Genomic DNA, 576,716 nt, shown 5'->3' with positions numbered 1-576,716 from the left:
GGTGTTGATGACACACCAGTGTTTGGGCTTCTGCTGAGCAGGGCTGGCACATCACTGGCAATGTCTCTCAAACATTCTGCCTTCTATCCATAGGCTGGGGCAGGGCAAGATCTAGGGAGGGGACACCGCTAGGGCAGCTGACCCAAAGTGACCAAAGGGATATTCCATTCCATGTGGCATCTCCTCAGATATAAAAGCTAAAGAAAGGAGGAGGAGAAAGGGGGAGCATTCAATTTTTTATGTTTGTTTTGTGGAGCAACTACTATGTGCCCTGAATCTCTGCTTCCTAGGAAGTGGCAGAACATCATGTGCTGTAGGGAATTAGAGAATAAAATCTGTAGTTCCTTCCTTAGCTTGCATGCATGCAACTTTTCATTTTTGCTTTAGGAAACTGCCTGATATAGACCTATAAGTTTTTTTTTTACTGTTGCATTTTGCTCTCCTGTCTTACTGAGGCAGGGAAGTGTTAGAGCAGCTTGGTGGGCATCTGGTGTTCAGCCAAGATCAACTCATCACAACAGTGTTTGAGGAGTGGTTTCACCTGTGCTGAGTACAGGGGGACAGTCACTGGTCCTTCTGGCCACACATTTTCTGATACAGGCTAGGATGCCATTGGCCTACCTGGTCAGCTTAGCACACTCTGCCTCATATTCAGCTGGATATCAACAGCACCCCCAGATCCTTTTCTGCCAAGCAGCTTTACTTGTACTCTTCCCAAAGCCTGGAGCAATGCATGGGGTTGTTGTGACTCAAGGGCAGGACCCAACGTTTACTTTGTTGAACCTCACACCGTTGGCCTCAGCCCACCAACCCAGCCTGTTCAAATGCCTCTGCAGAGCCTTCCTACCCTACAGCAGATCAACACTCCTTCCAGCTTGGTGTATTCTGCAAGCTTTCTGAGGGTGCACTTGATTGCCTTGATTCCCAGATCATTGATAAATTTATTAAATAGGACTGGACCCTGGAGAACATCACTGGTGACCTGTCAAAACATGGATTTAGCTCCATTCACTATCACTTTTTGGACTCTTCCCTCCAGACAGTATTTACCCAGGGAACAGCGCACCCCTCCAAGCCATGAGCAGCTTGAACACTCAGGCTTTCATTTAGTTATGCTTCTGAAGGCTGCACATGCTTACTACAAGGCAAGTATTGTTCTGATCTCAAAAAGACCAAAATAAACATGAAGTATAATAACTTTATCTACAATGTTCCATACATTTTTAATAATTATTTCAAACCCAAATATTTCTAAGGTCAGGATCATTGGAAGAAACTCATATACATGTCTGTTTTACATAAAAAATCTGCAAATATAAGACATTCCGTGACTGCTAATGTGTGTGATTTCTGTATTGGTTTAGGCAAATAAGCAAGTTTGGACCATGCAGTGGGGACTCAGCAGCATTGAAGAAAGCACCCTGGGGATAAACTGTCCACTGGCAATGTGCAATGTGCAGCTACTTCAGGGAGTTTAGTTTCTTATTTCCCATCTCTATATCAAAAACAAGGCCTTTGCCTCCATTGCATCTTTCATTACTTCAATTCTCAGATACTCAGATACAAAATTGTATTTGAATGGTGATATTTCTCCCATGTGTTTTTTGTTCCACCATAATCAAAAGGAATGCATGGAGGTTGCTGTCTGTGATAAGATTATCTTGGAGCCTCTTGGCTTATCAGATCAAAATAAACTCCAGCAAATCCCAGGGACATTCATGATGTAGCATGAAACTGTGACACTGTTCGAGTATGAGTTACACATTTCTCAGCACGAAAAATTCTGCTGTAAATGACTTCTTACTTCCTTAAAAAAATATATGGGTTTTTTTTAAGAAAAAAACAAAACATATTCTACTTCTTTCTGTTGAGAAAGAAGGGCAATTCACCCCCCAGCAGGGCATCTTTACTGTCAGTCAGGAAAGTTTCCTCAGTCACCTCAGTACGACAAGCTAGAAATTTTATCTTTATTTGAAGAATTGCTGGGGTATGAAGAAATTCTTTATGCCAGTTTTAATAAGGGCTTTTGTTATCTATCATTGTTGGCCTGATCATATAACAAAAACCTTATCCAAGATCTCATTAATACAGAAATTTTTAAATTAAGACAAGGTTATTAATTTTCAATGTTTGAATGCACACCAAAGTATTTTTTGTTTTCAGCTTGGAGCACAAACACAAAAAATAAGAGAGAGGTTCCCTCTGTTTGCTGGAGTAAGGCATTGTCACTCTCTGCTGTCAGCCACTATCCTTACCTTGAATTTCTTAACTCAATTTTTCAGTACTTGCATTTATGCAGGAAAGAGACAAGCCTGCAATACTTTGCACATAAATCCCTTTGAGCGCTAAATAAATACTCAAGATTTCCTGGTTAATCAGTTAAATGTTCTAAGGCCTGTTCGTGTGATACTTTCACCTCAGCTAAACATTAAAAAACCACCAGAAATTCTGAGAAAATATAATCATTTGAGATTTTCATGGAAACTGGTCATCACATGCCCAAATGACTCGTAGAGCAGTCAGCTAAGTCAATGAGATATCTCTAGTTTCTAGTTGGTAATCTAGTTTCTAGTATGGTAAAGTTAGGGTAGCTCATATCCTCAGCCTGTAGGTCCACAGCAGAACATACTTGCCTACTCCCACTGAAGCTGGGAATTATACTTTCCGAAGGGAGGTATACACATACCAGTTGGAAAGTTGTGCTGGGTCTCATTTCTTATTTTTCCTTTCTTCTTTGCAAAACTTACTAATAATGTTGTGATACAGATTTTTTTATTTCTGTTTCCATGACAAAGTTATATAATGATCCCAGTTCATGAGAGGAGTAGCAGAACAGCTTGCAGTATTGACATTAGACTGGGCTACTACAGGAAAGGTGAAGATCTCTGGGCAGTTGCAGATGGGTAGATAAATTGGAGTAAACCAGATATCACCTGCTTCAGTTCGAGTCCTATCACAATGCGTTACCACACAATCAGTCACTGAGGTTGAATGGCACACCTGGAAATGGTCTAGTCAACCCTTCTGCTCTGATTAGGGTCACCAAGAGCAGCTTGCTCAGGGCCATGTCCACTTGGGTTTTGAACATCCTAAAGGATGGAAGACAGGTTTTCTCAGTGCTGAATTACCCACACAGTACAGTGTTTAGATTTTTTTCCTTATGTTCATGTTGGAATTTTCATATTTGATTTTGTGCTTATTGTTTCTTTTGTCCTGACACTTATTCTGTCTGGTTTCATCCTTTTTTACCACTTCCCACATCAGGTTCCAGCTGATTCTGCCTTTTCTCATACAACATATTTTCAGTGCCTTAATCATCTTTCTGACCCTTTTCCAATTTTCTGCAGTATATCCATGTCTTCTTTGCACCAGTGAAGGGGAGACTCACTTCTCTTGACCAATTGGCAAGAATTTTCCTATCACAGGCCAGTGTACTACTGATACTCTTTACGCCAAGGGAGAATTGCTTATTCATGTTTAACTTCGTGTCCACCGTGACACTCTGGTCCTCTCCTGCCAAGCTGCTTTTCAGTTGCTCTGTCCAAACCTGTACTGTTGCACAAGGCCATTCCCTCAGAAACAGGACTGGGCATTTTCTTTTGTTGAATTTCATGAGGCTTCTGTCAGACTGTTTCTGCAACCTGTCAGTGTCCCTCTGAGTGGCAATATAACTGTGTAGTGCATCAGTCATTGCGCCAAAGTTTCATATAATCTCTAAACCTACCAATTCTGCCTTCAGTCCCATTATTCAGGTAGTCAATGATGCTGTTAAACAACATTGGTCCCAGCATCAGCCCTTGGGGTACGCCACTACAGAGAAACCTCCAGCTGGAGCTCTTGTCACTGATAACAATTCTCTGAGCTTGGCAAGTCAGGCAGTTCTCAGCCCATCTGGTGGTCCTCTTGTCTAGCCTTTTTGTCTCAGTTTGTCTATGAAGAACCTTTGAGGGACAGTGTTTTGCAAAATTTGATATAGATGAACTCCACTTGCTACTTAATTATTTCAGTGTACTAAGTTTGAAATACAAAAATATTTAAGATGCCAAAGGGGAACACATAACAAAATATCTTGAACTGAGATGCATGACCTTTCTTAGATTTGTTCACTCCAACACAGAGTATGTCTTGGGATAGTCCAGCTAGCTTTACTGGTATGCAAGAAATTTGTCTGATTACAACAGATGAAAAATATTGTTTAGGCAATTGGAAGTGAGAGCTGTCAAGGTCACAGTGCTGATTACAGAATGCTTTTCAATGACTCTCTCCTTATGTGCTAAGTTGCTATAGTGATTATCCATCTGCTTTTACAGCAAGTTCATAAACATCAAGGAAAACTAACCCATTTGCCTGTAATATTCATTCTGAATATTAAATCGTTATATGAAACAGGGTGATACTTGACACTTCTAGTTCATTAAAGGTTTCCCTGGACAGATCTACAATGATATTACAGGGCATTTTTGAGCACTAGGCAAAAGTTTTTTAAACCTGATAAGCAAAGTAAGGAAATTACCCATGCGAAGAAGAAAGGCAACTTGTACTGATAAACCTTAATCAGAATTTCTGAATTAAATTGTAGTCTGTAGTACATATACAGCCAAAAGAAACATCACAGTGTAATGGGGTTTTTTCACAGTAAGGGCATTCTCATGATATAGTATCAATGCAAAATTTGAGGATCATGTCTCTGTGTTAATTTAGTTAACGAGCTCTGCATATTAGGGCCTGCCAACTATTAATGACTCAAAAGGTGTATTGACCTACAAGATCCTGTAGTTCACATATGTCTTAGGGAACAGGGACCTTTTTTTCCCTTACCCTGTTATGTTTCACCTCCCTTTCTTGTTAACGCAGTCTTGACAATAAAATAATAACTTTCTCAAGCTCTTGTAGAGCACTTTAGTCAGCAGCTATCCATAGAATTTGCAAGCAAACACCTCTCTATTTTTGCAAACATAGTAGGGTAGATCCCAGAACCATGTTTAATTTCATGACATGTATGTAGGGTTTTCTAGGTAGTCATGCCGAATAAGAATTTTATTAGTTTCTTTTAGAACATTGGCAGATTTCTTTTTAGTTCCTACTAGTTATATATTTTAACTTGAAATAATTTTGCATAGGACCTTGGAAATAATAGCTAAGATTTTCAGATAACTCTTAGAAAAATAAATCATGTTATGATACATAATTTCAATCACAAAGAGACTTTCTGATTTGTGTTGTGGCTTCTTGCACAGCAGGGTAAAGTTCCAGAACTGAAGATCCTGAATATCCTTTGATGCAACGAATAAATAATAGTGCTTGATCCAAAACCAATGAAAAGCAACTCAGCTTTGAGTCATGCTTAAGCACAGATGATAAATTGGGAAGAGATCATAGCATCTTGCAAGATATCCAGCTGGTAGATCTTGATACATTTTTTTCTTCCTAGCCAAGCATTTCATGGCTTATGGGTTCACTTCAAGCTCTTTTAAAAAGTTGACAAGGGACCTCTCAAAAAGCAAATAACTTCTCTCAATCCCTAAAATGAAAGGAAAAAGGAACCAGACTCTCTTTTTGGCAAGTTGACAACATCAGCTTGATAATTTGCAGCCTACTCCAAGGAATGTAAAACTACTGAAAATGTTTAAAACTGTACATCTTCCCCTGATGCAGGGAGACATCCGCAGTGGAACTGTGTAAAGCAGGATGATGTTAATTTATTAGAACACTAAAAATGCTAAAAAGATGATGATCCTTCCTTACAGCTAAAGACTTTTTAAGAAGAGATTTAAACCACACAAGCAATTTTAATTTTTGCATCACATAGCAAGAACCCCATCAGAACCAGGATATTGTAGGGCAAGGACGTGTACACATAAGAGCAAATCAAAAAAGTGGTTCCATTTAGGGGGAAATTGTGGCACCTAGGATCATATTCACCATTTTCTTTAAACAGTCCTGAAAACAGAAGTAAAAATGAGAGAGAAATGTCAGAGCTCCTCACTTACCCAGTCAATCCCTTTTTTATTAAAAAAAAAAAAAAAGGCAGTGAGAATGTACCCAGAGAAATAAAGAGGGTGTTGTGAATGATGGTGTCTGGTGTTTGCATGTTAAGGAGTAGGCAGCTGGCATATAGAACAGCAGAACGCTTGGACAAGGAACCTACATACAATACTGGATTTGTTTATGATAGATGGTGTGAGGGCTGATAAACCCAGGAATGTGTAGCCATCTAGCAAAGATAGCTAAGTGTTCATGTTCTAACAGTAGCAGAAAGAAGATGCTTGCAGGAGATAGGAAGAAAGAGAAGGGAAGAAGGGCTCTTAATAGCTCTCTAGTTTTAATAGCTCTCTAGTTCGTGTGACATCTGGAAGAGCATCTGTAGTCCCAGTGGAGAGAATATTTAGAAATAAGTGCAAAGAGGTTAGAAAATCAGAGACCCAAGTATCAGCACTGAGTTTTGTGATGCCTACATATGCCTGCTTGGTAATGGTATCAACCAAGTCCTATAATGAGACATGCAATTGGTATATCATGAATTTTTTTATTCACTGAGTTTGCTAACTGAAAAGCACTACAAGCCAAAGATGACCTGCAGTTTACCTGGGCATGGACTTCTATGTTTTCTTCAGATAAAAATTGAGTCAATTTAATAGCTTAACAATAGGACTCAGTGGAGCTACTAAACTCTCTTTAGGCAGATGATAGACGGATACAGCTATTGGGATTGATAACTGGGTAGGAAAATTCCTTATAACCACTCAGTGGCAAATCTTTTCTCCAGAGATTCACTATGGAAGAATATCCACCCTGTTATTCCAAAAATAGGTATTTACTAACCCGTCCTGTTATTCAGAAATGTCAAGCAGGAACTGAGACAGTGGCTTATCCTTCTCATTTAGGAAGAAAGATAAAGATTAAATGATCCTATCTCAGAAAGTCTAACTAATTTCCTGGGTTTGGCTCTCTTTGTAGAGTGAAGAAGTCCCCTAAGGCAAGTAAGAAATAAAGGAAAATTGTCTGTTTGGGTTCGCACTGGAAATGTGAGTGCTCCACAGGCAAAATTCCCTAGACATAGATCAGAAAACATGGTTTGTTTGCTTTTTTTCCCTATCTATAAGAAGGAAGTGGGTTTTTATGCCTCAGTGCTTTGTTGTGGGTTGTTATGCTCCTGATCTGTACTACAGGTGCAGCTGTTGCCAGTAAACAGCCTGAGCCTCAGTCTCACAGCTAGATGAGTATCATTAAACTCTTACCTTCCACACAGTTAGCAAACTCCTTGTATTTCATATTCATGAAAATAACAGGTATTTGTAGGTGCCTGGCTCTTCTAAAGGCTATTTGAATTTAAAATATATGCAGTCTAATTTACAAAGAGGAGTTAGATGCACAAATATGCTTTCAGCTGTAAAACCTACCTCTGAAAATTAGCTATATTGGACATATAAAAGATGATAAAGGTTTGTATTTGGCAGGAATAATGAATGGCGGAGTGTGAACTTTACTGGCTTTAAGAGCGTGCAGGATGCATCAATGAGTGGAATGCTGTGCTGGAGAAGAGAATCCAACTCTAACATTGTCATGCTTTAACCCCAAGCAGCAGCCAAGCTCCACACAGCCATTTGCCCTCTCCCCCACCAGCGGGGTGAGGGAGAGAATCAGGATAGAAGACAAAAAATACTCTTGTGGAGTTAAAGACAGTTTAATAGGGAAAGCAAAAGCCATGCATGCAAGCAAATAAAACCAAGAAATTAATTCACTCCCTCCTATGGGCTAGAAGGTGTTCAGCCATCTCCAGGGGAGCAGGGCCTCATCACACACGGTTGCTTGGGAACATGAGAGCGTGAAGGTGGAGGCAAACACCATCACTCTAAACAACCTTCTACTTCCTCCTTCCCGCCAGTTTATGCACTGAGCAAGATGTCATATGGTCTTAATGACCCTTTAGTCACCTGGGGTCACCTTTCGTGGCTGTGCCTCCTCCCAACCCCCCACGCACCCCCAGTTACCTTGCCAGCATGGCCGTACAAAAAGGCCTTGTCTCTGGACAAGCTGTGCCCAGCAATAACAAAATCATCCCTGTATTATCAACACTGTGTTCAGCACAAATCCCAAACACATCCCCATGCCAGTCATTGTGAAGGCAATCAACTCTACCCCAGGCCAAACAAGCACACTTACTATCACCACAGACACATGCACAGTGGCTGCTTACAGAGACACACTATTTCCACTGCATTGACTCCTTCAAGAAGTGTAGGCTTAACATCTCATCTGCTGGTCCCTAAAATGTTAAGACCTTGTTGGAAAATATGTCATAGAGAAAATCCATCGATATTGCTTTCCCTGAAAGTATCACCCTGCCTGGAACTAATAGCCACTTTAAACTCAGCAGCCCTGAGCCTGTGAGAGCCCAGCTGAGTCAGCATATGGCCCCAGAGGCCTCAGTAGTACATTTTAGGGCAGGGAGCAATCCCGAAGAATGACATTGAATCATAAGAGGAGCTAACACTGTCTGTGTAGTAGGGTCCAATCTGGCTGCAAGAACCTCAGGGGCCATTGACACCAATTTTATTGGCTCTGATGTCCTTTCACAGATTAGCAACAGCTCACACCACAGCTCCTGCATAAAACAGAAAGCAAGCAATACAAGTCTGTTAGCTTATCCCATTTATAGTGAATCTATAAGGGGGATTTTTTCAGCTTCCTAACTAAGCAAGTGAGAAGCTGAATGATATGCAACATTGTTTACTGTAGAAAACAGAATTATGTAATCATCAGTCATGCAGTTTGCAAAAACAAATAATTGGTCTATTGCAATCAATTTCTTACTTCTTTGAGGCCTAGCTCATATTACTGCAGTGGAAAGTTGAACAAATTAAGCTACTCAGCTGATGACATTGAGCTTGGCCAGGTAATCTCCCAAAAATCTCTCTGGTACTCAAAGGAGGGACAAACATTTTTCCTAATAGCAAGAGAGTAACAAAATCTGTTTTCTTCACTGAGTTGCCTCTGGGATACACCCATTTTTAATCTACTTGCTCAAATTTGTTGGCATTGGTCACTGAATCACAGAATCATAAGAGTTGGAAAAATCTTCAAGATGATAAATTCTTCCCTTTGACCAAATACCATCATGCCCACTAGACTATAGCACAGAGTGTCACAACTATTCTTTTTCTGAATTTTATTCACTTCTATGGGTGAACATTCACTTCCATGGATGGTGAATCCACCACTTCCCTGGGGAGCCCATTCCAATCCTCAACCTCTCTTTCAGTAATTACATTTATTTGACTCTGGTGCAACTTGAGTCCATTTACCCTTGTCCTATCACTAGTTGCCTGGGAAAATAAGCTGACCCTTTATGACTTCTTATTTCCTTATATATAATTGCACTTAAAATTGGACATCATCTCAGTGACTGCCCCTTGCTATGTTTGTCACGTGTTTTAGATTAAATCCCTTCCAAAAGAGTGAGATCAATGATGTGCACTGAGGACCTTATGTTAGAATCCTGGCCGTCAATTCCATGTTCACAAAAATGGGGAAAATGGACTTCCAGGATGGCAGTCTCTCAAGGAAGTCTCTTCAGCAGTCCCCAGCTGTCAGAATGCCAGTCACCAAAGGAACACTGTAGGACATGTGGAAATTGGGTCCCCTAAACTGGCAGATACTCACTTCAAACCTGAACATATTCTGCTGTCAGTCACACTATTTAAAAAGTCTTTTTTTAAAATCAGTGCTGCTGACTCACCTTTCCTGCAAGGTCACTTTCTACAAATTGTTAAATATTTTAAGAATGCTACATTTTAGATTGAGACAAAAAGGAAATGTTTACCATGTGTTTTGTGTGGAACACAGAAATACTGCTTGATTCAAAGTCTTAGCTGGATTTAAACTTATGAGTCACGCATGTCAAGGCTTTGCTAAATTTCTCCAGCAGCTGACTAGGAGGTTTTCTGGGCTGTAGATATTCTGGACCATGAGTAGAAATAGCCAGGGACTGATGAAAACTACTAAGCTTGAAGACTGCAGGCAGAGGGCAAGTCAGCACAGAATTACTGCTTCTTTTGTGTAGGGTTTGAAATAGTCGGCTTTATCCCCAGTGCCTCTAATCCCTGGCTATACATGTAGCCTGTGTACAGACCTGAAGGTAACAAAGCATTTAAGCATGCTGTCAGAGAAGGTTGAGACTGCACATAATTCACAGCTGATGACAGCATAAAACAGAAGTTACTTGCAGACTCAACCTGAAATGCTGACAGTCTGAGCCAAGAGGGTCAGAGAGGAGATTACTGTAATCAGACTCAAGTTATTCACCTTTTCTCCTCTGCTGTTACTAAGCAGTGAAGTTGGTAGTCAGGTGAATTTCAAGGAATATAAATGAGTCAGCAGTTCCATGTTAGGACTGCTTTCAAATGAATCTTCTTTCTTACTAGCATTACCATTTTCCCAGAACTTTCTGTGGGATGTTATTACATTTTTTAAATACTCCAGTCATCTAAGCAGAGAAACTAAAGGCTGTTTGCTCTGTCACAGATAAGGCGAATGGAGGAAAGTATCCCACACTATGAGCTGTTATCCAGCTGCCAGTAGAAAAAAAAAACAAAGCTCCCCTCCAAGCAATAAAAATTAAGATTGAAAATATCCCAATAGTACTACATTTATGTCCCCCACTCTATCCAGATTTTCAGACTAATCTCAGCAAGTCACTGAGCCAAGATACTTTAAAGTGTTCATAGCTCTTCAATTCCTACAAGTTTCAGCAGGAGTAGTCTTTCTCTGCTTTGCAGTTCTGGGATTTAACCTCTCTATACCTCACATCGTAATTTGTGAAATGGAATAAAGGTAATTGAGTAGCCTTCTTTTCCTAGAATGGCATTTTGAAGCAGAACAGTGCAGAGCTGATTAGCTGCTCCACTGCAGCAGAGAAAACTTCCTGGCCTAACCTACCCTTCCACCAAAACATTAAAAGAATATGTCCAAGTGCTTTCAAAATCATAGCCTCTGGTACAAATTAGGAGGGGCATCTGTCATTACCTTCTTCAGACCTCTGAAAAAAATGAGAGACAGTACTGAGATGAAGTGACTCAAATGAGGAGATAAGTAATTAATACCACAGTCCCAGACTCCTCCCCCCCGGAATTAATACTCATGGCAAACATATGAAAGCAAAGGAGCTGGAGGTTGAAGCAGTGGAGGGGAAGGAGGAAAGAGTATATTTCTATCTTTGACATCATGGAACGCAGCAACACAGAAGATGTAGAAGCTTAATTTGCAAACAAAAAATAATGATGTGTCTGCAAGTAAACTGTACATTTATCAGTGCTGTGCTGCTCTGTAGCAGAACTTTGTGGCTTTAGTCCCTGAAGTTTTTTTTCCTGCATTTGACAATGATATACAACTACTGGGTAAAACCCTTAAGTACTGTTTTCTAAATCTATATTTATATTGGAAGAGATAATTTATCTTTTTGACAATATTAATCACCCAAAATATAATCTGTAAATAAAAAATTGTATAATATTGTTACCCAGAAATACTCCATCCAGCTGACACCATTTGTTTTCTGTGTTGCTTTTCTAGTACAAAAAGTTATTATCTAAATCACTTAACTATATCTGTATTAATTATGTCATAATTTTGCTCAGTTTTCTCAGGCTTCTGTAAATTAAATGAAATAGTTGACTCTTCAAGAACCTCTTCAGATTCTGTGTTGTGATGATAAATATATATTGCATAGTGTTAGAAAATACAGATATCTTAAAGTTTAAAAGTCTTTTATAAGCTGGACAAAACAATCTAATATAAAGGACGTAGCTTAAAACTCCAGAGTAGCTCTGCTAATTTACATTGTCTTGGGCCACTTGCACACCAAGGGCCTAGTATAAACTGTTTCAATAATGCATCATAGATGCTACATGTTATTTTGCACATATTCTCCATTTTCTCCATTTCTGCCAAAGAAAATATTCTGTAATTAGATCAAATAAATGACCACCTGTTGCCCCGGAGCAGTCAGCCACTGCAGGTTCCTTCCTAGGCATCTGTAGTTCTACCACATCGAAACCCATGAAAATAGCAATGGGAAAGGAAAAGAAGTATTTAAATTTTAAAGCTCTTACCTTTTTTCCAGAATCACCTGCTAGAAACCTTGAAAGATTTTCCTTTAAGGCTTTAAAAAAATTAAAAAGACAAGAGACAAAAAGAAAACACGCCCCCTAAAAACTCCACTGTATTAATACTCTCCAAATCAATTAGAATCTTATATCTAGCTGCATTGTATAATTTGAAGACATTGTAAACCTAATTGCAAATTAGATTACAGAGAGAAAGTATGATTCATTTTAATCCCTAGGACTATTGAACTAGATAAATCCTGATTACTTTAAATTCTTCTCTCTTTATTTTTTTCATTTTAGTAGTATTTCTTGGCTGACAGATATCACAGCCCCCTGAACATTTTGCAAAATATTATTTATCTCTAGCTAGTATTATATCTTATGCCTTTAGGCTAAAAATTGTTATCAAGTGCCTTGGAAGGTGACACGTTATATTTTTCTGTACTTTTAAAGTACCAGCCTTCCTTTTCAGATAATTTACTATCAGTATGCCCATATTCCTGCTCTAGCAGAAGGAATTGGTTAGCACTGAAAAATATTTTTCACTAAGTCAGTTCTTTTCAAGTTTTAACTCATTAGGACCATCATTTGGAGTGCTGCTGTAGAATAAAATAGCATCTCTGCCTTTCAGATCCAGTTCAAAGACCAAGTAGGGAGCAAATCTATAGAAGCCAGGTTTCATTTGTTTTTCTGCTGAGAAAGTGAGGTGGTGCTTTTCAGATATATTTACATGTATCGCATATGTTCACATGTATCTATATCATATATATATATATATATATATATATATATGTTACAAATATATGTATATTACATCTATATAACATATAGACGTATTTACACATTCAGCTCCATCTGAAGCTTTTTCAAAGTTCAATAATTGATTATAAAAGATATTTTGGCTTTGTTCCTAGTGTTTTGCCAATAACTGATAAATGCATGGTCTTCATCTTCTGCAAGTTTTCCCTAGGTTCATTGAAGACAATGGAATTTTTTCAGCCATTAAGTCTGTGTCAGATTTCAGAGTTTGGTAAAATAACCTGTCTAAGAGACTTACCTCTCTTTTTCCATTCAGGGTTTTGTCTTTCTGTAAATGCTGCAAAAGAAAATATTTTCCATTGAAGGCCTAAATTGACCAATATTTGAATCCTGAACAGACCATAAAACATGAAGGTAATACCATTCCATCACTGCTCTTGAGCATTTTTGAGAGTCTGATGAATGAAGGCCCTCTACCCACTAATCTGAATGCAATATTTTCATAGCATGCTCTGCAGACAAGAAATTAAGCTCAGTAGTCTCTCTGAAGTTTGCAGGATGTTTCAAAGGACTGTAAGCATTTCTCAACCAGATTGTTGAAAAACAATATCAAAGCTACCCATAGATGTCAACTTTCTCCCCTTTTTAAATAACTTCTTTTTTCATTTTTTAAGACAAACTAATAGTAAATATCTATTTAATTAATTATCTACATTGTTTGATGAAATTAGTAATCATTTTACTTTGGTTTTTCTGCCTCCTTTGGTTTGTCTTTGTCCAACCTAAATTTCATCTCTTTTTCGTTGTATCCCTTTGGCCTGTACTCAAGAATTTTATTTTGATGGGTGACTCAAGGTGATTCAATTATATCAAATCATTATTTTATTATATTTGCTCTCCATGAGAGACTACAATATTACTCACATGACTAGTTCTGCAATCAGCAGTTCTCAAAATTTAAGACCTTGTGAGATCTGAAGTACTTTATGTATACTTCATTTTATAAAGTAGTCACTAACTCTTTTTGTTACACTAGGCTAGTTTTTAGCATGTATGTGTGAGAAAATTGGGTTCTGAATAGGGATCGATCAAAAGTTTTCCCCAAAAATCTCCCAGTAAATTCAATATCAGTCTTAGATAGAGACATAATAATTACATAGAACACCAGACAATCCAAACAGCATTATAAGATGTGACTTCATCTTTTCTCCTAAGATGTTAAAGAAGTCCTATATAACTTGTACTAATAGAAAAAGAAATCTAACCACTGTGATAAACATCAGTACCTGCATGTGTATTTTTTACTCATCTTTTGTCAATATTTATGAGACAGATTTTTGCATACACATATATATGTACACATTTAAAAATGAGCTGTCTAGTGCACTGTGTTTCATTCCACAGCTCAGCTAAACTGCAGTAAAGAAAATTTCCTCCTTGCAACTACCTAGTCTGTGTCAAAAGCTTTTAGTTACCCTTGTAGTTACAGAAGACCATACTAGAAGAGGTTGTTCTTGAATGCTCCAGAGACATGTGTCCATAATTCAATATGTTCACCGAACTGTGAAATGATTGTGTATAGAAAATTGATATAGGGGCAATCTATGGCAAATTTAGTCAAAACTACCTTAAACATGAAATGTCAGGAAATGTCAGGAAAAACAGACAGAGTTAAGCACTGGTGCACTTCAATATTCATGTCTGTATTTTCAGAAAACTGTGTTTCATTTGTTATTGCAAGAGTATTTTCAGTACGGTGTCAATAACCACTGTCATGAGAAGGTGTCCCAAAATACAGTTTTACAGAACCTTTCAAAATCAGTAATTATGGGAAAGAATGCTCTTTTTTCTCAATATTTTAATGTAGAGAATAACAGCAAAACACTGACAAAGAAAATCTGTCTGCAGTTATCAGTGGGCAGCACAACATAGTTTTGTGAAAGAAGGGCATAGACCTGCATTGGCCCCTGTGGATATAAAGGGGAGTAAAGGTCCAGTAAAAGACAGCTATATGGAATTAAATTTCAGCAACAATCCTTACTCCCTACTGACTCTGTATGTGGTAGGGAGTAAGATACTTTGGGAAAAAAAGATTGTATGAAAACACCAGTTCTCCCTGTAAATCGAGAGTCAGGGAGAATGAGTGAACATGTTCTCTGGTCTGCTGTTCAGATGGATTTCAAAGTCTTACAATAGACCTTAAAGCTTGAATAAATGTGACAAGGTAGCCCTGCCTGAAGGCAGGAATATCTCAAAAAAGTGAAGTAAATACAATGGTTATTTGGATTCTGAGAAGCTCGTGATTCTTAATTGGACACTCATCCACAGACCATTCAGCCACCCAACACAAAGAAATTAAGCTCCTAAATATCTTTGCTGCTGTACACACTGAGCAGGTATTATTAAATGCAGTGTCACTCTGCTTACAAGGAGTGGCTCCTGTTTGAATTAAATGGGATGTGCTTGATCAGAGGGAAGCAAATGAAAGAGCAAGGTCTAGGTCACATGAAAATAAATTAGAGAGATGAGAAGGGGACATGAATCTGAGATAACCATGTCTCCTTGGTTACATGGAATATGGATCAGAGAGAATAACAACCAATTAGCCAATTGCTAATTTGGGATTAATTTTAATGATGTGCAAGCTTACTCTTTTGTGTGAAGATTTTGACCTGAGTAGGGTGTGTAAGAAATTGTTATTTGTTAACTGTATATTGTTTACAGTTTTAGAAAGTTGTATTTAAGATAAATAAATAATTTGTAACTTTTGATATAGTGAAGCAGGGGACTAGATTTTCCTGAGCTTCATAGTTAAACTGGCTTTTGAATTCACAGCTACCAGCAAAAGCTAGTAGCCTAGCTGTTATGAAAAGTCTGGAGAAAAAGGCAGGTGTTTGCTCTGAGTTGAATTCCACTTTGAATTATAGATTTTTTTAATGCCAGCTGATTAAATTGGACTGATTTCCATTACTGGGGTCTGCATAATACTACCAATTTACCTTTCCAATGAAGCCACATTTTTTTCTTTGTTGGACTGAACTAAACATGCTGTAGACCTGTCAAAATAATCAGTGTGATTAGCAGATGGCAGAAATGTAGTCCAGGCTTTTCTTTTACACTTGTCATCTGGAGACCAAGTAACACCTCTGACAAGTTATATAGATTTACACTGTGGAGGAAGCTTTTCATCCAATATACTTGATTGTGTGGATACTGCTTAAAAACTGTACAGTTTGGCAGGTACATTTTTCTTTTACCCTTTCCTTCTGTTGGAACTAACTTTTGAAAACAAGTTTTATCAAGGTGTCAGTTCATAGCAGACCTGATTTTTACCCTTGTAAATATTTTAGTCATAAAAATTCCATTTTTATTCCCAGCTCTTCCATTTACACATTTGATAGAACATATTTTGAAATCTGATTGGACAAAGTGAGGAAAAAAAACCTCTTTATTCCAATTGTTTCAAGTCAAAAGCCTAAATTATGGGAGACACTGAAATGCTGGGGAAATCCCTTCCTCTGCTGAAAATCTCTTGAAACCCTGGACTGGTTTCAGCTACAAAGATGAGCAGGTAATAAGACATCATGGGACATATCTAACACAAATGGAAAGATGTCAAACTCCTCTGCCTCCTAGTAAATCCTTTGCTCTTTGAATTGTCTTTTCTCATGAGAGTCATTTTTCTAGTATGCTGAGTTGACAAGTGGGGCAAGAGGTCAGCAATTGTTGTTTTGCTGTGGTGTTTTGCTGATGCTGTCTTATATTTCAAATATATAAAAAAATAAATATTTGCTCAAGGTGATATTCAGTGAAGTTAGGCTAAGGAGAGAAATCTTTCTTAACTCACTCTGTTCTCACAGATTGTCCTTTACTACATTTCTGTGTAATGTTAACCAAGTTTTAAAAAAAAAATTAAAATTTACTTCGTATTTTAATACCTAATATTTTAAATTAATTGTAGAATAACAAAGATAATTTTTTCATAGAGATTTGACCCAAAATAACTGAAATTGGCTTAAAAATTTTTTAAAGGAATATCAGAGTTTCTGAGTGCTGAACACTGAGTCAGGGAAGCATAACACAAAACACAAGATATGAACAAGAGTCACATTTTGTTATATCTCATTGTATGGTCTGGCCACACACTGAGGAGCATGAATGTATAATATTGTTAGGCAAGTACAAGACAGGGCACAGATATCCCTGGACAGAAAGATAGGGAAGTAATTTTTCTTAGGTGGTAGGAGAACACAAATGTCAGTCATGTAACCACAGACCCATTTGCCAAATCCCCAAGAGCTGACAGATCTGCACTCAATCTCTTTGTCACTGCTTTAAAATCATGGGGTTTTTTTCAGCTGCAGCATGAGTGTGTGATTTGTCAAGGTGTTTTTTTAAAGCGTGGCTGAAGATTAGTCTCCACAAATCCATTATCACATCAAAATGACTGATTGTGGTCAAGCTAGCCTGATTCAGGATTCAGCAATGAGCTACATTTATCATGACAAGGCGCGTGTGTGTGTGTGTAAGGTGTGAGGCAGCAGTGACATGAATGTAAACTCAAAAGTGTGTATGGGCTTCAAACTGTGACAAACGTTTTTGTGCCAAGTGAGAAAGTACACTAACCTCTCTACAGGCTAATGATTTGATAATTCAATCAATCATGGAGACATTCAAAAGAGTCTTCAGTAATTGCAGAAAAAAAATATACAATAGCCAGAAAACAGGAATATCCAATTACTTTCTGCATATCTTGAGGAACAACCCCTCTTAAGAAAAGGGACAAGAGACCTGCTAGTTTAGATCTTGACACAACTTGATGTAATATCACTCCTCTGTATGTTCCATTTAAGAATTTTGTAACCATAATGTCCATATTTGGAACTTTTATCATCTACTTACCTTAATCCAACTTGTGCTGCAAACCATCTCAAAGCCCCACCAACATGACAATGGCCATTCTGGAAGGTCACTGATACTTGTGTCAGGACACTGAACAGGATGGCAGTCCTGTAGAGCACTCCAACAGACCCAACAGGCTGTTCCTCCATGCACCTGGTGGATCAGGGAGATAGTAAACATGGAGTTTTATGTGGTAGAAATGACCGGTGGCACTTCTGGAGTCAGCTTGGTGAACATAGAATTAGCAATAGGACAGTAGTCCAAGCGTCCTTGAGTCCTAGTTATCCTAATGAATTCATTCCACTGGGAAAATGTGAAACAGCTGCTTTATAAATTAAAGCAGTAGAAGGTTTTTAACACTGATAATTATTCCAACTACTACCATTTTAGAGTTAGATGTCCTTTCAGAAAGTGTTTTAAGAGTATGCTGGACAATTTCTCCTTGAACTCCTCTCCTTTAAGATTAATATTAATCCAGGTATTTTAAAACAATGCACCCATTATTACCCATTATTACCCATCACTTATGAAAGTCCAAAATATAGAGATAAATCTTTAGCAATTGCCTATAAGCAAATGGATTAAGACAGAGGTTGGTTGGTATGGATTGTGTTGCACACAAAGGGGCTGAAATATCAGTTAAGGACTGTTAGGAGACACAGCATAATCACACACCTGCTCCCTTTGCTGCAGAAAGGCATGTCATGTAAGAAGCCCTTGAGACTGAAAGATTGCTGGTTTTTTTCCTTATTTTGATCCTCCCATCTTCTTAGTTGCTTCACACACAACAACTTCAGAGATTATAACCTAGGAATTGTCACAGGAAAAAAAGTCATGCAGCAGACAAGCTGTGTACTTGTATTACAGAACTGACTCTCATCAATTACTACTTATATATGTATGCATATGTGCACATAAATGTGTATGTGAAAGAGAGGGGTATTAAGATTATATATGTACTATAATTTCACGTACCCTCCTTTAAAATAAAATTCCATCCTTTAAAATACTTAACATAATATAATATAGAAGTATGCATATATATGTTTTACTCTGTTCCTCAGGTTAGAATTATTGAATTATGCAATCTGAAATTAGAGGATTGAGTCTTTTGAGTGATTAAAGTGGGTGAAAGCATGCTTGCTTATTTATTTTCTACATCAAATAGAGATTTTTTTTTTCTAAAACAAGCTACAGTAATTTCCATTATTTATTCTCCCTGTGCAAGCTGCTAACCATTTCTTTTACTACTTAAGCAGGAACTGCTGGCCATTTTCATTTACTTATCAGTAATGATAGCCATTTTCATTCACTTATCAGTAATGATAGCAAACTCTCTATTCTGTACAATAGCCTCATTTCATTAGTCTGCCTTCTGTTTTGTATGGTTCTGCTCTTTCTTGTATTTATGTATTAAAAGGAATTTTCTTTTCACCCAAACGTCCTATAAATGTCATTTGTTGTTTGTGGTATCTTAACTATCCTCACAAGGAGAAAGTTTTCACAAAGGGTTAAGGTCTTCACAGTAAAAAGCCTAGATTTAGGTACACAGAAGGAAAGAGCATCCATTTGCAATCACTCCTCTTCATTAATTAGCCACTTAAAGGAAAACTGACCCTTAAATGAATGAGAGATGCAAATGTTTCTGATACTTGACTGAGCCCACAAGTTTACTTCTAAAATATTCATCCTGATGTTCAAATGGTAATGATTCAAAGAAATCGTTTTCAGTATCCATACCACAGATATTTTATTCTTTTTCTTTCTTTCTTTTTTTCCCGCTTTTCTTTTTTTGTTCAAGAATAATCACAGAATTTGAATTTTGAATGGTTACAGACCATTAGCAGGACAACACCTGCATTCAGGAGATCACATAAGTGCAGTTATTTTATTGTGACTGTAGGGATAGGACTTTTATAAAGTTCCTGTGACAAAAGTTGTAACATTAAAGATTGATTGAAGACAGTAATGATATTGGAACAGGACTTCAGATAGAATAAATCAAAGCAGCTGAACTGAGGACCTAGTTCATTATTTCAAAAAGGCCTTTGTTCATTTTCTATACCTTTGGTCTATTGCCAAATGCACTTAAGATTGCACTGATAACTATTTGAGTTCAGCTGAACAGCAATGCAATACCAAAGCACAACAGGTGACATAGAAGAGACAAACAAGACTATCTGTAGGGTACATATGAGTATCTGACAAGTATGAATTTACCTATAAAATATCAGCTGTAGTTGCTATCAGGATGTTACAAGCAAGCATGTGATGATGTGTGTGCTCAATCACAGCATGTAGAAACCTGGTAGAAGCAGTTTTCTTAAAACACACTTCTAGTTGCTTTAATAAGGAGGTGCTTGCAGAATTACCAGAGAGGAATGTGAACATAAAATACATTGCATTGTAGATGTGGCGTTATGGATGCTTTGTTTCCCCTTTGCTCTGTGCACATCCTTACCTGGCAACCATAACATATTGGTGATAACACAAAACTTTACTTGCAGTGATGTTTTAAATAGAAGCCATTGTTTTGCTAAGTTGAAAATGCTTAGATACCATAGAGAGTCTACAAACTGAAGAGAGTTTCATATCACTGAAATGAATAGAGACTGTATATCCTATTTTTTTCTAAAAGCTTTGGCCTTTTTTTCAAATATGTGTTTATGACCTATACATTTGCTAGGAGTAATATTTATTCTTTAAGTATTAATGCAAAGTGTTAATATACATTATTCTCTGATTATTACATTTTCATATATAGAGGCTAACAAATAATAATAAATTCTCTGGAAAATATAGCTCAGATATTCTACACATATTTGTGATATTACATTGAATTGATTGAATGTTTTCAGCTGAAAAAAGAAATTCCCTCATAGAAAATTTACTGAGGAGGAAATGTATGAAAACTTCAGAAAGCTTTAGTGGTTGTGTTCAGTGAAGGAGGAACAGAGAGGGATGCAGACAGAAGTGAATGCCAAAGTTGGGGAAGCTCAGCTCAGACTTACTCTATGCAACTTGTTACATTTTTCCAACAAGGCCATAAAATACATCATACAAGCATGTGATTAGTATGAGCAATTAAACCTTGTTATTAGAATAAGCATTTCTGAGTAACCAGAGAGAAGTGTGCTCCAGGGCACATTTAAATGTTGCTATTAAGCTCTGCAATATCAAGAGAGGGAAAGAAAATGAGAAAGAGTGGGTTCAGCAGAACAAAATACTGCACTGGTTTTCTCTTGTTCCCCAGGTTCCAGTGTATGTGTGCCAAGGCTACTTCTGTGTTCACTTTTTTCTTCCTTGTTGCTTCCAACAAGAAAATATTTAAGAATACCTGTTTTACCAGCTGGTTAAGAGGAGCAGGTCAGCTGTCCTTTCTAAACTGCTTTGCAGATCAATCAATAATACATGCAGTCAGCATACCAGTAACTAAAAGGGAGTAATCATCTTTGCTTCAGTGACAATTAGAGGCAAAAGTACCATATCTGCAGCAATGAAATATTTATTAGTAAGTAACCATGCTCATGTAAGTCCATTTTTCAGATTATATACTTGTTCATTGTGTATATACATACAAATGTCAATACATATAATGTACGATGAAATAACTGCCCTAAGTCCTGTCAGTGTTCTTATAGCAGCACTTGACATGTTTATGAAGCAATTTCAGCAAGGCTAAACTAGAAAATGACCACTTCAACTACTATATTTTTATGATTATAAAGTCTTTATTGTAAACAACAGGCCCAACCCTTCTTACGCCAAGACTATCAAGCATTTCCATGATAGCTGCTCCAGGCTAACAGTGATGTACCTGTCAGACAAATAAGAGCCTCTTTTTCTCTGACAAGTTCCTGTACTACACCAAGGTATGCCAAAGCCCAGGAATTGCTATGAGCTCAGAGCAGCAGCAGTGATGCAAATGGGGAAGTGCACAGCTCTGCAGCCTCTGATGCATTACAGCTTAAAATCATATTGATTGCTCCAGGGTAGTAACAACTTGAAAGCATAGCTCTATTCTCCTTTACCCCTCTTGCTGTATATCTTCCCTGGATTTTAAAAGCTAAAACTGCCTCTTTATAGGACCTGATTCTTACTGAGGCATTGAATTAACTTGAATATAAATATCTAGTGAAAGTAATTTTAAAACCTCTGTGAGGAAAACTTACAGTAGGTACAAAACACATTTAACTAAATCTTTCATATAATTCTGTAGTCAGTGAAGAATTTTACTGGCAGTCAATTTAAAGTCTTATGAAGAGACATAGTTCGGCTTCATCTTGGCCTTTCATACCTGTGAGATTTCAAGCAAACTGCAGACTATCAGCAGCAGAATCTTGAAGCTCGTTAATCAAGGTATTAGCATATTCCAACAGATTGTGAACAAAGCAGAGACTGAAATATGCAAACCATCACTAAAAAGGAGAGGTTCCCACATACTTATGTTCTGCAAATGCTAAATAGCACTCAGAAAGTAATTGCAGATCTCGGACATAATCCACACATCTTGTTGTAGTATTAGAAGTGAATTGTGGTGAGTCTTCATCTCAGGAACAGGCTGATTAGGATTTTCTTGCTAAAAATGAAAGACTCATCACCTGTTGCAGTTGTCTTATGCTTATTTGGCAGCTGCTAATCCTTTATATAAATTTCAAGTGAAAGGAATTTAGCAGCTAGAGAGGGTCTGTGCAGCTGAGCCTGGTGGAAATGTTTATTAAAGACACTCCAGAAGGTTTCCAGCTGTTTCTTCCACCTGCTTTCTCTAAATCCTGGTGCAGAAAAATGGAAACAGCTGAGTCCAAATGCCCATTCTGGGATTCATTTCACTGTGGATCAGCACAAAAGCTTCTTGGACACAGGAAAACTATGTGCCCATTGTAAGGTAGCTGCCAGTAATTCGTGTCCTTCAGATGGCACATTCTGATGTTCATGCAGGGATGAGTGAGTGGAAATCTTAGCTGCTGGTACCAAAATCTTCACTACATTGGCCAACTTCCACATGGTCTTGGTATTACAGATTCCTGCTAGTGTAGCCTGGAGGGTAAATTTTGTTTCCCAATGTGATGAGAACAAGAATGTCAATGGCATAGTATCTTTTAAAGGACATAAGTAAGTAAATGGTCCTAATGAATACACAACGTGCAGAATAGAGCAAGGGCCAAAGGGTACGCAGCTCGTTAGAGCTGGTTACAAAGCCGTGAGTTCAGAGTGAGGTTCTTGCTAACAAAAACTGTCGAGAGTAGCTGAACTTAAAAGGGCTTTCCTGGGCACAGAGATCTCTCTCTTGGAATTAAACTACCTGAAGATGACTCCCATTCAAGGAAAAGTGGCAGCATCCTTAGTTCAGCAGTCTAGATTGTGTGACTCTTCTCTCTCTATAAGATCTAATCAATTAGTGAAATTTTTAATTAGAATGGCTATTGGTATGGGCTCGATCATTATCAGGTTGCTGCAGAAAGCAATCACAATTGCTTAATCTAAGGGAAATTAATAAATAGAAGTGTAACATCTGGAGCCTCTTGGGAGGAAAATATTAACCTAAAATACAGGGGATTAGAAATTTGGAAAAGAGAGTGAAACAAAAGTTATCACCTGATAGAAATTGTTTTTCATCACTTCATCACAGGCATATATCCTATTAAGGAAAAAAAGGAAAAAGCAATCCTTGCACTCATGTCATGGTTTAACCCCAGCTGGCCACTACCACGCAGGCACTCTCACTTCCCCACCAGCAGCCCAATCAGCCTAAACCACAGCAACTTATCTTTCCTATTAGCAGGAAAGATACTTCACTGCTACCACCAGTAGAGCATGGCAAAAGTTGTCCTTTTTACTCAGAATGAAGAGACTCTCCCTCAGATCTACTCTCTCTCTTGCCTGACAATTTCGTTCTCCGGGTTTGCTATTTTCCTTCTAACTTTGCCTTTCACTCTCCATTATTAGCTGTTTGCTGAAGTTTCCTTTTACTATCATCAATCTTCTGTTTCACTGCCCATTATTTTCACACACTCCTGTTGACTCAGCATCTTTCTCTTTGATCTTACAGTTTTATTTTTTTTTCCTGATCTCAGTCTTCTCTCCAGTGCAAAGTAATCTTTTCTGTACATAATGAAAGAGGGATTTAAACTAAAGTTGCTGGAGGAGGGGAACCTCATTCCATCCCACTCTTACCAGTTTGATGCAATTGTCAGAAGGGGATGCCCAGAGTATGGAGAGGGATCACATGTCAGGGGGAGAGCACCTGAGGAGCACCTCAAAGGAATTCCACCTCCTAGGTCAGTGTCCTGAGGGGCCCAGCTCAAATGCTTCCATGCAAACACATGCAGAATGGGGAGCAAACAATAGCAGTTTAGAGGCATGCACACACCTGCAGGGCTATCATCTCATTGACATTGGGAAGATGTGGTGGGAGGGCTCCTATGAATGAAGTGTGGGAATGGAAGAATTCAGGCTCTTTGGGAAGGACAAGCAGGGCAGACAAGGAAAGGATGTCAATGACTAACTGGAGTGCAAAGGGTTGGATGAGCATCTGCCTGACAACTTAGGCATCAGGGGCAGGTGACATTATACTGGGGCTCTGTTACAGATCATCCAAACAGGAAAACTGAGCAGATTATGGATATAGACAGACAGGAGAAGCTTCACATTCAGAAGTCTTGATCCTCATGGGGGACTTCAACCACCCGAAAAGCTGTTGAAAGAACAATCCGGGAGGTTCCTGGAATTCCCTGGTGTTAACTATCTTCTGCAGGTGAGAGGAGCCAATGAGAAGAGGTGCTGTGCTGGGCTGCCTTCTCACCAACAGGGAGGGTCTGGTGACAAATGTGAAGCTCAAGGGCAGCCTGGAATGCAGTGGCCATGACATAATGGAGTTCAAGATCCTAAGAGCAGCAAGGATGGCACTCAGCAAGCTCCCTACCCTGGACTTCAGAAGAGCAGACTCTTCAGAGATCTGCCTGGCGGATTACCATGGAATATAGCTTCCATTCCTATGGAGGAAAGAGAAGTCCAGGAAAACAGGTTAATATTCAAGGATCATCTCTAAGTTCGGAAGCAATGACAACAAAGAGGAAGTCAGGCAAAAATGCCAGAAGGCCTGTGTGAATGAATATGGAGGTCCAGGACAAACTCAAACATGAAAAAGTATCCTACAGAGGGCAGAAGCAAGGACAGGTAAGAACATAGATAAATTGTCCAAGAAGCCAGCAATGAGGTTAGGAAATCTAAAGCCCAGACAGAATTGAGCACAGCCAGGCAAGCCAAGGGCAACAAGAAAAGATTCTATAGGTACATTGCTGATAAAAGAAAGGCTAGGGAAAATGTGGGTCCTCTCTGGAAGGGAGCAGGACACCTGGTTACCCAGAATATAGAGAAGGCTGAGGTACTCAATGACATTTTTGTCTGTCTTCTCTGGGAAGTGTTCCAGCTCCACCATCAAATACGCAGAAGGCAAAGTCAGGGACTGTGTGAATGAAGAACTGCCTGCTGTAGGAAAAGATCAGTTCCAAGTCTATTTAGGGAACCTGAACCTGCACAGGTCCACAGGATCTGATGAGTTGCATCCATGAGTCCTGAAGGAAATGATGGATGAAGTGGCTAAGCCACTGTCCATTACATTAGAGAAGTTGTGACAATCTGGTGAAGTTCTCAACAATTGGAAAAAAGGGAAAAACAGCCCCTATTTTTTAAAAAGGGAAAAAAAAGAAAAGTCCAGGAAACTACAGGCTGGTCCATCTCATCTCAGTGCCAATCCAAGTCATGAAGCAGATGCTACTGAAAAATACTTCAAGGGGTATGGAAAATGAGGAGATTTGTGACAGCCAAGACTGGTCTCATTATGTTCCAATAAAGACAGGTTGAGAGTTGGGGCTGTTCAGCCTGAAGAAGGGCAGGCTCTGGGGAGCCCTTACTGCAACCTTCCAGTAACTAAAGGGGGCCTACATGAGAGCTGGAGGGAACTGCAAAGGCTTTTAGTGATGGGACAAGGAAGAATGGCTTTTAACTGGAAGAGGATGGGTTCAGATTAAGTATTAGAAAGACATTCTTTACTGTGAGGATGATGAGACACTGGAACAGGTTGTCCAGGGAAATTGTGGATGCCCCATCTCTGGGGGTGTTTAAGGCCAGGTTGGGTGAGGTCCTGGTCTAGTGGAAGGTGTCCCTACCCTGGAGGGTCAGAAGAAGATTAACTGTAAGGTCTCTTCCAACCCAAATCATTCTATGAGTCTATGACAACTACTCCCCAGCTTATACATCTTGTTTCTTATTCCCTCTCATTTCCTTCTGTCTCATACATTATTTTTAATGTTTTCTTCTCTTTGTAACATACTTTTTCTCTACTGTCCTACATACTACTCAGAGCTCTTTCTATCTAGGGCATTTACTTTAACCTTAGCATGGGAAAAGGTTGTCCAAAAGTTAATAATTTTTCCTTGCATGTAAAACTTTGTTAATACCTTGTTTTATTTAAGAACAAGGTGCAACAAGACTGCAGATATAATGAAAATGCCGATATTATAGTAAGCATAACAATTTTATTAAATAATATGCTGTCGTCCCACACCTTTAAATATTTAAAATAATTTTGCAACTCTTTCCACATAGTACACAAGCAGAAAGCAATTGGGCAAAAATAGCAGTCATTAACTTTGTAGATGCACTAAGCACAACAGGTAGTATATAGGATTCAAATTCAAACCACCACTTTTCAGAAGCAAGTCTGGAGGGGTTCTTTCTGCAGTAGACAGAGGGAGTATCATCTGAATGCTCATTAAAATAAAACATAAGGATGAACCTTTACATCTTTATCACTATGAGGAGACAAAATTTATGTGGAACTCAGGACAATTATGCATAAGAGAAAAAATCCTTAAACAAAATCTATGAAAACAATTCTAAATTAATGAAATAAACAAAATATTAATTAACTGCATTACAGACTCTAAAGGATGGAAACCTGACTTCTGCAAATGCGTGAGTATGGTAGGTAGAAGTCTATAAAAGTTATCTGGTACTTTTCAGTATGCAGAAGTGCAGTATGTAGTAATCCAATATTGCCTTGAACATGTTTGATATCTCTTGGGGAAAAGGTACATAGGTCATATTTGTAACAGAACATAAAGAAAAGTATGCTATCGATTGGTCTTGCTGGCTATGCACTCTGCTTTTGCTATGTTAATTACAACCACCTTCCTTTTCCACCTTCTCCTTGAAGGTCAAAAGTTCAATTCCTGTCCAACACTTGCAAACTGCAAATAGACCCCATTGGCAACCAAGAAATAATTTACTGTGAAAGCTAAATTCAAGTTCCTTGTACCAGCAGGTGTGACCGCAGTGCAGATCATCCAAGCTGCTCCCAGAAATGACAGGATTTTTTGTCAGGAATAGAGTGACTCCATATAGTTGCAGATTCAGTGGTACCATTCTTAATCTCTCTGTGACATCCAGGACATAGAATCTCCCAAGTTTCCCAGGTTTGTTTTTTTACTGAATGAGAAAACCAAGCAGATTTTACTGCATTTCATATCCCTCAATCTCATGTAATTTCTATTTTAGTAAATTTAAAAGCAACCACAATTGAAAATTTGTACCCACTGTGAAAGTAATCATGGCAATGTTAATGAGACAATACAGACTAGACCACAGGCAGAGGCTGATGCTTTACAGAGGTGTATATGCCATTAAGAAGAGATTTTTGCAAAGCATTTAGATATGTCCTTTGGGTCTGTGAGTCCCTCCTCTCCCCAGACATAGGAAGAATGTTGTTTTTTGTAGGGCTGCTTCAACTGGTCAAAAGATTATCTACTACCCTGGACTGAAAGAGAATGTGAGAAAGGGCAGGTTACCTTAAAGCTGGTTGCTATCCAGGGAGTTAAAAATATGTGTTGACTATTATTCTTTGGAAATCTTCCCGCTAACAAGCCCTTTGTAGTGTCCTCTGTTATATATGAAGAGTTGCTGGTTTCAATCTCCAGCTTTGTAGACAGCTTTCACAAGGGAAAAATCACACAAAAATAATTTAGTTGGATGCAGCCTCAATAAAAGGGCAAGGATTAAAGATGGAGAAATCAGAACTAACCTTCTTGTTGCAAAGGTTCCATGGCTGCATATGGGGAAAAGGATGGTAGAGAGGCAGTGGGAGAAAGTTCACGCATCCTTATCCCATATTTGCAGAAATAACCATCTCAAGGAAAAGGCTGAAGGACTTCTATGTGCAGGGACTTCAAGCATTCCCCTTTCTTGAGCACTTCATTTTCCTTAGTGAGTTTTAAAATGAAGTAGCAACATGCCATTAGCTATGGCATCACACAGTAGCCTTCACCAAGTCAGGTCTTTCCATCTATATCAAGCAGGATAATATATTTCAAAGTCAAAAGGAAAAACGCATTATGTAACATGATGGTAACTGTAACCCTTCTAGATATATTGCGCCATAAATACTAGGAACCACTACAGCAGAGCTTTTATCAAATCCTGGCCCTGAATGTAAGAGACTGAGGTTTCCACAAATCAGAAAAATTATAAAACAAATCAATCTTCCTGATGTCATATTATTGCAAGCTGCCATCCCTAAAGAACACAAGATAGTCAATAGCTGATGTGACAAATGGACCGGCCAGTGCTGCAGCTTTGAGACTTACAGTCATCTCAGGTTAATCAATGTAAAGGGAATAAAATACCCGATTCTTTGATCCTGTTATTCAAAGCTCCTGTTTGGCAGAGTACTAAAATATATATGGCTAATTTGGAATTCAGATTGGCTTCACCAGCAGCCCTTCTAAGCTGAAAAGTAGGCACATATTTAAATTCCTTACAGAAGTGGAACTTAAAAGGGGAAATGGACTAATAAAGATTTAGGAATCTGAGCTGACAACCCAACTAATTTTAAGTTCACTCAGGGATGCTGCTTTTCATGTTATAAGAAGGAAGGCACCTACTGTTTGTGTTTGCTACTTTGTAAACAATCATACTTGCTCTCTTGGCACTGGCATCCCATAATTATTCCCTTTATCTAATTAAGGCTGCAGCTGAAATTCTCCTCATAAATCTTTCTTCCCCAAACAATTCAATTGGTTTTACTTACCTCCACTACAATCAGCTGAGTGTGCATTTTCAAATCTGGTTTCTCCCTCCATCTAAATATGGGGTCACGCGCTGTCTTCAAAATTGATTTTCAAGGAAAATGTTTTTTACTGAGCACCTCAGCTTCCATCAACAGGTGGGACAGGATGTAAACCTGTGTGGCAAAGCCTATAACCAAGGACACAGAATGGTAGTGACACAGCTAAAAGAAGCAAGAGGGAGAGCTAACACCTCCTCCTATATGACAATTGTGTGGCTATAACAGGCTGCCTCCTCCATGGCCAGAGATGAAGTTACTGCCAAAGAAGGCTTAGAAATGGGTGTTATATGTACTTGTATGTTGCCTGAAACAGAATTGCCTATGCATATGTGCAAGCTATGAAAAATAAATAAATAAAAATTTGGCCTAGAAGCTGAGAACCATCATCTTCATCTAACCATATGTAGATTCATAGCAGCTGTTGCACCGAATCAGACCACTCTTCAAATTGTTGGTGTAATACCAAAATGTGGTCCAAAGCACACTGAATCTAGTCTGTTCTTTTTGGTGCAAGACTGGGAAAAAACTACAACCTTTTCGTAAACATTACTTTATAGTATTTGCAGGGCACCCCCAACTAAGGAAGGAATGATGAGGAGGACTCCATCTTATCAGAAGGTTAATTAATTACTTTATTATACTATATTATTCTATACTGTATTACATTATATTACATTACATCTAAACTGAATCTGCCAAGCGCTCAACTGCCCTCCACTGTGCAGCATCTTGAGACTGTCAGCTGACAGTCCCAACACACACACAGATTCAATTGGTCAGTGAATCAAAACACTCACACCAAAATCCAGTCACCAATTCCCTTCAGATAAACAATCTTCCACAATGCATTCCATTTGTGAGCAACACAGGAGCAGTAAATGAGATAAGAATTGTTTTTTCTTTCTCTGAGGTTCAGAGAATGTGAATCCCAAAAATATTCTTGGGAAGTTATGCCTTGCTTTTCTCTGTGAAGAGAAATGGCAGCTACATCACTTAGCATAAATTCCAAAGACAATGCATTTGGGAAGGTCTAAAGGAAGTTTCATTTAATATAAAGCAAACTTTGAAATTTCAGGAGTATATGGAAATGTAACATCTGTTTTAGTGAGATAGAACTGGGAGGGAGGAAGAAATAACATTTTTAATTTTATATGTAGAACAAAACCCCTTTTATAGAGTAAATAAAATGCATGAGGTAAGATGATATTGATTTAAGTGCTTTTAAAAGCAGACCCCAGCTGAAGGGACAGATTAGGTAAAGGGGCATATACTACAGCACCAAAATTTTATATGTGGTGTTATACCAAGTGTAGTATCATTGGCTGATTTTTCTGAATTTAATAATAGAGTAAGAACATGCCTGCTTGAAAGAGTCTCAGCTCAGCAAGGAAAATGAAGGGGTGCTGAGACAAAACACCAAATTCTGTGTTTCACTGACAGCTCCTCCTGGTTTCAGGCACCACCACAGCTGTGCTGATACTAACCCCTACATATAAGAAGACTTTGAATTTTTTTCAACCTGTTTCAAGTAGGGAAAGTTAGATAGACAAGGGAAAGTCTTATCGTGCCTTAAGAAAATAAAAAAGAGATGAACACACTTCTACTTTGTGTCAAAATATGAGGCAAACTAAAGAGTTTTTTAAAGGAATGGTACTAATTCTAAATAAGCTTTACAAAATACGTTCTTTTTCAAACCAAAACTGGAAAAACAGCTCCCCCTTCATTATGTTCCCACTGATGTTGAGTCATCTTTACCTGGAGTGAGGTAATGCTCTCACTTAAGAATCATAAAAGATTGACTAGAGAGCAGTGTGCTTTATGTTGGGCTACAGCATATCTTCTGGTCATCAAGTCTCTCAGCATTTTGCTCCAATGGCTATATTTTCTTGCTATTTGTGTGTGCTTCATTCCTATTTTGAATTGGCCAGTCTTTAATTTTCTTTTTTTTTTCTTTATTCATTCATTGAAAAGAAAAATCTGAGTCAAATGATGCTGTCTTTGAATAGTTTTTGTTTTGTAAACCTCTAGTTCTGCAATTAATTGTTTTATTGATAAGGGATGTCATGCTGTTTGAATAGCTTGAGAAATTACATAAATTTTGTAAATGTAGGCACTTATTTGTATTTTAATCAATGATCATTCTTTTTTTTAAATTACTTTAAATGCTAGTCACTTATTTATGGGGTAATGCCAAAGTATTTTTTCTCTGACAAAAACAATTTTGTCAATATTGAAATGCCTGGGTACTTTTCAAATCTGATACAACCAAGCCTTTAAGTAATAATTGAGGGTGAATGTCATAAGAGAGAAAAGAAGTGAATTTATTCCTTGAAAGATCACAGAAGCACAGAACAGGACCTACAAAAGGTTTCATTGTGGCTCTGGCAGAGATCTTGTATCTGGTTTTGGAGTCCACAGCTCCAGAAAGGATTTTAAGGAAAAAAAATATCAACAAACATAACATGAAATATTGTATGAGTTGGTAAATTGATCCATACTAACGAATTCCAGTGGTCAAATATCAGATGCATATGGGAAAGCTTAAGTAGTGAAACAAGAAGAGTCCAAAAAGAGAACATAAAAGTGGTAGCTCAAGGAGTTATTTTTACAAATTTAATGATATAGAGAAGCAAGACCATATGTATTGTAACTCAATAAACATACAGGTTATAATAATGAATCTTAAATTAAATATTATTGAGATTGTAGTGAATTCTTTGACTGGCAGGTTTTTCCTCCAAGATTGTAAGTGTTTACTATAACTTCTTTTCTGCTTCATGCAGTGTTCTCTGGGTCTTTGTGGTATCTCTTTTTTCAAATAGTCTTCCTTAAATACATATTAGTGTCAAAAAGCCAAACTGGATGTATTCAAGGTGAATTGGTTTTTAGTAAATGTTTTTCAAGAAATCTCTGTGTTCTTGACTTGAATTCTTTGTATTTACAAAGAAAAATTGCTGAAAATTTTAAACTTCCTGTGAAAATAGAGTGTTGGCTCATCTGCTTTTGATAAGCCCTTTGAAGAAAATATCCATTAAAAGCTGTATACTGAAGACATTTTGAAATACAGATTTTTAGAACCAAAGTGAAGCAGTCATCCATTACATATTCAAAGAATGTATCCTCTCTGCACTTGTGTCGTATTTTTTAGTGCTTTAACACTTGCAAGAGCAATTTCAAGTATGTTTGCACTATACCTACAGCTTTATGATGCTGGATCTGATGCTGGTCTTAAGGGATATTCTTCTAATTTATTTGTGATATAACATCGCCCATATTTGTTGTATTTGCAAAGATTAATGGAGAGAAGACTATTTGAAAGATTAGGATTTTCAGTCCCCAATACATTCAAATATTTTCCTGCTGAATATAAAGTCTCAGCCTATGGTTATTGTGAGGAATTTCCTTTCTTGGAGGTTCTCTTTTACTTCACCATAGAAATCTTGGAACTTTCCTTTGTGCTTATTTTAGAGCTTTCTAACATGTCAGCAGATTCTGTCATTTTTCTAAAAATAATTGATCATATGCTTTCTGCTAACCTTATCCCTTTATTTGCTCCATAGTTTATGTCTAGGAGTTCAGAGGTTTACTCCATATTTGTTGTCCATACAACCAATACATCTTACCAGTCTGTGTTGCTTCTTGTTGAAATAGTTTCTCTCTTCAACAGCAAGGTAAGCACTCACAGTAACACCAGCCCAGATTCAGCTGGACTCCTCATTTTTATCAGATTCCCAGATCCAGATGCTCTTTGGAGAAAATTTAGGTTAGCTTCTGCACAGTTGAGCTTGGTTATATTTAGGTTTCAAGTTCAATTTATAAAAGGAATTTATATTTCAAATCGTGTTTGAGTCTTGTTATATTTTAAACTGATTTTCCTGCTACTTCCTTTCCAGTCATTAAGGTGTAAATAGCTGTGGGTTTGCCTGTTTAGAGTAGAATCTAACATAAGGGGCACAACAGCTGTTCCCTATCAATTACTTGCTATCCTAGTGGAAGCTTATTCCTCTTCTGTTTGAAAGTCTTTGAATGAGCTTCTAGAGAAGTCTTCTGGAAAAGAGATCTGTATCTTCTCTGAGATGCACAGAAATATTCCCTTAGCTTTATGTGAGTTTTGATTTAAGCACTCACAGCTATGGAGGTTCCTGGGGCTTTGTGAGTTAGCCAGGGGCTGCAACTTTCTCAGCAAAGCAACAGTGCTGAATACTGAAATGTGTGTACAAGAGGAAAATGGAATTAAATGAAAGGGGCTCAGAGAAACCACAGCTGACTTTTCTGGAGCAATTGGTCCTACTGTTTGAATATGGAGTATCATGCTGTCTTTAGCTCTTAATCAGGATGTTATGTAATATAAAACAGAGCACAAGAAGGGCAGAATACTCATTGCCCAGTTTTAGAAATGAGCAACAGTGCTACACTGTGGTGTTCCAGTAACTGAATGGGCTTCTTTGCCACTGATTCAGGCCATCAAGGCAGGAACCAGATCTGGTTACAATACTGCTAGCTCCAAACCTTCAGTAATGAGACATAGGCTGTTGCTTGTCTATTGACTGGAATTCTAAAAAGACTATAAATATGAGAAGAGATTCCTTTCTTTTGAGCAGGATTTCAGGGTTATGAAATTCATTTCAATGCAATTAAATTTTAAATTCTGAAATGCAAAAAAAAAAAAAAAAATTAAAAGAAGACTATATGACAATGAGAAACTGGGGGGGGGGGGGGGGGGGGGGAACAGGGTGAGTGTTACTGCTTTTTCCTTAATTATACCTATGGCATCATCAGGGACTTTAAGTACATCAAGATAATGAAGCAGTGCTGATATAATGCTATAATGATATAATTGATGGACAGCAATTTAAATTGAAAATTAACATTTTTCTTAGTATGTCTTTTCTGTGATGTATATTATGTGCAATAGGTCCATTGAGTGGGTGAAACTATAGCTACAGTCTGGCTCTGTTCAAACTACCACTGTAATTACAGATTTTGCTTTCAGATTGCAGGATCAGCCCCCATTCTCTGTCAAGCATTCGAATTACTCTTTTAAAAAATCAGAGTCCATAAATGGAAACAACAATTCCACATATCTTTAGAGCTTTTACATTTTGTTTTAGTTTTGTTCAGAACTTCTACCCTTTTTTCGAAATATTTGTGCCCTAGTAAGCTGATAATCTTGAGAGGGTTAAAAACATCAAGAAAGGGCAAATTATTTCAGTTAATATAAACACTTTTTTTGTCTCCTGCCTCAATGTCATTGTATTTAAAAACCCTCCTGATGACTTTCTACAAAATAACATTTTATATTTTATAAGCTGCCAGAAAAATAAGCCAGTCTAAACAAATTAGATATTTCAAAGTTATCATTTTGCAAGCAAAGTAGAAAGGCTTTCCTGGAACTTGTGATACTAATAACAAATGCAGTTTCTTGAACAGCAATTAAGTATTTTCCAAGTGAAAATACTGCAACTATTCAGAGCTGTTGCAGATTATTTTTAGCTCTCTCAGACCTCTGTAAATATTTTAACACCAAAAGGCAGTCAAGCAGTGACACCCAGTGGTTCCAGAATTCTGTTTTCAGACTGTACTTCAGAGAAATCTTTTGTTTATCTCTTGGTTTCAAATCCAGTGTTACTCAAAATGGGTAAAAAATTTCCTGCTGAAGAGGTAGACAGAAACCAGTAGTGATCCATGGTAATCCAGACTTCTCCACCTCACTAGGCAACTCTAGATTAAATTACTTAACTACCACCAGTATGGATATTAGCTCTCTGTATTCAATGAGTTATTCAAGAAATGCATAGAAATAAACTCTGCAAATAAGCAATTAAGTTAGCCTTTGAACAATCAAGGGTATCAAATTCTGTGCTTAAAATCCTTTAAATGTAAGAAAGAAAGAGCATTTTTAACCATTTTTAAAGCCTTTGAAAATCATGAATGGAAAACTATGTTCTATTGAAAAATTCTATTAATATTTATGATATTAGGAAAAAATAAATAAGAGGGGATGTTAGTACTGGCTTTGGGATGACAGCTTGACATTCTCAATGTTGTCTGGAATTTAAACTGCAAAGTAAATCAAAATTCTGCCAAAAGAAGTTTTCCTATCAAACATGACTGAACTACAATTTGCTCAGAGGCATATCTTGAAAAGAAATTGTCTGCCCAACATAAGGAGTGAGTGCAAGAAGTCTAATTTTCTAACTGCTGTCTCAGAGATAAACAAATATGACATTTTTGAGTGATAAATCTATAACTTTGCTTTATCAAAACAAGCAAAACGTCTTAGTCACAGAGTACTAATGACCATAAAAGCAAATCAGATCACCCAGCCTTTTAAAATGTTCCAACAGCCATTCTCAAGGTATGTCTCTGCCAATCTTGTAGATGCTGAAGGATTCCTTGTTTTGCTTCTCTACCAGTTCAGTGTAACCATTTGGGTGTATGGGAATAAAGAGAGCTCAGAAATGCATTATAGATATTTCAGCAAAAAGGCTCTATGATTCAGCACAAGTTTTATTATCTGAGCTCAGGAAGAAGATATGGAAGTTCATGTTCATCACTTTCATACATCTCAGCATTCCTTCAGGTTGCGGTTGACTGCCCACTGCAGAAGATGATGCAAGACAGGCGTCCACCACATCACTCCTGAAAACATCAACACATCTATTTCAGTGGAAATTCTGTAAGCAGTAGTTATGATCAATAGTCTGTACTCCCACAACAATGGGAGGGTGTAGCAGCATCTACCTAGAAATTCATAACCACTCCCAAGCCAACATGTCACTGAAGAAACAGGCAGACCCTACGTGGCAGTGCATGAGAAAGAGCAATAGATGAAGGAAGGAAGTCAGAGAGAGCTGTTCCTCTGGAAAAGGAGGAGACTGCAGTTCTGCCAGGAAGAGCTGGCCTTCAGCACTAAGGTCCTCCTCTATAACTGCTTTATTCAGAGTTCTTTTCAAAATTGGACAATAAATAATCTTAAGTAAAACAAAACAAGGAAAAACAATAGAAGCCTCAGGGGCTTGTTTGGTAACAGCTCTAAGGTCAGAGATGTTTCAGGTAAAGAAACCATTTGCTGACTGCGCTCTTCTTCTTTCTCCTTTTCTCTTCTCATTGCTAAAGGCCAGGGGAGCTGGGACTGTTTAGCGCGGAGAAGACTGAGGGAGGACCTTATTGATGTATCTAAGTATCTGAGGGGAGGGAGTCAGGAGGAGGGTGCCAGGCTCTGCTTGGTGGTGACAAGCAGTAGGATGAAAGTCAATGGGCAGAAACTGATGGACAGGAGGTTCCACCTGAATATGAGGGAGAACATCTTTACTGTACAGGTAACCGAGCACTGGAGCAGATTGCCAAGGAAGATTGTGGAGTTGCTATCTCTAGACATGTTTCAAAAAGTTTTTTGGACACAATCCTGCATAACATCCTCTAAGGTACCCTGCTTGAGCAGGGGTGTTGCATAGTTGATCTTCAGTGGTTCCTTCCAATCTTACCCATTTTTTGATTCTGTGAAATGGCAGAGGTGACTGGATTGTCTTTCTGTAGCAAGGTTTTGGTGCCTGAGGAGCTGCAGGTGCGAATAAACCTAAAGCTTGCCCCTGTGTTGGACAGAGCCAGGACAAACTGGCTCAAAGACAGACCAACCACTGGCCAAAGCAACTTTGGTGGCACCTGGAGAGCAATGGGAGGGAGCAATAACATCTATTCATAAATTCATAACTCCCAAGATGGAGGTCTGAACAAAAGAGACATTGTTGAGGTTTTTCCGAGGATATGTCACCCTTTTCTAATTTTTCTTCTTCAAAATATACAGTGAAGTATTTCCTTTGGACAACAGATGCTGCTATGGCTTGTTTTATACTAAGGTGCCAGCTGTCCCTTATGTTCCAAAAACAATGCCAAACCTGCTGGCACGGGACTTACTATACTGTCTTTTATACAATGTTAAGTTGTTCCAAATTAGCAACTCTTTTTGTTAAAGTTTTCTCTCTTTTTAATAGACACTAGTTTTAATGCTGGAGGTCATTGCTGTTATCATTACCTATAGTGACTGGATAGTTGGAGTAATAAGCCATATGGGAGAACTACAAGTGAGGACCAAGCAGAGCATGGAGAAAAGAAAGAAGTAGATAATAATTGTATCTACATTTTCAACTGCATTAATTCTACAAAGGTGGAGATTGTTGTGCAAGCACTGCTTTTAGGGAAGATCAGTTTGGCTTAGTGGAAGTGAAAGCTTTTCCCCTTGTTCAGGATTGCTCTTCCACCTGAGTAGTAAGACAGAACTTGTGACCTTGTAAGCAAAGCATCAGTGCCCTCTGCCTAAATCATGAATAAGCTCTTTGGAGAAAGACTTCACAGAGATATATGATTGACCCCATCTATCACCACTTACTCATCCCCTGCCCCAGTATCTTTTGTCTAACACAACCATTTGTGTGAGCTCAGTTATCTAACAGCAACAGCTTGGGGTCCTTCACAATATCAATACTAGCATGATCCACAGCAACTGCCAAGTACCTGGAACTCTCAAATCTTTGTTCACAGCCTGGTCACTCCCTGAGTATGTACCTCAAAAGCCAGGTCCTTATCTAGAGGTAGGTAAAAATTTATTTTAACAAAGCACAGCCCAGCAAACACATGATCCTGATATGCACAGCTCTCTAATGGAAATTACTTGGAAATAGTGCTGCGAAAAATACTGTAAATAGATAGCAAGACATAGAATTAGCAAAGTGTAAAACAGCTACTATCATCGGAATTTCTCCTGCCTAAACCCAGGCTGCACTTTACCAATTTCATTTGATGTCTTCTCAGGGTACAACATGACATGCTGTCACTGAAAAGACTCAACTAGCTAAAGATACAGTTAAAATCATTTATCTGAGGTTTCATGGCAAACCTTAGATATGACCTAATTGCAGCCTTCCAGTACCTGAAGGGAGCCTACAGGAAAGACAGAAAGGAACCTTTTACAAGAGCATGTAGGGATAGGGCAAGGGGGAATGGATTCAAATTGAGAGTAGGTTTAGACAACTTATAGAGATTAAATTATTCACTGTGAGGGTGGTGAGACACTGGAACAGGTTTCCTAGAGAAGTTTTGGATGCCCCACCCCTAGAAATGATGAAAGCCAGATTGGATGGAGCTCTGAACAATCTGGTCTAGTGGAAGGTGTCCCTGTCCAGGGGCAGGGGATTGGAATGAAATGATCTTGAAGATCCCTTCCAGACTATACATGATTCATGACCAATAAAATAATCTCCATAGTTTCTGCAATATAATTTCTCCTTCCTTTAAATGTGAATATTTGAAAATTGCTGTATCAATTTAGAATATAACATGTATATAATTAGGATGATCACTAACAGTACCTGCTTTCAAGTTAGCATTCATTATTCATACACTTTACTTCTGTAAGACAACTGCACTGACATTCAATTCTTACCTTATTGTATTCTTGCAAGAAAATGGATCAAAACAGAATACAAGTGCATGTTCTGAAAAGAGACAAACCCCATTATTGTCAGGCAATTCACCATGATTTCTTTACAACTTCACCTACTTTCCAGTGCTATTGCAAATCTTATAAACCCCACATTTTTCTGGGCAGCAGAAGACTTCAGGAATTTTAGGGTCTATATGCAAACACACACCAACCCTTACCTGAACAATCTCTTCTAGCAACACAGTATAAATATAACAAAAACCACCAGCTTTAACATATAAATAGAAATACCTTACATGTGACTTTTTATTTACAATATGTTAACAGCTACATTTGGTGATGGGTAAAATATTTTTAAGGTCATGTTCCCTCCTCAAACAGTACGGTTTTGAGTTTCCTGCAAAATAGGAAAGCTGCACAGTAGTATATAGTTTACTGAGTGACATCTATGACATGAAGAAGGGAAATTTTCGCAGTTAAAATGATATTGCTTCAAATCTGTGGGCATTCTCAGGTGGATGGAGCAGGCAGCAATCAATCCTGGTTTAAACACACCCCTAAAATTAATGCTATTAATTAGGACAATTGGCTCTGGCTGAGATGACCAAGATCCTAAGCTCTTTCTGAGCAGCAAACACCAGTCAATATGAATTATGAAGCACTGAAGCAAGTTTGTTTACTGGTAGATTGTTTAAAAAATGAGTCAATAGCTCATGCATTTAAAATCATGGGTTTTTTGTCATAATAAGTCACAGCCTCAAATACAGTGGACCACAGCAGCATAAGCTGAAAGCACTCATATGTGGCCAAGTGTAAGAAAAGAAAATGCTACAAGGGAGAAGAGAAAATTTCACTGGATATTCAGGGTGCCCACAATTGTCTTTACAAATTCTAGTAGAAGGAATCCACACTGGTAGAAAAACAAAGAGGTAGGTAAAGGAAATTATGCATGAAATATTTTCCAGTTTCTCCAGGCAAAGGGTACTCTTGCCTCTGAAAAAGCAAGTTATGTTTTCTTATTATAATGTAAGCTCCACCTTCAAGCTTAAACTGGAATTACTACATTTAAGTCATGTCCTTGTATCACTTGTGTGTCCCAAGAACAGCGCTGCTGAATGTCTTCAGCATTTTGCACAAACTCATTAAATTAATTAGTGGCTTTACTTTATCCAATTTCTTCCAAAATTATATATAAAGGCTTACAGACTGGAACCCTGTTGCCTCTAGTTATAAGGAGCTTTCAGATGAAAAGCCCAATTCTTGGTATGACAAATCTCTCAAACATGTCTGTTGTCCGCAGTGCTGAATGTGGGTCAAGAGGATCTTTGTTATTACAGAGCTTCTGAGACCAAATGCAGAGTTTGGAAAAAGACCATGCAACTGCAAGTAGATTACAAAGGAAAATCAGAGTCATATAAGACGCTCAGGACCTGATAGTGAGACCTTTTCATCTAAGTATATGGGTTTCTGGAGTTTATACATCACAGCACACAGTGAAAGCTCCACAAATTATCTGAAAAATTATGAGCTGCAATTGAGAAATTTCTTAGTAATGGGATATTCTAGAGAAACTTTTTTTTTTTCTGTATCACAGTGATTTGAAAGGCCATCATTCAGAGGTAAGAAAATCTCAATCTTTTATGTAAAAAATGAATATTACTTAAAAATAAGATGTTCTTTTTTATTATTTTATTTTGGTTAAAAACATATAAAATAATCTAGGAGATCTCCTTGTTCCATTTGAATAGAAAAGAGGAAAAAAGTCTAATTGGAAAAAAAATAAGAGGAAAAGGGTATTTCAGAAAAAACTGTTCAGAGGAAGTGCTGAATCTTTGTTCTCAAGAACTTTTTAGGCCAGAATATCAGGTGTCTGTTTCCTAATATTAGCTAGAAAATATTATATAATAAGACCTAACAGCAGTGCCGTTTACTTGCATGGTCTACATTGTGGGTAGCATATAGACTTCTTTTTTATCTCTTCATTTTTGCTTAATCCAACCCTAAAATCTCCTAATTATGTACATTACACAGGCAGCAATTGTTTATAGTATCACTATTGCTGTTTTTAGAACTGCCTGTGTTCTCTGTAGTGAAAAAATGGTCATGTTTATCTGAGCTCACTTACTTATTTACCTTTTAACTTCTAGCACTTCTAATTGTTCTTGAAATTTCTAATGTTGATTATTCTGAAGCATAACCTCCTGTACCCATTTAAAACCGTTTCTGATGCCTTGTGCTCTTTTATTGGCTGTGTTATGAAATCGTGGAGATAAAAAAAAAAAACCACATAAAAACCAGTTTATATAAACAGATTGATATTTTTAGAGCATGGGGTCAAGCAGATCAGCTTTTAATTAGAAACAGATTAAACTTTGATCACTCCTGCAGAGCTCTACAGCATTGACTGAAGGTAATCCCCACAAGCTTTGGAATGAGTGTAGTTGAGATATCTTGTCAGTGACTTTGCATTTAAAAACTGAAGGTCAGAAAGTCAAAGCAGCATGCTAAAGCTGGGAAGATTCTAAATCCTACTGGAGCATTGACACAAATTGTGTGCTGCTGGGGAACGCAAAAGGAGAGCAGTCCAAACTACAAATCAAGTTATAAAGTGCTCCTAAGTTCTCAAGTTCATTGATTTATGGTAATGTATGAATATCTCTTTTTCAGCAAAACTTTTATAAAAATAGATATTATTGTAGCTCATATCTGAGAAAGAGAAATAATATTTTTTTTCTGAAGGTTTTGGCCACAGAAGTTAATGGTAGCTTCAAAATGCAATGGAAAAGCTCATGGGATGTGAGTAACAGTGTATAACCATGGAGCTGTTTATGGCATTACTATAATGATCAACTTATTTAGATTGCTACATTTTAAATGTTTAAACATTCTCTTTGCTCATGTAAATGTGCATCTCTTAATATTGTTGACTATTGTGAAATCTCACCAAATTTCTCTTCAAAGCAGAGCAGCCCTATTACCAAGTCAGCAGACATAGATTCTCTATCCAGCTCTGGCAAATTCATTTGAAAACCTTTTTTGTCTTATTTTACTCACACTTTCAGAGGAGTATCTTGCTCTGTGGGAGTACCATAGGTATTTAACTAATAGGAATAATCTTATTCCTTGCTGGTATAAGTTACAGGGCCTTATTTGGCTCTAAATTAAGGGCATAAAATTGGACAGATCAAATGGGCAGAGGCAGTGGTGGCTGCTGTAACTCTGGACATCTGCAGGAGAGGCAGTCAGAAATACAGTCACGGAAGCACTTAACTAATCAGAAGCTTTTCACTTACCTCTTCAATCTGCCCTGCATTCAAGTATTTGAGATTAAAAGAAATTATTTTTGGAAGCAGGCTGCTTTTATTAATTAATCAAAGGTGTGTCTTGTGAAGGTACCATGAGATTCAGTAAGGGTGCCGGACAAACTCTGTGTGTGTGCTACAAAAAACATCCTAAGAAGACCAGTTTGGTTTTCAACTTTTTTAAATTTAGTGTTGATTTTTATGTCCAATGTTTTCCATGTTAACTTGGAGTGAATTTAATTTGGTTTTTTTATTGTAGGGTTGTTTTCCTGTTTTGTTTAGTTTTTCACTTTCGGGGTATCAATCTGGGAATGCATAATACATGAGTTAGTGTATTTCCATGGGGAAAGCTTTTCTGTCAAAAATGTGAATATGGAGACATATTGATTTCTATGAAAAACTTTTCTGGAGGAAAAAATAAATACAAGTTTTAGAGTTTAAATTTTAAGCATAACATTCATATGTTCCTAAGTGATTTGATTGAATGCACTGAAAATCCATATTAAACCAAATTGAAACTAAAAATTTTGGACATCAAGAAAGCCAGACAGCCTTATCAAGGAAAATTTTATGTTCTAGTATTCCTTAAACCTAATTTTTCAGGAAAAGTTGAGAGAACCTAAGCAGAGTAAATGCACTGAGTTCCAGCTTAGTTTTTCAGTACACATTATTCAAAAAACTTTGGATGGGTAGACAGATAAGCTGGATTTTTTTTCACACTTCTGCAGCTCTCGGTTGTTTCTGGTCTCTTGCTGAAACTGGTGTGCAATAAGTGGCTCTTTGTGCTTCATATTTGTGTTTTAGCAGGCTTTCCTGGCCCCTAAGGCTTTGCCCCCACGGCAGCACCAAGCCTTGAGCAAGCCAAATGTGGCGGCAGGTGACTGTCACTAGAGGGCGATGCACATCCAGAGTTTTAGGAATTTTTGTCCCTCCAAAGGAGGCGACGGGTGGCATTGCCGGTTGCGGAGGATCCAGCATAACTTGCTGCTGTTGGGGGTTTGAGCTTTCTGCTTAGTTGTTAAATATGTATGATAACGCTGATAAGAAAATATAAGAATTTGGGAAATGGCTTGGATATCTCTGCCTGGAGTTTTACTGGAGTTTTACTGAAGATGCTGTATGATTTTTATGAGTGCTTTTCTTGTTGAGCTTTGCTTAAATATTTCTTTTCCTGTGGCACCTCCTGGCTTTTTGTTTGTTGGTTTGTTTGGTTGGTTTTGGTGGGGTTTTTTTTGTTTTTTTTTTTCCCTCAAGAAATGCGTGGGGTTTTGTTTTTTTTTTCTAATTACTTTTTCTTTAAGTTGTTGAAACATAAATGGGTTGATATTTTTAATTACATAAGTTCATACTTTCTTCCAGCGAACTCGGTAAAAAACTTTTGTGCATGTCTGACCCAGCTGGTAATGTGCAGTGGGTGGGCAAGGCAACAGCTCATGCTTATTGTAAGGATGTGTACATGTAACTATTGATACTTAATTGCTATGAACACCTCCTGGCACTTAACAGCAAAAGCTATTGTATCAGATTAAAATGAAGTACAGAGCTGTGAAACAAAACAAGCACGCAGCTAGAAAAACACCAAAACCCCAGAATTTTTCAGTCCTTTTCTGTCACGATTTAAAGAGAATATTTGCTCTTTCAAGCAGACCTCAGCAGCAGCATGAACATGCCCTGTGCAGCCCCATGTTACAAGGACACACAAGCCAACTGTGAAAGGAGCTGGGATGGACAAGACAGGAGCTCCTGACAAGCCATTTTTGGAAAATGTAATGTAATTTCCTATGGCTGGGATGAACTTGGCTTCTAGTGAGGTTTGGCACTTGACTACAATCAATTTTATTTTGATAAAAAAATGTCATACTGCAAAGGTAGAAATGTTGGCACTCAGGTTTCCACAGCTGCAGTCTTTTTTTTTCATTTTCAGGTTTAACTCTGCAGAAGTTAGGGAGGTATCTGAGTTGGAAATGGCACCCAACTATCTCAGAGCTTTTGTCACCATTTGAGAATTAAGAGTATGCTGTTATCACAGGATCCATCAGGAAAGTCAGGCAAGGGTTTTATTTCTTGTGTTGTCCATTATCCTAACCAAGGAACTGAAGGGATAGGCCTGCTAAATGCTCACTTGAGAAGATATACCTTTTCTACCCTCTAGTTCCCCTGAATGGAATGGAGAATCTGTTCCTTTCTAATCTTTACGGCTTTTCAAGAATTTTTTTTTGGGGTCAGTATTAAGAGTTATTGTTGAAACCTAAATCAGAAAAAATAGCAGTGATAAGTTCGCAGTTGGCTAAGAAAGATGAGGTTGGATATGTGGGTTTTCTGGTATTTTCTCCCTAAGATACCATACTAGCTGAGAGGTTTGGTGACTTTGTGCTGACTGATGCAGTGGGATTCCCAAAACTCAGATTTTTGTATCCTGCCTTACACTGGACCGCTCTGGGTTGCCCAATCACTGTGGGGTGTTAGAGAGAAAATACTGGGTTTTTCTCTATCTTTTTTCTTTTTGAATGTGATATTTTCTAAAGACTCAGCTTGGCTAGAGATCCATGTTTGGGAAAAGACCACTTCCAGTAGAGTCAGAAGAGATATGTTTCCTTTTGATATAAACGTGAAATGGGCATTTATTCAGTGAACTTCATGCACAATTATTTCACTGGTGAGGCACAACCATGTGAAGATGTATCACAGGTCATGTCCCTGCTCACCAGTTACTTCTTCCTGGTCCCCAGACAGGAGTGTTTGAGATGAGAGAAAGCTGTTCCCCTGGGCAAATGCTTTTAATTTAATTAGCTCTAATACAAAATAGACTGTGCTTCTTTTTGGTAGCACCCAGATTCTTTCTCATTCCGAGGGCCTAACATTTTGCATGTCTGTTGTGTACCCACACACAAGCTGTGAGATGTCAGGCCTCTTCCTTTCCTCATAAATGACAATAAATGCCAGAAGACATTTGCTTACTTTCTCTTCTTCAACCCTCTCAATAGGGAGTCCCTGCTTTACAGCAATTGTTGTATCCTGTTTCCATAAGGTCTGTGGTACACAAAGCAGTCAGGTGACGACCTTGAATCAGAGCAGATGTCATAGCACCATGTATTTGTTTCCAGTGCTATTTAATATTTGCGGTTTGCTCTAAGACAGCAAGCTGGCCTTTCTTATGGTAGTTTTCTTTTATAAGCTGATCTGTAAGAAGTTCCAATTTAAACCTGATCTGATGCAAAGAAGTAAGCTAAACCACAGAGAGGTTGCAGATGAAGTGAATTAATTTTTGGTGCCAAGAGGAACTTTGACAGGATCCACATACCAAATCTTCTTGTACCCTAATGGATTGAAGGGAGAAAAATAAGGTTTTGGTGTTTGACTAAGATTTGTCTTTGAAGAACTGCCTCAGAGAACAGAGTCACCTTGATTTGCTCTTGCAATGTGAATTCTGAGGAGATTATCATCTAATGGTGTAGTCTCTGAACACCTGGGCAAAACTTAATCGAGGAGGAGAAAAAGTAGGAACTATTCATGGTGTGCACTGTTTTGGTACTTGGCTTTGAGCATCCTGTTCTGGGCTAAGGTTCAAGACCTGAATTCTCAGATACTTTTTTTCCCCTGTCAGGAATGCATGCATGACATAGCTAATTACATTTTCCCCTGAGCCTGGATTTGGGATGGAATGGTATATGCTGACTATTTCTACAGCTTGTGGTCATATTCACATTTGGCAACAGAGAAATAAACTGAGGCTGAAAAAATAACTATTGAGGCAAATCTCTGATTTGTACAGCTGAAACTGTGGCAGAAAGTCCTTGCTTAAGGCTAGGAGTTTTGAAAATTATTGATCTTCATTACTTAAATTTTTCCTCAAATGCTTGAGGATCTTGACGATTCTGTCAATGAAGTTTTAGCTGGCTTGGTTATTGGTTGATTTTTGTTGCTATCAGCATAACATTTTTTTTCTACTTAAGATCTTCTCAAACTGAGGGGTTTAAGTCCTAGTCCTCAGATCTTATTCAACTATATTTGATTTGAACTAAATTTCCCATCAAGTAAGTCCTTTCTGCTAAGAAAATACAATTCAGGGAAAGTGACTTTCCTCAATACCCTGTATAATGTTATAAATGTCCCTAGCCTGTAAACAACCTAACAAACCCACATCACAGAGGCTGAAACATTACAACTGAAACAGTGGCATGTCTTGATTAGAAACATGAGCTCCTTGTTTAGGTCAGGTGTAGGTCAGGTCAATGTGCTCTTCAGTTACAGTTTTCTTACCCAGAAATAACTAATTTTTCTTGTCATTAGGGCACTTGTAGAAATGAAGAAGGAATGGTTTTAAATTCTCCTACAATGGACATAGTTAAGTGTCAAACCTATCTTTGCATTTCCCCAGACAGGTATATTTGGGGCTTTGAATTGAAACCTACTAAGAAAGAGTATCACATCCACGTCTAGAATTATAAATCCTTACCAAAAAAAAAAAAAATTCTTCATAAAGAAACATTGAATTATCTGACCTAAGGGGGAAAAAATTGACCAAATGTTCTAGTGAGCTGGAGCGCCTACTTTCTTCCATGAGCTTCAATGTATTTTCATATCCTTCAATTCCATTATTAGAACCATTAAAATATCCAGTTTACAGTAAAATTAAACAATCCTTATCCATTTTTTATGCTCTGCTACATGAACAAAGAACAATATTTGGGAAGTATTTATTGGTGTCTTTGTCAGAAATTCGGATTAGAAGTACATGTTTCAAGAACTACCTTAATTTCTTGAGTACTTTGAGTAGTTGGCATTTTCTTGATGCCTTATGACAGCGTATTACCTTACTGACCTCTTTTGGCACAACACACCACCATTCCTTACTTACTTTTAATCTCTTTTTAATGTCATTAGTGCAACTAGCACATTTTCTACCGCCAGTGGAAATGACCAGTGATAATCTTAAAATAGGGTGGCCTGACTGTGCCTGCTGCCTATTTTATCATCCATTCTATTTTGTGGAGCTCTAAAAATTGGGACAGGTAAGTGTCACAAGACCTGTCTGTCAGCTGGCACAAGAAGAGTTGAGTTGCTCGTTGCAACTACAAAGAGTGAAATTAGCCATGCCTTGAGAAATGTCACCTGGTCTGTGTGTGGTTCATTTTGCAGCTGCACTCTCCAGAGGCAGGGAGTAGTCCTATGTGCATGAGGCAGCTGAAGGTTTTTTGTTTCACTGTATAAGTGCTTTAATTTCTTTTAATTTAAAGCTAAGACATAACAAGTTTTGCAAATCTCTAGGGGAAATGAAAAAGTAGTTAATACTTTTTTGTCATTCAAACTTGGCACTTTAGATATTTATTATATATGAAAACAGGCTCGTTTTAGCCAAACCCATGTAATTTCTTTAAAAGAACATACTTGTACACCTCAGTTAAAGGTGCTTTCTTGTATTGTTTTTTTATAGCAACTGCTGCTTTCTTGTGGTTTTGGGTTGGTATATGTTTTATTTCTCTCTTTAAACTGCACCTTTTAAAGAATGACAGAGCTGAGATGGTCTGGAGCATCACCAAATCACATCATCAGAAAACCTCAGGATCAAAGTTCTAATTATCACCTCTCAAGAGGAGGTGGCCAAAATATACTCTGCCATCACCTTTTTTGGTTTGGTTAAAAAAGGTTGATGATACAGCAATTTTGCTTCATTAGACCAAAAATAACAAAGGGAAACAATCACCTCAGAGCAATTTACTTTTGAACAGAAAGACCTCTATCTCTTCTGAGATGCCTGCTGCATCTCTAAACTTCTAAGATACTTCAGTTTCTTTCCTCATTATAAGATTGCCTTATAGGGAAGGACTGGGTCAAATAAGACTCAGCTCTACCCACGTGTCTCTGTCTTTTTCAGTGTGATAGGCTTTGGTTCAAAGTGATCCTAGATAAAGGGTAACACAAAGTCAAGAGTAGAAAGTGTGGAAATGTCTCAGCAGTAGACCTTGTGCCGGGGAAGGACTTGCTTTGCCTGCTTCAATTCTGTGGACTTCTCTGAAAGGGAAGAATCAAAAATCTGCTGTTCCAGCTTTGGCATCTGAAGCACGGGCAAGGATATCGCCCCCTCTCTTCCCTCTGCTTCCCCCCTTACCCCAGTTTACATGAGCATTCATTTACAATGGCATATAACAGCAAGAAAGGAAGCTGTGAAAAAAAGATCCTTTCATAAAACGAAACTTGTAAATTCATCTCCTCTAGAAATACAAAGCATGATGTAATACTGATCACTTTGTCGTCTTGTAAAAAGATGTCTTTGTTCTTCATAGCACTCTGGAAGCCAAAGGTTAAGGGCTGAATTCTTCTCAGGCTAAATCTTACCCAAGAGATCAACTAGATCCAGGCATTGTGTCAGGAGCCCTTGCAATACTGATGAGCTCAACTTGGGAATATGTGAGAAAAGTCATGAGCTAAATGATTTGTAGGAGAAGTATGAGAGAAAAAGATTCTTTTTAGCATCTATTATACGTTATCCTACCTCTTGCCAAATATGCCCAGAGTACAATATAAGTTCTGAGGCTTTGAAGTTCTTTGTACATTACCTACAGCAGCATTTTTTTTTGTTTGTTTTGTTTTGGTTTGGTTTTTTTCTGGTTTTGGGTTGTTTATTTGCTTGTTTTTTGTTGTTGTTTCTGACTTGAATGACACCTGTGCCACTGAGATATGTTATAAATCGTTGCTTTACTATTCACTAAGAGGAAGACATAATGATGGGAGTTCGTCACCATCACTTGATTTCTGCTATCTTTGGGCTTCAGTGTTGCACTCAGCTTTCTTGAAGACACTGTATTTGTGTCTAAGTAAATGATCTTCAGGTAATTAGAAATCTAAGATTTAAATTTAGAACTCAGCTAATATTTTCATTTCGATAATCTGCCTGTACTGTGTATGTCTTCAAGGCCAATCTTTATTTCAGGTAATAGCAAGTGAAATTTGAAGGTGAAACTTTGCATCACAGCATTTCTTAGTCACAGGTTTTGTATTAAGTGCATCTTTATTTGTATTGTAGTAGAGTCTCAGCCTTGGATCAAAATAATAAATCAGCCCCATCCTTTGAAAACATTTTAGTGTATTTGATTATATGATGTTTAAGGCCCCTTCCAACTCTAACCATTCCATTATTTCTGGAAGCAGTCCTTGGGGTAAACCTGCAATGAAGGCACTCTAATTTTCTGTCCATATGGCTTTCTGTCATGAAATAAAAATAAAAGCTCTTCTAGAATGTTCAAAATGCATTTATGGAAAGGCCTTTTACTATCACATAAATAGGACACTTGCCAACTGCATCCACCAACAGCTGCTCTGAACTTTTTATACAGCATTTTCTGAAAATGATGTATTAGGTTATATAGGACTATGCATTCTTATTCAAGTTCTGATTTTCAGAGCCAAAGTAAATGGTGAGATTCAGAGTACTATTAGCAAATAGACTAGTACTCTCTTAGCTAGTTATGCAGCCCCTTTGTATTAAGCCTAGGGCTGGAATTCAATTAAGAATTGTAATTAAAAGGATTGTTTGGAAGAGGTAATGGTTTCATAGTTGAAGATTTTCCTTTGCCTTGTGAAATTGTATGTTATGAGCAGCTTACCTGCATTGAAGCAGCTGCCCACATTGGAAAGAAACTGTGAAATGGTGTTTCTTGGAGTTGGCTCCCTTTCCAGGGAAAAGTGAGTTTGTGCATGTATTTTAAAAAACATGTTTATATATTATAGTTATAGACCTCAGCTGTCATTTCACTCACAAAAGTCTAATTGTGAAAAGTTTAGCTAAATTGAATCTCTCTGGAAATTCATTATTCAGCAAGTCCAGGTGCTATTGTCATCTGTACCTGAACCAAATGGTTACGTGCTTGATCCTCATGAGTTTTTGAACACTGAATCTCTGGCAAAATTCATAGTCTCACTTTCTCTTTATGAGAGCAAGAGAATACAAAGCTTTCTGAGACCAGAAGGCATTTTGTGCATTTTCTGGAGTGTTCAAATAACAGATAATTATTCAGGGCAGTGGTAAGGCAAGGGCTTTTAGTTAGCACTCAGAACAAAATTGTACGATGGTTTGGGTTGGAAGCGTCTCTAAAGATCATCTCCTAACATGCCCGTGTCATGGGCAGGGGCAGCTCCCATTAGAAAAGGTTGCTCAAAGACCAACTTAACCATGAATATTTGCAGGGATCAGGTACCCACAATTCCTCTGGGCAACCTGTTCCAGTGCCTCACCACCCTCATAGTACTGGCATTAAAGACCTGCTTCCTAATATCTAATCTATATCTGCCCTCTTTCCATTTAAAGCTTTTTCCCCTTGTTCTACCACTACATGCCTTTGTGCAGTCCCTTTCCAGCTTTCTTGTCCTCCCTCTAAGTACTAGAAGGTGCTCTGATAAGGTCTCCCTGGAGCCTTCTTTTTTCTAGGCTGAACAGCCCCAACTTTCTCAGCCTATCTACATAGGTCAGAGGTGCTCCAGCCCTCTGACCATTTTTGTGGTCCTCTTCTGGACTAGCTCCAGCAGTTCCATGTCCTTTTTAAGATGGTATAAATAATAAAGATGTAAGAATGATCTTAACATAAAATAAAGGCATTGTTTGTGCTGCTCTCCAATTCTTAAGCTCATTGGTTCAAACCTATTAAAGAGATATAGTTTCATTATTTTTCCTTTGAAGTCTTTTGGTAGGAAGTAAGTTTGATAAGCATGATAATTTAAAAAGCTTTTGCAAGTGACAAGACATTATTATCGAAGTCAGGGAAATAGAAACGAAAACTACACTAAGTCTTATGAAAACTCAAAATAGCCTTCGTGTGAATTTTAGGGTAGAATGGCTTATGATATTAGGCTTCTCAGGCTAGCCATGTTGGGGTAAACTTTCCATCAGAATCTTGTGCTGTGTAAACAGCACAGTAAACAAAGTAGCTTGAGGCTTGATAGCAGCCTGGTGTTTCATCTTGGCTGACTAGATCTGTGTCTCTTATAGTGCTCCTATGCTGGGAGAACAGTGTCAAATTTTTAGGTACTATATACCTGTGCTAGTTTAGGAATTAAGCTATTTCACCATTTCTATACACAGAAGTGTACAGAAGACACAGCATGAAAGACATCCTGAGAGTGTCTCTGGTATTTTATGACTTCTTTTCTAGGAAACAGCTCTTTTACGTATATAGCCTCTCAGGCTATCAAATGGACCTAGTTTTGAATTACTGTTTCTTAATATTTTCTGGGGGCTTTTTAATCTAATGGATTAAATATGCTACAGAAAATCAAGCAGAGCTTTCCTCCTTAATCCAGAAAAACATTATAAGCTTACAAGAGTTCTGGCTAGGCAGTAGCTAAATAATATATTGGGCAGGTATTTGTCAACAAAATTTATTAGCAGTCATGAGTTTCCATGTAAGCACATTAGAGCTCTGTGCTGTAATTTGTTGCTGTTGTATCTTTATAAGCCTTGGGCCAACGTATTGTGTCTAGGACAAATACTGCTTTATGACCTTGCTGATGTCTTTCATTTGATTAACTTACAGTGCTTAATCAATCTTGGTTTGAAGGACAGGTTCTGATCAGGTGATGTGTTCAAACACGCAGGCAGAAAGTCCCCTGGAAAGAAGGAGGAAGAGAATTACAGGTTCTTCATTGTTTCTCTCCTGCCAACAGATGCAGGAAAAATACAGAGAATAAAATACGTGTGAAAGTCTTTAGCTTTTTCTCTGTCACCCTTGCTCCACAGATGTTTAAACAAGTCCTTTACTCCCTAAGCATTTGTGCTAGATGCTTTCTTTCCTTTGAAAGCAAGACTTCAGTTATCTTCCATCCTCAGAAGAGACCAGAGATTTGTTTTCAATACATTTGCCAAAGCATGCTGGCTGCCAGTTAGTCTTCAGGTATCTGGTATAAGCAGAAAAGACAAAAGATTATGTGAGCTCATACACCACTTCATGTTGGCTGCAAAGTGTAAAAGGAACCAGGGAAAAGATTCAGAAACAAGTCGTGGAAAAATGTATACAAGTAAGACATCATATATACCTGTAATAAAAAAATATTCTTTAAAAGCAAGTAAACAACAGCAAAAAAATGCTGCTTTGGGGAATCAATATGGTCTAGTTATCCTGATAAATGTTTCAGAACTTCAGAGCTGTGATAAGAATGGACCCTACACTTTTTCAGTCAGGAGCTGAGAACACCTGCAAAGGGGGCGTCCCCCTTGGGTTGCTGCCTGCTCCTGCAGCCTGCCAGCAGTGCTGAACAGCAGAGCAGGCAGACTGCTATTCATCTGCCAGGACCAGCACTGAAAAAGTGAATGGACAGTTCTTGTCAACAAATTAGATAATATCACCATTGAAATTTAGGAAATACCACCATGTACCTGCACGAGCTGTCAAAAAGGTTCTGTTGAGAGCTCCAGAGTCTTGAGCAATGACACCAAGTGTTAATGCTCTGGGCAAACTCCCAGTTTTCTGCCTAAAGGGACTTTCATCTTTTACTAAATAAGGGACTGGTGTCCCTTATTTTTCCCTCAATATTTAACCAATTTCTGTACTAACAGTGCTTAAATTACTAGCTACTGAATCATAAATCTTGTCATTTTAACAAGTCTTGTTACTTAGAGCAACTCTGTCTAGAGCCTAAAGGTAAGTACCCATTGAAATAGCAAGATAATATAATATTTCATTAAAATGTACATATTAAAAAGAAAATCAACAAAACCTTTCTTTGAGGTTGTATTAGTATGGGTAACTTCTATGAAGATGACTTCTAAGAAGTAGAAACTGACAAATGAAATGGAAAAAGCTGTCAAAATTTAAAAGGGTAACCATCTATTTGAAGAACCTTGGTTTTGATCCCTGATTGAGACAGTCTTAGGAAAAATGTTCTATAAGGAATTTAAACTGTCTACATGCAAATGTTTAAGGGGATATGAAAATTAAACAAATTACTAGTTGTTCTTGAAATAACTATGCATGTAGTGCATGGACAGGATTTGGAATAACCTGGAGAGTTGGTTTTTTGCACAGTAGTAGGGAAGAAGTGATCCAGATCAGAACAAAAGCAAAACTTAAACATTCATGAAATTGTTAGACATGATGATATCAAAATACCATGCAAATTAAACAACATATCTTGTTTACTAATAGCTCAGAGTTATGCAAATAGTGAATTAGTTGGACTAACATAGGCTCATTTATGCAAGATACCACTAAATAACCCATCTTTGGTGGTGCTTTTGTACCTGTGTCAGGGATTGTCACACCTTGTTGTCATAGGACATGTGGAAATCACAGTACATTCCTATGGATACTAGTCAGTATTTCTGAAGGGAGATAAGAGATGGTGCAACATAGTAGGAATTTTTATTTCACAAATATTGATTTTATATTTTTAAGTTTGTGGTTTTTTTCTAACTTCTGATTTATTGATTGGTTTTGTATAAACCTGTAGTCATACATATGGAATGAGGAAAATGGGGACATATGTTTCTCTGTGGATTACACTCTCTTCTCCTGAATTTTCATGTTTTTTTCTTGGCACAAAATCTTCAGAAGAAATATAATCACGTACATAGGTGAGGCACTAACAATAACAAGCTTGCCTCTTGGATTGCAAATGCAGAATACCTTTGACAGCTCTTCAAGGCCTATGCTATCAGGTAAATTAGTAATGTTCAGATTAAAGCTTCTACAGGAAGAATTTCCTCACTGAGAGTGTGGCCAGGCTTTGGAATGCATTGCCCAGGGAGACGGTGCAGTTGCGATCCCCAGAACTGTTCAGAAAAGCCAAGTAGATGTCACTCTCTGATATGGTCTAGTGAGAGTGGTGGTGTTTAGTCAAAGGTTGGACTCAATGACCTTGGAAATCTTTTCCAACCCTAATGATTCTATGAAAGCAAAACACTACATAGCCTAGCACATTTCACATTTTTGAGACCCTACCCCACTACTTAAAAGTTTCTCCACAGCTGCCAGTGCTCAGTGGCCTGAACATGCCAGCGTGCTGGTGGCAATGAGGGGAAACCGTGACTCCTCCATCCCTGTTTTCCCTATCCCAAATTGACCTTGCCTCCAAGGGCCAAGAAAAGTTCTGTGGTTCAGATCTTCTGGGGGTGTTTTCCCGTGGACTTTTTGGGTTCCAGGGGTTTTTTTCTTTCTTTCTTCTCTTCCAGCACACATGATGCCCCATAATTTTTGCAGTTTAACATTTGAAGGCAGAGGCACAGTTCTGAGTATCCAGACAGAAGGGAGATGTTGCCTTTGGACACCTGAACTTCATTGTGTTGATGCAGAAGCACATCTTCCTTAAGCCTAATGATGTGACTTAAACAGTTCTTGATTGTAGGACGCACAGCGTGACAAACAAATCTTTCCACAAATACTCTTCTGAATACCTGTGGGCTTTGTGCTCGAGTTCTGTTTGTCTTTCCTTACAGCAGGCACTCAAGCTAGTAGTATTACTTGGAAGTTTTAATTTTAAAGCAGTGACTGAAAAGAGTTCGCAGAAAGCAAGACTTGAGCTCAGAAATGTAGCATTTATAAAGTTAAAAAAAAAAAAAGGTTGATTAACTTGTGCTTGTGTGCATTTTCAAAATACTTGGTATTTTAAGTATGGTTCCTGAAATAATGGCTGGACAATTATTTTCCAATATTTTAGTTTAAAAATTACTTAACATGTAAAAAATCTACAAAGAAGAAGTTTACAAGAAAATATCGTTCCTAAATTATCCATGTAGTTATGATATCCACAGTTTAATAAGTGGATATCTTGAAATATCAATGCCATTTTCCCCATGTGAGAAAAGCTACTTCTGCACAAGTTAAATACCTGTTCTCAGATAATAGTAGCAGTTTGATATAGTTGTAATTATCATTCCAAGACATCAGTGCAACAAAAGCCACAAGAAGGCAATACTTTTGCATGGCTTGTGCATGGAGCTGGTCTTTGCATGATTCCCTGCTCAGTATCCATTCCAAAAACTACAGGGCAGAGCATATTTCTTCAGGATGAGAATAAACTCCACTAGCAATGCACCTAAAAAGAGTATTTTTTCAGTATGCCCACCTACACTTCAGAACCATTTACAGTTCCAGTAGCAACCACTGAAACTACTGACAAAAGTATCTAATTGGAGAAATATTCAAATATGCTTTAATTTTCAAGTGGAAAATTAGTAAAATGAGTTCAAATGAACAGTGTATTCTATTCACATTCCCAGCATGGGAGCAGCCTTGGCACAAAAATGAATATATAATTAAAGGTGGGTTCACCCTCTAGATTGGTCCAGATTTCAGCCCATTTTCTTCCTTAAACCCTGCTTTAGACCTCTTACTTCTTTATCTTTTTATAAGTGTTTGGATTCCAAATCACTGCATTTGCTGAAAGGATGTATTCTTTTCAAAGGTTTCACAGGTTAGTCTTATTTTCTGCATATAATTTGGTTGAATTATTTTGAGCTGAAACTGTTGGAAAGTACCCTCAGATCTCAAAAGAATTTTTAAATTTCTTGTATCTCAAAGATTTTCATAATTTTTTCCTTCTTCTGTAAATCTGTAGATGAGGATCCTGGCTCCAGAAAGAATCTAACTAAGCTTTCTCTTAATGAAAACAATTCAGCTGACTTTTTGGATTAGATTTGATTTTGCCTAATCTAGTCAGAAGTCTTTTTTAAAAATAACAGTTAAAACTATAGGTCTTCCCATGTTGAGAAGCAATTTTTTCTGAGTTCTTTGCATTTTAAAAAAATTATAGATGAATTGAACCTTATCTCTTGAATATTTTGGGATGGGGGAAACAGTAATGGGGTTATTTTGTTCTTGGGAAGAAGAGGCTGGGATTTCTCATCAGTCTCTCTATCACCTTGGTGAATATGATGGGGGAGGCAGTGGTGTAACAAATGTTGATTTTTGTGAAATTGTATCAATTTAGAAATCCTAGTAATGGAATGATTTACATGCAGCAAAAGAAGTAATTGCTAAATGTAAGAAGTAAAATGGGGTGGAGGAGGACTGGGGCGAATCAGTGGAAAACAAAGACTCTTTGTGGGACCTACAAGAGCCAAACACAGTTTCTTTAAACCTGTTGGGCAGGTTAAATGTAGAGATGTCTTGTTTTTCAAAAAGAAATCCCCTGGAATTGTCAATTACTCTTCAACCTAGACAGTGATTCATTGTCCATTGAATAAACAAAGTAAAAAAGCAGTTGTGAACATCATGATAAAAACACCTTTGAGAAAAGTCCAGAGCCTTGAGGGCTGAGAGCTCAGCGACAAATTGTGATCCACCTCCAGCTTTAGCTTTACAGTAGCTCCCAGTTTGTTCCCAAAAGGGTGCAGGAGTTCTCTTCACTAAAAACCATATTTTAACACCTACCTGACTAGCACTGAGTCAGTATGCCTTGGGGGAAAAAAAGTGACTGGGGAGAATACTTTTTAAATTGAATTGAAGGCTTTACATTTATTCCAGCTCTTTGTTCACTAACTAGGTTCCTGATGTTGACTCAGTGAAAACAACTTTTATTTTATATTAGCACAATGGTGCTGGGTGGAAAAAAAAACATCTCCAAATGAAATTTCCATCTCAAAAGCAGCCTCCTCTTATCTGAACTTAGCTGTTTCCTATCAGTTGATTAGTATTTAAATCTGGTGATAAAAATGAGATTGAAAGAATGGGCTGTACCTTAGTAGTCTTGATATAGCTCCTGTTAGGTGTTCTGACTCTGGATGAACACAGAGTCCAGTAAAAAATCACTTGAAAACTTCAGCCGTCTCTCAGGTAGAGACCACTCCTTGGCAAAAGGAAAAAATATTCTTATTCAGGGGCTGGGTTTATTCAGGGCACTAAACAGATTACAAATACAAAGGTTATTTGTAATCCAAATTACACTGTCTCATTGTAATCTATACTGATGTATCTAAAAGAAATTAAAGCATCTGTTAAAAAATCCAACAAAAAACAAAACAAAACAAACAAAAAACCCAAAACAAAACAAAAAAACCCCCACAAAATCCCGAAAGCCAAATCTTCTGACTGGACCTGAGCCAGCACAGCATGTGAATTCACCCCTACCTTGAGATGAAATAGTCTTCTAGCACATAGAGCTCCTTCCAGTGTTTGAAGGCATCTGTTAAAAACAAATGCTGCAATAATCCAGTGGACAGCCTCTGTGCACATAGTCTGACCAAATTCTCCAATGAACAGACACCTTCTAGGCAGGACCCATTATCAATGAGGTGATCTCATTCTAGCAAAACTATCAGAAAGGTTTAGGATGAAAATTGTGAGAAGACTGGAAAAGATCAAATTGTCTCCTCTTATGACAACAGTAAATCATAATGTGCATGGAAGTGCAAATATTGTTGACCAAAATTTCTTAACAAAAAGAACGGTGGAAAAATAATGAAGAAGTTGGTAAAATAAGGGAAAAGAAGTATTGATGAAATACTCCAAAGATGTGTTGGAAAGCATGAATATCATCTCTTAACTCCTGATTCATCAGTCAAGTTGAGATAAAGAGCTCAGAAATATTTCACCTGTATATTTATTTTTTACTTTAACTTTTATAACACGTCCAGCCCTGAAGAGAAAGTTGGAGCAGAAGTCTGAGCTACTATAGTGAGATTTTCCTCAAAGTATTTGATTGGGTTAATAGAACACTACTTTAATAAATCCTGCCAATGAATAACAGAATAATGGCAATTAAAACTCAGTATGAAAAGCTGCTTCAGCCTCCAGACATGACAACCTTTTGATGAAATACCCTCCTTCTCTACTCTACCCAAATTGTATAGTGCCATTAAAAATTTATCTCTTGTTGTGACTAGGCTTTAAATTATAAAGGGAAGGCTGGAAGGTACTATAGACAGACTGAAGCGACTGTTTCAGTGTCTTGTTCAGGCACTGCCTACCAGCTGATTTACTTGTGCCTTGTGCCAAATTATGTAAGAGTGTGTTGAAGAGACAAGAATGTTTTTTCCTGGCACTCATGACTGGTTACAAATACACCCAAAAAAGTTTCTTAGGACTCAAAACTATATTAGTTTCTCTTTGGCATTTCTTCTTTGCAGCTGAGGTGAAGAACTTTTATTTTAAAGGGTGAAATACCAACAGTAAACTCTTTGAGGGGATGCAACTTTTCGTTTGGTAGAGGCAGAAGACACTTAATGCTTTTAGTAGTTTTCTCCTTGCTTTCAGAGTAGCTAACAGAAGCCCATACTATACTGATCTTTTCAAAAATCATCACCTTCATTAGGTGATATTTTCTTCATGCTTGAATAAAAAAAAAAAAGAAATACTTAATATGTGCATATGGGAGGGGGACCCCACCCCCCACAAAACCCCAAAACCTGAAACAAAATCCCAAACTAAAACCACTGCACCCCCAAAAAAACCTTTCTGAATTTTTTTTCCAACTGGCATGAGAACCTGAGTTCTCCTCTGCTGGTAGCATTGGTTACTATAAAAATTAAAGCAATACAAAAAAGTATGTTACTGTTTTCAGATGCTGATGCTGGGGAAGACCGCAGAACACTCAATCAGATGTTTCCAGGCGCAAGTCTTTCAGATCAATACTTGAAAGCTTACAAACCACCCAGGGGTTTAGATGCCAGACTCACTTAAACCCTCATTTAAGATCATTTACCTACATTGAATGCTGCTGGCTCAGAAAATCCTAAGCAGAGACTGCTTTTCAGAGGTAGTTAAGTATGGATGTTGTATGCAGTCAGCATTGGTTCAGTGCAAACCATCTCTGGCCAATACATAAGAAAAGCATAACTGGAGTCACAAGACTAATTATGAAAAGGGTAAAACAGCAGCATGTTTGGGGCTTTTTTTTCCTTCTGTCTTTGTATTGTTTGAAGTCCATACACTCCTTCCACAGTTCTATTTCAATTTCAGGAAACATGATATATACTCCCAGTACCACACTCCTTAAATTGCAATTTTTTCCATTCTTCTGCCATTTCTGTTTGGGAAATGTGCTGTTTGCCTGTCCTAACAGAAACAGCTAAGAATTCAGCTTGATTCCATTTTTTTCTGGTATCTCTTGTAGCCTGGGATGATTAACCTATTTTTGCTGGGTCATTCTCCACTTCTGTAAAATGGGCATAATTCTCAATACCTGTATTATTCCATAAAGATGTTCTAAAACTTGGGTAAAGGGTTAATGGAGGTGACTTGCAAAGCATATTTAAAGATTTACCAGTGAGAAATGCTATATTCATGCTAATGTTTTCAAGACTACCTGTGCTTACTAAGCCAGTGAGTTGAAAATTAAAACTGGGAACAGAGGTCCCATTGACATGTGTTTCTCTATAAATGAATAAGGAAGGAACAGAACAACTAAAGAACACAGATAAAATCAGCTTTATCATTTTAACTAGACATCAACAACTACTTACAGCTTCTATTAGGATAACTTTTCAGCAAAAAATTATAACATTTTCAAAGTTTATAGGAAGAATTAAGTTGCCACGAGATGAAATGGACCTTTGCTCTAAAACTGTATTTCTGTGTGGGTGAATAGTAGTTCCCTTCTTGCTGCTTTACCAGGAAATAATTGCTTGCATTTCTGGCAGTTTTAAACTGTTTCTGTTTGTGACCCAAGTTTCCATCCAAAACTTTATCAGAGTGCTATTATCCCAATACAGAACTACAAGTTAACTTTTTTTTCCCCAGAGTCTTCTGCAGTATATTTTTTGCTCTTTTTGTCACCACTTAAAATCCAATAGCTGGTTTGAAACAGTCACTCTTCCAGCTGAACAGATGTGACCATCACATGAAAGCTCTGAGGAATGTTCCATGGCAGCATCTGCTGCTTCACTTTAAAGTTTATTTTTAACATGAAATAGTTGTGAGGGTTCATTTGTAGCTGAAATGCTGTCTTCTCAGAGCAATGCAATTAGGTCTGACCCTTCAGCAGAAGGGAGGGAAAGGTATGATGATGTGCAGTTCTAAGGCAGAGCTGCTGCAGGCAAGCCAGTGACTTTGCTTTGTTATTCACTACATTTGTGCAGATTTATGTATCTTATATGCTAAAATTTCTTTTGAAGTCAGGTTGAGTCATGGGAACTGCATCTTCAAAACCAAATCTTACCAAAAGTTTTGGCAAACTGTTCCTGGGGGTTTTAAAAGTGTTTCTTATTCTATTTTACAGTCTCCTCATTGGAGAAAATTTTTTTGTTTTAATAGGAAATCTTCTCCTTAATTTCATGTGGCATCACAGTGTCATTGGAATAATTGCTGATATTTCTGTGCATAAGACTGATGTCATGATGGTAGGTATGATGGTGTAAGACGAGTTTTGCTGTTGCCTCCCTTCTGGGAGGCAGAGGGAGGCAACAGCAAAGGCTTTGCAGTAATTTATAGCCCCTGGGGAGTCAGCATGGCTGGAGCACTGTCGTAATGAACCACTGGGGCTGCCAGGGTAGCACAGAGATGCTCCCTGCCATGCTCATTCAGGATTGTTAGAGAGAGAGGGTCATTTTACTGCCCAGAGCCAAGTGGCAGCTCATATCACTCAAAGGGGAATCCCAGATTCTGGCTTACAGCAGTTTTCCACTCATTTGGTGCCAGGGCTGGTGGAGTAGGAGAGAATCTCTAGCCCATTATTTCCAGCCATGCAAAAGGACTGGCAGGAAACATATTGAAGCAGATGTCTTGTGTTTGAACAGAATTTCACTGAGTCATCTGCATGCCCTTAGGCATTCAATGCACCAGACATCTTTCTAATGGCTGTGGCATCTTGCTCACAATCTAATATTATGCACATGTTCCACATAATAAAACCCCACATCCTCAGCTGGGGAAGGTCCATGATACTTTGCTAACCCTGGTAAATTTGCTGTGCAGTTGAGGACTTGGCACAGGAATGCAATGCCCAACACAACCTTAATCTGATTTGCTTTTAAGAGTCAGAACCTGACCCTGACCGTGGCCATAAGTGGCATTGCTGTAGTAATCTTTTGGGACACGAGCATTTGTCATCTCCAGACAGCTCATGCAGACAAAAGGGGTTTTGTGAGTTGGCTGGCAGCTTGTGAGGTACATACACAGCTATGTGCTACCTTAATTTTCCCCTTCTTTGTCCTAACATGCCTCTCGGGGACTGACTCAAAGTGAATCAAAAGAAAAGAAAGATATTTCAACTTTTAACGGGAAAAAACTCTTTTCCTTCTATGAGTGCAAAAATGAATGTCTTATATCAGGTAAATTGTGATCTTGTTATGCTTGACAATATGATGTAGCAGCTACTAAGGGCTGCAGGGAAGTTTCTCTTTTCCATCTGTCCTTTTGATACTCACCTGCATGTTCCTTCTCCCCCTAGCAAAAGAAATAAAGCCCCATGTGCTGTAATCCTCAATTAATACTAACTCATTGATCAATTTCATTTTTGGATTGAAGCACCAGAGGAGGACATGCATCTAGGTAATGATTTACTTACTGCAAGGTCAAGGAAAATACTTGTGCACAGCTATGGCCTGCACAGCTGATAATGAACAGCCCTGTCTACCTGGCCCCACACTTCTGAAATGCCACTAAGCCTGGATGTGAAGCAGTGATTTCTGTATCAGCAATAGCAAAGCAAAGCCTTATCTTCATCACTTTCTTGGATGATTGCAAAATATTTGCACATGTGCTATGTGTAACATATACCTGATTACCTGATGTCATGAATTGACATGAAACTACCCCTGGGAACAAGACCGAGGTAAATCAAAACATGTTGCAGAACTTCAAAGAAATTACTTAACTCTGACAACTGGTGTAGGAAATAGAGTAATTTATGGCAATATGAAGTCTAAACTGAATCTTACACTGTTGCAGAGCTGACCTTGGATTAGTATAATTTGAGTTTCTTACAAGCCTGGTTTTTCTGTTTCACACAAACAACACAACCTTAAAAAAAAAAAAGAAGAAAAACTAATGTTTTTTCCACTCAGTCTCTCCACTTATTCTGTAAAAATAGTTCTCATAAAATGTCATTTTTACTTATGATTATCATACCAGATTGTCTAAAAACACTGTTAAGTATGCTGTGCTGGAGGGGGAGGGATAACTTTATAGAGACTGCTTTGCAAGTGCTGCTTCTTGGTTTTGCTCCTTATGTGGTTTTAAACAATGTATATTGCCTTTTTGACTAAGGTGCATCCTTTTTATCAGTATACATGTATCACATACAGTTGGTTCAGCAGCCCAAAACTGGGTATTATTTCAGGTGAATCAAACAGCAGGAGTGTTTCTTCTCCTGAGGAAAAAAGGCCTTCTAGTTTTACCGTTTGATTAATTTCAGGCTAATTTTAGTATAGCTTGAGCTTTGAATATACTTGTCTTTGAACTGTGTGAAAACACTGCACTGACTTAGGATTGCTGAATTTCTGGCATTTGATTTCTCATATTCACTAATGTTCTGCAGAGAATTCACATTGAATTCTACATAGATTAAGAAGTGATCTCCCTTTTACCTATGGTGATATCAGACCATTTCTCTTTGAAGTCTCAACCTACTGCAGCCTGTTCTGAATGGCTTTGACTTGCAAATTCTGTTCCTCCATCGGAAACTGAAATCTTGCCGTGCAAGAGGGTGGCTTGTCCTGCTATATATACTTTAACTTGCATTTTTATCATGGAGAGGCTGAAAAGCACAAAATAAATATAAAGAACCTGGCTCCTGGAAATCTAGTTTATTGCTGTTTAATGAAACCAAAGAAAAATCATGTCATACCTACCTGATTTTGCAAAGTTTAATACAACTTAACATCTGAGGTTACCTGTAGGAATGCCTCATGCTAGTGTCCTGTAGCAACAGTAATGGGAAATGAATTAGCGTGACTTTTAATTACAACATTGATAGAAAATGAAGCCTTCATTGCTGTTGAATTGATTTGTTATGGAAGTGGGAACAACCATTCTTTCCTGCCTCGTGCTTGCGAGTTGCTCTTTGGCTATGAGAAAGAGTATGTGTTCAGGTTGTAATTAGTAAACAGACAGTGAAACTTCTGTGCAGTGTATTCCTTCAGCTTTATTTTTTGGTATGGAACCAAAGGAAGTTCCAAAGCTCCTACAGAGTGCAGTAAGCAAATGTAACAGAGACAGTGATATACCTGACTATTCAAAAGATGAACCTGAATGAACTGGAATGTGACATTCTATATTGTAGCTGATCAAGAGCTTCATTACATCCTATGCAAGATTTTTAGATACCTCAGATTACTATAGGCATTGACAGCAATCCATATAAAACTTTTTTTCTAACTGCGGAGATAATCAGAAAACTTGGTTTTGCAGGTTTTTGGCTAGGACTTACTTTCTGTTCATTCAAGACATAAATTGCATTTTCTCTGAATAGAAGCCTCCTCAGAGAGGTTCTTGAGGACACTGTGGTTATTCATTGAGTAGGGTGATACTTTGAATGTGTAACCCCATCTTTTTCATATCAAATGTGGGTAAAGAGAGTTTGGCATCTAGCCCACTTACATCCTTAATCACTAAGCTCCTGCTAAAGAAAACTGCAGCTGATGGAAACAGGATCTTTGTTTTGAAAAGAGAACAAAGTGGCCACACAAACCACACATGCAAACAAATGCTGGACTAGTTCAGCATGTAAAAGATGCATTTGAAGCCTGAGGTATCAACAAAAGGAATATGAATGAGGAGAAACTTCATAAGGCATCTGTAAACTCCTTCTTGCTTAACAGTAATGATATATAAAGTTCGCACAAATAATATAGCATGTAAGTACCTCTACCATTTAGGGGACATTCCTCAAAGAAAACTCAGTAAGTGACATGAAAATAGGAACACTAAGTGACATCAATAGGAACACTTGTGTGCTTTAAGGATGCGAAGAGAACAATGGAAATACTGCCAAGTTTCATGAAAATATGGATTATATAAAGACATTAGTAAATTATTCCCTGTGTTTGAGTTCAAATGTTTTTTGTTCATACAATGTTTAGAGGAAAACATCTAATACAAGATGCACCATGCTGATTTTATCTATTACATAAATTACATTACCTATGGAATCTGTTAACAGCATTGCTATTGTTACACATAGCATATGTGTAAATAACAGTGAAGAGTGATATTACCCACAACATTTTTTCTTGAACTGTTAAGAAATTAGCTACTGTTGGAGAATGTTGACTAGGAAAGAAATTTTGTACTGGTTTTGATACATGAGAATGAAATAGCATCTTGACTGCAGAATTGCATATACAAACTAAACTTGCCATGAAAGGCTGACAAAACCAATGCCAGACAGAATGTAAAAAAAACCCCAAATCTAGTTATTTGGGAGTGAACAAGTAGACTTGATTTGAGTAGATTTGAGCTTACAGTCAAGGTTTCCTACCTTACTGTGCTGCCTTGAGCAATAAGCTGCTTAATTGTATGGTGTAATATGTTCCTCTGTGAATTTTTTCCTCTAAAGCTGGAAAGGATTAGGTTTCTAACTAATATAGAACATGAACACCTTTGATACATGAATATGAATAAGATAGAAATATCTAATCTCCAACACTAAATTAAGGACCAAAGACTTGGATGCTATGCTCTTGCAAATGTCCAAAAAATCTGAAGCTTTGTGCATTGAAATTAAATCTATTTTGATTCTAGCGGGACTTGAGTGACGTTTCTGCACAAATATCATCAGCTTTAAAATACTCTTGATCTGAAATGTCACAGATTACCAGAAAGACATGCAACTGTCCATCCATATCATCTTATACACACAGCAGTAAAATTTGAACGGCATTAACATGTAGCATATACATTACATGTCTCTAGAACCAAGGATCCCAGATATATTAGACAGATGTCTATCTCCTATATAATGTGATATGACAGCAGGCTGGAAATTAATCTACTTCCATTGTGAATAACAATAACACCTATGTATGTATTTAATACATAAACTTTGTAAAGATTGGCTTGAGAGTAGTGGAAAGTTTTGGGGCTTGAACCCATTTCCTGAAATATGCATCTGGGATGTTAGTGAATATTATCAAAGTCCAAGTGCCATGTCCTACACTTCAGCCACAACAACCCCATGCAGGGCTACAGGATGGAGGCAAAGTGGCTGGAAAGCTACCCATTAAAAAAGGATCTGGGGATGCTGTTCATGTCCAGCTGAACATGAGCCAGCATGTGCTCAGGTGGCCAAGAAGTCCAATGGCATTGTGGTCTGTATCAGAAATAGTGTGGGCAGGGAAGTGATTGTCCCCCTGTCGTCAGCATGGGTTCGGCCAGACCTCAAATATTGTGTTCGGTTTTGGTCCCCTCACTACAAGAAGGACATTGAGGTGCCAGAGCATGTCCAGAGAAGGGCAATGGAGCTGGTAAAGGGTCCAGAGGATATGTCCTATGAGGAGCAGCTAAGGGAGCTGACATTGTTTTACCTGGAAAAAAGAAGGCCCAGAGGAGACCTCATTGCTCTCTACAACTCCCTGAAAGGAGGAGGAAAATAGTGACAGGACAAGAGGAAATGGACTCAAGTTGCACCAGGGGAGGTTCAGGATGGACATCAGGAGGAATTTCTTCACTGAAGGACTGTTACGCATTAGAATGCACTGTCCAAGAAGGTGGGGGAGTCACCATCCTTGGAGGTGTTCAAGAAACACCTGGACATGGCACATAGTGCCATAATCTAGTTGACAAGGGGGTGGACAGTCAAAGGCTGGACTTGATCTCAGAGATCTTTTCCAATTTAAATAATTCTGTGATTCTGGACATGGTGTCTAGATGCTCTGCCCGTGTGAATTGCATTAGAAAACTTTCTTTTGTTTCTCTTTTTTTTTTTTTTTAACCTGCTTGAGTATGTTCAACAATTGCTGTACAGACATTTCTTCTTTTGTATTATTTGAGCAGGTACCCAATGGGATAGGGTTGATGTTCTGTGGATCTTAAAACTCAAAAATAACCAGTTAACTTTGTGGAAAGGCACAAACTATATTTTGGTATTCCCTGGTTTTTATAGTAGAATTTCTAATAGTCATCCTTGAAGTAGCACTTATTGAATTCTTTAGAGGACATTGACATTTGCTAAACAGCAGATTTGGTTAACAATTCCATTTTTTTAAGTGTTTTAAAACATGATTCTCATATTTATAAGTGTGATTAATTTGCAAATCCAGCCAGCTGATGAAGAGTATCTTCTGTCTAGAAAACCCACAATCTAACAGCAAGGAATGGAATTAGTTGAAAGATGAGAAGTTGAGGTAAAAGACTGCAACATTCAGGTTGTAGACTTGAAGGAACTTGCTTCTCTTTCTAATGGTCTAAAAAATTTTTGTCCTTCATTTATCTTGCATTATTTGGATTATCTTTCTTTCTAGTTGATATGATTGCAATTCCAAGGACATTAGAAACTGCTGCATTTTTGGCAAGTGACTTGCCAAGAACTTTTCTCTGCTTTTCACACTCCATATCACTATTATGCATACTAAATTTTATTCATCAGCTACAAAGAGGTCTTGATGGTCAGATTTCCACCCTGTCTGACATTTACTTCCTCAGCTATCAGAATAATTTTTCCCTTTATACTTAAAGGAGTAGGAAAGAGGGATTCATATTTCTCTACAAATCAAGAAGCTGGAGTGCTCTAAACTCAGGTCTCCTGGAGGCAATATCTAAAGTAAGAGCAGATGAACTTAATATTTAAGTTCAAGGTAAATGCCTGAAGGTAACAATCCCAGTTGAGAGTATTAATTAGCACTAAAGAAGCATTCAGGTCTTTGAGAGCTCCATCTGCTATTGAATAACCAAGATAACCAGCAACTACCCTACAGCAAACAAAGCAAACAAGACTCACTTTCAGAGCAATGTGCTCTACAGATATGTTCTTTTTCCTGTGGGAAACACAACTTATTTCATAAGAACAACATGAGCTAGATTTATTGCAAATGCCTAGGCAACTAAGTATCAGCTCTGCAGTCACTGTCAAGCCACAAGTATTGTTAGAGGGCAAGGTCACCAAGGGCATTGCTTCTCTCTGTTTTTCCCTTCTTTCTTATGCAGTAATTGTGGAAAGATTTCTTGCAAGAATGTTATACAGTTTATAGAATTTTTAATGGGCTACACACCAGACTTCACTGTTTAAAGCTGTTCTTAATGTCCACTATAAATTTTACCCTACACATCACTTTCTACAGGGTTTTTTCTGTTCATAGGAGGAATGGGAGTAAAATGGGATTATGTGCAAAGCTGAGCCTTGTAGGCTGCCTGAAAGAGTAGCAGCAAGCAAAGGAAAATTAAATTACTATTTTATAGCTGTTATAAAAATTATTCCTATGAGCAAAACATTTTTTTTAAAAATACCTCTTGCCTAAAAGTGACAAGTTGGGTTTAATTCTGTTATTGAATACTTATTAAAAATCCTTCTCTGCTATTGCATTTTTGGGTTACAGGTTTAGGTTACAAGAAAGATGAAGAGAGACTTTTCACAAGAGCATATAGTGATGGGACCAGGGGGAATGGCTTCAAACACAGAGTAGGTTTAGAATTGATATTAGGAAGAAATCCTTTACTGTGAGGGTGATAAGGCACAGGAATAGGTTGGTCAGAGAAGCTGTGGATACCCCATTCCTGAAAGTGTGCAAAGCCAGGCTGAATAGGACTTTCAGTAACGTGGTCTAATGGAAAGTGCCCCTGCCCATGGCAGAGGGGTTGGACTATAGACAATCTTTTGGGCTCTTTCCAACAGAAACCATTCTGCGAATCTATAATTAATCACTGAAAACAAGGTTTATGGTGACAATGCAAATGATCCCACTGTGGTGTCTGAGAGCTGATCAACTGTTTACCTGTACATGTGACTTCTATGTTTAGTAAGTGGTCCCATGCCTTGAGGCACATAACTGATCATTGTTTCTGTGAGTGTGTTACAGAGAGTTTACTGGATTTTTTATGTTATTTGACTGTTTTCCCCAGTATGGGTTTCCCCACTGGAAGAAAAAAGACAGCTGTTTTATTATCTATGAGCACAAGAAGCTGCTTCTCCTTAACAGTCAGCAGCTGCCTGCACAGAGATGATAGTGCTGGGTTTGTGTTGTAGAGCTTGAAGTGATTCTGTTCTGACAGTATGGGCAGCCTCTCTCCTTAGTAGGGCAGTGCCCTACTGATGTTCTTGAGTTCAGACTTAAGGGTTTGCCTATACAGAGAAAAATTGAAGGAGAAAAGGCAGTTGCCAAGAGAGCATAACTCTTAGACTCAGCTAACATGCCTGGGAACCCAAGGATGAATAATTTCAGGAACAATATGAGTACTTCAGAGCTAAACACACAGACATGAGTAGAGTGTGATGTGATGTCTGCACATGATGTTATCTCAATGCTCTTGGAAAGAAAGGGGGATTTTTTCAGTTGATGGGAATTTGATACCTAAGTCTTGTGAGTATTTGTTGGAAATCTTACTGTGAGGCTTATCTGTTTAGGCATGCATTCCACAAAAATTATTTTTGTTTGGGGGGTTTTGGGGTGGGATATTATCTGAATAAGGATGGGAGAGGGCTAGGTTCCAAGTTTCAAACAAATTTTTTTTTAATGTTTTAACAGATTCACTCTACTTACTAGAAAATGTAAAGAAATGCATTTTAATGTACTTTAAATTAACAGCTGCCTCTCTGAAGAATTCTGATGCCAATTATAAAAGAAAGCTACTTATCTTGTGGATACCTAAGACATGGGGAAATCATGTGGCATGGCCATAGCACCTTTTATTTTCTCAAAATGCACAATGTTTTATTTTGCCAGGGGGCAAAATATGTAATCTGTTTACATAAGTCAAACAATGGAAATGAAAATATATCCACTGGACATATAAAATATCTTATATATACTCTGTCAAATATGCAGTCCATATTTAAGTAACAAAACCTTAGAGATTGGTACTACTTCTGTGAGTACAGCCATACTAAATATTTTGTATTATCTTTGCTTTTTTCCCCTTTTGCTTCTGCTCCTCTCTTTCTTGTTCAAAGCATAACTTACTGAAGTGTGTGGACATCTTTTTCTACTTTGTAGAGAATGAAAATATAGAGACCCTTGATCACCATCAAGCAAACAGCTTTTAGATGCTGAAACTGAAATAAGGAATTTGTTCTAGCCACCTCAGCAGCTTTTGAATGAGGCAAAAGGACTGCAAAGTGCATAGTAAAAGGCAAGCATCTCATTTTTTCAGTTGCATTGGTTGCCTAGACACCAGACAAGACTGGTGTATGCGAGACTATTAAGACTCCAGTTTAAATTTTGTGGAGGTTTTTTACAGAATATCTGGTGATTGACAGGACATTTCTCCTTGAAATTCAAATCTCCTGGCTAAATGGGTTCCATTTATCTTTAAATGCCATGAAACATATGCTGAGAATGTTATCAGTCACAGGAGATTATATTTTTAATTGAACTTAATGTTTTCAGGATGCTTGAGTATTCTGTGATGCTCTCAAGTGCTAATGTTTGTGTAAAGACACCGTGTTAACACATATGCAATGCTCTCCAACCCATCCATCATACCATCAGGGCATCCATCTGCCTGGTAACCCTTCTCAAAGGGGGCAGCTGAGCAGCATCTAAATTCAGATCTCATTTCTGCCTGAAAACAGACAAGTACAAAATGGTCATGTGCAGGGGTTTTAAAAACAAAATCCCCTTTGGATCAGACTTGCCACCTCTGTGGAGATTTAGCTCCTTGCAGAAAATAGTGAGCAGTAGCATGAACTCTTGTCTGCAGAATGGAAATATCAAGCTGATCAACATTTCCGCATTGCTTGCAAGATAATCCTTCACTTGAGCTGCTTATCTGAAATCTGTCTCATGAATCTGATGGGAGGATTTGCCCTAAGTAGTTAATTATGGTGCTGCTAAATTTCTTCCTCTCCACTTATTCCCTCACTTTAAGAAAAATCATGCAGCTATAAAGACTGTAAACTTCAATTAAAAACAAATGAAACATTACTAACTGAAAACTTATTAAGGCACCTTAATAAGGTGCCTTATTATAAGTGAAATTATCTTTTTACCTTTCATTCTGATCTTACTTTTCCAGATGCTCACTGTATGTGGATTTTTAGTAGGAGCTAATCTGGCTGTTCTGACAAAATTGTGGAGCTTGAGGGTTTCGTTTGGTTCATTGGTTGATTTTTAGTATGTTTGGAAGTTTTTTGTTTGCTTGGATCTTTAGGTTGTTGTTGATCTGACTTAGAGCATTTAAATGGAGAATTCTTCTATGTCAGGCTAAGCCCTGTCTGTTGTCCCGGCCTGAACCTGGCTGTGAAGGAATTGCAAAGACAGAATAAAGACATTGCCAGATTAATTATTTCTAGGGCATGTGAGATTCCTACAGTGTTCTAGTCTACCTTACACTGCATAGATGATCCATGGTTTTGGTTTATAAAGTATTTTGTAGGTAATAGAAATTTATGAGAAAGATGTAATATGTTTCGCAATTTAAGTGCCACTTCTGACCCTTGATGTGATGGCAATAAGGACAAAGACATGTTAACATGGATGATGAAAAATTACCATGGTAATATGGGAAATTGTTGGATCATTTCCTACACACAGGGTACATTTTGTCTATGAGGAAACATTTTGTTGGTTATTCAGATTTCTCAACCAAACTCTTTAGGAAGATCCTATTCAGGTTCTGTTTACAGCAAACTTTCTTTTCCCTCTGAATGAGGTCAGTATATTTTTTCTGGTGCAGACACTGAATGGAACTGGATGTTTCCTGTGCAAGTGGGTCTGCCTTAGGGTGGGATTTCTTATGTGGTTCAGCGAAACATGCATCTTGTGTGACATGTGAGAAAAGGACTTGAATTCAAGTAATAAAAGGCATTTTCCTATCAGAGAAGAGATTAAGAGTGAAGTTTTACTCAGAAAGTTCCAACATTCTGATTCTTCTTTTACTGAGCTGCTAAACAGGACAGCCCTGGATTTCATGTGGTGCCGCCTCGTGGGAAGCTGCCGGGCACAGCCTTTGTCCTGGAGAGCTCTCCTGCCCAGAGCTGGGTGTGCTGCTTTCTACAACAATCCAGTCCCTAGAGAAAATGGAGCAAAATGTACTTAATTGTTCTTGCCATGAAAAATTGCCATCTTGGAGGGAGAAATGGCTTCGATCCAACCTCTTCTATGAGTTCCTAAAAGAAGCTAAAGTTTCTCTCTGGAAGGTTTAAGATTTTGGGGATGTTGTCAAATCACCTTTCCGTAGCTTTTTAATTCTGGATGAATCTCAGAAGTTCCCACTTAATCCTCAGGAAGTTTTGGTCTGTATTATTTCAACAGCAGAGGCATAAGTAGGTGTCTTATGAAGTTACCTGCTTAAACATTTTTATGATTTTTTTCTCTTTTTATTCCCCTCATACATTGACCAGGACAGGTATTACCTTACATTGACCAGGACAGGTATTACCTGACTTTTTTCTCATGTTTGTGGCTGTTGAAAAAAAAATTGGAGCCTTTTGGTATGTGGTCTATAAAAGCTGGCCAAATGTGAACTTATTTGAACAAACAAATGCTTTCTGCTAATTACTCCACCCAGGCATTTTCCAGGACATGCTGAAGTGTTACAAGACTTGTGCTTAAACCATGGTCATAAGCTCTTTTCTTCTCCCACATGGATTTTAGGGTATTTTTTTTTGCACAGCAAGCAAAGTAACTGTGTGCAGGACCTGGTAATTTACATAATTATGTATACATGACCAAGAACTGAATTATAACAGATTTAGTATGAGACATAGCTTCAAATTTTGTTTTGCACTTAGTTTCTACTGAGACCTGTGCTCAGAGGCTCTTCCAGCCCTGAGGCAGCAGGATTCTCCACATGTGCCCAGTATTTTGATGCCCAGAGAAACTCATCAGTTCATGGAAGCCTGTATAGGACTTGCTTGAAGACCCAGTTTTGGGGTTTTTTTACTTCTTTAGGCCCTTGCTACACATGGTTGCTTTTTATTGTTACATTTCATAGGAATTTTGTACCTTGAGCAACAGTGCCTGAAAGAAGAATGTGAGGAAATAAAATGACTTTTCTCCTGCTTTCTTGTATTAAGAAGCTATTTCCTAAGGCTATCTACTTAACTGCAGCTGCTGTCTGTGCCTGGAGAGATTAGAAAAAATGGCATTATAGCTCAGAACAGCAGCTCACTCTGGTTCTGATTTCTTCTGTGTTTAGTACCAGACTTATTGGGGTCCTTACACTACTGAGATTGTTAAAACCCAGGTGGTGGGTGGCTTGTTTCCCCTTAACTGTTTTCATGGTTGGTGGCAGGAAAGTTTCTTGCCCCTCCCTTATCTGAGGTTTATGTAATGAATTGATCATAGGCAGTGCTCACTTTGAACTTGTTCCAGTTTGGCAGAGCTCGGCTGTTCCTGAGTCACTGTGACTCTCAAAGGAATTCTTCCTGACTTTAGATGTAGGTAGGTGATTTATCCCTACCATGGGCATTTTGAAAAATGTCCCCAGTGAGAAATCAGGCTCTTAATTGGATACTGAAATGGCACCATTGTACAGGCATACTCTGATTTAGAGTCTAAAAATACAGCTCAGCTCTGACTCCAGGACACATGCTGAACTCCCTGCTCTGTGTGCTGTCCTTCACCGAATAAGATATTCCAAGTGCATATTCTAGATGCCTCTGCCTACTAGGGTCAGCTTGAATCTCCTTACATGAGAGCTTTAACACATGTTGTCATTTCTGCACTCTGTGTGTATGTGTGCTTACTCATGGTCACTGACTTGTTTTCCCACAGACAAGATCTAAGTGTATCTCCATTTTCCTGGGAAATTAAAAATTAAACCTTTCACCAAGAGGTAATGATACCAGGCGTAATACTTCCTAAAAGATAACTATACTTTGCCTGAAAGCCATTAGATAGGGAAAAAAGCAACCCTGGATTATACTGACAAATAACCAAAGACAGCTAATTAGAAGTCTTTTTTAGTGGTTAAAATCTCAGTTAAGCAAAGAGCAGAACATACCATAAAATAGAAAGCAGGAAGTTCTTGCAGTTGCTAGAGGATGTTGTACTCTGTTGACAGGCTGGTGGGTTCACTTCACAGCTAATGGGTTTTATAATGGCAGCAGCAAAACACTGGAACAGGATGCCCATCCCTGGAAACATTCAAGGCCAGGCTGGATGGGGCTCTGTGCAACCTGCTTTAATTCAAATGTCCCTGCTTATTGCAGGTAGGCTGGATCAGACAAACTTTAAAGGTCACTTTCAACCCAAACTACTTTATGATTCCATGAAAATGCTCTAAAGTAATATAGTTTGATCAAACTGCAAAATGACCCCCACCCAAAAAAGGACTCCATCCAAAAACTCTGTCTATGATGTGTACAATGAGGTGCATTTGTTCAACCATTTCTCCCAAGGTGTCACTGTAGATGAGGCAGAATTGCCTGCTAATAAGCAGGTAAATCCTCTTTTTTTTTTTTTTTTTTTGGAGTTTCTGATCCACTTCCTTATCCTCTAAGATACAGAGACAGCCCTGTGAAACTGTGACTATTGCTGCAGACTCCCTCACAAACAGGGGCATTGTGTTCTCTCTGCAGAATTTTCCTTTTTCTTCTCCACCAACAGGTGGAGTGGAGACGTCTCACCACTGCCGTTATCTGCAGGAACATTTCAATAAAAATAGTGCACTTGTTTGTCTCCCCAAAAATTATTCCAAATCTTGATGTATTTTCCCCAGCCTTTTTTACCAACTCACTTTTGCCGCTTGTGTGCCTGTTTTCTTCCACTCTCAGAATGCAAATATACCAGGTGGGGCCAATTGCCAAGGTCTTTTTTGCTCTCCTTTTGAATATTCACTGTCTGTAAAACAAACCTCAAGGCTCTTTTACTAAATAAATACAGAAAACCAATAAAAATTGCTTACTCATTAAGATATTTATTCCTATATTTTCCCATATTCCCAAACCTATGCTTTGTTCCTAAATTACTGAAAGAGTCTTTTCAAATTGCTAACAGAGCCAAAGAGCATGTGTAGATGTTGCACAACACACACATAGGAATTAATGTTTAACAATACAGTGCCACTGCTGAGAAGGTGTCTGTAAACAGTGCTTGTTTGTATGAGAACCCTTGGCATATCTGCCAGTGAAGAGCAGATCTCAAAAACGTTTGCACCTGAGTGACTGACTCACAGTTGTTCAACTTCTTTAATGAAGGAAAAAGCCAGCTTCCTGCAAAATGAGCACATGACCTCAGAAATTATCCCATGGGACCTTTTGTTCACTGCTCCCCTCTTTGGAATTTGTTTTTTAAGAATTAATAATAAGGCTGCTGCATTTGAGTTGTATTTTGTCTTGTGCAATTGCCTTTAAACAAGCATAGATGTTCAGCTGTGGCATTGAGGTTGCACTTCAGGAAAAGTAGAATTGGGTGTACACATGCAAGCACATACTGTGGCTACATTTGCTGTGTTCAGCTTGGGCTCCCTGACATAGGATTAACGACTCCAAAGCACTGATGCAAAAGTCTCATTATAGTATTCAAAGACAAATAGGGATATAAGGGTTTTGTTATCTTAATGGAACAAACAATTAAAAATATATATGGGAAAAGAGCCTTTTCTTTTCCTCCATGGCTACAATAAACAGCGTTTTGCTTGCCTATATTTACTTGGACAAGTCGCTAGCGTATAAGGGCTGATGGGCTGTGACCTCTAGAAGTTAATATGTTACACAGCAATAATATAAAAGAGTGTTAAAGTAGCAAGTGCTGGAATTAGTGCCTGCTCCAGGAATTTCAAGTCCATGTATCTTGACTATTGCCCTGTTTCACAGTACTTGAGGTATGTCAGTGTACTGTATTGTCATCGCAGCTTGAAACATCACTTCACAACCCCCCCACCCCACCCCAAATCAGGAAACTTGGCTTAGCAAACGCTTTCCCTGTCATTCATGGAGTGTTTCCCAGTCGTAGTCAGGATGGCTGTAACTTGGACAGAGGCATGGCAGGCTGAAAGTGTATTTGGTAGCAGCAGGGTTTTCTCTCTGGGCAAGCTGCTTGCCCCACTCCATGCCACACAGAGACAAATAAAGCTGCTCTGTGTGTGAAGGGGTGGGAAGAGGGGGAAAAAGAGGGAATAGCTTTGCCAGAGACAGACAGGCAGGCGAGATTCCTCCTTTTATAATCTGTGCCAATTTAGATTAGCTTGAAGTGACTGTGAAACTGTAGTCTAAATTAAGTTTCATCCCAAGTACCCAGCTTTATTCATAATTGCTCAGAGACAAGGAGTCTGTTGAGTCTGGGGTGGTATTTAGTTATTTTAATACACTGTCCTTTTTTCTTGCTAGAATCTCTTTTTTTGCTTCATTTTCAAACTAATGAGATAGACTACACTGCCTTAGTATATCCTCAGACTTCACATCCTCCATCCTACATACCAGTGGTAGCAGGAATCCCTAAAAAGAAAAGTTTAGTCATTTCATTGAAACACTGCTGCTGTTGTTCCAAAGTAACTCTCCTGCCAGGACGTGACTGGCAGCAACAAGGCCTGGGTTCCAGCTGAAGGGAGTTGCTCCAAATGTGGTGACTTGAGGCCACACCTGGACAACTGGAAAAATTATACTGAACTCTAGTATTTCAAAAGCAGAGGCATACGTAAGAAGTAAACATGAATCAAACAGTTCAAAAAGATTGTTTGGGTTTTTTTTTTTTTTGGTAAGAGAGAACAAAAATCTGACCAGATCGATAAACAGTGATAGTAACTGACTGTTACAGTTATTCTTTAGCTATAACAGTTCACAGTCTTTTTTCTCTAAAGAAGTAATTTCCAGGGTAGAATTTTTCCTATCATGTAAGTGAAAGTAAGTGAAAGCTATGATTTGTTGGGCGACAAACTGCCATGTGAAGCAATGCTCTGGTAGCTGCTTGGCTCTCTGATGGTTGTGCCTCTGGCTGATCCATTTTATTCACGGGCCTCAGCAACTCTGCCAAGAGCCCTTTGCTCTTGGCTGGCTGCTCCCAACCTGGCACAGCCACCTTTGTGACTCCTGTGGCTGCTGGACTTCGGTGCTTTAATGCTCAAAGCTACCCACAGACAGCTGGCTGAACTGAACTGAATGAGGAGCTGGACATGGATCTTCAAGGAGGCAGGGAAATGGTTTTTTTTTTCCTCCCCTATATGCATATATAGTCTACAGCATGAAATCTTGTGAACCTCCTGCCCAAGCTGTCTGAGCATGACCATTAAACTTCCACTCAAAGCAAAATATTAGCTCTGGCCTTAGGCTGGGACAGCCATTTGCTCAGATAAATTTCACAAAGCTTCATATAAATTTGAAGACTATAAATATCATTGTTACATCTGCAAACATTTCCCTGTTTTTTAAACTCCATTTCTCAGCAATATCTCTCAAGAGTAGTCACACAATGTACAAAATAGATGTTTAGGGCTCATCTGTACAGGTGTTCTATTTACTTCCCTCTCACCCCTCCGGAGGGAAAAAGAATCTCCTCTGATGGGGTCCAGAGGTGTCTAGGGGGAAGGTTGTTCTTAAATTTTTGGGGCAAGCCATCAAGTTTTAGTATTCAAAGGGGCAGAGTTAAAGATCATTCTGCTGCCGAAGTGTCTTTCCTTTATTTTTTTTTTCTTTTTTAAACATAGAATACCTGGGAATACAAGAGACAAAAATACAGGTCTTTCACAAGTGGCTGAAATCATTGTCCCACTGACCGTGGGTTCAACCTGACCTCTTCAGCTGTTCAGAGCAGCCATGAGCTCAGAAACTCAAAATCTTTTGTTTTATTTTTGTACCTCTCTCTCATCAAAACTGGAAGCTCTGATAACAAATCTACCCAGGGTGTCCTTTCAGCTTCCTGCTGCAGCTTTGCTTTTATGATGATGTTAGCAGGATATTTCATCATCCACCTCCTAAGAGCACCCCCTTCATGCCCACACATTTCATTCCCATTTTAAGAAAAAAGTAAAAGCTGTTAGGCTTTGCTTAGAGCATAGAGGGATTACAAAAGCAGATATCATGATTAAAATAAAGCCATACTGTTCTCTTTTCCAGATGGTAGTAACACCCTATTTCACCATCTTAGGAAAGGAGTTGACCCCTCCTCCAAGAGATGCCTATTGGGACTATTAGCCTCAAGTCCCCAGGGAGCAGTGACAGAGGCCTCCCAGTGGAGAGGTGCTGGATACAAACATTTAAAAGCCTAATTTTGCAATAAGACCTTGGGGAATACTTGTTGGTTTGTTTTGGGTTTGTTTTCCTGCTGATTGCTCTCTCCCCTTTCTTAATCATTTGTCTTTTCTAAGTTATAATCCAATAACTGAAATGTTATAAAGACTCCCATTGGTCATTTTTTTGTAACAGATTGTCACAAGACTGTTGAAGAAATCATGCTCATTAAAATTTCCTTCCCCAAGCTTTCCACAGCATGTTTTCTGATCATACTGTTGGACCACTGTGGAACCACCAATTTTATTTTGAGCTTCTACAGTAAAAATTAAACTAGGAATGAGTTCCTATCTGTTTTGTGGGCTTAGCTGCTGGATTGTTTCCCTTCAAAAAACATTCCATGTAGGGTTCTGAATCCTAGAGTTTCATTCTCAGTTGACCTCAAATATCCTTAGCTTGCCAGTGATGAATCCTATACTCTCACTTGAGTCCACTAAATCAGATACTTGAATCCTCACTTGGGCACTCAAGAATCAAAGAGCAGTTTGGGTTGGGAAGGGGCTTTAAACATCATCTATAGTCCAATCCCCACAGCATTGGCAAGGACATCTTTAACTAAGATGTTACTCTTCCCCCCATCCAATCTAACCTAGAACATTCCCAATTTGAGGCATTCACTAATTCTGTGGGCAGCCTGTTCAGCCTCTCACCACTCTCATTGTAAAGAACTTCTTCCTTACGTCTGATCTAAATCTACACACCTGTAGTTAAAACTGTTACCCCTTTCTTTTATCACTACATGGCCTGGTAAAAAGTCTGTCCACATCTTTCTTATATGCCCCCTTTAAGTATTGAAAGACTGCAGGAACTTTCCCTTCTCCAGGCTGAACAACACAAAACAGCCTTTCTTCATAAGGGAGATGTTGCAGCCGTCTGATGATTTCTTGTGGCTCTCCCCTGGACCCACCCCAACAGTTCTATGGCTTCCTTCTGGTGAGGGCCCTAGAGCTGGATGCCATTCTTTGGGTGGGGTCTAGAAGAAGCTACAGGCATTTGGAGCTTCCAAGTAACTCAGTAGGCAGAAATAAAACCCCAAAACATAAAACCCTACCACAAAGGAAACAAAACTCTGGAATCATACAGTCATATATCTATGGATAAATATATGTGTTTTACAGTCTATGTTACATCTATCTGAAAATTCCAGGTTAAGCCTTTCTTAATGCTCATCCATCAGGATGTTGGATGTTACCCAAACCAGTAGGGTAACAAATGTAATTATCAAGATCTGAATTAGACAACAGTTTGGAAATGCAGTTGTAATGTATAAATGAACCATATTTTGTAATTGTGTAGGGAATCACCTTAAAACTGAAAACATAGTAGCAAAATACTATTGATTTTCAATGTCACTCTTGCCTACACCACTCTTTTCCAAAGGTTTAAAAATGCCACCCCTCAAGCTGCACAAATATTTTCCTATGTTATGACATGGAAATCTCTGTGAAAGGGAAGGTTATACCGGCACAGGGGTGACTGTGCAGGGGAGCTGTACCTGTTGTTTGAAATGTGCTGTGAGCTTGGTAATAGTTCAGCTGTGACTGGGCAACCTGACAGAGGTGGTTTCAGTAGCCCCGAGCCGAGGCTGTGTGGGGGAGGGCACGGAAGCCTCTGTCTCAGGCGTGCCCAAGTGTCTGCAGGTGGGAGCCAATCCTGTTCCCACACTGGAGAAGGACACAAGGGTATCTTCTGTACGTGCAAGGACAAGAACAAGCAGGGGCTGCTCACGCCAAGAACCCTGATAAACCTTTGTGTAAGCAATGATTTAGGCTGCAGAGGTTGCTGCAAGTCTCCAGCTGGTTACTCTTGTGTGCACACACAGTCCGACTCAAGCAGATACTTCCTTCAAGTTCAAGAAGTGTTTGGACAATGCTCTCAGACATGTGATGTGATTCTGCACATCCAGAGCCAGGAGTTTGATTTGATGGTCATTGTGGGTCCCTTCAATTCAGCATATTCTGTGATTCTCTGAGCCACTGGTGTGATTTGGTACATCAAATACAAAGCATACATGAACAATTAAAATGTCACTCTGACTTTTAGTTTCCCCATGTAAGCTGTACACAGGTTTCAAAATACATTATCAGTGAAAGTTTGTAAATATTTCCATGTGCATTTTGGTTCAGTACTAATCCAGAAAGTTATTGTGGCTTTTAAAACACAGGCCAATGCTGTGAAAGCACCCCCATAGTTATCACAGGTGTTAGTCTAATGCATTTTAAGAGGATTTAAACCTTCATTTGTCCCCTTGTAATAAAAGAAAAAAATTGCATGTAAATCTGTTAGTTCCTTTAATATTGCATCAGATTATGAACCAGTATAAAACCAATCTATTGCTTCAAATCTTTATGGACATGAGCCTATTTACTGAAGAGTTTGTGGTCTTTATCCTAGACCCTTCATGGCAACTAAGGCCTTTCTGTCATAGAGAAAAGATGGGTCCCTGTGGGATTGTTGTTTTCCTCCCTTGCCATCCACCTCTGCTGAGAGAGTAGAAAGTGGAGAAAAGGTGGGGCTCTGGCTCGCCGCCCACTCTGCTGGAAAGGTAAACTGTGCCAACAGGCTGGGCAGCAAGCAAGTGCTGATCCAGACACCAGCTGCTGCCAGCAGATCTCTTGCCATGTGGGCAGAGGAGGAACCAAGCACAGATCTTGTCATCTCAGTTTGTTTTCTGGGCAGTCCCTGAAGCAACAGAGTAGTGCACCACCCTGAATAGCAAATTTACAGGAAGTCTTGAAATTTTTCAAGTTTGCAACCGTGAATTCATTTTAATTATGTAATAATTTATACTGCACCCCTAGACTGAGACTGCAGCATAAGAAGAGCAGCCAAGCCAAGAGAAGATAGAGAAATAAAAGGGTTCCAAAGATTCATCAACCACACCATGTCAAGAACAAGGTCTTTAAAGGGTGTTTAAAGAACATGGCAGACTTTTTACCTTCATGTTGTCTTTTAGGGGACAGTAAACAGCGGACTTTTGGGAAGATTCACAGAGCACCAGTACAACTGGCCAGAGGTAGAATTACAACATGATTAACTTCCCATTCAAAAGAAAGAGGGAAACAAATGAGAGAAAAAAAAGTTCTGGAGAACAAGACAGTCATTACTTGCCTGTGTTTGCAAGTGATATGAAAGATTTGGTAAATGCAGTTCGAATCAGTAGAAAACCTCTCAATATCAGTTGGCTTTCGACCATTACAGTGATGTTCACATAATCCATACTTCCTCCACCCCTCTTTGACTCTCCAATCCCTTCTTGATAATTCAAGGGCAGTTTTTCTGGTTTCTAATTCTGCGTATTGCTCACAGGAGCAGGGTGAGGAAGGTGACCACAACCCTTCATAAAAAGAGAGGCTCTACCCTGGCTTGTCACTGTGTAACCACACCTGTTCAGTGACACTGTGGTGAAACAACTGTGTACTTCATCTTAGACCAAGATCTCCTGGATTTGTACCACCAGACATTTTTGGAAGACAGCCTTTTATACTCTTTAGCCATACCTGGCTAACCCCAATCTTCTGGATAAAGACATAAGCAGTAGAATTGGTCTCAAGGTATGTTAGCAAAAAGAAAAGTATTATTGTTTTGTCACATATTGGTATTAAGGTGTAAAGTTTATTTAATCTACAATGGGATAAATAAGAAGCCTTTGCTGGCCTCAGAGGGTCAGGTGATGGAAAAGTCACCTTTTGCACCACTGATCATATCATGACATGATGGCGACTAGAAAAATTGTATTGTACATGATGTCAATCTAAATAAGCCCACAGTGAAATCCTCAAGGTAAGGAGGTAAGTTATTTTCTTCATTTACCCCCTCATGCTTGTAACCTAAGTCTGAATAAGGCTTTATGTACGTCAGAGTTCACCTGCCTTCTCCAGATGCTTTCCTAACAATAGCATTTGTTAAGGCGCATCATTCTTTCAGGGTTATGCATCTCATATTAATACAATTTAGTGATTTCAGCAGGTTCATGAGGTCTGTATTTGGGGTAGGAATGAGTAAAAGGTAGGCCTTTGGGAGTGCATGCAGTAATTTAACAAGATGCAGCTATTCAAGTTCTGTTCAATTTATGGAGAATTGTGGAGATTATATGATACGTCAAAGATCTTTTTTTCATAAAGAATTAAGGAATATGGTGATATAATATTAGTGATCTTTCTGTTTGTATCTTTGTGCGCTTTGAATTGTTGAACTAAGGCAATCACAAATTAGGTAACTCAGTAGAAACAGCAGTAGCACCAAGGCTGCCACTTTTGTAACTTTGCTTAAGTACGTTTGTATTTGTCTTTTTCTGTAGTATATTAGTTGTGACTTAAACACAGAACCAAAACCTGTTTTCATTTATGTTGCTATCAATCAGGATTAACTGAAAGGTGCATCAGAGGATGCAAGTGCAACACGAGAATTATGTATATAACTATGAAATTCTATAACATCTATGTTGTAATTTATCCATTCGGAAACTTGAAAATGACACCTTGAGATACCACTACCTCCTAAATATGGAAAATTTCTAAATTTCAGTGAATTATTTCCCTGCAAAAAAATATTTAAATGTAATAGAAGTTTAACCCAGTCTGTGAGCTAAAAGATAGTTGCAGACAGTGTCAATAAAGCTTCTCCCATACAGTATTAGATATTTATATAGAGGACTGTGAGGGTATATAATTCTTCTGATTATAGCATGACTATATTTTTTTATATCAAATGGTAATGGCCTTCTTGAACTAGAAACCCTGATACTGATTATTCACTAAAGATATGGTTCGTGAGAGTTGTCTTCTAAGGGCATTTGGGACCAACTTACTCCAAGAATGACTCCAGGAATTAGTAGCTGAAGTCCCAGCTGACAGTCAGGGTTCCAAAGGCAGCCATTGCTCCTTACTGCCATCACTCCCAGCTCCAACCGTGCTGCTGGCTGGAGAGCTGGGTGTGATGTGTGGGAGGGGTGCAGGCTGCTTGCAGTGGAGAACACGTGATGTTGTGTATGCAGTGTGCTAAACAGGAAACACTTGGAATGTGCCACATCCACAGCTTATAGAGAGGAGTTTTCTGTTTTCTTGTGTCACTAGACCATGCACAGAGTGTCTCTTCTTTAGTCTTATTCTCAATCCTGCCTGACTCTACAAAAGCTTGGCCTGTCTGTACCCCACTAACTGGAAAAGCATCAGTCAAGTGATGTGCTACAACTTCACACTACTTCCAAATGAACTGTTTTGGATCTGTGGAAAATTATTTACACAGGAGGCTCATAAAGTCTCCCTTTCTGATAGTTTTGCTGGGCTGGGTGGTCCAAGACATTTACTTTGGTTTCACAAAATTCTGAATGAGAGGGTAATTCTAAGAGTACAAATTACTTGCATTACAGGAAGAGGTAAAGATGAAGTAAATTTCAGTGGCACGAGCATCTGTGAGGCAGTGAGTCGCATCTCTGAAATGCTATTTTCACAACTTCAGACTCTCTTTGGCATGGCAAACAAAGAGCAAAAAACCTCCCAGAGAGGAATGGCTGTAGGTGGGTCACTCTGACCAGCAGGCCAAGCAGGATTACCTAGCTCAGTACAGTGAAGATAATTTTACATAAATTATCTAGTGTTTTGATTCATGTTTGTTTTATTAGGCAGCCAAGATTTCCCAAAGGCTTTTTTCAGTCATACAGTATGACATAGTGTTGAAAATTGATTTTGGATTTTCTCTGGATAGTACTATTGCCTTCTCTGACACTGTTTGGAGAAGTATGTTCTCACTGAACAGATGAATATGGGTCATGCAGCTATTAATTTTAGGAAGCATCTTACATTATCATGTTGCCTAGGAAGGTTTTTACCCCAGCTGGGCCCAAGAACATGAGTTTTGGCCCACTGGGTCTGTCCCAGTAAATATACATTCAATAATGCCAGTTCATTTGTAGACCAGTCCTTCGGTTTCAAATCTTGAAAAAAAGTTCACATAAGAGGAATAGTAGAAAAGAGAGGAAATTGAAGGCAATTTGCCCAAAACATATAGAACACAATGGTGTGGAAACCAAGTGTTGGGGGGAAAAAAAGAATACATGGAAGAATAAGCATGAAATCAATACCAGATATTGAAAACAAAATCCCCAAAGTTCCATGGTTTTTACACTCAAGACTGTGTCAGTGTATTATAGAGATCAGCTTCAATCCAGGTTATGTGGTTGTCTGGCATGTCCACTTTTAGCCACATCTAAAATAACCCAGTTTTTATGTCCTGATGGCTGGTTAATGTCCTTTAATGCATTGTTCACAGAAATTTCACTTGCACTATTCATGGGTTTAAACCATTTCCCCATCTTTTTTAATGTACATCACGTTCCTGCCCTCCATATGTGTTCTGAAATACTCTCTTAGGCAAAAGGACCCTCCCTTTCCAGAGTAATTTTACACGGCATGATGGTGCTCAATCTGCCCTGCGGCTCCTGATTGTTGGTGCTGGGCCAGGACTGCATCACACACCCTCTCGTCTCCAGTGCTGCTTCATCCCTCTCTCCACCACTTTCCAGATCACACCACAGTTTTAGGTGACGAGTGAATGGTCAAGCAGGGGTTTCTTCAGCAGCCTTTTCCATGCAGGAGGTGGGCAAGAGCCTCTAGTTTTCTTCACCACACTCACAATATCTTTTTCTAGGTCCTAATGCCAAAAACCCACTAAACTCTTCACTGACTTCAGTAAGTTTTGGGAGATAAGAGGGAAAAATCTCTGAAGGGATCTGTCTTTCAAAACAGAATGGGTTGAGAGACAGCAAGACAAAGGACAAGCTTTAGTATTTCTACATACACAGAAGACAATTACCCAATAATTCAAAAACAGCATAAACCCCAGCAAAAGTTACAAAAACCCTTATCTATATCCATGTGCTCTTTCAGATGGCTTGCCATGTTTTCATATGATTAGTATCTTTGTGATCCTCAATTGACATCATAGGCATTTTACACATAAGTTTCTAAAAGATGAAGAAAACCAAAATCCCTGTTCCCAAAACCCAAGCCTGTCCAGGGCAGGAACTGTCTTTGCTCTCTTGCAGATGCCATGTAAGTGCAGTTTGGCACTGAGTCTCAAAGAAGGCTTCTTAGCACCACACAAGGCAGGTAAGAAGAGCAAAAGATGAAGCAGAAACTTGTTGGCAATTTGCTATGTGACTCAGGGCAGATCCAAGCACCCTTGTTTCTTGTTCCCCCTTGAGTGCCCCACTTATCAAGCCATGGTGCCTTTCTGAAGCAAATTCAGCCTCTTCAGTGGTATTTGATAACGTGTTAGGCTGTGATGGACCAATGACACAATATTTGTTCCGAACTAGTAAACTTTTTTATTTGTTATTTTGACTGGTTCCTCTAAAATGCATATAATTTGCTCTCTGCTATTTTAGGTTCCTAAGAAAAACAACAGGACATGTAGGACCAAGCCCCAAAACAAATTTCTGAAGAATGGGTGCTCTGGGACTTAAGGAAAAGGCCTAGCAAGCTCTGAAAATCTAAATTCCTGTCTCTTTTTTCGTTTTCACTATGGATAGCAAAATAGAAGAGTTTTGTGAGCTTGAGGCTACACAACTCCAATTGCTATAATTACATAGCCAGGGATTTTACAATTGTACAGTAAGTCAACTCTCTTACAGGGACTAATGCTTAAATTGCAACTTCTAGATTGTTTAAAATGGGAAAAAGACTTATGTGGTTAAAAAAGTTTGCTATTAACTGAACCTAACCACAATAACTAACTTCTACTCACAATTTCTTCCTGCTATAACTTTGGGGTTGTTATTTTTTACTTTCATTTTTAGGCTCAGATCTGGTTTCCAATTCTAGGATGCTCCTTAAACAGCTAAATCATAAAAAGAGATTATGTGTTGGACTACAGAAAAGGCTTGGTTAACTGGTGCATACTAGATAATGCTGATATAATTTTAAGCTCTTTTTGCTCTATAAACAAATACTTTGGTATTAGACTTGTCTTACTAGATTCCTTACGTGTTCAGTTACGTTTACACTACAAACTCAAATTCCTGAAATATTGCAAGCCAGTTTTAGTAGAAGAAAAATGTAGCCTTAAAGGGTTGATTCAGTAATACTACTAGCAGTGAAGCTGAAGAAAAATAAGAATAAGATTTTGAAAACTCTACAAAGGCATAAATGTGAAATTGCACTGGTGCATAATTGATTTTTATGTTTTATTTGTAAAGGCCTGTACTATTTTACAACAAGGATTTTGTCATCCAAGTGAATTGATTTGCTTAGGAAATATAATGAAGAGGCCTAGTGAAACAGATATGAAGCTCTACAAACAGGAAAGGGTTAAAGAAACTGAGAGAGCTGAACATGCCAATCTCACAATTTTACGACATTGGCAAATATTCATATAGCCCCTCTCCAAACTAATGCCCTTTGCCTAAACAAAGGAGCACAGCACCCCAATTATGGGGATTACAATGCACACTACAAATAGCCCCTTTGCCCTTTTTAAGAGGGACACAGTGCCAAGCAGCCTAGAGAAAAACAGATTCCCATGTTGCATCACACAGTGTACTCCTCACATTTCACTCAGCTTTTCCATCAGATACATGTGACTAAAGAATGGGGGACATGGGCACTTGGCCCCATGGGTGCTCTGGAGATGCAAGATCATGAGTTTGGTAATTAATAGGCTTTCACTCCTTTGATATGCTGTACAAAAAGAAGGGAAGATAAAAAGCAAATACTAGTTTAATATTTTGTACTTTACACTCCTGCTCAGGTATGAAATGTTAGAAGTTACAGCTGAGGCAAGGGAAGTTCTTTTGGTGTAGTTTGGTAATGATGCACTTGGGGAAACATTTGGGTGCTTCTGCAGAGGTTTTTGTGGCTGTGAGCTTTAGCAACTGTTCTAGAATAGGGAAGAGTTCATTAAGATTTAGGAGTAATAACGGGAGATGAAAAATGACTGAACAGATGATGAACAGAGCTGTGAAATCAAGTTCCTGTGAGTTAATAGATGACCATTCATTCCTGGAGCTATGGAAACTGACAGCATGCAGTGGCTGAACCAATCCACATGCAAAATAAAGTATGGAGCCTAGCCTATTTATTTTCATAAAGGTGCAAATTAAGATCATGCATGTGGCTCATTACTGTGGCATGTGGCTCAGATGACCGGGGTAATTACTAAACTGTGGTGACTCAGTCAACTTCTACCCATGATAACAGGGAAATTAGAGATCAATGTTTTGCTTCTGCAAATTTGTGGTTTTGTTCCTCTACACACAACTAGGACAGGCAGCTGCCTCCCATAGGCACCTGCACATGTGGGCTTGGAGAGAAGGGAATGGAAGGCATCATTCTTAAATGTCTGCAGAGGAGATGGGAATTAAGGGGAGACTTGAGGTTGTCAAAGTGAGAGAAGATAAAGCTAAAGATGACTATAGCACACACAAGAAATGTTGTTATACATTGGGATAAATACATAGAAACTGGTATTTTGATCATAACACAAAAGCCTTGGTAGACAAAGGTGAGCATTTACAGCGATCTTCCAGTCATGTAGTACAGAAAAGATGAACATGTCTTTCACTCCTCTGTTACTTGCAAATTAATCCAATGTCTGAATGTTTCAAAGCATTTTCAATCTGCCTGGGATGGGGTTTTGTTGCATATGGCAATGCCAACAGCCACATGCAGCTTCTGATCCCTATTTGCCAAGTCTTGCTTGCTGAGGAAGCAACTCTCACTTCTGGAGCCAGAGAAGCTGCTTGCATCTACTCTGTGTGATTACTGAGCTGGGCAAGACACTTTCTGATGAGCAGAGTATGCAGTAATATGAGCTCAAAACTGAAGGGATGGAAGGGTATGGGGAAAGGGGTGACCATTAAGCAGAACCTGTGTGACTATCACCAAGGCAGCCAGGTAAAAAGCCAGGTAAGGCAGCAGCTCAGTTCCTCATTCGACTCTCTAACTAACTTCACTCAGCCTGCTTGCTCCTGTCTCCTGGTCCTGGTGTTGGCTGCTGGCCTGACCTGTCTCTGCCAACCTCCCACCGTGGCCGGGAAAGCAAGGTGACATAAATGGAGAGGAGCAGAGAAACTCTTGAAAACCTGGAGAAGCCAGGCTGCCCAACGCCGGGCACGCCGGGCTGAGGGCGCACGCAACAGTGGTGCCAGCCAGACTTCCCCGCCTACAGCCGGGTTTTGCTTTTGCACGCAGGTGTAGCAATCGATTTTCCTGGAAAAAGGCGTGAGGGGGGATATTCCTGAAACAACACACACAGATTTTAGCGCGATGCCCACGTTTCCACGAAGACTGTGCCGTTGTGCGCCCCGCACCGCCTGAGGAGTGGGGCTGCCTTTTCCGTGCTGGGCTCGTTCCGCAGGAGGAAAACCCGAGGAGAAGCCTGCCTTGCCGTGCCACGGCCCTCCAGCCCCTCTCCCTGACCACAGCCGCTGCTAATTTTAAAAGTTGTTTTGTGCCGCCTCCGAGAGAAGAAAAACATGTCCCTGTATGAACAGAGGTGACGAGAAACAGGCCTTAGGTGGCAGAGCCAGGGCTGGTCAGGGTGTGAGGCTGAGGAAAAGCCTCCGCTCCCCGTGGGGCTCAGTCTCGGGCACGCTCGTCTGACAAGCACTGCGTTTGCCAAGTTCGTGGCAAAAGAGACAGAAGAGGGTCCTGGGAGCTGGCGCTGGCGGGGGGTTGGTCGGTTTGTCGCTCCTCTCCCCCGCCTGTTACCCCATCCGCTCCTCTCCCACGCTGTGGCGTGGGCGGCGTGGGCGGCCGCCCTGGCAGTGCCCGCGGGGGCGACCGCCGTGTTTGCGTTTGTGCCGGGCAGTCTCATGGAAACCGGTTCGCAGCGCCCCCGCACTCCCGCGCTGCCCGGGCAGCGGCCGGCCGAGCCTCGCCGCGCCGGGAGCTCCACCGCCTGACTCTCGCCCCGCCGTGCCCGGCTGCGGTCTGGCCGGGCACCCCAGGTGTCAGGGCCCGCGGCGCGGCGTGGCTTCCCTGCCAGCCGGGTAAGGCGGGCGGGGGCCGCCCCGGCAGCGCATCCCCGCCCGCACCCGCGGCCGGGCTGGGCAGCCGTGGGCGGCGGCAGCCCGGGCAGTGCCGCCCGGCAGCGGGGCGGGGAGCGGGGGAGGTGGGGGCGAGGGCGGCTCTCACTCCTGAACTCTCCTCTCTTCCCTCCCTCTCGGTACCCCCGCCTCCGACCTTCGCCGCTGCCGGCCGGGATCGCCTCTTGCACCGGCCCGTCCTCTGAGAAGTGGCGAGGGGGCCCGGCCATGGAGACCCTCGTGCGCCCTGGGGCCAGCAAACCCCCCACTGGGTAAGCTCCCGCCGGGACCCGGGCCGGACCGGCCGCCGCTCCTCTCCACGGGCGGGAGCGGCTCCGGACGGCGACAGCGGCCGTGCTGGCCGGCGGGCCGCGGTGCCTTCCCTTCGTCCCGCCTGTCTCGCTTCCCTCTGGGCGCCGAGCTCGGAGCGGCGCGCAGGTGTCGGCGGCCGGCCCGCTCGGAGCACAGCCCTGGGACGGAGGGGGCACGGCGGGGAGCGGGGGTCGGCAGGGCGGTGAGCTCGGGCGCAAAAAGGTCAGGAGCAGGAGAAAGTGCCTGTTTCGCCTTTGCCCCGCGGGAGGGGCGCCTCGGGCCGGCTGCCGGCGCCGCCCCTCCGGCTGCGAGACCGGAGAGCTGGTTCGGTTCGGGGCTTGTTCCCTTCGGGGGTGGTTCGGAGCGGCCCTGCGGTCCGAAGGGCAGCCGCTGCTTGTAGCTCCCGACCCGGGCCACCGGGGCTGGCAGGGACACTGGCAGGGAGGGAGCCGGGGCCGCGGCGGGGCTCGGGGCGGACCCGTCCGGCGGAGGGTCCGGGGAGCCCCCGCGGCCGCACAGGTTCTCACCCATACACCCGTCTGCCCCAGTGCTAGGACGCAGCTGCCAAAAGCTTTTGAAAGGTTTATTCAGCCGTCCTAGACGTGGGTCTCAGCCCCACCGCACGGCCGCGGCATAGGAAGGAAGAGCAACGCCAACCGCGAATTAAGAGTGCCCAAAATTGTCCGAGGTTGGTGGAAGACCGCGGTGACTACTCCCAGTGCCTCCTGCCTTTGGTGACAAGCACCGCTCTCGCAGCACTATTGCTAAGTAGCGGTCAGCCCAAGTGCAGACCGCGGGAGGGTTAGGGGTTTTTCAGGAGAACAGACAAGTAGAAGATATGCCAGCAGTGGAATTTATTAGTCTGTTAATTAAACGACGAGAGCAGCAGCACGATGAGGTCCTAAGTGATCTCTTTTGTCAGAGCAAAAGCTGGGCAAGTTTTAAGAGCTGTCTGTCTGCTCGCTGCAATTTACTGCTCTACTTCACACTGTACAGGCTGAAAGAGACTGTGATTGCTTCAGCAGTTTTTTTAATTTTTAGTTCTAATGTTTATATCATAAACTTATTTTCAAAAAAGTAGGAAATAGCTCTAAAGTATGTGCTATGGGCTACAGTAGTTTTGTTCAGTTTCGTTTCCTTAGTTTGTGTTTAATAGGAAACCTTGTAGTGTACACAGAAAGTAGTATAGGGAGCAGTGAGTGAAGAAAAGATGCCATTGCTAGTGCTGTGGTAATGAAACTGTGTGCCATGTTTCTTAGACTTACAGAGTAGGACATATCTGTAAATAAAATGCTTAGTTCCAGCTGAAATTGAGCCTGTTTGATCGTGACCTTTTAGGCTAATCTTCCAGGAAGAGTGGTAGATGGAAGGTGCATCTCCTCTCTATTTAGTTGATTTAACAGTATAGCTGCTTTCTAAAATCCTATGGAGAGGAGATCTGTGGTGCCAATTTACATGTGTGCTTTGAAGAGTAATTTAGATGCAGTGCTGACTAAAAATCTGTCTTGATTGCTAGGTGTCCAAAGATTCATTTAAAAAAAAAATAATTTACAATGGTAACACATGTCATTGATGCATCTCAGAGAGGACCAGTGGGGCCTGGGGGCGTTTCTGAATAAAACTCCATAATCCTTTTGTGACCAGTTTCATCTGTGTAAACTTGTCCACAGCCAGATTCAGAAATCACATGCATGAACAGAAGTTACAGTAACTGCATTAACTTCAGTCATATTGCTCCTGACATGGCTCAAGAAGATGAATCCAATGGTAGGGTGCCGATGCACTTGTGATATTGTATAACAAAGTGTGTGGGTGCTAATCTGTTCATGTGGAAGCTGATGGCAGCACTGTCATGTGCACCAAGAGGTGAATGCCTGTTTTATCTGAGCTCATTTCAGCCTTGAATTACTTTGTGTTGCCTTTTCTTGCAAGTCAGACCTTCCCAGACAGGATGTGTCTGTGCTGTTAGCAGGGGACTTCACTGAACGGTTCATAATTCCCTCAGTTGCTATCATCCATATTGGACACTAGTGGATGTTTGATCCCTAATCAGATTTTACTTGCTCAGGGATGAAATCTGTTGAGGTCAGGAAAATGCAACAAGAGCACAGCTTTGTCCTTTTTGGTTTCCATATGAATGAACTGCATGTGTGGAGTGTGGCTGAGGACCTCTGGCTGTTAAGGCCGTCGTGACAGAAATACCTTCCTTTCATGGCAGAAGACGTGCTATACACATTTCCAGCTTATTGATTGGCTTAGCTTGCAGTTATGAAAGGGAGGTTAAAATGACTGTAGCTTCAAAATTTTTGACAAAATTTAGACAAAGCTGTTTTGTCCCTATGTAAATCATTAACAGCAACATTGTGACCCTCCCTTGTTAAACAGTGAACAAATTTATTGTATCATTTTGTGCAGGGTAGAGCAGTTCTGCTGTGTGCTTACACAGACAAATGGATTGTGTGTGTTCCATGGCACAGTTCCCTAAGAATTACATATTTAAATGAAGGATACTGTTGAGTTTTTTGTTTGTTTTTGTTTTGTTTTGTTTTGTTTTAAATGGCAAAGAAAAAAACCTGCAATTTGTGCTCCTGTTGCTGGGTTTTTTCCAATTTTTCAGTTTCAAAAAAGTTTGCACATTTCAGAACCAATAATGTTATTATCACTGAATGCTAGACATGAGTTTTTTAGAAGCTTTGCCAAGTACATAATGCTTTATTTAATGAACATTTATTTTGGTTTATGAAAGTGAATTTAAGACAGACAGCCAGTAGAAAAAGTAGAAATGACAATTTACTCTGTGATTATGCAATGGATACTAAAAGACAAATACATTTCTTTAGTATCTTTCTGTTAGTATCTGCCCTTGTTTCATTAGGGAGAACAGAGAGAATCTTCTGTGGGTGTTTCAGTTGGTTTCTTTTTTGACCATAATTTGGCATGACAGACATACACTGGTCATAAATGGCACTGCAAGCTCAAGGATCCATTCTGTTCTGCTGTGTTAGGAGCCCTGCAAAAGAGCAGAGCATCTTCCCTGGCCACTGAAGGCCTCTCCATCTCCAACAGAAGCCAGCAGTTTGTGGATACATCTTCATGCCTGTGTCTGAGTACAGAAAAGCTTCCTCTAGAGTCTGGCAAATGTGAGGAAAGCCTCTATATTCAACTGGATGTATGAGTGTTTTCTTTAAGTAGGATCTTTATTTTCTGCACTTCAACTTCCTTTGCTATCTCACAGGTCTTATGGTACTAAAAAATACAGGCACATCTTAGCACATCTACTTTAGAGCGCCTTCTCTGCTGGATTGAAGTGTCCCTGGAAGTCAGATATGGATGTGAAACATTAGTAATGTTTACATGCAGAACTGGGGAAAGAAAACTCCCAGCTACAGAGCAAGTTGCACATCTCAACTTGTTGAAAGTTTTTCTTATTATTTTATAACTACTACACATAGTTAAGCATGTTACTTTGTGAAACTGCACAACCAGCTTAAAAAAATATATTGTGTTTAGGGTTTTATTTTGTTGTCTAGAAAAGCCTGGAGAGCACTGTTGTGCACAGAACATCTCTTAGTCTATGTAACACAAGTTATATCATACTCTAGCTCATCTCCAGGTGTTGCACAATTTAGGGTAAAAAGAAACAACATGTAATTAGTTTTTAATTGGAAAATGGAGCAATTTGTATATGTTTTCTATGTTTTGTATTTACATGAGATTTCTGTGTAATGTGCAAAGTGGTGGATGGCAAAGGGCAATGATTGCAACCAGAGATGTAGAGTAGCAGTGTGGTAAAATCGCAGAGTGGTTTGGTTTGAAAGGGACCATAAAGATCATCTCATTCCAGCTCTCCTGCCAGGCAGGGACGCGTTCCACTAGACCAGGTTGCTCAAAGTCCCATCCAGTTTGGCCTTGAACACTGACAGGGATGGGACATGCACAGCTTCTCTGGTCAACCTGTTCTACTGTCTTACCACATGGCAAAAAATTTCTTCCTAATATCTCATCTAAACCTCCTTTCTTTTAGCTTAAAGCCATATTCCCTTGTTCTATCCCTGCATGTTAGTAACTTTCAAGATTGCTGCCTTGACCAGTTGCAAAACTGACACTTTTGCTTTTGGCATTGGCCTTCACATTGTTTCATTATTTGTATCTGGACCACTCCTGCAGAATTCAGTCGATTCGCTACAATGCACTTCTTACGTGTCCACCAGAGACAGGGAGCTTCCCTGTGATGCATTTTCCTAGCACCACAGTCAACATTAACCCTGTCTTCCTCTCAGTCTGCGTCCAAAGTATTTCTTTCTGTGTCAGTGGAGATACATCACATTAAATAAAACTCTGGTAGTAATGACAGAAAAATTGTGCTTGCTATTGCATAGAATGAAACAGGGTAATTTTTTCTGTGTTTGGCACCTCCATATTAATGTAACTGTTGAGCTAATATACTGTAACAGATTTGTATTTTCAGTTATGACTAATATCTCAGGATTGCTGAAGATAAGGATACTAATTGTAAGGGTAAGCCAAATGGCAAGATAAATGCAATGCAATCCAGTCCTGACAGCTGTTCTTTCTGAAGTCCAAATTCCTATTTCTCATATCTTATTTTTCCTTTTTCCCCCTATTTTCCTTTCTTTCAGAATCTGCCAGAGTAGAGAATGAAGGTGTTATAAAACCTCTTTCATTTCTGTACTGTCTAGAATATTCAGGATTTGTTTTGATTTTCCCCATCTCCCAGTTGTCTCTCATTATTTTGTTCCTATGGAATCTTTTATATTTTTTCATCTCGCTGTTTTATGCCGCTCCTGCCACTGTTACATGAAACTGAACCTCCTCTTTCTTACTGTCACCTCTCTTAGCTGCTGTTCATGTTCTTTCCCTTGTAATTTCAGATTCATTTTTCTTCAGGTTTTGCTCCTGTAAATTTACATCTTGGTCAAATTGCTAGTCTTCATGGAATCATTTCAGTGTTCTGCAGGAACATTTTGGTAGGACAGATTTTACTTACCACCCCATCTGGCCTGGCTACACCAGTAACAGTGAGTTTCAGGAGGCTGCACTGGAGAAGGGGGTGTTAATTACAGTATTAAGTGCTCTCCGGGGTACACCTTCAGAAGGTGCTGACCTTTAAAGAAAAACAATTTCCTAAATATTTATATTGAAGTCAGTTCAATAAATACATGGCTGCTTTGTGTGTAGTTAATCTTGCTGGAGAAGTGGTAAATTTCTTTTTGCCAAGTAATTCAGATCCCATTGCATGCTTATGGCCAGAATGAAAGAATTTTTTTTCCCTTCAAAGGAATGTGACTTCTCTTGAATACGTGTATTTATTCTTAATCATCTGTCCTTATGTAGACTTCTGTTGTCACAGACTTGAATTATCTCACAAGCATTTATGAAGACTTCAATATTCATTTGGCTTAAAGAAATACATGTAGAAGACTCCATATTATTTATATAGGTAGAAGTGTGAACACATTCACATGACCAGCTCCAAAAGCAGCCAGGAGGCCTGTGACAGAGTTAGGGAAGTACCTCACTTCTCCTGAATCGCAATTCAGTGCCTTAACAAGTGTTCCCCTGTGTCTGGGCTTTAGCTACTCTGTTAGCATCAGCAAACACTTGATTTTCTGGCAACGACTGTGTTCTGTATACTGCAGCTCTTTGTGTTGCTCTGACATTGTGATTTCCATGAAAATTGACAGTTTTCACACTTTAATGCTGCTTCTAAGAGAATGACGGGCCTTTAGAAATTGTTTTTTCCATAGTGGGTTAAGCCAGTTTATGCATGAGAAACTGGGAATTGGAAAAGACTTACAATCCGTGTTTCCAGCTAAAATTATGATTTAAGGATCATTTAGAAATAGCTGCATTTCCAGGTCATGGAAATTACAACCCTTATTAAGGTACAAATCCTCTTAATATAGAGAGTGTTTCCAGAGCTGTAAGTTGCCCAGTGAGCCAGTCTGCTTATCATTAAATAACTCATGCTGGGAATAGTGTATTGTTGTCATAGTTTCAGCATGAGAGTGTCAGCGATGAGGCAGGGACTGGACCCATGCTAAGGAGCAAGTCACAAAGCTTTGTGGCATGGCTGTGCTCTGAGGGCACTGATGCACAGCATCTCATATCCACTTTTGTCCCCTCATACCAGAAACCATGTCTTTTCAGTTTATTAATCCCTCAGCTAATAAGCTTGCCTCAGGTGCTGTGCATTTGGGCAGAGGTGTTGTAATAACCAGAGAAAGGGGAAAAATGGATTGGGGATGGTTTTTCTATGTTCTTTTTTTCTTACTGTAGCTTCCAGATTCAGAGTGTTTATGGGACCATAAAATTAATTTCTTATTCCTATGCATTCAACATGATATTTGTATGTTAAGCTGTGTTTGTGTGTTCCTTGGCATGTGTTGTATGTAAGAGAGTTGTCAGTCTCCTTTACAGTTTCAGTGGTGAAATATGAGTTACAAAGCTTTCTCTAGTAGTCAAAAAATGATGCAACATGGGTACAGTATTTTTTGGGCATGGTGAACATCATTAAAGGTGGGAAAGGTAGGAAAGGTGGAAATGACGTGGTGCAGTCTGGCCTGAGGTACTTGCAGATGTGCAGTAGACAGACTGCATTTTTGGGTTTGGTTCTGTGTTCTTTAGTGTCTTGCTTTCATTAAATATGGTTGACCTGTGCATAAGTATTCAAGGCTGGACTATGAGCTTTTCTGCCTCTTTCTCTCTCACTGTTGCTGTGGTGTATGCAAAGTGGAACAGCTCAGCAAAGTGTGATGGAGAATCCCTCACCTAAGTAATCATCAACCAGGTAATTAGGGAAGTCTCTTACAGAAAACCCATGGTCAAGGATCTACTTGACAAAGGAAGGGCTGAGGGTTAAACTTGCAGTAGCTTTTACTACACCAAATTGCTAGGACCACTCTGCAGCCTGGAGTCCTCCTTTTTCCTTTGAGTGAGAAGCCAGACAGATGTGAGCCTCAGTATTCCTGAAGCCATTATTTTGTAGTTGGTGTTTCTATAGCAAGCTCTTACTAGTGACTCAAAGGCTAGAGAAAATATGGTCTACCTCAGCTGCACTGGTGTTGTGCTAACAGTGAAAACTTCTTTTGTTCAAAAAAATAAACAGGTAACATGCAAAATCATCCCTCTGACATGGAGCTTGAGCAAGAAAATTACATTTTATATTATCAGTGATCTAAATATAGCCATACTGTAAGGTTCCAACAGCAAGTACCAATCCAAAAGTACTTAATCAGATAAGTGTTACTTTACGTTTTCACCAAGAGTGACTAACAATCAGTGTGATTCTCTGTTTGCCATGCCTACTTTCCTTTCCTGTGTGTTAGGCTCTCTTTATATAAATGCATGCTGATCTCATTGACTGTTACTGGGGTGTTATTGTGAAGTGGAGCTAAAACTGTTGGTTTTCAGTAAACAGGGGTTATTGACATTGTTTTGTTTTTTGGTTTTGGTTTTGTTTTTTTTTTGAAGCCCACACAAACAGATTTAAAATGGATAACATTAGTGGTTGATGAGATTCTTTCTGAATTTTTAAATGTTGTTTTAATAAACATTCTTGTTACCATTCAAAGTAAGATGATATAAAACCTCTTTATATTACTGCTTTCTCGGTAATATTTCAGTGGCTTGGTTAGACTAAAGAACAGTAAAATTCAAGGGCCTGAGTACAAACGCACCATTGATGATCAGTTGTTGCCATCTCCAAAGTCTGACAGTCATTCTTGTTAGTCTGCTGGTCCTCATTTCTCTGAGAAGCATGGTCCTTGGTTTTTTTGCAGGGGAGGGGGGAAATATTTCTCCTTTGTATTTGTGTTGCGTGATGCCAGGAGATGGTGTGGTGGTGGCTTGAAGCCGGAGTTTGTCATCTGAGGTTGGGTGGAGGTCCCCATGCTGTAGTATATGTAAATCCACCAGTTATAGAATCATCTCAGTCAAGGCCAACATCTCCAGGGACATAAGAGGAAAGTTCTGTTTAAGATTATCTAGATGGCTTGTTTTAAAAGCTCATTTCTTCCTTCTTGCCCCATGCATCCTACAGTGGGCATTCCTCATTGCTTACCCTGGAGATTCATTAGGTGCTATGACAGCAGTTTTCTGATGTAAGAGAAAATTAACTAATAAATTCTACTTGAACCCTTTAAAACACTCATCTTTTGTTGGGTAGAGTTACTTTGTTTATGATAACAAGTTTTTCTCTGCATTAGTAAATTCCAAAAGATAAATAAAAACTCCAAGTTACTTTGTAGAATAAACATATTATTTCTTTTTTTTTTTCTTACTCCTGTGCTTAGATGATTTTCTTTTCTGCGCTTTTTATGTTTGAGGTCATTATCTTGCATAGGCAGCAAAAATACCTCCTAGATAAATACATCAAGTGTGGCATGTCTTCTCTTACTGTGCATAGAACATATATTTTCCCCCGTTTTTGTCTGAGTTTGCCAGGAGGGGAGTCTCCAAAATCAATAAACAGTTTCAGACAAATGGAAAGAAAAAATGTTTTCTGTGCTTTACTTCAATATCTGCACCCGTGGCACTGCTTTATTTCTGAACGTCTCAGCAGTGGTTCAGGGTGTTGAGGAGGCACTATCTTGGTACAAATCCAGATTCCTTCTGTTTCTTTTTGTGGTATTGAGTTTGGTTTTCTTTTTCTTTTTTTTTTTTTTTTCTTTTGAATAACTCCTCATGGTACTTTTGGAACCAAGCCTATTCTTTTATGGATAATAAATAATTACTGCTGGTTTCCCTGGGGGTACAGCTCACGTTTCAGTGTCAACACAGCTTTCTCTGCTTTAAGGGGGCTGGTTGTGTTGCTTGTGGTCGTTCTGAGGAACGCTTACTGCTAGGACAGAGCTTTCTTCTTGGGAAGGAAGCCAGCCTTTGGCTTGTGCCATGATTAAAATCTTGGTACTGTGACACCTTCAGGTGCTCCTAAGACTGACTCTCCCAACTGATTAAATACAGCAACAGTTAGGTAAGACCATGTTGCTAAACTGACGGTGTTGTAATTAACACAGTTATTTATTTTTGTTGCTTTTAATTACCTGTTTCTTTTCCTCTGTGAACTGAAGAGTCACTTGGTCATGTCACAGCAACACAGAGCAGCATCATATGGTAAAATAATGTTACAATGCCAGATGTGCATTACCTTGTGCTTTCTGAGACATTCAGTCTTTTTGCTGTCTTATTTTATATGGCTTAAGATCTGTTGTGCAGCTTCATTCCCTGGGTAGTGACTTGTTCTGAGGGGGACCAGCTGGGGCCATTGTCCACTTAGTGAGTCCACAACCCTTCGTTTTTCCAGGGAAGATGCACATTGTCCAACAGTGGGCTGTGTGTGGGAGTAGACTTAGCTGAGCCCAGACTGACATAGGCATGGTAGGAGCAACCAGAGTGTGTCAGAAAGTCATTCTCCACCTCCATCATGTCTTTTGTAACCCAGAAGCTATTTTTATTCCCACTCTTACACTAGCAAGTCAAGGATTGCTGTCTTCTGATCAAGTCTATTGTTCTGAAATATAATGCATTAGTGTGGAATTGCTTCTTCTTATTAAACCTAGTTTTTCTGTTGTGAGACAAACACAGACATATCCATGTGTGATGAACAGAGGGTCCAGGATCAAACTTAAAATTGAAAGAAATCACCTTTTACATGAGTCATTACCTAACAGAATTTTATCTTAATTTCAGAGATTTGTGGATTTTCTAAATTACTTGTGTAGGTAGGAGAAGGATAAAAATTTACACTGCAGTTTTAAACAATAAATTTAATTGGCTGTTTTTTTCCCTTCACCTCAAGTCCTATGGATTGTACCAACTTTGTAAAACAGTTCAGAAAAGACTACTTAAGCACAGCTCTGTTGATGACTAAACCATGTCATGACATGGTGTCAGTAAAGATGCTGACAGTAAAGTGACAACAGTAAAGTTGCTTTCCTTCCTAACTTCCTATCAAATACTTGAATTCCCCTTCCCCAGCTTTTACATGGATTTGTAAGAAAGAAGAGAATACCTTCCTGAAAGAGCAATTAGTTATTCTGCAACAAATATTTACTCTTCTGGAGAAGATTGATTATAGTTGTGGTGTAGAATTCTTTCGGAAGAAGATGAATTGTGAATTTTGGAACTATTTGCTATCAGTGGGTGCAAGCTGTTCTTTGATTTCTTTACTTTTAGTAGCTCTATTTGTCTCAGGTGATTTTAGCATGTGATACCAGGATCAAAATACAGGGCCTTCCCTCTCCTGACTCAGATGTAGTATTTCTTTCTATTTTTTTGTAACATTTACTATCTTCCAGCCCCATATAAGACAAACCAGGAATTTAATTTTTTTTCTTAGAAGCACTTTTGTTTTTTCATTTTTCCCACTTTAAATTTTTGTTAAGGCTGTTAGTGTAGTATTGTGCAAAATGACAGTCTGTCTGTCCCCACAGTCTACTGGACTCTGTTGGGACAGAGTTGGAGCATCCACTTGTACTCGCCAGAGAATGAAGAGCAGCAAAAGCACTGGCTAATAGTTTTATGCTAAATTGGAAATGGGACTTTGATCAGCTGCTCTGAAGCAGCATGAATTTATTTGACCTGTTCAGCATGGAGGAGACTGGGTATGGCTATTCTCCCATTGCCTTAATATTCACGTTTTGAACTGAAGAGTCCTTTGGGTTTGGTCTTGCTCTGCTTCATTTGCCAGGCTGAGGTGTGCAAATCCCAAGCAGCTTGGCTGAAGCTCTGGATCTGCTCCTGCTTTAGACAGGTATAAGAGGGACCAATGTGGTCTTCAGTTGGGCAGATCAGGGAAATACTTGTGGATGCACACGGATTTTGGTGCTTTACAGGGGTTCAAGTTTATGTTTTATATTACAGTAACAAAATTTGGTATCTCATTATAAAAGGAGGAGGTATTTTAGGTAAAGATGGGTGAGTGCAGTCTGCGTGTTCCTTCTGTAGTTGATTTTATTGACATGATGGTAAACTTCAAAGTGCCATCTTTTCATCAGTATTCTACAGCTAAAGACCCCTTGGACACTAACAGTATATTGTTCATACTGGTTAAGGATACAGAGGTCACTTGTTTCTGTTCTCGCTTATGTTTTTTGCAAGATCAGATATTGCTTATATTTTTTTTATAAAGCCTACAGCTTGTCTTTCCATTGCACCAGTCTTATTTATGAGTTCTGCTCAAGTATACAGTTGTTTGTTGTTTATTACTGAGTATTCTCAAATTAGCCATAGTTATTTTGGAATGAAATCTCTTTGCATTCAAGTGGTTAAATACCACACTTTCTCCTATAAAAAATGAGATCCAGGTCTACTGGAAAATACTTTACACAGATAAAACTGCCTGAAGTATAAAACCTGTTTATACAGATACCATGGATTTCTTGCCATAAAAAGCACCGTAAATTCCCCGTGCTGCTTCATTTTCATAAGGAGTTACTTGAAAAGAAATATTGCTTGCAGTGAGTTGCCAATTATTTATATACTAATTTGCTACCTGAGAATAATTTCAGATTTTTAAATTCAGTTTGGTATTGAAGTGATAGAGAGGAAAAAATGTCTGAAACTACTTCATACTTTACAGTTTAGCTTAAATTTACTTAGAAAGAAACTGAAAATATTGATTTATTATTTTTGAAAATTTTATTTTGTTTCTTTTTTTAAGGGCATGAGTTTATCTTTTAATTAAAGTGGTGTATCTGTAAAGAGTTTTGAGTATTTTTTTATGTAAATTACCACTCACCTGTATTGTTACAGGACAAACAACTCAGTGCTGTATATAGAATATTAAGCTGTTGTGTAAGTAGTGTCTGTGTGCAAAACTTTGGTGCCAGATTGAATAGGAGGCTACATACAATGGCTGGGAGAAGAGAGTCCTGTTCTGCCATCATTTGAGAGGACATGCATGGCAGCCTGCAGTAGAGATCAACCCTTCAAGCAAGGTACCCATCCAGACAGTTGATGAGGGGAAATATATTCCCTTGCTTCTCTTTTAAAGGATACCATTGCTGTGTATAGGAAAAAAAAAAAAGGAATCAGTGGCATTTGGCTGTACTATAGGGATGCAGTTAAGAGACTAAAAATAGTATTGCTTTATCTTCCATCACTGAGACAGTTTTTCTTACAAAATTTGGGGAACTAAGTGAATTGGAGACGTCATGTTACTTTTGTGCCTGTTGAGGTACCTGTGATTTATTCCGTAATGCTTATCAGAAAAGACCTCATTTTTTCAGAATTCAATTGTGTGGGTGTAGAGAGGTCCACACAGGAAGCTGTTTTGGAGGCTTCTTTGTGTGACATTTGTGAATAGTACCTGTAGAACTCCTTGGGAGTGATGTGAGGAAGGATTAGGCTGCAGATGCTCCTGCACAGCTCTAGTCTTGCATGCATGCAGCTGGTCTGGGCAGCAAACCTTCTTAACCATAGGTAGCACAATGGACAGCAAGCACGTGGCTTACTGCTTGTAGAAAGAAACAGATTTTTCTTTTATCCTGCTGGTTTGGTATGCTCTCTTGGCATTTAAAAGGAAATGTGTGATTATTTTAGGAATCTTTGAAAATGGCAGTGTATCTCTGAATTAATGTATTCATATTTCTCACTGAGTTGCAGATGGAAAACTGTGATTTGGGCAACATATGTTGATTAATACTGGAAATAAATGCTACCCTGTGGGACCTTGCTTCTGGAGCCAGCATGTCCACTGAGTCGTACAGCTGTGCTGGTCTTTCCAGAATTGTTCTGCAATCTATTTACTTCAAACAAATGTTGCAGTCATGGATGGATTTATGGGGATAATGATCTGACAGACCATGCAAGCTTATAGATTATAAAATTTTCTGTACACAGGGAAACCATGTGTTTACCAATTAAACTCTCCTTATATAGAGAGGAGGGGTACTGCTGTGTTCCTCAAAATACATGTGGAAGATAAGAGGTGAGGAAAATAATTTTTCTTGCTGCACAGTAGGGTGCAGTCGTGTTGACACCTGATGCAGACGCAGAACTGCCCAAAATTCTCTATTGTATGGCTTATATAGCACAGTCAGCATGTTTCTGTGGTTTGGCATTGTTGCCTGCAGATTTCACAAGTGGTGGAGTTCGATCTGCATGTTTTTTTTTAATTGTCAGAAAGTACGTGTATGTTCCTGGGAGCTCAGGGTTAGTAGGTCTCACTTGGAAAAACACTAGGAAAAAAATGAAACTGTCCCTTGTTAGTGAAGTCTATTCTTCCTGGCTTTTTATTAATTCTTTCTGGCAGGTTTCTAATTTTGTGGCATGACAGAAGAGGAGAACTGCATCCTTAAATTTGTATCTGGAGTAAAGATATTGTTGCTTGGGGCTGCATAATATAAGCATTGGAAGTTTTCTTTGCCACGGCTTGTCATCTGACAGCCACGTTCTGCTTGGTCTTGTGCTCCTTGGTCCTTTCAGGTCTCATCTGCAAGCCTATATCTCACAGCAGAGCTCTGATTCCCCACACTTGGAGCAGCATTTTGGTTTTCTAAAATTGTCCTTACAATGACAGTGGGCCAGAAAGTCACAAACTGAGCAGGGCACAGCAGGGCTTATATAAGGAAAGTTTTCGAAGGAAGTTTTTGAAGTCCACAGCTACATAAATTGCTTTTATCAAGCTACTTGTTTGCTTTAATTTTTTTTTTCCTTGACACCTTTTAGTTCTCTCTGCTGTCGTTTTTCACCAAGCATTACTGTCCTGCAGAAGAAAAAAGGGAAAAAATGTTATTTATGAAATAGCAAGTTAAATTGTGGAGGCATAGTAATGGTCATAAAGTTTTACATGTTTAGTTATAAATTTTACAACCAGTGTGTTATAAGAAACAGATACACCCTATTGATTTATGCTTATAGGTAGGATATAGGCAGGAATAGAATTAGCATTTTTTTCTCACTTAATCTAATTCCAGCTGATTTCAAGCTCAGACAATACCAATGTATTGCCTACTTTTTACCTTTGTAATTACATAAAACCGATAACAAGCCATATGAACTCTGCAAACAGATCTAAATCAATTCATTTATTATGTCTGAATATGTCTCTCTGATTAGATCAGTCTGTAATTCACAATGTGCTGTCTTTATTACTTTTTACATAAAGAAATATATTGTAATAGAACAGTATAACAATGAACGCTTAAATGAGAGAACTGAGTACGTAAAAATGTACTTATTTTTTACAGTGAAAATCTGTTCCCTTCTTAATAGCATTTAATTCTTCATTCCATTATTTTTTCCATCACAAAGGGAAATTTGCATGTACATTGTCAAAATGTGACAAAATATGTATGTACAGATTGAATAGACAGAGTTCTATTGCTGCAGTACTTCAGTATATTACCTTTTTCACCCCATCTCAAAGCTTCCTAATAATCTAAACAAGTGACTGTTGTGTAACTTTACGATATGGTTATATAAGTCAGGAAGTCGAGTTTTAATAATGAAATCAAATGCAATATACAAACAGCAGGGACCTTTTTATCTACAAAACCAACTTAGTCTTGAGTGAAAGTTCAGAACTTTATTGCTGGCAGTTTGCTTTCAGCTTTGCTGGAAAATTAATGTTTTAATGACTGAATCCAGTTTTGAAAAAAGTACCCTTGTGAAAATATGAGATTTTTCACTTTATACAGCAAAAATACCTATCATAGCTCTAAAATTTTTTCTTCTAAGTGAAAAAATTCTAGTTTAAATAAAGTGCAGCAAGTTGAATTTTAGGCAAGTGGGGGTGGGGGTTAAATTTTTTTTTTCTTACAGATAAAGTTTTATAGCTTTTTTCCCTCTTTCAAATTTTCCTTGAAATAACCAAATCAAAAAGACTTTTGTTTCATGAAACATGCTTTTGATTAAGTTGATTGGGTTTTATTTACCTACTTAATCTGAACCATGCTTCTTCCTTATCATGTAAAGTCGCTTACTGTTGCTAAATATACCCACGTATTTTAAAGAAGCAAAGCTGTGCGTGAGTACGACCCATTCAGAGCGGGGTTGCAGGGTAGGGAGGGACCTGCTGGTAACCCGAGAGCACAAGCAGATGCTAAATTAGCAGCTGGATCGTTAGTAATGAGTCCACAAGTGTCTGCTGGGAAATGATCTTCTTTGGGCGCATGTAGCGTGGGTGTGTGGGCTATTCAGAGTTTCTAGCATCTAGTTGCTCTTTACCCATGACTCAAAGGAAAGTCATGGAGCCATGGGGATTTTTATTTTTGAAGCGACTGGCAACTTGTTTTTTATTGAAAGTACAGGCTGCATCTATAAATTGTCATTATTATGCACCATTTTCTACTAGGACATGCAATTCGAAAATAATTGGAAGGGCAAGGAGATTGCTGGCAGTATTTAGTTACAAAGTGAAAACCACAAAAGATCAGTGAAAAAGCAAATAACATTATAAGGGCCAGGGTTACATTCATTTTCACCTTTAATATAAACAGGTATCAACCCTTAACTGTAGTCAGAAATTGTTGAGATTAAAACTGGATGGGACTCTAGAATGTGACCACGGACTATCAGATGATGTGATTTAAGTGGTAGCCAAGCAGGAAAATCCAAATAAAAGATCATGAGGAAAAAGGTAAGAGATCTGTAAGACAAGTGCCAAGGAGTCTGGCTTTACTTCATATTGAAAATCAATGAATTTCTTTATATCTTAAGCTAATGATTATGTAAATATGTGCTTTTCAGGTCACCATTTCTCCATATTGAAGAGCATGTTTAAGTTAGTTTTTTATAAGCTTATCAATTTGGTGAGGATGATTCAATTTTGTAGTATAAACAGATACAAAAATGATACAGATAGGTAGAAACATGATATATGCATATCATGGTCCTAACGTCACCGAAAAGTTTTGGGATTTTTTTTGGTTGTTGTTGTTGATTGGAGGAAAAAGCCTCATTTTGGAAGGGGAACAAGCCTTCCAACTGACAAGTGTTATTCTGCATACTAGTGACAGCCTTATCATGGGCATAAAGTGAGTTTGTGGTGTTTTGAGGCAGTGACTATGATCTAATCCCCCAATAAAAACTAAACAAAAAAATCCCCAGATAGACCCCTTCCAGACTCATGTCTGGATGCCCACGCAGCAGTGATTTAACATATGAAGGTGTTGTGTCCTACTCAGTTATCCTCCTCTGGTAATTCCACTCCAGTATCAGGTCTGACTGAAGGTCAGTCAAAAGTTAAGGCTTTGGGGCTGGCAGTGAGGTTTTCAGTTAGGTGTTAGGAAGGCTCGGAAACATGATTCTAATGGAAGGCCCTCTCTAGACACAAACTTCTTGGCTATTTCGGTGAGGGATGCACAGATCAGGTCTACAGACCTGACTTTCTTTTTCTGGGAAAGGATGAAGAAGAAACATTCTAACAGCTGTTTTCATTTGAGAATCCTTTTCTGCTCAACAGCCCAGCAACTAGACTAGATCTTTCCTCCTTTTTTTTCCGAAGAGTTATGCATCTGTGTGAAAGACAGGGAACAAGTTACAGTCAGTGCGGTTTTGTGTGAGTACCAAAGCGCCCTCCCCCAACCCCCAAAAAAGCATAGACGGTTTTGGATTGCGTAGTGGCTATCTATATTAGCCTAAATATGGAAAAATACGGAATTCATATAAATTCTCAGAAAAAGACAGATATATTGCTTGTATTTGCATGTGTGTATGTATACAGACATTACATTATCAAGTTTTAATTGACATCTTAATGCCTTGGTAGAATAGTGGATATGTGTGAAAACCATATAATGTTACCCAGTTCCAAGTACAAGCATGGGGGTGGGTTTATTTTGGGAAAAGGAAAAACAGAGGTTACTCTCTGGTAGCTTTTTTTCAGGGAAATTAAGGAGTGTGATTCTTTAGTTGCCTTTTGGCAAGGAATTGCTTTTCCATCTTTGTACACAAGTGTAATTTAGCATTAATGGAAAAACAGAGTAGTTTGGTGTAAATCCTCTAGACAGTACATCCCATTCTAGTCGGGATTTAAAAATGTTCTGCTGCATAGCTGATGTGTTGGTTGAGATTGCTGTTGCATAGCAGCTGGGATGGAAGAGAGTTAGGCAGTTCTTTGTGATCACCAGGCAAAGAGCAGCTACAGGTTTGGTGTTTGGAATATTTTTTAATTTTTAAAAAATCTCTTACGTAATGTAACACATTCTTAAAAGAAATTAGTTCCTCCCCTATACAGCGGTTTACTGTGAGCCTTTGTCACTAGCAAAGTCACTAACTTGTCTAACAATTATGTTCTCTTTATAAACAGGTTCTTTATATTCAGAACCTATTTGGTCTAGTTCTCCTCAACTTGTTTGTACTGGTGTGCCTCATTTTCTAGTGCTTCCTGATAGCCTGGGTGATGTGTGGTAATGACAACATGAATGATCTGCAAAGCTTCAGATAACTCTCCTGTAATTTTGAGGCAGAGTCCTGTCCATAGGATGTATAGGAAAGAAAGCAGCCATAAGCTTCACTCTTTGCTAGTGTATGTAATTAAAAATCAGGAGTATTTCAATCTAAACTGGTGATTTTTGAGACAAGTAGCCACTGTTTTTTTGTGAGAAGTGAACCTTTAATGCAGTATTTAACCATAAATTGTGTAGTAATTTTTAAAAAGGCCAATAAACACAGAGAAAATATTTATTTTTAAAATAAATAAATTATATTGTTTATATTATTAATATTAATATTATTAATATTAAATAAACTTAATATCTGTGGGGATTGTGGGAACTAGTCTGGAAGGGATAACCTGTCTGAGGCTTTGGTCTCCAACCCTGAGCTGGCATTGTGTACAAGAGCCAGTGAGGTCTGTTAAGGAGTCTGCAGAACAACAGTTTTTAAGATCATATAGGCATGACCTTAAACAGCATTTGGAATTAAATTGTTTACTTAGGTGTATGCATATTCTGTAAAATGTTGTGTCCTTTGAAACTGTGGTTAAAACAGACTCTACTTCTGAAGTGGCTGATTGAAGTAAAGTATCTTTTTGGATTTCTATGTAAAGACCTGGAGGCTGCTTCAGTGCAGCATCTTCTGGGAAAGAGGCAGCCCAGAAATCATTGCAAATGTGTGGTTCAGTGCCTCCTATATCCTTATTCTAGTCCCTTTGCTGCTACTGAACCTAAAATACCTCAGGCACAAGTCCCTTGAAAAACTTTATTTGTACATCCAAACTTTATATATATATCAGTCTTCCTTTTTTTATTTTTTTCAGCAAACCATTTGTGTTGGATTTGCAGTGGGAATTATCTTCCCTTAGTGTATGGCCTAACATACCCTTATAAAACTTCCTTGCAGATGAGAAGTACTAGACACAGAAGTGCAGTCAGTTCACATCCCTGTGACAGGTAAATTCTACAAATGAAGGTGCAACTGCAGGTATCCCAAGTGTGTGAAGTCAGGTGCTGTATGGAGAATACCTTCCTGTGTCCGTGTTGCATCTTGCTTGTTGTGAATATGGCATGGGTGATGCAGTCACACAGTTCTGTGACTGCAATGCTAAATTAAAATACAACAAATACCAAGCAAGATTCAGTCCAGTCCAGCACTGCTACAAAAAAAGGAGAAACAGTTTCTCACTGCATGTCAGAATCTCTGAGTTTGAGATCTGTTTGGGTTTTCATGACATAGGACAAAGAGCCTTGGTGAGGAGGAGGGATATAAAGAAGTGCTTGTTAAAAGGTGTTGTACGCCTTCTATCTGTACGGGAGGCCCTGCAGATAGCTCCTCCTTAACGACGTTCCACTGCGCGTTTTAACACAGGTCAAGTACCATGGAGCCTTTCTCCTCCTCCTCGCCTGCTCCCGTCAATGCATTTCATACCCTGTCAACTCTGCCTTTTCCAGTGTGTTTCTCCCGCTGCCTACACCTACCTCTCAAGCCTCTGTCCCACTTGTGCTGAGCTGTGTTTGTCAGGCTGCACCTTGCCAATCCACTGCTTTGACTCGGCTGTCGTATAGGAAGGCCCATTTCTGCTGGCTCCTGACCACTTGGCCAGGTCACATGTGTGTCTGTGCTGAGCAGGCAGGTGTAAAAAGAGTCTGATTCTGTGTGCTGAATTATTCTTGGCCAAAGTGTTTCAAAGATAACACAGGTGTTCCCTCTTATAAACCCACTTCAGAGGGGAGGGCGTGAGCAGGTTTAAAAGAAACAGGGCATAAGCAAGGCAAATCCTGTGCATTTCTGTGGCATTGGGATCCTATGAAACCTGACCAGAAGAGGTGCATTGATTCATGTTGTGTAAGCTGAGGTTTGGCTCTAAAAGAGAATTCCTTTTTCCTTTTTTCTTTTTTTTTTTTTTTTTTTTTTTTTCCTGGGTGTGGGGGAAGGTAACAGTGGGGGCATTTTCCTTTCATATCCTTGCTGACTGCATACAGAGGAGCTGTTGTAATTTAGTTACCAGGACTCACTGATGATCAGCTGTAAATATAAATCCAAGATCAAGAAAAGCAAAACAGGGCTCTGGTCACTCTACGGAAATTGTTTCTCCTTTATTGCCCTAGGAGGATAAATGAAGGAGGCAAGACACTTAGCAGTTTAAATTAAGCTGCTGTTTGGAGTGATTTTACACAAAACCCTCCCTAGGCAGATCTCATGGTGTGCTATATCTATCTGAAAATAAAAATATTATTACAGAGTGAGTGTCATAAATATACAACTTCATGCAGGTCGTCCTGGAAAATAAAGGTGACACACATACCTGGATTTTATAATTGAAGAGACATGTAGTGATACACTGAAGGTAACAAGAGAAGGAAATCTGTCTTTCTACTTTTTCACTCACGGTTCAGTTGTAATTTTCAGCTTTCGGATTTCTGCTGCTTTTTGTGCCAGTTTCTGTGGCAGATAGATGGGTACAGATGCTGACTTGCAGATTTCTGTTGAAATAAAGTGGTGAAGGCATGAAGGGAGGAGTTCAAAAGCAGGCTGCTGCTTGTAACAACGCATGTGCCTTGAACATCTTAGGTCCTCAAAGTATGTGGAATTTTGATTCAATCCTCTGACTGGAAAGGATAGTTAAAAGCAGAGATTTTACAGGTAGTGTCACTTGACAGTTTTGATTTGATGGGACGTGAAAGGAGATGGATAGCTTGCACTAGAGACTGTATGCTATAACAAAACAGAGAGGTAATTTTTGCCCAGTGTCTCTTGTTGACACTGCTACGAAAAGCTAGGGATTTTATTTTTTTAATCTTTTTATGAGGCAACATAAATACCTTTTCTGTAACCTGTCTTATATATGAACAGTTTTCACTTCAAAAAAAAAACAAAGTACATGTTCTGTGTGTTTAGTAATGTATGATATTGAGTTGACTGTCCTTAATGCCAAATTTTCATCCTGAAATACCAAAGTCCAGATTATCTTTGAGATTGTGACAGCTGGGGACCATTAACTTTATACAGAAGCACAAACTTTGGGAGCGTTTCGAAAGTGTCAGTTTTCTCTATTTAGTCTTGAGACCAAACTGATAATGGGGATGGAATGTGGAGCTCATTTCCAAGGATTAAATCAGACTAATAGGAGCAAGGTTACTTTGCCCATAGCAGAATATCAGTGTCTATTCTGCTGTAAATTTATAATGATATACCATATATTTTAAACATACTTCAGAGGGATTCCTTTTTGGCTCTCAGCAATACCTCATTCATTACCTCATTATGATCTGGGAATCCTCCTTTTAGCATATGGTGTCCTTAGCTGCTTGCATGTGCTTCACTTGCTATGTGTTTTCTTGTTGAATTCACAATCCAACAGCTGTTACTATGAAAAAGCAATTACTGCCTTTTATTTTTAATGAATACTGCAACATGCCAACAAAGTTCTTGAGTTTTCAAGAACATTGTCTCATGCTGGACAGATGTCAGACCCCTTCCATTAGCCAGTATTTTAGCCCCTCTGCTAGTGCAATGTCTAAGGTTTCTTAAATGCAAGATATAGCAATAGAATAAGAAAGAGTAGTTTGTTTTAGGATATTCCTGAGTGCAGAAAGTGTTAATGTGCATGTTTTTTTCTCCTTATTTGTAGCTCATATTCAAACTTGAGTATTCACTTAGTTTTTTGTCCTAGTAGTTGGCATCAGATAGAGAGATTGTGAGAAATCATGGAATATTATACTGATTGTATCAGGCCAACCACTGGCAACGCCAGGATGTTCTGCTCATCTAGAACAGAACAGAAAAGGAGTTCAGGGTATCTAGTCAAGAATTAAACAGAGATGAATAAATTGATGTGATGAAAAAAAACCTTCTTTTCTAAAAACCTGTATGAAGTTGTATATTTATGACATTTATCCTATAAAAGTATTTTTATTTTCAGGTAGATATAGTACATCATCTGATCTACCTAGGGAGGGGTTTGTGTGAAATCACTCCAAATTGCAGTTTAATTCAATTGATGTGAGGAAAAACTGATGTGAGGAAAACAGCCACTGCTTTGGGATCTCTGGATCAAGCTGTAGAATGACTGAGTTAATAGTAAGCATTTTTCTGTCAAGAAGTTGAATATGCCTAAGGCATCTGGTTTTATTCCATCAATTTATTATTTTCTGCAACATGATGCATAGTCCCTCTATAATGACTGTAAAAAACCTGCTTTCACTTTTCTTTCTTGCTCCAAAATGGGATACTGTAGAATATTTATAGTATATGCAACAGGAGTAGAGACAGTGGTCCTTTTTTTTTTTCTGTTGCAGACAATGCCTTACTTGTGATACTGAAGATTAGCTTTCAATGAAGATTAGCTTTCAACAGATTACTGAAAAAAAAGAACAGAAACACTGGGTATCTGGCAGTACTAAATCTCTCTGCAGACCCTTTTCAGCTGGAAAGCATGGCCCTTTAGACAGCCTTTGGATAGGTCTGGGTAGAATGTTACTGGCAGTCTTAAAAAGTAATTAAAAACATTAGTGAGTTGTTTTAAACTGAGGGCTGAGTTGCAGAATGACAGATTTCTGAGTATTAACTAATGGAAATATCTGTAGGTTAGGTTCAGAAAAACCCAACTCTGAATCCCTGTGCATGCACAAAGCAGCAAATCTAGCAGTTCATATGTCTAATTCTTCCAGCAGCCCTGCTGTTGCTTTTTGGAGAGAGTAGGCATTTGCTCCCTGCTCTTTTTAATTTCTAAACAACTTCCTTTCATGTTATAAACAGTCATGAATTTTGCTGAAAATGTAAAATGTTTCTCCTTATTATGACACAGGTAATTACTAGAAGTAAAATGTGATGAGAGTGGTTCAGGAGCAATGAATAGTGTAAAAAAATGACCTTTTTCAGAAGAAGGGGTGTATATCCTCTTTCTTGTTTCCCAACTGGATTTAGGCTTTTTCATCCTTTTATCAGTATTTTAGCTTTGTAGTACTCCAATTTTTAAGCATACCTTCTTGCCAACAGTTGCCAAGATAGGATCAATCTGGCAGGCCATGTCCTTCTCCTTTTGTTTATTTCTTTCATTTTTATTTTCTTTGTTTCTGCAAGTTAATTTTCTCCCTCTCTCTTTTTTTTTTTTACCCAGTTTGTACAAATATGGCTTTCACATTCGTTCTGTTTCTCCTGATGCCTTCCACCCTGAAGATGCAATTAATGTGCTACTGTTCTGTCCCAGGCTAAATTTTACAAGAGTAACATTACTGCTGTTGTTTCTTGGATTTACTGTAAAATCAGGAAACGATCATGAGAAATCATCTACTCCTTTCCATTTTCTAAGTTAAAATAAAACACTATAAGTACTTGTAATATGTATCTGCTTACGTTTTTAAATAACAGACACTTTTTGCTCTATTGGTGTAATGGTAAGTGGAAACAGTTTAAAATCTCCATGCCTTGTCCATGGTTTTCTTTCATAAATTTTGTGTGAGTGGTTTTTTTAATAGAAAAATATAAAAGTTCTCACTTTCACTGATAGTTTGCCAAACAGACATTGCTCAGAAATAAACTTTGGCAATAGTATATGTATGTTAAAGACATCTTGGAAGCAGGTTATTTCATTGGTTAAGGAAGGGTTATCCCTCTAATGTAATGGACAGTGCTGATTTGCACACCAAGGGAATAAAACATTTATCAGTTTTATTTCTCTAAGGATTGTTACAAAATCAGGCAGACAGTTGTTCCCCCAGGCCCCCGGTTAGCCCAGACGCCTTTTGTGATTCGATTAAGTTCATTCTCTGATGATGCCGTAATTAGCACAGTTTTGCCAGGGGAAAGGGGATTTCTCTTTTGGCTCCTGTATTTGTTTTCCATCGTGAACAATAAGGAGGCAAGAGCTAAAAATAGTGTTTAAAAGCACTATTTAAAAAGGTAGTCGGAGCGTCCCCTCTGACACGCCGGAATAGCGCGGGGCGTGGGCAGCTGCGGCCGGGCTGAGCTCAGGTTAAGGGAAGGGAGGAGGCGGAGGAGGAGGAGGGAGGCTCCGGCCGCCGCGGGAAGCAGAGCTCCCCCGGGCGGCGCCTGGGCCTCTCTGCCCTCCGCTGCTCCTCTGCTCCTTCGCTGAGCCCTGCGGGCAAACTTCCGACCTTGTTCATTCCCTAAAAATACCGGCATCAGCAAACAAACGTTTAATATCGATGTGAAAAAGGACCTTGTCGGAATCCAGGACATCCCTCTGGGTGCCCTGCATGGCCCGAGCTGCTGGCAGGGGGCTCTGAGACCCTGGCATGCAGCCAAAGACACGTGGGGTTTTGATCTTAGCCCATGGAGCAAATTACCAACTCTTTATGAAGAATTACAAGCCACACACAAAAGTTTAGGTATTGTAGTAGAAGCAGTCGTAAAGTGAAAGGAAGGATTTTTGAGTGCTGTACAGGGGGGTTTTAAGCCTTGTACGCAGGGGTCCAAGTTTTGTACATGGGGGTCAGGGGTTCTAAGATGGAGGGATTTGGGTGTGCCCTGTCCTCTTTCTTTCTCCTTCCTAGCCTCCATGTCTTTGGTGATGTTGGCACTCACAGATTGGTTTAGAGTAGAAAGTCACTATTCAATATAGATAATAGGCATTAGGGAAAAAGTATAAACATCTAAATGTAATGTATGATATAAAAGATGGCACCAGCCCCCTGGGAGGTCAGTGTGCCTTCGTCTGACCTGCTGAACGGGCTGCAGCAGTTCAGGAGAAGAATCATTTAGATAACCCACAATAAACAACCTTGAGACCGGACAACAGAAGACTACTGAGTCTTTCTTTGAAGGCACGGGTTGGAGAAGAGACTTTTCCATCTTTTGGGGTCACCCCAATCCGGGGCTGAAACCCCACAGACCTTTTTTTTTTTTTTCCCCTCCCGTTCCCCCCCCCCCCTCCCCCCAAGAGAAACATAACAGGTTTTAAAGATTCGAAAACAGAAGCGATGGTGTAGACTGAGCATTAAAGAGGGGTGGATGGAGCTCCTCCCCTGTGAAGACTTGGCAGAGACGAATTGGGGTTGTTTAGCCTACGGAAGAGATGGCTCCAGGGAGACCTTATAGCACCTTCAGTACTTAAAGAGGGTTTACATGAGATCTGGAGAGGGACTTTTTACAAGGTCATGTAGTCATAGTGCAAGGAGGAATAGATTCAAACTGAAAAAAAGTACGTTTAGATTGGATATTAGGAAAAATTCTTTGCTGTGGGAGTGATGAGGCACTGGAACAGGTTGCCCAAAGAAGTTATGAAGTTATGAATGCCCCATCCCAGAAAGCGTTCACGGCAAGGCTGGATGGAGCTCTGAGCAACCTGGTTTAGTGGAAGGTGTTCTTGCCCATTGCAGGAGTGTTGGAAGAATCCTAGAATCATCAGGTTTGGAAGAGACCTTCAAGCTCAGTCAATCCAGCTGTCCACCCAGTCCTATTGCTGTAACCCCTAAACCACATTACCCAGCACCAGAACCAGGCACTTCTTGAACACCTGCAGGGACAGAGACTCCATCACCTCCCTGGGCAACCTATTCCAATGCCGGACCACCCTAACAATGAATCTTTAATTTTAATCTCTCCTGTCTCATTTAAGGCCATTTCCTCTTTTCTTTTTTCTGTAGTCATGGCAGAAGATATGAAGACTATCTTTAAGGTCCCTTCCAACTCTAAACCATTCTATGTTTCTACCTGAGAATAATTTAAATAGATCTATATTTCTTATTTTACATGCCCATTTTTCACACATATTTATTATAATTTATTATTGTTAATTATTATAATTATTATAATTAATTATTATAATTTATTTTACACACCCATTTTACCAACAGGTGGCCACAGCAAATGATCAGGAAGCTCTTGAACTCAAAGTTGTGTTCACACCACTGTAGTTTTCAAAAAAGGGTGTCAAGGTGTGAGCAGAAGAAAGTCTGCAACAATTCAGATGCCTTGCTAATAGTGACAGGTATCTCTATGACATGAGTTGCTTGTTTACCTTTTTTTTGAAAGTGTGATGTTTTTGAAAATCCTACATTTACTAGGACTGTTAGAATTTGGCTAATTTGTCACTTTGCTTTTAAGACCGTTGCTGCTAATGTAATGTGTGTGAAAAGTTAGTATTTTAATGATTGCAATCCTTGGCCTCACTGGCATGTATTGGGTAACAAGGCGATTGAAAACCTGAAGTAAAAATGCAGGGTTGAGGTTTTGTGTTTCAGACTACACAGAGCTTGTCTGCCACCATCCATATGTGTTGCTGCATCCCTGTGTGGTGATACTGTAAGAGGAAGCTGCGGTTGCTTTGCTTCAGCACTTGACATTGAAGGAGCATTCCCTGAGCTGGATTTAAGAAACTGCTGTTGATTTCTTTAAATATTTGATTTTACTGGGTGCTTTTGTGGTTTATTTTATCTTTGTATTTCACTGATTTTTTGTGAGTTCATTTTAATTAAAGAAGTGGTCTAGCTTGTTTAAATAGTAGACTTTCAAAGTGTGATTGAAGTTTCTTCTGGTGTACTGCCAGCCAAAGCTGCAGGACAAAGGTAAGGCTGAAGTGCTCTTGCCAAAACCTGAGGCAGCACGTGATCCCATGTTGCTGGCCGTACGACAAGGAATTCTGCCATCTCGGTGCTGCAGGTGAAGCTTCTCATTGGTCTTCTTAGTTTTCTTGGGTAGTTTCATAAGGCCTGTCCTGTGTTTGACATGGGGTGAAGGTGACCTGGGTGGCTCAAGGTAGGGAGAGGTGTGTTGGCCCAAGAGTTTTGCATCATTTTTACTGTGTAGCCTCTCTGGGTCTGGCATGAACCCGGAGTTTAGTGAGATCTGCTGGTGTTGGCTTCCACACCCTGTTAGAGTTGGTATTCTTCTGTAGAGGCTGTATTTTCTCACACCAGGCTTCTTGCACTCAGCTTGATGCTTAAGTCACTTTTGGGTCTTGGACAACTCAGGTCACTGGACATGTGTGTAGTCAAGACACTTCTCCTCTTCCATGGTGTTTGAGCACTTTGATGTAGTATGCGTGTTTCCAGAGAAGGACAAACTGGATGAGCTTGAAGAGGTGGAGGGGTCTGTTTTGGTCGCAGAGAGATCTGCCTGCAGCAGAGGAATGAATGGAACCTTCCTGTCCGGCAGCCTCTGCTTGTGCCTTAGAGTGTTATGAGGATTCCCAGGCAGTGTTCCTGAACTGGAGAAGTCAAATGTGAAGTTACATTTCTTCTCAGCATCTCCACTTTTGCTGGTGTTGTTGATTTTTTACTGTATTGTGCATCACTGGCAGGGTGGTGGGGCAGTCCCAGTGAGGAGTGACACAGCCTTTCCAGTTGGCTCCACAGCAGGGCATGACTGAGCCCTGTGCAGGACCAGGATGAACCCAGCTGGCAGCTGCCAGTTGGGCACTGGGAGGAACATCTGCACATCTGCCTTTTTTGTTAAATGTGCTGCAAACCTGTATACCTGTTCTTTAAATAGTCTTTCTCTTGCCTCATCTCCCTCCCCCCTTCCCCTGTTTATATCAAAAGAGTGTCTAGGAAAATACTTGGAGGTACATAGCTGTATTTGGGCTCTGTATGTCCGTGGCTTTTCTTCAAACTACCTGAAGAAGAGACTGCAAAGTGATAGAAATAATTACTTGTAAAAGTTGCTTGTTAATACCGATGAAATCAGAATAAGACTTCTTTTAATATCACTTGTTTCTTCTTTCAACAATGAAGATGTTTAGGGATTGACAGAAATTTGCTTTTGTATATACATGTAATGAAATGCAACAAACCACATTGCTGTCTACTTGACAGCAGTTCTTTGTGGGTATAAGTTTGCTGATTCAAGGGAGAAACTGCTGAGTGAAGTTAGGGTTAGGCTGTTTAATATTTATTATGTGTTTTTTCTATTCATGCTACCACTAATTCTTCAATATTATTATCATACGTAAAGAGTTTTTTCTCTATCCTAAGGCTGTTCCATACTACTCGGCAGCAGAAATGAAAAGCAATATTATGCTACACTATATTTTCTCATTAATATCACTAGTATAGGAAGTTTTTCCTTTTTTTTCCCTTTCTGTTTCAAATTTCTCTAAATCTCCAGATTTATTTTCATCATTTCATGCCACCTACTTCTACCAGCTATGTAGACTGAGTGCTCAAAAAAAAGGGTGTGTGGAATTCATAAGCCCAACCCAGATATTTTCAATTGTCCAGACTCTTCCAAGTTTAAAAATAAGTAGTTAAACTTGTTATGTGACACCATTAATATATGTTTAATTTAGCTGTCATTTGCCAAGACTATCAACATGCCAGACATTCATTCAGTCAAAGATTAAACTTTTAAGTCATTATTTGCTTTGACAGAAGAAGCTGTAGTGAAATGAAATTCTCACTCTTCCTACCTAGTCTCTCTGGACCTCATGCTGTGGATAAGGACATGTGTGATAAAGCATAGCTTGCTTTTAACAACAGCATGGTCAGGATAATTTGAATAAGGTTGATGCATTAATAGGTCTTTGGATATTAACAGGGAAATGGGGCTTCATGCAAATAGTACTTTGGCTAATGCCTGTACATGCATTATGCATGGCTTGAGTACATGAAAGTGATTGATTAACTCAAGGTAGACTTTTTGCTGCTGATGTCAAGCATATGTAAGGAGGCATCTGCTTCTGGGTATTCATTTGCTGCTTCATAATAAGCATAAAAATATGTGATTTTTGATATCAGTGAGTGTGGTTTTTGACACTTGCATGCCAGGCAAAACCTTCAATGTACTCTGTTATTGTACTTCTGGACATAACAGACCAACTGCTCCATCAAATCTAGTGCATCCTTTTGTGAGGATATAATATTTACATTATAGCTGACAAATGACACCATTGGAATCACAGAATGAGCTAAGCTGGAAAAGACCTTAGAGATCATCAAGTCCAACCTAAGGCCTGACACCACCTTATCAACTAAACCATGGCACTAAGTGCCACATCCAGTCTTTTTTTAAACACCTCCTGGTATGGTGACTCCACCACCTCCCTGGGCAGCCCATTCTAATGCCCAGCCATTGGAATGGGCTTCTCTTTCTGTGATTTTTTTTTTTCTAATGTATAGCCTGAACTTCCCCTGGCACAGCTAAAGACCATGGTGCACAAATACCTCCATGTCTGGGTGCATGAATGCTTCCATGTCTTTTTCTCTGGCTCTGAACATGGGTACTGATGATTCACAAGTGGTTACAGTCTCTCATGTCTTCCATTATTGCATGGTACTGTTTCTGTCATATAATTTTGTCATCCCCCTACTCAGGGTGGGGAAAAAAACATTTGGTCAAGCAGTTTCTGAAACACATTCATCTTTTGCTGGCTCATCTGTTCCCAGATGCTGTGAGATTGAATTTAGCTTGCTAGGAGGCCTGGGGCAACTGCAATCTGAGTTGGAAATGTACTTGCTTTGAAGTCAGCATTTGATGGCATCCTTTTGTAGAGTAACAAGGAGTGATCAACAGGATCTGCTTGTGCCTGTGTTAGTAGATGTCCATAATAATTTCTTTATTCATATTGTTGTAGAGGTAGTTGATAGAAGATAAAGCAATGCTGTACAGAAGCAGCTGAATCTAAATAGCAAACATAATTTGTATATATTTTAGTCCTACTTTTCATATATTACTGACTCAGGAGCAGAAATGATGGCATATAGCCCAAAAACATTCTTTCTACATCAGATATGTATGTATGATACACATTTGGGTAAGGGGAGAATAGCCTTTACATGCTGTATGTCATGTGAAGGTGTGAAGAAGGCCTGTGCTTCTGTCAATTATAATGTACAGCAGCTGTGGCTGTGGAAATGTTTTTGTGTTCCTTTCAGGAGAGTGCACCCTTCCTTCCCATGCTGTTGTGACCAGCCCATGCTAATTCATCAGCATTTATCCTGAAGTACAGGGGTCAGCTGAGCTTGCAGGAATAACTTGGATTGCACCGCTGTTGTTTCTTCTGGGCTAGAATTAGAACACAGGGAGACAACCCCCTTCACTTTTGTTTTGGTAGATGTAACTCTGGGTTTCTCCTGCCTTGTTGCCTTGCTTGTGTTTTTGCCTTGTTGTTTTGCAGTTTATGTTGGGCTCAGAAGAGATTTATTTGGAGGAACATGGCTCTGTAAGCTGCATTCAGGATTTTCCTGTCTGAGAAGTCAAATAAGCAAGAGAGGGGATGCTAGGTCTGCTTGCTAGCAGTTGAGTGTTCTCATCTCTCTTTAGGAAGCAGGGTGCCAACATGTGTCAAGTGAGCAACTGTTAGGCGCTGGCTCAGAGAGTGGTCTCTCTATGCTGGTAATTTCACCAATTATCACTATGCCACTGGCCTTCCTATTTCAGAGGAGGTGACTAGAGAAATTGTGGTGTGGCAGGTCTGACTTTATCTGGTGTCCTCAGATTTCCTTGACCTCTCTGACTCATTTTAGAATCGGAAATGGTAAAAAGTCAGGGTGGTAACACATGAAGATAGCCTTCCTTGCTTTTTTATTGATTTTTTTTCCTCTATTCCCTTTTAATTTTTTTTAACACCTTAGTTGTATTCTTCTGGTTTTCTGTAAGATGTAGAAAGAGCATCTAAGAGAACTGTGCCTTTGCATTGCTAAAAGGCATCTGGTTGGATGCCCAGGGCAGTACCATGCAGTTGCTCTCCACTTCCCCAAGCTTCTCAAAGTGCCATGCTGCTGCTGCTCCGTGTTCTCCCGGAAGTTGCATTCTCACTGGGGGAGCCAGCAAGTGGGACTGTCAGCACAGAGGTGAAACTGAGCTCTGCTGAGGTTCTGCCAGAATGAAAACTTGGCTTTCTGCAACATCAGTGGCAAAAGTCCTACTGACTTAACTGAGTCCAGGATATCTTTGTTCTGGTTTTCATCAGTTGTGAGGAGGAAACTCTGTAGTCAAACACTTCCAAACTTGTGTTTTCATTCACTGTTGCCAGGTAGGGGCTTTCAGATGGGACAGCCACCCTTATTTCAGCAGTCTGCCAACAGCTTGTGTGACCATGCAGTGCTAAATATAAGATGAAGTTTATTACATGATGCTCTTTGCCTGCATTTTTTTAAAAAATAATTGTTTTTTTCACTGGTTAGTTTGGTTTCAGTTTAATTGACAAGAAAGAAAGAAAAGCTAATGTACTAGCTTTTCATAAGTGTCACAAAAGTTGGTGGCTGGTAGTGAGAAGAGGCCTTGTAACCACCTTGTAACCAGTGAGGCAACAGCTGTAGGGTAAGGTCCAGAGTTGAAGACAGTCATTAAGTCCTCGAGCACTGAAAAGGGCTTGTCATCCTTTTTGATATGAAAAGCAGTTCAGACAAGACAAGGAACCTGGAGGAAATTGGATGTCATTAATGTTGCTGTTTCTTTGGTTTTGACAAGGAGATGGAAGTCTCTTGGTTAAAAAAGTCCAGCTGTAAATCACCATTTTTTGTTGCTTGCATTTGAAGTATTTGTGCCTCTTGCCACTTCTAGTATAACTGTTGCAGTTCATGTTATAAGGTAGTCTAATATATCCTGTTTCTTCCTGTGTGGGTGTTGTAGGCTCTGCTGAGTGTGCAGCTGGCTCAGACATGTCTACAAAATCTTGCAATCACTGCTGTGATGCCCCATCAGTAGTTACAGGGCAGCCTCAAGCATGTTTGCATTGACTTATCTCTTGAGCAGCATTTAAAGCTCCTCAGCAGCAGATGCCTTCAGTTTCTTGGTGATGTTTTCCCATGGATAACATGATACACCATTTCTGTGGATTCCAGGCTGCTGACAGGAAAGTCTTGGTTTTACTCTGTAAAGTCCATAATGGTCCTGACTCCTGCCTGTTTCCTGTGTCCTGAGCCAGTGCTATACATTAGTGAAATTCCCACAATAACCATCTCTGATTTGAATGTGTGTGATAAAGAGGGAGGGTATTTGGCTCCTTCCTCTCTCATTTAATACTGTCTGGGTGTGTTGACATGCCTGATTTATCAAGATTTTCTTCATAATGTGCTCTAGTTTGCCCTGCATGAGGCCTATATAATTTTTGGTTTTGAGAGATTTAAAATCCATTAAGTAACGTGTATGCCTACAGGATACACTAAACACAATTTTAAATGAAAACAAACTAAAAAAAAGGGGTTTGCTGGCATATAAAAGTCATTAAAACACTTCTTTTCTTACTTGATAAATCAGGTTCACACTTTAGAGTTGTCCTGTTTGGTGTTATAAGTGTATTTATGTGCTAACATCTGCAGTATTCTTTTTGGTCAGACTTTCTGGTTTCTGTATTAATATAGGTCTCCCACCTCCATACTAGAATTGGAGTGGGGTTTCTTACTTAATTTTATGATTTGCTTTTAATAAACCAAAATACTTGAATTTTAGTTTAAACCAAGACGTACTTGATTCCTGTGTCATTTCGAAAGAAGAGAATATCATAAAAAATGAAAGCAAAATACTTGTGGTTCTAATAAGACATTTAATTAAGCAAATCAGCACCAGAAAAATACACAGAAAGTCAGCTGAAGCTGTGAGATTTCCTCATAAAAGCACATGTGGCATCTGAGAAGTACAAGATCTGACAACAGTTTAGACTCTTTTGTCAAAGTTGGATATTTCTTTATCTCATTGACACTGCATTTTTGCTGCATTAACCTTCATTTAATATACTGCTGTATGTGATTCCTTGCTGTGTGATGGAGTATGTATTAAGAATGAATTATAAATGCTAATTAAGATGATTAGGGAGGGTAAGGAATGTCCTGGCACCTCTGATTCTTTTTCTCTGTGGGTGAATGTAAACCATATCTCACAAAAAAAATGCATTGTTAGATCTTTTAGGGGATTTTTTTTCAAGCTCCAAAGAGAAGCCTATCAGCCCTGTAGTTCAGGTGCTGGCTTCTTGTATGTCATGTAGTTTTCTACAAATAGAATTTACAGAATAACTGTAGATGAAAAAAAACGGAGTAGATTCATGCCTTTTGTCTTCTAGATCAGGAAATCCAAAGTAAGTTGTCTCCTTGTTTGTCTTCCAATATGTCAGCAGACGTGGACTTTTGAATGTATGGGGAACAATGGGCACTGGACTTGGACACAGCTTTCCCTTTTCTGCCCCAGGAATTTGATGTAAGGTCAGCCATGATAAGATCATGACTGCTTCTCCAAGGGCAAGTGAACTTGAGAGGAAGCACAGAGGCGCTTCTCCTTTTAGGAGAGTGCAGTGCAGCTAGAACATGGCTTTTGTAGTCCTGCCTGCTGTGTTTTGTGTCTGTCCTGCCTGAATCCTTGTAGCTGAAGAAACTTACCAGGTTTCAGAAGCAGAGATACCTTCTAGCAGCCTGTAAAGACATTGGGATAGTTGCTAATTATTAATTTAATTCCTGCCTCGAAGTACATGTTTCTAATGTTTTGAGAAGCCTTTTGGGTCCAAGGGGTGCTTTGAAACTGGGCCAGGATGCCTCTTTACTCTGGTCAGAGCCTTTAAATTTTTGTCTGTGTCCTTTCTTTGGTACGTCAAGGTTTTCTGAAGTATCTGTGATCTTGTTACCATTTGCAGACAGTTGAGTGAAGGCAGGTGGAATAACATAGGTGTAATTCTGAAAATTCTCCCTTAAGGACCATTGCCTGCCTATTTTTGTAGGATCTGTTTGTGTCAGGGTGAATAGATGAAATGAGTTTCAGTGGTGTATTCCTAGAGCATTGTCACTGCGTGGGGAGTGATGATCTGTCAGCTCTCAGTAACAGGTGTTAGTGTTCACTAGCATGTACCTATTTAAGCAGGTAATCATGCTAAACAATTCTTCTCCATCTGCCCCTCAGATGGACACTGTTTTAAGGCTGTTTCTGGTAGAAAAATGTATTAGTACGAATAATATTCTGTAGTAGTTAATGGTTTTCCACTGAATTGCTCACTGGCTTCCAAGCATATTCTAAAACTTAAGAATTAGCCAGCACAGTAAATCACATCAGAATTTCATTAACCATATATATTGTTTTTCCTTGATTCTTTCAAAACTGTTCCATCTTCTATGGGAATAAGGCAAGCACTTTACTGCAAGGAGCACTAATCTATGGTCTTCAGGCCTCTAGAGAGTGATTCTCAGTAAGTGGTAGTGAGGTTAAAAGTCTGTGGATACAAAAATAGAGTGCAATCTGGGATACCTTTGCTCAACAATACAGTGCAAATGCACCTTGAATTTGCAAGTTAGTTGTCAGTGCAAGTCACTACAGGAGAGTTTATAAATCAGTGTTGCTAAGCAATAAACTTTTATTGAAGGTGATTGTTGATAAGAGATTAAGAAAGGACAACCACCCTGAAATCTGAACAGCACCTATCATTTCAGGGATAACATGCAGTAAAAGTGTTTCTGAGGTAGCCTCAGGCTTCAGAAACCATACCTTTAGCCTTTTGACCCCTCTAGAAACAAATCATCTGCTCATTGCTGACATGATTCACTGTTAATAAACATGATAAAGACTATTGTGTGTTAATAAAGCTTATTAGAACTGGCAAAGTGCCTTTCCAGACCTGGAGAGCTTGTCATGGAGTTGTGGCATCCTCACAAAACCACAGCTGACAGGTAACAGAGTGAGTGCATCTGAAGGATGCCCATTTGCCCACAACATGCAGAAGGCCAGCAGTGCTTCCAGCCTGCTTGGAAATACTCTTGCTTTGTCTCATGACAATGTTTTCCACAGGTGAGCATGGTTAGTAAGAGTCCAGTTAACCAACATGAGCCTGACTATAATCTCATGAATAATACTGAGAAATCTCATTAGTTGTCTTGCCAGAGATTTTAACCTTATGTTTTTCACACTTCAGCCATAGTATTTGCCCTCTGCAGAGAATTCAGTGTGCAAATGGCTTGTCTGCATGGTTGTAGCCTGCTATCTGCTCAACTGAGCATCTTTAACAGCTCAGTGATGATTTGAGAGCAAGAGGAGAATAGAACAGAGTGCCCTGGTAACAGGGCTTGGGCATTTTACGGTATAAGCATCAGTATTCTGGTTTTCTCTCTTAAGTACATTTGGAATGTTAGCATGGATGGCTTTGGATTTTTGTTTTTTTGGTTTGGTTTTTTAGCTAACCAATGCCATTATGCTTACATATCAATAACATAGAGTTCTCTTTTCCCACTGAAGCATACCATGCAAAGCAGCCTGATTTAGTCACAGATGAAGGAACTAGATGATATTTCAGCTGAGCACAAGCAATGTGATGTTTTCCTTAAGTGTTTTCTTTATTTTAGTATTATTGTTGCTTGGAATGGAATGAGACTAATAGATCAATACTTGATAAATGGGGAAAAAACATTGTGAGTTTGTGGATAATGAAGGAAGAAGTCAAAAATTCTGGTAGGGATACTGTTCACTGAATGCTTTGCACTACTACATTACTGTTTTCTCTGAAAGTCAGTTTAGCAGCAATCTTTTGATTTTGGTCAGCATGATATTAGCAGACAGTTTTAGCTGAGGTGGTGATGGTTAAACATATTTGGGTCCTAAAGCCTAAATGTTTATTGCCTGTATTCATGTTTTGGTTCACCTGTAGCTTCTCTTCTGGCAATTGTCATTGTGAAAAGAGCAAGGCTTCACCATCCCTACCTAGATTGCTGTTTTTCTACTTTGCTTTTCCAAACCACATTTTTTGAAGGTGTTGCTTCTTACCCATCCCCCAGCATGAATTGTTGGTGACATTTTGTTTGGATCACATCTCCCAAGCTAATGAGTTAAAACAATTTGTGTATCTCTGACTGAGAGATGTGATATGGCTGCATTTTAGATTGCAGAATTTCATCTTTCCAAAATAGAACTTACCTGTGCTTTCTTGCCTTTAACCACCAGAGACTTCTGTTTTTCTTCAGCATGTGATTTAGCAGATTGGGTAAATAATTAAATAATTTTAACTGCTCTCCCATTTCATTCCTATTTACTGGTGTGCAACCCAGTGGAGTTGTACAGCATGGCACCAGCTTGTAGTGTGGTCTTTGCCACACACTGAACGTGTGGGTGGTATCTCAAAAGTCCTATGATAGAGCTATTAGTGATACAGACCTTACAGTGTTATTCAGGCAGTGTTTTCATTAACTGCAGTGGGCATGTACCCAAATCTGGGGATTTGGCTGCTTTTTAAAAGATTTTCTTTAGGGCTTGTCTTCTACTTTGTTTTGGGAACTGATACAGGTAGATCTATTAGGCTCCCTGGCGTGGCTGTGGTTACTAACTGTAAAAACATTGGTAGGCTCCAGTGTTATTCCTTGAGCACTTAAAGCCCACCCCGTGTACAGGTCCATCCCTGCTTTCTCTCTGGGAGAGGGCTCTCTGAAGTAGGAATGGGGAGCATTGCGTAGCCCATGCACTACAGGAGGTCAGGTTAAGAGTGCTTCTGGTTTCTTCTGGTCCTAAAAATTACTCTGTTGCGAAATTGGTATGTCAGCTGCTCTGTACAAGATCTTGAGGGAATGCCTTAGTGACTGGAAGGAGAATTAGACTTTTTTTGGAAGATAGTACACTATGATTCTTAATCAGAAGTCTCGGTGATGTATAAAAACATGATTATTTGAGGATACCAGCCACAGGTTAACGAATCATTTAGCCTTCCTGTCAGAGGGTGAGCCCTCAGTAGTTCAGCTACATTGTGTCAGTGTAGGAGTCTGAGTCCTGGCTGGGCAGAAGCCTGTTTTCTCTTCTAAGGCAGCCAAGCAATGTTTCACAAGGACCAGAGTGGCTAGGTCTCTGCTGTGTGTTGGGACACATTTCAGCCTCTCATGAAATGGGTCATATATGGGGAGATGCCTCTGGTAGCAAATTTTACAGTTATTCACTGGCACATCCAGGACTGGGAAACTGCAGCCCAACACGTTTAAATGATTGATTGGTTAAGTTGGTGAAGGGTTTGAAATTACAGAGATAATATTAGGAACTATTTCCATTAAACTGTATCATCTCACCTTGACTTCTGTTTATTTTGCTTTAACTTCACCCTTGGGCAACCATGATTGTATACTTCCATCCCTGCTTCCTCTTCTACAGATGTGCTCATTCTATTTGCTTCAGTCTTTATTTCTTTTTCTTTTCTTCTGGCATAGAAACTTTATTTTTAAAATACATAAAGCTGTAGGGTTTCTCATCTGTAGAATCAAATGGAAGATCAAAAATATAATTAAATAACTTTCATTTCTTTGCCAGAAACAAATTATTTTTTCTTGTCTATTTTGGGTGACTTTATCATGCCCGCAAGGAAATAATTTTCATTGTGTCAGTCAGTGTGATCCTGCCTTAAAAATGGAAGGATCTTTTACAAGAAATATGAAATTCCAATAAATGTTTGAAAAGAGAAGAGAATAAAATAATTACATACTATAGTAGCCATGGAATTCAGAGTAAAAACTGCTAAAACAAAGCAGCAACTTATTTAAAAAATTGAGTAGAGAACCGCAATTGTTGCCTGAGCAATATCCACTAGTAATCTAGTTCATTCCATTTTAGTGTCTGCTGAAGATTTCAGCTCTTTAGAAGTGTGATATTTGTGTAATATTATTAATTTTACCAAAATATTGTAAAATAATATTCGAAACAAGTTACTACAATGGTAATGCATTTTAGACCTGTAGCCTTTATGAGACATTTAAAGGTTTGCAATACCTGTGTTGCACATAATTGTAATGAATTGGTATATTTAGCCTGTGATAGACAAAGTGAACTTGAGAATGTTCTTTGGTATTTTTGTATTATTTTTAATTTAATGGGTTAATTTAAATGTGCTAGATGGCAAAGTGGAATGGAGTTCTAGTTTACTCTGTAAGGTTGTCTGGATAAATTTGTGCCTCTTTAGTAATTATGGACATTATCATGCTCTCCTGGTGTCTGTTCTCAATCTCTCTGAGATTTGTTTGACTTTTGGTTTCCATTTTCACAATTGTTGAGGTGCCTTGATCTTGCTGCTGATCTGTTTGTATTTTCTTTACATTTGGGTTGTGTATGTTACAATTTTTCAGACCTGCTGCGTCAGAAGCTGAAAGGATTTTACTTACAAAGAGGAAACTTAGGGTGCTGTTTATTCTGATAAAGTGGTTGTCCCTTTCCTAGCCAGTCATCTGGGTTTTCTTTGCTTTGCCATAAGCAACAAGCAAAGAATGAAAAGGAAATGTTCTCTGAAAGATATCTCCTTCACAAGTTAGATCACTGGACATGAATGACTTTTACCCTGCTGTGTCTTGGTGGTTTGGAGTATGAGGTGTGTGCGTCAGGGCTGGGCTTCTGACTTTGCTGTGCAAGTTGCCAGGGGAAAGGGAACATACTAATCTGCATTTTATTTCTTGCCTGTGTACACAGATTTCCCCTCAAAAGACTGTAGTAGTCCAATGACCTGAAAATCAAGAATGTTTATTCCCATGTTTCATGGTTTTCACCCAAGAGATGCTGTGTCTGTATTTTCTCATCTCTGAGAACTTGCATGTTGGTTTGTTTCTCCTAATTATGAGATGTCACAGAAAAAAACCTTTGCACCTGTTTGAGCCTTTTGACCAGACTGAAAATTGACTTGACCAGACTGTGCTAGTAGGCCATTACATTAAAAAGGAATGTTTCCCGTAGTTCTGCTATGATAAGTGATGGTTGAGTTTTTGTTTTGTTTTGGATTGGATTTTTCTTGATTTTGTTGTTGGGTGGGGTTTTTAGGGTTTCGTGGTGAGGTTTTTTTCTTCTTGTTTTTATATTCTTCTTTTCTTCCCTGCAGTTTGTGTCTGTGTGTGTTTGTGCTTTTTTTGTTGTTCTTGCTAGTTTAAAATGAAAGGTTAAAGAGAAACACTGCATAGAAAGGATGAGATTCTACAAACTGGTGAATTATGGAGCACTTGCCAAAGTCCTGCTGACATGCGTGGAATGAAGTCTGTTCTGTACCTGTTAAGTTGCCTTTGTTTTACAGGGCAGAGAGGATTATTTATTGGGAATGGTGGAAATGGGTAGCATTTCACTGTTTCACTTTCAGTTTTTTCTTTTTGCCTCTGTGTGTGCGTGTGTGCGTGTGTGCGTGTGTGTGTGTGTGTGTGTGTGTGTGTGTGTGTTAGACCTTATCTGAAGAAAGGAAATCTCTGCATAGCTTTGCCCTGGGCGTGGAAGTCCCAGGACCACTGCTGTTTAAAAGAGATCACGGTTTTCTCAGATAGGATTGTAAAGTCCAGGTTACATCCTGTTGCATGGTAGTTATATATTAATAAATTGTAGGTCCAAAGGGCTTGTGTTACCTTGTCTTGAAGTTCATAATCTGATGAAACTTCTTTTCATTTCTCTTGTGTTTCTTCTGTGCTGAAGTACAGAAACACGGATCTTATTAGTCAGTGGTAGCTGTAGCCGTAACAGGTCAGTTTCCTTGTTTTTCCTTTTCCATCTTGAGAAATCTGGTGCTTTTACTGAGAACAGTGCTGGTAGGTGATTTATATATTCTGCCTAGCTATTTCATGACTATATGCATTTTTTCCCATTTAAAGTTCAATGAGAATAAATAGTTCGAGCCTCAGTAAAAGCCACAGTACATTTGTGTATTAGAATCAGCTGCTTGTTTTCACTGTCTCTGTCTCAAGGACTGGATGGAAGCATTCATGTAACCATGAGTTAAACCAGATCTGAAGTGCTCCCACTTGTAACTTCTCCTGCAGACAAGGAGCAGGTACAGGGTCTTAACAGGTACCTCAGTAGTGAGTACAGTGAAAGATGTTTGTGGAGAGAAGATGGCTGTTGAACTAAATTTAGGTTGAATTTATCTCACACTGAATAATGGTATGCAACTTTTTTATAGTGTGTTGTGGTTATAGCATGGAAAGTACCCTTTCTTCCTTTGCTTAAAACAGGCTTTTAAAGCACTCACTTTCTTTGTGCATTATTTTAGTGGGGTAACAATAAGGCTTTTATTACGGAGTGCTTTTGTATTTTCCTCTATAACCATTGTTGCTCTGACAGAGAAAGATTAATTCTTTTTCTCACTCACATTCAATAGTATTAACGGTCTTCTAGGCAGCTTCTGACTGGAGCCTGTCAAAAAAAGCAGCCTCTCATGTCAGATCCAAGGCAGAGCTAGATCTGTGTATTTCAGTCTCCGATTCATGGAGCTGCATTCTACTACAGAGATGTTTCAGAAAGTTGGCTAGAAAATGCAAATCTGTACAACATATCATTCCACAAATGTGAACTGCAGAGGGATCTGCTTCCACTGAAATCGTTTGAGATCTGTCATTTGGAAAATGTTGAAAACCAGCAATATCAAGCAGTCACAGTGAGAATATGTAAGTCACTATTGTGGAAAAGTTCATATGAGGTCACCTGAACTGTTGCTAGGTTAGAGAGACTGCAGTGGGAATGTTTTCCCTTTTCCTTTCTCTGATGTCCCTGAAGGAAACAGACCTGCCCTGTCCTTTCTGCACAAAAGAAAAGGAGGATTGTAGTATCTAAAAGGCGCTGTCTGGATAATGCCAAAAAGAATACACATTGTTTGATGTTATATGGAGTTAAAGTGAGCATTGCTGGTCAATGTATGCTTTTGTTGGTGTAATGCCTGATTTGCTGACACACTGAGCACACTGCCCTCTTCTTGCCCCCAGCCTCAAGTGGTTTCGTACAAGGTCTGTAATTGGAGAATTGGCTGAGGAGTACTTAAAATGTTTTTTAAAATATATTAAAAAGATAAAAATCACATTCTCATTAAGGTGTCTGGCTTTGTTTGTCTGTTCCCATAGAAAACCTCAGGCAGGTTTATGTTATCACCAGGGAGCAGACGCCTTGTGTAGCATAGTCCCAATTACTTCCAGCTCCTTCACTAGCTTCAAAACTCAGTCCTTCTTCACTTCTTCCCTGAAGTTTCAAGTGTCTACATCTTCAGCTAATTTAATTTTCATGATTATTTTATTACCATTACTTTATTTCTTCTACATCTTTTCACTGTGAGATCTGGAATAAATAAGGTAAATCATAATTGCAACTAGTTCTTCCAGGCTCATAACACTTGCCTGTTTCTTTTCTTTCTACCCCCACTGGTACTTTGTCAGATGCAATGTGTTGGAATTAGCTCCCACATTATAGAACAAGCTGCAAAAACAAAATAAAAAGCTTGTTTTAAGAAACAAGGTATAGTTTGCAGTAGTTCTATAGCTACTTCTGTTGATGTAGTTGATATTATGAAGGGCAAGAATTACATGATTTGTAAATCGATGTGAAGTTCTTAAACTGCCTGATTGTAAGGCTGTTTTGTCATGAGTCTGGATGGATGCAAAATTCCCATGTCTCTCACCACCTGCTTACAAATAACAACTGTAGCTAAACATAAAAGGACCTGAGGAAAAGATGAATCCAATTTTTTTTTTTCTTCAATAGACAAATAAATTAAGAGTTTGGTTCATGGAGGGTCAAGCTAGCTAATTACTTGTCAATGCTCTGAACTTATCAACACCTCAACGGGGAGGAGCGTAGGAGCTGCAAGTTAGTAACTGATGACTTCATGCCTCACTCGGTGTATATAGGATAAAAACTGAATGTTCAAGAAAATTTCTGATGAACGATAAATTTCTCTATACTAGTAAATAAGGCAGTACCTCTCCCTGCATATCTGTAGAGAATGCTATTTGTTATGCACACAAGGAAAGAAAGGCAGTATCTTCATCATTGCTGATTTACCACTGCCTTGTTGAGGTCTCACTGAAATGAGCATTTTCAAGCAAGTGTGAAGAATTTTTGCAAGTTGAGATGTGTCACAGAGATTGTTGGTCAAATGCAAATACTGATTACAAAGTATTTTGGACTACCTCTGAGCACTTTTTTTTTTTTTTTTTGGTTGGTTGGTTTGGGTATTTTTGTTAATGTGATAAAGCTGTTACTTTTTTCTTCTGCCAGGAGTTTACAGTGATAATCCAAACTCTGTTTAGCCTTTTTGTCTGTGAGAATAGAGGTTATCTCTTGCTAAAGAAGAGTTTGATTTGGTATTTCAGTTCTTGTTTTTGGTGGTTTTTTTTCCCCTGTACACAGTTTTGCCCTTGGCTGATTTGACCACTAAGCTTTTCCGGCTTTTAAGAATTAGAGTGTTTTTTCTGTACTTTTCCTTTCTAGACCTCAGTTCATGTTGTTTTCAGGGTGAAAGCTGAGTGAAGAATCATAATCTCTTCCTGCACCCTAAAAGCAGGCAGATTACGAAAATGCAGGCAGTAGGCCTCCACAATAATTTCTGAGTAAATATTTTACTGCTTTTTCCATCTGTTACACTAAAATCTGACTTAAACTAAGCGTAAATCTAGTCAGAAGAGGTCACTGGAGTATTAATCATCAGAGTTAATCCTCTTAGACATGTGTTTGGTATGAGGCCAGCTATTCAGAAGTTTAACAGCACACATATGTTGCTTATCTGTCTGGCAGCTTGCCAAAGAAGTAAACTTCAAGTCTGTGGTGGGTTTATATCTCTGTGAAGTACACTGCTTGTTTGGTGCAAGCTGATGCAGCTTTTCTGTATATCACACATAGTGCATAGCCTGCTACTGAAGAATGAGTTCCTTTCAGGGTGCTTTTCAGGGTGAATGATATCACTTCTTGCCATGCAACACCAACACTACAGCTCTTTGGAGCTGTAGTGTTGGTGTTGCATGGCAAGAAATGATATCATTCACAGTTGACCTTTTCATGGTGCTTCCCTATGAAGTACGATGAGCCAGATTTAATACTACTAATTTAGAGCAGAGGAAGAGACAATGTTTCAAGTAGAGTAATACTGTGGAGCCCAAATATAGCTGAATGAAACCTCACCCTGCTTCCACTGCTGCCATTCTGACTTGGAGGAAACATTCATGTATGTAAATACTACTCTTTCTTGAGTCAGGTCTGGACTGGACCCAGCATTTCTGTTTCTCACTTCATAGGAGTACGCTTCATACTCGACAGAAAAATGATTATATCATATCCTAATTATGGAACTGATTCATTCCCTGGGGCATGGAAAGCAAACAGTAGGAGTGAGCGCATCATTAAAAAATTAGCGTATTTTTAGAGAGGAGGTAAAAATAAAAGTGCAACTCCACTGAAAAGGTTAATGATGAAGAAAAAAAAATTACTTGCATTAAAGAAACTTTTAAAAACAGTCTGAGATTATGGCCAAAAGAACATATATTTCTTAGTAATGTGTTTGGATTTTCTTGGAAGAAATTATTCATTTTCTGCTTGCCTTTCTTTCTTAAGGAAAAGGATGAAAGCTCGTGCTCCCCCTCCACCAAATCAACCTTCTGCAGCAAGTAGAATCCAAAGTGAGCCCAAGTCACCTGGAGAGACAGCTGTAATTTCTGATCAGAACCTTGTGAGCATGAAGGAGAACATGATAAACAGACTGGTGGACTTCACAGTTGTTTTACCCAGTGGGGTGGAGCAGAAGTGCACAGTGCAAGGAAGGTAAGGCTTTGATTAGCTCTCACTTTCTGAAGCCTTTTGTGTTCCCCATGGGATTCTTGGTGATGCTGTCCTTCTGAGTTAATGGGGCTTCTCTGTCATGCTTTTCTCTGCATTTTAAGCAGCTGTGGCACCAGAGTCCTGAGAGCCAAGTATAAAGGACCCTCTCTTCTCGGGCAAAAAGGATTTAGCAGCCATTGTGTCACTGTTTTCCCCATGGATCAGCACGTGTATGGATCTATCCCTTTCATGTAGTGTCACTGTGCTTAGGTTGTATCACATCTCATAATCCAGAGTGGGCTCACTGCAGTGGAAGTAGGTGCTGCTGGCAAACAGTCCTGACAGTATGAGTGCTTGGAGGCATGCCAGGAAGCAGGCTTGGAAGATGGATGATTCATCGCATTCAGAGATCCCGCCTTCACAATTACAGTGCAGTTGTGCAGACAGCAAAGCATCTGCTTGTAGTTAGAAAGCTTTTTATATATAAAAGTGTATTTTTTTTCATGGAAAGAGACAGGGATTTTCTGTGTTACTTACTGGGTACAATCAAGAGCAAATTATATTGGAAAGGTAATTTTGAGACAATTCTCTTCACTGTGGGAGCTCTTCTTTATCCTCTTTCTTCCTGTGTAATTGTTTTGAAAGTGAGAGACATTACTTTAGAAGTAATACAGAGAAGTTTCAAAAATATAAACAATACTATGATGAAATCGTAGCAAACGATCTTGTGTTCAGGAGGAATCAAGAAAATGTAAGACCACATTCAGAAGGTATGTAGGTGTAGGTGTAGGCACACAGTTTGTGGTAATTGGGAATGGAGCTGCTGCCAAACCTCATCCCCAATGGCTACAGCTGTGCCGGGCAGGTAAGCAGCATTGAAGGCAATGAGACATGGAGTGCCAAGGTGCACTGACCAATCACCAAAGAGTGCAGAGGGCACACAGATGTAAGGCATGTAAGATGAAGGGTATAAAAGGTTGGACTGAAGAGCAATAAAAAGTAGATGCTTGAAGCCTTCTAAAGTAGGGTTATTCTGTACGGGGTGATGCTTTCTGATATTGCATAGTGATATTTTCTGTAGTGTGGCAGTCTCAACTGCGACATGTAGGTGCCTGTTGATAAATCAGATTATGTGTCTATTTTACAATTAGTGTTTTCGGTAGTTAGTCTACATTCTAGCAGAACTACTTTCTGGTCTCATATGCTAATCTCTGTTGACTATTTTCTTCATAACACATTTTGATGGCCAAAGAGGATGTGTAAACTGGTGTTTGGTGTCTGGGACTTCTTTCTCCCCCCTGCTTTTCTTGTAGAAACTAACATTCACTTATCCACTCTTGGGAGACAAGTGCAACTTGTGGGTGTCCGCCCCAAAGCCAGAGTGATGTTAAAGGTTTGAAAGGAAGAGCAGTGCTTAACAGAGCTCTCAGATAAGATGTGTCATGATAGAGTTTTTATAGGGAGATTTGAACTAAATCAGAGAAAGAAGAGAGCAAGCCTGTTAAGTGGAACAGGACATAAAACTCACTGGCCGTTGGATCCCAAAGAAAGGTGATATTTAATTTGCAAATGCAAGCCACCTGGGAGCTGAAGAGGTTAATATTCATGCAGCATTTTGTATTGATACATAGATAATTGCCATAAGGTTAGAAACTTTTTTTTCCTCCCCAAAGCAAGCGGTCAAAGAGCGCTGTGAGTGGTGTTTTAATGTGTCTTTTTAAAGAACAATTAGAAAGTCCCTGTACAGTAAATATTTTGTGCCTCACACAGGTGTTTATCATTATGTATCACTGAGTGTTTTGTTTATTAGTGTCTTTAGTCTGTGGACAAAAACCTGAAAGAAATGGCAAATATGGAACTTCATGCATTTCTGTGAGGTTATTTATATCATCTGCATTAAGCATTCTAAGCAACCAAGATGTTCTCTTTGTTGTCTGTGAAGGTGCTCATTTCTCTCCAGGGTCTGCGTGACAGTTATAGGCCCCTGATTTAGGTGGCAATTCAATTCCTGCTTGTGTTGATGTGCTAATCTGCACCTCACTGGTGCCTAACCTAGGCAGTGGCTATTCCCCCTCAGTGCTATCTTGAAGACTTGGAGTGGAGAAGTTAGTGACACTGATAGCCAGCTGTGGGAAGTGGAAGATGATAGAAACTGAAAAAGGGAAATTCATCATCCTAACAAGCTATGAAATGAGAAAAGACTATTCTGTAATAAGCCCTGTATTACAGTGGTATCAGTCAATGAACACTCCTATGTGCCGCTGTTCCTTCTAATCACTGGAAGATTCAATTTTCTGTATGTTAGCCATGGTTTTGTTTTTAGGTACATGGAATAGTGAAAAATAATCATGTCAAGATTATCGGAAACTTTTAGGGGGTAAACTGTCCTAAGTCTCCAGGTTTGGGGGAAAGCGCAGGTTTTTTCAACTTTTTGCATTGTTTTGGTATTGGAATCTAAACAGCTATGAAATACAGTGATACTCAGGGGTAAACATTAAATGATGAAGTTACTGGATTTTAAAAAATGTGGTGCTTTTGTGGGGTTTTTTGTGTTTTTTTTTTTTTTCTTTTTAAGTTTGTGGCAAGAGTAAGGGCTAGTACAGGTAATGAATTATTTTCCCTGCTCACTCTTTTTATCTGTGATGATACCATGGAAGGACATTTCAGAAAAATCTGCTGTTGTTTATACTGCTTTAAATCTTCATTATTTTTGTTGCCATCATTAAAACTGTTTTCTGCAAAATCTCTGTTTGGCTACCCTGGGGAAATAGCTTTTCTGTTTCAAAAAAATTTGCAAATCTTTGCCCTGGGCATATTCATAATGAAAAATGATTCTGTAATTTCAGGAAAGCAGTTCACAGAACAATGAAGTACACTAGATTATATTTGAAAATATAAATACTATAGGTAATTAGTATCATTTAAGATTATTATAAGTGAACTAAAAGAAAAAATTACATCTTTCAATTTGTTCATTGTTTGTAGGCAAAGAAACATGTTGTAATTTAACTTTGTTCTCTATGTAAAAAGTTCCTGCAAATATCAGCTGGAGGCAGAATGCTCTCATTAAATTTTCTTGAAGACACTTTGAGAAAAAAAAGTTTGTACTGCTTAAAGATATTTTATTGGAATCTGAAACCTTGAAATTGTTTTATTCATAAAAGTTAACTGAGGCTGACAGTCTCTCTAACGGTTTATTTCCATCTTGTAACACACAATTCGTTTGAGAATTTGAAAATGTGTAGCACAGATTTTAGTACAAAGCTGAGTCATTTGGGATAGTGTGCAGTGATAGAATAGTATAAATAGCTTCCTTTTTGAAAGAATTGATCCCTAGGAACTCTGCTGTAAAACATGTAGAAGTATTCATGAAAAACTGTTAGCTTACTTCCCCTTGAAAAGGAGGGAAACACTATTCTGTGTTTGTACTTTGTATGAGCACTAACTGATGTGTGCTGAAAGGATAGGTAAAGCATTGGCCACTTACATATTTTATGCATATAGATCTGTAGCACTTCCGCACAAATGGTTAACAGGTCTGAGAGAGGTGATGGGTAGACATTTAGATGGAAAACAAGTGGAAAAGCTCCCAAGGTATCTGTTAGATGTTTGTGATTCTCAGAGGTGATACTTTTAGTGGGTAGCCTGTAAATAAAGGGATCATGCATCTCTGTTCACACTCGGTGGTACTGAGAAGAATTTCAAAAGCTTCAGCTGTACTTTCAAATGGTACAGATGAAGGCTGGGGGTGCTTTTCATGGAACAATTGTGTATTCTGAGCAGCATGGCACAGGTTGGGATGTTGCAGACTTCCTTAAATGGTTTAATGCATGCCTTTTTGTAATCAGCAGAAAGGTGAAACCTCAGATTTGTATTTTTGTGTTTTCCATTGTCCAGACAAATTCAAGTTGCATGATTGTCTGTAACTTATTTTCTCTGATGGCTGCTGTGGATTCTGATCATATTATAGTTGTGTAGTGTTGCTGCTGAATATATTTTATAATTTCAGTGGTGTATGTGTGGAATCATAAATTGTTATTTTGGTGAACTATCTTCTCTTTACAAATACTTTTTCAAGAGGCAAGATAATTATCCAAATTTGAATGAATTATCACAGTATTATGCACTGCAGAAATATAGTACTGTTCCTCTTTAAATATAAATGTCAAGCACATAGGGCACCATGTATTATGATTCTGCCAGGTTACTTCGTTTTCTGTGAAACAATAGTAAGAATGCTGAGGGAAAGCAAACACATGCAAATTTTAGTTTAAAAGAAATATGTCTGTAAACAGACAAGTTGAGATCTGTATCAGGAGAACTGATAAGCACTTTTAAAAAGTGTGCACTGCACAGTTTAATGAGGATTCATGTAAATACTGGTGTAGGTGGGATTCTTCTGTAGTTTGGGCTCAGTAGCTGTAAATGTCTGTTGGTTTGTGGTGTGTAGCATATGAATTGAATGTGCTTGTGAAACACAGATGTTTTCAACTTGTAGACAGTGTCAAAATGAGTCATTATGAAATGAGCTGATACAGTTTTGATCTGGATGCTATGCATTTGTATTTGTGCTCTCCATGTTAGCAGTTGCCACAGTGCATGCACTGTTCTGAAGCTTTGTATACATACTTATATTATCTGTTTTCCTTATTTGATCTTCGGTCATCATCTTCTGTGTTCTTCCCTTTTCAGTAAGATCATATTATTTCAAATTTTCCACGCTTGCTACTTTTCCAACTCACATTGTGTAACTCAGTTAAACTTGAAAAAGGTTACTGTAAAGTAGGTCCTTCCTCTTCTCTTGCATGAGAAGAGCTGTCACCTACCAGGTAATAAGGACTTGCTCTAGTTTTCCATTTTTATTGTCTTTGCCATTAGCCCTCCAGCGTTCTTCACCAACTTCTTGAGCAGTTGCTGGCCAGCAACATACCTATAGAAAAAAGATTGTTGGCCCTCCACGGAGTAGTTTCCCAGATGCCAACAGCTTGCAGTTTAAAGGGTAATTCTTGAGTTACAGGTGTAATGGTGCTGGCTTATAACCCGAGGAAGATTTTATTTTCTTTGAATTTGCTTGTATTTTGAAACTGTATACAGTTTTCCTAGTTTAAACATTAAAAGAAGTGCCAGTTATTTTGGCAAATTTGCTGTCTGTGCATTTATTTTCACTTCTGCTAGAAGACAGATATGCCACTGTATATGGCAGGTTCCAGCTACAGCTGGTAAATATTTTTAGCTTACATTGTTTTATTGGTAGCAGACTGGTTTATGAAACCAAAACTTTTTAGTGAAATGACCAGTTTCAATAAACCTATGTTCTCTTATTCTGTACAGAGTTTTTGAGGGGAAGGCTGGGAAAATGAAAGAACCCTGTATTACCGTTATAGAGGAGAATTTCTGGAGTGTGGGGGAGCACAATTCATATCTGCTGTATTAGGCGGTATCAAGCTCGAGTGAATATTGAGTTCTTGACACAGAATAGAGTACTTCTGTGCAGAGGCACGAAATGAGAGGGACAGTTGCTGACTCTTTTAAGACTTCATCTTTTAAGAATCATACTGCAGTAAGACTTGCTGATAATGGGGACACTCAAAACCAGATGGTTTTGTACAGGGTTAATATCTTCACCAGAATAAATATGGACAGGATCTCTTGTACTGGAAAATATTGCTGGTGCCTAATGGATGTGGAGAGCTCATGTGGAAAAAAAAGTCTTATCTGCCATTTGTTCCAAATTTAAGTACTCCATTTTGGGTTATGTAATTGTTAAAATCTAGGTGGAGTTTACCAGACTGTGAGTTCATAATCTACTCATATCTTGTCTTCACATTAATGAACAGAATTTGAACTGGAGCATTTAAAGTATGGATTTAGTACATTATGACACTCAGCCATAGTGCTTAATAACACCAAAGTTGTGGGTTCAACCCCCGTATGGGCCATTCATTTAAGAGCTGGACTTGTTGGATCCTTGAGAGTCACTTCCAACTCAGAATATTCTGTCATCTGTGGTCTGGAAGTAAATAAGATGCACTTTGTCTGCTCTTGGCTGATGTTTGTTAGTGCTGTGATGGGCACTGCTCTCTGCTTGATACTGAATAGTTACTTGTGAGCTCATAAACAGACACTAAAGTGTGAATATATTTAATTCTTATCATTTTATCAGACCTGTTTAACATTTCAAAGCACTAGCACTGTTCTCTCCCAAAGATGGTAAAGTAGAGGCACATCCACAGCTTGTGCTGTCTTTTATCCCCCCATCTTAAAACTGAGGTAAATCTTCTAGCAATGTTTTTTTCTCACGCTAATGGTGAATTCTTCTTCCTTTTAGTAAAGCTGTGATGGATGTATTGGTTGATTTATGCAGCCGGTATCACTTAAATCCATCTCAACATAGTCTTGAACTAAAGTCTTCGGGAACTCAACAAGTTCTGAGTTACAAGCCAAACACTTTGATAGGAGCACTGGATGTACAGACAGTACTTCTGAAAGAGAAGATTCCTGAAGAAAAGGCAAAGCGACCTCTGCCAAGGGTCCCTGAGGTCAGTACTCTGGAGGGCTAAAATGATGCCATGAATTCCTATGATTTCAGTTCTTCCAATCTTTCCATCTTTAAACCGGATGGGAAAGACTTGGGATTGATTATAACCTGCTTTACTAGCTTAACTAATAATGTTTTGCATGTAGATTAGTAGAGGCTAGTCTAGGCATTTAGACAAAATGGTATGTTGCATGTGATTGGATAGATGGAAATGTGAAGATTAGGACAATTGAAAATTGCAGTAATGGCTGAAATGGGAGTGGGGTTGTGTGGAGACAGTGTTTTGGTGATATTTTGTGCAACATCTTCATTGAAGATATGGGAGAAGGCTGATCATTAATAAATGTATTTCACAATACAGTGAAGATTAAGAAGTAGTCATTTTCCAAATGTTTGCTGAAATTTTTTATTGTTCTAAAAACTATATCTAATTATGCTCTTCCACCTTTCAGAGTGGGACTTGTAAACCTTTACATTACATCTGCCTCTGATTCCTTTTCCTTCTTTGCGTGCTCTTGTGAATGTCTCCTTAGTGGAAAGCGAGGTCTGAGATTTTATTATTTGAAATATTATTTTTTGCAATATGTGGTAAGTTTGCCTAAGAATAGTCAAGACAACATGGAAATTCCCAGTGCTTTTCTCATTGTGAGGTGACCTATCCACCACAGAAGGGGGACTGATAGTTTGTGTTTGTTTCTGCAGAAATCTGTGAGGCTGGTAGTGAACTACCTGAAGACACAGAAGGCTGTGGTTCGAGTTAGTCCAGAGGTGCCTCTCCACAGCATCATCCCAGCTATTTGTGAGAAGTGTGAAGTCAGCCAAGAGCACATTGTTCTTCTACGGGATGGCATAACAGGGGAAGAGCTGGAGCTTACCAAGTCCTTGGAGGAGCTAGGGATAAAGGAGCTCTACGCCTGGGACAGAAAAAAAGGTAAGCCCAGACTCAAAGCAGTCACTGCAGGGTTATATGATGTGACAACAATATTATGGGCAATTAAAAGCATTCCTGCTGCCATTATTTTGGGATTCAGCTGAAACGGCGGAGTGAGATCTCCGTCCAGAGAGCAGCATGGGTTTGTTCAGTGAGCTGTGCCCAGAGCAGCAGCCAGGTCAGCAATGTGCCCAGCCATCCTTGGATGCTCCTGGGCCTTGTGCCAGGCTGGGCCGGACTCTGGCAGGGTGCAGGTTAGCCTAGGGCAGGGCAAAAGGAGGAGCTTTGCTGTGTCCCAGAGCTGCTGTTGGTAGAGGTGCACATAATACAAGGAGCCTCATCCAGGCAGTCTGTCACCTTCCTGTGCTGTGGGCTGGAGAGAAGGAAAGAAGAGACATGCCATAGTCATGGCAGCTGTGAAAGCTGAGAGGCAGAAGCAACAGACCAGGGCTTATGAGAAACAGACTGGAAAGGATCAGAGACAGTTCCTCCAACGAGCACAGTTATTGATGGTTTAGTGAAGAGGACCTAAGAGGTATTTGTCTTTAAAATTTTGTTCTCATGTTTACCTATCATCATTTTCTGTTCTCATAGACAAAATTGTAATAGCAGCTTCTTGGAGTTGAGTTTTATCAGCCTGATTGTGTACTCAAATAACATAATTCTGTGGTGTTCTTTAAAATATACCTGCTTTAAAAATACACCTTGACAACCACTACTTCCTTTGAGGTCAGATAGTGATATTCATTAAAATTGTCCCTGCAGTTTTTCTCAATTGCTACCACTTCCAGCATGGTAAATGTCCTTATTTATTGTTTAGATAACGTCATTATTGTAGGTGCTGAGCTGTAGGCTTATTTTTTATTTATAAAATTATTTATTTATGTTGACATTCTGTCTCTTCTTTCCAACTCTTTGAGAAGTGACAGTTCTACCTATGTGCGAGTCAAATTTCAGTGAGTTTAGACTTCTAAGTAAACTAAATAACTCCTTTTCTTCTGAATTGCTGGGGTGTTCCAAAAAGAGGCTGACAACATGTCATAACTCAATTGCATGTTTGTTGTTTTCAAGACATGTTTACTGGAATTAAGCTAACCATTTTAGAGCAACATATTGAACGTGGAGTGTATTCAACAGGATTCATTCAACATACTTCAGGGACAACTTGGAGAGTAATTATCATAAGCCTTCAGTAAAGTCTTTCCTTTCAAATGAAAGTGGTGGTATGTATGCTGGTACAGTGTTGGTCCTCAAATTTGGTTGTAGCCTGTACAGTTAAAACCAAGATTTTACTACAGGGCTGGGATTATAGCAGCAAATTATCACAGAATCACAGAATATATTGAGTTGAAAGAACTCACAAAGATCTACACATCATAATGTGCTGCTCTCTACATCAGCTTTTCTTTTTTTATATTCTATTCTTTTTTAACCTTTTGGTATTCCTTTCCTTTCATTATATAAAATCCCCCTGATCCTGAATATAATTCGATCTTCCGTGCTTTCCTCTTACCACCATGGTGTCTGACAAAAACAGTAAATGCACATAAAATTTACAAGAATTTTTCCTTTGTTTCAGCAAATTTCTTCTTCAATGTTCTCATTTGTAATATCCAAGAGGAATAAACCCATTGGTTTCAGTAGCTGTTGGTCTGTGACTTGTGCATTGAGTGGGTATCTAGCCTGTTTACTTAACAGAAAATAGGTTTTTAAAACACGTTCTCACGAACAAGTAAGGTATCACAGGTGCTGAAAGCCATAGGCTGGGCTTGTAAGAGCAGATTCTTACTCAGTCTTCCCTTGCCTGAAACAAAAAACACCAAGAGCTGAAGGATTATTAAAAGAAGAGCTCTGCTGCCACCTGCTTTCTTAATTCTATTTAGCAGTTGAAGCAGCTTCATTTCTGAATCAGGAATTAACACAAATCCAGCTAAGCTGCTTCAGTAGCAGCTCTGCATGGGTGTTGTGGGCCAGCATTTTTTTCTGTAATGCTTAGGAAAAAGGGTGCTAGTACTAATTAATGAATATTGTGCTTTACAGGGCTATATTAGAACTTTAATGTGTTTTCTCTTATCCTTTCATTGCCTGACTTTTCCAGTTCCTCCATCAAAAACTCAGTCTGAGCCTTCTCTGAACTATAGAGGTACTGTACAATGCTGCTGAGGGGAAGCTTCACTCTGTGTTTAACTCTTTCACTTCACTCTATGTTTAATGTGGGTTTTGTAGGTAGATCTTTAAGAATGTGAAGAGCTGTAGAGAAACAAGCTATTTTTATCTGTTCTGTCTTTCCAAAGTGTTGCTTACATGTCTTGTGCTTCTGCTAAGAACAAACACATTCTGTGTGTACTGTCTCTTCAGCAATAGCCTTTGGAACACCAGCAAGTAACAAATTGTGCTATTTAACTGTTTTGTGGTGTGGTGTATCTCTGCAGATTTCAAGCCTGTTCAGTTTACCTCAATCATGCTTAGGTAAATTTCAGAGTTACTAACACTTCCAGTGTTTCTTGGGTTCAAAATTTATTTAGTAGCAAAGGCAGAAAATTTTTGTCTGTGAGATCTTCCACTGTTTTCAATTTATGTGCAGCAAAGCACTTTAATACCAAATGTATACATGCACATTGTGTAACTGAATAGATACTGACTTGTGAATTGTTGGGGTTGGATTAGATTATATTGGTGCTTCTGCTTCCAGTCAAATAGAAAATGTGTGTATTTTGTATATCCTTTTCCCTACTGAGTCTGTTTTAATACATTGTTTAAATTAATTATCCTCAAGAAAGGTATGGTTGATTTCTAATGAGCTTTACTTCTTTGCATTACTAGCAGACACAACATAACCAAAGTAAAACTGGATAACTTATTTAAATTTTTATGAAGAAAGTCCACCTACAGTAGGTGGCAGCCATTGAGCAAATCTTGGCACATGGCCTCTTGGCTTCTCCTAATCCTCTGTCATTACTTGCTGTGGCTTCCTCTTACGTGGAGATCATTTCGTCTCTAGATGAAATATCTACTGCATTTATTTAAGAAAAAAGTTATACAGATTATTAAAGACTAATTTTTTTGATATTATACGCATTACTTAAATCCTAATTTATTTGGATTATACAATGTTCAATGACAGTGCTGGTGGTCAGCTATGTTAGTCTTTCTGCAGCATTGTTTGTAGTTGAAGACTAGGCAAGTAATGGAATCATCCCTATCTAGACACAGCCCAGCCCCAGGCAAGAAACCAGCATAGGTAGTGCTTAGTATTTAAGAAAAACATTAATTCATTACTGTCTTTCTTTACAGTGCAGTTGCAGCCTTTCTTAAGGATAGTTTCTCTTTGTTGTCCTTTGTGTTCATTGTGTATGTTTAACACCTTCTGACACATGGGATTGTTTATATGCAAAAGTGATCTGTGTGAAAATCACTTTGTATTTTATGCAAATAAGTTTACAAGAGTTCTGGGATGAGGTTTTTTCAGTGAAGTAAAACTGTATTTTGTGTCAACAAGTAAGTCATTTTTAATTTGAATTTTAATTTTTATTAAGCAAATATTTACAAGAGAAAGTGTTTGGTTTTTTTCCCTGTGAACTAAACTGTTTGAATGCTAGTGGAATAATCTGATGTGCTTGGAATCAGGAGGAAAGATTTATAACATTATGCAGAGCCCATTTTAAAAAGTGAGAGCGCTTCATCATCTGTGTATTAAATGGGCAATGTTGTTTCCTGCAATGCATGAGTGCGTAATTTTGCTCATCCAGCTTATGGATGAGAAACTGAAGGGGGAAATTGTAGGGATACTAAATGGTATGAGAACTCATGCAATTTCTTAAGCAGGTTCAACGAAGACACGTTTGAGTTCTTACAGCCTGAAATACCTATAAACTCCCCTCTTTTCCCACCTGAAGTAAAAGCACCAAGATAAAAAAGATGACCACAACCAGCTAATTCAAATTCCAAAGAGTGCCCTGTTTCCAAGAGGAGGGTCTTATTCCTTCCCCTTGGAAACAGGGGGAAGAGCTTTATCCAAATTACACATTTAGAATCTCTTGTTTAAGTTCACAGTATTAAGTCAGATGTATGAATTGTTAAAGACACTCACCAGTATATCTTTCTTTAGGTGCTTGGGGTTTTTTAGTATTATGGTACTCTATGAGATTTAAGTGATATATCTAACAAGCATTTCTGAAGGCATAAGCAATTTGCTCATGTTTTGCGTTTTAATAAGGGTTACTGGATTGTGATTGAAAACCTAGTGCACTATATTAAATTTTTCCATTAGATTTTGGAATATACTCAGAACTCATGAAAATTTGATGACAAAGTAAGTGCAGGATCTGGCTGTGACTTAGATACTCCAGTCCATAGCAGCTTCAACTCATAAAAATCCATCATTAACCCAGGACATTTTAAAGTACTCATCTTGTGAATCTTTATTTCAAAAATGTAACAACTATTCCATTAATTTTTTTTTCAGAACCAAATCGAAAGGTTTCAGTAAGCAGTGATGCAATAGAGAAAGAAAAGACAAGACTTTTGGGATTGTTTAATGCTGATAGAAACAGCAGCCAGGTAAGTGTCCAGCAGCGTACTGCTCACTTTCTTTCTGGATCTGTTATGTCTGTAGGTGGTGGCATTTGTTTGGCCTGCCTTCCTTTTCCTTCCAGAGAGTAATCTGTTAACAGGAGCATAAACTATATGCAATCAGTAAAGCCTGATGGAGACATCACCTGTTTATTGAAGGAGTCAAGCATGTTAATCGTTTACTTTTTTTAATTTTTTTTGCAATGCTGTGAGTTCAGTAGGTGTTAAAGAAAGTCAGTAGTTTCAAGCAACCTGTGTATGCTTATTAGTAGCACTCACATTATAAAATGCCTTTATGAAAGGACTGATGTAATACAGAACAATTTAATTACCAAGTAGATGCGTCTTATGACCTCTTCTTTGCATGGGTGATAATCTCTTTTAAAGCATTCATACCTCTCGGAAGCTCTGTGCAGTCACCCCATTGCCTTCTCCAAGTCTTTAAAGCTGATGAATCAGGTATAGAAGAAATAACTTCCAATACTGAACTGAAGGATCAGTGTCTGCTGGGGTACATATTAGCCATTTTAAACTTTGTATTCTTGAACTGAAAAATTTAGGAAAGAAATTTTGTATTAAATAATTCTGTTGAGGTGCATTTATGAAGAATATTTCGTGTATCACAGGAATAAGATACAGAAGAAATTTCTGACTTAACATATTAAAAATAGTGGGCTTTTAACTTAATCCTTTTTGCATTCTTTACTAAAAATAATGGTGTTAAATGATTTTGGATGTAAAGTGTTTAATGCTCTAGGATGTCAGAGGAAAAAGGAAGCTTTCTTTTGTCTAGTTTAAAGCCTCCAAGGCTTTCGGAGTGGAATTACAAAATGTGTATCTGATTAACTGGCAGAAAAAAACAATTGCTTGTTAATTGACTGGTGTTTTACTTATCCAGTCATCTCAGTCACATTTGCAAAACTGCGAAGGCTTTTCAAAATCTCTCACAGTTGCCTGCATTTTATTCATTATTAAATTTGTGGTGCTTTTGCTAGGGAATAGAGTCCTTTATGGACATTTTGAATTACTGTGTTGGAAAACCTTATTTCTGTCATAGATACTAAAGTATACTAAAGTATCTATCTAAAAGTCTTATAAGGGACACATGAGTACTATTTTATTAGATAAGAAATCAGTCACTTTCAGAGTGTTTTTCCACTGTAAGAAAATACTTCCTATATAGAAGGGGGAAAAATTATAACTGGAGCGATAATACTATATCTGCTCAGAAGAATCAAGTAAACAAGGGATCTCAGCCTGAGCCTCTAGAGCACGCTGTGGGGCTGTAATTCCTCTGGAAGAAACAAACACATTACAGCATGCAGTTTCTGCATCATACTTTGTCCTCTCATTCCATTTTACTGAATTTGGGTGTGAAATCTGTGTCCCTTCTAACTCCTGAAACAGATCAATTTTAACTTTTAAAGTATTAATGCTTACAATCTTAGCAAAAGTTACTATGAAGCATCCTAATTCAATGGTTACTGCAGTGGGTTTCTCACACCTGAGCTGGAAATGTGTTCAAAGATTGCAAGCTCCTCTCTTTTTTTTCTGTTTTATTTCTCTTGCTTATTAAAGCAAAGGAGGTGATACTCTGAGTTTTTCAAAATAGAAAATTTGAAAAAATGCTAAGGACATTGAGGGTGAATTAAATTCAAAATTGTATTTGACCTGGGAAAAAGTAAGAGTTGTACAAATAAGTATGAGAAACAACTTCTAAATCTGAGGAAAAGTTCTAAGTCTTTCTAGCTGATAGTTGTGACAAGTTAATTGATTTTTCTTGGTTGTTTCTTTATTAGACACTGAATTTCAAAAGGCATTTACTCTGTAGGAAAAGTTGTGCAAGAAAGTCACTGCTGCCTTCACAAACCTCTGGGAATTTAAAACACGATAGATGGAAGAATTACTGAAAACTGAGAACAGCACAGCACACAGGAACAATCAGGTGTTATTTAGGCATATCTGACTTACTATGGTGAAAGTTTTCTAACCAAAACAGCAGTGAAACTGCTGAACAGACTTAGCAGGATGAGGGAAAACTAATAAAGCTCTTCTAATGAAAGATTTGGTAGGTTTATGAAGGGATTAGATGATGAGATGTCTTGTGATTTCAGGGACCTGGAATCAAAACCCCAGGGTACCTAAACTCTGCTCTTTATGGGTTTTTTACATTTTTACTCTCCCACGAGGCTTAAGTTGGTTCTGTGTATATTTTGTTTGTTTGTTTGTTTGCATTCTGATTTGCAGTGGTGAGGTGTGTGTGTGTATGTGGTTATGCATATTAGAACTATTTGATAGGAAGAATTGTTCAAAGTTCTGCACAGTAGTAGGACTTCAGACTTGCAGGCATTTGCAAGGGGAAGGTGATTTCTTTTGCAAGGGAAGAAGAGTGTTAGCCTGTGTTGCAACCTGTCCTGGATCAGATGTCACTACAGACTACAGGGCTATGCTCAGATTTCCATGCCCATGCACATGGTTTCTTTCTCAGCTGGCTCACTGAGAGCAGTAATTGTGGTATGACAATACACCAGACCTAACTTTTCTAAAAAAAACTTTTCCATTATATTGAAACAACTGTGACACAGAATGAAAGCAAAGTCCTACTCTCATGGCTGGTACAAATTTGTTAAAAGTATTTCTTTGGTTAACTTTGTACTGGCAGGCTTAATGCAAGATCAGGTATCATCTTGTTCTCTTCCATTCTAATTTTATGCTGGATCAGTTACCCTCTGTTCTCCTGCAGCTGGCGTAAAAAACATAAAGGCAGCATGAACTCCATTTCTTTTCAATGTTAAATGTAGTCGTTTGCCTGAGGCTAAATCCAGATCAAATTGGCATTGCTAAACAATCAGTAGAGCAGAGGTGCTATGCAGACAAGCATGGGATCTAGGCTTAAGTAAGGTGCTTGCTAGCACACAGAAACAGTTCCTTGATAGGGAAATGGCAAGGAAGGAGCTCCCTGTTTGTACAGTTGTGTCTGTGGGTATAGCAGAGACTAGCAGACTGGTCCCTGATATTACAGGAATTAGTTACTCCCTATTTTTATCCTTGCCTAAGAATTTTGTCTTTGTATTCTTAAATATTTTTCCTGATGGCTTTCTTAGCTCCTTGCCTACATCTGGGAATTTTGCAGACTACTTCAGAGTTTCTCAGCAATGAGGTCCAGCACTACTGAGACAGTTTGTCTTGGTTCCGTGATGGGGTTTGGTATTGTGTTCTGGCATGTTTTTGCAGTTTTGTTTCCTTCGCTGCTGCTGTGTAGGACACTTGTTTGTGTTGCAGACAGAAGAGTACTTGAGGATGAACAGAGATTGTGGTGAGGAGGATGTTTTTAGTTCTGCATCTACAAGTGAAGGAAGCTTGGATGTAAGTACTAACACAGCTTGTAGATGCTACTGCATTCTTATTAGCTCCTGCAGTTAGAATTAACCAGAAACCACTGCTGTTCCTGATGCTTAGCCAAGCAGAAGTAGAAATAGCTTATGCTTTAGCAGGCTTCGTTACATGAGTGCATAGTTTGCAAATCTTCATGAAGTTAAACTGTAATGCATTGTCTTCAAATAAAACTTGCTAGCTTCACTATGAATAAAGTTTCATTCAGTGTTAAATTCCAAGCAGTTCTGAGAGAGAACATGGGTATTGTGACATGCAGTGACAGTCCTGCATATGATGCAAGACAATCTTTGCCTTACCGACGCTATTTAAAGGGGGCTTTTCTTGTACAACCACACCTTTCCTCTTCATCCCTGTATCTGACTTCTGCAGCACGGCAGCATTCTATTTGTTTCATAAGGAGCATGGGGGTGAAAAGTAAACACTGGAAAAAAACAGACAGGATTTTTGTTAAGTATGTCAGTACGGTTTGGGGTACTAAAATCCTGTGAATCACATATAGAAACATTAAGTGACTGACAGCCTACCAATTTTTGAGGATCCAAATAGGAAGGTATCAGCTTAGGAAGTGTGAATACTAAATATTTTCTCAGATGGTTCTGGTGCTATAGTAATTATAATAAATGGCATGTATTTTTATTACTTTTTAAAATTACTTGACTTTTTATTATCATATTTTCAAAACCTAGAGAAAACTGATGATGTGATAAAAGTTTGAAATGTGAGGTTCAGCTCTGAATCCCCCTTTCATAAACAGATCTTTGTAAAAGGAGTGTGGATCTGCAAAATATAGATCTCACTAGCCACAGAGAAGGATGACAGGGAATTGTGGAGAAAATGAAGGAGTAAGAGAACAAATCCCAGTTGAAAAGAGTAATTTGAGAGGAGTCCAAAAGGAGAAATAGATAAAAATTGATTGGCTATGAAGTGTAAAAAACACCAAACTCTGCAAATCTGTGAAGACTTCATAATACATTACTGAAATGGAAAAGTTGTTTGTTATACTAAAAATTTGGGCCACACTATAAAGATTAATAGATTAATAGGCCTCTGTTTCTAAAGGAAAGTCCTAGAAGAGGGTGATCATGTGTAATTGAAATAGATTAGGTAAAAGCATAGAAAAAGCATCAAAACTCTGCCAAAATAAAATAATTTTGTGGTTTGTATTCACTGCCATTATAAATTAATCTCAATATCTTGATACCTAATTACTGGAAAAGAGCAAGGAGGAAGAGTAGGAATTACAAGTAACAATATGATGGTAAAGGTGTGTGGTGCTTTCCCCAGAAGGGAGACATCACCTTATTTTTCTCAGGCATTTTATAGGGCAAATTTTATTTTTTTTTTCCCACTGACATAGATGAAAAAAGATTTCAAAACCAATTTGAACATGTAAATGTCTTCTAAAGGTGACAGTTTATAGGAAGGAAAGAGCTCTTGAAGAGGTAAAAATGTTTCTTTTCATTCAGTTAAATGCATATGTCAGGGATTTAACTTTTTCCCACTTTCTTTGTAAGAGGAATTAATGTTGAGGCACAATGTGCCTTGTTCAGTGTTTGTCTTTCACTTCTGATTTGACACTTGTATTTGTATGACCACCAATCCTGCATGACCACCAATCTTCATGTGCTACATGAGCACATGAAGAAATGTGTTGACCTTGTTGCATTGAATTTGGCAGCATTCTGTTCAAGCTTGTAGAAGGTATATTAAAGAAGTCTGATTCACTCAGCAGCACAGTAAGTCCATCTTTTCAGGAGGCTAGAAGGGCTTCAAGAAAAAGTTCAACAATTGTGATTCCTTAGGAGAAAAATTCCAAAATGTCACAAACTTGGTACAGATAGTTGACATAGATAACTTTTCATTAAGATAAACTCAAATGGAAATACCAGCAAAAACAATAATCTTAAAAGTTTAGCTTAGCAGTTCCTTATGGACTAGATTTGAGACCCTCAATCATTCTGAGTAATTTGTTATTCTGCTTGTTCAAAAGATACCTCATTTACTTCAGTGGAACTAAGTATCCCTGTTCCAACTAAGTGATATCTTACATGGATATATATGTGAAATATGTATTTAGAGATAATTATGTAGAAGTTTCATTGCTGAGATAGGATTGTTGGCAAAATGTCATCCAGTGATTCCTCTTTTGCGATTACCTCAGGTCTGCTCTCTAGTACTGTTTTGGGTCATCTGAAAGTATTTTGGTTTTGCTGTGTGGGAACCAAAGGCAGTTTCAGTTTTATTTCTGAAAGAAAAATATCTTGCTATTGCTTTTGGTACAGTACAAGGAGTTACATTGACTGGATCAAGAAAATTTTTCTTGCCTATAGAGAAATAGTTTACTTGTGAAGTACTACCAAGGTAAAGGCATGAACTTTCATATGTCTGGTTTAAATCCTTTTCTCACTATTTCATGGTGAGGGTGCACACTGAATTGTAGGAAAGAAAATGTAATTATTCTATTCTGAGTATTGATTTGGAGTTGGTTTGTTTCTTTGTTTAAACTGGGCAATATGAAGTAATGGAATAAAAGTATAAGAAATAATAGACCCTTAGGTGTTTATTCAAGCACAAGTTATATTCATTTTTTAACCACCAAACCATTCTCAGTGACATATTTATCTAATTATTATTGGAGTTATTAATGCCTCTAAAAATACTTCAAGTTGTTTATGAAGAAGCAAATTTTCAAAATCCAGAAGGCAAAGTCAACATTTATGCTTGAGGTGAAGGGACACTTTTTCACAGTATCAGCAAAAATAAAGGTGAAAAGAATTTGTTAACCTAGAGGGGGGTGTAGAAATGTATGAAAAAACTTCTCCATGAAAATCCCCAAAGTGCAGCAGTTCATTACACCACACACCAGTAAAGGACACAAAATCCAACAGTGTATTGTAAATGAAGCAGAAATCCTTTCCCTTAATCTGGGAAGAAAAACAAATCAGTTTTGTTCTAAGCAGATCAGTTTTTTATCCAGGTTAACTTTTCACAAAACAAATGCAATATACAGGTAAAGCAGTTGGAAGGTGGAGCACTGTGAATTGTATGGAGGTTTTTCTGTGCTGAAGTCAGACTGTCAGAGCTCAAGTTCAGAACAGCTGGGAAAAAAAGGGAACTTGAGTTCTCTCTGCCGCTTGGTGTCACTGTCCTCATATAAACAGTTGATCAAGATAAAACACGGTATTGGAACACAGTACTAAAATTAGCCGATTTTATTTTTGGGACCTTCGTGTTTTCATAAATCAAGAGTGAAAAAACACGTCCCAAGTGCTGAACGATGTGTAGCTCTGATGTGGACTTTGTTTATGTAATATATCAGCTTGGGAACAAATATTTAGAAGTACAGCCAGGAACACTTATCTGAGGTTTTGAAACTTCAGCACAAAGTTTTATCACACAGGGTTTCTCTAGTTCAAACAGGGCTGCAGCAGTGCAATGTTGGAGGATCCTCATCAGCACTTCATCAGCACCATTTTAAAAATAAGTAGTTTTCAGTGTATTTCAGAATGTAAGTTTTAGCCATAACAGAATAAATTAATTAAATGAATAGTCCAGTAGTTCTCTGCTTGACGAGTCTGTCATGCTATGATTATGTATGTTCCTATGGAAAAATTACAAGAGGAAAAGAAACATGTAATTTAAAATACCAAACAGATATCAGATATTTTGAGGATACGTGTGGTGGATTTTGGGTTTGTTTTTGTTTCATAAAACAAATGTACCTGAATAATTGCAAGATTGTTCTCCAGAAGAAAAGTTCTGTTCTGGTCTCCAGAAGAAAATCATCAAGAATTTTGGTGCATTAGTAATCCTGGCAATCACTTCTTAAGTGGTGGCAACAACTCTTTTCCATAGAAGAGCTTTAAAAAATTTTGTGATTTACCTTTTCAGAGCCTTGTACTCCAGCTGTAACTTCTGTGCCCTCTTTGATGACAGGAGTTACACCACTCATGGTACACTTTGTCAGTTCAGAACAGGTGAAAAGAAGAATCAGGTACAGTTAGGTGAATGTTATTTCTCTTCAGCCATGTCAGGTCCCAGGTGATCAGGTAATATCCTTTCCTGTCAAGGATTTCATGTCGCATAGGCAGGTACTGTTCAGGGCAATAGGAATGAGAATACTGCCCATGTCATCTACGTGGAGCCTAACAGCCTCGTAATATTTCCTTGTGTTTGACAATCGCATTTGCTTTAAATTCCTATTTTCATGTTCTACCTTCTTGGTATCCTGAAAACACTTAGAGTGTGTTTATTTCTTCTTAGCAGGGACAAATCCTGGGGTATTTATGTTGCATTTTGTAGAATTAAAGCTATCTATGCTCTGTCCAAGATGGAGGTTGTGAATCTGGCCTTGAAACAATGTTTCCTAGTGTAATTTTTTTTGCAAAATATGAAACTCAAACTGAGTATGAAAAGTTGCTGCAGCAGACGGGGCTGTTTACGCCAGTCTTTCATTAAAGGGTACCTGTAAGCTGTTAGTTAGATGTCAGAGGATGACGCTAGGGAAAATGCAGTTATAAATATTTTCATTTGTGCAGCTGTTGACATGATTAGAAGAAAAAGAAGTCTAATAAATACCGTATATCTCAGCATAAGGTTCGCCATCACAGTAGAGTTAATTTTATTTTGATAGCCTGTGATACACTGTGGGAAAAAAAAAGAAAAAATCATTACTGTTAACTTGCCTTGGTAAGACAAAAGGTTTGCCCAAGGCTTAAGCTGGCATTGAGAGAATTTCAAAAGTAAAGATGCCAATGATCAACTTTATTTCTCCATATGTACTGAGGGACAGGAAGCAATATGTTTTATATATAGCAATAGAAATTTAACTGGGATACGACAGGAGAAAAATTTGACTGCATGGAAATTTCACTGGGGATCGTGCTATTAAAATGACTTGAAATCCTTATCATCCCCTAATCTGCAAAAAGTCCAAAAATGGCTGGAGGATGAGCTACATGTACTTTATTCTGTCTCAGAGCAGAGTTATAGATTAGGCAGACCATGAAGGTGCCTTTCAGCCAGACTATGGCTGCTGGAGAGATGCAGGTGTGCCCAACTCCTTTTGTGGTGTGCACTTACAGGATATTAACTGTTTTCACTCGTGTGAATCATAGATGGTTTTGCATATTATAGTATCTGTAGATTTTTCTTACAGTATGTGATAGCAGAAGGCAAGAGCTTGAAACAGTGGCTGCCTGCCACCACCAGACTTCAAGTTTTTTGCTCTACAATGTGGTGTTACTAGACCTATTCAAAGAAAAGGTCCTTGGAGTTAGTGCAAAAAAAAAAAAATCATCTCAGAACCAGCCAAACTACTCTGGCTAAAAAAAAAAAAAAAAAAAAAATAGCCCGAGGCAGACACCTGGAATGGAAAGTCTCAGCATCCATGGTTAAAGCATGGTGAAGTTACAAGCTATTAAAAACAGTATCTGGTGAAGAGACATGTCAGCTGACCCCTGTCCTGTCTGTGCTGCTTAGCTTGTACTTGCCAACTTCATGCATTCAAAAATCACTTGTCAGCTCTTGCCCTCACCCCACAAAAGTGGCTTAAGATAATGAGATTTGAAAAGAAATCATTAAGGGTGGACTTCCCTCCATTTGACTTCTGAGTGTTAAGTTGGATTTAAGCTTCTTTTTTGTGACCATGAAGGTTTTCTATTTTTCAAATAAAATATTATCAGGTAGTCAGTGGTTACCAGAACCTGGTATGCATGGTTCAGAGTTAAATCATAACAACTCATGGTATTCATGTTGCTGCTTTTGAAGAGATAGGTCATAATCTTCAGTTCCTGCAGTGGTTTTAGCTGGACATTTTGAAGGAAATATCATCAAGAAACATTCCGAGATGAACACAGAGAAATTGATTAAGTCAAATCAAAAGGGCTTGGGTAGTGTCATATCTACAAAAGGAATTGGCAACAACTATGCCTGGCAGTGCCTGTTTTAAATACCTTACGGTGTGGGTGTCTGGGCTCTGAATCTCAGCAGCCAAGAGTCAGATTTCCCGAGTTTTGAATCCACTGAAATTTTCACAGCAGGAGTCGCTTGTTAAACTCTGCCCATCTGTGTCTGTACCTGTCTCTGCTCAAGATTCAAATCTCAAATCAGCTGTTAGATTCAGGTATTTAAAGTTTTTACTCTAAGCATTACTACCTACCACTGTTATCCAAAATGTGAGTGACCCAAGTTCTCTTTTTTGCCTTTAGAGATATCAGCATCAGAGAATTATTTCCTCCTTTGCAAAAAAGAAAACCAAAATACTTGCTGGGCTGGAGACTGCCTGGAACAAAGCTGTGAGGTATTCTTGATGTGGGAAGCACCCTTTTGTAAAAATACCCAAATATTCAGTGACTCAGAGAGCAAGAGCAAGCTTAACTCTTCAGACCAGTAATGAACTAACTTAAGTGTGGTGGCAGCTCTGGCTTCCAGTGCCAGCGCCAGAGATGTTTTTCTGTGTTTAATGCTAAGCAGATGTTACATCCAGCAAGTAAGTAGTCACTAAAGCTAGAACTGAAGGAGCCAAATGGCTTCCTGCCCAGATGAATGCCCTAATCTCAGTCTCCTTTTAGCTAAACTCATGTTCATGTCCTTGAACAGAGAATAGTCTTGCTCTCCTCACAAGAGGGGCAAGTTTGTTATCTCTCAACAAGACAATGCTTTTGGACCTGGAGTTACCATACTCTTACTGAATCATCGAACTTGTGGCAGGGGTTTGGACAGGACAAGAGGTAAATACCATAGCTGCCTTTTCAGGCAGTTTCACTTTTGTGAAGCCCAGTTGCTTAGTTGTGCTTTAAACGTATGTATTGGATCAGGCCCCTTGGCTGACAAAGAAGGAGATTTACACATTTTATGGATCCTGTCGGAATTTAGACTGGTGGTCAGAAGCATGGTTTCTCCACAGTTTCTATGCTCAGCATGCCCAGAAGCAGAATTCAGGCACCAAAATGGATGTGAGCACATCAGATGGATATGTGTCAGGCTTATTGATGGGAAAGCACAAACCATCGTGATTTAGGGAGGCATAACCTAACAGGAGCACGCTAAGTTAGGCTTGTGTGTGGCAATTCCGGACCTGGGCTGTATGGCATCATTCTCTGCACGGTGATGTACCCAGCCAGTCTGGCGTAAGTTGGCTCAGATATCTCCCTCGGATGTTTAATTAAGACCTGGTGACACACCCTTAACCACCCAAATCCTTTTATGTCTGATTCATCTGTTGTTACTGATTTCACTGAAAAGTTCTGAAGTTAACTCACTGAAAAAAAAAAAATATAATAAAGCAGCAGCTAATAAGACCAATGGCTTTTAATTTGCATTAATAAAGGCACATTAAAAAATACCCAAAGACAAACTCAAAATTCCACTTGAGATTTTTCTAGTGACATGTCAACCACTCGGGCTTTGCTTTCTTGGTAATTAATATTACCAGAACCCCTTAATAGTCTGTAATAACCTTGTAATTCACATTTGGTCATAACACATTCAGCATATTGTTCTTAGCGGCAAGCATGCAGTGGTCTGGAAAATACCACCTTTAAACAAAAGTTTATACCAGGATCAGACTTTTCACAATTGGAATTTCTTGTCAGGCTTTCCAGTGGTAACTACTGTAGTGAAAGGATTAGTGTGTATTTATGCCAGTGCCCTTTACTATAGATGAAATCAGAAATGGCTACTAGTATGTCATTGATTCCATATTTCTAATATACAATGGAAATTTTTTTAGGCAGTAAAACCTGTTTTGTAGTGGCATAGTCTGAATCCCATGTAACCATAGATTCATTATATTAGTCTAAAATATCCTATTAGCATATGTAGATTTTAGATACAGAAAAAATTTTCAGCACCAGTTAAGGTATAATTTCTTTTCTTTTGCGAACAATTTCTGAGGCATGAGTGCTAATAGGATTTGGTTTCTTTCCAGCCTCTTCTGTGGACAGTGAAGACTCGATTTCATTAAAAGTAGTGGCATACAATAACATTTCTTTTAATTAGATGATCTCATTATTTCCACACATATTTGTCCTGTGCATTATTGTTAGTTGGCAAAACTGAGCTGCTTGGTAGCGTGTGAAACCATATGTCTCAACAACATCATATGGCAGGTAAGGGAGGATTTGCAAAACACTTGCTGACAGGACACAATGCATTTTACTTTGATGGGGAAGTTTTCCTAAGTCAACTTTATGGCTTAGTTCTCTCATGCAAAGTCAGACCTACATGAGACTAGTGGCTCTTACAGGTCTTCCTTTAACTCAAGTAGTTGTGCTTCTCAGTATGTTCTTCTCAGTTGTTCATCACTGCAAAAAGAGACCATCTAACACCTGTAGCCTGTGTAGTTGTTTCATATTCTTTCTTTTTTTTTTAATGGACAACTGTTGAATTAGGTTTTGTAAGTCTTTTATGTGCAGCTGCAATATTCTTCCTCTCCTTGGAGCTTAGCAGAAAGGACTACAAATAATTTCAGCCATTGCTTTTTCTCTTTCTCTGTTTCAAGCATATAATATTTCATTTGAATTCTAAGAAACATATTGGTTTGAGAACTGAGGCAGAGAGAGTGTGGCAAATAGTGGTCAGTCTTTAAAGGCTTTTTAACATTATGAAATAGTCAGTTCAACTTTCTTGAATCATTTTTTTCAGTGTTATTTGCACTTTTAAGCAGATTTAAAAACACTTGGGCAAACTAAGGAAAATATTTCTGGTTTTGTAAGTGGTCAGCTGGAAGGGCAAAAGAGAAAGAAGATCAAGGCATGTAGAAAGACGTAGCCCTACAGAAGTCTTAAATAGGAAATTAGCAGTAGGCATTGGCCCCACTGACTTTTTCAGTGTCATCCCAAGCACCTATTTAGGTGCTTTACTGGTTCAGTATCTCAGTGACCTGCTGTGAGCCAGGTGTGACCAGTGTGTAGGTTATAAATTGTGCAGGCAGTCTCTGAAGTACACTGACATAGTGAGATGGAGAGATTGCCAGTAGATTCATGTTGTTGGTGTGAAATTCCCCACAGCCCCCTTCTCTGATGGTAACATTTTCTTCTTTCCATCCCAGCAAATGCTCAGGTATCATCTTGACTTCAGTCTCTCCCAGTTTCAGTACAGAGATGGTGTGATTTCATTGACTCTAAATGGAGCTTGTTCTGATTTACAGTTGTTTGCACAGGACAAGAATCAGGACAGTAAAGTGCACTGTGGAGGTTTGCCTTGTAAAAACCTAATGGCAATGGATTTGACAGAAGCGGGGAGGGAAGAAGAAACATTTAAGACTATTTATTAATCAAGAATTCCAGTAGGGAGGCTTTTCTTGCCTTGATTCTGGCAAATGTACAGATGAGAGATATTGTACAGAGACGGTTTCTGCACAAACAGAGAAAGCCCTTCAGATGTAAACATTCGAGCAGCTGGCATGGGAGATTAGTGCAGCAGCAGTGGGAGGGGGGTAATAGTGGATAGTGGTGCTGTCTAAATTTAACAAATGTTAAACAAGGTCCTTGTTCTAGTTTAAGGGCTACAGGTCAGAAAGACAATATCAACTAAAAATACTGGCAGTTGTACAAGTCAGACAAAGTTATTAACTAGTATTTAATTAAAAGCAACTTGCCTATCCAAAGTTCTGACACCTTCTTTCCCCCTCACCCAAAACGGGGGGAAAAGGGACCTGGGAAAATATAGCCTATGCAACTTCTTTGAGTTAGGAAGAAAAAATCCACTTTATCCTCTGTCTATGGAAATGCAATACTTTGAGACTTCTTAATGTTTTTTGTTTTGATTGTGAACCTAATGTATTGTTCTATTTTTAGTTTTGCATGGCTGAAAATTACATCAAAAAAAGAATCATGCTAAGGGTGAAAGTAGTGGTCTTTTAGCTTTTTAGACATGTTCATATACTGTTTAATACGTGTTTTGGTTTTTTAAACCCTTGCCATTTAGTTAAAGAACTAATTATATATCAGTGTAGGGTATCTGATCATGCATTGGGTTCTATGGATTTTGGTTTTTAATCTGTTTTCATCATGCTTTTAAAACAACTCCTTGCTATTTATTGGGATCCAGTTCATATGTGTTTTGTTGGAGGTCCTTTACTTTCTTCATTTCTTTAACAGAAAAGATTGAAGTATGGCTATCTGGAATCAAATTTTAAGTTAAAAAAATCAGAGCTGTGCTTTCTTACCTGGCATTGTTATGATTTTCATTGAGCTTGAAAGTATACTGAAGAAAAAGATTTTCTGGAGAAATTACAATAGCAGCATAATTTAGACTATTACTTTTTTCTGACATCATACAGTTAGATTGACCTTTGGAGACTCAATGCAGAACGCAGTAGAGCCAGTGGAAAAATTCCTGCTGGTTTTAACTGGCTTTGGACTATGTCCTTTGTGAGTTGCTAGCCATTATCTGCACTAGTCCATTTTAGAATCGTTCCTTCTTGTCCTACTTCAGGTTCTCAAAAGTCTTCTGACACTTACACTGTAATATCTTAAAATGTAAGACCTTCATTCCTTTTTGATGGACAGTTGACGCAGATAAACCCCTTGAAGTTGCTTCATTTATAGAGTGTTTTCTCACTAGGGAAGGAGAAAACCCCAAAGTAAACATGTTAAGTCTTGTAGAAGATGAATTGCAAACAGTGGCAAAGGAAGGGAGTGGCTTTCACCAACCAATAATTTGTTGCAAAAGCAGGTTTTTCTTTGTTATCTGAAGCAGTGCGTACCCACAAGTGAGCAGAATTCCCAGCGCTGGTTGCCCTATTTAGGCTGTAATTGTGCCAGCTGAAGTCAAAGTGTCAGTATACGTTGTACCTATTTCCACAGGTTTTTAACTGTCGTGTCGTTAAATTTGGGACTGCTTGAAAAGTTTCTGCCAAAACTGAGCAGTGGGGAGTTCCTTCCAGTGAACTGGAGTGCACCAGTCTGTGAAAATAAATAGATTGGAGAGATGTGATTTCTTAGTACTTCACTCTAAATTCACAAAAAACAAGGCTATAAACAGTAGGAAAATTACTTTCTTGGGAATTATAAACATTGACAAGTCAAGCTCTGATTTCCTAAGGATATATCACTTATTTTTTTGACTTGGAGAAACCTCGAAGGCTACAGTATACTGCAAAGGAAGATAAAATTATTAATTTACATATATATGTATATATGTATATGTGTGTATGTATATGTTTATATATATATGTATATACAAAGTGGGAAAGAGGTGAAGTAGCCTGGTCTCCAGCACATCTGTACTTCCATTCCCTTTGTGGTATCCCATATTATCACTTCATATTTATTTAGAAGATGGAGTGATGTAGACAAAGTTAGAGTTGAAAGAAGAGCAAAAAGTGTTCACAATAGGAAAAGATCTAAAGGCCAAGGATATTAAAATGGTGTTCAAGCATTACTTCAAAGAAAATTCAAAGAAAAGGTCTGCTTCTTTATTCTTAGCCTGTTTTTCTGAACACAATTAATGAACTTGCATGATTTTTGCCAGCATGATCAGGGTATTGATTTTTCTCCAAAGAGGGTAGTCTTTGGAGTATCCTTCAGGATGGAGAGGAAGCTTGGATTTGAATTTCATGGTTCTGGAAGATTCAAATCCTGAAATTAATTCACTTGTCTTCTTCAAAGTATAAGCAGATGTATTTTTCTATCCAAATTGATCACCTCCTTTGATGAGACAAGCTTAATTTCTGCAGGTATCAATCTGTAGGTGTTATGAAGCAGAAGGTGGCTATGTACCACACCTGGATGTGCTCTATCCATTGTCCAGCAGGAGAGTGTTGTCTTTAAACCTTCTCCTCACCCCTGTGCTCTCACATGATGTCCTTCTTACTCCACTTCTGACCACTGATGCTGATCTGGGACTAAATATTCAGCTGTTATAATTCAAAGTGGTTTGTTGGCATTGGTTCTTGACCATCAAGCTATAAGCATGAAATGAGTTTGTCTCTGATTTTCTCTTCTGCAGAAAACTGTCATATCTCGTTAAAGGGTTGGTCTGCTCCAGTGCTGTAGTTTGCAGTCAGAAATTGTCATGAAACTCCTGAAAGTGTGAAGGATGCAGAGAGCTAGGGAGCTTGTTTAGGCCAGCCCTTAGGGCTTCAGGCTCACCACATTGTACTCAGTGTATAGAAGGTGTATGTGCACTGAGGAGCAAACATGCGTGCAGATATCAGGAAGAGCTAACCAAAGTGATAAACTGTGTGTGCATACATCCCTGTGTTTGCATGTAGATCTGTGTATGTGTGCACCGAGGTTATGTACATGCACACCTGCACATCCAGACTTCTGAAAGACCTAATTGAAACTGTAAAAATTCCTGTAAAAATTCAGACTTCTGATTCATTGTTGCTAGAATCTTTTTAGTGACTCTGTAATTAGGATTTGTTTTAAGATTTGCACTAATTTTAGAGTTCCAAAGATTATTTGTTCTTCTAATTTAAGTTTTAAAATCTTCAGAGGTTATATTGTTTTTTCAGTAGTATCTTTGGCAGTGTTTTATCATTACAAAGTGTAAAGTTTCCTTTTTGAAAATTTACTTTGACATTTGTATGATTGTATTTGTCTCCCTCTAGCTAACCACCTACAGTCACCACATACTTCAAAGGGAAAAGTTGTTGCAGGATTGCATTCTAAATTAATAAAGTATTGTGTCAGAATTGGATTATAAGGACTGGAGCTGGAAGCCAGATCCCTGAGCTTGAATAGACCAGAGCTTTGACTTCAGAGTTGTTCTGCAGATCATGGTGAAAATTTGCCTTTGAATCTCAGTAGATTTTCTTCATTCATCAACAGCTATAATAAGTAGAGCTTTTTCAGAGGCCAATAGTCATATGTGGCAGAATTTCAGCAGACACTGAAAGTTTTTGAGGATTGATCATTCATGTTTCTTGCTTCCAACAACACTTTCATTAAAATGTGGAAAAAACACTTTCTAATTCAAATGGAATAAACATACTTTCAGTAAAACACAGAAATTGTTTCTCCAAAACCAAACAAATCCACACCCAAAAACCTCATGCCAGGAACTCTTCCATTCACAGTTCTGGTCACCATAAAAAAATGACTATGCAGACATTAGAGGAGATATTTTTTAAATTGTATGTTTTAGGTAAAGTTTCCATCTTCTCCTCCAGCATAAATTGGCATATCTACAAAGAAAATATATTGGAGATGATCAAGTCTAGTGGTTTAAAAGTTTCTGTATGTTAAAGGAATTTGCAGAGAAGAACTTCTTCTGCAATAATTTTTAAATATTTTGAATTTCAGGAGGACATATATTGCAGATGTTAGAACTCCTGTCTTCCATGAACTAAAAACATTGGCTAATTGATTTAAAAGAATTAGTAATTCAAGAGAAAATCAATTCATATTGTAATGATGAATTTATTTTGCTCAAGACTTTTTATTCATCTTCTTGTTATTTATGATTGATGAATTCTTAACAGTGGAAAACTGGGGTTTTTTCTGTTGTCAGTCTTCGACCTTTTGAACTCCCTGTTTCCTGAAGTCTGTTGCCAGACCATTAGTAAAGACAGATTTTGATTTTTGGCTTGGTTGTTCAATGCTATTGAATTAAGCTAATCTATTTTCATGTAGTGCAAAAGTATAAGTGAAAGGAGAAACCAACTCTTTCAAGCTTGCAAAAATGTGGATTTTTCCATCCTCGGTCTTCCAGGATTGCTCTCACTCTATCTGCTAATGCCCTTCCAAGACAAAGTGCAAATAGCCTCTTTTCTATTGTTCTTCACTTTTTTTGCTTCCAGCTTAGTATTTTCCTATCTTCTTTCTATACTGGGATTGAACTGAATTTTTGAGTCCACGTGGATTTTCCTCTGTAATTCTCTCTTTGGGTTTCTTTAAAATATGTTTTTCTATTTTCGTCTGTCATTGGCTTTTGGACCTTTGTTCATAGGTTTCAAAATGTTTCTTTTGTCATTTTGTTCCATTCTGCTTCATCTCCATGTCTTACTATGCATTAAATCCCTACCACAGAAATATTTATCACTCATTCACAAATCTGTATATATCAATCCTCTTTTCTTTCAGTGCTAAATCTTTTCTGGTCTGAGTTTTGTTCATTTGACTTTTCCCCCACTGACTTCATGACAAGTGAACATGAACATCACCATCTTTCTAGGCCAGTATATGGACAGTCATGGAATTTTGTTACAAAATATGATTTCTGTCCTGCACAGCCTCTTTAGTTCATTGTTCCTTCCCCAGGATATAAGGGAGTACTCTTATCATTGCATTTTCTCAACCCTTCCGCTTTTTGCAGTGTTCCTCTACTTTTCTAGACTTTCATCTCTGAATTTCTTCAAGGACTTAGCTTCTTGCGCTTCATTTTTTGCTACAATTACTGTTTTTGTTCCCATCTGCACTTCATGTGTTCTTTTCTACTTCTTTCACGTCTGCTTTTATTCCACTTGGACAAATACCCAAAAAAGAGATTTGTAATATTTTCCACATTTTTCCTTATTTCCTTTTCTGATTCACCAATTCTTTTATAATTCCCTGCACATCTCCTATTACAAGCACATAGCTATCAAAAAAAAAAAAAAAAAAAAAAAGCTGTCAAAAGAAAAGAGTAGCTGAATTTGCTGACTCTCTATCTTTTGTTGGATATTCCTTTCTGGGACTCTTTTGAAATTATTATTTCTTCCCAGAGTGGCTTTACATACTGGTATTTTTGACAGTTACAAAAAGTCCATTTTCAAAATATGGTGATTTTTTTATAGGCTGACATATTTTGACAGTGCATTGTGACAAAAAGTGTTGGACTTGTGGAAGATAAGTTTTTACCAGTCTAGCCAGAAAGATGTAAATCAGCCCCAAGAGGGTGCATTTTAGATGTCACTTGTTCTGGTATTTTCCCAAAATTATATTGAAAGAAAGAAGGAAAAGAAAAAAAGAGAACATTCCATCAAATGAGACACAAAGTTGTCCACACACTTCTGAAAGTCAAGATAAATCATTTTACACTTGTATGGAATGCAAACAAGCATTACCCTATGCAGCTGGTGGCATCCCAGACTGTCACCTGCAGTTCAGCTTGATTTTGGAATTCACTTCAGATTGTGCCTGCTGCCTTCACTCCCTACCTCCACCCTGAGTGATGGGTAGCAATGTTTCCGCCAAGGAGCATAGGAACATTTGATCCCAAAATATTTTCTGTGCCATGTTAATGATGGGTTTTTCTCACTAGGGTTTATGTACACAAAACAATAGCAAAAATGTTTGCATTTTAGGGTTTTTTAAAATACATCTCTCATCCAGAAAGTTAAAAAACACAGATGCTTTGTGTGCTGTCATTCAGCCTGATGGTCTCAGCCGCAGAGCACCATAAGGGCAAAAAGGAGGTTGGCATGTTTTGGAAGCTTGTGCATATATGTTCATGTTTTCTCTGAACATGTATGGCACTATAAAATGGCATTTTAAGGGACTGGACACACATGTGCTGAAGCCCGTTTCATGGATGTCATTGGACTTATACTAATGTTGAAGTATGTCGCTATAGTTTGGTGTCTCATCATCTTTAGCTGCATTATTGCAAATTGGGAATCTGGAGAGTAGTGGGATATTAAGTGTAAAATGTGTCGGTTTGTGTGATGTTCAGCTGAGGTTTGCTGTTTTGAACATACTGTTCCTCGCTTTGCTGATCACATTTGTTCAGAAAAGATTGTTTAGCAGTCTAACTTTCTTTCATTTGTGGCTAAATGTCTTCAAATTTTAGCGAAATATTTTTTTTAGTCCTTCACAGAACACACAGTAATAGAAATTAAATTAATTATACATTACAAAAATTTGTAGCAAGTGTGTATTCACTACATGGAGTTGAGAGTGAATTGTCAATGGTAACAGCTCTGAATCAAATTATGTTTCTCGTCTTTTTAACAAATTCCTCAGCTGTGATTCACAGGATACGAGCAGGTCCATAGGATACGAGCTTGGTGGTTACAGCAATGAGTTCGGCGTCCAGACTGATAGGAGAGGACACAAAGTATTTATATGTCTGTGCCTTCCAAACACCCACTTATACAATTGGATCTTCCCATTAGTACCAGGCAGCATTCTGCCTGCTCCCACCTTCTGAATTGTTGAGCTGTGGCTACCCTCTTCTGTCAAGGAGAGATTATTTTTTGCTAATTCTGTTGGGATGCTACTTATTTAAAAAAAAGAAAAAGCATGTTTGAAACATGCTGTCACTTACAGAAGAGATGATAGAAAGACAAAAATGTAAATCAAGTTAGCTTGTCTTCCCTTTTTTGCATCTATTGCTGCAATGGAAAAAAATGATTGTGTCCATTTCTCTTGATACTGATTGACTTCTTCAGATTGACATGAGTGAATTTGGGTAGCAGTAATAGACATAGGTTTTATTAAGCATGAAGGGTATTCCGACTTGAGAAAATCTGAAAAGTAAAACAGGAAACCGGACAGTTTATTCAGAGGAAATACAATTCATTTAAAATCACAAGAAGCGATTTAAAAGCTTTGATTCTCAACGCATTGAGGAATTCTCAAAGCACTGATCTGTCATAAAATCTTGAAAAAATATAGCTGACTTGACAACCTCTGTGTTGCTCGATTAATACAGATTGTTGAAAATTCCTAGACTTGTATTCCACTGCTTTATATGTGCCATGGTATTTCCTTTAGTTTTGGAGAACTCAGATTAAATTTGTGATCTCAGACTGGCAGAATACTGAGGGAGGTGATAGTAGTGGGTGATACTGCATCTGCTTCTTTATATTTGCAAGAGTTTGCAGACATGTTTATGTTTAGCTGGAATTCATGATTCCCAATCCATGTTTTCTGACCTCCTAATGATTTGAGTAAAATGTTTATATTCCTCAACTTCAAAATATAGTATTTGACAGCTCATTAAAAAAAGCAAGCAGCTTACATATAGATTCTTACTTGTGGGTTTTGCCATATTCTTTCAGTATCCTTGTGATTTTCAAATGGAAACCATGTTTTGAATATTGCTTCACTTCTTTTATACATACGAGGCACAAGAAGTATAACAAAAACTAAAGAAGGTTCTTGGAAGCTCTCTGGCTGTGCACTTCTGTTGTCCTCAGTGTAGTGGAAGGGGCCAGAGGTAATACCCATACTTATTCCCTACGGAGAAATTCACTGTGAATCTAAGTCCCTTGGTGTGTTTTGGAAAACTTATTTCCTGGAGGCTTCCATTTTTCTAGTTCCTTTCCTTGGGTGTTTGTTTGTTCAGCTTTTCTACTGGATAAGAAGTTGGTCACCACAGGAGTGTCAAAGTGAACAGAAATCAGTTGTAGCTGGGAACAAAAGTTGTGCTCTTAGCTGTGGAGACACTTTCTATCACATGAGCTTACCTAAGTGAAGACAAAAAGTAATCAGATAAACTACTAGGAAGGGAAGTTATGGTTAAGGTACAAGGAAAATAATAATGAAAAAGACAAGAAGAAAAACAGCATAATTGCAGATGGTGTGGACCTGTGTCATAGGAAAATGTAGTAACCTCCACAGTGACATATAGGTAGATTGGTCACTTCAGCACTGGAAGATAAAATGGATGATTTTGTATGGGAGGTGACTGCCTTGCATCTGGCTCTGCTAGGATTTCTGATCGAAAAACTCTGTATTAAAACAAGAGGAATGTGGTCAGACATGCCGAGGGAGAGCTGGCAGGGGCACAGGAGACAGAATGTTCTCAGACATCTCTGGTTCTGGTTGTGTAAGTTCTGGTGTCTACCAAATGGGCCCTGACCACAAGATCTGGAACTGCTACTTAGATGCTCTGATAGACTCATACAAGTGTAAGGTAGCACTAGTCGTACAAACTTCAAAGGATAACTCAAAACTTTTACAGTAAGAACTTGAGAGCCTACTTGCCAGGCATATAAAATCAACACAGTGCAGCCTGTGTAAAAAACTGTTGTGGGAATGAAATAGTTGCTTCTCTTTTATTATTGTGGTGTGTGACCAAATAATTTCCTACCAATAGCAAAATGAAGCAAGATAATAAAGCAGCATAAAGTAAATGGCATAAAAATGCCTTTTTTTTTTTTAGTTCAGAACAGGAAAAGGCTAACTTTTTTTTCCTTCTGACTGCAGACTGTTAGCACAAGTGCTTCAGGGAGTACAAAAAAACAAACTGTATTCAGTGTGGCTGGTTAAAAAGGAAAATCTGAGTAGTCATAATTTTTTTGTTTTGTTTTGTTGGGTTTTTTAACTGTGTCTCCCAGCAATGTCATGACTGCAGTATAATGCTTTAGTTTTGAAGCAGGATCTTGGATTAATTCCATTTCTGTGTTGGTAATTTTAGTCCAAATTTAGTGTAATATCAGTGTCATGTAAGGGAAAGCAGCTTCTAAGTTCACTTTGTGCAGTAGTTCTGTCTGGCATTTTATATGGCCAGTTGTAATAAGTTGTGGTATCATTCAGCTAATCATTAATGGAGTTTAAATGTCTAACAGATATAAATATTCTTGCTGTCACTGAATAGACAAATTTGTTTGCCTGCTGTAAATCTTACCTTCCGTATTTACCCATAATACACTTGCAAAAAAGCCCCTATATCCTTTATGATACTTTTATTTTTTGTCTCTATTTTGGAAAAAATAAAACCCTTACTTTTTGCTAATACATCTTACACTTTGAGTGCATTAAAACAGCTCAATTGATAACTTCTGATTTAAAAACTTCTGAGAAGGAAGTTGCATAACAAGACTGGGAGCTCAAATATGTGAGTTTTGGCAAAGAGCTGCGGAAGAAAGGCTTGTCTGTAGCAACCTTGCAAGAAAAGAGCTTGACATTTTGAAAAATTTTTATTGACCGGTGTGAACAGGGAACAGGAAGTCAAATCACTCTCACAGGCACTCTGCAGCCTCTTCCTTGCTGACCTTTAAATGCCACTTAGTGTCATCAGAAAGTCAAGGAAATGCTAATAACAGGGCTTTGGGTAAGAAAGTTATATATAAGGGACATATTTTTAAAACAATCATAAGCTGATTTCCATGTTTATACACATCTGTTTTTGTAAAACTGAATTCTCCAGCAGTACAGTTATATTTTTAAGAGATTACTCTTACCTTTATTTAGACACGACTTAAAAATTTTCCAAATATCCATAAGATACCAGAACTTCTGTTTATTTTGAAAAGGAGGTAGTTTGAAAAAGACAGTTTACAATTGCATTCTAACTTGATGACCTTGGAACAGAGACTGGCTTTAGGCTCTTAATCTATCTTGCGTTGAGTTCAGCAGGTATGGGACTTTAGAAGTCTTGTAGAAAGCTGACTGCTTGGTATCTTCTGAAAATGAGAATGGTATGCATACCTCACCAGGGTACTCTTAGCCTTCATACTTCCGTGTTTTAAGCAGTCCTTATTTGCCCTGCAAAAATGTCTTTGATCGCTGAATTTCAAATAGAAGAACTAGTAGGAAAAAATGTTAAAATTGAATTGCTGAATCCCAAGGAAAACACCTGGTGCATTAAGAAACAGAAAGTTCCTTGGGTTTCAGAAGTTTATTGAGAGGGGGAAAAAACCTAGCTGGCAAGTTTAACATGAAATGGTGATGACACGTGATAGCACCATAGGTTGGTACGGCAGTTGTTTCTTGTCTCTTGATGTCTTCATGGAGTTGAAATGGACTAATCCATGGTTTTGCTTCAGTACATATTCCAAACCTATGCTCAGCTAGGGTCTAACCTGACCTATGCTGGTCTATCTGGGTTTGTATGGGGTTTGCTTTAATTCAGGGGGCAAAAAAAAAACCCAAACCAAACTGTTTTGTTTTCTTTCTAGTTCACATTAATTAATTGCTGTTTGAACTGGTAGCAAAGTGCTCCAAGACTGGTGGCTTAACAAAGACTGTGATTTTGCAAATTGAGAGACATTTTTGAAAGCTCTTTATATAATTACTTTCCATGACTTTTTTTAATTGATTTTTTTTTCTTTTTTCCTTTTTTTTCTTTTTTTTCTTATGAAGCACATGGATTCTCTGAACTGATTTGGAATCTAAACACAGTATTCATGCTAACCTGTTTGTCAAATGAAACAGAGGATAAGAGCTGACTTTTTTTAGCCAGCAACATTGGCTTCAATTCCTGAGCTTGGCTTTCCTCACTTGCACTGCTGTAATTTGAGTAATTCAATTGGTTCTTTGATAACAAATTAGAAAAACAAGAAATGAGAGATGGTTAGAGTATTTGGCATGTGTATATCATGTCCCTGCAATTTTGCTTGATTAATGTTGTATGCTCTTAATAGTTGCCTGGCTAAACTGCCTGAAAAACAAACCTCCAAAATCCCATGATTTAGGAAGAAACTGCATTGCGTCTAACCCAACATAAAATATAAAAGCTGGGTTAGGTGTTGTCTCTCGGTATTAGTTTTAAAAAAATAAAAGACATGTCATAATCACTTGTGTCAGTGTTTTTTGTCTAGGATTGGTTTTTTTTCTCTTAAAGCTAGTGAAAATAACTACATACATGGGAGAATTTGAAGGTCTGACTCCAGTTAAGCAAAGCTCTTGTTGCTGCATGAGAGGGCTTTCAAAACTAGTTCAAAACTGTCCTCATTCCATTCCCCTGGAAGCTGTGGCAAGTTTTTTGTTCTAGGGCAAGTGTATTTACATGAGCATTCTTGAAATGCTCAGTAATGGAATAATGGGCTTGATATAAAGGTTGTACTTGGAAAAGAAAACATAGATGAATTTGCAAGGCTGTGGTTTTTTTCTATCATTCAAGTTGTTTTATTAAAAACTACTTATAGTGTCATTGAAGTATTACCTTTCCCTCCCCCCGCCATATCTTCTGTTAGGAAATCCAAGCTTAAAAACAGGACAAAGCAGCTTTAAACTGCTTAGTTGTTCATCACTGTATTCCTTCCCAATGACCTGTAGCTTGGAAAAGGATTCTGATAGCTCTTCAGCCACAAGTTAAATTGAATATTCATTTTAAACTGGTTACGGTTTATCGTCTTACCAGCACTTTGTATTTTTAGAGCTAGGGGGGAAGTCTTAGGGCTTTTTTTATTATTTTCACACATCTTTGTCTAAAATTTCTCCACCCTTTTATCTAGAAGAAGAGATAAAAGGATTAATAGAGTCAAAGCATACCTGCAGAACCCACTTTGAAATTTTTTTGTTCAGATCTTTTGTAAATGTGTGAAAAGAGGAAACTCTATTTCCCTCCATGAACGCATTGTTTCTGTAGGAGTAAACAAACTTTATTTGATAGGACCTTGTACAGTACACACTGATAATGACTTAAAACTTTCAGCTTACAGATGAGATCATTATTTTTTCTATTGCCCAAGGTACAGGGCCAAGACAAGACTACTTCTCCAGAAGATTATACCTAATCTTTTAAACAATACCTTCTACTTCAACCTTTTTTCCTTTCTTTCCTAGAAGGGTAAAGGTGCTATTGATGCCATTCAATTCAGAGAAATTGGTGATGAAAAAGATGCAGCAAACACTTCTTTCAGTCAGAGAAGACTGTGCTAAATACATTATTCCAAGTTGAAGCATGCTGTGCAGTATGCAACATAAAACTTAACAAAAGCATCTAGGTCAGTACTTGGCATCACACACACGGTAAATGCAGAACAAGGCACAAATCTTTTTGCATCTCAGTTACTTACACAGGAATCTATGGAACATGAAACTTTCCCAGGCAGTAAAGGAGCCTGTATTATACATATTTTTGCATTGCTTTTTTTTAGCTCTTTATGCTTTATCAATGCTTCCTCAATGGTCCTAAAATGAAATTAATTGTTTTTAATCTTGCTGCCTGTGTTTTTCATTTTTACCTAAGCTTGCAGTTGGCACTTGGGGAAGGAAATTGTCTTTCTTTTTTTTTGAATGTAATGGCATTTGGGGTGGCCTTTAAGATTCCTGCCAGTATGTATTCTGTGGTTTTGGACAAAATTCCACCAGAGAGCTATATGTCCTTGATGGGAGAGTTTTGAAATTGTGGTAGCATGTTCTGTTGTGATAAGAACAGCATTATCAACCATGCTCATCAGCCTGTGTTTCCAGAAGAGCTATTCAGCTCCAGGTCATGGTGAAGTGGTATCAGTGGTGATTCCACAGAAGATATTTCTGGGAAGAAGTTACAGTCAAATAACTTAATTAAAAAGTAAAATCTTCAGTTTAATATGGAAGGTTCTCTTAATTAAAAAAGTAGAAGGTGACTCAGATTTTTTTTTGGGGGGGGGAATCTCTTTGCAAGATTTTTATTAGCAGAGTAAAAAGAGGTATTGAATTTAAGGGTAAAAACGAAAGTTAAAATGCACATTTTCAAGGAATCCTAGTTCTAATCTTTTGTATTTGTAGATTTGCTGCTATGTGACTGCATATGTTTCTCTTTGTATATTAATATAAAAATATCTTAAGATTCTGAAATCCATTAAACTTTTTCCAATGATTTTATTGAGTTTTCAGTGAGAACTAAAGGAATTTTTAACAGTTAGGAATTACTGAAGTAATTTTCTGTTTCTCCTTTCATCTGGGCCTGTTAGAACCCAGAATGGTGTCTGTCAGTAGGACTTCTTTTCACCAAGTTAAATAGTTGTTTTCAGTAAGTTGTAAGTGATTATGCGTGATTGTGCATGTAAATTTGAAATAGTGTAATGGTAACAGAATTTCTCTTCTGTAAATCTGCAGAGAAGACTCAGGTAAATCTGGCAAAATAGACAAGCCTGAGACACTGACAGAATTTTATTAATACAGTGTTCTCATTTAAGAGTAAATCTTGCTTCCAGAAATGTGTAACACTTGTAATTTAAATGCAACTGCAAATGCATTTGGATAACTGTAATTATGAGTCTTGATTTGAACTTTATATTTTAACTAGCAAGCAGCAGCAGTATTCCCATCAATACTACTGTTAAACCACAGTAGGTGCTTATCGTGCCTCCTGTCTTATTAATGCTGCCTGTAAGCTTTGTTCCAGTTGACCTTTGGAAGTTTCCAAAAGTTAGAGTTTGCAATTCAGCAGGTTTGGCAGAGGAACATACATGATTATTCATATCATTGTTTAAACGGTAACCAGATGTGTCTTGTTTTTCTTCTTTCTTTCCCATTGTTTTTAAAGAGTGATGTTAATCCAAGATGTTAATCCATTTACAGGGTTTTTCCACAGCACCAAATTCCCCTTCGGTGAATTCTCGTTCCAGTAGCCTGGGTTCATCACTGTCCCTTGGTAACATCTCTGGAATGACAGCAAACCCAGAAGTGAAAAAGCGCAGAGCACCTCCTCCACCAGTTGCAACACCAGTATTGCCGAACACGGAAGTGAGGGGACAAGAGAGGACAGCAGCACAGGTAATAGTGCCACTGCTGAATGGGCTCCTTTGTTTGCTGTGCTGGGTACCATCCATTCGTTCAGCAGTCATTCACAGGTATTTTGATAAGCCGTTAGCGACAGCTGACCAAAACTCCCATCTTACAAGATAAAATTATCACAGGTCTTAGTGTTTTGTACACATTTACTGAGCTCTCTTTAGACTGCCCTGAGCTTTCTGCCCTGTCATGAATCATACTAAATCTGAAAAGTTTTCTGAAGAAATATGCTAAGAGAAGGAGGGTAAAGAAAAAGTAAGGCAGAAAAGCTGGAAACTATATAAGGTATCCTTACTGACTCCAGGGCAGTCCTGGAGAACAGGTGAAAGTTCTATCGAGTGACAAAAGCCTTCAGCATACTGTTTTGTCCAGATACTTGTCAAGTTATCACCTGTATCCCTGTTTCCAGTGCTGCCATGGGATACCAGAATATCTACTCTGTTTTCTGAGTGACTATGTGACCTTTTAAAGCAGTGCTCTGGTTTTGTTTTTATAAAAGGTCACTGTTCCGCAGTACATTATTGAGAATTAAACAGAAATGGGGGGAAACCTTTCTGAGGACCTAAGCCTTTGAAAAGTATAGAGCTAAGGGAAGAGGAAATTGCTCTGCTTTTACAGTGGCACTCAGGTGTGTGTTACTAAACCTGCACAAGTCTTCTAGTTCCACCAACAATAGTATAGTAGTCTAAATGTAAACTGTAGAAATCGGTATATAAAGTTATATATGGATGCCAAGGAAGAGTGCAAGGAACCAATATCGTGAAAGCTGTGTAGTGTGGACTGACTCTTACCTGCTCAGGGCTTGTCAACTATACAGCAGACTGATTTTGGAAAGCAAACTGTCCTAGTACAAAATGGAGTCAGAAAGGAATCTTTGAGTTCACTACAGAGGAAGAGGAGAGGAGCCTGGAGCTCAGTCTCACTCCCTGTCACTCTCTTATTTATCTACATTAGGACATATGTTAAACACCTTCTCAAGTGAAGCATTCTGTAAGTAAAGTTGATGCACACTCTTCGTAAAGGATTGTGGAATTTCATTTTCCCATTCTTAGGTTATCTAAGTGTGATTGCTGGAACATAGTAGTGTTTCATCTTTCAAAATTGGGGTAGATGCCTTGAAATAGCACTTATTTATAGACACAGCTGCAGAGAAATAACAGTATTTTTCTAGCAAAACTTGTTGCAATTTTTTTCTTAAAATTTCCTTTTGAAATTCCTGTGTAAATATTTCTATGAGGTTTCTTGCATCCCCCAGAGTTAATGTGTTTAAGGTAAATAGATCTTTTCATACAAAAATACTATGGCATTTTGACTCCCAAGTTAAACTAGTATGGTAATCACAGACTACATTATTCTGCCATTCTCTTTGGCTGCTCTGCTTGCAGTATGGCATTGAGATTCTAAATTGTGATGTACAATTACACTGCAAATATAAACTCTCCTTAAACATACTAACATTTCTATTTTCAGCATTGCAAATAGGTTAAAATGCTGATTTTCTAAAGCCATAGGTAGAAAAGTCTGTGCTTTATTTTTTGCAAGTAGTATACAGTACAGTATCTACTTCAAATTCTCTAGGAATTTGAAGGAAAACTTTTGGTGAAGAAGGGAAGCAGATGAAGGTTGTTTCAGAGGATTTTCCATAACAAAGTTCATTTTGGGCAAAACAATTATCATTTGTAGCTGACAAAGTCAGTGAAGACCACAGTAGAGGTGCTAAAGTATATTTGGTTGCATTTGTTAAGTAAAGGACATCTTTCTGGAAATAATGGCATAGGTCAAAATGTTAGAAAGTTATGGTGGGTTTCTAAAGCTCCCAGGCTGAAAGTTGCTCAAAGGCGGTCATGTTTGAGCAGCAGTGGAGTAGAATTGAAATAAAACACAAGTTCCATGAAGCAATCAAAAACTAAGGGAAGAAATTCATTATTCAGTATTATGGGGCAAAGTAGCAACGGAGATATTGTTTATAAGAAAGCCCAAATAGTTCAATTTTATCTACGTGCAGACAAGCTAGTTTGCTGTGAAAATAGAGTAAAAAATCTCAGAGTGTAAGTTTATTTCTTTAGTTTATGGGAAAGAATTAGCACTGATCTTTTTTTTCAAGGAAGGACGTCAATTCCTTATTAATGGACTTCCTTCCATAAAAAGATAAGATGTTTGTTTAGAAAACTTTATTTATGTGCAACTGTTACTAACAGGAAGATCCTGCAAAAGGGGAACATGTTTATTTCCAGTGAAGCTAGCACATTAATAGAAAATGAAAAGGTAGTATTCTGAACTTTCAGAAGGTTTTTTCTTTTTTTATCTGTCTGGTTCCATAAAATTGTGTAGGAAATAAAGTACTGTAGCTGTTATGAACACCTGTAACTTTCCAAACCAATAAGCCTGTTATTTTTAACCCATTGTTATGTTCCAAGTATAAATTATTCTCTGGGGTTACATATATCCCATTTCCCTGCCTTGTGGTCTCAAACAGAAATTTCCATGTGTGTGAAGACTGGGGTGTTTTAGTTTATGCTGTAAATTTAGATTTTCTCCACTCATTTTTCTGCATAGGGGACTTATTGCAATATAATTTTACTGTCTTACAGTTTTTATTCCTGTAGGGCTTAGGATAATTTATCTCCTTGTGGATAAGGCCCCTGCAGTAAAGTTATTTGCTTTTTAGTGCAACAACATTAGTTTTCCATATCTATTTAAAGGTAGTGTTTCCTCTGGAACTCTTTTAAATCTACCCTAGAAAATATTCATGTCTGTTCCGAGTGTGCTGAACATGCACTAAGTAGTTTGCAAAAGAATGCAGAGTCAAAGAAAGGAGTCTACAGATTTCTTCCCTGGAGACTTCACCCCTGTTTTTCTTAAACTTCTTCCAAATGATGCTATTTAGAATAATGAGAAGTCACTTGAAAAAATAATCTTCAAAAGGCTAGGGTATATAACAATTCCAGGACAAAATCCAGGAGGTTTGATGCTCATGAAACAAGGAGGTCTTCTTTCTTAAGCTGCAACACAGGGCCCACACAATCCAAAGAGTAGAGCAGAACAATGTAAGGGTGAGTTAAAACTGAACTCCCTGTGACGTCTCTGTCTGTCACAGCACTCAAGAAAATGTGCTAGCAGAACTTCTGCCCCCCACCCCCAAAAAATTATGCACTGTATTAAGAAAATATAAGAGAAAACCTGTATGAGTATGACATTGTAGACAGAGTACACAGAGAAAAGCCACATGTGAAATCTGACAGAATTACAGGCATCTCCTTAGAGGCTTATTCAGTGATCTCTCCCTAAAAGAAATGTGTAAAAGAAATGTCTTTTTCTTGGAAAAAATACCCTTTTGGAAGAACCTGAAGGAACTGTGAAATTGAGTTATTTGAGTATGTAGGAAGTCAAGAGTATTGTGCGCTGGCAAATTAGTTTATGGGAATAATTACTTTTTTGGTTTTTAACATTTATGGGAAAATACAGAGACTGGAGTGAGGGATGTGATAAAGTCAACCTTGGGCTTTGCTTCAAGAGCTTTGTCTATAAAATGCAATGGTTTGTTCAGAAAAAGTTCATAGGGTTTTTTGGAAACAGCACAGAGTTAGATAAGGATTCTTCAGTGCCTTCATGAGTATAAAAGCTGTGGTATCAACTTCAAATGTCAGAAATCAAACATGTAGACTGTTAACTGTGTGTTAATTCAACTGCTACCATTTTCAGATGAGAAGAACCAAAAAATGTAACAGGAGGCATCAGGGATTTTTTTACTAGCCGGTCAAATTCCTGTACTAATAGAACAATGTACCAGATGCAGCATTCTACCATTTGTATCCCAGACTTTAATTTTAGTTGTTATATGGCAAGACAGTGGACTTAAATAAAAAAATTTATTGATGTTTTTAGAGTAGGTGAAGAGCTGGACTCACACTTTTAGAAGGTTGTATTATAAACCAACACAACTTTCAGATTTATTTATGTGTTTGTGTTGTCTCCTGTATGTTGCTATAGACAAACTAATGTGTATAGCTAATGTGGGGTTTTGCCCTGCTTTTTACATTCCTCTCTTCTCCATTTAGAGCTCAAAGCTGTGTTGCTTAGGATGGTTGTTGACTCTGAATTATTTGTCAAGACCATATTTTAGAGCAGAATGCTTGTACCCAGTGTTTGATCAAGGCTGACATTTTCTCATAACTTACTTGTTGAAGAGTCTTACCTGAACAAAAAGGCAAGAAGCCAAAAGAAAGCCACATGCTTACTCTCATAATTTCTGGCAATTTTCTTTCCCATTGTCCATAGTTAAAATAAACCAATTCTATGCCTAAATGAGAGGTTTGGCTTTCAGAGAATTATTGTAATGTTAAAAAATGTATATGACATTTTCATATATTTCCCGGAGAAAATGAAATACACTAAAATTTTTCCAAATGTCTTGCTTATGTAGAAGAGATTTTCAGTAATTGCTATGTTTTTGCCTTCTTCATTGATGATCTCTTATACTGACCACCACACAGGGTGCTCCTCTCCCTCTATGCTGGACATAACAGCCTCCTGCAAAGTATGCTGCCAGTGCATATTGCACTTGAAAGAGTGATGATTCTGCTGGCAGGCATTGATAGGAGTGCTGCAGAGCTGGCAGGACCCTGGCTTAGGCATTCTATCCATTTGGTAGCATTTTCATGCTTTCTGTAGGGTTGCTTTTCTCACAGCAGAATTCCTGCTACAGTACTATTTACTGCCCTTTTATATGTAAACCAATATAAATAGAAAACACCAGGGATTGAAAACTTAGGTCCTCCCTATTTGGTTGAGCATATTAGAAGGAGGAAAAATACTCCAATGAAATGTCCTTTCTGGAAGCCATTGAATTTGTACCTATCTACAGGCAACCCTGAAACACTTGAAATGACACTGCAGATGAGCACAGAATATAGTGAGAACATACCTGGAATTCATTCTGCCAGCAAGAACCACAGAATAATCGTCAAGCAGTAAAATTAAAGGAGAGGCAGTGAAGGAAATGTATGAATAATTTAATATTGGGATCATAATTAACATACTAAATTTTTTCAAATTGTTATTAAAGTGTAGACTCATCCAAATTTTTAGAATCAGTCCCTGAATTTTCATTTCTTAAATTCCCCTTTTGTATGTGTGTATGCTGCACACAGCTTGGAAGCTGCTTGGAACTGTGACCCATAATCTTCCTTAGAATTAAGATATATTTTTTAATGGTGGCCAGGATTTTTAGAAATGGGTAGTTCAGCTGTCCATAATTAGGAAGCTGATTTTGGAGCTTGATGTTTTCTGAACTTTTAAGATGTCAGAAGCTACGTCTGGTTGCTCAGCAACTCAGTATCTGGTCACTGTGATTTTAATATTATATTATTTTCCAATGTGCCACCTTCTGTCACCAAAGGAATTTAAATTGAGGTTGTTAATACAAAAATCTGAGCAAAGCAAGAATTTCTTCCACTAATGTTCCCCCAGCACAGCATGGTTTTTTTGCACAGTCATCTTTCATGCATTTTTGCACAAAGTCGTAACCACTCATCCACCTAGCTTCTGTATAATCTAATACCATGGATTTGTGGTAAGCTGGCTGCGAGGATAATCTTGATTGATATGAAATCACACTGTTACTGTTGTTCTCCTCAGGTTTTCCAAATGACATATTTCCCTGTAGCTGCAAATTAAGCCTTAAAGCCATGGACACAAAGCATCCTGTAGAGCAGTGCAGAATAAGTTCTTGCCATGTACATCTGTGTCAGTATGGATGCCACCAGTAGAGCTCTCTGTCTGTGTGCCCTGTGAGTCTTGAATCTGCCTTGTTCCTGGGTATTTCTAATAAATCTGATATTTCAAATAATAATAATAATACTCTTGCAGTTGGCTTTCCCTCTGAGAAACAGCCAAGTCTTGAGGAAGAACCTTTGTTTGTGTGGATAGCAGCTTTTTTTCCTCATAAATTTTCTTGGACTGAGAGATTTGACATTTTTTAAGAGAAGCATGATAACAGCAGTCACTGCAGTTGTGGGAAGTTGAGGGACAGAAGAGTCACAGCTGAATGAGAACACCTACCGCAGCTTCCTACAGAACTGAGATTTATTGTAGCCAGCTGTCTAAAACCCACTTAATTAACATCACCTATAGAAGCATGGTACTCATACTGGCTTCTTTTCATCTACTTGTTCTTTTGTGCTTCTGCTGTAATTTATTATTGACTAAATTTCACTCTGATCAGAGTCCTGTGTCCCAAGAAGAACAGTTTCAAATTAGTTTAGATTTACCTGGTTGGTAGATCCTAATTTTTATAGAAAGTATTAAAAGTATTGGAGGGGTTTGTTTTTGTACTTACTGCAGCAAGATACATTTATGCTATAGGTATTTTCTTCCCTTCTACCTGGTACTTTATTTCACTTCTTCTGTATAAGGTGCAAGATAATGGGCAGTTCGTGGGGGACATGTGACAGATGTATTCTGTTTTAGTAAGAAACCCAGAATCCAACAAAAGGGTGGACGGCTTCAGATTACTTATCTCCCTTTCATAGGTTACACCTAAACCAGAAATGTCTACTAGAAGTCAACAAGATATGAATGCATGCTTTTTTATCATCTTTTAGAGAGGAAGGGAGGTTTCTCTTGACTCAAAGGTCTTCTGGGTGAGGTCTTCTCAACCTTTTTCTTATGACACATTTCCTTTCTCCCTTAAGTGTTCTGTGAATGTATTTTTGTTTTGCTTTGTGGGTTGGTTTTTTTTTTTTCTGTGGAGCATCCAGAAGTCTCCTTTGAGAATAACAGATACATTTTTTCACATTATGAGGAAGGATGCAATGAATCAGATTTTGCTGTAGGAAAAAGCTGTTTTTAAAAATGTGTCTTTTATTTCTACAACCTACTGTATCTTCTAGGTCACTTCTCAGGTTTTTATAAGTTCCCTGAGAACATGAAAGCAGGATTTATTCAGAAGGAGGAGGAAGAACACTTGACTGACTTTTTAATTTGTTTAAAATGTTGATTTAAAGTTAATTAATGACTGAGTTTATATGCCTTTTCAATTGTTCTGATTTAAATTTTCTTTTTGTGCAGAGGCCTGAAATGTGAATACGGCATGTTATTTTTAGAAGTGTCTTTGCCTTTGTTCATTAACTGAGGATGTCATGAGTGTTAGCTGTGATCTTCTCCAGTTTTTGTGGCACTTGTTAGAATTCTCAGGCAGTATGTGATATCTCTCAACAGCATTTTTCTGATGAGGGCAGGGATATTGAATCTTTATTAAAGATGCTCTTTCTCTGGAGCACTGTTCAAATGCCCAAGTTATGTAAGCCTTAAAGAAGGAAGCTAGTTTTTTTGTATTACAGTTTGAATATTGGGTGCTGGAGTGCACTTTTTACTGCTGTATGATGCCAAATTAAGAGGCTGAGGACCTACTTGTTAGATAATTGGCATGGGGCAATATTTTGATAAGGTCAAAGAGCAGCTGTGTATCTCTCTGTTGATACAGATAAACAAATAATTATTGATAAACCAATTAATAATGGAGATAATATTTATTTTTGTGTGTTTCACATCAAATTCATGTATCAATATAACTTATTTTGAATGTACAAAGCTGTAAATACTGCATGGTAATTACAAAAATTTTCCATTAGGTTTTTAGTAACCATTTTTTTAACTGCTTTTCTTCCAGTCATTCTGCCTGAAATTTTAGTTAGAAGCTAATTTATTTTATTTATGCATTCCTATAGAAGTGTAGAGTTTATGGGTGTCATGGGGTCTTTTGCCTCAGTTTATAGAAAAATATAAAAATAATTTATTTTGTCTTATGCTTTGGCCAGAGTCTTTGGCCTGTTAGTCTGGGATGATAAAACAGTTAAATTTGGCTTGACATTTTTCACAGGTTAAGTGGTCTGGCACAGACAGATAATGACCATCATTCTTGTCCAATAACAGAGATAAGGGGTGCACTTCAGTTCTTTGTCTAAGGAGCACATTGTAGTTCCTTTGTCTGAACAGCAGGTGTGTGAAGTAATTTCAAGATGATGCACCAGAGACTATACTGTTACCTGAAGTAGGAAAGATTGTATAAAATAACTGTGTCTGTAGTAAGTCTCTTTCTACTATGACAAGCAAAGAAATAGAGAAGAAAAATACTGAATAATACTGCTAAATGCTGCCAATGCCACATTCTGGCATGAAGAAATTCAGAGAAAATAGGCGAAAGATATAGTTGCTGTTTGGAAAGGGTAAGAGAAATGAAAAAGTAAAAAAAAAAAACAAAAACAAAACAACAAACAACACACACACACACACAAAAAAAAAAAAAACCCAATCACAAAACACCTCCTTAGGTGGTTTATTTACTGGCAAAATTTCTGGAAATATAATAGAGAATTTAACCAGTTGGCATCTTTGTAAAGATAGTGAATAGGGTAAATGTAGCTTTAGTGAAAGAGAAACCCTGCTTTACAACTCCCTTACAGTGCTGTTGATGTATTCAGCAAGCAGATGATCTAGTGATACAGTGATCTAGTTGATACAGTCTGTCTGGATTTCCACAAAGCTTCCAAGTTCCCTCATCAAGAATTTCATAAGGAAACGAAATCTCAGCTCCATAATAAATAAGGTCATTTTACTCTTAAATAAACAGACACGAAAGAATAGAGAGATTGCAGCTTAGGACTAAATGATCTGCTCAAGTAGTGGTGAAATGTTGCAGAAGCCTTGGAGTATTTGACCATCCATGCTGATCTATTAAGAAATGACCTAAAAAAGAAACAGTGAGAAATTTTGTTGCTCCTACTTGAGTTATCTGGATAGCAAGGACCAAGACTGAGTGTGAAGAGCAACAGTTAGACCTTATGAGACAGTGCTGGGAGCACTTGCAGATGAAAGTAGTTAAATTCAATGTGGGGAAGGCTGAAGTGATATACATGAGAAAAGACCACTCTTAATTTTTCCTAAGACCTTGTAAAATACTGATCTCTCTGCTGGCAGAAACTGATTAGGAAGATCTTAGGATCAGAAGACATTTTTTGTTGAAAAAAGTCATCTCCAAGCTCAATAGCAATCAAAAAAGCAAATCCAATTCAGAGCATTTTAGGAGAGGAAAAGTGGATTAAAATATAGTTTTATTACACCACTACATTGTAAGCTTTTTTATGCCATCTTAAATACTACAACAGTGCTCTCCTTGCTTCAGAAGGATATTGCAGAATAGGATGAGACTCATGGAAGAACATCAAGGGTGATCAAAGGTGTGGAGTAGTTTAGTACAGGGTCAATGGTGCAACTTAAGTAAACCATGATTCTTCATCTTGAAAAAGTCACTGAAGACTATGGATAAAGATTTGACTTTTCAGCCAGCCATTATAAGAGCATTTGGAGCTAATAGGAAACAGGCAGACTCCCAAAGGCAAAGCATGTGGGTCTTCATTTACTTGGTCCACCAAGGTTTTTATGGACACTAAAAGTTTACATGAGCCTAAGAGGAGAGTGAACAAATGCTGTAAGGATGTCAAATCCATTATGAATTTTGAAAGATAAATCACATCAGGAAGTCCCTAAAATTAAGTTGGTTGGTGGCTACAAAAGTATTTGGGAGAAGGTACTATTGAACATACCTTTCCTCTTCTTTTGCTGTCCTGTAGGTAGCTGCCACAGTCTAATAAAGAAGCCTGGGCAGAACCCTTGATCTAACACAGGCAGCTATTTTTGGAGAATACTGAAGAGAGTCATACCCAAATGATTGTCTCATATAATCTGATATCACTCCAGAAAAGTCACTGGCAGCATACACAATGACTTCACTAGGTCTTCTTATCAGTGGTAATTTGATGACCAGAAAAACATGTTTCTCATTAAAAACAGAAAGAGCTGCCTCTGATTGCTATTCCCAGTCATCAGTCTTTGTTTTATGTTCCTAAATGCAGAGCTGCATTTGCAGAATGAAGCTAGAAGTTTTGCCAGTAAATCATAGGATCAATAAGAATTTTGCACCATGAACCCTAAAGCAACTTGCCGGTATGCATTTTATGATGTGGTAGTGTGACTGCAGGACCAAAGAACCCCACAGGACTCTGAGGGTCATATTTGCAGGCCCCTTGGGCTGCTCCTCAAAATACTGAGATGTACTTATACAGCTCATATTACAGATGGCTGGGATTTGTATGGGTGATTTGTATGGGTGAGTCCGGTGGACTCTACAGGACATGTGCCTTTCACTGACAAAATAAAAAGCAGCATGAAAGATGTGATCCCTTTGCATTTCAAATCAGTATCTGATCCAGGTGCATGCCAAATATATTCTCTAGGTTGCAGGTACTCTAAGGAAGGAACGGTTGAGACACTTCTGTCTTGTGCAGTGACAGTGCTATTATTTTACTTAGAAAATGATGATATTTCTACCTTTCAGGAGATAGAAAGGAGATAGAATACTCTTTGGATATTCCCTCTGTCTATCCACTTTTGGCAATATTTTTCTAAGAGTGTATAAGGGTGGAGCTTTTCTTAATGACTTTCACTTAATGGCCTTGTCAAAAAAACCCATGTACAAACTGTTGCCCTTCAAAGACATAAAATTTTGCGATGACACACATTAAGTTTTATAGAAACAATAGTCTCTGTAAGCAATCATAAACCTGAAAGGTTTTATGTGTTTCATATTTGCACTGGAGCTGAACCGGGCTAGTGCTATCCTATTGTAGAGACCATTATCAAGGTGTACAGAACCAATTAGTAGAAACAAGAGTGAGTAGTAAAAAAACCTGTGGTCTTTAAAATGCTCTATACCATGGTAAATGACTAAGAAATTAAAACTCAACAATTCATTTCCAATTTGAAGGTGTTCTGTTCATTTTTAAAGAACTTTGAACATGACATTCAGTTATCTGAATGAGAAATATCCAGACTTGTTCATGTCTTACAAAACAATAATCAGACAGCAAAGATAAAGCCAGCTGACAGCACATCAGATAATGTTTGCTGTGCAGTTTGGATGCTTAATTTAGCTAACAGCTGCACTTTGGTTTGGATAAATGATGCAAGCCAAATTAAAAGAAAAGAGTAAAGTGCAATGATGGCTGAAGGCTTATCTTGCTATCATGTAAAGCATGAAATTTAGGAAGGCTAAAAAAAGCTGCTAGAGAAAGGGAGTAATTTGTACTTCTTTTTATGATAGAAACAGCTCCAAAAATTAATTCTGGTGTATGCACACTTAAACACATTAATTCTTTTAATGTAGTTATTAAAAACTACAGCTTAAATGATACATGCAGTGTAGTGACTACTTTCTCAACATCTCTAAAGAGTAGCAGTTAAGGGTGTGTTGTGTTTTAATAATGTCTTACAGAATTTTCTTCTGTATACCTCTAAAGAAATTCTGTTGTTTCAGTCCAAATTGCTACCCATCCTCTTTATTGGTCCTAATGCTCAACTTTGTGTTACTGCAGATTTATTTACTAACAGCATGTGTCTCATTAAAAAAAAGAGAGTGGCAGAAAGCATTTTAATAAAATGGCAACTCTTTTTTTAGGCAGCCAACTTATTTTCCAACAGCTTTTTTCTCCCTCCTTTTTTTCAACTCTTTTTTCCTGTAATTTTAAATAGAGTAAGGTGTCACAGTGTGATGAATTATTTAAAAGGAGTCTGAGCTTTCTCAGTTCAAGAAGCGATTAACTACAATTGGTTATACTTTTTCCTGAAGCTTGGCCAGTAAGAACTAGGAGCTAGTTCAGAATTTCAGTAGAGGTTTTTGTGTTAGTGAGAAGGTACAGCCTCTCAGAAGTGCAGTTGGAGATAAGACACATTTTGCAACACCCCTTTGAGAAAATCTTTACTCAGATAATGTTCACAGTCAATTAACAGGTTTTACACCAGAAGAACTTTAATTTTTGAGGTCTGCTTTAAAATTATGTTTTTTTACATTGTAAGAAGAATCCACTATGTGGGTTTTTTTGCAGTTTCAGAAATAGGTTTTTTGCAACTTCGTCCAGGAAATAGAAACAATGTCAGTTCAGTAGTGATTTAATTGGTTACCTGCTTTAACTGAAGGCTGAACTTTGTGAAGTGCTGAGTGCTTCACAATTTGACTTGGATAGGCTGTTACTTTAGGGGGATTGGAGAATGTAATTATAAAATTTTGTAAGGTTTCTCCATGGTCTATTTCCTGTTGTTTTTTGAAAAGTACTACAGTCCTGCGCTCTAACCTGGGTAGCTATAACCTCTGAATTGACATCAAAGTTGGAGTTACCTGGTGATGTTTAATATAAATGCAAGAACACAAGCAAGGTAAGCTTACAGTGTCTTTGCATTACAATTTAACATACATAACATAATAATCATGCAAAAATGCAAGAATTGTTTGGCAGGAGGACTTCGATTTTTTTTCAAGAAAACATATGTCGTGAGAGTTGAATCCTTGAATTATGTGCAAGAAGAATTCTTGGAATAGTCTTTTTTCCAGCATCAATAGTGTTCTTGATCTTTTGCAATAATCCAGTTGCTTCTGGCTGTGAGTTCATGGTTCAGTTGCCAACTGTTTCTGAACAGACTATACTACCTGCCTTGGGAATGATACCACAACTTACCATCTGGTGAGATCATGATAGCATCACTTGACCTCCACATGTGGTCTCTGTCAAGCACTTCATTGAAAACTGGCAAGACATTAGGGCCAGAACATACTGTTCTATGCAGCCCTGAATTTTGGCAGGGTTGCAACGCTCAGTAAGTAAACTTCATCTGGCTTGCAAGTCTGAGACAAATAGAACCGGCTGATGTCATCGTAAGCTTTAACTCTCATTAAAGAAGAAAGTATGTGTCAAGTAATTATGAGGCTTTGTTGGGCACGGTATTTAGGGGAAGTTAATAGACAAAGATCATTTTGAGCAGCAAGACTTCTGAAGAGTTGGCATTCAATGAGCGATGAAAAATGACCCTAGAACTGTGCTTAATTTAGAAACTGGGTTTGCATCACTTTTCAGACTTTGTTTCTAACTCCACCTTACATAGATCCTAAATTAAAAAGGTAAAAATTACAGAATAGAAAAATTAACAAAGTAAATGTGTGCTGTGTCAATCAGGTTTAATTCTATGGCTTAATAGCATTGTCATTGTTTAGCCAAATAAGAAAATAAGGGAAAACATCACAGATGTAATTTAAAAAAAATGTTCTCTGCTACTTCAAGCTATTTTTCACAGAATCGTGTAATTCTTAGGGATGGAAGGGACAGCTGGAGATCATCCAGTCCAACCCCTCTGCCAAGGCAGGGTGCCCTGGAGCAGGTTACACAGGAACACATCCAGAGGGGTTCTGTCCCAGACAGGGAGACTCCACAACCTCCCTGGACAAGCTGTTCCAGTGCTCTGCCACTCTCAAGGTAAAGAAGTTCTTCTCCATGTTGAGGTGCAACTTTGTGTGTTTCAGTTTATGGCCATTGCTCCTCACCCTGTCACAGGGCGCCACTGAAAAAAGTCTGGCACCATCTTCTTTAAAGTTGTCATAGGTCACTTGGAGAAATAGGCATCTCTTTTTTTTTTTTTTGCAGTATGCCTGTCTTAATGAGAATATAATTTCTCACCTCCTGAGACCCAGTAGACAACCCCTGAGTCCTGCTCAGCTCTACGTTGCTGACATTTCCAGGTGTGCCTAACAAGCAGTGTGCTATGATGGGTTCCTCAAACAAGACTTCATAGCAGAATCTATTTGTAATTTTGGATAATAAAATTTGACACTTGCGGGCAATAGCTTGATGTAGAGCCATGTTATATCTGATTGACACTGTGGTACCACTTTGTTCTTCTCCCTTCTTCATGCTTTTACATTGTTGAAATTCAGGGGCTTTTGGCTGGTGTTCATAAGTGCTGGAGAGAACTTGACTTGAGTGGGAATTTGAAGGGGGCAGTAGGAAGGCATGGCACAAACAAGGTGATTGTTAAGGGTCACTTCTAACCCAAACCATTCCATGGACCTATCGAATTGGAAACTATCAGAAACTATCAGAAACTATCACTTGACTTACTGCCTAAACCATATTTCCCAGGCTTTCTATGTGACTGTGGAAGGAGAAGGCTGGTAGAAGGGAGTAGAATAATCAGATATGTTTTTCTCTAAATTGAGAAGACTGCCAAGGTGATTGCCTAGGACTTGGTGCCAAGCACTAGAAATTTAACTTGGCTACCTCTACAGAAGAAAATTTTAAGTCTAGAGAAAAACCTAAAAGCTCCAGGGAAATATGTCACTTACTGGAAGTAGAAAGGATAGTGTTCTCCTTGCTCCTCATCATATGTTTGTGTGAATTCCTGTCCACGTTCTAGCCCTAAAAAATTTTGGGCTACAACACATCCTTTTGGCAAAAAAATTTGAAGAAGATGCAAAATAACTTTTGCAAATCTTTATGATATCTCTGAGATTTTTAAGGACAGACAAGCAGATCATCTGATCATCCAGCCTATAATCCAGGGTGTGAGACTGAGAAAGAAAAGATAATGTTTAAAACTCGTAGTCTAGTACCTTTCCAAAAGGCAGTCACCTAAGAAGATGACATTGATTATGTCAAATTCATTGACAAAGTTGTCAGAAGAAATATGAACTGCACTGCTACTATGCATCTTAAAATCTTATTAATGTTCATTTGTTTTGTTAATTGTATAGTTCTAACTAAAAAGATGTGCACAAATATGAGATTAAAATCTGGAGGTTGATTTTGCCTTTTTATTTAACTTCTGTAGAGGAGAAATGAGTATTGGTAGCAAATCAGTTTGTGGTGGTTTTAAAATGTGATTTTTAAGTGTTTGAGGGGTTCTTGTTGGTTTTTTCCCCCCTAAAAGAAGACATAAATGAGGAGAATTACATTGTATTCTGAGAAACAGAGGAAGTCCAATTCTTTGCCAAAGCAAACATCCGCAGACTTGTGTAGTCTACATGTTTCAATGCATGTGAAAATATTTGGTGTTGTAGAGTGATTTCCTTGAGTGGAAATAATACTGCAGCTAGAAATGAGATTTTGCAAAGAAGGAAATCACAGCTATCTTAGTAATTTAACATCTCCGATTTTTTTATGGAGAGTTTCCTGTCTGACACATTTAACTGAACAAGTTAAAGGGTTTAAAGATTAGAGTGGCATTAATTTTTAACTGTCCTTGACGGTGACATTTCACAAAGGGTGTATTCTATAAAAACAGATGGAAAAATGAGCTTGCCCCTTCACCTTCTACTGGCTTTCTTGTGTTAACTGATTTAGCTTTCTGTCACCAATCAGCCAAGTATTCAAGGACATGCTTGCCTTTTGTCTTCTTCATTTTGTGAATAAAATAGCACAAAAACATAGACATTTCTATAAAATTCAGTAGTAGTAAGCTTTTATTTGTTATTAAGTCTGAGGTGTTTTTGCAGTCAGAGCTTGATTTTTGAGAATCAATATTCAATTCTGTTATAAAATTCTGTTTAACACCAAAGTTATATAATAAAAAAAAACCCTGAAATTAAGCATTATGGGCAAAATTATGCAAAATAGTGTGATATGTGATTAAAATAGTGTGATATATGATTAAAGTATAAATGGTAGGGTTCTTTTCAGTAGGCAGATGCAGTTTGCAGTCTAGTTCTAAGACAGATTTCCCACAGTGCTTGAGCACTTCCGGCAGCAAAGCAGCTTGGAAGCTGAGGCAGGGAGTACAGCTGCTGGCACAGGAGTACAGCTGGGTACCTCATGCAGCCATCAGGTGAGACAGACACCTGCAGAGCGCAAGGAAGCACAATGCAGAGTTTCAAAGTCAGGGGGAAGCCCCCTAATAGAAAGTGGTGTTGTCCAGACTGGAATATGGTTATCCTGTTCCTTGAGTTGCTTGTTATTCTTGTGGGCTTAAACTCAAGCTGGTAGTAGCTTGGGAGTCTCCCATCTAAATCTGTTCCCCAGGAGAGTGATGTGTCCAGAGTTACACAAGCTGTCAGGTCTGATCGGTCCAAATATCAGTCGGCCCTGCTATCCCAGCATACTTACTCATATGGCTTACTTAAAGCAAAGCTTATTTTTATTCATTTTATGGCCAGGCTTTGAGAGCCAACACATCAACATGAATGGAAGTAAAATGACCAATGCAGAGAAGCTCTTTGCTAGTTCCTAAAGTGTAGTTATTCCTATGCATTTTACCAAAATGACAAGTTTTCCAAATGATACCCTCTTTAAAAGTGTTTCAGTGTGCTAGATTTTTTATTATCTCTGTGTCTGTTGTTTTGGCAATATGTTGTTGTATTGTGTGGTATCCTAGTAAGTATTTTAAATAACCCACACAAATGTGCTCTGCACAGTAAAGTCTCTGGGGAGACATCAGGCTGCTATCTTTGAATGCAGTTTCTAATATACTTGTGTTTTAGTGCACTTGTGTACTTACAGATTAAACATTCATCTTTTAATCAAATGAAACAGAATGCTACCCAATAAGGAAAGAAGGCAGAGAAGTTCAGTGCTGAATAGACGATTTTATTCAATGTAGTTTAAGTGGTCAGCCTCATTAGCTCAGTTGCCCAGTTTTGAGAGCTCACTGAATTTTCCTTTGTCAATGTATGCCAGTGAAAAGACTAATGATGTGTGACCTGTCCAAGGAATATTAGACACATGAGTAAATGTTGTATAAGACACATTAATGTTCAATTGGGACTTCTTGTGGTTTCTAGCGCTAGGCATGTTGAAGCATCTGTTGCCCTGTGAAAATGCCGAATCAGCTGTGAAGGATAGCTTTTATATCATCAAGTTTAGTGGACAGATTTATGTCTCCATTCTGCAGCTGAAAGATTTATCATCTGATTTTCCTAGAGCAACTCTTCTTGGATCAAAATATTTTCTTCTCAACTGCTTTAAGTTATGTCATAGTAATATGTTTTTAAATCTAAACCCATAAATCTTACATACCAATCTACCACTTGTCTTTCATAAAATATTATAAAGGATTAGTGCAGTTATATCAAGAGTTTAAAGCCAATTAATGAAACATGTATCTTTTCTTTCTTTTAGAATTCTTGTAAAATGGTTCTTAGTTTTTTGAAAATTTCTTAAATTTTTTGCAGGGGAAGAGGTTTGAGATGGTCCCACACATGGTTTGGGATGATACTGTTGTTTGTTCAGTTACAGCTTAGCTCAGGGGCTTTTTTTCTGTTTGGGTTGCATTTAAACATCTTTGAAATTCAATAGACATTCTGACCCCACACAATATCATGGCCAGCAGGTGTATCAGAAGCTGGCTCACTTAAATCAGAGTGTTTGTCTAGTCAGTGTGGCATGATGGAACCACTTTGTAATGAGGGTGTGCTGGTGATTGAATCCATGCGTCCTTTTTCCAGTTCTTTTTCTTTACTTCTAAAAATAATTTCTGCAGTCATTCACTGTTTCCATGAACAATACAATTTGTATACAAATTAGCCAATTCCTCTATAAAACAATAAAAGGTCCTGATGTGTAACATTGCATGAAAAGGAGACAGAAGCAAGAGAGTATAAGGACTTTCTCCACACAGTTTTTTATCATATGCTATAGAGTTATTTATTTACATATGCTCAACAATAATCTGACATCCCTTAAAAGCAATCCTTATTCCAGACATGATTGTATTGCTGATAGATCTGTATCATCTGTAGCTATGTTTTTTTGAGCAGGAAGAAAATTGCTTTGAGGAGAATTTTGTTAACTATCAAGACTGGAAAATTCTTAGGTTTTCAAGATTTTTCCCTTTCAATGGCAAATCTAAAGGAGTGTTAGTAAAAGGAAAAATCTGTTGCCATAAGACAAGCGATTCTTGCAATGTTTATAAAAAATACTGGAAAGACTGGCTTGGATTTTGAAACACAAACTATGCAAATTAATGATGCAGTTTCTGGCTTACAGAAGGCGGCTCAGTTTTAGGAGCCATAAACCTGCAGTGAATTTTGGCTTAGTTGGGTCTGTGGATTAAAGAAATTTGGCATTGACCAGATGACTTAGTACTTTCATAAATCACCATTTCTGGTAGAAATTTTAAAAGGGAAGGGCTGAAAAATACAATACCAGTGTCTGGCCTGTAAGCAGAGGACAGACAAGGCAAAGGAGTGGAGCTCACACTGGAATTCTGTCTGAGAACCTCCTTGTCTTTGAATGCTTGATGAATTTTCAGTAGTGGTGACTTTTGTTTCCTTGCACCTCCTTTAATAATATTCATTATTTCATATTCATTGCAACCTGATCCAAAGAAAATACTGGGCTTTTACACGTAAGTAAACTTAAACTCAGTTTACACATGCACTCTTACAGTGTCCACAGATTGTTTGCAAGTAGGGTGACTGTGATATGCCACTGATTGAAAATTTCAAGTATTGGCCTTGTAGGATTCTTTTCTACACAATTTTGACAAGTAACCTCTCCATGATGTTGTTGTTATGCTCTAAATATATTCTCAAATCTTATCTAGAGCCCTCAAATTTTGTAAAGTATGTTGAGCTTTCACAGTAGGAAAACACATTCAGCACGTGGCTCAGATATTTTGTCTGCAATATTGGAAGTATTTTCCAAAGAGCATGTGAGCCCTGAATGTGATGACTTTTGTTTGGTTTTGTTATTGTTTAATTTTAATTATTCTATTTTGTCTTATCAGTAGGGGAAGAGAAATTGCACTATTTTTAAGATTTGGGTCCTTTTGACCTCTTTTTTTCTAGTTCAGTTTATGGTATTAATTATAGTCAGAATTTAATGAACATCTTTTCAAATTATGTATTTTTTGTAACAGGAGCTGATCTAATAATTTCTTGTTGATAAATATAGGTGAAGCACAAGTGCTAAGACTAGGAAATATTCTGTTAGACTCAGAGAGGGGCTCCTCTTACAAAGTTTCAATGGGAAATTACTCCAAATAATGTTGCTTAGGCTTGATTTCTTTATAAAAGAAGCAGCCAGCCATAACAAATAATTTTCGAGTTCTATTTGTTTTGTATATGCAATTGGAAGAAAGAAACAGAATGTTCTTTATGTTTTTTCCATTTATGTTTAGCCTCATAGGTTTACTGAAATTGGGATTAGAGAAAATATACTTTTAACAATTTTTATGACTTTTTCTTGAACTAGACACTTCTTATATACTTTGTAGCATGACTGGCTTTAAACAAGCTTTTCATCTTCTTTATGGTGTTTGTGGAGAATACTGCACTTAGCTGACAGTATAATAAAAGCATTTTTGTATGTGTATTTCACCAAACTTTCATTATTGCAGTTGTGCACTAGCTATTTCCTAGCCTATTCTTTAACTACAGCAGCGTGATCATCCATACGTATTTAATGTTCCTCGGAAGATTCAACTAAGTAAGAATACATAGAGCTTAAAAGGATAATCTGACTTCTAACAAGGATCCTTTCTTCTTAGGAAAGCAGTTATGTGTCTTTGTAGGATTTGAATATGCCAAGTTAACATCCTTCACTCATCTTGTACTTGGAGAAAGGGTGATTAGTGATCTCTGACATTTTAAGTGGGAAGACACATTTCCTTACTTTCTGCCTTGATTGTAAAGATTTCCTAGCTTTATCATTTAAATCACCAGTCTAACCAGTTTTTGTCCTAAAATAAAATGACTTCTCTGTCTGGAGAGGGAGGAGTGAAGGTGGAAGCTGCACAATGCCATTAAACAACTGCAAAAGTCAAGCTTGTACTTGTGAAGTTTTGGGAAAGTTCAGATGATATCTGCCTCCCAGATGACTCAAGTTCTCCATAGCTACTGAATTTTGCAGTCTTTGTAGTAATCAAAATCACCACTTTATTGATTATCTTTCTCTTTTTTTCCTGTGAGGTAGTATCCTGCAGAATCAAGATACAGTATTAAGTGCCTTCATGTTGTTAGTTTTTTAAAATGCAGGGCAGAAGAATGGGATTTTTTTTTCAAAGTGTATTTGCTAATTTCTTCAATGGAGAAGAATTTAGCATTAGGTGGCTGTCCTTGGTGTAATTCCCCTCAAAACCAAATGAGTAGGTTTCACTGAATGTAGTTTCCCATGTTCAGCTCAATATTGCGTATTCTGTTTCAATTTCAGTTAGTTGTGGTTAGTTCCTAATCACTACAGGCAATTTCTTTGTCAGGGGAATGCCCCATCTTAATATGGAGCAACACTATAACATTGGGCAAAAGTTTTTCAGTGGAGCTCTAAAATTCTGCTATGTCTATTTCGAGCATTTGGTGTGGTGCTGTTTTCTGGGTATAATGAAACATGCCAATGTTTTTTAAATTCTATGAAATTTGGTGACCAAAATTTAGGTCCACAAAGTTGCTAGTTACTCCTAACATTATTGCCCATTTACTATGCATGACTTTGTTTAGATTGGCCTCACTGGCTTTAGTCATGTACTGTATCTGGTGGAGATTTAATATAAAATGCTAACATAATCCATGATAGTAGGAATTAGGACCAGGACGCCTTTCTTTCTTTCTTCTCCCACCCTTGTTTGGTGTGAAGCTGCAGCTCATCCTGGTTGCTGTGCTTTATATTCAATATAGTTACTACCAAGTTTCTCCCATGCAGGATGCAGGTTCCCCAAGGGGTGGAGAGTATCCAGTCGTCATGTGGCATGATGGTTAAAGCGTAATCCTCAAAGGTGGGAAAAAAGGGTTATTTTTTTATGGTGTAAGACCCTCCTGAGTACTTTTAAAAAGGAAGGCTAAGTGAAGGACACTATTTTCATATTCAAATCTTCATAAAATTCATTTATTCTCAGATTTTTTTACTCAATGTCAGAAAGAAAACCTGTAAATGAGTGCTTTTCCTCTGAAGTCTGGTGGTAGATTTAAGCAGTGTGAAGCTACTATTTGTTTAATGAAATCTTCCACAACTATTGTATTTTAAGGGTCCATTAATCCTCTGGATTAAAGGAAATATTATGAATATGATTGTTGTTATTTTTATTTTTATTAGTTAGGCCTTGGAAATGGTAGAAAACCACTTCAGTTCTGTATATTAGGTACAGAAGTATTGGGATAGACAGAGCAGTTAAATTAAAGAACTAAAGACTTCTTTGGTGGAATACCAGCAGCGTGCTAAATGTGGGTAGCCACCATTACTCTCTACCTCAGTAAAGCCTGATACTGACTAGTGTTGTCAGTACCTTTCAAATATAAAAATTCCAGAGATTTTCCTACATGGTTTTATTATTATTATTTTTCCAGAAAAAGGCAGTAGACCTAAATTCCAACAAGCTACAGAAAATATAATGCAACCCAGTGAAACCCAAGTCATTTGTAATAACATTTTTCATATTTTTAAAAGGATCATAAACTGTAATGAAGTCTTGGCATAGCAACCAGCATGTTGCAATTATTGGAAGCCAAGGTGCTGCAGATCTTCAAAACCAGGTCTGTGAATTCCAGTAGGCATGAATAGAGTACAATGTGATCTCTTATCATCCTGCAAGCAAATTCTGTCAATTCTGATTCTTCTCTCAGAGGTCCTTAGACAAGAATTTTAGAGGAAAATAAAATAAATGAGAAAGACTTTATACACTATACATGCCAATTGGAGTATTTAACCATAATTTAGGGTTTGAAAAAACCAATGGGAAAAGATCTTGTTATAGCTCAAGCTTAACAACACACATAGTGTCATACTTTGCTTTGCTGAGTGTTTGGGCTCTCTAGTTCACTTTTTTCAAAACCATCAAATGCCTACCAGAGTGGTATTTCTGCTGTGACACTTATCAGCAGTTCTTGCTTCTTTCCTTTTCTGAGTGCAATATTACTGTAATTCTTTAATGTCTGGTTGTCACTATAATTGATCATTACAAACATACTGTGCTCAGAAATTATGTCATATGGCAAACACTTTTTTTTCGTTATTCAAAATTTACAACATCAACCAAATATATCCTTTACTGTGCTTATTTTTCAACTTTGTTAGATATCACAAGGAGCATCCTTGAATGATTTAAGGAAAAAGAAGAGGCGTGCTCCTCTCCCACCAGCTGCATCTGCTCCACCCACTCCTGCCATGCCAAACAGGACAGAAGACAGGGAAGACAAGAGGAAGAGCACAATGGGTGAGAAGCATTCTTTTCTCCTGAATAACCCTATTCATGTGTTTTCAATGCTCACTGTTTGAAGTTGCCTTAATTCTGTGATGCTGTGAGTTTGGAAACTTTTGTAACTTGGAGAAAAAATACATTTCTCTGCAGAATGAAAGTCTGGAAATAAGTATTTGTATATTACCTCTTCTTTTTTTTTTTTTTTTTTTCCAGTGGCACCATTCAGAGTACCACAGGGTAGTAAAATGTAGATAACACTCATCAGATGATTTGAATATTTGACACAAACTTTATATCCAAAAGCACTAGCTCTGGGCCTGTTCTGAAGGTCATGACTGGTTTGCTAGTAAATGGAAATACAGAAATAGAGATGGAAATGCTAATAAAAGAAGGTAGGCCAGGCAATACTGAATGCATCTGAAGCCATGAAGCTCTGCTAGGACCAAAATACAGTCAACTTGGTCCAGTGTTTCCTCATGTTTCTAAAGCCTGGAGACATTTGATTTTTATGTAGTCCTCCAACAGTTTGACATCAACTGCCCATATAAAGTTGGGTTTTTTTAAAATTTCATCCTCACTTTTATTATAAATCAATATCTGATGATTCTTTAGCTAATCAGTAGAAGAAAAGAACTGATGCTCTCAAAGGAATGCCATACGTACCTAGACTCAACAAAAGAAACTGTAGTTTCAGCTGCATGTGGCATCACATTTACACAGGAAAACTGAAAAACATTCTCCCAGACTTCTGTTGTTATCTGTCTGGTAGCTAGTTCAGATTGGTGAGAGCATTGCTTGAGTGAGGACACTAGGATTATGCTTCTAGCAAGCAAAGTGATTTTATAATGGGTCAAGTTATGAGAGAATGACCCCGCATATTGGAACTCATTATTCAGTACATTAAGAGAATCATTCTTCAAGTGCCGTAACGCACTCAGTGCACTTCAGTTCATGCCTTTGACCTCATGTTTCATAAAGTGCCTAAGACATACAGCTATGACATTCTGTCATACATAATTGCTTATATTACAAATGCCTCATAGTTTAGTAAGAAACCTCTTGGCTTTCTTCCAACATTTATTTTCAGTAAATGCTTCACATTTAATGCCTCAGCATTTATGTAGCAGCAGGAGTCTATTATCATGTGACATATTCAACTCCATTGACATCTCTTATTTAAACTCTCTGAGGGCAGTGTTATTGCTGGACCATGTAACACTGGAGTTTTCAGCAAATTGGCTTACTTTTAATCACTACAGAGGTCACACTCTACCGCTTCTCATGCTTTGCCCTACCACTGGTCACTTTTTGATGACATTTGTTGCTTTAACTTTTTATAAGTGTTCTTTTTCTTTTATATTGGTGCTCAAATGTTACAGATGAGATATAGCAGAGCAGAGCTACTTCTAGTCTGTTCAGTACTGTGTACATAAGTGCTTGTTGGAGTGCTCTGCTCATGTAGGATTCTGTAGTATCGTTTGCTTTAATGGAGCCTTATTATTTTACACTGACAAAGAACTCGTCCCACAGTAGCCCTGTCTTCAGTGCTTTTTGTTTTCTGCTACTTTCTTGAATGAATGTGTTCATTAACAAGAAAAAATCTTACAGCCGGAGAGGGTTGGTAAAACAGCCTCTCTTCAGGGCCCTTGCAGGAAAACAATGAGAAAGCACAGATGGCTCTGAAAGCATAAGAGAAAAGCTGTGAAAAAAAGCAAGACTCTTGTGAGAGGAAAAAACATGCTGCAAGAAATATTCAGCCACATGATGGAAAAAAAGTATTAAAGATACCTGTGTACCTCTCAAGTTAGCCATGTGAATCAAAGCAAAAGATCCTATCAAAAATATTCTCAAACTGGCAAATTCCCCACAGTGTTCAATACTGAGTCAGTTATTATGACACCAAAGTATTGTGCCAAATTTCCTCAAAGCAGTAAAAAAGGGCTTGCACATTTGCCAGCATTAAATTGTGTCTCTGGAAGACATTCCTCTGGAAGCTAGTGACTGCTGAGTAAAAAATCATAATGGTTTAATCTTTTCTCTTCCCCCTTGGTGCTGCTTCCCTTCTCAGCAGCCCCAAAGTACAAGCCAGAGAGTGTAGGAATGGATCAGAACAAACGTCTGTCTCTGCCAGCATCCATCTTCAGCAATGACCACAGCACATGTTTGAGGCAGGGTATGAAGCAGAATAAGCAGATAGTCATGGTTCCTCAGTGCACTTTCAACCTAAGGACTTTCCAAATAACAGCAGCTGAAGTTTTGTACACTACAAACTGGCAGTGGCTTTTTTACATTGAAAGTGGTTCACAGAGTACAGCGCAAAGACGCGTGTATTTCTTTAGTTATTGCACATAGTCTTGAAATAATCCTCCAGACAAAGTTATGGGCATTTCCTTTGATAGCTTCAAACACTATTTTGCAAAAAAATAGTTTAATCATCTGCTTCTCTAAAATGTCAAAATAATGAAAACTGACTCAAAAAGAGGAGCAGAAAAGCCTGTAAGATATCTACTTCAAAATAGTGACCTAAGGCATCTTCCTCTTTCTCTCAGAAAGAGTCAGGAAAAAATAGTCACGTAAAGTATCTGAGAGGTCAGCAAATTCAGGCAGTCTGACAATTCAGAAGATAAAATAAAATATGTTTTTCACATTTTCTTACACAGCTTTTTTCAATTTTTTTAGTTTGCTTAACTATTTTTCTCCATCCTTATGCCTGCCAAAACTGGTGATTTCAACTGGTAGTCTTAATGTATGTCTGTGCTGGGCTCAATTCTGGTCCCACTGCTGTTGGTTTAAAACACCTTTTCCTTCTCCCTTAATTATTTGGATGTAAATAAGAGCAGAACTAGATCCAGAGAGACTTTGGATGTGGGTAAGGGAAAATCAATATGTTTTTAAAAAATCAAAATGAACAGAGTGATCATTATCTTGCAATGAAGTAACAAGTCAATTGATCCCCCTGTAGGTGATGGACGGCAGGTGCCACAAAAGCCTCCTAGGGGCACCACTCGTGGTCCCCCCCAGTTAGTGATCCCCCCACCCCCACCTTACCCTCCTCCTGGCAGTGACATTGTGGATCCAACAGTGTGTTACAGAGAAGCAGATGTTACAGCATCAACAGAGCTGGTACCTAAACGTATGTTTGAAAATATATGTATTTGCATTTCCATTCTTTTGATGATTACTCTCAGGGGTAGCTTTTCCAGACTTTCCTCTCTGCTCTTTAGACATCCGTGTCTGTTTTTCACCCTTTTTCCAGCCTGTTGTCTTTCAAAATGCCCAATGCAGTGTAACTAATTAATATAAAGTAAGGAAAACATTTGCTTGGAGGGAGTTTTGCATGTGATACCTGGTCATTGTACAGAAGCATTTTTAATTAATCATCAAGCTCTGTTGCTTTGTTCAACTGAAAAAAAAAATCTTTTGTCTTTTATTAATTCCCTGAGTTTGTTTTTCTGTACTAACAATTTTTTTGTCTCCCCAGAGATGAGTTCCTTTGAGAGTCAATGGGTCTGTCAGTCTAGGCTGAAAACTTCAGTGTCTTCCTTAAGAAAATTAAACCATTTACAGGCACTGTATATTGTTAAAGGCCTTCCTGTCCTAATGGGTACATCTTTCTTGGCATCTCTGGGTAGTCCTTTGTGTGCTCTTCACCTTGGGGCGTAACAGTTATCACACAAAGAATTACAATATTTTTCACATGCCCATGTACTTGTGAAAAGCATGTTTTCATGCTGCTTTTTCGTGCTTATCCATTGACTGCCTTTAAATCTTTGTACACAATCCAAGTCTTTGATCATGTATTATGTTCCCTGTGGGCTTGCTCTGCACACCCATGTAGAGCCGGTAAAAGCTGCAAAGCTCTGCACGTTATGACATCTCATGGATGCACTTCCTTTGAAGACTAGGAGGGTGTCTCCTAACCATGGGATAGAGAAATGTCTCCATTAGCTACTAATCTGACAGAAGGTCTCTTTCCAGGACCTTATGTTTACTAAAAGTACTCTGCAGGTTGCAGTTACATTAATGTGGATGTGTGTGCTGTTGATTACAAGCTAAATCTAAAGCACTATTTCTCAAATCTGTGCTGAGGAAATACAAATTGTCAAGTTTTATTGGAGCTATCAATGGAAATTAAAGAGATCATACTAACAGAAAACCTGAATCTTATTGAGGATTAACCCTAAGACATCTTTACCAGCTTATGCACAGAAATCATATCATACTTTAAAATCTTCTTTTTGTTCTAGATACCATCAGCTTTCCTATGATGTTTTCTTTATTAAAAATCCATTGTGGCCTTCTTTGCATTAATATTTCTGCTTCATTTGAGTTTCTATCACTGTTATTTTGCAATGCTTTCCTGATCTACCTTGCTGATCAAATACCCTTTAATCAATGCAGCCCTGATGTAATCAGTGTGATCATTTGCTCTTAAACAAACACAGTATCTCAGCCAAAAGGATTTGATTAAGCTTATACATAGAAACATAACATGAGTTTTTATTGTCCTCAATTTACTGAGAGCAAGAGCTTAGTGGGTACTTATTTTAGACTTAAAGCATCAGTGTTGGAGAGGGACAAGTTCTAGCTCTGTAATTATGCTTTGTCCTACCTAGATAAAGATAAGCATGTAGATTTAAACAAGAGAAGTGTGTATAGATGTACCCATGAGAGACAGCAGCACAGGTAGGACAGATGCTAATTACATTGCCTAATGCCATTCTGAGAGGTGCTTAGATGCCGTAGTGATTGAGCAGTGAAGAACAATGTTTTGCAACGATGTGTTTTATTGCCTGAGAATGCCTCAAGCAGTGCAAATAAGATTTGGGCGGTAGATTCAAAGAACAACAAAATCTTCTACAATCTTCCTAACTCTAACCTCAATAAATGTGTTTTCTCATAGAATGAGGTGGGGAGGAGGATAAACTGCTGATACCAGGGGTTGTTAGAAGACATGTTTTTTTCTGAAATCACTCTCAAAACCACTTTCTCTGATAACAGTTGTGGGTGGGTGACTGTCAACAGCAGTATATGTTCCATGAGAAATAATTCCCATTTAGAAGTTAAAATTCTGTGATCACATTGAGTTTATATTCTCACTCCTTATGATCTGCCACTGTCTGTGAAGGACCCTCCTTCCTTCCTTCTTTCCTTCCTTTCGCCACTTCCTTCCTTCCACCACTTCCTTTCTTCCGCCACTTCCTTCCTCCCCTTCCCTCTCCTTCCCTCCCTCCCCTTCCTTCCCTCCTTCCTTCCCTCCCTCCCAACACACAGTAATCACTGTTCATTTAGTTTTCCAAATTTATGTGAAATGTAAGTAATTCATTAGTATGGCCTTTAGTAAGATACTCAAGCTTTTCTGTATTAAATTCCATTTAATACATTTAAGAACCTCTTCCGCAAACAAGGGTACAGAAGTTCCTCACAGTTTTTTCTTTTAAATCTTTTTATCCTAATTACATGACCTTTTCTCTAACATTTGGTCTGGTAGAACCTTAGCTGCATGTTGTGTGCACGTTTAAATTGATGTGTTTATGGGATCCTTTCTCCTTCCTTATCATACTAATTAGGTTGTTCACAGCCTGATTCTAAGATTGACTGTACTCTGGGAATGCAGAGATGGAGATTATTGCATGGTGTTTGGTTATGTCACATTGCTTGTGAAGTTTCAAGTGTGTGAGTTGATGGTAAGCTCTGTGCTACTTATCTGAGGTGAAGAATGCATGTAGTGAAAGACTGCTGCACCTAGACAAGCAACTGAAACATGCTGCCTCGGAATGTCAGCCAGCTCATTAGAGTAAATTCAGTGTTCCTGTGAAACTCCACATTAGCCCTTTATTTGGCTTGTTATGAACTATCGTTAAGATAGTAAGAAATTAAAAGCTTTATGGAAAAGAATATACAATATACTCTGCCTTCCTGTAGAGTGAGATCCTGAAGATAAGGTTTTCACTCTGGCACTGGATAAAGTACTAGTGAACTCAGGGCTCACACTGAATAAGGACTTGACAACTGATGGATTTGTAAATTTCAGAAAGTGCTATTTCTTTGAAGAAATGAAATAATGATTTGAACCTGTTGTTGTTTTTAACTGTAGATCAAAATAATTGAACATCCCTTAATTAGAAAGTCTTTAAGGGTGAAGGAGTGGGTACACTATTTTATCTTCTGTAGATGACATGAGTACTAGTGGTTGATGAATAAAACCAGGTTAATTTTAAGATACTACAAGAACAGAAAAGAACCTTGTCTATATTTTTAATTTTTAATTTTTTTCATTATATGACTGATATATGAACAGGTGATACAATCTGATTGACAAAGTCAATGACAGTTTCACAAACAGTTCAGTTGTATTTCTTCAGTCACTTCAGACATATATCTAGTCTTTCACAGGGCTAGATTCTATGAGCTGGGTTTTGCTAGCTTGAAGCAAAAATGGGTAGAAACACAGAGAAAACTTCACTCTTTTACACATGGCTCTCCATCAACTGAGAACTGAGGGCTGCTGTGCAGGGAGTTTTGCTGGCTTGTCATGGCACACTGCTTCATAAGGCATGTGTCAAGTGACCCAGCCTTTTCTTTCTCAGAGGTGGTCTTTAAAGCAAGTATGCCTGCAGATGTGGCTTAGGAGGCTTTTATTGCCATCACTACTCTTACTCATTCAGGCAATCTGAGGCTAAAGAATAAAGTTGAATCTCCAATATCATCTCTCTTGCTCCTTCTGGAGAATTAAAATTCAGGCCAAGTAGAGCAGAATTCACAGACATACTGCGTATCAGTAAACATTGTGTTGCTAGGGTTGAGTTAACCCAGGCAGTTAGAATTGGAATTACAAATGTTAACATATGTGCCCATGCACCTACACCTCCTTTGGGCATCTGATTCTTAAATGTTACTGAGCATGCTAGCCATTCTGCTGACTGACCTACACAATACTTATAATTTTATCCTTTTACTCTTTTCCCCTGACAGTTTACTGTTGTGCATCATTCCCTTCATACTCCAAGCGTGTCTGACAGATCTTGCCTCTTCCTATGACCTTCATACTTCTGAACCTCCTGTTGCCTCTGCTACCCTGATTCTTCTGTTGCCTTCCTTCCTTCTCTGCTGGAAAAAACAAAACAAAAAAAAAAAAAAAAAAAAAAAAAAAACCCACCCTTTTTTGACTGAGATTTTGGCTTCTTTTCTTTTTAAACTCGCACATTCTCTTTAATTACTATTGATTATTTTTGGCTGTGGTTCATACTCATTTGTGAGATCTATGCTCCAGAATTGAATGGTGTGTTATATAAATCTATATATCAGCCTCAGAAAGATTATCTGTCATTCTTTTTCAAAAGATTCTCTTTATTTTGAGCCATGGTTTGCTTTGATTTGGTGTTGCAGTAGAGTGTGTGCTTGGGATAGGGTGTCCAGGGTGTCTTACTTTCCATATTGTTTAAAATTTTAATGAAAATTTTCTAAGAACTTTTTTTTTGTTTTTTTATTTCTGTTACTCTAGGTATAAAGTTTTTGTATTCCCTATTTGCTCTATTTTTCTTTTATTGCATCTATTTTGTTCCTTTGGAACAAAACTAGTACAGGGCATGGCCTAGTCAAGTTGAAGTGCAGGATTCTTTCTGTATCTTGGCTATCAATCAAGCTGTCAAGACAAAAGAAACAGGAAGATCTGTTGCATCTATAAGGGGCTTAAAAGGAATACCAACAACCAATACCAAATGCACTGATTCATATTCTTTACTTATGCTTTCATCCTGATGCTTAATATGAGTTATTTTATCTTGATGCTGGAGACTTGCTGTGGAAATCGAGGTGTGTGTTCTATTTCTGTAACAAAAGATGCAAACACTGTTTGCTCAAGATACATCTCGTTCTACAAGTCTCCTTTTTGTACTTGTACAAGGAATAGTCAGTGAGTTCTAATTAAAATATCTTCTATAGGTTTGTACTTAGCAAAAACTTCTTTGTGCTAAAGGAAGTTCCTCATGAGAACGGCCCATAAGATGTATTTTTAATAATCCTGTGCTACAAACATAGGCTTTATGAGTTGTAATGTAATGGTGCACACACCCAGAACTATTCTGACCTCACATGTACTGTGCTTTAAGACATTCATGTTATTTAAATGAGCGACTTGCAATACATAACTCTAATTTAAATGATGAAAAATTATTGTTTTACCCTCAAGCAAATAATCATGTTAATCTTGACTCCTTTCCAGGTAGGCAAAATGGAGAATAAGAAAGCAAAGCATTCCTACAGATAATATGAAATATGACTAAAATGGCATTTGACAGTTTTTAATACAAATATGACATGTAGTTAGTAAGCTTTAAATGATTCTTTAGAAAGTATACCTAGTACCCTAAGGGTCTTCTAATAAAAGTGGAGTGGATTTGAACTCTCTGAACTGCCAGTTACTTTGTAATACCTTCTTAAGACAGGACAATGGTTTAATTGTAAGTCTTCTCTCAAAAAAAAAAAAAAAAAGCAAAAAGCAAGTAGGTGTTCACAATGTGAAGATTAAGAACCTAATTTATCCATTCTCATTGCTCTATTTGCATCCTATTTGTAACTCCACAGTTACATGTCCCATGGAGTTCAAACTAGTATAAAAAATAATGAAGTGGTGAAACAAAGTGTTTTATATTGAGTACAAAGTACTGTGTATTGTCAAAGCACTTCTTTCCATTTACACCATTTTCTCTGAAAGGTGGCAAATTTTTCAACAAAATCTTTAATGATAAAATCTCCTTACTTTGAAAGGATACAGCTATGGCCTCTCTCTACACAGCTGGCATGTTTCCTAAAAATAGCAGTCTTCTTTCAGGTAGCCTCCTCAAGCTCTTAAAAGCTATAGGTGAAATCTCAAAAAGTTCATAATTTACACCTAATTCACTTTTTCTTTTACTAAAATGCTGAATTTACCTCTAAAATATATTTAGGGGAATTAACAGTTTTTGTGAAATTCCTAGGTTAAATGTTTTAGAGACCAGCTTAAGCTAGCGAGCTCTGCCTTTCAGGATTTAAAAAGGATCATTGCTTATGTTCACTCATATTTGTTTATTGTGATTTCATAAGTTACGGATGCATATATATACATAATCAACAGAACTTACAAAAAAATATAAAAGAAAGATTTCTGTGTCTTTACAAGAAATCATCCTAGTTACAAGAAATTATACTGTGACTTTAGCATAGTTTGAAATCCCCCAGTACTGTGCATGGTGTCAGAAAAAACTTTCAGTGACACTCAAGGAATCCAAATCTGTTGAGGGGAATTGAACAGATACTCTGTCTCAGAACTGTGAATGCACAATAGCATGTGTGCACGGAGGGGTTTAAGCAAAGCATGATTGCAGGACCGGGAACTCTCTGGAAGTTTGATTCATGAGCACCAGGTCAGCCTTGAGGGGAATTCCTGTTTGTTCCAAGCTTCAGATCAGGATTTGTAAGAGATCATCAACTTGGCTTCTGAAAGAGAATGTTTTTTTCTGTCATTTTCAGTAACAGGAAGGAGTATCAATTTAGATCTCTTTGATGGAGTCTTAGGTCAGCCATGATATGAAAGGACATTGGCTTGGTTTTACTCCTTTTATTTTAACCTTGGAGACATTGGAAGTGTAGTGAGAATGACATGGAAAAGTTAATAACAAATTCACCATTATAACAAATTTTTCACCAAAATGCTATTACCAGAGTTATTAAGAAACACATTTCATATACTCAAGGTTTATCTGCACTACCAAACAGCCTTGTTCAAATGTTGTCCTTCAAATAAGCAGTCCAAAGGAAATGAGCCCTTTCTGGAGAATGAATAAATGCCTTAGATAACTTATATATCAAAACAAATTCCTGCCTTACAACTCTAATGTCAGTGACATTCAGTGCTCTTAGGGAATTAGGACAGATTTTTAATTTATGATTAAACCTATTCTGATGAATGTTCTCAACCCATACGAAACCCAGTGAATTAGAAACAGATTAGGTAAGTTTCGTGGTGCACGAGATTTTATTGAAATCTTTTTGTACGTTGGCCACCAGAGGGAGCCGGTGTTGTCCCAGATTCACAGTAGGAGAGCAAGAAAAAATAACTAGAAGTTATTCACTGTAAGTGAATTTCATCCTGATACAGTTCAACCTGAAGACTCCAAACTTACACAAAGTTTTTTAGTTTTTGGAGTAGTTGTTGTTTTGGGTTTTTTTTTTTTTCTGTGACTAAAAGGTTTTTTAAAAAATTGTTTCTAGATTATTTTAAAATCAGTTTCCTCACAAATAAGAAAATGAAGATAAAATTATATTTTCAGGTGATGCCACTGTGACAACATCTTCCAGATGCAAGCTCAAATTTTTGTTTTAAGCTTTCTCAAAGTATGGTGCATAGATACTGCCTCCATATCTATAGCAGCTGGGTCCAAAGTGTGGTAATTATTGCATATGGTTGGTATATATGCTTAAAACATACGTAAGTGCATAGGAGTAGGTCAGGTTTAGTACCAGTACAGATACACTGTGTTCTGCTAGGTGGGTCTTATCAGCTTGAGTCTTAGAATTTTAAAATCATGACCAGATCAGTTTAGTATCCATCTTCCTTCACAGAAAAATTACTTCATTACCAGCAGAGACTAAAACCTCTGCTTTTCAAAACATCCTTAAATATCTTTTCTACATGTAATACTTTCGGGTTTTTTCCTTACAGTTGGAATCTTTGAGGATCAAAATGAATGTTGTCTTTCTCACTGAGCAGAAGAATTTTTTTTTCCTTTTCTAGTGACAAGGCTGTAGAATATTACTAAACTTTGAACTCATTCCATTTTTATCTTCAGAAAATGTGCAACTGGTGCAGCACTGAAAATTATTCTGGGCAGGTAAAATGTGGAGAAAAATATTCTAAATATATGAATGGAAAAAGGAAATATTTCTCTTCTTGTTGTTTTTGAACTGGAATTATTTAAAGCTGTCTATGGTATCTAGAGTGCTCCAGTAAGTGTCAAGAAAGAATGATTGGCAGAGAAATCATCCAGTTCCAATTGTACAATGAGTTGCAAAGATTTATGATGCATTTGTTTATTAAGCACATGGCGATCCAATCTATCATATGCCCATCATCTCTCCCTTTGTTCTGCTTTTTTAAAGTAAACTCTGTGGTCATGATTCTCAAACCCTCATCATTTATGTGTACAGCCAGTTTAAGCCCTCCTTATTGTTCTGTCGCAGTATAAAAGTGCCTCTTTTGGACAGTTGGGCTGTGTGTATGTATGACAGCAGTTCTGTCTTTGAGCTTGGCTTCCAGTCACTACCATGACTCTCAATATATATTTAGTACATGCAGTAGGCATCATTTAGCGTTCCATACAAAAATACATGTTATTTTAGAAGACAGAATGGAACTTATTCCATCCCTCGAAAATTACAGCCATGTTGTTTTCTGATGTCATTGTAAAACTATGGACTCCCCCCTCAAGGACAGTGAAACAAAATTGCTGTCTCTGTTTACACTTCTTATTCATAAGCTTCTGCTATAGCAGCTCTGTAGCTACACAAGTCTACTGTTAAAATTCATAAGAAGTTGACAAAACAGAAAGTGACATAATTAATTCTTTGTTTATCCAGAAGAGCTTACAGGTAATAAATGCTGGTTTTGCTGAGGTGGCTAAGAGGAAAGGTGATCTTGTATATTTCCCTGCAAGAATGCCCTGCTTTATTTCTTTTTTATTACCTATACTTGTGAAGTGCTCTGTTACCATTTTGTACTGGTAAATAACTGTTTCAAGTCCAAAGAAAGAATGAATGACACTAGAAGCTGGGAACATGCTGAACAGGTATCAACTACTGAGTCCTTTATATTCCTTGAATGTACCTTGAACATGACAGATTATTTTTTCTGTTAACTTCTAATTAGAAAATAGTAAAGTTGGGTCACCAGATCTGCTTCATTTTCTTATGCCTTGAGAAAGTTCTAAGGAAGGAGACTGAGTCCTGGTTACAAACACACACTGGTTGGAAAGTGAGGGTAATTTCATATTCCCTTACATTCTCCTACACTGTTCTGCCTGCCTGTATTGGAAATAAGAGTTGTGGTTTTGCAGACTTAGAGCCAGAAGTCAGTCTGAGTGTAAGGAAGCACAATCACTTTGAATAATCAAAGAAAATATTTCTGGTTACATTAGTATGGGACTGGACCCCAGTGAATCAAATAGTCTTTCTAGACACATTTCCTGATATTTAGATTTTTAGCTGGCTACTTACCTATTTCATGTAGTGTGGAATAAACCTGAGCTTCCCTTCTCCCATCCTAAATGTCAAGACATTTCTTCTCTTAATTCCCTTGCAGACTGGCTTTGCAATCCAAGTGGTCTGTGGATAAACTGTGAACATTTCTTCCAAGAGAAACCAAATGCCCTGTTGTTCTCTACCTTCATCAAAAGAGCAATTTTAACTACAGGAGCTGTACCTTTAATAACTAAATGGCATCTTAGGCATACTCTGCTGCCCTTGAATGGTGGAATGTGAGGAAGTTGTCACAGCCAGACACACAGAACAACTTACACTTCATCAGTAACAAGTGGGGCTAAACATCTGTGTTCAACCAAATATGTGCATGTGGTGCAAATGTGTGTGTGAGAACTTTCATCCTGGGTGTGAATTTGAAGTTATGCCTGGTTTACACATAAGGCATGGGCCAAATAAAACTGGAAGGTTGGTGCTTTAAGTGGTGTATATAGTGCAAGATCCTACTGATTCAAATGCAGGCAATGCTCATAGACCTGCAGTAATCAAACTGTTGAAAATTTTTCTCTTTTCCAGGTAGGTGATGATTCTAATACCAAAGTGTTTTTCTATCCTTAGACATGCTCAGCTTTTCCTGTTACCATTTCTAAGTCAGAAAACACTGATTAAAATGCCTGCCTACTTTCTTCTAAGAAATTGAGAATTCTGGCCGTGCACATTCACTTCTGGGTTTTCGGGCATGAGGGAGCAAAGGCTGAGAGCAGAGACAGCTTCTCCTTTGCCAGCTGCTTTTGTGGATTCCATAATTGTGGTTCCTGGCATGGATAAAATAATTACTTTCTAACCTACTACCAAGCAAAGGCTGGGTGTAATGGAGGACAAAGACATGAAACAAAAGAAGATGGAGGAAAGACCGAGAAAGGAGGACTATGATGGACAAATACAATTTTTTCTTCTAAGACTATAGTGATTAAAAGGTGAAAATAAAGTTGCTAAATATATGGTGCCCTCTCATAAACAGTAGAAGATTGATAGGGGATTATCTGGTTACTTGTTAGAGTAAACAAAAAACCCTAATTTTTCTACTTTTCAAGCATCTGATAAAAAAATCATTATTGTTTTTTGATTTTTAAAACATATATGTAAGCATTTTTCTCTTCCATTTTTTTTCTCAATTTTTTCTTTTGACAAGAAGATAAAAACTAAAAGGAAGATATTTTTACAGTTTGTAAAAACATAAAGCTTAATGATGAAATAGTTTCAACATTTTTTTCAAAACTATGTGGAAACATGCAAGTGATCTATTTTTAAGGTGTATCTGTGGATGAAACAGTCAAGATTTAAATGAATATACTTCTTAAAACATAAGTTAGTATGACAAATTATATAAGAATTATCAAGACAGTAAGAAAAAATAATTATGGGCTTTCAGTTCAAGGTAAGAGCCTTGTTTACTTAACTTTTACTTGTAAGAGATGAAGCATTTTGGAAGTCAAACAAACTCTTACAGACTTGTTCTCCAGAAAGCCTCATAGTGGACTGCCAAGGACTGCAGAAGGGCCACCCTTTGGAACCTCCTGGTGTTGTTGGAAGAAGATGACACTTTGGGGACTACTGCATGAATGCATTGATATCTTGGTTTTGTTCTGAAACCCTTTTTGGGCGCTCCCAGTCTCAGACATGCTAAATCAATGCTTAGGAGTGACAAACTTATTTTTATGTCACTGTTCTCCCCAAAAATAAGAAACATCTTTTTTCACTTTTTTTTTCCTTTCTTTTTTTTTTTTCCCAGAAGAGATCCTGTTCCAGTTAAATATAATGCATGTGAATGTTTTATTGATTACTTATGGTTTAAAACTGTATTTTTTTTAATTTCTAAAACCCTTCTCTGCTTGCCTTCAGAGAATTAAAACGATATGCTGATTAACTGACCAGTCAGTTAAAGAAACTCAGAGGTTTAAGTGTCCAAGTTTTCCAAGTGAAAACATTTAGGTTAAAAAAAAAAAAAAAAAGAAGAAAGTCATGCATATGCTGTAATTTGCTTGTTTGCTCCACTCCCTTGTGGACATGCCCAGCTTCCTCTGTACCTGGCAGCTTTCCTGTTCTGTATTCATCATGCTAATCAATGGGATTCAGATGTTCCTGAAATAAAATCATTTGTCTTCAGTCTGCTCTTACAAAGGCCACAGACTGTACTGGAAAGTCTTTTCTACACTTTCAGAGTACATTAAATACATGCTACTGTTCATAATACAAGGCTTTGGCAAAGTATCGATTGCTTTCTTTTACACAAAAAAATCCTTGCACAGGGAAACTCCTTGTGGTTTTTTCCACAGACTTAAATTAGTGCCTGTGAGAAAATTAGCAGGCTGATAGTAATTGAGACAGAAGTCTTTAAATTTTCATGCTGTAATGAGAAGAGTAATAACAAACCACCAGCTTGATTCTGTGCTGGTTTGATAGGAGCTGCTCTAAGGTGAGTGGAAAGTTTTATAATACCATGCTGAAATTATGACCAACCAGGAGAATTAAGGTAATGTTGGAGCATTACTGTACAAACTGTACTGTACAAAGTGCAACAGTGGCCAGTCACACCTGCTAAAAAATTTATCAAACACACTTTTTGGGTAATGGCTTAAGGAAAAAAAAATTACCTGGTTCTTTGGAGTTTAAAAGAGAAGGTGCTTTTTTTTTTTTTTTAATCGTCTTTGATTTTTTAGTTAGGGATAAGAACAGGAAAGAGAGAGGATAATAATTAATAAAAATGGGAAAAATAGATGAAGATTAAAATCCCGGGACCTTGAGGTTCTTCATTTTTAAAACTAAAAAAAATTTGAGACTTTCTCCTTTCTTTTTTTCTTCTCTGTTTTCTTATTTTCTTCCTCCAGACCACATCAAGTAAGCATTTCTTTTGAACTTCTGTATTAATGACTGAGTTCTCTGATATCTAAGCCCCATCACACTTGGGGTTGAAGTTTTGCTATTTGTCATAGCATCCTTCTCTCAGTATCCCTGGTAGATAATAGGAAATAAGCTTTTACGTGTAGATGAAGAAAGTTTCTGTGTTCTGTCCTTCTACCTCTTTATTAAACTTTTGTACCTGAACTTCAGGCTCTTATCCTTCCTGACTCATTCACCAGAAGCTGGTAGCCAGTTTAAAAGTTACTGGAGGGTTTCACAGACAAGCTTAAAACCTACAATTGGGTGATCTTCTCAGCCTAATTTGAGGAGGAACTGATGCTGAAAAGAAAGAAATTCAAAGGCATTTCCAAATTTCCCCCTTTTATGCTGATCCTATTTAAGTCCATTGACTCAGGTGAGAAATTTCCCAAACTAGCTTGCTTATTTTGAGCATATGATCATAGCAAACCTTCAAATTCTGGAAATGGCCCTGCTCCAGCAAAGCACTTAAGCATGCTTAATCAGGTACCCCATTATACAGCATGCACATTATTATTGAATGAACTGTGTAAATGAAAGCCTTAAAATTCTTCACATGAATAAAAATGCAGACAAATTTTCCCTGTGGGGATTCATCCCATGCAGGAGATATCTGCAGCTTTGCATTTTAATCAGTGAACGGTCTGATCCTGCTGCTGTTGAAGTCAGGGGCAGAACCTAACTGCTGCAGTGGAAGCAAGATCTGATACTAACAGCACATAATATGAAAGGGGAAAATTTTTTCCAAGTGGGTGTTCAGATGATGACCCATTTTTTGCATCGGGCTATTGTTCACCAGACATGACACTGCCATTAACGTTTTACTATCCACAAATCAGTACAAAGCGTAACATCCAGTTACTGTTCTTGCATGTTTGCATTTCTTCAAGTTAATAGGGAAAGAGAGCCCCAGGGCAAAGCATGATTGATGAGATAATTGACTTCACACAAGGACTGTGGAAGAGCAGGCCAAATTCAGCTCTGACATAAGTATTTCTATCTGTACTTATGTCTGAATAATCTGATGTAGTCCATCTGCTGCCAAAGAGGAGTGGTGGCATGACAGCAGTGCTCTTCTGTGAGCACTTTTTTCTCTACTTGTCCAGTATTTCCCTTCTTACTAGGCTCCCAGGGAGAGCTTCAGTGTGCACTGCTGGAAAAGATAACTTCATGGATAGTGTGTGGATGTCATAGTATCAAAAACCATAGAGTGTTTTGGATTGGAAGGGACCTTAAAAATCATCTATAGTCTAACACCCCTGCATGGAGAGGGATACATTCCATTAGACCAGGTTGCTCAAAGCCTCATCCAACCTGACATTGAATGCTTCCAGGGATGGGGCATCCATAACTTCCCTGGACAACCTGTTGCAATGTCAAAAAGAAGAATTTCTTCTCAATGTCTCATCTAAACCCACCCTCTTCGAGTTTAAAGTCATTCCCCGTTTTCCTATCACTACATGCCCTTGTGAAAAATCCCTCTCCAGCTCTCTTGGAAGACCCCTCTTCAAGGATCTGAAACATGCTATGAGATTTCCCTAGAGCCTTCTCTGCTCCAGGCTGAACAAATACAGCTCTTTCAGCCTGTCTCCACTGGAGATATGCTCCAGCCCTCTGATCATCTTCATGGCCCTCCTCTGGACTCATGATACCCTCCCTGCGTTTGATTCTTGTCCTTTGCTGAGATTGCTTGACTACGTCTGGGTCACTGAAAAAGAATTCTGTCTCTTGCTATAATTCCATAGAACCAATTGCCCTGGTAGTCCTCTGTTTCCTGCTAGTTTAGATCCAGGGGTGCCTGGCAGTGTTTTAGGTGGAGAGTGTGACTGGCATGCAATGTCCTGGCCTCATTGCTCTTGGTTTGCCCTCATCCCAGCACAGGAGTCTTGTCTTCAAAGGCCCTAGGAAACATCCTTTGAAAATGGTACAATGCCCTTGCAGAGGGTATCACGCAAGAGGGTATCACATATTCAGGGAGATGCTATGTGTACTCCAACCCTTGGTTTTCTTCCCTGCAAGAATAATTTTTTCTTTGCTGGGCAGTTTCAGAAGGCAGACTGTTTTAGTGACAAGGAGTGTTCACGTACTCAAAGTAGTGTCTCACTAGGTTTATGCTTTCACTGACATAATTGGATGTCTTACAGCTCTGAGAATATGATAGCAGAGTAATCCAGTGTGTATGTGCAGTAAAATGTGTTATAAGTCAGAAAAGAAACATGGTCTTCTAGGTTAAAATATTTCTGGAAATATAATTGCTGAAGTAAACCACCAGCCCAAGTTTATTGAACAGCCTCTTGGAGGCAGAAGCACGTTTTCCACTGATCAGGAGGTCTAAGAGGAGTCAGTTAATGTACATCGAAAGTGGTCAGAGTTGAGTTTTGTGTCTTTATACTATGGAGGCGTATGAAAATGTTTTCATATCTAAATTTGGAGCTAGCTGTTGAAAATCTGTGTAGGTATTTACATTGTTGGTGGTTTGGCTGAAGTATGTTTTGGCCAATTAAATGAAGTCATTTTATGCCATTTTAATTGTAAGTTAGGTGGTTTGTTCACAAAATTTTCTCAGGGCTCTGTCTGACTTCAGAGTATGCTAAGGTACTATCCTATAAAAAGAGAAAGAGATGTAAGACAAAATGATGGATGCGCTGATAGGGGAACTGGAGGGTTCTGCAAGAGTGATGAAATAACATTTTGTTAATCATCACTCCAGCCTGTAGTTCACTATTAGCTTTTAGTATTAAGCAAAACCAGTATTTGTTGCCATTACTGCCAGCAAATCTGCGTTGATAGGAAAATTTTTTCTCTGTTGTGCAGCAGTTCGCAGTAGCAGTGCTTCTGTGCCCAAGACAAGTATACTTTGTCCCCAAAATTAGAAGGCAGCTGTTCAAAATTTTTAATTTATATGTGTGTAATACCTAATGGTTTCAGGAATCAGATTGACCTGATTCTCTTTCACCCTTCCTAACTTTTTAATCACTTTTAATTAAGAAATAAATACACAACTGGGAGTAGAGTTCTGGAAAGAGCTCTTAAATCCCATGAGGATGCCTGTACATATGTGTATGTGTGCTTGGTTTAGGGTTGGGTTTTTTTGTCTCTTCTTTGCTGAGTTTGCTGGCAGCCAGTTGCTGGGGAAAAAAAGGATAATTACAATGCAGAATTGTTTTATGTTTTTCTCCTGTGGATGATGCTATAAATATAAAATTGCAGTAGAGATTTTATGGAATTGTTAACAAACTAAGGAAGATATTAATTGATGGAGAGTGCACAAGGGGAAAAAGATAGTGAAGTTTAAAAAGGAAAGTTGGGCAAATAGCCTTTTTTCTGTGGTGTTAAAAATTACCTAATAAAACTTTGTTTTATTGCATAGGTACACTAATCATTTCTGGCTTTAATCGTTACACTGCATATGCTTTTCAAGCAATTTTATAGAGTGTGTTTTCTAAGATGGCTCATGAAAATCACCTTCATAGTCCATTTGTTTAGATGCAGCAGTGTGCTTGAGTGAAAGCTGACCACCTCTGAAAAGGATGCAGATTGCCCAAATCTATCACTTAAGACTAATAATTCTCTGCACAACGGGGAGAGTGGGTTATTTATTATTACCGGGCTCATAATACTGGGCAGTCTCTGGTTTTAGATCTAGATTTTCCTGTCCTGCAAACACCCCCAAAGAGCCCTGTTATTTAACACAGCATGTTGCCAGTGTTACACATGGTGATTTATGAAAGTGCAAGTTTGAAGTTATCTATAATTGCTCTTAAATATATTTCTGTGTTATCTTCCTCCTCTAAACTACATTGTCTACTTGTTTGTAGTCTTTTTGAACTGCACAGATTAGGCACCCTGCCCCTCTCCTCACCTGAAGCAGGGAACCATCCAGAGCCCTGAAATCACCTTGTGAATCATTCTAGCTTGCTGTTAACCTCCAAAAGCAAACACCAGGAACTGTTGTGAAGCTCTCCCCATCATACTTCATTGTGTATAAAAGGATATTAGCAACTCACGCTACTGGTTCATTTTCTAAAATCTGTCCTTCCCAAAGCCAAGTGACAATGTTCTCTGGTTAATCAAAGAAAGATCTACTTTGACACACAATCCTTTTTCTGTCAAAGAGCATTTTACTCTTTTATGTCGCTTTTATGACATCTGATCCCTTTGAATAAGGAAGGCTAGTTACTGGCTAAGATGTAGAGTTGTCAGCGAGTCCAAACAAGGCTTTTATAAAAGCAAGGAGCTAGTGGGTTCAAGAGGGTGCCAAAACAGAGAGGATGAAAAGCAGTTCAGCAATAGCAGCAGCATTCTAGGTCAAATGGGCTTTGCAGGGGTCAGAGAGTCTTTTTCAGTCACTGAAGAAACGATTGTGGGAAAGAAATAGGAATAATAAAGTCCAATATGTTGATTTTCCCCTGTCTGAAAATCTGTGCTGCATTAGTTCAGAAATTTTTCTATGCTTGTTTGGCAGGTGGTAAAAATAAGGGTCTGAAATGGGAGAGGGTAGCAGACATTTACTTGCAGGGGTAGCTTCCTCTGAAACTTTCAAGAGCAAGCAGACATTTTAGGTAGTGTTGTTTTGAGAGAGAGGCTTCACAATCATTTTCAGTATATGCTTGAAAGAAAAAGCAAACATTAGTGCACAGATCTTCACAACTGCTTGTACATGGAAAAAGCAGGGGAGGGATGGAACACTCTTCACTTCTCGTTCCCTGGCTTGATCCTATCTTGTATTGCCTTTGGTGTAGGAAACTCAACTGCCAAAAAAAGCTTTTGTGAAAGTTACAATACTTTTCTGTTGTGTTATCAACTAACAACAGACAATTTTAACCCCAAGGGAAGTTCTTAACTACCTCAAATTCATAAGGCAGGTTAAATGAGTCCACATTGCATTTCTTTTTCAACCATAGGAGAGTAGACCTAGGTAGCTAAGTTAACTGTCATTACTTTGGAACTGACTGTGGAAATGCTGAAGATTCACAGGGTGTAACTAATGACACCCCATTTGTACCTTTCTGATGATATGTCTGGTGAGACGTCCTTTGTGAGTCTTTTAATTTTTGTTATTGGCTAGCATGTAAAGGAATGGATTTACTTTTGTTTGCAGGGTTTGCAGTGAGAATGACTTCAATTAAAGAGACTATTGGAAAACATGAGGATGGGGCATAAGACTAGGAAGGAGACTGAAAATATCTCATTATGTGAGACTGAAAGTCGCATGCAGGGATGTGTGAGTCAGCAACATGCCCTTGCAGTGATGAAGCACTAACCACAGGCTGGGTTGCACTAGCAAGAGCACAGCCAGCAGATCACAGGAAATGATTATTCCCCTTTACTTGGCTACCATGAAGCCACATGGGAGTCTGTTGTCCAAATGTGAGTCCAGTTTTGGGTTCTGTGTAACAAGGTACTGATACGCCAGAGCAGAGGCAACAGAGTCTGGCACAAAACATCAAGGATGTGCATTAAGGTGCTGAGGCAACAGGGCGGGTTCAGCTCTCCCCTGCAGAAGGGAAGGGTAAGCAGAGTTTGCATGCTGTCTTGCATCTAAAGGAAGAGGAAAGACTGAGACAGGTTCTTCTCTGAGATTCACTGCAAAAAAATAAGACTGCAACAGTGACAAGTTGCAGCTAGAATTTTTTTAGGTTGACATTAAAATAATGTTCTTAAGTGGGAGAAGCATTAGATGCTGCTCAGGGAATGATTCATTATTTTTTTCCAGAGAGGCTGATGGGTCTTCATTCTTGGAGATTTTGAAAGCTAAGCTGTTCAAGGCCCTGAGCTACTTTGTCAAAGCTGGAAGATAGCCTTGCTTTGAGGAGGAAATTGAGCTAGGTGACCTCCAGAGGTTCTTTCCAAATGAAACTGTTCTGTGATTCTGTGACCTAAATAAACTAAGCCAACATTAAGCTGTTCTACATCCTCATTTTGGAGGAGGGCTGGAGCTGCAGAGCATGGTACCTCAGCTCAGTATTTCCTAGCCTCTTTTTGATTTTCTGCAAGGCAGTTCCAGAAGCTGGGAGAGGAGTGCTTTCAAATTGATCCATTGCCCCGCTCCCCTAATAATATTGTTGAAGTATAACAGTGGTAATTTGTTTTTTCTTTGTTTCTTTGATTTTTTTAAAAAGAAGAAAGTATGCAGGTAGGTTCAAATATGCTAAAATTAAAATTTTAATTATGATAGAGAGAAGACCACCCATTCTGTGTACTGCTTTATCTGCTCACTGAGTGATCTTTAACACCTATCTCTATTTACAGGTTTTTGATCCATGAGAAAAATTAGTAAAATGTAACAAGAACACATTGTACCTGTGTGAAAACCCTTAAGCTAATCCTGTGTTCTTCATTTTCATAATCTCTATAAATAATTGCCATAACAAATGTTATCTTTTCCTGTTTCTTCCGTCAGCCTTCTTCCAAGCATATGAAAAAAAATGCACAGTATTTTAATACCGGTCTTTTGTGATGGTCTCAACTTTTTACTGACAGGACAAATAATTAAAGCAGTGTTTCTTTCTCCTGATAGAAGTTTTAAGTACTGTCAGTGAAAGAATTACGTTGTAATTTGGGGACCATTATAAGAATTAATACTTTTTAACATCATGAAGTTTGTGGTAATTTTTTACAACTTCATTATGACAGACCACTTGGACTACAGCAAAGCCATTTTAGTCCATGAAAAGAAAGTTCTTTGGCAGTGGAACAAATGATGAAAGAAATTGTAAAACAACATGTTAGCAAGAGTTAGATAAGTTAGAGAAACTCTGCATCTCTAATATGATTGTGAAGTTCAGGTTACTCATCATGTAAGGGTGGAATCAACTGTTACATCTTACGTCTGTCCTTATTGAATGTAATAACAAAACATCAGCAGTGCTGTAAAACCAGGTCACAGGACTTCCTGAACAGTTAGGATTTACACTCTGTGCCCATTGGACTCAGAAGGGGTGAGGACTTGGGCTTTGGTGACTGATTTTGTAAGTCCAGATGGGATAGGCATCTTTTGAACACTTACGTCCAATTCTAATCTAATTCAATTTTGATAGTGGTTATTTTCATAGTAGTAATCAGAGTGAGTATTTTACCCATGGAAGTCTTCATATATTGAATTAAATCTTCATTTCTGAAAGTACTGATTCACATTTAAACCAGGTGAGGTTTATCTGTCTCCCCATCATTGGCATTCTGGATGAGTAATGTGTGCATATATGCAATATCAAACTGCACGAGTGCAGATATGACTCCTCTAAACTCAAAGTTCAGTGTTTTCCTAATTGCTTACAGGCTATTGAGATTAAAGCAACAAGATCTCTTTTGTGTTAAACAAGAAGCTCACATTCCTTACTCATGAGCTACTCTCCTCTTTCCCTTTTGGTGATCACATTTTTGCAAACAGACGTCCCAGTCCGTCCCCCTCTGTAAGAAAGCCTTTGTAGCTTGTGGCTGACCTAATTGTGCAGCGACAGCCCTGCTGCTGCAAATCTGGGGAGATCCCTGGTGCAGCACTCATGTGGGCTTAGCAGGGTCTGCAGCCTGAAGCAGGATATAGGTAAGCAGCAATGCAAGGCTTTGAAGGACTCTCTCCAGTTTGATGTGGGGGTGAGATGTCCCACGATGATTTTAGAATAGCTTGGAGACCATGGACCAAGTTCTACATGCTTTTCAGTACCACACCCCTCCTGATGCCAGTGAATAGGGTTATGTTACTGAAAACTGTTATATATTTGAAAACTCAGCCTTCTGTGTAGAAATTGTTCAATACTATGTTATCTGTCACAGTTGTAATTTGTGCTTTCAATTCTGAAGTACTTGCTGAATACTCTTTCTTAACCTGGATATATCTTCATGAGGTCCTGGGGATCAGAGCCTGGATTTGTCTTAGTGTTATGACAGAGGAAAGAGAAGAAATTGTTGAGGTTTTTTTCTTTATTTGACCAACCAAAAACCTCAGTAGTGCCATCATTGTGGTCACACTGTGTTAGTGTGGGGTGGAGAAAAAAAATGCAAAAATTGCAAGGCAGAATCACATCTACTACTAAATGTTATCCTGTTCTCCTTGTAGAATTAGAAAGCTTTATAAAGTATTTTCAGTCTCCTGAAGACAAGACCACTCAGTAATGTTGAGGCAGGCTTTCTTCGTGTCATGTGTCATTACCCAGTAATGCCCATCCCATCTTCAGTTTGCACCACTGAAGACTTAATCAAGCATGTAGGAGGAAGAATAGTTCTTACTTAATCCATCCAAGAATGGCTCAAATTTGAAACAGGGGTGTTTTAGTGCTGCTCTTAGCTAAAACAAGGTTGTTAACATGACACAGAGCCATCACAGTTGTGTTTTATATGTGTGCTTTCATGTTCAGACAAGTAGTAGTGGCAGTCAAAATGGTTTGTCTCAGCCAATAACTCTGTTCAGTGCCATGTGTTAACTGTGTTAAAAATTTATGAATCTTCCTGGTGAAGATAAAAAATAGGGAAGCACTTTTTCAAACTAATAGGTTTGAAGAAAGGGGAACATTTTAGTTTTGCTTGAGCTTTGGGGATTTAATCATTGAGTATAAAGATGTCTATTTGTATTTCCATGCTTCAGGATAAAACTGCTGTTGAATTAGGAGGTTCTTATTCTGGCCTGGGTGATTCAGCTGCCAAGATCCAGACGTAGCAGGGATCAATTCTCCCATGAACTCTGATAACAAGAGATTGGTTTTCCTTCTGTTTGTCAACATGTGGGGACAGTCAGCTGGAGGAGAGGATCCTGCAGCAGAGCTGGGAGAGACATAAGTGTTGTTATTGCTGCAGTAGGCAAGTAGGGCTGTGTGACCAAAAGGATCTAAATCCTTGAGCAGAAAGATGCAGGAAATAGTTGCAGGCAGGCAAGAAGAGGATGAGGAAATGCAAGAGACAGTGAGTGAGGAAAAGGCTGCCCCCCTCATGTCAGGATCTGGGAGTAGGTACTTGGCTATAAATGGCTATGTCAGCTATAGGGTGGAGGTCATTTATGGCATCCATGTGACAATAGATTTGTCATGTATTACAGAGAGGTCTCTTTGCATCAAGGTATATATACTGCATTGTGCATTACTTCAAAATCTTCCTGTGTGCTTTCATTCTTCAAATTCTATTCTGTAAATTGATTTCTTTGTTATCCTACTTTGTCCTGGTTTTAACATATTGTAACTTTTACTAATGTTTGTTACTGGCCTTTTTTTTTTTTTCTAAAAGCCAAGAAGCCATTTACTCATATCTGTTTGTACACAGTGAGTTTTTGTGGGGTTTTATTATTTGATGTTCAATGTCAAACTATTCATATTTATCCTTCATGTTGGTGTTTTGCTAACTGTAGTTCTATGGTTAGCATGCTCAAATCCATTCAGTGGCACATACTTTGTTCTTGTAATTACCATTTTAAAATGGAATAATCTCTGAGACTATATCCAGAATCTAGAACTAATGTTACAGAAAATAAGGTCAAAGAAATCAAATAACATTGCTTCCAAAGTTGCAATAGAGTCTTTGGATCATCTTCCATCATTAATATCAATTCTTGACAGCACTTAAATATTTAATCATGATTTGTAACCCTCTGAATTTTATTGCTTCTGCTGTTGGAAATCAATTTCAGTACTTAATGGCATCTTGTAACCTCAGTCAAGGAGAATGTTGGCTTGATTTTTATTCTGGCTTTACTCGAAGCTTCACTGCTAAGCTATACCCTGACAAAATTATTTCTGTGACATTCTGTGATAAAATTGTTTTCAGTTCTCTGACTTAAAAAAAATACTTTTGTGTATGCAACAGAATTCAGAAGTATTTCTCTCTGTTGATCATTTTTGTTGAGCTATAGCTTCACATATTCTCCAAAACGTTGTTAATTCCAAGCCTAAAATACAATGAAGTGTATCTTTAATCTTAGTCACACTTGCAGACCTGGGACTTCTCATGTAATTAACATCCACCACAAGTGTCTGGAAGATCAGACCATAAACTGTTGTTTAATCTTCCTCTTGCTTACTGAGGTTCAAGAAGAGAGCACATTTATAATTTCAAATTAAAAATTTAGATTAGTCTTCATTGATTCCTTTTGATCAAGAGAAGTGTGTTAGGGCTTGATTCTGTTTCGTCACTCAGTATTTTCAGTCACTGAAATTATTGACCTGGTTGGGAGCTCTCCTTCAGTGGCATAATTGTAGGATGAAATTGAGTACATTTCTTAGTAGAAATTAGAACTGTGTTTTTTACCAAAAAAAACAAAAAGGGGTAGCTTATAGAAACCAAACTAAAAGAGGGTACAAGAAAGTATACTGTGTCAAGTCTCCGCTCAAAATTTGCCTCTTTTAATAGAATTAAACAGGCAAAGGGCATATCCCTTGATCTCCTTTATAAATAACTAAACATTGGAAAAGTTTACATTTCAAGTATGGTACTGTCTACTTTTCTGTACACTTATTAGGAGATTTTGTATGCTTTGAAAAATAGAAAAAGGGAAGGGTGATGAAATCAGTGACACCCACTGGGCCAGCAGTAGGTCTAGTTTACCAATTAAGTGTCCTGACTGGGAAATGCTGCCCATTTTTACCTGTACACAGACTTCTTATTGGAAATGTTATCTGTTTGACATAGCATAGAAGAGAAATAATGAGATTGTGTTGCCATAAGGAGTAAGAGGAGAGATTTCTTGAACCATGTTATTTAAACTTCAGTCTAAATCCTCAAGAAACTGTCCCTGGAAAATTGTTTCTTCAGAGAATTAAGGAAACTGATTTGCTTTGGAAGTTATAAGTCCCAAGCCCCAGAGGACCAGCATAGCAAACCACATCTCTAAAACCAAAGGACATAATTCTTGTCACTTTTCAAATCATCTTTATCTTATATACAAATACTGAGCACCCTCCCTCACATTTCTAATGCATTTCATGTGGGTTTTTCCAATTACAAAGGGGCAGCTCTCTGATTTATGTACTGATGACTTCCAGCTAACTTTCCTTGCTGTATTTCATTTAGAGAGCCTGCTGTCTACACATAATAATGTTTATGTAGTGGATGACACGGTTCTGGAGCTATCGGAGGTGGAAGAAACGGCATCAGAAAGCAGCTGCTTTGCATCAGAGGACACCACGGAGGACTCGGGCGTTGTGAGCTCCCCATCTGACATTGTGTCTCTGGATTCACAAAATGACAGTATGAAGTTGAGAGACATCAAGCTGGTCAATGGCTACATGGACCCAGCTGAGGCAGATGCAGTGTGTGGCACAGAGACAGGCCCCGTGCAGAACGCTCACTGCAACAGCGTGGGACCTGACAGTGCTCCGCTGAGGTAAATATTTACTTGCCACCAGCTCTTGTCCTCCTGGTAGGGACTCATTTAAGAAAACCAACTTATACTTACTTCTGCTCTTTCATAAAGAAGTACCAATGCCAAGTGACTCCTCCCAGTGAAAAGCTAACTGCCAAATCCCCTTGAGCAACATACTTGTAGCAACAGGCAAAGGTCACTTTTTTGTTTGAACTTGCAGTTACATTTCTTGCAAAAGACCACTGCCCTCCAGAGCTGATTTCTTCAAGGAATATGAAATAATTTTGTTACAGTTTGGTTTATTTTGTACTTCTGATAGCACCTGAAGTTTTAAAAAAATGTTACCATATATTGATCCAGAAAAATGACATGCTGGTCATATAATGGAAAATTCAAGCCTCTGAAAGCCAGGTGGAAAAGGACTGTATTGTATGCAGTGAGCTTTGGAGATTGGTTTGGAAATGTTTGCATACATATATATATATATATACACATATATACATATATATATATACATATATATATATATACACATATATATGTATTTATACACACATGTATATATATTTGTATGTATATTTGTATATATATATTATATGTATATTTATATGTATATCTATCTATCTATATATATATCTTCACCTAATGCTAACCTCCACTGGTGTTATACTTTGGGGTGGGGGTCTTTTCAGCCTATTTCCTTTTCTTCTCCCTTTCTTTTTTTTTTTTTTTTCACCATAAACAAACACTTTTCTGCAGTTTTGCAAGAAAATATGAGAACCTGGAGTTTAACTAGAAACTGCCTTCAAGCACAAATGACTCTGACACTGTTTGTTTGCCAAAACTCACATAGTTGGTGGCAGAGCTGCAAAGGGAACCCAAAATTTATAGGACTTCGCAAATACAAGCTGGCCAAATAGGAAGCTGTGTCTCCAGCAAGGAGGGTGGCCTGGTAATACTGACAGGGATCCGCTCTGTGTGATGCTTCAGAGTCATGGGACAGGGGCCAGAAATTCCTCTGAATTCTCAGTTGACACAAAGTCTGTGCTTTCTGGTCTCTCTCCATTCAGCTGCTAATCTGTTCCCTCTTCATAAAAGCATGTATCATGACCTAGTTATTTCCATCCACACATTTCTGAGTGAGAACTTCATCTTGGATCATGCAGTGGGTGATAACTTAGGGATAAATTAGTCCAAAGTCAGTATTTAACCTACTGAAATGATCTTGGGGTTTTTCTTTATCCATCAGTATCAATGGGGACAAGGTCAAGCCTCACTTAGATACTTGCTCCAGAATACGTTATCCTTGTGATTTTTCCTTTTGCAGTGTCTTAGGTCCTGATGTAGTTTCTATTGGAAGGATTAGATAGGCTGGTACAGTAACTGCAATTAACATTCCAGACCTGATCCAAAAAAGCAACCCATTAATTTCAGTAGGCTTAGATTGGTCCTTTTGAGGTAAATAGGCTATCCCAACTTTCTTCAAAATGCAGGATCTAAAGTGGTTTGAAAAACACACATGCATGTTCAGTGGGGGAGGAGGAAGTTGGCATTTTGTTGACCAAAGACATCAAAGCAAAGCCCTGTAATACCAATACTAATGAGCTACAATTTGGGGGGAACTTTTCCTGTTTTTTCAATCAAATGAAGGATTAACCACAGGTCATTGTGACGCACTCTCTCTTGAAAGTCAGTATTCCCTCCATCCTTCACCTCAGCCAAAGACACATATTCTGTCCATGACATTTAGATTTGCCCTTGCCCCACAAACCCACATAATTTTTACTATTTGAACAGAGTGCACAGAGAAGTCCATCAGGACTTGGGTCCAGTGGTCTTGCTGAGGCTAAGGAGTGGAAGCTGGAAGAATCACATGATGCACTGCCCGTTGCAGTCAGGAAGGTGCTGAGAGGCCAGGGTTGCAATGTCCTGTCTTGGGCCCCCAGTTCAAGAGAGAGACTGGAAAACTAGAGAGGGTCCAGTGGAGAGCCACTGAGGAGGCTGGGGCACTGGAGCACATGTTGGTAAGGAGGGACCTGGCTGCAGTCTTTCCCTAACTGAAGGAGGACTATCAGGGTTCTCAGGTATACAGTGGGAAAGGACAAGAAGCAACTGTCACCAGCTTTTCTCTAAAGGAAAGAAAAATTAAACATGAGGGAATTCCTCAAAATGGGAATGGTTAAGCTGTGGAAGAGGTTCCCCAGAGAAGTTGAGGAATTCCATGTCTGGAGATTCTCAGAAGTCAGCCAGGTGAAGCCTTGGGCAGCCTGTTCCGGCTTTGAAGTTAGCCCTGCTTGGAGCAGGAGATTGGGCTAGGCTTCCAACTTTCTTTTTTTTTTTTTTTTCTGTGTTTTTATAATGCTAAATGTTCTATATTTATCTAATAGATCTGTAATTGAAAAACAGAGGTTTGGGACTGAAATAGGTTGTTGTTGTTGTTGTTTGGGGCATGCAGTTATTTTTCATAAAATCTATTTATTTTTTCGTTCTGAGACAGCCAAATTGCTCCAGATCAGCTTAGCAATATAGCAAAAACTTAACATTTGTGATGTGTTTTAATCTTACGTCAGCAACCACAACAGTGATGCTGAAAGTTATATCCTTTAAAATGTTATGCCTGGAATGTGCCAGTAATATTTGAAGGTAAATGCAATTCCACTCATAACCTATCTTTGTAAACAAAGCAGCTTTGAAAATTGTGCTCCTCTAAATCCTTTTGAGGTCAAGCTGCTAAGTTTCTAAAAGCCACTTCCTAAGTGTAGAGGAAAGGGAAAAAATGTATTTTTTTAAACTATTTGCTTGAAATTCTTGTTTTAACCAGATATAAATTTATTCTTAGTACAATTTTGAGTATGGACAAATTTGGAGAACATCAATTTCCATTTTCACTGTCAGAACAACTGCCACCCCACTAGTAAAATGTGTTGTGAACTCAGAAATTCTACACAGCTCTTTGATGAATGGGCTACTTTCAGGACCAAACCAGCCTCATGAATCCCAGACAAGTCAAAATGCACTTCGTGTAAGCAACCAATACCAAGCTATACAGAGTTTTAAGTACATTTCATAAGCTACAAAATGTAAAGGAAAACTTTACACAGAGCTTACTCATTCCTCTCTATCTTCTACTTTGTGCACTGGTGATCTAAACTTAATTCTAAAAGGAAGATAAAAACAAATAAATTGGAACAATGTGTCGCTACTGTAATGTAGTTGGGGTTAGCAGCAGTGAGACTGAGTTCTCCTTGAGTCTGAGTTCTACTGAAGCCAGAAATTCTATTTAGTGACTAATTTAGCTAAGGCTTGGGAAAAAAAGGTTAATAAGAATAATGGAAACATTTAGTTGCCATTTTAAATTGTAAACCTGACTAAAAATTGGGCTTTTCAGCCAGTGAAATAAATTCCTAAGAATTAATAGTGCTATGTGCTAAAATATTTTGTACTCTGGTAGATTGTGAAAAGTACTCTTAAAGTGGAAGCAAATTATATTTGAGTGTGAAGGGCTGTAAAAAAAGTCCAGGTAGTATTTTGCCCATCCATTGTGAAGAACTGCAATGAAGAGCAGGATCAAGTCCACAGTTCTCATATAGGTTTGCTCCAAAGACTTAGCCGGTGCTCCAGGAGATCAAGAATATTTTGCTATATGGCTTCCTCCAATTAGTTGTATGTTTTGCTTTAAATTTATTTTTCTTGGGGTTTCTGGAGTTGTTTACTGGATGTTCTAGGTGGTCTCTGTGTTGCTGTAATGTCTGATAGCATTAGAGTATCACAGCAGTGTTTTCATCTGCTGCTGAGGTTGAGGAAACTTGCGAGCATTTAAGGGTACATGGGATAGGTTTGTCTGCACATAGCAGGATAAGATCATGGCCAGGTCAGAAAATTCACCAACCACGGGCTTTGCACAAACAAATATAACAGCACAGCAGAGCTCTAATCTACTTCAGTTCCCAGAGCACAGAAACAGAAATTTCTGAACGAAGGTACAAGGATTCCAGGGTTTCCAAGCTGGGGTCTTTCCTCTATGGTTTTAATTTTCTGTTCATGGTAGCAACTTGAAAATGCGCTCCTTTTTGTTTGGTTAGGTTTGGGGATTCTTGTTCATGCAATCGTAATCCAAATATACATATTAATTAGTGATTAGAATGTCAAAACAAATGTCAAAACACTCTAGTCCTACTCTTAGCTCTGCCTCTAACCTGTTAAACCATCTTGGTCTCTTTGCCTGTGAGATCCCCTTCTGACACTGACTGTTTTTTTACAGCAAAAACCATAACACAGCTATCATATCTCACGATACATTTGTACAGTGCCTGGTGGAGCAGAATACAGACCTCAGCTGGAGGTGCCAAGGGCTAAACCCGTATAAATAATTGACTACATGCAACATTTGCCTGTGAATGTTTTAATATTAACTGCTGAGTCTGAACATTGTACTACATAGTTCTCTTTATTCATATCCTTTCTTACGGTTGATGTCTTTGTGTTATGTATCTGTTCACCAAATTTTAATATATAGTGTTAAATGAGTAACAAGAAAACCACAGAGAAGCTGAAATGTTGCTTATGTAGCAGTAAGTACATCTCATGATCTCACAGTGTTGCAACCCTGTCCTCCCATACCCCGTCTTTTCCCATCCTATGTGTGGTGTCATCACGCAAGCTCCTAGGGGCAGGGATCAGACAATTTTACACGCCTATAAAGCATCATACACACCTACTGTCTGGAGCTTTATAAATAATTACACATTAAAAATTATGTTAAAATAATATTATTAGGAATGCTAGGTCATGTGCTCAAAGTTAGCTGACTTCAATATTAAGGCTCTGTGTGTAATCTTAGATTCTCCCCTTTTAACGTTAATTCCCCCCCTTTTGTACAGTATGATAATGTCTCTGGTTACAGGGATAGGACTCAATTTTGTTTTCTTTCTAAATTTCAGTACTCAATTAAAAGGACAGATATTCCGCCATTCTTTCAGTTCAAAATCTCTTCTGGAATTAATTAATTACTACTTAATTTCCTTTGGCTCTCTTTATGTTACTCATTGCACTGGTATTCACATGCTATGCAGACTTTAATTCATTTCTCTGCACAGTGCTCATGTGATATGAAGCGGTGGCATTTTCCTGTTTTCAGGAAGGAGAGCTGATGGGCAGAGAGTCAAGGCAAAGTAGTGAACAGAGAGACCATGCCAGGACCACTGTTTTTTCAGAGGGCTGAGTATTAAATAGAATTTCATGTAGCAGAATGCAGTTCTCCTTTTCCTGCAAACTCTGTTCTTGGAAGACATTTAAACATTTTGGTTGAATTAAGATAATAGTATGATTATGGGAATGATAGAATTGTCATGTGGACTGTCACCTCACAGAGGTATGTAGTTTCTCAACTTTAAAAGCAACTGAAATCAGTTTTAAAGGGGTTCACTCCTAAGAGTGGTTCTGCTGTCCTGTCTCAGAGAAGGAAAAACACTTTAAAATACCAGACATTTTTTTTTATTCTGAAAATATTTTAAATGTATTGAAATGTTTAATAAAAGTATTTTAAAATGTGAAGAGAACTTTGTAGTTATGAAGATATAAATAAATACAGGTTTGTGTGCAGCAAAAAGACAAAATACCTTCTGAAAGTCTGAAAGGGATTTTCCCCTCCCTTGAGTGTCTGCTTCAGTAGCCATGAGAGAGGAATATTTTTTCACGTACAGCCAGTAGAGGACATAGGGTGGGGGTGGGGATCCCTCCAGAGATCAGTTCGTGCTGTGGGTCTGGACAGAGATAATCCCATTTCCTCCCTTTCTCTTGGAAGAATTTGTTACCTTTGGCTCTGGTCAGGGTAGCTGAAGCTGCTGGGAGGACAGTCCTTTTAGTTACCAACCTGAGAAGTACTTGCTGTTTGCTACTAAACTGTTTGGGTTTTGATGAGTTAGTTTAAAACGAAAGCTTGAAACAATAGGGGTGGGTGAACCTGTTCTGCTTAATTTTCAGACCATTCACATTCAAATGTTGCAGGGTTTTGTGTTCCACTTGGGAAGGACAGGACAGAAGGAGAAGTCAGTAGCTGGAGAGAATTCAGCGTGGAAGCTGGTCAGAAGAAATAAAAATAGTGAGTGGCAGAAGGGCAGGAAGGGAAGAGAAAAACTACAGTGAAAAATAGCAGTGTATGTATGTATTATATATACCTCTGTGCGCAAACACATTCTGTGTAATTACTTGTAACTGTCTCTGAGAAACAGGAGAAAGTTTAGTTCTGTTATTTCTCTAGATCTAGGTTAGGTTTTGTTTTAACTGGGTAGGCCTGTTTAACTCTTTTGAAAATAGTTTCAATGAGTAGGAAAGTAGAGAAAGGGTTAAAGTGACAGGGAGAACCTCAGGGAAGAAAAATTATTTAATTAAGACCCAGATGTCTGACAGATTTGCAAGCCTCTGCTTCTTACATAGTTTTCCTTCCTTATCTCTAGCTTTCCCTTTCCCCTTGTTCCAGAAAACTCTTCAAATTTGGAAACTTTTGTGCACTTTTTTGCTGGCAGATCTTCATGGAGGAAAGATATGATGGATATTATGGTTAAATAATAGATACAGTCATTCTAGGGCAAAAATACTGATTAGCCTTTCTGTTAAACTAGTCCACTGGAAAAATACTGTATGCTTTGGAGCTGTAGAATATTTTAAATATTAGAGAGCAGCTTGGGTTGCTAAAGGTCTGGTGTTGGCTTACAGGAGAGGAAAGTTCTGGTTCTTTTCTGTTTCTATTTTTCTGTGTAAATCAAGAGAAGTTATTTGACTGTACAATCTTTTAACTTTGCAGTGTTACATTATACAGGTGATGTGACTGTACTAAGATCTAAATCATGCTAGCCCCCTTTCCTGACTATTTCTGGCAATTCTGTCTGCCTACGGGCTTTCCTGTGGAGAAGCTGTTGCCAGAGGAGGGGGAGTGGGGATGCATCCGCATTATAGCAGCTACAAGCTGCTGCTTATGCAGCAGGACCTGAAACTGACATTTGTCGGGTACTCTGGAAGCTTAAATCACCCTGGTATGTACCAAATTAGAGATTGCAAGCATTAGAACACAAAATGATGCTACGAAAAGCATATTCGTTTGCTTTCTGTTTAGATTCTTGACCAGTAACCATGGAGGAAAACTGTAAAAGGACCATAAACCCAGCTGCCTTTGAAAAATTGCTTCATTTTCCTCCTCGCCTCTGTTTTCAAGTTCTTATTGTTAATTGGGTGGCAGCGTATCTGAAGACACTAGTGGACCTGTGTATTACAGGATTGAAAAATAGTTAAATTCAATCTCTGATGACTTTTATTCAGCACAGATATAAATGCAGTGTAAAGACCTTTGTTTGATGTAGTCCCACAGAACTAGAAACAGGACACAAACTAAAAATGGAAAGGAAGTGATACCTGTACCTTGCTCTCAAAAATATGTGCAGCTTTTTTTTTTATTGCCTATCTAAGAACATTAAAAAGAAGGTTATCTGGTATTCAACAGAATATGACCATGTGCTTTTTTCCATTCCTAGTTGCCTGCCAATTTCAGAAATCTTTCATCAAATACAAGTGATGACTTTGCTATCTAACCAGTCCTGAATTGTTTAGTCTACAACTTTTGAATTTTAACAGACTTTGGTTAAAAATTCATTCTCAAGGTCACAGGAGGCAGTAGATATGGAAAATATCACTGGTCCAGTCATGACTAGAGTCAGGTTAGGTGACTAGAGTGTCCAGCACTTATTCTAGGTGTTCTCCTGCTGCAGTTATAGCACTTCCTTGAATAGAAATGAAAAAAAGTTACCTAGCCTAAGAAATACAAAGAATGGAAAAATGGTTTCTAAGATTGTGGAAACCATTGGTTTATCCAGAACACAGTTACCTCCACTTTTGAAGAGCACTTTGCCTCATCACTCACAAAAATGAATATATGAAAAGCCTGAATTTACTTAATGCCGTCTTTCTGGCCTGATTGAATAGCAAGTTGTTTTTTAAAAGCTTCAGCCATACTTCCTACAACTTGAAATCCTTCAGCATCAGTGTCTTCTTTAACAGCCACCTTTATATATACACAAGGTAGAAGCATTTCTCATTGCAGCATTTGTGTAAGAGGTGAATATCATGGATTCATTTTAAAGAGAACAAATTTGGATACATAAAAATGGGTTAATGTAATTCCCCAGTACCATACTGGGACAGCTGTCTGAGCTGGGAAGGGAGCCTGAATGTTCCAAAGCCCAGTCTTTGGAACTGGAGTAACCATGTCAGTTTTCCATGTAGGTCAGTCCCTCTTAGCTGCCCAAGGCTCATGTGAGAAGCTGAATGTTCTCAATGTACCTCACAGTTGTCACTACATCCCTGCACGTCCTACTGCTGTGTGCGCCTATATGGATTTGACTTATTTGCAATGGCTCTGTCCTTCCACCCCACCTAGTAACAAGTTCACGGGAGCCATGTTCTCAAGTCTTTCAGTATAGCAAATACTGTGCAAAATGAGTGAAATTGCAAATCACAATCTGTTAACCTGAGATATGTCTGCTACTAGGCTTCTTCTTACCTGCTGCCATTCAGGTAGGATGCAAGTTTCCCTGTCTTGCACATTAAGTCTTAAGAGCCCCAGAAAGATGTCTTGAATATCCTACAGCATTTAAAATGGCAGCAAGTATCTGCATTTGGATAATTGAATGTCTTCCTCCCTCCCTTCTCTGCAGTTTACATAGGTCTGTCTGTTGTCCTTAAGCAGGTATGGTGGGAGGTGTGGTCTCTACCTCTGGTGGCATACATGAGGCTAACCAGACCTCCCAAGAAGTGCTTAGAGAAACTTGAGTCAGATTTATCATTTATGGACCCACAGGTAAACCTGCTTTGACTATAACAAAATGGCAGCTTTTCGCATTGCAAATCCCTTGTCCTACCACAAGTCTGGGTTTATTTTTATGCAGCATTTCCAGCTAGTTTTATCAGATAAATTTCTCTGTTTCTTAGAATGTTAACCTTCTTGTAATTGTATGTCTCTCATGGCACTAATTTGGTAAAATGCTGCTGTAAGTTTCATTTTGTCTCCAACTGCGCAAATGACTGCCAAGGAGTAATTAGGCGTTGTAGCCTGAGCTCAGTGGAACATTAAATGCTGTAGTTTAGTAGTCACTTTGCTTCGTTCTGTGCTCTTGCACAAATCTCTGCTAATCTGCATAAGTAATATGTGCGCAGGCTTCCAGAAACCATGCACATTTGCCATTTCGAGCTTGGGCTAAATGCTCACCAGTGCTGTATTTTTAGCACCTCATATTTTAACCGGGGAGGCAGCGTAAAGGTTTAAAGGTTATCAAGTTCTTTCCTAAGTCAAAAAAAAAAAAAAAAAAAAAAAAAAAAAAAAAAAAAAAAAAAAAACCCGAAGAAAAAACGAGCATGTATGAGAAAATACCACTGGTAATGTTTATCCAGAGTGTAAAACATGGTATCGAAATAGGTCATCTTTTTCTTGGCTTCTGGCCAGAACAGCTGTCAACAAAAGAAAAGTGTAGAAGGGAAGAAGGCTATGGAAAAAAAATTTGAGGCCCTATTGTTTTCCTTTTCCTCTGAGAAAGAGTCTTAGGCATATTTGTAAGTCATGTGAGCTACTGGAAACTACCAGACCTTCACCTCACAAAACACATAGCCCGTTCTAAATTCCCAGTGGTAAGAATTTTAAGAAAAGCCCTTGTGATTAATCTACACCTTCTGGCTTGCTTTGTGGGTGAGTTTGGAGATGCATCGAACAGTAGCTCTTCCAGAGATTTAGAAAAGCAAAAGAAAATATCTACTTTTTCTGACGCTCCCTCTGTAGCAGCAAATAAGAATTCTTTCATTTTCAATGCATTGTTCTCTTTCTTTCAGAAAAATGCTGTGAATTGGATAATATTATCCCAGTTGTCTAAGTAAAGAGATTGAAGCAGAGATTGAGAGGTAAATTATGTATAGTCACTGCATAAGTACTCAGAGGATAATGAAAGAGACCACTGCTGGCTGTTGTGCCCAGCAAAGAGAGAAGCATTTTGCAATGAAAATTGAAAGATTCCTACTGATAGACATGAGAAAAGAACTATTCTGTGCAGTGCAATGGACCTATGCTCCACGTTTGAAGCCCAGGAATGCTTGTTCCCATCCCAAATATGTTTTTCTGGACAAATTTCCCATAAAATTCTCAAGCCCATTTTTTCCTGTAGAAATTCCATCACAGACAACCTTAGTAATACAGATTTTGGCTGCATTGTAGAAGAGTCAGGCAATAGACAGGAAAATATAATCAGGTAGCAAAAGGGTGGTGAGCTGGTATAGCCTTCATGAAATTAGGTCTCGTGAGTTTACAGATTTTTCTTCCAAGGCTTTGAAAACAACTTCTCCACAGTAGGTCAGAGAATGAGTCTCACTGTCTCACTTACTGAATCTCACTTACTTGCCTCCAGCTGTGTGCAACTATTCTGCAAGACCAGCTTTGTAAAGAAGAAAGTGGTATTTGCTTTCCATGATGGATAGACTTGTTGCTTAGCTGGTGCACAGTTAGAATGGTTCTCCCATTGTAAATGCTCTTTCTGAGTTTGCAAGTAAATTGTTTTAAAATGCACTCAGAGTAGAGTATTTTTTATTAATTTCATGAAACTTTCCACTGCAAGAACAATATGAAATTCAGTTAGTTCCTTCTTTCTGCCATCTTAACATTGAGAGTTTTGTTTGCCAGCCTTCTCTCCCAATTCGAATGCTTCAATAAGTGTAAATCTTTTTGTCAGATTGCTCAGATGAGTAATCTCATTGATTTATGGATGCGTGTGTGTGTATGTGTGTTTGTGCCTCGGGGTACAGAGGGACTGCAGTCCCACAGCGCCAGGTGCCTGCACTGGAGACTTTAACTGATTTGCTCCTCCATCTTTGTAATCCATTAGGGGAAAACTCAGTTCACCTTGAATCTTGCAGTGTGGATGTTGAGCCTGAGCATCATAAGATCACACTGGCTTGGGAGATGTTCAGGGCCTGTCAAAGCTCAGGTCAATGGCAGATGTTGGAAGAAATTTTTTTCCAGTCACAGAGCACCCTGCATTTTTGTCTGTATTTAAAACAACCAGTACTGATTTAGTAACAGTTTAGGAAACCTCTTAGTCATATATCAAGCCTTGTTGTCTTGAATTAATCCCATCTGTGTATTCAGATACACAACAATGTGTGCATGACAGTTTTGGAAGACTTCCTTGGAGGTGTATGTTGTTGTTTTTATTGATACCACATACATGACATCAGCTTTGTAAGTGCAAGGTAGTTGAGGTAAAAGTAGAAGGATCAGGCTGCAGGACTACTACAAAAGACATAAAGGAGAGGTGAATGCTAAATAAATAACGAAGTAAAATAAAATCAAATACCTGATGCTTCAACATGTTGTTTCAGTTGCTCCTGGTATAAGCAAGGGAAAAATCAAACAACAAAGTAGCAAAAAATGATGCTACATTGTTGGACGAAATTTAAATCAATATCAGGAAACACCCCTGCATTTTTATTCAGATTCCTCTCTTAAAGGAAAGAAGAAAAATGGCATTTTTCAGGTAACATTTGTCAAACTAACAAAAAAAATCTGTCATGTGTTACTGTATCTGTGCAATTAAGGGTATGATCTTGAAAAGGGCAAATCTGCTTCACCCTGCTAGAGTTAGTTTAAGTGTGGCTGGAATGGAAAGTGACTTTTTAAATAGATTAATCTCAAGGGCAAAACTTAGATACAGTGTCACATACCACAACATCTTAAATTTGGGTGAGGTAACCAAAAGAAATGAATTGTCTGATGTGAAATTTTAGTTTCAATGGTTTGGATAAAAATGTTCTGCTGATCAACTGATCAAGATTTTCCTCTAATAAAAAGGAGAACTGTTATGTTGCCATACAGGTGGGTTTTTGTTTTGGTTTGTTGTTGTTTTCTTTTTTTTTTTTTTTAATGTTAAGGGGACTGTTTTTAGGATTTTTTTTTTGTTTCATTTTCTTTTTCTTCTCTTATTTTAATAAGCCAAATCAACACTTGGCACTCATTCTGATTTCAGGCTTGTCTTAGGTCATTATACGGCTTCATCAGTTTTCTGGCAAAATCAGGTCCCTTAATGTTTCATTAGAAACTGCTTTCACTCCCTCCCACACCTCAAGATGCAGAGTGATTGTCTAACAGTACTTTGAGTGTACTTATTTTTCATTACCATGCAATTTTTATTTAATTAAGGTGCATGTATATTGTTACAGCGGCTGCACAGGATTGTTAGTGGTCTGCCTTAAAATTGTATGGATGTGCAAAACCTTTGTCCTGGCATATGCTGTGTTTCTGCGTTTCTGCAGTCCAGCTGAAATGTGTACTTCCCACTGAAGCCAGACCATTTGCAGGCTTTATTAATCGTAATCTTTTGATTACCAACACACTGGGTTTGCTCGAGCCCCACTGAGATCTTTTCTAGATGTGGATGTGTCAGTACAGTGGTCTGTGTGTTAGGCTACACATTTTTCATACTTTGGGGAATGAGTTTGAGACCCCCAGTGGGAGCAAAGGGGCTGAAATCATTGTGTGTTTCAGAGCAACAGTGCAAAGTGAAAGAAAGGGGAGAGACTCAATGATTTTCTTCTCTTTCCTTTAGCAGGGAAGATGAAGCAACAGCTTTGGCTAAGCATGAGAATGAAGATACATTCATTGCAGCACAGCTCCAGCAGACTTTGGCTGACCTGGATGAAGATTTAGAAGGTAGGAAAGTGTGTGTTACCTCTGAAGTGCAAAAGACAGAGACACAGCCAGTGGATGCAGAATCAAGCTGTACTCTTGAGACATTCTGTATGTTTCTCACTGAGATCATGGGGAGCAACTCATGAGTGTGAGGTAGAATGTAGTCCTCCTGAAGTGGCTCCTTTGCTTTAGAATCAGACACCCTTTATAGGCTCCCACTGAATATTTTTCAAACTGCATGGCGGATTGTTGTTACATTTTGGTGTCTTCTACCAAAAAGAGATGAACAGCAGTCAATGGACACATTTTATAGGCCAAATTTAGTATAATTTCACTGACTTCAGTGAAGCTACACCAGTTGTGATTTTAGCTCTGTGTTTAATGAAGACTCTCTCTGTCTCTGTTTTATCATTATAAAATGGAAAAGGATGGAACATTTTTGTACCCAGTGTCTCCTCTGTGTTAACAGGCACATTAAAAGTTAAAAATGGAAACCATGAAACAGTGGGAAGAGATAAAATGTCATATTGAGCTCCTCTTTTTCCTACTGTGAAAAAAACCCAAAAATTTCTCTATTATTGGTTTGTCAACAAATGACATTAATTTCTTTTTTTTTTTTTTTTAACTTCCCATCTTCATTTTAATACTTCTGCAATGGAATTGAGTCTGATTTGATTTCTTGTGAGTTCTCAGACGCAGCCATTTCTTAGCTTGTGTTGTAACCTTTGATTTATACCAGCAAATTTGAGAGGTTATATAGCCCTCTTGCACAATGAGAGTTCTGGAGTCACTGGTAATAAAGGGTGAGAAGAATGGAAAAAAAAAAAAGTACTGTTCTTTTGTGTGCTTGTTCAAGGAAATCCTTCAAATGGGCTGTTATTACTAACCAGGTCTGGGAAATATAATTTGGAGTTGCTTGCTGTTTCTTAGAAATGTTTCTTTTTTGGAGTCATGTGGTGAAATCATCACTTAGATAAGTTAGTCAAAGATAAGGTATGAACAATAGATGAAATCCTGCTTTCAGCTTCATTTTTGTGTTTCCCACTGGCTGAAGCAGGAGAACTGCAGGAGTATTTTGCCAATCCTAATCAGCAATCAGCAATCCGACAGTAAGAAGGACCTGGATGTCTCCTTTTCTCCTTTTTTAGTAATACAGGAATAAAAAAAAGTCTGTTACTTAATGTGTAACTAAAGTACATGGTTTGCTTAAACTTTTACTGGCTGTTTGTGTAATTTATAGCCATATTGCCTAAATGCTGCCTATATGTAACATTGTATTGTATTTTGCAGCAGTGGATGGTGTCAGTAACTCTGAGTCTGACTACGCCAGTGAAGCCTTGAACCCACATATAAGAAAAATTGAGGCCGCTCATGATGTTTCCATTTCTGTTCCAGTAACAATCATAGATGATGCTCCAGAAATTAGCACCTCTAACTCATATGAAAATCAAGAGGTAGAGATTAAGGTTTCACAGAATATCTCAGCTGACTCTGTTAATGCGAGAAACTTCACTAATAAAAACAACAATGCGGGTTCCTTTGATAAGGGACACACAGATGGTGGAGCTGTATACAAGGACCTAATATATCAGCAACCATCTGAAAATGAATTCAGTCACTTGCCTGTGGAACAGAGGAGAGATATGTTTGAATCTCTGACATCCTCCTTTGCAAAAAGAAATGAAAAGAACTTAAGACTGGAACCCTCTCCTAAACATGGTATGAAGTCTGAGGAATGTAAATCCAAGCTGAGTCCCTCTCACTCCAAAGCCATGGTTGAAGTCAGTACAGCAAAAGAGAAGCTAAATCCAGTTAATGAATGTAGTAGCAGGGAGAGATCTCTGAAAAAAAGTAAATCAGAGTTAGAAATCAAATGGCCACCAGCAAAAAAAGCAGAAGTAGAAGTCCCATCAACACCCATATGGTGTCATCGTGCCCAGAATTCAGGGTCAAGCTATGAACCTAAAATGGGTTTGACAACGTTTAAAGTTGTCCCTCCCAAACCCGAAGTAAGACATTTTGATAGAGGAGTTTCAGTCTCCACTGGTGCCATTAAGATAGATGAACTGGGCAATCTTATAGGCCCAAACACCAGTGTCAGTAAGCATATACAAGGTTTTTCATCTGATGAAAGCGAGGAAATTCATATTGGGAGAGTGAAGGCATTCTGGAGGTCAAGTTCTATGGAAAAGCAAAGTGATGACTCTGCTGAGCATTTTCCTAAAAAGTCAGCAGTCCCCACAAACTCTAAGCCCTTTGCTACAAAATCTGAGCACAAACCTGTCAGTCCTTCAGCTCCAAAACCTGCAGCACCACAAACTCTTACTATCCCAGTAACTGAAAGACAATCTGAGAATGAAAGGACCAAACCAGCTCTTTCAGTTACACAGTCCCAGGTAACACCATTAGCAGCCCCAGCCGTTAGTAAGGACAAGCTGGAACTCCCGTTCGTAAAGCCACACAGAAGAACTTCAAGTCAGTATGTTGCCTCTGCCATTGCAAGACACATCAATGCAACTACCTTTAAATGTGACACTATGGAATATAATGAGAAAGATGAAAACAAGCAAGGGGCAGGAGAGGTTAAGAATGAAGCGGAAGTTTCACCAAAAAGATGTATTATTGTGGCCAAATATAGCCCTGTGGAAACAGAATCAGCAGAAACAAGAGAAACCCTTTCAAGTATTTTTGCTTGCAGTCAGAAAGCATCCCACAGGTTTACACCTGGTGATAATTCTGGCATGGAAAACAAAGTAGTTAATATCAGGGCATCAAATCAAGCAACTCCTGTGAGTTTCTATAAAAAGAATGCCAGTGTCCCACTTACTAAATCCTCTTCAAACGATAACAACAGTGCAGAAGATGATCATGGTTTAAACAGCAAGCAAAGTGTAGCAGAGAAAAAGACTGTGTTTGATCAGAAGTGTGAGACTTTGACCCATACTAATTCAGCCTCATCCCTCAAGTCTCCTGATCTCCAAGGAGTCCCATCCTCTTTAAGCTCATCTTTACGAGTCACTAAATGGCGTCCCACTAATGGTGTGCAAGTTAGTTCACTTAAAGCTTCACCTGAGCTAAATGGTGCAGCAGCAAATGCAGAGTCAGAACAGGAGGAGAAACCTGATGATTCAGATGTTAGTACTGTTGGTGAACTGGATGTTAATGTGCAGACCAATATTTTCGGACCAAAGAAGAAGTTCAAACCTGTCATCCAAAAGCCAGTTCCAAAAGACACATCGTTGCACAGTGCCCTAATGGAAGCCATTCAAACAGGAGGAGGAAAGGAGAAACTCAGAAAGGTAAAGTGGAAACCTTTTTTAACCTGATCAGACTGCAGAGCCCTATATTCACCCTGTCAGACACCAGAGGTTTGGTAACTGGTACAGTTGCTGGTGAGCTGGAGAACGCAAGGCATTTGAAAAATTTATAATGTCAAAACGCAGACCAAGCTGCTGCTTATTCTGCACATCCTGTATATTATGCAACATCATGGCTGCTGCACTAGCTGGGTAGGCAGAGAGTGCATAGACACAGATAAAGGATAGGTAATTGAGGTTAGTCTAGGAGCCAAACCCTCATTTCAGTGTGTTATGTAAAAACAGGAACACACAGCATGGAGAAAACTTGTAAATACCTGCAGTGAAAGAAAATTGTATTTTGTTTTAATAGGGTATAATAGTATGCCACTGACTTCTTGCTCAGGGGATATGGACTGCATCTACAAGTACAACATTACTATCTACACATACCTTTACTGTTCAGTGTGAATAAGGGTTTGCAGGCAGGCCCAAAAAAAGACAAACTGATTAGTCTTCATAGTTTGCATTCTGGTACAAGTGCCAAAAAGTGCTTCCAAGCTATCTCTAAGTAAACATCTAATAACAATGTGAGGTTTATTCCCTTCATATTCTAGGTTTCAAACAGTGCATTAAATGGCAATCATGGGAAACCCTCATACACTGAGCCAGAGAATGAGCGCTCAGCCCTACTAGCAGCAATTAGAGGCCACAGTGGCACCTCAAAGCTAAAAAAGGTAAGGAATCAAGATGGTGAGTGATCTTTGAAGTGCAGTCTGTTCCTTCTGAGTGTTTTGAATAAACCCAAATATCCCACAAATGAAACATTGTGCTGCGAAGAGAGAAATTGTGGGGGTGACCATATGACAGAAGACCAGATCTGACTTAGGCAGACAGTACAGCAGGTTCAATCCTACTCTCTGCTATAAAACTTAAAGGTCTTTCAAATAGTGTGCTTTTAACTTAGAAAGAAACATGTAGAAATCCAAACCAATTACAGGGAGTGTACGTAGAAGACATCAAATGTTCCTAATTTTCACATTTAGGTGGGGTCTTTTTTTAGAATGCTTTTGGTTGGAAAGGGCTTAAGTTTTATCTAGTTTCAACCCCTCTGCCTTGGGCAGGGACTTCTCCCATTAGAGCAGGATGCTCAAGGCCCCATCCAACAAGCTCTCGAATACCAACAGGGATGGGGCATCCACAGCTTCTCCACACAGAGAAGCTGTAGTTTAGGAGTTTGCTGTTGGATTCATATATTTGCATTACCTAACCTACCTACCCTGAAAACATAGTAGGGCATCTTCATACGTGCTGTGTATCTGCTAACATGGTGTAAGTTGTATGCAAGTAATTGATATAGATGTTTCATCAACATTCACCACAGCAGGATGATTCCTTCTCTCTGAAAGATTTATCTAACCATTAAAGCATCTCTTATTCCTAATAGCCAAAACCTGCATTGTTCTAGCCTTAGTTTTCACTCAGTTGACTAATCCAGCCAAAGATGTGTCCTTGGCAAGGAGGTTCCCGTTTCCCTCGTGCAATGACTCAGTTCATTAGCACATATCCAGATAGCTGGCATGAGATAGAAAAATTCTCTTGCCTGTGTTAGGGAATTACTTCACCCCTCAAATATCCTACTGCCCTTGCTGCAGGTAGGGCACAGCTTCCTCTGAGCCTGTGAGCAGGATGTGCTAAGCAGCAGCAGTCTTCACACATACTTAACTGCATTCTGCATTCATTAGGAATAAATAGCAATTTGTGTAAAAGAGGCTCTGACAATGAAGTCATCACGGAGACTTTTTGGAATACTTTCCTCTGGCAGAGAAGTTTTTGCCGTGATTTTAAAGGAAGTCACCTAGAAACCATATGCTTTTTCACACCATATCACCTGTGCTAGTTAAATCAGTGTGTTTGTGTGTGTGTTCAGGGCACTGTACAGATGTGATGTCCCTTTCATGTCTCAAATGTTCACCTTTTATCTAACATGACATGATGCTCATATATATATATTGTGTGTATATGTATGTACAGAGAAATAATATAATACAGGAGTTCTCTGTGGATTATTTTAGGAGAGATGAATCCTTTAATTTTTCACCACAGAAGCTGTGCTACAGTTTGTCTGAGAAATGAATTATAATGGATCTGCTTGGAAACCTATTTGGCCCATAGTACTGAATTTCTTAATAATTGCTGAATCATTGTAATTACTAACAATTCATCATGATTCTTACTAGTATTAATGGAAAAAAGTATCTCTTGACACAGTTGGTGGAAAAGCTGGCTTAGTCTGAAAGACTGTCTTCTTTGCCTGCATGAATTTAAAGTAGGATGAGTTTCCAAGCTGGTAATTTGTGCAGAAATTTTAGTTTCTGAAATTCCATAGAAACACACTTGGAAGAATTATCAATTGATTTTGTCCTCAGTGCTTTCACGTAGCTCTCTCTGGTATTTTTTCTTTTTAAGTATGGCTGGAAACTTTAGGTTTAATGGCTTTTTTTTTTCAGTAAAGCTATGTCTGAGAGCTCAGATCTGGAAAAGCTTCCCTGTCATCTGAGATTATTTCTGTGCAGCCCAGACTGCAAAAAGTAATCATATTCCTGGGTGGCTACTGCAGCCTTAATATATCTTCCTGATTCCAAAACCCTTGTGGTTGTTTCCAAATTAATACCAAGTCCAAATTTCTCTCTTACCTTACGTGCCAAGAAGAGTTACAGGATGCTGAAGCTCACAGTAAATAAAGATTGAGTTTCTGAGACAGACTCAATGCCAAGTCCTCAATGCTGGTAATCAGCCCAGCTGAGTGATGTGAGTGAGTAGTAACAGATGTTCAACCCCATGAGCAAACAAAAGTTCTATGGGTTTTACATCATCCAAAAAAAGTGAAATCGGGGTACTGAAAGTGAATCTAATGTCAAATAATTACGGTTTAGCTATGCTTGATATTAACCACCTTCTTTCAACTGCATGATGAGCAGATCTCCTCATTGGCCTCCCAAGAGCTGCAGCGTTTTAGGGACGCAGAACGGTCCTTGCAGAAGGCAGAAGACCTTCAGGAAGAGCAGCTATGTATCCCACCTGCCCCTGCCCAGCCACCACCACCACCTCCCATTCAGCTGTCAGCAGCAGCTCCTAAATCCTCTGCCACAGCTTCAGGTAATCCAATGGAGGCAAGGCAAGCCCTATTGGAGGCCATTCGCTCTGGTGCTGGAGCAGCAAAGTTAAGAAAGGTAAATGTACTTTTATATTTTACTGTGGGTGAAACAACCTATGCTTACTGTGTTTTCAGAACTATTTTTAAGCTGTTCTAGACAGACATTTCTTTCTTTCATCAGAAGAAGGTACATGCACTATTTCCTCTAACTGAATCAAAGATCAGGAATGTATTTGAAACCTTTAAACAGCTAATGAAACACACCCATGCATATATGCAACTATGTGAACAGACAATGTGTTTTAATAAAGAGACCATCAAGAGCATGACTATAATTTCATTTTCATGACCTTTTCATTCTGTATTATCTAGGATAATTCTGGATGCCCTTTAGGCAAGGTGAGCCCAAGAAAGATCAGATATGAGACCCTGAAGCAAATTTATAAATAAATATTCTCTCTTAACTTCCGTACTGTGTCCTAGACCTTGATTCCCAACATTTAAACCTTGATCACATGTGCTGAGAGCTGTCAGTGAAACCGTGAGGTCAATTTAATGTCTGCCTGAACTTTATTAATTGAATTATGTGTGTTTCACTTTTGTGGTTAGATGTGAATCGGTCAACTCCCAGTGACTAAATGCTCAGTTGCCTGTGTGTGATCTTTGGAATGACTTTACTTATCTCTTTGATCAAAGTTCGTTCTTCCCAAGTTACACTGTGTTTCTTGGTAAAGAGAAGAAGGTCAGTTGTCCTGAGTGGAGGCATCCCAATATTGCACTGCAGTATCCAAGAATAGATTTAAGGGAATGTAGAAAAGCAGATGTAGTTTTCCCAACACATGAGTGAGCTGATGCCAACCATAAATGTCTAAATAGATTTTAATCTTGCTCACTTGTCCTCATTTAAATAATTATAAAATTCACTCAAATTTTAATATTCAGAAGCTGTCAAAAAAAACAAAAATCTGGTTTCTGATAAACCAGAAAATCCACAGAATCAGACAAATGGCACAAACAAAGAAGTGTTTCAGAGAAATTTACATCAGCATGATCTGATTACATCAGGAACCTGGATGTGCAGTTAATTTTTCATGTGAAAAATTACATCAATGTTATGCATACAATTATGAAGAGCAGCTGAGTTCACACTTGGTTTCTTCAACTTGGAGAAGGCTGAGGAGCAACCTCATTGCAGTCAGTGCTTTCCTTGAGGAGGGCGGCTGAGGGGCGAGCATGGTCTCCTCTCTGTGGTGGCCAGCAATAGATCCCAAGGGAATGAAATGTTCCGTGTCAGGGGAAGTTCATACGACGGTAGGAAAAGGTTCTTCCCCCAGAGGGTGGTTGGGCACTGGAACAAGCCCCCCAGGGAAGTGGTCACAACACCACCCTGACAGAGTTCAAGGAGCAGCTGGATGATGTTCCTAGTCATATGGTTTAGTTTTAGGCATTCCTGGGAGGAGCAGGGAGTTGGACTCAGTGATCCTTATGGGTCTTTTCCAATTTGAGAAATTCTGTAATTCTAAGACTACAAATTATGAAGAAGTCAGGCCTTTATTTCCCCACTTCACCAATTGACAGAAAAAAATATGGGACTTGGACATTCAAGGGTACTTCATGCAGTTGTTTTCTAGATACTTCCAAATTTCTTGTTCTTCCAACTGCATTGCTCTTGCAGAAGTCTCTGAGGGGATCCATAGCTCTACTCATGAAAACAAGTCTTTATCATAACTTTGGGGCTTTATTTCAAAACACTTGGATAACCAGTGCAGGTCATGAAAGTACACCAGATAGACTGATGTATTCTGCTAAATACTGTGCCTGTCTCATCTCATTTCCAAGACAGAATAATTTTTGCTACTTTTGACATTGAAACAACAGAAGAGTACATCTCATTATATAGGTCTCTTATGAAAATAAAATAGAGCAGTGTTTTGTCCAAGACAGAGTATGATTTTCTTATTACTGTGCTGTCTTTCCAGATACTGGATATGCAAGCTAGCCTTATGTATGCCAAAGTCATCATGACACTGACATCTGAGATCTCATGCCCTTGATAACTGATTAAAGTAAAAATGTTGTCAGATTTCTGAAAAGGCTTTCTATCCAGTGTGTTTTAATATCTCTTCTAGTTTTATGCATTATATTGATAGCCAACTTCTGATCCTTCCCTGCAATTGGACAATTTGGTGAGAGCAAAAGTTGAATCCATAGAGGAGAGTGTACACATAGTAGCTGAATATCAAGGTTTTCTTCCTTTACCCGTGTGTAAGGAACACTGAGGTTTTTGTAGGCAGTGGCTGACAGGTTGCTTTCTACCAGGGCTGAAGCAAATTTTTTCTTTGTTTTGCCTCCTCTGTCAAAGTTCCATGATGTTGTTATTTGGAGATGTGAGCACAGCACTGTTTTTGGCTTTGCTTTCTGGAAGATTTTGGTTGCAGCAACTAGGCAGCAGAGTAGGTAGTTCAGTTCAGTAATGGCATCTGTTTCTCTTCCATTGTCTTTTCAAAGTCTTCTGGGACAAAGACTTCTGACAGCAAAGTCATTTATTTAGCTAATATTGTGGAGAACTGGGAAAAATCTGTGTTGCTGACAGCAAAGTCATTTATTTAGCTAATATTGTAGAGAGCTGGGAAGAATCTGTGCTGCATAATTATGCTTGACTCGGTGCTTATTTATGTGGGGTTAGTTGCAATGGAAGTAGATCAAACATAGCTGTCATGGGAAGCAAATGTAAAAAGCAACCAATTACCTAGATAAGGAGCATCCCAACAAACATTTGAGCTCAAGTATTATCTGTGAAAAGGCAGCTCCTACACTCCTCCCCTGATTGCACAGCTGTTTGCTAAAGTCATGAACTTTAAGGTTAAAAAATTCACTGTGCAGGAAATGAGGAGAGAAGTTGCTGCAGGCTGACCTTGCTTAGCTGAGAGTCAGGGTCTGCACAGCAGAGTCTCTAATGGGGTCAGCCAAAAGAAACCAGAGCAGAAATAGATACTTGAGGGAAATGCCAAGTATAGGTAAGATAGTATTTGCATAGCTCTCCTCTCTCTTCCTTAATCTATTTTTTGGAGTACTGTGCCTGTTTGGGCAAATAAATCACTCTTTGTTTTGAAGAAATAGCTTTCAATTGCGCTGTTGCTGTCCTCAGACTTCTGAAGGAAAATTCAAGCCCAGTTGAGCCTGCTCAGTCAAGTGGTTCATCCCTAGTGCAGGGCAGTTCAGAGACCTGCCAGAAAGTGATTACACTACAGATCCTATCCGAAAGAAAGGGAGACACGGATGTGTTACAGGAACGGGATGAATTTACCAACCTGGAGAAGACCTGACAGTGTGCAAGGAATTAACCCTTTTCTTCAGTTTTTGAAATGATCTGTCAAGGAACCTGACAGGTGTTGCACACATCCAAAGTATAACAGCAAGTCAGGGAGATGGCATCAAGTAAAGCCACCAGCCATGGTGGGTTCCCTGGTGTCTTTGGTGGTTACTTATGAGAAATGAGCATGTTTCACTAGCAAGGAGGCTGACCAGCCATGGGGTCTGCCACATGAGCAGAGAATCAGTTGATCTAGGAAGTAAACAGCTCACTGAGACCAAATTTTGGCTAATTCTGGCGGACAGAACTCAGGTCATAGAGCTGTACTGTTTAACATGCTGATTTTAAAAGTGAATTAGTGTTTTCCTTAATTTGTGTCAAACAGTATCATATAGTTAAGATATCTATGTGCAGCTTTTAACTTCCTATTTGCCATCTCATAAAATGCAAAATAATGTAGCTAGATGTCTGAAATTCTCTATATCAATGGATGTATTTTTGTGCTTATTTAACTTTCCTTGGGATTTGCCATGACTATTTGTGGGGAAAAAACCATAACTTCACATGCAAATAACCCATTAGATGTCTAGCTGTAGGTACAGTTGCAGCACAAGTCCATGCAGGATTAAAAATCTTACTCAACAAAGGGAAGCTATAAAAGTTGCTTTAGCTTATATGCCATACACTCATTTTAGGTAGAGTCGTACTCAAGGATTTGGTTGAAATATTGCAGGGGAATTTGTCTGCACATGGTGAGGAAAGCAAGTTATATCTCTAAAGAATAGGCTCTTGCTCTTGGTAAAGTGATTGCTTCAGACCACTTTTTAATGGTATGTGCAAGGGAGATTCTGCAGATTCTGTGTATTTTCCAATAAAGATTGGAGTTGCACCAAAGTAACCTTTTCTGTTTGATCACTGAGATTTTTAAAAATTAATTTGGCTCCATCACAGTTCCCACAAGCATTCGTGGTGATGTTTGGCATCAGCATTAGGTCACGTCAGCTCTTGATACGTGCAGTGTATCATTCTGTTGGCAATCAAAGGAGCCAGGTAAGATAATTACTGCACCAATTGCAAGGAGTCCCTGTGTTCTCTGGGATAATTTGGAGTTGGTTGTCAACAAGTAAAGTGTCAATCGGAATTATGTCATGTTGAGTGTCTTCTAGGAAGCATGGCCTAGTTTCATACCTTTATGTCAAGCAGTGGACTATTCTTCTCACATAAGCCGAGAAGTGTAATTGTGAATGAACAAATACTGCTTCTTATTATCAGTATCTGTAGGTGCAATGAAAGAAATTACAGACTCAAAGCCACAGTTGATGTATGCTTTGCTGTGCTGGGAATGAGGCAGGAGGCCCAATGATAAGGTTGACCAAGCTTGATATACAGGTAGTCAAATGAGCTTATAAAGTGATTCTAGTTCCCATGCACAGTGAGAAGCAGGCACTTGCATGCTGTTACTCTGTTTGAATTGGAAGATAAAACATAATTTGAACTCTTCACCTTGCTAATAATTTATACCATGACCTATTTTTTTCCTCAAGAGTAAGGGTCAAAATGGAAAATTTAGACTTGATCAAATGCATTATTCCTGTTCAGCTTTTGTGGTGACCTTAATGTATATCTCTCTGATAGAATCAAAGCTCAGTAACTTTGAATTTGGAAGAGCACCTCAGTATATGTATTTAAAATAAAGCATATGCTTAGATGACCTGAGGACTGGGAAGGAAGATAAGCATTTGTGTGTTTTCCTGAACCAAAGCCACTGGGAGTTTCCTTCATTCAATCAGAAAGCAAAGTACTCACCAATTCATTTTTATGGCCAGTGACAGCTAACCAATGCAGAACAGATTTTGACTGGAAGATGTTGCATACTTGCAGCTTGGGTTTCTGTCCATTCCAAAAATGAAGGAATTTCACAGAAAAATGCATCACCTATGCTCCAGAAATAACACAATAGCAAGCATAATACCTAAGAATGTATGAGGTGTGGGTTTTTTAGGGAAGGATAGCACTTTTCATTAAACCAAGTGATATAGCTAGGAAAAAAGGCATATAAGCTTAAGTAGTCTCAAGGAGCAGATGAAGAAAACAAGCTTGAAAACAGCCCCACGGGAGAATGTTTGGTTAACAATGTCAACAGTTGGAGGTTTAAAAATATCTTGAATGATCATGTGCTTTTCTTTGTTACAGGTCCCTCTGCTCGTTTGAATCATGTAAAAAGAATAGGTAACTGGAAAATCTAACCCCATATGCACCCATACTCATCATTCAAAGTCTGAAGTGGCAAAAAACATCAAGAAGTTTAGTTTATTCTCTTGACTCCAAGCCAAAATAAGTTGTAGTTAATTTTCTGTGTGTTCCTGCATAATGGTTCTAAGGGGAAAATATGTTGCTCTGCTGTAAAGCTTCTGTGCCAAGGAATTGTGTTTTGCCTCTGAATATTTAAGGTTGCCAATAAACTATTCTTGTTGGCAGGTTAATAAGAATATAAACACTGTGCAGTCCTGTGTTAATACTTAATTGTGTTTATGGGCAAAACTAAAACCTTTGCTAGCTATCTGAAAAGTAATACTCATTTCCAGCTGTTAAAAGTATATAACTATTTCAAACTATTCACTTGCTTCTTTTTTGATTTCAAGAAGGGCTGTAAGCGATTAGGGTGAAAACCAGAGTAAAGATCTATAAAAAACAATCACAAGAAAAAAGTTATGATACCTAAATTGTCATGTGCTGGGGTCACTGGTTTTTAAAATTAAATTAACTTTGTATCTCTGCTGGAGCTCTGAGAAAGCAGGCAATCAATAATGAATGTGAGACAGTGTTTATTGAAAAGTTACTTATGGGGTATGACGTATAGAATGCTAATGTGCAGAGATATGCTGAACCCTGGTAACAAACATGGAACTTCAAAAATATTGAGCCACCTTAAAGGTTCTCTATTTGCAACAGACTGTGAAGGTTATAAATATGATTCAGAGTATAGAGGTCGAAGATGTAGAATTCATTCTGCACTATAAAATGAAGCGGAGCTGGTTTATGTCAGTAACCAGGACTTTTGTGGTCTATTGTTCAGGTCATGCATAAGTTGGCTCTTGGTTTCTAATGCGTATGGCTGTTGTATGTTGTCTCACAAGTATTTATAGCAGCATCTTTTTCAAATGTTAACTACTTTGGTAGTTGTTGTTGTACATATTTTGAAAATATTTCGTTAAATTGATTAACTTAAAAAGGACAAATGAAAATGCTTTTTCACATTTCCTATATTGTAATGAAACTGAAGAAGAGGAAGTTTGTACATTTACATTTTTATAATCACAGACTACAGCAGTGGCAGATTTTTTCTTTAAGCTGGAATTTAAAATGTATAGCTATGGACTGTTGAAAGCACGAGAATATTTAGCCATCTGCATTTAATGTGACTATATACATTATATATTATAAAATATTGATGTCTGTTAGTGCCACGAATAAAAACAAAATCAAAATCTGACATGACTTGAAAGGCTCTTTTATTTTTGTTAAATAATTTCCATTTACTGAAAGAAATTAGAACTAGAAATGGACTTTAGCAAACCAGTATGCTGTGCTCAGTATCTCAAGTCTAACACAAAATATCTCAAGCCAGGAAAGTGCTCACAACTAACAGTTTAGAAGTGCAGTAGAAATCACCAGCTGGGATCAATATGTGAGCTATATACATCTCAACAATGATGGACTACTGGTAATGTTCCATGTCCTCATTAGAGAAAGTTTAGATATTTAGAATTAAGGTGCTCAGTTGCACTCTATGATAAATAAGATCACCTCTGTTGATTGTGATTATCCTTCTTTTGCTTTTAAAGTTTTCTCGGTATGGTAGAGATCAGAGGCACTACCATGTTGAAAATGCTATCACAGGAAAAGATTCAGTCACTCATAAGTTTGATACTGTAGGTATTCCCCAGAGCAGCAAATACTCCTTCCTTGGCTGGCTGCTGCAAGGCAAATTTCAGTTCATCTCTCCTTCTGCTTGTTCTTAGTGTTGCCTGAAGGTCATGGGTGCATAACTCTTTTTCCTAACACCCTTTTAGTGTAATAAGTTATATGAATACTTACTTTTCAATGTAAGGGATTCAAAACTGGATTTTTGGACAATAACGTCCTCTGGGTTTCACAATGCAAAGGTTCTGGTTCTGGATGCTGGTACTATATGGAACTAAAGTTTTTAAGTTTTATTCATAGATAAACTTCTGAGTAAAAGCTATAAAAACAGCTACAAGATAAGATGTCATTTTCACTTTGACAGAAAAAAAATAAATTACAAAGAATCTGATGGCTCAGTCACAACTCAAACTAAAAATGGAGGGGGAGTTCAGCTATCTACAGTAGGAGGCCTAGGCTGATATTCATTCTCTTCTCATGTTAATGAGACTTGTGTCTGCTCTTAAACTGTCATTCAGGTGCTGTTGAACTCTTGGTAGGAGCTCAGTTTAACCCCAGGTGAATTTAGATTAGAAATTAGTAGATTTTACTATAAACTCATTTATAATGAAGTCTAGTTACTTCAGAAAGTAGAAGGTATGACCCTTCCATATAGTAAATTTCTGTTCATGCTTTTAGTAGTAATAATGGTTAGCTCATCCTGAGTTAAAAGAAAAACCCTGAAATGTGTCTGGTAAAGACATGGCATTCCCAGCAACAAGTATTTTCATCTATATGGCTGCTCTTACTCTCTCACGCTGTTTGCTGGTGCACACATTGCCCAGGTTACACCCTGACATGTCCTGCCATGGCACAGTCTGCAAGCTCCTTTCTTTTTTGAAGGACTGCAAGAAGGACAGGGAGCTCCCCTTTTCTTTAGTATCTCTCCACCTAGATTGTCCCTACATTGTTCTGCCTCAATTCAGCCAGAGGAAAGGCTCAGATTTATCCATCCCTTTCTATTTTTATTTTTTTTAGTAAGAGTTTGAAATTAAGTGAAAAAATGGTATCACCACAGAAACTGAATGGAGAATTTGGGTTTGATATCTTTATTTATTGCACAGGTATAATTCAATTTTCAGGCTTTAAAGAAGTCCAATCTCATGACTCAAATAAAAATTTCTACTTCTTCATTCCATTTTTTTACATGCTTTTATTAATTTTTTTTAACTTGACTTTAGAGTGATCAGCAACCATCATTACCATAGTCAGCCATCATTAGATCTCTCTGATTAGATATTTAATTTAAATAATACTTGTTGTCTGTGAAAGCTATTTGATTTAGAGAAGTTTAATTCAGATTTTTTTTTTTAAAGACAGCCTGTTAACGTTAGTCATGCAAAGTATTGGACCAAAGGTCCTCTTGACGTGCACATCAATCTACAGTTTCAAACATGGCAGGGTTCTACTTCCCCAGCTCTTACAAGTGATTTGCACTACTTATGCTACATTTGCCACAGCCAAAAATTGGCACTTCATCAGTGTGTAGGAGAGAGAAAGAGAACAAGAGACGCATTTATGAAACAATGGAAAACTACACCCCGAGATAGTTTTCTCTCTAACTTCTCCATAAAAGAAAGAAGCAGTTCTATTGTTGAGTGCTACTTAGCATTAAGCACAAGGTTTAATTTGAATCCAAAGATTTGCACAAATCTTGATTTGAATCAGTTTGTCTGAAAGAAATGTTTATAAATCAGTTCTTTGTTGGTGCAATATGAAAAATAGTTGTCTTCTGCAACCGTTAATTAGCAACTTTTACATATGTAAAATATTTATTTGTGTGTATTGTTTCTCATCTCTAATCCCCTATTGGGCTACATATGCATTATGTGTACCAACGTGCTTTGCCTGTGAGACGTCTGTTAAGATTTATTAGACTGTTCCCATTGTTACTCCATTTGTTGTTGCTGAGCACACACAATAAAATACTCCATGCCCCTGCTATATAGCTTTAGCTGCCATAATGGTTCCATTTCCCCACTTGCAGAAAATGACCTTTGCAATGATAAAGTTCTTCTTTAAACAAAAAATGAAACAAATTCCTGATTTTTCAGTAATGTTCACCTGGATTGTGTGCATCATTGTTTTGATCTGCTTTACTTTTTTGTTGCTGAGTATGGTGTGGATTTTGGTTCATAGCTGATGGCTTCCTTTGCTGGAGAAAGTTTCCCTGTAGTTGCATTCTCAGGGTTGTTCATCGAGTATGGCAAGATGGATGACCCTTTCCAAGAGCAAAAAGGTACCTTTTTTGTTATTGTTACCAAATATAATTATTTGTTAAATAAATATAATTTGCTAAATACTAGCAGGTTACATGATGCTGCACCAGATAGCAAAATCCCACTATCCTCTGCTTGTCTACCAACTTTTTGTTCTTGTTTAAACAGCTTATGATTTATTGCAGTATTGAAGACTTCAAAAAGAGGAGAAAATAGAACTGCTTAACAGGAATATTGTGTTTTTCACACTTAAGGAGTTTAGGAACAAGCTCCCTTCCATAGTCTGTTCCCTCCCATCACTCATTCCATATGTACAGGAGCACGCGCGCACAGAGTCTCCTTCGTCATTTCAGAAGGTCAGGAATAGTTAAAAAAGCATCTTACCACGGGATCCTTTTCCATTTTTAACAGTAGCTTTTTTTGTCCTGTAAAATAGGAACTTCCAGAAAGTCAGGGACTAAGTTTTGGCACAGTCACAGCAGTGATACACAATCACTGCTGGAAGCAATGTCAAATCCAGCTCCAAATAATGCTGTCTTAAGCCAATTTCTTTTCCTTTGGGTTTTTTTTTTTTTTTACTTCTTTCATTTTTTTGTCTGTGAACTGATAAAAACATGTACATGCCATGTCTGTTTTCTGAGGTCATTATTGTGCTTGAAGCCCTAAAATGTTTTCCTCTGAACAAAGCATAGTGATGTTGCAGTTGAACCAGACTGAAAGAGGACATTTATTCATACACAAACACCACTGTCCAGTTTGCAAGTCAGGAGCTTGAAAAGGAAACCTTATTGAAAGAACAAGACTGTGGAACATTATTGTCTTCTACATCAGAACCTGTGTTTACTGTAACAGGAACAAAGCAAACATAGTGCAAATAGGCGTGGGCTTCCTTTGTCTTGTTCCATGCATTCAACAGAGGGATTTCTGTCAGAAGCACTGGCATCTGTCCCTAGTAGTGCTTGGCACGGGTGAGTGGGTCACAACTCGAGGGTACTGATTTGGGTGGCACCACTGATGGGTTGTGCCACTGGTTTGGGCTTTCTTTGCCTTTTGATAAGCCAAAATGTGGTTTGATTTAGCCAGTACTCGAGACTGCAAACCAAGTACCTGTGCTGCAGTAATGAGCAAAGGCTCCACACATGGACTGCTGCTGAGATGGAGAGTGATCCATGACCCAGTGTGTGCCAACTAGAGCACCCAGATGCCAGTAGCCAGTGCAATCTCATCTTCTTAAGCCTGAGGTCATGATAATGGTGAAGGGAGAGGAAATGGATGCATCTGCCTTCTGACAGTACCTAGGAATAAGCCACATGTAATTCAAAGAACTGCAGTCCTCCCTGCCCCAGCAACTTCTAACAGTGCAAAGGACATGCAGGAGGTGACTCAGTAAGCAGCAGGTCCATCAAAACTACTGATAGGTCTGAATTTTACCAACAAGATCCTGAAACTGCACATATCTCTGCTGATACAGCTACCTGGTGGGTTAGCATGCTCTAGACCAGACTCAAAGTCTCCCCAGCATAGACCCTTTGCTGATAAAATCCAGCTCTCCAACTCCTTCAGTCAGCTCAGGAGGTGGGTGTACATGGCAGGTTCCCAACCAGCAGCACCAAACACAGAGCAGTGGTTTGGCTGCCTGCACAGTGCATGCTTCCTCATTCATTAGCCTCACTGCTAATGTTCCAAACTTCCCAGCTTATGGAAGGAACTGTCAGAGGCAATTTGCAGGCAGCCAGTGCTGCAGAACTGCAAAGAGTTATATTTTATGTGTTGATGAATAATTTAGCAACAATTCTGTGTTATGTAAAATTACTGCTTTACTGCTACTGGGGCCAATGTTCGTACAAAGTGTTCTAAGCCCAGTTATACAAGTTAAAGCTTGCTAGTTTTATCCTATGCATCTGTCATTAGAGATAATTTTTCCAGGTTCAAACTGGGAAGCAGAGCAGGTCTTTCATTCCAGGAGAGGGAAGTTCCACATCCTCATTCTCCTTTATAGTCCTGATCATCCTACCTATTTCCAAGTGGTCAGTTTTGCACTAGGTTGTGCAGTAGTGCTGGTTTTCCCCACAGAGGAGGAGGCTATGTAATACATTTCCATATAAATGCCATGGAAATCATCAATCCTCCAGACCTTTGCTTTATATACAGAGCAACCTAAGACATATTTTCATGCACTTAATGTGGGCAGGGAACACAGAATATGGGCAGATGTAAATTATATGGATTTGGCTTCAGATTGGAAGTTGTTCCTTTGAGATTCCACCCATTCTATACTCAGAGCAGGATGAAAAAATTAGGGAAAGAAAGGAGTATCATTGCCACCCAAGAGTACGCTTGTAAGAGTAAAGTGAGATTGAAAACCTACAGTAACTCAATATGGTCCACATCCAGAAATGGAGAAACTCACAGGCTTCCTTAGGACTCTGCATCTCAGCGACTGCTTCTGCCGTATTCTACAAGTGTTGCCAAGAGATGCTTAGTTGCAAATGCAAATATGTTCAAGGCTGAAGGATCAAAGAGCAATTAAATTAAAAACTGCTGACAGGTCAATCTTAATAGTCATTTCCATGCTGAAATAAGTCAATAAATCTTAGCATGCAATAAATCTTACCACATAAAGGTGGGCTTGCATAACAGGAAAATGTAGTAAAATATAGCAATATATTTTATGCAAATGCTTTTTAAAAGTAATGAGTAGCATGTTTTATTCATCTTGTCCTGGCATCAAAGCGGTCAAGAAGACATTGGACTTTTGGAATGGGTTAATCCTCTCCAGCAGCAGTGTGCTGAGCAGGCAGAATGCCTTCTATTTATATTACTATTTACTTATATTTGTAAATACAAGCCTTAATTGAGCTCCTGAGTCCTGCTGTGTTTGGTACTGTGCAATCACCACATAAGTGACTGTCCCTGCCCCAAAGACCTTTACAAACTAGAAAAGTCAGAAGAGGAGGATGGGAGCAAAAGAGTCGTGTGACTTGCCTGAGGTCACCCAAGTTGTTAGTGGCAGAGGCAGAACTGGAGCCTGGGATTCCTGTGCCATTCTTCGGTCCTGTCTTCCAAATCATACAGCTTCCTGGCCTATATAATACATACAGTAAGTATGGATCATATAAAAAGCAAACTCAACCTCTCTTGGTATCAACCTCTCTTGGTAATTCAACATGCTCTTGTGTTTTTATCTGTTCACTCAAATGCATTAAGTATGAAATATTAGATAATGTTCCTGGGTACTTGTGTCTATAATGAGATACATCTCCAACAAACACCCAATACAAGAGGGATTTGGATCCAGCTGCTAAATTTAAAACAGATTTTCTGCGTGGTAGAAGCTGCCTGGTAGTTAAATAGCCAATATGTCCTCACAGCTTCCTGCCCACCTGTAGCTGTACTGCCTGCTATCCCCAAGGGAAGATCCAAGAGGAAAAGGTTCCTGATACTGCTGCTTCAGCAGTGCCTGAGTGCCTTAACAAGGATCTTTCTATTAGCCCCTGTGTAAACACAGGATGGCAGCCCTGGCAGGCAACACCAGGTGAAGGGAGCACGGATCATTTTAAATCATTTGCACATTCTAAATCACCGGGCACGATCTGCAAAGAGTGGATCTTGTGTTACACACTGCACTTGGGAGGCAATGGAGACTATTTAATAGTCCAGCTAATAAAATTCACAACAAATGACCCAACACAGGAGAAGTCTTGTTCTCAAGGAAAAGCCTTACACCAGCACAGGCTCACAACTTGCCCTTCTTCTCACAGTGGAAAGACTGAAGATTTTAATCCCAATTCAAAAACAAATCAAAATATGGTGGGTACAGTAATTGCACAGATGAAAATAAAGGGCTTGGGGATAACCTGTACTTCTCTTCACCCCCTGCTTTTTTTTTGCCTTGGTTCAGAAGAGCTGCTCTTAGGCTTATGTGGTCTATGGCAAAATGCAGTACCTCATTTCCAGAGTGTTTTTCCTGATGATAGCAGACAGCATAGAGCCCAACTCAGGGCAATAACATGCTGCATGTTCCCAAAACTGTAAACAAAAGGCAAGGATTTCTTGTTTTCCTTGGAATGCGGGTCTCATGTTACTTGTCTAAAGATGCAATATGAATGAGATTTCAAAACTAATTTCAACCTGTTCCCTTTATATACCTTTAACCAGAAGAAAGTTTTCCACTGTTACCAACAATGGCAAATATGTTCTTTTGGCTCATATGCCAAGGACAGTAAATTGTCACCAATAATCTAAGGTGCCATTAGAAAAAATGGGTTTAACTTGCCAAGGGAGATTTCTCCCAAGAGCAGGTAACATTATTCTCCAAAGCAGCAAACCAGTCCAGCACTGAAGTCTGCCATTGAAATATCAAATGGAAGACGTAAACCTGGTTTTATAACAAACACATCCCAGCTCTACCTGACCTGTGTCTAGGAGCAGATTTTATTTTTCAGTGTGTGAGGCAGAATTTTCAGAGATGAAGAATGATGAGTCAGACGCACAAAATCATGAGACCGGTATCCAGTATGATGAGGGTTGCATTTTTCTGTTTTTAAGGGAACAGGTTCTGCCATGTGGTTTGGTCTGCTTGATTTCTAAAACTCCTTTGTCTGTCTGTGGGGTGTGGGTAGAGCTGTCAGCACCATCCTCTCCTACTTTGTCCCCCCAGCTGTGCTGTGGGGTCAGGCAGGGAAACCCAAAGTGGCCCCAAAGGCAATGAGCAGTTCCAGGAGAAGGGATGTTGAGTCAGCACAGAGTTCAGGCAGCCCTAGCGAGCACAGCTTCTCACTCAGCCCCTGTCCACACCAGTATCTCTACACAGGACACTAATTGCTGCCTAAAAAGGAGAAGAATGAGAATAAGAGGGGTTAAAGTACAATATTCCCTGCAAGCACTGTCATTCATGCTATGAGGCTACTGATTATTTGACACACATTTGCCTGTGAGTACTGAACTGTAATTCAAGCCAGTGCTCAAAAAATATCTGGCCAGATTACTTATAAGACAGTTTTTATAATATTGAGGGGGGGGGGGGAAAGACTGTCTTGACAGTTTTTGCCTAGGCCTGTTGGACTCAGGTTTTGTACTGGTACAGCTATTTCCATTTGAGGTGTGATATTTTTTACTGAAATAGATAAACCCATAAGAACCACTAGTTGAGGACACTTGTTCTGGCACAGTGGTGCTTCGTACTAGTACAGCTTATTTGCCTGCTTGTATTGAAATAGAAATTTAAGTATAAATAAGCTTCTTTATACTGGTGTAACTGTTTCTACCCTAGGGAAATTAAACCATTTTTACTATGCTAGTGTAGTTACAATTTTGTGTGTAGCCAAGCCTTTGCAGTAGTACACCTTCTGTACAGAAAAGCCCTCATGGCTGCCAGTGCCTTGCTGTGCCAAAAAGCTGCAGAAAGTCAATGAGATTATTCAGATATTAGTTATTTCACTGGATGAGGCTATCAAAATCTGGTGGAGGAGGAGGAGTGCTTTCATTTACTTTAGTTGTCTACTAAAATAGTCCATGTATCTGGCATGGTTTTGCTGATATCTAGAGGCAGCAGACAACAGATATGAGAGTCTATTTTTTGTAACACATTGCAACAGGAAGAGTTACTTTTACAATGTCTTCATAAGTTCATTTTGCACAAGAGGAATAAAGCTTTGGTAGCAGAAGCCTGTCACTGTGAGTCTCTCTGCTTTGGAAATGAACATCCTTCCTTTGCTCACACCTGGATATCTCCAATTTAACTCAGCATGATATAGAATCAGAAAGCCATTATCCTGTGAGGTAATAGCCTATTCAGTTGTCATCGCTTACAGACAGTGTATGTTAAGCAAAAAAAAAAAAAAAAAAAATAGAAGAAATACAACTTTTAAGGGTAGTCAGCAATCATGTGAAGCTTTTCACCTTAGAATGCCTTGCAAACTCTAGTTATATTTAAACTCATACCACTGGAGTATGTCTATCTGTGTGGGTGCTCTGTCCTCTCTTATATGCTCTATGTAAACATATCAGGAAGATAGGCAACACTCACAGGTCAGTGTATGTAACAGGAAAATGCTTGAGCTGTGCATAGCAGTGGTTAGGAAATGGTCAAGCTCCTGCTGTTGGGACTCTTGTGGGAGGGGAGGGGAGGGGAGGGGAGGGGAGGGGAGGGGAGGGGAGGGGAGGGAAGGGAAGGGAAGGGAAGGGAAGGGAAGGGAAGGGAAGGGAAGGGAAGGGAAGGGAAGGGAAGGGAAGGGAAGGGAAGGGAAGGGAAGGGAAGGGAAGGGAAGGGAAGGGAAGGGAAGGGAAGGGAAGGGAAGGGAAGGGAAGGGAAGGGAAGGGAAGGGAAGGGAAGGGAAGGGCAGGACTTTGTTTCTCACAGCCGCTAGCTGTGCTCAGAAATGGAGTTGGCCCCTCCATTTAGGTGATAAGAAAAGTAACTTAAAAATTGGGTTGGAAATGATTTTTAAATACCTGCTGACAACATGATTACTTACTGCATTATAGATGGAGTATGCAGGTTGGTGACCCAAGTCTTTTCCCACTAAATGTGAATTCACAATCTTCCTCTCTTTGTCTGTAATAATTTAGAGGTCGTTTTGGCAGTGTGGAACATTGATTAATTCACCTGCTATCCTGATGGCCATTATGAGAAAATCACAAAGTCAGGGAAGTGCCTTGATTTTTACGACTGAAGTCTTCTGCACACATGAGTCTATTATTCAGCTGCAGAGCTCTGTGGCCCCTGAAGCTGAGTTGCAAGGGTGAAGGTCACTGCTCTGCCAGTAATCACATTGCTATTACATAAAGTTTTAATCAGCAAATACTGGGCAGATACAGCTTGGGTACCATACTGTTAAATACAATGGAATTTGCCCCACAGATGACTGTAGGTCCTTGTTGTTAAATCAACTCTGCCTGTTTACCTTTCAGATCAAACATATGAAATGTGCCATAATCCAGATTTTCCCACATCAGAGGCTGGTAGAAACTACTTTCCTGTAGCATTGCATATAAAGAGGTAACATTTCTTCATTTGCCTCACATATCAAGATTCAAGGTAATCAGTCATTCATTCTACATCATAAATAATACATGTACCCAACCAAATACAAAAGGCTGTACTTCTGTCTGTTTTCCCTCCACGCTTTAATAAGATCATCTGAATTTCAAGATGAAATGTGCAGTCTCATATTTAAATCATTAGGTCCCTGTGTGGTATTTTGTCTCATTTTTGCAAGGTCAGGGTGCCCAATGTGGTCAAAGAAAGAAAGAAAGATAATGACTTTATCAGCAGAACAAAAACGTGATTCAGGATGAAGAGAAAATAGGGGACTGATAAAGGGTAAAGGCTTGCTGGGGATTTGCAAGGGAGCTGTAAATCACTGGTTTGAGACTACAGTGAGATGCACCTTCCCTGTGGTACAGTGTCCTGCCATAATGAACCCTCAGCTCTTCTGTTGGCCCTTTCCCAGGCTTGGATGTGTTTTGCTGAAAGAGTAGCAGTCCAGCTTCCAAAATACTTGTGGCAATTTTAGGGAAACTGGAACAGTCATGCAAGCAAAACAGAATTTCACAATATCAATATGTGTCCAGGAGCTAAAACTTCCTGGTTTCTGTGCAGTTGCTGGCCATGATTCCCCGTTTGGAACAGAGGATGGTCCTGAGACCCAGTAAGCCTGGGTTACATTTTTGCCTCCCCACAGATTTCCTCTGTGACCCTGGGCAAATCACTCCATTCTTGCATGTCCCAGTTTCCAGACTAGTGTTCATACAGGATATCCTCTCTGCTGGCCTCCCCTGTCCTGCCTGCTCCAAAGGAAATCTGCCAGAGTAGGAAGAGGGGGCTGAATTGTTGGGCTTTTGTTAAGCACTGGGGAGGTCCAAAATTTCGTCAGCAGTTGTGGTCCCCCTAGCATATGACAATCATAATAATGTGATTATTTAACCCATCTGGCTTCCCTGGCTGTTGAACTGCAGGTATTTGTGGTGGGTGGTCCCCTCAGAAAGGTGGTGTGGATAATGTTTGTGAGGCACTGCTCAGGTTAAAGGTGCTAAGTTGTCTTTACTGTCAAGTCCCAGAAGTCCCAGCAAGTGCTCATATGAATGCATTGGGCACAGATGTATCAAAACAAATGCTGCAGCTCTTATTAGTTCTAGCACAAGCAGAAGCAGGACCTCAATCACAATCCAAGAAACACTGAGAGAAAAATTTGGCAGGCAAAGTACACTATATTCTCATGTCATCTTTAAATAACCATTTAACTAAAAAAAAGGTCGCCTATAAGTCCCGATAGAGACCGACAATTGAACTCCAAAACTAATTTATAAAAAAGGTTTCCAAAGCCCACGTGCTTATATGTTATCTTGGACCACAATAACCTGGGCAATACCAGGACCCCTCTCAGCAGTGACAATTTAGGCACAAAATAGCTACAGAAGTGCATGATTAAATGTAGAGTGTTGAATGAATAATACTTGCAGAAGTGTCATGTCTTGCCCCCTACTTATACCCATGAAAAATTTTGTTCAGCTAATTAAGTCTTCTATGATGCTCAAAGCTGCTCTCCCTCTTCTGTGATGCCCCTTACAGGACCTTTCAGTAAGAAGTGAGGAGGAGATCACAAAGGACCTTTACAGACAATTAACCAAGCTGTGGGGGTGGTCCAGCAAGTGCGACCACATGACAACTTTAACACAAGTAATCTCATTCAGTCATCATCCAGTTTGGGCTAATTGTACTCTTGTGGCAGGTTGCTTCTCCCACCAGGACAGCTGTCCCAGGCACCCACTGCAGTGCTGAGCTCTGCATAGCGAGCTTTGCTCCCACCATCTCCCAGGCCCAATTTCCAGCTGTGGTGCTGGGGGCAAGAGCAGACCTTGGCAGCTTGTATGGAGCTCATGGCATCACTGCTTGGCAAAGAGGTCAGAGATTTTCAGAATCCAGAGTCTCCTCACAGCCAGCACAGCCAGACCATAGCAGTCAATAAATGCTGACCACAGAGCAGTCATAAACCCAAGCTGAAGATTATTCATGAGAGGAATAGATTGTTTCCCCCTTCAATTATCTTTTTACTGCTGAAAGAAAAGAAAAAAAAAACTTTTAATTATATGGGGTTTCTTTTCAAGTCCAAGGGTTCAGGATAAACTAGCGTGCTTAAGAAAGAAAATGTCCATACAGGAGAAGATGAATAATTCTGACTATTCAAAACACATATTCTTTCCTAATTATTTCCCTCTGTTCTCTAAGATGCTGAAAGAAGATGGGTCGGTAGACATGATCCCGAACAGCCCTCTGTACATGACATGTACATGTATCTAGAAATTGAAATATATACAATGAGTTGTATTGACTGCCTTGTACTAAAATTAATCACAACCCAGATGGAATGTGAAAGATTTTACACACACACATACACACACATATACACACCAGCAGGTGTCTTACCTCCTGAGGAGGTTAAAAAGGAAACCTGTAAAGTGACGGATGAAAAAATAAGAGTCCTCCCTATGTTTGTTTAAATATGCATCCTCTGCAGTGCTTATCTAAACACGGAGCTCTTAGAGATGCTGATAAGCATGACAGACCTATTACAGCTTCATTTGAAAATCTCCAGAACATACACCCAGCCTCATGTTGACTGAAACCCCGCTGTCCCCAGAGCCCCCAGGCTCATGCAGAAACATTAGTGATGTCTAAAAAAACATGGTGTGTTGCATCTCTGTGCCTCATCACTTCCAGGCATCACTGGTCAGAGTTTACAGCTCCCCTGTCTCCTCTGTAAATGCTGCTCAAGCATCAATAATTATTTTGTCTTCAGGTCCTTACTCACAGCCCGGCTTCCTCCCTGGGTCCTGTGCCACATGTTTTAAGCCAAAGACTGAGGTTTTCCTTAGAAACGCCTTTCCCTAGCTTCCCTTGCTCCTCCTGGCAAGCAACCAGCTTGGATAACCCTGGCAACTGCTAGGATAACCCTGGCTCCTCCAAAAAAACTAATGAATGAGCTTGACTTTTTTCCTCCCAGAGGGCACAGGCCTTTCCAGCTGCTGAGACGGCTCAGGATACCCAGAAGGATTTTTCTGATGCACAAGTAAACCTTATGGAGGGAAGACGAAGTCACAAAGAGGACAGGGAGCCACCTTTCAAAAGCAGCTTGGTGCCGTGTGCTTCCTGGAGGGTGGCAGGGCCTCTGCAAATAAATTCACTGGTGATGACCTTAAGCCCTTTTCATACATGCAGTCCTGGACATGGGGTCTGGGCTGATTTCTGGAGTAATTATGGTTCTATGGGGTCCTTTGACTGAAGACAGTCAAAAGTGCATAGCAAGAACTTGCTCATACTTGGTTTCATTTAAGCACAGTTCCAGTAGATCGACATTAGTGAAGGAATGACTGTAAGTGCTCTCCATGTCTTGGGGCCTCCCTTTTCCTACCTCACCACAGGCTCTTGAGTTAAAACTCCACCATGACTGATTTGTCTCACAAATCTGCTCCCCCAAGAGTGTAAATCTTGCCATCAGATCATGAACAAAAGTTTGTCAGTGACACACCTCTAATTTTTCTCCAGCTCTGTGGATGGTTTATGAGCTGTCACTCCCTTTTGCCAGGTCTTGTCTGTGTGATTGTCATTAGCTTGTGAACTTCCTAAAGCAAAATTTCCCATGGGGATATAGAGCTGGAAGTGGTCTTTTTGCTCTGCTGCAAGCCACACTTATACCTCTACAGATCATCACTTTTCCAGCTCTAGTGTTTGGAGCCTTAATAGCAACTGAAAGGCAGTTGCAGTCCCTGTCCCTTATTTAAGCCTAGTCAACATGTGTTCCTGGACAGTTTATAGTTCTTCTTCCCCTGGAAAAGTTGGAGAAATACTGTAAAACTTGTGAGTTGAAAAAAGGGGCTAAACATTGACTTTCAGTGGCCTCATGTTCAAACCAGAGTGAGCTCCTAGGTATAGTCCTGCCTTTCCTCTGCAAGTTCAAACCACAACCCCACGTCAGGCAGCTGCTGTAGAGGGACCAAAAGGGTGTTTTCTCCCTTCTGCTGAGATATGAGCTTGTTTGCAGCCATGTAGCTGAAGAGTGTATTTGCACAGCAGAATAGCTGGTAGCTATTGTGGTAGAAATGGGCTCTGAAGCCTGCTCAGCCTTACAGGTAAGTACCTGCCTGCTTAACAAGCTGTTGTTTTGGGGCAATTTTTAGGATCATCTTGTATTACAATAGCCCAAGCTTAAAAGCTTTGATGTCTCTGTGATAGAAACTTCTGTTTAAGAGAAGTTTGGGGTTTTTTTCCCTCTGTTATTAGTCTAAAAGTGCACAAAAAATGTCCTGAAGTGTTTGTTTAATATTTTTGACCTGTAAGGTAGTTTTCTGATAGCCTTGTTCCTGCCCATCAAGAGGACTAATGAAGTGGATTGTGAGAATTCTCTACCATTTGCTGAAGAGACAAAGTTATATGATTTTTGAAAAACTGTCTCTCTACTGCTGGGTGTTCACTGTGTAGAAGCAAAGAGCTGAGCACATTTGGGTTCACCTGCATGGTTGCTTTGCTAGTGGCAGTGGTACTCCACAGGCTCTCCTGCTACAAGGCACAGGTGGATGGCTTTCTCCAAGTCCTCAGGCTCACAAGTATGACAGCAAGAGGCACACATGAAAGTCTGAGCTGGGATAAGAAAGAGAGAGAAAGAGAGAGAACCTGAAATTCTGAGCTGAAGTTTAAAGAAAATACATAAACAGCTTTCCTATCTTTTATGAGATGAGAGAAGCAGTCGGGCAGATAGACTGCAGTTTTTGTTACGGTTCTCTTTAAGGCCTTAAAGGAGTTGAATAAAAGGCACCATTTCATATCTTTCTTTTCTAAAGATACTGAATATAATATGTGGTTTTATCTGATTAGAGAAGCAAAATCCTGACAGAAGGGGAAAAGATGTATCATTTTCTGAGGGAATGATTCCTGCTGGCTTTTGTAGCCCCTGGGCCAGGCTGCAAGCCTTTGGGCATGATAAACTCTGTGACCTCCTCATGGGAATTAAAGGTGGTTTGATTTTTTTGCCTTTTTTTTTTCCTTACTGCTCCAAGTAATATGCAGCTTGGCTGGAGACACTAAAGGACATTAAATTACTTGGTTTCCAGAGCTCACTTTCCTTCTTAGAAGGACTGCTTCTCTTCTTTTTTTTTTTTTTTTTTTTGGCTTGATAATTTGATGCTGCTGTCTGGAAAAAGGTCAGGCTTGCTGTCATTGTACAGCATTTTTGGGTATTTTCTTAGATGGGAAAAGGCTGGGTGCCGTCACCCTCCATGCTATACAGGTCCTGTCATGCCCTGAATATTGCAAAAACGTCTCATAATTTCATTAATAGAACTGAGGTGCATTTGTAGGGAAATATTACTCTGTAGAGCATTTGCAAGAGTGATTCCTGTATCAAATAGAGATGACGTCTTAATTGCTGGTTGCGGACAAATCCTCTCCTTCTACAGGCAGCTCCTGCTGAGTCAGCACTCCTAGCTCTCCTGTCCTGAGACTGAATGCAATGGTCTGAGCTTCTCTTTCTGATATACTCCTCACTTGTATGTGTGACACCAGCTAAGCTAAAGTAGGAGCTCCTTCTAGATGGAGGGAGTGGTGGGGTCCTTTCCTTCCAACACTGAACAAGGAATTGTATCAGGAGAAGGAAAACCATTTCCATGTTACTCACTGTTTCCCTGCAGCACTGTAGGACCAGAGCTTTCCTGGATTTTCCCTGGGTATCCTTTACACTACTTTATAACTCAACTCTCCAAGACAGGCTTTTTAACATATATTCAGCATGGCCCCCATCCATGGCCGTGCTGGTTACAGGAAAGGACTTCTTGGAGCAGGATGGATTTTATCCACAAGTTCTTGGGTCACCCCAGCAAATCCCTGGTAGCTCTCTCTATCACCCAGCTGGTCCATGGGGTGCAGCACTGGCCATTGCTCCATGAAGCAGCCCTGAAAACAGAGCTCAGCCTCCTACAAAGCCCCAGTGTCCATAGCCGTCTTGCTGGACCTCCTTACAGGGATATGTTGTTGGAAGCACAGCTAGCTGTGGTTTAGAAAGGTGGAGAGAGAGGCTGTTTCTCAAGAGAGCTTGAGGAAGAGGCAGAAACTAGAGCCAGGTGCTCCAGTGCCCATCTCCACAGTAGTTTAGATGCACCCCAAGAGACTGTCAGGTGTTTGTTCAAGGGAGCTGTAAGATGTCTGAAGGTCAGCAGATGCTGCTGACAGGGCTGAGCTGTGCAGGGCTGTCAGGATTGCCAAGGTTTGCTGTGCCCTTTCCTGCCTAAGCCAGCACCATGGTATGACCTATCAGTCCCATGGCTCTGTGGAGATCACACAGTCCAAACAGGTATTTGCCCAACACAACTCAAATTTTCAGCTTAGGAGATGTGGCCAGTGAGGGAAGAGCTGCATATCTCTGTGTCTCTTCTTGTCCTTCCAAACTGCCCTCAGATGCCACATCACTTCTTACAGTCATGTCACTCTTTTGTCTTGGGTATATTGACACTTTCTACCACTTCCTTCAGACAGTGACACTCTCCCATCCTTCCCACCTCAGCAACCTGTGTCTGATGTTCTGTAAAACCTGCACTGTTCCTCCCCTGCCAGCCAAACCAACAGGGATGCCTGCCCCATGCAGTAATAAAACCTCCCTGTTTAGAGAAGCATATCAAAACCTCCTGGCTTTTTTCCTGGAGTCTCTGGCAGTTAGCTGCCATAAAAGGGGCTTTTGCCATTTTTCCTTCCCCCCATACTCAAGGAAAAGTGCTTCCCCCTGTGTATCCCCTTGCACTCAGAGGCATGTTTCCTTGCAAGGTCACAGTTCCGGCCACACACAGAGGAACATCAAACAAAAGTCAAGTGCCCGTGCACTAAGACTCAGAACTATAATTTCAAAAGTTACTATCAGTCTTCAAATGATATCACTACATCTTCATCCAGGCAACAGGGTGAGAACAGGAAACAAAAAAACAAAAAAAACCCCAAAAAACAACAACAACAAAAAAAACTGACATAATGCAAGACTTGTGATGAGATCCCGAGCTGTCAACATCAAATACTTCAAGATAATTAGAAGACCAGACATGACTTGCCCAAATGGATGTTTGATTTACTGCATGTCCCCACAAATATATACTCATGGGTCATTTAATCCTTGCTTCTGAAGCAAGGTAGAGACAGTAGCAACTGCAGGCAGAGATACTGTTGTGCTGGGGAAGGGGATGGGGTTGGGAACTCCCTCCCTTTGAGGACTTCCAAGAGAGAAACAGCCAGGGAGGACAATGCAAGTCAGGAAATTATCTTTCACTGGCACTTCTTGAATCTTTGTTAACCAGATAACCATGTTTTGCAGCTAAAGCAGTTTGGGTGCCTCTTGGTGTTGTTGCCTGTGCATTGGGACAAGAAATAGTGATTGCTCTAGAGTTTTGTTACATGGAGCATCTGCCCAGACTTACTCCTCGTGGCAAGACCATAAGGTTTAAAAGCAGCAGTGGAAAAAGCCACCACTCCAGAAACACAGTGCTCTGTGGCATCCCAGTTCTGCTCTACTGCCCCTGCTTCAAGACCACAGAAGAAGGGAGATGCTCTGGGGTAGATGAGGCATTTCTGCATCAGGAGGAGGTTGGAGGCATGGGCAGGGGCTGAGTATGCAGTATGTGAGAGGGCTTGGGGTCAGGCACAGAGGTTAAAGGAAGTAGGAAGAAGGTTTTCCACCTCCTAAGACAGTTAAGTGAGGAATTAAAACTCCCATGTGAGATGAGGAAGAGCAGAGTGATTCTGGGATAGGGCAGGACTGGGAAATTGCTGTTTGTGCCTCAGCTCTGAGTGATCCCCCACTTTCTCCCCTGGGGAAATGCAGGGATAGGGGAGGAAATGGATTGGCAGTTTTGGCATTGGGTCTCTGTGACACCAGTCCTCTGGCCCTGACAATTGTGCCTCAGGGGGAAGCAGACAGGAATCCTGGTCCAAGGGGGCTGTGGGACAGCCAGAGGAGGCAGTGGGAGGAGACTCCAGCAAGGGCCATGGAAGGAGGCAAGCCACAGCAAAGCACTATTTTCAGTCCATACTGTCAGGCAGGATTTGTTCAGGGACAATGTATTTCCCCATTGTGACAGCTCTGGCAGACGGTGCCAGCATTGCTGGTCCAAAGCTCTGCTCAGGGGCTCACTTCCTAATTAGGAAGAGAATCTGGGAAGAGTTCCTGAATTTTTGCTGTTGTTTACCAACATCCTGGTGGTCACCTGGCTAGGCCAAAGCAATTCTGCAGCCTGGAGATATTTGGTAAAACCTGCCAGAGGACAGCTGATGGAGAAAGTATTCATGTGCAAATGGTGGCACAAAGGTTCTGTCAGCACAGAAAGGGATGCACAGGCTTGGAGCTGACAAAGAAATGAGCAATGATTTTTCAGGATGTATTTAAAATAGAATAATGAACCTTATGGAGGAAGTTTTCATAGTCAGAGTGCAGGAACAGGAGAGGATCAAGCAAATTAAGAGGCAAAGGTAAGTAAAATACAATTCTTTTAAGGAAGGGCCTTTATGCACAACCAATAATTAACTTGTGAAACTTACTGCCCCAGCTGCTATTATTGAGGTCAGCAAATAAATAAGATTTAAAGAGGCCCATGAATAATAAAAAACACCAAGCGTTGCACTCAGTAGAATAACAAATTACAAGGCATATAAATCACCATGCTTTAGATCTTAAATAATAATAAATTGCCCAGTGATTAGAAGGCAACTTTTGCTAGGGGCAGGTTCCTTAGTAATTGCTCATTTTAGCACTTCTTGCCCTTTTTTTTTTTTCCCTGAACGTGTGGTGCTTGCCACTGCCTCACCAAGAGAAATGAGTTTTGATGGCAAGCAGACATTTTCTGTGCCTAGTGTATTGTAGTGAAGAATTTCAGCTTCTTCTCTTAAATAAGAATTACTTAAAAGGGAATTTCCCTTATATAAACAGCACAATAGCAGCAGAAAACCTGCAGTATGCCATTGTATTCTGCAGTGTTGGGAAAAGAAATTAAAATAAATAAATTTTAAATTATTTTAGCATTTTTAGCTTTCCCAGACTAGTTCTAAGCTTTTGCCATAGTTTTATTGTCCTATTTGTTTTGGGATTTCTTACAGAGGTCATAAAAAATTTTCAAGATAAACATTTTGCTTAGGCTATTGTATTTTTGTGGCACCTACTTCTGGCTGGTCTGCCAGACAAACTGATTTATAGATTGGATAAATGCATGTTGCTTCAGTTGACACACCAGAAAACCTAGGTTCAAGCTATTTAGACTCCAGCTCCTTCCTAATAGAGATTAATATAGTTCTCTGAGTTAACATTTAATTTCTGGGCTGCCAAAAAGAAAGTAATTTGAAGCAGCTAAGAGACAGTCGTGGAGCTGAGCTGGGTACAAATTGAATCAAGGCTTTCAGAGCTCCTCTCACTGAGGCAATGCTCCCTGGCTTGCTTCCTAGCAGGATGCAGGGCAGTGTTACTGGCACAGGCACTCTACAAAGACATTTTGTGCTGCTTCCCCATCCTGAGGTTTTCCATATGTTTTCTCCATACTCAGTAATTAAGCAGGGCTCAGGCAGCACCACCTCACCGCCCTTGGGATGAGGAACATGTGCTTGGGTAAGAGGTTTTGTAGCTTAGGTCTGTCTGTACAGACCAGTGATTATTCTGGTACCATTCAGCTCTGCTGGGCATCTCTGTGGGCTTTCAAGAGGCATAGTCCTTTATAATAATAGGATTTTTTCCTATGACAATTCAGGAAATTGAATTGCCTTCATTTTTGAAGAAAAGGCAATTGCATTACTCTTCTGTTTCCCCTCACCACAGCACCCCCTGAAATGCAACACCTCACCCTTCTGAGTATCCCTAACCCTTTTCTCAAGCTCAGTTTTCCACCATAGCAGGATACGGCTGGCTGAAACCAAGTTTGGACATCTCTTGTTCTCTGGGCAGTCACATTGTTGGTAGAGTAAAACCAGACCCCTGGATGACACCTAAGCTGCTCCTAACCCATATCTGCCCCTTCTCTCCATGGGAAAGCATGATCAGTCCTGCCCCAGAGAGAGAGAGACTAATAATACAGTCTCCACTGTTTTGGACCAGCTGCTTCCCTAAAATTAAATGCATTGGAGTGCCTGGCGTTTCTGCTGAGGAAGTGTTTATAAATGTTAGGCAAGGACTTTACACCACCGGTTATCACTTTGCAGGATGTGCTAATAAGGCAATGCTCGATGGAGCACAGACATCACCCATGCTGCACAAGCAAAAGTGGGGGCCACATTCATCTCCTGAGAGGGAAACAAGGGAGCAACCTGCTTGGCTTAGATTCAGAGGGCAAAGAAACTAGAAAATATGTATTTGCACAAAAGGCAGCCTACATCTTAACTTTGTACTGAGGACATGATTTTCAGGTTTTACAGGGGACCTTTCATAACTGCCGTATTTTACATACACAAACACACACATACACAACTACACACATATTCTGTTTGGAAAAATGGGAAAGTCACAACTCTTTAACAACTTTTTGCGGTTCAGGCCAGTGTGGGCTGGTACTCCCCTAGCCCAGCCCTGGCCAAGGTCAGCAGCTGGCCCCTGTGGTCTCAGTGGGAAAGGGTCACCTAGGGGAATAGCCACGCTCAGCACAGTGACCTCCTGGTGCCACCTTATGAATGGACAGCCTGTGGCCTCACAATATTTACCTGTGAACACAAATGTTTAGCAAGAGCCTTTGGTTTGTTTTGCGTCATATTTCTGTCTCACCACAGGGAACTTATCATCATTTACCTGATTATTTAGTGTCAAATGGTTCTGCTAAATTTATTCAGCTGGGTTCTTCTCAGGGAAGGACGGCTGTTCCCATTCACTGAGTCCTTGATGGAGCAGTTAAGTCAGCGTGGTCCAGCCTATTTTCTGGGCCTCCAGACAGAGAGAAAGTAGATGAAAAATCACAGAGCCTTGAGACCAAAGGGAAAAAACAATTATTGAGGTTAATGATGTCTTGGATTGAATCGACACAATTTTGGCTGATCTTAGAAGGAATTTATGGTACTCAGAGATGAGACTGTGCACCCACATAGACAACTGGGCATTCCTCCCACGACTGTATTATCTGGCCTGCTGTGCATTGCACATAAATCTGCTGCTGGAATTCTATGCAAGGAATCCCAGGACCAAATCACACAGGACCAAAAGGGCTTGTAGGGCTTGAATTTTCCTGCTTCTCCTCCTCTGAGGTGCTCAGCTTTTGGTGGCATTGGCAAAGCACTTGGCACCATGGTGTGCACACAAGCACGTGAATGCTGGTGTGCATGGGCACATGGGAGAAGGAGTGCATAGGGAGGTTCTGTCCCAAATGCTTCCTGGAGACTCTTCCCTCCTCTGCCACTGCATTTCACTCCATTTCAAGGAAATCTGCTTTTGCACTGTTGGCTGAAAGTTATTAGAAATATTAGCATTGACAGTTACTGTGAAAAGGAGTCCTTCCTCTATGGCTCTGCAAACTAACTTAGAGAATATATAGACACAAAAGACCCTCCACAAATCAAGAAAAGGAGATGATCCAAAATAATACAATTAAGTACTTTTTTTTCATCCTGTTTTAAAATCAGTTGTTCTTCATGACAGAGTTCTGCCGGAAAAAATACTCGCTTCAGCTATTGATTGCAAACAATTACCTAAAAATGCTCACTTGTTTGTTTGCTTGCAGACAGAACCTCATTCTTCACCCTAGGGAACAGGTAAAATGGCAAACTGCTCACCATGACTATAGACTCATCCTCATTTAAGGCCTGTAATTGATACACTAAATGACGTGATATGTTTCTATTCCCTTGGTGCTGTGATTAGATGAGTGGATCTCTTAAACAGAAGAAGAGTGAAATTATGACTAGTGAATAGTAGATCTTTGTTTGCATGCTAATACTCTGTGGAATATCAGGTGTGGTAAAAAAGGTGGCTATCCCCCAAACAATTTGTTTAAACAAAACCCTTGTTCTGAATTCAAACGCTGTTTCTGGCATATCCAGTCATCTGTAGCCAGAGGCTTTGCAGAGAAAGTGTTTCAAGGAATGATTTAAATGAAAATGGGCGGCTGCTTGGATCATAAAAGAGGGAAAGAGTTCCAAGAGTGAGAAACTGCAGAAAAAGGGCCAAAATCATAAAATGTAAATTTGTGCTTTAAGGGATTGCTCACTACTTTTCAGACAAAGGGAACTGCTTACCCTCCTCTCACTGAGAAGCTCGTCTCTGGCTCTGGGAGAAGGGGAGGTTGTGAGTTTCGTGGGATAGCGTAAAGGAGCAGCTCCAACCCCAGCATGTGCTGCCTTGTCATCGCTGAGCTCTGGCTGTGCCCGAGGCCCCATGCTGCTGAGAGGCCAAGGATAGGCTCCAGTGCAAGGCCAAGGGCCTTCGCTTCTTGAGGAGAAGGGCACGAATTCTGCACCAGCATGGCCTGCAAGGATTTCACTGCTGGTATTATCACGGAGATCAAGGAAGAGCACGGCTTTTAAACAGCATTACGGAATACGTGCACATGCACAAGCACCGCGCATACAGGTAGCAGATATGATGGAATGCCCATGGAATGTGGATGCATGTGTGTGCACACGGGTGCATAAAGCATCAGATTGACTATTGGTTGGTTTCTAAGAAACAGTTTGTTTCTAACACAGTTTGGGGATGTGATGAGCCTGACTGCTTGCTGAGGCTGAAGAGTTAAAATTGTTGCATGCTGTGAAAAGGATTTTTATATTGTTATATTAATCTTAAATTAATTTTAATAGTTTTATTAGATGTACTTAGGTATCTGCTTTGTTTGCTTCATTGGATTACCCATTATGAGGGCTAGATTTCCCTCAAATGTGACTATATGCATGTTGCTATAGCTACCTCAGTTCTGGCTATTTTTTTCCATAAAGCCGGAGTTCTGAACAGCCTTCCTGTTCTAGCATCTGAAACAGTTCATCCATAGATTTTGTATTCATGTGTATCTTGCATTTAAGATCACAGAAGCTTCTGTATCATTCTCCTCTTGTGAAACAGTAAGGACCTTTATCTGAGGACAATTATGCTTCCCTTAGGTACAGGAGGGAAAAAAAAGGTCTTTGAAGAACACCTTTGAAGAATTTAAGAATTTACAAAGGGCGCAGTGAGGAAAGCTTGGAGAAGGAGAGATAAAAGCCCTCCTCTGCAAGAATTAACTAGCAGGATACTAAAGAGGAAAGGCCAAAAAACTAAAATACATCCTAGATATAGAGAAAACATGCACAGTTTTCTCGTGTGTTCTCTTCTGCTGATGGAGGACATCACTGTAACTTACTTGCTACCAGGGCCAGGGGAGAAATCTGGCCTGAGACTCAATTTCTCCATACAAAGTCTCACAGGAAAGAGTACTCTTGAGAACAAATACCATCTATGTAGAGTGGTCGAGGGGCATAGTGTAGTCCACATTCACAAACAACCCTCTGACCTTTGGGTTCAGGTGAGACTCAAAGGAAGAATGGAGTGACATGCAGGCATGTGGGTGAATTCAGATATGAGACAGATGTTTTGTTGTGCAGACAGGATAGATGAAATCTTACTGCCTTGGCAAGTAAGATTATATATCTTATCCTATCCTATATATCCTGTCTGACAAAAGTTACATCTAAGCAATCTTTCTTACACGGCTCCTGGGCTTGCTTCACCTAGAAGCAAACCCAATTTATAGCTCAGAGTTTCTTATGCAACGTTCATACCAACAGGCTGACTGAGAAATAGTGTAGAGTTGGTGGCATGAATGCAGAGCATGGGGTCAGGGGGTGCACCAGAGTTTCCCTATTTGTGCTTGACAAGCTGTGTAGACATAGCCTAGAATTATCACCATCCTCTACTCCATCGTCATCTCTGGTATTTCCTCCAGGCCCTGCAACTGGCAGCACTGGATTCTTATTTTACCTGGCATCTGTTGTTTCCTTCAGACCAAATGGTAGCCAGTGTGTCTCATACACTTTAATATCATATTAGCAAAGTCCCAAAATATGTTTGAACACTGGGAATGTGATTTCCTAAGATTACACATTGTCAACTATTTAAAAGTGCAATTCAAGGTTTTTGAATGGGGTAAACAAAGCAGGGGAGAGAAGTTTCTACCCAAGTAGGAGTTTTTAGCTTTCAGTTTGCCTGAAAATCCTTGAAGTTGGTCCAAAAAATAAGGAAGAAATAGTTGGTTCTGTGAGGCATCCATATATCCTTGCAGTGACTGATTGCCTCACCTCAACCAGCCCCAAGAGCTTGGACTGAAAATCTGGCATTTAACCTCGATTTCACATTTCATTGAATGCCAAGTCCAAAGGCTTTTATTATTCAACAGTTCATCGAAGCAGAAGGGCGTGACTCTTTGCAGAAACTGAGATTTCAGATTTGATGAGTACCAAGCTACGCCCTTATCACATATTGAATTACTTTATGATTTCTAACAGCGCAGGATAGACTGTCCAGGATGTGAAGTGAAATCTTGCCATTCATCAGCAAATACTGTAAATGTGACCTTATGTTCCTCGAATGAGCTGTAGACGCTGTTCACATTTCCCTGACCCCAGCTGTCACCTATCTCGCCTCTCCTGAAACCTCTCCCAGCTCCCTAAGGGCACCCTTTCCAAGAAGTACTCAGGGCCCTTCAGGTCTTTCTTGGTGTAATGAAGTAATGTCTCCTTACTTCAATCTGCAGCCTCTACCCTCGGGGCAGCAGAGCACCATGCCCTTTACATGCCGTGAGACCTCCGTCTGAAATAGAATTCATGCTTTTGGGGTGCACAACTCAACTGGTGAACTGAGCCCTGGTTGCACTTTGGGCTCAGCCCCTCTGCATGCCAGTTTTTGTGAGTGAGAATTTCCTCTCTTCCCTGTTCCAGGAATCAGGGCCTGAGCAGATTGCTATCTTTCAATTGCTCTCCTCTAAACTTTGGCAAACAACCCTGTCGCTGGGCTGAGGAGCACAGACTGAGGAGTCACCTTGAGACTGTAAATGCGTTCAAGGGGATGCTGCTTAATTAGGGCACTGTTTTGATCTTTCCTGCACCTTTTTTTAGCCACCACTTATGATCGAATGTTAATCATTTAGATAAGGGTAGTCTGCAACACAGACTCACTGAGGTTATATGATATGCAGCTAAGTAATACATATTAAAGCTGAAACTTAGTGCTAAGAAGCTAATGATCGAGTTATCTATGACAAGGACACCTTGACCTGGTAACCTGAACAGAGACAGCTTCCCTTTTACTGTGGGCAGATGCAGAGGGCTCTGCTTATGTGATGGTGACTAATAATATTAAAGCAGTGTTTTGCTCAGAGATTTCTATTTTTCCTTCCCCTCTTGCAGCGCAATCTTTGTCATTACCCACCACTGTATTAGTCAATTGCCTTCTGGGTATCAAGATTCAAAGTATACAGAATGTGCAGAAAAAGTCAGTGTCCTGACAAAATGTAGCAGAGACTAATCTCTGAAATCTCTTCTATACAGAGGCATCAATGTGTTTGAAAATCAAAGATAAGAAGGAAGTGGTGCCTTTCCAACCACTCATGGCCTTTTGTCATGACAGCCTTCCCTTCTTTACCCATGAAGTTCACTGCTCTCCCACTTTCATCCTTCACTGACATAATTTTCTTTGAAAGTAGTTGATCTTGCTGTTACTGTCCTTTTTTTTTAATTTTTTGGGGGTTGTGGTTTTTTGCTTTTTTAAAATTTTTGTTGGGTTTTGGAGATTTTTTTGTTTTGGGGTTTTTTGTTGTTGCTGCTTTGTTTTTGGGGTTTTTTGGTTTTGGTTTTTTTGTTGTTGTTGTTGTTGTTTTTGGTTTTTTTGTTTTGTTTTAGGTTTTCTTTTGTAGTTTTCTTGTACACACAGTTTTCTAGTCCAGAGAAACATACCTCTCTTTTATTTTCAGGAGAGAATCCTTGACTTAGAAAGGATCAAAAAGCTTGACCTTCCATTTCTCTAGCTCCATGGATTTTAATCTGTTTATACTCATGGTGTGTCCAGCACAACAGATCTGCTATTTGCTGACTTTGCTCATCTGGGTCTTTGCTTTGTAATCTGTATTTTGAGAACTAGTATTTTGCCATTATCAAGAAACTATGCTTAAGCAGGGAAATATGACTTATTTTGAACTTCAACAGAATGAGATATTTATCACTAAACCATGTAGGAGTAATTTGTTGACTTTAAGTTTTAGAAACAAAGAAAAATATTCTTCATATTCTTTTGAAGTAGCCCATTTTGCAATTCAATCAACTGCACCAAAATAGCAGAGTAATAACATGAAATTACACTGGGATATCCTAAACTCCCAGCACATTTGTTTAATCAAAAGTAAATGTTGAATCTACAGAAAATTTTTAACAATGTGTTATGACTACATCATGTTTAATAATATGTCATTAAACACAATAAAGAAAGTAATATGAAAACATCTGTTTGGAGGAATAATGATATTTTAATGCAAATATCTGTCTATATTACCAGGCTGCTACAGATAATAAAAAATATACCAAATATGACTGAATTATCTAACGTTTTATCTCCTTTTTTTCAGGTTTGGCTTGGGCATCTTTCAGTTTTCAACTACTGACTGCTCAGCATGGTATTTAAGTTACCCAAAGACATATTATATAATTTATTTATATAATTGGTTCCAGCAATATGCTGAGTGTTGTCTGAAGCACAGTGATAAAAACAGCTCTCACTGCAAATTATTTACAGTCTACAGAGAGAGGCATGGTCCAATTCCCTCACAGTTTAAATGTTCAGGACACAAACATCCTTCTAAAATGTTAAGGATCGCAATAGTTTCCAGAAATTTCTCCCAACAGTAGCAAGCTGACTGAGCATCTTGTGCTCAAAGTGCTCTCTGCTGTGGTTGGCAGTGTTACATGGGGCTACCTACTGCTCTGTCAGGAATCTTCAGGCACTCTCAGCCTGTTGCTGAAGGGCCCCAGATCTGGACAAAAGTGATTTTGGTTGTGATTTGCCTTGTCTCCAGTTCTCACACATTGGAGTGCTGGAGTTTGTCAGCTCAGGAACAAGACAAGAGACTTTCTCTGCTCCTCACAGTAGTGAGGAAAAGCCTGTTAAATCATAAAGGGAAGGGACAGTCCCTGCCTCGGAAAAGAAATCTTCTGTTAAGCACTGTGAATCATATTAAATGCAGTAACATGATGATTGTTAATTAAACCATCACATAAAAAGGGGCTGCTTTAAAAATTTACTTGCATCAGGCATTTCTAAAATACATGCTGTCCCACCCAGATTTTTCATGAGCTGCGATCTGAGGACGTGGCTCTATTCCCAGCTGTGCAGGGGAGATAGCATTTGTCATGCAGCAAATCAGGGCCAGATGAGGCAGAGCTGATTCCTGCAAGGCAGCTTAAACAGGTTACAGCACCTCACGCAGTACCACGAGCAAGCCTAACCACAAGAAGAGCTTTGCATGAAGCAAAGCTTCAGGATTGCTGCTGCTTTATTCTTACATGAACCAGGTATCAGCCAGCACTTACCAACTCTCTCTCTCTCCAAGCCATGTTTAATTTATTGAGTAATTTTATTTATGACAACCAGAAAGGTACTTTAAAGCTTGAAATGTATTATGTCACTAAGAAATGCATGCTCAGAGAGGGTGAACTGTCCTGCCATTACTGTCATTACTATGGTCATTAAATAGAAGTTGTTAAGAGTTGTAATTGTTCTCCTAATCATTGCATCATATCTTGTTTGTGTTAGGGCAAAATGTTTTACAGGCTGGTCACAGTGCCAAAAAGTGACAGAAATTAATCACTTGCTGTCTCATTGTGGTCTGGGGAGGCTGACTCAAAGAGAAAAAAACCCAAATCATCTACACACTTTGCTGCTGAGCAGTGCAGCTCTGATCCCCCATGTGCTGATAGAAGAGGTGGGCTCGGCACCCCGGCATTCCTAAGCAAAGACATACACATAACAGACATACAGAGAAGATAAGCACACAATCCCAGCAAATGGCCATTGTCCTCTGCCCACCAAGGACTGGGGTTGCAGCAGAAAGAGGAACCAAAGAGAAGGCTGGTTTTCTTGAGGGCACAGCCCTAGAGCTGAAGATGAGACCATATTGTTCTTAGATGGTATCTTTCCAGAGGGAGTCAGCATGGGTTTTATCTGGCCAACTGCCTCAAAATGAGTCGCTCTAAATGAGTCCCCTGGAATCCAGGCAATGTAAACCTTTCCTGTCCCCAGCACATGCCAACATTCACAGCTGCTGAGATGTGGGCATGGTCCTGCATCCCAAAAATAAATCGTGACCATAGCTGATATACCCAGCCCTGCGCCCGAGGCTGCAACTGTCTTAGAGGCCAGCTGTGGAAAATGCAAGGCACTTGGATGCTTAGGAAGTGCTGGCTATAGAAAGGAAGAGAACACAATAAAACTCTTTTCTTAAATTGTGAGACCAGAGAGACAATAGAAGAAAAGCTAAGACAGGGCAAAGTCTGAGGGGGACAGAATGAAGTGGTTTTGGAGGGCAGAAAGCACTGATGCATTGATTTCTCTCCAAGCCATTGCCCGTGTCTTCTCTGGGTGGCTTTGACAGGACTGTGCTGAAGTGGACCACCCAGAGGGTCTGACCCATGGGGTCAGACGGACTGAGAATTTTTGTGTGGTAATTTCTTAGTCCTTATGAGAGCCAAGAGAAGAATGGGAGAGTGGCAACACACTGAAGCCAGGCAAAGTGCCAGATAATGTAAAATGCCCACTGGAGGGTCCCATCACCTCTAACATGGTGGATTTTGATTGCTGAGTCACTGGATCTCAGGAAAACCCAAGAACAGATGAATAGCAATTTCACATTGACACCACTCAAACTACAAGCTGTTTCATCACTTGATGAATACTTCAACTGCAGGAAAAAGGAATCATGCCCAAAGCTCAGTATTCAGCCTTTCCTGTCCTTTGATCCCAAGAGATGAGACGATTGCCAGACTCCCACTTTATACTGTTATGGGCTGAGGCTGCTCATCACCTTGCAGAGGCAGATCCTGGAGCTATTTATGAAGAACATTTGCATGCAGTGATGATTTTAACCATTAGCTGAAAGAACACTGCAGTCTGCCAAAGTCCCAAATGCATCAGCTAAAAGTGGTATTAGAAGGATATGACTTGCTGCTACTGACTATGTTTACATAGTCAGTTCTCCAACAGAAAAGAAATCTGGGGGGAAAAAAAACTTATAAAAATATTATATCCTACTAGAATAGTCTAGACAACTTGTGTGGAAGAAAAATTGTTTAATTATAAACTGATGCTGCTCACATTCTTCTGTCATTGCTACTGTGATTTTTGGAGCTGCAGTTTGTGGTTATTCTTTCTAATTTTCATTTGGGGTGGATGACAGCTCTGTTTTGAGAGGAAACAGGAAAGAAATGAGGCCAGGAAATTTAAGAGAAGACATCACACAGCAACTTCACAGCAACTCTTCCTATCAGTCATGAAATAATTAAGTATTAACTCCACAACACCTAGCATTCACCTTTCAGAGCTGGGAGAGTTACACAGACAAGACCACAGGAAACTCTATCTCTATATAAAGTAAAGAAAATGACAGGACAGACTTCAAAATGCTGACACAGGCAGTAACTTGCTGCTCATAAAAAAAAAAGACACACTCAAAATGTGTTGGACAGAGAACACTGATGAGGTAATTTGTCAGATTATGAGCTGCCTGAAATCTAAAGGCAGTGTCTGATGATGTGCCCCCTTTCACATGTCCTTTTGACTGACTTGTCCAAGGCCCATTATCTAACCATATATAGTGTGTGGTTGTTTTTCTCCCCCCACACCTAGCATGAATAATGGGCAATCAGTAAAAACTTTCTGAGAAGATAACCCAAAACTTCTTTTTCAAATGGCATAAAAACAGTTAAGCATAACTGAGGATCCTGAGAGAAGAATTTAATTTCACTGCATATATTTAATCCCACAGTCAATTTAAAACATGACTTTTAAATGCAGAAATAAAATTTAAAATATTTTTAAGTGGGAAGCCACACATCCTAGTATTCTATGTACCAAAGTCCTGTGTCACTTAGGATGTGATGGTCAGGTTAACTTATGTACTTGGAAATGAAATTTAGATCAGGAAAAATGGAGCTATTCAAAATAACAGCAGCAGGTGCTGAGACCTGCCCGCCTTCTCCACTGATGCCACAGGGGAAACCACCCCCAAGGATTCCTCAAAATCATAGGAAAATTACCCTGAGAAGGAAAATTCTGGCAGAGCCATTGCCATTTTACTATGACCTGATAAAGGGACTGTTTGGTGCTCAGACATGTTGCCCATACCAGTGTGACTAAGTCAGTCTCCACATTCCTAGTTGGTCTCTTTCTTCAGGCCCCATTTCAGATAGAATCAGGTGAACTTGCTGAAGTCTGACTATTCATTGGGATTTTTGTTGGAATGTTAAGAGTCTTGGACTTGTCACAACCATCATCATAACAGGAAGATAGGAACCAACTTGGTGAAAGAAAAGCTGACCACGAAAAAAGGCTGGCCTCTTGCACCCCTGGGTTTGCTTGGACATGCACAGCTTCTCCAGGCTCCTGCTGACCTGACAAAGAGGGCTTGTAATGACATTCCTCCATGAGGGGCTCATTCACTGAAACATCTTAGCACCTGAGGGAAACAAGTCAGGATGAGCAGCTTGGTCTGACATGGAGAGAGAAACAAGAGGGTCCCATCACACGAGCATGATGTACTGTCTGGGCTGAAATGCACTCAGCAGGAGGGCGTGCTCAAAGTCTTATGTTCACATGTGACATGGGATTATATCACCATAAAATATGATGGCTTTGTTTTTTTATAGTTTTGACAGATATAGATATGAGTACTCAGAACAACAAGGGTCATTGAGTTTCTCTACATTTGTACGTTGTAGGTATTCAGCTCCAAAATGTCCAAAGATCATTTGTTTTCTGTTAGACCATCTGCAAAATCCTAGAACAAATGCAAAAGCCTTTGGGTTAAAACCTAAAATGAAAGCTCATATTCTGCAAGAGGCAGAACAAAGAAGACCCTGATCATGGGGTTGAATTTCTAGCACAGATGCTCATTTTGGCTTCATTTCAGGAGGCTTTGAGTGCACCATGCAATTAAGCAAACTGTTACCCAACATATCTCAGCACCAGAGCTCTGCTGACTTGTGTCAGATGCAGATGATGCTCTGACCCTGCAGCGCAGCAGCCTCCTTCACACTGAACAAAACTGCACACATCTTTTTTTGTTCTCCTTGCTGTGGTTTCAGGAAAGATAAATTTTCATGTGGGAAAGAGTAAATAACACTATTTCGTTCTCACTCTAGGTCTGCTAGTCAATTTTTGCTTATTTGCTAAGCAGCTGAAGTTCCATAGGATGGTTTCTGAAACATGGAAGATGGTAGGTGATCACAGAAAACTGGATTGGCAGGCACCCTGGGGATGTTGTTGTCCTTTCCTAAACTGAGACAACACTGGAGAATAAGAGAATACTGTAGACATCATATTTCCCTTAGCAATAATCTCCATTCCATGTAGGGCAAAACTACTCAGTCCTTCAGCATGCATGGTTTATCCAGTCAGGAAACATATTATTGCCTCATAAAATGGAGCACCTGTCTCATTTTCCATTAAATATTAACAGCAGCAACATAGAAATGAGCTGTAGTAGAGTTATTATAGTAATGTTCTGGGTAAATCTTATTAAAGTGTACCGTGGATGTCAACAAACAGAAAGAAAGTAGGAAACCATGAAATACATGAAAAATTGCAGGCCTGATGTGGTTTAGACATCACAGCATCCTTTTTGCACAGGTAGCAAGTACTTCTTCATCCTTCATGCTGTGCCACAGAACGCTTATTGCTTCTGAAGTATCTTTGTTATCAGTAGACAGCAAAGCCTTTGCTTAGGACTGCAAAGGGCCTTTGCAGGGTGCTTGTAGCAGAGTCTGAAAGCCAGGTACAACCCCCTGAAGCCAGTTGCATGAGCTGCAAGAAAAGCACTGCAGAAACAGGGCCAGCACCCTGCCGCCGCTCCCTGGCACCCTCTCTTATCCACTTAGCGGCCCTTGCTATATAAGGGACTGCCTGCCACGTCCACCAGCGGCTTATATCCCACACAATCTCCTTAGCTCTGCCGCCTGGCTCCTGACCTCTGTGGGCAGAGTACACCGAACCAGGGCTCTGAGAACCTTGCTTAAAACAGTCACGTACTTCACTCTTCCCTGCTTCAGCCCCGGCAGGAAGCGGCAGTACAGAAATACCACACCGAAGGTTGTTCCTGCTGCTTTCCAAGCCTGACCTTCCCGTTCCTGCTCCCTGTGGACAAGTCTCCTGAACCTCCGGATTGTGCTGGGAGTCTCCAGGCTTTCTCATGGGCTTTGCAGTTCGTCGTGGGTTTAGCTGAGCTGGGAAATCTGCAAGAATAGCTTTTGTCCTGCCTCTGCTGTATTCCTGTTTCCCAGCCTTGCTGAAACAAAAGCGGCACAGGGAACATTTTTTGTGTTGCAGATGAATAAGATTTTCCTGGAATGAATAAAAAGGTCAAATTTGATTCCCATCACAACTCCTGCGCATTTCTAGCTTATGGGCTCTCTCTGAGACTTGGCCACTTTATGCTCAAAAGCCAACCACTGCCTTTCACCCAGCTTTAGTCCTTTGTACAGCAATTTGTTTAAAACACTCAAGCAAATAAATGGTTTATCCTACTTTTGTGGACCCAAATTGGTAACTAATGCTGTAGATATGAAAGACAGAAAACCAATGAAGACTCAATTTTGATGTTTCTTCGTGTTTTTCAAAATTCTTAAAAGCCAAGCTTTTCAGATTAAACCCTTCTTAATGTGCTCTGTTCTCACCAGTTGTATCCAATATTCAGGTGTGGCCTGAAACAAAATAAAGACTGAGCTGGGAAACTGAGATTTAATTGAAATTTGTAAGGTCATAAGCCAGAAAATAATTACAAATTAGCACAATAATTAGCAATAAAATCTTTGCTGTGCAGTACCATCATACATTCTTTGTGGGTTATTTCCTTAAATAAAAAAAAAAGATTAAAAAAAAGAAAAGGTGCTACTTTTAGAAATAGTTCAGAAATGTCTATTTTATATAAATTCTATTTGTCATGTGAATCAGTCTGTGATAAATTCAGACTTTTGTCATACTATGCATCTACCATACACACCTTAAAGGGGCAAAGAAAAATTGTGGTGGGTAAGCTCTGAATAGACAAAAGCTGCAGTAGGTTTTCCATGCCATCTTACAATCCCCAAAGGGAAGGAATATGAGAAAGAATATGTACCTGTCTAGTCTCTAATCTTTGCCGGGATAAAGTTTATACCTGGGTACAGCCCCAGACTAAGCAGTTTGTGGGATTAGAAAGGAAATAGGGAATTCCACTGTTGGAAAAATAAGTTTTGTAGAGATTTGGAGAGGGAAGCTAACAAAACTTGACGTTTGAAGCTGCTGGGGCTTGTTTGGCTCAGTTCCAGGACAGACTCTCAAGGATTTTTACAATTAGAGAGACCTGATAAACATTGTTTTGGACTATCCCAGGAGTCAGCTGAATGATGAGAAGATTTACAAATGTATGTGGGAATAAATGATCTTACAGCTGCCTGTAGGGCAGCAGCTTTTGTTATTTGAGCTGTTTGTAGCATCACAGTATTTGTCCCCTTAAAATACTTATCTGATCTGAAATTGGAAGAAGTGGTAGGTTTGCTGGCTTTTGTTTCCCTTTTTTTTTTTTTTCCCTAATTGCTCTTCAACGTTATCCTGTTAAACATTTTCAGCCATCTAGTCCAGGTGTTACAATTATGCAGTATAGCACAGCCTGATAAAAAACCAGAGCAAACAACTTGCAGAATGACTACAGGTAGGCATACCACTTACCCAAACCAACCAGCAAATTTTTTCAACAAATGATATTTAGGGGAAAAAGTAGGAAATATTTCATGACTGATGAGTAGTCCAGCGAAAAAACAGAATGACACAGAAATTTATGCAATGCTGGCTTCAATGATATTCAATTACACTTTTCTTCCAATATATGTGATTTATACACTATTAATTGAACTTGGCCCTGAAGTAGAACAAGAACCCATCAAGTCCATTTTTACCTTATAGAATTTATATTCTGTCACTGAAAAATAACATTAATGGATATAGCAGTGTTTTAGATAATAAAGTTCAATTCTGGATTAATGAGGAGCATGTATCAATGCTGTTTTATACTTGAATAGACAAATTTTAAAGGATTTTCTTGCCACACAGACCAGTGTTACATTTCCCATGTACACCTCGCACACTTGTCAAAACCAAACTTTGATTTCTGAAAATGCTATTGATTAGGAAATTATTTATGCATAGTTAGAAAGACAAAAAAGAGAGGCTATGGAGCTGAGTTCTGTGTAACAGCTCTGAGACTGAAAAATGTAAACAAATAAAAAATAGAAGCAATAATAGAGTTCAGTTGTGTCTAATGGCAGATAATGTTGGTGATAAGTACTGTAATATGTTCTGCCTTCTTATCTGGAAAGACCACAAATAATGACTAACTACTGATAAAAATAACAATTCCCTTTGCAGACTCGCTTTTTCCCTTCCAACTCTATGTGGACTCTGTGAACAAGAGCCCTGTGATGATGATGACTTCTGAGTAACTTATGTGTTGTCTTGGAATAAATTTTTAATTTATGACTGTGTTGATTACCCTGGCTGAAGGGGAGAAAGCTTGAAGCTCCCAAACCCCCCACCTTCTCTGCTTTTTCATCCTCCGATGTTTTATTTTCCCAGCAGTCCAGCTGTACTCTCCTCATACTGTGTGTATTGTTGGGATTATCTTCAGCCATGTGAACTATAAACATGGCTCACTGCAGCCCAGCTAACAAAGTGGCAAAGGGCCAAGAAGGAAAATCATCCTCTTCATCTGAGAGGCATCTGGAAAGTGGACCCAGAAAGGCTCTTTCCCTGGGTCTGCTGGAAGTTCTCTGACACCACAATGAAAATTCACAAAATAACAGAGCTGTTGTTTCTAGGTGATGGAATACTCCCAGGTAATCATCATAGCAACAAGAATTTTGATTCTGGTTGGATTTATTTTTTTTTTTAAGTTATGAGGGAAAGAGAGACTTGTCCCCGTTTCCCACCAAAGGCAGGAATGTTGTCCAACAACACATTTTCAGATGAAAAAGCAGAACTTGAGGTACACGTTTTCCAATCATTGTGAATTTGGGGAACACAATTCCTCTGTGTCTCAGGTCCACCACATGTAAACATGGAAAGTAAATCTGCACACTGATTTGTAATGTGTTCTCATAGCTATAATGTCCAGTGTTGAGCTTACTGCTACAGAGAAGCACTTTATTTTACTGAAATCTACCTGGAATAAGGATAAAAACAAGAAAGGTTTGAAATCACTTAACACCCCTGGTGGAAAATTAATTCTCTTTAAAAGTATTGTGTAGTAGAAGACAAAGTGGAAATTAAGAACATAGAGAGCTCTCTGTATCTGTGTCTGTGGTGATACGGATATAACAAGGCGTACCGGGGCTAGTCCCTAATTAAAAGAGAATGGTTGTCTGATTAATGGGCAGCACCAGATGGCATCAAAGGAGTTGCCATTTTTAGCTTTACTTAGCCATTCTTCAAAAATGCTTATTTCAGGCTGTGATTAATTTTTTTTTTTCCAAAGGGTATCACCTATATATTTATGTTCCTTCCGCAAATTCCTCAAGTGCCTGGGAAGCAGCATCCAGAATAAAGCAGCTTATCAACCTTGTTGGGAGCTGTTGTCAATGCTCAAGCCATATTTTCACTTCCTTATGTCACATGCACTTTCCATTTTGGTGAAGGAGAAATGAGGACTTCAGTCCTGGCTACTGATGTGCTGTGCAGCCACACTGATACTGGAGTCAGCAGGGTTGGAGCATGTGTGGAAACCCTGTCTCCAGCAACCCTCAGCACGTATCTAAACTTTATGTTAAAGGTCAAACTTTGCTTCTGCCTTTTTCTTGACTCAGAAAGCCAATGTCCTCAGGCAGGCAAGCTTTTTTGTTGTATTTCATCAGTTGGTGGAAAGCAGCTGTACTGCTTAGCATAATTAACGAGGAGGTCAGACAGTAATGCTTTGTATAGAGTAGTGTTATATGCAGCACTAAGGCAAGCAATTACCCATAAAAACAGTTTCTTGTAAAAAGAGTGGGGAAAATCCCCCTCCCCTGGAAAAAAAAAAATGGGAGCACAGTACTTCCTTTTAGACATTACTAAAAACATTTCCCCTTCAGGTTCTTCAAGGCCAGAAAATCATTTACCAAAATATTCAGGAAGTAATCCACAGCAATACTCATTACTGTTTATTGAAAATTTGCAACTGACCGTTACAAATACACATGAAAAATATCCATGTAAAAGGAAGGCAGTTGCACACTGTGCTGTATTTACTACCCCTCCTGGTGTATCCAAAGGTAGTTTTAAAGATATTGCAAGAGGAAATTCCCAATAGTTTCCTGTAAGTTCCTTTGCATACAACTTTTGTTCAGGTCTTTGACTACAAAACAATATATTTCTACAGATGAGTGGGGGAAAAGCCACTAGTATATGCTCATTCATGATAAAATATTTCCTTCCCAACCAAGACTCAAGCAGGAGGCACATTTTCAGAAGTACTGAACAGGCTGACCCATTCTTCAGGAAACAGAGAGTGTTGGATAAGATGGTAGGGTGAATGGAATCCCTCTTAAGCCAAGATTTTACTGTTTAGAATAGAATAGAACAGACTGTTTGGAAGGGATCTACACCACCCATCCAGTCAGGGCTGAACAAGTTAAATCTCTTTGTTAAGGGCACTATCCAAATTATTCTAAAACACTGACAGGCTTTGGGCATTAACCACTGCTCCGGGAAGCCTGTTCCAGTGTATGACCACTTTCTCAGCAAAAAAACATTTCCTGATGTCCAGCCTGAACATCCCCTGGTGCAGTGTTGTGCTGTTGTCTAATTTGGGTTTGCTTTTTTTTGATAGAAATGCAGACCGGCTTCTGAAGAACCCAAAGGTGGTAAAACTGAGTATTCACGAGCAGCCATCTAACTCATACTACTCAAGGGATTATATTCAGGCCCAATGAAAGGCCTCTGGCTCTGCCCTGAGCATCTTCTCATTTTACAACTTTTTACAACAGATGATAACACAAAGTGTTTCTCACATGTTCCTTTACCGAAGAAAGCTTTTTCAGTCTCTGCTATAGTCATGACACACATCTGGAGAGTGTGCTGCCAGACTCTTATGCTGACCAGTAAGCTGCTTGTGCACAAAAGTATTCAACAGAACTGGAGGATGCCATATCACAACATATATTACATAAGTTACAGCATGTATTCAAACCCTCAGTATGGGGCCTTACTCTGTGCCAACACTGTGGACCACTGCCCTTATTCTATTAGGCCACTGGTCCTTATTCTATTTACAAGTATCACTAATTTTGGTGAGGATGTTCCCAGTGCAATATGGATCAGTGCAGCTAATCTGAAGAGATCTGTACAAAAATTTTATAGCCCTATGTGAAAAGGTATATTAACATGTGAATTCCTCTGTAATCTTCTATTTTATACATTTTGTTTGAGCTTATGGGATGGTACTGCTTGAACATTTACCATGCTGTCTAAAAGTAAGGATTCTACTCTAGCTCTTTCTAGTCTGTTGGGGAAGTCACCCATGCTCATCAACTATAGAGGCAATTCAGGCAATAATTTTGAATTAGACATCGAACATTTGGATGGCCAAAGCTGGAAAATATATATGTATGTATGTGTATATATCTATTTCATATTATATCTGTATTAACAAATATGTATTATATAAATCTTATACACACATTTCAGCATTTACTGAAATCCACATAACAATTTTCCCTGTAGCATATTACTGCAGTATACCTGGCAAAATTTGTAACAAACATTCAATGGTGTTCCACATTTTCTTTTCCTGACTCTTCTTTTGATCTACAGAAGTTACCTGGTAACTGGAATTAAAAGAATAAATAAGATAAAGGTTAACCAGTGCTAACTGGCTGTACAAAGGGCTGCACAGATGTTAAGCATGTTTCCCAGGCAGGGCAGGCACCATCTACCACTCCCCAGTGTGGGGAAGGTGGCACTTCATCTTTCACATCTGTTACACAGACTTCTGCTCACCATGGCTGGGACATCAGCTCAAATGGAAAGAGCATCTGGGAGCAAACATGCCTGTCGTGATGTACTCTGGGAATACTTTACCTCAGAAACACTTTCACATCATGGTGCTTTTGGCGTGTCTTGGGGGCTGTAGAATCAAGCTGGAGCTTGGGTTGTGGGGTATTTTTGCAGCTAGAGCCTTCAATATTAGGCAAAATCCTCAGCAGTGTTTTTCAGTGTACTGAAGACACATGTTAATATTTTGACCTAAGACACAAAGTTAATAATATCCTAATAGCTGGCTCTTGGACTCCCTCCTTGCTGAGACAAATGCTACCCACACATTCCTCTGCCCGATACACAGACAGTCATAACTTGGTGATTAGCATGGTTCCAAGGTCTGCTGAGATAAATCACAGAAAAGCACTGCATGGCTTTATATAGACTAACAACTTGAAGCAAGTTAGGAATGCAAAGAAAGCTGTAGGAAGGGATGCTTCTAATGAAAAGCTCTCTGTCAAAGATAACAGCAAGGAGCATGAGTGACGGATAGTGCCAGCAAAATATGCAGCATAGGAGAACCAGGGAGGAATCTGAAGCCCAAACAGTCAAAGATGTAAAGGCAGTTTATAAATTCTCAGCTGATTCTGCCATCTCTGAGACATGGCTAATATGGAGACAATGACAGTATGTGGATGTCTCAGGGAGAAATAAAATGGTGCTGGGAAGGGAAGTAGTGACTGTAATTTCTAAGCTGAAAACCAGTAGTACCTCTTTTCTTTTATTAAAATTATCATTATCATAGGGACATTGTGATTTTAAGAAGTAAATACTCTCCCAGGTATGGTAAAAATTGGTGTTAAATGTGAGCAGCATCCCAACAAAAAAAGCACAATTGCCACATAGGAGAAAAGGAAAAATTGGGGCATTCATTTGTCCCCTGCAGGATATCTGAATTCATGAAAAGGACAGTTAGCTGTCCTGAAGTGTAGAATAAAACAGGGTTGTATTTTGGCTTGTCTGCAATAATGAAAGGGTAACAAAAAGAGGGTAATAAAAATGTTCATTTCATACAGACGTTACATATTTAGCATTTATCCATACTGACTTGAGGTGTTTTCTGCAAGATTTTCCCTTCTCAGAAACAAGGACATATAAAAATATTGCCTGTAGATTTATTCTGGTTGCTGTTTCTTTGATTGTAAAGCTGAAATAATGTACCCTCCAAACCCACTAATATTTCTATTGTGACCAGACTTGTCCAGAGTTTTACAATCCTAATTAGTTTCACAGTTGTCTTGTTGTTTTCCTGTACTCCCCCTCTGTCTGCTCATCACCATCTGCTGTTGTCCACGGTGTGATCTTAAAGGAAGTACCATCTCTTTGTTCTGCCTCTATACAGCACTTAATAGAAATAGCTCATTATGGGAATCCAGGGCTGAAATTCCTAAACACCATGGCAATAAATGTAGTGGACAGAAAGAATAATGAGTCTCAGAAACAGTAGAGAAATGCCCAACTCCTGGCTTTTGGGTAGTATCTCCTGCTTTTTGACTCTATCTTTTGTCCCAGTGCCATTTCTGCTCAGCCCATTACAAGAATTGCTGGAAGGAGTCAGATGAGCACACAGAGTTTGGTCACAATGCAGCCGTCATTTGGGAAAAAAAAGGCAGTGACGGATGTGGGAAAGGGAAAAGTGAACATCAGAACAAATCCTCTTTCAAACTCACAGAAGTGCAAATAGGGAAATATCACCTTTGTACTGTACTGTGCGGTACCTCAGTACCTGCACTTCAAGCTGTCCGCTTGAGGCTTTTGTTCTGTTTTTATCAAGTTAGAAACATTTAAATGAAAACACTTAGGTGCCAGTGCGCCCCAACAGGGAATGGGTGTGGGTGTGGTCAGCGACAGTGTACTAAAATGCAGCATTAGCTCTAAGGATCAACCCCCTTCAGTGTTCACCAACACTCACTGTCTCCAAGAGCAGTCAGTAGCTGGGCATAATACTCAGTGGACGCTCCCTACTTATTTCACTTCTGTCCCTTATTCCTCACAAGTTCTTTATGTTTGTTATTTGTACCTACTAAGAACATAAGATCTGGTTCATTCAGTAATTGAGAGAACTGATGACATAGGAACAACAAAATATAAGCATTGTTTCATCTGGCAAGTTATGGGTGGCCAGAATTGGGATCTCCGCAAATGAACTGTATTATAAATTCTTGAGGTTTAGGGGTCACGGGGTTGCTTAGATTTGTGATGAAGGATATGGAAAATCTGAAAGAAAATTATATTTTTCACTATTACTTAACAGAGAAGGGTAACATTCCCGAGGCAGGTTAGTTCAAAGGCCTTACTTGGACTGAATGTGAAATGTGATCAAATTGCTTCCAAAAATCTGAGGTTTGTGGCTATTAGAAATACAGCAGTTTGGGAGGCAGTGTATTGAACCTCAGTGACTGGCTTTTGGCATTTGAACAAATCAACATAAAATGATGAAACTAAATATTCAGGAGGACTGGTCTTTCAAAATTCCTGAAGAGACATTCATTTTCATAACTGTTCATCTTACATTGTGGTCTGTGGTATTCAGTTGCTCATAAAAATCTTTTGAGTAGAATTGCATTTTCGAATAAGGCTGAATTTGTTGTTTATGGAGGCTTATTAATACTTAATCAATTGTTACAAAGTTCATCAAGCCAGTATGTTGCTTATTCCCACAGTTCTTGGCAGTTTCAGCATTCCCTCAGCATACCCATAAGTAAAATACCATAAAGAATATTCATTTATAGGACCATCATGTCAAGCCTCTAACATTCTTTCAACCCTAAAAAAAATTATGAATGCATCATTACTAAAAAATATAACCTTGCTGGATATTTATTTTTAATGTTTAGCATATCCACTTCCTAAATGAACATCCAAATCTGTGCTATTGCTTTAAAATTATATGACCAATTACATAAGCTACAGCCCTGTCCTAAAGAGGTTGATATCTCTGCAGCACATGCAGTCTGTCTCAGCATAGGAAATTGCTGGGTGATGGGCAAATGCTAAGGTCATACTAGTTAGTTATTTAAGGTGACTTTAAAAGACCGAAATGACTACTCAAAAGATGACAGTGTTCCCAGGGAAGCCCCTAGCAGGGGTAACACAGCAACCCATTGTGCAGGGCAGCAATTAGGAGTGCCAGTGCTGACTGGAGTCCTGGGATTCATTGTTCTTCCTGATTTTCAGGTCATTCCACCCAATGGACAGATGCTGGGAAAGTCATAATAGAGATTACCAGTTTGGGGATGCCACTTCAACAGAGCACCATGGGTTAGTGTGGGATTTTCACTTGTCTGGACTCTGCTCGAGGAAATAACTTCTTTTGAGAGGAAAAACTAACTACAATGAACGCAAGTATTTGGTGTTGTGTTTGGGGAGATAATTGCCAGTGTGCCTCTGGCACCTTTGGGGAGCCATCAGGGCTCACATTCCTTTCCCTCCTAACACCCTGTGATCACTGGGGTAAAGACCATCATTACCTGTTCTCTGCAGAAGTGTTCCCAGCATGTACCAGCAGTTGCACCTAAAGCATGTGGACACTTGAAAAACTTCAGAGCAGCAGTAAATGGCCCAGAAAATGCTTGCAAGCAGTTTGGCAAGCCAGCTTCAGGCACACTCTCGAGAGCTGAACCCTTTTGGTACCCCCCTGTCTGTGCTGGCCATTCTCAAAGGTCAGCATGGGGGTCTCGGCAGGGTGTGAGAAAGGAGAAATTGGAAATGAAAGGCCTCCAAGTTCTGCCACAGAGAGACTGGTTGGTAAAACTGATCTTTCTCATGAAGTAGGGCCCCAGTGCAAGAGAGGTCAGCATACCCTATTGACAAGCTCTTCAGGGAGCTGGTTTTGTTGAGCAGTATCAGCATGTTCGGACCATCTTCCACCACCTGGGATATTTCTCTCTTCCCCTTCTGTCATGCACCAGATCAAATTAGGGGCACCTGTGTGTTCTCCTTTGTCTTATTTTTTGGCCCACTTAAGCTGCCCTAAGGTTTTCCTGGCATCAGCACAATGACCATTTCTGATGGGGTGAGTGCAAGGTGCATTTATGCAGGGGAACACACTGGGGGGGTGCCTTAGCTTTAGCCTTGACCCTGCATCAAGGCTCCTCAGTGGGTAAGGCAGCCTGGAGAGCAGTGTCTGCCCCCATTGCTGAGGGATTACTCCTGTAGATCATGGGAATAAAGCAGGCAGATGGCAGTGCTCCAGAGCATAGTGACCTTAGTGAAACGCAGGAGTAGTGGCACACAGCTGACCTGACTGGGTCTCCAAGTGTGGAGAAGGGACATGAGAGTCCTTAAGGGGGTGAACAAGCTGAGGGGCATTGAGAAGGGAAATTCCTGAGGTAATACAAAGACTGCACCTGAAAGATGGAGGGTTTACACTAAGAAAAGGGCACAAAAAAGCTGGAAAAGGTCAAAAAAAGGCAACAAGAAAGGCTGGGAAGGCTTTGCCTTATACTAAATGACATAAGGATGCTGATCTAACAACTTAAGAGTGAATGTAAGCAATTGTTAGCACAATTTTCTGAAGAACATGGTCAAATCCAAATCACCTGAAGACTTTAAATCAAACTAGCTATGAAAAAATACAAGACAGCTGAAAAAATACTTGAAACCACAAAACAGCAAAATGATGTCCCATGCCCTGAGTGTTGGGTAACCCAAAAATGCTCAAACTGGCATCTCAGAGCCCAAACATGCTCTGCATCTTCATTACAAGCAGCATATCACTCTTAGCTAAACTAGTACCTGTGAGTTGAGCAAATTCCTTATGCTTGTAAGAAAATATCTTTAATTTCAAGCCAAAACTTATTTTTTGCATCTGTGTTTTGCAAATTTTTCACTTTCTGTACAATAGGTCATGAGGAGGCAGGAAAATTTGTGATCGTGATCTTATATGGGTGTATAACTGTGCAGTGGTAAAGTATTTACTTGTAGCAGATGGAATGAATATGGGAGAACATCTAATGTGGTAATTGACGCTGAAACCTAAGGCATTAATTAAATGTGTGTTCTACTTAAGGAGCCGAATAAATGATGAGTGACAATTAAAAATGATGTCTTTATAATTATTCCAATTCCTATTTATGAAAGTGGAGTGTGACTGCATATTAAAATATGATTGAAGGTTTGATGACTCCCTATTCTTTCACAGTTAAAACATTTGCAATTATTTCTCCCTCAGATTAGAGCAATGCATAGTGATGTAAAGTAAAACAGCGTAGGCTTGATTCTCCAGTCTCTTAACACAGGTTTTATATTGGCATATGGTGACTCCCTTAAGCAGAGCACTCCTTAGTTAGGGTGATTTGAATGGACAATTAAGCTCAGCATGATAAATACTGCAAATTCAATATGAACATCTGGGGATGCATTTAAGGATCAGTGATTCATTTTTTAAAATAATATTTGGTTAGGTTTGAAAAGTCTGGTGCCACTGTAAGAGTGAAGATTTCTCCTTCCTGATGAAGCAGTGGGAAAAATCCCTTTCCTTCACAGGGCACAAGATTAGCCTATTCACAGAAGCCAGGGTTCTTTCCCTCAATCTGCATGTGTGTAACGTATCTCTTTGAAAATGCTTAATTAGTTTAGCAGATTCAAACTTTGCCAAAGGGCTGCATACCACTGTCTTCGGATTATGTTAACTAGAAGTCATAATTGGTTGCAGTACCAAGAGATGTTCTGAACACAATTCTCCTGTACTTCCACACTGACTCTCTAAGGTTTCAGATAGTGGAAAATTCCCTTCTCTCAACAAGTTTTGAAGACTCCTCACAGTTGCAGCCAGAGTTGATTGGGTTTTTTTCTTGCCTCTTATGTAACCATTAATAGCCCCCATATTCATTTATTCTTCAGAAGTTGTATGGCAAATATTTTTATTTGGGAACGGAAGTTTGATTTCATGTTACACCCAAGAATTACAAGGTAGAGAAGATGAGTCCTTCCTTTATTTGTATTTATTTTTACTGTGCATATTATTTTGCCATTCTTTCACCTTTCTTTCACCCTTCTTTCACCCTTCTTTCACCCTCTGTAGTTGTTGTGGATATGCTGTGGAATCAGCAGTTCCTATCTTTGAGAAGGCAGTAAGGTCAAGGCTACCTGGCAATGCTGTTGATTATTTTTACTGCAACTCTGAAAAGAAAGAAAACAAAAAGTGTGTGTATGTGTATATATAGCTACAGGTTTATTTACACATACACTAAAGATAAATATTCACTGAAGCTTTAAACCCAATGCCAAGCTGGAGAAGCTGGTTTTTGCATTGGAGTTTTTCCTAGAACCCAAGGCAAAGGACTCTACTCTTGTCTGCAGAGCAGCAGCATCCTTGTAGCTTCTGTACTTGCTTCTTGCAGGGGTGGAGAGGAGAGTGGCCAAAAGCCTGCTTCATCTGTCTGCTTTTCATCCTCTGGTACTATTACCAAGCCTCTCTTATCAGCCTCCATGGCTCACTCCTCCTATTTTTATTACCTCAGCATTTTTGCATTTAAAATGCTACCATCTTCCAGCCTAAGCCTTTTTGCCACTGCCCCACTCTGATGGGCACCCCTGTCTGCTCCTGAGTGCTGCTGCAAAACACTCTCCCTGCCTGCCCCAATCTTATATCCTGTACAGCTCTCCTTACTCTTTCCAGGTGCTATACAAGCATTTCTACATTTTCATTTTGTGTTTCTGTCTGGAAAACATCTCCTCTCTTCCAGTCTATTAGCGGGTCTCAGACATCTCTCTTTTGTGTTGATTCTCCCAGTTACCTGGTGCATTGTGATACATTAGCGTCTCTGTTTACCTTGTTCAATCAGCTTTTATTCTGCTCTGAATTGGATTTTAGCCACCCATAATTTGTGAATATTTAGAATTAGATATATTTTGTAAGCCATTTGAAAAACAAGGATATAAAGCTTCCAGATGGCATAAAATACTAGTTTCTGGATTTAGTACTTCTCAAGATAGAACCTGTAAAAATCATACCTGACTGGAAGGGTGGGAAAAAAGCAAGAGGGCAGTCCAAGCACTGTGATTCTGGGTTTCGTTTTTCCTCTTTTTGTTTTCCTTCCAAGTGGGCCCATTACAGGTGACAATTACATGGAAATAGGCAGAGAAGAGCAGGGCAGTCAGTTCCAGTGTGCATAAGATGCATCTAAGAGATGGTTAGGATGTGCACAAAAAACTAACCAGGGGCTCAGAGACTTCTTTCTCCTCTTTGTGTTAAACACAATTAAACAAGATGGTGGAAGTGCTGACATTGTAATTAGCCATACTAGGTTTTTTCATTTCATTATAAAAATTCACCACTATAATCTTATTAAAAATAAACAGCTGTATAATTTAGGAAATTCTTTTATACAATGGATGTTAATGCTATGAATTATGCCGAAGTCACAAAACAAGGTGTTTTTTAAGATCAGCTCTCCACAGTCATTTGACCCTTTAAAAAAAGCACTTTACTTTATACTAGTGCCACTACATTTTGATCTTTCTTCAGCTTAGATTCCTTCTCACTTTACAAAGTTATTGCTCATCACCTTATCTCCCCTGCAAAGCTCCCCAGACCTTTAATCTGTTTAGTCCACTTGTCATGGACTTTCTCCTTTCTTAATAGGTGGAATTCAAATATTTTCACTGGCAGTTTTGTTTCTCCAGGAATATTAGACCCCTATTACAGCTTGCTCCAGATGTGGAGGATTTCCAAGTGCAGTTCCCTAAAATGTCTTTGACCCAAAACAAAGGCCTTGGTATTGTGCCTGGCCTTCCTTCAGCAGAACACAACTAATGAAACAACATGTGAAAGAGAAATCTAATCTGGAAGCTCCTGCCCAGGGAGGGGCAAATACTTCTATCACAGACATCCATAGGAAGCCAGGGCATGCTAAGAATCATAGAGAGTAGCAGGATTTCGGACACCGCAGAGAGTAAACGCCAGAAGGCCATCCCTTGGCTGACTACAATATGATTGTGCATGGAGGAGGGAAAGCCACTGACTGGCAATCCCATTGAGCAGATGTCCTACAAGAGAAAGTCTTTTATCTCATCACCTGCTGTGTCAAAACCTCCTCTGACGGCTCAACACTGAATAACCACAGGAAGAACCTCAATTACATTACTGCCTGTGTTTCCTCCACAGTTATGCCTGCCCAGGAACTATGATATACCACGCTACATGTCAGTCACTTCCCAAAAGCCCCATAATATTGTACATGAGCCATCCAACCCCAGATGCACGTGCTGCAGCACAGCTGGCAAAACAAGGTGCACACACGGCAGTCTTTCATTCAGTGATCCTGTTTTACGATGTTGACAGAGGAATCTCTCCATGTTCATTTTCCAGTCTGCTGTCAGTATTGTGGTATTTATATTACAGATGCATTTACATAATATTTATGTATTGGTACTGCTTTCACTAACTGGCTTTCCCACCCGGCAGTTGGCAGTGAGGCTGGCACCCGGCAACTGCAGATTTAAATGATACTGTTGTGCTCTTTGAGGCAACAGGTAGACACAGTTTTGGTGGGTGTAAAGGCCAGGTATAAAGGTAGGCATGTGGTAGTTATGCCTGTTTATCTATGCAGGCATACTAGGCTAAGAGAATCTTAAGAAGTTTAAAAATGTAAAATGCCTGGCAAGTCAGAGGATCGCTAACGTTGAGTAGAGAATTATCCCTTCCAAAAGTTAGACGTGCTGACAAATTACTGCTCTAAACTAATAGCAGTGTTGAAGACCTCTCTGCTAACACTATCAGATAAATGCATCTACAATCTCTGCTTCCCACATTTGACACCTCTTAAGGGCTTGCCTACACAATGAAGTTGTTCTTACATTGATTTTAAAAAATGTCATTTGGTTTATAAGTGATTTATTTTAACATCATTTAAATGAATTCTTTTGAAAAACATGTGTTTGTATAAAATATTGGATGCATGAGAGAATAAAAGCTCTGCAGAAACCAACACCATCCAGGTTCTGACTTGGACAGAAATTGGATTGTTGTACGATTTCCAGTCTTGGACTCAGATGAAGCTCTCTGCTTTGTTTTGTTTTGTTTTGTTTTGTTTTGTTTTGTTTTTTCTAATAAATTAAAATGTCTCTAGGCATTTTAAATGAATGGGTTTTTTTAATTACTATATTTGTGTACATATATTTATATAGGTTTATATGCACACATATATGTAGACATATTTTACTTCTGTTGACATAGCTAATGCTTTTATTAGAAGTCTTTATCTGCTTAGAGACACTTACACTGAATAAAATGAAGTGCTATCTGAGACAGTCATATAGTCCTAGTATTTCTAGACTGAAGTGCTTTCCTCTGTGAGATACAGAGTGTTTAACAACTCCTTATCATTAATATAGTTGTAACTGATGTGACATATCCTTTCTCTGTTGTCCATCAATGTTCTAACACCTAAGTTAAATCAGAATTGGCAAAAGTGGGATTTCTCTTGTTCTGTGATGAAGAAAGAATAGGCAGTCATGGTTTGTATAAACTACTTCATAGTCACAGTTATATACAATACAGTTTTCTAATGAGGCCAATTCCCTAGGCAACAGCCCAAATCTGTAAATGTCTCAAGCACAGAAATACAGCCAGCAGGATGTCTAATTCAGTTGAAATCAATGGCGATTATTTGGTACTCATATTCACCTCACCTCCATGAGCTGTGGTCTTGTTTTAAGCTATGTATTGAGAAAGAAAAAAGTACTCAAATACTCCTTCCTAAGGGAATTTTTCTAAAACCTCCTCATTTGCCCCGGGTATTTTACTGCCCATGTTTTAAAAAATTGTTTCTCTCCTGAAATTCAAAACAACCTTCAAGAAAAACAACTAAGAAATTAAACTAAAGAAGTTGTAAGTATATTTAATACAATGCCTTGTGGTTTGAGTAACCTAAGAAGTCTGCTTTTGACTATTTTATTTTCCTGAAATAAAAAGAAGTTTCAGTCTTTCAGATCACATGTCATGAGATGAATTATTTTTCCTTTGGCTTGTCTCTCCATCATTGCGCCTCTTCTCTCCCACGTCTCTATTCATCTGTGTGAAAAGGCTTCCATTACAAATCAGTAGGATATTTTGTCTTGTCAGTCCTTTCAGATGACTTCATATGCACTTTTGCTTGTGTAGAAACAGATGCATGTACTGCACCTTGATCAAAAGTGAGGCCTAATTGACTTCTTACAAGAAGACTGAATGGCAATGAGATAAGTACACGTGGGGATGATTCAGCTTGCTGTGTGTCTGGGGCACCAGAAAGTTTGGCTATGTCCTGACAATACTCATAACTCTGAAACACACCATTCATTGGACCTGATAACTGCTGGTGTAGGTCACTACAGCATTATCCTGAAACCTCATTAAATGGCCCCAAGATAGAAGGAAAATAGACTTCAAAGTTGTTCCTGTACCGCTGCCTCCCAGCCGTGCCGAGTGCTGCTCAGCCCGTCCCTGTCCAGGAACTGGTGCCACAGCAGCTTTGCAAGGGCAATAAAAAGAGCAATCAATTTTTACTCCTCCTAAAGGACAAAGCAAAGCATACATGCCTCAAACCCGAGCTTTAAAATAGACAGTGCGAAGGTTTTACTAGGTCATAAAAGTGTGATTCATTGCAACCTGTCTGACATGATAGGACAGAGATCACCTATGTGTTGGTTGCACTTTTGTTCCAGTGAACCCACAGCACCATGTAATATTAACCTGCTAGACATGAAAACAAAAAGAAGCTTGAGGAACGCATGGTTACATTGCTCCCTATCTGTCAGAAAACTGCCTAGGGAAATGAGGTCAGCTATCTACTCAGAAACCACACTTGAACACAAGGGAGCTGAGATCTGTTTCTCTAAATTGCAGAGGGTTTGGCCTTCCTCACAGGGAAAGTGAAGTAAAATTCTTTCACTTTCATCAAGGTAAGATCAGCAGCTTTACAAAGCACAAGGACACACAAAGCAAAGGGACTTGCTATTTGGGCTGAATAATAAAGTTTCATTTAAGTCTATGTAGTGTTTTGTTGTGTACTGGTAAATGAAGGACTAAAGTACTCACCTGTTTGGTTTTTTCTGAACTATCCTTCCACTGCCTCTCACTTATCTTTGACTATCCTACTGCCAAGACCATGACCCAGTGGAGACACATTATCTGATACAAATGTATGTAAGAATAAGAAATTACTTTTCTTTAATTGTATAGAGGGATTGGTAAGGATTTCTGCTCATAGTATGATCTTGAATCTCAAATTGTGACCATTTGCTTTGCTGCTCAAGTAGATTTGAACTGCCACTTGGTAGGGGAGGAAATTCTCCTAGATCTGACTGGTGTCTGTTCTGTACTGTCAGTTTGCACATGAACTCCTTTTAGCTAATTGTGAGCAAGGGATAAAAATAAATAGCTATCGAAAGAAAGCCTCTACAAATATGTCTCTTTGGAACCAGAATATCCAGGACCTGCTCTCTCCTATGCAACATATGAAAAACACCCTGTAATTTGCTCCCCTTTCTAATTCCTATAAGGATAGGAAAGAACAAAATCTGTTCTTTTACATAAAATTTATAGGGGAGGTTAGGGAGAGTTCTCCAGCAGATACAAATGGAGGAGGCTTTTGAGGAAAAGCCCTTCCACCTTAAAGGCCTCTAGTAGGAAGTTCCTAAAAATTGCAACAGAATCTAGATGACTAACTACTGAGGTTGTTTGAGGACTTAGCCACAACACAAATATGTAAAGACTGCAAGGTCTAAGAACTAATCATCATACAAGGAAGAAACAGTTTTTTGTTTTCCCTGTTTAGATTTTATGGGTCATCTGCCACTGAACTGTGAACAAGTCTGGGAAATGTGGGACTCTTCCATCTCTCATATTTAAAGTCATGGTGTCCAGCTCTGGATTTGGGTGTAGAATGAAGCCTTTCATTGTGGGGCAATTCATTGATGGCTGGAAGACATTAGAGTTGTTGACATCTGTAAAGTATTTCAGAAATTACGAGGATATATTGTGATGAGCAACACAGAGGCCACATCAGACCAGAGCTTCATAGTCACCCAGGAGTTGCGTAATTGAGGAAGAAATGTGGATTCTTTCCAGAGGATGTCAAATTAAGTCCATCCGTACCGAAGCAGGACTGAAAAATGTGCATTGTATTCAAGTACCAATTCAAGCAAAAACTCAGTCAGAATTTCCCTTTTACATCTCTGTCTGATGTGTAGTTCTGCCTTCACTCTGATAGGCTTCTTTACCGTTTCATAGCATACATTTCTCCTTGTTATCTTTAACACGGACAGATTTAAATCCACATATTAAATTCTGCTTTCCTTCTGCTAATTCTTTTACTCTTGCATTTGCATTCCTCCCTCATTTTTCTTTGTTGCCTTTCCTATGGAGGTGGGAGAGCTAATTAATAAATACAATTATTATTGGGAGGTAGGAATGTGTAGCTGAAAAGCAGGGGCATTACAAATATTTAGCTGAGGTATTGTAGGGTCTGGGTGGCCACTTCATCAGAAGTCTGCGGCCTCATAAGTTTTGGGCAAGAATGGTTTAATCCTCGGGTCCTGCTGCGGCATCCACTGTAGGAATTCCCCACTGGATGTCTGGTCCCTCACAGCTGACCGCAAAGTGATTCTGTGTTGTGGGTTTGCAGGAGTCTGTGCTGTTTTGCAGCATGAGGGAATGCTTTTTGAATGCCAAGCTGATACCCTCAATTTTGTATTTTGACTGCATCTCACTTCTTTCCTGCCCCTGCCCCATTCACTGAAGTGGTGCTTGCAAAGCTGCCATGGTAGCTTTCCTGGTGGCTTGCATCCACGTAAATAAGGTGTAATCTCCCAGCAAACAGGGCTGCCATGCATTTAGCCATGTCTGATGAACACATTGATGAGCCTGGGTAACCAAGACAGAGGAAAGTGGTGAAGGAGACTGAAAGAGCTTACAGGGACCAGTGTTGGAAAGAAGTCACTTAGGCTTTGTGCAGCAAATTATTATTTCTGTATTACTATAGTAAATAGCTTCCGCCTCTCCCACCATGGTTCTTTTATTTTTGTTAGAGGTTTTTCTTTGCCATGGATCCACTTTCTCACATATAAGCCTTTAACTAGAAATTTAAATTCCTTTTCTTTTCAAAGAGAAGAGACAGTCTACCCATCCATTTTTTGGGGAAAGGGGGTTGCAATCAGATTTTGCTGTCCTTCTAAATTTTGTTTTCTTTTACATACTGTCATGCAGGACTTGCACAAACAAGGAGAACTGACTAGCTGAAGAGTAAAGACACTAAAACTTAAAATATCAAGAGAGCTGTCAAACGTATTGAGTAAGTGGGGAGGAGTAGAAATTTTCTTCTAATCTCTTTCAGCTATTGTAAACACATCTCACTTGCAGCAGCACATCTTATCAACAGATGTTGGTTGTTCTTGTCTTTAATTGCTGCTGTCACTTTAGCTTCTAGGAGTTCTCACTCCTACAGCTCAGTCGAACAAAAGGACACTTCTCCTCTAACCTCTTTTTGCTCTGCCATCCTGCCCCTCTCTGGGTGCACATCTAGGGGGAGTGGATGTGGGTGCACTTCCTTTGCAGCTTCACTTTCCTGCTGCCATGCTCGCACTGCAGCGTCGGTGTGTTGAGGTTGGTGGTGTAATCCCTCCGTGCTCAGTGTGCACCACTGATTCAAAGGATGAAAACTGTTTTCTCCCATCTGGTCACAACCCTGGAAAGCTGCACGAAAACTGTATGGCAGGTGCTACTTAAAGAAAGCTCTTCTCATGCTCAGACAGGATACCCTTTTTATCCCACATAAAAAGTGGCAAAGTATTTTTCTCCTCATAATCCTCTCAATTCCTGTCTATTTGCTGCTCTTCTCTTCCTACCCCCACTACTGCCTTTTCTTTCTCCCATGGGACTGGCAGAATCTCAGAGGAAATAAGTAAAGCTTTCCTAATATAGAAGCTCATCTTCTCTGAAAACACTTCTCATTCTGTTAATGGAGTTCTGGAAATGTTTCAGTTCTCTCCCTACACTAATACTTTATTCTTTTCCTCTGATAGCTGTCCAAGCACCAGTGTCATCAGTTTTTCTAGCTTTATTAGCTCATTCTGCAAAGGAATGCTCAGGCAGTCTAACAAAATAATAATAAAAAATTGGCTGGAGAGTTTTATAGCTATGTACTCTCTTTAGAAAAATAAATATGCATCTGGAGACATCTTTCTGAGACCATTTCTGCACAGGGGTTTTACACTTCACAGATATATGAGCTCTACATACAAATATCAGTGGAAGGTAACACAGGTTGCTTAGTAGATTTACATATGTCCCTTTCCCCTTCCTCTCTTACCCTGATATATGCCTTCTTCCTGAGTTTCTCCACCTATGATTTCTGTGCTCAATATTTGCAAATCCACTCGTAAAAATTTATGTAACAAAAGCACAAAGTGACTGCAAATCCTCTGTGTAGAAGGGAGTGCTTTTTCTGTGCCTCCCTCCCCCACAGTTACACTAGTTCTGGGGAGAAGCAAGGGAAGCGCAGAGCAGCAGACATGGAAACGCTCTTATTCTTCAATGAGAGTAGGGTTTTCCACCAGGGAGAAGGTGCAGCTTAGTACCAAGGGCAGGTGGATTTGCTGTACCCAGCGCTGGTCTTCCAGGCTGCAGCAGAGAGGGAGGGAAGCTCAGGTACCCTCTTGTCCCCTCAAAACCCCAACTAGAAGATGGGGGTGGGGCAGGGTGAGCAGGGAGCCTTCCATCCTCAAAATAGAAATTGTGAGGAGCAAGGACGTGCTAAGCATGAATGCACATAAGGGTGGGAAGTTGGTGGGAAGTCGGTGGGAGGAGGAAGAGTTCTTCAGAATGATGGCATCTGAGAAGACTATGGCCAATTATGGCCCATAAGAGGAGAAATGCCTGCAGTTGCCCTGGGAGAGAACTACTTGCACAGAGAGTATGAAGCAGGCTCTGTAAGCAGAAGCTTAAAATACTCCACCTGCATTTTGGAGACATTCATTAGCACAGGCTACCTTCCTTGTGCTTCACTCTAGCTGCCCAGGATGTGCTTTCTTGCCTACCCTTTTCCAGACACAAATTGTGTAGAAATAGGAACTGACTGAGATAAGCACCATACAAGACATTGACAACTGCTGCCAGGCAGAGCCCGGTCTTAATGGCTTGTCCCAAATATGCAGGAGGGGGGATGGGAGAAGAGTTGCCTGGGATAGACTTCCATTTCACACATCCTCTCCCAGGGAAGACTAGTGGGTGCCCCAGTCAAAGTGCCCCAGATCAGAACATACAGAATTTTCAAGAAGGTTGCAACATCTGCTCTGCCTGGTACCTTTTCCATTTTTGACCCGTGAGGATGCCAGCAGGGCAGTTCCTCATCTGTGTCCACCCAAAAATAAAAGTGAGGGCAAGAAAAAGAAACTGGAGACCTGCTAGAGTAACTTGATTGCGTGAAGTGTAGTTTGGGAAGTGAACTGGTCTTGATAAAGGCTGGTGGCCATGCTGACATCAGTATTTGGAGTGCAGATTTGGTCATAACTATGTGCACAGAGTGCAGAGACAGGAAAAACCTGAGCCAAAACAGTGTGTTCTCCAGCAGGAACACAGAATTAAGGTGCTACTTTTATGCTGCATTTTCATTAGTGGTGTCTCAAAAATATCACTTTCAGCATGCCTTTTTCACTTCTCCCACAGAAGCATGAAAATTAACATCAGCTAACAAAATTTTCTATTGCTCTGGAGGAAATGTTGTGGAGAGCTGTTAATACATTATTTTTCTCATTTGCTTTTTTTTTTTTACTTTATCAAAGTCCAGTCATAATGAGATGCCTGATTATTTTCCTTTTTTTTTTTTTTAATCATTATTTAATTATTTTTCCCCCTCCCAGAGTTTAAGACACACACCTCAACAAGCAAAACTCAAGACCCTTCATGCAGAGTCATTTCCCACCAAATTTGACACTGGGCATGATATGCCAGCTCAGATAGAATATAGCAATGAAAGCCACGTGGTGCCAGCACACATCTCCCAGGCACAGGCAGCAGGCTTGCCCCCTGGTTGGCTGGAGAACATCTTCACCAATTGGATTCTGCCATGTGCAAGAAAATAGCTGTGCTGCTCATGGAGGTGAGGTCACATTTGGGAGTAGCAATTCATTATTGTCTACCTGTCCTTTATTCCAAGTTGAGCTCACATTTTCTTTTGGATGCTGCTGTGCCACCTGGAGTTGTCAGAAAGGGCCTGTTCCCACCACCTTTCACCTTATCTCTTGGTGTCAGGACCACTTCTTCCAAACCAAGTGGGCTAAGGAGATATTGTGAGTGCACATGCAGGAACACACACTTCCACAGTGCATAGGAGGAGATATCATAGTCAAGTCCTAAGCTTCTGCAGCCCTTTTCCTGCATACCAAAATCCCAGGGCATCATACTTACCTGTCTTTACCTGATCCATGGCTGCACAGGAGTGGCTTTTTTCAGCCAGACTGAAGTTCTACCACTTACAGGTAGCTTATGCAATCCCGTACACGAGTTAACTCTACCCCAAACAGGAACCTAAACAGGGTGAAGGTCAAGTCCTGTGAAAATATACTATCTGCTGCTTGGTCTATCATTCAAATTACTCAAGGTCAGGTTTTATTTAGTCACGCTTTCTTCCATAATTTTTCCCTCCAATATTAAAATTTAAAAAAAGCAATTAGATAACGAAGCATATGTAGCTTGTTTTCTTGGATTGTTTCTCAGCTTTTTCCTAAATTGTCACTGCCCCTTTGGACTTCAGCAGTGGGATAGCTGCCAGGTTTCCACAGAGATGCAAACAAATTCTATGCAATAAAATATCATCTCTACATAATTTAAGTCCCAAATGTACATGGTGACAGTTTTATGTTTGAGTAATACGAAAATCCGAGATATTGGATGTGAGTATAATTTAGGATAGAGAGCTGCAAATATTTCTGTGCCCTGGAATCCAGTTAAAATGCACCATTGCACATGCCGTGTTTCGGTGGTGAAGTATTGCTTGCCTCTGATTGCTGCAGGGTAAGAACTTTATTTTCCTAACCCATGATTTAATGCTTTCCACCCCCTGTAAATTGTAACTAACAATGCCCTCTGTGTGAGCTCTGGTAGCTGAGGAGACAGGGGGAGATGGCTGCAGCAGGGAAAGGGAAAGAGGGGAGGAAAGAAGGGCAAAAGAGAGGAACATGTGCAATGGGTTAAAAAACATTTGCAACTTGCCTTCTTAAAGAACTGAAGGCTGAATATTGGGCCAAAACCCCAATTAGATGGTGGCAGTAGAACTCCTCTGATTTTGAAGGAGCTGAGCCAGTCTGAACCAGCTGAGAAGCCGGTCCGCAGTTTCACATTTAGTGCCCAAAGTGGTTGGAGCAGGGGAGGTTTGAAACTGTACTCCTCACGTAGCACAGAGGGGCCTGCAGGAATAATGTTTGCTTTGGCATGGAGGTGGGTTAGTGTAGACCCAGCAGGTCCTGCAGTGAAAGGCTCCTTTCTGCTCTGAGTGATGGTGACTTCCATTAAGACAGCAAATTCATCCAGAGATATGCCTTAACCCACATCCTTCTTTCATGTGCAAGTCCTTGCACAGTGCAGACCTCAAGGTGAATCCATGTGGATGCCCCTGCCCTTGTTTTCATCCCTGGATGTCCTCTGTTTCTCTGCATGGCACAGATCTTGTGGTGTTTTCCCTGGATACCTATTTCAGACTCCCTCTTTAGTACAGCAGCAGTCAGAGTCTGTGTCAGGACCTGATAAACTTTGATGCTTTTGAAATGCCTCTTTCTATAGCTGTGGGTCTCAGGGAAAAGGAGCTGCTGCATTTCCTCCATCTTCCCTTTTCCATATAGAAAGGCCCTAAGAGGATTTTTTTTGCTAAGATTTACCCATTTCTGGCATAATTTCTGAAATTTGTTCTTTTCTTCCTTCCTATCCTTTTCTCTTTTCCCAGGATGCTTGCTTTGCCTTCATCTCATTAGAAAGATTATCTTCTCACAGCATGTAAAATTAAGAAGTAGCTGTGAGGAAAAAGTGCAGATAGATTAGATGTTTCTCTCATCGCAGACAGCCTGGTGCAAAATGTTTCAAGCAGTGCAGGAAGGCCTGAATGATGCTGAGATATAACAAAGCTCACATCCATCCCATAAAGGCCACCTTCTTTCCAAGAGATGAGTAACAAAGCAGAGGACAGGTGGACAGGCAATAGTACCTGATTTCTTTTATGATATATTGATCAGAGGATATCAAAAAAAGAACAGCAGGCAACAGGTTTAAAATAGACAGAGATACCACACTATGCAACTTATAATAAGCAGCTCCTCAGTTTAATCATAGTATAAGTGAAGACTTAAAAATTGTATGGGTGCAAAACCTGATTGGCAAATACATTAAATTAAAAGAAGATAACTCTCATGCAGGGAATCCCTGAGGCACAAAGCATCAAGAACAGGGAATTACTGAAGGAAATACCACTTTGTGTTTGATCTGCTGCTACAGTCTCCCAGGAGCATCTGTGTATTGGCCATCCCTCCAGGTGCTGCTGGCCTTGGTCAGACCCAGTACCACCTCTGATCTGTTCACAGGCTCAGTTAGTCAGGTGCTGAGGGCCACCAGACCTGCAGCACTGCTCTCTTTGAGAACTTAGAAAATAATGTGCTTAGTCAACTTTCTATCAAGACAGAATACTACCAAGGAATTGGTAACTCCAGATATTCTGTCCAGGAGTTCTGAAGACATTTTCCTTCCATGTAGAGGAAAATGAATGCCCATGATAGATACTGACTGCACTTACCTATAAAAACTCACCTAGCTGATGCACATCTAGTCTTTATACCTGCCTGAGTCTATGGTAAGATGGATATCCCACCAGTCCCAGAAAGATACACCAGTCATTCTTTCTTTGCATCCTCTGGGCTTCCCAAAGGCTCACCGTATGCTGATATTCCTCACCTGACTGCAGCCATGGAAAAGCATCTGTGATGAGAAAAAGAAGGCATTTTTTAAAACCAGCACTGAATATGTTTTGTGTGGCACAACTCCAGAGACAACCTTTTCCCCTTAGCAATTCATAAGGGTGATACTGGTGTGGACAAAGAACATATACATGCTACATGCAGGAATGGATGCCGACCCCTGAATGGCTGCACTGTTTACTTCTGATGCCACATTATCTTTCTTCCAACATTATTGCAGCTAACACCAGAAATCCTGATCCAGAATATGTGTCTGCTGTCTTGAGGGGGCATCTGAAATACCATGAGTTTGTTGCAAGCTGGTGAATGGTAGTCATACATCAGCTGAGATATATGGTGGTGTATTATATGTGGCATCTTGAGCAAGATGCTGAGTTCTCAGACAGAAATGCTTTATCACCAAAGAGGTCCTAATTTGGATTAGCTGTTATGTCACAGCACACCACACCACAATACTGAGATTTTGTTGCTGAGACTTCTCAGGATCTTTGGCATGTAAGTAATATTTATGATTTAAAAGCCAGGTTAGTAACATGTCCATTTTTTGATAGCTGGGAAAACCTCCACAGTTCTGCCAAGTATCTAGGATCTCTTTTTAAGAAATACAGAGCAGATGCCACAGCATACCAATCCCAGTTTCTTCTAAATTATAAAATCTATATCATTATGTCAAGTTTCCTTGTCAGTAATTATTGGAAATATCTCACTGCTCTCTGTCTAGAATAAACATCTTATGCTCTAAGTGCCCTGGTGTCACCTAACGAGTATATTAATATTGAGCATGGGATCTTACTAATTCCCTGCTTATTAAGGACTTATGGCCTGAGAGCATTTAGCAGTGGAACAGATCAATCATCACAACAAACTGATCATAAGCATTTCTAGGAATATATAACAGCATTTGCAAATTCTAGATTCTGTCACCCTTCCTCACATCAAACCCTACCTTGCCAAACACCTCCTGCCTTCCAGAGCTATTCCAAGAGCAGGGATTCCTCAGTGAAACAGCAGTAGTGTATTTACAAATAGGGAACCAATTATGCATTTCTTCCATTCCCCAAATTCTCTTGCTTCAGCTGCCTGAACTGGATATCTAACACAAAACAGAAAACACATTAGTCCCAGTTCAAAACAGTGTGCTAACTGAACTATGAGAGTTAGGATTTAGCATTTCTGAGGGACCTACCTGATTGGTCCTGAAGCATATGAGGACAAGGAAGGAAAACTATTTGCTTTCAATGTTATTGATTTTGGTAGGATCTTCAGAGATTCACTTTCCATTACTTGCAAATTCACGCTACTACATGAAGAAACATCAGAAACTACCATAATTTCTCCTGAGAAAAATGTATGCCTGAATTAATGTGTTTAATTAGTCGGTCTCAGTTCAGTGTTGAGGGCTGTTTAATTTAACATCTCAATGTTACATATTTGCTCCCCTCATTTTTTTCTTTTCCTATTTATTACTGTTTGTCACACACCCTTTTCAAGAAGGTGGTATCTGGTTCTAGGACTTCCCACTCCTTGATGTAGACATCTATACAGCTCGCTAATCTGGTATGGTGGCCATTGCTCAGTCAGATCTGATATTAAACCTTCAGAAATAATCTGACCAGATGGATCGTCCTGCATATTTAATTTCTCACTATAAATAATGTACCTAGCTGTCACAGTAACTTCTGGGCACTTTGTAACTACAGTTAACCCTCTTAGCTTTGATGTTGTATATAAAAGAATTGGGGCCTACCTCTGAGAATGAAGTACTTAAGAAGAGAGATGAAGATGATTTAGGGGTAAACTCTCAAATATCAGGAAGATGTCCTAAAGTACAGTTTTTTATGCAAATTAACTTACGCCAGTCGGGGATTTCAGTAATTCTTCTGATTTTGCTAAGTGTAATGTGTGAGACTTCCACTTAAACTCTTCTGTCACAAATTCAGAATTTGGTTGTTTCTTTTTGTTTTCATTCAAGTTTTGATTGCCTGTAACTATTGGAAAAAGAAAGGCAGGAATGGTCTTTTGGCATGCGGATTCTTAGATTGGGTGGCTAGATGGGTTGAAAGATGAAAAGTTTTGAATATTTACCTTGTTTTTGAGTAAAATTCACCCAATCTCTTTTAGTTCAGTCAATTACAGATCTAACCTAATTTCCATTTACATTAATAGGAGTTTTATCCACTACTTCAGTTGTCAAAACCCTCTACTGCAGTAAGAAATAGTGTATCCAAGTTCATATCAGAGTTCCCATTTCAAGCTGATTTTAAAATCTTCTATTTCTGATAGTGTCTCTTACATCATGATGTGATATACTAAAGAGCTGGCTCTCTGCAGGTAACAAAAGTTTTCAAGGAGGGAGAAATGAGATATGACTTGAACAGTAGCTGTAAAAGAAAATAGGAATTTAACATTGGGATGAAGGTAGATTTAATTGGGAGACATGAGAGAAGATGAAGGAGTGAGAAAAGGGAGATGACATCTGTTTATATTGTGAAATAAAAAACATGTTTATGGGCCAACACTGCTGTGAGAGATGGAGAATAATCAAGAAGTCAGCATTATCTTAATCCTCCTGGTCTTTTTTTAAATAAATCATCATTTCATATGGCAAGTCTCACTTTCTTCATACCCATTTCCATCATACAAATTTAAGTAACAAATTGTTTGCCTTCTCAAAAAGCAATATGCTAAAACACATGCTAAGTCCATGAGTAAAACTACGAGACACCAGTCTTCTGCTAGCTTCAATCTATCTATCTATCTATCTATCTATCTATCTATCTATCTATCTATCTATCTATCTATCCTTTATTTTTTAAATTTTAACTTTGCTGTAGTTGCCTGCACAGTATTGGTTTCTGGAAGAGCCTGGAGTTGTGAACATCACAAGATGCCCTAAGCTAAATTTTGTTTTCCTCAGGTGTGTTTTGGTTCACTCAGAATTGCAGCTGTCTCAAGATAGCATCTCCAAAATATTGAAAAGACAAGCAAAAAGCATGCATACTAGATTAGTATCCTATACCTATCTTACCCTTTGAGCTTTTCTTTCCACCTGAGTTTTCATCCTTCCTCTTGTTCATTTCTTTAATAATGTGTGAAAACCCAAAAATGGACAGCAGAAAAGTGCCTGTGGTAGTTCTGCGGCACCTGCTCTGTTTGATCTCCTCACGGTCCGTCACTCATCTCAACCGCTCACGCTGCACCACACATCTGTCCTTCTGCCCCTTCGTGTTCCAGTCTATTGTTCCTTACAATGGCGAACTGCCTTTTCCTCCACAGACCATCTCTTCCACCTTTTCAGCTCATTCTGGCTCCATTCCTTTCTTTCCTATGTAGTTTTGCAGCTTGACAAGGCACATGTTATTTCTCCTAGAAACACAAATTGATGGGTATGGTCTAGCACGTGCTTACATTGACTTTAGAGATTTTTGGATGTAATCCTCTCCCTCAAAAATATGGACTGTAAACCAATATGTTATTTCTTCCTTGTTGGTTCTAGAGTGTTCCATGTAATACTGCAAACTCAGTCCTCGCCTTGCATACAGCATTGAGAAAGTTGCTGAATGTTGCTTCTGTGCTGTACATTTATTGACTGAAACATTTGAGTTGTTGCTTTTCACACTGGTAATTTTAGAGCACAGATGCCTAGCATGTTTACTCACATACCAGGGCTCACATTTAATGAGCAAAATGTCAAGTATATTGTTATCCACCATAAAAACTGTGAAAAATATCCTTGCCATCTGCAGTGTGCCTTCTGCTTCAGCCTAAAAGACTTTTACAAGCAACTACATGAAATTAGCATTAAAGTCAATATTTATAAATGGAACCACCTCTAAAGGGCCGGATCTTCTCCCCTCCCACACCCCCTGTTCCTCTGGGATCTAATGAGCTGGGGAGTCTGGGTGCAGGAAGGGAGCTGAGTTGTGCCTGGCTCCTGGTTGCACTCAGGCAGAATAATCTCCCTGCACTGAGGAAGAAGTGGAAAGAGAAGAGTGGTACTAAATGGCATTGACAGCATCCGAGGGCCAAATCCTGAGCTGGTGTCAGTTGGTGTAATGTCATTGTCCTTGCTGAAGTGACACAGCCAGCATAAATCAGCACAGTTTGGGTGACTGACACAGCACTGTGTTTGATCTGTGTTACCTGAAGATGGAGTCCATAGTAACACTCATGGAATAGATGGTGGATACGAGAGCTGAAACTGGGATTTGATGGACTGCCATCAGAAAAAAATAATGTTTTCCAAGAAAATGTTTGCCAATTCTCCACCAAGCGTGGAAAAAACCTGACCATTTGTTCTGGCTTTTTACGGTGCTGAGGACAATGAAGATCGTTCCTTGCTGAGGTCTCTAGATTGTACTGCAAGAATAATAAAATGAACATTTACCAGTAATTGATAACTGCTCCTGAGCCTTCTTCAAGCAGCCTATATGAACTTTTAATTTTGCTCTTGCAAAATCTTTAATCCAACCACGATTAGTGTGTTGCAGAACTGAGGTCTAAGCACATTTTGAAAACTGTTGCTGTCCACTGCTGTAATCCCAACATTCATAAGCAGCTGAAATTCCAGCCAGATCTTCATGGGCCAGAGCTGAGGAGCAGAACATGCTCCCTCAGATGGGTGACCAAGATAACTTTTGCCAATCGTTCCAGCTGTTCTGCCAAGTCGTCCACATACCATTGGCTCCACCAAGCTCGCATGAACCACAGCCTAGCACAGACATCATGAAAACTGGTCACTCCCACAGCTGGAGGCTAATGAAACAGAGAAAGGTAGCATCATCATATAATCCACACCACCTTGCCTTTTTCTTTGTCCACATGTTGAACAAGAGGATCAGGATGAAAATTGCTGTGGTGATTAGCAAACACAGCATAAATATTTATCCAGAAAATTACAGACCAAATACATTTTACAAATTTTATTTATGGCTGTTTAGATGCAAATATATTTCATTAACTAGACTTTAAGAAGGGCATTTACATGTTCCCTCAGACTATTTCTAATATAATCATTGCTTGGGCAATTAGGCCACTCACTAAGCCACAAATCTTATCTTTCACACCGGTGAGTCATAAATAAGGACTGAGTCACAAATAGACCAGACAGACAAATGGTGTCAGGAAGGAAATAAGATTGGCTGTGAATATATTTAGGCTGGAAATTAGAAGATGACTGCAGACTACCTGAGGAATGCAATTCTGATATAGTTTTCTAATTGGGAGGAACTGAGCTAAGAGAAGTAACTTAAATTGCTTTATCATTTAGCTTCACAAGCCCATGAAAGAGACTGTACACTAAGTAGGAGAATTTCTTAAGACTGAATTTGATGATAGAAATCCTCAAGGATTCAGAGTCTTTGCCTTCCATTACTACCTGCAATTAGTGGCCTGCTTACCCAAGTTGTCCAGCCAGTCCTGTTGTTATCAGTAGTCCTTAGGACTCATAAACAGCAGGGACTGATTGGACAGATACAGCAATGCCAGTGCTGTCACAGAGTCAAGGTTCTGTGCAATGCAGACTCTAGTGTTCACACTGTGAGTGTGAAGCTGTGTTGCTGTGGCTGTTGCAAAACCCTCCTGTCAGAAAAACTGAGAACACCTTGACTTCCTATGATTGTATTCAAGGGCAAGTTCAATTATGGGGTATTCTATAATGGGGTGCACATAGTAAAATGGACATCAACTAATAGCTCTATAAGCTAATTAAATGTTTTCCAATGTTAGACCAGTGCAATGACTTTCTGTCATGCAACCAGAGTTCCTGGGAACTCTTGTAATACAAAAAATGGGATTTACAATGTTGGCTTACCTTTACTGGCTTCTGTATTTCTCAAGGACAAAGGGAGAGTGGGATTTTTGCTCTTCATGGAAGACAATTTACTTATTTCCTTGGTGTAAATAATGCTGAATATGCTGATGCAGCGTCTTACATAGGCTGGAAGGATGTCTGTATATTAATGCTATCTGCTAAATGAAAAGAGTCCCATGTCTGTCAGCATGAATTTAACTGTGCCATCCAGTTCCACATCAGCTCTGCTCTGTACCAGCAGACTTGTCTTTAAATGTGATCCTTGCTTTGCTGTGACACATTATTACTTAAAAATAATTTTCTTTTAATCAGTCTCTAGATCATGGATACACATTCCATAACAAATTGCCCACATCAAGTATTTTTACCTTTTGTATCCAGGGTATAGTCTTCTCTCTCTTGTTCCCTTTCCTGCATGCCCTTTGGTCTCTGTCCTATCATATGATACAGGCACTAGTGTTTCCCAGAGATATTCATGCTCAGTTAGGCAGCAGGAATTCACATGACATGATGATGAAATTATATAGCAATGTATAATTCTCGTGTGATACTGGGCACCTGCATCTTGCTATAATGAGGGCCACGTTCCCTAGTGTACCTCAATGACAGGTGCTTTCCACTGCAGATATAAGGGCTATCTGACCACAAGATTCAGTACTGGTATTTTACAGAATCACAGAATCAGTTAAGTTGGAAAAGGCCTCTGAGGTCATCGAGTTCAACCTATGACCTAACACTACCATGTAAACTAGACCACGGCACCAAATGCCTCATCCAGTCTTTCCTTAAATACCTCCACAGACAGTGACTCCACGACTTCCCAGGGCAGCTCCTTCCAATGTCTAGTCACCCTTTCTGTAGAAAAATTCCTCCTAATGTCCAACCAGAGCCTTAGGGTCAGTTACTGCTTGCTTTCTGAAAACTTACCATCAGGTAGTGTTTCACTGTCCTGGAGAAATACTTCTGTTTCTTGCTGTTTCTTAACATTTGGTCTGTCCACACATGACAATAGAAAGGTGCCCTACCTCATTGCCTCAATGTATGGGAAGGTGAGAAGACAAAAAAACCCAAAATTACCTTCACATACCTCTCTTCAGTTTTCTGGAAATAAAGAAAAAGAAAAAGATTAGTGTGTTAACAATCAAAAGAAAAAAATTACTTTTAACTATACAGCATGTGCTGCAGAGTTTAGAGATGAAGAAATCAAGCCTGACTCCAACTTGCACCTTGACCTCACCAGGACCAGAACTGGACACTAGTTTATAATGCAGCCTGTTTTCTTGAAAAGTAGCCGGACAGGGTGTGAGTGTCAGCACTGAAATACACACAAAGTAACACATTTATTAAAATCTATAAAGCAAAATATCTTTTTATAAGGGTAGTTTTCTTTTTGCCAAACTAATTTTCTGAACTGCTAGTAGAAAAATGGAATTTCACTCTTCAGAAACTAGTATTTTTTGTCTCCTATGTAGTTTGCCACTGGTACAGCTTTCTTTTTCTCCTTTTCTAACTTATGCTGTGAAGATCATTATAAAGTATTTCTGTTATGAAAGAGTTAGCTTTTGAAAACCCATGAGAAATCACTTTTCGTAAGCATGAAATAAAATCCTTAAGAGAAACCCCACTTCAAATCATGCCAAAGTTTCACATCTACCTAAGTGCTACTGCAAACTTTGCAAACCATGACACGTATTCCACACATATTCAACATACACCTGAAGATAAAGTTTGGCTCCTACATGTCTTCCTAGCTTCACTTCTATAGAGAGTTTAGACCCAGCAAAGATCTGCTATTGGGGATATGCACTGTAATTTATAGCAAAGTTGTTTGCTGTGTGCCCAATGTTGTTCATGCTTGAGGGTTTTGTTTTTGACCTCACTGCATATTAGAATAAGGTCTGAGAAGTATGCAAGCTTTCTCCTACTTTCAAATTAACTTATTTATATTGTACTCCAACATTTGGGCTGAAATTCTTTCCATTTCAATATCATGACTGTATTGGTAACTATATCAGTGTAAGAAGTAGGAAAATCTTTCTGCTTCTTACATTTTAAAAATGCCTCTTTCATTACTCAGGTTTGCTCAGGCCTGACTAGGGAAACATACTGATGACTATTTATGGAGAGTTTCACCATCTCAGCAGCTTCCCTGGATCCATGTATACCTTGTGCTGCAAGGTATAACGCCTTGCAGGTATTCATGTTCAGAAATTCAGTTCCACTTTAAACAAGTGCTTAACTTGTCCAAGAGGTGCTTTTTATGGGCAAGTTGTTTCAAGAGCAGCTGGATACTCCCTATGGGCTCACAGGCAGAGCCTAGAAAGCACAGCCCAGGACTGAGCAGTCAGGGTCCTGGTCCAGCTACTCACTTTCCTGTGGGTCTTGGGAAATTCTCTTTTTTGCCAATGGTGTTGTCTCTGCCTCTAACTAGCATCCCTTAATTTCATGTGCATGATGTTTGAGTCTCATGCTTGTGGCAGAATGCAAGGAATTTAGAGAGGCTGATTTTCCTTTGGATGGAGAACAAAATCTCTTGGAAAACTGTAGGCATGGGAATGCTGTAAACCTGACATGCATCAGTTTCCCTATGTGCTAAAGCAGAGAAATCCCACTAACTCTGCTGCCAGGGCACTATAAAATTATGTTCATTATTGTTTGTAAAAGGCCTCAAGTTTCTCAGATCAATACTGCTACTGAAGTACAAAGTAAATACTACTTCTCAAGGAGGAAGAGGATCGCCTTTTGAGCTGCCATCTGCTCCTGGCCTGACTCCAATTTCTTCCTAGTGAGTAATATGAAGGCAATTTCATTTTCACAATATGACATATGTAGCTCTAGGTCTTAAAGAGGGAGGAACAATCCACCAGTAGTCTGCCTCCCACTGTAGAAGCAAATTATCTAAATTAGAGCATAGTAATTAGACAGATTCACCGATTTGCTGTAAATATCCTATCTCTATCATCCGTCCATTGTGGTTCACAGAATGAAGTTTGCTTGGTTGTTTCTTAATATGGCTTTTTCTACATTATCTCATCTCTGAGGCATGGCTGAAATAAAGGTCTGTTCAAATGCTTGCCAAACAATATTAGGATAAGAGGATCACCAAATCTTTGGGGGCAGAAGGGAGAACCCACAAAGCAATCAATGTAAGACCAGAAATGTCATCTGTCATCTTAAAACAAGAGCTGTTTGGAACAGAACCCCCCCTCTTGAGGTGGGCACATGATCACAGAGGAGCCACATTGCTGCTTCAAGGGAGCCTCACTGCTGGAGCCTCAGTCCAGCTGAGGCCTTTTTGCCATGCAGCAGCCTGTCTTAATCTTCACAGAGTAGTCAGTGTGTGTTAAAAAGGCTCTTGGTGAAGGAGAAAGAACTGATCTTACTTGGTGGGTGTAACTGTTCTGGAAGTCTTTTCTGGAAAGATATTCTCTCTTCCCTTTCACTAAACATTTTGAGGTCCCATTAGCATATGAGATTAGACAGATGTGCACCTTTACATGACTAAGTTTAGAAAAACAGAATAAATCATAGCTAAATCTTAGGCAATCAGTGACAAGCTTTCCTGCCCCAAACTTCCAGCTAGAGGTGGTGAGAGCTTCCTGAGGAGCACCAGTGGATTTCCTCTCAGCTGCTGTAGTAGCTACTGCGAGACTCCCTGAGACTTCTCACTGCCTGTGGATGTAGATTGCAGCTGAAGATGAATGTCTGAGCTACTGTGATGTAACACAACTTTATTTTTTTATTTCATATCTGCTAAAGCATCAGAAGAAAACACTCAGGGGCAGTTTGACCTTCGTACCTTTAATTACATTTTTTTGGTAGTGAAATGAAGAATCCTCAAAAATGTACTTCTCAAGAAAGTTACAGATTGCACTAAGAATATATGCAGACTATTCGTATACATCTGACAACCATGGAAAAGAGGTTCTTTGATAAAGAACAGCTATCAAATTTTGAGAGGAGAGAAATCAAAGAATCATCAAGGTTGGAATGACCCCACAAGAAACCTTCATTTTGTCTGGATAGCAACTTCAGGGCAATCCTTTCTGTTGAAAGATTGCTCTCTTATCAAAGGCTGTACACCACTTTTTGTATATCATGTAATTTGCCCTCCAAGATTTCTCTATAATGAAGACACACTAAATGCCTACTTCTGGCCAGACAGTAGGAAGTGCAAGTCCCATTAGTCTCCTTGGATAACTATTTTTCCAAACAGAAGGAAATAATTTAAACAAGAGAATGACTTCTTACTCCTTTAGTGGAGTTGAATAAATGGACAAGACTTGTAGAAAATATACTTTTAAATCACTGCAGACACAATTTCTATTTTAACACAAGTTCTCAATGCTCTGTTTAAGCAGCTAGCCCACTGCTTGCTATGGATGGAGCAAGGGAATCTTTTCCTGCCAGCCAATTTCTGAGAAAGTTTTGGTTTGATTGGCTAAGAAGAATTAATGAGACTATAACTGTATGACAGGGGATTAATTTAGATGACAATGCAGTATACATTGGGTTTGGTTTGGCAATTTTTTTTTTGTTAATTCTTGCACCAGGAAAGTAAAATATGGCTTCCCTTGCAAATGGCAGTTTAAATACAAAAAGTCTATTTCAGACTTGAATTGAGTAGCAGACATCTGCATTTTGTTCCTTTAAAGTCACAGGATGGGAATGGACTCAAAACTCCACATCACCTGCTCTGGAGAAAGGCTTGAGACATGACTTGGCTGCTGTGGAGAGAGGTGGTGCCTGCAGCACATGGGGAAAACCAATCTGAAGCACACCTCAGCTCTGCATCCATACCCTGCAAGCCAACGAAAGGCACGCTGGCTCCCTGCAAGGCTGTGTTGTACAGAGGTGCATTTTAATTCAGAGGGTGCTGGGGTCTGCACACAGCTCAGCACAGACTGAGGGAAGATCTGTTTTGGGTCCAATACAGCTGGATTGCTGTGCATCTTCTCTCAGCTTAGTAATACCTACTTCTATGTAATCTATTTTTTGTTTACACAAATTAAACGTCTCTGGTTTTCAGATGGCACTACCCTAAAGATCCTGCTTCAGCTGTTGTGAAAATATGCTCTAAAAGCTACAGCCTGCAGGCAAGTTATGGCACTGAAGATTTTCTCTTTGTCTTTATTATTATTTTAATTGCCCCTCCCTCAGGAACCAAGAAAATACTTGAGACAAAATCACACTAAGATCTCTAAGAGTTTTGCCACTGACTGCAGTGTGGCTGGATTTCATTCTGAGTCACAATTTTTGTTGCCTTTTCTCCTTATCTGTGGCAAAGCTGTGAATGAGCACTACATTTCAAATAAATCCTGATTTCTCATGTCATAAATGAGAATATAAAGTATAGTTTGAACTGAATCTCCTCCTATTGCAGTATAATTTTGAATTTTTCTTCTAGTGTTATTTGGCATCCTAGTTAAAAACTTATTATGCATCAGGAAAGCAGCTGACTTTGATTTGGGGAAAGTAAACACTTCTAAGGTGTCATTTCGTTTAACACCTTTGATGTCCAAAAGTGCCCATTTTCTTCATCACTTCATTGGAACTGAGAGAATACAGCAATTTATAATTCTTAGTGTTGAATCAGTCTATGTGTTAATTGTGGAGCTAGCGGTGGGAACAGATGTGTTTTTGTAGAAGGGTGGGCTGAATGTATCTGTCTTTTTAATGTAGTTTCTGTTTGAATGATCAGTATTGCTTAAAATTCCCCTCTCCTCTATACCACCTTGTGTAACTGCTCTATTTTGTGCAGTCCAGGAAGAGCACATCTCTCTCACTAGAGCTTAGGACTCCATCTCAAATTACAAAATGTCCCTGACTATTCAGCCTTTTGAAAAAGCTGTAAATAGAGATATAACTTACCTAGCAACAAAGAGTAGATCTTCACAATGTGGTCTATGAACACAGTGAGTTTATTCAGTTATGGTCATGCCATAGCTTTTCTTTTTCTGTCACTAGTCTTTAGATATAGACTACAGACAAAGTCTTTTCTATTAAGAAATATAGATATTTGATATTAAGAAATCCTCTTGATAACAACTGGGCAGAAGATGAAGTCTCTAAACTTCTAAAACTAATGTAATTTGATGAAGTTCTGGCTGAATCAGTTAAAAACCAGAACTGAGCAAATAATTGGTAGAAAAACATGTAAGGTTTTGAAAATCTCAGTCTTTTCAGTCTTTTGGTGAATACTGAAATTCCACTTGAATCCTTTAGCTCCTACAGCTATATTTAGTGAGTGTTTTTGCAAACTTGTTTATTTTTTTTTCTTAGTGCTTTCATTTCCCCTTTCAGCTTACAATCTCCACCATATATTGAGTGATAAAATAAATACAATGGAAATGAAGGGTGTACACAGAAAGGAAGGAGAGCATTCCCCCTGCTTCCATCTTGATGTTAAAAAGGCTTATTTTTTTCTGGACAGCTTTTAAAAATATTTTAAGCATTTGCTTCATTTATAGTAAAAGCAACAGAAATAATTTTGAGTTGGTTTTGCTCCAGATTGAGCTTTATTAAAATTCTACTGTGTTAGAAGACTTCCTGTCTATTTAAGGTGAAAAGCTTTGTCCATGACAAAAGAAACTTATTATCATTTCAAAGGTTGGTCAGCACTTTTGCCTATATACCTACCAGGCAATAATGACCAAGTTGACCCTTTTTAGATAGCTGGATTCTTTTATCAGTGCATCCTACTAGTTCAAGATCATGCTTAATGCCGACTTTCATATAATGCTTTCATGAAAGTTCCTTTGAGAGGGAAAGCAGTGACCAGATTCTGATCTCTCCTCTTCAGATCTTCTGCTATTGGATTTTCATTTCCTAAATCAACGTAATAGAAAAGAAAATTACGCCTGTTCTCAGTATATGTATGAAATATAATAATGTTTCTAAAGAAAACTTCATATCTACTAGTCAGTTTTCATTAGTCTATTTAATAAAACATGAAAATGACCTTTTTCTCTGTTGGAACTAACTGAATTGTGAGCTTAGTGTCCTTTGGCTGAGTTCCAAAATGAAAAGTCACCCTGCAGAGTTCAAGTCTTTGCGGAAAGCAAACCAAGTCCACAGTACTCGAACTCCAACAGCCATTTATTATCAGGTATTGAGTCTGAAATGTAGGGCTAAATAGAGAGAGAGAGTGCCTATATTCTGCTTATATGTTGGACCTGGTTTTGAACACTTAGCACATGAGAAACTTGCATTAATACAAGTTCCTGAAGAGCATAAATGGTAAAAAGAGCTTTTCCTGGGCTTTCTAGATATCTTGAGGCAGAGAACAAAGAGAATAAAGTGATATCCCATGCCCAATCACACCACAGGCTCTGAGCTTGGAAGCTGCAGGGCAGCAAGACCCTCTCCAGCTAGGAGAGAACTGCATGCCCCATCGTCTTCTCCCCCAGTGGCATGGATTCCCTTGAGCACAGCTAGGGAGTCTCATTAGTTCTTCCATCTTCTTCCATCATGGGTCAGAGGAGTCTGTCTTCTCTAACCTAAACCTTAACCACTGCAGAAAGAAGAAGAAAACAGGGAGATGGGACAAAATTCTCCCGGGTACAAAGTCCTGAAGGCATCAAGGCTTTTGCCAAGGCTGTTTGCCTTTACTTTTTAGACTGTCCTTGAGCAGGAATAATGTTTTCATAGTCAGAGTACATTATTGCCAACATTATTTCTTGTGTGCTTTTTCTTGCAGAAAATGATCATCTTTTCTTCTTAGAGAAAATATCAGCATTTTAGGCTGTTATTGTCATGATACAGCATTGTGTAGGGTGTTTCTAGAGATTCACTACTTAAGAGAAAAGATAAGCATGTCCTTCACTGCTACTGAAAAGATGCATTGCTACTTCTCCACTTCACCATTTTGGTGGTGCTATTTTGGATAAACAATCTTATGACAGTACAGTTTTGTCTTGAACGACACAGCTGTAGTCTAGGAAACTAAACATATCTTTCCTAGTGTTTTTATTTGTCAGATGAGTATTTTCAATATTCATGTGTATCTATTTTTTTAACCCATCACAAGATGAAAAATATTGTACTGATAAGACTTGAGTAGTTGCTTATTTTTGTATGTATTAGAAAGAAATTTAAGTACATACACATGCTTAATAATAATTCAATTGAACATTTTATCATTGTCAAAAGCATCTTTAGAGGAATCCATCAACTCTTCTGATTTCCATACAAGTCAATTTACTGTCTTCAAAATGTAATGTTAATGGCACTCAGTGTACACACTGTAATCCTTTAAAATAATGTACATGGCAAACGGATATGTTCTCATGCATTAATAATTTAAAAGTTAATTTTAGGTACTTAATATGATTAACTGATGGATCAGCAGTCTTATATATGAGAAAGAGTGAGCACACTCAAAGGAAGAGCATACTGGAAGGCAGCCAGGTGGCTGCCTGCGTGATGCTTTAAAAATACCTGAGTTTTATCCCTGCAGTTTCCCTTCAGTGTCAGATGCAGAGCATCATGGTCATAAAGGTGGTCCGATTTCAAGATGGAGCGTGCAAATTTCCTTAGAGGTTGAGGTAGTAGGACTTTTGGGGAAGGAGGGGACTTTTAGAAGGTGGGAATCCCTGCAATGCAATCCTGCTGGTGGCTGGCTGGCTCTGCAGCACCAGACCAGTTATATAACTTCTCTCCTTCTTCTCTCCTTTCACTTCTTGCTTTTTGAGGACACGCTGTAACACAGGGCTGTAAATTGATATTCTAGGGTGGAAATACTACAGATGACAACGTATAACCGTGGCATTGCGCAGCTAAGGAATGTGCCGGGGGCAAATAGCATTAAACAGCGTGTGGAAGAGGCATGTGCTGAAGTCATTGACCATGCCCACAGCAGCGGGTTCTGCGAAAGCAGCAACAACTGGACACCTATTGCACAAAACCTGGTCAAATCATACAGGTACCTGCACGGCTGCAAAAAAGATGAAGATTTTCTCTTCACTGGGAGGCACAGAGAGCAGACAAGTGGCAACAGGTACAAGTTGCATGAGAAGAGGTTTCACCTTGATTTTGATTCACTGAAAAAAAAAAAAGTTACAGTTAGAACCCACAGGAAAATCATTCCCAGGGGTGGGGTGGAGTCCCCACAACTGGATGTTTTCAAGATGCGATTGGACAGGTGACAGCCTCATTCCTTTCTCATCAAAAGTTGCACTAGGTGATCTTCGGAGTTCCCTTCCAATCTGGGCTGGATCTATGTGTGCAGCAAGTTTCTTATGTAAGGATGTGGGACTGTGATGCCAGCCTACTGTGAGTAGGTGCCTTCTTGCCTCTGGAGTAATCTCAGGCAGAATCTGATACCACCTGCACTCACCTTTTCACTAAATAGAAACCTGGACAGGAAACAGCTTCCCCTTTGGTGAGGCACCAGCTGTCTGAGGCTGGACCCACAAAACGTAAGATCAGGGTGAATACCAGCTCACAGGAAGGCAGGACAAACCAGCCCAGCGGTGGGAAGAGAGGGCTGAACGGGGCTGGGAAGTGAGGCCCACAGAACAAGGTCCCGATGGACTGGGTCAGGACAGGACAGGGCAGGACAGGACAGGGCTGCAGTGGTGCTGACAGACTGAAGAGCAACGCTCAGCACTGCATCAAGTGGAGATGGCCGAGGGGAGCGCCGTGCCGAGGAGAGGCCGGGGCTGGTGGCATGAGCAGGGTGAGCAGCGAGCAGCAGCAGAGTGGCACGTGTGTCCAAGAGGCTGAGGTGACACGCTGAAGGAAACGGGAGAGATTATTTGAGGACTTGAACAGGGAGAGCGAGTGGTGAGAAGAGAGCGAGAACGGAGCGACACCAGAGCATGGCTGGAAACACGGGGACCGGAGGGCGGGCTGATAAGAAAAGCATTCCTTTAAATACAGTGAAGAAGAGCCACAAAGGAAGAAAGAGCGAGAGCAAAGAAGATATCATGTTACATTTCAAAATATATTCAGCTCGGGCGCTCAGCCACAATACTGCCATTAGTGTACATGCATCTGTCTAGGAAGAAAAGACCAGAGATTTCTCCCACTTCTCCTTGGGTTCAATTGCCTTTTATAGGGCTGACCACTTTCTTATGAGAGGTGTTTTTGCGTCTAGTGAAGTAAATATTCCTCTCCTCAAAGAGTGTGATGGCTCTTGTTGGAAGTCAATACGTTTTAAACCAGTAAAGTTCTTAGGGGAGCAGTTCTTAGGGGAGCGTGCAGATTCACTTCCCTTAAAAGAACTTTTCCACAGTCCGGGTTATTTGCAAGCTACTTGCAAATCGGATGGCTTGGAGCTACCGTGGCGAAATAGCAAAGGTCCCAGCGCACAGAAGTTCTCAGCAGCAGTCTGTAGGAGTGCTAGTGGCAGCCTGAGGATGCCGGGAGGGCAGGGCGCTTTGCAGTACGGAGGAGCTCTGAAGAGCCCACCGCACTGCCGGCACACGCCGGGAGCCTGCTCCGTGCCGTCTGGAGCGCTGGAAGGGGAGCTGGGGCACTTGCCCTGCGCAGTTTTGCGGGGAAAAATGTGAGAACCGACGAGATTAAAGGAAAAGTCCAAACACAAATGCCTCGCGTGTGCAGATGCTCCGTCGGTTTTATTTTAAACACAAAACAGCCCTTCCCAAAAAAAAAAAGCACGCGCCGGTGCTACCTGCGGGTGAGCTTTTGTTAGAGGGCAGGAGACCCGCCACAACCCCACTCCATCTGCCGCCTCCAGCGCCGCTCGCCCCGGGACGGGGGAGGGCGGGCAGGGGCGCTACCGCCACAACGCCCACGGCCGCCGGGGCTCCCGGCCGCCCCCTGCCCTCGGCGGGGCGCGGGCTGGGGCTGCGGCTGCGTGCGGCGGGGGCGGGAGCGGGGCGGGGCCCGCCGGGAGTCAGCTGGGCGCGAGGGGAGAACGCGGCGGCGGCGGGCGCCGTTAGCACCGGAGCCGCGGCGGCAGCAGCGCGGACGGGCAGGCAGAAGTTTTCTCCGCAGATCACTCCCGCAGCCCGGGGACGCCTTGCGGAGGCGCGAACGTCCCTGTTCGCGTTGGGTGTGTTTTGCCTTTTTTTTTTTTTCCTCCCCCCTCCTTTTTTTTTTTTTTTTAATTGTATGGTTTTTAATTTTTTTTTTCAGTTTTAATTTTTTTCTTTTGTTATTGTTGGTTTTGAGGCGCGTGGCTCCGAGAGCTCGCTCTCCCCCGCCCGCGCCCCACTTCACCGCGCCGCCCGGAGGATCCCCCTCCCCGCCCGCGCTCCCGTCCCCGCCACCGCCGCGCACGACCCTTCCCCCGACCCCCTGCGCCCACCCCGAACTTGGCGGGTGCGCGGCGCCCGGCGGGGACGGTGCCGGCCGCCTGCCCGCCCAGCAGGTAAGGGGCCGGGGGGCGGCGCGGGGCGCGCAGGGGGGCGGCGGCTGCTGCCCCTGGGGAGCCGCAGCGGGGTGAGGCCGGGCCGGGGTGGGTGAAGGCTCGCCGGCTTCTCGGTAGCGGAGGCCGGTGGGAGGAGGAGGAGGAGAGCAAACTTCCTTTTCCTGGAGCCGCCGGCGAGCCCCCCCACCCCCCACCAGTGCCCGGGGGGAGCGCCCCCCGCCCGGCGCGGAGCCCCCGGGGTCGGACGGGGTTCGGCCGGCGGCCGCGGGGCTCGGGGGATCGGCCCTTTTTCCCGTCTCGGGGCTTCCTTGCCGCGTTTTGTTTGCTCGCCTGCTGCGCGCCTCGCCCCGGCGGTGCCGGGCGCAGGGCTTTCCCGTCGCCCCGCGCTGGAGGAGAGCGAAGACCTGCCCCGCCAACTGCTGGTGGTGCTGCTGCCGCTGAAACTCCCCGGTATTCCCCCCGCTCGGTTCAGGGTTTGCGGATGGGCAGTTCGCAGAAATGCCACCCCGGGGTGCTGCCACCTTCCTGCTCATCCGCGGCGGGGATGTGCGGCGGCGGCCGGGCGGCCCTGCCGAGCCCCCGGCCGTGCCGAATGCCCCTCGCTAGCCCCAGAGACCCTCCCTGGGGGCGGTGCGGAGCTTCTCCTGCCCCAGCTCCCCGCCGGGGAGAGGCGGGCGCGCATGGCTCTCATTGTATAACCCTGGTACCGCGAGCCGGGGCTGAACTGTGGCATCTTTATAAGAACAGTTTGCAGTTAATTGGTTTGGCAGATGAACTCCTGCACAATCCTCTTGCCCGCTTCTGTTGCTCAAGTGCCAGCGCCCCCTCCCACCCCTTTCCCCCTTTTCCCCCGCTTTCCTTTGAAGCGTCGCATAACTCTGTACTGCCAGCAGGATGGAAAGTGCTGATTCAGCAGCCAGGAGCCCCACTCCATCTGAAGTGGTGGTCTGCCTGAAATGCTCCCATTTGTTGAAATGGGAACATGTGTTGCTGGTATGTCAAAGCAGCATTGATCAGGTTTTCTAAAACAGACCCAAAGAATGTGCTTTGCTTTTCACCAATGCAGAATGAATTTGGGGTTGAGGCAAAGCTGGAGGGGGCAGGATACAAGGGATGTGGGCATCTGCCACCTTCAGTTATGCTTCGAAGGAGCAGCTGAAATTGTTTTGCCTCTTAAAGGTGCTTATGTGTTTTAACGGAGATGTTGTGGGATGTGTAGCTAGGATGCATTAACGCTTCAGCTCCATCTATTCCTGAGTTCTGAGGCTAGTAGTTGTACTTACAGCTCTAGAAAGGGTACAGAGAAGGGCAACAAGGCTAATCCTAGGATTAAAAGGAGTGAGTTATGAGGACAGGTTAAAAAAAACCCACCACAAACACACGGAGATTAGAAAACCTGCTTGGAAAAGGGGAAGTATGCTTGAAACTTTAGATGAGAGCTCTGGCTGTGCTTCATGATGCTTTTGGGGCTGAGGCAGGGTGCAGGAGGTAAGCAGGATGCTCTTCCCATGCTGTTAGTCTTCCTCCAGGGCTTAACTTCTCAGCAGCATAAAAAGGAATACAGAGCTGTATTCCTCTGGCTACCTTTGTATAGGTATATGTTAATATCAGAGCTGCTTGGGTTTTCTTTCCCTAACACCGGACTCTTTTTAAAATTCAGCGCAGTGTAGAGCAAACAGCAGAGCCTGAAGAGTACAGTTTGGTAGCCTTCCTGCAAGCAGTAAACCGACAGAGCAGCAGACCCTGACCAGCTTGCCTCTGGTGCTCATTATACCATGTTCTGGTCTGATTTATTTTCTTCACTTGGACGTTATTTGTTCTTGAAGTAGGTCTTGTTTGCCCTGGCTGCATATTAAAGATCTTGTGGTACTCCCTTGGTTTTCCTTGGTTTTGTTAATCAAACTATCCCTTCTCTTAGCACTGTGTGAGTTGGCTTTTATCCTCACATACAGCCACACCTGGATTTCAGAAGTGTGTTCCTGTGTTTTTTAATGCATAGTCCAAAAGCTCTGCCTAAATGCCAGATGGATTTCTGCATCTCAGTTCTGCTGAAGTGTATAGTGTGCACTCTGTGAATAAAACAAGTGTTTGCAGCCCTCTGTCTTGCGAGTGCTTAAATGACTCTAGCAAGAATTGTTACGAAGGTTTTTTAGACATCTTTGGTCACATTCTCATCTGTGCTTGGGATGTAAATGGGCAAAAAGTATCTGGATCTTTCTGGCAAAGGTATCCTTCCAAGGCAGGGAGTTCCCAGCTGGCAGAGGAGAGGCATAGCTGGGTCATGCACTGCTTCTGCCAGCAGCACCAGAGTGTTGCGCTGGGAATTTGTTTCCTGACAGTCCCAAACGAGCAGATGTCCCTCTAGACTAGGAGGCACTGTCAGCTTCCCTGGGCACAGGTAGCAGTGGCAGCAGGCAAAACTGAGGGGCTCCAGCTGGTGTCACTCTGGGTGAGACCCTACTGTTGCTTCCCGTTGCTGTGCCTCTCTGCACGTGGAGGTTGTGGAGGTGATGGTGCTAAATGAGGCCAGATTTCTAGGTATAACTTCTGCCTAGACCAGCTCAGCTCTGTCTTAGGAAGCCTGTGTATATGTTTGTGTGTGAAATGCACTCAGGTGCTTCTTCAGACCACTGAAATCTGGGGTGGGGAAATAGGTGGAGGGGTGCCTTTTGATGTCCAGTGGTATGCATTTTTAGGATGCGTTTAAGTATTTGCTCAATTAAAAATGTCACTGTTTGCAGCAAATGCTGTGGTGAAACCCCTTACTATTTTCTGCTGGCCTTTTCTGAGTGGACTTCATTAATGGGGTCAGAGGAAAAGCTTCTCTTCACTTTGTGCTAACATTTCTGTCCAAACTAAGACTAAGGAAGCCTGCTTTCCTTTGGATTTATCTCAGCTGTGAGAGTATTGATGCCAGTTCACTGTGCAGTGTTTCTTAAGTATGCCCACCTGGCCCAGTGTTTTCATAAACAAGGAGGATAACTCCTGAGACCTCTGCCTCTGTCAGGCTTGCATGCAGCTTGCCAACTGGCTTGGCTACAGTGTGATTGCATAAGCCTCCTTCTGTAGGAAAGCAGGCTAAGAAGTTAGGATTGTTTTTCTTGGAAACGGGACCTGCTCCTGTCTATGTCCAAAATATACCAGTTGCAGCTCTTCACCCAGGGAAATCTAGGAATGGAGATCCTTTACCAAAAAAGCTGAAACCCCACAATCTTTTTTAGGAATTAAAAGGGATGAGGTTGCCAAGGAATCCCTTTATTAGCATTGAGCTTTATTTACAGGTTTGCTATCTTTACACTGCCTGCTGGTCAGGAGAGAATGTTGCAATCTAAACTTGGATGAGGCAAAATAGTCTTGATTCCCATTACTTTTTCTCCCAAACCAGTGGTTGTTTTGAAACATAATGTTATGAAGTAAACAGATGCCACCTCACTGACTTCTCTTTCTTTATACGTGTTGAACTGTGCACTTCTGAACTAGTCCCGTGCCAGGTCTTTGCTATTCTCCTGCCATCTGTTGAATTGGATAGCAGGTTCTCCCTTTAGCTCAATATGGCTCCTCTGTCACATTGGGAATGTGGAGAGCACTGTCCCAGAGAGCCAGATTCCACTATGAGAGCATCATTAAAGAAAACTGTTCATCAGTACAAGGCATCCTGTCTACAAACAGTCTGTTAATGTCTTCAGTGATGGAACAACTAGAATAGCCTGACTTTATAAGATTTGCTTGGATATATTTGACTTTCGCTTTTCTTATATGCTTTATTCCCCTGGATACCATCTTGTCAGCAGGTACGTGTGTAGAGACACGGACAGACGCTACCTTTTTCGTACAGGTCCATTCATCTGAAAATGAGGGTCATGGTTTCTAGCAGCTTTTGGACTTCAAATGTCCATAGGAGCACTGAATATCAGTGCTACGGTATCCTGAAACTATTAAATAGGGAGATGGTCACATTCACACTAATGTGCATCCATTGACTGAAAACTTTGTTCCCTCTCTGCCTTCCTAGGATCTTCCATAAGTCATAGATGGATCAGTTCATACAGAGCATATGGACGTGGCTCTCAGGACTGAAGGCATTACAAGTTCATCTTCTGCTTTAGAGTAGTGGCCTTGTGAACAGTTTTGTCTTTCCTGGTTTCTGTAACAGAAAAGACTAGGAAATTCTGTTTAATGGTGAGGAGTCACTCACAAAAATATGAGCACCAGGTGAGTCACTTTCCCTTAGGAGGTGGCAGCAGCTTGGGTTTTATGGCTGCTGCTTGGGTTTTTACAGGCAAGCAACCTGTAGTGGCACTGACCAGAGACTCAGGTGTGGATTGAACAAAAATTATAGTCAGGATAAATAACATGGGTTCTTCAAAGCCCAGCACTAGTGCTCATTTACAAGTCAAGAGAGCTTTTAATGAAACCTGCTAATTGCATCCCAATTAGTTAACCCATGGGGAGTGCTGATTACCACTCCTGAATGGTTACAGAAAAAGCTGTCATGAAGATCAGTTGTTTTAAAGTGGATGATCTTTTTAGCAGAGTGAGACACCTCCCATATCATGGATAATACAACATGGGAGGGACCTTCTTCCTGAATCCTTTCAGAAACCTTTGTAAAATCATTATATCCTGGGGTATCAAATGATAACTTTGGAGTGAGTAAAATGGTAGAGGAAAATGTGTAGTTCTCTGACATATGGTATGAAGTAAAATTACAGGTTATATCAAGCTTGTAGATTGCCAAACTAGATCTGGACTAATCTAGGCACATGGCATGAAAGTCTACCTTATTGATACTGAGAGAGGTGAAATGTGTCTCTTTTGGAATTCTGCAGTTTCAAGACTGCTGTCTTTGAGATTATGCTGTTTCAGGTGAATGGGATAAGGCATATTTGCTGGAATGGTTTGACCTCTTCTTGGAGAAAGGATCAGCAGTGAGAAATTCCCCCTTTACCCCACATGATGATGGAACAGACTCTGTTTATTCTTTCCTAAAGTGAGAGCTGGGAAGAGGGTGAGGGGGGTTGAAAGTCTTGATTATATTATGCTGTGTATTTGTGAAAAGAGCTTTGGGACAATGGTTGATAGTCATGGTCCTTGGATGCACAGGTGATGAGTGCCCTAGACAGACTTCCTAGGGGCACCATGGCCGTCTCTGCATTCTTTTCTTGTGGGCAGATGCTGTAGAACATCTGAGAAAGAAACACGGTGCCCTGTTTCTCCTGTATTCTTTTGTTGGACTCCAGGAGAAGACTGGAAGAGCTTTTCCCATTATCTTACCCTCCTGCTGTTGAGCTGTCATCCTTAGGCCAACAGCAACAAGTTGAGCAGCTATGTTGATCTGAATGCCCAACAATCGCGTTAATGGTTGCAATATTAACCATTGGGCAGTTTTGTTGCTCTCGCTGCAATATTCAATGTATTTCTTAGCAAGTCTGTTTCAGCATTTTTGGAGGCCAAATCCAAGGACCATAGGGACATTCCAAAAAAGACTGTTTTGCACAGACAGGGATGAATGGGGTAATTGTAAACACATGTTTGGTTAAACCGCTAGCAAACCAACCTCTCATTCTTCCCAGCCTCCATCAATGCCAGCTTCTACTAGCTCATAACAGGACAAAAATAGGAAATGACTTTCCTGGCAGACAAACCATAGAGGAAATACCATACCATCCTGTTGGAATAAACCTATAGCCCAGTGGGAAGGAGCTCTCCTGCTGAGCAGCAGTGGGGATTTCTGCATTTGTTCACACAGTGAACATCAGAGCGTGGTCCTTCCACTCCCTTCACGCTCTTGCTGCAGAATTTGTGTCCGCAGAGAAATCTGAGAAGCTGAGTGTCCGCATCCAAGCTGAGCCTGTGGTTGCTGAGGGCAGCTAAGTAAGGGTGGATAATACTCCATGAGACTGGTATCATTCTTCCATTATGCATCCCTGGTGAGAAAATCAATAAGCAGGGAGAATCTGTAAGTCTGTAGAGTCTTTTCATGGTGGAGATTAGCACTTGATGAACGCTTAGCGACTTCTTTCAGTGCCCAGCATCCCAATTCTCCCTTTTGATGACTTGATCTAGTGACTGCAGCTCTGTCCAAACTCATGCTGTTGGTTTGAAGCATAGACTAAGTTTTCAGAAGTTACTTTTATACTTTGCTTTACTTTATTTCTAGGTCATCTTCAGGTATTAATTTAAATTTTGAAACTGTGGGGAAGGGAATCCATTAAGTGTCATCCAGATCTCTTTCACTGCTGATGTTGCTGTTAGTGAACTATCTGTGGTTCTGTGATTCTGATTTGACACTTAAATGTATTTTTGGTGAGGGAGTTGTAACTGGGCTTTGTGTCTGTGCGTGCTTCGTATATTTGTAGATGTCAAAGCTAACTGGCAGCAAGGATTTGAATCCTTTACTAGAGAAAAAACTGCTGGAAGAATTTTCCCAGATACTGACTTTATTGGAGGATGGTAGGACAAGATAGTTGTACATTAGAAAGGATTGGAGCCGAAGTTTTCAAGGCTGAAATAAAAATGGGGAGGTGATTTTTTTCCTCCCTGCTTTCTTCATTCGTTCTTTTCCGTGATGTTCAAGTCTGCCAAACTACTAGGTACGGATTCAGATAGGAGAACGTTCTCTCTCCTTAAATGGGAATTGAGAGAGGGGGTGAGAAGGACTGGGGGAAGGTAAAATCTGTAGGTTGGTCTTGCTTAGTGTACTGTTAAAGCTCTGAGCATCCTTGGAAAGGAATGAGGAGCTTTTATTATATCAAAGCACAAGTGTGGAATTAAACTTCAAGGAGTTGGAAAAGCTAAAAATTCAGAAGGCTTTGGCACCAGACAAAAATATCACAAGCTTTCTTAAAAGGCCTGCTTTCCCTTCTGGCTCAAATGTATTAAAGTCCATTTAGGAGAATGTTAAGGGAGAAATATGTGTTGCAAGACCATCGATTATTTTTGAATTAATATCTTGTGGGGGATCATTCTTCATTCTAATAGCTGCTCATGCTGACATCACCCGAGATGTCAGGGGATTATGTCAGATTTCAGGCCTTGATATTGTGCAGAACAATGGCTCAAGTGCTGGCAGATGCTTTCTTGGTGGGTCAGGTTGCTTTTGTTTTTCCTGTCCATCTCTGACAGTGATGTTCCAGTTACTGTACATGGTCACAGCAAGTGATGTAGTAAACAATTTCCCAGAGAAGCTTATCTGTGCAGTATGATTGTGAGGACAAAGTACTTCTTGCCTCTGCATCTTATGCTAGAGATAGATTTGCCATCATCTAGATGCATAATGCATGCATTTTTAATGCTTTATGAAAAAGCTCACCAGCTGTAACATTGTTTTCTTTTGTTTTGTTCTGTTGTTTCTTGTATTATTTTTGTCATTCCAGGAATTCTGAAGTTAAAAAGTTGAGTCCAAAAGTGGGTGGGTTTGGTGGTGGAGGCTTTTTTTTTCCCCTGTTCTGTCAGTTGGTTTTTTGCTGTTTATTTTGCTTTTTTCCCCTCCTTGGCTGTTGGGAACCTAGCTTTAGTTTTTAAATTTTTATAATGAAGGCCCTTGTGGTTTAACCTGTCAAGCATCTAAACACCACACAGTTGTTCACTAATTTTACCCTGACATCAGTGGGATGGGGAAGAGAATTGGAAAGAAGGCAAAACTCCTGGGTTGAGATAAAGAGAGATAAGTTGAGATAAAGACAGTGTAGGAGAACTGAAAAGGAAGGTAAAATAGTAGGTAGAAACTGAAGAAGGGTATACAAACAAGTGATGATTAGTGTAATTGCTCACCACCTGCTGGTTGATGCTCACCCGGTCTCCAAGCATCAGGCCACTGCCTCTCCTCCGTTTTTTTGTTCAGTGTAATGCCATGTAGTATGGAATATTCCTTTGGCCAGTTGGGGCTAGCTGCCCTGGCTGTATCCCTTCCCAGCCTATTGTTCGCCCCGAGCCTTCTCACTGGTGGGGTGAGAAAATGAAGAGCTGTTGACTTGGTGTGAGCACTACTCAACAATGACTACAACATCGGTGTGTTATTAATATTATTCTCATCCTAAATCTGAAACACAGCTCTGTACCAGCTTCTAGAAAGAAAATAATTCTATCCCAGCTGAAACCAGGACAGCCCTGTGAGGGGAAAGCAATCGAAATAGCCCTTTATGATGCTCTAGAAATGAATAGACTGGAATGTCACAGTCCATGTGTGATTTTCATGAACTGATTATTTTGATATCCTTTACTGGTAGGCTATTGTAACATTACACATAGTAATCCCATTTAGCAGTTGAAAAGTTTTCGAAGAGGCATTGTGTTTATTTTCCAAAAGGCTTCAAGAGAATTGAGCAGCGAGACTATGAGATGAGCTGTAGGAGTGGAGAGCAAATGCTGTTCGAGTTGCTGACATCTCTAATGTATACTCAGACTCATTTCACATTCGGCATGTGTTCTTTTGTTCTAGAGCTGATGCTAATAAAGGCCAGGAAAAATCTCTGTGGAGTTACTTGCTAGCAAAGGTAGATTACAGTCTTAACACATGGGAAGTCAGAGGGGCATCGCAGAGGCTGTTGGAGCTGATGCGGTTTAGGCGTGTGGTAACACTTGTAGTCCCTGGTTGAGTTGTTGGATAATTTTTTTCCCCAGTGTGCTTTGAAAAACAGTATTGATACAGCCTTCAGTAGGAGAATGGCATTGCAAGATGTCTTGCTAGTCTAAGCCTTAGGTAATTTTGGTAAATGTGTAATTGATCTTCATTTACTTGGAAATTATTCCACTTCTCTTCCCAGGAGCAGGAGAAGTTCTCACAGGTGTTTGGAAAATGGATGATTTTAAAAAATTCAGTGAAAGAATCCTGTGCTGTAACAGCCTGACTTCATTTTGCTTGTATTCATCTCTGAGAACTTCTTGGGTCCTTTGTGTCCAACAGTCTGGCTCTTCCTTAGCAAGATTTATTCCCCAGGGGTCTCATTTAAAATTCACGTGAGCTAAGGTGACATATCTGTAGGTGATGTGACGTTGCCTTTCAGGTCAGTTTGACAGTGCTTGGCAGAGTTTCAGGAAGATAGCACATGTGCATCTGTCAGAGAGGCAGGTCACTTTTACCTCTTTAGTATTTAAATACTAATTTTTTTGTGTGTATGAAAGCTCTACAATTTGAAGAGGTGAAAAAACCTTTCCCTGGGAAGAGAGGCACATTTTCATTTCTCAAAGGATGTGGGCTATGCTAAGAGCTGACTGCTACCAAAAGCTGATTATGTTTTGTTGGAGTGTTTGGGTGTCTTCCCATGGGCCAGCTTGATGGTTCAGTATGTGTGTGTGTGACTGACTGTAACTGGGTAGGAAAGCTTTCCTGTATACTTATTTTTTCTGGGATTGATTTTCTTCTGGGTTAAAGGATGGGATCAGTTCTTGGAAGCATGTGATGGGGCAGCTGAGGTGAGGTGCTATTCTAGGGAAAGGAAGATAAATGAGAGAAGAATAGATCCCATGTCTTTTCAGTGGCAGCAAACTGCTGGGCCAGCTTGGCAACCCATCAACTTTTTTTTTTTTTCTTTGTGAATTTCAACAAATCTTATGGAGCTACACAAGCAAGCAAGCTAAAGTCTAGACCTGGCTTTGTAGAGGATCTCCAGAGCCTGCCAGTCTTTGCATGGTTTACCTGTTGAAGGGAATTTTCTGCAATGTGTGGGGGTTAAACTTGTGTTTGTTCTCCTTGCTGCCCTGGAATGTGGGTAAAATAGATGTTGTGTTTATTCGTGTCTTTTTAAGTTTACTTCTTTTTTCTAATAAAATGGACCTGTGGTGCTGAGTTGTTTTCTTAAAATGAATATGAAATGTGTCAGTGCTAGGTGGGGTTTTTTATTGAGCAACTCAGCCGTAACAAAAATGTTACTCTTGCTCTTGAACATTTAAAGAAGATAAAAATAGCACCTTCACAGTTTCAGGAGATTATGTAAGGTATGTGTAGCTGTATCTTATTATATGATCATCGTGAAACACAGCAACTGAGGAAGTAACTGGTAATAAATCCATCATTATTCATATTATGAAAAATAGTAAGCATGATAGCTGTTCAAACACCAGAGATTTGGTTGACTTGCTCTGAAATGTAGTGGTAAAACATATTTGTTTCAGACCAGTTACCAGCTGAAATGTTTTTGGGTTTTTTTTCATGGAATGTCTCATCTGTTCCCAGTCTCAGAATCCCAGAACTGCCTGTGAGCTGGTTTAGCCGTTCTGCTCTGATCAAGAAGGGTTTGTGTAGCCAAAGTTAAATAAAGGCATTTGAGGTGACGGCTCTGGTATCTGCTGGGAGATGGTCTTGATGGCTGTGGGGCAGATCTTGCCCTTTAACACCTGAGACTCTTAAGGGGCTGCCTTAGAGCTGCAGTTTCTCAGCCATGCTAAAGCTAGTCTGCTTTAGCCTCAAAAAATCCCAACCAAGCAACAACTCTGAAGACTGAAAACCAAAATGAGTCCTTCTGTAATTTCAGTTATTATTGTTGTCTGGGGTAAATGTGGAATGATTTTGGGGGCAAGGTGACATGTCATGGATTTTCTTCATTTTACCAAACAGAGTTTGGGAAGACTTGGAGTTCAGGTTCTTGGGTTCAGGATTGCACAGCAGTGACTTGGGTTTCTTTTCAGAAACATTCCAGAAGAGTTTTTTTCCATAATTTTAGCACAAAAATGATTGAGTTTTGACTAGCTCAGTCTTTCTGGCTGGATACCAGCTTCATTGCATGTGAACTCTTGGATGGATGGAAGGAGAGATCTTTTCTTGGCCTATGTTACAGGGAGTTGCCTCCATCTCAAAACAGTTTCTGTCTTTTGCAAGGTCATTTGGAGAGTGACAAAATGTGTATTAAATGTTCTCCACTTACCCTGTGTTTTACTTCGAGCACTCTATCAGCTGTTGACTGAAGTTCAGGTTTTATAGCAGATGCTACTTATGATGCTTCAGTTGCTTGGCTTAGCTGTGTCAGGTTTTGGGGCTCTTGAGGTGAAGGAAGTAATGAATGAGCAGTAATTTCATGGGCACACTAATGTGATTGTGTACAAATAGCAAGTTTCTTCCTCTTTTTGGGATATCTGGCCAACTTATATGCTTGCCTTCAGCCATGACTGACTTTGTACTGACTTTGGCAGTGATTCAGAGAAGATTAATCCAGCCAGAGAAGCATTCATAGGACAAGTACTTTTAAAAATTAATTGTTTTATTTATTTTTCTAAAGTGTGTGGGGACTGAAGCTTTCTTCCTGTGTGCAACTGTGGCTCGTCTAAAGTCAATGTTTGACTACAGATCAAGTGGTGTGGTCAGAGTGAATTTTTGCCTAAACTTATGTTAGAGCCATAAATTGTTGCATTGTGTGGGTAATGATGCTTTCATCCAGCACTTGGTCTTAGTCACCTCTTCCTGCCAATATCCTCTAATTCTGCAGTTGTGATTCTGTGAAACCAAGCAAGGAGGTGTTTGCTTTGTGTGAGGAGCTTGAGAACTCTTTAAATCCTGACTTAGTGTCTTGAAAAACCTGGAGGTTTCCAAAGTGGAATATATATGTAGACTGGATATATTAGTCTATTATACAACCCTTTTATGGTGTCTGAGGGAGGTGTATCTCCTCTGCAGTTCAATTCATGCTGCATCCAACACTTCTTTGGAATACCTGGGACCTTAGGATGAAGCCTTTCAGCAATGTAGTGTATGCAGGGCTGGTTTGTGTTGGAAGTTCTGAATGGGGCTGGGGCCTGCTGGGCTTAGTGGCTGTGTGGAAGCTTTTTAAGGCTGTGGCTGTGCGTGGAGCTGAGAGGCTTGGGAGAGGGAGCTTCAGGTTAAATCTTCCTAAAGTCTTCTGGGATCTTTTTAAAAGTAGTGGTGTAGTGGGGTGACTCAGGATACCTGACACCTTAGCCATGTCAAATGAGGTCCCTAGAAAATCAAGGGACTGAAAGGCTTTATTAAAAGTGATTTTCACCTGAGATGCTGTCTGTGAAATCCATTAGCAGTTTAAAATTACCCAAATATTCTAGGTAGCTTAAATGAATTTTAATGAATTTCTGCCTATAAGAAGACTCTATTTACAACCTTGTTGCTTTAAGTGCAGCCTGGATTACAAGTGTTTTATTTTATAAATGGAGATGATTATGTAGCATGGCAGTAATCTTCCTAAAGGTTTGCCTGATCAATGAAGAAGTAACGGCATTTGTATAAAGCAAATCAGAGCAATCTGAAGTAGCTGTATCCTAAAACTGACCTAAACTATAAAGCTTTGAATTTTCATATCCTCTTCCACTGGGAAACGCCACAAAGTCTCCTGCTCTTTTGCATCCTGTAAGAAAGAATTGAGCCATCTCATTATTAGGGAGGAGCAACTGAATATAGGCAAAAGATCTAAAATTTATGTAAGAGTATAAATGAAGGCCAACTAAAAATGGTTGGAATTTTTTTTATTGTGATACATAGTGAAAAAGAAATATCAGAAACTATTTCAGTCTGTTTTTGAGCATTTGATTAGCAGTTTCTAAGTGACCTCTCTGCTTACATGTGTATTTTGTAGCATTGGTAAGGGAGAGAGAAAGCTGCTTTAAAAGGGCCAAGCTGAGAACCTAGAAGAGAAGGCACTAAGAAGGGCAATACTGATACAACTCAACTTTTTCATCCCCTTGGTCTTTTGGAGTTTTTTTCCCTCCTCATAGTGCGCCTTTTTCTAAGCAGTGGGACATGAGAAGGAATCAAATTGACTTCCATCATCACGTGTGGCTTTGTAGTGTGATGTAGAGAAAAGGCAAAGTAGGTTGCACCCCCACCCTTTTCTGGTGAAGATGATGTGATGAGTGGAGGAATGTCTTAACTCACAGCATGGCTAAATCATGGCTCTGAAAATCATTACTGATATGATTATCTCTTTGGAGTAATGCTAATGCTTTCTTGGAACTGCTGTGAGGCATCTGTATGAGAAAAGCCTGCAGTTTTTGGTGGATGTTTTGCCTGTGTGATGGTTTTATCACTCTGTCTTTGCTCCCACGTCCCAGCTCATGGAAGTTAAATTCTCTCAGAGATGATGGCGTCTCCAAAGGTGGAGGAAGTGTTATGAAAAAAATGGGGAGAGGAGGAGTATTTATACCACAGTGCCTAGTAAACATCCCACTTGTGATACAGGTAGCTAAGTTGTGTCTAAAGCTTGGCCTGGCTTTGGTCCTGGTCTTAAACCACAAGTGTTACTTTGGAGTGATGTTTACATGACATGTCCTGTGGCCTGGTAGCCATTTGGACAGTCAGGGATTCCAGGGATAACCACATGGTGAGGCACCTGAGTAAAAATACTTCTGCTGAATGCCAACAGTGGCACAGTTGTGTGCTTACCTTTCTTAACTTCAAGTGTTTACACCTATGGATTTTATTTTTTTCAAATAATTTTATTATTCCTTCTTCTATTTTCCAGCCCTGTTAGTATTTAGGAGTGACGAGTGCTTTGCCTTTGGGGGCTGTCAGCCTCATGGTCCAAGATCCCGGTATCTGCAGTTGTAAATCTGCAAAGTGGAGAGCAGAGGGTCATTCCTGATAGAGAGGGATGGGCACTGCCACCAATCCTGTAAATCCACTGTGGGTCCCTCCCATGCGCAGAAACCTGATCTTAACTGCTGCATCTTAACATCTTCCTTTGCTGTAATATTTACATATAATTCCTACTCCTTTAAACAAGAGAGAGTTGGATCTAGTCAGATTTGAGGAAAGCTGCATGAGCTTGCCTTATGAATATTTATCTTTGCATCACCATCTTACTCAGGGATACTCAAGAAAAGATGACAAATGACTGTCTTTTTGACATGCACAATATAATGCAAATGCAATTTCAAAACCTCCCTTAAGCCTCTGTGGCATGCTTAAATATCTTCCAGTTGCACAGTTAAAGGCTGAAATAAGTCTTGTACCCTGGATTTGTGGGATTTGTGACATGCCTATCTCCAGCTACTTCCATTGATGCAAGTGGTGGAGGTCAAACTGGTGTATGGGGAGAAGGGCTGAAGAGAGAAAATTGTCTGAATAAGATGATAGTGATTGCAGTTATGTCTAATCAGAGTTCATTTCCTGTAGATGTTCCCAGAGGTTTTGCATAGTGAGAACAAATGCAAATGCAGTTTGGAATACACTGGTGCTCAGAGTCCATGAGCTAAAAAAAATTGAAGAGATTGAGGTTTTGTTGGTTACCCCTGCCCCTACCCCCCCCCAGCTTCCAGAGATGCTTGCTACTGAATAAGTGTAGTGCCAAGCTTCAGAACGACAGAATTGCACCTTGCAGTACCTTCAGAATGATAGGATTGCACCAGTTAGTTGTGCTGGTTATCTTCCACCCTCTTTTGCAAGAAGAAATTTCTCTATTCCTTGTATCCTTCAAACACCTGCCAGGCAGTGGAACCATGAGATTTTGATCTACAGCTTGTAGATTGAGGCTAAGCATTAAAAAATACACATGACATTACAGTCAAAGTGGTGTTTCTGCTATTTGTTCTCCAGAATGAGACTGAAGAGCGAAATTCACGGGGCTGAGGGTATGGCCCATGTGTCTCTCTGCTGTCAGGTTCTGGTTTGTTTGTGGTGTTAGGATATAGGTACATCTGTGTATCAACAGAGGCAAGTGTCGGTGTTACGCTTCTTGAAAAGGTATTTTGACACCTAAGGTTTTTAGTTCGTTGGGGGTTTTCTAGTTTTTTTTAGGACTGAGTCCTTTCAGCCCTGAAGGTTAGAGTTGGTATGCAGCTTGTTGGCATTCTTGTTTTGGGTACTGTGCTTTGAGAAAAGAGAGGAGACAATGCATCTGTTAAGCTTATTTTTCTTGTAGCACAATGCTAGATCTGGAGAGGAGACTTGATGCAGGTAAACTAGTCAATAAAAAGCTTGACTGTAGCTGTGTTTCTGATGGCAGCTTGGTGGCAGTGGTTGGGGGAAACTGCTTATTCCTCACAGTCTTGGGTATTGACTCACTGTTTTTTTTCCCCTTGAGCAATTTTAACTTGGTGCTTCTCTTTTATCTTTTCCCTATGCCCTCACTCCGTCCAGTACAGTAATATTTTCCTAAATCTTTGCTTTTTAAACCTTTCTGTTTCTTCTGAAAGTTGTGGGCATGTAAAAGATATTGTTCCCACTTTCTTTGCAGCAGGCTTTCATAGATTTGAAAGATTTCATCATGACCCTTACTTTTGCTTCTTTTGGCTGTGCTCCAGTTAATTCTGTTTTTTCTTTTTTCCTCCCAGATGTCATGTTTTTCTAGTTCTGTGATGTTCCTATTGCTTTTGCTTGGATTCTTTCCAGTTGATCTTTTCTGAAATTTGCTAAAGATTGGGTACAGCCACAAGTAGAGCAGAACTGTTGCTTCATGATTCTCACATATGTTCCTCTATACATTCCTCTATGGTATTTGCCTCTTTCTCAACAAAGAATTTTCCAGTTTCTAAAACTTGCTTTGAATTAAGTCTTCCAGCAAGCTGACAGCTTTAAGTTAGCAGCTTCCCCAAGTTTAATAAGTATCATTTTCTCCTTCATTATCTCGATCATTAGTGTTAGAATAGTGTGGGACCAGGGCAGATCTCTGCAGAGGTTATTCTGTATGTCAGGCTATTATGTGAGGGTTTTTTGGTTTTTTTTTGGTTTTTTTTTGTTTTTTTTTACTTCCAAGCAAATATAAGTCAGTTCAGTTGCTTAGTCACTTTCAAATCTGCCATAAGATGACTGTATGCATTGATAGCAGTAAGACAAAGCTTTCTTATCTTTTTGTGAGAATGGAGTTTGAATCTTTTGATGTGGTTTTGCTAATGTCAGGATTCAGATTCAGTGTCTATTGCTTCTGTGTTCCTAAAATACATTATTCTGACATAGTAGGATGTTGAGTTGGTTTGACTTAGCTTATACATGAACAACCAGTTTTTGTTGAGTTCAATCTTTTCTTCTTGGTGCTAGCAGATAGGTTTAATGGCAAATGTGCGAATTAAGCAACAAGTATCATTCTTAGTATTTTTCTTTCCACTCTTTTCCCCTCCCACTTCTGTAGGAAATCACTGTTTGCCATTCTTCAGCCTCTGCTACCTTGTCAATCTACTATGGACTTTCAAGAATAACTGCTGATGATTTGAAGCTTTAAAAAAAAAAAAAAAAAGTTGATTTTTTTTTTGTCTCCTATCTCCTATCATCACTAGCAGTAGTTTGGGTTTATTTGTTTGGGGTTTTTTGTTGTTTGTGTTTTTGGGTTTTTTTTGTTTGGTTTGGTTTTGTTACCTCATAGCTTTTTTGAGAAAGTGATGAGTTGACTGACCTTTCCCTTAATCATTATTTTATTGCTGTGGAATTACAGAATCAATTTTTGATGTCTCTTGTTTCACTTTCACTTTTTTTGCCATTGCAATAATTGTCTGCAGGCTATTGCTCTTTTAGAGGAGTGCAGCCTTTGCTTGAACTCTTTACCTAGCAAGACAGACAAACTATTGCTTGCTTTTTGTCATGTATGGGCAACAGCAAAGCTTGAATATCTTGGGTCTGAGGATTAACTAAAAACTGAAGATGAGAGAGAACGAACAGTCAGTGGCAGAAGGCTCTCTGCAAACACAGAGCAAGTTCTTTCATCCAGAATCGATATACTGAAATGGTTAAAGAGCAAATGGCAAAAAGCTGAATTTTTGCCTCAGCTCTTTTGTGAGACTTGAGTTTGAGAGCAACATTTAGTTGGTGTCCCTGATCAGCTCAGCCGTAACTCAGACACCATAAAAGGTTTTACATATATTGCTTCTGCTACTGTCTGAGGTTAGAATAATTGAAAGTAGAAAGTACCGAAATATACCGATGAACCCAAAATGCCTAGATAATGATATAATAAACTAGAGGCTTAGTCTTGTGTCACCACCAGATCTAGAAGCATGTTGGATAAGGGGATGTTGACAGAGTCGAGAGAGTGAACAATGCTGATGCTGTTCACAAAATAAAACCCTTCTGAAAAGGAACATACAGTTTCAAGAACAGATGGTCTAGTGGCAATAGAGACTAACAAATTTTTGTTGGCTGGCAGCCGTCTTTCAGGTTAGGATTTTGTCTTTAAAGCTCTTTCATAGAGTTGACTTCCTTGCTGCAAAGTACTTGGTAAAAGGACAGAGTAAATTCCTCCTGGGACCTTGTTCTTCCTGGTTTAACAAAAACGAGATTACAGTGGAAGCACAAGGTGAGGGACAGTCAGGTCACGGTGACAGGTAAGGCTTTGTTGGAGCAGCCTATGGATATTTTGGATTTTATTCTGCTCCCTGCACTCCAGAATTAGCATGCTGCAGGACGGTTGTCACCCCTGTGATGGAAGGTGGGAAGACTGACTTGGAAATACACACAAGTCTTGCTTTGATCATCTCATTTCTTCTGCAGAAAAAGCATATTGTTTGTGAGACAGAGCTTACATAATCCTCCTTCTGTGGTGTGTGTAAACATATTTAACACAGGCCTTTTGTTTCTTGACTAGTTTAAATTTAATCCATAGTGTATGTGCAATGTGGAAGGGGACAGAAGAGGGGTGAGTTAGAGTGCATTTTAGATTTATTCTCTCCTTCAGTGCCTCAGAACTTGTGTGGATGCAAACCAAGCAAAATGGAGATAAAATAATCCCATTCTTATCTTCTATCTGTGCCCTAAAGACAAAGTGACTGTCTCTCACTAATCAGTGGTATTGCAACCCTCAATCTTTCCTTGCTGGGTTGATTTTCTAGTTGCACAGTAGCTGGGAGAGAGGCTTTAAATGCAGAACTAGCATATAAGCCTGTGCCATTTTTGGCTGGCTGTTAATGTTTAAAGTCTTTAAAGTCGCCCACCAAAGACAAGGCAGAAGAACAAACGTTGGCCTGGGTATGTGGCATGTGTGCTCTTGTTTAACATCGGAATTTCTGGTATGGCCAGGGATGCATGCCAGCTTTGGCAGTACAGGGCACGGTTCAGATACTTAAGTACTGTACTAAAAATAACAGGACTATTTTAGACTGGGACCCAATTAGGGAGAGAATGACTTGTTGCTCTGCAATAAGTAATCTGAACTAGCAGGCAGGCTGCAATGAGCACGTAAACTCGGCTGTTTTGCTTGTGGAGCTGCCAGTTTTGACACTGCTTCCTCACTGTTTTTGTTAGATGCTTTTCCAGAGGTTAAATAAAAAAAAAACAAACTAAAAAAACCCACCCCAAAATGCTCCTTTTCTGAAGGCAGGCTTTATGTGCTTTAGTTCACATTATGATATTGCAGTGTTTAATAGCATTACAGCTCCTAATCCTCCAGTGTTGGCTTGGGAAATTCCTAGAAGGCAGGGAGCGGGAGGTGAGGAGCGATGCTCTCCCCGACACACTGAGTGAGCGTCATAGAAGGGCAGCAAGGGTGAATTTGGGCAGTCAAGTAGCAGAGGGGCTGTTTGAAAACAATTGTTTTTCCCTTGGTTTGCCTCCTGGGCATGGAGGAGAAGGGGAGTGTGGTTCCTGAAATTTGTCGCTGCTGCTGTTGTTGCTTTTCTGCATCAAGAAGTACAGTGAAAATAACTTGAACATTTAACCTCCTGAAACAAAGCAATACTTTACACTTCACTAGTTTCTCTCTGATGATTTTATTTTTGGTGATGCTGCTGGCTGCCACCTTCTATTAGACCGCTTTGATTTCAGTGAAGCAAGTTAGAGTAGTCTGCATTTCTCAGTGCACAGTATGTGTGGGGTGATGGGGAAGGGACAAACATGCTCTAGCACCCAAATCCTCTGGTCCTGGAGTGCTTTCAAGTGATTGGCTGCATCTGATCACAATTTCCTGGCACTGATCAGAGTGGGGTTGTGTATGAGGGAATGCTTTATGGAGCCTAATGCAAATGCTGCGTTGGATAGACTTGAGCTCATGCTCGAGATGAAAGTGAAATGCACCTAAAATTTCTATTTTTGTAGACATCTTTCTAGCATGCTATTTTGAGAACATGAAAAAACCAGAATCTTTCTGGTGTTGTGACTCTCATGCTGTTTTGAAAGTAGCTCTACATGTTTTTTCAAAATAAAAAGCTCATAAGAGGTGTTCAAGGCTTTGTTCAGCTGTGGTCTCTTAGCAGCTTTCAGTATAGTGTTAGCTTTCAGTTGTGATTTTGTGATCATGTTTTCTTAATCATGCAGGAATCATGTTCTTTAAAACCTTGGATTTCAATTTCCTCTTGTCTGCCTGAAATGCAAAGGAGGGGTCTTCCTAGATGCCAGTTATGAAAACTGCACCTTTTGTATTCATTGCTAAAATATATTGCATCATGGATGTAGTAAACTCCCAGGGAAATAGTGGGACGGGCACTTTGGCCAAGCAGATCACGTTGTGTGTTGTGAAGAGCCAGCATTTCGGTGTGTGCTTGTCAACTTGTGGGCTACATGTATTCTTCCTTCTGCACGCTGCAGCAGCCTGCAGGACTTGCTGTTAAAAGTAAATGTTACATGGAGGATGCCTAGCAACTGTAGTTTTTAGGTCTGTGCCTAATTGTTAAAGGTGCAAATCTGTTAGATTGATGCAGTGTTTTCTGGAGGATGCAGTGTGGCAGTGCTGAGGTGGTGCTTTAGAGCCACAGTGATGTGGCTGTTCCTCCAGCTCTTCTTCATCGCCATCCCCATTAGGTTAATGTCTAGCTCCCACAATTCTCAGCCAGGAATATTAATTAAAAAAGAAAAATGTTGATTTGAATTGCAGTTGCTTAGGTAGAAAGCCTGCAAGGAGTTTTTCTGTGCTTTTAGACCCTTCTGCTTCCTGGTGAGCTGTGCTGCAGTTATCTGGAGTGTGCACATCTATTACTATCATTGCTGTCCCTTATGAGCTTTCCCCAGCACTTGCCTAAATTACTGTTATTATTTTAACACATTGATAAATCCAGTCACCCCATGGGAAGGATTTTCAGGTTTGCTATCGATTTCAGATTGTCTGAATTTTTCTTTTGAGAGGGAATGCATATTCTCTGGGCACTTTTTTCATGTCCTCTGTAACTGACTTGATGTCTGCCTTCTTTTCCTTCAGCTGTCTCTTTTCTGTGCCAAATGATCCAGGACTGTTCGTTTCTGCTTTAGGAATTCCTCTTCTATGTACTCTTTCTAATTCTGTTTTACCCTTTCAATGTCATAACAGCCCACAGTTTTCAAGGAGTGGGTGTGCCCTGGGTTTAATGACTTGTCATGATTCTGCTTTGCTTGTGGCAGTTCGTTGATTCTTAATACTGTATTTCCTTGAGAGATATTTTCTGGTTTTTTTTTTCCTCCCCTCCCTCTTTCCTCTAAGATGATACTTCAAACAAGACTTCAGACTCCTGACACTTCAGTGGTACACACAGGCAGGGTTATTCTTCTAGCACATTGGCTTGAGTTTGTGGAAATTAAATCAGAGTTGCCCTTTGGCTACCCGTTTTCCTGTGATCATGAGATCCTTCTGCTGTGCTTTGCATGAAGCTCCAGCTCTGGCTGAACATGTTATACTGCTGGCAAACTTTGTGTCACCTCCCTGGTTGTCACATTTCAGAGAGCTTAAGGACATGTTAAAAAGAATGGCCACTATGGTAATTCTGAAGACTTCTTGTATGGAAAAAAGTCTCTGTGTTTTCCTACCTTTAACTGGTGTCCTTTGGCTGGGTGCTAAGGGGGGAACCACTCCTGCAAGCTAGAGCAGCTCAGGTCCTTCTAAGATTCCCTAAGGATAATGCCCACTTGTGTCTCGTTCATGCAGTGTCATGAACTTTGGGTGGATTTGAGTCATAACTTCTGCAGAAGCTGTAGTGACATTTGCTCATGCCATCTTACTGATTATTCATGTCTGTGTCATCTAGTTTTAGCTAGTTCTTTCAGAAGAGAAGTTTCTTCCTGATTTTTAAGTTCCCTGGATTTACCTTGAACTCATTTCTAAAAGCATGTAACTTAGCATCTTTTGTGCTATGTCCTGATCCCTTTAGGTGTGACACGGTATATACAGCAATTAACAGCTTGGTAGTTTGATGTTTTCCTTTCAGACATCTTGGCTGAATTATTTCCATTGTGCAATTTATAACAATCTTTTAATGCTGCTCTTCAAATGCAATGTGTGAGCAGTTATTTAGTATACATAGTGCCTGGTTGGCTTATCTATTTTGACTTTTTTAGTGAACAAATGTAACATCTGTTAAGGAACTAAAACCAAAGCAGTCCTTGCCTTTTCTTTCTATCAAGAATCCTTGAAGTTTTGCAGTCCTTGAATCCTTTGCAGTTAAGGTGAATTTTGATGTGAGAGGTGGGGGGAAGACTTGATTTCCTGGATTTTGCAGTGGAGCTGGTAGCTGATGCCATTCTGGTTTGGTCTTGGGTTAAGTCTTGTGCCCCAAGTTCACTCTGGGCATTTGCTTGAAGGCACCACAAACATGAAATTGATCTTCACTATCCTGACTTCTGGGGCTGCTGTCTTAGATTATAGGGCATGCCTGCATCAGTACATCCTGGGTTTAATTTCTGAACTTGTGTCCCTCCTCTGCATTGCCTGGTCTCAAATTACTGGGACACCAAGTTAACATCTTGGAGTACACTTGGCAGAACAAAGTCAGAGGAATGTACTTCTTGGTTAGAAAACCTAAATCGTTGAGTTCTGCAGCAAAAAGATGGCTACAAAATTTCCATACCTGAGTAAGAAGTCAGGCAGGCTTCCCACTAGCAAAGGAAAAGACTTGGGAAGCTCTCATGTATATTTTGCAATGTTTCTAGCACATAATTAAATGCTGCTTTCTTGTCCAGTCTAGGAACTTGTTTATGAAACCTAATATTTCCCTGTGAAACTCAACACTTTGCTGCTTAATACTACTGCTTTAGTGATACTCAGTGAGGTGGACAGGGTGCTTTGTGTATCGGCTGTTTCAGGCGTCGTGAAGGCTAAATACAGCACTTCCTTCGCTGGCACTTGGAGGCTTCACCCATTCCTGGGGAGGGGGAAGAAATGTCCATCTCAAGGGTCAACCCTGCAGCAGATGCATCCTTAAAAAAAACAATTAAAACAGCTGAGTCACTTGTTCATTCTTTTTCTTCCATGCTGCTGGCCAATCCCAATACCCTTGTATTTCACACAGGAGGGAGAAGGCAGACAATACTGTCTTTTATTATTCATACCCTGCAGCTCACTATCTTCTTCACAAAATACGGGTGGCGTCTGTCTGTCTCCACTTCATGGGAAAGATTAACAACAATTTAGGTCAGCAATTAAGGTTGTGAAAACCTTTGAATAACTGCAACATCTGTTCTTATACTAGAATAAATAAAATAAAGCTGAAGCTCTAATTGCCAACAGAGTACTTGCTCATATCTGTTTTGTAATTGTGGGCTTGTGAAATTTGTGTTGTTAACTGGTCCCTTGCTGGCCAGCATCACTGGTCAGCAGTCAGTGCAAGCTTCCACGCTTTTCCCCAGAGCCACGTGCTGAAAGTGAGGGTGTTGGAAGAGAAGGGGGAACTGTGTGTAAAGTGGGGGACTGTGGCAGTGGGAGTCACGTGGTTCTTGAGATGGCTGTGGGATGTTGTCAGCCTTGGACATAGCAGTTCATCCTCTGAACTTTCCAGTCCATTTCAATGTCAAATAAAACTGTTTTTCCTAAACTGCTCTTGACTCTGACTGTTTTCACTCTTACTTTGAGACAGACCAGGGTTGTTGATGGGAAGATTACTTTTTCTCAGTTGGCTGTCGTTTTTTCCATAAGCTCAGATTTGATGACGAGAGGGCACCTGAGTGGTCTGAGGTGGACATTTTTAGAAGTAGTTATTTCCAGTGCTGCCTCAATGCCGGACTTGCATCAAAAAAAAAAAAAAAATTTACAAATTAAAGAGAATGTCCTGACCTTCAGTTAAGACTGTTTGCTGAGGTACGGCAATTTTGGTATAAAAGAATGTTCCTTGAATGGAACATTGAATGTCTGATGAATGGAGTAGAAGATTCCAATTAGAAGGTGCCTATAGGGATCATTCAGTCCAACTGTCTGACCACTTCGGGACTCACCAAAGGTCAAAGCATGTTGTTAAGGGCATTGTCCAAGTTCCTCTTAAATACTGTGAGGCTTGGGACATTGACCATTCCTCTAGGAAGCCAGTTCCAGTGTTTGACTACCCTCTTGGTAAAGGAAGTGTTTGTGTGTATCTAGTCTGAACCTCCCCTGACTCAACTGTGAGCCATTCCCACACATCCTGTCACTGGATATCAGGGAGAAGGTTTCCGGTAATGAATGACACACTTGCTTAATTTTGTCTGACTATACGGGGTGATTTCTTAACTTGTCTGCAGTGCAAATGGTCAGCAGTGTTGTACTTTCTGTCCAGAGAATGAAAACTTCACTGCTGCTTGAGTGCCAGGAGCTGGAGCCTGGTCCTTCTTGGCACATGTGGCCTCCACAGAAGGAGCTGTTTTTGTTCTGACTTGGCGCAAAAGCAGAGTCATTTGGCTTTTTCCAGTTGTCTTTTTTGGTGTGTTTTAAAGTGTATCTTATTAGGCATTTAAACCTTAAAAGGTTTGACCTGCCTAAGACAGATCTGTGTTAAGACTTAGGGATCTATCATCTAAGTCTGGTAGAAAACCAGCCATGTCTTTCTGTCCTTCAGGCCATGGGAGCGACTCAGGTACTTGTTTCCTGATGCGCTCAATATTTTTCCCTCCCCATGCATAGGTAGTGATTTTCTATAATCCTGCATTTCTTAACTTGAGCTGCAAAGTCTTTTCTGACCAAGTGCTGCTACTTGCTGTCACGGAAAAATTGTATCTGTGTCATTCCTGCTGCTTGCTTGTCCCACTGAGACTGACCGGAGGGCTGCGTAAGGCAGTGTGTTGCTGCATTTCTGCAGGAGCAGAGTATGAGGGTATGCCTGCAGCTTAAGAGACAAGACTAGGAAGTTCTGCAACTGGGAACTTCTCTGGGAACAGTGGCTATCATCACTTGCCACAGAGAGAAGAGCACTTCTATATGGAGCAGCCTTCTCAAACTTGACTCCTGAGAGGCATCCAGCTTCAATGAACTTCTTCTGTCTTGTGTTTTGGAGAGAAACATTTTGGGTTTGTGTAATGAGGAGGTTGTCATTTAGTTAAATGGGAGAGTCCTCATGAAAATTGTGCTGCTCATTTTAGGCTGTTGACTTATACAAGTTCCTGGGCTGGCAAAGATGCATAGGCAGAGATGTTGCAGGAAACAAATGTGATCGTTTCCAAGACATAGTGCACTTTATCTAGGACCAGTTATGCAATAAAGAGGAGAGAATATTGGGCATTGTGGCAAATTCTGTGGTACTGCTGTCAATTTGAAGGAGATGAGGAATATTACATGCTAGTGATTGCTGAGATCTGTGAGCATCAAAGCATTAGGTAAAGGGAATATTCTCCCTCTTCCAGTGACAGAAAGTAGCATGAAAGCCTGTGGGAGGTATTTGTGTAAAACAGGCAGTTGTGTGAAGCCATCTCTTCATGCAGAGCTGGTTTTTAATAAAATAGAACCGCTAATTAGCAAGGCTGAAATGAAAATCAAGACTTTTCTGATGAATCTGTCAAATTGATTGTATTAATGATGAGTGAATGCTTTTATAGATCAAAATACAAAGTAGCAAAAAATTTGGAATTGTTATTTTTTCAATTATCAGCAGCAATTAGAAATTCAAATTTGTGATATTCACAGAGGCTTTTGCAAGAGAGCTCATCTGCTCCTTTGATAAACATTTTGTTTTATTATACTGCAGTGTATTTTGGGAGAAGGAGAACTTTTTGGAAGGGTGAAGTGTGAACAAGATCTCTGCATCAAACAGTGAAAGAAACTCAGGGAAGGGAACTGAGATTTTTTGTTTTTCATGAGGTTGACTGAGTTCTGCCATGCCATCTTATATTCTGTGCTGCTGCTAAAGAATCTCTTCATCTAGGGCACATGTAAGTGCATGTGGGTAATATGTGTGTATAATATATGTATTATACACACAGACACTGAGTGAAATTAAACCCTAAACGATGATGGGAGAAACGGAAGCTTTGTCAGGATTTACTTCTGAGGTACAGAGACCGAAAGTCTGGGGATAGTGCATGACTGGTCTGGCATAATTGTCAGTCTTGTCCAGAGGTGCTGAGAATTTGAAGTTTCAGGGTTGTGCACTGGGGAGGGATTCCTTTGGCTGTTTTTTTTGTCTCCAGATCATGGATGGCTACATCTGGACCAGTTTTTTAAATTCATGTTGTTGTCAATGTAAAGAACCAGGTGCTCCAGTGGTGTGCTTCATTGAATTGTGCGGGTTGTAAGTGGCTTCTTGAGCTCATCTCATGCAAGCCCTAGCTTTCTCTGCACGGATAGCTGCTGTGGAATGAGATGGACTTCATGTAAGGAGAGAGCCTGTTTCTCCTCCCTGACTGATGTGGCAGTGCAGGCAGGTACATTTCTCCTGTACACATACCACCACCACCACCACCATCTAGGGTATGTGACTGCCTTCATATCCTGTAATAGTGTTGTGGTCAGCTCCATGTGTACCCTGGATGTTGATTTGCTTCTGTGGGCAATGTGCTACAGGCCTGTGAAATGGTGTTGGGGGGAACACACTTACATGCTGTCTTCTCCCTCCTTTCCACTGCTGCCAGTACCAGTTGGACAACCTTGGAGGTGGGAGAATGCAGTTGGGACCTATGTGTGGGTTCCAGGCTTGGAGTACAGGTGTTTTGCGGGTTGAAGTACGTTGGTATACAGGGAAGGCACTTGGGCTACATCTGGAGCCTACACCCTTGGAGAACAAATGTTCCTCTCTGGCAGCTCTGGAGTCTGAAGGTTAACTAGGGATGTTCCTTGTTTAATGCATATCTAGTAAACTTTCAGTGCTGGGGATATTCAACATTTCATACCTCTGTTAAACAGCCTCATAAGGCCTGATTTCATTTATGGCACCCTGAAAGTACAGGAGGGAAGAAGCTGTTAATGTAGGTGGCTTGGCGAAATATTCTAGTCAAGTTATTTGGCCTGCTACTCAGCCTTCGATATGTAATCTTTCAGTACTGCCAAAATACCATTCTAATTAAGTTGACATAGTCTATGAAGCCTGGGTGGTATTACTTCAGTTTTCTTCCCTGTGCTTTCCAATGCTGCATTTTGAAAGGGTTGGTGGAAGCTGTGACACTTGCAACCTCACCCCAGTCTTCATTAAGCTGGGATTTTGGTCACCTTTTGACCTTCAGAATCAAAGGAAGAATATCTTCTTTCTTCCTCTCTGCAGGTACAAGTTAATAGCAGTAAATAAGTGTTCACTAATGCACATGGAACACGTGATCAGCTGGCCAGATTTCAGCTTTTTGTTGAACATTAGCTCTTGTACAAAATATTAACCTATTCTGTAGGTTTATTTTGTGTTTTGTTTACACTTCCTTGAAAAAGCTATGCCCTGTTTGTCCCAGGGTGGTATTATATTTGCAAGTAGGTCAGCATACTCGCTTTTGAGATGTCAGCTTGAAATTGTTTTTCAAGGGCTAAAAAATGTAAGAGGGTAAGAAAGACTTTTGCATTGCTGATATCCTTTATTTATTTATTTATAGAAATTCTTAGCCTGTATTCAAGAATAGAGCACCAGTAACATTTTCATTGTGTTCTGAAAGTCGGCACTGATTGCCTGCTGCTAACCGTAAGCCACCCGTGGATTTGAAGCTTGTGTGTTGCATAATGCCAGCAAATGCATTTGAGATTACAAAATGGTCTCTTTGCTCTAAGAAGAGATTGCTGTGATTTGTTAGTGAGGCAGCATTAAAGTACACATGGGGTATCTGTGACATCAGTATCTTAAAACTACAAGCGGTTTTTTTGCAGTGGAGCGAGCTCTGGCACTGCTGGTGCTTCATTGCATAGGAGTGAATAAGTGCAGTCTCCAATTGGGTACAGTTTTTTATGTTCCAGTCAATCAAGGGCGTACGTATTCCTTTAATTTCTGTGTGTTATCACTTGCACTTCTTGCACTTCTGTATTATAGCCTTCTTGAATAGACAGGATTTTCTGTTCATCTCAAGAGCAGCACAGTGTTTGTTGGAGTTGCCTCTTTGTACTCTTTGCAACTAGAAGCAGAATTGGTCGTTGCCTGGTTGCTTGGGGTGGATGTGATCCAACGCTCTCCTGGCTCTGTTGCATTATCGCTTACAAGCCCTTCTGTGGTAACCCATACCCTGCTATACATGAGAGGTGAAAGGGGTTTGCTTGTTTATTTTTGCTACTTGCTGCTGTATTTACTATGGTGTCCTCATCAGAATTGTTTCAACAGTTGAATTATTTGGAATAAATAATGTTTGGGAGTAGTTACCACAAAACTACTTGGAGGGTGAATTAACATACAGTTGATGCTGGGGAATGCATCTCTGCTCACAGAATGTGATTTTTTCTTTTCAGGGGCTAAGCAGAAAATCTTTCTTTTGAGTGCTCTAACCATATAAATGAGGTGTACTGAGAGTAACCTTCTCACTTAAGTGTACCTTTTATGGTATCCCAAAAAGATACCATTTTAGTGAGTAGCTTGCAGTTTGAATTGAAATGTCTAAACTTGCCTTCTAGCTGCAACCATTTGTATGGGATGGGACTATGTAAATAAACCAGTGCTTATTCATGAACATAAATCACAGATAACTGTAAAAGCCTCTTTCATTTGATTTTCTTCAAAAACGCAAAGGTTGATGTCTATATAAAAGCTTCTGATAATCCTAGTTAATAACTCTTCCCAAAAAATCTTGTACCAAGAGAACAGCAAGTGAACATGTACAATTACTGTGTTAACTATCAGCATTAAAACCTGGAAATTGTCAAAGTAAAAACCCTGATGTTATTGATCCACAATAATGAATTAAATCCAGGAAGAGTATTTTAACCCACCTGAAAATGCTGGGGAGCAGGAGAGACCCTAAGGAGGGGTGTGAATGGTATTGATAGATATTTGCCTGTTACTTTCTGTGCACAAGTGTGAGTGTTGGTTTTGAAGTCAGCCTTACGGTCAGCCCTCTGTAGCTAGTATGGTGTAACAAAAACCTGGCAAGTTCTTTGAGCAGCTACCGTGCCCCCTGCATAAAGATCCAAGGAAAGAAAAATAGGCTGTAAATAGTTATGGGGATTGATGAATGCATAATTTGGATGAAACAGGCTTAAAATGCTTGAAAAACTGATCAGTAGGTCATGTGATAGGAGATTGCCTTTTTTTGGTGGTTTTTTTTTTTTTGTTTTTTTTTTTTTTTTTTTGTAATATATTTGTCCTTTGAATCAGCTAGTAGGGGAAAAAAGGTTTCTGCATGCTTTGGAAGATTCTCCTCCAAAATGAAGGAATGTTGTAGAGAAATAAGGGAGCAGAAGCTGGGAGCAGGGCATCCTTGCTGCAGATTACTAGTCTATGAATTGAAAAACATCTCTAGCAAACCTTTGTATATTTATTTCAACTATTATTATGCACTCCTCAGCTGTTAGCTTTACAGCCTCCTAACTTCTGTCTGGAGGCTGTAAAAGTAACAGCTGAGGAGTGTATGCTACTATCTTGTCACTTTAGTAAAGGCAGGTTGAGTCTGGTAGATCTGTCCAATGAATGTTTATGGATAGGCATGTAGATTAAGATATGGTTTCAAACAGAATCTGTAATGATCTAACTTTCTTAAAAAAACCAAAGAGCAACACTGTGCAGAGGCTGATGAACTTTATTGTTTAGAAAAGTGTCTTGTGTGTAGTTTAGTCTCTGGGCTGGGGGTCTAGAGCCCTTGGCTTTCAAATCCCACTGCAGAGCAGAAGGAACACCAGTTTCCTGTTGGAAGCATAAAGGCTCAGTAGTGTGTTAAATGCAAAAAGCAATGTTTTGGTAAGTATGCCACAAAAGCAGACTTTAGTTGAGTTGGTACCAGAATGTGAAAGTTAAGTGCCTTTGAGAAAACCTTTGTATTTTATTTGGAGATCTGTCTAAATGTTTAACTTCTGTGAGATGCCTGGAAAGCATTAATTCTCACGGATGTGCAGTAGGAAAGGTTTGCCAGCTGCTAATAGCAGTAAACAAAGAAAATGAAAGTTCACAGGTTGCCTTGGCCAATGTAATAGTTAACTGCCACTGGAGAGGGGGTGATCCTGTTCCCTTCCCCTCTTGCTCATGGTCTCCTGCCGTTCACATTGTGCCAACTAAACTGCCTGTCAGATCTAAGTTTATTGCATTTGCTTCCTTAGCAGAACACTAACCCAGCAAAACAAATGTGTTAATTAACACAAGCTGAACTCATTAAGGACCATACATGACACAAAAGGGGGAGAAGGAGGGAGTGCCATGAAGCTGCTGGGAGGAAGTGGAGGAAGAAAGCAGAGCAAGGGCTGATGAAGAGAGTGGGATGTCTGTCCTGTTTTTGGCAGTAACAAGCTATTAAATCATCCTGACTGTTGTATAACTTCACTCTAAGTCTTCAGGTTGGATAATAGAAGCTTAAAATAACATAAGGAAATAATTATTTAGACTGCTTCCCAAAATCATAAAATGTTGGATTCTGTTTTACGAGAAATGTGACTAGATTGGGGTGGGCAGGGGAGGCAAGACAGTGACAACACAGAGAGAATGGAGACAGCGTTTTTTTGTTCTCTGGAGGCAAAGGACGTAGTGAGAAACCATGTATACAAAATTGGAGACCACTAGTCATGGCATTGCCAGATGAAGTTCACCTTGGGCTGCCTCACTTGTGTATCTCTCATTTTCCAGTCATACATCCTTGCACCTTCCCTACCTCTGCATATGGCTTGCTGGTGGGGTTATCTACTGAATACTACATGGATTTTTATTTCAGTTTCTGTCTAATTAACATTTCATTTAGACTTTGGTACCAGTCTCTGTTTAGTTGTCAAAGTTCCTGTTTTAAAGCTATGAATTTGAAGCTGTTAGGAAACAGAAGAGGATTTTCAATGGTTAAGGAAGACAGTGAAACTGCAGAGTTTTGTCAATATTTCCAAAGTTCATTATAGGTTTGGTATTTGTTGTTTGGTTTTTTGATTTTGTTTGTTTTGTTGTTTTGGTTTGGTTTTTTGTTTGATTGGTTTGGGTTTTTTTGTTATTTTTCTTGTTTGTTTTTTTTTTTTCTTGGTTGGTTTTTTTGGTGGTGTTGTCCAATGTTGTTGGGCTAAATACTGTTTTTTTTTCTCAAGACCTCATCTTTGCTGTCAGTGAAGATGTTATATCAGGAGGTGAACATGAATTCACAGGCTGTGAGTCTTGGGCCCTTTGAAAATTTTAGGCAGATTCAGGAAACCAAAAAATGCTGAACTGCATATATGTTATTTAATTTTATTTGGCAAGGCTCGAAGTGGGATGGCATCAGCTCTTCTGTGCTTCTTCTGATGTATCTGTTTTGGCTTTCAAAAGCCTGAATTACTGTTGCCAAGATTCTTCACTTTCTGGCAAAAGTACAATGGCAAATGGCTTCCTTTACAAGGTGTAATATTTAGACTAACAGCTTTGCAATTAAGAATGGCAAAAGAGAATTATATTCCCTTTTTTTTATAAGACCAGATTTTTTAGTATGGTTTCGTGGGAGTGTTTGGACGTAACTGAAGTGCTTTTGATTGATGATTTATATTTTGAACAGTGCTTTTCGTTTCAGTGCGCAACACTCGCCTGAAATTTTAGCTAGAACAATGCTTTGTTTTCAAAGATGTTCAAAGTATTCCTCTAGTTAGACAGTTGCTCCATATCATAGACTTGCAAATGCCTTTTGGGTATATATGTGTAACAAAATGGGTGTCAAGATACCAATTCCTGCAAGGAAAACGGGGAGAAATTGGGAAAGCTGCAGGTATTCTTAAATATTACCTGCTGCTAATCTCAGTAGGCCATCAGGGTGTTGACGATCATGTTATTAATTCTTTTGCGATCATGTCATTAAGTCTTTTGCGGTTGGAGAGTGATTCCATTCTCTACTGTTTGGGGACATGTTTTGAAGGGAAAAAAACCAAACTTGTTTGAAGGGAAGCTAGCCAGGTATTATTTTTCAGCATGGGCAGACTGGAGACTTTGGGTGTGAGGAGGAACATTCAGAGCTGGAGAGAGAAGCAAGTGTGTGTTTGGGCTGAGTAAGTGGGAAACTTGACAACTTGAGAAAGTGGTCAGTAAAATGTTTCAGGGGATGAATTCAGTCCGGCTGACCAAGTAAACCCTTAGGGAGGGTGAGGGGCATTCTCAGTGTTGTAAATTGACCCAGTCTCCACCTGAAGCTTTCACTAAAAGACGGGAAGATGCTTTAGAAATCCTTATGTGTACTGATTGCTAAAGCCATGATGAAATCTGATGGCAAACTTGTGTGCTGCCAAGGGCGTTTTAGTCTCCTTGGTCCAGCCAGCTCAGGAATCTGATGGCACTTTGTTTCCAGCCCACATAGTCATTCATGCTTCATTTTTGTGAGAAATTGTCTGGATCTCGCATGCAAAAGCACATCTGGGTCTTGCAGTATCAGTGCAGCTGGGGACATTGCTAGCTGTCAGGTCTTTCAACTAGAGAAAATTCACTTGCACATCTCATGCTGCTTGTATCCAACTTTATTTCCATTGTAACTATGGCAATAGGAGTAGACTGGTAAGAAAGTGTCAGAGTGTGGATACTCACACCTGTGTTTCAGAGGGTTGTTCTGTGTATCCATAGAACTGCCTCACCTCATCTTGTAAACCTGTTTTGGTGATGCAGATAAACACCCATGCATGTGTGTATATATATATGTATATGTACACACATGTCTCCAATAAAAAACAGAACACTTTCCTAGATGGTATGAAGTAGTGGGGATCCTACAGCCAGGAGAATAGCCAGATAAAGTCTTGGAGATTGCTCCTTGTGTAGACCAAGAAGAGGAGGATCATTTTTTCCCTGGGTCTTCAAGATGTTAAATACAATCCAGTAGACTTAACTCAGACAGTTCTGAATGTAAGTTAGGGGAGAATATTGTATTGATTCAGTTTTAAGACCTTGTTCTAGTTCTTAGGAATATCCAGGTTCGGTCTGCAAAACTTCATTCAGTATTGTGGGGAGAAATGAATAGTGATACTCAGTGTCTGAGAGAATAAAAGATATACATTAAACGGAGGGAAAAGTTTTTAACTTGTATGTAAAACCTGAGATCTTAGATAAAGGACTTCAGGTCAAAATTAAGGCTATGCTGAAGCTTTTTCCCCTTCCCTCTTTCACAATTGTTCAGCTATAGAAAGCAGAACATTATAGAAGAAAAATGATGAAATACTTAAAAGGGTATAACATTTAAAAATTTGTTAAGTTACCTTTTATAAAAGAGCATAAATCCAGTTTTCAAGAGCTCTGGAGCTTGTCTTGCAACTCTGCCAGGTTAAAATCCTTTGCTTTTTTTTTTTTTTTTTTTTTTTCCTCCTCCTCCTGTTCCTAACTAATCTGCAAGCAATTGCGTTTAAAAATTATTTTTCTCTTGAATTTAAAGACTTTGACAGATGGCACATGTAGAACCTGGAAAACTTCCTGAATTGGCAGAGTGACCATACCCCTGCCATTTTCCTACCACAGTATCCGTAGGTGCGTAGGCTGTGTCTGCTTCCAGAGTGCTGGGCAAAATACCGATTCCTCTGCTGGGAATGTGCAGATAACAAGTGATAAATCAGAAAAACATACCTGGTGATGGGCTTAATTTGTAGTTAATAGACAACTTAATCTGCTGGTTAGCTGAGTAATTTGATTGTGACCTAAACGACCCATTCAGAGCAGTGACAATCTGCAAGGTGCATACCTGCAGTGTTTTCCATGCAGGATTAATATCAATCTTTTAGATCGTGTGAGTTTGTTTAACACTTTTGAGAGGCTGAGACATCAAAGCTGTGCCTCGCAATAGTCTGTCCTTTATTCTGGAGAATGTTACACCAAAAATTAGTCTCATGACCTTTGAAATGTGGTTTATCATGACTGTCCTTCTTTCAGGGCCTGTGTCCAAGGCAGAACTCTGAAGCCAGTAAAAGCACATGAAATCTACTGGTTCTGAATGTGCACAGGCTGTCTCGCTCAATGCTGCATGACAGTTGTTCTCACCACTGAATGTCCTGAGTTTTGAACAGTGATTGACTACATAGCTTGTTTCCTATTTACAATCCTTTGGAATTTCCCTCCCTCATCTAAGGCATTTTAGGAGAAGGGCAGGAACTTGGCACTGAATACCTCTTTGCAATTTGTGCTATGTAAATTGTATGGAAAGAACATGTATGTCTGTGTGCAGCTACAGTCTCTGATGAGAAGTGACATGCTAAATACCATGTGTAAAGACAACAGCAAAGGAAAAATATATCTATTTTTAAGGTCATGAACACATGAATTGGTGTATTCTGTCCCTATGAAATTTATTACTTGTTGATGTGGTACAGAGGACCTTAGGTCTTAAAGGTGAACAAAGGTTTTTTGTATTCCTGGGGTAGGACTAGGCTGATAAACAGTTTTTAGACAGATCAAAAGAGATGAGATCTTAAATCAGTGTTAATGTGTGACTGACCAGGAATGATACCATCTAGAGATTATTGCTTTCCTCTGTTTCTGCAGAGTTAACAAATGAATACTCAAGAATGTATCAGCGAAGCAAATGGTTCTTGATAAATTATGCAGTCTTGACTCCAGCTATTGTTTGAGGTAATTTATGATCTTCCACTGGTGAAATGGAGCTGTGGCATAAACTGCAGCACGCCCTAGAGTAGACAAATTGCTCTGGTATTGTTTCAGAACATATTTAATCTATCTTGCTGTAAGTGAATTGGAGCTTTTTGCTGAAATGTCAAAGAACCAGTATTTTGATATTCAGTCCTAAATAACCTACCATTACATTTGCAGCAGTTGTGCCTTTTCCTGATGTCTAAATACTGAAGTGATAATAAACATAAAACTGTTGCAGAGTAAAGCTCAATTCTTTTCCCTTACTCCTTTATGTTAACTTTCTTTAGTCTTGGTGGGTTTAGAGGCTAATAATACAAATCTCTTTATTGATGCATTTTACCAACTTCATAACAGCTATTTCAGTGGCTTGCTTAATTTCTCTGTAGATGTGCTTATGAGAAAGGAAAAAAAAATGGTACTCCCCCAAATGAAAAGATTTTTAAGAGCTTTTGTTAAATCCGTGCTTAATTCTCCCTGAACAAACTGGGTGATTAAAGTGAAATCTACAGATCAGTCTTTCAAACTGACTGCAAACTTTTAGGTGTGGAGAAGTAGTTAGGAGGCTGTAGATCACTCTTTATATATTTAAAGACTAGTAATAGTGCAAGTTGAGTAAAGTGTCTACAGAGTTAGATGCTTGATGTGGCCTCCCCCCACACTTTGAATCCTGTAAGATTTTGGGTTTAAATTTATTTTTCCATAGCGTTTTCTTACCTAGAATAAATAACCGGACTTGTGCATATTTGGTTAAATGGATTTTCAGACTTGCTATTGCCAAAACCAGTTTCCTCCTGGGGTACTTGGCTGTATGAATTGATCAGTGGCAGAAACCCAGTAACTACTTCCTGGAAAGAAGTTCCAGGAGTTTGCCTGCCCTACTGATAGAGGAGGAGGCTACCCTACCTCAGCCAAACTCATCCTAGACCTAGGTGAAATAAAGCTTCCTTGGTGAGTGCATGGTTTGTGAACCATAGGCGGGAAGTCATCTAGGAACAGTTTGTCCAAGATGTTTTTCTACCCTTGTCCCTCACTTAACTGTCCCATAAATTTTGTTGACAGCTTTGGTTTGGTGACAGGTCGTGCTCACCAGAGAGCAGTGAGTAGCCTGTTTAAAACTTGGGCTTTTGTTTTGAAGACATGATTGATAATTAACAGCGAACCAGACAGGAGCTTGCTTGTGGTAGAAGTAAAAGTTCTGACTGTGCTTTGCAGCATGCTTTCTCTTCCCCAGTCATACCTTTTTCATCTACTTGGAGGTGACATCGCTTGTCTTACGCTGCAGGGTGTGTCCACCCCTGCAGGTAGGAAGAAATGCTGGAGCAGCAAATAGTGCTTTATTTATTTACTTACTTGTTTAGACTTATTTTTGTTTCCTTTTATGAGGCAGTTATAATAACTTTCTTGACATTGTCTTACCTTCTTATTTTTAGGTCCTTAGCCATATGTACCTCTAAATGTCTGCAGGTTTCTTTTCAGGCTCTATTTGATCACAAAGTGGTGCTTTAAAGGATACACAACTCACCTTGCAAAGTTGCTGCTAATAACCACTCAGAAGAACAAGTGCAAGACCTGAATGAATTAGTATGTGACAGTCTGTTTGATATATTGTATGAGAATAAAACCACGGGGGAAAAGGCAGGCAAGAAAGGGTAAAGGTTAGAAGCTGTGTAGCCAGGCTTTGAAGGCTGATGCTGCATAATGATCTTGGTGATCTTATGGGTTTTTTTCAGCTTAAATGATTCTGTGATAAGTGACTGTCATCTTAATTAACTCAGAGATTTCAGTTTTCTTTCCACAATTGAAAACATAGCCTCAGGTGGTGAGAGCCAGTTTTCAAATGGCTAGGGTTTTGCTGTGAAGGGAGGCCTTCATTTTTGCCTAAACAGTGCAAATAAAGCAGGAGCCACACAGCCTGAGAAGTTATGTGGGGTTTTTAAATGAAATATCAAATTGAATGTGTTTGCTGGGCTACAGGCAGCAATGTGCACATTTTCTACCTTAAGTTGATGCAAATCCTCATCGCCTCATCTTGATCTTCTCGGTCTCCCTCCTCCAACTGTTTTCAATAATAAGTTGATGAAATGTCTTCAGTATGGTTTCTGACAGTTTGTTTGTACTCTGCAGGTCCTGGGAAGCAGTAGATGTAATTTGAAGAAAATTTGAAGGAACAAATGGCTTTAGCTGGCTGCCCAGACTCCTTTTTACATCTTCCTTATCGGATAGTAAGTTGTGAAATTGCATGTTCGTGTCAGCTTGTAGCATCATATTGCTCTGTGCCGGTGATTGATTGTGCATTCAAACTTTTCATCAAACTGCTAATAGCTGTCTGGCAATTCTCTGGGTTTTGCTAACATTTTGGAAACAGAGCCTTTGTTACCATCCTGTATTCAAGTTCTGCTGCTGAAAAGACTGGGTCATTAATATATATGGATTTGATATTTGTCTTTAAAATAGCCATTTCCTAATTGGGAGAAGGCACTTGTTTCCAAAGAAAAGGTGGCAAGCTACGATCCTAGTGAAATGCCTTGCATCCAAATGTATCAGTTTGCAGAATGCTATATTTGTAGGAATAAAGGCAGAGATTTTTACACTTGGTTAGATCCTATGTTTTTGAGTCATTGTGCTGTATCCAAGCAGCCAATATGGCATATTATAAAGAGTATATTTTAAAAACCCTCAGCTAAATTCAAAGGTACTTGACAAAAATGCATGTACAAGTTCTCTTTTTTCCCCTGGGCAGTTTTAGTTGGCATAATGCTTGCTTTGTATTTTTTATGAAACTGTAAATTGCTAGTTTGGATATGATCTTTTCTTTGCACTTTTTATCTTCTGTTTTCATAATATGATTACCGCCCTGAGGATTCAGTTATGATTTTGGACCCTGCAGATACACAAATAATTAAACAGTGTCATGTGATGTTAAAACCTTTTCCGTTGTCCCAAGAGAAACATTGCTAGTAGTGATTACTACAGTCATGCTACTCATTTGGAAGAAAAGCGAAAAACCAGATAAAAACAACAACATTTCCAAAAAATCTCTTTAAGATTAGGATTCATACATGTTGTGTAATATGTCAACTTACAATTTTTTTTTTCCCAACAGGAAACCTCTAATTAGTTAAAAGTCTAATGTTAGTATATGCTGAGTTGTCAGCTGAATGTACCTGAATGCTTTTCCCGATAGCAGGAAAAACATAACAGTTCTTTTATAGCTTCTTTTGCAGCTATAAAAATAGACTGGACTTTGAGAAATTGGATGTCCTGAAAATCTGTTACTCTACTTGGATCTATGAGTTTAAAGAATATGTGAATAGATGTGCCTGGACTTCATAATTTTGATGCACTGTGAAATTATGCTTCCAATTCATTTAAAGCATCATCTGACTCATGATGTGAAGCTGAGGGAAAGGAGAGCTATGTAAAAGAAACTTGACATTCTAGGCAGTCATTTTTGAGCTGCAAATTCTTTAAATGAGTGTCGATCTCTCCTGTGAAAACCTCTCCTGTCTGTAGTGGTTCATAGGAAGTAAAAATGTGATTTTTTTGTTGGTACTCCTCCTTCTCTGACAAGCCCTGTAGATAATCTGCTTTAGTCTAGGGTAGTCAGCAAACTGGAAGCATCAGAGCAACATGGGGGGTGACTTAAGATGGTGGGAAAGTGACTCAGTTATTTTTGGTCAAAGCTTACTGTGTATTAACTACCCTGAGTGCTTATAACCAGTTTGAAGACTAGCTCTGGAAGCCCATTCACAACTACTGTGCCTTCTGTCAGAACTGAAGTTTGCATTAAAAAAATCCTGAACATCTGTTTTTCCACCCCTACTAAATCTGACTTAGGAGCTTTCATCAACTTGTCTTTCAAATTTGGCTGCAGTTGAAGCATTTTGTTGGTAAAGGGCTAAAAGAAGGTTAAACTAAATATGCTCTAGATTGGAGTGTAAAGAAGTATTCTATTTTTTCAGCACATTTTCTTACTTGATGTGAATGAGAAGCTATTAAGGACAGCTCCAGAGATCCCGAGGTTGGGACCTTAATGCTGTAAATTCAGTATTAGAATAAATTGACACATTGGAGGTTGGCATTATATTCAAGGCAAGAAAAATGAGAACCTGGGTAAGTGAGTATGCCCTACAGAATATCCTTTAGAATGTCTTGCTGCCAATCTACCTTTTCTTATTTTTGAAAATATTTTTAGAGAGATGGGCACAGTATAGATCTGACTTTCTTATTGGGCTCTTTGTTTGCAAAGTTTGCTGCTTTCAGAACCTTTCAGGTCTTGTTTAGGAGCTTTTTTCCCTTCTTTGTCTTTAGACTTTCTCGGGACTTAGCACATAAACCAATCACACTGACTGCGTTCTCCTAGAAACAATCTCTAGCTCTGTTAAACAAAAAAAAAATCAATACTATCTTTCAGTGGCTTTCAGGACTCCTTTCCAAATTCTTGAACTCTTCAATAAAAATCCAGCAGTGAGAATTGGCAGTATTTGTCTTCTGTTCCTGGAAATTCAGAACATAGTCCCAGAATTTCTCAGAAAAAATGGGATGATTTACTGTGTTTCCGTTCTTTTGCAATCTGTAGTCACAACAGTATTTATGTGCAGTCACTTGAACTCTTGGGGAATATTTAGTTCTTTAACCCTTTGCTTTAATTGTACAAGTCTCAGTGACATAAATAACAAAAACCCAGGTTTTTTTCTCAGTTTATGAAGATAAAATTTTGGGCATACAGGAATGTTCTGTTTGTCTTCCACCTTCTGCCTTCTGTTTGTTTTCTCATGACCAAGATGCAGGTATGACTTCAGTAATAATTAATGTAGTTTGGTTTTACTGAGCTGAATTCTTATTTGAGAAAGAGCTTGTAACTTGGTATAAAATGGACTACAAGCACTTGGCCACCAAGTAGGGAGAAAATGAAAATTGCTTTCTCTTGTGTGTACAGAGCAGTGGATTTCAGGATTGCTAATAATCCTCTTGATCAGATAAGAGTGCAAAATAGTACACATCATACTTGAAAAACTTTGTGCACTTCAAGAATAGGAATTAAATACATAAGATAATTAATCAGAGCCTAGCTACTGTAATGAAAGCCTCTTTCAGTGATGTCAGATTTGTGGATGGGGAGATGATTTGCTGCCACTACTAGAACTACAATAGCAACATTGCTCTGCCTTTGTCTGGAGGAGCAGTTAGGCAGAGGTTCTCCAGGTTTTAGAGTGGCAGCTTTGATCCTTGTTTTCAATAAAATGATACAGTAAGTTAGAAGACACCTTTGGAGGTCATCTGATCAAAGTCCACGGCATGTTGTTTCCCTGCAGTGCTTCATCTTAGTGTCTGTGGTTTTTTCGAAAACTTGTTTTTTTATTTTCAGGAGTGGCTTGCTTAGATTGGGCAGTTAGAGAAGAGAGGGTTTCCCTTTTAGTGAAAGGAGAGGAAAAAAAAAACCTTTTGATTTGAATAAATCTCTAATTTAATTAGAGAATTGCCTTGATGGATGCAGTCTTCACCCTTGTGACATCCAGATGCCTTCTATATGACTCAGTTCTGCCACTTTGGTATTGAACAGTCAATAACATATTATTTGGTGTTAATATAGGTATACATGCTCCAATCCATGTTTGTGTGCATAAAATGTCTTTTATTGTAAAAAACCTGCATGAAAAACATTTGTTTGCAGAATTTGTCTCCAAGTAGGCTTGGAGAGGGCTATTGAAACCTATGTTTTGGCCCTCCTTGTCTGCCTGATGCTGTTTGAATACCTTCATTAGCTTCATTGGCAATTGTTTATCGATTCTTTGGAGATGTCACTGGCCAGTTGTGGTAAAAAAGGCACCAGGCCAGAATGGTTCTGGTCATTCCTCTCCTCAGCTGGGCAGAGAGAAGAAAACATAATAAAAGGCTTATGGGATGAGGTAAAGGCAGGGAGAAATCACTCACTGGGTAGCATCATAGGCAAAACAGACTCGTCTGGGGGAAATTAGTTTAATTTATTACCAATCAAATCAAAGTATTGAGAAATAGAGATAAATTTTAAAAACACATTCCCCCTACACTGTCCTTCTTCTCAGGTTCTACTTCACTCCCAATTTGCTCTCTCTCCTCCCCTCCAGTGATGCAGCAGGATGGAGAGTGGTGTTTACAGTCAGTTCATTACACGTTGTCTCTGACAGTCATTCCTCTTCAGGGGGAGGACTACTCACACTCTTCCCTTGCTCCAGTATGGGGCCCTTCCCAGGGAGACAGAGCTCCATGAACTTCTCTAGTGTGGGTGCTTCCCACACGAACATAAGTCCCTTCCATGGGGTGCAGAGCTTCTGGAACAGGCTGCTGTGCCTTGGGGGGGGGTCACAGGGCAGAACCTGCTCCAGTGTGAGCTCTTCTCTCCATGGGTGCACAGGTCCTGTCAGCAGCCTGCTCCAGCGTGGGCTTCCCACAGTGTCACAGCCTCTTTGTGCATTGCATGCTCCAGCACAGAGCCCTGGGTGGGCTGTAGGTGGATCTCTGGCACCCCTGTGGGGTTCTATGGGCTGCAGAGACTCAGCTGCTTCACCATGGTCTGCACCACGGGCTGCAGGGAAACCTCAGCCTCAGTTCCTGGAGCACCTCCTCCCCCTCCTTCTTCACTGACCCTGGGTTCTGCAAAGCTGTTTCTCTCACATATTCCCACTCCTCTCTTCATCTGCAATTTGTCGTGGATTAGGAATGGTACTCCTTGATTTAGTTCTCCCACTGAGGCTCTCCAAATCACAGTGTTGCTGGGTCGCCCCCCCCAGCCCTACCACTGGGGGTGGCCAGAGAGGAGAATTGGAGGCACAAAAGGCAGAGATAACAGGTTAAAATGAGAATTTTACTGGGAACAACCATGAGATAAGAAAAGGAACAGTAACAGCAACAATATTGACAACAGAAGTGTTTGTTAGAAGTGATTTCACATGCAGGATGCTCAGGGAACCTGAGCAGTGCCAGGATTGCTCATCAGGAAGGAGCCCCTTTTCAGAATCCTTCTTTTCCCACCCCAGGCTGTGAGGTCAGGTGGTGTAGAATAACCTCCCTGTCCTAGTAATGCCACCTCCCAGCTACTCCAAACATTACCCCTGTCTTGGTCAGAACCAGGACACAATTGAGCAAATGTTGTGGGTTTTTTTTCTTCACAGAAGCCAACCTGGTCCCTCCCCCCACTGCCAAAGCCTTCTCTTGCAAATTCAATAAATGATTTTCAAGATTCAAAATGAACGATGGCTTAATTTACTCTTACTAGGCTTAAACATACAAGGATTCTGCTTGCATAAAATTAATCCTGGAGTTTGGGTTTTTCACCCTAAGAGGGCAAAATGGAAGGACCAGAGTGCACAAGCAGGCTTTCAAAGTCCTTGGGCATAGCTGAGGGGAAAAAACACCAGATGCATTATTACATTGCATCATTCTTCTACATATTGCATAAAGAAAAGCTGAAATGTTGCTACTGCCAATGTAGAAAGTCATCAGATTTGTGAAATATGGTGTCAGTCAACAGATCTTTTATTGATGATGCTCTTGCTTTAACAGTTTACATGGATGTGGTGTAGAGGGTTGACGGACTGGAGCAGACAAAGTACAAAGCAGTGCGAACATTAGGGAATGTTTTTACAAGACATGTTGCCTCCAATATGAAGTTATGAAATCTGTCTCCCTGAGTGCAGACTGCAAATGTTTTTTGCTGATAGAGTTGATGCTGCTTGTTAGTTTTCATTGAGGACCAAGTGAAGCTAGATTTCTAGCTTTTATTTTTGTTGGGAAGAAATCTGTTTAAAAAATTGTCCCGAAACCAGTTGTTTACATTAACATTGAAGTAGAAGAGTGGTACTTGCCACACTCCACTTAAAGAGGAGTGGAAGTGTACTTGCCACCATTATGGTGTACCATCAGAATACTTTATATGAAACAAAATAATGTCAAAGAAATTTGTATCTTGCACTAGGCTTATATACAATTGATTACGGTTTCCCTTCTGACAAGAAATAGTAATCAATCTTTTTTTTTGGTTTTTGATGTACTAGTTTACCTTTCTACATTTCCAGTCACAAGTATGTACCTTCCTGTTTACACTTCTGCTTTTGTATTCTAATTTACAGAAGTTGGTTGGCAAAACATGAAGTCTTTTTTTTGAAGGTGAATGCAAGCAAGAAATTTCAAGTGGCTCAGCCCACATTTTCCAATTACATGAATTTTTTGAACCCATCAAGAAAAAAGACTCAAAACACTCCTAGTGGTCAATCATACTATTTGATACTTGCATCACTACTACCATTGGTCAGGAAACAACATAGATGTTGCAAATCAAGTGAGGAAGTAAAGTAAAGAAGTTTAATTTTTCATCTCCTTGTTAATGATTTCATGCTTAAACAGTAGACTGACCCTGTCGTTAAATGCAAGCAGTCTCTTGATTTAGCTCTGGTTTTCATTCATGTATAAACCTACAATTTGCTACTTTTACACTTGAGAGAAAGTTGAGGGGGGATCTTAGGAATGTATATAAATACCTTAAATGTTGTAAAGAGAATGGAGCCAAGCTTCTTTCCCTGGTAACCAGAGCCAGTGGACACAGGAGGTTCCCCCTTGATATTGGGCAATGCTCTTTCACTGTGAGGGTGACTGAGCACTGGCAGAGGTAGTAAAATCTCCATCCTTGGACATCATCCAAAGCCACCCAGACATGATCTCAGGCAACTGGCTGTAAGTGGCCCTGCCTGAGCAGGGGATTGGACCAGGTGGCATCCAGAGGTCTCTTCCAACCCCAATCATTTAGTGATAGCGTGAAAATCAAAAGCAATGGGTCTCTTTAGGTTCTGACTGCTATGCAACTTTTAAGATGGTACTTCAAGACTGAAAACATACTCACATTGATAAGAACAGACTATTTTCTGCTGTTCTCTCACAAAACTTCATGAGAACATTCTGAAGCAATGGTAACAATCAGTTTAGCAGACTATAGCACCAAACAAAATCCTGCATATTTTTTTCATTAGTTGGATCTTTTCCAAATGAGTAAATATTTAACAAGCTGTTTACCAACTGGTTATTTTGGAGAAGTACCAGTATGAGTTTTTTCATGTTAATAACAGCTCTAATTTAACAGAAGAGAGTTGATGTACCAGTCCTGAGACACCTTCACACTTCAAATGCCTGCATAAATATAAAAAGGTAGAAACCTGAAATACAAAGGAATTGAAGCTTTTTTTTTTAAGTGCCTTGGTTAGAGCCAACTGGAATTACATTAGTGATAATTTAGGGGGATGTGCTTTTAATGAACCTTCCTCATACAGATGTTCTGTGTTCTAATATGAGTAAACAGTAACCAGTGGAGAAGATTATTTTGTTTTTTAAGCGGAAGATAATATTGCTGTGTACTTGGAGCTGTCACTTTTCAAGAAAGCACTGTGGCTCGGATAGTTCTTAGTGTTGTCCATGCCAGTTGGCTCAGAGAGATCTTTTCTATCCTTGGAAAAGACCAGTGATATAATGTTGCCTTATATTTAAGTATTTCCAGGAAATATATCTAGATACAGATCTTGCCTAAAGTTATGCCCAGTACATTTGCTTGTGTTACATGGTCTAAAGAGAATCTCTTTGATCAAAGGAAGGACAATATTTCGTAAGCACTTATCTATATATATGTTTTAAGTTAAAAAAGAAGGGAGGAAAAAACTCCCCCAAAAAACTACCCCAAATCCTGTGATTCTGAATGAAGCTGTTTGTGTGATCAAATCTGAGAAGAGAATTTTCCTGTTTCTAGAAAGAAACTGTGGGTACAGTTTCCAGACTTTATTGTTCGTGTCATGCCTCATGGCAGAGACCTCCTCGTTTCTACACTTGTAGATTTTCTACTCCAAACTGAAGCTGCTGATTCAAAGGAGAATGGAGACCCAGAACACACTGTGGCTTTGGTGTGGTGAAGGTGCCATTTACTCTGTAAAGCTCAGGATAGATATAGCAGGTCCATCTAGTACTAGTTATGACTGAAAACAGTCTTTACCTGCTTTTTTTGCATCCCCTAAGAACTTTACTTTTCATTCCTAATATAGTGCAGTCTGAAGTAGTCTTTTTAAAAAGTTGTTCCTAGGTTCCCACAAAACCCTGCCCCTTTTTGAGGTGTACTTTTCATTTCTAGTGTTGTAGGTATGTTCCCTTTGTGGAGAGGTGGGATAGAAAGTGCTGCACAGAGCAAGGACTTGCACAGCTGACTTTGCATTTTCAGGATGGAATTTTACCAAATTGATCAGCTTTCAGGAATCCTCCATCAACAAGGGGCCAGATTATTGGTATTAATGGCCTTTTATGCTAGATAGTATTGATATTTTAATCTGAGGCATTAAGATACAGTGTTTTTATATCTGGTTTTGAAAGAACAGTGAGCAATCAAAGGTAGAACACAAATGCCCAGCAAAGCTCTCAGGCTTTACTGCTATTTTAAGATAGCTTTAGCCTGTGTGCTGGTACGACCAGTGTGCATATTTGAAATTCTAGCCTCTACTATGAAAAGGCAAGCCCTCGGAAACAGCCAGTGGTTTTGGAGCATGCTGGTCCTTTGCAAGCTGAATGTTAAACAATGACTTAAGACTCTACTACACACTGGCTGTAGCTCTTGATGTCTTACACATTGGCTCCATTTTTTGACATAATTTTGGCAAGTGGGGGAGCCTGGCAATCCTTCATGCTAGAGGCCTTAGCTCTAATAAGGCGCTTTAGTTATTAGCACAAGTAAATAGTTGTCCATTTGTGCTTCATTAATGCATATTAGTCATACAGTAAATACTGTCATGCTGGCAAGTTCCCCAGAATAGTGAATACTTCTGTACAGTTCAGGAGGGGGTTTCTGACAAAGTGGTGTTGGCACCTTTCTTGAAGAAGTTCTTGAAGCTAGTAGTGTAGGAGAGGGGCAGGCCATTATTTCAGCTCACATGAGATTTGTAGGATTCATACTTCAGGGGAGGCAAAGAAGTATTTTTGATTAATTTTATGCTGTTGCAGTAGGTTCTTCTCAAGTATTCAGTTGACTTTTCTACAGCCTTCAGCTAAATTGAGGCAGGTTGCTTTGGGCTGTGGGGAAGAAAAATGAGGTGCCTCCTCTTCTAATGAAAATAGATGTTCCAGAAACCCCATATGATTGTCCAGTATTGTAAAATTTTAACTATGTATTTGAAGAAACCTAGTATGTGAAGCTAGATGAAATCAGAAGGCAGCCCAATGACCCATGATCTGCGTAAGTGTTCTGATTTCTTGCAAGAGAAGACCTTTAGTACAAATGATATAAAATTGCAAATGAGTATGACTTGTTTTTTGGAGCAGCCAGTGTAGATGTGTAAGTTGCTTTTTTTTTAATCCTTTGAATTCCTGGCAGTGACTTCTGGAAAGACTTGCTCCATGCTCTTGTCAGCTTGTCAAGGCTGACCAGCTTCTGGTTCTTCATATTGTCATCCTCACCTGTTTTGTAGAGGAATGTGTTCTCTGCCTCTGCACTCATCAGGATCATCCTCTGATTAGTTACTTACTCTTTTGAAGATAACAGAGAGTAGCCTTGCTAATGTAGTGTTGATTAGCATCCTTAGCATCTTCTGATGCATCCTATCTGCTTCTAGTTAGCTTGTCTAATCCTTACCTTTCCTTTGCTGTCAGTAATGGTTCAATGCTCCAGATGCTGGCACTGTGCTCAAAGAACTGGGAGACATGAGGAGGAACTAGGAAAAATTGAGGCAAAAAAGTCATTGGTCTTTTATGTCCTTAGCTGCTGGATCCTGTGCGCAGCCAAGATCTAAATAAACTAATAGTAGCCATCTTTTGTTGTTACTTGCCTATATAACAATTCCTTGTTTTTTCTTGGCATCTTTTGCTTGCTCCAGCTTTTCTGCATGTGCACAGTCTCCATGTTCTTTCTGTGTAACCTCTTCCTGCTTTAATGCTCTTTTCATTTCAGCATTTTAGCTAAGGCGGGAGATGCCTGTCCATCCAGCTGGCTTTCTGCCATTCCCCTGTGACTTTCTGCATGCCACAATGGACCTTTCTTGAGGTTTGAGTAGGCTGTCCTGCAAGATCAGACTGTTGCCCTGGGTAGCTTGGTTCTTCAGAGAAGTCTGCCATGAGAACCTTGCACGGAGATCCTTGAACAGGCCAAAAAATCTGTTTTCCCACAGTCCAAGACTGTAATTCTGCTGGTAGTCTTGCTCTCTTTGCTTACTCATTACTGTCATCTCTGCATCATCTCTTCTGCCATCAACCTCTTCCCCCCACAATGGCTCTTCTTTGTCTATTCGTTGGCTTTCCCAGCTTGTTGGTCAAGCAGGAAAATGCTTCCCCAGTTGACTCACTGATCACTTGTGAAGTCAACTTCAACCCACTCCAGAAATGTTTGTAGAGTCCAGTGCTGGCTGCAGCTGGAATGGCACTGTTTGCTTGTGAGCAGGTTAGAAGTGTGATTTAGCTGATTTGTGTCAAGTTTCTCCCCATCCCATGCAAAAATGGACTCATTTGGTTTGAGCCAGACAGGTATTCTGAACATGAGTCTTCTTAAAGATGGTGAGTGCTTCTTTTGGGAAGAAATATTGAAGTGGAAAATGAGGGACTTGGCAGTGTGACAGAGGCAAAGGAGAACCTAGAGGTGCTAGCCAATTGGGCAGGTGTTTCCTGTCCCTTGTGGCTTCCCACCTAGGCTGTTGGTTCTCAGTCTCCTGTCGTGGCGCTCTCCTGGCTTCCCTGATGTTTACTCTCTCTCACAAGGCTTACATCCAAGTGGACTGTCTGCCATGCTGCCTTCTCCAAGGACCTACTGCCAGCCATATCTCTCCAGGACTGTCCTTGGAGTGGTGTATGGAAGCTCCCCCTTGCTGAGTGGCTTATGACCGTCCACCCTCAGATCTGACTGATGCTGCTGTCCTTTGGTCGTGACTGCCTCTGGCTCCGCGTTATTTGGTGGGGAGGTGCTAGGAGAGTCCTGGTCAGATGTTCCCCTTTCCTCTCCACTGTGGGCCCATTGCAGAAGAGATGCCATCTCCATGCCTGGAGGGCACGGAGGCAGTGCAGGTCAGGGAGCAAGGGCTCACAAAAGCCTTCCAATGCATGAACTGGTTTATTGATTATAAAGGGTTCGTGCCGAGCCTGGCAAGGCTAACATCTCCCTTTTCTGCCTCTGGGTTTTCTACCTCTTCCATCTCTGGCAGAGACCTGACCTCTTAGGTTTTCCTTGAGTGGTTGTGTTCAGGCTGATGGAGAGTAGTGGGTGGGGGAGCTTGGGAGAAGATGTTCTAGCTCTCCTGGAAGGAGATCATGGGCTCTTTCGGAAGACATCTTGGCAATGATGATGTCAGGAGACAGCTAACTGTATTTATGGGTAGTCCACTTCCATGGGCCATCTTTCCTCATTACCTTCTGTGGGGCTCTGGGTCTTCTGCCACCTGGTTGGGTGAAGCCCTTTTATCCTGTACAGTCTCTCTGTGTGCTTGTACTCTGTTCCCTCTCTGCATGTCCTGCTTTTTCCAGAGCTCTTTCTTTGGCTGATTCTTTGTTGGCCACACCACCATGACCTCTTGTCATAACCTCTTGGAAAGATTTCTACAGAAGGTAACTCCAGGATCATATGTAACATACACGTTACATACATCCATAAATAATCCATTATGAAAGCAATTTGTTTACTCACCCACACATGTCCTCTCAAGCTAATTTTTTCTTTTCGAATTCAGGACAGACCTAAGGAGTTTTTCAACCCAAATATAAATGCCAATATTTGAGGTAGTCACCTTAAGTGTTTTGTAGCTGGAAGCATTTGTAGAATCTGTTTCCTAAGGTAAAAAGACTTCAGAGGGCCTGTTTCTCTACTTCTGACCAAATAGAAGTATACAAAGCAGTGGGTTGCAAATTTGATGGAAAAAATTCCTTCCTATGTATTTGCTGGGAAGATTTCTGCATTGCATACATTTTTTTTGCCATGATGTGAGCAGAAGGGTTAACTGAAGTGTGCTGAAGATATTCTGAAAAAGGCATCTCTTGCAATCTTGTTTTTTCTGGAATCCTTTATGTCCTTGGAATTATGACAAGCTGCTGGCTGTTGAACATGAACTGTCTGTATGGTTAAGTCACAAACCATAACTGCTATGCTGGATGAGAGCAAGTTGGAAAAATAGTTTTTTTGACAGCGTTTCTTTTGAGTATGACTTGCCCTGAAGATTAAAAGAAACCCAAACCCACAAGACCAGAAACTTCTTATCCATAGCATTTTCTGAAACAGGGATATTGACACAATAACATCTATTATTATGATGTAGGGTTACACACATGCTGTCAGTATTGTGGTGTCATAATGAGCTTCTAGGTAACCTGTCACAGTTAATTTTCCTGGTTTTGCTAATTAAGTAGTCTTCTGTTTATCTGTATCCAGAAGGTGGCCCATTCCTCTCACCCACAGCTTGATTCTGAAGCCTAGTTCAAAGAAGTTTTTCCTCTTCTCCTCCTTATCCTGTGATTCCCTGTTTTGGTTTTTTTTTTTTTTTTTTTGTTTTGAATCTCTGATTTGACTTTAATCTCAGCAGGAATGTTTTCCACTACCTTTTATTTCATAGACCTGCATTTTTGGGTTAGAAAGAATAGCTCAAAACTAGAGGAAGCAGTACAATAAATGTTGGTTGTACTGTAAAAGGTACCACCCTGAATTAATCACCATTCAGCTGAAGTGTGGTAGCAAGCTGCCAGCCCCTTGAACTGCAAGGTAAACAAGTTACTTCCCCTCCCTAAGTCTTCAGCAGTGGTGTCACAGAAGAGAAAGAAAAGCCACTTCAATACCAAGGGACCAGCAGCTCATCCGATTGCATCCCATCTTTTCTTGGAGCAAACAGGAGAAATCCATTTGCAGATACGTTCTTGTGGTTGATAGCAGTAGTGTTTCAGTGTTGCTGAAGCCAGCATGATCAAACATTGTACATGTGGATTTATTACAACTGTGGGATTTCTTGAACTTTTCTTCTGACTGACCAGGTTTGCAATCTCTGTTCAAATCTCCTTGACTGGAGACCCTTTACCTGGGCAGGTCTTGTTTTGAGGTGGTTTGCTTGTTTTGTTTCATGTGCTGCCTTGGCAATGTTTGGCACACCAGACCTTCCTCCAGTAGCATACTGGTAGTTATGAAACCCTTTTGATCTGTTGAGGCTTTAATGTAGCCTCAGAGACTTTGTGTGGAATTAAAGCAGCTGCTGCTAACTATGTAGGAGTGCCTCAGTTTATGTTCTTATGTGCTGTGGATAACTTCCTTGGATGTGTCCAGTCGGTGTTAAAAGAAGTGGTGAGGAGCTGTATAAAATAAGTGGTCACTTGACGCACTTACACTGTGAACAACTTTAAAACAGAACAAAACAAAAAGAAAACCTTTCAAGTACGAAGAGATGATTGACGTGCTTGCTTTTAGTGTGCCTGCTTCTGCAAAAACTGAAGATTTATACTTTGTATTGTGTTTTCTGGGACAGCATGCAATTTTACATGTAATTTGTTACTATTTAAATGCAAATTGCTGATCTTTCGTAAATTTTCTTCCTTCAGAGAATGTTAAGTCAATAAAGATTTTCTGATAAAGCCATCTTCTTAATGCAGAATAACTGGTAGAGCTACTTGCAATTAACTCCCTTTCCTCAAGGAAAAGAAAACATGGCAGCCACTACCTTGAGATGGATAGATACAAGTATATATTTTTATTGATACTGGAACAAGTGTAACAATGAAGCATATTTCCTATGGTACCTAGATTTTTGAAAGTTAGACAGAGATAGGTAAACTAGGCCGAGCATTGAGAGAAGTTCTCAGGCTAAAAAGTAGGTGCTGAGGTTCTTGGATTTTAGTATAGTCAAACCTAGATACTTGTTTTTCTAAGGACAATGAAGATGAGGAAAATCAGAATCATTTAGGTTGGAAAAGACCTCTAAGATCATTGAGTCCAGCCTTTGACAGATAACCACTCTGTAAACTAGACTATGGTACTAAGCTCCGTGTCCAGTTGTGAACACCTCTAGGGATCGTGACCCCATCACCTTCCTGGGCAATTTGTCCCAATGTTTAACAGCCCTTTTCATGAAGAAATTCCTCCCGATGTCCAACCTCAACCTTCGCTGGTGCAGCTTGAGGCTGTGTCCTCCCTTCCCGTCGCTGGTTGCCTGGGAAAAGATGCTGACCTCCATTTGGCTATAGCCCTCCTTTCTTTCAGGCAGTTGTAGAGAGCAATAAAGTCCCTCCAAACCTCCTTTTCTGCAGGCTAAACACCCCCGGCTCCCTCAACCACCTGTTGTAGGACTCATTCTCTATGCCCTTCACCAGTGCTGTTGCCCTTCTCTGGACTTGCTCCAGCACCTTACTGTCTTTCTCGTAGTAAGGAGCCCAGAACTGGACACAGAGACTGAAAGTGTGGCTGAGTACAGGGTGATATCACTGCCCTGGCACTGCTGGCCTGTTTTTGATACAAGCCAGGATGTCATCCTTGGCCACCTGGGCACATGCTGGCTCACATTCAGCTCCTGTTGACCAGTGTCCCCAGGTTCTTTTTCGCTGGGGAGCTTTCCAGCCACTCTTCCCCAGCCTGGAGTGTTGTATGGGATTTATTGTGACCCATGCCCAGGAGCTGGCGCTTGGACTTGTTGAACCTCATATAATTGTCCCTTTGATCCAGATCCCTCTGCAGAGCCTTCCTGCCCTGCAGCAGATCAGCTCTCCCACCCAACTTAGTATTGCCCATGAACTTACTGAGAGTACATTTGATACCCTCATCCAGATCATCAGTAGAGGTACTGAAGAGGACTGGGCCCTCTATTGAGCTCTGTATGTTTCTTTCATTTTGGGAAATTGGAGTGAGACCATGATGCACTGGAGTCGTCAGGATGGCTTATGTTGTTAGTCTTATCTTAATTTTTGTTTTCTTTCTAGCTGTTATGAATTGACAATTTCTATGTTGGTATTTCTGTAATGCTGGCTGCAGCATCATTTTTATTAGAAATTTTGTCCAACCATTGTGTGCTAACACTTGGGGGTGGCAACTTAATGAAGTCTGATAGAGCATCACAGTGAGGTTTGTTTTTTTTCAGGAAAATTGTTTTGAACATCACAGTGAAAGGTGCAGTTATGTATGTGACTTTCTTATAGATGCACAGGTTAAATGAGATTCATACATGGTAAAGTAAAGAAACACAGACATTCAGGCATGTTGTTCTGTTGGTAATGATGAGGGGTTTTTGGTTTTTTTTCCCCCTATTCTAAAGGCTTGCAAAGTAACCCATTACTACTAAATATGCAGTGCAAAACAACTATTTTAAGTACCCATATATTGCACACTATTTCTTAGACTCCAGCTTTTTTTTTTTTTTTGCATAAACTACATTACTGTAGTAATGTATTATCAGACTGTAACCCTGATATTTGGTTAGGGGAGAACCCAGCAGTCTGTTCCAATACAAGATCTGATGCTAGGTTATTAATCATGAATAATTACTGTGCCTTAGACTGGTAGACTGTGATTTCTGTGGGGTTTAAGTAGGGTATAGAGCAGTGAACTGAAGTGTATAAACATTTGTCCCATATCTGAGATTCTGAAATGTCCTTTTTTTGTTTGTTTTTGGTAAGCCTTGCTGTTTTAGAGATGTGCAAAGAGTTAATTCTGTATCAAATTGAGAGCAAGTCACCAGAAATACAAATGCCCTTGTCTGAAGCGAGCAGTGAGTTCTGGGGCAGATGGCACCATGTGACAGGAGAATGGATCTTTATCTGAGTAGAAAGGTGTGTGGTTCAGCTAATTAGGATCATAGGTTTGATCAGATGGGACAGGCACTTCTCAACCTAGTTAACTATGTATCTAGTTCCAAAGATCGCTGTTGGGAAGGAGGGGAGGGGTACCAAGCACACCCTAAATTTCAGCAATTGAGCAAATTGCCTAGAAAGTAGAGGTCCATATTGCTAATAGTTGAGGCAAGGAAGGATAGCAAAGTAGTCTTATACGAATTTGTTCAACATGACACTTGAAATTGGTCAAATTATCAACCTTAAAGACCTGAAGAGCAATTTCATTAGCATGTGAGTTTGCTCACTGACATGCAGTAAATTTTAATGGTACATGTGGACACAGTGGCTCCTTCCCTACAGGAGGTTTATCATTTTATGACTTCTGTCAAGGGCTGTGAAGGACCATGTTTACTTCTTGGCCCATTCAGATTCTCAGTTTGAGAATCTGAGCTATCACAAAGAAAAGAGGGGGATAGCACTATTGCTAAGTAAGAGAGCAGAGCCACATTCAGATGGTATAAATTCCTCTGTGTTTCATGCTACTTGCATTCCTTTGTTGAGTTTCATCTTTCTTGATGTCTCGTGTTTCCTAGCTATAAGCTTACATACTCTTAAATGTAATTCAGGTTATATCTTCCTGTGGTTGCCACTTCCCAAAGCATACAGATTTGAATATAAATTCCTGAAGAGAATGCACTTGTGTGGAAACAGTGGTTCCTTCAACCCAGGTGGCATTTTCCCTTCTCTGCTCCCTCCCCTGGTCTGAGACACACAAATGTGTTGCTGCAGTGCCAGCTCCGAGTCCACCAGCTCATTCTTTCAAGCACCGAGCCTTCCAAGGTTAATTCAGGGCATCATTAGCCTGTGCTAGGACAGACTGTCCAAGGCATTTTGCGGAACGTCTCCTGTCCACGTGGTAGAAGGATGCTGTCAAAACCTGACTCCCAAAGCCAGTGTTCTTGGAAGCAGCTGGCCAGCAGTGCTGCTATAAGCAAAGCTGTAGTGGGTTTGATGCCAAGTAGAACAGATGAGCTACCTTGTATTTCACAGGTCTGAGCATGGGGAGGCCAGTGTGTTGGAAAGGATCAAATATCCTGTACTTTCTTTCTTGTTACAGCTTCCCCCAAAATAATAGATGAGATTTTTTTTTTTTTTTAATACAAGCTTAAAGGAAATAATTTTGAAGATGTTTTCTCAGATTGGACAGGTGTGTTAGCAAGTGTGTGATGCCGAAATTTTCCATTGCACCAGAGTACAAATATTCCTTCCTATTATGTTTCTTTTTGTCCTTCTGATGTAGTCTGACAGTGCACTTAAGAAATTTGGACAAAATATGGAAAGTGACCCTGGTAAGGATTCTTGAATAGGCTAAAGGTTTTATGAACAACAACACATTGTTGTGGGTTGCATTACTCCCTTAGATTGTGTGAGCACCATCCAGTATAGTAGTTAACACGTATGAACTTGTGCTTTTGGCTCAATTTAAGTACTATAGTCTGTTACATGTCAGTTCTTTGATACAAGATGTAACTGAAAAGCCTCTTTAAAAAAAAGAGGAATATATCATACTGCTTTAGGTTATAATTTCTCATGGTAAGAAAACTCAATTTTTAAATTTAATTCCTATTGATAAGTGCAGTTCACTCTCACAAATATCAGATTTTTCAGGGACTTCAGTGTTTGAGTCAGTATTGACTAAAACCTAAGAGCTTAGAACATGCAGCAAAGGATGTAGCTTTGAACATGTATCTTTGTCAGTGGCAGTCCCTTGCCAGTGAGAGTGACTTGCTTTGGAGGTAAGGCTAATTTACAATTAAGTTCAAGCTAGAGATACATTGTCAGCTTCTGTGGGCACCAGCAGAAGAAACAAAATTTCCACATAAGCATGCAACTTTCCTACTGTGAATAATTTCCTAATATAAACTTCATTTATTCAGTGGTGTTTTGTTAGAAACGAAAAGAAGCCTAGTTTGTTTTAAAAAAAAAGAAGTTAAAGAATACTTTATCAGTGAGTTAATACTTCATTTTTCTAAGTACTTTACAGGTGAAGACGCCTTTAATGAATGATTGCTTTCACTGAGAATTTTGTGCAATTGTTTCTTTTCTATATTTCAAGACTTTATTTTAGCTATAAACTATGTAAACTGTCTCTAACAGCCACAGTGGTTTTAGTCTCATTAAAAATAGAACAAAGCTTTTAGCATTTCTAAGCCTGTCAGTTGGATTTCCTCATTGCTAGCTGATTAAAAGACAGCCACCATGATGCATTGAATTTTCTTCTACCATAATAAATGTCATTCTGGTCCAAGAAGTGCACACTGTGGAGTATACTGTCCATTTTATCTGTGCAGAATATGGGGAGACAGCTCAATTTTTGCAGAAGTGGTTGGTTCCTACTGAGAGAGGACTGCATCTAGTGAGAGAGTTCTTGCCAAACGTTTGGTTCAGGAGTGTTCAGAAAGCCCTTTTAATACCAGTTTTGCAAAGATCAGCCTAGAGAAGCTGAATCTCTGGTGTTAGCCTGTACACATGCTGCAGAAGTGCATTGCTGGAGCTGTCAGCTAACACTCACTATGCTCACTCCTGCCTTACTGGAGAAAAGCCTTTTAGGAGTAAACAACTGTTACCAGATACTGTTGGAGGTTGCTAGCTGTGGTCCAGCTCTTGCTAGACTACATTCATTAATTAATTAATTTCCTGGATGCCAAAGAGACACTGGGAGTTAGGGCAGGGGGTGGCAGAAAGAAGCCGGGTGATGTTGCTTTTTGGTTTGCCCTGATAGCAATTGCAGTGCAGGTAGTGATAAGTCACAGAACTAGACTCCTAAAAATAAATCTGAAGCACCTTCAGAAAAATAAGTTTCTGGCTCAGCTATAGTGGTGGCTTCTATAACTGTGTTGGGTAATAGCTTTTAGGAAGAAACATTTCAGTGGCTCGGGGCATGCACACTGTGGGGTTTCAGTGTTGACAACAGGGTCCAAACCCCCAGTTTTTTTTAGACTTGAAGGTTTTCTGATCAGTGAGTTGCTAAAGCCCAGAGGGGGTCAGGAGATAAGTTCCTCCAAGGTCAGACTGACAAGCCTTTCTGCCTTCCCCTGTATCATGGGACGTAATATAATTCCTGTGATTCATTTAACAAATTCTCTGCCACTGCAGAGACGTGGACCACGGACGCAGGTCTGTCTTTTCTGTCAGCCTCATTTTGCTTCTCCCTTCGCTTATTCCTGCTCTGTTGTAGCTGTTGTATATGTTGTATGGTGGGCTGGTAAGTCTGCTGAGGGTTGTAGGAATGTGTGGATCACAACAGGTCTGTGTGCCCTGCCAGGTTATCGTGTGTTTTCAGTGATTTGTGGCACAGAGGATTGGAGGTGCTGTGGTGTGTCAGGAGGAATGTGCTGTTGCCTTTGCTGCTCCTTTAATCCTGAACTGGCTTGTTTGTTCTTGGTCTCCAGGGTTATTGCTCCCAGTCTTGACAGCCAGTACTGTAAAATCAGAAGGATTCCTGCAGCTAGTGGCTTTGCTACTTCAGGAGAGAAAGCCCAACTTTTGACAAAGCTAAGTGGCTTTATTTTAAGCCCTTGTTTGTACAAGCTCTCTTAGCAATGGGAATGCTAAAATTCTAGGTTCGCAGTTACTCTGTTGACTTACTAAGCCTTTCACTTGGCTCTTACCTAGTCAAATGACTATAGTTAAGAGGCAGGAAACCAGGTTACAGGTCTTTAATTATGTAATATGTGGGTTGTCTGAGAATGTGCTTTAAAGTTTTTTGCCTAGTGTGCAAAGCCTATGTTTTCTTTATTTGTATGACATGTTAAACACTCCGGCAGAAAACAGTAAAACATACACACACTGTTTGAGTAAACTTGAAATTGTTTGCAAAGCAGTGACTTTGGACAAACTCAGGAACCTTGCACTTCCCTCAGGACTCTTAATTGGAGCACATTTCCTCAAACTCTGGGGTGTCAGCTTGCTGAAAATGCATTGTACCAAACAGCTGTCTGGTTGGGGACTGTGCTACTGTGTTTTTATGAAAGGAGCGTCACATGAATTACTAACCAACTTTTGGAGTTTGGATTAGAGTTTGAACATTGGTCTGGAGATGTCAGTTGGATTTATTCTTGTAATAGCCTGTGTGTTTGCCTTCACAGGGCTAAGAGTAAAATTGAGTGTGCAGAAACTCTGGATGGCTGCGGATACCAGTAAGCTATAGGAAAGTTTACTGAGATGAATAGCTGGCTACTTGGCACTTAGCATAATTGAGTCTATTATCCTCTTTGTACATTTGATGCTTGAAGTAAACCAAAGCTGCAAATTCATGGTATAAAGAATCAGCATAGCTTAAAAAGTGGTGCAGGAAGTTACTTTACATAAATGCTAACAGTCTTTTGTTTGGAAAGTGAAGACTCTTATGAAGCATCCTCATAAGAAATGCTGTCTAATCTGTTCATTGCCTAAGGAAACTCCAGGGTCATGTTAAGAATGACAGTACTGAGTCAGATAAAGAAATGTTTGTCTATCTGTGTCCTTCTTCTAAGATCAACAAGTTGTAGATAAAAAGAGAGTGTGTAATTTCTCAAAGTATCCCCTTTCTGCTCCTGAAGCCTAGAGCTGTGTCCACTTTTTCACAGCCCTTGGTGTTCACCGCTTCAGTGAATTTTTGTAGTTACTTTTTTCTCTGGGAACCACTTACACTTGAGCACTCTGCAATGGCTTCCTCAGTCTGTGCTGACATTAGGTACTTAATTTTGCTTTATACAAGTTGCCTGAATGGAGTAAAGCTGTGGTGGTTCAAATAATGACTTTGCTAATTTTCTTTTTACGCTCAGCTAGTTTTAAGACCTGTACCTTGGTGTGATGAAGGAGCACCGCCAGGTTGGCAGGGAGCTCCTGTTTGGCAGGAGTGCCCTTTCTGCAAACTGAGGTATATCTGCCTTGATAGTCTCCTAAATTGCAGCGAGACCCGTCAGCACGTCTGACTTTACTTTCTGTTGTGCTGGACGGTGTACAAACATCAGAAGCATGTCATGATCTTGATCTGTTGCTGTGGGACTGCTGGCATGAGTACGCGTGACTCTTGCTCAATTGAACCTTTTGTTCAGGGGCATGGCAGTGTGGGTTTGCAGGCAGCTACATTAAATCCAAAACCAGGGACTGTCGTCTTGGTGGTCTGGACATCCTCAGTCTGGCCATGCTCCCAGGAGCTTCCGAGAAGCTGTGCTGCCACTTGTAGCCTTTCTTCATCTTGTAAACTTGCAGAGACTGCTGAAATTAGAAGAAGCTGAACCCTTCAGGGGATTTCCAGACTTCTCCAGAAAGCTGCTCTGTCTCCTCTTATGCTAGACCCATTTCTTCACAAAGAATGAGGGAGAAGGGAAGTATAAATGATACTTCATTATTTGTATATTCAAATGTGCCTGCTCCCTTCTCTAAGCACTATTTACCTGTGAGATTACCCTGAATGACTGACTGGATAACCTTTGCTGAAAAAACTAGGATGAGAGAAGCAGCAGTAGAGTCGTAGCAGCACACTGGTCTGTCTAATAATGCTGTCTCATACTGATAAATACTCTCCTGAGCTAAAATGCAGGTGGGAACAGTGGCACTCGGAGCCAAAGAGGTGATTAAAGAGCACGTGTGCAGACAGCAGAGCTGCTGTAGTATATGTCTGGCTGATTCTCTGATTAAAAGATGAGATTTAATGTTTTCTTAGATAACTGAAATGCTTATCGTGCTAGCACAAACAGCAGCAAACATTGTATGTCATAGTTAAGGAGTGCAACTTGAAAGGCTTGGTTATAGATTGAAAAATAAATCTAGATTGTCCTGGTTACTGATACGTAGAGATAACACTGTCTATGAGTGGACTTTGGCTCTTAAGGCGATGCAAGCACGTCACATTTTGTGTCATGCAACATAGGTTTGCAAAAGGACACCGTAATCTGACCTGTAATGATGGTGTGTTTGGCTTTATGAAATGCTAATGCTTTAAAGGACCCTGCTTCAGGTCCTTCTAGCACTCTTGCTAGTGACTCGATTAAATCATCTGTGGTTGCAGAGGCCGACTGACAGAGAAAACAGCACATGCAAAAAGTCAGCGAGGGTTAATGCTCAGCTAGCTTCTAAAAATACTACAATAGCTGGATGGTACAGTAAGTTAAGTAACATGCTTTAATTTCATATTGAGAGCATTTATTGGAAGAGGAGGGAAAGCTGGGGATTAAACCATGAAGCAAACAAATGACTCGCTTGGAGGCCGCTCTCAGCTGCAGCGGGGGCATGGTGATGGACCAAAGCAGGTGCCCACCTTGCTGGGGGCCACGGCCTCAGCCCTGAGCTGGGGCCCGACAACAAGGCTGCTGGCACAGAGTAATTATATAACTTTATTTCCTGCCCCCCTCCCCTTTCTTCTTTTACCCTTGTTCCAGCATGTGATCTCCGCTGCAGCTGGCCGAGTGCCAGAGTTTGTCTGTGCACAACGGACACAAACAGAGTCTGGAGGGTCATGTGAAACTACCCCTGGCTCTTTAAACCTCACCGCCCTTACCTTTTCCCCTCCACTGCCCGCATTGCTCTAACAGGTGTGGCTTTGTTTATGCACGGCCTGTCGCTTTGCTTTAGCACCTGGGTTTTGCTGGCCCACAGTGTCCGGAGGAAACCTTTGCCTCCCTGTTTTGCTCAAGCTGCAGGAGAACTCTCTGGATCTTGTGGGCAGGCATTTGCACAGGGCAAAACAGGCAGAGGCATCAGCTTCGTAAGGGCAGCACCAGCAGTCATTAGTCACTGTAACCTCTGCTTCTGAAAACTTTGATCTAACTTTCAATGGCTTTGGCTTAACTTTGTGAGTAAGGCCTGTGGTTTTCAGCATCTTCTGGTACAAGATGTAAGGTGATTCCAGAGAGGGTGTATCCTGTTCCTGTAAATTTTTGGCAATTGCTAGTTAAAAGAAAAAGAAAAGTTGGGTTTAATTGAAGAGTTACAGCCCTGGAGCCAGGTGAAACCTTGAAATAAGGTCTCTCAGTTAAGTGTTAGTGTGTTATGCTTTGGGAAACCCATATGTAAAATCATGCATCTCTGCCCCATTTCACCTTTATTACTACCTAGTATTTCATGAAACTTGCCTTGCAGAAGGGACTTTTATATGCTGGGGCAACTGAAAACACATTTAGGTATGTGACAAATAGCTTATAGCTGGTTTTCTTGTTCCAACTTTTATTTCTTTTGGGATGTCCTGTTGCTCTTCCCAGCCAAGAGGCAATCTGTCACTGCATCCCTGCGTTAGGCATTGTGACTTCTTTCTGGGAAGTGGAACTAATACTGCTGAACTGCATCTGTGAGGTTTTAGCTGCCCTGTAAAAATCAGTCATATTGAATTTCATGGAGGGAAATGCATAGAGAAAAGCTCTGGGCTGGGGAGGGATGTTCTGCTGAGTTACCCATGCCTATGATGCTTATCTCTTAGCCTTTCTACTGAGAGCAGTCAGCTTTAGCTTTAAGTTTTGACTGAAACTTTCCTAGGTAAGCATCTCTTCCCCACTGTTGCCCTTGGCACCTTGGAAAAATTACAGCTTTCTGGGGAAGAGAGTCATAATTTTGTATGTCATTTCTGCAGTTGCCTTCTTATGCTGCAAGTCCCAAATTTCCTGCCTCAAATTTAAAATGGAGATGATGTGGGTCAGATCAGTGATGGCTGCGTGATGTCCCAAAGAAAATAAGATAAATCCAGTGAGAGTGACTAGTGTTCCAAAAGTACTATTAATGTTACAATGTGATACCCTGTGGTTGCAAGGGATTTGATGAAAACAGGAGCTTGTGAGTTTTTTGTTCCTAGTTCACTTGTTCCTGGTGTTCATTTAGCTCCAGTGAAAGAGCTAACAAATACCGCTGTGTTTCAAGAAAGTAAGAACAAAGACAGTTGTGCTGATGGAACGTCTGATGTGGTTTGGGTTGGTTTTTTTTTGATTCCTGAGAAGCAATAACAAAAACTCACTAGATAAGCAAGATGTGGCGCATTAAACAACAGCCAGTGTTGTGAAAAATCAATGTGAAGAATGTAAAGAGCTATAGGGGGAGATAGCCAGTATGGAGGCAGATGTTTGAGTGGTCCCAGTTGTATCTGGCATAGATAGATGGATGCCATTTGTATCTTATCATATAGCGTTCACTCATAAAAACCTTCCTTAGTCATACCACTGTTGTCAGTTTCTGTCTTATGCCTGTGGGCTTCTGAACTGATCCCTGATGGTGATGACACTTGAGAGCAGTGCTCGAGTATTTGAATCAAAGCTCAAGCATTTGCTGAGACAGTCTGTCTGATGAAGAGATAATTTATTTCATATACTGTATAACTATATAGAGTTCTAGTCCCCAAACACTACATCCATTATGATTTTGAGCATTAGCTGATACTTGGTCAGTGCTGGACTGAGGGCCCATGGTTGTGCGTTGTTGAATTGCCACTCACTGTGTGCTTGTTTCTTCTCTGCCTTAATTACAATGTCATTTGCCATGAAGGTGGTTCCTGTGTTTTGACATAAAAGCAGGTCATGCCATTGTGTATTTAGCCCACACTTGGGGCACAGTGGGATCATGTGTATAGTCACGTATATCACAGCAGCAGCCTATGCTTGCGATACATCAATGCAGACAACTTTGCTCACTTTTCCATACCCACCCTTAACTGGTGTATGCAAAGGTATGCCAATTTTGTAAAACCATGCACCTGCTCTATATTTCCTTCTCATTCTTCTAAAATGTGACTTGCCTTGCTTCTCCTATTTTCTTGTTTATATTTAAATTTTCTTTCTTTCTCCTAGTTGTCTTCTTTGGCAAGGTCTGTGAGAAACTGTGGTGTTTTAGATTTAGCCAAATTCAGTTTGCATTAAAACTTCATGAAACTTGATCTTGTGAGAATTCCAGTATGAAAAAACAACAGGTTGGCATCCAGAGCCATGGATGTTTATCTAAACTGAACTTCTGATTTCTCTTGAGGTTTAGTAGTTCACTACTGAATCTGTTTCAGTCCAGTTAATTAGTTACAAAGCCCTAAGCCACAGACTTGGAATTAAAGAAAACAAAGCCCCGAGCCTCCGCATAATTTGATGCAAGAAGAAACTTTTGTTAAACTGGGAAGTTCATTTACATCACTGTTTCTCTGTTTGAAACGCAAACTGGTGTACAGATGAGCCAACAGCACAGTCATTGATTCTGGATCCATGCCACACGTATTAATGTGACAGCCTAGTGTCCTCCTGTGATCTGTTACCCCACCTTCTCTGACATTGATTTCTCCTTTCAGAGGCATGGCAGGGTTTTTTGTTTTGTATTGGTGATTTGACTCCATGTAATGTAGCTTGCAGGGAGTACAGAATGCCTGGTTTTGATAAGATATTGTGCTCTTCTGTTTTTAGGACAATGTAGATCAGACTTCAGCTCATGGTCGGCGGGATCTGGTGGAACCGGGTTTCCAAGAACCGTCTAACCGCATCTCCCTAAACCACCAAGGTAAGGAATAGTGCATGGAAATCCAGGCAAGTGCAGGCATGGTTTTGCCTCCATGGCTATTTCTTCTCACTGGGGGAAAAATAAAATGTTCTGGATGGTTGGAGAAGGAGAGTTGAAGAAATGGGTTTTTGTCACAACTGTCCTTTGAGCTGTGAGTGAAGGTGACAAAGGACTTGTATGCATCTCAAACCTTGTAGCCCAAGATAGATTACTATCCTGGGGGAAAGGGACATTCTCCATTCTCACATTTTTATGAGTGGGGAGGAGGAAAGTACTGACATAAAATTCAACATTTGTAATGTTAAGGTTGCATTTAAAAAAGTCTTTGACTGCCATAAGACAGGCTCTGGCTCGATGTCTGCAGTAGGAAAAGAAAAAAAAAAACCCAACATGTTTATTTGCTTTCCATGACAGAAATCAGCTCATTTGTGAAAAGATAGCCCTGAACTAGATGTTGTAATGTAGGTGTAATAGTTTAGCTTCTGTAATTCCACAGGAGCATTCATAAAAAGCTAAAACAAATCTTAAAACTCTGTTTTTACTGATTTCTGTCTGTTCAGAGACCTAAAAGACAACAGTTACTATTATTACAGCTTTATTGTTTTAGGTTTGAAATAATTGATAATAGTGTTCTTTTAAGCAGTGAACCCTTTTACCCTCAGGCTTCATGATGGTTTAATTTGAAACCAAGTCCTTGAAGGTCATCTTCAAATGTTGTTTCATCAGTGCAACAACTAATAGTAATGCAGACAGAACAAGACTATTGAAACAAAAAAGATTATAAGCATATTACTTAAAATACTTGCCAAACATGACATGCTTAACTTTTCCTTTAAAAATTCAGCTTTTTTTAATTTGTCAAGGGCAGCAAGACTCAAATTTCATGACTTGTAGATTATCAAGACAATTAAAGTTGCACAAACAAGTCCCAGAGTGTAATGAGGATTGTATTTTAACTTGCTCCTCTTTCCATGCCCCAGGTGTTCTGGTGTGTTCTAAAGCTTTGCTTTCAATTGAAAAGAGAAGGCAACAGGTTGCAATGTAATCCAGTCTAAAGCTTACAGTGGCAGAGGCAGTGTGTAGTGGCATGTTTGCTTGCACAGAACACATTTTAGAAGCTCAATTTTTCACGTGTTTTAGAATTAATAATGTTTGTTATATTATTTTCAGCTATGTCAAGATATCAAATTTGTGGAATAGATCTGTACATGTGACTTCAAAGCTATTTGTAAATATCCCTCTTTAATTAAGGGATTTTTTTTGGCGGGGGGAGCACATCCTGTGTGGTCCAGGTTCATGTGTTACAGTGCATGTGTCTGCTGATTTTGAAGTCTGAACATTTATAGAAGAAATAGGTAATACTCTGTTTGGATGGCAGAGCACCAGCTTTGCAGCCTGATATTTTCCCACTTCCTTTTCAGATCCTTCTTTTCATCTATCAGTATTGTACTGCAGTAGAATCCATACACTGTCACCTGACATGTGGCTCTTTCTCAGCCACTTTGAGACAAATGTTAAAATTAATTTAGGAAACAGCTGTCTTTTAAAAAGATGGTTTGCATACAGCGTACTGGCAGTTCAGTGCCTATTGGTCAAGCAAGACCCATTTAATTTTTTTCCTGGGTACTTTTTGACGTAAAGATGCTTTATGCATCCACAATTTGTTTGGGATTTTTCTTCAATTTCAACTGACTGACAGCAATCAAATCCACTGTTTCTAATACCTTTCTGCTTTTTTTTTTGCTGCAGTAAGTACATGGTACAGTATCAATCTTGATGCTCTTATGCTAGTGGTCTGGATTAAGAACTGAAACCTAAATGCTCAGCGGTGGCCTTTAATGCTGAGCTGGGCTGCAGGAGTTCTGCCTTTTTGCAGTGTTGGAGGAAGGCAAGGTGCCTGCTGCTTTGGTACCCTCTTGGAAATGGAAGTGGCCCTAAGTGTGATGTTACGTCACGTCTTGAGTGTTTGCTCTGCCCAAGCAGGAGCATCTGTGCTCTTTTCATAGCATATGAAATAAATGTTCTTGTCCAAGAACTTGAACGTACAAGTATTTTTAGAGCTGACAGATATATTCTAGAATTCCAGATTAATTAATAGAACATAGAAAAATACATGAAGAGCTTCATCTCAGGGAGTTGTGACATGGTCTGAACTAGCTCCCAATACGGTCATTTTGGTCACATAGTAAATAGCAAGATTAGATTATTAACATGAAATGGATTTTTACATTCTGTGGCCACTATTTGCTTTGGTTTTTGTTATTCTTATACTAAACTTTGTTATCCATTACTTTCTGTTAAAGCCTGGTTGGCATTGACACTGGTTTAAAGCTTAAAAGAGTAAACCTGTATCTAGAAGCAACTTGCAGAACCACTGCAAATTAATGTTTGGTGGTATGCCTTGATTATGTGGATGATAAAGATGTTTGGAACAGACTATAGCAATTTTTTGCTTCCAGTTATAGGCAACATTACTTGCTGACTTAAGCACATGCCTATTAGGAGACCTAAAGCTTTCTGTGATTGGCATGAGCAGAAATTGGTAAAGGATTGGAATTGGCTAAAATAATTCCTGTTTAGGTGTTCTCTGCCTTTTTCTCTTTAGTGTATTGTGCGTTAAACACTGCAGCTGAACTTTGAGCAGTCGTACTTGTTGCGTTGTTTTATGTGTGCACTTGCAATTCACACCTGCCCACATTGCTCAGTGAGCGCAGCAAATTTGCCAGTTTCTGTTGAACATTAACTTGTGGTCCTTTGCTTTTCACTGGGAGAGCTTTCGGTACAAGCACCTGCAGTTCTGAACCAAGACTGCTTTCCACAGCCTATAAAAATGGTGATTAGCTTCTTCCCAGGCATCTGAATCCCTTTAACACAAACTGGAAAAAGAGCATTCAAGTGGAGACTGAGATAGCCCTGCCAACTGTCCCCGCGTGAATAAGCCCTTTCTTGTGAAGGGTATTTCAAGTACGTGTTTCCTGCTGAATCACTGTTTTTACACAAGCAGATGCTTTATAACTCTTCAGCTTCTTCTTTCAAAAGAATGTCTTGTAAAGGTTGGGGAGCAGAAGATAGTTCTGTAAAGTGAGGAGTCTTTAGAATAGGAAGGTTTCATGTGAAACTAATGTGCAAAATTGAGTGCAGATGGAATAGTATTTTTTCCTAGAAATAGTTTAATAACTGCTTTTGTGTAGGTATGCTAATAAATTTGCTTACTTTAACAATAGATAATTTTATATCTAAGCCATTACTTAGTTTATCACTTTTCAATGATTCTGCTAATTGGGCAAGTTTTGTTAAGGTACTAAATGCAAAGAGTGTGAACTGTGATGGAATATCATAGTTGGAACTATCATGGAACTATGATGGAATCCTGTATTCCCCATAGGATACTTCATAAATCAAATGCAATGGAACAGAACAAGCTGTCTTGCTGAATAATACTAGTATCCACTAATGTAAAGTAATAGGTATATGTTTCATATACCTATTGAAAGTTGGAGAAAGTTAAGAACAGCCAACCAGGATTTGGCATTTAATAACCACCAAGTCTAAGTATTTCTGGAACAGTCCTTCCAGAAGCTGTAGTAAAGTCTCTAGGCTTGAAGAAGAAAAATGTGTCTAAACTCTGTGGCTTTTTTGAAGAGGAAAAGGTAGGAGGTGAAGATACAAGCAAAAAAATTATTTACCATTTTCAAAAACATCAAGAGGAAGTGAGAGCATGCTTAGGAGTCAATGTCAGGTATTGTTATTTTCAAAAGTTTTTCCTTCTCACTTTGCAAAAGATTCAGCAGTCACAAATGTTTAAAATTTTGCGATGACAAGTTTTCTGCAGTGTGTAGCCTACAGTATTTGTACTCTCTCCAGCAGTGAGAGGCAGAGCTGGGGACCCACAGTGGTGATTTTACTTCCAGTCCTTCCATTTACACAGGGATGCCATTTAGAGGCCTTCCATAGAGGTGATAGGCTCCCGCATTTGTTCTCCCTTGTCCCTTCCCAAAGGGTGCTGCTGGTTCTCCTCTCTCCCTCAAGTACCCTGGCAGTGCAGCCTATGTTACCCTTGGCTGCTCTGTGCTGCTGCTGTGTGATGCCACCAAATTTAACCTTGAATGTGTCTCAGTAGCAGGGCAAAGCTATCGTGTAGATTTCCCTGTGCTACTGTGGAAGAGCTTTGCTATATGAATTGTGATGACAAAATGCCCTATGCTACAGAAAACTCTAAGCCCAACAGAATTTGTTGACTCTTGGACTTCAGGGGTTTTAACCTGCCCACCATGCCACTGCTGTTTCTCTTCTTCCTCCATACTTCTGGTGTTTTCTTTGTTGATGCATATTTTGGAGCTCATTTTTTCTGTTTGTTTTTCTAGCAGGCAGCAAATACTGCCAACTTCAGTCCCAGATGTGAAGTTTATGGGCAATGCTTTTTATTGATACTTGGCATGTACTTTTTGAGATTGCGTAGCCACTTCTTATTCAGAATTTTAAAGCCTGGCATAAATAAGGTACATTCTGTCACCTTGCCTTTTAGTAGAAGTATTAGACATGCAGTGCTGACACTTCGTCTGTATGTACTCATGGGATGATTGTCAGTTTCTGAACAAATGTGTTTTGCCATGGATCTGTGATGAAAGTTTATCTTCCTTTTATTAGTGCATTCACACAAAGTCTTCCTTTCCCAAGATGCTCTCAGCTCTTGCTGGTCTTGGTACTTTTTATCACTACAGTTTGCAGACAGAGCTGAGCTGAACCTTATGGTACCTCTGGCTCCACAGTCAGGTGGCTCCAGCAGCAGAAGGGAAATGGTGATAAGGTTGTTTTAGCCAACAGCTGTCCTTTCTCAAAAGCCTTTGGTCTTCCTTGTTTGGTGATGGTAGGAAGTCTTGCTGGGTGTGAGACGATGAATGCTTTGGTTGTGGATTGGGTGGGCACTAGATTTCCTGCCTGTGTGTACAGACCACTTGGCTCCCAGTGAAACCGGAGGGATCCAGGGCATCTGCCAAAACTTGCATCACACTGCAGTCGACTCTTGAGGTGGATGCTATCCTATACCTTGCTGGCTAGTCATTAATACATTAATTTTTAGAGGGACAGTTAATGTCAGCATGGTGGAAACTTCTCTTCATGCACACTGGAACAGTCCTGTGACCAAAAACTATAAGCCCATGTAAATACAGGCAGACCTTTGAATGAGCATGGGTGTAGGTGAAGTATTACAATGCCTAAGATTTAGCCCAGAGAAATAATACTGTGTAACATTCTTCTTCTCCACCACTGTTGTTGTTACTTGCTTTTAATATATTTTCTTCTGTATTTGCCTCAGGATAGACATGGGAGGTTGAGGCGATGTTGTTATTCATTCTGTAGCTAAGGAGGAGTGTGTTTAGTAACAGTCGGTGCTGCTTCTGAAATGCTTCAGTTGTGGGATCTGACTGGGATGAGTTGGTTATCTGGTGTGTCAGAACTAACCCATGTTTTGTGCAGAATCCAGCTGGTACTGAATTGAGAGTGTAGAATGAAAAACAAACATTGTTTGTATTTCGGAGACAATACTGCCAGACATTCATGAATTCTCGTGCTTTGTATAAATGTTGTTGTCATTGTCCAGCCTTAGAAAAAAACCACCATTAGTGCCAAAATGATTTACACTGACTAATCTTACGCGGAGAGCGGAGGCCCTGCTTCCTGCCTAGCTCATTACAGTACCTTTGTCTTCTTTTGGAGAATGCTTCCATTTATATTTGGTGATGAATCTTGTTAGCATGGCTACTAGGAGGGCACCCGTAATAGCTGTGTAGAAATTTAACTTCCCTCATTAGATTAGTTTCCAAACCCTTGGACTGACAGAATTCTGAAAAAAAAATTATGAAAAGAGAAGACAGTAGATTGGTGTTTAGTACAGATTGTTTCAGAGATCTGCAGTGAGCTGCAGGAGACACATGAACTGAACTGATCGAGTTTAGCTGGAAGACTCTGTACATAATGTAATGATGATCTAGTGAAAACGATTAAAGGAACAGAGCAAAAGATATTTAAACTGTAGCACATTCAAAGAAAATAAATTGTAGGTAACTGATGGATTTTGCTTAATTTTTATTGTATTTTTTAATTTTATTTTTTATGTATCAACTTTTTAGTATCAGCTTGCAAATCATCAGTTTTGGACATATTTAAAATTAATTGTGTTCCTCTACAGCCACATCATACGAATAAAAAACCATTGTAATATCTCATAGTTGACAAGCATGGTATTTTAAGCCTGTTTATAATCTCGGGATTCAGTGTGTCAATCTGTTGAATTTCTCTGATGAGACAGAATTCAGTGAATTCAGTGCAGGGAAGGAGCCCACTGTCTTGTTTGTGTAGGGTTTGCCTTGGGGCCTTTGTTCATTGGAAGTTTTATGAGGTGAGATGTAGAAAAACTTTAGAATTTTAAGTAAGCCTAAACCAAGAAGTACTACAATATTAAAAATTAATTTTAAGCTTTTTTTTTTCCTGTGGCCTGTGGAAGAATGATAAAGTTATTACCATGTTTGCAATGACCTTCTTGCTGTGATGGAGGAGGATGGTTGCTGGGGCAGAGCAGTTGCATGGGAAGAGCAAGTGGAGCTGGACTGGGAAACTGGGTTCCTTGCTCAAGATAGACCATGAGATGCGCCATACTCATCACTCAGGGACTGAAGCTGTATGGATGTATGTCATCTGAAATAGTGGTTTAGGATTTTTTTTGTTATACTGCAGATAGGTGTTCCCCGAGCTTCTCTTTCAAGATTTGTATCTGCTGTTACCATGGCACAGAAGGGAGTAAATTCACAAAGCGTTAATTCCCGGTAATTGTTACTTGTTACTGTTAAATTCTTGTCCAAGGCTTTGGGAGGGGAAGGTGTAAATTTGGCATCTGGGTGATGAGCTTCTCTTACTTCTGTACAGATCTGTCTCAGAAAGAGGGCATTCACTTCCCTCATCCCTTATGTGTTACCTCCTTGAAAACAAGTTAGCTTAGTACTAGCATAAGTGTACAGCAGTATCTCTTTAAGAAACTCGCCACAAATCAAATAGAGAGAGACACTGCAAAATCAATTGTAAAATCAAATATCCTTTTTAATTCACTTTTGTCTTTAATATTAAAATATATGCATTTCCTGCTGCCATGGAAGAGGAGCGAATCAACTGTTCTTTTTCCATCCTTCGGCTGGGTAATGCAAGAGGCAGCATGAGATGACCTCTCTCTTTGTTGGTGGGTGTGCACTTGGAGGCATCTGGTGGAAAACTTCCTCCCTGTGCTGCAGCTATTGTGCAAACATGGCACAGGGGAGCAGCACGATTTGGGGGTGTCCTGGTTCAGGGCAAATGTGGGACAGAACCTCTGAATGGGTTCCTTTAGAAAGCAGATTCAATCATCCCCTCCTCCAACCGGTTCGGGAAAAATCCTTAGAGAAAAGTGGAGAAAACTTTATTTCACAGGCAAAGCATTCACCAGCACAAAAACAGAGCAACGAAAAAATTGAACAATGCTGAACGATAAAACCTCTTGTCGTTCCACAAGAGAGACAAACTCTGAAAGTCCCCTTGGTGGGCTCTAGCTCAGCTCACTCAGTCTCTTATCAGTCCCTCCAGCACTGGAAATGCTCCGCAGCCCCGGCCTGGCCCGGTGGGCCACAGGTGCAAATTCCAGGTGCTCTTCTGGGTTTTCAGTCCAGAGCAGGTTTAAACAGGTCCAAAGAAAAGAAAGAAACCACAGTCCAGGGAAAGTCTTTGCCTCAGCTAACTAAAAACTAACTAGAAGCAAAGGAGAGCTCTGTCCCATTGTCTGTCCATCCACAGACAACACAGTCCAGGAGCCGGAATGTGGAGTAGGGAGTGCAGTTTCTGAAAACAAAACTACACATTTCTTCTCTCCCCTCTTTGCTCTTGAAACCAGTCTTAAAGTGCAGAACTTTTATCCAGCATAAACAGAATAGATGATTGCGGATACATAGAGCTAGCCTAGGACAGGGGGCTCTCGGTGAGGGGCTGGGGTGCCAGGGGTGGGTACCTAAACACACTGGTCTGTTGGGAATGTCTGCGGGAGGCTGATGTTCACATCATGGATTTGCTGACGTTTGGCAGCTCCCCAGCCGGGTGCCAGCTCCGTGAGGTGATGTCACTGGTGGCACAGACACTTTCTGTGCCACTGCCACCATTCCAGAGGTGTTGGGTCACCTGGCCCCTCACTGAGCAGACACCTGTGTGTGGGCAGCCTGCTGCCACAGCCTGGCTGGTGACTCCTTGGGAGGGAGAACACCTTAAAAGGGCTGAGAGAGGGCTCCTGGAGGGGAGCAGCTGCAAGCCCTTCATGGGGATGATGATGTTCCAGGCATTCCCTTTCTCAGGCTTGAGCTCAAGGGTCTGACGCATCTGTTTGAAATGGTGTGCCTGGGGAAATTCAGATATCCGAGGGAAACCAGTGGTTGAGTATCTACCTCGTGATGAGGTGTTTCTCCCAGGTATCAGAGCTGAGCTCATTTCTTGTGTTTATCTCATGTCTTTCTTGTGGGAATAAAAGTTTGTTATCCTATGGGTGGTGCACTCCCTCCTCTGTAAGTGTATTTGGTTAGCAAATGGTGCCATCCTATTGCTAAAGCAGTTAAATGTGATAGATTTCACTATTTTTAAAATTATTTTATATAGTTACTTATACTGTCCAACAGGTATTGGGCACTTCTGATCTCAGGTCTTCCTCTGCCTACTGGCCAGCATTTTTCTTCCATTTGAGTTAGTGGTCCAAAACTGAGCTTAGTGATCTGAAATATCCTCTTCTAATTTAACCAATGAAAGTTAACTGTAAAATCATGGGATGAGCTCTTATGTTCTCTGGCATAATTGTATTGCCTTTATGTTTTCTTTTGTAATCTGACTAAATTTCTACTGTCAACGTGTTAAAGCAAAAGGATGGAAATTAGTAGTATCAACACAGGCTCTTTGGTAGCTTCTGGATGACATTTTTAACATGGCTGAGTTGAATTCTTGCCTGTGCTACTACACCCTCTTCTTTCACGTTCTTGGATTTTGCATATTCCCTGTTAGGGGGAATGTTTTAAGTGTATTTAGCTTTATGTAAGAAGCTTTTGAACCTTTTAGTGAAGGTGTTATAGCCAAATGTCAAAACATCGCGGTGGGCACTTAAAATAGTCTCAGTACTAATGAGCTTTCCAGCAAAGAAAGTTGATTTATTATGTAGCCTGGCTTTTAATCATGCTACAACAATGACAGTTGTTCAGTAAAAACAGTGTCTCTGCAACATCAGAATATTAACTTTGAATTCTGACACCTTAACCAAAATCAAATTCTAAGTTCAAAAGGCAGTTTGATATATGAAGGGGAAGAATATATTTAGAGATGGAAACAATCCATATTCACTGCAGCTATACTGTTACATATTTTTAAAATAATCTTTTAAGAAGTATCTCTAATTTTTGAGATAAAAGTACAGTGTCACTATGCAAGGTCAGCTTTAATGGAAAGAGAACTGACTTTCAGTATCTGATTACATGGAAAGCTCTAGGGCTTTAATCTGGTTTCATGACTATGTTCAAATCTCAAATAAATCTATTTTGCTTATTCAGACTTTCAAGAGTGTCATCTGTCAGAAACTGCCATTTATCTGCAGTGCGCAGAATATTGGAAATCACGGTGACTGTTGAGGGGAGGCTATTTTGTTTTATAAATCCCTCTGCTTTGGTAAAAGCAAACAGATTTCTCAAGAGAACAGTGTTAACTGTGCCTTTGTGCTTTCTGAAGATGATGGGGGAAAATGGACCCCATTTTCTATGAAATGGATTTCCAAGAGTGGTAGCAGTGGTGTGGTCAAGTAGGGGCAGATGTAGTGTCAGAAACTGCTCCCTGAATTGATATTTGTTAGACTTCATCTCTGCAAGAAACTTTTTAACAGCCTTCCTTCACCTGAACATTTAACAATTTTGGAATCAGATTTTTTTTTGACTTTTTTATTTTTTTTTTTCAAAATGAAAACTCCTGATTTTCTCCTATCCCTGTTCGAAGCACACTGAACTGATTTTTGTTGTGTCTCTGACCACCCATGCACTTTTGATCTTCCTTGTGATGCAGGTGATTTTTAATAGCTGACACAGTGCAGCCCTCTTGTCTGCAAACAGTTCTGAGAGATGTGTATCTGAGTTTTGGATTTTTGGTTTCCCTTGACCTTCAAAGTTATATTTTTGGTCTCTTTCAAAGTAGTGAGAGGGTGGAGAACAGGCAGTACAGCTCTTAGTTTCCTTCCATTGTTTGTCCTAATAAGTGTCCTAACCTTTGGTTTCTGTCTCTTCTTTCCTGTGCCTCAGGTGAGGAAAAGTATAAGTTATTTTACTTTTTTATGAGCTTCATCTTTAAAGCAGAGCTTTTATCATCTTGGAAATTAATACAGAAATTCACTTTGCTTCTCTTTAAAAAATATAAAAATTATTAAATAAAAAACAACCAAGCAATGTCTATCTCTGTAACATTTTTAGGGGTGAGAAATAGAACAAGGCTGAGGTAAGACTTGTTTGCAATAGTGAAATGGGGCGTATTTCTGATACTGCAGTTCTCTTGCAAGCTTCTGGTATTCCTAAAGGCTTCTGGTGCTTGAGGATTCCTTTATTCAACTGCTTTGTGCTCCTCCTTTTCACTTGTTAGTTGGTCTTAATTAGAAGAAGAATTACAAATGCTAAACAAAAGTTGTCCTTGTGCTTAAAAATTAAAGGGATTTTAAAAGTCGGCTGACAGTATTACAGCAAATTTAGGTTAAGCAGTCTGAACAAGTATAGAATTTGTGTAAGTTTTTGGTATCCTGTTCTGCACATTAAAACAATTTTCTGGAGCTTAAGTACTAGAAAAATGGGATTGTCACATTCAGACATAACACATTGTACAGCTGAGAGGAAAATGCCCAGTTCAAATTATAGCTTACACATGATTTTCCTTAGAAATGTCTTTTCTAATCTGTATATAAAATAAAGACTGGTTCTGCCAGATGACTGGGAAGTCGAGAACTGCAGATTTTAAGATTTTTCTAGCATAGGAATGTATCTCTTCTAGTTGAGACAAACACATTACACTGGAATGCACTCATGGTCTGTATCAGCGAGTATACCTTAACTCAGTTATGTCAAAAAGAACATACACTGTGGTGTATCAAAAAAAAGGATGTAACTAAAAATACTTGGCTAATAAATTTCTGTGGTTTTGGGTGAATGTGAAAGTAGGCTTTCTTAGTGGCAGAGTTATGTTTATTTAAGTATCAACATGATTTTCTATGTTTAAAAAATGATTTAAGATTCATGAATGAAGTCAGACTTCAGATACCAAGAAGACTGTAAAATGGTACAGGGCTTTGATTACAGGAACTTTCTGGTTCTTTCCGTAAGCCCTGCATCTCTGCAGAGTGTCCTGCCTGTATTTATAGCCAGTCCTTGCTGAAAGAATGTGATTGACCATGGGCTGGCTGGCAGCTTTATAGGTAGCAGGGTCCTTTTTAGGGGGCTGGTTATTTTTCATTCCTTTTGGAAGTTGCGTAGAGTAACAAATATCCGCAGCCTGTGCTGTGGGGCTGCCTGGACTCTTAGGCACAGATGGGAACAAGGGGTTGCAAACTGTAGCAGGTGATGATGACAGCAGCAGACCTGGCTCATGTGGGGTGGTAGCTAACCAAGCTGCTCAGAATAACTGGACTGCAGAAATCGTGGCAGGATGATGACAAGTGTGTGCTTCTTCACATGAGCATGCAGAAGCAGCCATGGGCTCTCCACCCCACAGCCCACAACCCCCTCTGTGTAGAAGTTGGGAAATACTCGTTGGGGTTGGCCACTGTGCCTGTGTGGAGCAGGGCAAAGAGTTAGAAGCACTCATTCAGTGAATCAGCTTCTACATAGAATTAAACAAACAACTGTAGATGTCTGCCTACATTTTTCCCATCAGTAAAATGAGGATATTGCTTTTACAAAACTTCTGTCAAATAATGAAATCTGCTTAGTAGTGGTTGAGATTTGCTTAGTAGTGTACATGGTCTTTTTGAAGACAAAGCCTCACTTCATTGTTGTTCATGGTATTGAGAGCCAGTTCTGCGGAGATGAAGTCAAGACTGAAATGAGAACATACGTGAAATTGTGTCCTAATGCGATGGGTAAACTATAGGGTATTACTTGGATATGATGGGTAGCCTTTCTGTAAATTGACTTGTTTGTGTGCAGCCTGTGACATGGAAGTGATGAGAGATGATGCAGCTTCTAAGTACCATAAATGTGCTTTGATTGATGGTGCATAATTCTTGACTCACAGGAGGGAGGAGGTCAGTGAATTAAGCTGAAGGGTACTTGAAGCTTTGTGCATGTGGGGATTGAAATTAAAGTTGGGAACAGTGACCAGACTTGCCAGATGACACTGGAGCATCTACTGGAAAAAAAAAAAAAAAAAAAAGGCATTAAATGTGGGATAAAGAGATAAGTTAAAAACACTTGAGGCATAAGTGAAAAGCCATGAAAGCCATGGAGTTTCTTTAAGATGGTTTTAGTATGTAGCTGAAATGAAGCTATTGAAAGAGATCTAATTTGTTTTCATTATTGTAGGAGCCAAGATGTCTACCGATACTGTATTTATGTTTGCGGTAATATCTTTCTACCATTGTGTATCTCTATAAACTTTCTGTTTAGGAAAATGACTAAACAAAGCAAAACAAAAAATCCTCTCAACCCTTCCTCCCTATGGCAGTAGTGCAGAGATTTTTGGGCCAGGATACATGTCTCCTGCTGTGTTATGCTGGTGAAATACAAAACAGAGAGATCTCTTTCTGAAGAGCAAGTTTAGAGATGAATCTGTCAGACTGTTGGCTCCAAAGCAAACTGAAACGATCAGAGAAATTTGTTGAAGGCATGGCTGGGGTGAATGCCTCCTTTCTTACAGAAAGGGTATTTGAGCAAGAAGACTTGGTGATCTCCGTGCTGATGACTTTGCCCTGAAAAGAGATGTTCTCAGACCATTTGCATTCCCCAGGGTCTGGTCTCTCCCAGGGGTTTGGTGGTACAGCTGCGCTGGCACTCTTCCTAATGTACTTGTAATAGCAAAAAAACCACTTTCTCTGAAGGAAGTTTATTCTGGTTTGACAAGTGAAATGAAATGCAGCAATAAAAGCATTCTTAGACACTTATACTGGGCTTGAAATACAGATATTTTAACAGGAAAAGTAGTAGAAATGTGGAGTCATTTCTACTGAACTGGTAGTTCACAACCTTTCCTTGTATTTCAGGCAAATGTACAGACCTGTACAAAATGCATTTTATTGGAAGCTTGTGGGAAGACAGCGTCTTCTAGTGCATCCACATTTTCAAGGGGCCAACAGACCGACTCGCTAATGAGGGCAGAAATGGGAGATGTTCTTGACAGAGTGGACACCAGAGAGGTTAATAGCATAGAAAAGACCATAAGTAGCTCTCAATGAAATGGTACCCTACTGTGGTGAAAGCGGAAGACAGTAAGAATCTGAAATCCATTTGAGTTAAATATAAAAGAAGGTGTTGCTCTTCAGCAAGATAACTCTCAAAATTTGTTCATTGCAAGTTGAAAGGAAGCCCATATGGAGTGTCTACTTTGGAAAACTGTTGGACATGGAGGAAACTTTGAAGTGGTTTCTAGTGCTTTATGTGGTGCAGAGGCTCTTGGTCTTTCCTGTTTTGTGACCATATCTTGGTGTTTTATTCATTTTATGGTTAGAATTAAGTGTCTTTAGGTGCATAAACATGTCAGACAAGAGAAATAACCTTCATTTATTTTTCACTACTAAAGATTAAAAATACTTTTTGGTAACTATACATTCTAATGCTGCAGCTGCCTTGGCTTGTGCTTTAGGTTGTAAATTTGTCAAATAAGGAAACAAAGTCTGTGCTTGTTTGTTTGTTTGTTTTTGTAGTCAGAGGGTCTTCAAGTCCATCTAAGAAAAGATTGAGGAACGTCAGTGAAAATATGTTGTCATACCAAGGAAAATGCTGTTGAATTTTTTAAAGGGGAGTAAAATAGCAAAAGATAATATTGTAGTCTTGCATTATTTATGGTGCCTGTAGCTTTGAAAAAAATCTTGTGATGTTAAGGCTGTCCCAAAATGAACTGGAATAGTACATTTCTGTAACTCTGATTTCTTACTTTGTCTATAAAGTAGATATAGTAAGCTTGAGACTTGTTTTAAGTTCATGTAATAAGAGGAGGAGATAAACCCCCTCAAATTTCATAGCTTTATAAAATCTGTAGAAAATAAACAACTCTGTTGTAATTTGATATCAGTTCTGCACTAAAATCTTTTACCACAGTGTACCATTGTAACAATAAGCTTCAGTCATCTCTGTCTTTCAGCTTACCTGACTGTGATAAGCAGCACAGTATTTATTTCTGCCTTTATGTAAACATTATGCCACAAGTGGTTCATGACAGCACTTCAGCAAGCTGTGTCATGTGAGGATACTTGAGAAATGCATCAAAGGAGCTGACATTCTTACATTGAGGTTGAAAAAGGTTGCAGCACTTCTCTTAAAGCCAAGAAGCTTCAAGGGGAAGATCAATCTGAATTAGTTACGTTTTCTAACTCTCTTTGTGCCTATTAAAAAAGGACAAGATTCTGTCAAGCTAGTTGCATTTTCAGCTAAAAAAAAGCCAGAGTTAAATGGGGCAAACCAGCTAAACAAAAAAACCCTTTCAAAATATAGCATGAGATGTAGCTAAATTTGGAGTTCTTAGCAGCAAGCAGCTGCTTAAGTAATTAAAGTATATAAGGTGCTACTGACCAAAGCAATTAGTATGTAATTTCATTAACGGCGTTAGGATTGCAGTAACAATATTTAAGTCTTTCTGTCCAAATCAAGATTGCAGGCAATTTGTGCTGTGTCCAAGATGAGGCTGGGAGCAGTGCGGTGTTAGGGTGTGTTACAGCACCACTGTCTGAGTGGATCTGTAACTGCGCACGAGCAACTTGAACTGGCTGTGCCTTGTTAACCCTCCTAATTAACATACCTTGCTCGAGAATTTACATGTGCATGCACTTCTAAATTTTTATAAGCTAGGATGGCAGTAAGTTTCTATTTCAAACAAGGCTTCGTGGGGGCTAATTTTTTTGTTTATCTTTGCAATTAATTTGTGAGCTTGCTGCTGTTCAAGGGCAAAAGGGAATTACTGTTTTTGTGTATGTTTTCGTGGTTTGTCCTTAAGTGCTTGAAAAATCTTGGAGAGCTCAGGCATAGTAATGTTCCAAGTCCCTCTGAAATCTGAAGTATTGCAAATGATAGGTTTTTAAGTTGCAAGGTCTGCAGCTCAAAGACAATTGGGTGATGAGCCCAGTGACTACAGCTTCTAGGCTCCAGAATAACCATAAATATTCTTCAGAAAGATGACAATAAGTTTTAGAGCCTAAGCAGAAAAAAATATGCATCGGCGGGGGGAGAATGTGATATATACTGAAGTCTGAATACAAGTCACCTCTAAGGCTGGGGTGGCATCACTGATGAGTCACTCGGTCAGAGAACCGAGGCTGGGAAGGCTTGCCACTGGGACACACGTGGGTATTATTCCTATGGTAGCTAATCTAGAGGTGCTGACTTTGTTGAAAAGTCACTGAGAAAAGTCCTTCAGAGCCTTCAGGCTTTACAGCAGCACTTCTGGCCTACCTTGAGCTCTGTCCTGTTGACGCATTGCCTCTTTCTAGGTCTAAGCCTTTCTAGGTCTGAAAATATGTGGGCGTGCTTTTGGCGGAGCAAACCAGTCTTCTCTGCTTTTCTGGGCTGTATTTCAGATGTGAAACAGAGCAAGGTGAGCAGGTTGTCTCACCTCTTGAGAATACTGACCCTGTGTCCACAGGTTTTTGGGGTGTCTCTCCTAAGAGGGATGGTGGGGTGAGTTAAAGCAGTGCAGCACAGGACATCGGCGCCCTGCGAGCTCGTTTGAGCATGCCGGTGGCATCCTTGTCACTTGGGGTAAAAGAAGTGGAGACAGCCTCATAAAAAGTGATGGTCTGTTAACAGAGTACCCTTAAGGGAAAGTATCTTGTGTTCTGTTTCCAGCCTTGTTCTGTGGACGTGCAAGGAGGTGAGCCTAGGCAGGGGATTGGGCTCCATGAACACCGACTAGAAGGAGAAGAGCAGCAGGCTGATTTCCCAAAATCACAGGATATGCCCTGCATACCTGACCTGGGAATGCGCACAGCTTGTGGAATCAGGCACGTGGATCTCAGAAGGAAAACGGGCATAGTGGAAAAGTTTGTTTTGACTCACACGGAGCTGTGATGAGTCTTCTGCATAGCACACCTGCAGATTTCCCCTCTGGGTGAGCCTGATTTTGACTGATTTTCACCCATGCAGCTTACCTGTGGGATATAAATCACGAAGGACCAGGCTTTGCCTAGCTGAAAAGAAAGAAAACTTGATTTGGTGAGTTCAGAATAAACCTTAGCACGTGGTTTTCTTAGGCCTAAATAAAGTCAGGCTGATGTTACTGATTTTCAATGGAGTTGTGCATGGTAAATGTAGATTACTTGTTCTTTTGTATTGTTGCTGGTCTGGGGGTAGTTGTTGGTGACATAATCCTTGATTGGGGTTGGGGTTTTTTTTGGCTGTTATTTTATGTTAAAAAAACCAAAACAGGTTGACTAACGAGAGTTCTTGGAATCAGCGTAGTCACGGCAGAGGGAGGCATCACAGAGCTTTTATAAATGACTGTTTTCCTCCTGAGCGGAGTGGGGTAGAGACATCTTCAGCGGTGGCTCCACACCGCCATTTGGGATGAGACTGCAGCAATATGCTTTGCCATCTGGGGATCTGCGCAGCAGGACTGGAGCGTTCCCTTCTCATGCAGTGGAGGTTCACGCTTCGTTACAGCAGTAATTCCTCTCAAATTATCCACCCTTTGCTGACAAGGCCAGGGGAGGAGATCCCCTTATTCTGCACCCCAAAGGACTATGTGATTTTTCAGAAGCAGCTGCTTGGCTTGCCTGAAAGAAGAGCCTAAAATAGACAGCTGATTTGGGGACAGCATATCTGTGTGCAAATGAAATGAAATGTGTGCCCCAAAACACTACTCCTTTAGTAGGGCAAAGAAATGTAGGGAAAGCTTATATTGAGGTGTTGCCTGTGCAATAAGAAGATATCTGGATGGCAGCTGCCTTTGTCTCTGAAGTGAAGCTAAGGTAGCTAAGCTTGCTTATCGTTATTTGTCGGGTACTGGGTTTAAAAGTCAAGTCAGAGACAATTTCTAATTCTACAAGTAAGTTTCTAAAGTCCCCAACAGCCTCTTAAAGGAGGCTTTTTTAATGCAGTGTTGCAATTTCAAACAACTCTCCCCCAGTTTAGTCTCTTGTAGATATTTTACCAAAATAACAATTGCAGTTAATACTCAACTATTAAAGCAACTGATTAAAAAAACCCCAAAATTACCCTGGTGTTTAAGCATTTTACTTTTTCATATGACTTTGGTTCTGTTAAGTTTGACAAGAGGTACCTTAAAAATGAAATATTCCAAGTTGTCTGCTTTGTAAGTCCATCGGTCATAGCTAGGTAACTATTATATGCTGAAAACGCAATATTTAATTAACTTGGAAGAATAGCTGATTCATTAATTGCTGTGTGCAACTTTTGGAACTTAAATTACGTCCTCAAACATGCTTTCTAAGCCAGCAACAAACCTGTTTGAAGCAAAATTCAAAACTCACGGTTTAACCTTAGGAGTAAAGGTTAGCTCGGGTATCAGGTGATGAGGGACACGCCTAATTTAATAATAATAATAATAATAATAATAATAATAATAATAATAATAATGCTTCAGCACCAGCTCTGCAGGCACATCACTTCCTGAAGAGAAATGCTAATGGACTTTCTGGGCTAATCCAACCACTTTTTACTTGAAAGCTTTGTTGAAGTTGTTGTGGAGTGGATTTGAAATGAAACCCACTATGCAAGAAGGCTGGAGTTTGCTGGCTGCCAGGCAGGGACTTCCCAAGCAGTGGCGATGCTCTCTTGGAGCAGCCGCTGGTGCTGGTGCTGGAGCAGGCAGGGCGTTGCAGGCTTTGGCTGGAGCTACGGCAGCACGTTAGGAGGTTATGCACGATGTTTCCCGGAGCAGGGATAAAGCTTGGGCTTTCTTGGCAGGATGGGAGGGACTAATCCGTGCAGTGGTACTTATATTGATTTGTAAGGATTGTTCAGCTGGGATTACTCAGCTGGGTATTATGGTGTTTAATCAGGGAGGGAGAACACAAGTTCCCGAAAGGAAAGCAATAGATGCTTTAACTGTTTTTAACTTTGCCTTTAGTAGCTTTAGGTTTGCAAGACATGTGTTGCTCTCCTCATCTGTGTGAATTTTAAACTTCTTTTTGAACTGTGCCTTGTGTAGTAGTGTTGTTTGTCTATATTTGATTAGCACTCTCACTTCTTTTCTTCTTTTTATCGGACATGGACAAAAAGAATAAAATATCCAAGTAAAACTTTAGAGAAGCACTGTGAGTAGAAATCTGTATATGGAAAATAGTAGAAAAAATTGGGAAAAACAATTTTTTTCATGTAAACATAAGAAAAATATTTAATTGTTAAGTATTTTAAAACTTTTTAAACTGTTTTTGATGTAGGACTGGGTAATCTCAATAAAAATGCAACTAAACCTGACCATTTCTCTGTCAAATTGCAGCTCTCACTGATACAAGATATCTTTTTAAAGCCATTCTCTCATAAATATGACTGTCTAATATAATACGCAGTCAAGCATTTACTCTGTGGTCATCTGACAGTATTTCAATTCACCTCTACATTGCCACCCAGTGTTGCTCTTCTTGGGCTCTGACTTGTAAGTTCCTTAATGGCTCAGTAGGTTAACATGGGTTTGCCTGTTGTCTGAAAAGTTCCAGTGGATTTTCTGTTTGTTTTGTATGGGCCGCACAGGTCAGGAGCCCTTCTGCTGCCCAAGAGTTCCACGCACACCTCCTCTTGAAGCAAAAGTGATCATGATTTTTGTGATCATGATTTTGGGATATATTGGTGGGGCTTGCTTTCTCAGTTTGGCTGTTGAGGTAATGCATCAAGAGTGTGGCACCCAGTTAACCTCACCAAGAAGTTAAGACATGAATGGAGAATCCCTGGGGTCAGTTGATCTGTTGTGTGTCACACGTTCACTCTTTTCTTTTTTGTCCTGAGTTAAGGGTGGGCCACAACAAGGCTATAGGTTCATGACTGCCTCTCACAAAGTTATGACTTAAGCTTTAGCTTTCCTTCTGTTCCTGTCTTCTTTTGGGCCAGGAAAATCCATCTGACCTGTGCACTCTGTGATGAATTGCAGCCTTCACCAACATAACCACTCGGTCCTTGAGGGTTTTTTTGAGGATTGGTCTACTCTGACCCCAGGTTTGGCAATTGAAAGAATATCCCATTCTGCCTTCCATGGTTCTGCTTCTGTCTGGGTAACTGAGGCTGGTTTGGATTTTCCTTGTCTTGATAAACCCAAACAAAAAAGTGCTTTCTTTTTAAAGGTCTTTATCAGTCTTTTTCTTAAATCAATGAATTAAAAGTAGGTGACGTGAGAAAAAGGTACAGGAAAACCCTTGAACCTCATGTTTATGGAAAAAAACCCGCAGATGTTACCAGTTACTTGAAAATCGGTCTTTTCACTGGATTTTGTAATCTGCTCAAGAATTATGGTTTCCCGGAGGTCTGCTTAATCTGATGTTCTGCTTATGTGATGTGCTTACTCATTAGTTACCATACAGCAGTGCTTGTGCAGGCACTGGCCTGCGAAGAGGGTTTGGAAAGGCGACCGGCTGATTTCAGCGATAGCTGGACAAGGGTGTGCTCACCCAGCAGGAGGTGGGCAGTCCCAGTGTGCAGTGACACAGGATCAGCTGGTGTCCTGTTTGGCTTTGGGTTCAAACTATGACCTGATGCTTTTTTAAGAAGGAAGGTATGCTTTCTATTCTTTTTTTTTCCCAAAGCTGCAAATTTCCTTTGAGAAAATGGGTATCAGGAATTCTGTTTTCTAAATGGTCTGCGTGAGTCTGGAAAAGGGACTGGCTGTGACTTACATATTTTAATCTTATCTCTTATAGTTGGAACATGTGTAATCAGAATTCTAGATGGTTTAGATGATTTCCTTGGATTTCAAGCCTCTCTCATACTGATGCCTTAAGTGCTTCAACATTTGTGTGTGCAGTAGAGTCTAGCAAGAGTTCACCAGTGGTGGTGGTGATACCCACCCACAGCAATTGTCTGTCAAGGCAACCAATATCCATCCACTCCACAAAAGGACCAACCTGACTCTGCAGTCCTTGGCTTAGAAATGGGAGCATGTACAGTGGGAAGTGCTTCTGAATGTTATCTGTGAATAATTGCAGCACCATCAAAGGGCAAACCAGTAAAATCTCCATCAGGACATGTGTTGCTGTAGTTTATCCTCATAATTAGCAAATAAACCCTCCTTGTCCATGCTCCCTTCCTCTAAAAAGCTAGCTTTCATCATCTTCACTTTTTGGGATGCCAAGCTTTTTTTGTGAACTGGACAAAAACAGATTTTTTTCATTTTTTAGCCTTCCATCTTTTTCTATCAGAATTCCAAAAACTCATTTTACCCAATAATCCAAGTGTACAACTTCATTCCTTCCTGCTGCAGGGCACCTGTAGCCAGTTGTTCCTGTTACTCATTGAAACTTCGGTTTTTTATGAGCACCTTTCATATGTAGCTTATTCCTATAGTTGTTACCTAGCAACATTAATTTTGTTCAATTTAATTTGTCTTCTATTTCAAGAAACCTATCCAGGGGTGTTTTGAGAACATATCTGGAGTCTGACCATGAACCTTTAGAAAAGAGGTGTGAAATAATAAAGAGAATTCTCTCCAGCACCTGTAATTGAAGTATGTATACTTGGTGTTAGCCATCACAGCTGTATTGGCAGAAATGGGAATAGATGTGTGTGGCATTTAAAAATCACCTGGAAAATACTGAAGCAATTACAAGTTCACTGTTGATTTCTCTGTGTGGTTCTCTGGTTTCAGTGTGCTCAAAGAGCACAGATGTGTATCTCAATTTCATGCTCTTTTACCAACCAGCATCTCTGTTTCTTGCCCTTCTCTCCACGCCATGGTCCATTTAGCATTTTGCAAGCTGCACATGCACTGATTTGACATTTTGTAGGCCAGCAACTGTAGTTACAGTACAAAATAGAGGATTTCACTTAAGCTGAAGAACATTAGAATGCAATAAAGGAAAGGAGTGCAGAGGCTCATAAGGAGACTTACAGGGCATATAAAGTTTTGGGGTTCAGGCTTGTGATTTTTAATTCAGACTGTGGCTAGTCTGGGGTTAGTGATGCCTCTGGGACACAAAGTTGTGTTTGTGTCTTCTGCTTTCACTTTAAATGAACAAAAAAACACTGCAAGCTTCTAATGTTCAACTGAGGCAGTCTTGATATTTTTGTAATTCTGTCTGACAGCCTTCTCTGATCTGGAGAACAGTGTGAAAGCATAGGGTTTGCAAATGTTTTATATTGTCTTTTTGTTTCTTGTGCTAAACTTCCCATCCATATGGAGCTTTCAAGAAATCGGGAGGGGAGAGATTGCATAGAATTGGAGCTGATACTGGGAACAGAGGGTGTCATTCAGCTGTAGCATCACTGTGGAGGGCACTGTGGGGTTTTTAAAAAATTGTAAGAGATCTGCTTATTATCATCCACCTTCTGTTGCATGTGTCTCTCAGAGGTGTAGAAGCTGCCAAGTACTAAATACATGCATCCGTAGGGAGCTGTGGATACCAATTGTATGAAAATTACAGATCAACTGGTGCCTGTGGCATTAGTGGAAGCTGAAACCAGAGTATGGAGGGATAGGAGACATTTGTGTAAACATAGCGAGTGTAGTGACATGCTCAGAGGGAGAAAGTAATAGAGGAGTATGAGTGTTACCTAGAATGGACTTCTTTTTTGCATCATTACAACTGTGTGTTGTCAGTAATAGTACACTTTCAAAAAATTGTAGTGATGGAGGTCTCTGAAAAGTCTTTCTAATTGGACGCAGTACTGGAGGGACATGCTGCAATGCTCTTGTGCAAAGGGTGCCCTTAATATGAGGGGGAGTCTTAGAAAAGGGTTTGTATGCACATCTCACTGTGGTAATCCTTACCTGCATTTTTGATCCTAAAACATGAGATTTACATAGTGCCAAAACCCTTGCAAAACTTAATTGCATCACCAGTATGAATCAGAATAACTTACATGTGGTTTTAGAGGATTTGAAACAGGATCTTGAGATAGATACCACAAGTACTTTATATGTCTTTTTTCCCCCCTCTTTTCAAATTCTGGTTACTGTTCTTCTGTTCATTTTACTATAAATGTATTTTCCCTGTATCACCTGTGATTTACATACTCTTTCACTGCATCATCAATGCAGGATGGTAGGCTGTATGCAACTGTGTGTTTCTTTTCTTTCACTGTTTCCATCTGTCTCCTTGAGGGTTAATTCATATCTGCTGGAGGGGCTGCTCACAACTTGGATACCATGCTCTACTCAGCTAACTTCAGTGAAATCTTACATTAGGTATATCATAGCTTTTTTGTTTTGTCAAGATGGCTCTTGAATGTGCTGCTCTGAAACTCATTTTGCTGGTGTTAAGTTATCAGATAGGAAGAGGTGCCTATCTGTATCAAACACTTGTTTATGGATGTGCTGTTAGGTTTCCTATAGTATCAGACTTAATTCCATGGTGACAGAAAAGTGCTATAGTCTTTTTACAAATCTTCTACTGAATTCCTAGTAACTCTTGCATCAGTTATCTCTGGGAACTGATGATACAAGGGATAATGCTGGATGATTAAATTCAAAAATGAGCAAACAAGATGGAAATTATTTATCTTTTTAAATAAAATGTTTTTAAAAGCCTCCTAAATCACAACTAATTTAGGTCCTGTGATGTTTTTCAAAGTGTTCCCTATGAACTGTGGACCATATGTGAAAGGGAAGGGTGTTTGCTGAACATTCATTTAGAGACATTAAATGCATCCAAAGCTGAGATTGTTTCCATGTTTATCTCTTTTTCAGTAAACAGAATTTCTGTGATGCAGTGAGCCCCTTGACAGCTGTGAAAATACCTGCTTTCTTCAGGAAGCTGGCACAGCTGAAGATGAGCAGGATCATTTCAGCTTTGTGTCGCTTCAGAATAAGTGGGATCCTGCTTAGTCTTGTTAGCTGAGCTTAACATGTCAAGGCCAACAACTACCAAAATAAGTAAATAAATGAGGATCTAGGGGATAGAGAAGGGCTAGAAGCAGAAAGGCAAGTGGGACATGGTTAAGTACAGATTAAAGTTTGCTCAGGCCTAATTTAGTGGTTATCATCCCTCCTGTGTTATGCTCGAAAACATGAAAAATGTATGCAAGGTACTTTTTTTTTTAATGGAGCATGACAGCTTACCTACCTAACTAGCTTAGTAGAGTTTTGGTAACAAAGTTTTCCTGTTTCCTTGAATGGAACTTTTAAATCTTTTCTTGTAATTGAAATCATGATTTACTTTACCAAAAATATTACTTGCAACATCCAGTGGAGCTGGTTTCTGAACAAAGCCAAAGTTTAACAAATTGTGGGCAAAGAAACAAAAGGAAGTTCAGACAGCTGACAGTGTGTGCACTTTGGTTCTACTTTGGGAAAGAACATTGTTCACAGAAGAGTCTACAAAACTGCCAGTACCCTGTCCTCCACCAGAAATATGTCAGACCTAGGTTTTGCAAGTGTTCTCATTTAAAAATGGCAGTCAAAAGCTGAGGGCTGTTTGCATGCTTGTGCACGGAGGTGATAAGTAGCCTCTGTGCTGGTCAGTTGAAATGGAAGAATAGACCTTGAATATCCACTTTCCTACTCCTTGATTTTATGGCAGAATTCAATACAGATTAAGGACAATATAATTTTATAACCCTGGAAGTGCGTGTATGCAAGATATCTGGGGAGATGGAAGCTCCTCAGCTACCTGTAACTCTGCCTGCTAAATTCTTCCAGGTCAGTCACAAAATCTGTGTGTGCGTACTTAGAGGACCAGCATGGTCCTCTAAGTGCTGGATCAAAGTCCAATAGTTTGCAAATTTTGCTGTTAACTAGCAAGCCTTCTCAAAGTCAGTTTAGTCAACTTTTTTTTTTTTTCTGTGTAGGGTTGTCTTGATGGAGGCGGGATCTCACTGGTTGGTAGAGAGAGATACTTTGAAGGATCGCACTGTACATGAAATACCCTTCTGAACAGTATGCCTGCATATGGTTGAAACAGTTAGAAATCCTGCGGAGGGCTTATTTGATTTTTGTTAAGTTAAACTCGGTGGAGAGCCATCACAGTAACATACTGGATTACTTGTCAGGCTGAGACATCTGCTGGCACTTCTGAGGTGTAGGCTACAGCAGTGAGGTTTCCTATTGCATCATGCTGAAATCTCTCCAAAACATGATGGTATTTAGTAGTAAATGCCATTGTATAGAGATGAAACTGTATGAAATTCAAGATTGCAGGCTTTGTCTTCAAAAAGCTTAAGGATCTTGAGGATCTTTTGCTCCTGCAAAAGTTTTATAGCAAGACTGAAGGGCTATTATTAACAGTGCTGCAGCCACAGAGAAAAGGAGCTGACAGAGAAGTGAAACCAGATTCTGGACTTCAGTGCAGCATATTATTGGGAGAACTCTATATGCATCTTGTCAGTGCCTGTCCTGTTAGAAATTGAATTTAGGTGTGTAATTGATATACTTAAATGCCTACTAATGGTAATTCAATGCTTTAAACTATGTACTTGTTTTGCTTAGTGTTTTGCATGAAGTGCCTCATTTTATGCATATTAGGCTACATAGGACACCTTTGCAACTATTTGCTTATTCAGGGATAGCTTGAGATGACTCTTAATCATTCCTCCCATGTTACAATCACCTGAAAACTTAATGATCTTGCACGCTAATAGCTTTGTCTAAATTGTTAATAAATTAGCACCCTCAGGGACCTAGCCATATGGACTTCCACTGAATATATGCCTCGACTTTTTTCCCTTTCTGCTTTTCACCATGCTAAACGATTGCTGTTAGTTGCTGTAATTTAGTCCCTGATTCTGTGGTCAGGGTCTGTCTTTTATGTCTCCTACATCCAACCCCTAAGCTTTTACTTGACAGCCATCTGACACCCTACATCTTGGTACTTTAGATGAATGATAAAATTTAAAAGCCTTGTAATTCGGCCTCTCCCTCTTTATACTCCTACTTCTGTGGTTCCCTTGTGATTGCTCAATAAGTGTTTTTGATATGTCCTCTCCAAATAGGATAAGAATCTGGAGGATGGAATGAAATTTAAATTGCAGCTCTGTCTCAAGATCGCTAAAAATAGCAGGAAAATTATTGTAGACTTTGTCCAAGCAAAGCAAAGCTTAGATTGTTGAAAATGCAGCAACTAGCTGACGTACAGAGAAGATGGTGTAACCTAGTGAAGGTGAGTCTTAGTAGTAGTGTAGTAGCTGTTAAATACAAAAATTGAGGGAAATTATCATAAAGAATTGAAAGGAAGAAACAACCTGTTTGTCAGGTGATGTGGTTTTTTTTCCTCTCAGGTTTGGTTTGTTTTGTTTTGGGTTGTTATTTTGGTTTGTTTTTTGTTTTTTGTTTTTTTTTTGTTTTGTTTTGTTTTTTTTGTTGTTGTTGTTTTTTTGTTGTTGTTGTTGTTGTTTCTTTGGTTTGGGTTTTTTGGTGGGTTTTTTTGGGATTTTTTTTGATATGTGTTCAAACCTTGAAATCCTCTTGAGTATTCTAAGCAAAGGCTAAGTGGCTGTTACTTTTATAGTAAAGAGCCTACTGACTTGGAATGAGAAACATGGTGTTTCAGGTCACTAAATAGAGCTCAGGTGTAGGGACATGACCAGAAACCTGTTTAATTTTGAGCAGGTCTTTTGTTCACCCAACACTGAGAATGGAGGTCATCAGCATCCCAATACCATTGCCATGTAAATGCCATGTTCAGATCTCATTATGGTTATCAGGGCATGTTGTTGGAAGACAGAAATTGAGTGATGCTGTTTTAGATTTTATCCTCAAGAAATGTGATATTTGTACAAAATCCTTTATGGTATCTAAAAGAAAATAGTGCAGCTGGTTGCAAGCTGCTTCTGATGGTTCATTTACCTAGAAAACATGGCAGAAGAATGGATATTAGAAAACACAGTGTGTTTAAGCTGCAAAGCAGTGTGTGTTTGCCAGCTCCATTGCTTGTCTCTACTTTCCATCCCTGTCATGAAGAGTTTTGTGAGACAGAAAGTTTGCAGGCAGCAATGGTATGTTTTGCCAGGCCAGTTGATACGGCTGGAAAATAAGGGCACATTTTTGGCTGCACAAAGCTCTGTTGGGTCAGGAGTAGCTGTTCAGGCAGTGGCTGTGCTGTAACCAGAAGCAGATATCGATGTGTGTGTTCGTCAGCCTGCTGAACTCCTGATAGGGAGTGATGTAACTTGTGGCTAGGGAGTAATTACAGTGCTCTGCAAGAGAAGTTCAGAGAGTGGTTAGTGCAAAGGGCTTGTAGAGTTCTCTTGTCTTGCAGAGTAATTATGATCGTTAAGGAGGAATGATTCAGCACAAGTTACTTATTTACAGTGAGGTAAGGTGGCATATATAGAAAGGTTGGTGCCCTTTTTAGGGACTGTTGTTCCTCCAGCCAGCCACACCACATCCTTGGCTGATTTACTTTGTACTCTTTAAGGTAGAAGTCTGTCTATCACACTGCAAGAGCAAGGATACAGATAGATCTTTCTATATGAAAGTCACTGGACTGCCTGTCAAAATACTGTATCACAAAAGTATGGTAGGATTTTAAAAAGATGTAATAATCGCTTGTATAATGATGCCTTCCAGGACTGCAGCACTGTCTTAATTTTTTTCCTTCTAAATTATTCAATCTTGCAAAGTATTTATTACAGTGTTGGACAATCTAAACTTGATAATTTGCCAAGCCAAACTGAGGCATTTGTAAGTGATATGCTTTGGAAATACATGGCAGTTTATCAGTAAGTGAAGTGATGCTTCACATTTGCATTGTCATTATTAAAAAATCCACTAAATTCTTGTTTCATACACACGGACATATATATATGGAGAGAGAGAGAGAGAGTAAATACTGTTCATATTTATTCTGTGTCCATAGCTTTTCTCCATGAAAGACAAAACAAATCTCCATTGCTGGCTCTTACTTTTTGTGGATTTCTACTCTAAGAGAAATACATTATTTCTGCAATAAAAATATTGCTCTGTAAAAATGTAGTTAAATAATTATGTTACAATTTTACTGAAACTTAGTCTTTGCTCTTTCCACATTTCCTTTGCCTGGGACTTCCAGATGTGTTACACTGCCTTTGTTTTGTCTTTCAGATGACGACGTGGACCTGGAAGCTTTGGTAAACGACATGAATTCCTCATTTGAAAGTTTATACTCTACATGCAGCATGCAGTCGGAAACCGCTCCACTCCTCCAGAATGGCCAGCTGAGCCGCAGCCAGCTGCCATCCTCGGGGTCCAGCACCCTGCAGCCCATGTCCCCGAGGCAGAAGGTGCAGCGCTCCCAGCCAGTGCGCATCATGGCAGTCAGGTAGGGACAAGGCACTCGCCTCCTTTTCCATAAGTTGCCATGAACTTGCTTCAGAGGAACTATATTTTAAAATAGGAGATCCACTTTGGTAAGGAATTTAGTGTTAGACTGGACTTTTGCGTAGAAAAGTGTACTAAGTAGGTGAAGGACATAGTATTTCCACGTATTATCACCCTTGTTTTAGTCAAGGTTTGATGTTTCTGCAGTAGCTGATTTGTAGAAGTGTGTCATTGGTACCGGTTGGCAGAAGCTGTATCCATATTTGGATTTTCTTCCAAACTGGTAAAACCAGTGCTCTCAAGTCTGGTGTCCACTGACAGCCTATAGGTTTTATTAAACAAAAGAGATTATGTAGACAGATGAGGCAGATGAGGGTATGCTTAACTACTTTTGATACACAGCAAGTGCCTCTCTCTTTGTGGAGGTATCCTGAATGGTTTAAGACCAACAAAAAAAACCCAAACAAACAAACAAAAAAGTCTTAGTATCACTTTCAACTCACTTCAGTGCGTTGTGTAAATAATTACCCAAAAAAAAGTGTTTAAGTTGTCCCCCTGTTGTAAAGCTGAGGACTGGAATTCAGGCTTCAAGTGGAAAACTCTTGATGGTGATGGGAGAGTGTATAGGTGATGTACAGGTTCTTAAAATCTTTTTAGGCAGCAGGAGGAAGGGAGCTCCTGTCAGCATGAGTAAGTAAATTAATTTCTTTCCTGCTAGTTAGCAGTTTGTTCTTTGAAGGAAGTGAAAAGTAATAATATAATAAAAAAAAATTCCATGTGTAGAAGGGGTGGCTTCTAACTCTTAACACTGATGTATTGCTTATAGGAATGGTATATGTGAGAGAGGCAGCTTTTCTATTTGAATGGATATGCAGTGCAGCTAAGTCAGCTAATGATGCCATCAGTTTTACAGGTATTTCATAGTTAACCTCGGATGAGGCTGTACTGGAAAATGTACTCTCTGGAGTCCTATAGCTGTTGATATTTTGTAAATATCTCAGTCAAAACACTTAAATTATTTTTGGCATTTAAAAACTTAGCGACTCTTATTTTGAGAACACTTTGCCTTTTTGAAATCTGTACTTCCATGCACACCAGAATATCCTGTGTTTATCATCATCAAAGAAGGTAATGTTGAAGCTTCTATTCAGGGTTATCTGGACCCATCTTGTTTGCCACCAGTACAGAGTGATTTGACTGTGGTCTCCTAGGAGCACAGGTTTATGTGTGTATCAGTTATGAAGTAAATGATCCACTGGCAGCAGTGCAGCCACAGCAGAGCACAGCACAGAGAATTCCCAGCTTCAGGAAACCACACCTTTCTAATTGTCTTGAGTCTGTGGTTCCACTTCTTACAGTGGAGGTCAGTCAAAAACTTGCAGTACAGCACCCTGTTGCACAGATATGATATGTCTACTGGTCTGAAGAAATCTTACACTGTCCTCTTACCCTGTGCTGTAGAGAACTGCACACATAAGGAGCATAGAAAAAAACCCATATGAAGCAGGTCAAGTAGTTGTTAGCATGGTTCATAGTTGTGGCTGGAACCTGCTATTTATTGCAACCCCCCCCAGATCTGTTAGACTCATTCATGGAACACCAAGGCAACTAAATTGCAGGACAAAGTTACCTGTGGAGCAGATTTCACAGTAGTTGAATTTTGCCATTCCCCAGGTACAGGCAAAGACAATGAGAGTACCCAGAGTGGGAGATGCTGCTGTGGGCAAGCTCAGCAGCTGTCTCCCAAGCAGCTCTGTTGAGAAGGCTTTTTTTGCTGAAGGCATGCAGAAAAATGAGAGCAAACTAAGTTTTTAATGATTTGCCTTTCAAATCCAGTAAGTTGATTTGGAAACTTTCACGATTGCCACTAGATGGTGCCTTCTGCTTAGGCATTGAAGGGCAGCCTGCTGCAGTCAGCTAGCGCATCTTCAGTGGTGATGCCCTGGCAGCAGGGAAACCAGAAGCCATCTGTGTAGTCATTAATAGATCTTACAGCTTTTCTGGTAGGTTTTAGGGGGTTTTTTTGTTGGTGTGGGCACTGCAGGTGTACTATATAAACTGGAACTTGAAACTCTGTTACATGTAGACTCATGAGGCATACTTTGGTGGATGCAAACTTGTCTGAACAGTAACTGTACAACAGGCATAAGGTGGGAGGCTAAAATTCCAGCTAATTGCTTATTGCTGAAGCCACGTCTTTGCCTTTTCATTTCTCCAGGAAATGCTGAGTTGCTTGGAGATAGAATCTGATATTATAATGAGGTGACAATATTGGTTTAAGTCTCAGCTTAGAGGACTCTACAGCAGGGTACATGTTTGTTTTCAAATCCACTTGGAATTTGGCTCTGAGTGACTGCCATTGTTTTCTCCTCTTTCACATTGGTTTGGAAGAGCTTTACTGACTTTCTGGCACACACAGCTTAAGCTTGTAATCTAGTGCTTACAACAGTGAGTACAGATAGATATTTCTGTTTATTTTATTTGCACAGTTACCTCAGTTACTCACCCAAGTAATCAAATTATGAGCAACAAAACAAGCATGGATGCCTGACTGGTCATTTTTCACATGCAGTTACCTACTTTGCATTAGGAGTTGCTGTAACTGTATAATAGTTACCTAGAAAAACAGTGGGTTTGATTCCTTGTCTTTAGTGTCATTATCACAAACCCTGGAGCAGGAGAGCCAGGTCTAGTGATGCCAGTTTGCTCCTCTTCATGGGTACTGCTTCTGTGTTTACAGGCGTCTTCAAGAAGAGGAGCAGCAATTCCGAACATCATCTTTGCCGGCCATCCCAAACCCTTTCCCAGAACTTTGTAGCCCTGCAAGCTCTCCAGTGCTGGCCCCTGGATCTTTACCTCAGAGTCAACCTGCTAGTAAGCATGTGAGTATGGGATGAAGCTTTGGGTCATCCATTTGCATGCAAACCAGCAGTGGACTACTTCATTTTGATGGCAGAAAGAAAGCTTCCAGATAAGTAAAAACACTTGTGGACTTTGTCTGTGAGTAGGGCAGCACTGGCCGAGAGAGTATCTTCAAATAGGCTTCAGAAATTTTTTAAAAGGTTTGTGAGAAAGATGTGTAAAACTTAAGTAAGCCTCTTTCAGATAAATGCATGTTGTGAATGGAGCAGTAATGCTTAATATCCTTCAGATTTTATTGTTCAGTCTAAAGATGTAGTAATTCTGAATTCAAGTGAATTATCTTAGAGTTGGATGAGGTTCTGTGCCTTTTATACTGCATATTCTAGGTGCCACAAAAACACTGAAAAGCTGAATTCTTTAAAGACATGGTGGTGCTTTATTTGCTGTTTTTCATGAAGCTGCTCAAAAAGCAAAGGTGTTCTTAGAGCTTGTAACTAGGCACAGCTCATTGTAATGGGATTTAAGGGGAAGGTTGTCCCATGGAAAGCTAACTTTCTGGGTTCTTGGCAGTTAAGATAGCCCAGACTGAGCTCTCATGTGGTCCAGAGCAGTAACCTCAGTGACACAGAAGTTTTTCTTCTCTGTCCTACTCCGCTCTATAAGAAACAATTGTCTTGTTTTGTATCATTTCTCAAGCACACTTGAAGACTAAAGCTGGGCTCAAAAACCTTTATTTTGTAAACTACACTGACCTGCATGGGAATTAAAAAATGGGTTATTGGCTTCCAACAATTCTGTTCTTGAATACCCAGAAATATGGAGAAGTTCTGTGCCACTGCTCAATTAGTTTGTAATTAGCTCCTACATACTCTCTGAGAGATAAAGGGCTTGGGTACAGCTACAAGCAGAGGACACAAATATGTGTTGTGTGTTGTGTTACAGTGCCATAAACAGCTTCCTCCTTTGCTGAGAGACACAGTGCACCTCCACTGGTTTTACTGTATTTCTTACCCATACAAGACAGGTAACCAAATCATGCCCTGGGAAAAAACTGAGCCATCCCACTGGGAATTTAACACAGGGCCCTGTCAGAGACCCAGGTACTGGCTAAGCTGTTGTGCCAAGGCAGTGTTGATGTGACTCTGGGGAGATAAAACCAGGGGCAATTCTGCCTCCTGGCACTTGCCAGCAGGACAGCAGCAGAGCTGTCTTTCTGAAATAAACTTTAGTTTCTGATGAACCTGTGTTTGTTTACCTCTCCAAATATTCTCCTGGTACAGGGTTTCTTTGCCTTTTAGCTCTATGTTTTACTAAAATTACCCAAGCCACCCTAAACTTGGCTCTGTAAAACCTTAAGGAACCTTAAATGATCTGTGAATCAGTTTTTGATCAAATTTAGAAACTAGTGGTCTAACAGCAGATAAATATAAAAATAACCAGTCTTTTAATGTATGTGAGAAGATGGCTATAAAGGCAGAATAGAAGATCTTTTCTTTTTACGAGTTTTACCTTATAATTTTAAAAAAATTGTTCTACCTTACTTTAAATTTAAAATTTTTGACAAATGTTTTGAAAGCCTAAAATGAAATAATTTATATTGTATAGATATGCTTGCTGCTGATATTTTTAATCAAACACAATCTATTATAGTGGTAAAAGCTTTTATGGTACAAGCTGAGGAGGTAAAGCATGTTGGGCAATAATGGTTTCTTTTGTAGATGCAAATACACAGTTCATTTCAGCATATCAGCTCATTGGAGGCAGTTGAGAAACATTGGCTCCAGATGAGGGAAGAATAGCAAAGTGTTCTTTTCCTCTCTATCAAAGTATTTTGCTCTCTTTAATGAAGGGTTAGAGAAACAAAACTGAAAAAAACCCTTCTATTTTTAAAGTATGAATGGTAAAAGAGAGTAGGTTTAGTTTCTTCATGAAGGAAGAAAACTACCTCAATTTTAAATATGGAATATCATTGAATAACAAAATAATCTCTCTGTTCAGCCTCCTCATAATTTGTTTAACTTAGTTTTAGTTCCCTTCACAGGTGTCTGCTAAACATCATGAGTAAAAAAAAAAAAAAAAAAGTAAAATAAGAAATGTTATACATCTTTCCAACTTCAATCCGTTTAAAAATGTAGACTTTGGGAATTTGAGTAAATTATTTTAGGGCATGCTCTGGCTGAGATAAATGTCTGTCAATACAATACAAATTACTGAATAATAAAATAAGTGATGAGCTTAGTTAAAGGAGTGCAACAGCAAGTTTTAGTACCTGGCAGTTAGGGAAAATAAGTTGTGCTTTAAGGAAACTATAAATACAATATTAAATGCTAACTAAGATCAAGATGCTTAATTCAGGTTCTCTGCTTGCAAATTATGAACACAGATTAAAATTGGAGATGGGAATGAGCCATTCTGTTTACATGGGATATATGAGGTGCTAGTGAATTCCTTTGGTGCTTCTTGCATATTTACAGGTAAATAAGCCAATAGCAGTTCCAGGCAGCAATGCTGCAGCTCTGATCACACAGGGCATCACGGCACACATGTGGTGTGGAGGAAATGTTGCCTTTGGTCAGCTCGTATTTGTGGCACTTGGTGGGGGGGTCTCAGGTTAATGTAGCCTTTGGGGGTTTCAGAAAGAAGTCAGTATTTTGTTTGCTCACCATGTGAAACAGCAGAGAAATCGTTAGTAAGCTGGAGGGTCTGATGACTTCGTAAGAAAGGAAATGTTAGTATTGTTCCTCCTGGAACACCTCACTGTTAATTAGTAATTGTAAAATACAACTCTGCAATGATAAAATCTAATAGTGGTTATGCAAGAGGAATTTCAAGATTCAGTCTTGTTAAACATAGAAGAGTCTCATGTCATATTGCCAAGCCTTAGGCATAAAGAAATGCCAGCTCTATTCAAGTTTTAGTAAAAGTTATACTTTTTCACAGTATATTGTTCCTTATAGGAAAAGGATGCATGTGTGAATAAAAGAGTGAGTAAAGAAGCTTTCAGGTCGAAAAGCTTGAATTACATTTTTGGCTGAAAAATGGATATTGTCTTTTCTCATATGCAAAATTTTATTCTGTAGCTGGAGCCTGACATACAAATTTCTTGTTGATTCTGAGTCTCTTCCTTATTTTTTTCATGTAGTTGCCACTGCTTTTTTTAGCAAGCAGTTCACAGCATTGCTTTATGCACTGCTCTGCATTTGTTTCCTACTCTTGGCTCAGCAGAGAAAGATAAAAACAGTAAAGCAGTGAAAAATAACTGTAATAAACCTTCCTTACTTTTTTGTCTAGGTTTGGGTTTTTTTCTGTGTTCTCATGGTGACAAAGCATTTTCATTATTGTACTCAAAAAAGTGCAATAATTTCATTTTCTTGAAAATATTTTTATGAGGTCTGTTGGGTAATGGTACTCATTTCATCCCAGCAGGAAGCAGTATGCCACCTCTAACTCTGCTGCCAGTCTGGCACTGAATACTGCTTTTAAAGCTGATGGCTGCAGCAGTGTTCTGCAGCTGTCCCCAGAAGACAGGCAACAGTGGGAAATAACAGGTCTTCAGTGCTAGCAGAAAACTAAACACCTGTAGGCAAATGGGATAGTCATTTAATGGGAGAGGCAATCTGGGAGGTAAAACTGGAGTTTAGGCTTATAAATTAGGCTTATTGAAATAGTTTCAGATGTATTTTTTAGAGGGTGCTTTTTTTAATTCTGGATAATCTTCTTTGCTTTAGAAAAAGAACTTAATCTTGTGGCTGATTTTTTTCTGAGCACACAAAGGCTGACAAACTGGCACATAATTTAGTAGTAAAAGACTTAGAAGAGAAATAACTGTGAACTTTTAGGTTACGTTTCAAAGGCTGTCCTGCACTGAACAACATCCGCAGTGGCAACATGTGTGCTAATACGATTGTGTGGCCAAACAAACCTGGTGACAGACATTCAGAAATTATTTGTAATTAAAGAGATACATGCCTCTTTGGAGTTCAGCAGTATGATCCTTTATTGCACGTCTGCAGGTGGAAACGGCCCACTTTGAGCTTAGTTTTACAGTGAAAAATGTTAGATGTTGTGTTATTGATAGTGAACAGCACTGGGGGTCTAAAAACTGGCACAGCTGAAGTTTTAGTGATGCAGCCAACCAGCTGGTGAGCACCTGGATGAGAAGTACCAACCGGTTATGCTGTTGTGGCAGTAGCTACTTCAGTTGCTGATGTGGTGAGTGAGACAGTGCAGATGTCTTGTGCTTGGAGAAATCATGATCCTTCAAGTGGTAGCTGACAAAGAACTCCTAAGTCCGTGAGTTGAGAGCAACGCTGTCTGTGAGCTTGGACAGGAGGCCGACAGGAGAGGAGCTTCCTGATCAGTGCATGCCCAAGCATTCCCCTCTTCATCTGTGCTTGATTTTGTCCTCTAAGTATCACCTATCTGCCCATCACCACAGAGCCCAAAACTTCAGCAGACCTCTCAGAGCACTCCCACTTTCCGTGCCTGGCAAGGGCAAGAAAAGGCAGGAGCAGGAAGGACATGGTCTGGGTGACACCAGGGCCATTGCAAGATCACTTGATATTTTTCTCTTCCTTTTCCCCACATCTTTGTATGTAAGGCTCATGCACACCTACAAACACAAGATCACCCCATGTCTGAACGGGGGGAAGTGGTTGCAGGCCCAGAGAAGGGACAGCTGAAAATTTTTAAAGCATTGTTTGCTTAACAGGATAAATATGTTTGTCTAAGGAAAATGGAAACCATAAAATTATACCAAACCAAGACCAAACATTTGTCCAAAAGATTGCTAAAAACATCAGACAGCTACCTTACTGCCAGTTGAAGTCCATCTTTGTGTTGCTGGTATAAATGAAGAGCTAGTTGGTAACTTAGGTTATAATTTCTGGTTGTGTACAAATATTTTGGAAAAAGCATGCAATAATTACATGTAGGTCACTGCAATGCCACAGGATATTAGGCTTAAGTATCTTGTGTGAGTCAATGAAGCTTTCAACTGTAAAAATAGGGCAAATTTCTCACATCCCCCCTCTATACAGCCCAGGCAAACTTCCAGAAAGCAGTTTGATGTACCCAAATTATTTACTCTCTTCTAGCAAATTAAATTCACAAATGGGTATGAATTAATGTCATTCTTTTTTCCAGATTTAGTTACTCTTCAAGGGAGCTTGTGTAAACAGACTTCTTAGTTTTTATTGTTCTAATTACATGTTGTGGTGCACATTTTTTTTCCTTCCCATAAAACTTTTATATTGCCTCTTTTGAAGATGTAAATGTTGATTTTCTAAAGAGAAGCTGTGTAAAAATATGAACTACTGTATAATGCTGGCATTATGTACTAAGTTGGATTTTGCGTGTGTCACAGCAAATTTTGTACTTGATCCTTCATTGGAGCAATCTTTTGCAACAAGACACTTTGAAAATAAATACTGACATCTAAATGAGTCAACAGGGCATTACTTTCTCTAAACAAGCCAAATCTATAGCTGGATATAATCTGGTCATTTCCTTAGGTCCAAGGCTAGGCATTCCTTTTGGCCCAACTTTAAAACATGGGTTTTCAGGAGTATCTGCCATGACACATCATGTTGTTTCTCTCAAATCTTTCTTTGTAGCAAGTCTCTTACACTAAGTAAATAAATGTACATAAATTGCTCTGCAGCATGTTTAACTCAGATGCTTTTTTTAAAGGTAGTTGCAATTGTGCTTGGAGAAAAAATAAGGAAAGAGCAGGCCTCTTCTGCAGGGCTGCGATCTAACTGCATGAAAGCAGGCCTTTGGGTGTCCCTCTCTTGTTTGGAGAAATAACACTTTCCCAAACTAAATGAGCTGAATTTGATGGGCAGGGTAGGAAAGATGTTGCATTACTTGTCATCTTATCTCCTCTCTCATGGAAACACGTTGTCCTGAAATCATGGTGGGGGTAAGTTCACATGCTGAAAGTCGCATTTACTCATTACTGAGGAAGAGAATGATGAAAATCTGAGGTATATAAAGCTTTCTGGACTAAGCTAAAGACCAGCAGCCCTTGGTGCTGTTGGTGCTGGTCACCAGGTGGGTCTGCAGGCTCTCCAGCTGGAGCCCTGCATGTGGGCTGCTGAGGACTGGGATCAGCACAGAGGCAAAGCTGCTGTTTCTCCTTCCTCATGCCTCTTACAGCAAGAAGCTTTGCGGTAGAAAGAAATGAGTCTCTTTGTTCTTGCTTTTTGGAAAGTGCCAGAACAGTAGTTACAGTCCCAACATGAATTACTGGAAATATGAAGGGCATCTCTTGCTCAAACCCAAGACTATGTTATTTGTTGGGATTTTTTTGTTTCCAATGACGCAAACCTGGCCCAGCTCCCAGGAGCGTTTCGGCTCCCTACCCGGAAGCGATGCTCCGGCCACGGGGGTGTGCTGGGAGGAGGGCTGTGTGCTCAGGACCTGTGGGGAATGCACTGTCCATCCAATGGATGGAACTGACCTGGCCCGAGCCTGCCTTGCTCCATGTGTGGTGGCACCCCACTGGCTCTCCAGCCACACAGTAATACTCACAGTTGTTTTAAAAGCTGTTGCACAGTAATAATACTGAGCAGTCTGTAGTATTTGCACCAGTAACTGCATTAGCGTGTCCAGACTGCATTTTCTCTGCGTGCATCTTAGTTATGTGTGCACTTGCATGTTTTGTTGCACATTCCTCTTGCTGTATTTTATTAATAGTAGAGTAAGAGTATAACTTTGCTGTTTTGAGTTCTGATCAGGAATTAACAGAACTGAAGAGCTGTCAGGCTGAGAAGGCAGTGAAAAATGGGAAAGCATATGTAAGAGGAATTCTAACTTTCTCTGTGCCTAGTGAGGCAGGCAGGAATGGATTTGGTGTAAACATAAGTGAAGTAGGGAATTAAAAAAACCCCAGAACTAGATTGAGTGACCGTAATTATACCATAAACGAATGGTTGAGATGAATCAGCGATGTCATAACTTTGTGCTGATAGCCTTTAAGGAGCCATTCAGCAAGGTAGGAACAGCCACACTGCGTCTGTGTCACCTCTGTGCCGTCTGGACTCAAGGTGTGAGTTCAGGTCAACTTTAGACATTTTGGATAGAAGCCTTTTTGGACCTCTGCTACCCAGAGGGCAGGTGAAAGGAAGCACCAGCTCATAATTTAGAGCCTCTGCTGTGTGTATCCTCTATGACCTTGTGGCACCAGCTTGTTGCCAGCAGCTGGTAGGTGAGCTGACCACGAGGTCCTTCCTGAGGTGAGCTGTGGCAGCTCTTGCAGAGCTGTGCTGGCACCTGCAGCTGAGCTGCTGGTGATCCCTGGTGGATGCTGTGGACGTATGGAGTGCAGGACTGGGAAGACACCCAAGTTTTTGCTTGCTTGCTGGCATCTACTTCTAGGGATGGCAGGCAAAGCCAGTGTTTAGTTTGTTCCTCTCCAACCCATCAGCACAGTTGTTGCTTAAGTGTGAGGAGGGATGCTCTTCATTCAGAGCAGGTAAAAGGCTTCTTTGGACTTCTGTTAATTTCCTAGACAGTGACCTGTGCCCACGATTAAAGTAGAAATCTATTTGAAATGTCCACCTTCACTTAGGTGGTGTTTGTGTGTGGATGCGTGGGGAAGAAGGAACTTGGAGTTAGTTCATTGTTTTGGTAATAGGATGTTCTTGCATTGTGCCAGAGCTTGCAGATATAGTTTTGTTCCATTTCCTAAACAGGGGGAAATGTCAGTTGGAATTTAATAGCAAGTTAATTAAATCATTGTGGAATGAGTTTCAATTCTCTGTACTTTTGATTTATAGCCTCCTATTGCTATCAAATTCTTATTATATTATTCTTCCTCCTAATAGGAGTGCAGAATTACTGTACTAAAAAGTGATTTTGTTTAATTAGTGTAAGTACCTTCAATTTTTGCTTCAGCCTGGCTGTAATCTGAACATCATTTACAAAATTTACATAAAAGTGAATTTAATCTGGACTTGCTAAAGGACAAGCCATCATTGATTCATAGAAACTACGTCTCATGCTTCTCCAGTGGCATTAGGATTGCTTGTTCTCTCCAGCAGTAAACCCTGCTTCTGCTGGGGTTACTGGAGCTGGTTTCTCCTGCTGCATTTCAGGGAGCAACAGAATTGGAAATACTACTGTTGTGCTTCATGCCTGGACTGTTTGGGATTTTTCTGGTGTTGCTGAGGGAGAAATGAATAGCACTCTGAAACAAAATGGACTGACGATCAGCTGGAAGTTTGGATCCAAGATCCCATCCCAAGAGTGTGGGATGTTTCTGGGGAATGTGAATAAAGTAGCTTTGTCACGGCAGACTTACTTCCAGTGGGATTTCATTACCAGCAAAGAAAACACTGTTCTGTAAGTTTTTTTATGGGAAAGGGGGATGAAAGTGGGAGAGGCCTTTAAAAGCTGCTTCTGTGTCTTACCAAACAGGTACCCCTTTCATCTGCCTACCTCTTTTGTCTGGCCAGAGTGAGGAACAACTCTGTTTTTTGGGGTTATTTAGAGATGGGCTATGAGGACACTGCTTCACCCTGCACACACACGAAGTTTACAGTGTGCATTGTCCATCCTGGGACTGATGCCTGTGCCCAACAGTCACCAGGGAAGGCTGGCTGCCTCACCATGTGCTGACTTTGCTCGTGTTCCTCCTCTCGTTTTTTACGTCACCTTTAAAAATTTTCTTTCCTTACTGTCCTGGCCAGAATAGATAATGAGAATAGGAAAAAGCTGTTCATAAGGAACAAACACTGCTTAAAAAAAACTGTTGGAAAAAAAAAAAGGAGGTACAAAACATTAATGAGAGTGTTCTAAGCCAAATGACAGTGTCTGCGTAGTAAAACACCTGGATTTAATTTTACAGACAAGTCGCCCTCAGGCTTCTGTGAGTCATTTGTGAACATGTCCTTGCCTGCAATCTTAAGAGCAGCTAATTACTCTGAAGTAACTTGCTTGTCACATTGTTGCTGGTTACACTTATTTTCCCTATTGCTTACTAAAATCTACCAAAAGCAAGATGACCACAGTGTTTCTGGAGTTTATAAATAGCTTTACAGATGTTTTCAGCAATTTTCATTCACCAAGTTCTCAGTTCTGCTGAACAAGAAAGATGAGTTAGATGAGATCTTTGAAAAGCATCTGGTATCAGGTACAGAGTTCTAGCATTGAAGAATACCTGTTGTGCTTCAGTTTATGAATGCTTTTTACTAAGTTGTCACAAACTCCAGAGCAGTATATATATGCTCTGGAGATATATATATATATATATCATATAGATATATGTGTGCATGTTTATTTATTTATATATATATATACACACATGCACACATATATCTATATGATAGTGTATAGGAGAAAATTAAAAGATTGCTTGCAGTACTGTCACCTTATAATGGGTTTATGGGACAACTTGAAAAGAAGTAGGCATTAAATATATAAAGATCACCTTCCTCTTCATAAGGCAAAGAAAAGAAAGAAATGTTACAGGGATAACAACATGTAGTCATGCAGGTAAAATCTTTTATTTTATATTCTCCATGTGTTTTTTTGTGTTATATGCTGGTTTGTTCTATGTATTTTTTTTTCCCATGGCTGACCTTTGAACTTTTTTCTTTAACAAACTAGCTTGTTAAAGCTTTGTAAAGCTCATCCAAGTGAGGCTGAGCCTTGCCTCTTGTTACAGCCTTGTCAAATGAGCATGCTCTAAAAGGCAGACTCAAATAATGTTCAGCTGAAAAATGCTGTTGCTGTACTTGAAGCTAATGTCGTTCCATTTCTAGCATTTAAAAGGTCCTAAATATATTTAAGAACCTATTTTGTTGTCTTCATGAGCAGTGATGAGACTGGGTTTTACTTGTGAATGTGGATTTAGTCAATGTTTTACTTGAAAGTTGGTTTATGCTTTTTGATTTTCTTTCAGCATACTTATCCACCATGATTTGCATCCTAGTCTGTTGGGGATTTTGGTTGTTTTTTAGCATTGGGTTGTTGGTGTTTTTTGGGTTCTTTTGCCTGCACAGGTGGAAAAGGTAATCTAAATCCTGAGTCTTTCATCTTCTGCAGAGAGAGGCTGTCAGTTCAAGGGAAGTGAATTGCTTGTCAGGTGGGGGGTCATGAGAGCACCACATTCAGTCCCGGGGATAAAGATTATCAATTTCTAACCATTTATGTAATGTAACACATTTTTTAGTATTTTTCTAGGATATTAATAAGAAGTGGAAAATCAGGAGGTTGCCAGCTATATTTGTGCAAATGTACCTTCAGTGTAATTTCCCTTTGTTCCCAGTGAACATTCAGTTCTGCATTACACTGCATGCAAGTTACAAATGAGCATTTGCTTACAGCCTAATTAAGCATAGCTTAGAGCAGTACTTAATTGCAACACTGCAAGTAATACAGAGGAACTTCATGCCAATTTGGCTAACAAGAAATTAACTTTGTGCTCTGCCCAAGGTTGCACTAGCTGCTGTGTCTGTAAGGTTTCATTGTGTCTTGCCCTGTGTCCAGGGAACAGCACTTGGGCAATCTTCAGAGGTCACAGAGAAACCTTTTAGGATTTCAGTTAAAGCAAGAAATCCTGCAAGAGGTGAGACAGAGCATGATGGAGTCTTGCAGTGAGTGGAGAAATTGCCTGTGCAGCAGATGCTGGCTTTGGGTGTCTCCAGCAGTTTGTCTATTGATGTCTGAATGGCAGTAAGGTTAAAGACTGCTATGATGGCATATAATCATTAAAATGAAGGAGATGAATGAACTTCATAGGAAGCTTTCTATATGTTACTTTTAGCCCTTAAATAAATAAATAGCCTAGTAGCTCTGAAGATGGTAAAATGAATTTTACAGCGCTGTAAACATGCTCACATCAGTTTCTCTGCTTTGCCTCTTTCCCAGGCTTTCTCCAACGTGCAGCTGTAAAAGCTGTGATGTTTAACATGTCTATCAAAAAGCTCAAGGATGATGTGCTTGCAAAGGGCTTGTTTTATCCCTGTGCCAGAGGCCTGGAAGTGCTAATAGCCTTGCATTCAAATACTAGTCATTAAGAAAGGAGACACCCTAGTAAAATTCCAGAAAAAAAATTATTAAAAAATGTGTATAGTGTCAGACATGATTCATAGTGACTGCGTTCTTTGAGTTTGCAGTAGTCTCTGCTTTCTGTATAATTGAGTTGATCTCTTCTACAGCTATGTCTTTTCTGAACATATTAGTTGCAACTTAGCGGCAATATCTAGGTATGAGGACAGATGGATTGTGGGGAAATTAGTTGATTATCTTAATTTCTTTATTTTAAAATGCATTAATGTATGGAAGGAGAAAGTAATTCTTTTTCCTCTTAAATTATGTCACAATATTTATATAAAAATTCAAACCAGTAAGATCACACTGAGTTCAAGAAAAACATTGGAAATACTTGAACAGAAAGTATTTAAAGTCTGACTGGATAGTTGCTTAGACTTGCAGTCAGTGCAGAACTCTGACCCTGATATAGAAGGACTTCTTCCATGATTTTTTGTTCAAATCTAATTGTGTTGGTGCAAAACTTTTGCAAGGCCAGTTTTTCTACAGTGGCTTAGCAGACCTTTTGAATGGTTGTTGAAGAGCATTTCTTTATGCTGGGCAATTCTGCTTTTGCTCTACAACCATAATGACATGTTTTTGAAGGACATATTTGACTTTGCTTAACATGATTGCAAATTAGGTTTGTATGCTGTAGCTGAATTACCAGTATCTGGAAATAAATACCTATTTTTATTATTGATTGCATATTGAATTATAAAATGTGTGCATTAATGTAAGACAAACTTGGAGGTCTTTACCTACAACAGAGAACTAGTAGGAATGGCCATGGTTCTCATATTATTTGCTTGCAGTGGCATTTTTTTTGCTGCTGGAAAGTAGCATGTAGACTAATTAACAGATCCAGCATAGTTGTTTTGCCCACCTACAGAGAGCCCTTTTTTGAAACTCAGCTTGGAAGAAGTGGAGATAAGAAACTTTAACTTCAAAGGATAGTAGTGAGATTTCTTGGTGAAGAAAATGCTCATGTTTTTGTGTCTGACTTCATATCATGAGTGGTCAAATCAGCTCAAACTCAGTGCCTCTCATAACAGCTCTGTTAGAAATTTGGGTTTAATCACCCTTAGGTTGTCAGATCCCTGCTGTCAGATGCAGTCATGGTAGTCCCAGCCTTTTACTGTCCTTACAGTCTGTTCACAGACCTCTTCAGGTATATGCTTGCTTCTTTTCAAAAACAACAGCAAGTGCTGTTTTGGGAAGGTGTTGCATTCCATATTTTTCTTGATGAGCCTTGTGGTCTGACCAAGGGACCTTTGTGTATGCTCTGTTCCTCCTCACCTCTTATTTGGGTTGCTTGTCTCCAGTTAATGGTGACACAGAGAAGTATCTTGCAAGTGCTTTCATGCTGTCTTAGGGTAGCCAAGCTATAAAAGATTATAGGTTGCACAACTGCCTCTTCCTCTTTCTGTTGACCACAGTGGGAACCTGAATGACTAGTGAAGACAGGATGTGCTTTGACTGAGGTGGCTAGTGACAGCTGAAATGACTGCCACCTCTGTGTAGTTCAGCAGGAATGTAAACCAGGTAGTGATCTGTGATCATGAAGATCCTTTCCTTACCCTAAGTTACTGAGCTGTTTCATTAGGACCAAATTGGGCCCTGTTTCTAAGTGGGAAATTTTTGTTGACCATGTGCCTGAATGGTCAATGTCCTCAGTTACTCGTGGAAGAAACAGCAGAGTTTGTTTATTTGGAGATATGCTGGCAGCTCCAGGGCTTATTTTTTTTCTATCATTTGTTAAAGGCCTGTGAAAAATGATGAGTTTCATACCAGTCTTGTTGTGCAAATTCAAGTCAGTACTCTTCGACATCTGTTGAGCAGTTTCACTTCCGTGTGCTGTGTTCAGACATTTGAGGTACTCTTTTCAATAGAGGAGTATAGATAAGATTTAGGGAGGGAATACAGACTTTCATGGACAGAGAGTTTTAGCCATTGGTACTTGATACACAACAGTGATACCAATTTTTGAGAAAAAAGAAAATTTAGTAACAAATGCGAATCTGGGCTGGGGAAGCATCTCTTCTTCAAGAGCCAGTAAGCCCATTGAGGGCAGAGCAATAGCAAGAGTTTCTAAGGGAGAAGGTTGAGGAACTGCACTGCCATTTCAGAAAGTAATTTACCTCTGATTTACTTTCTGATTTTGTACTAGGGAAAGCTACCCTTAGCTCCTGTTTTGTGTAGAAAACCAAATGCAAGAAACTTGAGTTGTTTTGTGAAGAAGGAAGGAGGTTTAATTTCCCCAACTAACTGATTATCCTCATTATGGACAATCAAAGTCATTAAGATCTCTTTCAGATGCTTTAGCTAACTAAAAAGGCTGAATTTTCATGTCAAGGTGCTTTCCATGTTGAACCCCAGAATGAGGCTACCTGGTGATTTATCTAATCCAGTCTGTACATATGAAAATAATGATGTCTGCAGAGAAGATTAAGACATTTGGCTTAATGAGGCAATGTCTGTGGAAGGGAAGTGTGTTATATCACACTCTAGGAGAATGTACCTTTTCACTTCTTCTTTAAACAGGGTTTTCATGGTGTAGCTGAAGGAAATTAATGCTATTTCGTTACGCTGTAAAAAGTACAATTCATATGGTGCACAAGCTGGCAAAGCCTTGGTTGATGTGAGCCAAGCAAACTTGGGTTCACTGAAAGAAGAGCCTACAGAACTCTGGAAACAGATCCACAAACCCACCCACTTATTTATTACAAGTTATGCTTTAGGTCTGATTATTGTCAGTTATGTTGAAGAACATAAAAGCAACAGTTGAACCAAAAATAGTTTCAGTACAGAGTATTTTTTGTTAATACTCTGCAGGTAGCAAAAAATTTCTCCTTTTGCCATGTGTAATCTTATGCAGGAAGATGGGGGGCTTGTGGAAGAAGCAAGTGTTGTGACACTTTTCTGTGCTGTACAAAAGGCAAGATAGATGCTTCTCCAGTAAGAAGCCTTATGCTCTGCCACCACCCAAAGCCACCAAAGTTCTGAAGCTTGAAAAGGCAATAAAGTTTTTCTTATATGTAGAATTGTCTCTACATGAATGAATTGAAAGTGGTAAGTAGCGAGATTTGCTGAAGTCAGCAGATTTGGTTTGACACAGTTAGAAATGAAGTATTAATTAATAGTTAATATTATTGTCATTTATTAATACAATATGTTTTTAAAGGACACTTCAAAATAAATTAATTTTCTTAGGTACAACTATGTATTTAACCTATGAAATTCTACATGGCAATTGAATGGAAGAATTAGATATTGAAATTTGAAGTGTATAGAATGATATTTAAGTGTGTGTTACTCATTTATGTAAATACAAGACTGCGATAAGCATAGAGATAAGGGAAGCAGATCTTAGTATTCAGATTCGTATCAAATGCAAGCTGCTGTTTGGGGAGGAAGGGAAGGGGAAAACACTGTTTATGTTGAAATATATTTGATTCAAGTTTTGTCTAGAAGAGACTATTAAATTTTTATGTTGCCCAGGACCCTAAGATCCTGAGATGTTTGTATGTCCTCCCTAACATGTTGGTCTAAATTATACTTTTCCCTTTTGAGGCTAGATTTCTTAAACTTATGTTGCTGGGTCTGTGAGCCAAGTGCACAGTATTTTAAAAAATGTTTTATTTTGACAGGGAATGGAATTATGCACTCATGGAAATAGAAACTTCAGAATAAGAAAGATGTCCAAAGGGTGATCTACCTTCTTCCAGTCAATCTGGGGAGAAAAAAATGAGCTTGGGAAAAGGCATTTTCCTTTAATAAACCTGACACCAGTGCCTTTATATTCTCTTTCATTTTCTCTGCAGTTCAGTTCAAGAAGGTTTCAATGACCCAGATTTTTTCTCAGCATAATCCTAAAGAAGATCCATGATATAAATACAGAGCCATCAAAATCCTTTGAGAAAAAAATTATCATTCATGCCAGGACAGAGATAAAGTTACTGGTATCTTTGCATGGTGGATTTCTTTAACCCCTTGACAATAATTTAAGGAGGGGAGAAAGGGGCAGAAGGAAGCATGCTTGTAGGTAATGACATTTATGTGTTATCTATAGCACATAAAAATACAGAGTCAGCTCCCTTGTCATTGCCTTTTGGAGTCTCAGAAATGGTTGGTTTCTCTATGATAACCTACAGTAGAAAGACTACTGTTAAAAGATTTCCCACTTAATATCATGCAGAATTGGGTTCTAGAGGGTGTCTCTTCTCTTAAAAGATTCACCCAGTGTTTGCTCTCTTCCTCTTGTGATTTTTTTCATACCCTTTTGTTTGCACCAAACAAAGAAACTAGGCATGTGAGCTATTTGAATATAATTGTCTTTTTAATACCCGTAATTATTTTAAATGTTCAGTGGGATCCTCATGAAAATTGTTGCATAAACTTTTCCATTAGAGAGAAGGCTCTTCGATTGCATTTGTGTAAGATATTTAATTGGGTGGACAGCACAGAATGGATATGTTTGGAAATTATCTCAGATTACCTGCTTGTAGGGGGATGCCTATAGGGAAGAGAAAGCTTTGCTTCCAATTAACTTCAAAGATAAGATAGCTTAATTGGAAGCTGACTGTGCCTTGACAGCTTCAGAGCAGCAGTGACTTCCATGTAAAATAATCTGAAGCAGATGCTGAATGAAGAAGTAGCATTTTCTTTCATGCAGCCTTTGGCATCAGATCTCTGGCATTATGTTATCTAGTGCTATATGAGGAAGCATTTTTTTATCGTGACATTGATTTCAGCTCAGTACTTCATATTTATACCTACGCTGTTAAGTTCATCAGCCTTTGACAAACAGACCATAACACTAAATTAAAGGGAACTTCAAACCACTTTGGCTTGGGAAAATAGTGATGAAGAATCCTACAAAAAGACCCATTTAGGGTTCCTGATCTATGATCAAACTAGATCTTCTTTATGCTTTTAGTTAATGTTGTGGTTATGTAACTTTTCATTATCTGTATAAGAGCTTGGAGGCTAGAGAAATGGGCTGCAGGAGAGCTCATGAAGTTCAACAAGGGCAAGTGTAAAGTCCTGCACCTTAGGAGGAACAATCCCAGGCACCAGTACATGCTGGGAGTCAACCAGCTGGAAAACAGCTTGGCAGAAAAAGACCTGGGAGTCCTGGTGGACTCCAAGTTGAATGTGAACCAGCAATATGCTCCTGCTGCCAAGAAGGCTGATGATATGCTGGGCTGCCATGGGCAAAGCATCGCCAGTGGGTTAAGGGAGGTTTATTCAGCACTAATGAGGCCACATGTGGAGTACTGGGCCAGCTCTGGGCTCCCCAGCATGAGAGAGACATGGGCATACTGGAGAACGTCCAACTAAGGCCTGGTGAGATGATATGGGGATGGAGCATCTGTGCTGTGAGGAAAGGCAGAGAGAGCTGGGACTGTTCAGCCTGGAATAGAGCTCAGGAGCATCTTATGAATATGCATTATTACCTTGAAGGAGGGTGCAAAGAGGACAGACCCAGGCTCTTTCCAAGTCCCCAGGGTTAGGACCAGAGGTAATGGGCACAAATGGAAACACAGGATGTTCCCTCTGAATGTGAGACAACACTTTTAACTGTGAGGGTGACTGACTGCTCTCAGCCGCAGCACAGAGAGAGAGAGGTTGTGAATCTACGTCCTTGGAGACACTCCAAAGCACCTGGATGCTGTCCCGGAGAAAGGGCTCTAAGTGACCCTGCTTGAGTTACAGGGAGGATCAGATAACCTCCAGAGATCCCTTCCATCCCTCAACCTTATGTGAGCCTGTGATTGTTCGTAAACTTTCATAATGAAAAAAAAAACCCTCAACCCAAAAAAACGGTTAAAGGTGTGTCAATCTTGAAACATATCATCTCTGTCTCATGTCTTTAATAATAAAGTTTGGAGTTACAAGGGTAAAAGTCCCTGTTAATTAATTTATAACTACTGAGTTTCTAAGAGTAATATTTTTGTTTGCCTGGCATGCGCCAGCATTACCAACATAATCCGCTTGAATATCTTCTAAGAATTCTATTAAAATTTACTTTAGTGGAGGGATTTCTGTGTTGAATGTTTGGATCTTATTTGATTATGAATAGTACTGAAATTGAACAATGGCAATCAAAGTACACCTAAATATGTGTTCTATGTCATATATCCGTAAAAATAGAGGTGTCAGTCGTCTGATTTATAAATGATGAGAACCTGGACCAGAGCACTTAGAAGATAATCTGTTCTCTTGGGAAATCCTCAGCCTTAGAGGCATGAAAAAATAACGTCACTCAAATGCTTATTCAACTAGTCACAAGGGATAGAATGAAAGCTTACCAGTTGGCAAAAAAGATGATGGAAAACATTTAAGGGCTGTGAAAAGAGGTTTATATGATTCAGTGCAGCTTTGCACTGAAATCTGTTTGATAAGCAGCAGTGGAAAACTGGTAATGATGTACCTGCAGTGGAGAAAGATGCGTGTAATATGATGGGAAGGACTGGGTGGGGAGGGTGTATTGATGTCAGGGTAAGAGGAGCTGCTCTGGAGTAGGTGTTAGTACAAAGCAGCATTCACATCTCTGCACTGTGACCTGCAGCAGGAGATGTAGAGAGCTGACATGTTAATCTTCAGGAACATGCTGAAGAGAGGAGCTGCAGGAGAGGAAGGATGGAGCAGTTTGTGATACTTCAAATCAGGCCACTGAGAACTGGGAGAACACAAGAGGGGAGAGGCTATTACTGTTCATCCGCTCTGTGGCCACAGGTCCTTTAAAGCAGCTTGTGTGTGTGCCTGCTGAATGTCTTACTTATTGTCGCTTTAGCAAAGTAACCTTCTTTTTAAAAGTTGGCATAAATGCTGCAGACTTCAATGCATATAATACAATCTATAATGAGCTAACTACTTCACTTTTGAGCCACTGCTGCTCCAGGAATTAATGCCTGGAAACCTCAGTACATGTAGATGATAGGGGAGAGCTGGAGGACATTGTTGTGAGTAGGATTGTATAGAGGACCATTTAGTTGCCTTTGTTTCTCAGCTTTTGGTAAAAACTGGTTGATTCCTTTCAGTTCATAATAGGCTGAATACCAAGCTGTTTCTATAATGTCATGGATTGCTTGTTCGGCATCTTTTTAATTAGTGACATTTTATTTAGTCCAAATTAAATATGCCAGATGTAGCTGATTTAGTGGCTAACAATGATGAGTGAGGGGAGGGAGAGCTAACATATAGCCGTCTGTTCTCAGGGAAGTTTTTTTTTTTTTTCCTTTTAATTTTTTTTTTTTTATTTCTAGTTCCACAGGAGAAGTTGGAGTGGTAACCATGGCAGCAGGGAATTTGTCCCTGTAAGCTAAGCAAAGGGTTGGGTTGTGTGGGGTTTTTTTGTTTGTTTTTTTGTTTGTGGTGCCCCTACTCATAGGAAGGAGTGTGCAAAGTGGTCTCAAGCAAGCCCTGGAGAGGGAACTTGGAAATAGATAAGTTAGAGATGCTTGCTGTGGACTTAAACTCAAGAGTTGATCTTCCTGTAGTGTGCACGGAGGGATGGGTGTAGCAGTGAAGCAGAGCAGTGAGAGATATGAAAAATTTCTTGATACCTTGGGTCTCTACATGAAGTATTTTGGGGTGGGGTAATTAGACACTGTATGCTAATAAATCTCTTGTATTATTGTTTTTGGATTTATGCCAATATTTTTACTCACTTTTTTCCACTGAAAATGAATCATTCTTAGCAGGTTGGAAGAGAGTGAGATTTGCATGGGGCTAGCTGCATTCAAGAGAGACTATCCAGCTTCATTGTGGTGCCATAACCCTAGATCTTACATCAGCCCTGGAAACTTTTGCTATATCACATCATTATTTTCCTCTGATACTAAATTTACCAAAAATTAAACAGTAGAGCAGTTTCATGGAACAGTATTCTTCCTATCAAAGAAATCACTGAAAATGAGAATTGCACATGCCTTGGGGAGAGGATAACATAAGCTCTCTTCTTCCATTGACATAACTTTTCCTGGGTAAAGATCTGCAGGGGGTTAATTCTGGCCACACAATCGATGCTTACACAGTTGTGCAGAAATCCCCTCCCCGCCCAATGAGAGCAGCTCTGTTAAAAGCATTTATTATGTGCATGTGACAAACTGACCCATAAAACATCCTGGACGTTGCAGGCAGCATCAATTAGCTGATACTCGCTGCTTGGAATTGCCAGCTTCCAGAGCCGGTAGCTTGGGAGACGGGAAGTTGAGCAATATTGCTGAATACTGTACGGCGCGGAGGCAGCTGACGGCACGGCCAGGAATTAGGGATGCTCTGCCATGCTGCTGGAGTTCAGCCTGTCACCCTCTCCTTATAAAGCACCCTGCTGCTGCTGCCAGAGCAGTACGAACTCAGCCTGCTTGCAAAAACCAATTCTGCGTTGTGCCCGATGCTGTTGGAGTGCGGGAAATTTGTATTTCCAAGAGTGCTTGAGCTTTTGGGATTTTCAGTGCGTGGAAGCCACTGTGCTGTAAATTTTATAGGGTGTTTATTCTTTAAATGGTCATCATTCCTTCAGTGCCTGTAGGTTACGGCCAGTTTTCATGAGGAGTCTTTCTTCATGTTTTGCTTTTTTTTCCCCAGTAGCTTCCGTTATCTTTTTCACTATCCTAAGTTGCTCTCATCTTCATATTTTCACACTTAGGTTGGTTGTAGTCCTTGTATTTTGTCTCCATGTGACATATCATACTTGATTCTTCTCTTATCAAGCTTTGCATGTTGAATTCATAAAGGTTTTTCTTAAAAAGTTTTGTTTGTTTTGCTTTCCAGCTTCCCCCTCTCTCCTGGCACCTTTGGTGTAACTTCCTGTTCTGGGATGTCATTGCTTCATCAGGATGTGTGTGTCCATGTGTGTGTGTGAGGAATAAAGGAACTCTTGTAAAGATAGATAATTGATTTTTTTTCTTTTTTCTTTTTTTTTTTAATCTAGTGCACCACTGTATCTGTTTCTGAAAACTCTTTTCATGCTGCTGAAGTCAGCGCTAGCACGTCTAGGAGCTGGGGCTTCAGCTAATAACTTGTTTTCATTAATTTTTAAAATTCATTTTAGCCCTCAGGGTTGCAGAGGAAACTTTAGGAACTGTGCTCTTGCAAGCACTGGGGAACATATTCACAAGTCCTTAAGTCCTTGGCTTTTTCACTCCTTGTGATTACTTTTTTTGGGAGGATGGAGGAAGACACAGGAGTGGGAAGAGGGTCTATCTTTGTCTTACCCTGTCTTGCATTCTAAGTTTAATTTCTGTTCAGCCCTACATCTCAATGCTAACTTAGATTCCTCTGCTACCAGACTAGGTAAATTGGATTGCATTTGTTCAAGACAAATTTCATAACTATTAGTTCCTAAAATAACATGTTTGTTTTGTTGTGTCTGGGCATTCCAAATACAGTTTATTTGGCATTGTCCCCTATTGGTGGGCTGCTGTTTTGTTCTATTTCTGTTACTACATCAACCACGATCAAAATCCCAAGGTCCCATTTTATCACATAAGAGACAGTCACCACCCCAAAGGTTTTCCCATGCATTAAAAATGCATGCCTTTTCAAATACCAATCCTCAGTCTCCAAAGACATCTCTGAATGCAGTCTCTGATCCCTTTCCTAGTAATACGTGGCTGGACCTGTAGATCCAAACAGAGTTCTGGAGCCAAGTCTAGGTGTGTGTGTAGCTCTTAGAGGTGTTCCTGTTGTCTGCTCTGCAACCTCTCTGCTCCTCTCTCCTGAGAAAAACATGCAAGGGAAGGGGGGGTTTGTGGCATACCCACACAGAAGTTCTGCTTGGATAATCATAAATCAAAGTGAGAAGCCAACTGCACATTGCTGAGCTCTGTGCTGGAATGGGGTTTTGGCTCATAGGGTGGCCTGGGCCCTAGATGACAAGGGCCTCAGTTGCTGTTGTCACAGTGCTCCACTGGGGAAGAAGGAGCCATCCAAGTCTTGGGGATCTGTACCACTTTCCTAAATCCAATGGGAAAGCTGTTCCCTGGAGCCTTGTTGCACCCTCTGCCAAGCTTCAAATTAATGTGGTTCTTGTGGTTGGAAGCCTGTGCAGCAAGGAAGATGTGGTAATAATTCCTTTTCTACAGAGTAATTTATAATGGCAAAGCAATTTAAAATACTCAGTAACTAGCTTGGTTACTTAAGGATTTAATCAAGAAATTATTATGTTTTTTCTTTATATGCCCTTTCTAGGGTTGTTAGTGATTTAAATTGTGTTTGCAAGAAGTTTTGTACTAAACCTTGCTCTTGGAGCAAATTCAGACAATAAATAATGCATTCTGTAAGCACAGCTGAGGAGAATTGCAAGCTATCTAGGGATAAATTGCACAATAAAATATATGAAAGATAAAGGTTAATGCCAGCAAAATAATTTAATGCCTTTCATTACATAATCAAAAGAGTGTAACAGTGTCTGTAACTGTCTTTTTTAATGTATGTAAAGGATCTTGAAACCAGAAAGGATTTTTGCATAAAAAGCAATTGCTGTTAGGAGGAGCTGTGTGGTGAGAAGGGAGCACATTTACAGACTTACAGTGAAAACTAACAGAAAATGCTGGAACAGTCTGGACCCCCAGATTCAGGACTGAGTGAGCTGGCTGTTGCTGCACTCCCTTCCTGCTGGTGTGGACTGTCAAAGCCTATACAAACTGCTTCCCAAGCCTTCTCTCTTCCAGCATTCTGCAAATACCCTGAAGCTTGAGCAAAATTCATAAAAGGCCTATTGTTACTCTTAGAAGGATTGAAAAAGTCTTTCTCCTTTCTTTTACCTAAAAATGAGAGGCAAATGAGGAATTGAGTGGGAAGATGTGAAAATGTCAAACAGGTCAAATGATCTATCTGAACATCTGAACATTAAACCAAAGTGGGAAAGAGTTGAAACAGCTTTTGGGAATGCTGTCACAAAATTGATGTGTTGTCTGTATGTAGGTATGTATCACTTAAAACTGCATTCTGCTATTTATTTTTAAAATATGGAAATTACAGGGTAGCAGCTTACAGTTTCCAAACCTTCAGCCTCTAAGTATGTGCACACACGTTGAAATAAATCTTTTCTTTTGTTCATGCAGGCAGTGGTTATGTCTTGAAAATGTGCTCTGCACAGTTTTATATAAATAGCTGAGATTTTTGAAGATGCTTCAATACAGTTGCTATACAATGCTAAACCTATACAGAGAGCAATACTTTTAGATTTTAGAAATGCTTTAAGTTTTGAGAAGATAGAACCAGATAATTCAGTGCCTGCAGAAAAAAATATCATTTTCACATGCAATTTTGAATTAGAGAAGGAAAAGCTTTGGCTTATTATTACAATATTTCTATTTTAAACTTTAGTAGTACCCCAAATGTGCTCATTGTATATGTTCTTTTAAATGTGCTTTGTATACATGCAACGTAACATAACACTTTGCTTATTTCCTTAAGCTCAAATGTCAACAACTGCAGTGTGTAATCGCACTAGTTTTGACTGGGGTAGAGTCAATTTTCTTCACAGTAGCTGGTTTGGGGCCGTGTTTCGGATTTGTGATGAAAGCAGCGTTGATAATTCCAGAGGTGTTTTAGTCACTGCTCAGCAGTGCTTACAGAGGCAAGGTCTTTTCTGGTCCTTACCCCATCCCTCCAGCAAGGAGGGGAGTGGAACACAAGAAGCTCAAGGGAACACAGTCGGGACAGCTGACTCCAATTAACCCAGGGGAAATCCTGCACTATTTGGTATCACGCTTGGCCTATGAAGCTGGGGGAAGAAGAAGGATGGGGGAAAGGGGGGGAACATTTGAAGTGATGGTTTTTATCTTCCCAAATCACCATTACTTAAGTCCAGAATCAGGAGCCTTTGTCATGTGCTTTAGACAGTACGTTGCTCCATCTCTCTCCCTTACTTCCACAAGGAATGTAACTGTCCAGAATATCTGGGTACATGTGTGACTGGGTATTCATGCGTGATGGCTTCAGAAGAGCTAACCTTCCGAATACCAGTGCTGACTGGAACCCAGCGCTAATCCTGCCCTGTCCGTCTCTGTGATTCCCAAAATCTCTCTTGATGGTACAGCCCTCATAGAGCTTATGACTTCAGTATTGGTTTTGATGAGCACTGAACAGAACATGATATTATGATTCCCCTTCAGGTCAGGTTATTCCTCTGACCCTTGAAAATGGGTTTAAAATTCAATAGCCCAGTGAAGGGGGACAGAATGAGCATTTTGAAACACGGCCAACTAAAGCAGGGGTTTGTGGGATTTTGTTTGGAGACTACTGTTCTGAATATGAAAATCATAGATTAAGATCTTGATCGTACAGCAGTTGTTCTCATTTGTTGTTCATAGGCTTTTAAATGTGTACCTAAATATAGTATATGCCAGAGGAGAGAGTTAATGTTGCTATGAGAACCTTAACCTCAGCATTTCCAAGGGTTTTGTGTGTATATGTAGGGGGGAAAAAAGCGATGATCAAATACCTCACAGGATTTTTTCTTTTATAAGGAAGTAATATCTGATGCCTTGTGTATAAGTGATCTTATCCATATTGTATTGCTGTTATCACTGCTGTTTGTCTGAAGGGCTATTTTCCTTCATGAGCAGTGCAACAGAGAAGGCAAAAGGTGCCATAGGGTTGACCTATATATTTATTTCATTGCAGCAGTTGGATTTTCCATGTCTTATAAAGCTGCCTTAATGCTGCTGGGCAAGTAAAGGGGGACTGGCCAGTGCTTCATCATGTAGATGTGGTTGACTGAGTTGCTTGCCTGTCGGGTGTGCACAGAACATGCTTAGAGGCCTTTCTTTGTCAAAGGTTTGAAACTTTAGGAAGCAAAGCCTTCCTTTATTTGTTGCTTTTTCAACCAGGCAAATAGCAGTTCAAGGGTAGCCTGCAGGCTGAGTTTGAGTCTTCAGCAGCTTTGTGTTGACCGATCCTAATTGAAAGCTTCCTCATTCCTCCAGTGACTCTGCTCTTGTGAGCTGATAAGCTTTGATTATAAAAAGCTTTCAGAAAAAAAGATGTCATCAAAAGAGGGTTCCATTGAAAACAGCAAGAACCTGCCTGGTACATAGGTGCCTTCTGCAGTAAATAGTGCTTCTGGTTGCACAAGGTACATGCATAGATTTCAGTTCCATTTTCCTTCTATGTCCCTCACTGATTGTGTGATTATCATGTCTGAACAGTCTTGATGAGTGAAATTGAGGGATGGAAGTTAAAACTTGCTAGACTGATTTTCTGTTTGTGCAGCTCTTAGTAATGACTTTTCAGTGTACTTCAGTAGCTTTCTGTGAAGTCTCTGATCTACATGTCTTATAAAGGGAAACTCTAAAAGAACTAGTGTACTGAAACCTTTGATCTATTAGATTTCAGTCAGAGGGCCATCTGATAACTGGTGCTTCCTTCTTATGTTTGGAGTCATAACCCAGGATAACATGAGTTGGTCTTCACTGCTATAAATTACACTGTTTAATTTCAGATTGTAGAATGCAAATGTAAATCTGTTTGCCACTGAAGATTTCTGGCATAACATTATGTAAAAGAGTGAATTTCTGTGATCATTGTGTATAGTCATAGGTTTTGTTTAGAAGAAAAAGGAAAGAAATGGAGAAGAAATGATGTGACCATCACATGACTGTTTGAGTTTTCTGGTTTTTGTTGTTGTTTTTTTTTCCCCCTTCACATTCCTAAAATATTTGCATTACTTGATACACACAAAATACTGAGTGAGGCTGAGGAACTGAGGCTGGAAGATGAAGCAGCCATGAAGATACTCAAGATATGCGACCCATTATATGAAACCTCTGAAGTGATGAATATTAATGTTCTTTTAAATTTTTAATTTTTAAAGTCTTTTTTGTCTTTAGAAAAAAGAAAAGAAAAGCTTGGGGGAAGACTTCTTCCCAGAACAATGGTGCAGTCTGTTATCTGCTCCTTTGCGCTGTAAAGCACTGAATGTTCAGCCAATATAGCGCTCTGGTTGGCTTAGCATTCTTAACCTTAATTTTGAATAGAAGGTGCCTTGTGCTGCTGACGTAATTAGGGCCTTTTGTAAATCACTGTTGCAGGCAGTCTGCTGTTGCATTTCAGTGCATTTCTCAGAGGGATGCAGTGCAAAAGTGTCAGACTAACTTTTTGAACCTCTCATCAGGCTAAGTGTTTTCATTATTGGAGTATTTTATTTGAGTGAATCTTGCTGAGTTTTCCTTTGTAGATAATAAGCCCTAAATCAGTTTTGGAAATGAAACAGTGTTTCTGCTGGATGAAGTTTGAATAAGGAGCCCTTAAAGTGGGAGGTGCTTCCTTAGGAAAAAAGAAAGAGAGAAAAAGGAAAAGTGAGAGAGTTGGATTTGACCAATTGACTTTAAATTCAGTTCCCTCTGCGATACAGAAATACTGTTATCTGCATCTTTTGTCACAGAAACTGTCAGGAAGTTGGAGGTGAAGCTTTGTCGTCAAGCTGGTTTCGTATTTGTGGTTATACTTCATAACTCTGCAGCGTTGTGTGGGGGCATAAAATCCCCTTACCTTCCATGTAAGCCTCTTAGGGGCTGTTGCACTCTTGCCTCTGCAGAGGCACAGGGTTTCATCTCACTTCTTCCTCTCTCCTGTCCCCTGGGGCAGGGTTCAGCTCAGGCCATTACATCCCCTCCTGATGCAGTGTTTTATATCTGTGATGTCAGTGGTGATACATGGCCTTGCACTGTCCTTGATGGCAAACACAGCACTATCAATAGTCAGTGAAGTTCACTTGCTCATCGCTGCCTTCATGCTGCCCACCCATTGCACTCCAGTCCCTGGGCCTTCAGGGCCCTCTTAACACTCCAAAGGTTGACTGGTCCCATAAATGAACATATCCATGTTTGTAACCCAATTCCCATAGTGGCTGTGGTGTGGGGATAGTGGGTGCTGCCTCCAGGGCCTGGCTCTCCAAAGGAGGGAACATGGCATTACAGTAGTAGTACACCCAACTGTAGTGTTGGGTATCCAGTAATTTGAAATGCTGGGGTACTTCAGGGGGCTGGCATCAGCATCAGCTCAGACTCCAGGCAAGGAGGGGGAGGGTGGGACACATACCCCTGACCCCTTTACTTCATACTGAGAGAGCACAGCATGAATGAGAATAAAAGACAGCTGCAGCTTTCTTCCAGTGGCCACACGGCATTAAGGCTTTCCATGCATGGGAGCCGAGAGAAGTGCTGGTTTTCTTACAGCTCTCTCTTTTCCACCTGCACGGGCTGGAGAGGCACCCTCGGCGAAACAGCTTTGCCTCTCTTCTGGGACTTGGCACCGGCAGTGATCAGGTGCTGTCTATATTCACTGCCTTGTTCCCAGCAGGAAAGGAAAAGAGGCGGGGTTTGTCCTCCAGGTGTTGCGAAAGTGGCGATTGCTGTGGCATATTCCTGATTCGGGCTCCCCTGTGAAAGCCGAGGCAGAGAGCAGAGGGCTGTGCTTCTCGTGACTAATGAATGAATGATGTCACCAGGTTGGTTCCCGAGGCAGGAAATCCATCCAAAATAGTTTAGTTTCAATACAGAAAGTGCAGTTACGTGCAGAGTAAGCTGAAAGTAGAAAGGAATTCTTTCACCACCAACTTTTCGGTCCAATGGCTATACTATAAAAGTAGAAGGAAAAAAAAAAGAAAAAAAAAATCAAGCGGGTGTTAGTCCCTGCCATTCCCCACTAAAACAAACAGAACAGCTACTTTCTGTCTTGTTGCATACTGTCTTTTCGGTGTGCTTGCCCATCCTGGGAGGGAACATGAGAGCTGCTCTCCCCACTCGCACACTGCGGTGCGATGCCTGCGGGGTGTCGCGGGCATCGATCCACTCGTGTCCCCGCGTCCCGCGGGCGCGCTGCCGAGCGGCGGAGCGGGCCGGGACCGCTGCGGGTGTGATGCGGGACTCTGCTGCGACACGGCTCCAGCGACACAACAGAGACTTGCCCGCAGGACAGAAAACGGGGGCACCCCCACGCCCAACAAATTCCTGGATGTGTGAGGATGCCTCTGGCTTGGCTAAGCGTTGGCAGGAGTGCAGCCGTAACATTGCACAGCACGCATGCCTTCCCCAGAGCAACCGGGATTCCCCCTCCTCTCCTTTCCAGAGCCCACTTCTGAAAGAGCTGGCTCATCCCTGCTGTCAGATGAAGCCGTTTCCTGAACGCGCGGGTTTGAGTCACTTAGGCTGGATGAGGCTTTAACTCCTCCCTCACTGGGCTCGAATTTCTGCGTAGCCGGGGCACCGGGGAGCGGGGGCTGGGGGCGGCGCCGGCCGTGCTCTCTCGCCCCCGGCGCGGTGGCACCGCCGGGGCCCGGAGCGGAGCCGGACCGGGCCGGGCGAGGAGCGGGGAGCGGCGGCGGAGAAGTTCAAGTGCCCAAGTTGCAGGCGATGACATCAGCGCGGGCAGGCCGGGCTGCGGGCGGGACCGGCACCGGCGCCGGGGCAGCAGCACACGCGTGCCGGGCTCCCCACACCCCGCCCCGCCGCCGCCCCGGGGGTCTCAAGCGCCCCGAGGTCGTAATAAAAAACCCCCTACATTTCCTTTGTAATTCCTTTTTTTTTTTTTCTTTTTCGGGGGGGGGGGTGGGGGAGGCGGGAATAATTTGGAAGTCTGATAGTGTGTGGGAAATGATTACATCAGTCGGAGGGAGGGCTAGGATTGGTCTGCACAGTGTGGTTTGATTCACTACCGCAAAGATTGCGTGTAACCCTTTGAGTGGAGCTCTGGCAGAGTTGTTTCCCTCCCCAGAAACAGTCCCCATAGCAGGGGCTACGTGACAGGTAGGGTACGGCCGCCCCTGACGCCGCCGGCACCCCAGGCGCCCCAGCCGCAGGCTGCAGAGGGTCGGCGGAGGCAGAGAACTAACTCTCAAGAGGCAATCCCCATTTAAAATGCCATCTTGTTCTTCCGACTGCTGCCTTTTACGTGCCGTTGAGGTAAGATTTTCCATATCGAATTACCCTCCAGGTTTTTGTTAGACTCTCGTTCTCTCGCTAGGATGCGGAGCATTTTAAACACGGAGTTGATTTAAATCTGGGACCTGCACATTTGCCTGGAGAAATAATTTTGCGGGAAGTGTCTCTCGCTTGAGCAGAACAATGCAAAGAGGAAAGCATCTGTATAATTCAGGAGGTGGGGGAGAAGGTCCTTGACTTGTTCTCTCATCCCCATTGATATTTAGGATGTGCAGCGTATGCACATTTGGTTTCAAACTACTTTCAAGCTGGGATCAAAAGAGAAGTCAGGGCAGGGAGGAAAATGTGTGGACTGTGCTAGGTGATTGATTTGCCGGCAAACTGCAAGTGGGACTTCCCCACACGAAACAATCAAAAGTTAGTGGGGAACAAGAGAGCCATTTTTAATCTTTGGGGTCTTGGCCTGCTCCTCTGTGAATGTTGAGAGGCCTCCGATGGGATCGCAATGAAAATTGTGTGTGTTTGACTGGATGTGATTTCTCTCGCCCACTGTTGCCAAAGTACTCTCTCAACATTGTTTCACATTTGCTTACCTTACACAGCTTTATACAGAACCTGCTCTCTCACTTTTCCTGTGTACGTGGTCATATTAACCCTGCTGAATCTTTGTTTAGTGCAGGGAGGTGTTGGGGAGGGGGGAGGGGAAATAGGTCTAGGGGGCATCGAGAGAAAGTGCTATAAAGTGAATCATCCATTTCATTTGTCCTGGCTGCCAAGGTGCTTGGAACCCTCACACCAAGAGGATGATGCTTTTCTACAGTAGCTGTGCGGTTTGCCTATGTTCAGAGCTGTTGATCTGTAAGTGTACCCTTTATGTTGCAGGATGTAAAAGTCTTTAGTGAAGATGGAACAAGCAAAGTGGTCGAGATTCTAGCAGACATGACAGCCAGGGACCTCTGTCAGCTGCTCGTTTACAAAAGTCATTGTGTGGATGATAACAGCTGGACTCTAGTGGAGCATCACCCTCACCTAGGATTAGGTAGGGAATGGTCAAAGGGGTGGCATGGTTACCTGGGAACATAAAACATGTATAATTCATATAAATGTGCTTCCAGATGGAACATTTTCTTTTCCACTGCTTTTATTTGTACAATTAGCTGAAATCACATACGTGCTTTCTGTGTATTACAATTTGATATGTTAAGCGTTTAAGCCATTTAAAGTCCTTCCCTTATTTCCCATCCTCTGGGTTTTTTTATTATTAAAAAAAAAAAAAAGGAAGAATTGTCTAATTTTCACGCTAGCGCTCTGTTGCTACCTTGCTGTGTCTGAAGCTATTGCAAATAAACAGCTTAGGCAAATTAAGCTTGATCCTTAAGAGTATGGTCCTATGGAACAGCTCAGCTCATCACCAGCTGGGAGACCTGGGCGAACAGACTCAGCCTTACATACCTACAGTAATGCTTATGAAAGCTAGACATGCTGAGGTGGGGGAGGGGGTTGGCTAAACTTGACTTCAGGCAGGGAAAAAATGGTGGCACCACCCGCAAATCCATGGGCAATTTCTGGACCAGCGGTGGTATCTACTCTCCAGGCAGCAGCTCCTCCACCTGATTGAAATTAAGGTGTCATGGTTACAGTTTCAAGAAGGCAGCAAGAGGAAGAACCGTGGGGAATTAAATAACGCCGTGAATTGGTTTAATTACAGTACCTGAAAGGATCTCATGTTATTCAGTCTTGCTTTTCCTGTTATTTTGTGGCACTGATTAGTTACAGGGTTCTGCTGTGCAGCTCACAACAGCGTATCGCTCAGATAATGCTATCTGTAATTCTCCATGGCATACAATAACGCTTTAAAAAGTGTAGCATTTGGAGTATTAGTCGATATACTTCATGGGGAATGTTTTTTCTAGAAAACAGAGGAAGGCAAATCATAAGCTGCAATCGCCAGCACTGGAATTGTGAATGCTATCTGTAGCTAACAGAGGGGGTTTTATGTCTAAAAATGTAATTCAGAACCCTTACGAATAAAAAAAGGAAATGACTTGCTGGAAATGTGATGCCCTAAACCAATACTGTTAAGCACTAATAAATTCACTGCTCTGCAGACTAACACTTAAAAAAAACCCAAACACATAAGATATCCTTATTAGTTAATGATTTTATTATCTCTCCTAATATAGAAATATATTAAAAAATTACCATGAAACACTCACTGGTCTGTGTTTGTGATATACTTTCAATTCTGAGGACATAGGATGAGGTGAAGAATTAAGGTATAAATTACAGAATCTTTATCTCTGTAGCTTAATATGCCACATGGGCTTCTAAAAACCTTTACAAATATTCACTTTTATCAATGCTCATTAAACTACCAGGCTCTTTTTTTCTATATTCTCTTTCCCATCATTGCTGATTACCAAGGTATTGTGTAAACAGAAGCCTTCTCCTTTGTAACCAACATCCTTCTCCTGCCAGATTCATTCAATGATGCCACAATTCAGTGTTTGTGACATCACAATAGCTTCCATGGTGACTAATTGTGCTGTCAAACTCTGGTGTGTGACATCTCTGAATGAATCGGGCAGGAGGCTGATTAGGAAATCAAAAGCTTCTGTTTACACACAAATAACTTGGTAATTAACAATGATGGGAAAAGAGCAAGATACTTATCGGGCTGCATTTATATACATGGGGACCTGCCTGCCTTGGACCTCTGTCTCACACTGAAGCACAAAGCGGGCCCCCAGAGAAGCAGGGTGTGCAGTTTGGGGCTTCAGCAGCCACCAAACTTGGTTCCACAGGGACGGCCCCAGGGCTGTCCCCTGTAGGCCATGCAGTAGATCTGTGTGAGAAGTAATGCAGCCTTTGGGGGTGTAAAGCCAACAGACAAAAAAATATTTAAAGAATTAAAAAAAAATGTAATTATACAGATTTCACATATTTGAAAGGATAAGGACGGAAAAGGGAATAAGTTAGTTAGTTTAACAGGAGACAACATCATCCAGTTTATTGAATTTGGGGTCTTAAGTATACATATTCAATGAACTTTAAATACCAACTTTCATGTTTCCACCAGTTTTGGTTGCAGTTTGAATTTTATTTTATTTAGCTGCTTATTCCTAGCTCTTCTGTAGCTTACATGCTTTCCTGTATTTCGGAGACTGTCAGATCAAGGTAGTCATCTGACTGCAATCTGGATGAAGTTATCATCAGGCATCTGATGGTCCATATTTGTTCCTCTAGATATAAGATTGCTAGTATAAGTATGAAACAATGGTGAACAAATACATAGTGGGAAGAGAAATATGGTTAAAGAGCAGTCAGAATTGTGTGTTTCCAGCAGACATTATTTCTTATACAATACATCCTTGCTGACTTAATGCTCTAGGTGGTAGTCTTGAACCCCACCAAAAGAAAGGAGTTCCTTCATTTAGTTCACTATGTTTTTTTTTTCCTCCCCGTATTTTGCCTAATAGTACTTTCCAAAAGAGCTTGGTTTGCAGAACCAATTCACTGTTTTACTATTGGACGGACTGAGGACAAGATGAAATTTTTGAAGCCAGCTGCATATTAATCATTGTGTTGGTCTTTGAGGTCCCACTTTGTAAGGAACCCCAATCTCACTGTTCCCTTCACACACATAGCCAAGTGTATTCCAAATAAAATGTGTGCTTACACATGACTTTAAACAGCTATTTGATTGCACAAAATATATGTGTTCTACACTGGAGGCAGTGGTGTGACAATTTGCCATCAGGCTGTCTTGATTTGACATTTGAAAGTGGTTCCTGCTGCACCATACTGCTAATATCTAAAGCACGTTGTAGTCAATATTTAAGCAGTCTATGAAATTTGAATTGGTGTCATTATTTCATTTGCTACCATAAGTATACCTAACTATATTTATAAATACCACATTTATAAGATTTGGTATTCTCCCTATGTTCTAGTCCATGCTTAACTATCATCACTTTAGGACAGGGACAGAGATCTATGTATTGGACATTAACAAAAATAATAATGGTGAAGACATTCATGTTATTGTATGTGCCTGGACATTGAAAGAATCGCTCTGTACCTGCACACTTCATTTTTTGAGTTCCAGAATTGACTGAACACCTTACTAAATACAGTTCAAGCAGGAGAGAACATAGAGGGCTCTCTACAATAAATATGTAAGGGTTAGAAGAAAGCATTGCTGCAGTTTTGTACCTAGATTTTTTTGTTAATGTGCATTGATTTCCCTTAACATGAGTGAATTAAAAGTAGAGCAGGTAAACACAGCACTTGTTTAAATGCAAAATCAGGGTGGGCTCTTTGATACAGGGGTCCACCTATCATTTGTAGTAATTCTCGATTGGGAATTTTGGGCTGTGCCTGTGAGTTGTTCATGATGGAATCCAGCTCCTTTTCCCACCTTGTATCACTGCTACAGTTCAGTAGAAGTTCTGATAATAATGCAGATTAACTTGGGTGGGGTGGGGGAAAAGTCTGTTCCAGGAAGTGTGTAGAGGAGACTGAGTGGAGCCTATCAGATAAACTGAAAGGACGTATTTCTGGTCACTTCAACAGCAATGCCACTTGAAGACAGACTGACCTATTGAACTGAACTTAACAGGCTGACATCTATGCTTCCAGTTTTTTTAGCAGGAAGCTCAAAGCAGGGCTGAGACTGAGTTGCTCGTGTGTCAAGTTCATCCCATTTGTACCAACCGAGTGCAAATTACCAAGCACTTCCCAAGTGTATGTATTACTATGAAGTAATAGCAAACTGACCAGGACTAGCTTCCTTTTTTTACATGCATGTGCTGTGAAATTCTGCACCTTTTCTTCAAGATGGCTTTGACCATCAAAATGAAAATATAAACATTAAATCAGTAGGAGTATCATCACAGAATCTCAGAAGGATTTTGAAATAGTAACAGAATACATCTAAGTCAGTTGTCTAAAACATCTAAGAAACAGGCACTAAGTGTATTTACACAAACTAAACATTGAAATGCAAAACCAATTGACAAGCGTTCATCTATACTTTATTTCCTCAGAACAGAATAAAGAGATTGTCCGTGACAAGCAACTTTTAATATGTTAGGAAAGCGAAGACCACAACTTTGGGTGGCAGCAGAACTAGACTTTACCAAGACATGTGATCTTTTGGGGCTTCTACCCAAAAACCTTCATATCAATGTAATTAAATGCTTTTTGGAGGAAGCATAATTTTAAAAATAGACCCTTCACCCTCATAGGCCTACAGTCTTCATCATAATGTGGAGGAGATTTGACTTCTCCAATTAATTAAAAAACATGATAGTTGCACCAGATTAGCAATATCTGAAACTTTATCTGCAAATCCCCTAGAAATGTGTAGGTTTAGGTGATGAGTGCTGAGGTGGTGCCAAATGTCATTTATTTACAGCCACCCTGTAGCAGCATTGTTGTGCATGTTAATGTTAGTCAAAGAACTGCCCCTTCAAAGTGGTGTTACACATGATGCACTAAGAAACAGCTCTTTGTGTGAGAGCAGCCCACTATTTTTCAATGTTAACCCCTTTGAAAACACAATCTAGAACAAGGCTGGACATTAGGAATGCACAGTAAATGCTGAAGTTGTCAACAAGCTGGTGATGATTGACAGCCTAAGTGCAGGAGAAAAAGATCATGGGATCATTCAGTCATAGGTTAAATTTTCAAAGAACACCACATAATCTGCTGAGTTCAGCGATTCAAGTGGTATTTCAGAACTTGCTCTTTTCGAGATGCCAATGACTGCTTGCTTTCTATCCTGAAAACACCCCAAGAGAACTTGGATGGCACTCTGGCATTTCTTACTCTAGGAATACAAGGACTGCAGGAACACTAAGTGGGGAAGGGACTCTCCAAACTTCTTTGGTCAGCAAGTCACAGGCATTTTGTTTAAAAGTTTTGCTAAAGTTATGTTTTGTTTGACCTAATTTTTAAATTTTGTATTATATAAGGCATGAAAGCACTGACTAGTTAAAACTTTTGAAAAATACCTAAATATTTTCTGAGAAAGTTCTGAAGACTTGTCAAGATAATGAGTTCATTAAGTAGTGCACACTTACCCAGTTGCCTTCTTTCGAGTTACTGCTTTCAGTGAATTGGGTTTGTTAAGCTATCTGTTCATGCTTTGATGTGCCATTCTTTTGACCAGAGAAGTGGTGGTTATGGGCAGTTACCTTGTAACCAAATCTAGAGCAGAAAATTGCCCTGTCATGTGTACAAAACATTTGTCTCTGTCAGTATTCCTGTAAAGTAGATCCTGTGACCTCTTTCATAATAAACCCCATTGTCTAGCATCTACAATAAAGGCCTGAAGTTCACCTTGAAATGGACTGGTTTTATAGAGTGTGATCAAATACAACACTGTATTTTCTGTGATAGTTCAAGACCCAACAGTGGCCTTTCTGTAACTTTTTTCCCCCTTAAACCTGTCCACCTTGCCAGTTTCACAGCACACAACCAGTGCCAAAAGAAGAGGTTTGTCTGTATTATTGTAGCTACTGCACACACAAAAATATCTATTGCTTTCTCAAAAGTCTGTGCTTATGAAGCCCTGATAGAGGAATTCCTTGAAGAACACTGTCATATAATGTTAAACTTTGTAATACATTACAAAGTAAAGTATTGCCTCATGGCAATATGGTTTGAAAGTTAGAATGTGTTTTGCTAATTTCTTAAAAGATAATGGAATTACACTGGGTTGTTTTAACTTCTGTTCTTAGTTGGTCTCACTCCTGGTTGGCTGTGTGTTAACATCGTGTTCTTTTTCCACAGAGAGGTGCTTGGAAGATCATGAGCTCATAGTTCAAGTTGAATCCACCATGGGAAGTGAAAGCAAATTTTTGTTCAGGAAGAATTACGCAAAATACGAATTTTTCAAAAATCCCATGGTGAGTCTCGTTACTTTGTTGTTTACACCACAGAGGGGTGGATTGCAATAACATTGCTGGGCACTGTTATGTCTTAAACGTTTATTATTAAAAAAAATAGGCAACCAACTAACAGAATTCTTTCCAAAGAAATTTTAACCAATGTTTAAATTCTTGTACTTTCCTCCTAGCCTAAAAACCTCAAGTGTTTTCAAAATGTTGTTTCAAAATGTCTGTAGTTACATTGGAGAGTGACCAAGACAGGGAAATTTTCATTAGTTCAAGAAAAACAATCAGAAGTGCAATTTACTCGTTATTGTCAAAGTTACTTGATTCAAAGCAAATTCATCACATAACAAGCCGTATCCAAATCTTTTAATTTCTGACCGTAATAATTAATAAAACACCAAACCCATCTGGGTGACTCTAAAGCACTTACTCCATACAAGGAATTTCCAGTTTATTGTTACATATATTGAACATTGTTTCACCTGGGGCTGTGCTTTACTAGTGTGCTCTGCCTTCTTTACTTATAACAGTAGCTTGTCCTCTTTATATCCCCGGTATACCCGTGCTTGAAAAGTACTGGATGCCATACCTAGTCCTGGATTTTCAAGATCCTTTGAATGTTGTAATTTTAAGCTGGTTACTGTGTTAACTGCTCATCTGAGGACAACTTTTTCACATTTTATCCAAACAATTATGTTGGAGCAGACTGTTGTCATGAACCAATGTCAGCTGGTGCAACCCATTGAGATAGCTGAGGAAGGGTAATCCAGAGGTGGTTAGGTAAGGACAGATTTTGGGTCAGTCAGGCATCTGTGGTGCGAGAACGAAAAAAGATACACAAGGTCATGTTTAAAGTCATTGCTGAAGTAAGTGTGGGTGATAAATTAATTCATTTCCTTGTAGATGCAAGTGCACAGTTGCTGCATCCTCACACGAGTGCTTGCATGTACATTTGTCATCTGCTGGTGCTTGTTTCAGAGTCTGTGCCTTGACTTACTCTGTGAAACGTTTCTGTACATGGAGTGTTCCTTGTTTTCCACTTCTGTTGATCTCGCCATCTGATAACCCATGAAAATCTGAGCGTTGTACAGAAGTTTTGGTATCATAGGAGCTAGAGGATTAGTTTCATGTGGTATATTTTAATTAATAACAGAGCATGGGAGTAAAACCCAGAAAGCTTGGCATTCAGTCCCAGGCTCCTGCAATCACAGAATAAATCATTCTTGTGGTGTAAGAATGTGAAGGCTCCCTATCCGTTGCATTAGCTGTTGCCATATGGCACTGTTTCTACTTGAGAGAGGCTGGTAAATGTTAGCTTTCATAACTCATTGTGCAACTTACCTGGCAGAAGGGTGATCCCTCTTCAGCCCTTCTCTTTATGCCCTAAAGACTGGAATTTATATTGCCTGAAGAGTGACAAATGTTCTAAACTGGAAATGTTTTTGTTGTGATTCATCTTGTTATAATCAGTCATTGTTTTATTTCAGGCATTTCTGGATGTCTCCATGCTTCAAATAATGTTTAAAAACTTCAAGAATGATTTCCTGTCATTGCTGTGTATAGTAAATTCAGTGTACCAAATTATACAGGAATTTTAAAACACAGCAGATGAAAGGGGAACTGGAGGAATAAATCTGAAGTCAAGTCATTGGTCCAATAAGCAAGGAGTCACTGCATACTCAACTTGCAGGACCATTCATCCTTATCTTCCCAAGAAAATAGAGGCTGTTAGAGATCCCCAAAAGTCCTCGGGAGAAGAGGAAGTAAGAGGAAAATGCACTTAGGAAAATGCTACATATCAGATATTTTAAAAACCCACAATCTGTCTGCATGGGCATCTGGTGAGCAGAAGGAGGAGAAGAACTGCACTTGAAAAGCCCTAGTATTACTTTTTGTGTCAGGGGATCTCTAACTTGATTTAATAGTGATAGTTCCAAAAAATTAATGACTGGAAGAAAATGTCACTAGTTCTCTGTAAGTGTTTAAATATAATGTGATTTCCAATTGTCTCCTTTTCGTGTCTAGAATTTCTTTCCCGAACAAATGGTTGCCTGGTGCCAGCAAACAAATGGCAGTATCCCACAGTCACAACTTTTGCAGGTACTGTAAATTATCTGTATGGACAAAAAAGGTGGAGGAGGGGGAGGGATTGAGAGGCAGGCAGGAAGGAAAATAATTCAAAGGTGTGGAAAATAGAGAAAGACCAGTATAGTGAAGTAGCATATGGAGCTAATGTTGAAAATACCTGACAAAGATCTTAACCAGTGGCATTGAGATGTAAATTGTAAACACAAGGTATTCATAGCTATGGTCATACATATTTGTTCCATTCATACTCAACTTACTCTGTGGGTATCCGGTTTAGCCACCTGTTGTTACTCGCAAACAGCCTTGGCAGGTATATTTCTAGAAAAACAAATACACCTTTTATAAAAGGCAGAACAGAAGTACTCTTCTATACTCCACATCATAGCAGAGGAGAAAGTGTAAAAATGCAAGTGGATATTAGAAGATGAGTTTAAGATGATCAGAGGTTTTGCTTTTGCTTTTTATGTCCCATGTTTGTGCCTGGCAAGAATTAACAATAAGGACCAACTTCCCCATGCTTCAGCCAACTAGCTGCTCTTTTGTATAGAAAAATAATGCCCTAAGAAGTAAGTGCAAGTAGAAATTTGTAGACAGTATTTGCAGAGTAATCCCATTTAAAGCTCCCCAGGTTAAATTGCAGGGGTGTGTTCCTTATGGATATGTGTTGGTAGAGTTGTGCAATCTGTGTGGTGGTGGCATGTGCACTGCATTTATGCTGAAGTTCTGGTGTCACTCTACAGTTTCTTGTTTGCTCATAAAGGAACGGGAGTGGTGGCATAGTTGGTTGGCCTTCAAGGATAGTGCTGGAGGGTGGGCTGCCTCTCTGACCAGTAACTGATTCACTTAAATCTCTCAAGTTTAGCATTCCAATCTAAGCCCCGTAGTCTATAAATCCTTTTCACTTCACTTGTTTTCTCAACCTCTGGACATTCAACTCCAGAGCAAAATTAAAACACAATTTATTAAAGAAGTACTGTACTAAGAACATATAACCATGATGCCTAGAGGACAGTATCCTGAAAAGCAGGCAAATTATAAAGCAGAAGCACAAATATATGAAGAATATAAACAACAAGTAACTGATTTTAGCTTGATATCTGTCATTTTGCATGTTTGCAAATATGCACTGTCTCTCTGTTTAAAGACAATTTTCCATTGACTTTTAATCCAGTGCACTCATTTTGTCCCATAACCTTACCAAAGTCCATTAAAATCTGGTTCCACTGAAAAGAATTTAAAACATTAGTATACACTTACATCTGGGAAACAATCAAACAAAAAAATCAAGCCAATTTCTGGAATTATAAATGAAAATCATGTTCAATGAGGTTGTAATCAGGAACCAAAACTGGCATGGACTGGCATTGCCACAGACTGGTAGGAAGAGAGGTCTTCAGACCTTGGACCCTTCTTCCTGTAGTTTAAGTGGAGATTGAATTTGCATGTTAATACAAGCAGCAGGACTCCCCAAAAGAGCAAGATGTTCTTGAAGATGGAAAAGTTTTGAGGGTAACTCAAGTGATAGCAAAAGGAAAACCTTACAGCCTTGTGAGGTATGAGTTTGCTTCTGGGAAGACTCAGAAAGGTACAGTCCTGAAGAAGCAAAAGTCTTGGAAGTTAACAACACAAGAGGGTGGGGGAAAGAGAGTGGGCATATTCCCTCTAGTTCTTTATTTACCCGTAAAAAAACTATTTTTGTTAAAATTTTTATATTAAGTACTTCTTTTGAAAAACACACAACCATTTTTCAGAATTTCAATGGCAGTTGTAATTTATTCAAGGTAAACCTCCTGCAGCCTGGTAGTCATTAAGCATGTTGCATCTGAGGCCACCTTAGACATTGAGCAATTTCACTGGTTTTAATTACACGCATGACAGGGAAGAATATTAAATATCATCTCATGATATCATACACTTCATTAAGAGCTAGTACTTTTAGTCATGACAATAGCATTAAAATCAGTGGGATCTGTTTTCCCTAGTCTCGACCTGGCTATGACATGCAAAAAAGCTTGCCATCTTAGTTTACTTTTGTTTTAACTGACTGGACAAAAAAAGAATCTGTTGTCCTTTTGGTCTTTCCCTTTCACAGCTGACAAGTGGATTCATAGTATAAACAGCAAGAAAATTGATTGTTCTTTCCCATTCTGTTAGGTGAGATGAGGAGGAGGACTGGAAAAAAAATTAGGATTTAATGGAAGTAAGAATTCTGACACAGGACACTGGTTTTGGTTTTGTTTCCTATGGCCATTGTCCATACCAAAATACAACTTTGAAGAATTGCTGAGACATCTAGGCTAACCAGGTTTATGCATTTTTCCTCATACTTACTGAATTTATTAATTTGGCATTTAACCTAATGATCAAGCCCTCTGTCATTTAAAAACCTGGCCTGTTGTAATAAGGGAGCAATCCATCAGTTCTCCTACCATAATTAATTCTCCCTTCCTGTGATATATCACAAATCAAATTATTTTGTATGTGGTTCCTGTACTTATGTCAAGAACTTAAATGCTTTTCAATCCTGAGGTCTGGTATAATTGCTGGCATGCACTTGACTGCTCTGTATTTAATTTTCAGTTAAATACTCTGTTGTCTATTATAGCTCTTGTCTTGGGACAACTTGAAATCCCTAAATAGGCTCTTCCCTTTCAAAACTTGAGGATAAAGATGGAGATTTTGGCCAATGTTTCCAAGCTAGACAATTTGCCAAAATTGCTGTGACTAGGTATTATTTTAAGAATTAAAAAGCTTACTTTCTCTCCCTTCAGGCCAGGTGCAAGACGAATGGGAAAACAGAGAAGCAGTAGCTTTTTTGAGATTTAAGTCTTGATGCAGAGAATAGGAAGGTGTAAGTTGCAAGAGGAGATGGCCAGCTAGATGCAGTGGAGGAGCAGGAATATACATTTTGGTCATAAATCAGAGTAAACGTCTAGGTCACTTTAAGCCTAGTGTGAAACTGCGCCTCAAGTCAGCAAAGTGATTTGCCATTTCATTGCTGCTCTGCAAACACAGTGACAATTTTATAATTCATCCATAGGATACAATGTTCATCTACATTTTCCTCTCCAACAGAACTTTTTAAACTCCAGTAGCTGCCCTGAAATTCAAGGTTTCTTGCATGTGAAAGAGCTGGGTAGGAAATCATGGAAGAAACTGTTTATGTGTTTGAGGAGATCAGGACTTTATTGTTCTACAAAAGGAACTTCAAAGGTAAGATTAAAAAAGAAATTGCACAGTACTCGCATGTGAAAGCATTTTCTGCTTTTACAATGAGTATTTTTTGCTGTTTTTTAAAAATCTCCACACAGTGTTCCCATTTTTTGTTCCACAGAAAGAGATAAGTAAGGCATGATCAAATGACAGTCGAGCCCTGGGCTCTCAATGCATGAACACAGCCATAGAGTTTCATTATAAAATAAAAACAAACCAGCCAGGCAACATCGTTGTGACTACTAAAGTTGTGCTAACCCTCAGATTTCTCTGGACCAATGTGATAGGCCAGGCCGTTTCTAATGTGATGGGTTTACAAAAGTATTTTGTGAGCTTCCTGTACCAAGCACTTTCTGCTGGTAGGCTGGTATTTAAGGGGTGTGTGCAATGGCCACTTGAGGCTGCCTGGGAGAGGAGCAGTGTTTATGCACTGCCCTCTGTTGGAGGCTGAGCTTGAGAGACTGCAGAGCTTGCACAACATCTTCCAAAACCTTTCACTTACCTGTGCTAAATCACGTTATTTCCCCAGGAACCAAGACATTTGCAATTGTTGGCTGACCTAGAAGACAGCAATATCTTCTCCTTGATAGCAGGCAAGAAGTTGTACAATGCCCCTGCAGAGTATGGATTTTGTATAAAGGTAAATCTTCTCACTGACTTCTTCCAAAGTTCCAGACAGTGTTGGTAGCTCAGAGTCACCCCAACCCCCAGCTAAATGGGATTTGTATGTAAAACTCTGCAAGCCTTTTCTGTCACAAAGACTTGATCTTTAACATCTTTCATTTGGCAGGCATGTCCTGTGAATCTTGTCATCATTTTTTGTGACACTTTTAACACTTTATCTGGTGCTCCTTTGGTTTGGGAAATTTTTGTGCAAGAGACAGCTCAGAGTTGAAGCATGGTGTGCTTGTGAGATGGCCTTGGTTCACCTCACAGATGAAAGCTTTTTCCAAGTTCGCTAATCAAACAGAAAAGTTTCTGTGGACAGTAAGCACCAAAACTATATTGCAGCAAAGGATCAAGCTCTGATAGGATACAATTTTATCATTATTGTGGGCCAGAAGTTTGCCTTTATTTAAAGAGGAAGACTGTCTTGGAAACATGAATGTAAGAATAACTATTTGCCTTTGAAGATTTTTAAAAGTGTTGTGCTGAAAGATTAATTTGGAAGGTGTTTCAAAGGTTTGTAAAGTGTAATTTTCTGAGAAGAAAATAAGGCTGGGAGCTGGTTTTATGACAGTAGTGAAATAGTCTCCTTCCTATCAGCTGTTCCAGAGCTAGACAGCAAGAGTTTGCATCAAAGAGATTGGCTGCAGGACCCATCCTGAACTGATGAAAGGAAACTTTCAGTTACCCTCAGTTGTGGAAACTTTCTTCCTTCGTTTCAAAATGGGGGTTTATAGAACTTCTCACAGATTTGAAAACAAAACAAAAAAAACCAAACCAAAACAACAACAACAACAAAAGCAAAAAATCCCCAAAACTAAAAAAAAAACCCTCCAACTACCAAACCAAACAAAACTATGTGCCCGGGTTTGGTTCTAGCATGGCCTGAGTACCTTGTTCCTATAAACTGCTAGGACTGCAGGTTATTTCAAACCATAGAATCATAGAAAACCCTGAGTTGGAGGGCACCTACAAGGATCAATGACCCCAGCTTCTGAAAGTCAGGAGGCACCAACATTTGATCTTGTTGGACCCAGCTGAGAAAGTGATTTCCTTCAGAGCATGCTCAGCTTCTTCTGAGCTTTAAATTCAGTATGGTGGGAGCTTTTTCTGGCTACTTCTTTAGACTAATACTGTACCTGCCTTTACCCTGCTTACAGTGATTCTAAGCATACAGCGTTGTTGGTTTTCTAATGAATGTATCTGACTTCCCTCTAATACTTTAAAGCCAAACAGAGTGAGAAATGAAACTAAGGAGCTGCGGTTGTTGTGTGCTGAAGACGAGCAAAGCAGGACGTGCTGGATGACTGCCTTTCGACTCCTCAAGGTAGCTAATCTCTTCTACTTTTGCAAAGCTACACCTAGAGTAAAGTGGTATTTGTTATTTTGTTAATGAGAAATTACCTATATGTTCTTAAATATCATCTGCTCCAAAACAATATGGACAAGAGCAAAATGCCAAGCAGACCTGTCCTACCTAAGAATTTAAGCACAGGACTAAGATCTATTCATTCATATATTATTCAAGTGTAGTTTTAGTTTGGGATCCAAATTTGAAATATGAGAATGAATTAAAAAACCTGCTTACAAGATATTTTCAAGTTATCTTAAAGCTAAAGAAACTGTTTTCATAATGGTATGTGATTCTTTTCACTAAAACAGCATTCCTTTAGCATTTTTTTCCATTTTTTCTATTTTTCTATTAGAAGAAGTAACAAAATTAAGTAACCCTCTATCTGGGTGAAAGTTAATCTTATTTGAGAGTACACAATGAAACTTCTTGATAATATGATAGGAGGCTTCACTGCTTTCTGAAACAAAATCAGGATGGAGGGAGCTGAGGAGAAAGCTGACTATTTGGTGTCCTTTGAAGGAGAGAACTTCCTGATCTTCATAGGAAAATGTGCATAAATTCTGGTTTGGTTCTAAGTCTTTTTCTGAATGTGCTGCTTTGAAAACTGCTGTGTTTCTCTCTCTACCTTACTATGTCCTATGTACTGAAAAAAAAAGACACTGTTTTTAAGACACACCAAAAGATAATTAAAGTTGTACAGTGAGCAAAAATTAAGGCTTTGCCCCAAGGCTGTGTCCATAACGCTCCGTTTCATTCACCATCTCATTTAGCTTTCCATAGTCCTATATTATTACCCTGTTTGGAAATTGTATAAACTGTTTCAGTAAGCAGTGTTGCTCTCCTTCAGCACTGTGCCTCTAGGGAAGGCACTGAGTAGCTGTTTACCTATCCTAGCTACAAGGGTTGCTAAAATTCATCATGTTCAACCAAGGGCATGACTGGAATTCAATCACCTTATTTTTTTTAAGATGAGAAAAGTACCAAGCGATAGTGAAATTTATTGAAAGAGCTAGTGAATTCGAAAGGTTCTTATTTTTTATCATTATGAAAACTGAGTTTGAATGTCTTGTGCAGAATTTCTTTTAAGTTCTGAGGGTAAAAAGAAGGGAATTAATATGTGTGTTGTGATCTTGACTGAAAGCTTGTGTTCTACAAGGAAAACATGATCATAGCTGAGAGTGGCAAAAATAACGTGTGTATATCACTCAAGCTTGTATTTTTTTAAATGAAACTTTTTGTTCATATTTACTCTTTGCCACCTGCCAATCACTATTACTCAATACAAATGGCTTTGGGACCTTGGTCCAGTGTAAAAGTGGTATTAAGAAATCACTACAGTATTTTTTCCTAGTGCAAATATATTTGAATAATAATGTCCTTGTGTTTCTGTTGGCAGTATGGAATGCTACTGTATCAGAATTACAGAATTCCCCAGCAGCGAAAAGCCATGCTTCCACACTTTTCCACTCCAGTAGTAAGTGATGAACTTCACCTCACTGATGTATGATGTTGGATAAGATACATTTGCTTTTGCATTTTAAAAGTGGAAAATTTTACACTAAGAAATGTAAATTCAGCATTGTGTAGCAAATCAATGTAAAGTTCATGTTTTGCATGAGTACAGTTTTTGTGGTTGGCTCTCCATTATCTTAGGCTTACATGATCCACATGATTGAAAAATCTTGGCTACGTCACGCTCTTTGAGATGTACGGCACAGAGAGACATCTGGCTGTCTCTGTAGAAGCCAGCTTAGGTCTGGCAAAACTAACATGTAGATTTCCTAAAATATGTTGGGCCAAAAGCTGACTGTTAACTACCTAAAAGGGAAGAGCCTATATTTGGATCCCAACTGGCCCTGAAAATGACTGGAATATAGTAATAGGGCAAGTGGGCAACTTGAGCAAACAGGTTATTCTGAGCCTTTGAATGGTCTCACTCCCCTACAGTCGAAAAAACATCTATTTTTGTGTCTGTGAATCTTTTGAAAGGAGAAAAAAAATAAGATGTATTTTCTGTGCTGTTGAAGGAGGACTTTGGATAGTCTTCTGAAACCAAAACAGTTTGAAGTGAAACTCAAGCTGGTTTTTCCTTTCCCTGTTTTTTGAAATAAGTGAAAATTCCTTTTCAGAGAAGTGTATCTGAAAACTCACTAGTAGCAATGGATTTTTCGGGGCAAATAGGAAGAGTTATTGAAAATCCTGCTGAAGCACAGAGTGCTGCCTTGGAAGAAGGACATGCTTGGAGGGTAGCTATCTTCTCTTCTTTTCTATTTTTGCAATCAGTAAGTGTCTGTTGAGAGCCAAAACACAGAGTGTGCTATGATGTTAGTGCAGTGCTGGTCACAGTATAGCTTAGCTCCGACCTGAAGCAATCACACTGCAAGCATGCAGATCTGAAAGTCAATATCCATCTTTAGCAAAACTGTCACATTCACAACAACCTTCTACCACTGCTTCTCTGTCCCCCTAGTGTCCAGAGGAAAGTTGAGGGGGAAAGCAGACCCACCAGAACTTTACTGCCAGTTTGCAAAACCAGTCTCTGAGGAGGAATATGTCAAATTAAATGCTTCCCCACATGGAAGAGGCTGGGGCTCTGACTAATGGCTTGCTCCCAGTAAGTTTAATTGCAGAATATACAAGAGGCAGGACCTCTTGCAATGAAAACTGATGTAACTTGTTTATAGTGTCTTGTGGACAGACAGCTGCAGTACAAGTTTTCCCACATGCTCGTCTTTTAGGGAAAAGGAGTCATTACTGAAGCATTAGCTGGTGCTTTATGTACGGGAGGGAAATACTGCTTGATTTACTGAGTGCCTGGTGTTTTGCCTGAGCAGAAACATATCAGTCTTTTCTTTTTTTCTGTCTTTTTTTCCTTTTTTTTTTTAAGATACTGAGCTTTCATCATTAACATCTGGCTCGTGTTTTAAGCCAACTGAAATGAGCTGCTGCTTGTAGATTAGCCCCCTTCAAAATTGCATTTCTTTTTCTCATCCTTGCATTAAATCTGCCCAGCCCCCAGTTTCCTGTAAATTTAATCTATATTGCATGCACACTAATTCTCTTCTCCCGAGACGTTAGTGTGGATTTAACGGTAATTCATTTTCTCTATAGAAACGTAGCACAAGAATGAACATCTTGGGTAGCCAAAGTCCACTCCATCCTTCCACACTGAGTACAGGTAAATTCTTATGGTTTGTAACCATAGTATCAGAGGTCTCTGTGGGTAAAGAAAAGGTACATTTCATACAGACACAGAGCGCAGCCATGTAGTACGAATGAATGCCTTGGTGTCAAATACAATCCTTATCAGTAGCTCCTGTGTCATTAACATGCCTACCCATACAGACACCGTAGAAGAAACTCGTTTTCCTTTGATGGCCCACTCAGTCTTTTCTTTAGGACTAGTCTTTTGAAACTCGTATTTTGTAAAAACAGACACTCCATAAACATTTCCATTTAAAAGAATCCAGCAGTTAATTTGCCGTTTTGGACAAGGAAAGTCAGTGAGTGATCTTATAATCTTTAAAGAGTAGAAATTAGAGTTTTCAAAATGGAATTTTTTTCCCTAATAACTGAAAAAATGTAAAATATGCAAGTCCTCAACATTTCTTTGAGAATGTAAATTTATTAAAACAACAGGAAATTTCACTTTAATATCCTAGACTTCTTGGAGGAAACACAGATATTTTCTCTTGCTATTCTGTTAACAGAATTTTAAAGTACCATTTGAAGAACAAAACAATAAAGATAAAAATATTGGGGGCTAACTTGACTCTTGAAAGCACCATCTAAAGTGCATTTCTTTATCTGAGATTTAGAGGGACTTGTTTCTAACTCATTGGCTTATACATTGAGTTCTAAGGAATGTTAGTCCCAGTATGTTCAAGAAGCTATGTGAAAGCAGTATTATAAGAGACTTCTCTTGTTTATCTAATTGTATATCTCCAAATCGGGAAATACGTAGAGATACAATGCCTCTCTACTTGGTATATTAAGTAGATGCATTTTTTAATATGAATTCTTTTTTATATAGGTTGATGGAAGATACATTATATTCTGTAAGAGAACTATACCCACTTTTAAAATGTTTAAATAATTAGTATGTGGAAAAAATGGTTGCATGTGTAATTGTTTTTAACCATCCTCTCCCTCTTTTTCCTCTCACCTCCAGTTATTCATAGGACACAGCACTGGTTTCATGGCAGAATCTCTAGAGAAGAGTCTCACAGGATTATTAAGCAACAAGGGCTTGTAGATGGGTAGGTATTCTTGTTGCTCAGTATTTATGATCTGACAGTAAGCTTTAAAGATGAGAGCACAACTTATGCTGTAATAGTTTACAGGTTTATGAGCATTTCTGAGTAACCTGATCGTTGAGTAGTCCCGTTATAACCTGCCTGGATTCCAAAAAGTCAGAGTGTGTGCTTGTAGGAGTGGATCCTAACTTTTAATTTTAAAAGTAAAATCTTAAATACACTTCTTTTTCAACAGAGGTAGTCAAGTTTTAGATGATGTTAGAATTTGAAAATAGTTAATTCTTGTAATATGGGTTGAGGAGACATTTTTCAGGCAAAGCTGTACCTAACCTTTTGCCAACAAATTTATAATCAGCCATCCGTGCTCTTCTGCATGAATCAGAGCAGCTAATGGTGCTTGCTCACTGTTTCTGCTCTAGAGCAAAGAAATGAAAGTACCTGTTCCAGCACTCTGTTAAATGTCTGTGGTCGAGATTTAAGTATCTTCTGAGCATCTCTGTTTTCTTTATTTATATGGAGTTATGGTTATTCAAGGGAAGTTGCTTGAACTGAATTCAGCATTGTTGATTTGTAGGATGGGAAAGGCATGGTTGCCTTTGGTTCACTGTCTTCATCGCTCTCAGGGTTAAGGTAGAAACATCCATGTTGGCTTCACAGGAGACAGTGAAGTTCAAACCTTTCTTCAGCATTTTCTGATTCAGAAGCACACTCATCTTTCTGAAGACTAAAATACATTAGGGAAGTAGAAATTGGTAGTGCATATATAAATATTCACCAAGCAGTGTTTGCTTATTTTGGGGGGGTTTCTCTAGTCAAAGGCTAGACAGGGGGTTTTAGCTATGCAGGTTCAACAGAAAAGAGAAGCTGAGAGCACTGCTGACTTTTTGTGTTTCTGGTTTTCACGTTATAATCTTGGGCTCATTTTGTCTTGTTGCCTTAGGAATCTGGTGGTCCATCCTTCTTGAGGTTTTCACGAATGTGTTCATATGTTTGATGTTGTGTTAAATTTGTGCTTAATCAGCTTACTCACTGTGGAATGTAAAAAATTGGTTAGTTTGGCCATAGTTAAGGTCCACCAGCAGTGACAAAAGAACAAGGTTACCTATGTGCTCTGAGATCTAAGGATCATGATTTTCGGGTGGAAAACTCTTGCCTATGTTTTCCTGCTCTGTGTGATCTTGAACAAAAGTAGGTAGAAAGCTAACAGGCTCCTGAGGGTTCATGGAAGAGGCTCAACACTGTATACAAACAACTGATGCTGATATCTTGGATATCTCTGGAAGTTCTTGCTGAGGATGCATCTCTCTTGTTAGCCATTGTTTGTTTGGAAGCTGGTTGCTTCCAGAGGTTGAGTAAACAGTTGCAGCATCAGTTGTGCAGACCTTGGCTTTGTGCCACCAGCTTACGATACCATGCATGATATGAAGCAGCTAGATGAAAAATAATTGACAGATACCTGCATGAACTGAGGCAACCACAGGGCAGGTATGGTCTTTCTCCCTCACGTGGATCCTAATTTATAAAGGCTTTTGTCCCTTTTTCACACATTTGGTCTTCTTAGGATTACAACGGAACGTTCAATATATGGTTTCTGAGAGTGGCAAGACATGCCTGTCCCTGACTACTGAACTCACTTGGGTTATGATGGTGTATTTTTCTGGTACTGACATTCCTCAATCAGTTCTGAGGAGCTGGAGTAAAATCTTTTGGGTTCTTAAGACTACAAGCAGTTCTTTCAACTGCACCTTGGAAAAGTGTGTTCCTTGCTTAGTGGTCAGCAATTAAGAGGCCTGCCCCAGTCCTGTGCTCAGCCATCTCTCAAATCCACTTGTGCTTTGTGCAATAAGCCTTCTGCAAAGGTATATTCTTTTTTCCTGTGGCACGGAGAGGATCTGCTTCCTTAGTTCATCAATATCAAGGGAAGGAAACACAGAATTTTTTATCTAGCTTTTTTTCTCCTCTTCCCAGTATGGATGTTAAATAAAGTCCATTTGGGGTAGGACTTCAGTTTTGTGGGTTAATTTAAAAGTGACAACTACATGGTGTATGATGTTGGTAGCTGTATGGTTAATGTACATTTTTTTCCACATGGTGAGGGGAAAATACTGTGACTGTTCTAGAGGAAAAATCAGTGTGTGTTTTCCCTATCTTGATAATTTGGAAGCTACTTAATTGGTAAATAATGTTAAGAAAGTATTGAGCTGTTTCTGTGCAATTGCAGCCATTTAACCTACACATAATTTTGCTGACACTGGTCTTCTGTGAACTGATGCAAGATATTGTAGTGGAACACATTCCCATATATTACTTTCCTATCTATAGAAATTCAGATTTTCTCTACAATTAAATTGATAACATTTTCTTCATGAGAGTACAAATCATTAATAGAAAGCTGAGTTAGAGGGAACCTTAAAAAAGCCTCATAGGTACATTCTTAGTGGAAGAACTACCATCATGTATCTTGCACTTCTTCATCTGTTAATGTTGCATAACCATAGTATAATAATAGGAAGCAAATTGCCAGTTACAGAATCACCTCTTAATGCCACTAAAGAAGAGTCTGACAGTGGCACAACATGACTTAGTGGTTCTGATTATTTAAGAACAAACAGATGGGGATATTCAATTTGTTCTTAAAAATGTTCTCTCCTAGATTATTTCTGCTACGGGACAGCCAAAGCAATCCAAAGGCATTTGTACTCACGTTATGCCATCATCAAAAAATAAAGCATTTTCAAATCTTGCCGGTAAGTAGATTATTTTTGATACTGGTAAAAAACCCCGAAAATTTAAACCATTAAGCTTTTGCCAGCATCTGAGGAGATCTCTTATTAATTACTGATGTAACTAACAAGGATGTTTCCATTAGCAAATATATAAGCAGATATTCTTTAAAATATTCTTTAATCAGTCAAATGTCTGATTAAAATTATTGGGTAACGTTACTGGAAAACTATTGTAAGTCACTACATTACACAAGTCTGTGTAATGCACAGAACTTGTTCTCTGTGACTGTCAGAGACAACAGCAGCTGTTGTCTCCCTTCTCCCTTAAGCAAACATAGAATAACTTTGGGCAACTTTAAAAAGTTTTATTCTGGAGGTTATCCAATAATGTTGAGCTTCAAATAACATTACAGAGAGATGTTGGAAAACAATTTGATTTTTATCTTGATCCAAAAAAGCATGAAAAATTTAAGATTATGTAGGCCTTTTTATTGTTCCAAACCCTCTTCCGTTGTTTAGCTGGCCAATTTTACAAACAGCTAACAAATCCTTTTGGGGTATTTTTGTTTTTGTTTTATATAATGAACACCAGTGCTGTCGGTACAACTTTCAATTACTCTGCCCACAAATTTTCACTTTCATAAGCAAAATGTTACAAGTTGGGTTAAGGTATGTTTTTTCTAGCCCTGTGCATAGTTTCATAAAGAACTGCAGGCACTGGGTTGTTTATGCAACGGAGTGCCCATCATTTATTTATGTCACACACTGGTGGTACTCTTTTAAGTTTTTCGACTTTGCATCTCTTCATGCACAGCCTAACTTGAAAAGGATGTTTTGTTTTCCTAGTGTGAAGATGATGGACAGATATTTTTCAGTCTGGATGATGGGAACACCAAATTCAGTGATCTAATCCAGCTTGTTGAATTCTATCAACTAAACAAAGGAGTCTTGCCCTGCAAACTCAAACACCACTGCATCCGAGTGGCCTTATGACCTCAAATCTGACTCTTGCTGAAGACTGTATTTGATAGAAGAGTAATTGTAAGAGAACGTTGACACTGGGGAATTGGCAGATTTGTAAGTTGGTTAAAAAAATAAATATTATGCACCTTGGGACTCGAAAGGGATGGATTCGACAGGTGCCAACAGACCAAGATTGCTGGTTTGTCTAACACCTAAGAGTGATTGCTGCTGAGTGTCCCAGCATCCCAAAAATGGGGGGAGGGTCTGTAAAACAATGAGTAAATTTGAAACAAAACTGGAAACTATCTTGGCTGGGCCACTTAACAGGAACAAGTGTGAAGAGAAATCTTTGAAAAGAACTCTTGCCCTGGAATAATCTTGACAATTAAGACTAGTGTGTTTACTTTTTGTATTGATCACTTTTTTTGCACTCCTACTTTGTTTCGGATATTGTATGCAGCCTATATTAGGAGCTGATGTGGCTTTTAAAATTCATGCAGGAGTTGGGTATTAATCTGCACCCTAAAATGTATGGAATGCTTCAGCCTAAAAGGATCTAGAAGAAAATCAAGAAGTGTGTGTGTGCGCGCGCGTGTGTCTCAGTACTTCTCTGGAGACCTGAGGTTCAATGATCTGCCGATGTCTTTGAAGAAGCAATGAGGATACAATTCTAAAAGAAAATACCACCAATATACGTACTCTTGAAACTGTTGACTTGTAGCATTATGGCTGTAGTATGTTGATGGCATATTAGTGGCATCCAGTCATGCAGAGACTGTATTAGATTCTATGCACAAATTTTTATTATTGGAGTGGTGGTTTGTTTTTTACAGCCTTTTGACTGTTTTCCTGAGGAAACTTGCTGTTACTAAATAGAGTAGGACTGAATGACTACACTTGTATTTGAAACCACCATTTTTTGTGAGAAGATTCTTCTGCAGGTAGTCTTAGTATGACAAAATAAAAAAAAATTAAAACCAGTGTTTTTTAGCTTTATAGCTCCTTGAATTTTCAGACTGTTTCAAAGAGCTCTTTCGATAGAGTAAAGCTACAGTGACACAATGCTCTCCTGGGGATAGGGCATAAGAAGAACTGAACCCCTTCTGCTTCTTGTAGGGCCATGAAAGTTTACATGGTGAGAAGGGACATGCTGGGAATAGAAACAGATTTGATTGTGAAGTAACTGCTGGCAATATCATCCACTGAGGTAACTGGTGATCCCTGCGTCATGTGTGCTACTGCACACCAGTACCTGTGGCAGACAAGCATGTCATCTTGCTCTGGTGCTGGTTTGTCATCAGAACTACTTTATTGTTAATGTTTAAATGAATTCTCTAATGTTTACTCAATAACTCTTTCTGATGATAAATCAGTATTAAAGTCAGACAAGTCCCACCTTGATCCTGCAGTTGCAACCAACCATTCCTTCAGCAACTGTCTGAACTGAAATAACTTCCCGGTGCTTGGTGCCATTAGCCACAGGGAGAAGTATTCCACCCTGGGAACTTGCAGAGTGTAGTGCAGAACGGAGCATTTGTAAAACGGTAAATTATCTACACAGGCTAGTTAATCCTTAATATTTGCCACTGGGTTTGAAATCCTAGCCATCTGAAAGGGTAAAGAAGGAAAACCAATCCTACACTTTTAGGTCTTCATGTAGTGTTAAGAATAGCTTAAGACAAACCATAACCTGCCTGAGTCATCCATATCAGCTTAAACTATGTCAATGGTATAGAAACACTGTATTTTAGTTTACAGAACACATTTAGTATTTTTTTCCATTTAATGTCTAGATACTAAAAATGAAGAAACTTGATTTTGTTTTTAGTAGAAGCCGTTTTTGTTTTGTTTTGTTTTGTTTCGCTTTTTTTAATTGTACATAGTGAAATGAGTGTTCCTGCTTTCTAGACAATGTATTTTAAAACCTTGAAATTAAGCTAATTTAAGTCTGACTTCACTTTGCATGCTTCTATTTGGCCCCTATTAGGAGAAAAAGATACTTGTATTGACTACATTACCAGTTTAATAAGACCATTTATGCTGTAGTTTTAAGTTTTTCTGTTTACATAGCTTAGTGACAACCATGCATTTTTCCCAGTAGGCAGATAGTATTTGCAGTGTTTCATATTTATAAAAAAAAAACTTTGCATCTTATTTAAATTGAAAATAAAAGTTTGACTATGAACCATGATTTTTGTATGTAGATGGTTGACTTAGTATTTTGTACTCTTCCCAGCTAAAGTGAGCTGTTTTGAGAAAGTGACCACCTTCAAAGTGGCAACAATCTTACTTAAGCAGAGCACTGCTTTGTCTTCTTTCTGCTGGAAAACAGTCAATGCCACCTTAGTTTTCCAACAGATTCAGCTGGCTGCCAGCTCAGAATACCAAGGACTGAAGGACATTTGACTCTTATTTTTGTATTTAAATGACATGAATGTAAAGGGGATGCTCAGGGTTGTTTTGGAGCCTGTTGAATTTTTATCTTTTTGCCTGTGATTTTATTTTCTAAATAAATACTTCATGTAGCAATCTTGAATATGTTGAGAAGGAAAATGCCAAACCATTTTGGTAATGAGGTTACTAGTTAAGTTATGTTACGATAGGTGTTAAAGTACAAAAAACTTTTTATTTGTTAATTAATCTTGAAGAAACACGTGCCTCAGTTTAGATGTTTTGTCTTATCTTTTCTGCACTAAATACCTGACAGTTTGACCAATCAATGCACCTTTCCAGTGGCAAGACTTGCTTATCGTAAATTATATTGTCACAATGCAAGATTTAGTGACTGTAAAATGGAATAAAGTTTAAAGTTTCAGGGAATGCAAAAGGTATTAACTTAAGAGACAAAACCTTTATTCAATATGCTTTGCTTCATACTGTAAATAGCTTTTTGGCTTGTGAACCTAATTGTAATCTTTCAGGTATTTTTGTACAAATAAGGGACTGATATTCTGTTTCTTGTAATTAGAAATAAACGTTAATACAATGCTATTCATTTTATATTGGAATGAATGTCATCCTTTGGATATACCAGTACACTGTGTATCTCTTGCCTTAATACAGGTTAATTGAGTAGGTCATGTTAAACAGCTTTTAAGAAGTGTGAAGAGGAAAACACAATCCCCAAGATACCTTTATTCTTGCTGTTCTGTCTTTAAGATTCCTATTAGGATAGACTGCATTTTATTTAGCAAAGAACTTATTCACTCCTTTTGTTTGAGAAAAATTACTGGGGATATTCTGCTATGGTATTTACAATATTCATTTGGGAAGGCTGCTAAAATCATATCAGAAGAACACACTATGACCAACTTTCAGGCCATAAAGTTATAACTCACTGAAAATGCACACTCTGCATAAAACATGTTATTGGCCTGATAGCTGTTGGGTCAGAAAACTTTTCTGGATCAGTACTTCCAGAAAGCAGTTATTTACCCCTGTAGTCCTTGTATTTTAGTGTTCTATCAGAATTTGGGTGGAAAAGCACCATCTGCACAAAACACATCTTTACTTAAAAATTCCAGGGGGGTGGAGGAGTGGGGTGGAGGGATTGGTGGTTCTTCTGGCAGGTAGAAAAACAGAAGGTTGGGAATATTTCACTTTTATTTTTTGGACACAATCCTGTTTCCTCCTTGTTAATCCATAGAAGCCATCAAATCCATTCTATTCTGGCTTCTGCATGCTATGTCTCCATGTGATGTCTCCATATTGCACTACAGCATGAGTTAATTAATATATTAGCATGATGAAAATCATTCATCAGCACGTAGAGGAAGAGTACTTCCTTTTGATTTTGATATTCCTCAAGTTTTTTTCTATCTGGACATGCATGTTGAAGTGCTTAGAATTCACTATCCTGCATGCAGTAACTTATTTTTTTCACTAAGTTTAAGGGGACTGCAGATGCCTATTTCCTGCTTGGCTAGAGGAGGCCATACTAACATTGAAACTGATTCCCACTATGATCATTAAAAGTCACAGACAATAATTCTACATAAACCTGTTTAAAAAATACAAACAAACAAACAATAAAAATCAAAACCAAAACCCCACCTTGCTTTATTGTATATATTGCATTTGGAACAGACAAGAAGATGGCATTAAAAAAAAGCAACACAGTAAGAAGATCTCAGTAAGGCTGCCCTGTGGCAAGGTAGTGCTGCCAGCATGTTTGTCCAAACTGCCCACCTCTGTGGGCAGATGCAAAATGATACCTGTGAGATCTGGCCCGTGGCATTAGCAGTGGGTACTTGGGCTATCAGAACATCACCACTACAAAATTAGTGTGGCCCAGAAGTGGGTCTGTGGCACAGATTTTAATTACTTGCCTGATAGGTTAGTGCTTCTTTTCATTAGTTGCAGAACAACAGACATGATCAGACATCTGATCCCACATTAAGCATTCTAGCATGAAGTTCACCAGGCAAAACAGCTTAAATGCATTTGGGCCTGTAAATAAATTCCTATCAGACTCATGTTTTTCAGCATGTGGCTGCAGGACTTTCATCCTGATACAAAGAACCCTTAAATTAGGATTCCTTTAACACTAAATTGTTGCTTCAGTCTATACCTGCAAAACCAGATGAGAAAAACATCACCAGATGAGCCACTTCCCTTCAAGTTGAACTTTTGGTCTTTGTTGTTGCTAATTTAGTAATGCTTTAATCTGGTTTGTCAATGTCCAGTCTGTAGACTGCTTTGTGTCTCAGACATTGTTTTTCTGGCATCTTGGAAACTTCAGTAACAATGTCAGCAGATGGAGAGAAAAGATACCTTCCTCTGAAATATCCATGCTACCTTCATTTGGGTTGCTTCTGCATACTAAATCTTAAGTCTTCCCTCCTTAACTTGAAGCACAATTTAATTAGTATTTGAAAATCCAACATAACTACAACTATGTCCAAGGCCTATATGATTTTCATTTGATATTGTGATTAGGCAGATCTGAGACTTGAAAAAGAATTCGTTTGTGTAATCCACATTGCAAACCCTTAGCCCAAAGACAATTCTGTTCTAATTGCTCATCATTTTGCACAGATACCAGCAGATGTTTTAGCAAGAAACACAGGTTCACACAGGACACTAAGCTGTGATTAACAGGGTCTTAAAACACTTGTTAGTTGCCCAGGTTTGTTATGCTTTTCTATAATCAGGTCTTTTCCATCCTTTGGCTGCAAGATCCTGGTGCCACAACTTGGGAATAGGAAGGTGCAATTACAAACAGCTGCTGGCCCTGAGCAAAAATACAGCCTGGCTTTATGGGCCCTGAATATCAGCTTGGCTGTGTTCAGAGATATAACTCCTCAGAGCATAGAAGAGAGATAGGGAGGGAAGTGGAAAGGGAGCAAAGAATTACTCTTGGGCAGAATTGTCCAAGGGCTGGATTGGGTGTGACTAGGAACACAGAGAAGACAGTGTTGTGATGTCCTGAGTGCTGCACACCCCTCCCTAAGAGTCAGTTTCCCCTCTTCCTCCCCCAAACTTGTGAAGATGCTTCTACACAGAGACTCCCATCATATTTGCCCTTTGAAATACAGTCTCCAGATGTGTTAGGACTGGCACCTCGCATTACCAAGGAGAGAAACAGCAGTGGAATTGGTGTTCTCTACAACCTGCCCATTCTCCAGAACAGCCCATCCAACTGCCATTAGAATGAAGGATGGTGAAAGTGTAGTAGTATGGTTCTGCCAAGAACGATGACAATCAAAGCAAGTGGCTAAGCACAGTCCTAAAAGTGTACAATATCATTGCTCCACAAAGAACCCTAGGCACATCCTATTTTTAAATAATTTAATTATTTAGACCTTCTCCTTATTTGATTTCTTTCATAATACTTCTCTTTGCTGCTGAATTTGTGCATTATAATAATGTGCTCTGTGTCACTTTTACCAACTCCTAGTTTTCAAAAAGTTGCTGTAGCACTCTCAGAATTGAAAACAAATACAGAAACAAGCCAAGCTGTGAGAATTGGACCTTCCTGAAAAGTAACTACACAACACATCTAGTTATGAATGTAAATTGGTAATTACAGAATTGGTGGATATAAGACTTATTTGGGTTTTTCTTTTTTTCACTAGATAGTAAGGTTTGTGAAAACAGCTGGCTGAACAAGGGTGAAAGTCATTGAAGGCTCACAAAGTTTGCCTCAAAATACTTAAAATCAATTGCTGCAACCAGCATTTGACCTGCTCTAGAAAACAGAGTGCTTCAGAGAAGCCCATGTACCTACGAAGGGATTGCATCCTCTCTCCCTGAAAGTATAAGAGAGCAGGAACTCCAATGACAGCAGAAAAGGAGACTTACGATGCAGTACAAATGGAAGACTAAACATGAAGGTCAGAGGAACAAACAAATATAGAATAAAACAGTTCAGTGAGCTAGTATAATAGATTTATAGATAAACATAGGCAGCTGAGCAGAAACAAAACAATTATGATATTTTTTGATACATAAGTCACCTGAAGTATGCAGAGGATCAGTTCAGGAAAACCACAAGTATTTCTTCATAAAATGCTCATATAACCTCTTGTCTTGTCCACCACAAAATGTAGCACATGGCAAAAGTTCACATGGCTTCACAAAGGGCTTCTGTCACATCATGACAGAGAAAACTCAGCTGATGGATAGTAACTACAAAAACCTTTTTCTCTGAAAGTCTATTGATCATGTGTCACCAAATGCCAGGAGCAATCTTCAGGGGAAGAGAATCATTACTTGACAGCACATATGTAGGTACATCTTCTCTGCATGTCCACTACTAAGAGAAGGGGTAGAGATACTTTTTATCTGATCCAGTACTGTACCCATGTGAGGGCTGGCTCGTACAGAAGGTAGCAACTGAAGACAGCACTTTAAACCTGAGGAACAACCAGGAAAACCTGCTCTAAAGTCAATTGGAGGCTCCCTTTGGCTGAATTAAGGCTGCCTTTAGTGAAACAGCCCTGTAAGTATTGAATTTGCTTCCTACTACCCCACCCCAGGAAGCGATACCTGCAACAGCTTTCCTGTCCTCGTGTACCTTCCTCTGTTCCAGCCTGCCACTGGCAGGGTTTGCTGTGGGTGTGGGAGCTGCCAGAGCAGAGCTGAGTCCATCAGGGCTCTGAAGTTGTTCAAGAGTAGTGTCTGGCTTCATTCAGCCTCAAAACTGGGTCATAATTGACAGGGACTGACCTTTTGAGGTATCCTCTAAAATGAGCTTTAAACAGAGAATAGGTCTTTCTCCCTTTCAAGTCAGAAATTAGTATATTAAAAGTTGCATATAAAGGGCATTTTTGTTCAGCGGTGCACAGGGACGTATTGTAAAGGGTTCTCCTGGGGTAAAACACAGGTTTTCCTTACACCATTGACATCTGGAGAACAGAAAGAGGTATGCACCTGCTCAAGCCAGGGGATTTTTCTTGCTGTAACCTATGGTGCAGCCAGAGGGAGAGTGCTGTGCTGGCATGGGGCAGGCCAGGAGTGGGGGGCACATTGGGAGCTGCTGAGGCTCTCCCAAGCCACCCACTGCTGTTCAGGTAGGGAGAGAATGGAAGAGTAAATCACAGAATTTTTAGGGTTGGTAGAGATCTCTGGAGATCATCCAGTCCAACGCCCCTGCCGTGGCACAGTCACCTAGGTCAGGTTACACACGAACGTGTCCAGTTGGGTTTTGGATGTCTCCTGACACAAAGACTCCACGACCTCTCTGGGCAGCCTTTTCCACCCTCAATGTAAAAAAGTTCTTCTTCATGTTGAGGTGGAACTTGTGTTTTAATTTATGGCCATTGCTCCTCATCCTGACCCTGGGCACCACTGAGAAGCCTGGCATCATTCTGTTGACACCTGCCTTTGAGGCATTTGTGTGCATTGATGAGATCAAATCTTGGGGCCCAGCCCGGTTCCATCCCGCCCTGGAGGATCCTGCTGTCTCCCAGCAGCAGGCGTCAGAGGTGGCTGGGCTCTGTCCTGCCCCAGTGAGGGGCTCACCCGGGCTGGCCGCGGGCAGCCGCTGCCCTGCGAGGGGCCCGCAGGGGCTGCGGAACGCCTCTGACAAACAGGAGCGGGGGACAATGGAACCCCACTTTGCTGATTTCTACTCTCCGATTCTGACAGGTCTTAATCCCGCAGTAAGTGGCATCAGCGCGGGCGAGCTGACATACAGCCGGGGCTGTGCCGCCGCGGGAGCCGGAGCAGGCCGGGCTGTCGAGGCCGGAGGGCCGCGGGCACGGCGGGCTCCCGTCCCCGGCCCCGGGCCGGCAGAGGGCGCGCACCACGGGCCTGCCCTACATGGGGGTGCAGGGTTCTCCTTTGGTTGGGGTTCCTTTGTTTTATGGCGGCAGCCTTGGCCTCGTCGCCTGTGAAACCGCTGTAAAACAGCTCCAAGCCGAGCCAGGGTGCCTCCGGCCGGGCGACTGCTGCAAATGGCAGCGCTACCCCCGCCCCGTCCCCGCCAAGAGCAGCGTGTCCCGGTTTGGGGACATGAGGGTTTCGCCCTCCCGGCAGTGCCCCTGAGGCACCGGCAGGCGCGAGGCGCTAGGTACTCGCTGCCCCGGGAGCTCTGGCTCTGGGGTTTCCCGAATTGTACCACTGCCCTGCTCGTGTGACCCGCCAGACATCCCGTGGCGTGGGCATCCTCGTCGGCGGAACCCCGACAGAGGTAGGATATGCCGGCGCTGCCTGCTCGCTCCATCCCACGTCTCATAGGATTTTTCACCTAAGGCTCTGTGAATAAGTGAGAAATCCCACGTCCCTCCCATCGCAATGGCTGTGAATTGCGGCTGGATGAGCCCACAGGTTTTCTGGTTTCCCCGTGCTGAGAAAGAGCGGCTGATAAAGCTGACATAACCACGCCTGGTTAATGGTTAACGAAGGAGCGCAGGGTGAAGCCGCGATAGTTGCTGGAAAAGCCGTAGAAATTTCTTGAGATTAAAATTCCTTAGCCACTTCTGGTGACCTCTTCTTCACAGGGCGACTTTGAACACAGGGAACTAACTATAGGGAACTAAAGACAATTCCTGTTTCCAAGATACCTGGAAAAGGAGTGAAATCCCCAAAAGGTAAGGATAAATTTGGTAATGTCTGAAAGTGAAGCTACCTCTGCACTTTCACCAAATAATCTGATCCAACAAACCCATGTAATTTGTTAGGTATTAAACTAGTCAGTGTTTAGAAGTGCAGCATAATATGCTAAATGTAAGTATTTCAATTGACATGTGCTTAAGCCAGTTTTGGTGAAAGAGTTAGGAGTTCGTGAAGTGTCTTGAAATCAAAGCCTTGCAATTCACAACATTTTTGAGAGAACCTCTTCTTAACTGCTGCTAAAAATTGAGTTGAGGGCACTGCTGCTTAAGGGAAGCAGTCTGGAGGGATGGCAGTACTAAATGGTGGTGTACTGGGCAGTCTTGGAGCTGGATATCAGCTGACAAGGAAATTTTATTAATCTTTTCAAATTTTGTCAAAAAAACCCAACTTCTTACTTGTCTGACTATTTTGTGCTCCTAGTCCTTGAGCTTGGTTTTGTTGTAAACCTGTCACATGAGGTGTATCCTCTTGTAGAGATCCTGTTTATGGCTCAGGGACTGGAGTGATCTTCATATGTCGACACTCCAATTTTATGTGGGGCTAAATGTGAAACAGCAAAAATTATTACAGTGTTGCTGGGATTTAAAGAGTAAGAAGATGCTGAAATTAGGAAAGGAAAGGTGAAATAAAGTGATAATCACTATTTACATTACAGAAATTTACTGCTTATGCCAATGGTAAATAAAAGGGGAAAAGAAGATACTGTAATGAAAGGTCAATGAAAACCAGATTTGCACTATACCTGTGATGCTGAAAGGTTTCCTTGGGTGAGTGATGCCTCAAGAAAGAGCATCCCTGAATTTTGATGTTCAAAATGTGCATCCCCCACCAGCAACACAAAGTGAAGAAACTGGAATTTCTTGCTAAAATTGCTAAAGGTTGTTTGAAGTTGTAAGAGAGTTTCTTTGGTCAATTGATACGCATCAGTGGGAATTTTCTGTATTGCTTTTAGAGTATGTTTCTTACTCTGTTCTTTCCATTATGCTGTGTCCAGTTCTGGGCCCCTCAGTTTAGGAAGGATGTTGAGGTGCTTGAATGTGTCCAGAGGAGGGCAACAAGGCTGGTGAAGGGCCTGGAACACAAGCCCTTTGAAGAATTTCTGAGGGAGCTGGGGTTGTTTAGCCTGGAGGAAAGGAGCCTCAGGAAAGACCTTATCACTCCCTACAACTACAACAAAGGAATTTATAACCAGCTGGGGGTCGGTCTACCAAATGAATAAACGGGAGAAGAAATACAATGGCAAACTGTCATTTCTTGGAAAATATATTGGGATTTTAGTTTTAGACTCTTTGTCAGAGAGCTGGCAAGAGGACTGTATGTTTAAAAGGTCGCTCTTACAGTTTACTATTTAATAATACTGTATCACTGCCCCTTTTCCCCCCTATTCTCCTCTTGTTTCGAAAGAAACATTTGTTTTTAAAATTCAGGGCAAATTTCCTAAGCTTTGTGAAGGTGTAAATATAAATTAGTTTTATCTTTCCTGGTTGTTTGTCTTCAGAGGAATTGGGTGGTTTACATGGAGTCAAATGTAGTTTAATGTTATTATTCTTATATTACATCAGACATATTACTGTATTCCTAAAGCTGTATTTTACAGCTTCACAGGCAGACAGAGAGATTCTGTCCCTAAAAAGTTGATGACTGATGCAAGGATTAATGGCAGCACATGATTTTTTTTTTCATTTTTTCTCCCTTAGTGAAGTGCTGTGCTGTGAGTCTCAGTGTAGGAACATGGGATGACTTGAAGGCAAAGATGTGACTCCAGTACTGTGTCACCCATCAAAACAGCCTCTGTAGAGGATGTATCTCCCCATCTGTTAGGTACAGCCTATCTTTGCAAGGCTGGATATGAAGCAGAGAGTTAGGAAGGTTTTGTTTTGAACAAAGATAAAGTGGAAAGGTTTCAGTCGCTGAAAAGAGTGTAAGGAGGGAAGACATGGGACTCATCTGATCTTAACACTGGAGGCAGTTGAAGCCATAGTAACAGCAACTGTGCGTTCCAGTAGAAGCTGGAATATGTATAACCCTAAGTCAGGGTTATTATTAGCATTTCAGAGTTTCAAGCCAGTCGTGCCAAACTTGGGTTTGTGACATTCCTTATGCTTCAGATTTCTAATTTTTTTTTTTTTTTATATACCAAGTTCCATCTACTGTCTGATTGCTAGGGCAACGTCAAGCACTGGTGTCAGCAATACTGGCATATAACTTGGAGTTCACTTTACAAAAAGGAAGGGAATAATCGCTTCCTGCTTGGTAGACAGGATATAAGTAGCAGACTAAAACTGGTACAAAAAGAGGTCCTAGAAAAAAAATGCACTGGAGTGTATTGTTTAGGAAGGCTATAAATTCAGCATCAGAGTAATGCTGCTGCTAAGTTGCTTATAACACCTCCCTATGTTTTGGCCTCACTTGCACTCAGTTATGCTATTGACAAACTGTTTCATTTAAATGAATAAACCTCACAGTTTTTAGATTTTCCTTTTTCTGACATATGACAGCGCAGGTTCGGTTAACGTGACATAACAAGAGGGAAGCATCATTACTGTGACTAGTCATGCAGAAAAGTGAGATGGGAAATTACAGATATACTACATATGGTGCCTTCTGCTTTTAAAACAATCAGAGCTCAGAGAAGTAGAAAGGATCCAGCTAATCGTAGAACCAGCTCTATGAATTTCAAGGCAAATATACATTTCCAGACACATGGGACAAGCTGAAGACTGCTGAAATGCCAGCATGCTGGGAGAATGGCTGGCAGACACCTTTTCATCTCGGACAATACCGTAAAGGAAATGGCCTTTCAGTGTGGCAGATATTGTCCCTTTCTGTGCTGCTACTCTAAAGGAAGGGAGAGAGAATGAATGCAAAGGATTTCAGAGGAGGTGTCATCTCTTTAACGGCATCCTGTGGGTGCATTATCTTGCAGAGACCTTTTTCTTTGTCTCTTAGTCTGATTAGCACATGTCTTTGTGCAGTTTTAAAATGCTTGGACAGTTTTCCCTTAAGAAATACATGTGCCTTCCAGCAGTTTTAAATTGCTCTTGATAGGTTTGATATCCTTATACATCTGCAAACCCATCAGAATCTTGCTGAATTCTTGACTGTAATTATTCCTGTGGTAATAATATATTTCCTACAGTTTTAACCACACATGATGTGAAAAAGTGTTTCCTTCTGTCTGTTTTTAATGTGCTGTCTTTAATGTCCCAGAATTGTCCCTCTTGGGCTTTTAGAATTTGAAAAACAGAAAGAAGTTCTTAGTCTTCTCCTTGTACTCTTTTGTTCTCTTATCCTTTCCTTGGTTTCTCTCATGTTGTTCTGTTTTCAAAGCTAACCAGGCCCACTCATTTGAATCTTCCCCAGAGGACAGCATAAGTGTCTTTGAAGAGAAATCTTCTCTTATGCTCCAGGAGGGCACTGAAGTCTTTTTGAAAGTCAAAATCTGAGAGAATATTGAATGTTTGAGAAATGTTACAACAATTGATCAAAAGTCACTAGAATATTTTTCCTGTAATTCTCCAACTTGTTCTTAGTGGATCCAAACTTCTTGCTATTCTTGATCATGCTACTTATTAAACAGACATTTTCATCCAACAGTGCCACCAGCATTGGTTAGACTAAGACTGGACCCTTAAGACTTCTTAACCCTCTCTGTATCTTGCGTTACTTCAGATTATTTGTACTGAGCGTCTTGCAACTCTGTACTGACTATTCAAGATGTGACATTCCTAGCTCTTCTCCCCAGTTCCTATGGCTGCATCTTTAATAGGAAAAAAGGAGAGGCGGAAGGGGGATAATGGGATGGTGGAATGATACCCTTTCACTGCAAGTTTTTGTATCTCACAAATGTAAAAGACCCTAGGTATTGTGGATTTCATATATTTTAGGCAGCTGAAGTAAAGGACTCTGTGGAGTCCTCTGAGGACCTCCAGCTGTGGTTAAGATGGGACACAGAAGGAATGGACCAGAAAGAATACTCGCTGTAGTGGTGGGTAGTGAGAGGTCTGAGATGGGAGATGATGGGTAAGCCTGTATACTAATAAAAGACAAATATCTAGGAGAATTTGTGCAGGAGAAAGAGGAATATTTGTGGGGGAGAAAGAGGTGTATATCTCTCTTATGAAGACAGGCTGAGGGAGCTGGGCCTGTTTAGTCTTCAGAGGAGACAAGTGAGAGGGGACCTCATAATGTCTATAAATATCTGAAAGGAGGGTGTCAAGAGGATGGATCCAGGTTCTTCTCCGTGGCACCCAGCAACAGGACAAGAGGTTAATGAGCAGAAAGTGACGCACAGGAAGTTCACCCGAATATGAAGAAGCACGTTCTTGTGCAGGTGACTGAGCGCTAGAACAGGTTGTCCAGAGAAGTTGTGGTGTCTCCCTCAGTGGAGATATTCACAAACCATCTGGACACAATGCTGTGCCATTTGTTCTGACATGACCCTGCTTGAGCAGGGAGGTTGGACCAGATGACAACCAGAAACACCCAGGGAACAAAAGAATTGATTTTTGAAAAGAAAGAAATTATGGCTAGAGAGTATATTTTTGAAATATTTCTAATGAAAAGTAGAAACTAAGAACGTGTCAGACATCTTCATATTAAATAGTAAAAGTTTAATAATTAAAAGAAACTTAGTGATGATCTTAATCTATGAGGAAAATTCCTTCATATCAGTAAGTTTCCAAAATAATGTGTGAATAAAATTTAATATCACAATGTAGAATCAGAAGAAATACTTGATTGTGAGAACTTGAAAACCTCTGCATGACTGCTTAACACTGTTATTACTAAGGACCAATGATAAACTGGCATATGAAGTCAAACTGCCTAACAAATGTAGATACAGAACTATAATTGCTCATAAATAGAAGTCCTGAGACCAAATACATTTTTTGGTATTCGTTCGCTTTAATTAACCAATTCAACTGATTAATTCAAACTAACCTATTAAGCAATAGAAAGCATTTGTTAAGCTTTGAAACGAATAACAGCATAAGCCTTGAGGAATGTCCACACTCAAACAAAAAACATTTTGCACCCCAGCTAAAGCGCCACTGTGGGCATCCCCAGGCAGTCACCAGCCAGCAGCAGGGCCCTGGCCTGAGCCAGCAGGAAAAAAACAGCAACCTCTGGATGCACACCTTACACATACTGCTGTGATTTTTCTTTTTTAATTTTTTTTAGCATTTTTATCTTATTTCTTATGGCATATTTTTCTGTTTCTCCACTATTCTTTTCTTTCCAAGGTAATTTATATTTAATGTTGGCATCTTTCCATAGAATACTCCTTTTTATCATCAGCTATAATGTATTTAATTATATAACCAAACGTTCCTTGTTTGTTGAGGCTAATTACAACAGCCTTTACTCAGGTGGCTATAGAGGTACATGCTTATATATTTTAAGCTTCTCTTACAAGATTTTTTCAGACCCTCAGAAGTCCTTCATTTGCTGGTTGCTAACATGACAGGTGCCTCACACGCTCTCTCCTGTTTTCTGTTGCCTTGCACATGCCAGGATTTTTTTCTTGGCACTGCTCACAGAGGCGAAGACTTGTCTCCTGGCTTGCCTGCCCTGCCAGCTCTTAAATGGGCCCATATTGTGCCATTCTCCTTGGGTACCTGGGGACCAGGTACAAAGGTGTTGTTTCCTGAGCAAGTATTGCAGGACCACATCCTGAGGCCTGCCACACCTGCCAGGTTAGAGACCTGTTTTTGTGCTAGGCTGCTGAAAATGGCATTTCTTACAATGAGAAGTTTAAATTCAAAGGGTAAAACCCGGAGCCTTGCAAACGTGTTTTGTGTTAATGAAAGATAAGGCACAAAAATTAGAATGCATTATTATGATTGTATGTAAGTGTGAGGATTCTCTGTAGCTGCATCAGCAGCTCAGCTAGTTATAAGGCTGATCTCAAGAATATCTGCCCACGGCACACAACTGTTGTGTGAATTCATGCCCTGGGTTGTTCTTACGCCTACCTCTGCCTCCTCCTTTTCAAGGTTATTGATACACATTTCTATTGTACATCCTAATGAGTATGTTCCTGCCTTTGGGTGATTTCCATTCTAGCTCTAGCCAAAAATCTGAGATGCAAACATATTTTTTGTCTAATTTTCCTTTTTCTCAAAAAAAAAAATTTTTTTTTTTTACCACTGCAGTAATTTGTTACCATGTTGACTGCTGTTCTGTTCAGCCCAGTAATTACTTAATTGCATACTAGTCCTTAAATGACTTTAAGATTGAGTGGTGAACTACTCATTTGCTACTGCTGTGGCTTTCTCACATGTTTCCTTTCAAGGTTAAAAAGAAAATAAGACAAAAAAATGTCAGTCTTCTTTGCTACAGTTTTTGCTTTATTTTGAAGGTTCCTTTGGACAGTGCTTTTTTAATTTTTCAAGAGCAGATTTCTTACGCTTTTGAATATACATTTCTTAGAAATACATTGCGTCCTTTTGAAGCAACAGGTTTTGATGTAATACCACTTTATGAATAGTCATTTTAAAAGCACATAAATTTGGTCAAAATTTCGTAGCTGGCAGAAGGAGTGAGATATTAAAGGTGGTATAGGGAAGCCAGTGTTACTAATATTACAAAATAAAAAATGTTATTACAGATCAATAAGTACTGTGTATTACTGCCTTCTTTCTTACCTGTTCTTATTTATCCTGCTCTTGATAGTGGCTGTTAAAAAAACACCTTGTGGTTACTATTGTATTTAGAAAATCATCCCTAATTTGAATGTTTCATTGATTTTGAAACTTTAAATGATCTTGATGTTATGCAGGTTCTTTGGTGGACCTATTGACTTGTTTATGCTGTTTTACTGAGAAGGGCATATTGACACATCTTTAATTTATCTTGTTTGTTTTGAGGGTCAAGTTCCATCACAAGAACAAGGCTATGGAGGCTAGTTGCTGCAAATTGCATTCAAGTATTTATTTTTAGTGTATGTATGTTTGGTACACAAATTACAAAAAAAAAGTTGTGTGAAGAAAGGTGTTTGCTATTCTGAAGTTTTGATGTTATTACATCAGCGTGTAATTATGTTATTACAACATAATTACAGTACAAAGATTGTCACATCTAGTACAGCTGACCTTGCTGCCAGGTTTTGATTTGTCATCTTTTTGTGATTTTTACTGCTCAGCACAATTCCATGTTAGAAGTGAACCCACTACTTGTTTTCAGGAAAAGATTAGGGAGTTTTTTGAAAAAAATGCAGTTCCTACAGACAGCTCGTAGTTACTTTATCAACAGAAGCACTACATAAGAAGTGGAAATGTTTTGAAATTGCTAAGATGATGAATCAAAATTTATTGTATCCATAGCAGTCTAAAACATTATTTTGCTCAAGACAAGTGCCTGTTAAAGGAAACTGGAAGGAAAACAGAGCAAACATAGACATAGAAGCACCATTCATTTATTTGAAAAAGAGCAGGAGGGTTATCCTTTCAACCAAAGAGGAAATGTTATGAACCTGAGTGGCTTATCCAATAGATGTTTAACAGGAAAAACATAAAGAGAAATAATAAATAGGTAATGCGGGATGATAGAGTGTAACTGAGCTGTGAGTCCAGGATGTTGTGTCCCCTGCTGTAATTTGGACATCGTTCCCTTCTTCACTGTGCAGCACCTCTACACTCCCATTTCGATCCCAGGCACAATATTCAGCCCATTTTTCACTAAGAAAAAAATTGAATTTTGGTGCTGGGTGAGGATGTGAAGAGCTTCACTATAAGAAAACCCACAGCTCCACCTATCTCTATTTCAAATTCAACAGGCAGAACTATAGCAAATGTTCTGAGTCTTAACGCAGGTTCTGGATCCCTTATTCCCCAATATTCTTCCACGTACTAGTTGGGGATGCTTCTGGTCACCTGGTCATCAGAGTTTTACAGATTGTCTTCCTGGAGAGCAGCAGTAGCAGCCAGCAGAGCTGAAAGCTGCAGAGCTGAAGAGAACTGTATTGTCTCGGGCATCCAGAAATACTGCCAGGCTTTTTGTGACAGCTTACAATTCTAGCATTGGTAGAAATCAGCTCTTCTTTGTAAGTATCCATTGAATATAGTGTAACACTATTTCTCCTGGGATTTTATTTTTCAGTGAAAGGGAAGTAAGTAGATCATGTAATTAATCCTTTGTTTAACATAGCTTTGAGTTATTTCTTTTAGCAGTGTTGCAGGATTGGAATGTTGGTGATATGTGTTGTACTCACAGCTGAAAAATCTTGAGTTAGGCTTTTATATATATATATGTATGTATATAGTAAATTAATTTCCACAATTATTCTTCTTGAAGACTACAGTCACATAAAATGTAGACCTGGGTTGTATGAGTTTGTTATTGTGTAAGATAAAGTAAATAAATAATAATTTTGATGAAAGATTAGTGTGATTTTACATGCTGAGCATACATATTAAGAAAGAAAATTAGCAACAAATGTAAAATTTTAACTGCTTTTAAATCATTCACAAGTCAGAGAATGTAGATACGTAGCCGTTTTCTTACTTTTTGCTTCAATGGGCAGCAGCAATAAGTTGAGACTGGTGTGTTGTTGAAAGAGAGAAACTGAAAATATCCCCTAGAATTCAGCAGAAGCTATGGGCAGGTAAGTTATCTTTCTTCATTATATTTTGCAATGCATGTAACATAAAATGTGGCAGTTATTCTCCTTCTCTAAGCATAATTTCACACCATTCTGTGTTCTCTGAGCACTGAAAAACAGTGAAAAATTACTTTTTTTAACCACTTCCTACTGACAAAATTTAGCCTGATGGTAGAGGTGGAAGAGATGTCTCTTAAGACTACACAGAATAAGATCACTTAACAAGAGAGTGCTTTTTTAAGAGTTACCAGGAAGGAAGAAAATAGAAATCTCAAAATTTCCAAAACTTTCCTAGACTGTCTTTCAGAGAATTCTGCAGAATATCAGACTGCTTTGAAAACGGTTTACTTCTAGACTGGCTCCATCTGACCTTGGCACAGAGAGGTTCAAAATTTGTGCCTCTGACCAGAGACAAACACTGCCACAGTTTTGACAGAGGGTGCTGCCACTTTAAACCTGGCCTAGATTTAGGCTGTTTGGATTCCAAATCCAGCTGGAGCCAAATGTGGTAGCACAGAAAAATAAGCTGGAAGAGAACAACCCTTTCTAACAAAATATTTTATGGAAAATTCCTCTCAGAACTTACCCAGCATTTCACAGCATATGGCAAAGACTTGCATCTGTACTTGAAAGCAGGAGCTTGAACTAAGGCCTCTGAGTACAAATGTAATCAATACATTGACTGTCCTTCTTATTTAACTGCCTGTCTCTGCCAGTAAATCCTGGCTAAATGAGAGCCTGTCTCCTAATGATAATGTGGAAGCTGTGATTATGTGAGGTGTGGAAGTGAACAAGATCATAAGGAGAACAGATGGCAAGCAGTTCTGAGTGGGGAGATGGCTGGCTGCGCTTTGGTGAAGCTACCTGCAGCAGCTTAAGCTGTTATCTTTCCTGGCTCACTGTTTTCCTTCCTAGCTGGAGATGAGTGCATTTCTTGTGGAGTTGGCAGGATGGAGCATGTGAACACTTGGTGGCTCTGTCACCTAATGTCACAGGGACAGACAGATTCTTTTAAGGATCCTTGGTAGAGTGAGAATTTGCCACAGGGTTTTAGGTACAATTAGACTGTCATTACTACAATTAAACACTTAATTTTCAGCATAGTTTTTTGTTATCTACAATTTTTGGGATTTAGTGTAGTTTATTGCACAGTTTTTAAGAACTATGCTTTCAGCTAAGCAAAATTTCTAGTAATGATTGTAGCTTTCTTGCTATCTAGGGTCTTTAATTACTGCACTTTTAGTCACTTGGACCCTCTGCAGATCATTTCAAATTCTTGGTAATCGGTGCGTGATACAGTAACCATAATCTGGACTCAGACTCTACGCAGGAGAACGATTCACTCCATCTTCAGAGGAGGAAGACAGCAGTGGCTGTGTCCCAGACCAGTGGGGGATCACGAGTTTTGCTGTCCAGCATCATGCCTTGCAGCTGTTTGATATTATAGGCAGTATCTCATGCAGTGTTACATTTCTGTAGTCCAGATCAGGTGTCACCACATCCTGGTAGCAATCTTGCGGGGCAAATAGTTTTCTCACAACGCTGACAGGGGATCTGGCTGTTCTGTGATGGGGGTCATCACATCTTGGTGACAACTACAGTGTTGAAAAGGGGAAAAGAGGAGGTAATGTTACCAGCATGCTTATGTGTTATGACTGTTTGAGGAAATGTTGTTATTTATGCTAACCATATTAGCAGGAGTCAGGAGCAGAGTCACGTGGCTCAATGGAAAGACTCATCTTAGTGTAAACGCATCTTCCTGCACTCAAGCAGGTGGGCTGTGTTCGTATATCACTCCCAGCTCTGAGGCGAAGAGAACAACCCAGAGCAGAAGGGAGCAAATATTACCTTACTCATTGCTTCAGCTGTGAATGTGTGTCCATGACCAGGGAGACCCTGTGCATGTGGAAGATCTGGTTCCCTCTCAGTTTTTCCAGTGCTCTCATTTTGGGATATGTGTGTAGTGGGTTGTCCCTGGCTGGACGCCAGCACCCACAAAAGCCCTTCTGTCACTTCTCTCCACAGCTGGACAGGGGAAGGAAAATGTAACCAAGGGTTCCTGGGTTGAGATAAGGACTGCGAGAGAGTACTCATCATCATGAGAAAAACAGGCTCAAATTTGGGATATTAATTGCATTCATTACTAACAAAATCAAAGCAGGATAATGAGAAGTAAAAGAAGTCTTTAAAACACTTTTGCCCCACCCCTTCCCAAACTCTACCTCCTCCTTCCCCAACAGTGATGGGAGACAGGGAATGAGGGTTTCTGATGATTTCATCACAGGTTGTTTCTCCCGCTGCTCAGATAGAGGAGTCCTCCCCTGCTCCAGCATGGGGTCCCTCCCACAGGAGACAGTCCTCCATGAACTTCTCCAATGTGCACTACTAAACATAAAGTTTCCTGAAGCTTTGCATTGGTCTTTTCTGGAAAGATGCATGTGTTTGCACAGACTGAAGGGGAGCCAAAGACACCTTTGTAGAAAAGCTGACAGGAACGTACAGCAGGAAACACTGGTGTGATCCCTTGCCATAGCACTGCTGTAATCTCAGACAACTGGGCACCAACGTGCTCTTGATAAAGAGACTAGTGATGTTCTCATCCTTTCAAGAATGACTCAAGGCTTACAGTGGTGGCAAATGCTCTTCCAAGCTTATTGCAAGTGCATGGCCCTTGTGACAAGGTGTTAATCACAGTCAATGACTCAAATAAATTTAAAATACCTTTTCAACCAAGCACTGTGTGTTCTTTGATATTTTTGTAAACAGTGATCCAAACAAATCACTTGCTAAAGAACAAGCACTGCATTGTGTTCCCTCTGTATCTCAAGCCATCTTTGTTACTCATGCCTCATCTGGGTCCATTTTTTCATCCACACAGGGCTTATTCCATTCATAAACTAGCTGCTCTTTACTTGCTTTTCTAACATGAGGTCTTCACAGCACATTTAAGGTCTCATAGCAGTTCATCTGTCAGCCACAGCTTCTGTGAAGCTGACAATAGTCAATGCTTGAGAACATTCTTTCTGTGAGCAATACATGGCTGGACGAGTGCCCTGGCAGTGCCTACGTCCCTAGGTAAGCACATCTCAGCTCACAGAAGAAGCTATTCCTATCTTGGTATTGGAAGAGTCTGCCTACTGTGATTGCAGCCTGCTCTCACTGTCTCTGTGACTCTTCACAGCCTGTCAGTTTTTCTGTTGACACTTTTTAAGTTCATCACAACCTCTCTTTTCTGTGGGCTTGCTTCCATAAGAGTAATATGCTCAGGCTGCCTCAAACCAGCAAATGGTACATTAACTCCTCTGAAACTGTGTGTATGAGTTTGTGTCCATGTTCACTTTGTTAGCAGTTCCTTCTTTCCTTCTTTGGTTACCTTCACATGTTCACACAACCAGCAATAGATACTGAACAGGGAAAACAAGTCACGCATAAAATATTTAGGAAAAAAGAGGATAGTTAATTTCCCAGTTTGTCAGCTCTGTCTCAGATTCATCTCCTGGCTAATCTGTTGCAAAGTCTACTTATGTTCTGCAGGAGACTTAGGTTTTATCCTCATATGTTGAGAGTAATCCATCTATTTGTGTGAGAAGACTTTATTTAACTCTTACTTTTGTCAAAGGAAATACACCCTTTTGTTTTAATTAGAAAATTGTTAGTTGCACATTTTATCTAAAATACTCCTTTCTTGTCTCATCTTTGTGCTTATGCTTATGTTTATGGAACATAAAAGGATTTTTCATTCCATTCTCACTTGTTTGTGTTTCTTTTACCTTCTCATAGATAATTTCCTGTAACTAGTATTTTTACATTAATGGAAGAATATACTGAGGGGGAAAAGAAAGACAAAGGTGGAGTTCTACTACTGTTCTCTTTTTGAAGGAGCAGCTGCAAGGAAAACTGGAAAAAATGCCTGCAGTCTCCAAATAGCATCCTTAAACTACAGACACAGAGAAAACCAAATACAACAAACCAGTGGGTTTTTTTATGCATAGGCAACAGTGTCTGTTCCTTTGACACCAAATGTGGAAAACAGGCACAAACATTGTGCTAGATCCATAATTAATTGTTTCAAATTATTTTCTCAATGTCTAAGATATTGAGTGTATCTGAATCAATTTAAAGCCATTCATATTATAGCTCAGAACAGGTTTTTTCAAATAATGTTAGGCTCATTGAACTACATCCCAAAAACATCTTCATCAAGTTTAGTACCTAGACCCACACTGTGAGGCTAGCATGAGAAGAGTGTCAGGCTATTCAGGGGAGGGAAAAACAAAGTTGGGAGTAGAGCCATCTAATCATAACTGGACTAAAAGCCAGAGGAAACTGCCTTTTCCTTTCTAACCTGCACTGTACAGTTGTGGAAGAGGTAAAAGCTGTTAAAAAGTGGGTACAAACTGTTTAATCCCCTCTGCTTTGATATATGTCTTTGCATAAGGACTGACAGTGGGACAGCAGTGACTGATAACACATTTTCTGCTTCATTTTCTGGTGCTGCGCTGGAGCCTCCTGTTCAAACACAGCCTCTCTCCCACCTTGTTTGCAAACCAAAGGGTTCAGTAATGGTAATAAATTGGTGCTATTACTGCACAGGCACAGCATCTTTTCTGTATCATCATCACAGTTGACTTCCATGTGCAAAAACATATTGAAGCTTGTCTCTTGTTAGCTGTGAATAATAGGCCTGTTGGGTGCTTACCAATAAGCCCCAGCCTTTAAACCTTTGGGGATCATCTGTTATTTCTCACATACCAGTATCCTGAATTTTGGAACAGTTTGGCACTAAAGAGGGGATCTCTATTTGTTACGTTTCAGTAGTAAATGAAGTTGTTCTCTGTCTGTGAAAGAGAGAGCAGTCTGAAGGGTCTGGAACAAATTCATCAGGTCTGACTTAGCCAGAAACTGTGATGGAAAGCTTAGTGATCTTCCTTTTGTCCACCACAGAAAGATTCTGTTAAACAAAGATTTGTTTATTGCCAACAGTTGATGGTGAGAATTATAAAACTAGTACAAACCAGAAGAATTTCTAAATTATAGAAGAGACGTGGAACATGATTTTTAGAAGGGCATTTAACTCCCCTTTTCCAGCTTGCCTGTTGTACCTTCACACTTTGTTTCCTTTTTTTTCCTGAGAAATAACAAAAAGAAATATTTTAGTGGAAAATGCAACCATTGCCTCTTCACAGCAAGCTTTACAGATACAGCTGAGAAATAAAAATACATGAGGTTACTTTGAGGCTGTATTTCAACACTGATTAAACCAGCATTTTAATACTCCAATCTTAGTTTCCATTTTTAATTTCCTTTGAAAGTTATTTACCTTTTGCAAGCCATTCGGATGAAACATTGAAGTGAAATGTCAGTTTTCTTTACATTTACTAGGGACAACTTCAGTTTTTGCATCTCTTATCCCCTCACAACAAATTATGAATTTTCAGCCTTTTCAGTCAAATTCAAGAGGAAAGAAATATATAGGAAAAGTCTCCAAAACACCTGTTTTCCTGGGGGGTCCCAATGTGCCCAGTTTGTAACTCTGGTGTTGATTTGAAGGGGAAAACATCTCAGAGGCTGTCGCATCTGACTCTGGGATTTCTTGATGCTTTTCAAGATTGAAGAAGTAATCATTACAGCAGCCAACCTAGGCACTGGAAATGCAAGTTAGCTCATAGAATAACATCTGGCACAACAAGTACAATGACACCAGAAAGCTCACCTGGGGAGTTTAGGTACTGTTTTGTTTTTTTTTAATAGGCTCTACCAGAATAGTAGCAGAGTTGTCATTGGTCTTGTAACATTAGAAGAGCAAACACAGCCATGACAGTTTTAAAAAGCTGTAATTTTTTCCTCCTTCACAAAAAGGTTGGCTGTGATAATACTGCAATGGACTGGAGACTGGTGTGAGAGTAGCGACCATCCCGAATCTGCCACACTGCCTGGCTGTAAGCTGTTGAGGACTATGAAATGCTGATAGTATTTTTTTTTATTAACTTGACTGGAATAAAAATGACAGGAAGTCACCTGGATTCATCTAGGAAAGAGAACTCCACGTAAAACTTTTAGAAGAGGAAAAGAAATCTTAAACACTTAGAATTGCTTTGAAGTGTACATATGATCAAAGAGAGAAACTAGGAAAAGTTGGATAAAGCTTATCTGGGGATGTTTATTCCACAGCTATATACCTGCTCAGAGCTTGCAGTCACTTGAGTGGTACTTCAACCATATCTGTGTTTCTCTCCTAGCAATAATATTTCACAAAAGTGAATCAAAGCACTTGCTGTTACTGCAGCAGCCTCAGCAGAAATGTCCCGGAGTGTGCAGCACAGACGGGGAGCATGTGATCAAGCACTCACTGCTAATGAACTTGTGAATGGAGCCCCTGGAAGAAAACACAGGGCACTGCAGAGTTAACCTAGGCAAGGGCCGTTTCTCGGCCGGATCTGCTGCTTTTCAGGGAGCTTTCTTTGCGAGCTATATTTTGGAGGAGCTGTGGGAGGGGGAGATGTTGCTGCTGCACGTTCAGTGCAAAGCCCGTGGCTGTGATTGGCTGAAGGGACATGGATACTCTGCCTATATATGCTGGCAACTGCATCCTCTCTGCTTTGTAGCTGTCACTGAGGAGCAAAGAAGGGCAGTGAGAAGGGTAGGGGAGAAGCAAAAACCTTACCAACTCGCTGTAAGTAACATTCTTTGTCCTTAAGTCTTTATGGTTATTAAATTCAAGTAGGTACGTTTGGATTAATGCAACAATTGGTTATGGAGAGTAGGATCACAGTTAATAAACAGCCAGCTTGTGTTATGTTAGGGATGATGATAACAATAATAACATTTATTTTTAATCTAAGTTTCCACAATGCAGTGTACACCTATTGTGTTGTGTTTGCTTTTATTTACATCTGATGTATGTCAGCTGTAGCTGTTTATATGCATTGATATAGAATCCCATGTATACAAAAGTTTGCACCTTGTTTTTCCAAGTACAGCAGTGCTTGCAATAACCAAGCAGAACTTGAGACATTCTCTGCCAAATATTCTGAATAATAAAATTTCAAGATAAATTAAATGCATGACTTTTTTTAGGGTGAGGTTTTCCTCAGAAATAACCCTTTCCCATCACTGTAGTAAGACTTCAGCGGGGAACATTATGAGGTTGCAAACACTGTGCCAGTGACAATAAATGAATACTGCCAGCAACTTCTGGATAATATAATTCTTAAAATAAAATGTAGGGGCTGTAACATATACTCCTAATTCTTGACTAGTGCAAAGGTAGAAGTACAGTGTAGATCCAGTTCCTTTTTACTCGTGCTGAAGTAAAATTCATCCTTTGGCTCTTTTTCTGGCAATATCCTATTGCCAGCAGGGGAAGTTCAGCTTAACAGTAGCAACAGCTGCAAAAACCTTCAGTTGGGTTCAGTCGCAGGAAGTTCTCGTGGCTTCAGTGGTGTCACTGAAACACCATGAGCCCTTAAATTACATTTTGGTCTGCAACAATCAGTTGGCAGAATAGAAAATGCACTTGACTCATATATTGGAAAGAGACACAGTTATAGCTGTATTTGCTCAAAAAAGTAAAGTTTTAGGTGCTATTAATGTGTCTATGCATTTTTCCTAGGAGCTGCTAAAGGATTTTATTTTGTTAGCTGTTGTTTATTTTACTTTGATCAACTGGAGAAGAGGGAGACATAAAATTATAATGTGTCAAATATACCTCTCTCCTCATTTGTTCTGCTTTTCCTCTTTTCCCTCTTTTTTCTGCTTTTTCATATTTTTTCTCTTTTTCTTACTCATAATGAATTTCCTAATAGAATTTAGATCTATTTTACATTCATGTTTAGTGAATATGAAAAAACTCACCCAGATTCTAAAATCATTGACAATACCTTTTAACAGAAGTAATGAATAAGCTGAAAGTTACCAACATAATACTATACCCATAAATATCTTTAATAATTATTTGTGTGTAAACTACTCGTTTATATGGTTCAGTTTCAGATAAAGTAGAAAACTGCTGGCAAATGAACATACACAATCTGAAGACCAGCAATAATTTTCAGTAACTTCAGTAAAATAAAATGTGTCTGTATTCTAATTTCAGTGCTCTGAGGTAGAAGGAGTAGTTTAAAAAAGGCAACAAAGGATATGTCAGCTTTAGATTGTGTAGTGTACTTGTCCTCTGACAAATTACAGCAAAATCAAAGACCAAGGAGTTTATATATGAATAAGTAAAAAAAGATACACTGATATAATTTAAGGTTTAACATGTTTTTTTTGGTTTTACCTGCAGTTAAGAGCAGAGCTAAAATCTTCTCCAGTAAAGTAGGATTTGATCAGAAGTATGCAGTGGTGACAGTAGGCATTGATTCTTGCTGGGAACAAAAATGCTCAGGTAGAATATATGCTTGGTAAAATTGTATTTTATCAATCAGAGTGGGGCTGTCAATGAATTTGCACACAGACTGCTCACGGTGTGGCAGAGGTTGGGCAGGGCACCTCCTGAGGAGCTGTGCTCTCCTCACTTGGGATTCAGCTTGCAGATGCTGAATATGCTGAAACTCATCCTGGGCGGTGTGGGATCTCTGAAAGTGTGGAGACCTTCTCACTTTTTAGGGGCCTTCAAGAAGATATACCAATATTAAATACTTTAGAAAGGGGCTTAGTTTCTCTGAAGTTTCCCTTTAGTTTTGGAAACTTGGCTTGCATTATTTTGCTATTTAAGTTCCTGCAAGTTAAATGGCTATTTTGACTGCATGTGGACTGTAACACTCATCCCTTCAGAAAGTACAGATTCTCTCAAACAGCATGTTCATTTTAAACCCTAAGGCCTGAGTTCTCTGAAGTATTTTGCTTCTTAGAAGATCTCTATATTTTAAAAATATACTAGCATAGAGGGAAGGTCTCTCCCTATGCATTGTGTTGTTGCATTGTACATGAGCTTTATGTGCATGCAATAAGTAGAGATATTCTGTAGTGGTAGAGAAATGAAGTAATTTGCATTTTGATAGTACTCACTAGTGAGCATTACAGTTGTCTGCTGGAGATGGCTTCCGTAGCAAGTAGTACTTTCAAGCAGTGAAGTGAGATCTATAGCAAACTGTTCAGGAAGAGAATAAAAATAGGGATGAAAGGGTAAGTGGGTCTTGTCACTCACAGAGAAACAGATATAACATAGGAGGTGAAAAGGATGACCACTGTGTTCCTGCAAGGAGTATGCCTTCACAGTTCCCCCATGAGGTACATATATTACTGTAGGTAGGGGATTTTAGGAAGGAAAATGCATGAATAGAAAAAAGCATATTTTTAATTTCTTGGTATTGTCTTTGGAGGAAAGAAGGGTTTAATACTTTTCTTCAGATTGAAGCAGTTTGACATCACTGCATCAAACTGAATTGTAAGAGTATTAGAGATTAGGTGAATATTACTTCATATCAATTTATGTTAGTTTATAACAGTGCATGTTAGTTTATAACAGTGCAAACACTGTAGCACATTTGGGATGAAAGACTCAGCCTTCAAATCTTAACATTTAAGCTTCTGGGTTCAGTTACTTCCATGCAAAACAGTGGGTTTCCCCTGTAATTTAATTCTTTACCTGAATTTTGCTATTGCAGCAGTGATTAATGACAGAAGCAGTGCGGCCAAAACAGTGAACCTCCCATTGTTGGGAAGAAGTAAAGTTACCCAATAACAAACAAGATCTTTGTGATTAGACAAAATGTATATTTTGTCAAATTGAGTTCCATAGCAATAGACTAAAGCCATGGAATGTGTATCTGATATTTAGATATAATATTTTATTTGCTTATCCTGATATCCAAAAAGAACTTTGTCCGAACTTCTAATAATAAAAATAACAATATCAGCATACTGTATAGCAACAAGATGATGTAAAGTCACAACCTATAAAACATGTATGTTCTAGATTGATAAAGTATATCTGGACTTATAAAGTATATATAAAATATGATAAATTCTTTTTTTCAGTGTGTTTGTGAGCTGTGTTGAGCTTACACACAATGTGATTTAATTTATGCCATTTGATTTGTATTTTAGGAAAAGACCATGTGGTCCAAAGAAGTTTTTATGTTAAGTGGTCCCTTTTATTTGATTACTACCAAGTAAAGCTAGGGAGTAGTGTAGTGATGCTCTTATGCAGTGATGCTCTTACCTGTCTTGATGTTGTACTTGGGGTTCACTGGAACCACAGATGTGGAATGAGATACTCAGCTAATGTGATCTGTGTGTAAAGGTCTGTAGGAATAACTCTAGCACAGTGGTGAGCAACAGCAGTGCTGGGAACACCAATCCTCATATTCTGAGTCAGTTCAGTCTCAGGCATCTCCCACTAATTTGTCAGTTGTTTGTTTAATTCTTTTTTTCATAGCTTTCTTCTCTGAAACCAGAGGGAAAAATAAGAGATCACCCCATTCAAGTTCTTTAGGGCATGCTATAGCAATGAACCCATGCATGAAGTAGCATAAAAGAAATAATAATAGCATGACTTAAGAGTTTTAAGTTATAGATGTATTGAAAAAGATGTTCAACAGTACAATATTTAGATTTATTCTGGCAAAAAATATCTAAACCAAAGAACAGAGCCTTGGTGTATAATTAGATTGCTGCCACAGAAATGCATATTGATTGCTGCAGTTCATGCTGATTTCTTCAGAGAGTTTATTAAAATTTTGAACAATGAACAAAGATGTGTCAAATGAAAATGCACATAAGATTTAGGGGGTATAGAAGAAATAGAATCATCCTGATTTTAAAAGAGTAGAAACAAAACTGCTTACTTAAACACAGGTTTTCAAAAGGGAGTTGACACACAAAGCTGCCCACTGCACATTCTAAGGACTGTAATGACCACTGGTAAAGTATTTCCAGCAACTTAGTAGCAAGATATGAGAAAGGTCCTAATACCCCTTTATGAAAGATAAAGACAGAGCCAAATAAGCACTTACATGATGATTAAAGAGAATACTAACACTCTAGTAAAATAACAACAGGAGCAACCATCTCTGGGGATCTAGAAGTCCCTACTGTGCAGATCCTTGCTCTCCCAAGTGTTTCGTTACATACAGCAGCACCCTGCCTTCTTAAATAGAAGCAGCAGCTGCTCCATACAAATCCCAGATCCTCTGTTAGTAGCAGCAGAGACATGTCTGAGACAGTGCTTGTTAATGTCTTTCTCTTGTGATGTTGCAGTACTAATTCAAATGTAATAAAGCCCAGGAGGTTCTCTTTTCTCAAAATTGTCTTCAGTTAGAAATCATTATCACAAATACTTGATACATGAAAAATTGTCTCCTACTTATCTAATATTTACATTGTGCTTAAATAATTATTTCCTTACAAAGTGAAGATCTACAGGTGTGTGAGCTAAATAAGCACAATAGTTCTTGCCAATCTCCTGACTGGATTCCAAGGAACAGTATCCCTCCATGTGAGCATATAAAGACTCTGGGACACTTTTTTGGTACTCAGTGAATAAAAATGTTTCAGCCATATATTCACTGAGTACTCAAAATGCACAGATAGACAGAGTAATAAAATTGGGTGGGCCAGGGTAGCGGGAGCAAGCACTGTTATGTCATGAATTTTTGTTTGCAGAGCACTTTGCAGGTGAACTCCAGCTCATCTCAGCTGAGCCGTGTATCACCTTGGGTGTGCTAACACAGTCTGCCTATCTCAAAGAACTCCTGGAGCTGCAGCCCAGCATCTTGGAAATATGGACAGCCCCAGACAGAGCTTCCTCACATTCTCCTGCAAAACACAGTACAGATCAACTTGAAGTGAATTCTTTTTGAAACTTGGCTAAGAAACAAAGTTTTGTAGATGACAAAGCATGTGCATTTACAGTGAAAGAGTAAGAAAGCTAGATCTTGAGACAAGACTGGAGTTGTGAAGCAGCTAAAATGACAGGGCAGCACAGTGGATCACTGTGATAACTGTGATTATTATAGCTTGTTATTACAGATTATAATAGAGACACACAGCAGGCTATTTTCTTACACTTCTTCTCCATAAGGCAGGAGGGAGCTGATTATGTGCCACTTAACAGTGCCACATCCTTGTGTCAACCTGCAGATGTAGGAAATGTGTAATTTTTGAATCTTCATCAATGTGCTTCTACTGTTCTTCTGTGCTTAACTTACTGTCTATCTGTATTAATCTAATCTACTCATATCATGACCATATGAGTCTTCCTATAAATCATATGAATAACAGGTTTAAAACTAGTAAAATTCTCTTTCAAAAATGATTATTTTTTTCTCTTTGTTTTCAGGTGTTTTTCTGAGAATAAGCCCTAAACTCCGATAGCCATGGATGCTGCAGAATTCCGCAAGAGAGGAAAGGAGATGGTGGACTATGTTGCGGATTACCTGGAGAAGATAGAGAAACGACAGGTGTTCCCAGATGTGGAACCAGGATACCTACGGCCCCTCATCGCAGACTGTGCACCCCAGGATCCTGAGAGCTTTGAGGATGTCTTTAAAGACATTGAGAAGATCATTATGCCAGGGGTAAGGAAAATGGAACTGTAGTGCAATGTTCAATAATGCATTTAGGTTTTCAAACACCTTAAAGAAAGTGTGGTTTTACCAACATAAGTACACACACTGATCAACTTTTAGAAGGCAGGAATCAGCTTTACATGTTGAATATGATCTAACTAATGTTTTCCATTCTTCCTAGAAATAATCAAATCATTCTTTTGCTTCAGGCATGGTTTACTTTTGAAAAGAATTCCCTTTCCTCCCTTGAGCTGGTTAAGGCAAAACTTCATAACTTTCAGTTTCATGTGATATTTTTACTACTTTCATAGTACAGTAAATATTTTACAAAATAGTGTTTTTATTAGTCTGCTGTGCCCAAAGTGTTTCTTCAAGCTGATCTTTAAATGTTAAAATTCTCTTAGGAGACTTCTTTTTATTAGAGACTTGACTAGAAAGGATTCTCCCCAATACTTGTTCTGTTTACTTACTCTCCTAAATGTCAACTACTTCTCGTGGCTTCTAAGGCAGACGATCACTGCCTAAATATTAGTCCTTGAATAGATCAGTATTGGACAGACAATGCAGAACTGTTGGTAAAGGATCTGGCATTTGTTCAGGCCTGAAATTTTCTTGTTTTTCCACTCATGGTATACCTTTTTTTTTTTTAAATATGTACTTGTCTCCTTAGGCCTCTAAGTAGCTTGAAGAGAACTGAATTATTAGTAAAAGTTAATGAGGAATCTCTACTTTAGATCTCTTCAATAAACACTATGGATTTCTTCTCTAAATGCAGCTAGGTGATATGATTGTGATGGAACTGGACATCACAATCAAAATGGCTTTAGTCAGTGTACTATGATGCCAATTCCTTTTCTTTGACCAATGTAAATATTTGATATTCAGTATGATTTTATCTTGTTTTCTTTGAAGCTAGCCTGCTGTACTTTAACAGACAAAAGCTCCACTGAAGTCAATTGAAACCTCTGCACTGTTTTCTAAGATTTGAGGATGAAGTCTTCTATCAAAGGGAATTAAATCAATGCAGATTAGATAAGAGAATTATGTCCAACACATGCAAATACTTTAATTGCTGCTCATAGATATAATTGCCTTTTCTTTTTCGTTAGGGGAAAATAATAATGTCTGTGAAGTAGAAAACACTTTGAACACCTGAGAACTTTCAATAAAATAATAATGCATTAAAAAATAAGAGATGAATCACTCAAGAGTAGAATGTGAGACATTGAATTCCAATTATGTCATCAACATGTCTTGTTCTCTCTTAACTAAATTGACTTTTTCTTGATATTTACGTGCCCTGCAAACAAATTTTCTTTTACAAAGTGATACATTCTGAAGAAAAATTGTTCTATCCTAAATTTTTCCACTGGTGTGAAATGTTAGTGACACAAAGAGCACAATATAAATCCCAGTTCTTATAGTAAGACTGATTCTACCCATGTTGCTTATACTTAATTCGAAAGACTCACATGGGCACAGAACGTCAAGGTCTGGTTTAGTAGAGATTGGATGGTATCTTGAGATCATTTAGTCCATCCCCTCTGCTCAAAGCTGAGTCAGCTAGAGCAGGTTGTTCAGGACTATGTCCAGCTGGTCACTGAATATCTCCAAGGATGAACTCTGCTGTCCTGTTCCAAAGTTGGATCGCCCTCACAGTAAAAAAGCTTTTTCTTATGTTTAAGTGGAATTTTCTCTATTTCAGTTTGTGCACATTTCTTGTTGTCTTGTCACTGAGTACTTCTGAGAACAATCTGGCTTCATCTTCTTTACAACTTCCCCTGAAGTGTTTATACACATTAACAAAGTGTTAACCCCCTGAGCTTCCTGCAGGCTGAACAACCCCAGCTCTTTCAGACGCTTGTCACATGACAGATACAGCAATTAATCATCTCCGTGGTCTTTTACTGGAATCACTCCAGTATGTCTTTGTTCCTTGTACTGGAAAACCCAGAACTGGATGTAGCATTCCAGGTGTGGCCTTTCCAGTGCTGCATAGAAAGGAAAGATCAACTCTTTTGACCTTCTGGCAGCAGTTTTGTTCCCATGGCCCAGAATGCTCTTGGGTCACAGTGTTTGCTGCCAGGGTGCATTGCTGGCTCATGTTCAGCTTGGCCACCAGGTCCATTTCTTCCAAGCTGCTTGCCAGCCAGTCGATCCTTGCTCTGTATGGGGCAGGGGGTTATTTCTCACCAGGTACAGGCTTTTGCATTCTTTTGTCAACTTCATGGGATTCCTGTTGGCCCATTTCTGCAGGCAGTTAAGGTCCCTTTGAGTTGCAGCATGACCACACAGTGTATCAAACACCCCTCCCAGTTTTATGTCATCTGCAACATTGCTGAGGGTGCACTCTATCCCATCATCAAGGTATTTAATGAAGTACTGGCCTTTCGCCTTCATTCTTCATGCGACCTAGCCTTGAACACTTCCAGAGATGGAGCACTCACAACCTGCCTGGGCAGCTGTTTCAGTGCCTTACCACCCTCACAGTAACGACCTTTTTTTTTCAAATGTATGATCTAAACCTACCCTCAGTTTAAAATCATTCCCTCATGTCCTATCACTAAATGCCCTTGCAAAACATCTCTGTCTTTCTTGTAGGCTCCCTTTAGGTACTGGAAGGCCACAATTAGATCACCCCAAATCCTTCTCTTTTCCAGCCTGAGCAATCCCAATTCTCTCAGCCTGTTCTCACAGGAGAGGTGCTCCATTCCTCTGATCATCTTGATATCCCTCCTCTGGACTCGTTCCAGTAGGTCAGTGTCCTCCCTTGTACTGGGGGTTTTAGAACTGGACACAGCAGTCCAGATGGGGGCCCACCAGAATGGAGGAGAGGGGCAGAATCCCCTCCTTTCCCTTGCTGCCCACCCTGCTTTGAATGCAGCCCAGGGCACTGCCTTCACCACTTCTTTCCTGTTGGTAAATGTGCAGTCCCACACCATGTCCCACATTTTCGTCAGTTCCTCCACAGTTTCCCATGTTAGGTAATTATCAATGCACTCCAGAGCCCTCCTGACTGCATCCTGCTGTGTTGTCCGTCCAGCAGATGTGAGGACTATGACCTGTGAACATGAGGTTTCTTCCTGCTGTCTGAATGCTGCACGCATGTGCTTCTTCTGATCAGGTGATCTGTGGCAGACAGACACCCCCAAATGTTGCCCATTTTGATATTTTCACCAGTCCTGACTCACAAGTTCTTGCCTGGCTTATTGTCCATTCTTAGGCAGAGGCCAGTGCATTCCTGCTGTTCTTTTCCATAAAGAAGCACTCCTCTGCCCCACCTTCCTGGTCTGACCTTCCTGAAGAGCCTGTCCTCATCTGCTGCAGCACTTCAGTCATGCAAGCAATTCCACAGCATCTCTGTGATCCCAGCGAAATCACAGCCCTGTACCTGCACTCAGCCTTCAGTTTCCTTCTGTTTGATCCCCATGTGTTGCGCCACAGCTTACAGGCGCTTCAGAGAGGCACCCATCTGTCTTGATTCCCCAGAAAAGGCGTGAGAGCTGCTCTGTCCTGACACTGCCCTAATGCTGCCCTCTCAGCACTTCCTAATTTATGTAGATACACTGGGGATCAGTCTGCTTTGGCCTTAGCTTCTTTCTGAGTTCTCTCATGTCCATGTTATCCTTCCCCCTTTGCTTGCCAGCTTGGTCCATCTTCCTCCTTTGATTGTGGTTTTCCTCTCCTTCCCTCATCATTCCTAGTTTAAAGCTCTCCTTACCAGGTTATCCAGCCAGTCTGCAAAGATATTTTTGCCTCAATTGTTCAGGTTATATTTTCTCTTAATCTTCTTCCCATGTTTTTCCTGACAAGAATAACATTTAAAAGTACATCTAGAGTTCTTTGTCTATAGCATTTAACCAATGTTTGACCAGGGAATGTCTTATATCTATTTTATAAATTAAGAACTTCAGAAAGGGCTTTTTCAGAAAGAGTAAGTAATATGACATATCATAAACCCTTGTTTTGCCTGCAAGCTGTTGGTGGCCCATAAGTGATTCTTGTTTCATTCATGCTGACATCTTTACTGTGTTAGTTGTGTCCAGATAGTTGCTACTTATTGTATGACTAAAAGTGTGAAAAAGTTGTTCCTTCAGAAGGGCAGGGATCAGTTAATTAATTGTGTGAAGTGATAATAGTAGTATCTATTGCTGTCTTCTCCCTGTAGGAGAAGAGTGTTCGTGAGTAGTGAAACTTCTTTATGGGAACTTATTGTGAAATGTAAGGTGGACCTTCAAAGGGCAGTCCACCCAATGATAATGACAATAATGGCACTAGGTTCCTGATTCTAACACAGAGACAAAGGGAATACCTGCAGAACTCTGATCTTCACAGCAGGCAGACAGTAGGAAAGAATTTGTATGTAAAAATATCAGTCACCTTTCACTCTCAGATTTGTTTTGCTGTCCTTTTTTAGAGCAAAAAATGATCAAGTGTAGCTGTAACTTCAAATAGCAGTACTCAAGATGCTGATTTTCCTCACATTGGATCCATTAATCTATGAACTTTCAGATGAAGTACCTATCCTTAGTATGTGGTAAAGGAAGACTATTGCTTAGACTAAGCAAGTCAGAGAAAGACATCCTTAGAAGAAATCTTGGAAATAGCATGTGTCTGAGAAGCCCTAGAGTGGTAATTAGAGTGAACCCAAGACATTTGTATATCATTATTTATCGGCAGAGGGCAAAAACGCCAGGCATCAATTATGTCAGGCTCTTTGCAGTATCTGACTAAATGTATCTGTTCGGGGAAGGGGAGGCAGGAGGAAGAAGGGCAGCTGCACTTGCCCCAGGGCTTTTAGCTTTTTTGCTTTGTGTGAGTGGTGCAACTGGAATCTGCTGTGTTTCATCAAGCAAATGGCTCCCAGCAAGCAGTCAGTTTAACTTGATTAACCTAAGATGAATGTCACAAGTCTTACAGATCACAGAGGATTAGAGCTGGGGAGATAAACAGTGGCAGTTCTGGCTCATTAGGGACATCAGTGAAAGTCTGTGCATGTGGATCCTATCGGGGACCACTGCTTCTTGAATATTTTATTGTTTTCCTGTGGAGAACCACGTCCCATCCACGGTTTTTTTTCTGATTTGTGAAGGAAGGCATTTGCCACAAGAGCTCTAAAATTTTGTTACAGCAAAGAAGGAGATACTGACCAAATATGAGATACAGCTGAAAAGGTTCACAGGGGCATGTCTTTGGATGACTGATTTGACAGGTTTCAACCTAGTGACCATTAAAACATAGCAGGTACAGGGCTAGTTTAGACAGTGGAAAATTGTAGTGGATAGAAGATAGGCACGTTTTAAATTGGTACACTGCAGCAGGGAAAGTGATACCTGATTCATTCTGTCAAGGGTTAAGACAATTTCCCTTTAGCATGGATCACATCCCTTAAAGAAGAGCTGTTTTTTGGCATGAGGAAGGTTAGAAGATGAAAGAAACAGATTATTTTGCAGCATGCAGAACAGTGTGGTGCAGCTATTCCTGAGTTAACTCTAGAACCAGAAACTTTATCACAGACTGGGAGAGAGGTATGTAAGAGCTAAAATTCATCAGAGAATGAATGCAGAACAAAACAGCACAGAAACACTGAACGCAGGCAAGAGAGAATGTATAGTTGTACTATCCTCCAGCTGTAACAGAAGAATTCCAGTAATAAAAAGGAAATAAAATGATGTAAGAAAGGGCTAGCCTTTCAATATCTCAGCAGCCTCTAGACTTCCAGCCATGAAAAAAAATCTTACATAGATCTGCTGAATTCTTGCTTACAGCTGTGGAAGCACTTTTTTCAAAAACTTGCCTTTTACCTTGAATGTAAAAGCTGGTTTTGCCAAATATATCACATACCACATTATTTCCACTGAACACTGCTGTGTGGCTGTGCATTTCCTGTTTTCAGATTTTATTAGATTGGAGTTGTGGAGCACTATCAAATATCTCACAGATCCTTAAAATTGCTTGGATATTACGTAAGATATTTCTAAACAATGCTTTGGCAAGACAATTGACTACCATTTATGCAGTTACCATGTTGTTCTCTCATATTAGTTCATACAAAATGGAATTGTATGTAAATCACAAATTGTTAAAGGAAGATGAGAGTTTAATTTTCTACAGAAGGTATTGTGTACTGGGATGGGTTGTTTCATTTTGTGGTGAGGAGCTGTTTGGTCTAATTCACTGCCTGAGAATTAACAAACAACATGAGAGTGTGGACAAGAGAGTTCTGTGGACTTCTGCTGCACTGAAGACACTCTTCCTGTGTCTGTTGCATGACAGAGATGGAAAACCAGAGAATACCAGAGAGTCCCTGACGTTAGAGACTTAAGAGCAGTGAGCCTGAGCTTGCACAGAAGCTCAGGCTGCCATGAACCACACAGTTCTTGTGTTCTAGGAAGAAAAATGGAGACTTCTGATTTTGGAGCTATTGAGGGATTGGGGTGAGAACTTACTTATTTTTATTTTGAGTAAAAGATGGATAAAAAATCGTGAAAAAAACAAGGTAAGTTTTTCTAAAAAATGGGATCCTGTGTTACAGTCAGCTAGTCAAGAACTTTTGGTTTGTCGCAACCTCTAACCTTTTTTATTTTGTGACAATTTGTTTCTGCTTCCTGTATTAGTTAAAAATAACTGTTTTCCACTTAATACAGGTGACTCACTGGCACAGTCCGTACTTTTTTGCCTACTTCCCTGCAGCCTCTTCCTTCCCAGCTCTTCTTGCAGATATGTTGTGTGGTGGAATAGGATGTGTGGGCTTCTCTTGGGTGAGTTTACTCTGGTGTGTGGTAATGGTGCTTCACCTTGCCAGGATTTTAAGCATTCTACAATGAAATTATTGATTATTAGCGGTGAAGTCACAGGAGTATTTTTGTAGGTAAATTTCCTTGATTAATTAAGGGTTTTCACATAGACAGCCTGAATGATTCCAGGAATAAATGACTATTTCCTCATACAAGTTTTGCTCTTGAAAAATCACCCACATTTAGAATTAGTGATAGCAATGTAAACATACCGGTAATCCAGTAATAAGTATGACTATAGTTTAGCAGCCATTGTTGTTATTTCTCTTTTCATCTGGATGAATGAAAAATTTTCTTAAAACCCCCATATTCATATGAGGTGTAGTCTTCTCAAAAGAGAATTGTATTTGATGTTGGAAAAAAAATATGCATGATTCAAATCCTGGCTTTGACATTTGATAATCATGGTTCTATGTAAGGCCTATTTTAATATTTTTTAGTAAGTGTTAGAAACTATATGCACAAAATGGTCCTCATGTCCCTAACTTGGTTGGTGACATTAGTCATCTAGTCTCTATAACAAAAGAAAAAGAGAAAGAGAGAGAATTATTCTTGCTCAGGTGGATCTGATTTCTCTTCATGGTCTAGTGAGATTATTCCCTCTGCTCTGTTTTTTAACACAGGCTGCAAGTCCAGCTTGCACAGAGCTGGAGACTGTCATGCTGGATTGGCTAGGGAAGATGGTTAATTTGCCTGAGGAGTTTTTAGCTGGGAAGGATGGCCAAGGTGGAGGAGTCATTCAGGTAAGAGGGGAAATGAAAAAAAAAGAATACAAATTGAGTTTGTGAAATCATGATTTTGTAAAATCTTTATGCTAGGACACTGATGAAGGAATTATTTTCTTTTTTTTTTTTTTTTTTTTTGCTGCACATGGGTTCCTTTCAAATTTGAGAAGGACTGATGGTCTGTGAGAATGTCTATAGGTGGGCAGGTTCACTCATGAAAGTAATGCTTTTGTTTTTAGAGCAGCTGATTTCTAAAACACTTCTCAGTGAAGAATTGTTAGTAGTTCAATTTAAAATTTAGGCTTAAAATTCAAACCAGAATTGAGTAGAATGGAGACTTTAATTTGTTACTCAGTGAACTGAGCTCATAATAACCAACAATGTGCAGCAATGTTTCACAGCTGAGGTTAGAAGTCTACCTTTTATATGTGCAATTGCTTATTTCAGTCAGTTTCCACAGAACATTGGAGATAAACTTTGATAAATAGAAATAGCAGAATGTAGTAAAAAGTATATAAATTTTGGCCAAAGAGGTTGAAATTACTTTAAGTTTTTCTTATATAACAAAAGGAAATAGCAGACTACTATATTAAAATGAAGAGCTGTTTAAAATGTGAACCTAAGCAGTTCTATCAATAGATAATACAATTTTGAGACTACACTGCATATTCAAACTTTTAAAAAAAACTCCCCAAACTTTGACATTGACTGCTGAATAAAACTTATAATGTCTGAGCAGATAACCTGAACAATAATGAATATATCATCAATGGGCAATCTTGCATGCATAATAGAACTATTTTGTTTGTCAGCCATGGCTTCGCTATCACATGGTCATTCTGCAGATGTAACTCTGGTCACAGCTATTAATCTATCTAAAATACATTTCTTCTATGAAGAAGATTGAAATTTAAATAATTGTTCTGTGCTCCTCTGATAATCTCTCAAGTCTGGTCATTGAAGGCTAGGGCACAGTCCATTTTATCCTAATGCAGGCTTGTAATATACATCTGATTTAGATGTTAGAGCTGGGGGCTTCTTTCTTTGATCTCAGCTGCAAATGCCTACAGTGTATTCCAATGAATTCTTCCCAACATCTTCCCAAGCAAGAAAGAATTTAATCCAAATACTGTCATTGTCCTACATGGACCTGCACTTAGACCAGTGCCTTTCCAGTATAGTTGTTTACTCATCTGCTTGCTCTGTCAGTATCTTTATCATTATGATTGCTAGGGAGGGCTTTATGTTCAGGAAATCAAGCTTCCCTCATGCATTGTAGCAGCATCTATTTTGTACCAGTTAAAGCAAGCAATTATGCCTGATTCTTATCAACAGGAAATATTGCCCCTCCAGGCTGATAGTGCTGGATTGCCCATAATTTTCATCAGAAACTGGTCATTTTCAGAATCGAAAGTGGGCTCTCGGTTCCAGCTTATGATGCAGTCATTTGGGCTGCAGATCTTCTTGTCTTGCTCTTGAAATAATAATGATCCAAGCAAAAGAGCATGAGGCAAAGACAACGTGTGTGAAAGTGCCAGTCATTCTGTTCCTAAATGTCAAGTAATTATTGTGCTATTGGGTAAAACTGAGCCTGTGAAAATTGCCTCTTAATTACATTTGAAAGTCTATGTCAATATGAAGCACTTTGTTGTTCTGTGCAAGATGACACTTCAAAATGGCGAAAGATGAAAGAAAATTTCAGTTCAGAGCTCTGGTGGACATGAACATCAGCTCTTGCTGATATTTCCTCCGCCTCTTGAGCCTGCTTGCCATGGCAACCTTTGTTTGCCTGTGGTATAAGCAAAGGTATCATCATCCTTCACTTAATGCAGAATACGGCATTCAAGAGGAGAAACAACAGCTTTCAAAAATAAGCGAGAAAGCAACTTTCTTCCTGAAGTTTGTAACCTGGTGTTCATTCTAGATAAATTGCTGGATAGCGTACCTGCTTTGAATTTTAAGGAGTTTTCTTGCTCTGCAAAGAAAAAGTATTTTAGGGGTGAGACAGAATTATCTTTGGCCTGGCAAAGAACACTGCTGATTTATCTTACTTGTCAGTTAGCCAAGTAGTTCAAGAACCAAGGCGGTTTTTTTCCCTCAAAAATATTTAGCACAAGGCTTTGGTGCCAAGTGTATAGAGGAGCGTTGCAAGCAGTGTGAAAAGCTTCAGTGTAAAAAAGGTGACTCGGTATAAAAAAAGTGATTTATGGAAACTGAGGCAAGGGAGAAAAGCCCGTGTCTATCATGAGATGTCTGAAAGCATTTCCAGGTTACTGGATTCAGGTATCTTTAAGCTATGTCCCAGCTGTATATCAGGAGGCAAAATTCAGCTGGGAAACAGGCCCTTTTCTTTTTATCCTTGTTTCTGTAAAAGGAAATTCATACAAGAACTGTTGTATACATCGACTACGCACCAGCACAAATGAAGAGCCAGGATATCTTGGTGCACTCCTTAGGAAGTACAGGCTATTCTTCAGCCTCAGTCATTTGCCCACCCATCCAGGTGATCACCAGATAGTGGGGGCCTAAATTTCCAGATCTCAAATTAATGCCTTAACGTTTTTAATTTCTTACAGCCATTTTCTTGTATGTTTAATGCCTGTTTTTGTAATATGTATATTCCATTCATATCCTGGAAATGCACTGTGTAAATGGTTATTTTATTTCACCTATTTTGACTTTTTAGACAGAAAAAGTAGGAAGATTTCTCTGTGTTCTGATACTGTGATGAGAGCTCTGTCTGGCTACAGACCATACACAGAATAACATTATTTAAGGAGATTGCCAAATTATGTTTTCTGTAATTAATAGACCAAATTTCCTTTGCCCCTTGCCTCCACATGGAAGTTCTTCCTTACTTGACCAAAAGGAGTAATTGTACCCTAGTTCCCTACTGTATCTGTAATAATTCCCTCAATTACCATAATACTGTATGCAGCAGTAGCAGCAGGTATAAAAAAATGCACAAAAAAATGCAGACTAGTGCACAAAACTCTTCAGCTTGTATTTATGCCTTGGGGTCTACATTCCTCGAATCTCACACTACCAAAAAGGCAGATAAAATATATCCATCATTGGCAATACATTCAATGAATATTCTGGGACTGTCCTTTTCCCTGATTACTGCGTTGATGAGGCTGTTGAATTTCACTGAACTGCATTCATTCACTGTTGAGATGTTGATGTGTGTAGAAGGGAGCTTGGTCTCATATGAATAGCTCAGCCACCTTCAGAGTAGGAGAAAGTCTGAACTCCCTGGGATCATTCTCACATATGAAATCTGTCAGATCAGGCTCACCTTCAGGGAAATAAAATCGCTTCCCAAATATTTAAACATTTATTTTAATTAGTAAGTATACTCAAGTCTTCAACAGAGGTAGGAGTCAATTTTGGTGCAGGAAAAGAAACATCACTCCAAAGTTAGTGTGTTGGCACTGGGGTTATTTCTGAGACAAAGATACTAAAATAAGTGACTCTATTCAGAGCACTGTTATGATTCACATGAAGCTTGATCAACTTTGAAAGTATCCTAAAAACTTCATTTTGCTTAGAGACTCCCCAGTACATTGAAATTTATGAGCATGTATTTACAAACTGCTACTGATAGTTTAAAAGAGTAGTTTAGGGCATGTTTCAGATGCATTTTCTATATGAAAACTGTATAAAGAATTTATGGGAAGTTGTATTCTGTGAAATTTACTGATAAATTGATACAAAAAAATATTTTTGTTATCACAGAGTATCCGAGACACATTTTAAACTGATGTTTTGTGAGTCAAAGTGCAATTTAGAAATAGTGTGTCACTGTTCCTTTCATCTTTGTTGGTGATGAAGAAAACATACATAATTAATACTTTGAAGTACAATTAGCTATATTGAATCATAGCAGTTTTGGTTTTTCAGTGTTTTTTTTCCTCTTTTAGTCACAATAATTTACTTGCCCAAGGTAATTCTAATATGAAAGAAGGTGTATAATTAGGGAGGTGTCTTGATTGAAGTGAGAGTTGGCATTCGGGTTGTGATGGAACTTAGATGTGCAGAAATCCAGAGTAACAGAAATCAACAGTTACTCTGACATTGTTATGAATTAAGACCAGACTGGTGCCTGGTTTGAGAACCTTTTCACATACATTTAAGTCTTAGTGAGTCCAGCTTTGTAGCACTTGGTTGCAAGGCTGCTGCCTATACTGAACAAGCACAGAGATTTAAGAGAAAAGGCAGAGGCATTGGGAAGGAGGAGACCAAGATCAAACAGAGATTCCTCCCTTGCTGTCAGACATATTTTTAAAATACATCAGATTGCACAATTTCTCATTTGCATTTTCTGTTAACTACTTCACAGATCAACACAGAATGAATGTCGCTTTTCTTCTTCTGCAATGTTTTCATTTTGAATCTTCCCTCAATTTATCCCACAGGGAAGTGCAAGCGAGGCCACCCTGATTGCACTGCTTGCTGCAAGGACAAAGATTATCCGACAGGTGCAGTCAGAGAAGCCTGAGCTAACAGAAACAGAGATCATGGGCAGGCTGGTGGCTTATGCTTCTGATCAGGTGAGTACCTCTCATTAACTTGGAACCACAGTATACTTAACAATTTCAGCCATCTGAATAGGCAGGTGAATTTAGCATAAACTCTTTGGCTTGGTCACTACTTGATTTTGGTTATTTAAATCTTACTGTACATCATAAGTTTGTTCCACAGGGGTCTGTATTGGGATCAGTGTTGTTTAACATCTTTATTAATGACATAGACAAAGGGATCGAGTGCACCCTTAGCAAATTTGGAGATGACACCGAGCTGAGTGGTGCAATTGACACACCTGGGATGCCATCCAGAGGGACCTAGACAAACTTGAAAATTGCTCCATGGGAATCTCATGAGGTTTAACAAGACCAAGTTCAAGGTGCTGCACCTAGATCAGAGCAACCCCCAGTATCAACACAGGCCGGGGGATGATCAGATGGAGAGCAGCCCTGCCCAGAAGGACTTTGGAGTGCTGGTGGATGAGAGGCTGGACATGAGCTGGCAAAGTGTGTTTGCTGGCCAGAAAACCAAACTTGTCCCGGGCTGCATCCAAAGCAGCATGGCCAGCAGTGCCAGAGAGGGGATTCTGCCCCTCTGCTCTGGTGAGAGCCCACCTGCAGTGCTGCATCCAGCTCGGGGGTCCGCAGCATAGGGGGGACATGGACCTGTTGGAGCAATTACAGAGGATGGATGTCAAGATCATCAGAGGAATGAAGCACCTTTTCTATGAGAAAAGACTGAGAGAATTAGGATTTTTCCTGGAGAAGAGAAGGCTTTGGGGTGACATAATTACGACTTAAAGCCTATAAGAAAGACACGGGGGGACTTCTTACAAGAGCATGTAGTGACAGGACAAGGGGGAATGATTTTAACCAGTCAGTAGGGTGATTATATTAAAGAAATTCTTTATTGTGTAGTGGCGAGGCACTGGAACAGGTTGTCCATAGAAGTTGTGGATGTCCTACCTCTGGAGGTGTTCAAGGCCAGGATGTATGGGATTCTGTGCAACCTGGTCTAGTAGATATCCCTGCCCATGACAGTGGGGTTTGCACTAGTTGATCTGTAAGGTTCCTTCCAACCGAGGCCATTCTGTGATTGTATGGTAACTGAACTGGAATGTCATGTGTGCTATCATAATATAAAGGATAAATATCCAGATGTCAGTGTCTTCATAAAGAGCTTGTTTGAAGTAAATAAAGGTAATTAAGTAAGATATTAATTTCAGTCATGTTTAGTAAGTCTAGGGTACCTTTGTTACATCCAGTCTTCTAGGTCCATCTGTGGCACACAGTATTTTCCTCGTACAACCACATGTGCAAGCAAACATCCTCCCCTTATATGCATGCATGGGTACAGATGCATGTATGCAGAAAAACCTAATGCATGAATAAAAGCAAATCAGTCACAGTACTTGAAGAAGTGAAAACATTGCTTTTTCTTTTAAAAAAAGAAAATGTTTAAGATATCCATCTGCCAATCCAAGTAAGAAATCTTGTAAGGAAACAGAAAACATAATCCTTGATTTCTGACTGTGAGTGGTATTTAGCAGACTGAGTTACACTAAATGCTCAGCAGGCCATGACTATGAGAGGCTTTTAATGTTAATGAAAACAAATTCTGCTCATGTGAGTTCAGCTGCTGCTATGTTTCTAACACAGTAATCCTACTGAAGGGCCATGCAGTGTTGTTTCTCTTAATATGTGTGACATTTTCTTACCTACATGTCAATGATACAGAAAAATCCCTCTCTTAGTACTTACTGTTTATTTTAAAGTAATACCTGATGTGCAGAGTGAAATGACCAGGTTTCAGCCTTACTTTGATTTACTACTAAGTATATGTTAGAGAGCACTGTAGAAGAAGTTAACACTACACTTGCTCCTTGCTGGTGGGAAGAGGGAAGATTCAAGACAAGAAAATATGAGAAAAGATAACTTCTTTCAAGAAGCACAAAGGATATTTATCCTTTCTTTTTGTTTGTTTGGGACCGTAAGGTCAGTATTGTGCAGACCACCAGTCCCAGAGCTCTGACCGACCCAGTGATGCACAAAACCTTTTACTTGTTTTGACTTTTTTGTCCCATATGAGAGGCTGACCTGAAATGAGGACCGACAGGCCTTCCTGCCTACTGAAGGTCAGAGGATCTTATGTTTACAGAAGGATTTGCCTTAAGATACTGCTGACATTTCCAAGCAGGTTGTTGCCGAGCTCGCTGTTCCTTCTGCATTAAGAGCAGACCTGTGTGACTCATAGGCAATAATCCATGAAAGAAAGTTCAGTGTAAGCCATTCTGTGGAAGGGAAAACCATTCACTGATAGAGCCCAACAATACCAGAATGCATTTGGAAAAGAATCTTGCTACAATTTTTGAGTCTTGATGAAGCAGTTTAGGGGTTCTGACTGGCTAAAAACCTCAGTGTATTATTGTAGTTTGCTTGTTTGCAATTCGAGTATCAATAAGTTCTAAAATACATTTTTCATTGTACACTTGAATGAAGTATGGTATTGCTATGCCACACACCTTGTTTTTCCACTTAAAAAGTTGTATTTCAAGTCTAGGCTTCCAAATTTTCTTAAGTTGGTGCCTAATTAGTTACCAAGCACATTAAAAAGGGGCACTACTCAGATACAAATTAATGGTACATCTGTCTTTAAAACATGTCATTCCAGAAATATGTTTAGCTGAAAGCCAAAAACTACATCTAGTCTAGTTCAACAAAATTCTGGATTGTTACTTTTGTGATTATATGCTAAATTAAAATAGAATTAATAAGCAGTCAGGCACTGGCAAGAATCACCAAGGAGGTTGTGAATGAGAACAGTCATAACATGAAAAGGTAAGGCATTTTCCTTTTTCAAATTAATGATGAATAATGAAATTATAGAAGGTAAAATAGGTTTTCTGTTTGTTTGTTTGTTTTAATCATGCATTAAAGGAGATTATTTTGTGGTTAACGTACCTTTCATTGTCAATGGAGTTTTTATTCCTGTTATTATTCTATTGTACTTTACAAATGGATGAGCATTTCTTAGTGATAACTTTGTTTTTATTTACAGATATATGATTTATTTTCTAAAAGAGTATAATTTCAGGGGAATTCAATTGAAGTGAGTTGTAAATAAAATAACATATTGGGAAGGATCCTTACTTGCCTTAAAAAGTGACTGAATGATAAAACCATGATGTAGTTAGTATGTAATCAGAAAAAAATGGTCATGTAAGAAAATATCTGTCTGTACCATACTGTGACATGTATAATTTTAGAGTTCAGAAAAGCTGTACACCATAAAAATATGCAAGTACCTGAATCATTATCAGACAAGATGATCGTCTGCACATCTTTTGATTGATCTAGAGCCAAATCCTGAAGCTCTACATCAGTGCTACCATGTAAATTAAAACTCTCACTAAGGTTAATGGAACCTTTGTCTAATGTGATCATGGCAGTGGTCTCAAGGGTATGTCAGGCTTGCTATTAGTTTATTTCATGTGTGTGTATTTATGTATATGTATATATATATATGTGTCCATTTACTTATAGGAAAGGTGGAGAAGTGTGTCTCTATTACATACCATCAACAGTCCTAGGATCTCAAGAATCCCTTTACTTGAAAGGAATTACTTTTTTAGTTTGTAAATTCAAATAAACTTCTTACATTTCAGTAAAAGGTGTTGGTTTTAAAACTTGCCCATTTCCTTGTAGGCTCATTCATCTGTGGAAAGGGCTGCACTAATTGGTGCTGTGAAGATTAAAAGCATTCCTTCAGATGATACATTTAGTGTTTGTGGTTCAGCCCTGAAGAAAGTTCTGGAGGAAGACAAAGCTGCTGGTCTTATACCATTCTTTGTGAGTACTTGATTTTAACAAATCAGTGGATTTAATGCTTCTGATAAGATGCTTTTGACATGAATAGATGGTCTCATCCCCAACAGAGGCACTGGCAGGCAGCTGGGCTAGAATACTAGGAGAGGTTCATGAGTGTTCTTCACATACCTTTTTTGCAGGAGGAGAAAATAATTTGAGCAGCTGGTTGCACTTCTCAGCAAAATTATGTTTGGGGTCAATTTTGTAGTTGCATGTAGTCCTGCAGTGTTATAATGTCCTAATTCCTGAATTCTGAACTGTTTACCTTTATTTTTCAGGTTCCAACTTACTTACAAATAAAACAAGTTTAAAGGCAATAAATTAAATGATGCTGTCTCAAGCTCAAGTGTCTTCAAGAAACAATAGTTTCCTCCTGATAGTATTTTAGTAAAAAAATGAACCTCCATAATACACCCCAAATATCATCAAGATCAGACACAGTCAGGTACTTGTGAGTATGTAATTAATCTCTAGCAAGTGAGCTATAGAGAATGCAGCTGTGGAAACTTTAGGTGTCACCATTTCTTGTTATCTGTCCACTTTTTTTCCCAAGATTCCTGCTTCCACAGAGGACAGCAAAGGCAAATACAGTTATGTCTCAGTATCTTAAGCTCATAATCCCTCAAGTTTTGAGGTAGAGTATTGTTAGATTAGATAAAACTCTAAAGTTTGGTTCTACCATGATAAGTACCTGATCAAAAAGAAAAAATACTTATTCATCAGATCTGCTTCTCCTGCCAGATCAGAATACTATGTTATTACTTCAAGTTAAAACAAGATTTTGCCATTTGTTTTTTTCCTATGAAGTAAGTAACTTCTGTTGTGGTTTTGTACATCACCAACAAAATTCTTTGCTTCTTTCCAAGCATTATGCTCTACTAAACTTGATAAGGACCCAGGCTGTATAGATTTATTAAGGGGTATAACATGCTACAGAAGAATATGTTTTTACTGGCCTTCACTGAAAAAAAAATCCTCACACAACTAAGTTAAAAACTGAGAACTTCAGAAATAGGATTTTTTAAGAGTTTAAAAAAAAAGTCACTTTTTCACAGAAAAGTCATGTCTGACAATGGTTATTTCTTTTCTTTCATGTTGTAACATTTTGGAAAGGGATAATGTGACTTAAATTTCTATGAACTGTTTTCAGAAGAATTAGAAGATTAAGCTTGCTTATACTCATGGATTAGTGCCAAATGGGACAAAGAAGCTTAAATTTCACCAGGCTCTTTTGAAAATATAATCTTTTTACTCTTCTTGTTATTAACCTTTAGAGAATATTTTTATGTAATATGAGGATGACTAGAATGAGAAGTGGTTTTCATATGTGCAGAACACTGAAAAATTTCTAGGGTGCCTAGAACTAGTGAGTCCTTAGGATGACCAAGCACATCCTGTCAATTGCTTTATAATATAACAAGATTCTGACTGAGAAAAAAAAATCATTTCTAGGGACTCAAAAAAATCTTTTTCTGTGGGGTGCACGTATTGAGGTAAGGAACATGCCACATGGCATGTTTTATTTCTCTGTGTTATGATCCCAGCTGATAATACCTTACACAGTATCCTCTTTCTATATCTCACTGTTAATTTTAAATAATTACAATTACAGCAGGATATCACATCTTCATACAGTAACTATAAATGTTTTTTTTTTTTCCTCAGCTTTTGTCCATTAGCAAAAAAATGCAATTTGCCCCTCATAAATATTCAGGCCTTATTAATTTTTCTATGCATACAAGAGAAAAAAATTCTAATTTATGTATTCAGTGACACCTTTAAAAAAGGTGATTTAACTGCTGGTTTTATTCCTCTGTTTGTTTAGCTGTACAGGCTTTCAAAGACAGCAGAGTCTCTGCCTGAGTTAATACAGCCTGTATCGAGTCTTCCACTTATTTGTATACATTAAATATGTCAGCTTTAGCTTAAACTAGATCTCATTATCGGTATGGCTGGCCTCTTAACTCAAAAGGTGTGTTATTCTCTGTCATGCTGAGCAGCAGTCCATGCACTGTATTAGTGCTCCCTTTTTTAGTTTGCAGATTTCAAAAGCCTTTCCATTTCTTTTGTTCTTGAGTAATTTGGTGCTGTTGTATTTTGTTCTGGCGACAAAGATATGCACATTGCCAAGGAAACACCTTACGCCACTTGATTCCTTGTCTCCCTGCATTCACTGATCCTTCACTAAGGGGAGTGATTCAACATCAAAGCAACAAGTTTGATGGAAGAAATTCTGCCGGGAGAGACTTGTGATAGCAGAGACATCATTCCTAATGAAGATGTCTTGTTTGCATCCAAGCTGCTACAATCTCACTTAGAAGCAAGAAAAGGTTTTGTAAGGGATTAAAAAGAAAATACAAGTAAATTGCAATGCCTTATAGGCCTGTTCCTCCTCTTAATCTTAATGAATAAATGAAGAATCATTATACTGAACTTGATAGCAGTGCTTTCCCTGTAAAGGTGAGTGGAGAATGAGGGTCAGGTTTGCTTGACGTGAAACAGGTTCCGTCATTACAGCAATCTATTAACAAAAGGTTTGCTTTTCATGTGCATAGGATTTGGCAGTCAGCCTTTTTTGGGGAGACGCATTGTCTTTAAAAGGAATCTTTGCATTCCTACCCACCATCAATGTCCTGTAGCACTAGTAATGTGTATATAATTTTGTTCAGTAAAAGCTGTTGCCACTAGGGTACCCCGATCTCTACTTTTGCTTGCTTTCTTTTATTTCTGAGTTCAGACTTGTGTTAATTCATTTCTTTCTAAATACTTTTGCAGAAACTGAAACAGAGATATTTTCATATAGTAAAGCAAGCAGATTGTGCAATCAAAGCACTTAACCATGTCATGTGTTGAGGCACTAAAGCTGGTACAATTTACTGAGGAGCCATTTCCCAGCACAGATGATGTGCAGCCCTTCATCTGGCCCTGAGTTAAGGGGGAGCTTTAAAACACATGCTGAAGTCATGTCCATTTCATTAACTGTAAACACACGCTGGTTTAAACCTGTGCGTAAATGCCTCTCTCAGCTGGACCCTGTGCTCCCAGCTTGAGACAGGCCTCTGTGTTGGCAGAATGTTGTCTGGGATGCTCAAAAGTGAAGACCACTAAGTTGAGCACTCCTAAATTCAGATAGAGTGCTCACTGCATTCAAGCCTAGCTCACCTAAACGTGTGTAAGTGGCCTGTGAGCTTTGTGCTGCCTTTCATAAGTCAGTACTGGCAGATTGCAGCTGGCATATACAAGGTACAGTATACTTCAACAACCTCAACCAGTATAGAGCTACTACAACACAATTGCCTGCTGCCCAGCATGAAATCTCTCTGATTTTAGATGAAATGACTCTTCTGAATCTGATCCACAGGATATTAATAAGCAGGCTTTTTGTATCCAGACTCACTCAGGAAACAATAAATCAGAATCAGACTGACAGATGAGCCATCTTTTCAGTAGAACACTTAGATCCTGACCACAGATTTCCATTTGGAAGAAACATTCTTCAGACACGTACAGATGTCTAGGGCGATGTTTCTTAACCCGCAGTTTGTGAATGATTGCTGTTCTGTAAAATACGGAATGGTGGTTTAGAGAACTGTTGCAGTTTTTTTCAGGCCACAGACAATCTCATGAGTGCAAGCTGGCAAGAACTGAATAGGAGAAAATAAAAACGCTTTGCGAACATTGAAAGTTCTGCCTCATTTTAGTTATTTGCAAATGAAAAGCTTTGTGGTGGAACCATGCAAAATGTGTCCACATCTTTTTCAATAGCTGTAGAAGGTCATCCAGTTGAAAAGATTGAGAGTAATTGCTCTCAGGAATCATAAAGATTCATGTATGTTTCTTGACATAGTTCTCCATTTCAGGAAAGTAATACATGAGATGACTGAGTTAAGCATTTTAGCTGCTTTGTATTCACAACCAAGGGCTGAGTTAAATTTGAAGTGCACAACCTGAAAAGGAAAAGGCCTGCAGGCTATACTGAGCCATCAGTCCCATTTCTGTGATGCAGCCTGTCCCCTGCCCTTTGCGCAAATGTGATTTTTCTGGTGTTACACAGGCTACAAATTGAGTTAGATTCATTCTGTAGTACTGAGACAGGGTAATGAGAGTCCTGACAAGGGCAGATGGTGTCACTCTAAGTGGTTTCTGAGAATTAAAGCAAGTAGCTTTGAGGCTTAGACACCTGCAGAGAGGAAAACAAAATTATTTTAGAAATTGATGTATACTTTACAGAAGAAGCCATTATTTAAACGCCTAAGCATATGTTTGAACTCATATAATCTCTCACTGAAAAAACCATAATTCTTATCCTGATAAGGAGAATACCTTAACTGCAGTACATAACTAATAACAATTATGTGTAACTTTTTGTTATGAAATTTCCATCGTTATTTAAATTGCTGGACTGACCAAGGCAATTTCACTCTAATCATGTCAGAAAATTCATACCATAATACTCTAAAATATATGTGTAAAAGCAGAGTTAAGTCTATAGTGCGCTCTTTTTATTTATTTCCCAATATATGTGTTTTCCTTATGCATATAAAAAACCTGGCATTTTCATCATGGTAGCCTCCATTGTGATAAATACATTTGCACTCCATACATATGTGCTTTCTTAGGAAAAATTGAGACCAAATTTTTTCCTGCTATTTAAAAAAATACCCTGCAATCTTTTCAAAGCAGCCTCTATCAGTGGGTGATTGGTCTTCCAGAGAACTCTTAAATGTACCTCAGGGCACTTCAGTTTTCTGTTCTTCTGTGTCTCAGGAATATAGGAGGGCCTAGATAAAGATGAGATTATCTTGAAGGAAAAATATATTAGCTTATGATTTTATGTATGCATACAATGTGCTTCTCATTTTCAGAATTTGTTCCAAACACCAGTTCTTAGTAACTTAATACAGAAAAAGTACTGAATTTTCCCTGTTTTATTCTAATAATTACTTTGTTCAAGTTTTTCTGGGACAGAATGTTTGTTTCTTGAAAAGTCCAGTGGATGGACAAGTATAATTTAGGTTCTCCTTTCTCTTCTTATTGGTCTCATCATGAGTTTGCTAAGGGACACAGGCACACATACACACAGAAAAATGTGTCTAGTTCCAGATACATAGGGAAAAACTGTAGGAACAAAATATGTTGCTTGACAGTGTATTTGGCAGAAAAGGTAACCAGAAATACTAAAATAAAAAACAGCAAAATTCTGGGTTTGGCATTTTTATAATCATGTCCTAGCTGTACTGTAGTTTATGTATGACCTTGGATAAATTATCTAACTCTTTTGTATTTCAATACTCTGACTATAACATAGCATATTTATTTGTCTATTTAAACTGTAAAGTGTCTTTTATTACGTAAAAAATCCAGTAAAATACAAAAACCATACTCAGCCTTTATTAGGGCTTTCAGAAATAAGACACAGTGTTTAAAACATAAGTGTAGCGATGAAAAATAAAATAATGTCAGTTTATATGCCCTTGATAGTTGGGGGTTTTTTGATTAAAATTCTACCTGCATATTCCCAAAAAATTACAATAGCTCATTTTCACTTAGTTATATTCTCTTTCTACTGCGAAACTTCAGCATTTATTTTGCCTCTCCTTTTGGCCCACTGGTCACACAGAAGGATACATTAAATGAGACATTAACAAAATGAACTGTTCCAGTGTTTTTGGATGAATCTGGAAGAAGTTTCTCTGTGAAAAAGTCTTGCAAGCCAAGTAGTGAACATATGCTGCTAGTGAACAGGTTCCAGGTTGCAGATCTCTTGAGCATAAACTGGTTACAAATCTCTGTTGCAGAGCTGTGGCTCTGATCAAGACAGCAACATTTGTCAATCTAGTCTGTCAACAATAATTCCAGTGTCTTTAAGTTGCTCAAGTTCAGAACTTATTTATGTACCATGAACTAGAAATAATTTTGAAGGGATTTGCATATGTTAAGGTAGTATTGAGCCACACAATAAGCATGTGGAACATACAGAAAATACATAAAATATAGCATTAGCACAACACTGTGCCTTTGTTACAGTATTTATCACTCAGTTTTATATAAACATTTTATTTTATGCATCTGCTTCAATGGACGGTTATGGGAGCTTTGAAAAAAACCCACCCACAGTCTTAAGAGTTCCACTAAGGGACTACTTAAGTTCCACCAAAGACTAACATAATTTTTTTTGTTCTGTACTGTATGTTCTTTTTGTTTATTGCTGCCTTTGCAGACCGTTTTTCTCATTTGGTAATTTTCTATGCTGTAACACTTTTTTTTTTTTTTTTTTTGGATCTGCAGTTCTGTGCAACACTTGGAACCACCTCTTGCTGCTCCTTTGACAAACTGTTAGAACTGGGTCCTATTTGTAAGTCTTTGCTGCTTCTTTCTAAAATTTCAGATACCAGTTTAAGCCATGCTGAGTCATTTCCAGGACCTTATGCAGTGTCAGTGTCCAAATACAATAAAGCCACCTATAGACGAGACCTTCAGTTACAGTTTTATTTCTAATATTAGGTCAAGCAGCAAATGTGCATTCTCAAGCTGTTAAAAGAGGACATTGCCTTAAGGGTTTCTTTTCTAGGGGGGACATATTTTGGAATGCTGTCAGTTAAGAATTACTGTAAGTGCCTCAGTTTGTAACATATTTCTTCAGGCCCTTCTTCCTGCAAGGGCATCTAGAACAATGCTGAATATCAGGGAAAAGCTGAACTCTTAATTCTGCTCTGCACCAAGTGTTTTGTTTGTGCCTGCCTGGTTCTAATAACTATAAAAGGTAGGGAAATATGCACCAAAAATCCCCATCTATTCTTAATCCTTGCTCTCCCCTTCCCAATTTCCTTCTTCTTCCAAGAAAATAGGACAAATGCCAGTGTGTTTAATACAGTGATCGAGTAATGGACTCTTCATAAGTATTTCTTTCTGTGTTTGTTGTGTCAAGCTTTGATTTGCAGAAGGGCTTTGTCAAATCTTATGTTTACTGGCTGATGAAAATGCTACCAAAGCACACCATATTTCTTCAAGTGAACATTTAGGACAGGAAATCCATAGCTGTAAGCCACTGGAAGCAACTTCATAGAAAAACAGCTTGATTTGATGTCCTGTTAATTTGTTCAGGGGCTTGTGTGGTGGTCATTTGCTCTGTGAGGTTTGCTGCCTTTCAGCACAGGCCCCAGTGACTCAGTTTCTCCCAGTCCTTCTTTTTAAATAGGTTCCTAGTAGTTTGCTTAGCAGCTACAGATTATTTTGCTATTTGTGATAGTCCTAAAGACCTATTAAAATAGTGACACCAATATGTTCAGGCATAGCAATAATCATGTGTTTCACTTCAATGATTCCCTGCTTGTGTAGCAGAGCCCAGCAAGAAAGATGGCATACCAGTGAAGTCAGAAATCTCATGCTAGCTTTTCTGCCTAATCTTATCCTTAGCATACATGAGCAGCAGTCCTATGATATGAAGGCAGTGTGTCAAACCAAGTATATTTAAAAATAGATAATCAGTTAAACCTTCAACATGCTTTAAAATAAACCTCAGTTGTGGATGTTGTGAATAATATTTTATCTGCTTTCCCAGACATTCATGCGAAAAGAAAATTTAGTTCACAAGAATCCAAATTTCAGCATAAACTTGGTGCCAAACTGCAGATTTCAGTGGATGTACCTTTGTATGTGGAAATAAACATCAGAATTATTTGGTGGCCTGTGTAATGTGGGCTTCAGCCATAAACTGATAGACCATAATTGTTACTGAGTGCATTAAAACAGTATTCTCTAGTAGTGTGTAAATACTTAATTACAGAGTATATGTGAGCTGCTCATATCCAAAATATTTCTGCAGAAACCATTCAGTGACTAATCAAAAGCAGCACTTTCTTAGAGTTTCAGTGCTTGCTTTTGCCTAAGTGTCTCCATCCTTGAAATGAGTAGTTTGCTGCACATAGCTCAAAAGCATGTGCCTGCATATTTATCAATATGTACAAAATACTGTTTAGAAATGTGTTTGTGAATCATGAGTTAGAAGTGGGGAGCACAGCTAATATTCTATCTCCTCCTGCTAAAGTAGTTTTATTAGCATAGAAATTATAGCTAAATCTCTATATACATTTTTAAAGCATATTTTATAATGGGTCTTAAATTAAAACCACTAAATAATGTATGTTGCTTAATTTTAGTAAGATAAACCTAGAGATGATGATCCTTATGGGCCCTTTCCAATACGGGATATTCTGTGATTCTGTGCTTCTGTAACTTTTTTCCAGTAGAAGTGGGAAGGAAAAATAATACGTTATATATACAATTTATGTAATAATGAAAACCCAGATGGTGGAAACATTTAATCTCCTAATTTAATTTTAAATTGGGAAAATAATAACATCAAAGAGAAATCTCTCAGGCACTTAGTTTCATGCAAAATAATTGGGTTTTTTAATCAGCTGTTTAATTCATTTCCTTCAATTATTTTTTTAGGTAATAAGGAAAATATCTGGATGCATATTGATGCAGCCTATGCAGGAAGTGCTTTCATCTGCCCTGAATTCAGGCATCTTTTAAATGGAGTGGAGGTGAATGAGTGTTTTTTCTCTAGCAGCCTGCTGAAACCTTGCTCTTGTATAGAATTTGTGTGGTTTTTATGCAGCCAAGATTAATGGCTCTTCCAGAATCTCTGAGTAAACTGCACCTCAGTTTGCACTACAAATCCCTGTACATTTGATTACATTACTTAAATTTGTAAATTTTTAATGGTTTATACTGGGAGTATGCGAGTAGCCCTCTATAAGAAGTTTGTCATTCAGAATAACAAGTAGTACTGAATCAACAAATAGAAAAGAGGAACTTTTCCCCAAATATTGCCAAAGACATATTTGTAACATCCTACATTACACGAAAAATGAGGAAAAAATTAATTTCGACAAATCAATGAGCTCATTATGTCAGGTTTTCTTCTTACATTCTGAAATTCATAGAGCCAGTAGCTGTATCTCAAACAGACAGGGTTTAATAACCAAGAGACCTAAATGAAATATTTCCCTAACAGCACTGCCGTTCCTTTTCCGCTGCCTTGCTGAGCAACTTGGCATTCAGTTGCTTAGATAAGAGTACTTCAATTTCCTGCTGCTCCCCTCAGTCAGATAAGTCCTTGTCTTCCACGTCAGTGGAGAAAATATTACTGTTTGGTAAAGCCAGAAGTTTAAACACAGAACTGATAGGCAGTAAGTAATGAAGAAGAGGAGGGAAAACCCCCTCACAAATAAAGCATTTCTTTTTGTCTCTTTTTTATCAGCAAATGAAGCTTGTTGTAATTTCCTGTGGGGGAATATTTTTTAAATTATTGTTATTGGTTCCTGAAGGAAATGAAACAGCATCCCTTGTCTGGACCAGCATTTGTCATAAGAGCAAATATTTAACAACCATGAATAGGTTCCCTACCTTACATAGTACAGGGTGATAGCAAGATAGATGGATAGATAGATGGATAGAGAGACAGGCAGATCATCTTCTCTTATTAGAGCATTTGTTAATTGTTTACAGGTGACAGGGAAGGTTTTGAGAAGCAAATGAGAGCAGAAAAGTGCAACGTGGAATAGTGAGACCTTGGTGCTGCCAGGTCCCCATCCCCAGCTTTTTAAGGCTGGTGACTTCTGCCTTTCTTAAAACAGAAAACATGGATGAAACCTTTCCTAAATCCTTCCCCAACTGGGTTTCTTCTGATGCCCCACCTAAACATGTCAAGTAAACCAGGCCTGGCACATGGTGTATAAATATGTATTTATTGCAAGTGCTTACTTTTTAGTGGCTTTTCTTTTGATTTAGATGAAACAATAATTTCTAGTGAAAGAAAAGACCCTGTCAAAAAAAAGGGGGAAAAAAAAGTAAAAATATTTCTGAGTCAGTTGTAATTTTTTTAAGGAATATGATGTGCAGATTCTGAATTATATATGTAGTTTCTTGCTATATATGAATTTTGTGTGTATTTGTTTCATATTCTTGGAAGTAGAAAGCATAGGGAATTGTTATTGGAAAATGTGATATGAACCCCACTAAATGTCTCTGAGTGTACAAATGCATTTATTTATTTATTTAAGATCACAATAAGATAGACACTTTCCCATAACATAGGTAGCAAGAAAGTATAATTGGAAACAAATGCTCAAAATGTTGATAATACCACTAGCCTTACTCCATACCTAATGTGAATTCCACTCCCAAAATAAATGAAAATTTAACTCCAACAGTTACTAAATAAGGTGACATGAATATGAACATTATAAAGTCCTGATTCAGGAACTGATTTATAGTTATGCAGACAATTTTACAAAGTCATATCATTAGCGTATGGATCCTTTTCTCTTTTGTAATTCTGTTTTTGTTTATCCATTCTCAGTTTGCAGATTCATTTAACTTTAATCCTCACAAATGGCTCCTAGTGAATTTTGACTGCTCTGCAATGTGGTAAGTATTTCAGTAAAGGGAAGCATTGCAAGAAACAAAAATGAGGTTATATTAGTCTTCCTTTCTAGGAGTAGACATTTCTTTATGTTTTTCAGCTGAAATGAGGAGAACTGTATAGCTTTGAATCTTATAAATTATTTACAGAATTCAGACTTTCATTTAATCCAAGGTTCAAAAATACAAAGTTTTGCAAGAGACGTGAGCTCTGTATTATGTTCCAAAGAGAGAGAGAAGTCCCCAAAAGTCTGAAGATTTATACTTGTTCCACTTTGGGACTGTTTAAAACATAAATAAAAAAACTTATTTTAAGCATATCAGTGCAATGAACAGCATGCTAAGCAGGTTTTTTTTTTTTTTTTCTTTTTTCCTTTTCCATAACATTTCTTTTGGTTTGATTCTTTTAAAAGCCATTCTAAAAATGTTCAAGATTTGGCTGATGAAAAGTGGCTGATTTCAAAAAGGGCCTATTTATGTAATTTTGTACTGACTTTCAATTTTCCCAGATGACAGCCAAGACATTTTGATATTAAATGATGCTGAAATAGAAACCCATAGACATACTTTCAAACAAAGCAAAGTCATGGCAGTAATAATAGCATGGGTTTATTAAAAACATTCCATAGATGATCCTATTTTGTCCCAAACTAAATGATTACCAGCATCACAATTAATGATACTTGTTAGCAAAACAGCTATTCAACAAATGCAGACTATTTATCAAAATAAATGAAAACATTCATTTCAGTTGTACTAGAACAAAATTTGCAAAACAGAAAAAAAGAAGACTCCAAAACATCATCCAGAAATAGGTCACCTTATTTAAAAGAGAAATAAATGTAAGATAGTGATCACTCAGTTGCTTTTGGTTAACCTTCATCTTTTTTAATTTCCCTGGCAAAGTTGACTTTTCAGGTAATAAATTATGGGTTTTACTTTAATATTTCAGCTGATGTAGGCATTGTAAATCTTCCTAGACATTGTGCTTTTTTCTTTTCCGTAGGGTAGATGGCTTACATTTTAACCCTAATTCATCAGTAGTGGCAGCACCCCATAATGTGCTGTGTCTCTGTGTGTAAGCAAGTGGGAAGATGCTGAAACAAACTCCTTCGCTAGTTCCTCCCATCTTTTTCTCATCACTCAAAGACATTGTTAAAGACATAGCCACTTGTAAATTAGGCAATAGACTATAATTTTCTTTAACATTTGTAGAACAATGAGGAACCACAGTCTAGTCCCTAACAATTTAGTTTCTCATTAATTCTGCTTTCCCTGAAAACACTGTGGAACTATGTTAAAGGCATTTTACCTGGCTTTCCAGTAAAAAAAGTTATCTACAATCACACTTTGAGTTCCCATCTCAGGTGACTTTAGGTTATTCCTAGTAAAGCTTAGACTTTAGACTTAGGAAAATATTTTTTCTGCATTTTGTTTCTTGTTGGGTTTTTTTTGGTTTTTATTTTTAGATAAGCCCGTTACATAAAATGCTTGTTTTCATAGGTAGGAAGATTTCAGTAGAAGGACTCTGAAGAGACCTTGCAATGTCTCCTTACTCAAAGTAAAAGTTTTACAACTACAGCCACTCAGGCTTCAAGTCAGCTAGGCAGTTATATATAGGGGTTATTTACTTAACACAGAATAAATATACACTTAAGCTCTTTGACTTGAAGCCAAGTACATTGTCCAGCTAATTCTAAGACCCACGTCCAAAATTCACCTGCCTTACCAACTGTAACACTCCCTGAGAAGGTGAAAAGTAATAATAAAGGATGAAGGATGGTTGTCAGCGATGGAGAGAGACAGGGAGACTGACTTGGTGATCAGAATCCAATTTTATTGTGGGATACAAGCGCTTATATACTATTTTAGGGAGACTAGTAATGTGTGTACTATAATGATTAGGTTAAAATCACATACACAAACTTATGCATATGAAAAATAGTGACAGATTTTCAGATAAAAACAATGAATAACCTAATTATTGCTAAAATGTCCCATGGACAAAAGGAAGAAAACAATAATTTAAAACAGGTTTAATTGGGATAAATATTTTTAACGAATTTTAGGTTGTTCTACTGTAGGCTTTTTGTTTGTTTGAATAAGATGTTTTATGACCACAGTCTAGATGTGAATGAGAGTGGGCGTATGTACTGGACTGTGCATTTATACATACACACTAAAATATTGGAAATTAGATTTCTACTCAGAAATTTACAATTCTACATTAAACCATTAAAACATAGAAAAAAAGGTTTGGACTTTTGTCTTTTAGAATATCCCTGTGTTGATATATTTTTTGCTTACTTTGTAATATATTTATAGGCATAATATAAGGATGTAGCAGTCTTTTCCTTTTTGATTTATGGTTTCTTCTTCTGCTTCTATAAACCCCAACATTTTTGGAGGTGAGTCAGTCTTACTCAGCATGAACCATGAACTAGAAAAATCTTGTTATTAATCACTGGCAAAACACCTTTTATTCTCTCTAAAAGGGGCACACACTGCTGTTTGAACCTCAGTCCAGTCACACCACCCCTAGCTGGCAATAGTAAGTTACACTTCTCAGGGTAGCATTGTGCTGTAGCACGTCTGTCAGGAATTGTGTAGTGTATCCAGCTAATGGCAGGGTGGTACAAGAGGGGAACCTGAGTCAGAACTTCCTGACTGTGGTCCCTTCCAGTGGTTACTCTTGCTACTTCCACAGCAGCATGGAGAGAGAGTGGCCAGCACCCCCAAAGCCTCCGCACGGCTCTGTGAGATGTTTAGGAAGCAACAGCTCTTCCCACGCAGCTTTGTACTGCAGTAATTTCAAGACAACTTCTGTTGACTGCAAACATTAACATTGCTTCAGTTAGTCTCACATTCTGGTGTGAGTGTCTATCACCATAAAAAGATCCTCTGTGTCTGTTTCTTGTCTGTTTTTAAATATGCAGTCGTGCAGTCATGCTGCCCGTTCCTGCTGAGCCTTACACTTAACTGCTTGTAAGTACAGTACTGATATGGCTGTGAAAAAGCACTGAAAATGGCACAGGCTGTGCTCAGGAAATATGCCAGTTTAAACACATTCAATTTGACTTCTCTTCTTGTGGAAATTTAATCCCTTAAGTCTTTATTCCTAAGTTTCTCAATTTGGTTTCTTTCTTTTTTTATACAGGGTGAAAAAAAGATCAGATTTAATAGGTGCCTTTAAATTAGAACCTCTTTACCTGCAGCATCACCATCAGGAGTCTGGTAATCTTATAATGAAATGAGATTATTATTACTTTGTTTGCACTCTGATATTTAATGGGAAAAAAAAGGACTTAAGATGAAAACGGCAATTCTTAAACTACCCAAGTTGTTTAGGAGGCTGTTTCCATTTTCTGAGCACTCTAGGGAGATAAGCTCATTAAAGTGCAAATCCATGTCTAGTGAGATTTTAGTTAGTTAAAAGCAATACAAGGAAAGTAATTTCATAAAGTATTATGCATTACTACTTTTGTATTGGGATTTCCCCAGTTGCAGACTTACCACTGATTGATTGCAGGAGTGTTGAGAAAATTCTTATTATCTTTTGGCTGTCAGATAAACGTATTATTGGATGTTGTGTAACAAGTCCCTTAACCTGTCTTCCCCAACATATCTTTCTCCAGAATGATTCCAGGATCTGATTTGGTGTTAGAGTTTCTAAGCTCTGTGACTTTTTTTCTTAGTTATTCATGTTTTTCTTAGTTTTTCATGACTCAAATTTTTCAGAAACACATGTGAGGAGAAAAACATTCCCGGAAACTACAAAGAAGGGGTGAACTGTGTTTGCTGTCTGTGCTCTGCTTTTACGTGATAGCTTTCTGGGACATTGTGCTGTAGCGCTATGCTCCTTACACTGGCTGTAGGGAAAGGCAGTAAGAGCGGACTATCTGTTTCGTACAAAATGCTTATGAAAGCTCTTTACAAAATGCTCACAAAGAACTTAAAAATCTCAGGCTCTGTACAAAGCTCCTTAATGGATTAGTGCTGGTCCTTGCACATACCTAGCAACTGCAGAGTGGTATTTGCCCTCCTGAAGCCCATTTTTACACATCTGGTTATTAACTGAATAATTGTGAAGAAGGACACAGCAGTGCAGAGTCAACATGTGGAGGAAGTTCCCTCATAACTTTCTGAAGAGGATGAATCATCTGTAGAAGGTCTTACCATATTTTCAACCTCATCATTTTCCTGGAATTGCTGGTGCTGATCTGTGTTCAGAAGTGTATCCTGTTATGGCTATGAACTCATTGACATTTAAATTAATACCATCCAGAATTCCACTATTCACTAAAAAGCCCCAGGAAAAATGGATTCCTGTGCCTTAATCCTGAACTGGCATAAACCTTGCATTTTGTCCCTTTCCTCCATTTCCAAGGAATGCAAACATAAAACAGTGGAATAAACAGGACCATGCTGTAATTCTGGAGCTGATGTTCACCCTCTAGAGGCTCAAATTATTAAGAAAAAAATTATACTTTTTTTTTCCTTTTCTAATGGCATATACAAGTTACACCGAATACACTTAAGGCCCTAGTTTTTACTTAATATACATTTAAAATATTTACCTTCAGGTGAAAAAATTCCAGCCTTAACTAAAATAAAAATATGTTCTTGGGACAACTGATAGTGCTGATACAAGAACTTTTGGTCTTACCTGGGTTAAATAACACCTGAAGAAAACCAAACCTTTCCTAAAAACTGGTAGTTTCAGTAAGGCCACCTAGTTGACCTAAAAACTTTGTCACCCATTGGAGAAAGAGTTTTTTAGCCTTCATCTTGCCTTCAGAAGTGGGATAGCATGTTATGTGATCTAACATACTGATTTCAAGGAGATCAGCCGATTACTAGCAGTCTGGGAATGCCAGTTTTTTTCTATGCTCTATTCCCATGTGATACCAGTTTTCTAAGGAGTTGGACAACACTTTTCAAATGCAAATGCCTCTGGTTAAACTTCCAACCCACACCTACTCCTTCAATAAACATGGTCAAATTTGCTACAGGAAGGTGCTGCAGTCCCCATAGACCCTTGTGTGATTTATGGGATGTCATAACTCCTGAAAACACAACTTGCCAAATGGAGGGTCTTGAATTCTCAGTATTCTCAGGTCTGAGAATTGCTATCCTGGTTTACTAAGTAAATGAAATGGTATTTCTGAATTCACTTATCTCTCACTCAAGAATTTAAATGAGCGGAAAAATATCTCTATCCGTGAGCAATTACTCTTACTAACCATATGGCAATTATATGTGTCCCCAAGGGGAGAGTCTTTATTTTGTCATTAATTATAATTTTATGTGATTTGCATCACCACACCAGAAAGATTATATTAGCTTGCCTGGCAACCCAGGATATAGGTCAAATCCTCGTGGTAGTGTTAGCAGAGTGCAGCTTTATGCTCTATTGTGAACACCACATACGCTCCCACAATGCAATTCCTCCTGGTTAAATACAGATGTAAGACTAAGGCTTGTAATCAAGGAATCAAGCCCTAATCATTGATTACATTCTGCTTCACAGCTTGTGAAAGGCGTTGTTGTGGATCATTAGACATAGCCCCTTGCAGGAGCGTAGGATTATTTATCTGTCACCAGTTGCTTTACTCTCATTGCTACCAGTCTTGCAGCTATCAAACAGACATGGCTGCTACAATGCAGAAGAATGTGAATGTTATCAATTTTCTTCAATACCAAGCAGAGACAACCACATTTATTTCCAGAAGACAGGAACAGGTTGACATTTGTTGGTTTTTTTTGTGGATTTGGGTTTTTTTACCACCTGGAAACCAACATAGTGACAGGTCAAAGAAGCTAATGGCCTTCTGTTACAGGTAAAGGACCATGTTTTTTCCTGTGTTTTGGCTGCAAATGAGAGAACATTGGCAAGAGAGCTTGTAGCACAGAAAAAAGTTGTTTGGTTTTTTTTCCCTAGAAAACATAAAGGCTGAAAATTATGTAAATGGCATATACTGGTCAAATTCAGAATCCACAGTTCAACCTTCCAGTTGGCAATTCCAGGAACATTTAGCATTTTCCCAAGGAATCCAAGTACATACTCTCCAATGAAGCTTATGCTCCAATGCAGAGAAATAAAGCCGAATAAGGAAGCTAAGCAGATGCTTCCTAGAGAAGTATTTTAAATATTACATCAATTTAATTTCTGTTACTGACTTACAGCAAGTGACTGACTGTGTCCAAGTTTGCTTTACTGTGAAATCAGTTGAATTCCTTGATTCAAAGAAAAGATAGGTGAATCTTGACACTGTGTGCTTATATAAAGGACAGCCAATAATGCTCTCTGCTTGCCTTCCTGGAGTGCTTTGTGGCTTAGTCCATCTCTGTAAGGGGCTTTCACTCCAACAAAAGAAAAACCATAAAAAATTGCAGAATACTATTCTCCAAGCAGGAACAGGTCAAATTCTGAGTCAATTTTTCCTGTCACTTACTAGATATCCTGAAGAATTAGCAACAAATATATGCACGAGTATAAAAGGTATTTAGAAGTGGATTATTTTAGTGTTACCAGTTCACTAGGGTAAAGGCGATGGCATTTCACAGCAGAGAATGAGTTATGAAATGAGTCTGGGGATTCTGCGAACTGTTTAAACCAAAATTAATAATAATTATTTTACCTAGTGCTTGTTTTCCCTACAAGAAGAAAAGAAACATAATATTTGATCTGTCATCTCCATAGTATCTGCAGCATAACAGAAAGAAAAATAGTGTTTCTTGTGTAAACTGTTTGTTAGTGGCATATTTTGACTAGCTAAGGAACGAAGGTTATTGCAAGCACCTCCATTTAACCTGCTGCCAAGTACCCTGCTAGATATTCAGTGGTCCTGTTGACACTGATGATGCAGAAGTTTGCAGCAGATATAAAGGATAGCTAAGATAGAGCTTTTTCAATAACATTAGAATGACTGAAGTCTTTGGCTGTTGTGATGATGATGCAATGTGAACATTTTCTCTTTAATTTCTAGGTCTCGTAACAGATTATCGGGTAAGTACAGTATCAATGTGATTAATACCATTACTTGTATGTACTGGTATTTTTAGGACTTCATTTTCCATTACTACCATAAACTTCCAAACTTTATGTTTCTTTACAAGAAGGATGCAGCTCGCTAAATTTTTTAACAAACAGAAATTTGGGGTTTTTTTCTGGTTTTTTGGAAAAAATATTTAAATGCAGAAATTGTCTTTCATGTGCAATATCTTTAGATTTAGGCAGTACAAAGAAATTTTCTAAAGTTGTGGGTTTGGTGGTTTTTTTCTTTAACATAGTGAATAACACAATTTTAAAAAAAATTAAATGCTTCTCTATTTAAATCTTTTACCATGGAAACACTGTTGTTTTGAAATGGAAAACGTGCCTGTCTCTGTAGATGCTAGACCCACAGCTTTAAACAAGCCAATGTACATGAGTTTCTCAGATACTTGTTTTTCTAAAGCCTTTGAGGAGAATTCAGGATGCACAAAGAAAATTTGATTTGCCTCATTTACCCTTCCATTCTGACTACAACCTCCTTTGCTAATTTTAATTTGAAAATTTTGAGTATTAAATGGCATTAATAAACAGGGATTAATAAACCAGGAATAGATATTTCTTCTATTATTTGATCCACCTCCAGCAACTGCCCATAGGATGTGGCAATGTGGTTCACTTCAAAACCATGGCAGAGCATACTTTCTGCTGTGTCAGTGCAGTGGTGGCCTCTGACACGGGCTCTTCTCTCTGGCTTGCAGCACTGGCAAATCCCCCTGGGCAGGAGGTTCCGCTCCCTGAAGCTCTGGTTCGTGCTGAGGATGTACGGGGTCAAGGGGCTGCAGGAGCACATCCGCAAGGTGACTGGGAATTGCCTTCTTGGGTACCCTGTGGTGGGATGGCAAGGGAAAATGAGCTGGCTGCCTATCTACCCTCCTTGACTCCTGTACACATCAGAAAGCACAGGAAACAGTTTAAGGCAGCTCAGTTCAACAAGGGTACTGCTTGTTTGCCCCATCTAAGTTCACCATTTCGTATCATGGCCGGATCAAAGGTGCCATTTATTTTGTGCTCATCTTTAGGAAAGAAACATCTCAGAATCTGGAAGTTCTACAGTATGGTACCACAGTTCCCTGTCAAATTAAGCCAGAGCACATAGATGGTTTTACTGTGGAAGCACATGGATATTCATTACCTCTTTATTTTATTACTATGCATGTATTGATAGGATGTGTAGATTATGATTAAGGAATACAGTGACTTATTTGGCATGTCTACCTCTGCTATTGCTTTTTTTCCTGTCTAAAATATATTTTTGTTAAAAAAAGAATGTGTACAATTTACAGTCTGTTGATACTGTTATAAGTACTAAGCTTATTCTTGATGAAAAAAGGAGAGTTTTTTAATCACTAAAAACACAAGTGGCGCCCATCTAAATTATATATATACTTCCTCTGTAGCAGTAAAGTCAAATTCGAGCATACCTTTCCATCTTTATGAAGTTCAGGGAAACCTCTAGTGAGGGGAAATCCATTATTTGGCTCTAAATATTTACAAAAATATCCATTAGCTAAGGGCCTAGCCTTGCATACCAAATTCCTTGCAGACACACATTCCTTTCAGTTTTGGTACTAAACAGAAGAATTCCTAAGAAAAGTTTTGGAAGACTCATATCAATTCCATGGCCTTTTGTCAGCCTAGTTTCCACAGGTCAGTATTTACATTCAAAAAATTCTCTCTTTCCCTATTTCCCACATATTTCCCTGACTGTCCTGCCAAAAGCTGCTTGTCTTCTAGAATCATAGCTGAGGACCAAGCATTGATATTTTCTGTGACAATTCAGTTCGGGAAGGCTAAGCAAATGAATGTTTTCATAAAGATATTGACTCCAAAGTAAAACCCTTATATGTTTCCTAATTTGTAAAAGCAAAGATTTCCAAGGGCTTGTTGAAATGAGTGTGTTTGGTTTATATTTCTAAGGACTAAATTGTTCTTCAGTACAGATATAAAAATAAGTTATGAAAAGACAAGAGGGATAATTAGGTGAAGAATTTTTCTCACTGTATACATCTTGAAATTGGAACCATTAAATTAATTTCTCCTCATACCTCCTTACCCACTAGCAATGAATGCTGGTTCAGTGGGTTCCAAAGCATCTCAAAAAAAACCCAACTAATTTATATCCCCCACAAACCTCTGTTGAACTTAAATTTCAATAAATAATTGCATTTCATTTGTTCCATAGCAGAATTTAAGGTATCTCTTGTGAGTTTTCAGGTATGTTGATAAAATTATATCACTGGCTGGAAAATAAAAATTAAAAATGTGTTTCTTATCTTGTACTTTTCCTGTCTTCTCAGGAATTACCGTGAGCTCCAAGTAGATTGTGATGACTTTTCTTTTGGTAGAGTAGTAATGAAGTATCTAAATCAGCCTGACATTGATTTAAATTTTCAAACCTATAGACAAGTTTCCAAATGAAAAATAATGTGGAATTTAGCTTCACTTGTTAGCTGAACTCTAACATTGCTCACCTCCATGCCTGGCCTTGAGAAGCTGTTTTCTTTTAAACATATTGTAGCATCTTGCAAATAACAGTTTTTATATTCCCACTGCTGGCCAAGGCGGTTGCAAGCAGTTCCTACTCCCAGGCTGGTACTGTCTCCTGTGTACTTGGGACTTTTAGCTGGGTTTTAAGGGAAGCCCTGTACATGCCAGAACTATTTCTGAAGCTGCATCTGATGATTTGGAGATGCTTTTGAGTGGGTGAGAGTGGACATAGGTGGAACGGCAAGAGACCTAGGAACAGTGACAGAGGCAGGTACTGCAACCTTCCAGTGGAGAACAGAGGGCTGGAGCTGGGGAAGCAGGAAGAAGTGCTCTCTCTCTCTCTCTCTCTCTCTCTGTTGTGTTATTAAGGAGTTGCCCCAAGGAAAGGGGCAGAAGAGTAGAGGTTTGAAGCTGCTCCTTGGGCTGGAATCCGGGAAAGGACATGCCTAGGTTTGCTCCTAAGTCATGGAAAACTCTAGGAAGATCTGTGCAGTATTTATAGGTTCCTAGTTACGCTTCTTTTGTGCAGCCTGGTGTTACTTACAAAGGGATTTGAGATTTTCAGGAGATGAACTTCTGACATGATGTAGAGGGAAAAAACACTGTAGATCCTTAAGAACCCACCCTATTTGTTGCGTGGTAGCAAGTTTCTGTGTGGAAGACCGAAGACATCTGTTACTATCTCTTCAAGAGGTTTTTTTCTTGATGTAAACTGTCACAAAAATTATTGCCTCCCCTCTTTTATTTGTATATTTTAAGGAAAATATGTTTGTTGTGTTTGCAGCCTTAAGCTCTACATCAAAATGACTGGATAACCACTGCAACTTGGTACTTGCTTGAGGATGGCATTTAGGAAGTAAAATATTCCCAGGAGATGAGAATGTGTGACTTGGATTTAGATGCAGTAACTTTTTTTGTTTTCCAAACATTCCACTTATGCACTCTTTTCACACACAGCATGTCATATTAATCTATTGCAAAGTATAGGTTTTAAAGCAGTGTTTGTAAAGGGGAGGATAGTCATCTTTGAAGGATGTGGGGAGAGACAAATACAAATTTTGGAGTTAAGTCCTAAAGCCACAGAGGAGATGTAAAAAGAGAGCAAACTCAACAACAACAGTCTTCTGGACTGATACCAACCACTCAGAGTCCGTATAAAATGTGAAATCCAAACGGCCCATTTGTAAATGGCTCCTTTGCAATCTGCTTGACCATCTCTTTATTATTCCTTTGTTGGTTTAAGTCCTCTCAATGAGCTCAGAAGTAATTTGAGAAATTTAATACGCAATCCCTATGAATATTGTGACTCAGCTGAATCCTCCTTAGGACCAGAAGTAATCAGTGTACTGAGGATAATGAATGCCATTAAAAATTAACAGTGAGTCCAAGAAGCAGGAACTGTTAAGAACAGCGATACTAGAGATAGTATTTGAAGGAGAGTGAGTGGCACAGTCCAAGTGGCTTTTAAGACTCTTCTGACAGCATTTCCCTTCATTGTAGTGGGATGCAAGCTAAGGCAGGCAAAAAAAGTGAAATATATAGGAGAAAAAGTATGAAGTGATCAAGACTAAGGCAGTATGCATATCTGCCTTACACTACACAGTAGTGTACTCGGATGCTTCAGAGAAGCTCCCTGCAATCATTTGCTTGAAGGCGTTGCCCAAAAATTAAAATTCAGTTTGAACACTTCAATGCAGAAGCATTTAAATTTATATTCATAATTATAGTTATTTACTCACAGACATACATAGGAAAATACCGATTTTTAAAATACGGACCACTTCTTAGTGCCTCGCAAGTCTACTGCTCCTATTACTGATTATGTAATACATTTCCCTTAATCCAGAATAAACAAATTAATTAGATCCCTTGTTTCCTTTCTCACTTCTCTGTAGAAGAGCAAAGGTTATGTGCCTGAGATAATAGTGACACATAACAAGCCTCTTTTTTTCAATCAGCTAAATTGCCCTGCAAAGACTGGGGCTGTAATTCTGTTCCTATATACCAAGATACTTCAGGATACTAACACAGTCCACCTGATTGCACTCTGAGAATGCACCTGATGGAGGGATTGCTTAAATGGTAGTTTTAGAAATAGTATATGAGTTGGTTTGCTAATGTCTACACTTTTGTTAAATCAAATAACAGCTCTAATAAAATAATTTTGAAAAGTTAAATAATATTTGAATGCCAACTTCAAGTTAATGGTGCTAGGGACACAGCTTGACACAGATGTCAAAATCAAAAGCATTGGAAGATTAAGATATCCATAGGTCAGGCTTGGTATGTCCGCATTCAGCAGAAAACTGAGAACAGCCTGTCCATCTTCTCCTTCTTTCCTATTCTCAGTTTCAGTGCCTGCAGTTTTATTTTCACAGTGTACTTGCCTGTTTTTAAAAGCTGAAGCACTAAAGCCACACTTGTGCTCCTGTGAATTATTGCCATGCTCACATCCAGAGCGTAGGTACAGCTTTTGGACTTAGACAGGCACGTGTGACACCTAAATGCCCTGCAGTTTCACAGAACTTGAACTTCCAGCCTTAATAATATTTAACTTCCAGGCTTAAATAATGTTTAACTTTACTGCTGCAGCAATCTCTGTAAGAGCAATTCAGGATAACAGTTTACGGTTCAAAGGTGCAGGGCCTTGGGTAACTATATTTATGGAAAGCTATACACGTGAAACTCCAGTTAAATCCCCTCTTTCTCTTATTCCAGTTCAGTAAAACCTAAAACGCTTGGTGCCCCCCAGCGTCTTTACCAATTATTGCTGTTTGTTAAGACTTGATGTGAATAAAAGTATTTGCATCCAGACGTGAATGCAAAATACTTCCAGAATTTTGATTTGTGACTTACCTAAAGATTTTCTATTTTCCCATGCTTTTATTTATTTCAAATTCCTGAAAAATCATTTAGTTCAAGAAGTGGACATAAGTACCTGCTATAAAATGCACACCTTGGGTCTCAAGTTTTCTAGTACAAACTTCTCACAGTAAGCCAGATCTTAAAAGTTTGCTTTATTCAATTCTTACCCAGATAAATTTTGATGAAATTCAGCTGATGATTACATTCAGCTGCTGGACATTTGTGAAATTCTTACCTCATTGAACATGATTTTTTTTATGGCTTTGATTTCCAAGACACAGTGCATGCAGTGCAGAATTTTGTGGAGCCGTGTAAAAGATGTTTGGTTAAAGCTATAGAACACAAGGATAGGAGGAGACAGTAAAAGACCATTACAACGCCTGTGCCTATTTCACATATGCTTTTCACGCACTTATTAAGCATGTAAGTATCTGTATGCATGCAGATACTTCTGGTTGGATTTCACAGCTGTAAATAAATTCATGCTTTGTGTATTAGCAGAACATTCAAATGCCTTGGAAGGAATTGAGGATTTTATTGGTCTCATTCCTGACTCAAAGAGCTTTCAGGCTAATTTTAGAGGGAGATGATAAATGGATGTAACAAACAGCAGAGCGGAAGTGGTAACAACAGGAAAACTGACTGGTTACATAGGGTACCAGTGAGCCCAGTAGGAAGGTTTTGAAGAAATATTTTGATTTAATCTAAAGTATGTTTTTCTATTTTAAGAAATAAAAAAAAACAGCAGAAAGCTATGATTAAGATTGCAAAATGTGTTGGCTTTTTTTCTTCTTTTTTTTCTATTTTATGTAGTTTCTGTTTTGCCTTGTCCTTTTGGAAGAAGTTCCTGTGAGATAATACATTCCACATTTAGCACTGACCCAAAGTGATATGTTTCATTTTTGTTCAATAGCCGTCCTTGAACTTACAAAAAGTCAAAAGTGCAAAAGCATGGGCTTAGTTGTTCATTTTTGTAAAATTATTTGCAATCCTAAATATATTAAAGCTGAAAAAAATCTTTAAACATGACTTGTAGATGTTTCAGATAATTTTTGGTATAGACTGGCTGTTGCATGAAGACAAACTATTAAAATGGCTGGTTGCTGTTGTTGTCTTACCTTTTTTTGGTTGGTTGTTTGGTTGTATTTTTTGGCATTTTCTAGAGTAGTGAGCACTAAGCTAATGATATAGCCAGTAGGAGGGGGTCTGGATAGGGTACTGCAGGTATTTCATGAGAATATGTGTTGGTTTTTTGAAAGTGCTTTTAAATTGATTTTCTCTTTGAAAGAAAGCAAAGAAAAACAGAGTATGAGACTGCAAGTATCACTGACTAATGTTAAGACTTCTCAGCTGGTTTTTAGTATGTCTGTTGGTATTTTTCCTATTTATTTGAATTTTGGTTTCATCTGCTTCAAAATAATTGCTCTAGCTTGGTGCCCAGTGTCATCCTTTTTTGCCTCAGTAACTTCTCAACAGGTTTGCTGAGATTTGCTGTCCATTTTCTTGATTATACAGCCATCAACTTTTTTTTTCCAATGGAACCCTAGCACCCAGGTCAGAATAGTGAGAAAGTTTTCCCTTTCTTCACAGATTTCTCCTATTAAGTGAGCTATTCTAAAAAGTGTATCTTTCCAGCTCAATTTTCACTGAAATTGTGACAATTTTTCCCCTGTACATCTGTGCACTTTCCCCTTTCCCTCTAAGGACTTCTGGATTCTTTAGCCATTTCCAGCCAAAACTAACAGTGGTATAAAACCTAAAGGAGAACTATTAAAATTATTTACTCTTAATGTGGTATCATATCCAATTGTGCTGAAGTGTCTCAAGAAGTAGACCAGCACTGCCTAAGACAGACTGAGATACTTATACAGCAATGGCTCCATATGGTCTCTGGAAGTCAAAAATGGGATGGAAGTTAACACAAACAGATGGCAATATGTGAATATTATCACACATCAGCAGAAGGAACAGAGCAAAGGAATGGAAAATACTTCAGCACACCTTTTCTCTTGGTGAATCAAATGTATTCAATGTAGATACTCTTTCTCTTCTCAGCACGTTAGACTGTCGCATCAATTTGAACACTTAGTCCTTCAGGATGAAAGGTTCGAGATCTGTGCTGAGGTTGTTTTGGGACTGGTCTGCTTCCGGCTGAAGGTAAGGCAGCTAAATCTCCCATTTCTTCTCTCATGGTTTATAGCAACACCAGAACCTGCAGTTCAATACAGTCTTTGTGGTTGATTATTTTTTAAGGAAAGTAAAGTGAATTTGTTTAGAACAAGGCAGATGAAAGAAAAAAGCTTTAGACAAATTTCAAAAGCTTAAGAGAAATTAGAGCATATTAAGGTATGGAAACATACAGTCAAGGCAGACCTGTTTAAACCAGTCATATAAAATTACTTACATTCTGTGTGTGAGGAGCTTTGGTAAAGATGACTGTTTTAGTATATTTCTCTAGACTTCTGAATATGGTGAGTGTGTATTACTTGTTTCATGTCCAGTTAATTTCTTATGTGTATATATTTAATATTCAATTTTATTTAAAAAATACTAAGATAAAAACAGAGCACGAAACACTTTTCTTTAAAGTTTGTTTTTTCATCTATAAAATTTGATAGTAAAACTGGGAAAATTGAAGTAAGATGTGTTTAAGAACAGGTTATGTGGGAGACCAGCTTTCCTGGTCTGCTTTTTATTGCTGAACATGATCCTTTTGCCCCATTTGGCCTTTCATTCCCCAAAATCTCTCAAAGTGCCAAGTTCATTGATGTGGAGATCTTCCCCAATGGAAAGCAGAAAATTCATTCTGCACTTGGAGCATAAAATCTGCAGTAGTTGGGAGGGGTCATTTGTTTCAATCAGTCATTAAAAGGGGATCAGTGTCTCAGTTTAGGTAAAGAAACCACTTTCTAGAGGAGCTTGCAGCTAAAGCCTCTGCAGAGGATTGGATTGTAACACTGAACCTGACCACCAAGCAGCAGTAACAGTAACAACAGCACTAGTGTTTTCTAGTTAACATGATACCTAAATGAGCTTTTGGCTTTTCTGAAGGCTTGCAAGCACATCTTTTCTCCTTCTGGATAGTTTTTTTGTAACAAATTATTTTCTCAGTCAGTCAGTTGCCCCAGTCACCTGAGTTTGATACAAATGGCTAAAGAAGCTAACAAGTAAATAAAAAAGTAATGATGGGTTCACCTGGAAAAGGAAAAGGGTTTTGTTTGAATTTATAATGTTTAAAATAAAATTTAAAAAGACCCTGTGTTTAAGGGATCAGACAGATTACAGAATGTAGTTTTTTTCAGTCAGTGGAAAGATCAATATAATCTCTTTCCTAACAAGAACTTTTAAAAGATGTTGAGGGATAGATTCTGTGGTTTTATTGCTCAATAACAAAATGTTGGTTGCAGTCTGCTCTCTCACATGGAACAAGCAAACACTAGTTTTGCAAATCCAGACACAGCTGTTAGTCAGTGCTCTACATTTACTTTGAAGGAACAGTTCTGGTGAAATAGATCATAGCAACACAGGAACTGTCACTTTTGATCAGACCAGTAGCTCATCTACATCTGTTCTCCTGTCCTTCATGATTCAGAGGAAGAAGTCACATCTAAAGGGAAAGATATTTTTACAATAGGAGGTAAATATTGGACCTTTAGCAAGGAAACCTTTGGACAAGTTGTAGAATAAAGGCCTGATTGCACTGAAAACCAGTGTTAAAAGAGCAGTGTTTTTATTTTTTGCCTACCCAAACCAAAAAAAGAAAAAAAAACCTAGCAAGCCTTCAAATTAGGAGGTTTTTATAGCTATTTTAACAGCTTTATTTGCTGTCTATATCACTCCTTCAAAAATCTTTCTGTCATTTTTGTAATTCATCTAATCATATAATTCATATAATTCATACATCTTAGAAGCAGGATATTTGTAACTTTTATGTAGTTACAGTAGGATTAAGGGTCAGGGGACTTGAACTATATAATACTGCACAGCTGTAAAAGTACAATTTTTTTTCTTACTTCCTTTGTTCTTGAGAAGCTTTTTTTTTTTTTTTTTTTTTTTTTTGCTTAGCTGTAACTTTTAATTTTTTTCCTTTCACACTGTTGAGCAAATGGACTAATTACCTATGACTTTCATATTATAATTATTTCATCAAATATGTCATGCCAAAGGGTTAGTTTTAGGCCTCCTTGTCATGACTGCAGATGAATACAAGTCAAGCTAGTAATTTCTCCAAGGGAGTGAGAATGCTGTCTGATTGAAGCTCACAGACTCAATCAAAGCTGCCTTCTCAAAGCTCTGGGAGAGGATTAGTCACTACCAACTTCAATTTGACGTGACACCCGAGTGTCACAGCAGCCCTAAGGTGGAGCTGTGAGAGTAGAACAGAAGAAAGATAAATTAATCTTTCTCCTTCCTCCCTTCACTCCTGCCAACTTAACATCGTGTTACTGCTTGTATTGCCTGAAAGTCAGCACTGTGCATTTGATATTAAAGGTGAGGATTGTCATTTTAATAATGCATTGCCTTTGCTAAGAAAGCAGGACATCATTGTCAGCAGTGACTGACCTATAATAGGTGGGGACTTACAAAACACCAAAGTTGGTCTATATTCTTAGTTAGAAGCATTTCAGTCACATAAATATCTGCTAGAAGAGTAAGGATAAGCCATGAATTTTAGGACTTCACACCAAATTTATAATAACTTGTGTTAAGACAGAACAAGGTTTTGACTTGGGTTCAACTCTTAATTCTTAATGTGATCTAAAAAAGTGAGAATGATACATTTATCCTTGCTGCCAGTAGGAAACTGTCTGCCTTATGCTTTGGTTTTATATGGAAAAGGCTAAGCAGGAAAGTCACAATTGCCTGGATTTCAGAGAAGGTGTTTTTTGGTCAGGATGTTTTCAAGAAGACCAATGCTGCCACAGTAGCACAGCTGCTGCTGAACAGATGGATTTGTCCATTTGCAACTCTTTTTCCACAGCCAGTGCTCACTAAGGGGACACTGCAGTAAAAATGCAGTAAAAATGCTCCCAGAATCTCTTGCAATTGTGTCTTGCCACCAGTGTAATAGAGAGAGTAAAGTTTGCACAGTACCTAAGATACTTCTTCTGATGGATTCTGTGGTGGGTAACTCCTATAGAACTTGAGGCAAATACTTGTTTAGGGTTTCCACTGATCATATGAAACCTAATTATGCCAGGGATATATTACCTTAAAAATTTTTAAATTAAGGGTAAGATTTCATATTCAAAAGAATTTCTCACAGTAGCTATGCTTAAGCAAGGAAAGTTAGTATAGCTCACTGCAAAACTTCCTCCCATGTTTGTTTGATTAGATCCAAGAAAAGTGTAATAACGCAGATACAATAATGAATGCTTTTAACATAGCTCATGACTTTAGGTCGCAAAAAGGCAGTCAGCTATCACAAATGCCCCAGTGTGAGCACTGCTTCTAAACTGAAGGTAATCCCTAAATCTCTTTGTGGCTTAAAACTTCTCTCTTACATCATCATATTTTTCTGATCCTTTGATGGCAAAGTGCTGAGAGGTGAGAAGGGGACTGCTTGTGACTGGTGCTACTTGAGCTTGGCTGCTTGGTGGGATTTACATTTTCCAGAATTGTTTCTGAAATTCATTGCCATATCCATTGAATTACAATGATTTCAGGGCTCAAATGAACTAAATGAGGCACTTCTAAAAAGCATAAATGATGCCAAGAAGATCCATCTGGTCCCGTGCCACCTGCGAGAGAAGTTTGTGCTACGTTTCGCTATTTGTTCCCGCACAGTGGAATCCTCCCACATCAAGTTTGCCTGGCAACACATCTCACAGCTGGCAACTGATCTCCTGAAAACATGGGAGCAAAACAACCCCCAGCAGTAACAGCGGTGAAGTATAAGTGGAGATGAGGTAATTAACTGGCTTTCTCAATGTTGCCAAGTTTTATTTTAGGTGCAGGTGGGAAAGTCAGACTATGAAGGAAAAAAGTACAAAACCTGTTGTTATACAGCCCAGCTGCAGTAGCAAAATCCTTGCCAGTAAGTTGAGTTGTAATCATAGCCATTCCTTCTCTGTACTGTAGTTTCATCTTTCCTGTTTCCAGGATGCACATAGCCAAGGAGAATTGAGCTGCAATTTCTTACCAGTTTGTTGTCAAGGGCATTTGTTCAACCAGGCAATGGAAATGGAAGGGTTGGTGCTCCCTCCGTTGTCCCCATTCTCCTCTAGCACACCCCCTCCTTTCTTCACAGATGAAACTAAGAGGTCTTATAACCAATTAATTCAACATTACTATGACTGCAGGAAGAACCCAAGTTGGGGAAGTTTAGTTCAGGTTCTAAATATGTTAGTATCTGAATAGGCATGTATAAATGTTGCCAGGATTTGGGGCACTATCATGTCATGATGCACTTGTTGCAGGAATTTTATAAATGAACAAAGGACAAAGGACTTCAAGACTTCCTTCATTGCATAGCCAGACTTAGGAAAATGAGCACAAACTGATTACTAATCATCCTTCTGGCAGGTTCTCTACTTTCCCCTAAATGGCTTGCTTTTAAAACAGCAATTTTGTCAAATTCCAGCAAATAGGCTATGCTGGCTATTGGTTTCCAGATTGATCATTCATATTGAAGTCCCTAAAAAGAAGCTCCTCCTAAAAAGTTTTGTCAAAAGCTATGTGCTACCTGGTATTCTATATTTTTAATCAAGTTATAATCAGCAGTGATTACTTGAAAATAGTCTGTAAGATATGTGCTGTGAAACTGAGTTGTGATTTGTTTTTATGGCTACCATTTTGATTACTTCATGGTGTTATAAATCTTTGACAAAATGTGCTAAGAAATGTAATGTCAAAAATATTACTCTTAGTTTCTCAAATTAGCTAGCAATTGTGTAAGCAAGTGACAATAAAAATAGAAAGTAAGAGAGCAAACCCCCAAAATCAGCTTTGGTTCCCCCACAGTGGTTTTCTTCCATTAACAGTGATGAATGGAAAATTAAAATACTGGAAAACCTCTTTCTGAGAAAGTCAAGTCATATATATTTGACACAAACCATTGATACATCATCCTGTCAAAGGCAGGCACAGTAACGAGCTAAAATGAAAGTTAGAGATGAAAGTCAGAACAATATCAAGTCACAAAGTACTTTTGCCATTTTAAAAACATAAATTCCAGACAGTTATTTCTGCGTAAATAAGAACAACCTAAGTAGCTGCTCCAAGAAATATAATATGTAGGATTCATTTCTACATTTGCATTTCAATCTTCCTTTTAATGCTCATATTAATTTCTACAGCCTCTTGAGCAATGTGCACAACTATTCAGCTTTCCTCCTCCATCCCTTTCAAGTATACTTCCTACAGCTGGGAGTTGCAAGTAGACCAGGGAAAATGGATCGTGACAATTAATTTGGCACATGGTCTGCTCCTACCTCTGTCTTTCCTAATCTCTCACTTTTGGGGTGCAAACTGGGAAGGATTGCTATTTCCATATGGAACTGATTTCCCAGATAACAGATGAAGAAAGGGATAACCAATGAATTTGATAAAACCCAGTAACACTTGGGCAGGCGACTGACACAAGGCACTACTGTCAGCTACAATGTCAGAAATTTTGATAGCATCATTCTCTTCAGAACCAATATGAAATTTAACTTTTCTGTGGTAGCACAATGCAATAGATTGGTAGACTGAAGAGAGTGGAAAATGCTGACAGTTGTTGCCTTTCCCTGTTACTATTATTTAAACAAAATATTCAGATCTCATGACCTGGAAAACAACATTTATCCATAACACATATTTTCCACACTTGTACAATTTTACAACTTTTACATTATGAAAACTCTAGAATCTTGGAGCCAAAGAATTACATGTTCTCTGTGAGACAGGCCAGTATTTTGTATGTGAAATGTACAACCAGGATTGTCCAGGAAAAACAAAAAAAAGGAGAGAGATCAGATTTGGATCAAAGCCATCACAGAGTAAATCCAGGATAATTCCACTGAAATGAAATGGAGTTGCTTTGGGCTTAGGTGACTATAATTGAAATTAAAAATCTGACTAATAAGTATTGGAAAAGAAAGGCCTAAGGTGAGGCACCCCTAAACTGAACATAAGAAGATTCTGCTGGAAATCTGCTCCATGGAAACCAGAGCAGAGATGAATGATGCCTGCCTGTGTGAGCCTCAAACTGCTGTAAAACTGGGATGCAGGCAGGATGCACACCCAAACCTAGGAAAGGGGAAATGTCCTCAACAACCCAGAATTAGACATAGATCCCTTTAGACATTTGTGAGAAAATACTGCCAAAACTGACATTCACTTAAGCATTTTTCAGTATCTCGATATCAGTTTAAGAAGTGGCCATTGTCCAAATACAGAAACTCCTGTTGGCAAAGAATTTAAGATAAAGGCTAATTTAAAATACAGATGGAGCAAAAGTTAATTTTTGGGGGTTTTGTTTGGTTTTTTTGTTTTTTTTTTTAAAGAGGTGACGTTAGTAAATCTGACTAATAAACAGCAGTGATGAGACCCATGCAATTACATATCCCCCTGGCTAGCCCAGTACCAAAACCTGAAGTTCATGGTTCTAGTTTTTCTGAAATTCTAGAATGATTCAGATACGTAACCAGTGAAGGCCTTCATAGCATTCAGTCTCTCATACCTTCTTTTCTCCATGTGCTAGTTCCTTCTTAGACTATTAACATTAGGTCATCTGGAAAGAAAATATGGGCTGAGTAATCAACTCAAGAAGAAGCATTGAAAGGAACATTTTAAAAAAGAACATAACTGCTGTTTCTGTTGTGTAGCTTTGCAATGTATCTGTAAGTGAGAAACACTGTATTTATGAATAGTTAATGTTAACCTGGATTTATTGTGCCTTGTGTGCAAAAGCTAATATAGCCTGTGCCGATGAATACTGTTTGATAGTAAAAGTAATTACAAAATCCCAGAACTGTACTTCAGTAGAATATCCACATCTCAAGGAAGACTGCGGCTATTAGAGAAGGAGGGAAAAACCTGACTTTTACTTTCAGGAACCTCAATTTATTTTTTTTAAACTAGCAGAGTACAGTAGCTACATTGTTAATGACAGATTATATTTTATTACTGATGGTGAAATAATGAAAATGTATGTATTTATGAAAGTGTTGGTAATATATTATACTGTGAACTGCATTATAACTTTTTAATTTTTAGTTTTTTCTTATGTTTACATACAAGATTCTGCTCATGGCTGTTTTGTTGTTGTTGAAGTACTACTCATCACCGTATGTGATGAGTAGTAATCACATTGAAGTTGCCTTACAACAGCAGTCTAAACCTTGAGATTATAAACTTGAATTGCTCAAAGACAGAAGCAAACGAGAAATAAAACTGATGATCCTGAAGACCAGGGTGGTTGGTGAGGGCAGGTTAAATAACCATCAATGGATAATACCTGTATAGCATATGTAGAGTTTATATGTTCTAAGTGGAAAATAATCAGAAGTCTAATGCTCTAATTATGATTTGTGAGCTGTTGACTCCCTTTAAAATCTGTACCCAAAACCTCCTGAACAGACATTAAGGTTTTAATTGGCAATATAAATAAACCAAAACAAAACTACAGCTATTGTCTCTTTGTACTTGACTAAGCTTTTCTCAACTCTTTCATGCCAGATGCACTGTAAGAGGCCCACTCGTATCAAGTCAGTGCCCTGATTTTCACCACCAAGGACTTTTTTTCAATGTGTCCTTCAAATTACTTTGCAAATGGGAGTTGGCAGATTTTCCTGCAGGAAGTTTCCTCCTCAGCAACAGGAGTCTGAAAAGTACCTGGCCATATCCAGAAGGGCCAGTGCCAACCTTTCTGCCAAGTTCTGCACAGTGCTGCAGCTTTAGCTTTGGTTTGTAGCTCCAGTGCCACCTGGTAGGACAGGGAAGGGGCCCATGACATCAGTCCTGCCTGGCTGCAGCCCACGTCCCCAAGGCTGCTGTGCTCCCTGCCACTGTGCAATCCCAGGGAAATCGGGCAAGCATGCCTTGGGAGAAATTTGATGGCAGCAGCCTTACATGCTATTTAAATGTTAGCCCAGTTGGGTCTGAGATGATAGCTTGCATACCAGCACAGACAGTTTAATGTGCTGTCTGCACCGATGGCATAACAAGCCTGATGTATAACAGAAACCTGACAGTAACTGCAGGAAAGGTTCCTCACGGGAAATAAAATGTTCACCCACACAGAAGCATCTCTGTTAATACCAGAGGTGTAACTGCAGCTTAGAGTGCTCATTTGCATCTAGATTGGTGTGCTAATTTGAACGTGGGTTGGTGTGATCCAGATGGGGACTGCACCGCCACATTGAGTTGATGGGATACTTCCACATGGACCACCATCTACTGCCCTGTGAAACAGTGTCATTCATCTTGCCCTTTTTAGAGCTGTTCTTCCAAAAAGGGCTGTGCAGCAGCTGTTGTTTTCAGGAGTGTCAGAGAGTCCCCTTCTGACAGTGCCGTGCTGGCCCCGCAGCCGGTGCCACAGGGGTAGAGATGAAACAGGTGACCGTGGAGGTCAAGTGCTCGTGTGCCTACAGGCCAGGTACCCATCACTGGCTGCGGAGTCACCACCACCGGGGTTAGGGCTTTGTGCTTGGGCCATCATTCATGGAAGCTCCCTTCTCTGGAGCCCGTCCTGCACGGAGGGCTGCTGCCAAGGTCACAGCCCGGGACGCCAGTGGCCGGGCCGCCTGTGAGCCGAGCAAAGGGCATCCAGAGGGCCGCCTGACGGCCAGGAGAGCAACAAGCAGCAGGCAGCTGGGGAATGCTGATGGGATATCCTGCTGTTCTGGGCAGCCGAAGTCGAGTTTGACACAGGAAGAGACACAGCAATTCTGCTCCTTCAGTCACCCAACTGAAGGTAAAGACCTCGTCTGCCTCACAGAAATTGCACATCCCCACGTTCCCATTTTCTACTGCTACTGAAAATGGCCTGGACAGGCAATAAACGTGACAGAACCCGACATTCTCCAGCCTCTCCCTTCTCGGCTGTTTTGACCTTCAGCTGAGGAACCAAGCCCTGACCAGAAAAGGTTTTCCGAAGCGAGTGAGCAGGGCTGGCAAGGCACGGGAGCCGAGGCACCGGCACCGGGGCAGCGCCCGGGGCCGCCGGCAGGGGCTTCGGCGGCAGACGCGGGAGGGACCCGGGAGGGATCGGGGAAGGAACACGCGGAGGGAGCACACAGAGGGGACACCGGACGCACCCGAAGGGAACAGGCGAAGGGGACGGGAGGGATCTGGAAGGGATCTGGGAGGGATCCGGGACCGATCCGACAGGGAACACGCGGAGGGCGCCCGCGGTGCCCACAGATTAGGCGCGCGCCGGTCCCCGCGCGGCGGTGGGGGCGGGGCCGGTCCCGCCTCCCAAGGCACGGACCCCGCGCCCATTGGTCGGCGCGCGCCCCAGGCGCAGCCAATAGGGAGCGCCCGCCCCGCCGCGCGCCGTCCCTCCCAGCGCTGCGGGTGACGTCACGCAGAAACCCGCCCCTCTCCCGCTCGGCCCGGCCTCCCGACCTCTGATTGGCTGCGTCTCCCGGAGCGCTCTCACTCGATTGGCGGGTGGGGCGGGGCGGGGCCGGGCGCAGAGCGGGCGCGCGCGGTTGGCGGCGGCGGCGGCCGGTGGGTGCGGGGCGCAGGAGCGGCACTGCCGGGACTGAGGGGGGACACGGGAAGGGAGAAGGGAAGGGAGAAGGGAGCGGCGGGTCCCTCTCGGGGCTGTGGCCTCCGCTTCCCGTGCCGTGAGGGGGCACCCGCCCGCCGCCGGGCCGCCCAGGGCTCCTAAGCTGAGGGACCGTGGCCGGCGGCTGGGGAGGGGCGGCGGGGGCTCAGCCATGCCCAGACAGCTTCCCGGCTGGATTCCCGGCCTGAGGGCGGTGGAGGGGTAAATGTGCTCGTGTACCTGGCTGTGTTTCCCTGGGCCCCGTGCTGGGCGTGCTCGTGTGTGGCGGCGGCGGTGGCAGCGCCCGCCCGATCCGCGCTGAGGCGAGCACGCGTGCCAGATCCATTGGTGGCGGGGCTGGGATACACACACCCTCAGCTCCAGGCGTGCACGCGGAGTGCGATGTCCTCGTCTGGGAACTGTTCTGGCTGAGCGTGTGCGCGTGTGGCTCTCTTGGAGAGAAGTTGTAAGGCTGTGCGGATAATTAATATGGGTTAGACTAGGGGGAGAGAATGATGCCAGACGGTGTTTACGATGTATATAAATAAAGGCTGGGTGCTGAGAGGGTGGATCCAGGCTCTTCTTGGTGGTGCCGAGCAATAGTACAAGAGGCAGTGGGCGGAAACTGAGGCATAGGAAGTTTCACCTGGATATGGGGAAGAACTTCTTTACTGTGGGAGTGACCACACTGGAACAGGTTGCCCAGAGAGGCTGTGGAGTCTCCCTCACCGGAGACATTCAAGAACTGTCTGGAAACAATGCTGTGCCATGTGTGCTGGGATGATCGTGCTTGAGCAGGGAGGTTTGACCAGATGACCACTGTGATCTCTTCCAACCTTCCCCATTCTGTGATTCTGAGAATAATCAAACTGAAATTTCAAACTGGTTACCACTGTTCACTTGTTCTGGCCTTCCCTCAGTGCTATGAAGGTGACCACTGAATCCTTAAGAAAGTGGTGGTGAACTTGAGATTTTATGCTCTGAATTATGGAAGTATTTCATGGGGGCAAACTTTTCCTGAATTTATGCTTTTATGTCACTTAAGATATTTTTGATTCAACAGTTGCAAAAAAAATTATGTGCACAGTCAAAGCCATTTAGAGAAAAGAAGTAAAAGGCTGCAGCCTTTCATCTCCTGTTCATCTGTCACTCGGCTGTGGAGGGATGATGATGATGTGAGTTTGGATCAGATTTTCTAGGTGCAAGTTACACTTCTTATGGTACAAAAGTTGGCAGTAACTTTTCAGAGAGAAAGTCTTACTTTTGTGGTTTTGTTTGTTTGTTTTAGTTGGATTTGCTTGTAGAGGTGCCAGATTTGCAGGTAAAATGTATTTTGACTTTTCTAAACAGCTCTAAAAGTTTGGGCTGTAGTAAAAAAAAATATTCAAACCAAAATTACTTACATCCTCATTATATGTTATGTGTGTAAGCATATAAGCATATGAGCAATAAACATATTGTGCTCTCTGTTGCCTAATGCTGATGCCAGACTTTTTGCAAATAATTAGGGAGGACACCCTCACATAGCCTGGATTCCTTCAGTTCTGTCTCCCCAGCCTTGCATGAGCATTGCACATCTGCACTCCTACGCAGTCTGTAGGTGATCCAGAGGATTGCAACTTGACTCACACTCTGTTGGAGAGGGTGCAGAATATACGGACACGATACTCTGCAGAGAAAGAAAATACATCGGGAACGTGAGCGAATCGTTTCAATTCAAACACAATACTCCTCCTGAGCCAAATATCATCTTCCCTATTTCTTAAAAAAAACCTACACTAAAGGAGTTTAAATTCCACTTTCTGAAACTGAGAAACAAGGATGCTTTAAACACGCAAGACCTTTTTCTTCTCTAAAGTGTAAAATGGGGACCTTTTAGTGCCTTCTAAATGGAAGAAACTATTTTTAAACATTTTCTAGTAATCTGTTAATATTTTCTTAATATGAAAGGTTGCTACATTCAGGATTGTTTGTTCCATTTTTATCTCCCCTCAGAGACACTGCACGCAGTTTTACTTACTAGCTTAATTGTTTCATTTTTATTACCATCACAGTAATAAATGAAATCATTCTGACAGTGGTGTATCCTCTGTCCTCTGCTGCACTGTGCCATATTCTGTCAAATAAAAGTGAAAGCACTGGTGATTTCATTTAACAAGGCCAGTTTTTGCTTGGCCATCTGTTACCATTCTTTGCAGCCTACTTACCTCCCCAGGAGACCTCTGGTTAGAGGCAAACTCTCTCTTTTTTCTTTTTCCCCCACTTTTTTCTTTTCTTTGGACAAAGAAGAAAAGAGAACCTCAGTCTAAATGCCTTTGCACCACAAAGCTGGTTGCTTTTTGAAAAGATTAAAGTGTCCAGACTGGCTAAGTAGCTTGCAAGACCTCCTGCTCTGTTTCTCACAGTTAAAATAATGTAGGTTTTCCTGTGTAAGTATTTAGGCAAGGGGGGAGGCAGCTGGTGCAGATGGTGTGAAATGGCATTTTGTAACTGCAGGTCTTTTCTGTCTGTTGCAGCGTCAGTGATGGAGGCCCCCACCGCCAGCGCGGCGCACCTGAGCGACTGGCAGCAAAGTTACTTTGCTGTCACCTCTGGCACCTGCACGCCCGGGCAGAAGGCAGATGGGTACCGTGCCAAGATCCTGCGCATTCAGTATGCATGGGCAAACTCCGAGATCTCCCAGGGCTGTGCTGCCAGCCTGTTTAAGAAGTACGCAGAGAAGTACTCCGCGATTATTGACTCTGGCAACGCAGAGACTGGCTTGAATAACTATGCGGAAAACATTTTGACTTTGGCAAAATGTCAGCAAAGTGACAGTGACAAGTGGCAATCTGCCTTGACAACAGATAATGTGTTCGAATTGAAGTGTGTGCGAGAGAGGATGCGGGCTGGCAAAATTTTCCAGAGCTCTCAGATGGCACCGACAGATGCCCGTGTACGAGCTGATAAAAGGGTCAGCGCCTCCGCTGCTGCAGCTCTTCCTAAACTCGATGTCTTCGGCAGTACCGGGGAGACTCGGCTCAGTGCTGGCTCAGCAAAATGTGCAAGTCAGGGACCAGATCTTCTTGGGCATCCCTCATCTTGCAAGTCCCTTCAAAGCAGTGTGCCTCCTGTGACCAGAACTTCAGACACACTTCCTGCCGCTTCAGCCTCCTTAAGCAAGCAGGTTCTTCCAGGTTTCCAGGCAACTCCACTCTTTGGAAGTAAAGAAGCCACTAATAGTAGTTCTCTGAAAATGCCAGGTAACTGTTGTGATGGACAAAATTCGTCTCTTTTCAACCAGTCAGCTGTACCTGCCTGGTCTGCAAATTCTGGGAAAAGAAAAGCATTCTATGGTCTGGCTGATGAAGGCAGCACAGCTGTTCCTAGCCTTGCTCCATGTCAGGCTTCCATTTCTGCAGAAACTAATGGCTTTTCAGGGCAGAGAAACAGAAATGAAGAGAGCAGTGCTCCTGGGTTTAAAACTGCAAAGGAACAGCTGTGGATGGATCAGCAAAAGAAATCTCAAAACCAGCGTGCACCGGTCTCGTCATATGGAGGAGTAAAAAAATCCCTGGGTGCAGGCAGGTCTCGGGGTCCGTTTGGCAAGTTTGTGCCTCCAGTTCCAAAACAAGATGGAAGTGAAAATGGAGGAGCACAGTGTAAGCCTCATGCAGGGGAATCAACAGACCCGTTGCTGCCTGTGGATGAACGGCTGAAAAACATAGAACCGAAAATGGTTGAACTCATCATGCACGAGATCATGGACCACGGGCCTCCGGTCAGCTGGGATGACATTGCTGGAGTTGAGTTTGCCAAAGCTACTATAAAAGAAATAGTGGTGTGGCCCATGCTGAGACCAGACATCTTCACCGGCTTGCGTGGTCCTCCGAAGGGAATTCTGCTCTTTGGCCCCCCTGGGACTGGCAAGACCCTCATAGGCAAGTGCATCGCATGCCAGTCCGGAGCAACTTTTTTCAGCATCAGTGCCTCCTCTCTGACTTCCAAGTGGGTGGGTGAGGGGGAGAAGATGGTCCGTGCGCTGTTTGCCGTGGCGCGGTGTCAGCAGCCAGCAGTGATTTTCATCGATGAGATCGATTCCCTGTTGTCCCAGCGCGGAGAGGGGGAGCACGAGTCGTCCAGGAGAATAAAAACTGAATTTCTGGTGCAGTTAGATGGGGCAACAACCTCCTCTGAAGATCGTATCCTGGTGGTTGGAGCAACAAATAGACCCCAGGAAATTGATGAAGCTGCCCGAAGGAGACTGGTGAAGAGACTGTACATCCCTCTCCCAGAAGCCTCTGCCAGGAAGCAGATTGTCACCCGGCTGATGGCAAAGGAGCACTGCTCTCTGAATGAAGAGGAAATCAAGCTCATAGTCCAGAAAACCGACGGGTTTTCTGGGGCGGACATGACACAGCTCTGCCGGGAAGCTTCTCTGGGCCCTATCCGCAGTCTGCAGTCCATGGACATTGCAACCATCACGCCGGAGCAGGTGCGGCCCATCTCTTTCCTGGACTTTGAGAGTGCCCTGAGGACAGTGCGGCCCAGCGTGTCCCCCAGGGACCTGGAGCTCTATGACACCTGGAACCAGACGTTTGGCTGCGGCAGATGAGCTGCATCCCAGCTGTTTCACAGGAGCAGTTTAGGATTTCAGCACTGCCATGTATTAAACCTGTGGCAATTTAGTGCATCTGCACTTGGTTTTGTTTCTGTCCTGGAATTAAAGCTCCTCATGTTATGCAGGCAGATGTCCAGGCTCTGGCTGAGGCCTTTGCCAACTGAAAAGACCGTGAGGAACTGCTGCTCATGATACGAGAAATTGCTGAACAGCAGTGGCGTTGAGAGGCTGACAGCGTTTACAGATTGCTGGGAGAGATGGAAACAAATTTCACTGATGTTTAAGGGGAAGGTTATCAAACCTCACAAATAATGGAAAGGAATGCTGGGGAAATCTAGCAAGGTCCACCATGCTGTGTCAGTAAGGGATTCAAGCAATAGCAGAAATTCCAATTTTGGGTAGGAGTATGGCAAAACTGGATAGGGAAGAATAATTAGAGGTGCTTTCTTTGGGAGGCGACAGGAGCAGAGGAGGAGAGGGTGGAGGTGGATGTGGACTTGTGTCCAAAAGTGAAAAATGGAAGGGGGGACAAAAGAGGAAGGTCTCTTGAGTGTTGCTCTTGTCTGACAGCGTTTTGGCTCATCACTGCATTTAATCCCAGCTTCTCATTAAAAACTTTTTTTTTGATGATTTTCTGCTTGACCTTAACTTTCAGTGCTGCATCAGCATGTGTGGGTGTGATTTATTGGAAGGTCTGGACACCTGCAGGTGGAGAAGAGGCCGTGGGTCACAGGGGCTTTAGGATCTGGGCCCAGCCATGGGGTAGCCAGTGTGGGCAACCAGGTGCTATAGGCATCCAAAACTCACTGTCAAACTAAGGGCTGGACAAGCTGGCAAGGAGGAAGAACAGGATTTGGAAAGAGCCCCCCAGTGGCAGGATAAGGGGTCTGGGTGTGGATATTTGATTAAGTTAAATCCTGTGTCTGAAGGCTCTGTGAGTGAGGTGTCCTTGTGAAACTGGAGAGTGTGGGGCTCATGTCACACACTGGTGACCTCGGGTGCTTGAGGCTGGAGCTGAGCAACAGGGTGGGGCTGTGGGTGGTTTTATGGGAGTGCATTTGTGTGTGTGCTGGGAAAGACACTGCTCCCTCTCCGTCCTTGTGTCTGTGTGTGTGTCTGTGTGTTTTTGTATCTACTGGTTTCGACTGGGGGCTCAGCCTGGCTCCTGGCTGGAGCCCCAGGCAGAAGCAGCAGCAGCTGCATCCATCAGATTCAGATGGAAGATGCCTTACCCTGAGAGTGCTGGGCTCTAGCGGTCAGGAAGGAGAAATCCCATGTCCCAACACCTCCTGGGTTCCACTGCTCCTTAAAAAGTCCTCATGCATCAATGGTAAAATTCTTGGCTAGCTTGTATTTGGCATTCTTACCCAAGACATGAAAGAATGCACAGCCTTTTATTCACATAACCTGTTCTTGCCCACTGGCTGAGCACAGCTGCCCCTGAAAGGAAAATAAATGGAAATCTTTCCTTTGGATTCCTTTGTCAGTGTGGCAGAGCTGGCTGCTCTGCTGTCTGTTCTTCATTTTCAGTTTCTCTAAAAAACTTTTTCTCCTATTGGGGAAATGCAGAGCTTAAAAGCTGCTCTTCCTCAAATTTCTCTGAAATTGGATGCATGCTGTTTAACTAGGATTTTTTAAAGACATTTGGAAACTACGGGGCCCAGGAGCCTTGAATTCAGAATAATTTGGAAGGCTTAGAATTTCTTAGAGCTCATCCTGATTTAAACAAATGAGTCAGTTTTATTCATAGCTCATGTTTTTAGTAAAGTCTGATATATATCAGAATTTGCTTTGCAGAGATGTAAAAAAATCAGGTATGTGAATTTATCTTCATTTTTGAGATAGTGCAAATAGAATAATTAGATTATTCTGAAAGGATAAATGTGTAATGTGGTTCAAACCAATCGACTTTTGTGCCACTTGGGTAAAGATTATGAGATTAAGTCTGTTTTTACAAGTTCCATTTTGGAGAGCTATAAACACATATACTAGGTAAGATTTTTTGCTTTCTCCAAACATTTCTTTAAATTCATTGTTCAGGCAAGTGAATGAAACACCAGAGAATTTTAATTGTTAGTCGAATTAAGGGTTGCTCAAGGGTTAATAAATGCCTTATATATGATTAAATAATTGCCTTATTTATGCTGGGAATTATTCTGGTGTGCTATGTGAGCATTCTGTGGTCGTCTCTGTGTATGAAATTTCACATTTTAACGGAAGTGCTCTACAGGGAGGGACCAGTGAGAATCCACATGGGGACAGAGAATAAAGCTCCTCCTGAGGTGACAAGGACTGGGACAAAAATTCTGTGTTTCTGTATTTGTCTCCTGTGAAGTGGAACTTGTCGACAAGATAAAAGGTAGAACCAGACAAGGCTGCTCTTCCTCCTACTTTTTAGATTATTCATTACAAGAATTACATCAACATGTCTTTTTTAACACATAAAAATAGTGAAAGGGAATATTAGGTAAAGTTTATTGTGTTTTAGTCATGATGCAGGTGACATGACCATCTCTTCAGCCATGCAGCATTCTTTGGGCTTTGCTGCAGAGCTCAGAGCCAGCAGGACTTGCAGTTTCAGCCCAAGATGAGTTTCATAACCCTCTGTAACGGTGCCACCACACAGCAATTCGACTGCCAGGAACATAATTTCACAAAATACAGAAAATTGCACAGAAATAGGGCATGATTGTAATTTAAGGGAAATGGTGCAGATAAATCCACTTTAATGGATCTGTTTAGTGTATGCAGAGACCTATGTACTTCATTATTTATTCTTTTTGGCTGGCTGATCTTTGGAAGAAGAAATGCCCAACTCTCTGGTTTTGTGGTTCAGCAACGTTGGGTGCACAATCTCTCAGTATCTTTTTAAGGTAAATAATTGCAGTCCTGGAAAAATCAGGTCTTATTAATAAACAAGGCAATTCAGACTCTCAGTGCATCTTGGATTTGAGTTAGCTAAATTGTCTCAGAGCTGTATGAAGTCCCTTGGGGCATTTTCATTTGCGGAAAACTGTGCCAACACATGCAGGGGAAAAAGCTGATGAGGCAGAAATGATCATCACCTGCTAATGGCAAGTGGATGGAAACCAGACTGGCCTCTCTCTTAAGAGCATCACTAAGATTGTTCTTTTGAAATAAGGCAATTTCCTTCTAACAGAAACTATGGAACTGCTCACAAGCCAACGTGACATTGGAAAACAGCCCACCAAACAAAGCAGTGTGGGCTGTCCCCTGGGCTGCAGTGCAGGCACCTGCTCCATGGGTCTGCTGGAACCAGCCAAGGAGGCCACCCCTGCTGCCCTCCCCGTCTGACACCTTCACGCTGCACCCAGCTCAGAAAAATTCCTGTAAAAGTGGGATAGCAAAGACACAGACACAATATTCCCAAAGTCCACATTTCTTAGCCTTGCTTTTTAATATTTTGTTACCATTCTGTATCTTACCTGTAGAAAATCAATCATGTAAGATGCTATAGAAATAAGCAGCTGTAGTACTAATAGGTCTCTAGTTTTTTTGGGGGTTTTTGGTCCCATTAGTTGAGAAGTTTCATATAACCTTGGGTCATAGCTGTGAAGCCAAAATAGAGTTATGGGCCTGGAAAGAACTATAACGAATCTGCAAATTCCCACTTTGTGTAATGTGAATTAATTTTTGTGATTCCTGGTGCATGCTTTGCCTGGTTTGTTCTTTAAAAACATTCAGTACTTATAAAAGCCTTGGTCTCTCTTTGGACTTCATTCCTATGCCAGTGATATGATCACATTCAGGACTTGACATATTCAGTAGATGCCAGGATGAAAACACAGAGTGGTAAATGTTTAGTGTTATGTTTAGTGTTAGCCATTAATAAAGTGGCTCTCTTGCCTGGATTCTTCTTCAGCGAGGTTGAAGGTGAGTAAAATTCTTCCCTAAAGTCTCATCTCTGTTACTGTGATGCAAGTGTTCTGTGCTTTATCCTGTCTGTATTTCTCACATCACAGACATAGGGAAAGGTTTAATCACGCACTTTGAGCAGGCACCTCAACAGTTGAGATGTCATAATTTGGCACTACAATAGCACCCATACTAAATAAAAGTCACTCTTCCACTCCTTTTAATAATTTCCTGTTGGTTAGTCTTCTGATCACTCCTGTGTGCTCATCTCTCTTCAGTGCTGATTCCCCAAATGACAGTGCTTGTCAGTGATAAGGGACAAAACTGGAGCAGAGTAGGACTGACCACGGGTGCAGGGTGGTAGATGAACTTTTCAGTGTATTGTTCATTTTCAGCAAAGTTGTTCTGAAGTTGCTGTGTTTTCCCCTCTTGCCCAGGTTGGTTTCAACAGCAGAGTTATGCAGAGTAGCCTCCCTCTTCCATCACTAATAGTCACCAATGAATCCATCATCACAGCTGCAGAAAAGACCCAAGTGGAATCTCTGGCATGCTTTGTTGTTTGGCTCTTAATGCACTTTGATTATGGCTTTACAGCTAACTGGCAGAGGTGTTACAAAAATTTAATAATTTTCATCTTCAGAAAATATCACAAGAAAGACTCAGAGAAGGTGTGACCCGTGTCCATATTCCCTTATTACCAAGGCACATAACCTGGTCTGAAGGAATATGAAGTTGTTTTCTTGTGGCAAAGATGGAGCAGTAAGCAAAAGGCAATATTGTTCTCTTCCAGAAGCTGAGGGTCAAGGAAAGTGAATGAAAGCTGCAAGGATGCTGTAAAGACAAAATATCAGCTTTCTGGCTGGGGGAGAGATGATGTGGTGCTTTCTCACTGTAGGTAACTGGGGAAAAGGGGAACAACTGCCCTTTCTTCACCCAGGCATGACTGGAGTCGTTAGCTGGGCAGGGAAGGAGGGGAACAGAAAAGGGGAACTTTCAGCTGCCCGAGCTCCAGCAGGGACAAGACTGCTGTGCATGTGACTCGGGCGTACCATCACAACCACGAGCTCATGGGTGCAGCTGAGGTGGTCTCTCAGGTTCCCAAACAACAGCCTGAGCCCAAGAGACCCCCTCTGAGTTGGGTTGGTTTGTAGGGAGTTTGGGGGGGTCAGGGGTAGGGTGGAATCTTGCGTTCCATCGTGCCTTGGATCTTATGGCATCCTCCTTTGGCCACGGCGCGTGCAGCGTAATCAAACACAGCCAGGCTGCTTGAGGCTTTCCACCAAAGCCACACGAGAAAAGCTCCCAGGAGCTCAGGCTTTCCCTAAACTGTGCTAAAATAAAATTCCAGTTTCAGATTAGTTTGCCTGGTTTTGGAACTGGCATGCTGCGATCTGAAATTCTCTCTGAGCTTTGTAAAATGGAAGCACCTGAGCACCAAGAGTGAAATGATGGCCAGCCTGCTAATGCATTGCTCATTGAAAGACTGTCTGGAACAATTGTGTGTTCACAGGGGAGAAAAAAAGCTGGCTTTTTCTTTTCAGAAGTAGATCACAAAGTTCTGGACAGTGGCTTGTGAAAATTCCTACCCAATTCTTACAGGTTTTGAGTTCCGTACCATGGATTAAAATGTAATAAGATTCAATTGCCTAGGCTTCTGCTTTTAAATTTAGAGTGGTTTTTATGATTTTCGATTACTGGTGTTAGTAAAACTGTCTCTTTATAACTTTGTGCCTACAAAGGCAAGGGTGTCTCTGCCAGCTGGGGCAGTTCCACCTAAACCTGCTGAGCAGGATCATTCTGATTAATAAATGTCTCCAGTCCCAAATATTCCTCAGTAGTGGTGAAGACCTACAAGTCAGTTTTCTCCTTTCCCAAATGAGTAGTTTTATTTTGTGACACTTGCAACTAGTGACTGCTTCTCCCTGCTGGTCTGATGTAACCAGTCAGAATTCTTACAAGAGTTGTTATGAAATGGCTCGTGCTCAAATACTTAATTCAGTATTCTGAAGAAGGAAAATTTATTTGACCTCTGGATTTTTTTTTCACCAAGTATAGAAAGAAAAAAGGAGTAAATATTGACACAGGAGCTTGAATTCCCTTGATATAGTGTATTTTTTGCACACCAATTATTTGCACTACAGAATGGATATAGATCTGGTATAGTGGAGGATATAGTCATTTACATAGCATTATAGAAACTCCTGATTTTCCTTAAGTGATGGAGAATTGTTTTCCAGAGAGGGCATGGACTCTGGAAGCTGCTGTCTGCAATCTATTCTGATGCCAGCTTCTCTCAATAAAAAAGAGAGAAAATTCAAACAGAATCAACAGAGAAAATGGAAAAGCACTGTGGGTGGGGAGATCGATTACATGTAAAGACACAAATTAATGGGAACTTGCAGGCTGTTTTGTCATTGATGATGCATTTTTCAGTGCCTGTCAATGGCTTAATGTTATATAAAAACATACATCTAGTGGTGATGGGACAAAGCAGAAAAAGAAAAACACTTTCAAGAAGGTCACAGAACCTCTGGGCTGGCATAGCTACAACTGGAGAGAAAGAAGAATCTTGCAGTGACAATTCTGTGATCAGTTCATTATTTTCTGAACATACTTTGTGATTTTTTTTTCAGTGACTTTAATGCTAAATTTAAAAGGTTCCACCCTGCTTAATGCAGTGCCTTACTGTCATATGACAGTGAGTCTGAGAGCTGGCTGAAAAAAATTAAATGTGATAATTAAAACATTGTGATATCAGAAGTCATTCCAAAACCAGAAGTTTTGCATCAGAGAAACAGAAGATCAAATTTTCAGAAACTTTTGCTGTCATCTGCTGAAAATACACATGCTCTGTCTGTAAATGTATCAGAGGGGACAAGGCTGAGCACGCTGGGGACTGCTCCACTGTGGTTTCATTCATGAAAACTATTTTTCATGTGCTTTTAAAAATAGTTGTGGTACTGCCACTCCCCAGATAGTCATGGTAGTACAACTCATGCCTCTAGTCACCCCAGAGCAGGGGGAATTCATGCCAGGGAATGTCACCTTTTTTCTGTAGAACAATCCCATGTAAAAAAAAAATCAAAATATCCATGTTTTAAGAGTCTTTATTGCCCCTAGGGCAGTGGAAAAGCGATGCTGCCTTATTTTTATCACTAGGGAGGAATGAATGTAGTTATTGCCTGTGGGTGAACCCCAGTGTCCTGGACACATGTGCCTGCAGATGCAGGTGGCAATGGCGCTGCTGCTCCTGTCTTCCACAGGCTGGGAATGTCTCACACAGCGCTGTCAGCAGCAGAAATTGTGCAGCAGGGTGTGGGAGCCAGGTGAGCTCAAAAACATGAGCTCTGCCTGCCTTTAGGACAAGCCTGAAAGATGCTTTGCTCAGTCTATCCTAAATAAATCTTAGAAGTTTATGGAAAAATAGTTATCCCTGAGACTCCTCTCCATTTCCAAATAGCAGTCTTTTCCAGGGAGAGGAGCACAGCTGTAGTGTTTGAGTTGCTCTTTTTTTTGTAGCCTGCCACCAGATGGAGTTCTTTTCCTAAAGAAGTCCATCCAATTTCTTAAGGAAAGCCCAAGGGTAGTCAATATTATGTCCCTTTTTTTGTCACTCAAAATCATCCAGTGTCAATGACTTGTTACTGGAATTTTATTATTATTGTATTTATTTTTTTTTTATTGCGTGGACTTCGATTTTTGAGACTTTTTTGAGGGAGCTGAGAAAACCAGGCTGACACTTACAGAACTTCCTATTTAACAAAGCTAGGATTCTAAAAGATTAATTTTGCTTCGTGTCCCAGGTCAACGGGGGCTTGGAAAAGAGGTGAAAATGCTGGTACAGTGCATTTGTATTTAAATTGCTGCTTGATCTTGGACATTTTAATAACAGAATAAAAGAGCAGATGCAAACAGTCTCCCAGGCTGAAGATCCTGAAGGAGAAACACAACAGGTAACAGGAACTGAGTCCAATTAACTCAAAAAGTCTCAGTTTGTGTGAGTTTTGGTGGGTAGCAAATGGCACTTTGCTTCTCCCTCGGGGCTGCAGGGTCACACCGCGGCACCGCGCCCGATGCCCCGGCCGGGATTCCTTTGTGCCGGGCACGGAGTTCCCTTTTCGGGTGATCCCTCTGCCTGTGCTCCCCTGAGCTGTCCGGGCAGCTGGAGCGGAGCTTTGGTGGCCGGAGAAGCCTCTTGGCGGAGCGCCCTGGAGAAGTTATTTCTCTGGAGCGGTGAAGGCCTCAGCCCCTTGAGCGCCTTTCAAGGGAAAATCGCTGATGCCACCCGCGGTCACTGCTCAAGGACATTAAAAGCCCGTGTGCTTTCAGATATAGGTGGCTAATATTGCTCTGTCTCCCAGAGTCCTACAGTTTCTCACTTCCCTGCTTTGTGGGTCAGATGCTCTGAAGCCGCTTTACATCAATTCCTGGCACTGTTTTTAAAGGAAGCAAGGGGGAACAGCGTGAAGTCTCGCTTTCTGCCAACAACAGGAAGCGCACGCTCTTTGTCAGGCAGTTTGTTTCAGCCATCCCTTTTGTTGAGCCAACAGATTTCGGGACTAGGGATTTGGTTTTCCACACAGCACTGCCCAGCAAATCCCTGGAAAGGCAGCGTCACAAAGCGGCGGCATGGACGGTCGGGGGAAAGCCCAGCGCCGCCGCAATTCCCTTTTTCGAAGGGAGTGTTGCTTTAAAGAGCAATGGCCTGAGGGAAGGGAAAGGAAATGGTGATAACATCTCTCCCTTGGTCTGTGCCCTGGCTCTGGGCGTGCTGCTGCTGAAACCTTGCTGAGGGCGATGGCTGCAGGAGTCTCCTGGTGGCCTCTGGCGCCGTGTAACGCAGCTGTCCCGCCGAGTGGGACGAGGTGAAGAGGGGCACTCTTGGATCCTGCGCTTAATTCTTGTGCCTGAAGCAGGCCAAGGTACTGCGTGGGGTCCAGAAATTTGTTGTGTAGTTTCCTGAGATGCTCACAGATCAGTCCAAAATCCCTATTTATTATCTTTCTCCTGATACATAAGTAAAACTAAAACTGATATGAGACTACCATAAAAAACCATAAATCCTCTCTCTGTTATATCCATCCTTGGGGCAGCTCCTTCCAGGCCCACTTTTTGCGTGCTGACTGCATGTGATGATTGTACTATTTTTTATGTTGTTTTTTTTTTTTTCCTTATCACTGCTGCAAAACTTTTCAGAAAGCTCACTGCAGAAGCCAGTGGTTCTTACGCCTACCTTTGTTCCTCCCAGTGTTTCCTGGTGCAGACGCAGGCTCAGGCTAAAGGAGCCAAGAAGTGCAATTTCCTGAAGAAATTATTTTTTTGTATTTTAACACCTCCCCTACCCCCAACGCTTTGATTTTTTTTTTTTTTAATTTTTTTATCTTGCGTAAATTTCTTTTCACTTCTGTGCTGCCACCAGACCTCCCGGCATTTGTTTCCTCTGGGCATTTCTTTTCTAACCCCATGCTAGCAGACTTGTCAGAGCCTGCTGTGGGGCTGAGTGGCTCCAGCCTCTCCCTCTTCCCCCTGCCCTGAAGGTTTCAACTTGCTCAGCACTGATGCAGTCCTGGCCTGGAGAAGAACTACGGTCCTGGTACAATATTCATGACATAAAATTATGGAAGTAGCAAGAGACTTTGTAGCAAAAGCAGATGTGGAAATGATGGGGTTTGAGCTGAATATTTCCCTGATTGCAAAGGAAATTAGGCAAGCAGTTTATACAGGAGAAGCAGAACCAAAAGGAAAGCGCTTCACTTTCCCCCTCGGCACATACGGTTTCTCCAGAGAAGCTGTGGTGATCCTGCAAAGTTAGACAAGGAGGGTGTAACAAGTTCTTCCCTATTTTCTGGAAATCCCACCCTCTTTCCACAGCTTATCTGAAGTTTCTATTTTGCACGTTCCTATTTGTGCAAAGTTTGGGTGAGACTCATCTTTTCTGTTGCAAATGAGCCTCTAACTAAAGCCCTCATAGGCTGATTTATTTTTTGTTTAGTTGTTTGCTTTGGGTGGTTTTTTTTGTTTGGTTTTCTTTTTCCTTTAGTTTCTTCCCTGACATTGTTGGGAGGGTAAATGGAGTAATTTTATGTTGTGTTTTGAGGGTTTAGAAAAGCATCCCAACTTGTTGAATCAGTTGGTCACATAAATGAGATATTTAAGCAGAACATTACGTATCCATAGAAAAATGGAAAGAGGGCCCACAGGGCTGTACACCAGACAGGGAGCCCCTGTCCCAACATTGCTTTCCTTTTTTATCGGTGCATCATTTGAAAGACATTTGCAAGGCAAAAGCTGTCTAACTTCAACAACTAGTCATGGAACAGATTTTGTGTCTTGATATGTTTGGTCAAAATATTCTGTGAAAATAGGCAACTTAAGATGTTTTCATTAACAAAGAAGTGGAAGGAAAACAGGAAGCTCTTGGTTAAAAATATATAAATTATTGAAAATTTTGAACCAGACAGACATGTAGTATTTGTACATATAGCACATGTGCACAAACACACACATACTTTGATGTAACTTAAAGCCTGACTTCTTAGTCCTTTCTTCAATTCTTAGCTGTTAGTGCAAGGGTCTGCTGGGGTTTCCTGAGTTTACTATCCACCAAAGAGGAAGCCTAATCTGTTGCTGGAGAATAAATAAGTATTAGAAGACCTGGCTCCCAATCCTGATTTTGTCAAAAACCTATTGCACGAGCTTGCATAAGGAATTCAGGGAGTGTTTTGTGCTTCAATTTCCCTTTCAGGGAAGGGAAGGATGTAGTTGTTTCACACTAGTGCTGCTGTTTACACCCTTTCAGAAAAAGTATCTTGAATTTTGGAAACTATAAAATAAATTTAAAGATAACAGGCAGAAATTATATCACCTTTTGATTCAAAGTAATTTCCACTTGTTGTAATCTTACGCACACAGACACTCCCTCATCCCAAAGTCAACAGAGCTACACACCTGCTGTGCTGGAAACAAAAATGGATATTCTCCAGGACTCTGTTTCTCCAGAGAACAAGATAGTAAGAATTTTTTTATTTTAATTAATGACATCATCAAAGGAATTATTGAATAGGACTTGCACCACACAGTTCCCTGCTTTGTCAGAAGATAATAGAAAGGAAGTGTGAATGTATAGTGGGAGCTCCTGTGTCGGCTACCTGGATTTAGCAGGGGTGGGGGTAGGGAGCTGTCCCTTAGATCTAAATAGAAGAATAGTTTTAGTTCAGAAGTTGATTTCAGGTTTAAGGATAGTCAAGAGAAGAGGGCAACTCTCCCATGGTATAGTAAGCACTCTGTAATAGGCATGCAGCCATTAAGAAAAGTGGATTTTTTTCCCCCTGAAATGCAATGGGTTTGGCTTTTCTTAATTCCGTAGTAATAACCCTTATGGTAGAGAGCAATTTCTTCACTGCTGAACTTGATATGTTAATTTTTCCACCCAATCTTCTACCACCCTTCATTTCCCTTCTGGTCTGCCTATCACTTCTGGTACATTTGCTCCTACTTTTGATGACCAATGGCTAAGCTATCAAGAAGTAGTTAACAAAACTCAGGCAGAAGCCTGTAGTCTCCTTCTCCTGGCCTGGGGTTTGGAAATGCCTAATTTTGAAAATGGGTGAAAATGCCTAATTTCAGATGACTTGTTCTATTAACACATGCATTTCATTGTTTTCCTAAAACTGCTTGAGCTTTTCTTCCTCTGCTCTTTCTGCTGATCAGGATCCCACCTTTCTTTAAAGGTCATTTAAACGTGATGAATTTGTGGCTCAGGGAGAAGCAGCTGCAGGGTCTGTTGGTGTTGGGTGTTCCTCAGGACCCTGAGTATCCTCACTTACTCAGCTTTACCCTGGTTCCTGTAGAAGAAATTCTCTTGTCAGGTACTATCATAATATCATAATATAATTACAATACACCTTAAAAGACTGGTTGGTGTCTCAGCCTCGATTACAGAGAGAGGGAGAGACAGATGTTTCCAAAGCAGAAGTAACCATTCTAATTTGTACCAATACTTAATGAGTCCAAAAACCCCCTACGTACATGTGAGTGCTCAGCACAATTCCCATGTGCATTTGCTAGACTATGCAAATATAACACTATCTATATTATTAGCCAGGAACTAAGTGACTGGCTGCAAAGCAAAAATGAAGAGTTTGTGAATGTCTCAGAGCTGGACTTGGGGAGGTAAATCGCTTATGGGCTGTGCTAAAAAAAAAGTGAAAATAATGTAACAGGGCTTTGGTTACTGCCTACAAATATGTTTTGGGCAAATATTTACACCCTTTTCTTTTTCTTCAGCACAATGGAGAGTAAGTCTATATTCTGTCCCATGGCTGCGCTGAGGAATCTCTGTAAAGTGATAAAGATATTTTTGTACACTGCAACTATCAGTGAAATAAACCTGGAGTGTTTGAATCCAGATTTGAACAACCCTTAATGTTAAGAGCTCTGTGGATCTCTCTTCTGATTTGTATGACATATTAAGGCTGTAGTTTCTTTAATCCCCCTTGTCAATGCAACAGGGACACTGCAAAGTAAAATCTGTAGTCAAATTGACATTACTATCTCATTTGAAACAAAATAGGAAAGGAATAGAAAAATAAAAACATCTCTTTTACTTGTGGTACTCATCTCATCTATGTTTTAAACTGCCCCCTCAACACTCAGGTTATTTTCCCAGTTATTTTGGTAAAGTGCCTGCAGGGCTGGCAGGTGCAAATGCTCTGACATGTTGGTAAGGCTTTGCAGCCAGAGGCTCCTATCCCTGCTCCCTCAGGCAGAGGATCTCTCCCCAGGAGGGGATGCCAGGCTCCTCTGGGGCCCTTGGCTCTGTTCTCAGTGGAAAGGAGATTACAGGGGATGGTAGCCCAGGCTTGTGGCATTCCTGCATCCAAGCTCTGTGAGTTTTGGGGCATGCAAATAGAAGAGATGAGTTCAAGGTCAGTTCTGCTGCCTGCTGAAAAGTTTATGGACTTCAGATTGAAAAATCAGAGTGTGCTGAAATTGGTCACTAAAATGTCAACTGACTGAACAGAGAACAGGGCTTTGGCCCTGAAAGCTTCAGTGGAGACCTGAGGACTCCCACCAGAGGTTTCCCTAGAAGAGAGCTGAGAGCAACCCCAGGCAAGCAGTCAGGTCACATTGAAGATTTAATCTGGTTGAACCTTGAGTGGGAAACAAGAAGTGAAAACTGTCAACTGTGCCCAGATCCATCCAGATCACTTCTAGGGACAGTTTTGATACCAAATTATCCTTGTTATGCAAAGTTCCTCACCAACTGGCTGGTTCCCAGTTATGCATGGGGAGAAGCGGTGGCCACATCTGCTTCCCGTTTTGCCGTTTCGGAGACGAGCCATCTGTTTGGCCTCATCCCGAACAGCCTGCTTGGGGCTGATTAACTTCCTCACCCCCACCAGCCCCTGGCTCACTGTCTGCTGCAAGGTGTAGATTTTTTTTCTACTTTTTTTTTTTCTTTTTTTGTGCTCTAACTGCTCATAAACCAGAACCTTCACTTCTCTCCCAAGGGACAGGAAGGCGTTGGTTTGTGTGATTTGCAGCCGCCACCAGCAGCAGGAACAGTAGCAGCTGCCCTCTATCATTCACATGCTTCATATGTGTGGTCAGGACAGATAAAACCAGGAACTGCTCCATGTCCTGGGATGGCTTTAAAGCAGTGAGACCTTTCTCTATATGAAAAGAAAAAAAAAATGTAACAATAAGTGCAGCAGAAATCTCGCTGCAGTTAACAGGGATCTGTTCGTTTGGCAAGAGCAGGGCTTCAGTCATGCTTGTGCAGCCTTTTTTTGTTTAAATGTGATTAACTCCTGCTGTCTGAAGCCTGGCTTTGGATTTCTCACTTCCAGCTATCCCACTTTCAGCGAAACTTTGCAAATTTTTGTCCTTCCTGTTTTCTGTACGTCCATCTACTGGCCATAACAGCAGGATTTCAGAAATCCTTCTTTGCTGCTGCTAGTGACTTCAATTCAGCAGCCCTGAAAAGTCAAAGTCTGTGTGGCCAAAATAAAGAAGCATTAAAATTTAGAAATTGGGATAATAGCTGCCCTGTTAAGATTAATACTTTTTTTGCCTTCCACAGGCCAGATCTGAGGAATTTTTGTCTTTCATGATGCATTTTGACCAGAATTTGTTCTCATGTAAAATTTTCCTTCCAGACAAGGAGCTTCTTGTGTTTCACACTAGTGGACACAGCCTGGCTGGCCCATAGCAGGGAAGGATGCCCTGGAGATCTGACCCACAAGACAGGCATGAACAGTTTGTTCAGAAATCAAATATTTTGCTTTTCCAGTTGCCACATTTTCAGTTTTCAAGTTGCTGGTGCTGCTGCTGAAAAATGAGGCTTTCAGTGAAAGCTTTTCCTTTATTTTTGACCATCTCACAAGCTGATAAAAACAGTGCAATATCCTCAGTATACTGGCAAAGTCAGGAGCATTTCTAACTCCTTTCCCCAAGTACGATGTTGAGTGATTCTCACACACACACACACACACACACACACTATTAAAAAGCCATGAAATTGTTACATTATCTGACCCATGTGCTCCAGGTCTAGCTCTGAGCTCTCATTTTGATATCTCTAAAATATTTGTGTGGTTTTTAGTGTATTTCTTGATTTCAAACCCACTGTTTGTTGAGCACAGGTTAGTGCTGTTTTGGTGTTTTGATGCCTGTATATGGATTGGGAAGCTGGTCTGAGCACTTGAAGCTGAAAACACTCACCCCTGGTAGCTGTAGGTTTTGTCTGTGTAACAACTTGTATCTTGGCACCTGCCGTAGTTTCTGATGTAATTTAATCAAGCTATTGGAGTAGGAAAAAATATTAATGTGTTGATTTGAAGGAAGTCTTTGAAACTTAATAGATAAGAGACGCAGAACAGATTTTTAGGGACACAAACTTGCATTTAAATCTGTGGATTTCTCTAGCTAAAGAATTTAATAACACTGGTTGAGAATAGTACATTTGGTCTAGTTTTGTGTTTATTATTATTATTAAACAGAACATATTTGTTTTGGAGAAAAGTCACCAGCTGAAACAGAAATCTGTAGTTTCATTTACTGAGAACCAGCTATAATGGGGAACAAAGAAACTAGGATGTTAGCTCCTTCATATATTATGTAGTCATAGTTTATAATGAAACTAAACCACAAAAACTTAAGGAACTTAAGGAAAATTTAGATTTTGGGAACCTGTAAAAAAATTAATTGCAATACCATAAGGGTTTGTTTTGGGATTGTTTTTATTTTTTTAAAAATCTCCCTTTGTTCAAAATTATACTGTTTAACAAATGGAAATATTTCTGAAACTTTATAAATGGTGCTTTTTCTGAGAAAAAACACTGATTCTTGTTTGCATTAAATAAGTGATGTGAAATTTACTGTGCTGGAATCCGAATAAAGAGGGACACCCGCAGAGAAATCACCTTTGTTATGGCAAATAGTAGAAATAATTTATCTGTGTTTTATTTTGAATTACCATGACTCTACATGCAGAAGTAATTGTGTTCTGTAATGACTCCATCTGGCTGGTGGGAGGGAAGGGTGCGAGGAGAGGGCTGGAGGGGAAGCACTTCTCAACGGTCGGCTGCTTGCAGGACCTGGGAGATTGGGATGGGCAGGGACACTCTGGATAGCAGGTGGCCAGTTCAGGACCTGGAGCTGGCTGAGCAAGGCTGCCTCACGTGGGCGGTGAGGGCAGGGTGGTGACAGCCTGGCATTTCTGGCCACAGAGTTTGGATTGCGAGGCCAGCACGGATGGACTCACCACGGCACAGAGAAAACATGGGTGGACTCTCAATGGTGCAGGGACAGTATGATGGAATCCCATGGGGCTCTGTCTACCTGCACCTCACCTTGCTCTGTGTCCCCTCCCACACAGTCAATGCCCACAGACACTGAGCCTCCAGCTGTGCCCAATGCCTCCTTCACCCATGAGGAGAATAACAAAAATATTCTGGGGCTTGGGGGTTTTTATCTTGTTCTCTTGTCTCAAAAGATACATCTCAGTTTGCAGACATAATTTAATAATATTTCCAATTTTTATGAAATCGCTTTTTTTTTAAATACAATATTTTCAAAGAAAATGAAGTTACAATATAAAACCACAGCAAAAAAAAAAGGTGTAAATACAACTTTTTCTATTAGAAAAGGCAGTGCCTGGGGAAGAATGGGAAGCAATTATTTTTTACTTTTTTAAAACAGATATAAACTTAAAACCACTCACATATTTACTCCTTTTAAAGGTCAACTAAGCCATATCAGGGTATTGCACCATAGCAAAAAATGAGAAAAAAAAGAAGAATTCACTAAACTTTTCTGAGGGCACAGTTTGTTTCAATGTACACAGACACAACATCCTATTTTTACGCCATCCTTGCATATGTTTATAAATAAAATTACTGAACCACTTGTTCCTGAACAAATTGAAGATGATTTTGTGCAAAAGAGAAAAACACTGGAAAAAAGCAAAACTAAAAAAGCCCTTTAGTGAACAGAGAATCCATTTGCTCCGCCTTTAGACTATGCCCTGATACACTGTGTCTTAATCTACTTACTTATACTACTGTACTGTTTATTATACAACATCAACATATTCTGTTATAGTATAAATAAGAAAACTCCAGAGCCAGGAAACAAACCCACTGTGAGTGACAGTGCATCATCATGTCATACCAACCATTTTAGACATATATACACATACAAATGTATATAAAATATTAATGATACACAAAGCCGTAGAGAGGGCATGTGCATGTGGACAGGAGGAGAGACACAGGGTCACAGACGTGTGTGTGTGCACAGAGATGTGGTGAAGGTAGCAAACCTACCCAGGAATCTGAAATCACCTCTCAAAGCTGTGTTTGAGGCACACTTGAACTCCGCTGGAGCTGTGCTTGTTTACACGGTTCATGCACGTGGCTTCATCAGTGTTGCTTTTTGGCAAAAGCAAAGAAACAAAACCACCTGAGTGAGCTGCTGTTCCCCTCCCCTGTATAACTGGGGGGATCTTAAAAAGAAGGGTGGAAAAAATTATGACATGGGGTATATAGCGACCTAAACCTAAGAAGAACAGGAAAGAGGTCTAAGAGCAATAAAAGCAGAACAATTCTGTACAGCCAATGTCTGATCTCACACAGGACATTGCAGCAGGGCTCAGAAATTACTTTGTACCCTCTCATTTGGCATCAATCAAAATTGGAAAAGGGTAAGAACAGCTGAATGTAACCCTGCCAGCTATGAAAAATGAACCCATTCCAACTGTACTTAAAGAAAGGTTAAAATTAAAGAAAGGTTAAAATTAAAGGAAACTCATTCCATGTAACCCCTGGAAAGTCCTCTTCAGATCATTCCTATGCAAAACATTTGGTAACACCTTATTGCCAGGAGAATTGAAACTGAATGTGTAGCAGGCATTGATGACAAGACCTTGGCTGGGGCATGAAAGTGGCCAGGGATTCCTTGTGCCCACCCCTGGCTTAGCCTCTTGGGCTGGAAGGTAACAAGCAATAACCTCTCAGCTGAGTTATAATGCAGGAGTAGAGGGAATCAATAAAGTCCCTTAAGGTAACTGAGTTCTAATGTGGGAATAGAGATGATCACCTTTGGGTCTGTAGTTCACGCTGCTCATTTTGGGGGCATGGCATGTACTAGTAACGTGTTTTCCCTGGTGTGGATGCATGCACCAGTCTGTGGGCATTCCTACACAGCATTCACCTCTGGTGACAAAGCCACCACATTGTCAGGCTCTCCTGCATGTTCAGTGTAAAAACACTGCCGTGCCCACATGTCCAGTGAAGCAAGGGCCTCACAGCTGGCATGAACAGCCAAAGCTTGAGGTTGTGTAAGCACACATTTGTGATTCATTTTTTCATCAGTGTCCTTCCTCGGCTTCAGCGTCGTTGTTCCTGACCTACACCTGCCAAAGTGAAAGAAGAAGAAGGAACTTGGCATGCCTGTAATAGTATGTGTATATAGGAAATGTTTATCAAGTATAGCTGCAAATGTAGTATCAGGCCACATTGGCCCAGCTACAAGCAGTTCATGGTCCCATCAAATCTGTTTTATAGTAAATACGTGTGCTTGCATGCACTTGTGAATGGAAAATTTGTAAATGTACGACAAGACTGCTAGTCTTGTTGGGTATTTGACTGTGTTTACTGTAAAATATCTATTCCTTATGCAGAGTGGAAGTATTTTCTACATTAAGTTAATAAGATGGGGTTTTTTTATGAATGTTTCCCAGAAAATATTGCAGCACCAGTGACAGATTTTTATGCAGCTGCAAAAAATTTATTTCTGCCCAGTCTCAAAACATGAGGATGTTCAGGGAGAGAAATGAAATATTTGGAAGAGGAATCTAAGTAGAAGCTTTAAAAGAAAGGGGGTTTTATCAATGTGTATGGAGTTAAAATCTATTTGTCATAGAAGTTTTGATTCTAACTGAAGCTACAGTACCTGCAGCAGAACCCACCATGGAGAAAGATTTTGGTGGACTTTTCTGCATTCTGCAAAGTGCTGCAGACTCTGGTCTCAATTCTGCAAAACCCAATATTTTTTATATCTTAAGATTAGTTCCACTGAAGTAAAAGTAACTCAAAGCACTTAATGAAATGACTGGTTGGATAGGAAGTAAAGGGTCACCACAACTTTGTGGGTCTTTGTCCCTCATTAAATGACAAATGCCAGGAAAAAAGAAGACAGCTGCAAATTTTGACTGGCTGTTTTAATTAATCTCAGCTTTAAAAATAATCAAGTGCAACACTTATGAGTAGAGCCACAAAATTTACAAGAGGACATCTTCTGTGCCAGCAAAATGTGATTTTTTTATATCTAAGAGAGGGACATTTGGATATTTTCCAGACAATTTAAAAAGATGAAAAATGTGCTTAAGGAGACTCCCCACACATATACCTATCTACTTTCTCAACTGTACATCATACTCTTCTAAATAACTAAAACTTTAAAGAGAAAGAAAAATTAAATACATTGTAACTTTTATACGCATAGTAAGGAGGGGTTGCTTAACAAAAAGTGGGGGTTTATTGGATAGGAAGAGAAAATATTTATTCAAAGAAGAGCCAACAATACCCTTTTTCTATACAATAAATGCAATTCATACTTCACAGAGTATATTACAAGGGTGTTTCTTCTATCTTTTGCATTCCTGCTCGCCTGCCTAGTGACACAAACAAGGCATGTTGTGCTATCAATACCAGTAGCACCCTTGCAGGTGGAAATCTTCTTCTTCTTATCACAAAAGCAGCTCAGAACCTTCTGGCTGAGGGGGTCCCATCCCACCCCAGCTGTTGAGGAAGTCATCAAAAATGGGTCCATCCATCTTTAGTTGAGTTCAATCTTCTCAAAATAGTCAAATAATACCAGAAATCAAAAAAAAAATTACACATCTGGTAGAAGAGCCCTGCGCTCAGGGTGCTAAGAGAGAAAGCCTGGCCACTGCTGCCTGTTGTGTCCTTATTGTGTGGAGCATCCTGCACGTGGTTAAGAGTTCTGGCAAGGGGGGCTTGCAAGAAGCATCAGTTCAGGGAAGGGCTTTCAGCTATGTGACTACAAAAACTCCTACTTACATTACTAAAGGTTTTTGGTGATCAAACATTTTCAGTAAAAACTCATTTTAGAAAACTGAGTTGCAATGCATGCTACCAAAATTAAATCCCTGTTCTTGTGGGAGAGCATTGCTGAACTTATGATTCTCTTGTGACTTTTACGGTCCAGCTGACTTTTGCTTTGTTGCTGTCATGGCTCGTGCAGCTCCAGTAATGCAGCTGTTGAAGCTTGATCTGTGCCAGTGTTTTAACCCATGTGGAAACGGTGCTCCCCTCGAGTTATGTGGGAAGAGAATTCGTACCTGTCCTGGCTGTGGTAGCCACACATGTTGCATTCAAAAGGATCGCGGAACCCGTGGCAGCCCATATGGATCGTATACATCACATGATCCAAGAAAAGGACTCGACAGTGTTCACACTTGTAAACCCTTACTTGCTCCCCATTGCTGCTGATCACTTTGAAAGCATCCTGGGAATTGTCAGTACCTGCTCTCAAGACATCGTATTGCCTGTTTTCTTCTTTTATAGAGATGCCATTTCTTGCATGGGCACCTATGTGGTTAGTCAGGTAGATCAAACCACTGCGCTCCTCATTATTGCTCTCTGTATCTGTTGAGTCTTGGCAGCTGTTGCTGGGAGAGACATCTCGTTCAGAGGAGACAGACTTGGCTTTGGAAAGCAGCAACAAGTTTTCCACTGCGCTGTCCTGAGGGAGGTTGGAGCGAATCTGATTGTCCCCAAGAGGTTTGTGGAGCTGATACATGGGGCTGATGACGGGCACTACCTCAGAGCCACCTGGCGGTGTCTGGACGAGGGGACGCAGGGACTCTGCCCCCAGGTAACTGATGGCGTTGTTGATGGCCTGGTCGATCACGTGCGTCTGCATGAGCTCGTTCTCCTTCTCGTAGTTGATGCTGGCATCGTATGGAAGATCAGGCAAGCATTTGTCACCTGCAGTGGGAAGCAGTGAGGAGAGTTAGAGGGCTGATTTCTACACGATTAAGGAAATGAACATCATGGATTAATAAAACAGGGAAGAGAAGAGTTGACCAAATCCACCTCTGAAATCCACCTAAGGTATTCATGGTTCTCTAATACAGTTGCTTAGAAAAGTGGTGAGTTGGTGGTCTTTTTCAGCATGCAAAATAATTAGAGGGTTTTGGAAAAGCAAATGGATGAAAGAAGTTCTGGAAATAATTATACAGGGACTTATGGGAGCTAAAGATCTCATGCTTTGTCATGTCTTTCTCCTTTCTCACTGCCTCTCCAGTGAGCAGAGGCACTGCCTTTGTGGCTGCTGAAGCCAGTGTGTTCTCACAGCCACACCAAGCTTGGCCTGATGCTTCAGAGCATGAAGCACATGATCAATATTTTTACCTAAGTATTACATTCTTTGACTGAAAATTGTATGGTTTAGTTTCAGACATTCAGTTTCTTAGAAATAACTCATATCAGCAATCTGGTCATATATATGTCATTTAGGAAAAAAATGAATAAAAACTTCATTTTTCATATTGTCACCATCCCCACACACCTACCATAAGCCATAGACACATTACCAGAAGCTACCCATGTCCCTAAATATTTTGTGTCAAAACGTTGTTGTATAAAGGAGAAAAGAAGAATCATGGAAAAAATTTAAGTGCATTTGTAGTTGGAGCATATTTTTCCTACAGGGTAGAAAGCCTTATCTGGAGCAAGATTACTTGTTACTGGTAACTTTAATTCTGATGGGATGCCTTAAGTAAGGGGTAAATGTATAATTTATTTTTTGTTTAATCAGATTGCACTAATGTATATTTAGCTGGATACCCCAGTATTGAATGTTGAGGTTCACTACAATTTCCCCCTAATTACTGTACAGATAGCAAAGCATAGAAGAAAAAAGTTAGGAGTGGAAAAAACTATTTAAATGCACAGATATTGATTTTATGAATTTGAGCAATCTTCTCTGACAGTGCAAACCATCAGTTATTACCAGACCCTTAATAAATTCATGCAAATGTAAAGAGTTAAAAGATTTTCACAAGCTACCATGGTCTACCAATAACCTATTGTTAATAGTCCGGATGGATTTTCTAGCTCTTCAGATCTTGGGAAACACTAAAAGCCACAAACATCTCTGTGAAGTGCTGTCACCATTTCCTGATCAACATGAAATTTACTGGCAGGTCTTGGAAAGTCCTAATTTGTCAAAAAAATGCTAACAGAAGCATGGAAATTTTACCAGAAGATCTGCACATTAATTTATCAACAATTTTCCACCCAGTTTCTACTCAGATTGACCATTCAAAGTCAGTGAAGACACCAAAAACCTTCTAGCATGACACTTTTGCAATGATGGGGGCTAAAGTGTAGGAAGTCCTGTGGTCTACATTTCCCACAAGATATGGTTTCATACCAGTTCCATGCTCTGCAAGCAGAGAAAGAAATACTCTAAGCATTGCATAAGTTCCTACAGGGGATGTAGGGTACAGACACCTTCTAGCTGCTATGCCACACAAGCTTCCAGTTCCTCTTGTTTTCTTTCCCAGTCATTCTGCCAATTTGGGCTGCATTTTTTTATTTTTATTCCAGATTTATCCTCTATAATGCTATACTTTTCAGGCAGAGTTGCCTAAGACTCAAAATAGGCATTGTACAAGACTCTTGAATTAAATACAGAAAAACTCTCCTAACATCAACATATGCACTTTATTCAAGGAGGAAAAAAATGAAGCCAAAATCGTTCCTATTCCATGGGCACTGCACACCACTGAAAAATGGGACTGGTCTTCATTATAAACAAAATTTTGGGCATCCAGAAAGCAAGATTTTAATATGTTTCTTGGGTAGTATTTGCTTTATGTAGCATAACTAGTTGGTAGTTGTGCTGAGAGAATCAAGTGTTCATAAGAAAAATTTGTTTCCAAGCATAGTGTCTGAAACACACACAAAGTTAGGGTAGGCAGGCACCATTTCTATATCTAGGCAATGCAGTAATACTTGCACTCATTAAAAATAATAGCTCATTTCTGTGGTTATTAGAGCATAAGTAAATTAAACTGCTAATGGCTTGATGCACTTCAAGGTTTGCATTGCTCAGGATTCTGCAGCAGGTACTTAAACAGTAAAAATGCACTCACTGCATGTGGGCACCTTTTCTCTTAGCATTTTTTAATCCTTCTCTTGGCTGCCTGTTTTTTTAAACATTATAACCAGGTATCAACTTTTCATGGAGTTCTCACTCTCTGGTTTGGATGGCCCAGTTCTTTTGGGTTTGGGAACTATTCCAGTTTGGAATATAGAGAGAATTTTACAGGTAACTGGCTGGATTTGTTGAACAATCTAATTTTTGAAAGGTAATTAATTTAGTCTTGAGAAAAACTAGTGAAGCAGAAGACACTCCTTCCCTTATGTGAAGGATGCCATTTTCTCCTTCTCCCTGGGATTCAGCACAGGTATTGGGACATGATAATTTACAGGAGTGATAAACATGTTTCAGTACCCAAAAGCTCTCCTCAGCAGCCACCCCAACCTTATGTTAATCAGGAATTTTTCTATTGTATGAAGCAGCAGATAAGGATTGGAAAGGAAAGAATTTGGGAGCATTTTCTTGTTAGAATTTTTTTTCCTTTTGAAGCGTACCAAATTTCCATAAATATCTGCAGTCAGTGAGTTGTTTTCCTACACTGCACCCTGAAAAACTGACCTCCTAAAACTCATGGTTAAACTGGCTGTCTTTACTGTTTCTCAGGGTGAACAGAGAAAAAGAGAATGAAATAGCCAGTCCACACCCAAGGATACATTACATATAGTAAATTTAAATTTAAGCACTTATAAATTTAAGCACTTTTAATCTTCCTAAGCTTTCATAGAATTAGTATCTGGCCTAATGCAAACAGTTACTAGAGTGTCTAAACTAGTCTGGTTTGCCTTACATATAGTTGATATATTTTTGGTATCTCTACTACAGCTTTTGCCCTTTTATAAGCATAAGCATTTCTTATCCTCGACTACCTCCTAGAACTGTTGTATTTGAACTTGAAAAAAGCCTTGGAATTTAATTTAAAACCTTTTGTTACACCTCCTGCCATAGCTGAAACTCCCCTTTCCTCATCTAGGAAATACTAATTTTTCTTTCACCCCTGTGTCCTTGTTGAAGAAAGTATATTTGCATTTTCTGTCCCATACACTGGTCTTGTTTTCCCTTGACTTTCGACTGAAGACCTTCTTAATGTGCATTTTGTTTCAGAGACTTTAATCTGATTGTTTCCTATAGAATAATATTTTTTAAATGCATAGAGATTTAAAAAAGAACCTAACTAGATATGAGTATATGCTGTCCTCTGATCTCCCATGTTTTAATTTATTGAAGAATAACCTTACATAGCTGACAAAATGTTGTAGGTGGGTCTCACAAAACTGCTGTAATCCCTACTCAGCACAGGCCTACTGAACAGAACAATATGTGTTAGCCTTCATTTTTATAGGCTTAATGTCAAATTTTTCATTGTTAAGACAAGAACTGCTATGTGCAAATGGGCTTGAAGTTTTTGCATCCTTCATAGAATGTACATAAAGTTTACATTTCATTTAGGTACTATTTTCAGACATATTAATTTGCGCTGTAAAAATAAACAGAGTTTATCAAAGGGCAAAGAATATTACCCAGTCTACGTTCACCTATTCACAAATGCTTTCAGAAACACCAATATGCCCAGATCTGAATGTCATTCAAGATTTCAATAAAATAACTCTGAAAATGTGGTCAAATGGTATCCCAACGGGAAACTTCTATTCCTATCTTCAGGTTCTTAAGGCAACTGCAAGAACCCAGATTTGTAATGATCTGATTCATAAGCTTTTAAAAAGGCAGGAAAAATGCTTAAAATTGATTTCCAAATGTGAAAAATTAAACATGCAGAAATTTATGCTGGAGATGTTTAGTTACTTCTTTTTCCTCCAACACATCGCTGTATCTGCTTCTATAGAGATACATATTGTTAATTTAGCAAAACAAGTAAAATTATAAGCAAAAGTAAAACTGCTGTGATTTTTTTAGGGGGCTTTGTTTTATTTTATTTTTAGGAGACAGCAAACGTTTAACTCTTACCAACAAATTTCTGAGGCATAGAGCTCTTACGTTTGGCGACGTTACTTGCTAGTCTATCCAGCACGAGGGCTCTTTCTGACCCTATCTTGCACAGGTCTTCAGCCATTTCACTCTGGTTACTTTCGTCTTTTATGACTGAAATCAAATGACATCAGAAGGGTTAGGCAGGTTCCATCTTAATGGAACTGTTGTCTTAGGTTATCGTTTGTCAGTTAATGTCTTTTAGCTCCCAAGCAGCTGGATGAAGGAGCTCAGCATATGAGACACAGGACAATTCTGACTCTTGCAATCAAATTCCCTCATGCTGATTAATCTATGTACATGCTCATGTTTTCCTCATTTAGGACACAAAAATGAGATACCAACTGCAAGGTTTCTGCCTGTATGTCACATAATCACTCCACCCTTTGTTCTACAGCCACTCTGCATTTCTGTGAATAAATGAGGTCCTAACTTTATCCTGGACACAAAGCAGCTCACCTTTCCACTCTCCCACTGAAACCCCCCACAATGTCCTTCTGCATGTCTCCCAGTGTATGATAATTGCTTCCTCAGCAGGAAAAATGGATAAACTTCTCAACTCCAGCAGTTGAAGATGTATTTGCAAGCTACATCAACCCTTGTCTCCATCCCCTTTTATCCCTTAGCAAATATTTCAATACTTCCTTGATGCTATTTTAACAATTTTAATTGATAAAATCACACCTTTGGTGGAACACTGATTTCCAATACTCAAACCTGTTTCCCAACCTCCTGCTGCTGCTGAGACTCTGTAGAATTAGGAGCTTAACTGTGAGGCTCTAGGAAAAGGAGACTATTTCACTTTCAGTATATTTTACTTCAGTACTTTCCTGCAGAAACAAAAGGGATGTATGAAAATGCATTGTATGTCAAAACAATGACTGTGAAAAAGGTATGGAAAGATATTTCTGACTTCCAGCATCTAAGAGAAAGGTGAATGGACTGAGATCACAACACAACTGTTTTGCTGTAGGTTTTTTGTTTGTGGGGTTTGGGGTGTTTTTGGTTTGTTTGTCAAGGGAGAAAAAGGGGTTAATTTTACTTTTATCTGCTACTAAGATATGGACATTTTTCCTGAACTTTTGGGTTGCTATTAAAGGAAGACGCAAAAGATGATTTTTATACTTTGATTCTTTGAGTTGTTTCAATTAAGTGCCCCGGTCTGCTACATTTTTCCTTTTGTGCTTGCTGAGATTTTGTTTTATCACTGGATTAACTGGTTCACAGGATCCATTACTCTGGTACCTCGGTGGTTCTCAAAAGCTGAGAACACATCATTGTGTTCCAATGTTTTTCTGAGAATATACCACAGCCATAAAAGGATGATTGTGAAAATTTTGTTAGACTTGAAATATATGAAATCAGCTCTGATGGATAACTGTGAGGAACAGGTGAAATTTCCTATTCAACAGTACCCTGCAACCAAACTGAGGAGTACACAACTGTTTCTTGAGACCCTGCTGCAGCAGCATATACTGCAGTGACAGTGATAGTGACAATGAAAATGCCAGTGCCAATGGCAGTCACACAGAGTTTCACGGAATTATGTTCCAGCCCCATAAGACACTAAAGATTGTGACCAATGCAGGAAATTAGAAGAATTTAGTCATGAAGGTGCAGAAAACGAAAGGGTATTTGTGATACATAGCCATCATTGAACAAGCACACACCAGCATCTTGTGCTGACCAAGGCTCCCAGGTACCACCTCAGGAAGAGACTCACAGAGAATCTTTTAAGGCAGACATTCAACAGGGACACAAAAGACTGAATATTCAGTCAAAAGTTTAAATGATCAAGAAATATCTGTTTAGGATATAATAACACTTCTCATCAGTTCAAGAGAGGGTGAGTCATGTAGCTAAAAGTCAAACTTTCAAACTTCTAAAACTGTTATTAAAAAAGAGGGCAAACTGAATCATGTACTAATCCTCAGCACTTGCAACTGAAACCCTCTGAAATCTGCTACCAAATGAATAACTGTTTCTCTATAATTTGGTGTCTGTAAAGTGAAAAAAAAAAAATTATCTTTTCAAGCAAAAATTTCCCGTGACTGAAGAACTGTAATTGACCCTTTAATTTAAAAACTTTATAAACTACTTCTCCTACTGTTCTATTTAAGCCTGGTAAGAAAGACTTCAGCACACTTCCACTCAACTCAAATGCAAAACTACAGGTAATATCTCTGAGAGAAGAACTTCACATGGACAGTGAGATTATAGTCCTCTAAAATAAGAATTTTGCTATTAAATTCATCAGGTTCCAATTTTGTGTTATATTTCCTTCTCTTAAAGAGAGAAAATAAAAGTAAAAAATGTAAGTATAATCTCTTATTCCACTTCTTACTCCCTTTTACTCTATCTTTCCCTTATTTAAGTTCTTTCTCAATTACATTTTTTAGATTTCCAAGCTGATGGAAAACTTCTACAAGTTTAGGTTCTTTCTACTGACATTTTTTCTATGCATGCTGCCAAAAGTATTTTTAAAATGCTGTAAAAAGAAATCTGGTTGTGGCAGAATGTCAAATCAGATAGTCTAGCAGATATTTTTATACCAATTTTTTAAATTTTTTTTGAGGCTGGGGGAAAAAAGGGTCTGAATAATGGCTCCAACAGATCCACATAACACCTAGAAATAGTTTAAGAACCGTGATATTATTGCTTTTCTAGATATATCATAGAATACAGTAAAATTCACAGGGCATCCATTCATTCTCAACTGTTTTTTTCTACATTTTCAGCACGCAAAATACTAGGAAAAATGCAGGAAAGTTTCATTTTTTAGAACTGTATAGAATTGATTTGTTAACTGAGGACTAAATTTCTTGAAGGGTGAAGGCTTTGGCTGAATGAGGTTTAAACCCTTTAATTTATTTTTTTTCTAATTTGCAAATGCAGTCCTATTATGTCAAGCATGGAATATACAAGAATACAAAAGAATATATAAGAAGAAATATATATTTTTTAATGTATGTACAAGAAGAAGTGATTCTTCCAAAGTATTTATTAATTCTTTAAGTTTTCATCCCATGGAGTTATTAGATATTTAGTTGTAAGCTAGTGCAAGCTCTCCTTTCAGGATTTTATATGAACAAGGGTCAGTCTCTAAAACTGTTTCATTTTTTATTAAAGTTTATGATTCCTGACATCCTTTTCATCTTACTAAGACTTTCGTAGTAGTTCATCTATTCATTCACACAGATTTTCAAATTCAGTGTGCAGGCTCTTAAATCCATCTGTGAAGACTGAAATCCCAAACCAGAATATTTGCTTCTAAATCCTGTCATCTCTTTGAGAAATAAGTATTTCTGCTTACTGTGTATTATAACATTGAGGTTTTCTATTCATATATTCTGCAGCCCCTCAATAAAATTAGAAAGGGCACTGCTCTAACATGTTGCCTGCAGAAGCATCTCAGTTGTATTCACTGCTATCATTATGTGCATATACTTTACATTATTTGATAGCATGTAAAAACATATTCAGGTTCTGTACAGATATAAAATATTAAATGAAGCATCATTGAAAAGAGGGCAGAGAGAACTTTCCATTTTTTGTCATTTGACAAACTAAATAACATATACTGACAGGATTAAAAAAGTATGCAGGAAATGGAACTTACTGGCTGGGTTTAAACTCCACCATAGAAGCTGGATCTTCTCCATCTAAAACTGCACATGCAAGAGGACTTTGTATGGCTAATTACTGTAATTAATCCCTTACAGATCTTCTGGATCTTTGTTAAAAATATAATCCAAGCCCAAATATCTGCTTGCTCTCTTTCTGGGTACAGTTTTTTCATATTCTCCAAGAAATGGACTTTACCTTCATCATTACACTAGTCTCAAAACAGGTCCTTACCTCCCCCCAGTTTTCTTTCAGAAGGAAGCTTGGAAAGAAGGCTGTCAACAAATTATTAGCCATTCTGGACTGTCTCAAGTCAAACTGCCTAAATTAAATATCTCTGGCTTTATGTCCTCTTGCTTGGCAGAGTGAGATCAAAGCCAGATATCTCATTCTTGTTAGACGAGTTGGTCCCAGTGGTCAAATAAGCCCTTTAAGCCACGCCTGGGAAGGGGAGGAGATGTGCAGTGCAGAAAACTCTGCAGCACCAACTAGAACACTGGAATTATGTCTTTATTAAAAATACAGCCATAATTGTATTGCAATATAGGCCTCCAAGAGAAGGCGGTGAGGTGATGTAGCCATCTTGTCTTGACATGACAAACTGATGTTTTCCAGGCCTAGCAAGTGTTTTGCTACATGTTTGAATTGTACTTTGGCATTTTATTGGAGCTAAAAAAAAGTGCAAAACCAGCCAAATATTTATCAAATAAAGAATAAATCCAGACACAGTATCATACATGTGGGGGATGTGTGTGACTCTGCAAAGAAAAGTTGCCACAAATGGTACTACTGATTCTTTTGCACTCCTTTCTCTGCATTTATGATAGGACTTCCCCAGATAGACACCTTTATTACCTGGATAGATGCTGCTTGAGAGATTCATGGTTTGAAGGTAGTTATGGCAGCGTTCTTTATGTTCTTCCAAAGAGCTGCGCTGCTTGTAACTGCGACCACAGTATCCACACTTATGGGGCTTGCCAACTGGAGAAAGCACAACTCATTATGAGATTCAGATAAGGCATTCAACAGCATATTAAGAATGGCAAGGACAAGAGATAAAAGGCCCATCCCAAAAATAAAAACATGCTGTGGTGAAGGAAGACTTTGTCAATCTAAAAATCTAAGTGAAAAACTAATGGAAAACTGATTGTATATCTTTGCATTAACAGGCCAATTCTATGGGTGCAACAAACTGGTTTTAGATGATTCAGATGAGATAAAGACTGACATTAAATCTTTAAAAACAGCATCTACACAGGTTAGGAACTGAGACACCTTCAAAGTCTGGGAGCAGTTTTGTAGTATCCAGTTGCACAGAGACTGCCAGTGGATGAACTGGTGGTATAGGTAGGTTTAGAACTGGCCTGCTTGGTTTGAGGTCAGTTCTGGTGTCAACAGAACTAGCTCAACTCTTTTAAGACAATCTTGGATTTTGTGTGTTTTCTGCTTCTGGAAATTCAAGATAAATGGCATGACAATTTATTTTCTGTATTACATCAATCCAGATATAGCTACTTCTAGGAATTTTTCACCAACAACACTTTTCTGTGTACTTCTGGACTTAAATTTTCTGTCTTAACATGATAAGACTGTCACTTTATATGTGATTTCACAATTTTAGATGGTTACATAGTTTAATTTCTGAATTTTATTTACAGATTCTTAGGTGAAAATCAGATTTAGACATCCAACTTGTTTTATAATTTGTTGGTGCCAATTTGCCAATTGCAGGAACTAATCATTGTCTATAATTTAGGCATTATCTCTTTAACTATGGAATCCTCAGGGTTTACCAAGAGTGTCTAGGTAAGATTTCATATGCGTGTATACATGAAAATTATGTTTCAAATTGTGCATCCATGAAAATCAATAACAATGAGGGAGAGGGAGGCAAAATGCTATTTAATATATGCGTCTTCCTCAATCAGGCTGGGAAAAAACAGGACAAACAGAAATTATTTTGGAAATCTAAGGATCTTATTATTCAATACATGTGCGAGAGAAGAATTTCCCTAATTTTTCTGGAGCACAAAAATATCACTTTGAGAGCTCCCCTTCTGCCACCTAGAACCCAAAACCAACTTTCACAACTAACATTACCAGAGTCAATTCCAGCAATGTGTATTGGAGGTCTCCCATCCAAATAGCAATTTGCATTTGCAGCTTAGCTTGGGGAACTAGATGAGATGGCACTCTGCTTTTAAAGGCACTTTAAATATGCTAAATTCGCTTTACTTCACAGAAAGTATGTGACTGTGGCTTCTACCAAACAATGAGAGGTTCATGGTAATGGGAAAGTGCAGCTACTCAAAAATATTTATTTATATCTCCATATTACTGTTGAGACAGACACTGAAAAACTCCATGAGTCTCCTCTTTTGTGGAAGATGATTATCTTTCTTTCTCCCACCCTCTGCCTTGTCCCCATTCTCTCTTTCAAAGTACTTGTAATAACAACATGCAACAAATAACTCCTGCTAAATTCTGTACGCAGTATTCACTCCTCAGGCTGAAGATGCATACAAGACCGTGTTTCAACTTTATATTATCTCTAACCCTAAAACATTCATCAACTTAAGTCATGTTCGTAACTTCTATGAAATGGATTACTCACATGGGGCTTGTAAGATGAAACTCTAATACAGAAACTTTGAATCAGCCAAGAAGTATGGGAAAAAACCCAATTCTTCTTGTGAAGGGTCGTGAGTGTGATGTGTTTAGTCATTTCTTTGCTGCTAACATGCTGTGGCCAGCTCACAGCTTGGTTAACTCCAAGATGGGGCTACTCAGGGTGAGAAGAGCTCTCAGGATTGGTGGCCACCCCCATCTCCTCAGTGGGTATGGTGATAAGCAGCCCTGGTTATTCCCAAAGCTTCACTTACCTGAGTGAGTCCTCAGGTGTCCCGTGAGGGCATCCCTGCGGCGGCAAGCGTAGTTACACAGGTGACACTTGAAGGGCTTTTCACCTGAGTGCAGCTTTATGTGGCGCAGGAGGTTGCCCTTCTGGGTAAAGGAGGCTCCACACTGATTGCACTGGAAAGGGCGTTCTCCTATGGGAAGAAGGAGAAAATATGTGAGAACAAAAAAATCTTACGCGGTAACAAGAAAAAGATTTCAGGGAGAAAGTTGTTTTCTCACTGCTGCTCTGTGACTTCCACCGGCTGCAGGTTTGATATAACATGAGGCTTTCAGACTAAACCTGCCAGTTTCTTAATGCTTCACTGGCTGGGTCAATTTGATCTGAAAATCTAATTTTTTTTTTCTAAATCAGAATGGCACATCACAATGCAAATTCAAACTCATTTAAATAAAGTGACTGCAACATTTTGTGTTGAAGAGCCACTCTTCCTGATCAGCAGTTTTGGAATAAACCAATATCCAATTTTGCATGTTGTGGCATTTGGTGGGGTTTTTAATGTGGCTTTTTTCAAAGGGTCTTTAAAATATGCCACTGAAGCAGCAAAATAAAAAGGAAACTCATTAAAAATGCATTTCAGGATCACAAGTTCATTTCAGCGTTACATTCTTATATTTAAATGAAAGGCACTTCATTATAACAGTTATAATAACTTCTTTTCATTTACATTTTCCCTGTATTTTCCCTTTCAATTTCTTCTCCATTACCTGTCTGTC

At 39.6% G+C, this 576,716-nt stretch overlaps 5 protein-coding genes and 3 long non-coding RNA genes across 48 annotated transcripts in view; 4 read left to right on the top strand and 4 right to left on the bottom strand.

The window, feature by feature from the left end:
* The first annotated feature begins 40,776 nt into the window (after positions 1-40,776).
* On the top strand, positions 40,777-244,140 carry COBL (cordon-bleu WH2 repeat protein). 10 transcript variants are annotated; one of them, XM_038129015.1, is made up of 17 exons: positions 87,675-87,811; positions 88,058-88,119; positions 130,742-130,948; positions 137,274-137,484; positions 138,186-138,414; positions 140,513-140,557; positions 142,880-142,974; positions 146,269-146,352; positions 169,494-169,688; positions 191,585-191,723; positions 194,671-194,841; positions 217,875-218,187; positions 230,799-230,902; positions 232,172-234,180; positions 234,795-234,914; positions 237,159-237,410; positions 242,841-244,140. In XM_038129015.1, exons 2-17 carry the CDS (start codon positions 88,076-88,078, stop codon positions 242,856-242,858), a joined length of 4,236 nt encoding a protein of 1,411 aa, XP_037984943.1. In that variant the 5' UTR covers positions 87,675-87,811; positions 88,058-88,075; the 3' UTR covers positions 242,859-244,140. The 10 variants fall into 10 exon arrangements, with proteins under 10 accessions (XP_037984946.1, XP_037984943.1, XP_037984944.1 ...); XM_038129018.1 differs by lacking the exons at positions 87,675-87,811; positions 88,058-88,119 and adding an exon at positions 40,777-40,976; XM_038129016.1 differs by lacking the exon at positions 87,675-87,811 and having other exon boundaries at positions 87,820-88,119; positions 230,802-230,902.
* A 56,281-nt stretch (positions 244,141-300,421) lies between these two features.
* On the bottom strand, positions 300,422-303,172 carry LOC119697726. The gene is made up of 3 exons (XR_005255915.1): positions 302,222-303,172; positions 301,982-302,128; positions 300,422-301,036 (listed from the first exon to the last, which is right to left on the bottom strand). It is a non-coding gene; the product is annotated as an uncharacterized LOC119697726 (long non-coding RNA).
* Positions 303,173-304,913: 1,741 nt separating this feature from the next.
* On the bottom strand, positions 304,914-307,259 carry LOC119697881. Its single transcript, XR_005255974.1, has 3 exons — positions 307,216-307,259; positions 306,848-307,002; positions 304,914-305,790 (listed from the first exon to the last, which is right to left on the bottom strand). It is a non-coding gene; the product is annotated as an uncharacterized LOC119697881 (long non-coding RNA).
* Positions 307,260-310,852: 3,593 nt separating this feature from the next.
* Positions 310,853-317,638, bottom strand: LOC119697882. Its single transcript, XR_005255975.1, has 3 exons — positions 317,484-317,638; positions 315,775-315,888; positions 310,853-313,675 (listed from the first exon to the last, which is right to left on the bottom strand). It is a non-coding gene; the product is annotated as an uncharacterized LOC119697882 (long non-coding RNA).
* A 47-nt stretch (positions 317,639-317,685) lies between these two features.
* On the top strand, positions 317,686-462,800 carry GRB10 (growth factor receptor bound protein 10). 11 transcript variants are annotated; one of them, XM_038129246.1, is made up of 18 exons: positions 317,741-317,867; positions 317,987-318,185; positions 353,937-354,034; positions 378,995-379,088; positions 406,491-406,707; positions 409,447-409,588; positions 438,386-438,542; positions 444,302-444,417; positions 446,431-446,505; positions 449,569-449,706; positions 450,236-450,346; positions 451,601-451,699; positions 453,123-453,200; positions 453,856-453,972; positions 454,838-454,904; positions 455,898-455,985; positions 458,636-458,729; positions 459,555-462,800. In XM_038129246.1, exons 3-18 carry the CDS (start codon positions 353,984-353,986, stop codon positions 459,699-459,701), a joined length of 1,791 nt encoding a protein of 596 aa, XP_037985174.1. In that variant the 5' UTR covers positions 317,741-317,867; positions 317,987-318,185; positions 353,937-353,983; the 3' UTR covers positions 459,702-462,800. The 11 variants fall into 11 exon arrangements, 10 of the variants coding, with proteins under 10 accessions (XP_037985178.1, XP_037985173.1, XP_037985174.1 ...); XM_038129244.1 differs by having other exon boundaries at positions 317,748-317,867; positions 317,951-318,185; XM_038129241.1 differs by lacking the exons at positions 317,741-317,867; positions 317,987-318,185 and adding exons at positions 351,705-351,791; positions 353,289-353,393.
* A 5,734-nt stretch (positions 462,801-468,534) lies between these two features.
* Positions 468,535-538,213, top strand: DDC (dopa decarboxylase). Of its 5 annotated transcripts, none has more exons than XM_038128580.1 (15): positions 468,535-468,706; positions 477,259-477,339; positions 489,620-489,857; positions 496,496-496,609; positions 497,269-497,388; positions 501,789-501,923; positions 505,602-505,745; positions 512,052-512,118; positions 514,218-514,312; positions 516,133-516,200; positions 519,352-519,428; positions 523,184-523,203; positions 523,950-524,048; positions 530,659-530,760; positions 534,270-538,213. In XM_038128580.1, exons 3-15 carry the CDS (start codon positions 489,657-489,659, stop codon positions 534,483-534,485), a joined length of 1,458 nt encoding a protein of 485 aa, XP_037984508.1. In that variant the 5' UTR covers positions 468,535-468,706; positions 477,259-477,339; positions 489,620-489,656; the 3' UTR covers positions 534,486-538,213. The 5 variants fall into 5 exon arrangements, with proteins under 5 accessions (XP_037984508.1, XP_037984506.1, XP_037984510.1 ...); XM_038128582.1 differs by lacking the exon at positions 468,535-468,706 and adding an exon at positions 476,570-476,778 and having other exon boundaries at positions 477,262-477,339; XM_038128581.1 differs by lacking the exon at positions 468,535-468,706 and adding an exon at positions 476,570-476,778.
* A 1,133-nt stretch (positions 538,214-539,346) lies between these two features.
* FIGNL1 (fidgetin like 1) lies at positions 539,347-546,332 on the top strand. 5 transcript variants are annotated; one of them, XM_038129867.1, is made up of 2 exons: positions 539,347-539,503; positions 542,818-546,332. In XM_038129867.1, the coding sequence occupies exon 2, from the start codon at positions 542,826-542,828 to the stop codon at positions 544,893-544,895; it is 2,070 nt and encodes a 689-aa protein (XP_037985795.1). In that variant the 5' UTR covers positions 539,347-539,503; positions 542,818-542,825; the 3' UTR covers positions 544,896-546,332. The 5 variants fall into 5 exon arrangements, with proteins under 5 accessions (XP_037985795.1, XP_037985796.1, XP_037985792.1 ...); XM_038129868.1 differs by lacking the exon at positions 539,347-539,503 and adding an exon at positions 540,094-540,261; XM_038129864.1 differs by lacking the exon at positions 539,347-539,503 and adding an exon at positions 540,227-540,261 and having other exon boundaries at positions 541,365-546,332.
* Positions 546,333-560,799: 14,467 nt separating this feature from the next.
* IKZF1 (IKAROS family zinc finger 1) overlaps positions 560,800-576,716 on the bottom strand; it is a 69,867-nt gene continuing 53,950 nt past the window's right edge. For 11 of the 14 annotated variants that reach the window (XM_038127234.1, XM_038127233.1, XM_038127232.1 and 8 more), the window contains 4 exons: positions 575,966-576,133; positions 573,939-574,064; positions 569,439-569,573; positions 560,800-565,294 (listed from right to left, as the gene is read on the bottom strand). In XM_038127234.1, coding sequence (XP_037983162.1) covers positions 564,591-565,294; positions 569,439-569,573; positions 573,939-574,064; positions 575,966-576,133 — 1,133 coding nt within the window. In that variant the 3' untranslated portion in view covers positions 560,800-564,590. The remainder of the gene's footprint in view (positions 565,295-569,438; positions 569,574-573,938; positions 574,065-575,965; positions 576,134-576,716) is intronic. The other 3 variants (XM_038127244.1, XM_038127237.1, XM_038127240.1) reach the window with 2 other exon arrangements.

Source organism: Motacilla alba, chromosome 2, assembly GCF_015832195.1.
Source record: "Motacilla alba alba isolate MOTALB_02 chromosome 2, Motacilla_alba_V1.0_pri, whole genome shotgun sequence".
In the NCBI taxonomy this organism is placed as follows: domain Eukaryota; kingdom Metazoa; phylum Chordata; class Aves; order Passeriformes; family Motacillidae; genus Motacilla; species Motacilla alba.
The sequence above is the reverse complement of the archived record's forward strand: the minus strand, read 5'-3'. Positions and strand labels throughout refer to the sequence as shown.

Bases quoted from the DNA above. Each gene is read 5' to 3' on its own strand.
- GRB10 (XM_038129240.1), top strand. From the start codon at position 372,690: ATGGGACGTAATATAATTCCTGTGATTCATTTAACAAATTCTCTGCCA. The intron at 406,708-409,446 runs GTAGGGACAAGG...CTGTGTTTACAG, and splicing joins GTGCGCATCATGGCAGTCAG to GCGTCTTCAAGAAGAGGAGC. The intron at 454,905-455,897 runs GTAAATTCTTAT...TCTCACCTCCAG, and splicing joins TCCTTCCACACTGAGTACAG to TTATTCATAGGACACAGCAC.
- DDC (XM_038128578.1), top strand. From the start codon at position 489,657: ATGGATGCTGCAGAATTCCGCAAGAGAGGAAAGGAGATGGTGGACTAT. The intron at 496,610-497,268 runs GTGAGTTTACTC...TTTTTAACACAG, and splicing joins GATGTGTGGGCTTCTCTTGG to GCTGCAAGTCCAGCTTGCAC. The intron at 530,761-534,269 runs GTAAGGCAGCTA...CAATGATTTCAG, and splicing joins TGGTCTGCTTCCGGCTGAAG to GGCTCAAATGAACTAAATGA.
- FIGNL1 (XM_038129864.1), top strand. From the start codon at position 542,778: ATGGCATTTTGTAACTGCAGGTCTTTTCTGTCTGTTGCAGCGTCAGTG.
- COBL (XM_038129015.1), top strand. From the start codon at position 88,076: ATGGAGACCCTCGTGCGCCCTGGGGCCAGCAAACCCCCCACTGG. The intron at 88,120-130,741 runs GTAAGCTCCCGC...TTCTTTCTTAAG, and splicing joins GCCAGCAAACCCCCCACTGG to GAAAAGGATGAAAGCTCGTG. The intron at 234,915-237,158 runs GTAAGGAATCAA...CATGATGAGCAG, and splicing joins GCACCTCAAAGCTAAAAAAG to ATCTCCTCATTGGCCTCCCA.